The sequence below is a fragment of the Dama dama genome, chromosome 6 (genome assembly GCF_033118175.1).
Source record: "Dama dama isolate Ldn47 chromosome 6, ASM3311817v1, whole genome shotgun sequence".
In the NCBI taxonomy this organism is placed as follows: Eukaryota; Metazoa; Chordata; class Mammalia; order Artiodactyla; family Cervidae; genus Dama; species Dama dama.
This window is the reverse complement of record NC_083686.1, coordinates 5,349,617-5,926,332: the sequence shown is the minus strand read 5'-3', so window position 1 is coordinate 5,926,332 and position 576,716 is coordinate 5,349,617. Positions and strand designations below refer to the sequence as shown.

At 43.5% G+C, this 576,716-nt stretch overlaps 1 protein-coding gene and 1 long non-coding RNA gene across 9 annotated transcripts; one reads left to right on the top strand and one right to left on the bottom strand.

Moving 5' to 3' along the window:
- Window positions 1-94,359: 94,359 nt before the first annotated feature.
- LDB2 (LIM domain binding 2) lies at window positions 94,360-535,388 on the bottom strand. Of its 8 annotated transcripts, none has more exons than XM_061145453.1 (8): window positions 535,014-535,388; window positions 375,876-375,978; window positions 177,751-177,923; window positions 167,295-167,417; window positions 164,826-164,909; window positions 105,921-106,044; window positions 101,929-102,080; window positions 94,360-95,719 (listed from the first exon to the last, which is right to left on the bottom strand). In XM_061145453.1, exons 1-8 carry the CDS (start codon window positions 535,143-535,145, stop codon window positions 95,489-95,491), a joined length of 1,122 nt encoding a protein of 373 aa, XP_061001436.1. In that variant the 5' UTR covers window positions 535,146-535,388; the 3' UTR covers window positions 94,360-95,488. The 8 variants fall into 8 exon arrangements, with proteins under 8 accessions (XP_061001436.1, XP_061001438.1, XP_061001437.1 ...); XM_061145455.1 differs by having other exon boundaries at window positions 101,935-102,080; XM_061145454.1 differs by having other exon boundaries at window positions 101,929-102,077.
- LOC133058637 (uncharacterized) lies at window positions 532,005-555,449 on the top strand. The gene is made up of 3 exons (XR_009693362.1): window positions 532,005-532,124; window positions 543,678-543,912; window positions 555,333-555,449. It is a non-coding gene; the product is annotated as an uncharacterized LOC133058637 (long non-coding RNA).
- Window positions 555,450-576,716: the final 21,267 nt, after the last annotated feature.

The window sequence follows — 576,716 nt, the reverse complement described above, 5'->3', positions numbered from 1 at the left end:
AAGAGTCGGACATGACTGAGCAACTTCCACTTCCATACATAATTTATGGGTCTTCCTTAGTGGTTCAGATGGTAAAGAATCTGCCTGCCAATGCAGGAGACACAGGAGACATGGGTTCCATCCCTGGGTCAGGAAGATCCTCTGGTGGAGGAAACGGCAACCCAGTCCAGGATTCTTGCCTGGAGAATTCCATGTACAGAGGAGCCTGGCGGTCTATAGTCCATAGGGTTGCAAACAGTGAGACACGATTGAATGACTAACACTTTCACTTTCAGGAAACTAAGATCTCACATGCTGTGTGACACAGCCGAAGTGAAAAAATAAAGAGTCAAAGGGAAAGCTGAAAGCCAGGCCTTGGGAAAGAAGGACAGACATGAACACGGGGAACCAGATGGAGGGGTCTGAACTCCACTGTGATTTACTCCGTCTCCCTCTCTCTCTTCCCGCTCTCTGGTTTTGGGCATCTCTCTTCCCCTTGTTTTGTATATAAAACTGGGCTCATTGCATCTGCAGCTCCTTGCTTTGCTTCTTCTCAGGCTGACCCCCAGAGAGAGAGAGAGAAAAAAAAAAACCCTTAGGAAATAATCTGATTGGACCAAACTTGAATGGTATCCACGTAGTCTGGACCCATTAGTGGCCATGGGCCATGGTTCAATGAGTGGACCAGCTTGGGTTAGACATTCACCCTCCAACCAGTTACTGCGTCCAGTGAGCTGACTTCATGCACCTCCTTCTGTGTCTGTTGGGAACACCACGTGAAGAGGTGAGCATAGACCCAGAAGCTCCTTTTTAGCTGCACAACCTTGGACTAGTTATTTAACCCCTGTGTCCACTCTGCTACTTTTCTGAAAATGGAGATGTTAATAATAATATGGACATATATATAATGTATTTATATGTTTATATAATATATAAACATGGGCTTCCCTGGTAGCTCAGGTGGTAAAGAATCTGCCTGCAATGCAGGAGACCCCAGTTAGCTTCTTGGGTTGGAAAGATTCCCCTGGAGAAGGGATAGGCTACCCACTCCAGTGTTCATGGGCTTCCCTGGCGGCTCAGACAGTCAAGAATCCATCTGCAGTGTGGGAGATCTGGGTTTGATCTCTGGGTTGGGAAGATCCCCTGGAGAAGGGAATGGCAACCCGCTCCAGTATTCTTGCCTGGAGAACTGTTATGGACAGAGGAGCCTGGAGGGCTATAGTTCTCGGGGTGGCAAAGAGTCAGACATGACTAAGCGACTAGGTACAGCACAGCACAATATATAAATACATATTTTACACACACACACACACACACACATATACACATACATACACAAGGGCTTCCCAGGTAGTGCTAGTGGTAAAGAACCAGTCTGCCAGTGCAAGAGACCTAAGAGACATGGGTTTGATTCCTGGGTTGGGAAGATCCCCTGAAAGAGGGCATGGCACCCCACTCCAGTGTAATTGCATGGAGAATCTCATGGACACAGGAGCCTGGTGGGTTACGGTCTACAGTCCAGAGGGTCGCAAAGAGCTGGACATGACTGAAGCGACTTAGTACACACATATATACACATACATTCGAGGACTACACTATGTGTGTGTATGTATGATATTTATTTTCACAATATTGCAATATCAGCATTATTGGGAGTGATGGAGATAATTAAGATAAAAATAGGGATAATAGTAATATATAGCATGAGAACTAAACATAAACATATGTAGAGTAAATGAAATGGAAATATATATGTAAGTACTAAGCACTTTCTATGTATCCCTGGATATATTTATATGAATGTGTGCAGATGTGTAGACTATTCATTTGCTTTCACACTGTCACAATGTCCATATGACTATCATCCCCATTGCTTAGAACAATGTCTGACACACAGGAAAGGTTATGCAACATCCTAATGGCAGCACCGCAATCATGGCTCATTGGGGCCCTGTCTCCTGGACTCAGGTGACTGTTACTTGGACCCCACTGACACCGGCTGGATCAGGAGGACTCAATTCTGGGTCATCTGAACCAGTTCTGAACCACTCTCCAAAGTGAAGTGAAGTGAAAGTCGCTCAGTTGTGTCTGACTCTTTGCAACCCCATGGACCATACAGTCCTTGAAATTCTCCAGGCCAGAATACTGGAGTGGGCAGCCTTTCTCTTCTCCAGGGGATCTTCTTAGCCCAAGGATTGAACCCAGGTCTCCTGCATTGCAATCAGATTCTTTACCAGCTGAGCCACAAAGGAAGCCCAAGAATACTGGAGTGGGTAGCCTATTCCTTCTCCAGGGAAATCTTCCAGACCCAGGAATTGAACTGGGGTCTCCTGTATTGCAGGCAGATTCTTTACCAACTGAGCTATCAGGGAAGCCCACTCTCCGAGGGCATCTTCAATTCTTCTGACTAAAGTTAAGCTTGGTTTGTGGGCCTGCACCAGCATGGAATCAACTATCCCCTTTCTCCTCCACGGGCCATTGTTGTGCCAATTCAGGAATGCAACTCTAGGTCTAGGTTATGGACACCATAAAATATCTTGCTTTGTGTAGTTTGTTAGACTTGGGAATCACTATATATTGTATCAAGATAGATAGCATTAAGCCATATTCACTCCTACTCTGAACATTTTTGAAAGAACAGGTTGAATCAATAACCACATGCTATAACATGCTACCCTCAGTTGACAGAGGCATCTGATAAATTCTGTTTCTATTTTCCCAGAGTGAGTGCCTTGTGAATGAATTTTCTGGCTCCAAGTACTGAGCAACTACCCAAAACATAGGGAACTATGGCATCCTGGAGTGTACAAAGTTCTTCAAAATTCTTCTTCAACATTCAAAAAACTAAGATCATGGCATCCACAGACATCACTTCCTGGCAAAATAGATGGGGGCAAAGTGGAAACAGTGGTGGATTTTATTTTCTTGGGCTTTAAAATCACTGCAGATGGTGATTACAGCTATGAAATTAAAAGACACTTGCTACTTGGAAGAATACCTATAACAAACATAGACAGTGCATTAAAAAGCAAAGATATCACTTTTCAGGCAAATGTCTGTAAAGTCAAAACTATGGTTTTTCCAGTAGTCATGTATGGGCTTCCCTGGTGGCTCAGACTGTAAAGAATCTGCCTGCAATGCAGGAGACCTGGCTTCGATCCCTGGGTTGGGAAGATCCCCTGGAGGAGGGCATGGCAACTCACTTCAGTATTCTTGCCTGGAGAACTCCATGGGCAGAGGAGCCTGGCGGACTACAGTCCATGGGGTCACAAAGAGTCAGACTTGACTGAGCAACTAAGCACGCATGCATGGCATGCAAGTTTGGATGTGAGGATTGGACTATAAAGAAGGCTGAGGTCTGAAGAATTGATGCTGTTGAATTGGGGTGCTGGAGAAGACTCCAGAGAGTCCCTTGGACTGTAAGGAGATCAAACCAGGCAGTCCTAAAGGAAATCAACCCCGAATATTCATTGAAAGGTCTGATGCTGAAGCTAAAGCTCCAATACTTTGGCACCTGATGCGAACTGACTCATTGGAAAAGATCCTGATGCTGGGAAGGATTGGGGGCAGGAGGAGAAGGCGACTACAGAGGATGAGATGGTTGGATGGCATCACTGACTCAATGGACATGAGTTTGAGCAAACTCTGGGAGATTGTGAAGGACAGGGAATCTTAGCATGCTGCAGTCCCTGGAGTTGCAAAGAGTCAGATATAACTTAGCGAGTGAACAACAAAAACAACCAATTCTTCAACAGATCCCATGGCTCTTTGAACAAAATTTGCTGTCCTCATCAGAGCCTATAAGGCTCTCAATTTTTTCAGTATGGTGGCCTCATTTAATGAAATTAATGAAAATTATAAACTGAGTTTTTCAGTGGCACTGGCCTCATTCCAGTTGCTGAATAGCCACATCTGTACTGTTAATGCGGAGACAGAAGGTTGCCTTCATCTCAGAAAGTTCTGTTGGATGTCCCTGCTCTGTATAGGCTAGCCCAGACTATTTCACAACACACTATGGGATGCCTTCTTTCATTTCAGAACATTTTTTATTTTCTCCAATGCACCCAACTCTTTTCCATCATCATTCACACTTCTCCCATCTTCACCTCTCTATGACATCAGGTGTCACGGTAAATGCCACTTCCTTCAAGCATTCTTCCATGATCTCTATCTCCAATCTCAACTATGTGCCACTCTTTGTCCCTCTCATAGTGGCCTTTTACTGTCATAGTACTTAGATTTATGTAGGTTTTTAGATTTTTTTTTTTTTATAGGTAATGCCTAACTTTCCCATTAAGCTATATGTTCTTGATGTAGATCATCAAGAACTTTGTTACAGTATTGTTTCTGTTTTATGTTTCTATTTTCTGGTCCCAATGCAGGTGGGATGTTAACTCCCCAGTTGGGGATCAAACCTCCAACCCCTGCGTTGGAAGGTGAAGCTCTAACTACTGGACTGCCAGGGAAGTCCCCTAAGCTGTAGGCTCTTGAGAGCAGTCGTGCATTGGAACGTTAACCCCAGTGTCCAGCACACGGTAGACACTCAATGTTTGTTGGATGAATGCACGGCTGAATGAGTTCTCCTGTGCCATCTCCAGCATGTTCTTTTGTTTCCAGATGATGCGGCAGACTTTAATTGTCTCTTCCCATGTTCATCTTCCTGCTCTTATTCTGCAAAGGGTCATCTTCAGATTCCCTTGGAGTTCAAGCCTCCAAGCCAGTCTGTTAGGACATACCTCTCTCTGTGGTGTATCTGTGCCTTAACTACATTACTGGGATGTAGTTTCCCAGGGTAAAAAAGGGGAGGTGAGTTGGCAGAGTGAACTAAACTTTCTTGTCCATGGTCTATGGTTTGTTTATTTTTCATAATAATAATTGGCAGTATGAAATATTTTAATTTTCCTATAGCTATGTAATTAATATGTCCACATTAGAAATCAATTATCCTTGATAATTACCACTGGTGCTATAGCTCATAAGCTGAGCGCCAGTCTTGCTAACGAACTGAATGAGACATAATTTCTTGTTGTTCAAAGAGACGATCAGCTCTAATCAGCAGTAAATTCAATCAAAACTTACTGACACCAATTGAGATCACATTAGAGTTTGTAAAAATAGGATAATTATGTTCATCTTTTAAGTCACAGGTATTGTAACAACTCTAAAATGTGTGCCCGTTTGAATAAACACTTAACGTCTGCTGGCTCTATGCTGGCAGATGTCGAAACATATAATCTGCATAAATAAATTAGAAGTCTATTTTTCCCCTTCATAGCCCTTTAGTTTTGTGAGATTCAATTAATGCAATCTTTTTTTTTTTTTAATTTAATGAGCTCAGAATACCAGGCCAAGCAATGGAACATTGAGACAGGACAGCCCGTGGTAAAGAGTTGTTGGTGTTACTTCTTTTTAAATCTCTATCATTTTTTAAAAATTATTTTCTTAAAGTACAGTTTATTTGGGTTTCTCTGGTGGCTCAGCGGTAAAGAATCTGCCTGCCAACTCGGGAGACACAAGAGACAAAGGAGAGTAAGGTTCAATCCCCAGGTTGGGGTGATCCCCAGGAGGAGGGCATGGCAACCCACTCCAGTATTCTTGCCTGGAGAACCCCATGGACTGAGGAGGCTGGTGGGCTATAGTTCATGAGTTTGAAAAGAGAGTCAAACACAACTGAGTGAGCACAAGCATGATATCTGATGTATAATGTTGTGTTAATTTCTGCTGTTCAGCAAAGTAACTCAGCTAAACATATATACATTCTTTTTCATATTCTTTTCCTATATGGTTTACTATAGAATATTCAATATGGTTCCCTATACAATAGGACCTTGTTGTTTATATACTTTGGTAACCTTTCTTCTTCTTTTTAAAGATTTATTATGTGCTTTTATTTATTTAAGCATTTTTATTGGAGGATGGTTGCTTTACAATGCTGCGTTGGTTTCTGCTGTATGCAAAGACAGTCAGCGATACATTTACGTGAATCCCCTCTGTATTGGATTTCTTTCCTGTTTAGGTCACCGCAGGGCGCTGAGTAGAGTTCCCTGTGCCGTAAAGTAGGTTCTCATTAGTCATCATTTTATACATAGTATTAATAGGGTATCTATGTCAATCCCAATCTCCTAATTCATCGTACCCTCTTTCCCCCTTGGTATTTAAGTTTTTCTTCTCTACATCTGTGAGTCCCTCCTTATTCTTTAAAGAGAATTGTAATAGGTACTAAGATAATGGGTGTTGAAGCTAGGCTGGCTGGGTTCAGATCCTACCTCTGTACTCAGAGCTGTGTCTCGGCCAAGTGCAAGGGCAAGGTCAGTGCTCTATCTTAGCTCCCTTGAGTCCCTTCATCGTAGACCCCCTGGGTTGACCCTCAGCTCATGACCAAGGAACACAGGAGTGCACAGGGCTGGGTCTCTTGTTTTCAGTCCAGCTCAGTTGCTCAGTCTGTCTAACTCTTTGCGACCCCATGAACCACCGCATGCCAGGCTTCCCTGTCCATCACCAACTCCCGGAGTCCACCCAAACTCATGTCCCTTGAGTTGATGATGCCATCTAACCATCTCATCCTCTGTTGTCCCCTTCTCTTCCTTCCCTCAATCTTTCTCAGCATCAGTGTCTCTTCAAATGAGTCAGCTCTTTGTATCAGGTGGCCAAAATATTGGAGTTTCAGCTTCAGCATCAGTCCTTCCAATGAACACCCAGGACTGATCTCCTTTAGGATGGACTGGTTGGATCTCCTTGCAGTCCAAGGGACTCTCAAGAGTCTTCTCCAACACCACAGGTCTGTTGTTTTGGGTTGGCACAATTCTGCTATGGCTTGCATCCCAGAGTGTAAGTGCAAAACTGGGTGGGGGGGGCGGGTGGTGTGTGTGTGTGTGGAGCTCTCTCTAGACTTTGCCCTATTTCTTCCCACTTGCTGGCCTTCCTCTCCTGCCCTGCCCTACTTTCCCTGCCCTGTTCAGGCTATCTGAAAAACAGTCCTTCAGAAACTAATTGCACTTGAGCCCTCCCTCACACCGTCTCTTGCTGGGAGCCTGACATAAGGCAGGGAGTGTCCTCTATATCCGTGTTTCACTTCCTTTGGGCATCATAGTAGGACTCTGCTCCTGGGTTGCTGTGAGTTCATTTCATGGAAAGCACATGGAGTTGTGTATTTCATGCTCTACGTGGAAGTTAGATATTAGTAGTGTTCTGAAATTCACTTTATAAAATACAAATACTGCCTTAACACAGTGTGGGGTTTAGTGAAGAGATCAGAGGGGACAGGCTTGTGTTTAAAATTTGACTGCTGACCCTGTGTCTTTTTATTTATTTATTTGGCTGTGTTGGGTCTTAATTACAGCGTGTGCCATCTTCATTGTGTCATGTGGGATCTTTCATTGTAGCCACACAGACTCTCTGGTTGTGGCATATTAGCTTACTTGCTCCACATCATGTGGGATCTTAGTTCCCTGACCAGGGATTGAACCCATGTCTCTTGCATTGCAGAGTGGATTCTTAACCACTGGACCACCAGGGAAGTCCCCCTATGTGTCCTTGAATAAACTTTCCTTAACCTCTTGGGACCTCCACATCCTAACCTTGGAGAATAAAGGTGATGTGTACACCTGATTGGGCAGTTGCGCAGATTTAAAGAGAGAATGTTGGTCATATGAACAGTGTTATGTGTGGCTCAATGATAGTTTCTACTAGTACACTTACTAGTATGTCTTACAAACCAGCTAGCATGACATTCAATTCAGCTAACACTGATTAGCGGTGGTAACAGCTAACATGGATTTGCCAGCATTCCTCATCAACCATGGTCCTTGCCATGACCCTGCAAGTATTGTTACTGTGGCAAGCATCACAGTGCCAATTTGTCAGATTGAGCAATCAAGACCCAGTGAGAGCTGGTGAGGCAGGAAAATTAAAATAGCTGATTTGGGGCAAAAATAGAACAACCCCCCCACGTTTAGTCCCTATTTCTGTTCTGTGTCCACTACACTGTCCTGTCCTGCATTTGAGAGAATTGGGAGAGTTTGCTGGAGAAACGGGGGTGAGGACATGAGAGCTGTCCCCAAACATTTGAAGGAGAGAGGTGGTGTGGTACAGTGGTAATGACTAGGGCGCTAGGCCACGTGGTCTGGGTTTGACTACAACTCCATCACTTAATGTGTGACAAGTCAGGTAATAGTCTCTCTCTGCTCTGCTCCCTCACCTGTAAATGTGTCTTTAGGAATATTACATGGATGTCTATGTCTGAAGTGGGGCCAGTTTTACCATCAGACATTGTAGGCACCAGACGGGACAAAGCCTTAAATTTTAGGGGTCCAGCATAATGTTTTAATTTCTGGTAAAATCAGAAGAAAAAAAAATTAACTTTTCAGTGGAAGTAAGTATTTAATATATCAATTTATTATAATTATTATATTAATATATTCATGTTTATATGAATACAATCATAAAATAAAATTTTGTATTATTATTGCTATTGTTATTTTTCATGGAGGAAAGGATCCAGGAAGGTAAAATGTCTAGAATTCATGGGGGCTATAATGTGGCCTTGGGAGGGAGTATTTAGGCCAGAGACACCATCCTGGGTAGCTGTTAAGCTGTCTCCACGTCACTGACTCAATGGACATGAGTTTGGCACAAACTCTGGGAGATGGTGGAGGACAGGGAAGCCTGGTGGGCTGCAGTTCATGGGGTCTCAGAGCTGGACATGACTGAACCACAAATAGCAACAACCCCTAGGGGGCTCTGCAGAGTCAACTCAGTCACTGAGAGGCTCCGCACACTCACACATTTCTTCCACTTTTCCTCTTTCCCTAAGGATCTCTCTGCTTTATACGCAACAAGCTAGAGAATGTATCAGGCTTCCCAGGGGCTCAGTAGTAAAGAATCTGTCTACCAATGCAGGAGACCCACGTTCGGTCCCTGGGTCTGGAAGATCCCCTGGAGAAAGGAATGGCTACCCACTCCGGTATTCTTGCCTGGAGACTCCAATGGACAGAGGAGCCTGGCAGACCATGGGGTCACAAAAAGATCAGACACGGCTTAGCGACTAAACTACAATGACAGAGAAGACCTCAGCCATGACCCAGGAGTCTTGGGGCAGTTGGGGCAAAGAGATGATGGAAAAACCACTGGGTGGACCCAGTCGGGTGGCAAATGCCACGTCCTGTGGATGTCCCCTCTAGCTGTGACCCACCGAGGTCTGCAGTAAGTCTACTAAACTTAGCAACCTTCTCCCACCCCATCCCTGGGCAGAATCGCTCTGACACATTCAAGGCCAAAGGCCTGACTGGGTCACGGTGTGCAGTAGTGGAGCCTGGATCAGAAAGAGAGATGAAGTAACAAGTTCTTTATACAACGGGATGCACTGGGCTGCCTTGTGACTCAGAGTGTGGCCCGGCGGCATCAGAATTGCTAGGACACTGTCCTAAGTGCAGAATCTTGCATCCACCCTGGGCCTGCCAGTTCTCCACAGATGTAAATTTCTTCAAAAAATTTGGGGTGGACCAAATATCACACGTGGGGGCTTCCCAGGTGGCGCTAGTGGCACTGAACCAGCCTGTCAATGCAGGAGGCATAAGAGCTGTGAGTTTGAGCCCTGGGTTGGGAAGATCCCCTGGAGAAGGAAATGACAACCCACGCCAGTGTTCTTGACTGGAGAATCCCGGGGACAGAGGAGCCTGGTGGGCTACCATCCATGGGGTTGCAGAGTCGGACACAACTGAAGCAACTTAGCATTTAGCAAATGTCACTTTTCTAAATTTGTCTAAATGGAATCAACTCTGGCTCAGAATCACTGCACACCAAGAGCCCCGAGTGGAGAGGGCAATGGCAGCCCACTCCAGTCTTCTTGCCTGGAAAATCCCATGGACGGAGGAGCCTGGTGGGCTGCAGTCCATGGGGTCCCAAAGAGTCGGACACTACTGAGTGACTAACACACATGATGAAATAATATTTTGGATATATGGGGTTAAGTAAACACTATTAAAATTAATTTCACTGTTTTTTTCTTACTCATTTTAAATGTTTACCAGAAAGGTTAAAATTCCTACGTGGTTCACATTATGAAATGGGATTCCCTGGTGGCTCAGATAGTAAAGCATCTGCTCTCAATGCGAGAGACTGGGTTCGATCCCTGGATCATGACAAACCCCTGGACAAGGAAATAGCAACCCACTCCAGTACTCTTGCCCAGAAAATTCCATGGATGGAGGAGCCTGGTGGGCTACAGTCCGTGGGGTCACAAAGAGTCGGGCACGACTGAGCGACTTCACTTTCACATTATTTCTGTTGGACACCCTCCTTCTTAGAATAAAAAGTCGGGGCCTGAAGCCCAAGTGGGCTCTTAACTCAGCCATCCCACCCTTGTTGCTGTCCTGGGACTCCTGGAATTCCGCATCCTGGTGCCTGCTGCCCCGGCCTCCTGTGAGGGCTGGAGGAGGAGGGCGAGGCCCTTTCGTTCTCTCTCTGATCTGTCTGTCGGGAGAGGGACAGGGTTACTAACGTTCCCCTTCTCTCCCATTTTACAGATGAGGAGGCTGAAGTCCAGAGAGGGGAAGCAACTTACCCAAAGCCACACAGCGAGGTATAAGAGAGCAGGGCACCCACAGCCCCTGCCCACACCACGTGGCCTGCCGCCACCTCCCAAAGGTGAAGGAAAGCAGCAGGCAGGGTGGGAGAGAAAAGGGGGCGCTCCCTGGAAGGGGCGACCACGCACCCTGACTTCTGAAGGTGCTTCTGGGCGACTGCGGTGTTGCGGCTGTCCTGTGAGCACCCCTCCGCCCCTCATCCTGAGCTCTCATTTACAGTTTTGCTGGCCTCGGTCCTCTTTCTTCTTTGTTTTGAGCTGAGCTGGGTCTTCCTTGCATCACGTGGGCTTTCTCTAGCTGCATCACACAGGCTTCCCTTGCTGCAGTGGGCAGGCTTGATTGCCCACAGGTGAGATCTTAGTTCCCCGACCAGGGATCAAACCCTAGACCCCTGCACTGCAAGGTGGATTCTTAGCCACTGGACCATCAGGGAAGTTCCCTGGCCTCAATTTTCAATTCTTATTTTGGTTGTGGTAGGGTGTACTTTGGCTTGTTGACTCATTCATTGTCTTTATTTCGGTTTTCCTAGTGGTTCAGAGGGTAACAAAGCTGCCTATTATGCAGGACACCCGGGTTCAATCCCTGGGTCTTGGAAGATCCCCTGGAGGAGGAAATGGCAACCCACTCCAGTATTCTTGCCTGGAGAGTTTCATGGACAGAGGAGCCTGGTGGGCCACAGTCTATTCTATGGGGTCGCAAAGAATTGGACATGACTGAGTGATTAACTCTTCAATTTTGGCTGAAACCTGCCTTAAACCCCCTGTGAAACGAGGCAGGATGCAAATAACCCAATAAAACACAGCTAACAAGGATTTCTGGGTCTCCCTGGAAAGAAGGCTGAAGAAGGGGCTCCCTCTGTCACATGACACACAGCTGTGTACAGCCTTGGGTAGGAGTGGGGGTGATGCTGAGATGGATACATTTTCATTTAATAAAATACAGCCCAGCCTGGGGTTGAAAGGTTGTGAGAACTCTTGGTGGACCTGGAGAGATGCTGAAAGACACAGGATCAGGTTCAATTCCCTCCAAGATCCCGTTACAACATCGGTTTCTTTCCCCCTTTCCCACACCTTGGGGGCGCACAGGGCTTTTCTGTGTGAGAAACTCTAGGAGAAGAGGATTGTGTTTCTCGGTGGAGTTTCACCAGGACTTGGGTCTAACTTTACCCTTGTCCTTATCTGCAAGCAACAGTAGAGATTTCGCAGGCAAATCAGGATGTCTTTTTAGACTGTAATAAAAATCCTGGGACGTTGCAGCTTTCCTCTTGATTTCCTTGATACCATCCCAGTTCCAGAGTTGGGGGAAAAGTCTGGGACTCCAAGACTACCTTGCTTCTGCCAGATGGAGTAGAGAACCACATCGAAGAAGGATCTGATTATGGAGAGCTGACTTCCACTGGGTCACCTCTTCCTTTAAAGAATACATCCTAAAAAAAAAAAAAAAATCACTTCTAGGAAGAATGGACAAAATGGGTATTCATTGGAAGGCAGATGAAGTATCTCATGGGGACTCAGTTGCTGCTCAGTTGTATTCAACCCTTTGAGACCCCATGGACTGTAGCCCGCCAGGCTCCTCTGTCCCTGGGATTTCCCAGGCAAGAAGACTGGTGTGGGTTGCCATTTCCTTCTCCAGGGGAGCGTCCCAATCCAGGGACTGAACCCATGTCTCCTGCTTGGCAGGCAGATTCTTTACCATCTGAGCCATGGGGAGCTTTACCCCATGGCAGCCATGGATTCTTTACCATCTCCCCATGGGGAGCCCACTGGGGACTGACTCGGTTGTCTTACCTTTAAAAGACTGTAGCATCATGGTTATCTGTGCCATTTCTCGTGGGCGTCTATTTTTGGGCAGGACACTGGGCTTTGCTGTTGACACCCATTATTTTATTGAATCTTGATGGTACTCTGTGGATCGTGTGTTACTGTTCTTCTTGTGCAGATGAAAGTGAAGCTCAGGGAGGCAAGGACGTAACTTGGTCTCATGGCTGGAGGAGGTAGGTGAGAGTTTCGAGCAAGTTCTACCCATCTTCAAAGCCAGATTAGGACAGAGAGATGGGCTAGATGCATGCCAGTTCCCCTTCCAGGTCTAAAATCAGCCCTACTGATTCAAATATGATTCACTAAAGCAAGTTGATGGGCCACATTCGGGTGACACACGTGCCCATCCAAGTTCTCCTTATTTTCATCAAATAGGCGCGTGTTTGCTAAAGATAGGCAGAGAGAAGGGGCCAGATGAGGCTGACGCCTGAGCTGCCTTCCCCAAGGGCTCTGTTCATGGGAACAGACAAACGTCCAGGACCATTCTAAGCCCACAAACGCCAACCACAGGCCTAGGTGGTACCCAGGGAACCTGCAAACCACCCTATATACCTTCCTCTCCCACATTGCCTTCCTATGCAGTGGCTTGATCCTAGGTTTGATTACCTGGTAATTTCATCCTTCAAGAACCAGCTCAGCAATACCTTTGTCTAAAATGTCCTCTTGGTCTCCCTTTCATCCCTTCACCACGCTAGGAAGGCTTTATCATTCCATTGCCAAGCTTCCACAGCATGCTCTTTACTTCTGGAGCAGGACACACTCAGCAGAGCAATTGGTAGTTATTAGGAAGTCCTTGTCCAAGGATTAGAGCACCTACGACAGGTCCCTATCTTCTGCCAAATGTGACGATCATCACCAGTGGAAAAGCGTAGAAACAAAGCAGTTACTTCTTCCTCAGTTGCCTACCTCCTTCCTTTTGCACAAGATAGGGTATTATATTTCAAAATGACCATTATTCTCTAAACTCAGGAAATGAAAGGCAAGTGCTATTATGTTAATGAGTTGAACCTTAGCTTAACAGATTCTGTGAAGGGCATAGAGCATTGATGCTGGGCAAAGAGAAGAGGCAAGTCTCTGAGACTAAGAAGTAAAGTTGCTGTTGTTCCATCACTAAGTCGTGTCTGACTCTGTGACCCATGGACTGTAGCATGCCAGGCTCCTCTGTCTTCCACTATCTCATGACCATGGAGTTGTGCAACCATCCTTTTCCTCCCCACTGCACCTTTTTGGAAGAGTTCTTGCTGCCTTCTGAGTTGTTAGGATTTGGGAGGGCAAACATGGAAAAATGCCTAGAAACAAAGAAATCTAGAGTGGGGAGGGAAGTAAAGTAAAGAAAAGGGCTCTGGATCCGTGGACTTTGAGGGTGATTGAACAGAGATCTGACCTTGAAGGTTTTAAACACAGATACAGGACTTCCCAGGTGGCGTCAGTGATAAAGAATCCACCTACCAATGCAGGAGACTCAGGTTCAATCCTCGGGTCAGGAAGATCCCCTGGAGAAGTCAATGGCAACCTACTCCTCTGGTGGGCTACAGTTCATGGGGTCACAAAGAGTCAGACACAACTGAGCGACTCAGAGAGCACGTGCAGGTAAAGTGGAGTGGGCAAGTCCTGGAGGGGAGGAAAAAGAAGGAAAAATAATTTTAAGAAACACTGGAATAGACTGTGAATCTGATCATCTTTAAAGTTCTTTAAGAGCTACATGATTAGAATTCAGCGTAGTCGATTTTTGAAGCGGCATATGTTTATTAATGCAAGGGACACAGAGATGGACCAAATGGCTTGGGGTCATGGGGTCTACAGAGGTCATGGGCGAAAGATGGTCCCTGTGTGTGAAAGAGACTGGTGCCCTGGGGCTGAGGAGTAAGGCAGGATGAGAAAGCTTGGGTAACAGACCAGCCAGGAGGCAGAGCGGACAACTGCCAGCCTGCCTTTTGGGGTGAAATGGGGCTGTTCTGTGTGGCTTACTGGCTTTGCTGAGATTGAATGTCAGTTGACCAGGTCAGACTTCTCACTGGGTTGGGGAGAATATAATATTTTGTGGAGCACCTCCCTCCAGGGAAGCCAGGATTGTGTCTGCTATGCTGGGTCTGGATGTGTCAACCTGGCCTGGAGTTGCTTTTGGAAGCCAGGGATGGGGAGGACAGGCTTGTCACACCCCAGAGTGAGCATCTCAAGGTGGGCAGGAGGCTGGTGAGAGGGGAGGAGACAAGGGAGCAGCTAGTGAGCGCCGAGGCTGCGGTGGGTGAGCGGCGACAATTCTGGGGTGCAGAGATGGCCAAGAGAGATTTTCAGAAGAAAACTGTCCTAATGTTCAGTTTGAAATTCTTGGTTTTTCCATGATGCAAACCCGTTCTCCATCTCCCCTGGTTTCCCCCCAAATACTCAATCACGTGTACTGTCCAGGAGCAGTCCAGAGGTTCTGTGTGAGCTCCCTGTTGGGGTTGGTGTTGCTGCGGTGGAGCAAGAATTTTCTTTTCTCCTCTGAACGAAGACGCAGAAGCAAGGTTTTCAAGGCAGAGAAGACCGCAGGAATGGAACTGGTCTCCCAGTTGTTTGAAATATTGGCTGAAAGCATTGAGATTTTTATAGATTATAAAACAAAAGTTCCAATCTCATTAAGATTTCAAGGGCCTGAGTGGGGAAGATCCCCTGGAGAAGGACTTGCCAACCCAGTACTCTTGCCTGAAGAATCCCAGCGACAGAGGAGCCTGGGGGGCTATATAGTCCACAGAGTTACAAAAAGTCGGATATGACAGAAGTGATTTAGTGCACATGCGCATACACACACACACACACACAGGAAAAGGTGTGGGGGGGTGATAAATTAGAAGTCTGGGATTCAGATATACACACTACTTATATACAATAGCTAAACAGCAAGCACCCAGTATATAGTACAGGGAACCACTCAATATTTTGTAATAAGCTAAATGGGAAAAGAATCTGAGAAGGAATATATGTATATACACATGTATGTCTGTATTTGTATAACTGAATCACTGTTGTACACTAACACAATGCTGTAAATCAGCTATATTTCAATTAAAAAATTAATTAAATAAAACAAACCTCTTTCCAGGAGTTTTGTCCAGCAAGAGGATGCAGGGTATTTGGAAAGATCGCTTACTCTGGGGCTTCCCAGGTGGCTCAGTGGTAAAGAGCCTACCCGGCAATGCATGAGATGCAGAAGATACAGGCTCAGTCCGTGGGTTGGGAAGATCCCCTGGGGGAGGGCATGGCAACCCAGTTCAGTATTCTAATGGACAGTCCTGGAGGACTACAGTCCGTGAGGTCGCAAAGTGTCAGACACCACTAAGAGACAAAGCAACAGCACAGCACATCTCACTCACTCTATTTAAGGCTTTAATGTGAAAAAGACTCCCAAACGTTGTTAATTCTGACTAAAAGAAGCCACTATACAAGGTACACTACCATAGAAATTAGTATGTATATGAAATGCACACACATATAATCTCAATTTTGCAAAAATCTACCATGGAGTAGACTGTAGCGGGTGAAGCCATTGAATCTTATACCTCTGCTCAGGATTAGTCATATAAATCGTCCAACAAGCTCATCTATCACATCACATGCCAGGAGTTATTCGGTGTCTTTTACTGCTCATATAAATTGTCTTTCTTAATAGCTTCCTTCACATCCGGCTCTGTTAACCCCCGGATGCCCATGGTATGTGGCCAGTCTTGGAAATACACTGCTTTCTTTATGGCTGTGTTAGTGTCTAATCTGGCTAGGTTTATTTCAGTGTTTCCTTGATGTGCGTGAGTGATCTGGGTGTTTATCAGAAGCTTTCTGATAAAATACTCTCTTCTCTGCTATCGTAGACTTACAGTTTACTTTAAAAATAATTCACTTGAAATTTAATAGGAGGTTTTAAGGCCACATCTGATTTCAGCTATATATATCCTAACTTTTACCAACACTCTTGGCTCATCAACCTTGGAGTTTTCTGAGTGATTGAGAGGAAACACCAGCTTGCCATTGTCTTGTGCCTTGTTAATTCATTCACTGCATATATCAAAGGGCTTCCCTGGAGGCTCAGTGGTAAAGAACTCACCTGCCAATGCAGCAGATGTGAAGAGAATTGGGTTCCATCCCTGGATTGGGAAGATCCCCTGGAGAAGGAAATGGCAACCCACTCCAGTATTCTTGCCTAAAAAATCCCATGGACAGAGGAATCTGGTGGGTTACAGTCCAAGGTACTGCAAAAGATTCAGACATGATTTGGTCTAAACAACAATAATAAAATATATCAAAACTATACCAAACAAAAAACAAACTGGAGTAGCCACATAATAAACTCATCGATACATGATAACCTGAAATCATTTCAACCCAGGGGCATGAGTTTATAGGTAGAGAGTAGGAGAGACATTCTTAGCAAAAGAGGGGACAGGAAACACAAGACCTTTAAGGTAATTAACTACTTTGGGTTTTTAAAAAATTGAAAATAAAAGTCCCTGAATCAATGATAGTTATTTTATGAACTCTAATGTAAAAGATAAATGGGGCTTCTGACTTTTGTTTTTTTCTTTCTGTGGCAAATCTAAGCATCTTTTTTGGAGCGAAAGGGAAGGAGCTAAAGCCATCGTTCAGGTTTACAAGTGAAATGTGAGCAAGAAGTCATTTGTGACATTCTCTTTTGTCTGAAAACAGTCCTGCGCAGTGTCAGTGTTCCCATTGCACAGATGAGGAAACTGAGACCCAGGAGGCAGAAGTGGAACATATTGTCACTCATCTACATCTCTCTGGCTCCCAAGTCCATCATCTTGCTGTGCTGCCCACCTCACCCTGTGCTTCCCTGCTACTTAGGCTTCTGCCTTTCTAGGCTCCTCTGGACGGGAAACCCTGTAATAGCTCTGCATTACCTACAGAGCTACATTCCTATAGTACCTACAATAGTACCTACATTCCTAAATGGCATCTCAGCTTCATTAGAAAGTAAAACGAAACTAGCTTGATCTGTCCTTGATCAAGTCCTTGATCTGCCCTTCACAGCATTTGTTTTCAGTATGTGGTTGATTTCAGGATGTATGTTCAGTTGCTCAGTCATGTCCAACTCTGTGAGACCCCAAGGACTGTAGCCCACCAGGCTCCTCTGTCCGTGGGATTCTCCAGGCAAGAACACTGGAGTGGGTTGCCATTTTCTCCTGCAGGGGATCTTCCCCACCCAGGGATCTAACCCAGGTCTCCCACATTGCAGGTGGATTCTTTACCAGCTGAGCCACAAGGGAAGCCCAAGAATACTGGAGTGGGTGGCCTATCTCTTCTCCAGGGGATCTTTCCAACCCAGGAATTGAACTGGGGTCTCCTGCATTGCAGGCGGATTCTTTACCAGCTGAGCTACCAGGGAAGTCCTGAACATAAGAAGAAAACAGTTGTATGTTACAAAGCCCTGCAGAGGGATTCACAGTATCAGGCAGAATTGAAGGCGGGGGATACAAGGAGCTGAGAGCAGGACGGATGGTTGAAAGTCTTCATGGAAGCAGGAGGGGCCCAGGTCTCTTCTCTAAGTAGGAACTATCCTGCCCCATCTGGTAGAAAACTGGAGGTTGGCTCTGAGCAGAGGTTAAACCAAATGGACTCTAGACTCTGGGACCTGAGACAAAAGATAAAGAAACATAGGAGCTTAATAATAATAATAATAATAAATGTAGATTGAGTGGGAATCTGCAAATTCAACTGTGAAATTCTCAACCTCCAACTGTGCTATGAATGCTCACAGGCCAACTTTCAGCCCTTGATGGGAGCTTGGAGGATTCTCTGAGTGGAAATAGTCAAGCCCAAGGTAAAATATCTGCAGATTCTGACAGTCTGGGGGAGAGGTCCCTCATCATAGCTGGGCCCAAGTCTTGTCATTTTATGGTGAAGTCCATTACTTGGTAAATCTTGCCCATACACAGGAGTCCCGGGCAGCTTTTAAAAATCTCATTCCAAATATGAACAGACAACTGAAGATCATCTGATGTTTGCAAAAAACATCTAGTATGAAAAACAGGCACCTCAACAAACCATTAACAGAAAGAAACCCAGAGGAAAGAGAAACAATGCGGTAAAAAGAAGAAAATTTACAATAAGAATTAACAATAATTCCTTAGGAAGGTAAGGCGAGATATTATACCCATGAAAGGACTGTAAAGAAATATTCAGAAGAATTGAAAAAACAACTCTTAAAAATTAAAAAATACATATATACTTCTATTAGAAAGATTAAAAAGTCAGTAAAATAGCTGGAAGGTAAAGTTGAAGCATCCCACAGAAAGTAGATAAAGGAGAAAGAAAGTAGACAAACCAGGAGAATGAGGGACGGAAACTATGAAAATAACATAAGAAAATTCCCCAGATTTTAAAGACAATATTAAGACTTTAAAAAAAGACCTTGATAAGGCATATTAGAAGAAAATTTCAGGACACTGAAAAAAAAAAAGGATTAGCAGTCTTCCAAAGAGAGAAACTAGTGCACCTGCAAAATGTTAGGAATGAGAATGATACCACACCTCTCGGTAGCAGTACTGGGATCCAGGTGACTGAGGAGCAACTTTAGACTCAGAGGAGAAGTTCCTTGCATTCCAGGGTTCTATATCCAACCCAGGATTATTCACACGTGGTGCTAGAATAAAGACATTTGTAGCCATTTAAAATCTCAACCCCCCTTCTTCATAGTCCCTTTCTGAGAAGGATGTGATTCACAACAAAAAAGGCATAGGAGTAGAGGCTGGGAGAGGGGGACCCTGGAAAGAGTGAACCCCACCCAGCAGAGCAGGGAAGGGGTCCCCAGATGATGAGAAGAGATGTCTGGGGAGGACCGTCTGGCAGCAGACTCAGAAGAAACCACATACAGAGAGCGGTAGAAAGCTGCGGAAGAGAGTTTCCAAGAGAGGAACAGCTGAGGGGTGTGTTGAGACTCCCATAGTGTTTGGAAAGGAATTTGTGATGAGTTGGTGGAACATTAAGCAGATTATATGCAAGGCCATTATTAGCTCAAGGGAGAACATTTCAGAAGGGAAACCTAATTAGCTATGAATAAGATTTACACAAATCAGTCTGATAAATACCAAATACAGAGTAGATCAAATAAATATGTTGGAGAGATAAACAAAGGGGGAGGTCAGTGTGTGTGTGTGTGTGTGTGTGTGTGTATACACACATGTAGGGAGAATGAGAGCTAAATTGCAATATATAAGAAGTAATGGGGGGTAATATTTGTTGACTGGTTTCACATATGCTGTGAACTGCTGTAGTGCTTCATATTGTGTATTGGTTAGCCACACAGTCGTGTCTGACTCTTTGTGACCCCAAGGACTGTAGCCTTGACAGGTTTCTCTGTCCATGGGATTTTCCAGGCAAGAATACAAAATGCGGGTTGCCATTTCCTTCTCCAAGTGCTTTATATGTACTAACTTATATAGTCCACAGGAAAACAGTTCCTGAAAGAGGTACAATTTTATTCCCCATTTTGTAACAACAGAAACTGAAGCACGAACAGATCATAAATTACTGCCCTGAAGTCACACAGCTTTGAACAGAAGGCAGAAATTTGAACGTGGCCAACTGAGGGTCAAAGCCTATGTCTTCACCTACTCCACACCACTGCTCTGCCAACTCTGCCTGCACCCCTTTGGATCAGTGGTCGGGCTTCAGCTGCTGAATAATTGCTTGGGTTAAGGTATGAGCCCTATTAAATGCTAATGTCAGAAGGTCTAATGTATCATTCTGAAGGTGTTTATACCTTGTACAGAGAGATATAGCTATTGTCTCAGCTGTCTATGGCAGAGACCCAAAGAGAAAGTGCCTGAAAGAAACATGGAAGCTTAGCTCCCTCTTGGGTAAAGCCCAAGGTGGCCAGATATCTCTGCTCTGCAAGGCTGTCAGGGCCCAGGTAGGTGCTTCTGTCTCAGAGCTCTGCCGTGTCTAAGACGCTGTCTCTGATGGCTCACTATATACCCAGCTGGCAAGCTCCTCCTTAATGAAGGAGTGATTAAAAAGGGAGCATATGCGGTTCTTTGGAGCACGTGTCCCAGAAGATGCTTGTATATCTTGTACTTTACAGCCATTGGCCAGATCCGTGTCACATGGCTGCAAGGAAGGCTGGGTGTGGATGTTTTTATTGTAGCTGCAGAAGGAGGGTATAGTGTATCTTCATCACCTAACTCAACCCTTGTGAGAAAGCTTCCTAATTCAAGCCCTCTGACCTTGTCTCATTGTGTCCTGGGATGTGTTTTAAGTATAAAGAGCATCCCTTTCTGCTTTCATCAAAAGTCAGTGTTACTGGGATGACACTGGAATAGGGAAAAAGCCAGCTGTCCGTGTCGTGGCATAAACACTCACCTCTCCCCTTCTCTGTTATTCTTCATTAATAAAACCCACTTGGGTTTTGAAACCCTTGGTGGTACAGGCTTTGTGATGTTGGAGCAGTAACTGAATCTCTCTAAACCAGTGGTTCTCAAGCAACATAGTCTTGCCCCCTGGGAGACATCTGGTAATGTCTGGGACCTTTTTGGTTGCCCCAGTTGGGGGAAGGGGTATTACTGACATCTGGTGGGAGGAGACTAGGGGTCTGCTGAACATCCTACAACACACAGGACAGCCCTGCTCTGTAAAGAATTATCTGTTCCCAAATAGGGCTGGGTCGATAAGCCCTGTTCTAAACTTTGGTTCTTTCCAGAAAACTGGGGAGACAGCAGTATGTGCTTCATGGACTGTAGGTAAAGATTCACTGGCTCTTATTGGCTTCCCTGGCTTTGATTCTAAAGTGTCTGCCTGCAATGCAGGGACCTGGGTTCGAACCCTGGGTTGGGATGATCCCCTGGAGAAGGAAATGGAAACCCACTCCAGTATTCTTGCCTGGAAAATCCCAAGGATGGAGGAGCCTGGCGGGCTACAGACCATGGGGTTGCAAAGACTCGGACACGACTGGGCGACTTCACTTTCACTTTATAAAGGCTTTACGGAATGCCTGGCCCTTGGAGGGGTCCTCCTCTGTGCTCAGGGGTTCCTCATCTTCTCTTCTCTGCCTGGCTTCTCTAGACTTACCTTCTCACCATCTTTGACTCACAGTATGTATGTCTCTTGGGAAGGGAAATGAGAGACATTAAATTTTATCAAAGAACTATTAGATGCCAAGATTTTTTAACACAAATCACCTCATGGAAAACTCTCCAAAACTGTGTAGGGTTCATATTCCTGTCCCTGATTTGCAAACAGGCCAATGTGTTCAAGGCGACTTCCCCAACACCCTCAGGAAAGTGGAGTTGATGAGCAGGAGGGTGAAGATTGTGCCCTGTGCCATGGAAAGTCTGGGAGGTTAGAGGGAATCTGAAGAGCTAAAATGCTCTGGGTGGAAATCAGGAGAGATGGATGTGAAACAAGATGCAGATATGGGAGGGCAGGGAGCTGAAGCACACCCCCCCCCCCCCCCCCCCCGCCCACTCACCTCAGACGGGGTTTTACAAGGCAGGTTTTACTTCAACTTATTCAGGAGGCTCAGCCATGCTGTCTTGTTCCCACACAATGACGGGCAAGCTTGTCTTTTTTTCATTGTCGAATCCTAGGGGTTGGGGTTTGTGTTAATTTCCTAGGGTTATTATTATAACAAAGACAAACCTAGAGAGTGTATCGAAAAGCAGAGACATCACTTTGCCAACAAAGTCTGTATAGTCAAAGGTGTGGTTTTTCCAGTAGCCCTGTATGGATGTGAGAGCTGGACCATAAAGAAAGCTGAGTGCCAAAGAATTGATGCTTTTGAACTGTGGTGTTGGAGAAGACTCTTGAGAGTCCCTTGGACAGCAAGGAGATCCAACCAGTCCATCTTAAAAGAAATCAATTCTGAATATTCAGTGGAAGAATAATGTTGAAGCTGAAACTCCAATACTTTGGCCACATGATTGAAAGAGATGACTCACTGGAAAAGACCCTGATGCTAGGAAAGCTTGAAGGCAGGAGAAGGGGACCACAGAGGATGGCATCACCACCTCGATGAACATGAGCTTGAGTGAACTCCCAGGAGATAGTGGAGGACAGAGGAGCCTGGCATGCTGCAGTCCATAGGGTCACAAAAAGTTGGACATGACTTAACTGCTGAACAACAATAGAAATTATAAAAAATCACCACAAACTTGGTGACTTAACATAAACGTGTCCTCTCGCAATTCTGGAGGGCAGGAGTCTGGAATCAACGTGTCACCAGTACTGTGCTCCCTCTGAGGTCTCTAGGGAAGAATGTTTCTAGCTTCTGGTAGGTTCTAGCTATCCTTGGCATCCCTTGGCTAATGGCAGCATAACTCTGCCCCTGCCTCTATCTTTACGTGGCCTTCTTTCCTGTATGGCTAGTTTCCCTGTCTCCATCTATTCTCATGGCCAGTCATTGGATTATGGCTCACCGTAACCCAGTAGACCCTCATCTTAACTGGATTTCATCTGGTCTGACTTCCAAATAAGGTCACGTTCACTGCTGTCCTCAGTTAGCACTCAAATGTATCTTTGTTTGGGACAAAATTCAACACACAACATGGTCTAAACAATGTATGTATTTTTAATTAAAAATATAAAAAAATTTTGGTTGCATTTTGCATCAGGTGGGATCTTAGATCCCCCCACCAGGAATTGAACCTGTACCGCTATAGTGGAAGGCGAAGTCATAACCCCTGGAGAGCTAGGGAATTCCTAAACAATAGCTTTAATGGATGAAAGCGAAATCATATTTTCTTAGAATAAATTTATTGTTCAGTCGCCAACGGTGTCTGACTCTTTGCGGCCCCATGGACTGTAGCACACCAGGCTCCTCTGCACTGCACCATCTCCCAGAGTTTGCTCAAACTCATCACACTGAGTCAGTGATGCTATCTAGCCGCCTCATCCTCTGCGTCCCCCTTCTCCTCCTGCCCTCTATCCTACACTTTATAAACCAATGGTGACTTTGAACGTCTAAGAGAGCTCAAAGTACACTTCCGGGATCCTGACAACGCTGGTCCCTTCTCAAGAGAGGAGACTCCCACCACCCTTTTCCACCCACCAAACCAGCTCCTTGATACCTTCAGTGTTTCAATACAGGCAAACTCTACAAGAACTTGCTTTAGAATTTGAAAACAATAATTTAGGAGAGAGGAAGGTTATTTATTTATTTTTCCTCTGTTTATGTTTTTCAGTGGAGAAGGAAATGGCAACCCGCCCCAGAATTCTTGCCTAGAGAATCCCATGGACAGGGGAGCCTGGTGGGCTACAGTCCATAGGGTCACAACGAGTTGGACATGACTGAATCGACTTAGCATGCATGCATGCTTTTTTAAATTGAAAGATTACAGATAAGAGCTCTTTGATTTTTGGAGTCAGTTTGAAAAGAAAGACTTGCCTGGTGGTTCAGACAGTAAAGAATCTGCCTGCAATGCAGGGTATCCGAGTTCAATCCCTGGGTTGGAAAAAGCCCCCTGGAGAAGGAAATGGCAACCATTTCCAGTATTCTTGCCTGGGATATCCCAAGGACAGAGGATTTTTGTCTGGTCTTTATATGGTGTGTTTGCACAGAAAGTCTTCATTATGCCAGTCAAGGCAAAAGCCTTTTACAATGATCTCTGCATCATGTTTTCCCTTCAAGACAAAGAGGAACATTTATGCAATTAAAAGAGACTGATTGAAAAAAATCTGTGTCTGGCAGAAGCTTCAATTTATGCATTCCAGCTCAAATGACTGGGGGACATTAGGAAGTTGCAAAACTGGGCAAAATCACTGCCCCCCAACCCAGAATATATTTTGAAGAGAAAAAAGGAGGTGGATTTCCCAGCCTTCAGCAGCCCGGCCCTCTCCTCGTCAGTCTGCAGGAGAGCCAGGGCAGCTCCCTCAGGCCCTAATCAACTTGCTCAAACAGGCTGCAAAATCGATCTGACAGCCCATGAAAGGGAGTTTGGAGGCGCGGAGGGGAGGCACCAGGGAGGGCTGAGACGCGGTAACGCGAAATTCTGTATTTTCAAGGATATCACCATGTTTGCCTATGTCAAGGGCTGCGACAGCAGAAGGGGCCTCTGATCTTTCGGCTACAAACTAGTCGTGACAAGAACGCTACAGTGTGTGTGTGTGTGTGTGTGTGTGTGTGTGTGTGTGTGTGTGTGTATGGGGGTGTCTTTTGAGTCCTGGGCTTGGAAACACTTATTCAAATTGGTGGGGAAGAAAGGTCTTTTGGACTGAAGACTAAATCCCTTTGACATGAAGAGTAAAAGCAGTTAACATATGTTGATCGTATGCTGAATTGTTGGACACATTCAGTTGTTTCTTTTAATCACTATGATAATCCTTGTTGTTTAGTCACTCAGTCGTGTCCTGGCAGTGGTAAAAAAACAAAAACAAAAACAAAAAAACAACTGCCTCTCAGTACAGGAGAGTCAGGAGACCTGGGTTCAATCCCTGGGCCAGGAAGGTCCCCTGGAGGAGCGAATGGCAACCCACTCCAGTATTCTTGCCTGGAGAATTCCATGGACTGGGGAGCCTCAAGGGCTATGGTCCATAGGTCACAAAGAGTTGGACAGAGAGACTTGAGAGCAGCAGGGATATTCAAAATATTTAACAACCAGAAAGGCACAGGCAATGACCATTTAGAAGAGCTGGTCCCAGAAAAGTTAGGTAGGTAGCACCAGCTTGGAGGTGTCCTCAGGAAGCTTGAGGCAGGTACTTTTATCTTTAATTTTAAAAAAGTTTAAAAGTAGTCAGTTTTATTTTACTTGGATTTGAAAATATTTTAACAGAAGTAGAGATGAAGGAATCATTGAACTTTATTTATTTGTTTGTTGGCTGCCTACGAGCCTACAGTTATTTTTTTCATGACTTACCAGGTGGCTCAGTGGTAAAGAATCCACCTGCCAATGTGGGAGACTCAGGAGACATGAGCTCGATCCCTGGGTGGGGAAGATTCCCTGGAGGAGGAAATGGCAGCCCACTCCAGGGCTCTTGCCTGGGAAATCCCATGGACAGAGGAGCCTGGAGGTCTACAGTCCATGGGGTCTCAAAGAGCCAGACACAACTGAGTGACTGAGCATGCACACTTTTATTCAACAACCATTGGTGGTTCTTCTACCTGAAGTGTAAGGAATATGAGAAAGACACTGTCTTTATACACACTTTAGGCCCCAAATAAGCATAGCCTCACAAACTGGTATTCCCCCCACCTTTAGTTACTCTGAGCATGTGTGTGTGTGTGTGTGTGTGTGCCTGTGTGTGTTTGAAAGGGAAGTCTCTCTGTTTGTATTCTTTCCTCAAAATGTGTGAGGGTCTATGCTCCTCACTGCGTAAACAAAATGTACGCTGGATGAAGAGTGCGTTAGGAGGATATCCCCACAGGTCAGAGAAGCACCCTTGAGCTCCCTCCCAAACTTGTCTGTCCATTGGCTTTGAGGAAGCTACTATTTTAAATCGATGCAAAGTATTTCAGTCTTAGGATTTCAATACCAGGCAAGTCATCTCTATTGGGAAGGAGAGTTGGTTTCCCCTAAGACAGACAGCTCATAGTGTATGACTTAGGATTTGAACTCAGCTCTCTTCACTCCAAAAAAACCACTTTTTCTACCATTCCACACTCTCATCCAAGCACTCCATCTTTTCTGCAAGGGCAGAGGCTGCAAACCTGCCTGAAAAAAGGGACTCTGACACACTCTCTTACAAGAAGTAAGAATTGTCAAAGCTTTCCTGTGAAAATGTTTGTCGAGATGATGAAGAATTTTCCCAACAACTTTGAGAGTTGGAATATGAATCATGAGGGCTGTGCTCAGTATTTCAAAAGGCTGTTGGGTCACCAAAAACGTGTTGCCAACGTCTATCATTTCCCCAGTGCCCCCTTTATAAGGGGGGAAAACATTAAGACTTATGATATGGGACTTCCCTGGTGGTCCAGTGGCTAAGACTCTTGCTTCCTGTGAAGGGGCCAAGTTCCATCCCTGGTCAGGGAACTAGATTATACACACTGCAACTAGAACCCGGTGCAGCAAATAAATAAATAAAAATGAAGTGAAAATGAAAGTCACTCAGTCGTGTCCCACTCTTTGAGACCCTATGGACTGTATAGTCCATGGAATTCTCCAGGCCAGAATACTGGAGTAGGTAGCTTTTCCCTTCTCCAGGGGATTTTTCCAACCCAGGGATCAAACCTAGGTATTCCGCATTGCAGGTGCATTCTTTACCAGCTGAGCCACCAGGGAAGCCCAAGAATACTGGAGTGGGTAGCCTATCCTTTCTCCAGCGGATCTTCCCGACAGAGGAATCGAACCGGGATCTCCTGCATTGCAGGCAGATTCTTTACCAACTGATCTATCAGGGAAGCCCTGATAAATAAAAAGTAAGTATTAAAAAAAAAGAGTTATGACCTAGATGCTCTTCTGGGGAAAGGATAGTGTTCTGAGAAATACTTTGAGAAAATACCATTTATGACTTAAAGCATATTTTGCAAACTTTAGTTAAAATGTTGGTTTCCTAATACAGAAAAGATTGCATTTGGGACTTCATGGATTAGTAGTATTGCATGGCTTTTTCTTTATGAGTTGATTCAAGTGGCCTTAAACTTGTGTCACTTGGATACATTCTGATACATACAACAAAGCACCATCAATACTTTTAACAGACAACCCCAAACCAACAACAACAACAACAAAAAAGAACATTGATGGAGATTCAAGGAGAATGCCCACTCCATCCATCCTGTTGAAACAGAAGAGACACGTAGCATTCTTTTCATCTTCTTTTTTCAAGTGAGAGGAAAAACCAATACTCCTCTTCAAATACAAACAGAAATTTACTCAGCAGCTCAGAACAAGTCAAGTCCAGAATGGACATACTTGCCTCCCCAGGGATCAGCTTAGCTCTTTTATGTCTGTTTAAAAACCTGTGAATGTATGCTTCCTGCTGTTCTCTGGCAGGTTTGAATTGCATACATCTTGCTACACTGTATTTTTCTCACTGAGCCTCTACTACAATATATCCTTTCCTTCTTACAGATTCAAACCCCGTCTGTGATAATCAGAATTGTAGAATCGGAAGGCCGTTCCCAAAGTGGATCTGCACATCCTCCAGTGGTAAAGCAGATGACTGTAGGTGATAGGAGGTAATTACCTATCCTTATTTTAATGGCCATGTGTGTATTTTAATGAGTATGAGAACACAGAATTGGAACATGAAGCTGTGATTGCATAGCTATGACTGCTTGGGACTATGCAGCTATTTATGGTCAATTAAAAGATGCTGAGAAAATAATGATCAGAATAATATATGAATATAATCAAGAGCCTGAACTATCTGGGAGACGATTCTATCCAGGTGAAATAGCATCCCTGAACATCTTCCATACTATGGTCTCAGCAGATGGACAACCAGCTTCTGCCCTTGAGGGAAAGAGGTAACTCTGGGAGTGCAGGGTGAGTCGGTGGAGAGGTTGGGCTTTAGAAGAGCAAATGCTTTTCCTTAAGTTCGATCAGCCTGATATGCTATTCTCAAAGGGAATTCACAAACCCATTTTCTCTACTTGCCTACATAAAACACAAATTTGAGATTCAGATCACATCACTAATCTGAGGATGAGTTACTTCCATTGGAGCTATTTCTCCAACGTGCTAAGTTGCTTTAGTCGTGTCTGACTTTTTGAAACCCCATGGACTGTAGCCTGTAGCCTGCCAGGCTTCTCTGTCCATGGGATTCTCCAGGCAAGAATACTGGAGTGGGTTGCCATTTCCTCCTTCAGGGGATCTTCCCAACCCAGGGATCGAACCTGTGTCTCTTCGTTCTCCTGCATTGGCAGGCGGGTTCTTTACCACTCGTGCTGCCTGGGAAGTCCCGCTTTTCCAATACCTTGGAGAAATAGAAGAGCAGGCAAGGGCCCTAGAGAAAGCCCTGTGGGGGCCTCGGGCCGGGACTTTCTGCACTGGGTGTGTCCAGGTTTGGGTGGATGACTGTGGGCACTGACCGCAGGTGGCCCAGTGCTTCCTGCAGGTCAAGGAAAAGGACAAATGTTGACCTGGCCATCCATCAACTGCCTGCGGCCATACTCATGTTCTGTTCATGAGTGTAGGCTGGTATGTTTTTATCTCAACTGTGCCTTTGAAGAAAATGGGAAGGATTTTTTATTGTTAAGGAGTGAATCTACACTGAATATGTGGCATCCTCCCCATGGTGTTTGGAGAAGGAAATGGCCACCTACTCCAGTATTCTTGCCTGGGAAATCCCAAGGACAGAGGAGCCTCGTGGGCTACAGTTCATGGGGTTGCAAAGAGGCGGACACGACTGAGCGACTAAACACAACAACAACTACCTTGGTGTTATTTAGACTTTTGAAAATGTGCGGTGGACTGTTGCACTTGTTTTGACTTGACGACGGGTTCTGTCCTTAGCGCTCGATAAAAACAGAGAGGAATGTGGAGTGGATCTGTTCACACTCCAGCTGATACTGATAAAGAAGGTTGAGTGCTGAAGAACTGATCCTTCCCAACCGTGGCACTGGAAAAGACTTGAGAAGCCTGGCGTGCCGCAGTCCATGGGGTCACAAAGAGTCGGACACGGCTGAGCAACTGAACAGCAGCAGCTGATACTTAGAACCTCCTCTCTGCCAAGGTTATGCTTTCAAGGGAAAAAGAGTTGGATCAATGAACTTTGAAGTCCATTTCAGTATTACCTCCTCCATGAAGTCTTCCCTGTCGTATCTCATCCTTGTCTTTGTTCTTTGATCTCCTGTGTCTTTTCATCTGCACCGCTTTTCCAGGTAAGGACACTGCTAACTGAGTTTTGGCTTAATCCACTTCTTTTGTGCACCCTGCACAAAGCCCTGCTCGGTGCTTTGTGTAAAAGAGCAAACCAGAAAAATGGAAATGGGGCTGAGGAAAAAGGAAGAAGTGCAGAGATGGTACTCAATTCAGCAGGACAGGGCCAGGTGGTCACATAAATGGCTCTGGAGATGAATGTGTCCAGCTGGCTCCGAGGGGACATTTACGGAGCACTCAGTAGCCGAGTGCTGGCTGAGCATGGAGGAAATCCCAAAGCGAGTGTGCCTGCTCTAGAGGGAAGGTTGGCCTGCATCTGCGTGATCACAGTTGAATGTGCCGATTATTCCAGGGTGTGTTAAATGGGGTCCAAATGTGTATCAGGTCACACCTTATGTTCTGAGGTTGACGTGTCCTTAACCCTCTGAGTTGGGATCGTTAGGGATGACCGTTTTCATATCACTGTGAAATCTAGAGGGTTTGTTCACAAGATTGTAAATGCCTAAAGGAACTGGGTGGAAGAGCAAGGACTTGGCTGTACCTTGCTTGACTCAGAAACAAAAGCAGATGACCAGCTTTTTTACGTATTATGGCCTGGATACAGAGGATGGGGGGCAGTGGTTGGCGCCATGTTCAGCACCATAGCAGAGGGGGAAAACATGGTCTTTGCTGTCAACAGGTGGGGCTGGGAGCTTGTCTTTGTCATGTAAAGCTTGTGTTACCTCAGGCAAGTTATTTAATCTTTCTAAAGTCTAGTCTAGTGTTTTCATTGGAAATGGATTTTATTTATTTCATTTTAAAAAAATTAATTATATGTGTGTGTGCTTAGTCTCTCAGTTGTGTCTGACTCTTTGTACCCCCCTGGACAGTTGCCCACCAGCCTCCTTTGTCCATGGGATTCTCCAGACAAGAATACTGGAGTGGGTAGCCATGCCCTCCTCCAGGGGATCTTCCCAGCCCAGGGATCGAACTCAGGTGTCCTGCATTGCAGATGGATTCTTTACCATCTGAGCCACCAGGGAAGCCCAATTATATATTGACAGAAATTGCAGAAATATTACAGAGGTCTTGTGTATTCTTACCTCAATTTCCCCTCAACAGTTATATCTTACATGATTCTAATACAGTATCAAACAAGAAAACTGACACTGGTACAATGTGGGTGTAATTCTGTGGCACTTTATCATGTGAGATCCATCTAATCCCCCAGCTCGTCATTTCACAGTTATTCCGTCACCGCAAAGATTTCTCTGCCCCTTCATAATCACCACCACCACTCTCACCCCCATCATTCCTAAGCTCTGGCAACCACGCATGCCTTGAAAAATGGATTTTAAAACACCCGGTCCAGCCCTTAGTTAATATTGTTTTGATTATTATTTTAATTCTGGATCTCATTTGGTCCTATGACAACTTTATAAGTGCTGATCCACATCCGTATTTTATAGATGAGGAAGCCAAGCCCTTAGAGGGTTGGTGAGCATAACTGAATTGCCCATGGCCACAAAGAGGCTGAGGTGGGTTTTGAACTCGTGTCCCCCATCCAGTGACTGACTTCACTAACTCACGTGGGTAACTGTGACTACTAGTAAATTGTTTTGTACAACCTGCACAAACATTGTGGCTACTCCCTTCCAAAATGGTGGAGACACTCACAAGAGTTTAAGAGATATCTCTGTCTTCCCTTAGGAGTGCTCCACTCCAGGTTCAAAGTTCAGTAACTACTTGGAGAGTTGTCTTAGAGCAGACACGTCACTTTTCTCTCCAGGCTTTTTTTAATATCTCACCTGGAAATGAAGAGAGCTAAACTCTGAAGGGTAACCTTGGCTCTAACACTTAACAGAACACAAAAGACAGAGATATTCTATTGGGGGAAAAAAATCTTGTGAGGATCAGTAAAGACAAAGACAGGAACAGGAAAACCACTAGAGCTTGATGGCTGAAATCGAGTGAACGTCGCTCAGTTGCGTCTGACTCTTTGCGACCCCATGGACTGTCAGGCTCCTCTGTCCATGGGATTCTCCAGGCAAGAATATTGGAGTGGGTTGTCATTTCCTTCTCCAGGGGATCTTCCTGACCCAGGGATCGAACCCAAGTCTCCCACATTGCAGGCAGACTCTTTACCGTGTAAGCTACAAGGGAAGTCTGCCTGATAGTCGAGGAACTATAAATAATGTGGGTAGGGTGGAAGAGAAAGTTCAGCATGAAGGGGAAATGAGAGAGATCTGGGGTGGCTGGGGACTTTATCTAGAAGATTTCCACAATTCTCAGAAAGCGTAAATGGTCTTTCAGTGAAGAGTGTAATTATTTGACTCATAATTGTGTACAGGATACTCATGTATGTGCCTGTGTATGGGAATGTGTGTGTGTCTGTGACGGTAGATGGACACAATTTATAAGCAGGAAGGAGTCGGAGAGCGAGCCTCTAGCTTCCCGCCTACCACTGCTAGGAAACACACTGGTCCATTTTGGTTTGGAGATTCTAGAATCTAAACAGAATTTGGGTTGAGACCCGAGGGTGGGTGTGCGCGGGTGAGAATATAAGAGCTGACTTGTGTTGATGGACTCTGAGAGGAGTCGTTTAAACTGTAAAAGCAAGATATGAGTCAGGCTCATCTTCTGTCTCTCCCGGCTGCCCCCAGAGGGAAGAGGCAATGGCTGAGTACATCCATTCCAATAAATAAATAAATACACATTTTTCAATGATTGCTGTCTGCCAATATTTAATACACCTCCCAAGTGGGGAAAATGGCTTACAGTCTCTCACCATCTTGCCTGCTCCTACTGTTTTCCCAGCTCCTCTCTCGGTCAAGGCTGAAGGCTTTGGGAGTCAGTTGAGACATTGCTTTCCCCATTATCAAACCATAGACCTGCTCTCTAAATATTCCCTACTTCTGATTGTGCTAAGTGAGGTCTCCCAGGCTTCAGCTAGGGATATGTTTTTTTTTGTCACCATGCTGATGGCCTCACAGATCGTGTAGAATCCGTGGGACGTTGAGACGTGAGGGAGAGGAGACTTCTCTGCCAGTCTGCCAAGAAGTGGGGTGGGAAACAGGGAAGAGAACCCCGGAATTGCTAAAATCGGTCCATTGGAGTGGAAAGGGGGAGGGTGGTTAGCTTTTGTAAACCATCCAAGCCTATTTCCATAAACGATGAACATTTGGATTGAAACAGGATCTTGGCTTCCCTTTCGCTCCAAATGGCCAGGGAGAAGGGAACACTGGCTCATTGGGTCCTAGGGAGAGAAACCTGGCACCCTGCCCAGAATGATGATTTTACATCTTAGAGAAACAACGGAGGGAAGACATCCCACAAGAAGCTGTTGATGAGTGAAGCGTGCATTTGTTCCAAATGCCCTTTCCCGGCTGAGCCCCACCCCTCCATTTCAGAGCTTCCCGGCTGCCCAGTAGCCTTGTTGAGGACAGTTTCTAGTGGATTTCACTTTGAAGAGTTTCAAAGTAATTCTGCTAATGTAAGAGCTGTTCCTATTTTATGGATCAGAAAGCATTTGAAATCTGTCCTTTAGCCCAGTTAAGAGCATCAGAAAAAAAAAAAAAAAGCAGGCTTTTATAATAGCTAACTTACTCTTTGCCAGAACCGTTTTGAGTACTTTAAAAAATATTAACTCATTTAATCCTCACAACAAACAGCCCTTGGAGGTATGTGCATTTATTATCTCCATTTTCACAGATGAGAAAAACTGTAAGCAATTTGCCCGAGGTCACATAACTAATAAGCAATGGAGCCAGGGTTTCTTTCCAAGCTGTCTGACTCCATAGCCCACACTTTGAAGCTCACTACTCCATGAGCAAAGATCCCTACTTCCATGGGTTGTTCTTGAGAGCAAATGAAATCATCAGTAAGGGTCAGTCAGTTCAGTTCAGTCGCTCAGTCGTGTCTGACTATTTGTGACCCCATGAATCGCAGCACGCCAGGCCTCCCTGTCCATCACCAACTCCCAGAGTTTACTCAAACTCATGCCCATCGAGTTGGTGATGCCATCCAGCCATCTCATCCTCTGTCGTCCCCTTCTCCTCCTGCCCCCAATCCGTCCCAGCATCAGGGTCTCTTCCAATGAGTCAACTCTTCGCATGAGGTGGCCAAAGTACTGGAGTTTCAGCTTCAGCATCAGTCCTTCCAGTGAACACCCAGGACTGATCTCCTTTAGGATGGACTGGTGGGATCTCCTTACAGTAAGGGTAAGCCACAATAATTAAATACATGGCGATGCGTGCTCGGGTGTGTCCGACACTTAGCGACCCCACGAATTGTGGCCCACCAGGCTCTTCTGTCCGTGGGATTACCCAGGCAAGAATACTGGGATGGGTTGCTGTTTCCTCCTCCAGGGAATCTTCCCAACACAGAGATCGAACCTACGTCTCTTGTGTCTCCCACATTGGTAGGCGGATTTTCTACCACTGTACCACTGTCAAATATTTGAGTGTTGCTTCTGTTAATGCTTCTGACTCCAAAATCACAATGTCAAGAGCTTGTCTTCCTTCCTTCCTCTCTTCTTTCCTTCCTTGCATTTTTAATTCATTACTAACCAGGGGATTTTTGGCAAAAACTAACTCCTGTGGCTGGCGATTTTTATTTTGGCTGGCCAAAAAATCTGTTATGTCACTAACACTTTGCAGGTTGTTACATTCAATAGATACACCTCACACACCTGTAAAGTCTTCCCCAGCATCTTGAGTTTCATTTTCACTTTCCTTATCAGAATCAATCCCTAAAGATTTTTGTCTTTTTGCTGTTCTAAAATTCACATCGTCTGAATGAGAACTATATTCTGAAGAACTGTCATCTTCTGAAACACTAGCATATGTCATTCAGGCAATTGGAGACAGTATCTGCATAAAATTCACTAAAAAATAATCTTCACTCAAAATTTCAGGATGCATCATTTTTGAAAATTTTTTGGTAATAAACTTGCATTTATAATATACATAATGTTGGAACAAAAATGTAACGGAGCCCAGTGTGAAGGATAACAACGGTCATAAGTTGTATAATGAACCTTTGATCAATTTTAAGCTCTAACAACTTCCCACCATGATGTTAATTGTATCACTCTCTAAAAACATATTGATATGTCTCTGGTCAATAACGTTTGGGTAACAAGAGATGTATTAATAGGTCTCTGGTCAATAACGTGTTAAAAGGCTCCTGAATGGGATCAAGAATCCAGTCCCCTATGCTAATCAACAGGAAATGGAAGGCAGGCAGGGAGGAAGGAAGGAACATGATGCTTTCCTTTCCTGTTTTAGTCCTTCTTCCCTCAATTCTTCCTCCAGAGCCCACACTTTCAATTAAACATCTCCCCCATAAACCATTGTCTCAGACTCTGCTATCAGAGGAAACCAGGCTAAGATTTTGTCTTTCCCTTCCATCCTCCCTTTCTTCCTTCTCTCCTAATTCTTTTTTTTTTTTTTCAGAGTGATATTGTTCTGTTTTCTTGGATAAAGAAATATTTTGAGCTTATTAGAAGCATCTGGTTGAGAAGCCCAAGTTCAAATATAGCAGATTTGGAGCTAGTCCTGGCTGAGATGGTAAAGAATCTGCCTGCATTGTGGGAGACGCTGGTTCAATCCCTGGGTCCGGAAGGTCTCCTGGAGAACGGCATGGCTACCCACTCCAGTATTCTTACCTGGAGAATTCCGTGGACCTGGTGGGCTACAGTCTAAGGGGTCGCAAAGAGTAGGACACAACGGAGTGACTAATTCTCTCACTGGCCAACAGCCTGGGATACAACGGGATTTCAATAAAAGTTTAATTTGTTTTTTCAGACGTTGCCCAATCCTCCAAATACCCAAAGTGTAAAGTATATTTTTACATTAGCAAAGTTATAAAGTTATGGTTTCATTTTTCTTTATTAATTTACATTTGCTGTCCTTTAGGTCTTACTTCATCACATGTGGAATTTCACTAGTTCAAGAAGACAAGAAAGGGAGGGGAAACACTTTATTATATATTGTGTGCTCAGTTGCTTAATCGTGTCTGACTCTTTGAGACCCCCGTGAACTGTAGCCCCCCAGGCTCCTCTGTCCATGGGACTCTCTAGGCAAGTATACTGGAGACAGTTGCCGTTTCCTCCTCCAGAGGATCTTCCCAACCCAGGGATCAAACCTGCAACTCCTGCATGGGCAGGTGGATTCTTTCACCACTGCGTCACCTGAGAAGTCCCCGTTGTATATTATTGTCAATTTTGGCATGTCGGAAAGGTTTTTTTTTTTTTAATTCAAATTACAATTTTGAGGATCACTGGTCCACTGATCTTTCTGTCTCTTTATATTCTTGATGCAGACCAGGAATGAACATTTGCAGGAAGAGACTGTTTAGCCAGTGGACTAGGAGATGGCAAGGCTTAAGTACGTCCAGCTGGCAAGGCTTTGACAAGCGTGTCCTGTGAAATGAAATCTTCCCACCAGAAGATAAAAAGTGAGAAAGAGAAAGTAAAACATGGAGATTTGAACAGTGGGGGGAAAGGCAGCTCCCTGGAGAATTAGAGACAAGACTAAAAATCTAGAATACTGATATTTGTGCTTTATATTATAGGAGTAGTTTGTAGTTTCATTTATAAATTTACTAATTTCTCATTAGTTGAGTGTCTGCTATGTGATGGGAACTCTACCAGAGATATCTGTGAATATTATATCAATTAATTGTAATTGAGAGTTGTAGTCTGTGACCTTCTTAACTGTATAAACTTGTTTTCTTTTCTTTTCTTTTTTTCATATCTAACATAACCAAGCAGTGATTGTAAGGCATGCTTGTCAGCATTCTTAACTGCCTTTCTAAGTCTGAGAAATTTCCTCCAGTATACGTTTAGTTGTCACCTAGATGAAACCAGAAATTCACCTTCCATGCTTTCCTTGCTGGAATGTGACTTCAGCTCTGGATAGATACAACTGCAAGAGATTTCAGTTCAAAAGCTAGCAAAGTGAAGACTCATATGCTGAGCAAGATCCATCCTGGTGAAGCCAGGGTCAGGATCATCCAGTGGGCAGAGGTGCCCGAAGCAGAGTTTCTAGTGGTGCCATCCGGCAGCAGACATGGCATCATGGTATCTGAGCCCAGAAGCGGTCGCCCTGGGGTCAGCGGGAGAGCAGCCCTTTGCTGTAACATGGACATTATTACCAGATGAGTGTGTGCATGCCTGCTCAGCTGTATCCAACTCTTGCAACCCCGTGGACTATAGCTCGCCTTGTTCCTCTATCCATGGGACTTCCCAGGCAAGAATACTAGAGCAGGTTGCATTCCTTCCCGACCCAGGGACTGAACCTGCATCTCCTGCATTGGCAGGTGGGTTCATTACCATTGAGCCACCAGTGATGAGTAGTCTCCTCCAAGTGCTATTCTCCTGTTGTTGTTCAGTCTCTAAGTTGTGTCTGACTCTTTGTGACTCCATGGACTGCAGCATGCCAGGCTTCCCTGTCTTTCACTGTCTCCTGAAGTTTGCTCAAACTCATGTCCATTGAGTCAGGGATGCTATCTAACCACCTCATCCTCTGTCACTCCCTTCTCCTCCTGCCCTCAATCTTTCTAGCATCAGGGTCTTTTCCAATGAGTCGGCTCTTCACATCAGGTGGCCAAAGTATTGGAGCGTCAGTGTCAGCATCAGTCCTTCCAATGAACATTCAGGGTTGATTTCCTTTAGAATTGACTGGTTTGATCTTGCTATTCTCTGAACTTCTCCAAAGTTCCTAGAGCTTTTCTGATTAAATCAGTTAGAATAATCCTATAACAGATTCAATCTTATGATCAAATTTCTAAAGTCTTGAAGGTGGCATGAGAATTCTTTGAAATATCCCTCTTTCACAGCAAAGACCTATAAATGATAAAAAAAATACCTTGTAAATAAACATCAGTGTGTATACAATATTAATAAATGATACTAGCACTTGGAAACAAGAGAAGATTCTTTATGGGCCAGAAGTTGTGAAAAATTCTTAGTAGAAGGGATAAGTTGTGTTAACCAGCTATTGCTGTTATTAATCGTGTCTGACTCTTTGAGACCCCCGTGGACTGTAGCCTCCCAGGCTCCTCTGTCCATGGGACTCTCTAGGCAAGTATACCACAAAAATAACAATGACAGAATAATAAATATTTACTCCTTGTTCATATATGGATGTGAGAGTTGGATCATAAAAAACTCTGAGCACTGAAGAAATGCTGCTTTCGAACTGTGGTGCTGGAGAAGACTTTTGAGAGTCCTTTGGGCAGCAAGGAGATTAAACCAGTCCATCCTGAACGAAATCAACCCTAAATATTCATTGGAAGGACTGATGCTGAAGCTGAAGCTCCAATACTGTGGCCTGATGGGAAGAGCCGATTCATTGGAAAAGACGCTGATGCTGGGAAAGAGTGAAGGCAGGAGGAGAAGGGGATGACATAGGATGAGATGGTTGGATGGCATCACCGACTCCATGGACATAAGATTGAGCAAACTCTGGGAGATAGTGAAGGACAGGGAGGCCTGGTGTGCTGCAGTTCATGGGGTCTCAAAGAATCAGACATGGCTTAGCGGCAGAACAACAACCTCGTTCACTAGACTGACAGGAGTCATCTGGGTGATATTTTTCAAGTGACGGGATGAGAACTGGCTGGCATAAAGCTGGTCTAGCTGGGTTCAGTTTTCCTTGGCTCCTGGCCACAGGCTTAGTTTGGACCTTTCCTCCCATTTTCTTTCTTCTGGGACCAGCAGCTGTTTAGGGCATTTGTTTCTCATGGGGATGACGAAAGTTTAAGAAAGCAAGGTTAATCATTAAAGCAGGTCTTTACTTTTATTAGGCCTGCTAACAACATCTCATTGGCCAGGAAAAGCCACATGGTCAAGCCTAACATCCAAGGTTCAAGGGTATGTATGCATTCCGGGGTTGAATGTAGGGAGATTGAATATTTGCTGAACAAGATGTAATACCACAGGACATCATAGCTATTAATGAAGGTTATCACCCAGCCCAGTTCACAAAAGGGCGCTCCTAAGTCTCATTAAATGTCTGAACAAGGCCCAGATTATGAAAGGGACCACAAACCTAAAAACTGCAAGAGTGTTTATATGAGAAAATAGAGTGAATAATTCAGAATAGGAAGAAAAATACTTTTAAAAGTGTGCTCAATATTATTTGAGAGATAAAGAGAAGAAATTAAATCTCAGGGGGTTGTTATGTGGACAGAGTAAGCAGGGGACAAACATCAGGGATCTTAAAAAACTTTTTTTAAATATAACTGTTAAAATAGAAAACTCAACTGACAGATGGATGCAGCTGGATAATGAATTGGTGAGTTTGAATATAATATTTGCATATAGTAAATGAATGTTGAATGAATTCATGAATGAGGAGATCAAAGGAGAACCTTATTAGATCATTGTAGTCCAATGTTTCCTGGTGTTCAACATGTGTCAGTATTCCAATGTGGCCAAATTTACTTGGTTATACATAAATATCTCGAATCTGTTCTACATTCTCACTTCCTAGTGAGGAAAGCCACCATTCCCTTTGGCCAGAACTGGTAACATCTTGCATCCTGATCTTCTATCATCTACTCTTGCCCTGTCCTATCTATTTAGAGCATCCATCACCATCTTTTCTATTTTTTAGAATCCTTCATTGGCTCCTGTTGCACTCAGGATCAAGTCCTACATCTGCAGCATTGTCTAAAGGATTTGCTGGTGGCTCAGATGGTAAAGAATCTGCCTGCAACAGGAGACCCGGGTTCGATCCCTGGGTTGGGAAGATTCCCTGGAGGGGGGAATGGCTACCCACATCAGTATTCTTGCCTGGAGAATCCCACGGACAGAGGATCCTGGTGGGTTACAGTCCACGGGGTCACAAAGTGTCAGACACAGCTAAGCGACTTACACTAACATTAACGTGCACTTCCAGCCTCATCTCTTAACCTCTTGCCACATTGCTTATTACACAATAATTACACCGGCCTCTTCTTATCTGTCAAATCAGTCAGAACAGGTCTAGACTTGGAAACTCTGCCCAAGGTGCTCCTTCTATTCAGGAAAGTCAAATCACTTCCATTCTCCAGTTGGCTTGGCAAGTTCCTCCTTTCTGTTGAATCAGTTTTAACGTCATCTTAAATAGGGCAACTCAAACATCACTTCCCAGGCTCCCCAAGCTAGACAGTTTTCCTCATTATGTATGCCCACAGCACCTGTTGTCTTCCTTGTATGCCCCTAATCACAATCATAATTATATATTATGTACTATGCTTTGTTTAAAGTTGGTTTATCCGATAAGAAGCCAGTACTGTCTAAGATGGTAAAAAATCTGCCTGCAATGTGGGAGACCGGGGTTTGATCCATGAGTCGGGAAGATTTCCTGGAGAAGGGAATGGCCACCCACTTCAGTATTCTTGCCTAGAGAATTCCATGAACAGAGGAGCCTGGTGGGCTATAGTCCATGGAATCGCAGAGTCAGACACGACTGAAGGACTAATGCTTTCACTTTTTCCAAAGTGACTACAGGATATCTAAGGGTTGGGATTATGACATTTTTTTTTCAGTGCTATAACATGAACTCCCAACCCAAAATTGAGCAAGAAATATGAATGAATGCATGTTTAAATAGCAGGTGTATCATGATTTACCCAACTGAATTGTGAACATATACTACCGGACTTTGTGACCTTTGGGATTGATTAAATCCTGTCTGTATAAGGAAGAACTGTAAGACCTTTTCTAGGATTTGGCTTACCAAGAAGAAGAAAATCAGTCTGTTGGTTATTCTGAGATTCACCGTTAGGTGACCAACCTGTATCATTCTAGTGTTGAGCTTTACCAGTAAAGCATTTCAGTGGTATTATTCAGGAAACACACCGTTTCTTCTCCACATTAATTAAAGTACCTTTTCCACCCCCTTCTTCACAGCTTCTATCAAGTTTTCAGTGCCACCAGGAATATGACAGCAGACAGTTTTTAGTTGTCTACCTAACATTCCACCCTCTTTGTAAATAGAAATCCAATTTTGTTCAGGTTTTCAACTCCAGGGCCAAGGACCTTATAAAAGACAGCTCAAGCTCAAATCCTAGGGTGTCTTGATTAGTCTCAGCCACCTATGATAATTAATTATGGCTACATTTTCATTAAACAAAATTAAAAACGCTAGAAAAATAAAAAACATATTGCTGTTTGACTGTTTAAGTCCAAGATCAAGGTGCCAACAGGGCCACGCTGTCTATGAAGTCTCTAGTTGGGGGGAATCTGGTCCATGCTTCTCTCCTAGCATTTGGTATTGTCAGCAATTCTTGGCATCCCTTGGCTTGTACATGCCTTACTCCAATCTGTATCTTCACAGGACATTCTTCCAGTGTGGCTCTATATCTCTTCTGCTCATAGGGACACCAGGCATATTGGATTAAGATCTATTCCAATTTAGTTTCACCTCATCTTAACTTGATGATGCTGGAGAATTGATGCCTTTGAACTGTGGTGCTGCAGAAGACTCTTGAGAATCCCTTGGACTGCTAGGAGATCAAACTAGTCAATCCTAGAGGAAATCAACCTTGAGTCTTCATTGGAATGACTGATGCTGAAGCTCCAGTCATTTGGCTGTCTGATGCAGAGAGCTGACTCATTGGAAAAGACTCTGATGCTGGGAAAGACTGAAGGCAAAGAGAGAAGCGGGCAAAGTAGGATGAGATGGTTCAATAGCATCACTGACTCAATGGAAATGAATTTGAGCAAACTCCGGGAGATAGTGGGGGACAGAGGAGCCTAGCGTGCTGCAGTCCATGGGGTTGTGAAGACCTGGATACCACTTAGCAACTAAACAACAAGATCTTAACTTGATTACATCTGTAAAGACCTTATTATAAAATAAAGTGAAGGAAGGGATGGTTCATAGGTAGTGGAAGTGAGGACTGGAACATAACTTTTTTGGAGATAAAATTCAACCAATTACACATTCTTCTGAAATTGAAGAAATGGTATTATTTTTCACTGGAGAAGAAAATGGCAACTCACTCCAGTATCATTGCCTGGAAAGTCCCACGGACAGAGGAGCCTTGCAACCACGGGATGCAAAAAACTGGACACAACACAACAACTAAGACAAAGACAATATATACCACAGCATTTAACATCTTCATTCACGGAACATTTTCGACATCTAGAATTATTAACTTAAGACAGATTCCCAGAAGAGGAATTCTTGGGTCAAGGTATGCAAGTGGGCATTTAAAAGTTCTACAAATTGCTATGTTCCTTTCCAAAGCTATAGGTTTAAATTGCTGTTAGTAATACATGAGGGTGTCTGTTTTACCTCACTCTTGAATGAGGATTTTTTTAGGGCTTATTTTTTGTTTTCTTTTAAGGGCAAACACATATAAATGGCCTATCCGCAAAAGTAGTATCTTATAATATGTATTGAGGTTGAACTTTTCTTATGCTTTATTTGATGATTACATTTCCCTTTTCGGTAAATTTTTCTTTCTTTGATAACTTACCTATAAGAGTCTTCATGCTTTGTTTATTTGTTTCTCATATTTGTTGAATTATTTTCCTAGTCTTCTGGTTATTGTTATATTTTTGTTTTTACCCTGCAAAGATTTTAATTACTATACAATTGTTTGCATAAGTGATTTTCAAAATATAAACACAGAGTGTAATGCAAGTACGAATTCATCAGGCTGGGTGCTGCCTGTATACTGTACCAGCATCCGTATGTCCATCTTTCTCTCTATGAATTATTTTGTCATTCCTGAGAATCAAAAACTTTCTCCCTTCAAAACAAGGGAATTAAATGGAATCCTCTTTTAATTTTTACTTATATGTGTTATATTCTCTAATTTACCAGAAATGGCCTTTGTTATGTGGAATTATTTAATTATCTAAATATATTGTGTATCAAATTGTTAACTGGTTGTCCCAGCTCCATTCACTGAAAAATCCTAGCTTTTATGGGAGTTGACTTATGATGAATTATTTACCATGTACTAGTATATGATATATAACAGGATCTTTTTTCTGGCTTATTGTCCTTAATGCTATTTTTGCACCAGTGTCACATTATTTTGATTTTTATAGCTTTATAAAATATGGTATACTTCCTCTTTAAAAATTTCTCAAATATCCCGTTTATTTTTATAGATTATTAACCTTAGAATCAATTTGTCAAAATCAAGGTGTCACTTTTATTAAAGTTGTAGCAAAGCCACAGATTCATTTAGGAAGAAGTTACACCTCTGTAACACTCAGCACTACCACATGATCTGTCTGTCTCTCTCCTTTTATGTAAGGTTTCTTTTATAGATCTCCTCAAAGCCTTCTAACTTTCTTTATATAGGTCACAGTTTCCATCAGAATTATTTATAACATTTTTGTTGCTACTGGAAAGAGAATTAAAAAATTTTTTTTACATTATTTTTGGTAATCAGGCAAAGGTATATCCAACTAAACGCAGCATTCCAAAGAATAGCAAGGAAGGAAAGAAGGTCTTCTTCAATGAGCAGTGCGTGAAACTAGTGGAAAACAACAGAAGACTAGAGATCTCTTCAGGAAAATTGGAAATAGCAATTTTTTACCCAAAAGGACAAAAACAGTACAGACCTAGTAGATGCTGAAGAGATCAAGATGAGAAGGAATGAATACACAAAGAACTGTACAAAAAAGATCTTAATGAACCAGATTACCATGGTGGAGTGGCCAGTCACCCAGAGCCAGACATTCTGGAGTGTGAAGTCAAGTGGACCTCAGGAAGCACTGCTGTTACTAAAGCTAGTGGGTATGATGAAATTCCAGTAGAGCTATTCAAAACCATAAAAGATGATGCCATCAAGGTGTTGCACTCATTATGTCAGCAAATCTGGAAGACCCAGCAGTGGCCACAGGACTGGAAAAGGTCAGTCCTCACCCCAATTCCCAAGGAGGTGAAAGAGTTAATTCTTAGGTAGGTTGGTAAGAAGTTCAGGGCCCCTGAGGAGGAGAAAGGAGTCTGGGGCTCTCGAGGAGGAGAAAAGGACAAACTTTTTTTCTACATTCCTTCTTCTTAGTCACATAAAATGGTTTTTCTTTAAGCCCAGAGCTAATGTCTCAAGGGTATGTTTTCCCTTAAGCTCTGTACTATGATTATAAAACAACAATGTATCTTGCTCAAGGACATGTTTCTTAACAGGAACCTTCTGACTAATCTTGTTATCTTATAAGGGAGGAAGTGAAGTGAAGTGAAGTCGCTCAGTTGTGTCTGACTCTTTGCCACCCTGTGGACTGTAGCCTACCAGGCTCCTCCATCCATGGGATTCTCCAGGCAAGAGTACTGGAGTGGGCTGCCATTTCCTTCTCCAGGGGATCTTCCTGCCCCAGGGATCGAACCCAGGTCTCCCGCATTGTAGGCAGATACATTACCGTATGAGCCACTAGGGAAGTCCTAGGTAAGGCCTATCCCTTAGGTCTGGTAAGACCTCTCTATGGTTAGTTTTAATCTTGTTAATTTAAGACGTCTGTTTGTAGGAGTGGGCCTGGTAAAAGTATAAAAGGCGTTGATAAGATTAACAAGGGGGCGCTTTCCATCCCCCTTCTGATATCTATGTCAGAATCTGTGTCCTTTTTCACTGTAATAAAAGTTCTGCCACACAAAAGCTCTGAGTGATTGTCTGGTCCCTGATTCTGAAGCTAAATCTTCAGAGATCATGAATCTCTCATGTTCACCGTAAGCTATCAGATGGTAGTACTGAAGAATGTGCTAACCATTGGGCAGTTGCTCTCATCTCCCATGCTAGTAGGGTCACGATTAAAATCTTGCATATTAGGCTTCAGCATTATGTGAACCAAGAACTTCCAGATGTCCAAGCTGCATTTAGAAAAGGCAGAGGAACCAGAGGTCAAATTGCCAACTTTGGCTGGATTATTGAGAAAGCAAGGGAACTCCAGAAAAACATCCACCTCTGTTTCATTGACTGTGCAAAAGCCTTTGACTGTTTGGATCATAGAAAACTGTGGAAAGCTCTTAAAGAGATGGGACTACCAGACCATCTTACCTGTCTCCTGAGAAAGCTGTATTCGGGTCAAGAAGCAACAGTTAGAACCAGACATGGAAGACCTGTTTGATTCAAGGTTGAGAGAAGAGTATGAGAGGGCTGTCTGCTGTCATTCTTTTGTTTAACCTGTACACTGAGCACATGATGAGAAACGCCTGGCTGGATGAGTTACAAGCTGGGATCAAGATAGGCAGGAGAAATATCAACATGGGTGGTACCACTCTAATGGCAAAAAGCAAAGAAGAATTAGAGCCTCTTGATGAGGGTGAAGGAGGAGAGTGAAAGAGCTGGGTTAAAACTAAATATTAAAAAAACCAAGATCATGGCATCTGCCCCATCACTTCATGGCAAATAGGGGAAAAGATGGAAGTAGTGACATATTTCCTCTTCTTAGACTCTAAAATCACTATGGATGGTGACTGCAGCCATGAAATCAGAAGGTGATTGCTTCTTGGCAGGAAAGCTATGATAAACCTAGACAGTGTGTTGAAAAGCAGAGACATCACTCTGTTGACGAAGGTCCGTATAATCAAAGCTATGGTCTTCCCAGCGGTCACGTACAGTTGTGGACCGTAAAGAAGGCAGAATGCCAAAGAATTGATGCCTTTGAACTGTGGTGCTGGAGAAGACTCCTGAAAGTCCCTTGAACAGCAAGGAGATCAAGCCAGTCAATCTTAAGGGAGATCAACCTTGAATATTTTTACTGGAAGGACTGATACTGAAGCTGGAGCTCCAATATTTTGGTCATCTGATGTGAACAGCCGTTTCATTGGAAAAGCCCCTGATGCTGGGAAAGATTGAGGGCAGAAGGAAAAGAGGGCATCAGAGGATGAGATGGCTGGATGGCATCACTGATGCAATGGACTTGAACTTGGGCAAACTTCATGAGATGGTGAGGGGCAGGAGGGGTTGGCATGCTGTAGTCCATGGGGTCACAAAGAGTTGGACACGACTGGGAGACTGAACAACAACAACATTTGTCTATTTTAGATTCAAACTCCTACATTTTATTAAGTCTTGATAGTATCTACCTCATTCCTTTGGATTTTCTAGATCTTTAAGTACATGAGTTATAAAGAAAAATTTCTTTCTCTTTTCAATATTTAACTTTGCTTTTAACTTTTTCTTTCATCAGAATTTCTCAAACAATGTAAAATATAATGATATAAAGCTTGTTTTTTTGGTTCTTAATGTTGCTATTTTACCTTCAAGTGATTGTCAGCTATTACTATGAAATATATATATTTTTCATGATTAGCAGCTTTTCTTATATTCCTACTTGAATTTTTTAAATATAAGTTGGTCACAAGTTTTATGAAGTGTCTTTGTACCATTTATTCAAATGACATGATTTTTCTTGCCTTTAACCTATTGCTACATGTTAATAAAAGCTTATTATTTGCAAATCATTGCTGAAATTCTACATTATGTTATATATAGCTCTGGTTTGCTTAATATCTGCTTAATATTTTGTTTTATTAATTATTAACAATGGGCTTATTTATCATTAGTTACTAATAGAAGAGCAGCAGTGGTTTATTTTTTGTCACATAGACTTCACCTCATATAAAAGAAAGAATTATATGGCTCAGAGCATTGGTCTGGAAAAGAACTGAAGGTCTGGGAAGGATTGAAGGAAAAGGAGAAGATGGTGGCAGAGGAAGAAATGGTTAGATCGCATCATCAACTCAATGGATGGATTTGAGTGAATTCTGGGAGATAGTGGAGCACACGGAAGCCTGGCGTGCTTCAGTCCATGGGGTCTCAAGGAGTCAGGTACTTAGCAACTGAACAACAGCAGTAATGAAAGAATCTGGGGCTTCTCCAAAGCGAAGCTATTACTCATTTATTAATTCATCATTTATATATTTGATGTAAATTTGCAAGTACTTTCTGAGTCGTTCCTAGGCTGAACAAGAGTGGAAATTCTAAGCTTAGTCTCTGCTGACACTAAAGGCTTGAGTTCACATCCAGACTCTGTTATTTACTGGTATGTGAACTTCAGCCAGTTACCTAAACAGCCTGAAAAGCCTCAAGTTTTCTCATCTGAAAAATTAAATATTTGTTACTAAATAAATAACACCTACTTGAGGGTACATTGAGCTTCCCTGGAGACTCAGGGGTAAAGAATCCACTTGCCAATGCAGGAGACCCAGATTCAATCCCTGGGTTGGGAAGATCCCCTGGAGAAAGAAACACAACCCACTTGAGTATTCTTTACTGGGAAATCCCGTGGACAGAGGAGCCTGGTGAGCTACAGTCCATGTGTTCACAAAGAGTCAGACACGACTGAGTGACTAAACCCTACACCCTACACATCCTCCACCACTTGCAGGTACATATGAAAATAGCGTCTGTAAAGCGTTCCCAGTGTCTGCACATGCAATCTTCAATACAGGTTATTAGGATGCCCTTACTACATCTGTTAGGATGCTTTTACTATGCTCTTATTACATGTGCTAACGGTTGATCATCTAAGGCTTCCCAGGCCTCCACTTTCCCAACTTGCACAATGAGAGTCCATTTCCCTATTCCTCTTAGTCCATATCCGTATTCCTCTAATCACCACATACATTCCCCATTCCCCACCACTCTTATGCCCCACATCAAGGCTGCTGGATAAGAACTGGACCAGTTTGAAGATTAACAAAGAAGTATGAGCCCAATGGCTGGGTCACCCACGCCATGACACCTAAAGAGCTCTTGGTTGGGGAAGTTGCGGTAAATATGTTTCTGTAAGATGTCATAGCAGGACAGTACCCTGAATGCTCGCCTCCCAGTTAAAGCTCCCACCTAACTTGTTCAAGCATGCATCAGTAGCTCCAAGCTGCAGAGAAGAACATTCAGATGGCTGCACTTTCTCCAAAGCCATCCCCATGTCCCCTTGCACAAGCTAAGCTTCAGAGGTCTTGGCCTCGATTGCCTTTAAGCAAGTGCCTTCTGCACACTGCGGGCTCCATCAGAATCTCCAAGGCTGGCTGGCTGTTGTTTTCCTGGTGAGTCGGATGATTTACTGTGTTTTGCAAAAATGACTTAGTGTTTGACCTCCCCTCCTTTGGAGAAGCTGAGCTAAGTGGTCTTGTGTCCCTGTCCTCTGCCCCAGCCCTTTATAACAAGTCACATTTCAGAAGGCCCATGGGAATCGAGATCTCTCCAGCTGCTGAATGATATCAGCCTGAGACACGTGAGGTTTGCTTTGCGTATTGTGTCAGCTGCAGACATAATTCACTAAACTACCCAGACATGGGGGTGTCACCAAGTGACGCTTCTATTTACGATGTCTCAGTTCTCCTATCAGCAAACACTGCTGGGCAGATTTCAAAGGCTTGTGGCATGTTTCTGAGCCACTTGGTCCCTCCCCATCTTGCCTTCTTCTTCCCCTTTCTCTCTGGGTCATGCTGGGTGACCCCAAGATTTCCAGGGCCAGTTAGCAGGTTAGAGCATGTTGACCTGCACAATCACGGCATTTATGGTCACCATAATTTCTCATAATATGGAAGCTTATACTGGCCCTCTTTGTGGCTTTGTTCACAGCCTGCCAGCAACAAGGTCATTCATCTATTATAATCAGAATTCTTGAGTGAACTATTTTTTAATTATGACTTCGTAGTAGAAGTTGTTACTGGTTGAGAAAGGAGGCCAGATGGGAGCTTGCAGCCCTTTGATCACAAGGCTGAATGATTTGCTTTGATCATAGAGACAACAGTTCATAAAAGAGGCTAGTCTCTTCCTGAAATTTGCAGGTAAACAGAGGTTTGAAACAATTATGCAATGAGCAATTCAGATCCCAGACAATGGTCTTCTTTGAACTGGATTTAGGGGCTACTGATTAACACAGCACAGGGGACTGGAGGGATGAAAAATAAGGTGGCTTTAGTCCCCAGGGAAGGTGCATTGAGAGGTCACCAGCTTGGTGCTCTGGAGTTAGATCGCTGGGTCTAACCTGGTACCTGCCCAGTGTTCAGGCAAATTGGTATGAAATGAACAACACAAGTGACCTCAGAAGGAAGACTTAACTCCTTAAGAAAAGGTGCTGGTAGTAGAAAACTTGCAGGGTTTTGACGTAGGAGAAACTGAGATGAAATCCTTGCTTCTCCAAAATAGGATTGCCCTGTATTATGTACCGAAACAAGTGTCTGTCACAGAGCTGTGGGCTTCCCCGGTGGCCCAGACAGTAAAGAATCTGCCTCCAGTGCGGGTTTGATCCCTGGGCTGGGAAGATCCCTGGGTTTGATCCCTGGGTTGGAAAGATCCCCTGGAGAAGGGAATGGCTATTCACTCCAGCATTTTTGCCTGGAGAATTCCACGGATAGAGGAGCCTGGCGAGCTGCAGTCCATGGGGTCACAAAGAGCTGGACACGACTGAGTGTCTAACACACACATACACACACAAGTACAGATAAAAATGTCTGTATACAGAGCTTGTATAGCTTCCTGGGTCAAACAGTGTTTCTAACTTAAAATCTATCTCATTTTCACTTTAATTTTAATCATATTAATTACATAATATGGACTTCCTGGGTGGCTCAGACAGTAAAGAATCTGCCTGCAATGCGGGAGACCCAAGTCCGTTCCCTGGGTGGGGAAGATCCCCTGGAGGAGGGCATGGCAACCCTCTCCAGTATTCTTGCCTGGAGAATCCTCATGGACAGAGGAGCCTGGTGGGCTACAGTCCATGGGGTCCCAAAGAGTTGGACAGGACTGCACACAGCACAGCACATTAAGTGATACTGTTGCTTCTTTTTTTATTTTGTAACATTTTGTGATTTTTTTTTTTTTTGTAAAATACTATTATTTGTTGTCTTTCTTGCTGTTTAGTCTCTAAATTGTGTCTGACTCTTTTGTGACCCCATGGATTTTAACCTGCCAGGCTCTTCAGTCCATGGGATTCTCCAGGCAAGAATACTGGAGTGGGTAGCCATTTCCTTCTCCAGGCGTCTTCCCAACCCAGAGATCGAACCCAGGTTTCCCACGCTGCAGGCAGTTTCTTTACTGTCTGAGCCACCAGTGAAGCCTGGCAATAGAGCGATGATTCTCAGCTGATGAAATGAAATAAAATGGGTAATTTTGCTTTAGAAAAATTCTTCCCTCTCCATTTATTATGTGTAGTTACGAGGGTTCATTGCTTAAGCTTTTCTGTACTAAGTATCTTTATCTGTACAAATTGGACATTAATGCTTCAGTGGTCATTTTTATGGTTTAGTGATATGCCTTTTGAGAAGGGAGCCCTGCTAGATGCCAGGCATTTGGGAAAAGAAGAAAATGCCTCTGTGTCCTAAGTCGGCCTTTGTAACCTTCCCATTGTATCCTTCCTCACCCGGAGGAAGCTTTGGAATGCCTTCTCAGCATGCACCTGCCACCTTCATAGAATACTTGGTTTTCCCAAGTAAATTATTTCAAAGTGATATTTTTGAATTGTATTCTGATGGGGCTTGTTTGAACATTTATATGCAAGAATTCCATTTGTTTAAAGTGTTTGCACTTTTGGGGGGCTTCAGGGGGTTCTGCCACATGGGGGAGCGGCTTAACTACTGGTAGTCAGCTTTAGAGATACTGGCTGAGTGGGGAGTATGCAGTGTCTGAGGCCTTCAGATCCTATTGGTTGTGAATCTGGGGTGTGTGATTTGATCAGTTTACCAGGCATGACCTCCTGACACCAGTCAATTACCATCTGATTGTAACATAGGGATAAGTCACTGGGATCGGATAGTCACTGCGAAAGAGACGTTGGTCTTGAATAAGTAAGCCAGTCACCCTGGGCAACAAGGCAAAGGCCCAGCGTCCCCTCTGCCTTGAGACTTGTCAGACCCTTGGCGCCTCGGAAGGAGATGCCGTCTGAAGAGCGGTCCCATCAGCTGCCTTTCCTCGTTCCTCTCCTTCAGGTGTCTGCAGCTCCACTTCTGACCACTTGGATTTCTGTGCCACGGCCAGTGCTGTTTCATGGAGGAGTCGTGGAAGACTGGGACAGGTGGTCCTGTGCGGAGGAGATACCTAAAACTTCCTGCTGCCCCAGAACCGGGGAAGGCCAGTGAATCAAGGTGTGGGATTTCCAAGTATTTAAGGACACCAGGACACACTACGTCAGGTCATCTCATTGAGTCATTACTCAACACCAACTGCATTAGCTGGGCTGCCGTCACAAAACACCACAGACAGGGGGACTTCAACAATAGAAATGTATTTGTCCTCTTTTCTGGAAGCTAGAAGCCTGAGATGGAGTTGGTGGTGGTGGTGGAAGGGGTTGGTTTCTTCTGAGAGCTCTCTGCCCGGCTTGTAGGGGGCCACCTCCTCGCTGGGTCCTCACACTGTCTTCCTCTGTGTGTTGGCACTGTTGTTACTTTTCATTCGCATCCAATTCTTTGCGATCCCAGCGATTGCAGCACGCCGGGCTCCTCTGCCTGTGGGGTTTTCCAGGCAAGAATATTGGAGTGCACTGGGTTTCCCTTTCCTTCTGCAGGGGATCTTCCTGGCCCAGGGATCAACCCACGTCTCCTGCATTGGCAGGCGGATTCTTAACCGCTGTGCCCCCCGGAAGCCTGTGTGTTGCATTACCTGTGTTCAAATTCCCCCTTCTTATAAGGACACGGGTCTCACAGCATTGGGCCCAACTCATTTTATCTTGAAGACTTCTTGAAAGAATCTGTCTCCAAACACAGTCCCACCCTGGGGTGCTGAAGGTTAGGACTTCTGTCTGTGAGTTTGGGGTCCTGACATAGCCTGTTCTGCCTGTTATGTGTCAGGCCCTGTGTTAGCACTTGGCGTGTAATACAGACCAGACCCGGTTATCGCCCTCGGGGCCTCGGCCTCCGCCGATTGCTAAGACCACCTGCCGAAAGTCAGAGGGGCATCTCTGTACTCTGTCATCTGCTAAACCCCAAAGGGCTGACTTTGCCCTTTGGCTCCTTTCAGCGATGCGGGCCACAGCGTTTGTGAAAACTCTTGCATGGTTGACTTCTGAGACAAAAACCCCCGTTCAACTTTGATGTTTCTGTAGGTATATATTGGCAATCGGCTGCTTTTTCCTCTAAATAGTCTTCCTTGGGGGCTGGGACGGTCTAGGACCTTGCTGCTTACAACCTGGGAGCTTGTAAGAAACGCCTCATCTCGGGTATCACCCTAGAGCCACTGAATTGTTGTCTTGATTTCTCTCGAGATCCTCAGATGCTCTGTGGGCCCCTGAAAGTGCAGAAAGCGTGGTCTGTGGATGTCTGCTCCCACCGCTGCTGGCTACCTGTCAACCTCTTACCTCCAGAGTCCAACCTTCCACTCCTGTGGGTACCTGCCTCCCAAGCATCTCCATGGGCATGGCCACTTACTGTGCCCCATCTAACTCCTCATCCTGTCTCCCTTGTCCATCTAGGCCCCTGCCAGCCTTTCAGTTTCTCTTCTTCTGCTGCTTCTGCTTCCAGCAAGTACGGCTGACTTTTTTTCTTTCAAAATATTCCCTGTCTCTCCGTTTCTCCTCTCTTTCTTTTTCAGTGCACTTGCCCAGTCTGGGTTTTCATCCCCTACCCTCTGGGTTAACAAAAGCAACTTCCAGTGGCTTTACTGGCAGGCAGCTTTTTCTCCTTACTGATTCATTTGTTTCTGCTTGTCAACGCTCCCTCCCTCTGGTTGCCAGGCAACACTCACTCCTACCTTAGAACTCGGCTCAGGAAGTCTTCTCCAGAACCCTTTCCTGACCTGCATAGTCACCCCAGGAATCCTTTCTTCTGTTTCCTTAGGAACTCTGGGCCTCAGTGTCCTCATCTGTGAAATGGGTTGATTAGAAGTGTTAGAATAAATGAGTTAAGGGCCTGGACACAAAATGTTTAATAAGTGTTAAGTGTTACTTCTGCAAACATTTCAACTTCTTGACAGGTAGTCTGGAAATTTTCTTTCCCCTTTGTCTAGACCAGGGTTTCTGAAAGCCTAGCCAGGTGCCATCCACAATTGGCTTTGAGCACAGTATTTAGAAAACAATAGAAGCTACAATGACTTTGGGGTATTACCTAAATGAGGAAGCAGAGGAGTGCGCCATCGGCTTGGTGGATTTATGGCTTTGAGTTTGTGCCCAGAAGCTGTTTGCAGAGAGAGTATTTTTAGAAATGTGAAAGTAAATACAATTAAATTAAGGAGATGTGTCATGAATATCTTCCCAATATTTAGACTGTTCTCCGACCGATACAGCTTAGGTAATGACAACTCTTTGAATAATGGTGCCGTATTTCTAATTAAACAATGAAGACTCACCAGTTATTCCTTCAGTAAGACTAGGGGTCAAAACCCTAGAATGTAAAAGAAAAGAGATTTTAAATGGACAGAAGTGGCAATAAAGTGGAAATATGTTCGCTTGACTCTTTTCTGTGCCTTAGTAACTCTTCATGGCCTGAGTATATGTCTCTTCTCACATTTAAACAGCTTTTTGCCGCTCGATATAAAAGTCAGCTTGGGAAGGAGAGAAAACACACTCACACTAGAATCAGGCAGAGGCAAGTCCTGGTTTATTAGCTCTGTGGCCTTAAGCAGATCTCTTAACCACTCAGGGCCTCAGTTTCCCCCTCTTTAGAGTGGGGAAACTTAATCCCAGGCCTGTAGTTTGGCTTTGGGAATTAAATTAGATAATGGGTGTGTCGTGAATATGCTTGTGCGCCTTCATAGTCACGGGGTCAGCAACGCTGCTTGACTTCTTTCTTTCTAAATCAAATCAAATATGGCTCAACCAACAAACTCAGAGTTGAAGGAAAAAATACCCAACATTTTAGTGACTCCTTCCTAGGTTGTTCCAGGAGTTGGAGGAAGAGCTACAGGAGTTTCTTGGGCTGAGGACACCGTTCTGAGTCTTGGTCTTGCCGAGGACCACGTGGTGCAGAGCTCTGTTGAGTGACGGAGCACTGCCTTCTCATGGACACGCTTAGCGGCAGAGCCTCAGCTCCCAAAGATGTGGAAATGAGGGCAAGATCTCAAGCAATCAAGCCAACCTGAAGTTTTGGATTTTCTTTTTTTTTTTTTTTTTTTTGGCTTGCTGCTGCATGGCCTGTGGAATCTTAGTTCCCTGACCAGAGATCGAACCTGTGCCCCACACAGTGGAAGAGCAGAATGCCAACTGCTGGACTGCCAGGGAAGGTTTTTTTTTTTTTTTTTCTGTTTTTTTTTTCTTTGGTTGCAGTGCATGTGGGATCTTAGTTCTCTGACCAGGGATCGAACCCGAGCCCCCTGCACTGGCAGCACAGAGTCTTAACCACTGGACCACCAGGGAAGTCCCCAAGCCAACCTGAAGTTTTGCCACTGTTAATTTATGACGTCTGGAAGGTACTTGAACATACTTCAGTATACAAAGTGTGATTTTATGTGTGTGTGTGTGGGTGGGTATGTGTGTGGGTGGGTATGTGTGTGTATGTGGTGTTAATCTATCACCTACATGTTGCTCACTGTCTAATCAGGAGTGCCCACACTGATGGGCACAGACCCAAATGTCTGCTAACCACACTGGATCAATAGCTTAGGCTTTGCTGAGTAACTCAGTGAATGTCTGAAATGGTTTTTTACTAGTAAAATTGATCTGTTAACCTGCATGATGCATATTAAAGATGGAGTCTCAGTGGTGACATTAAAAATAGGTAATCCACTAGAACACTGCAGATACCCCCTGCCTCCCCACCTGAATCCTGCAACGCCCCCAGCCTGCACCTTTGGGGGTGATGCCCTGGTCTCTCGCTGGCTCCCTTTCTGTCTGCATCACCGCCCGTACATCTCTGTTCTTTAAGAGCTGGCCCCAGCTGCAGAATTGTTGGGACGTGCCCCACAGCAAACAAGCAGCTCCTGTTCTCAGCTCCCGTTGCTGGGCCAACGGATGCAGTGACCCGAGGGCGTCCCACCTTGAAAACCACCCCTGGGTTCCCACGTGCTCCTCATGGGTCTCCTTTGCCCACGATCAGTTTTGGGGACCCTTTGATCCTAACACTGAATCACAGCAGGACCACCTTCTCTGCTGGTCCAGACCACAGGGCAGGTTTCTGTTTTGGCCTTTGGTCTCGGCCTGTGCTTCCCAGTGGTAAAGAACCCACCTGCCCAGGCAGGAGACCTAAGTCATGCGGGTTCGATCTCAGGGTCGGGAAGACCCCCTAGGGGAAGACACGGCAAGCCACTCCAGTATTCTTGCCTAGAGAATCCCATGGACAGAGGAGCCTTGGAGGGCTACAGGTCCATAGGGACACAAAGGGTCAGACACAGCTGAAGTGACTTATCACACACGCACTCTGTCTGTGATGCCAGGAACCCTCACTGAATCAGCTCCTACCTGGTCCATGCCTGGCGCTCCTTCCTCAGGGCTGGTCTTGCTTCTCTTGGCCCTACTCACTCTCTCATCTTTTAAGATGGCCTGAAGGAATGGCTTTAAAAATCAATTTGCCCTAAGTTAGTTCAAAAGTGCCCGATGAATATACACTTGAAAGAGATGACAATTTATAAACATCTAACTCAGGGGCAGCTCCTTATCTTATTCATTCTTCCCACAGACATTTTTTTTTAAATGAAGATTTATTAGGTAATCGATGCTGGGAACACAGCGGTTCCAGCCTTCAAAAAGCAGTGTTGTCAGATCTGCTCAATCGCTCAGTAGTGTCTGACTCTCTGTGACCCCATGGACTGTAGCCCACCGGGCTGCTCTGTCCATGAGATTCTCCAGGCAAGACTACTGGAGTGGGTTGCCAGGTCTTCCCCTAGGGGATCTTCCCGACCCAGGGATCAAACCCACATCTCCTTCACCCCTGAGCCACCAGGATGCTGCTGGGCATACAGGTGAGCATCCGTCAGCACCAAAACCATGTGCTAAGTGCCCCAAAAGAAAAGAAGGATGGAGAAAGGGGGAGGGGTACCAGCACCAGACGGGGCTCCTAGAAATGGTACCAGTAGGGTTTCACTCAGGTAGTTGATTCCCCCGTAGGTTCTATATGCTGAAGTTGGGTCTGGAGGCTTTATGGCTTGTCTACAGGACAAGGCATAGTTCCATGTGCCATGCTTATAAGTGTAAAACAACATTGCTTGTTCTGGAAATGCAGTCTTGTAAGTTACATTTCATGGGTAAGTAGAACACAGTGCTATTTTTAACCCTAAAATTGAAATGAACAGGAAGGACTATGAAATGAGACCACCTGGAAAGAACGGAAAAGCATCACTAAGACGTCCTGACAGCTGAAAGTGAAAACTCGAGGAAGCATCTGGAAGCAGGCTTGGGTGGTGGGTGGGGTGTCTGTAGAAATGGCTCAGAGCTTTGGAGAGGGGATGACAGAGGTACAAGAAGCCATGGGCACGTGCCTGCAGCCTTGAAGCAGAAGGAGGATGTTCAGGGGCCTTTCCGTCATGCTGGTGGTCTGCCCTGGAAGTGCAGGCAGGCACCCAGACATCTCAGGAGAAGTTTTCTCTTGAAGATAGATAAAGCCCCTGCTTTCTGGGGGAGTCAAGGTTGTTTGCACTCCAAAGCACCTTTCTGTGGGTTGGGTGGGTCACCTCTGCCAGGGACTCACACCGATCTTTCTCCACGTGCAAGAGTTTGAGGTCCGCTTGCGCCGGTGGGATGTTTCACGTTTCAGTTTAGAAAGCATGAAGTGCAGAGCTTCAGAAGGGGCTGCCTGCTCTTTGTGAGGTTATCTCTCGTTCACTTGGCTGGCTCACGGCAGGGAGGGGTGTGTAGCCACAGACAGATCACATGTGACTGGGGATCCCCATCTTTCTGACTACCGGGTCCCCCCCTTCTCTCCATAGTTAGGGATGTGGCTGCAGGTTACAGACGCGGCGCTGGAGGGAAGCATGTGAACTTCACAGACCTGAGTACAGGCTGCTTGTCTCTGTGTGGTTCTAGTCAAGTTCCTTAACCCTTCTGACCTGTTTATTTATCTATTGTTAGTTGCTGTTTAGTCCCTCCTCTGTGGACTCTTTCGAGACCCCTTGGCCTGTGGCCCACCAGGCTCCTCTGTGCATGGGATTTCCCAGGCAAGAGTGCTGGAGTGGGTTGCCATTTCCTCCTCCAGGGGATCTTCCTGACACAGGGATTGAAGATCAACTCTCTTGCATTGGTAGGCAGATGCTTTACCACTGAGCCACAGGGAAGCCCTCTTTATCTATTAAATACAGATAATTATAACCTTCTGTGGTTCATAGTCAAAGCGAAGTAATAAGAAATGGAAAGCAAATGGTGTGTAACAAGTACTAGATAAATGTGAGTTTCCTTCCCTCCCTTCCCCTGCAAGAGCCCACTGAAAGCACCAGTGCAGGCAGACCAGAGCTACCCTTCCACGTGTGTCAGGAATTTCACTGAACTGGAGAAAATATATAGATAGAAACTAGTAAAAATGTTAGAAAAGATTAGAAAATATGTGGATTAAAATAGGTAAGATGGTTGAGATATTTTTGTGAATTAACACGATACCAGGTCTGAAGAGTCAAGGCTGTGGTTTTTCCAGTAGTCATGTATGGATGTGAGAGTTGGACTATAAAGAAGGCTGAGCACCAAAGAACTGATGCTTTCAACTGTGTTGTTGGAGAAGACTCTTGAGAGTCCCTTGAACCGCAAGGAGATCAAACTAGTCAATCCTATAGGAAATCAACCCTGAATATTCATTAGAAAGGCTGATGCTGAAGCTGAAGTTCTGATATGTTGGCACTTGATGTGAAGAGTTGATTTGATGGGAAGGGATGCTGAGAAAGTGCCTGATACTGGGAAAGTGCACCTTTTCTGGTGCGCTGTCCACCATGAGAGCGGGCCACTGCCTTTCTCTGTGAGCCTCTCAGTTTCCCCAAAGAGGAACCACCCTCCCTACCCACTCCCTGTCAAGAGGGAGAAGGACTGAAGAAGCGGTTGTAGATAGAGGGATTTAAGAGGTCAAGGATGGATGGACAAGACATGCTCTAAAAATGCTTTTGACCTTGAAAGTCTATGATTCTTTAATTGAAAAAATAAATTCTCATAAATAATTTCACATTATAGAGCTTTACTATTTTCCTGAATATTCATTGGAAGGACAGATGCTGAAGCTGAAGCTCTAATACTTTGGCCATGTGATGTTAAAGACATTCATGCTAGGAAAGACTGAAGGCAAAAGGAGAGGGAGGCAGAGGATGAGACAGATAGCATCACCGACTCAATGGACATGAATCTGAGCAAACTCCTGGAGATGGTGGAGGACAAGGAAGCCTGGCGTGCTACAGCCCAAGGGGTCACAAAGAATCAAACATGACAGCGACTGAACAACAAAAATCATTGTTCAAAATATATGTTGGCAGCAATAAATCTATATCTTCTTCCATGCAATGTGGGAGACCTGGGTTTGACCCCTGGGTTGGGAAGATCCTCTGGAGAAGGGAATGACTACCCACTGCAGTATTCTGGCCTAGAGAATTCCATGGACTGTATAGTCCACGGGGTTGCAAAGAATCGGACACAACTGAGCAACTTTCACTTTCATGATTAACATAAACATAAAATAAATGTGATATTAACATGGCTCATCAGTAAAGAAGTGGAATAATTCTTTATAATTCTGCCACCTGTTAAAATAATAACTATTAACATTTGAGGTTCAAATAACTTGTCCTTGTTGGCTCAGATGGTAATGAATGCGCAATGCAGGAGATCCGGGTTTGACTCCTGGGTTGGAAAGATCCCCTGGAGAAGGGAATGGCAAGCCACTCCAGTTACCTTGCCTGGAGAATTTCATGGACAGGGGAGCCTGGCGGGTTACCGTCCATGGATTCTCAAAGAGTTGGACATGACTGAGCAACTAACAGCTTCACTAACTTGTCAAAAGTAGTTCACCCCATGAACATCTGTGTCTTTGTATTTTCATCTCATATGCTATATATGAAGGCAAATCTTTTAAAAGTTCATTAAAATAGGAAAAACTGAAATATCTTTAATATACAAAAAAAAAAAAAAAGGAGAGAGAGAGAGAAAGTCTGTGATTCTGAATCCCTGGCATCTGAGTGTTGACCTCTTTATCTATAAGATGAGACTGACAGATATTCCAAAAAAAGAGCACATCATTGGAGTCAGGAGGACAACAAGGACTCCAAAGCAGATACAAAGCAAATACAGAGGAGGAAAAGGGGATGCAGAAGATCATAATTTGGCTCTGTTTTCAGGTACGGAGGCAGACAAGAGTGCAGGTCTTTGGAGCGCCCCTTTGTTCTTTGCACACATGCTTAAGCCTTTCATTAACTTTTTGTTGCTGGGCAAACACAGAATCAAGTTTGCTCCCTTATATTCTTGTCTACTGTGTGCTCAGTGCTCTATGTATTTATATATATTTATATCTTATTTACTCCTTGCAGTTGTTAAAGAGAAAATGCTCAGAGATGTAAAGAACTTGCTGAGGTCACTGAATATGTGTCAGTCCTGAGTTTTAAATCCAGATCTCTGTCTCAGTCTTCTTTTATGTACTTTTTCCTGCAGAAATAATAAAATCAATGACATGTCCTGAGTGCCTTGTGCCAGACTTCATGCTAACCTCTTCGTATGCCTTATCTGGTTGAATCCTTGCAACGTTGTGAGGGATGAATGGGGGTTTTGGCATCTAATTGTATCCACTCCTAAAGCAGCAGAAAGGAAAAGTTGCTCAGTCGTGTCCGACTCTTTGTGACCCTCTGGACTTTAGCCCACCAGGCTTCTCCATCCCTGGGATGTTCCAGGCAAGAGTACTGGAGTGGGTTGCCATTTCCTTCTCTAGGGGATCTTCCCGACCCAGTGATCAAACTAGGGTCTCGTGCATTGTAGGAAGACACTTTGCAGTCTGAGCCACCAGGGAAGGCAAAAGGGGTCCCTAAAGCAGCGGGGTCCCTTTAAATCAGCACTGAGTCTGTGGGGAAGTATTAAATCTAATCGCCAGCCCTGGGATTCTGAGCCCCAGTCAGATGCTGGTGATTGAGATCCTACCTCTCATTTAGGATAGTGTTGAGGCTAAAGTTTTCTAATTGGACAGTTAAGCCCTCACTGACAGAATCTAGCGTCTCCCCCAGATAGTCTTGGAAATGATGACTTGCATCTCCTTCCAAAATGACCATGCCAAGTTCAAAGGTTAAGAGTTTGGCACTCACAAATGAACTTAATGAAGAAGCAGAAGACTCACAGATTTATAGACTTGTGAGAGAAAATAGACCTGGAGTTGCCGAGGGAGGCTGGTGGGGGAGGGATGGTGTGAGAATTTGGGGCTAGCAGGTGCAAACTAGGGTATATAGGATGAATAAACAATAAGGTCCCACTCTATAGCCCAGGGAACTATATTCAGTATCTTGTGATAAATCACAATGGAAAACACTACAAAAAAATATATATATGTGTATAACTGAATCACTTTGTCATACAGAAGACATTAACACAACTACACTTACGTTAAAAAATGAATAAAAAATGAAAAGAATTTTTAAGCTATAAATAGTTATTGCAGTTATATAATTATATATATTAGCTATAATAAGCTATCAGGACGATCTCCTGGAGAAGGAAATGGCAACCCACTCCAGTATTCTTGCCTGGAAAATCCCATGGATGGAGGAGCCTGGTGGGCCACAGTTCATGGGTTGCAAAAAGTCAGACATGATTGAGCGACTTCACTTTCTTTCTTTTCTTTCTATGGCTTAAGAAAAAGAGCTTGGTGGTTTCATTGACCTGGGTTTGAATCTTAGGATTGGTTTCCCTGGGATTCAGGTAGATTATTTAATCTCTTTGAACCAGTTTTGCTATTTGAACAATGAGAATCTATACAATGGAGACTTGTTAAATGATTTAAATATTTACAATTAGTCCAACAAAGACACCGATCTATCCACATGGACACCCTGCTGTGTTCGGTAACTGGAGGGGGCAGTTCCAGGGGTCTCTGAACTAGGGAGAGGTCGGGTCAGTGCTGACTGCTAAGACCTTCCTGTCTGTTTCCCAGTTTCCCCACAGAGGGACTGTGGCCATGAACCTGGAGTGGGTAAGGGGTGATTGGGAGGGTGGGAGAAGATGAGGAAGATGGGTAGTTGGTAAGAGAAACTCAGCAGATCCAATCATTGAGAAGAGCCTTCCGTGAATAACTAAGAGATCGTTTCTGTTGAAATCAAAGAACCAGAAGATAATGAGGCAGGAAACGAACTCCTTCGAGTGGGTACTCTGTGCCGGCACTTGCTGGAAGGCAGTAGTTAAACACAGGGCAGTCTCTGGAGGAAGATGGCCCGAGTGTAATCCTGGTTTCACCACTTACTTGCTGTATTAGTGTGGGAAAATTTCCCAGCCTCTGGGTGACTCACTTTCTCCGTGTGTAAAGTGTTGACAATAAATAGTACACACCTCGTTTTGACGCTGTGAAGAGTATACACCCCAGGTTTGATGGAGTGAATGAATCTAGGTTAAGTGTTAAGAATCATGTCTGGAAAAAATCAACACTCAGTAAGTGCTGGCTATTGAAATAATCATTAATATTATATTTGAACATTTTATCACCAGTTATTAAATCATAAACTTTTGTTATGGTTTCCATTTCATAAATTAGGAAACTGAGGTTCAGAGAGGTGAGGAAACCCGCCAAAGCTCACACATATTAAATCTTTTTTAATTCCAAATTATGCTGTCCCATAAGTCCATACTTAGGGAAAAAGTGAAAAATCAGGTCACATGAAATGAAATAGGAAGGAAGAGGTTCTAATGACTTATATGGCCATCACTTCATAGCATTTAACCAGGTGTTATTAAGTGGCGGGGTGGGGAGGGGAAACAAAACAAAATGAATAAACAAAGGCAAGTAAGGTTCAGAGCAGCTTACTACCTGTACAAGTGGGATGTGGGGAGAGAGGTAAAGGTGTGCTAGAAGCAGCTTGCACCAGCTTCTGAGGCTGACTGTTGAATTTTCAGGCATTTTGCCAGCCAACAGACATCCCCATGCAAGTTTGAAATTGGCACGGTAAAAATATTTACACCATGGAAACTGGCAAATACCCTAAAAAGATAAAAACTCATGCAAAATAGATCAGCTATGATGGAAGGGAGAGAAGGGAGAGGTAAAGAGTAGAAACATGCTTTTTTCTGGATAGAACTTTCTGCAGAGTTTTGGCCTTTAGATCATGCAAATATGCTGCTATTTAAAAAAAAAAAAAAACTTTGTAAGTTGAAAGTAATATGCAAAAGACTCTAACCATATGTCAAACTGGCATCACAGGCACGAAGCTCACATTTATTTCAGGGGCTTTGGAATACTGGGATCCTCCGTGGAACATATTCTAAGGATGAGAAGAGGTATAAAGACATTTTCAACTTCCACAAACAATTTTGTTGGTTATAGTAACTTCAGCATTGATACTCTGAAACTAATTTTTTTATAATGTTGGTTAGAACAACTGAATAATCATCTTAATGCTCTCAGAAGTCATCATTTTCAGGTAAGACACAATTATGTGGTTAAAGGAAATGCTATTGAACTGAAGTGTCAATAAGGACACAGAATGATATATATATGTATATAGGATTCCCTGGTAGCTCAGCTGGTAAAGAATCTGCCCTGTTTCTATTCCTGGGTCAGGAAGATCCCCTGGAGAAGGGAATGGCTACCCACTCCAGTATTCTGACCTGGAGAATTCCATGGATTCTATAGTCCACAGGGTCGCCAAGAGTCAGACACGACTGAGTGACTTTCACTTCACTTCGTATATACATATATGCACATATACATTCATACACACACACACACACACAAACTGTTTTCCCTAGCTCTATCTGTAGAAATGGTAGCAAAGTGCACCCCCTGACATCCAGATTATGACCTCTCATTGAATTATCTACTAAAGGGAACTGGAGATTCTTAGAAATATAGGAAATTCTAGGACTGGGGCCAAGATGAACTAGAAACATCTTATGCCAAAAAGAAGAAACTTTCAAAGTTTAATAGTGTAATGTAAAAAAGACCCAGGAGTCAGCTTAAAAATGGTTATAAAATGTTATGAGAATTTGAACACTAAAGCTGTAATTATTACAATAGGCTAAAACATCTGGGGCTTCACTCATGGCTCAGAGGACTTCCCTGGTGGTTCTTCTGGTAAAGAATCTGCCTGTAATGCGGGAGACCTAGATTTGATCCCTGGGTCAGTAAGATCCCCTGGAAAAGGGAATGGCTATCCACTCCAGTGTTCTTGCCTGGAGAATCTCATGGACAGAGGAGCCTGGCAGGCTACAGTCCATGGGATTGCAAAGAGTCGGGCAATACTGAGCAACTAACACTAACAAAGCATTTAATCAATAAAAATCCATGAGTCTGTAATAAAGTTAACATGAAGAAATATCTCATTTGTTATCATCTGAGGCAATTTTAAAAATAACAATTGATTACTCAGAAAATTGGTAATTATATGAACAAGATTTAACCATTTATCCTATCTATCCAATAGAATTTATGCTTTTGTGTTATCAAACAGTCCTAGTTGATGACAGAAATCTCTGTTTTATAAGAGAACATTAGCCAATAAATAGGAATGGAATAATAGAAATAAAATATCTCATTTTTCAAACCCTCAAACTCTTTTGGAACTGTTGATGAAGGAAAGATTTTCTATTGGCAGTAAAATCATTAGATGAAAGATTGATGAAGAACTGGACGTTTGATAGTGCCAAAGAGATATCTAATATGTTGCTATCTGTTTGCCTGCCTGCCTGCATGCGTGTGTGCTAAGTCATTTCAGTCGTGTCTGACTCTTTGAGACCCCATGGACTGTAGCCCACCAAGCTCCTCTGTCCATGGGATTCTCCAGGCAAGAATACTGAAGTAGGTTGCCATTTCCTCCTCCAGGGCATCTCTCCAACCCAGGGATCAAATCGGCTTCTCCTTCCTTGGCTGGTGGGTTCTTTACCACTAGCGCCAAATGGGAAGCCTGCTATCTGTTTATTAGATATTAAATACCTAATAACAACTGTACAATGAAGTGAGTAGGAGCCAATCTTAGCCTCACGATGACTGTAAATTTGTCAGGGCTATCATAACAAAACACCATAGAGTAGATGGTTTACATGTCACAAATTTATTTTCTGGCAATTCTTGAGGTTAGAAGTACAAGAACAAGATGTCTGTAGAAGGGAGTCTTTTGAGGCCTCTCTTCCTGTCTTTTCTCTGTAGTCTTCCTTCTGTGTCTCTGTCCTGATCTCCTCTTCTTCTAAGGCCACTGGTCATACTGGGTTAAGATCCACCCAAATGACTTCATTTTACCCCAATTATTTCTTTAATACTTCAATACTTTGGCTAACCTTATGTGAAGAGCTGACTCATTAGAAAAGACCCTGATTCTGGGAAAGATTGAGGGCAGGAGAAGAAGGGGACAACAGAGGATGAGATGGTTGGATGGCATCACCAACTCAATGGACATGAGTTTGGGCAAACTCCAGGAGATGGCGAAGGACAGGGAAGCCTGGTGTGCTGCAGTCCGTGGGGTCCCAAAGAGTTGGACACAATAGAGCGACTGAACAACAACAATCTCTTTAAAGACCCCACCTCCAAACACAGTCTGATCGTGAGGAATTAGAGGTTAACTTTTCAACATATGGATTGGGAATGAAAGGAGGAGGAAGGGATGCAGTTCATTCTGCAGCACATCTTGTGGATGGCTGCCTTCCTACTGTGCCCTCGCATGGCAGAGAGAGAAAGGATTCTGCGAGAGAGAGACAGAGCCAAGAGAGGTCTCTGGTGTCTCTTGCAAGGACCCTCATCCCATCATTTGGGCCCAGACCTTACAACCGCATCTAATTAAATCTAATTATGTCCAAAATACCATCACATTAGGATTAAACCTCCAGCAATTCAGTCCATAGCAATTTGTTTAAAGATAGTTGATTGTGGTGGCAGATATATGAACCTACACGTGTAATAAAACTGTACTCACCTAAATAAACAGACGCACACATCAGTACAAAAAAAACTGTGGAAGTTTGAATAAGATTGGTTGTGTATATAATACAGCACTTGGCCAACAAAGGTCCGTCTAGTCAAAGCTATGGTTTTTCTAATAGTCATGTATGGATGTGAGAATTGGACCATAAACAAAGCTGAGTGCCAAATAATTGACGCTTTTAAATTGTGGTGCTGAAGAGTCCCTTGGACAACAAGGAGATCAAACCAGTCAATCCTAAAGGAAATAAACCCTGACCATTCAATGCAAGAACTGATGCTGAAGCTCCAATACGCTGACCACCTGATGCAAAGTGCCGACTCACTGGAAAAGACCCTGATACTGGGAAAGATTGAAGGCAAAAGGAGAAGGGGGTGGCAGGTAATGAGATGGTTAGATAGCATCATTGACTCAATGGACACGAATTTTGAGCAAACCCCAGGAAAGAGTGAAGGACAGGGAATCCTGGCATGCTGCAGTCAATGGGTGGCGAAGAGTCAGACATGACTTAGCGGCGGAACAACAACAACATCATAAATGTCTGTATCCTGACTGTGATGCTGAACTGCAGTTCAGAGGGTATCACTGAGGAAAGAAACTAGGTAAGCAGTACATCAAATTTCTGTATCATTTCTTGCGGTCTACAGTTGTCTCAAATAAAAAGTTTAATTAATAAAAGATAATTTATTGTTTAAACAAGAGTAGTAACAAAGTTCTGTGTGATTTGTAACTATTTATTTAAAAGTAAGATGCTTCAAAGTGTTGGCACCCATGTGAAAGAGGAATCACTGAAATGTTATTGAAAATCTTATACAATATATATAATTGTGAACTATCACTAGAAGTTCAGTTCAGTTCAATTCAGTCGCTCAGTCATGTCCGAATCTTTGTGACCCCATGAATCGCAGCATGCCAGGCCTCCCTGTCCATCACCAACTCCCGGAGTTTACTCAAACTCATGCCCATCGAGTCGGTGATGCCATCCAGCCATCTCATCCTCTGTCGTCCCCTTCTCCTCCTGCCCCCAATCCCTCCCAGCATCAGGGTCTTTTCCAATGAGTCAACTCTTCACATGAGGTGGCCAAAGTATTGGAGTTTCAGCTTCAGCATCAGTCCTTCCAATGAACACCCAGGACTGGTCTCCTTTAGGATGGACTGGTTGGATCTCCTTGCAGTCCAAGGGACTCTCAAGAGTCTTCTCCAACACCACACTTCCAAAGCATCAATTTTTCGGTGCTCAGCTTTCTTCACAGTCCAACTCTCACATCCATACCTGACCACTGGAAAAACCATAGCCTTGACCAGACGGACCTTTGTTGGCAAAGTAATGTCTCTGCTTTTTAATATGCTATCTAGGTTGGTCATAACTTTCCTTCTAAGGAGTAAGAGTCTTTTCATTTCATTGCTGCAGTCACCATCCGCAGTGATTTTGGAGCCCCAAAAAATGAAGTCTGACACTGTTTCCCCATCTATTTCCCACGAAGTGATGGGACCAAATGCCATGATCTTAGTTTTCTGAATGTTAAGCTTTAAGCCAACTTTTTCACTCTCTTCTTTCACTTTCATCAAGAGGCTTTTTAGTTCCTCTTCACTTTCTGCCATAAGGGTGGTGTCATCTGCATATCTGAGGTTATTGATATTTCTCCCGGCAATCTTGATTCCAGCTTGTGCTTCTTCCAGTCCAGCGTTTCTCATGATGTACTCTGCATAGAAGTTAAATAAGCAGGGTGACAATATACAGCCTTGACGTACTCATTTTCCTATTTGGAACCAGTCTGTTGTTCCATGTCCAGTTCTAACTAGAAGGTAGACTGCTATAAGCTGAAGCTGTATATTATAAACCTAAAGCAACCACTATATTAACACAACAAAAGCAATAGTTAAGCCAAAGACGAGATATAATGGAATAATAAAAATATTCACTTAGGAAGCTAGGTAACAGGCTTCCTACACCTTGTCTGCAGGTCAACATGCTTGACAGAAACCCCTCTATTTCTGGTCCAGCTTTTTGTTTCCCTTCTTTGTGCTTTCAGAAATTTTCATCCTTGAATTTTAAAATGCAACTATCTCTCAGGATGATATGATTACATTACATGATCCAATACAATGAAAACGGCACTAGAAGTTCAAGTCTGCTGCTCCTTAGCTGGTGCCTCTACTCCTCCAGACTCCAGCTCTGTTCGTTTTCTCTGCTGCTGCTGCTGCTGCTAAGTCGCTTCAGTCGTGTCCGACTCTGTGCGGCCCCATAGACGGCAGCCCACCAGGCTCCCCTGTCCCTGGGATTCTCCAGGCAAGGACACTGGAGTGGGTTGCCATTTCCTTCTCCAATGCATGAAAGTGAAAAGTGAAACTGAAGATGCTCAGTCGTGTCCAACTCTCCGAGACCCCATGGGCTGCAGCCTACCAGGCTCCTCCGTCCATGGGATTTTCCAGGCAAGAGTAGTGGAGTGGGCTGCCATTGCGTTGGGGTCCATAACGGTGGTTGTGAAAATGGAATGAGATTGCCTGTTTTCTACTTGGCACCTACTCATCCAGCCCTTAGCATTGTTACCTTCTTTCCTATCTAATGAACAAAAATAAGAGGAGACCCAAACCAGAACAGACAGGAGAGAGAAGGGGCAGGCAGTTAACATGAAAGAATAAATTTTCTTCATCTGGATGGTTTTGGGGAGGAAGAACCCTGTGCTGAGATCTCTCAATACAGTTCCTACAGATTATAAACTGCTTTGTCTTTTATTTTCTTTTTTCTGCCAAAAGCTACCCACATCAATAGAATCAGCTGAGATAAAATTTTTAAAATGATGCAGCCAAGCCTAAATGATAATCTTTCAGGATGTTGCAGAATTCAGTCTAACTTAGGGTGTCTGATCTTGAAGCATAAAGTTAGCAAAACAGAATTGATAATGCCTCTCACCTCTGAAAGCAGCTGAAGGGTTAAATTCACTAAGTAGAGATTTAAAAATAACACCTGAATTATTTCAGAGCCATTTTCCTAAAGAGGCTAGTGGAGTTACTCAAACAATCATTGTTAAAAGCTTTTTCGGTCTTTCAACCCCCCAGAGATCATTTAAGGAGAAGAATAAAACTTTATGTGAGGAAATGAGCATTGAAGGAGGATATGATAAGGGCTAAACAATGGCTCCGAATCGAGCGCTCACTAAATGTTATCTAAATGCACTGACGCCAGGGACGCCAGGAGACTCCGCAGGGGCCTTCAAGACAGGGGCTCCCTGGACCTAGAGACTCGCCCAGAGAGCGAACTCAGTCAGAAAGAGAAAAACAAACATCGTATGTGAACACACATGTGTGGAGTCCAGGAAAATGCTACAGATGAACCTATTTGCAAAGCAGAAATAGAGATACAGACATAGAGAACAAATGTATGGATACCAAGGGGGGAAGTGAGGTGGGATGACTTGGGAGATGGATTTGACATATATATACTTCCCTGGTGGCGTCCGCCTGCAATGCAGGAGACCTGGGTTTGACCCCTGGGTTGGGAAGATCCCCTGGAGAAGGAAATGGCAACCCACTCCAGTATTCCTGCCTGGAGAATCCCATGGACAGAGAAGCCTGGTAGGCTACAGTCCATGGGGTCGCAAAGAGCCGGACACGACTGAGCGACTTCACTCACTCACTCACATATAAAACAGGTAACTAGTGAGAACTTACTGTGTAACACAAACTCTTCTCAGGGCTCTATGGGGGCCTAAATGGGAAGGAAATCCAAAAAAGACAAGATATATGTGAACATATAGCTGCTTCGCTTTGCTGTACAGAAGAAATGAACACGACGTTGAAAAGCAACTCTATTCCAACAAATTTTCTTTTTTAAAGAGAAGGGTTCCCGACTGGGTAAGTTACATGTAGAGTTTAGAAGACTGTGTTTTTTAATTAAAGCAGTGCAAGAGAAATCATGTCTCCAGAGAAGTGTTTGCTTGTTATTTGATAATGTGATCATTATTCATCCTAACCTCAGTGTTTTGCTGTCTACAATGGGTTCACTTTAAAGAGATGTTATAAAGATTCAATGAGAAAATTGATTAAGATGTCTTAGAATGGTGCCCAGGATATAGTAACTGCTCAATAAACTGGCTCTTCTTCATTTTGTTATTTGCTTCTGCCCGCACCCCCCCCCCCCACCCCCATCAAACCTGAAGCATCTACCACGTGATGGGAACAATGGTGAGACACAGGGTATTAGTTAGGCTTAGAGCTGCAAAACAGCAGAATCTATTGGAGCTACTTTAGGCAGAAGAGGATCCTGCTTATCAAAGGATATTTGGTAGCTCATAGAATCTCTGGGGGGCTTCCCAGGTGGTGCCAATAGTAAAGAACCAGCCTGCCGATGCCTGCTGATGCATCACATAAGAAACTCAGGTTTGATCCCTGGGTCCTAAGGATCCCTTGGTGGAGGGCATGGAAACTCACTCCAGTATTTCGCCTGGGAAATCCCATGGACAGAGGAGCCTGGTGGACTACAGTCCATATAGGGTTGGACATGACTGAAGCGACTTGGTGCAACACACACAGAGTCTCTGGGAGGCCTAGCTACTGACCAACATTGGCAGCCATGATGCCAAGTTCTTCCACCAGACTGAACCAGCGGATCCTTCACTCCTGTCACTGGAAGAAAGCTTCTCAGCCTGGAGCCAGTGCCGGGGGTCAAATGTCCTTCTTGCTGGAATGGCTTCCATATGGTCTTGCCTTCTTCAGGATACTGTGCCTAAAGTGAAGTCTCCAGTGAGTCCTTCTGATGGGAGAAGCCTTAGTCACACGCTTAGCTGCCTTAGCTGCAAGGAAATCTGGTAATGTGAGTTTCTAAAAGCCATCGTGAACATCCATTATATAAGAACTCAATCTAGTGCCAATGTCAGAAAGATAAATACATTATTACAACACCAGGAGCATGGAAGGCTGTATTATTATCAGAAAGACTCACTCTCACTCTCTCAGAAGGACAGTCTGCTTGATGTTAGACTTGGCTGTGTGAACTTGCTTTTGTCTATGGAATTGTGTGTGGGGGTGGGGGTAGTCATTTGCCATATCCCAGCAGAGGTTTCAAGAGGTATTGAACATTTTCTCTCTGGCTTTCTTTTGTGTTCCCACCCTCTACCCTGAGGACTGTATGGTTCTGATTGGAGGATTGCTTCTCTGTCTGGGTACTTAGATGAGAAAAAAATGAGGACCAGACCCAGACTTGATCGCAAGCAGGTAGAACCACCGCATTTGACCTGCTGCTGCTAAAATGCAACATGAGCAAGAAAGAAGTACTTGTGCTTGTAAACCTTTGAGTTTGGAGGTTGTTTGTTATGCAGCATTAATTGCAGACAGAGCTGACCGATACAAGGAGGCAAAGGAGGATGCAGGTACATACCAAGTGCTGAAGGAAACAGCACTGGTTTCCTACTGGGGGTTAGGACTTCAGCATCCCTTTGGAGGACATGATTCAATCCATCACAACGTCCATCTCTTTGAGTTGTTCTCTCACATGTCATGCATTGGCACAGACTGGACAATCAGAGGCTGAAGGGCGAATTGTAAGGCACGTCTGCAGGTTCAGCGATGAAAGAGGACACATAGACTAAAGAGGCAAAAAGTGATGGAACATCAAGCCATATGAGTCAAGACACTGTCACTCACTAGCTTGTGTCTGGGCAAGTCACTTCCAGGATTTCAGCTCCGTTTCCACATGCATAAAGTAAAACAAACAATCTCAGCTGGTCAGTCTCTGCCTAGCTTTTTGAGATTGTTGGATGTTCTGGGCAACCCCCCGCCCCCTCCCGCCCCCGGCCTCTTTGTACTTTCATTGAAACCTTTCCTTCCCCATAGCTCTCTGACTTTTAAGCCATGACCTTTGCCTGGTGAACTCTTGAGTATCAGATCTGAGTATTAAAATGTACAATGGTGGAAGTGAAAGTAACAAGCTTATAACAATAATAAAGCCAACTGGACCACTCTGAGAAAGGTCTAAGATATTATGTATCTAGCTGATGAGAGGATTAGCTTGAGCTGAGCTGGTTTCTGTGGGGCCCAGTAGTTGATTAAGTTGGATGCTGGGGAATTCTGTGCTGTGTGAACTCCGCGGTGGAAAAATTTTGAGTAAACAAGTGATGAAAATGCAGGACAAGCAATTTCATCCTTTATTCCTAGAAAAGACATCCTATTTCTTGTTCAGCTTCTTTAATTGCTTTATGAGAAAGATTTTTTTTTCCCCCCAGAGTAAAATGTTTTAAATATTGCCTAGATTTAAAATTGGTTAAGGAGGTCAGCACAGAGCAACCCAGCTTAAATTTCCAAAGAGCCAATTGCAAAGTATATTACACTTAGACTCAGCTGGCTGCACAGATTTTATTTCCATGATGACAGTTTCATTTTAGTCCATTTCCCCCACGCTTGGAAGGGGAAGGAATTTCCTATGAAATTAACCACGCACCATTTCTTATCCTGCCTTTGCTTTTCTAATTAAGGATTCAAGTTTGTGGTTGCCCTTCCAGCCGGCTTTACTCCAAACTGGAAGACTCGACTCTTCGGAAACAGAACTTGAGCTTTGGAGTTCAATAGTCCTTGGTTCAAGTTCATGCTCTACCACTTATAAGTACTGTGACTTTTGACACTTCATCTCTGAGATTCAACTGTAAGATGTGGGCAATAAAATAAAATAGCAAGTTCAAGTGGACCTGTGTAGTAGTTGTCCAGTAAATTTTTGGTTCCCCCTTCTTTCCATTTACTGAATCTTCCTTCTAAGATTCTGCTGCACCAGATGAAACTTTGAACCAGCCACATTTAGTAAGCTGTCAGTCTATCAATCTATCTATCCTCTCCATCCATCCATATTTTGAGCACTTCATCTTTCCTTTTTTCTACGATCCCCAAATTACTCTTTCTGTATTCTGTCCCCGAGGCTCTCTGGGCACCTGAAATTTATTGTAAAATCCTATTCATGGGAATGTTTATAGACTTAGACAATAAAACATTTCAAAGCAGGAGAGATCTTGGGGGTTTTAGCCCATATCTCTTAATTTACTTAGGAAGGGAGGTTGAGAGAAGTGGAAGACGCTTCAAGGTCTAGTGGAAACACTTCACTAATTTATATAGGTTCCCTTGACCTTGAGTACAGGGAATCTAAATAGAGCGAGTGTTTTTCCATGTTTGTCTTTTACTAGGAAGAAAGATAATGATAAAAGTGGTAAAGATGGTGATAATAACATGCTTCCTTTCTCAGTTTGGTCGCTCAGTCGTGATTTCTTTTTAGCCTTTGTCTTATACTTAATGCTATGCACCGTGTACTACTTTACTTTCAGTCAGTCAGTTCAGTTCTGTCGCTTAGTTGTGTCCGACTCTTTGCAATCCCATGGACTGTAGTCCACGAGGTTCCTCTGTCTATGGGATTCTCCAGCCAAGAACACTGGAGTGGCTTGCCATGCCCTTCTCCTGGGTATCTTCCCAATCCAGGGATCGAACCCAGGTCTCCTGCATTGCAAGTGGATTATTTACTGTCTGAGACACCGGACAAGACTAGGGTACTGTAAAGGCCTAAGTAGCCCATTGAGACAGTGCGGACTTAATAACTGCAGGAAGCTGCTACGCTGGAGGCTGGGAAGAGAAAACTGGGCTTAGAGCCTAGGGCTGCAGCATCCGACATGGCGGCCACCAGTTCCGAGTGGCTTTCTAGGGCTTGTAATGTAGCCAATCTGAATGATGAATTCCTCTACATATAAAATGCATCTTGGATTCAAAGTCTCCAGTACATTAAAAAGCATGTAAATTATGTCATCAATGATGCTTTCAATATTGATGCTATATTGTGATAGCATTTTGGATAAATTGAGATGAGTAAAAGTGATTAGTAAAAATAAATTTCTCCTGTTTCTTTTTATCATTTTTACAGTAGTGACTAGAAAAGTTTTAATTATGTGTGTGACTCACATTTGTGGCTCTCATTATCCTTCTGTTATTGTGCTAACCTAGATGCAAGGAGCAGGAGCCCCATAGCATGCGAACCCAGACATGCAAGGAGCGGGCGTGGGCTGGCTGGAGCTTGCCTCTTAGTGAGGGGTTCAACTGCGCTGCTTTGAAGGGTGTAGAAAAAACCACAACTGTGACCACCTGCTCTGCCAGAGCACGAAACCCCATTGCTGATGTGACAAAGACAGGAAGAGGAAGCACCCAGAAAGGTCTGTGTCCCGTCGTCCAGACCCCCGCTTTTTCTAGCAGCTGTTACTGGCAAAGCCTAACAGGGAACCAGCTGGCAAAAGAGAATTGTTTGCAGAGCCCCAGTGCCAGCGTCACAGACCAGATTAGGAGAGGATGGGCTTGGAGCAGAGAGCCTATAATTTATTTATTTGGTTTTAATTATTTATTTCTGTTTTGGGTTCACTGGGTCTTAGCTGCTGCTGCACACAGGCTTTCTCTAGTTACTTGGGTGGGAGTACTTCTGGTTACTGGGCTTGGGTTTCTCATTTGGTGACTACTCCTGGTGGGGACCACGACCTCTAGAGTGTGGGCTCTAGAGCACGGGAGAGTCTATTGTTTAAGAACCAAAATGCCACTCAGCTATTGAAAAGAAGGTGTTTGAATCAGCTTTAATGAGGTGGATGAAACTGGAGCCTATTATACAGAGTATAATAGTAAGTCAGAAAGAAAAACACCAATACAGTATATTAACACATACATATGGAATTTAGAAAGATGGTAACAATGACCCTATATGCGAGACAGCAAAAGATACACAGATATAAAGAACAGATTATTGGACTCTGTGGGAAAAGGCGACGGTGGGATGATTGGAGAGAATAGCATGGAAACATGTATATTACCATATGTGAAATAAATCACCAGTCCAAGTTCAATGCAGGAACCCCTGATGGCTCAGATGGTAAAGAGTCTGCCTGCAATGCAGGAGACCCGAGTTTGATACCTGTGTTAGGAAGATCCCCTGGAGAAGGAAATGGCAACCCACTCCAGTATTCTTGCCTGGAGAATCCTATGGACGGAGGAGCCTAGCAGGCTACAGTCCATGAGGTCGCAAAGAGTCAGACACGACTCAGCAACTTCACTTTCACTTTTCACTTTCCAAGTTCTATGTGTGAAACAGGGTACTCAAAGCCAGTGCACTGGGATGACCCTGAGGGAGGGATGGGATGGGGAGGGAGGTGGGAGGGGAGTTCAGGATGGGGGACACGTGTACACCCATGGCTGATTCATGTCAATGCATGGCAAAAACCAGTACAATGTTGTAAAGTAATTAGCATCCAATTAAAATAAATAAATTAAAAAAAATAACCAAAATGCCTGGCATTGGCACTTCCCTGGTGGTCCAATGGTTAAGAATCTGCCTGTCACTGCAGGGCACACATGTTTGATCTCTGGTCTGGGAAGATCTCGCATGCCGCAGGGCAATTAAGCCCATGTATCCACAACTACTGAGCCTGTGCTCTAGAGCCCATGTTCTACAATAAGAGAAGCCACGGCAAGGAGAAGCCTGTGCAGCGCATCAAAGAGTAGACCTCACTCGCCGCAACTAGAGAAAGCCCACACACCGCAATGAAGACTCAGCGCAACCAAAAGTAAACAAAAGAAAATAAAAAGTGCCTTGTAAGACTTTCTTAGTTTTCAAGAGAAGCAAGAAGTCTAGTTCAAAGAAGAAAAGAAGAAACTAAAAGTTTTCCTAGTTCTAAATGCTGTTGATTGATTAAATATTTCCCAAAATGTTACATACCCAAACCAAGTACATCTGCAGGTCACTTTGTCTGCGGGCAGTGACTGGGGGACCATGGTCTAGACAGATGTCCTGAGATCCTCTCCAGCCCTGACTATTTGTGGTTCAGTGAGCACTTAATTGTGTCTCATAAAGATAACCAAACCAATCCAACCGGTCAACCCTAGAGGAAATCAACCCTGAATATTCATTGGAAGAACTGATGCTTAAGCTGAAGCTCCAATACTTTGGCCACCTGATGCAAAGAGCTGACTCATTGGAAAAGACCTTTTTGATGATGGAAAAGATCAAAGGTAAAAGGAGAAGGGGGTGGCAGAGGATGAGATGGTTAGACAGCATCACTGACTCGAGGGACGTGAATTTGAGCAAACTCTGGGAAATAGTGGAGGACAGAGGAGTCTGGCTTGTTGCAGTCCATGGGGTCACAAAGAGTCAGACACGACTAAGTGACTCAACAACAACAGCAAAGATGATCAAAGTTCCCTGGATAGAAAACATGATGGACTGTGTTCCAGGAAGTCTTCCTAGGGGGAGCAGAGGCCTGGACCGAGGCCTTGGATAGTCTTCCTTGTAGAAAGACCCTCGTACAAAGTTCCTGGTCAGTTATTTGCAGCTTTTCATCTGCTTGTTCTCTTGGGACTGCAAATACTGGTCCTATCGTTGTTTATACCTGAGGGTGAGATTTACTTGGGCCATGCACTGAGCTTCTGATCCAGGCCCAGACGAGGTAGGGTCCATGACAAACCCTCCCAGAATCCCTCAGAGCCAAGTAACAACTTTCAGGTGGAAAAGTGGGGCATCTTGAAACCGCTTAAAAACGGAGTCTCTTCTCTATTGAGCTTCATTGTGGTTCATATCAGAAGGGGTGAATCTCAAACATACGAGTGTTTCACTTTCCAACTGTTTGTGTTTGTTTAGTGATAAGGGAGGCATAATATCATGTAATAAATCTTTCAGAAATTAAAATGCTAATGCTCATCTTAAAAGTTTAATAAGGAAGACCCTTTAAGTATACTTATGCAAATCTAATGCAGAGTGATAATTAGCATTCTAAAATTCTGAAAATTACAGCCTGGATCACAGTGTTGTCCAGGCCATGCTTTTTTCTAAGGGGAAACAATGTGCATTCCATTATCTGCAGGAAAAAAAAAAAATCCTTGCAGAGAAACACTGTCTGGTCGAGGCCCTGCTGCAGGCTTGCAGGAGTCCTACTACCCTGGGTGTTCACGTCAACCTTCTCCTTTGGAGCCAGCTGGAGGCTCCAGCGTTAGGAATCCCTGCATCCCCAAAACGACTGGAACTGGTCAAGCTTCTGTGTGTATGTGTTTCAGTTTGTGTCTAGTGTCCATGTAATCGATTGGAGGCAGCTTTTGAATCTGGTTGGGATGAGATGATGGTAGAGTCTGTAAAGGCTCTGCATTCATGGGACCTTGCTCAGGAAAATGCTTCTGAACATTTCTCTTTTGAATACACTGCTAAGGCTTGTGACTTGTGGATGAAATCTGTTCCCAGGACCCTAGCCGTGGACACTGCCTGATCGCACAAGTGAAAGGTGACTGACCATAAAGAGTGACCTGGGGATGGCCGGCCACCTCCAGGGGGATTTAGGGTGAAATTGACCCATCAGGGCTTCCCAGGTGGCACTAGCAGTAAATAACTCTCCTGGCAATGTAAGAGACGTGAGACATGCAGGTTCGATATGCAGGGGTTCGGGAAGATCCCCCTGGAGGAGAGCATGGCAACTCATTCTAGTATTCTTGCCTGGAGAGTCCCAGGAGCCTGGTGGGCTGCAGTCTATAAGATTGCAAAGAGTTGGACACAGCTGAAGTGACTTAGCATGCACACATATTTGTTGTGCATGTTATTTCTCTTATTATTACTCCGCCTCAGATCATCAGGCATTCGATCCTAGAGACTGGGGACTCCTGCCTTAGGAAATAAATCCTTGACCTTGAGAAACTCTGATCCAGGCTTTCCATCCTGCCTCTAGCCCATTTGCTGGATGTGACTGGGAAATGTGTTGGGAATATCCACAGGCATTCACCGTAGAGAAGTCAGAAGATGGTGGATAGCCTGGGCTCCTCCTTACTGGCCCTTGGAAGGTTACGGGTTGGTTACTGACCCTTGAAAGGCCTAGAAGCTCCAAGGAGGATCAGATCATAGAGTATAAGAAACACAGTGACATGCCTTCAGAAGTTTAACACTCTCTTTCTAAATTAAGCCAGTCTTCACTAGCCATGTGTGTATGTATAAGACGAGCCATAATCTCAACTCTATTCAGTTCCTGTCCTTACATCAAGGCTTTGTTTGGAACTCATCTCTTCTCCAGGTAGAAAAAATACTTCTGCCCCTTTGTGTTTCCACACCCCAACACTCTCGTCTCTAGCATCACAGCCCTCAGCTTGCCTTCTGTTGCGGGGTTGTTGATAATGGTCCATGGATGTCTCTGAAACCCTGAGGAGACTGAGCACTCTTGGAAGTCAAGACCCACTTTTCTCAAGCCTTGCACATAACAGGATGGCCACCCACTCCAGTGTCCTTGCCTGGGAAATCCCACGGACAGAGGAGCCTGGTGGGCTACAGCCCATGGGGTTGCAGAGTCAGACACGACTTAGAGATGAAACAACAAAAGTACATAATAGGAGTTTCCAAAAGAATTTCTGAGCTGAATTGTTGAGTTGAATTTGACTTAAAACACAGCCACCATCTTCTTGACAGATGATCTGGTTTAGGAATAGTTTTCATAGTTACTGGTGTTTGTTTAGGTAGGTGTCCACAGATGCAGAAAATGTTGGAGGGAATTTGATATTTGAAGGGTTCAAGACACTTGACCCTTTAAACTCTTCTGAAGAGCTATGTGACATTGCAAAGAACCTGGACTTCTGAGAATTAAACTCTGTCTGTTCTGTGACCTGTGTTTCCTGCTACAAGGAGGGCACGTCAACCCACTCCTATACCTTGCCTGAAGAATCCCATGGACAGAGGAGTCTGGCGGGCTGAGGTCCATGGAGGCGCAAAGAGTCGGACACGGCTGAAGCCACTGAGCACGCATCTGCTGCCGTGATGCCTTCACAAGGGCTACTTTCCTGGGTCAGTGTTTCAGATGACTTTTTTTTTTTTTTTCAGATGACTTTTATAAGACGGAAGCAAAGGCTATCATAATGGAGCCTGGAGAAACTGATGCCCTCAATAAATGGTAGTTAAGTTCTTATCAAATGTGAAAAATTGGATTCTCACAAGTGAACTCAAACGGCAGAACACAACATGGTTTTGAGGTTTTCTCCTTCTTCTCCATCCCTCCCCAGTTCTGTGACCTTCCAAACCTCACCATTAATAGTTCATTTCTTTGTAACCACCACAGTCCTGTATTAAAAGACATATTTCCTTGACTGGTGGGGAGTAACCTTTCAAATGCTATGAATGAATCTCAGAGATCATTTTGGTTGTTATTATCAATAGGAGGGTGTTGGACTTGAAGGACCTGGAAGGGGTACAGTGATTTGAAAAGGAGAGCAGATCACAGTATTGGGAATTCAAGCCTTAGTGCTAGGGAAACTGGCTTTTCTAAGAAACTGCTTTTTAATCTTTGGATCCTAATGTTTGAGTGGGGGTGGGTAGCGGATTTGTCTGTCTCACCCCTTGTGGAAGGAAATCTACCAGCTTAATGCTGTTGACCCCTCTCAACCCTCCTGCCTGGGCAGTGGACTGTCTTACTGGTTGGATGGTTTTGAGAAGGGAAGCCAGGGGCAGCCTCTACCCCTCTCCTTGCCCTTATGAAGGGAACACATATTTTGCTGACTCAGTTCGCTGAGGCATGGCAAAGCAGGTCTTGCCAGGAAGCCTTCAGGGCTGCGGAGCTACCTGCAATTAGCCAGCTATGTCTCTCTAAAGTCTTGGAAGCCTGCATACCTGCAGATATAAGCCACATTCTCCACATTGATATAGTCCGCAATGAGGTAATAGTCTGATTGGCATATACTATAATCTACATCCAACTCTAAATTGATTCCAAACTTGATCAGAAATGAGACTCCTTTATGAGTTAAAACCCTCCTGCTCCAGCATATAAGAGTCATCATTCGTAATTCTCTCTTTGTCTTAACCATCAGGATATTCAGACCCTCAAGTGCTAAGGTGGTCAACTTAAGTGTAACAATACACATTAAAATGCAAATAAAATACAGAGGGATTTTGGTATGTTTTCTCTTCTTTTCTTGTATAAAGAACTGGTGAAGCCATTGGACCAGTTGTGAATAGAAGAACCATCTGCGTTTGTTCTGGTCCAAGTTTCTCTTTACTCTGGTTCTCTCGGTTCTCATCAGTTTGTCCTCTGCACCTTTTGACTTAAGTCAGTTGCCAGGGTGCATGCTTTCCCTTGATTACTTACATAAGGTGAGACTGCAGACCAAACTCTTAGCTTCTGCATACTGTGATTAAAAAATAAGATTTTAAATTCAGGCACCTAATGGAAAACATTTCTGAAAAAGCGTCATCCCAGGAAGGGTTGCCCCGTGCTTCCACATGGCCCTGCCCATCTCAGTCTCTGAGAACATCTATAGTCACTTTCTTCCTTCTGAGTCTGATGGCGGTGGGTTTACAGTCCCCTCTTCTCAGCAGTGAGAGAATCCCTTTGATTGGAGTGTGATCTGAAAATGGATTCCTTCTTTGAGCAGAAACTCAGATGCTATTACATCAGCTGTAAAAATGATTAAATATGTTTCCCTCTTTTGCAAATGCTGTAGATGGTGTTTTATTGCCTAGCCAATCTGTGCCCGCCGTGATGGGGTTTACAGTTTCCCCTCCCCGAGCCTCAGACTCTCCATCTATGAGGAACCAAATACAGGTTCTCTGGCTTCCGAGCCTCTCATTTCTAAAGGAATCAGGTATCCATGGAGACAACAGAAGATTAATACTCAAAATAGAGAATCATTCATTTCTCTCTGAACAATAAAACAGGAAAAATGGTTGTGTTAGGTACCGTCTGAATTCTTATAACAAATTAGGAGGGCCAGTTGCAGAATAGAATTGGAAGGGAAGAAGCCACCCCCGTAAACATTTTCTTGAGCATTTGAATGTAAAGCTCATGGAACGACTGAGGTAATGCATTTATCATACAAGGGAACATCAACTCTCGTGAGCACTGGTGAATTTCTCCTAGAATTGGGTCCTGCTGGACTTCAGTGGAATGGAGGTGCTGTTCATATTTTTATGATAGAAGTGACTCAGGCCAAGCTTGTCCTACTGTGTGTGACCTCAGTCCCTAGCTAAGGAAGCTGAAGCTAAGTCCTAGCCCACTCTTTCATTTCGTGTTTTTCACAGGCCCCATGGCCATCTAAGATTATTTAGTCATTTTCTTTCTCCCTCAACTTGATTCCCTGGGAGCAATACGCTGAATGGTCTATCTGGAAGCCACATCCTTGGCTAGAGAAGAGCAGAACAGCTTGATTTGCAGTCTTACCAACATTTTACCTAGTTAAGAAGTAAAGGTCCATACAGAGTGAAGTAAATCAGAAAGAGAAAAACAAATATCATACACTAATGCATGTATGTGGAATCTGGAAAAAACAGTATAGATTATCTTATTTGTAAAGCAGAAATACAGACACAATGTAGAGAGAAAAATGTATGGATACCAAGAGGGAGAAAGAGAAGGTAGGATAAATTAGGAGACTGGGATTGATATATACACACACTACTATGTATAAAATAGATAAGTAATGAGAACCTACTGTATAGCACAGGGAACTCAAGTAAATTCTCCGTGGTGACCTACAAGGGAGGAGAAATCTCCAAAAGAAGGGAGGTATGCATACATATCGCTGATTCACTGTGCTGCTCTGCAGAAACTAACGCGACATTGTAAAGCAACAATTGTTGTTCAGTCGCTCGGTTGTGTCCGGCTCTTTGCGATCCCATGGACTGCAGCACACCAGGCTTCCCTGTCCTTCACCATCTCTGGGACTTTGCTCAAACTCATGTCCATTGAGTCAGTGATGCCATCCAACCATCTCACCCTTTGTTGTTCCCATCTCATCCTGCCTTCAATCTTTCTCAGCATCAGGGTGTTTTCTAATGAGTCAGCTCTTCGCATCCGGTGGCCAAAGTATTGAAGTTTCAGCTTCAGTATCAGTCCTTCCAATGAATATTCAGGGTTGATCTCCTTTAGGATGGACTGGTTGGATCTCCTGGCAGTCCAAGGGACTCTCAGGAGTCTTCTCCAGCACCACAGTTCAAAAGCATCAATTTTTTGGCACTCAGCCTTTTTTGATTGTCCAGCTCTCACATCCACACATGATTATTGGACCTTTATAGGCAAAGTGATGTCTCTGGTTTTTAATATGCTGTCTAGGTTTTTCATAGCTTTTCTTCCAAAGAGCAAGCGTCTTTTAATTTCATGGCTGCAGTCACCATCCTCAGTGGTTTTGGAGCCCAAGAATTCCACAACTAGTTTTAGGAGCAATGGTTTAATTTCTTTAGTTCAAAATAGTGTGTGCATATTAACTATATTTTCTCTTTGGCCCAATACTTATTAAGGAAAACTTTAAAAAAATTTAAGTGGTTAAGAATATTTGTCTAGGTTTCTGTTAAACATCTTTTTGTATTATTATATTGCAATTAAAGCAAGCGACCCATACAAATTACTGCATTAGTAAATTTTTTTTTTGGATCTGTTTTTTGGAACAATTTTCTGTATGTTGTTGTTTAGTCACTAAGTCCTGTCTAATTCTTTTCAACCCCATGGAATGCAGCACTCCAGGATTCCCTGTCCTTTACTATCTCCTGGAGCCCAAGAAAATGTAATTAATCTGTCTAAAGATAAAAATGTATGTATTATTCCGATCTAATTACATTAATTTTCTGTTTCCATTTTTCCTTGTTTAATCTCTGAAAAACTAAAGTGATATGCTGCCATTGTACTTTAATCAAATTCTTGAGTTCTAATATTCTTTTGCTTTATATTTTGATGCTTTATTTCTTGGAACATAACGGCACTTTTAGTTAATATAAAATTTAATATTTTTTACCATAAATTTTGACTTGTCTAAAATTAACATTTATTTTGATTTCCTTTTGTTTATGTACAGTTGATAATTTCCCATCTGCTTAATTGTAATCATTCTATGTCACTTTCATCTTATATGTGTTTTCTTAATTGCTGAATACTGATTCTTTTTGCATCTGTCTCTGTTTTGTGTTTTGCCTTTTAACAGGGGAGCTTAAGTCAGTTAGGCTTATTATCATAGCCCTTAGTTTGACCTTATTCCTATTGTATTTTCTAATTTTTATATTTTCTTATATGTAAAATACTAATACAAATAATTTATAATGTTAATTGTGCCAGATGTTTTATGTATGATACTTTATTTAATTTGCAGCACAACTTTTTGAGTAGAAACTACTGACATGTTTCTTTTATAGATAAGACAACAGGAAATCAGAGGAGTTTAAGTAATTTGTAAGGTCATCCAGCCAGAATATGCCAAAGTCAAAGTTTGCACCTTGGTCTGACCCTCCAGAGTTCAGATGTTTCGCCACAATTATACACATGTCCTTCTAAATACTCTATTTAAAAAAAATGATATCTGTTCTTGGTGTTTAGAGAAGAGAGATTGTTTTTCAGCTCCCAATATTAGTTTTCTTCTAGTGCTTTGTAGTTTTAGCTTAACTCTCTAATCCATCTGACAATTTTATTTGCAGGCTAAGGCAAATATGTAAAATAATGATTTCAAAATGTATAGCCAACAGTTTAAATATTATTTAATTTCATCCTCTGCTCATAGATACAAAATGCTATAAATGGAGATTCAGACGTTGGTGTGTTTCTGAACCCTTGCCCTGGTGTGCCTGCTTCGGGGCCGATGCTTCACCATCTTACACTCTGCTCTGATGTCTCTGGGGGTCAGGGTCCCCTCATTGTTCTTCATGTTCAAAAACGTTTTAGGCTATACTTTCCAGTATTTGTTTTTGCAGTAACATCAGTTGTCCGCTGTTTTAAGGGCAACAGCTAGGGGCAATTTTTAACTGGGTCTTGTTTTAAATCAGAAGTTATCCACAAACCTCTTTCCTAGGAATATAAAGCAATAATGAACCTATCAACAGCACAGAAAGAGACTCACAGAAATATAGAACGGACTGGTGGCTGCAAAGGGGGAGGGGAAGCGAGAAGGATGGACTGAAAGTTTGGAGTTAGGAGATGCAGACTCTTATATTCAGATTGGATGAGCAACAAGGTCCTCGTGTGAAGCACATGGGACTACATTCAAGATCCTGGGTAAACCATCAGGATTTACTGGGTGAATCAGTACCTCCAGGATTTATTGGGTAAATCAGTACCACCAGGATTTACTGGGTGAATCAGCACCTCCAGGGTTTACTGGGTGAATCAGCACCTCCAGGGTTTACTGGGTGAATCAGCACCACCAGGGTTTACTGGGTGAATCAGCACCTCCAGGGCTTACTGGGTGAATCAGCACCACCAGGGTTTACTGGGTGAATCAGCACCTCCAGGGTTTACTGGGTGAATCAGCACCTCCAGGGTTTACTGGGTGAATCAGCACCACCAGGGTTTACTGGGTGAATCAGCACCTCCAGGGTTTACTGGGTGAATCAGTACCACCAGGACTTACTGGGTGAATCAGCACCTCCAGGGTTTACTGGGTGAATCAGCACCACCAGGGTTTACTGGGTGAATCAGCACCACCAGGGTTTACTGGGTGAATCAGCACCTCCAGGGTTTACTGGGTGAATCAGTACCACCAGGACTTACTGGGTGAATCAGCACCTCCAGGGTTTACTGGGTGAATCAGCACCTCCAGGGTTTACTGGGTGAATCAGCACCACCAGGGTTTACTGGGTGAATCAGCACCTCCAGGGTTTACTGGGTGAATCAGCACCACCAGGGTTTACTGGGTGAATCAGCACCTCCAGGGTTTACTGGGTGAATCAGCACCACCAGGGTTTACTGGGTGAATCAGCACCTCCAGGGTTTACTGGGTGAATCAGCACCACCAGGGTTTACTGGGTGAATCAGCACCTCCAGGGTTTACTGGGTGAATCAGCACCACCAGGGCTTACTGGGTGAATCAGCACCTCCAGGGCTTACTGGGTGAATCAGCACCACCAGGGTTTACTGGGTGAATCAGCACCTCCAGGGTTTACTGGGTGAATCAGCACCACCAGGGTTTACTGGGTGAATCAGCACCTCTAGGGTTTACTGGGTGAATCAGCACCACCAGGGTTTACTGGGTGAATCAGCACCACCAGGGCTTACTGGGTGAATCAGCACCTCCAGGGTTTACTGGGTGAATCAGCACCTCCAGCGTTTACTGGGTGAATCAGCACCTCCAGGGTTTACTGGGTGAATCAGCACCACCAGGGTTTACTGGGTGAATCAGCACCTCCAGGGTTTACTGGGTGAATCAGCACCACCAGGGTTTACTGGGTGAATCAGCACCTCCAGGGTTTACTGGGTGAATCAGTACCACCAGGGTTTACTGGGTGAATCAGCACCTCCAGGACTTACTGGGTGAATCAGTAAACACCCAGTATTTACTGGGTAAAATAATATAAAAAATAATATATACATGTGTATAACTGAGTCACTTTGCTGTGCAGCATAAAATTATCACAACATTGTAAATTGACTATATTTCAATTAAAAAAATTAAAACAAAAGCAAAGCAACAAACCAAAATGTGAGACACAGCTGTCTCTTGGTGGTGGTAAGATAGGTGGTTTCAATTTTATTTTATTATTATTGTTGCAATAATAATTATTATTACTGCTTATCAGTACTTTCTAAAATTTTCTACAAGGACCAAGCTAATAAAATAATAGAAATATATTTAAACATTCCTTGAAACAAAATAAACACATAAGCAACCTTGCTGGAGAGAAAAAAATAATTCATCTGGATCTTTAAAAGTGATGTCCCCTTTGTGCACCTATTTGAAAGAAAGGAGAGAATAAAGGATGCTTGGAGTTAGCCACTATTGAGATTAAATTTGCTAAAAAAAAAAAAAAAAAAAAAATTTGCTAACAGAGACAATTTTCTGACTTTTAAAAGGTACTGTGTCCTTCTGTTCAAAGATACAGACTGAGGGGCTTCTGTGATGGCTCAGTGGTAAAGGATCCTCCTGCCAGTGCAGGAGACAGGGGTTCGATCCCTCGTCCAGGAAGATCCCACGCACCATGGAGCAACGAAGCCGGTGAGTCACAACTACTGACCTCGTGTGCCGCGACTGCTGAGCCCACGTGACTCAACTGCTGCGCCCACGTGACTCAACTGCTGCGCCCACGTGACTCAACTGCTGCGCCCACGTGACTCTACTGCTGAGCCTGCGCTCTAGAGCCCTGGAGCCACAACTGCCGAAGCCCAAGCTCCACGGAGCCCATGCTCTGCAACGAGAGAAGCCAGCGGGATAAGAAGCACGTTCACCACAACTAGAGAGTAGCCTTAGCTCGCTGCAAGTAGAGAAAAGCCCATGAACAGCAGTGAAGACCCAGCACAGCCAAAAATAAAAATAAATAAATGAAATTATATAAAAACATACCACCTGGGGATTCTGTACCCTCATTATCTGAGTTCTGCCGTGACAGGTAAGCCTCACTGACCCTCCTGGGTGGCGGCAGAAGGGTAGACCCAGTGGCTGACTTACACAGATGTCCACCCGGGAGATTTCTCCCCTCACTCCAGACAACGGCTTCCACTTTTGAATTTTTGTCGAGAATCTCCCAGGGTGCCCCTGGCAAAGGGGAACTCCCCAGACCCAGCTGCAGAGGTAACTGAACGGATGTGAAAAGTAGCTTCAGATGTTTCTAGCTGCTTTCTTGCCTTGAGCGAAACCACGGGTGAGTCCTTAAGGCAGGCCAGGTTGGCCTCATTTACACAGAAAGGGAGGTTTTCCTTGGGGCAAATGGGATAATTCTTGGCCGGCCTGCTGTACGTTCCTGATGTCATTTGTCTGAATGCTTTCTGATCGGCCAAATTCAACCTAGAGTCTGCCATAGACTGAAGTAAGTTAGAAAGCGAAAAACAAATATTGAATATTAATGCATACACATGGAATGTAGAAAAATGGTACTGATGAACCTATATTCAGGGCAGGAATAGAGACACACACAGACCTAGAGAATGGACTTGTGGAAGGACAGGGTGGGGTGAATTGAGAGGGTAGCAATGACATATATACACTGTCATCTTGAATTAGATGTCAGTGGGAGGCTGCTATATAACACAGGGAGCTCGGCTCAGTGCCGTGATATCCCAGAGGGGTGGGAGGGAGGCTCAAAAGGCTCAAGAGGGCATCCCTAAACATACAGCGGGTTCACTCTGCTATAGAGCAGAAACTAACACAACGTCGTAAAGCAATTATACTCCAGTAAAAATAATAGTGCGTGGTGGATTTTTTGTGAATCAGGGGAGTTCTTCTGCAACTGAAGGAGGAGGGATGGTGTGAGAGGCATCTGTGTTCCTAGCTTGCATGGCCAGGACTCTGGTTCCTGGGGACTTCTTTTGCATCTCACAGTCTCTGATGTTTGATTGCTCCTCTTAGTCATCTTATTTATTGCACTTATCTTGGTCTTATTTAGAATAAAATTTCTGGGAGTTTCCTGGTAGCCCAGTGGTTGAGATTCTGGGCTTTCACTGCCATGGCCGTGGTTCAATTCCTGGGTTGGAGAACTGAGATCCTGCAAGCAGGCGTGCCCTCCAACCCGCCCCCCGCCCCCCGCCCCACTCCAAAAAAAAAAGTTCAAGCCAAGGACATAGGAGAGAAAGCACAGGCTGGAAGTCAGTCACCTTGAAAGCTAGATCTTGGCACTGTTGCTTTTTAGCTGGAGTTCTTTGGGCATCTTCCTTCAGGTTTCTTCACTTCAGTTTTCTTACCTGTAAAATGACAACTTGAAGGGCTCCCCACCCAGGGTGGGTGTACTAGAATCAATACATGCAAAGTGTCTGGAATGAAAAAGATGCTCAATAAGTAGCAACGGCTGTGATTTTGCATACGTCTGTTTAGTTACAGGTGTGGGCGGGTTTGCCTGGGACGGAGGAGTTTCCCAGGAAGAGGGATGTTCAGTGTTACAACTGGGGTGGATCCAGAAAAGTGGAGTTAGTCACTCTCTTGTGGGAAACAATCATGATGAATTTTGCGTCAGGCATTGCTAATACGGTTCATGTCAATCTTTCCCCAAGTGAGGGCTCCTTAGAAGCTTTCCCAACATAAGGTCCAAGTTGCCATAATCAACAAATAGGGTTCGATCCCTTAGACAGTGCCTAAGTTTTCCAAAATTCCCCTTCTTTACCTTGGACTGCAAGGAGATCAAACCCATCAGTCCTAGAGGAGATCAGTCCTGGATATTCATTGGAAGGACTGATGCTGAAGCTGAAGATCCAATACTTTGGCCACCTGATGCAAAGAGGCGACTCATTGGAAAAGACCCTGATGCTGGGAAAGATTGAGGGCAGGAGGAGAAGGGGACCACAGAGGATGAGATGGTTGGATGGCATCACCGACTCAGTGGACATGAATTTGGGCAAACTCCGGGAGATAGTGGAGGACAGAAGATCCTGTTGTGCTGCAGTCCAGTGGGTCACAAAGAGTTGGTCAGACATGACTTAGCGACTGAAAAACAATAATAACCAAACATAAGTTTTTATTTTTAAAATTTCATTTCTGTGACAGTTGACTTCAGGTCTCAGGAGTTCTATTAATTTCACACTCATTTGTAAATTTTTAGTTTTCACTTCAAGTACGAACACTTTCATTAGAACATAACAGAAGAATTTGCAACCCTCCCCCCAAAAGCAAACTTAACTCTCCGAACAAGTTAAGAATGAAAAAGGAGAGAATGACTTGTCTTTGGAAAAGGGCTCAAGATACAGCATGTCAGCTCTGAAAGAGATACAAACAAGAACTTCCTCCCAAGCAGGTTTCCCTAACTCAAGAAGAAACACAGTCAGCCCTGCATAGCCAGGATTTCCTTTTCTGCAAATTCAATGAATTACAGATCAAAAATATTTGGGAAAAAAGTTCCAGAACGTTCCAAAAGGAAAACTTGAATTTGCCCACTGGCAACAATTTAACATAGCATTTACATTGTATTAGGTTTTGTAAGGAATCTAGAAATGCTTTAAAGTATATAGGAGGATGTGTGAAGATTATATGAAAATACCACGCTGTTTAATGTAAGGGGCTTGAGCATCCAGGATTTTGGTAAGGGAAGTTTTAGGGGGTAGGGGTGGGAGGTTAAAGCAAAGCAGGGGGCAGTTCTGGAACCAATCACCTACAGATGATGAGGGGTGACTATATTTTATGGAGATTCATTGAAGGCCATTGGAAAACAAGAAAATATTTCTTTCTCCAAGGTTGGTAAAGTTCTGGAATGAATAGGAACTGAAAATAAAACAGGAATGGGCAAGGCCATAGCCACTGCTTCACCAGTTTCCTTAATTTATAGTTTTAATTATCTTTCCCTGACTTTCCTAGCTCAGTGGCTTCAAGTGCAAAAAAACACCTTTATATACACACCAGCAGTGCTGATACAGTAGGTTTTGTTTAAACGCAAAGTCCCCAGCATTCCCGATGGTCAGAGGCACTGTGCTGACAGCAGTGATGGATCAAAGGAGGTGAAGCCTGAGAGCAGTTTCAGAGCAGCTACCAGACACTCAGATGTGCACGCGTGCATCAAAGCGTCACCCCTCTGGGTGGAGTCATTGCCACCAGCACACAGTCATGGCACTTGTGTCTCCCCAGGGATTTCCTGCAGCTCACCAGAGAAAGAACAGACCTTGGGGGCAGGCGCTGATTCAAATGCGACCTTGCTGTTTTTGGTCTGTGTGACCTTGGGCAAGTGATTCGACCTCTCTGATCTTGTGCAAAACGCCTGCATCCCTGCTTATGAGATGCAGGGCACAACACAGGAGACGGGAGTGAACGTGAGTACCATTCTTATAACCTCTTGGAGTTTTATTCCTGATGCTTCGTGGACACTTTGTGTATACTCAGACTCACATGGATGGCATTTTATGGACTTGTCTTCTATCCCAACTGTAAGCACCTTGAAGGCAGGGCCAGGTGAAGGAATCCCTTATAATGCCCAGCATCATGCTGGGCAAATAGCCAGTAAGTGAATTTCAACTTAATACACGCTCATCAACATTCAACCAGCTTATTATTCATGATTATGGAATTCTAATGGGGTGTAGAAGGGGAGTTGACCAGTCATAAATAATTGGCTTAATACATTATGGTATATTCCATTAGTGGATCATTATATTGAAATTAAAATCATGTTTTTAAAGAATAGTTAGAGGTAGCTCATGATATAATATTATATGAAAAGGGCGGGATAGGTAATTATCTATTCTGTATATTACCAACATCGTAATGTAGATGAACCTAGGAAAAAAAAAAAGATGGATTTGCATCAGAATATTAGCAATGGTTATATATCAAGGTAGGGGGATTACTCTATTTTCTTCTTGTCCCCATTTTCTCAAATGGTTTACATGAGCATGTGTTGCTTAACCATCAGAAAAAAAAGCCTAGTAATTTTTTATGGCAGATGGAGGGGGTATCCCACTATACAGTGAATTTCTCAGAGGCTGCCAATCCTGCTTAAGAGAAGTTGACCTTGTTGGCCTGGCTCTCACGGTGCCCATCCCCAAGTTGTATCAGTATGAGTTGTGTTTTCCTGTTGCGCTAAATGTTCACCTCAAAGTAAAGGGGAGATGGAGAAAGAGAGAGGATTTCCCAAAGGGACTGGGCCACTTATTTATAAATCCCTTGTCAGATGTCCCTGAGATTTCATAGCCCTCAAAGAATCTGCTTTGTTTAATTATCAGGTGAGTGACAATTTGTGGCTTCTGGTCAAACTCTCTGACACGCCCTGAAACACAAAGTCAGTGGCAGAAGGTGGATGCCAGGACCCCTCTCGGAGGCTAGAGAATACCTCCAAACCCCGCGTTATGGACTACATGATTGACGATAAGTCTAACAGAGTGGGTCAGAGTCAAGGTGACATGATGGTGTCCTTTGTGATCTCTGTGACCTTGGGTAAACTGTTTAAGTGCTCTACACTCCATCTCCAAAATAGGGGGAAAATAACCTCATCTTACCCCCAGAGATATTGCAAAGACGCAATGAGATCATGCTTATCTCATTTCTAACCTAATCCACAGAAGGTCAGACTACCACTGTGGTTCCTAAACCAGCCTGATTTGGTGACAGGAGCCCAGGCTTTGACCCCGAGGACCCAGCTTCAAAGCCTGCCTTACCATTTATGAGCTGTGCCATCAACAGTGTTAACTAAACCGCTCGGGTATCAATCTTTGCATCTGTAAAATGGGCCCCTAATGCCGACTTCCAAATGAGGATTTAAGGAGTAGAGAGAATGGGGAAAACAGATAGAGCCACTAATGACTAAAGCTGGGCAGGTAGAGTGAGTCAGAATAATGGTGTGAGGGTGACAGGCTGGAGCATCTAAGAACGGCATCTGTGACCGGACACTGGCCACGTGTCGCCACCCAGGAATTCAGACGTGTGAGTCTATGGTTGTTAGATCCGGTTGGTTAAGAGAAGCAAGAAATTTTAATTTTTATCATTATATATTAGCACATATATGTGGAATCTAGAAAAATGGTACTGATGAGCCTATGTGCAGGGCAGGAAAAGAGACGCAGACCTAGAGAATGGACTTTTGGGCATAAGAAGGGGAGAGGGTGGGATGAACTGAGAGAGTAGCGTTGACATATACTCACTGCATATGTGTGCATGCTCAGTCATTCCAGCTCTTCTCTTTGTGATCCCACAGACGGCAGCCTGCCAGTCTCCTCTGTTCATGGAATTTTCCAGGCAAGAATATTAGAGTGGGTTGCTATTTCCTACTCCTCATATATACACTACCATATGCAAAATGGGGCTTTGCGGGTGGCTCAGACAGGAAAAGAATCTGCCTGCCATGTGGGAGACCTGGGTTTGATCCCTGGGTCAGGAAGATCCCCTGGAGAAGGGAAAGGCCACCCACTCCAGTATTCTTGCTGGGAAATCACATGGATGGAGGAGCCTGACAGGCGACAGTCCACGGGGTCGCAAAGAGTCAGACATGACTGAGGGACTAACACTATATATAAAATAGACAGCTAGTGGGGAGCTGCTAGATAGCACAGGGAGCTCAGCCTGGTGTTCTGGGACGACCTGGAGGGCTGGGAAGAGGAGGGTGGGAGGTGGGAGGTCCATAGGACAGGGGGGATACAGACACATTTGGCTGAGTCACACCATTGTGCAGCAGAAACAGTATTATAAAGCAATTACCCTCCAGTTAAAAAAATAAAATATTAGAAGCCAAAACATTTTAATTTTTATTGAAAACATCAGGTTTTTTCCCCTTTATTTTTAACTGAAGGATAATTACAATATTGTGTTGGTTTCTGCCACACATCATCATGAATCAGCCGTATCCATACATATGTGCCCTCCCTCTTGAACCTCATTCCCACTTCCCACCCCATCCCACCCCTCTAGGTTGTCACAGAGCCCCCGTTTGAGTTCCCTGGGTCATATAGCAAATTCTCATTGACTATTTTTTTCCAGTGTTATCATGCTTTTACTGATCAATCTGTGCCCAATTAAAAAATAAACAACAAAAAAATACCCTTATCTAAAAGCAAACTTCGGGATGAGAATTAAGGAATATCTGATGTCTCTGAGGACAAGGGTCTGTGAAATGGGGTATTGAAAGCACTTGCAATTTGAAGGTTTCCTCCAGAGGGGACTTCATGGTCTTATTAAAAAAAAATAAGTCACATAAAGGTGTGATTTTAGTTTGGACTATATTTTCTTTTTTTTTTTAATTTTAACTATTTACATTTTTTTAATTTACATTTTTTATTGTAACTATTTACCACTGACTATTTACATATGGTAGTGTATATGTTTCTATGCTATTCTTTCCATTTGTCCCACCCTCTGCTTCCTGCCCCCCCCTCATGTCCATAAGTCTGTTCTCTATGTCTGTGTCTTCAATGCTGCCCTGTAAGTAGATTTATCAGTACCATCTTTCTCGAGTCCATATATATGTGTTAATACGATATTTTGAAAACTTATCAGTTTTTAAATGTTAGCAAATAACTAGAAGTTTTTCAGACATCTTTGTGTAGGCTGCCACGGGTAGGTTGGATTCCCGGTCGTTTATTCATACCCTTGAGTCTACAAGACTTAGAGTTTATTTCCCTGCTCCACTGATGCTGGATTGTCCTTGAGACTCGCGTTGGCCAATGGACGCAGTGTGAGCAAGTGTGTGTCTGTGAGATTTAGCTTCTCTTCTTTCACTTCTTTCAGAATCTGCCAAGAAAAGTGTGTGCTCTGAAGACTGCCTGTCCTAGATAGAGACCCGAGGGGCAGACGTGAGGAAGAGTTGGTCCAGGTGATCCACAGTCCCATCAGGGAGAAAAATAAAATATTTCTGGTCATTGGCTGCTGAGATTTGGAGGTTGTTACAGAGCAAAACCCAACTATGCACCACCACTGTGTTTCCACCATCGTGAGACCACTCAGGCAAAGGACCTAGCAAGTGGCTGACACGTAGTGTGTACTTGAGAAATGGTTGCCCTTGGAATTATTCTGGGCCTGACAAATCTGGGCCTAACAAATCATTTAAGTTAGTTGTAAGCCAGTGTTTTGTAAAATGTTTTGTGCCGACTTGACCTCTGAGAAACTTGAACAAGCCCATCTCCACTACCTCTCATCTCTTATGTACCCACAAGGGTAAAAGTCACTTTACGTTGTGCCATAGAATGACAGATTGCAACATAAAGGGAAAATGCGTGGTAAGCAGTGGTTTCATGATCTCTTGCTTGGGAATTTTTAACTTGTCTATTTCGATACGTATGATAGGGTTTAGATATTAAGGATTCAGATGGAAATGATTAAACCACTCAGTCCTAGAAAAGTCTAGCAGGACAGTGAATGGTATTTAATAACAGAAACAAAAACTTTTCAGGACAGAGCCGAGGCACAAGCAAGAACCAAGTGCTCTTGGATCCCAGAGGGGTCAACAGACACTGACCAGAGTTGGGGAGTCATCTCAGGGGCCAGGAGAAGCAAACTGGGCCTTTAAGAGTGAATAGCTTTGGGGACTGCCCTGGTGGTTCAGTGGTTAAGAATGATTACCTGTCAAGGCAGAGAACATGGGTTCGATCCCCGATTTGAGCAGATCTCACATGCCAGGGGGCAACTAAGCCCAAGTGCCTCAACTACTGAGTCTGCACGCCAAGAGCCCACACTTGGTAACAAGAGAAACCACTACAATGAAAAGCCCACCCACTATGACAAAGGCCAGTGCAGTCAAAAATAATTGATTAATTAAAACAAAAAGGGAAAAATAGAATATAATTGTTTAAAAAAAAAAAACAAAAAAGGATGGGGTAGCTCTGGTTATGTAAAAAGGTGGGGGTGGCATTTGAAGAGGGAGAAACATGCAAAGGTGTGTCTGACGTGAGCACTTAGTGTATTCAGATAACAAAAGGGAGTGTAGGTAGATGATGGTCAGGCACCAGTGGGAAGGGGCTAGGGACACAGTGTCAAGAAAGCAAGGACCAGCCTGTGAACTGTGTTGGATGCTGGAGAGGTTTGTTTCCAAACACAGCCGCCTGCAGTTTCCCCCCTTGTTGGAGGCACCTTGCTACTTACCCATCACAGAGGGAAGTCTGGGTCTCTGCACCTTGAATCTGGCCTCTCTTGATGGACAGCGCAGAGAAGTGATGGTGTTTCAGTTCTAGGCACTGGCAGTTTGCTTCTCCTCCCCTGGGAACCCAACCTCTACTCTGTGAAAGCCCCGTGGAGAGGCTGTACAGGAAGGCACTCTGTTCAACAGCCCTAAATTCCACCCTAATCGCCAGCTATGTGACTGCACCATCTTGAATGTCCAGCCTAGCCAAACCTTTGATGACACCATCTCCAACCAACGTCTGTGCCCCTAAGTGCAGACAGCCTGACCATTGAGCTCTCAGAAGGTTAACTGGTAATAATAAATTGCCTCTTGAGTCTCCAGGTTTGGGGTCGATCAGCTGTGTAGCAATAGATAAGTGGAACAGACGTCAAACAAATTGCCCCAGAAATCATCTGTGATGACTGCAGGTTGGTGACTTTAAAGAACTGATAAAAGGAAACCTGAAATGATGAGGTGGGCGGAGGATAAGCTAGCAGTTCTCTTACCCTAGTGGCGAAGTTTCAATTACAGTAGCTGTTTCCCTCAATTTCCTTTAGCTCTGTTGCTACTCTACTGCACATTTTCCTCCCAATGCTAATGTTGTAAGGAAACAATGTGATGCTCTAGAGAGAACTACAAACCCTAGAGGCTTTGTAGTCAAGGGAGATGCAAAAGCAAATTCCACCGATGTCACCCGTGAGCTCTGAGATGGAGCAAGTCACTTACTGAAGCAGACGGTTGCTGCCCTTTCTGGGACTAGCCTACCCGTGCCGAGATGCTAAGACTGTGGCCTTCCAGTTGATCTCTCCTCTGCAGGACAGCCCTTGGCTGATGGGGGCCCATCTTATTCTGAAGATACTGCCTCCCACACACCCCGCGAGTGGCCCCAGCCAATGACTGACCAGTACAAGTGTACAGAAATCTGGCCGCTGAGTTTCAAGGGTTAGATAACTCTGTGCCCCAAGCTTTCCCCTGCACCATGGACCAGGCTCAGCAAGTCGGCTTTCTGAGTTCGCATCTTTCCTAGCCCTTTCCTCTTTCCCATCTTCCCCCCTCCACTCCCTTAAAGATTTTTTTTTTTAACTGTGAAGATCCCCTCAGTAACTCTGTGCCCCAAATTCTGGTCTAGGGTTCTGCTTCTGGGACTCTCAACCTAAGAGACACACTGTCCCTTCTCTTCTCTTTTTCAAGCCCCTCTTTTCCAGAACTGGCTGAGATGATCTATTACTACAGCCTGGCACTTTATACACACCCAGTTAATGCTAACAGATTTCTTCTCTCATCTTCCTCACTCGAACAGAGTAGACAAATGCGACGAAAGTTCTTGAGACCCAAAGTCCTCAAATGAGTTTTCTGTAATATTTGTATAGTAAGCTTTTTAGAAAAATAGGCAAGTGGGAGCACTGGTTTATAAAAAATGGGGAGATGGAGGCCTACTTGGTGGAGCTGTGAGGATTACCTGAAATAAAGGCTCCTCTGTCCATGGATTTCTCCAGGCAACAATACTCGAGTGGGTTGCCATTCCCTTCTTCAGGGGATCTTCCCGACCCAGGGATAGAATCTGGGTATCCTGCATTACAGACAGATTCTTCACTGAGCTCTCAGGGAAGCCTGAAGTAATGTCTGTGGATCTTAAATTGAGATGTTTGGTACAGAGTAAGCACTCAGTGAGTGGAAGCTGCTGCCCTTGTATTGACCAGCCATAGGGAGCCAGGTCAATCCTTGTTTTCCAATTCTTGTGTCTGCGGCCAGCACAGAGAAGGCACCTCTGTATTTGCCCAGGTAAACTGCAGTGAGTGTGGAAGAAACTGTACTTTATAAGGATGAGCCGTTTTCACAGTCCCACTCCATGTGGGATTTGGGTCATAAATCCATGCTTAGTACTTCCCATCATCGTGGGCAGATTTCTCTGCCGGGATCACAGACACACAGACTCCTTTGCTTTGGTCATTAACACAGTTTATTATTGGCACACTTATCATTAAAGCATACATAAAATACAGCTGTTTTATAACACACGAGCCACTGTGTCTTTACATGTATAGAAGAACATATTAATATGCAAATGGAAAAATTAGTTCTTTTATAAAGTTTCACATAAATACACTGGAATTGCCCCCAAAGAAAAGTCCCCATAAAAGAACCAGGTGAGGGCTTTACAAAATATTATACAGGAAATATACTATGAAGAGAAACAACAGTCAACTCAGATACAATTAAAAAAAAAACCCAAAAGTTTCAGATTTATTAAACTGCCCACAAAATTAATGGATTACATGGCTTGAAATATTTGGATCAACAGCAATTTTACAAACGAATACATTCTCAAGGGGCCAGGTGCCTTTCTTTACATAAAAATCTGTCTTGGTGTCTCTGATGACAAAAAGACATTTCTTGTTTCTGCACTCGGGCGCGACTGAACCACCTCGGGCTCGAGGACCAATTGACATTAGCTTGGCCATAAATTACCCTGCTGGGCCCTCTTCGCTGTTACCCAAAGAAAGAAAAGGTGAAGGAGAAAAAAAAATAATAATAAAGGTACGTTTAAATTACTTTCCAAAAGCGGATTTTTTTTCCTTTTCTTTTTTTACTGAAACAAGAAACTCTCAGATGCAAGTCAAAAAGCAGAAAATATTTTACAATATTAAAAAGTCATCTGTAGTTGGATTCGGCATAGAATGGGATCCTGAGCACTGAGGGTTTACTGACAATATGGCCTTCGTTGGATGGTTGGATGCGGGGTTGGTGAAAGGAAATTAACAAACAAGGTTCAAACTGAGCCAGGAGAAGCGCTAGCATTTGCTCTTGTTTTAATTATGATCAGTGCCAGTATCTGTGTTACCTGCGAAGGCCTCCAGGGAGGGGTCATGGACATTTATTTGGAATGGTCCTCTCAATTTAAGAAAAAAAAAAAAAAAAGGAAGAAAGAAACTCAGATCATTGTGGTTTAGAGATCGGTATCTGCATGGCAAAGTTTTAACGTCTGCTCCTTCCTCTCCTGTAAGTAAGGATCTGAAATAGTGAGCGTGACCCACGGGGGCTATGGACAGTGGATTCTGGAGCCGGTCACTCTTACTGGGAAGCCTGGGGCGGGGGGTTCTCTGATTTGGTCTCTTGAGTGGCCGGAGGTTTACTGTTCCATGGACTGCTGTTCCCCAGGGCGGGTGAATTGGTGAAGTCTTCCTCGTCGTCCATGCCGTTGGCCGCATCATACTGCGTGTTTTCTAATCTAGTGATTAGCCTTTCGTCCTCGTCCCCAAACTCACCTCCCATCAGAGTTGGCTCTCCTACCACCATCACATCCTGTGAACAGCAGCTGACATTATTACAGGGAACCTTGGAAGAGAGAAGCCCACTTAAAACACTCGCGGGAGGAGGCGCTGGGGGACCCGGGTCAGACACACCGTGTCCTGTAACACCGGGGCCAAGTCTCAGTGGCGGGGGGGCCAAGACGCATATTGGATTTCTACAGGAAATAAACATCGCCTCCTGACGGGAAACAACCACGCGAGTTTATGTCCTTAGTGTGCAGCCTGACACCGGAGAACGAGCAATGCTAGCAATCTGCAGAAATAAAAAAATGGATTTTTCAAAATTAAAAAAATCCACGCTTTGCAACTTGCCGACACTGGGGACTCTTGAGAGGGCAGTGGGCGCTCTGCGAGACCTTGGAAATGCCACCACTTTTACTGAGGGTCTCGGGGCGGCTTTGCAAACTACTGAGAAAGCAGCCAACGCCGGGGAGGACGCGGTTCTGCCGCATTCGCGCAACTCATTCCAAACGGCACTTTCTCTGTCCCAAGGACGGTACATGTTTTAATTGAAGACAGATCTCTCTTTGTTCCTACTTAGCCAGGCCCTTTTATGCAGCCAACATCCTTGACATTCTGCTACTTAATTATGGTAATTAATTTAGGTAAAGTTTTCGATAAAAACAATGTTCACACTGATTTGACAATTTGCATAGCTAATTAAGTCATTAGCAAAAACCTGCTGATTGCCAACAAGCCCTGAATTTACCATCTGTTATTCCGTGGTGCCTGTCACCTATGCCCACACAGGCAACCCCACCACCAATCTGGGCAGTAAAGAGAACCAGTCTGTCCAGCTGGTGCCATTAAAGGAAGATGAAGATAACTAATGATAATTACATAGATGAAGCTGGTCGTCATCAGAGATGGAAGTGTGCAAGAAGAATCCATCTAATCACTCCTTTAAGTACAAACTGTCCTTCCATGCAAACAAGGAAGGCCCCTCCTAGAGCTGGGAGCTTGGCAGAGGCCACCGCTGCAGAGGCTCAAGGACAGGGGAGAAGAAAGCCTACCCAAGGCGTGGCTCTGGCCTCCGTGTTCCAAGGGGGCCCTATGGGCCCGATGGCTGACCTGGGCACGGCACGGGGCGTCCGTCAGGTGGATCCTGCTCTTCCAGCTCTGAGCAACAATCTACTTAAGAGTGCCCAACTGCCCTCGGCCTCGGCTGAAGCTGAAACATCAGGGCCAGCCAGATGCTTTTGGAGATGTAAGTACGCATTTGCTGACATGGATGCGAATTTGCCTTGACAACTGGGCAAATGTTCATTCCACAGGGGCAAGAGAGGCTGCCTGGGGCAGTCTATGAGTGGACCACTGCCTGTGGTCAGGAGAAATGTCCAGCTGTCCCTCCGGGGCCCTTCTCGAATTTTGAAGGTGCCCGTGAACTAATCCTTTTGTGACCACCTGGTTTGTTTGGGAATGGAAAACCTTCTTTGTCAGATAGATCGATTCCCCTCGAATTAGAGGGAAGATAATCAGTAGGTTTCACACTGTGCTTTCAGACTAATCAATCACTCTTGTGAAATGCTAACAAGGATGTTAAAGAGAAATGTCCCAGATGAAGTAAATGGCTCAAAGGTGACCTGAGTAGACTCAGCCATCGAGGTGCCGGCAGGGTATTCAATTGTGAGTCCCTAAGAACGTCCTTATGATGCCACCAAGAGCTAGACGTGACACCGACTTATAAGAGACTCACAAGGACTCTTGAAATGAGATGCAAAATAGACACAGACTTCGAGTGTCAAGAAAGACGACAGGACGTTAGATGGAACGGGGCTTCCACCTGATCCTTTGGGGTGTTGGGGATACAAAAAGTGCCCCTTCATTGCAGGCCATCGGGAGACTGTGCTTACGGTCAGGGGAAAAGGCAGGAGGCAAGACCAGGTTAAGATGCAGCAGAGCGCCACACGAGAGAGAATCCCGTCTTGTGACTTGGGTGCAGCACCCTTTGAAGAGCTGGGAAAACACAGGCGTTAGGTGTCACAGGGCAGGAGAAGAATGTTAGAACCGACGCGTGGGTCTGCATTTGTACTGTGAGTCCAAGGTCAGCCAGAGAGGCTGGGGGAATGGGAGGAAGTAAGCATCATTCAGAAACAGGAGAAGCTGACTTAAAAGTGATATTAGCAAAGAAGTTCCCAACACTCCAGATGCTTTCACAGTATCAGCAAACAACAGCTATTCCAGAAAAGTCCTACGAAAATAGTGATTTGAATCTCTTCAAACGGGGCTCATACAGCCTTCTAGTATGTTTGGTATATCTTTGTTCCAGGAACAACTGGAAAAGATGCCCAGGCATAGACATTTTTGAGCATCTGAAATTTCAGAGAGATGCCACGTTTGCCTTACTGATTATAAAACATATCCTTAGCCAGATGCATAATCATGGGCGTACCTGTGTGAATGTGTGTACGCATGTGTGCATGTGTGAGTGATGAATAGATGGCAAGTTATAATAAAACAGACATGTGCTAAGGACTTCGTATGCACCTAGAGGCTTGAAGACAGTTACACAATTATGCACAGGACTCTCGCTGGCTCTGCTAAACCTCCAGGCTAGGACATGGGTTCTCCACTGAGGTGGGCTTGACCTGTTATCTTCATGAAATGAGTGGAGACATAAGGCACATTTTGCGTGCGTGCTCAATCACTTCACTTACGTCTTCTTCTTTGCGACTCCATGGAATGCAGCCCGCCAGGCTCCTCTGTCCATGGGATTCTCCAGGCAAGAATCCTGGAGTGGATTGTCATTTCCAGAATTCTCCAGGGGATCGTCCCAACCCAGGGATCGAACCCTCATCTCTTTCGTCTCCTACATTGTCAGCTGAGTTCTTTACCACTAGCACCACCTGGGAAGCCGAAGGCACATTTGGGGCTCCTTCTAACGGGGTATTGGCATCGTTCTCCCCACACTCCCACATCTTTAAAAATCTCCACCACCCCCCACCCCCACCGCATCATTCAACATCTGCAGTGAGAGCTGCATTTCCTGCCCTCTCTTGTGGGGACACCCCCCCACCACAAACAGGAGGCAATATTGGTCCACCTGAGAGTAACCCATGTGGTCTCAACTCCCCGTGAGGCAGACCCCTCTGCTCCCTGCTGGAGACTCTGGGATGCCACCAGCTGGTGCCCCTGTTACATCTTCTCACTAAGCCCCCCAGCGAGGACCACCAACCTCTGAGCAGGACTGGGAGGGACTCCTTTCAGGGCCCCTCCACGCTTCTCCTTAAACTGGCCAGCAGGGGTCACTGCTGCGGACTGACACAGGTCTTCATCCCTCCCAGGGCTGAGGCTGCGGTTCGGGGTCGCTCCCAGCCCCTGCTCATGGAGTGAGAAGCAGAAGCCTAGGATTAAACCCGAGTCCTTGCCGGACACACACGCTGCCGTCCGGCCGCTGGGCAGACCACAGCCGTGGCCACGGTAACACACACCCCTGTCCGTGCCTTCAGACAGGCCAGCTAAGGCCAGCAAGTGGCATTTCTAGTTAAACAGGAACAGGGTGTGGGTGATTCAGGACACAGGGCTGAAAGGTGTGACCCTTACAAGCCAGTCGGTGCTTATCATCTGACAGCCAACCAGCCGGGGGACCTACAGGAATGGACACGTTTGCCTAACCTGGATGACTTCCCTGTTTCTCTCGGCCATTTCTAAGTTTCACTTAATGAACATCTCCTTCATTGCACGGTGAGGATACTACTAACATTCTTCCTGCACTTTCTAATGGTGCCTTGCTCTTGTCCGAAGGGTCTCAACTCATTAAAGACCGTCTCAGTACTCTTGCCTGGAAAATCCCATGGATGGAGGAGCCTGGTAGGCTGCAGTCCATGGGGTTGCTAAGAGTCGGACACGACTGAGCGACTTCACTTTCACTTTTCACTTTCATGCATTGGAGAAGGAAATGGCAACCTGCTCCAGTGTTCTTGCCTGGAGAATCCCAGGGACAGGGGAGCCTGGTGGGCTGCCGTCTATAGGGTCGCACAGAGTCAGGCACGACTGAAGTGACTTAGCAGCAGCAGCAACATAGGTATCTTCCAGCAAAATGCAATCGTTGGTTGGGAGGACAAGAATGTAACAGAGTAGAAAAAGTCAGGTGCTCTTTAAAAAAATTGCAGTGCTTCTGACCAGGCCCAGGTATGCTAAAATACATGGACAGGTAGCTGCTATTCTGTACCCATGGCAGACATCACTAACGGATAGCCTACCATGCCCAGTTCAGGCTTAGAATCTTTCTGGACACCCTACCCTGAGAATTGACCCCAGGAGACTGAGTTGGCAGGAAAGAAGAAACCTCTTTATCATCCCTCCTTTAAATAGTGAGCTCTTAAAAAAAGAAAAAAAGTAGTGAGCTCTTCAATGACAGAACTTGGGCATCTTTTGGTCTTTTTTTTAAAAATTATTTTAAATCTTGGGATTACCAACACCTGGTATAGTGTAGGGCACACAATAGGAGCTCAGAAAATGCTTGATGAACTGCTCTGAATTCTTGCAGCCCCTGTGCCTCTAAGTAGCTACATCAGAGTTCCAGAAATCTCTGGAACGTACTTTCAATTATTTGTGGAAACTAACAACCTTTAGTTTCTAAAACTCTCGGATTAAATGAATAAATAGGCTACTTGTGTATGCTTTGGGGGCTGATTTATTTACACCTGGCCATTTTTTTTTTTTTGTATGCATTTTTCCATTTAACCAGCCGTGGGTATAACTTACTGGCACCTTAATAAGAAGACTGATTTTCTCCTTTCATTTCCACCCCCCTCACTCTTCAGGGATGATAGCCCAATTCAAAAAACAGAGGTGACTCTGGTATTATCTAAAGACTGAAATTCTTAACGCTCTTGAAATTAAAATGACACCTACCTCACAGGCTGGCCACTCTCTCGTGACCCTTCCTTTTTAATGTACTGGGGAATGATGACCATACCCTCTGTCTATGGAGGACAGGAGGAGAGGCCGGGTAATTCTCAGATGCGCTGATGGGGTTGGGTTTAGCCAAAGAGAACTGACCAATGGGATGTGGGGGCAAGTGGGTGGGTGGGGGACAGATTTGAAAGCCACATTTAGAAGTAAGCGGAGAACCTTCTGGAAAGGACGGTCCACTCTCACATGGACAGGAGACAGAGCAGGATCAGAACCTGAAGGAGGAGGGCCACAGCCCAAGAGGGGAGACGAGTGGGAAAGAGGGGAGAGGTAAAAAAACTGCACTGGAGGAGGAGGGCGGCTACAAGAAAGGGCACACTCTCAAAGACACAGGGTCCAGAGGGCACCTCTGAGGCACCACGAGAATCCCCGGGATGGAGGCAAGGACAGTCGAAAGCCTGGTGAGGTGATGGACCAAGGTTTGCAGAGAAGGAAAACCCACAGGTCACTGAAGAGGCAAGACATGCTTCAAGGAACATGAGAATTTATCAATAAAAGCGGTAAGTGGTCTAATTCTGGGATGAGGAATTCAGAGTCCAGAAGGAATCAGGAGGAAGGGAGAGGATTGCGGAAGAGATCAAGAGGAGAGGAAGAAAGTTCCCATCTGGGGACACCCTTGGCTATCAGTCTCAGAGTTCAAAGAAGCCCCCTTCTGAGCAGCCCATTTCCTTCGTCAAGACCCAGAACTGAAAGGAAGGGTCAAGAGGTCAAGAGAGTTGAGCCCAAACCTGGGGCTGAAACTCCCCCTAAGCTAGTGAAACAGGGGAAGCGAAATCCACTGAGCTGCCCTGGCCTTGAGTTAATTACCTGAGTCTTAAAATAAGAGGAGATGCCCATGTCTGGGGCGGGGAGGGGTTGGGGACAGCCGAATGACAATTGGAGTCTGAGTGCCAGGAGCTAGCTTTCCAGTGGAACACGGGGTCCCGGCGATGGTGCTCAGAGCCCCTTATCTGCCAGCAGGCACATCGCTCAGTGATATTTTAATTAAACCTTAGGTGACATGTCCCCTGTCTGCGACTCTGGCAGCATTTTCATTCCTGCCCCGCTGCAGCACAGACTCTGCGTATTGCTTTCTAGGTCCCAGTTTGCAGGGGCTGGTTTTCAGGACAGAGTCCTTCCCCCTTCCTCCCAACTCCTGTCCCTGCCTGCCCCTTCCCCCACCCCACCTCCCGCCCGCCCGGTCCAGAAGGTCTCTGCAGCTAAGAGTCTTTTCTGCGGGGGCCCCCCTGGAACTGGGAGACAGCAAAGGCGGGAATTGCAGCCTGCGAGGAAAGCGAGACTTACAGGTACCTGACTGGTCAGACTCAGGTTGGCGGCCGCGGTCTTCTTCTTGCTGCCGGCGCTGTTGGTGGCGTTGCCCGCGCTGCTGTTGGAGGTGCTGCTGGTGGAGTTTTTCCGTTTCCTCCGTTTGGTCGTCGGTTGCCTTGCGGGTTCTGCTGCAATACGGAACAGGGAGGCAGGGTCAGCTCCCGGCCGCCCGCCGCGGGCCCTCAAGGGACGCTGTTTTTGGAAAGTGAAAACGCTAGACTATCGACATTCCCCCCCCCCCCCCGCCCCCTTTTCTTTTAACTTGACCAAACACAAAAAGGAGAGAACTGAAGACCTCATTTTAGCACAAAATGATGGACATTCTTTTGTTTAACATGTCTATAAAATGATTTGCATTTAATTGTTCTTTCTGATTTCATCTGCATGTCTCCTGCTCGGTCATGTCCTACTCTTTGTGACCCCTTGGACTCGAGCCCGCCAGGATCCTCTGTCCATGGGATTTTCCAGGCAAGAACACTAAAGTGAGTTGCCATTTCCTACTCCAGGGGCTCTTTCTGACCCAGGGACTGAACCTGAGTCTCCCTCTTCTGCATTGGCAGGTGGATTCTTCACCACTAGCACCACCTTGGAAACCCGTCTATATGTCTGGGATCTGTGAGTAAGTCTTAGGGGTGACTTATACCCCTATCACAATTTGAACTTAAAATATTATTACCACTATGAATTTTGAGAAAAAGTTTTTATGGCCTACCTTCTTTTTATAATAAAAGGAGGGCTCTGAGAATCCGCCTGTAATGAGGAGACTTGGGTTTGATCCCTGGGTTGGGAAGATCCTCTGGAGAAGGGAAAGGCTACCCACTCCAGTATTCTGGCCTGGAGAATCCACGTACAGTCCATGGGGTTGTAGAGTTGGACACGACTGAGAGACTTTCACACTATTCAGACTGAGATTCCTAGGGAGCCTCTAAGGCCTGAGAACAGTGTGTTTGTGTGTGTGTGCGTGCACGCACATGTGTGCACTCAGTTGTGTCTGAGTCTTTGTGACCCCAGGGGCTGTAGCCCACCAGGCTCCTCTGTCCATGGAATTTTCCAGGCAAGAATACTGGAGTGGGTTGCCATTTCCTACTCCAGGGATCTTCCCGACCCAGAGATGAAACTTGCAACTCCTGCATCGGCAGGTGGATTCTTTACCACTAGCGCCACCTGTATGAACTTAGTTAAATTAGGGACCCACTGAGCAAGTGCAGCACCTACTGGCCAAGTGTCATACTGCAGCCAAGCTCTACTACACCTTGGAATGCTGAAGTAAAAAGGTGTCCATCCAACCAGCCATTGACGTGGAACTTATGGATTCCCAAGCCCTGGTGTTTAAAGAATGCAACTAACTGGAAAACTCCTGGGGAGGGGGAATGTCTTAATATGCTATAATCAATATTTTAATGAAAGGAAACTAGACCTCTTCCAGAAGGTTTATAAATAGAAAAAAAATTTTTTTTTGAACTTGAAGGATGAGGCAAGATTTTATTGTAAGTGTAAAGACTTATGGAAATGTGTAGTAAGAAGAATTTCACTTATTTATTATGCATTATGAGCATGACTCATTCTTTTCATTTTCTTAACATTTTTGGTCATTATTTTATATTCATAGCAACTCTATTAATTAGGTACTATTATAATCTTTGCTTTAAGAATGAGAAACTTTCAGAAGACTGTTCCAGGCCCTTACTGGAAATGCTATGTAAGAGCATCATTTGCTAAGCCTATTCTAGATCCAGCCCTGATGGAGAGAAGGTAAGTTAGGGCCATACTGGAACTAAGTGAGGGGACCTTTGGCATTTTCTTGAGACATCTTTGCTGCTTCTAGTGGACAATGGTGTGAGTTTGTTTTAAGGCTCATTTCAAAGACTACTTGGTCCATCATGTTATTCCTGACTTTTGATGAAGCAGTAGAAGGTTTCTATTTAGACACTGCTTTTTCTTTCATAAGTATTTTCATCTTAATGTCTGAAGATATTCATTGACAGAGGCCTAACATCCCTATCCATGGAGAGTTATGTGTGCTTATTCTGAAGGTTATGGAAACAGAAAACAGAACTGTTCCAGCTTAGGCAGCTGGAGGTGAGTTGAGTGGTACAGTCTAAAGTTAAGCAAATACCCCAGTTCTCCCTGACCAGCACCTTCTTCCTTTGACTTGAATTGAAATCTGCTGCTTTTTATAAAAAAAATAAATTGTATTTTTAATGGAATTTTGGGAAAATATGCCTAAAATATATGCTCTGTGTGGCTCCTACTGCCTGTAGGTGGCTGTAGGAATAGAGTCATGAATTGAAGACGTAAAAACTTATTGTGATGTAGGTCTCCATTGATTTAGCCTTGCACTAACTTTGGCAAGTTCTGCTTTAAATCTCAGGCCTATTATATCAAATGGGAATAACAAGAAATATCTCATACCTCACAATAACCCTAGTGAGGATTCAATAAAAAAAAAAAGGAAAGGTCTGAGAGACTGTGATTTGTGACTGTTTTCATGCCATGCTATAAGCAGAGTGGCTTGATCAGTGTCTGGCATCTTGTAGGGGCTTGATAAATAGTTGCTGAGTTAATGACTGAATTAATGGATAATATATGAATTACGGGGCTTCCCTGGTGGCTCAGATGGTAAAGAATCTGCCTGCAATGCAGGAGGCCCCGGTTCAATCCCTGGGTCAGGAAGATCCCCTGGAGAAGGGAATGGCAACCCACTCCAGTGTTCTTGCCTGGAGAATCCCATGGACAGAGGAGCTTGGTGGGTGACAGTCCATGGGGTCACAAAGAGTTAGAGATAACTGAATGACTAACACACACACACACACACACACACACACACACACACAGTCATATAAATTACATGTGCATACATCAGGAAATAGAAGTCTTCAAGACCTGTAGTGAGTGAAATTTTTTCCCCATAAAACCTTATTGCTATTGAAAGAGAAAATAAGGCCAATTTAAGCACATTTAATATCTTTGAAAAATGATGTTCTAAATGTCGAAAATTCCCCTAAGATGGGGATGCAACTATTCTATATAAAGTAATGCTCATTTTCCCAGCTTTCTAAACATGTACTTGATTATATTGACTATATTCTCTTTATTTAAAACGCCTGGCCAATTACCAGTGGAAGGTGACCATTATATTTCATGATTCAGAAAGCTATGTCCCTCTTGTTAATAATTACTCTTCATAAAAATAATTTTTAGCGAATGGATACATTTTGCTTTTATGATCAATGAGGCTCAGCACACGCTTGGGAGTGAACATGTATTAGATAGAAAGACAATTAATGATGACTCGGAGCAGTAATTTCAGAACCCCAGCAGGAGACCACAGCATCTAAACTGCATCCTAGGGAAGTGGGAGAAATGGGGCCTTTTATGTATTCTTTTCATGATCAGAGTACCCTTTGATATTACGTATCTTTAAAAACGGCAAAACTTTCTCCCTCCCTCCTTCCCTTTCTTCCTCCATCTATTCCTTCCCCCCTCCCTCCCTTCCTTCTTTCTGTTTTCTGCCCACTCCCCCATTCTTCCTTTCTTCTTCCTTCTCCCCCTTTCTTTTCCTAATTTCTACCATTCTTCAAAGAACAAAGAAAACTAAAGTAAGCCATCAGCGGTCACCAGTCTTGTCTAGTGGAACGATCACTGGCCTGGGAGACAGCAAACCTTGGTTCTCATCTCGGCTTTATCAACATCTTCTCGGTAACATTAAAGAAATCAATTTCCTTCTATGAGTTTCATGTTCTCCTAAATCTAGCAAGTGAGGAGACTGTGGAGCACGGTCACTACATAGAAGAAGAATGCTCGTCCTTCACCAACTCAGTGTCTTTGGATTCAACATCAGGGTCAGAACATCCCTTATAAACTACTTTGCCTGATACGTTTACAATCACTCCCGTTTCCTCTCCCTTCATCCCCAGAAGAAGCCTCAGAAAAAGCATGTAGATGGAGAGTGAAGAGCGAGGTCTTACCTGGCGGTGCCACCATCCGCTGCCACTTCTGAAACAAGCAGGTCTTCAGGCAGTCCCGTGGACTGAGGTTGTAAGTTTTATGTCTGGACATCAGTTCTTGCATTGGTTCCAGTATTACACACAACTGCAAGGAGTTCAAAGACATCAGTGTTTCACTACTTGATAATATTATTTGCAATAAATAATATTAACAGCCGGAATCCATTTAGAAGCGTAAAGACACTTCTCTTCCCTCTCCCCCCAACCATTTTTTATTTTTTTCTGGTTAAGTGTGGAGGAAAAGAAATATTACCAACGCTTGATAATGCTCACTCTCTTTAGTATCATTTATAATACCATGTTACAGCTGAGTGTGATTTATATACACACACACATATTTACCCACATATTCTATACTGATGGTTGGGTGGATATATGCAGTTATATTCTGAAATTAAGTGATTCTCTCTGGTTAAAGAAAAAAGCTCTTTCATATAGCACAGCATGCTCAGATTTCTACTCTAATTTCCGTTGTTTTTCCTGTTTGCCTAACCACACACTGTGAGTTACAATGGCAGTTTATGTAGATTTTCTGTCAGTGAAATCATCATTCAAGCTTTTGAGAACAAAGTGGTAACTTCAAGTATGTTTTTCGATCCTAATTCTTATAAAAAACCGTGATGAACACGACTTCATTTTTATCCATGGACTCATTTGTATTTTACACAAGATGTGAAAATTGGCAACGTATATACTCCCACATATATCCAGTGTGGGGTTTTTGCTCTGGTTCTGTATGTGGCCACCCTTCTTGCTTCCTTTAGTTAGACCTTTCAGCTCTACTGCAGTCCAAGACATCTGACGACAAAGACTAGTGTATGAAATAAGAAGGTAAATCCAGTTAGCATTGCCCTGGACTTTTCTGAATTCCTTCTCAGTTGGGAGATCATCAGAACAGGTGCTGCACTGAGAGAGCTGATGCTGAGAGGGCAAAGACCACAGGTTGGAACAACGCGTCCACTGCTGTTGCAACAACAGCGGTACAAACACTGGCAATGCACCGGTGCACGCACGCGAAGTCTCTCCGGTCGTGTTTGATTCTTTGTGACCGCAAGGACTGTAGCCCAACAGGCTCCTCTGTCCGTGGGATTTCCCAGGCAAGAATGCTAGAGTGGGTTGCCATGCCCCGCTCCAGGGGATCTTTCCAACCCAGGGATTGAACCTGCATCTCTTACATCTCTTGCACTGGCAGGAGGGTTCTTTACCACTAGTATCACCCAGAAAGCCCTGGCAATGCACCTATCCATCCGTGTGAAAAGACGTCATTTTATTATGACAGACAGACGTTCAATCTCTGCCTTCATCTGCCCATCTTTTTTACTATCTCTTTCCCTTCTGTCGTGTCTCGTCTGAGTATTTCCCTAGAGGCCACACTTCTTATTGTCCACTGGGTTCCCTTGACCTGGAATTCTTTGCTCCTCTCCTCCTGGTTTACAACCACTCATCCTTGAAGTCAGAGTCCCTTCTTCTGTTATGCCTTCCTCCCCAGGACTGTGCACTTCTTCCCATGTGGGCTGAGCTGAATACCTCTCCAGCTCTCCATAGCACAAAGCTCTTTCTGCTCTATGAACTTATTTACATTTTGGAACCATCAGCTTCCAAGTCTCTTCTCCACTTGACTTTGAACTCTTTGGATGCTGAAATGAGACTATGTCTTTTATCTCTGTGTTCCTAGACTTGGCTCAAATGAATGGATGCATTGAAAGAGTGTTTCTCAGAAAGACGCGAGGACCTTTCTATGCCAATGTTCCTCAAAGTCTAAGGCACACTGCTATCAAAGTCAGATGAGTTGATTGTTAAAAATGCAGACTTCCAGGCTCTGCCTTTTCTGTTTTATGGAATCTGGAGATGGGACCCTGAATCTGCATTTAAAAAGAGCATTTCCTCATCTAATTCTGATAAGTATTACCCAAAGCTGAGAGCCACTGCCCTGCAAATGCTGGGTTATAGCAGAGATAAATACAGAAGCAAGCCATGCACAGATCTCCAGGGGGTTCCTGTTCAAATTTCTTTCTCTTCTCACTGCCCTTCCCCACTTTCCCTCTTCTCAAGTCTAAGCATGATAATAAAAATTGTCTTCATCTAGAAAAATTCCTTAGCCCTTCCTAGCTATCAATGACCTAAGCCAAACTCCATTAACTCAACTAACCCCACTCAAGGGCCAACTGTGATCTCCTTCCATTTGCAGTTTCTTCGGGAAAAGAGACTAAGATTTCAAAGCTTGAGTGACACAGGTACAGTGTGAGTCAAAAAGACAAAGTCACTAGGGCATCAGGCTGCAAACTAGTGAGATCTGGGTTAGTTCCTACCCATCTTCAATCTTGTCTATCTTCTTGTTTACTTGAGACCTTTTTGAAACCTTTTTGAAACAATAGACTGGTTCCAAATTGGGACAGGAGTACATCAAGGCTGTATATTGTCACCCTGCTTATTTAACTTATATGCAGAGTACATAATGAGAAATGCCGGGCTGGATGAAGCACAAGCTGGAATCAAGACTGCCGGGAGAAATATCAATAATCTCAGATACGTAGATGACACCACACTTATGGCAGAAAGTGAAGAGGAATTAAAAAGCCTCTTGATGAAAGTGAAAGAGGAGAGTGAAAAAGTTGACTTAAAACACAACATTCAAAAAACCAAGATCATAGCATCTGTCCCATCACTTCATGGCAAATAGATGGGGAAACAATGGAAACAGTGAGACACTTTATTTTCTTGGGCTCCAAAATTACTGCAGATGGTGACTATAGTCATGAAATTAAAAGACACTTGCTCCTTGGAAGAAAAGCTATGACCAACCTAGACAGAATATTAAAAAGCAGAGACATTACTTTGCTGACAAATATCCATCTAGTCAAAACTGTAATTTTTCCAGTAGTCATGTATGGATGTGAGAGTTGGGCTATAAAGAAAGCTGAGCACTGAAGAATTGATGCTGTTGAACTGTGGTGTTGAAGACTCTTGAGACTCCCTTGGACTGCAAGCAGATCCAACCAGTCCATCCTAAAGGAGATCAGTCCTGGGTGTTCATTGGAAGGACTGATGCTGAAGCTGAAACTCCAATACTTTGCCTACCCAATGCAAAGAACTGACTCATTGGAGAAGACCCTGATGCTGGGAAAGGTTGAAGGCAGGAGGAGAAGGGGATGACAGAGGATGAGATGGTTGGATGGCATCACCGACTTGATGGACATGAGTTTGAGCAAGGTCCAAGAGTTGGTGATGGACAGGGAGGCCTGGTGTGCTGCAGTCCATGGGGTCACAAACAGTCAGACATGACTGAGTGACTGAACTGAACTGAACTTGAAACCTAAAATGTTAATAAAGAAAAACCTGTGAAAGAGGGAGGGTTGCTATACATTTAAGTCCATATTCCAGTGTGTTTTCCTCTTCTAATAATTCTTTACTGGAAATCAAAATATGTGTGCAAATTATAGACACCCTCAGGTCTTCCCCTGTCGCTCATAGCAAACACAGGGAAAGGTTCTCCACATCCTCTCTCCACACAGAGATAAGACTGCATTATCCATCAAAGAACTACTGTTAGCTTCAGACAGGGTCAGAAGATATTTGCATCTATTATTAAGCTGGAACAGTAAGAAAAGCTTTCAGAGAAATTCCAAGGACTGGGAAAACTTTTTCTTTTAATTAAAAAATGTAAAGATTTTAAAACCATTTCCTTGTGGTCAATTCCCATTCTTGAGAAATTGATTTACAGTGGATATAAAATTTCATGGATGGAGTGGAACAAACATGGACTTCAAAACTGAGAGGTCTAGGTATAATCTTATCTTTGGCTGAAACACTTAATAATGCTGACACTCGGTTTCACCTGTAAAGCCATACATATCTCGGATATTTGAAAAAGTTGAGATGATACGTCTTGACACGTAAGTTCAACAAGCAGTAGGTATTATGATCATATATTAACAAGCACAGCGCAGATTGCAAAACAAACCACATTTCTTTTACATTAAATCAATAAGCATTTACTGAGTTTCCTCCTAAGTTTCAGGCACTCTGCTTAGGACATAACTATGAGAATAATATAATCTCGGTCCCCCAAATTCAGTCCCTTAAAAATGATTTTAAGTATATTAAGAACACTACCCTATGTGTGCACTTCACGCTGCTTAGAAAATCACATCTTCCTGAAGCAAACATTTTCATGATTACAAGTTAGATGGCAAATATGTTTATTATATGACAAGTTACCTATCTGGACCTGGAATGGGGGGGTCAGCGTTGAACATACTAAGAAATGGAAGAGTTGGATTTATCGTGAGAACTCAGAAGCTCATTTTCTCTTTCTTTTCCCCCCTTTCCTCTTGGGTTTTTGGGCAACACTTCTTTCAGGTGCTAATCCTCAGGATTTATCCCTTCCCCTTTCATGTAAAAATATCTTCCCATCGCTGTAACTCACCCCAGAGGAATTTGCATCTCTGAATACTAATCAGGAATCCCGAAAGCCATTTTTCTTCTGGCAGAGGGGTACCAGGCTGGGGAGGCAGCGCGCACCGCCCCTTATTCATGTATGCAAATGAGCCTTCCGTTCTGGGCGCCAAGTGGGCGCCTCTGCCCGGCTGCGTGCTGTAGGTGGCAGAACTAACTCAGACAAAAGCCTCCTTCTCAGGCAGCAAGCCAGTGCATCTTGGCAACAGCAGAAGCCTGAGGCCTTATGGAATGAGATCGGGAAGATGGTTCGTTGAGTAGGTTCCGGCAGTCACTCGCTAAATCCTTCTGGAGCCAGGATTCCTGTTATCCTTGAAGTCTCAGACCCCCTTGAGGATCTGGTGAAGGCTATGCAGCCTGTCTCCCAAATTTTGCACAAAATATTTGTAAGTTTATAAAAACCTCCTACATTGCCATCCATTGACTGTAGGTAAAGAGTCCCCAGTTTGTAATATACACGTAGAGATTATGCAAGAAACTATACAAGAAGTGACAGATTTCAAAGGTGCCTTTGCCCCCACCTTCCACACACCCCCACCCCCCCCTCCCCCAATCCAACCTCACATGCATGTTAATGGAACTGAGCAGAGTAGCAGAGTTCTCTGATTTTAAAGAACAATGTTATCTGCAAAGCTCTGTCTGCTATAAAGTTCCCAGTCCTGGTCTCCCTGCTTGGAAAGAAAAGATTCAGACAGCGACATTTGCAACACTGCATTAGCCTGCCTGAGTCTGCTTTCCACCTGCGGGGCTGCTGGAGCGGTGAAAGGATCTAAAATAGAAGCAGAGGCTAGGAAACTGAGACTCGATCCCGGGGCTCAGAAGAAGGGAACTTAAGAACAGAGAGACTAGTTTCCCCGACAGAGATGACGTCAACTGACTTCCTGACCAATGAACAGCCACCCAGAATCCGCGTCCCTCCTCCAGCCAATGAACTTGTGGCTGGAATGGGGCTGGCTACGGCATGCGGTTCCCAAGTTGCAGTTCCTCCACTGTTCCTGAATACACTGGATTTCTGGTCTTTTGAACTTGCCTCAGTTTACCTCTTTTTTTTTTTTTTTTTTAGGTTTCTCGAGGATACCAGGCGAATCCCAGGACATTGTGTGAGGGAACAGGAGTGAGCAAGGCCTGAGATCTCTCTGAATAGGAAGCCCCTAACCTGGTACTCATTGCCTGGTCCAGCTAGGATCCCAAAGAAAACCACTGCCCAGCCTGGCCAAGCTCTGAGGATGGCTTGGGCAGACTTAGTGAGAGTTTTAGGCTGGCCTTGCGCCCTCGACGCTTTCAATTTCATTTTCTGCGATTATGGCCCAGCAGTGACCCTCTGGTATGAAACCCAAACGTATAACCACAGCGATGACTTGCTGAGGGAATGAATGAATGGGTGGATGAATGAATGAATGTTGAACAGACATTGTGGCTAGATTTATAGCAAAGAGCCATTTGCTAGTGGCAGACAAATCAGGCATTGTCCTCTGGGCTTAGAGGTGATGAACTTGTCCATTTAATAGATAACTGATTGCCGTGTCTGTGCAGAATGCTTTGCATGTATATACATATACATGCATATATGCAATTACTACCTGTCGTGGCTGAGCTGGGTGATCTTAGCTCAGCCCCAGACTCCTGCCTTTTCATAGTAACAAAGTGAAAGTGAAGTTGCTCAGTCGTGTCCGACTGTGACCCTGTGGACTGTAGCCTACCAGGCTTCTCCGTCCATGGGATTTTCCCGGCAAGGGTACTGGAGTCAGTTGCTATTTCCTCCTCCAGGGGATCTTCCCGACCCAGGAATCGAACCTGAGTTTCCCGTCATAGTAACAAAGAGCCTACCAAATCTAGACAGCATGCCGTTTTGTTTTGTTTTCATCTAACAGTTCTCCCAGAGAAATTTGATTCTCCTTAGCCATACATAATTATACACCCATACTCTTTCTTTTTGCTGATCTCCTGATCTGAACCTGGGAATGGGTGGTGCTTATTAGAGTTGAAAATGAAATGAAATGTTAGTCGCTCAGTCATGTTGGACTCTTTGCAACCCCAATACTGTAGCCTGCTAGGCTCCTCTGTCCATGGGATTCTCCAGGCAAGAATACTGGAGTGGTTGCCATTCCTTCTCCAGGGGGACCTTCCTGACCCAGGGACTGAACCGGGGTCTCCTGCATTGCAGGCAGATTCTTCACCGTCTGAGCCACCAGGGAAGCCCTGCTGAGTTGGCGCTGGCTTAAAAAGCTGATACCTTGGGATTGGCCTTTGGCTAACTCCCAAAGTTGGGTCCTGACCACCAACATTTTATTTTATTTATTTATTTTTTTCTGATTTTATTTTATTTTTTTTTATTAGTTGGAGGCTAATTACTTCACAACATTTCAGTGGGTTTTGTCATACATTGATATGAATCAGCCATAGATTTACACATATTCCCCATCCCGATCCCCCCTCCCACCTCCCTCTCCACCCGATTCCTCTGGGTCTTCCCAGTGCACCAGGCCCGAGCACTTGTCTCATGCATCCCACCTGGGCTGGTGATCTGTTTCACCATAGATAATATACATGCTGTTCTCTCGAAACATCCCACCCTCGCCTTCTCCCACAGAGTTCAAAAGTCTGTTCTGTACTTCTGTGTCTCTTTTTCTGTTTTGCATATAGGGTTATCGTTACCATCTTTCTAAATTCCATATATATGTGTTAGTATGCTGTAATGTTCTTTATCTTTCTGGCTTACTTCACTCTGTATAAGGGGGTCCAGTTTCATCCATCTCATTAGGACTGATTCAAATGAATTCTTTTTAACAGCTGAGTAATATTCCATGGTGTATATGTACCACAGCTTCCTTATCCATTCATCTGCTGATGGGCATCTAGGTTGTTTCCATGTCCTGGCTATTATAAACAGTGCTGCGATGAACATTGGGGTGCACGTGTCTCTTTCAGATCTGGTTTCCTCAGTGTGTATGCCCAGAAGTGGGATTGCTGGGTCATATGGCAGTTCTATTTCCAGTTTTTTAAGAAATCTCCACACTGTTCTCCATAGCGGCTGTACTAGTTTGCATTCCCACCAACAGTGTAAGAGGGTTCCCTTTTCTCCACACCCTCTCCAGCATTTATTGCTTGTAGACTTTTGGATAGCAGCCATCCTGACTGGCGTGTAATGGTACCTCATTGAGGTTTTGATTTGCATTTCTCTGATAATGAGTGATGTTGAGCACCTTTTCATGTGTTTGTTAGCCATCTGTAAGTCTTCTTTGGAGAAATGTCTGTTTAGTTCTTTGGCCCATTTTTTGATTGGGTCATTTATTTTTCTGGAATTGAGCTGCAGGAGTTGCTTGTATATTTTTGAGATTAATCCTTTGTCTGTTGCTTCATTTGCTATTATTTTCTCCCAATCTGAGGGCTGTCTTTTCACCTTACTTATAGTTTCCTTTGTAGTGCAAAAGCTTTTAAGTTTCATTAGGTCCCATTTGTTTAGTTTTGCTTTTATTTCCAATATTCTGGGAGGTGGGTCATAGAGGATCTTGCTGTGATTTATGTCGGAGAGTGTTTTGCCTATGTTCTCCTCTAGGAGTTTTATAGTTTCTGGTCTTACATTTAGATCTTTAATCCATTTTGAGTTTATTTTTGTGTATGGCTGACCACCAACATTTTAATTCAGTCTTTCTGGATGATGGATGACATGCTCTGAGCTTGAACCACCTACTGTTTGTATATAGGTTCACCCAGGGTCACGGTGATCACAGCAGCTTAGGCCATTGCTCATGTTGTTCTTGCCTTAAAGAACTTCTTCCCTCCTTCTCAGTCATCTTAATGGGATATTGGCAAGCTACAGCCAGTGGCTTTACTGTGACCAAGCTTTTGTATTGTCCTGAGCTGCTTCTATGTTGCAACACTACAGTTGAATAAGTACAACAGAGTCTATGTGACCCATAAACTCCCAAAATATGTACCATCTGGCCATTCACAGAAAGGTGAATGCTAACTCCTTTCCTAGACCAATGCTACTCAAAGGAGGTGCTCTGCAAACCATTTGTTATGTATCCTCGAAGGGATAAGGAGCTTGAGGCAGGGCATAACTCAGTTCATTGCTTCCTTCATTAAAAAAGTCTTGTGTCAAAAAATGTCAGATGAACTAAACAATGTATTCAATAAAGTGGTTGATTTACATTCTAGAGCGAGCTCCTTCTTTTGGTGTGGATCACTAAAGAGTTTGCAGTCTGGCCCTGTCGGCAAACCATATTTGATTCACACCAGTATGACTATTAAGGTTCTGCAAGGTCCAGCCCAGAGCTAACATCTGTCTCTGACCATCCTCACTCACAAAGGCCTCTTACATCTGCAGCACTTATTACTAATCTATGTACATCCCAGAGTTTATGTTTGCATTGGGAATTTTCCCTTCTTGTGGATTTGTTTCATCATCTTATCTATAGTAAGCCCTAGTCTACTTTTCTCTCCCTTTTATTTAACACGGTATTAGGCATACTCAAATATTTGTTGAGTCATACCTTAATAATCACTGTGGAATATCTAACCTATGTCTGTCTCTGGAGTATGTACCTGCCACATATTATACCATTAACCCTCACCACTTCCTGCTCCACTTATAACAGGTGAGAAAACTCAGAGATTCAAAGCCATTAAGTCACCCAGAGTTGATATTAAAGAGTGTGATTCTTATAATGTATCCAAGCTTATATAACCATTTGAAGGGCAGAAAAGAGGTTCACAGTCAAGTTTGCCTGACTCCAGCCCTGCACTCTTAACTCATTACTGCTCTGCTGTCTACCTCTCTGATTACGAATGGCCTAAGTCTCTGCTAAGACACCAAGTTCCAAGGCTTTCTTTGTCTTTTATTTTTTTTTTTCTCTGTCTTTTATATTGTTCCTTGCACATGGTATTGTGCAAGGAATACTGCACACGGAGAGATGTGTCTATACGGAGACAAGGGTGATACAGAGGGGTGTAGGCTTTGGTGCCAGATTCATATGGATTCAAACCCATGTGTCTGCCATTTACTACTAGCTGTGTGTTCTTCGCCAAGAATTTCAGCCTCTCTGAATTGCAATTTCCTCATCTGTAAAATGGGGACACTGACGCTTGTCTCTGAAGATGTGTAAGATGTGTAAGAATACATGTAAATCCTTAATGCAATGCCTGGACTGAGGTAGGTACTCAAAAGATGGAAATTGACATTATGATAAATACTGGCTGCATCTGTGGTGCAGTCCCACGGAGCCAATAGATCAATGTGTGATGTGATTGGTTAGCTAGTTGGGGAAGTAAATCACCTTGTTTCCTTGAGACTTAGGGGCTCTAGATGCTCCAAGGGATGGTAATCAGGCCAATGGTACATGGAAATTTAGTAGCTAATGTCTCTGATGATTGGGCTTCCCTGGTGGCTTAGACAGTAAAGAATCCACCTGCAATGCAGGAGACTCGGGTTCGATTCCTGGGTCTGGAAGGTCCCCTGGAGAACGGAATGGCTATCCACTCCAGGATGCTTAGGGCTTCCCTGGTGGCTCAGATGGTAAAGAATCTGCCTGCAGTGCAGGAGACCCAGGTCTCTGATAATAACCCATTTTTAGCGATAAATACAAAATGTTCAAATCCACAGACCAGAGTCCTTTTTTCTTTTCTGTCTCCCCCAGTAACTTACTCTTCTGGGTAACTCTGAATTAGAAAGATATCAGAGGATGGGGGAGGGCTGGTTAAGAACAAGTTCTTATCTAAGGGTGAAGGAGCCTCTCCTAATTAAGAAACACAGCACAAAAAGAGATCTCATATAAAACAATAGAAAAAAATATAACTTACAGAATCTAGAAGGAAACAAAACAAGCAGATAATTCCCCTAGAAACAGATAAGAATGAATAACAGGCAGCCACAGGAGTAAAACCCACTCTGCCTTCAAGGATGAAAACCGGGGGGCGGGGGGGGAAGGCTTTCCCTGAGAAGCTGTGCAATTCCAAAACATCAGATTATGATTTGGGTTTATTTCCTGATAGGATTAAAGGTAGATTGATTGTCAAATTCAAAACATCCTCTTTTTTTTTTTATCTGAAGATTCAACCAGGGGAGCCTTTGCCTTTTCTCAATTGTTTTTCAAATTGATTACTCAGGGAAGTTATCACGTTTGCCGGAGATGGGCAGCTCTCTGCAGGCTCCGTCAGCGAAGGGGGTACAGAGGACCCGCGCCGGCCTTGGAGGGATGGGAGGGACGGTCCTCTGCCTGAGCAAGGACTCACGCATGTGCATTTCAGAATCTGTGCCTTGACCTCAATTTTGAGGCCATGAGGAAGGATGCCTGTACGTGACCACGGAGGCCACTGGTTGCTTTTCTGACCCACCCTCAGGGGAGAAGCGCTGGGTTATTTTCCTGAGCTGCAGAGCCAAGCTCAGGGCTGGTTTCTGCTGTACTAGTCAGGCCCATGATGAGATGGGTCAAGATTTCGAATGTTTATTCTCTTTCCTTCCGACCCATGGACTGAATCCCTCCACCCCGTCAGTCGGTCTGGGCACCCCTTCCACGTTGCTCTGGTCATTTGTCTTCTTGTCTTTAGACCCACCCATTCCTCCCCGCTCTCCCGCAGAGGACAGACCTCTGCATATTATTTCCCAGCTGCTTTTGCCAACTGGCCTCGAGTGAGGTTGGGCCAGTTGAAGGAAGCACGGGAGCCTGGGGGGAAGTGGGTTGAGCTATTTAAGTGGGGCTGCCATAACCGAGGAAGGCAAACCGGGTGGCTTAAAAGAACAGAAACGTATTCCTTCTCAGTTCTGGCGGGCGGAAATCTGAAATCAAGGTGATAGCAGGGCTGTGCTCCCCCTGAATTTTCTAGGGAAGAAGCTCTCCTCGCGTCTTCCATCTTCCGTTGGCTCTGGCTATCCTTGCTGCTCTTCGGCTTCAGGTTCCAGGCCTGCAACCTCTGCTTCTGTCTTGCCTGGCCTTCCCTCGCCCCGTGTCTCTGTATTCTTTCCTCTCCTTACCAACGCATTAGTCACTGGATTTCCAAACAGTCACTTCCTGAGGTGGGAGATAAACATGGGTGTTGGGGGAACATCGCTCATGGGACGGCATGGGTCAAGGTAAGTCAGCGTGTTTCTTGTCCTTTCTGTGGTTCAGATGGCCTCTCCAAGGTCCAAGCTGTCACCAAGGTCCACGATGGTCCCAACTTCTCCCAGGTGGCCTGACAGGAACCCTCTTGCCTTTCTTCCCGGGAGGACAGTAAATAGACTTACGGCTGCCTCATCTTCCCCTGGTGCCGTATTATATCTCTATTAAATTGCCTGCTGTGAGTTTTGTTTTCCTGGATAGATTCCGATTGGCATTCATGGTTTGTCAGACATCAGACCATATCTAAAAGGTGTGTTCTTGCCTGGAAAATTCCACGGACAGAGGAGCCTGGCGGGCTGTAGTCCGTGGTTCCCCTGAGTCGGGCATGGCTGAGTGACCGGGCACAAAAAGGTGTGCGGAAGCATCCCACGTAGGGGTTAAGCATGCATCTGTGTCTCTGGTTCAAATCACAGCTACTTCGTGGTTGGACGACCTTGGGTGGGTTACTCAAGCGCTTGGTGTTTGAACTTCTCCATTGGCAAAGACAGGGTAACAATGGTATCTAACTAACTAGGATATTAGGAGAAACAAGAAAATCCATGTAAAGTGGATTTCCTTAGGTTCTAACATATGGAAAGTGTTTTCTAGATGTGTTTATTATGATGGGGCTGATCATCGGTCTGTGAGGCAGGGGCTTCATGGAAGACATCTGGAAACTTGTCAGAACACACCTAGTAAAATTTAATGGGCATTCTCTGCTCAGTATATTAGACTGGCTGAAAAGTTTGTTTGGGTTTCTCTGTACTGTCTTACGGAAAAACTTGAACAGACTTTTTGGCCAGCCCAATGTATACACATATATACACACAAGTTAATTACTAGATCTTGGTGATACAACGGATGTTTAAAACGTTCAGTCAGCATGCCTTTTCTATAAATAACTTGTTCTGACCACTGAGCCTTGGCCACACGTATCATATTCATGTGTTCTACTAGCATCTCTAAATCTGAGGGCACAGGAGCTGGAATGTTTCCAAAGGAAAGAGATGACATCTGCCTGGAACTACCCCACGATCATTAATAAATATCTAATGAGTGTGCTGTCGGTTACCTATAGGGCTATGAGAAAATTTTAGGTACATTTTAAAAAATTCTTGTTGAGCAATTATTGCACCCTCAGATGAACCAGGGGGCCTCCCAGGTGGTTCAATGGTAAAGAAACACCGGCCAATGCAGGAGACGCGGGTTTGATCCCTGGGTCGGAAAGATGCCCTGGAAAAGGAAATGGCAACCCGATCCAATATTCTTGTCAGGAGAATTCTGTGGACAGAGGAGCCTGGTGGGCTACCGTCTACGGGGTCACAAAGAGTTGGACACGACTGAGCAGCTGAACACATACACACAAGCCCTGAAAATAAAGGTCAGCGGCTCAGAATTACTCTAAGAGTCTCTTTATTGTCTGTCACTACGTTAGGGTTCTCCAGAAAAATACACAGAACTAATAGGAGATAAGGGTGAGTGTGTGCATGTATTGTAAGGAACTGGTCACATGACTGTGGTGGTTAGCAAGTCTGAAATACAGTTTCCAGAGCTGAAATCTTAGGCAGGAGTTAAAGCTTCCGTCTCGAGATGGAATTCCCTCTTCTCCAGGAAACCGCAGTTTTGTTTTTAAGAACTTTGACTGATTGGATGAAGCTCACCCAACAGTAATCTATTTCACTTAAAGTCAACTGAGGGCTGTTGTTGTTCAGTCGCGAAGCCGTGTCAGACTCTTTGTGACCCCATGGACTGCAGCACACTAGGCGTCCCTGTCCTTCACTGTCTCCTGGAGCTTGCTCAAACTCATGTCCATTGAGACAGTGATGCCATCCAACCATCTCATCCTCTGTTGCCCCCTTCTCCTCCTGCCTTCAGTCTGAGGGCTGGATGATCACCAAAGCCAACCAGATGCAAATAAATTTACAGCAAACCCTAGATTAGCCTTTGATTAAATAACTGGTACCATAGCTAATCTGAGCTGAAATGTGACTCCCTCAAATTCTTACATTGATGTCTTAACCCCCATTGTGACTATATTTGGAGACAGGGCTTTAGGAGGTCAATAAGGTTAAATGAACTCATAAGAGTGGGGTCCAAATCTGACAGATTGGTGGCCTTGTAAGAGGAGGAAGAGACATCACAGATATCTTTCTCTCTCCATGTCTACCATGGACAACGAAGCAAGAGGGAAGTCCTCTGCAAATCAGGAAGAGAGCTCTCAGCAGAAAGGGAACCCTGCCAGACCTTGATCTTGGGCTTTCCAGTTTCTAGAACTGTAAGAAAATAGATTTCTATTGGTTAAACCACATAGTCTGTGGTATTTTGTTAAGGCAGCGTGACTATCTTAGGTCTGCCTGAAAGACACAGAGAACTATCATAGCTTCCCCACTACACTGCAAGGAAGTGGAGACCTGGGATATAATATAATAAAAATTATTTTATTTAAAAAAATAATACCTAGTACCAAGTTACTCCTCCGCTTTGCTTCAGGGCAGAGCGGCTGGGAGGTTTTGTTGCCTGGAAGCAGCTCCCAGGCAGGCAGGCAGGCACTCCACAGACAGTTGTGCCCTGGGTGCCCAGGACCAAGAGAGACAAGTCCACATGCCCACCCCGACTGGATGGAACCCAGCCGTCCTCCCAGACAGTGGCTGTGGGAATGCTGCCCCAAACCCCACAATGCAACACTGTCTTTAACAGCCTCGTGGGTATTTACAACAGGGCAGGAGGGAAGGGTATGCATGCAGTTAACGCTCAAGCGGGTTTTAACTGCACAAGCAGATAGCCGTGTTCCTTGCAACCTGTGACTGACAACTCCCAAGGACCAAGTCAGAATTCCCCCACCCACACTATTGAGATTATAAGGCCTCATTCATAAACACCCATGCATAAACATTGCCTCAGCACAACTGCAGTTTCTCAGTTCCCAGGGGAAAATAACCAACACGTGCAAATACCACGTCCTTCCAGTGAGGGGCCGCGGCACTCAGCTCAGTCCTCAGTTGTGTCCGACTCTCTGCAACCCCATGAACCGCAGCACACCAGGCCTCCCTGTCCATCAGCAACTCCTGGAGTTTACGCAAACTCATGTCCATTGAGTCGGTGATGCCGTCCAACCATCTCACCCTCTGTCGTCCCCTTCTCCTCCTGCCTTCAATCTTTCCCAGCATCAGGATCTTTTCAAATGAGTCAGCTCTTCGCATCAGGTGACCAAAGTATTGGAGTTTCAGCTTCAACATCAGTCCTTCCAATGAACACCCAGGACTGATCTCCTTTAGGATGGACTGGTTGGATCTCCTTGCAGTCCAAGGAACTCTCAAGAGTCTTTTCCAACACCACAGTTCAAAAGCATCGATTCTTCAGCACTCAGCTTTCTTTATAGTCCAACTCTCACATCCATACATGACCACTGGAAAAATCATAGCCTTGACTAGACAGACCTTTGTTGGCAAAGTAATGTCTCTGCTTTTTAATATGCTGTCTAGGTTGTTCATAATTTTCCTTCTAAGGAGTAAGTGTCTTTTAATTTCATGGCTGCAGTCACCATCTGCAGTGATTTTGGAGCCCACTCCTCTTAAAGAACTACATTCTAGTGAAGGAGACGGATACATTTTAAAAGAAAAGATATGTGTTAGTGAGGAGTACCAAAGAGAGAAAAAAATCAAGGAAGGTGGAAAATTTGGACATTTTGGCTAAAGTCACTGTGCTTGGAAGATTCATAGCTCTGCAGAGTCTCATGGCTTAAACTCTTGGATGTGTGAATATGTCAGGTTATGGCAAAGGGAATTAAAGTTGGTAATCAGTTGACCTTGAGATGGAGAGAGTAGTCTGAATTATCTAGATGGGTCCAATTTATTTAAAAAATTAAAAAAAAATTTATTGGCCTATATTTGGAGTATTTGGGCTTCCCAGATGGCACTAGAAAAAGAACGCACCAGCCAATGCAGGAGACATAAGAGATGCGGGTTGAACACCCCTGGGAAGATCCCCTGGAGAAGGAAATGGCAATCCACCCCAGTATTCTTGCCTGGAGAATCCCATGGACAGAGGAGCCTGGTGGGCTACAGTCCATGGTCGCAAACAGTCAGACATGACTTATCGAATAAACCAACACCCCCCACTCTCTTCATTTGCATCTCTATTCCTGCCCTGCAAATAGGTTCATCTGTACCACTTTTCTAGATTCCACATATATGCATTAATATACAATGCTGGTTTTTCTCTTTCTCACTCCTTTTAATCCTAGACTCTGACAGGATCACAGCCAATAGCAGGTACTTGATAAACATCTAATTGAAGATAGGGATTATTCCAAAGTCCACATTCCTTCTACCACCCTCCTCTGCTGTTGCAAAGTTATGCCTTCCTTGAGCACACCGGTTTTGAAATCAAGATTGATTTAAAAAGCATCCTGCCAAGGGCGCTCTCCTGGGGCCAGCATTGGGCTCCCAGTGCCTCTGTGACCTCCCTGGAACCTGTGGCTCCCAGCGGTATCTTTCGGAAGCAGCCTGGGAAGTGACGATTTTCTGGTCTCCCGCTCTCTTCGCTATCTGGCGTGAAGTTTCAGAATGACATTTCCTTCCTCTTAATTTCTCCAAAAGGCCAACAACACGTTATTCAGGAGTCCTCCGTCCAATCCTAACACCCGATGCATCTGATAGGCAAGCTGCTCGCTTTTTCTGTTTGTGCCGCGGGGACACCTTATTGCTCCTCCCGCACCTCGAGTTTCCATTATGAAATGCATCTCCTATCACTCTTCACCTGTGTCCTTGGCGGCTCCCTCTGGTTCACGTGGCTTCTCAAACACTATTCGTCCTGTTCAAGTTCTTCGGGGTCCAAAATAAATCATCGCCTTGTCACCCAGACTTGCACGTGCCCCACTGGCGCGCTGCTGCGTAGACAGATGGACGTATGCAAACCAGGGATGCGGTTTAGGAGAGCCATACTCTTGGAATAACTTTTATCTGGGAGTCTTCTGTCCAAGAGTTACCCAGAGGGAAGCGGTTTTACATCACCTAAGGAAACATGCCAACGGATCGTTTTTTCTGAGGACAGTTGGCAGTTCAAACAATGAGGGAAAGCAGAAGAGCACCTAAGGTGAGCACCGCACAGTTTTCATTTAGGAATGACAGGCTCTAATAAAAGGTTTTTTTTTAAGGTTTCATTCTGGCTTAGCGTGATCCTCTTGGGCACTAAAAATAAACAGATTATACAGAGCTAGGGTTCTGGGGAAAAAAAAATCAGCTTCCTCTACTGCCCTCCTTTTTATCCTCCCAACTTTCCTTTTTCATTTTTTTCTTTTAATTTTCAGTATGCCAAAAATAAGGTTTTCAGGAGCATAAGAAATTATGGATTTCAGGCATCACAATATGTTCTCCAGGTACACACACACACACACACACACACACACATGCCTATATGCACACACACACACACAGTGTACACTTACATACACGCATACACACACATGCATACACAGTGATATGGAATATACACAAACACACACTTACCCGCATACACACATGCACACACATGTGCACATATATGTGATACACACACATACACATCCTTTCAGGTTTCTACACCACGGCTAAAGCACAAACGCAGTGTTTTTCACAGGACTGGTGCTATTTTTAGACTAAATTATGGGAAGTCTGCAGCACTAGTAAATGGACAAGAAGCACAGAACCCCAGTGCATGGTAACACACCAACATGAAAGCTAGCCTGGCCTTCAGCCAATGAACTGTGGTTAGATGCTGTAGCAATGGAAGTAAGGACACCACTTACAAAGGAGTGACTAATAAGCTGACAAACTCCCAGGCATTTATTTCCTGTTCTTTAGTGCTAGCAATATTCACAGTAGCATGTTTTCATCTTTATTAGTAAAACCTCCCAGCCGGGTCCTCTTTGGCATGTTCATGGAGGGTTTCTTAACTCGGCTGCAAATTGTTCGGAGAGGTGAACATGTGATGAACATTCCTTTTTCTTTGTCACCCTAACAGAACTTGTGTGTTTCTCTGTCTCCACGACAGGTGGCATCGAACAATACCGTTATGTTTTCCCAAACTTGACACGAGCAGAAATCTTTTCCGACAGAGGGATTAGCATCTGCTGGTAACTGACTCATGGCCACTGAGTGCAACTTCCTGGGTCACGTTTGTTTCAGGGAAATTCTGTCCTTCTTGGTGGCATCTGCCCCCTCTGTGGTCACGTTGACTTTCTTTGGAGGTCAACCCCTTTTGGGGGCTTCCCAGGTGGCGGTCCTGCCAGTGCAGGAGACGTGAAAGACAAGGTTTGACCCCTGGGTCGGGAAGATCCCCTGGAGGAGGAAATGGCAACCCACTCCAGGATTCTTGCCTGGAGAATCCCATGGACGGAGGAGCCTGGAGGGCTATAGCATATGAGGTCGCAAAAGAGTCGGACATGACTGAGCCCTGAGCACCAGCTGGTTAATCGTCTCCAACGCCCTCTTTGGGATAAACCGATGATATTAGTCATCAGGGAAGATGATGCAAAATGATGTAATGAAAAATTATGGGACGGAATGAGGGTGATCAACTTCTTCACCTGGGACAGACCCAAATTTTAAGACCAGAAGTCCCGCATCCCGAAAACTGCTCAGTCCCACTCAAAGTGGGGTGTTTGTTACCCCAGATGGTAGAGTCACCAGCTTGAGCAAAGGAAACCTGGAGGGGCTGGGGCGTGAAGTCAGACCCTGTTCCAAATTCCAGTGGCCCCTGTCAGCTCAGTGACCCTGGGTGACCCTTTAACCTCCTCAAGCCTCTGTGTTTACAAAATGGGGTGAATGCCTAGTCTTAGGTTGCTGTGAGGTTTAAGTCACGTTAGATATTTAAGTTGTAGAACACCATGCCCTCGTCCCTTCCCACTGCCACAGTCATTTCTGAAGTTATAAAAGCATCACGTCAGCAAAAATAAAAATAACTGCTACCTCATCTGTTGGATGAGACAAGGCCAAATCTGCACATACAGGGAATAATGAACTGTATCTGTCTAAAATAGATAGCTAATAAGGACCTGCTGTCTAACACAAGGGACTCTACTCAATATTCTGCAGTGATCTACATGGGGAAAGAATCTAGTGGATATATGTAGATGTATAACCAAGTCACTTTGCCACACACCTGAAACTCACATACATACAGAGAGAGAGAGAGAGAGAGAGAGAAATAACAAACTTCACAGCCAGGGTTGGGGGGCTCTTAGGTGGTTTGTGATGGGCTCTCGGAAGTGGGTTCTAGAAATGTGACAGCAAACGACACAGTCGAATCATGCTGTCCATGGTGGTCCCTTCCTCTTAGCTCCCGTGCGATTTCCCCAGGAAGGCAAGACTTCAACTGACAAGCCCGCCTCCTTCGCCATCTCCTGGCTGGACAGATGGTGCGTATATAAAAGGCCCTGCCCTCCACTAAAATTCTATTTTGGGGCTACATAAAAATGACAGTGACTGGGAAGTCACAATTTTTAATTAAATGTACTAAGAGAGTACAGATTAATGCTGCTAACCAAGAGAGTAATGCTCCCAGGCCAGCTCCGGCCTCCTGAAGCAAAAATCTCCCTAGCAGTGGAGCTTTCAAGAATTGCTATTTCCTGCATTAATAATACTCAAAACCACATTCATAACAATATAATTAGCAACACAGTTCCTATCATATAGCACGTGAGGACTCTGCATTATTAATTACACCAACAAAGCTTTTGCGTGGAGAGCCAGGCTCTAATTTTAGCTTTCAAGGTAAATGAACCTAAACATGGGGGTCGGGGGAGCCCCGCAGAGCAGGGTGACCCGTGCACAGCTCCCGTCTCTCTGGTGATCACTAAATAACAACGAATGCCCTGTCCATGGCGCCTTGGGGAATGACACAGGTTTTAAAGTCCAAGCTTGAGTGAGTTTGGCTGCGCTCCCAAACTTTGTACATGGCAAAATATGACGGATATCCAAGCAGTGCTTATTCTGTCTCAGGCTCTATCTTTAAATCCACAGGACATCATGACACTTGTCGATGGATGAGCTGAGCAGGAAGGCCTTCCTGAGGGTCTTAGAGACCAAGTCTTACCCCAGTGGGCTTGGCCCACTATTTCCAGCCCCTCCTTCAACACTCCGGGTGACTTTGTAAGACTCTTGCCTCTAGTACCAGAAGCACTCGGGTAAGGAAGATGCATGCTTTGTCATCTCTGGTTTTGCCAAAGGCCTGTGCTAGTCCTGAGAAAGGAAATAAAATGCTGAGACAGTTGTTTGTTGTTTAATTGCAATGCCGTGTCTCTTTTGTGACCCCATGGACTGTAGCCCACCAGGCTCCTCTGTCCATGGGGTTCTCCAGGCAAGAATACTGCAGTGGGTTGCCATTTCCTCCTCCAGGGGATCTTCCCCACCCAGGGACCGAACCCGAGTCTCCAGCATTGCGGGTGGATTCTTTACCCCTGAGCCACCAGGGAAGCCCACTGGAACAGAGTAGCTCTCACCTATATTCCTCGTGCAGCTTATAAAGGCGCCCGTTTCTGTATATCTTCACAAGTCTTACCCTCGAACAAATAAGCTTGCCAAGTGGATAGATACAAAATGATAGGAAATGGTTCTTTTCATTTGCCATCATGGATTCTGAAGAGCACAGCTCAGCTGACATGGCAACAAGGAGGAGGATGTTAGACCCAGCATGGGCTAGGGCAGGATCAGATGATGCTTCTGGGGGTCCCCTGGCTCTCCACCTGTCCGCAAGGTACCCGGCCGCCCTCGTCAGCACCTTCCCCACACTGCCCTTTACTGTGAGATCTCTCTGCTCAGAATGCCCAGGGTAGGCATTCCTTCACCAGGATCTAGCCCTTTGGTGGTTTCTTACTCTCTGTGTTCCATTAAAAAGGCAGTAACAACTTTAAAAGACTGTTTTCCAAGGATCTACCAGAGATTAGATGGACATTAGGCTAGCTTCTGAGGATGCTGAAATGAATAAGCCCTGTTCCATAACTCAGAGGAGCTCAAAGCCCAGTGAGGAAGATGGACAAGTGAAAACAAAGCCACTGAATATAATTCATTGTGAAAAGCAAAAACATAAATGAGACTTCTGTATACGTCATAAAGGGCTTATTCTCTCTAACCCACTCCCGCCTGACAATGCACAAGCAGGTGAAGAAAAAGCAGTGTCTCCCACTTAACTTTATGTTCCCACCCAGCATGAAGAGGAGCATCTGGTCTGGGTCTTACTCACTGGATGAAACTGCAGGGACCTCACTCCCAGCTCTGCGTCCCCTTTAACACTCAGGGTGGGCGAGGCTGAGATGCCTTGGCTCAGAGAAGGGAGCTGCTTTCTTTTCTGTGTGAGGGTCAGAAAGGAGTGCCCACAGGAGTGGAGATGCAGAATGGACTTGTGGGCACAGCAGGGGAAGGAAACGGCGCACTGAACTGAGTGAGGAGCACTGACATATATGCACGACCATGTGTAAAACGGGGCTTCTGGTGGCTCGGGGGTAAAGAGTCTGCCTGCCGATGCAACAGACATAAAGGTCAAGGTTCGATCCCTGGGTCAGGAAGATCCCTGGAGGAGGAAATGGCAACCCATTCCAGGATTCTTGCCTGGAGAATCCCATGGACGGAGGAGCCTGGAGGGCTATAGTACGTGAGGTCGCGAAACAGTCGGACATGACGGAGCACTGAGCAGCAGCTGGTTAATCGTCTCCAACCCCCTCTTCAGGATAAACTGATGATATCAGTCATCAGGGAAGATGATGCAAAATGATGCAATGTAAAATTATGGGATGGGAATAAGGCTGATCAACTTCACCTGGGACAGCCTCAGATTTTAAAACCAGAGTGTCTGCTGTCTGTTGTGATGCTATGTGAAGGGCTAAGGATACCAGAAATAGCTACTTCTCTCAAGGAATTTGTCTCTTAGGAAGACGGACTAGTGAACAATAATGAAGTTACACTGTGAGAAATAAAATAGTAGAAATAGGTTTAGGGTGTAGAATCGTTGGGAGCTTCCCAGGTGGCTCAGTGATAAAGAATCTGCCAGCCAATGCAGGAGACTCAAGAGACAGAGATTTGATCCCTAGGTCGGGAAGATCCCCTGGAGGGGGCAACCCAATCCAGTATTGTTGCCTGGAAAATCCCAGGGATAGAGGAACCTGGTGGGCTATAGTCCATAGGGTCATAAAGAGCTGGACATGACTGAGCATGCTAGCACCCATTCATGTGTGAAATAGATGGCTAGTGGGAGCTCAGCTCAGCACTCTGTGATGACCTAGAGGGTTGGGATGTGGGGGGTGGGAGGTAGGCTCAAGAAGGAGGGGATATAGGCATCATATAGCAGATTCACATCATTGGATAGCAGAAACCAAAACAACATTGCAAAGCAATTATCCTCCAATAAACAAAAATAAAGGAGACCCCCCCCCCAAAAGGAAGGTCCATTGAGCTAGGTTTTGAATGTGAAAAGGAATTTTCCAGACAGAAAAGAGGGAAAATCACATGCAGACACATGGAACATCAGGCCATAATATTAATAGCATATTTGAAGAGTGTCTGATATTATTCAGTGCAGGAGGGGGGGCAAGATTGACAGAAAATGAAGTCCAGGGCCTATAACATGTGTATTATCAATATTTCCTATTATATATTTTGCATATATTAGCAAGTATTTGGCAAAAGAATAAAAAATATCCCAGGTTGAAGTAGTTTGGAATAAAATGTTGAATGAATTACAGTGAAGCAAATTTTCTGCAGGAATTCTCAGAGCCATCAGCTGAATTCCCAAGAGGAGGTGACAGGATTTCCCAAATGTATTACTAGGTTGAACCCCTTAAAAAAATCAAATTTGCCAGATAAGAAACTGTCAAATAGTGGCAATTTTATATGATTTAAACTAGCATTTTACCACCAAGCTCTTCAATCAGGGACTTCTGTTTTGGAGAACAGTTTGCAAAATATGAGTAGAAGTGTTTTCCCATCTAGAGCAGAACCCCTCGTGAAAATGGAATATGTCATATTTTTTTCTTGTATACCATCCCCACTTCCAGACTAATTGCTGTTTAATAAAAACTTTTGAAATCAGGCTGTCTGATGGACTTTTCTCCAGGACAAAGAATATCTACCTACAGATAGCAGAAATGTTTCCAAGTCACCCCTTAGGTACTCGAGGGCATAATATGCTAAAAGGAGAATTGGATCAGCAGACAGCCCAAGGTCAATAGACTGGACTCGGTGATTGCCGTATCTCAGGCTGCATCCCTGAATATTCATTAGAAGAAGTGATGCTGAAGCTGAAGCTCCAATACTCTGGCCACCTGATGCAAAGAGCTGACTCATTAGAAAAGACCCTGATGCTGGGCAAGATTGAAGTCAAAGGAGAAGAGGGCAACGGAGGATGAGATGTTTAGATAGTATCACCGACTCAATGGACATGAGTTTAAGCAAACCTGGGGAGATACTGAAGGACAGAGGAGTCGGGCAGGCTACCGTCCACGGTGTCACAGAGTCAGACACGACTCAGGACAGAACAGCAGCAAGAAAGGCCTCACCCCATCCTGGAGACCAGAGCCAAGTAACAGACTAAGAAACTGTGTGTGGACCACACAAGCTGGGCGCTCAGGCGAGCTGGGCTGCTGGTCAAATGCCCAGGTGGCCTCCATCACTGGCTAGAGAGGACAGAACCTCTTTAAGATGCTTTTGCCTCCAATGACACAAAAAGCCCTGCACCTGGGCTGAGAAGGTGGAGCCGTGATGTGAGCAACAGGCATGCATGTGACCCCAGGCTGGCCCAGGTAAGGACATGTGTCCTCATGAAAAAGGAGATGGTCCTAGGGTGGAGGGACTCCTGTCCACCAGCCTCCGGAATCGCGGGCCACCGATGGCTTAGGTGATGGAGAGTGGCTAGAGGAGGGGGTGGTAAGGCAGCTGAAAACCCTCCTGAGGGCTTGACGGGGTTGGGGGGAAGGCCTAGAAGGTGAGCACAGGTCAGGAGTCAAACAGGTCTGCTTGTTAATCCTGTGCCCCGGTTTATCACTGTGGGCCAGTTCTCAGTCTCTCTGTGCTCAAAATGCAGCATCCTTCTCAGGGATGCTCTGGAGTTTAAACAAGATGACGCATGTAAAGCACCAGGCCCGGTCCTGAGCTGGCGCTTAGCCAGTTCTCTGCCGTCAGTTGTGTTACTCCAGGTTTGTCTTTGCTTCTGAAGTCACATCTATACATTGCCTTTTTGGAGATTTTTAAAAAGTTGATTTTTTTTTTTTATTGTTATATGACATCAAAAGTCATGTTCGCATGACTATGGGTCTATGTTTCGTTTTTTTTTTTGAGGACAGAGAAACTATCTTCCTTTTGATTCCTAGAAACATCAGTTTAAAAAAATTTTTTTTCACCTGAACGACAATATAAGAAAATCCCAGGAGACTTTGTCAGGGACAATACAGTTTACTTTTCACTGAGTAACAGCTAGTTTCTTCTGATCTCCCTTCTTTTAGAAGGAAAAGTGCAGATTTCCTTAGTTTCTTCTTCCTGCATGAAGACCTTGATGTAGAAATACTGCTACCCCAAAAGGCATAATTCCGGGGGGAAGAACATATTTCAAGCAAAAATTCTTTTACATCCATGACAGCCTGGTCTGTTTTCCCTTCTTCGCTTATTTACTGAGAAAACGGAGTCTGCGACTGACCGCACAGAGGGTGTTGGGAATTCGGCATATCAGTGTCTGAGGTCAACACTAACTGTTTTTGGGATTTCCTCGTGGTCTAGTGGCTAATAGTCCATGTGCCCAATGCAGGGCCTCTGGGTTCGATCCCCGCTAGGGGAACCACACATGCCATAACTGGAACAAGAAAAAGATCCTGTGTACCACAATTAAGACTGAGTGCAGCCAAATAATTTTTTTTTAAATAAAGAATAAAACAAAACAAAACCCCACTAGTCCCTCTTACTGTTTTATGTGGTTACTGCGCTGTGCTTAGCTGCCCTGTGCTGTCCAACTCTTTGCGAAATCATAGACTGCAGCCCTCCAGGCTCCTCTGTCCATGGGGATTCTCCAGGCAAGAATACTGGACGGGGTAGCCAGTTCCCTTCCCCAGGGGGATCTTTCCAATCCAGGAATCGAACCCAGGTCTCCCGCACTGCAGGCGGATTCTTTACCTACTGAGCTACCAGGGAAGATCGCAGCAGTTTGCAAAGCGCTTTTGTGGAGGGTGGATTACTGTTCTTAATGTTCCCCTAACCATCCAGAGGGGAGGGCCAACGAAGATCGCTCCTCCTTTTACAGGCAGTGAAAGCAAGACGATGATGTTGTGATAATGCCCTGACCCATGGTGACCAGGGCTGGGGTGGGACTCGAGTCCGGGTCTTTTCCTGTGTATCCCTGGCTGTCCCCTTTCTGAAGCCCCTGCTCCACTGAGTTGCCTACAGCGTAGTGAAGGGAGTTACTTCTCACAGGGGTCACCCCAACTGTTGAGGGAGGAAGCCCCCTTTCATTTACATCATGTCACTTGGTCCCTTTAACATCAGGGCTGGCGACAAGCGACTTGGGCATGGGTGATACAGCATCTTGGTAACTGAGGAGGTGGGTTGTGAATGTGACCTGGTGAGCACCTCCCCATGAGTCACCCCCAAACCTCGCCCTTGCTGAGCCCAAGTCCTGGGATGTCTCATCTGCTTGCTTAACACAGCGGCAGAGGAAATAGGGGTTATTCCCTGATGGGCCTGGACTGCGTTTCTAAGCAACAAACTCTGTTTTGCTTTCTCCCAGCATCAAGGAGGCATTAAGAATAAAGATGTGAATGGATAAAGAAGATGTGTAAATGGAATATTACTCAGCCATTATAAGGAATGAAGTAATGCCATTTGAAGCAACATGGATGAACCTAGAGAGTATCATACTGGGTGAAGTAAATCAGAGAAGGACAACCATCATATGATGTCACTTATATGTGGAATCTAAAAGAAATTATACAAATGAACTTACAAAACAGAAAGACTCACAGACTTAGAGAATAAACTTATGTTACTGGCAGGAAAGGTCGGGGGGAGGGGCAGTTATGGAGTTTGGGATGGACATGTGCTGTATTTAAAATGGATAATCAAAAAAAAAAAAAAAGGTAATTGACAAGGACCTCCCAAAGAGCACAAGGAACTCTGCTCAATATTATGTAACAACCTAATTAGAAAAATAATTTGAAAAAAGAATGGATCCATATATATATAAAACTGAATCACTTAATTATATAACTGAAGCACATTTTTAATCAGTTATACTATAATGTAATATAAAAATATGAAAAAGAATATATATGTATAATTCACAGGGATAAATTAGGAGTTTGGGGTTAACAGAAACAAACAAAAGTGAAAGTGAAAGTCGTTCAGTTGTAACCAACTCTTTGCAACCCCATGGACTATATAGTCCAGAACTCTCTAGGCCAGAATACTGGAGTGGGTAGCCTTTCCTTTCTCCAGGGGATCTTCCCAACCCAGGGATCGAACCCGGTCTCCTGCATTGCAGGCAGATTCTTTACCAGCTGAGCCACAAGGGAAGCCCAACAGATACAAACAACTATATATAAAATAGATAAACAACAAAGTGCTACTGTAAGGAACAGGGAACTAGATTCAACATCCTAGAATAAACCGTAATAGACAAGAATCTTAGAGAGAATACATATATCTATATAACTGGCTTACTCTGCTGTGTACCAGAAATGAACACAACATTGAAAACCAACTATATTCCAGTTAAAAAGAAATGACTAAAGACTGGCTTTGTGAGCTGGGCTGCTGAGCACTGCGTGTGACTAAGAAATGAAACATCCCTTCTCTGCACCAGAGCCTTCCAAACCCTGCTGCCCGGACTGTTTCTCTTTTCTATTCACTAGAATGAAATCAGGCAAGTCTAACAAGGAAAAGGTATCACAATAGCAAAGATGTAGTGGGAGAGGAGGGGCGCTATCCTGAAGCTTCATTCAACATGCGCTTTCCTTTTCTCTTCCCACCATTCTCATCCAGGTCAGTGAAGATGTTTATTCCACCCATTTGTGGAACATCTGCTATGTGCACATACGGCATCAAAAGTGGATTTTCTATAGCCAGCCTGCTCAAACCTTGACCTTGAGCACAAAACCTTCTTGAAGCCTCAGTCTCAGTTTCCTCATCTGAGAAATACCAGCTTGTGAGATTGAGTCAGTTAATCACTTACTCATTCATTCATTTATCCCTTCACTCACTAAATGTGTGAATACCTACTGTGTGCCAGACATTGTTATTTCTTCGCTCAGTAAACATTTACTGAGCCACCTACTCTGTTTACTGAGCACCTACTACATGCCAGGCATTATTATTATTAAACACTATGGGATTATTTTTTATTTGACCGTCAAGACGACCCTGTGGCAGTTCCTTTCATTATTTTCATGCTACAGATGATGAAATGACAGCAAAGACAGTTGAAATAACTTCAGGGTCACGTCACCAGTAAGCGGTTGAACTGGGATAGGAATTCACACTCAGTGGTCCTGCGCAGGTCCTGGTGAATAAAGCATGACACTCAGTCCCTAATCTGACGATGCTCACAGCTTAGTAGTGAGACAGGTGTGAAAGTGGTGGTGATATGTAGGCATGGGTTCACAACAGAGCTATGACATATGGAGGGAACTCAACCCGTCTGAGTTGGAGGTCAAGGAAACCTTCACAGATAGGGGATTTCAAGTGAAACCTTGAAGGACGTGTGTACTTTTTTGATGAAGGAAGGGAGGAAAGGAGGGGCAAGGCATCTCAGGGAGAGAGAGAAAAGCACAGAAAAGATCAGATGTGTGTGGGAAACTGTCAGGAGTTCAGCAAGGCTGGAATGGAGGACATTTACAAGAAAGAGGAGGGAAATGGAGCTAAATGGGTAAGCAGGGGCTTTAGTTTTCTCTGGTCACATACACAGACTGGAGCAGTCACTGCCCTCCTCCACACCGGTAACCATGGTGATGATAGTGGTGATGATGATAGTAGATTAGATTTGCACAACACCTAGCAGTTTATGAAACACGATCACATACATTATAGTGTATCATTTGATCCCATGGAGAAGGCAACACAGGGAGTATGTTTAATCCCCCTGTTACACAAAAATAGTTTAACCTCCAGTTGCTTACAAGAGTTTGTCTCAAATGTACTCAGTCACCCCCAAAAGCAGTGATCAAACACTGTTTTTTATTTGCTTGCTTTGCATTTGGAGTCCAGGAGTCTACTGTTACTTCTCTTGTCCAGTAAGAGAAAAAAAAAAAAAACAATCAATCAGATCCACTAAAAGTTCACCATTAGTCTGGCAGAGTTAATGCTCACCAAATAACCATGTGCTTCCTTGAATCTCCTAATCCCTGTCCCCTCCCCTCCACCCCAACTTCCGGTTGAGCCAAAGTCATATGACTAATTCTGACCAGTGGGCTGGGACTAGAGGTGAGGTGTCATTTCAGGTTAAAGTAGTTACTTCCTTTCTTTTAATTGCTCTTCACCTGACGCAGGGACATCTTATCTTCTAGATGCGATAGCTTCAAGATGGCAGAGGGTGGCCAACTCAAGCTGGAAATAAGTCTTTATTGGATCAAGCCAGCTGCAATTCTGAGTCTTATCTTTACTCTGACATAGCCTAACCTGTCCTTCCTACAACAGTTTTCCAATGTTGGCATTTATTCCTTACCTTCTATTAGTCTTTATCTCAGGTTGACACATATCTTCTAGAGAACAGAGACAAATAGAAGTATGCAAGAAAGCATGCTATTGCTAATCTCACAATAGGGTTGGCTGAGCTCACTTCTCTTTCTTGCTCAAAAGTCTTCAAAGATTTTCCACTGCTCCAGCTGACGTCTGAATTCCTGAGCCTGGCAGGTAAGATATTTTGTGATCTACTCATCTTTGTATTTTATTTCCCACCAGAATTTCCTCCCCAATTTAATTTCCTGCCTCAGTGCACCACATGGAGTCCCTGCATATGTCCTTCAAGAATTAATTACAGTCCTCCTTCTCCTACTGGATTGTAAGTTCCTTGAAAGCAGAGCTGTGGTGATTGTTTGGAAAAAGAAATTATTCCCAGGAAGAACTTGGCACAAAAGGAATGTGCTTGGGACTGAATGCCTTGGGGAAATGAATCTGTGAGAAAGGACCACTTTGCTTTGGACCCTTTTAGACTCCCAAAGCATTCTAGCTGATTTTAAAAATGATGTCATTTAGGTACTGATGAACCTATTTGCAGGGCAGGAGTAGAGACTCAGATATAGAGAATAGACTTATTTATGGACTTGGTGGTAGTAGGGGAAAGAGAGCGTGGGATGAATTGAGACAGTAGCATTGAAATATAGACATTACCACGTGTCAAATAGATAGCTAAAGGGAAGGTGATGTATGTATGACACAGGGATCTCAACCTGGCACTCTATGACCATCTAGAGGGGTGGGATGGGATAGGACGTGTGGACACCTATGGCTGATTCGTGTTTATGTTGGCAGAATACTACAAAATACTGTAAAGCAATTATCCTTCACTTGAAAAAAAAAAAAAAAAGAAGGAACCCACCCTCCTTCCCTCTCTTCCTTCCCTCCCCAGTTAGTCTGAAATCGTGCAGGCTTTATATTCTCTGGGCCTCGTCATAGAACTGAGGACTCTTGTTTTCTCCTGACACCTCCCAAGGCATGCAAAGACCCAGTGGATAAAGATGTCTCAGTACAAAATAGATAAAAATCATATCCAAGTACAAAAAGCATCCCTTGCACTCTGTTATTATAATAATAGCATGGCTGGTACTTTCCTCCCAACGTCTCCCCATGGAGAATTGAAAAGGCACTCCACGTGAAGGTTCAGCATCATCAGAAGGCATACACGATCAGCATAAATGTCTCATTCCAGATGAATCCACTTCAATTATATATTTAATTCAGCTGAGCACTCCCCAAAGAAGAGTTATTCTGTATTCACCTGCCAAAGTATTTCCGATAACCTCATGGGGACAAGGATTTGCCAAAATTCATGCAACCTTTCTTATATTAATGCAGAAGAACTTGAAGGTTATTGAGTCCATGCTTCTGACAGCCCCTGCAGTTACAAATAAAGCAGCTAATGAGAAGAAAAACTGCCCCTACCGCCTTATTTCCTAATTCCCAGCCATCTTTACGCAAGAGTGCTGTGACAAATGGTAGTTTTCACCTTTTTAGCACGCCCCTTCTGCGATTACAGATTTAGATGGATAGCATGACCACAAGAGTTAAACTCCCTGAAGCAAATGATTGCTTCTAGCACCCACCATATGCAATTTGGGTGAAATTTCCAAGCGTCAAATGAAATAATTCCAACAGGGAAGTCTAACTCAGCAAGTGAATTTATAAAAATTAAAAGGTCTGCGAGGTGATGCTCATGGACCCATTTGTCACATTTTTCCTCATTAAGATTTAATTGAAATGGACTCTGGTAACTGTAAGAAAAGTTACATTCTTATTTTAGCCCATCTGATAAAAGAAGGTAATCTTTTAAGAGTCCAGTTTCCACTTGGGGTCAGCTCCATGCCCTGCTGTTTCGCAACGGACATTCACGTGATCGTACCAATGAAATTCAAAATACAAGAAATATCATTATTGCTACCAAAAACGCAGTCACGTTTTGACATTTCAGGAGCCCGGGTGTCTGTAGGCACAATTAAAACAGCTTCTGAACCAACTTGAAAATGTGAATTGGCCCCCTACCATGTAAAACTAATTTAAAGGAAATGGAGAGTCAAAATATTGTCAGTTAACATAATTGCCTTATATAGACGAAGCCATTCATTTATCTGTACTTCAGTGTAATTGTAGAAGTGAGTGTTAGTGTAAGACACACTCTTACGTCTATGTAAGGGGTGGGGGAGGGTTAGAATATGAGAGTATCCTCGTCTGGACTCTGCTGGGCTGCAGATGGCATAGAATGTCACTGAACGGCTTGCAAGTCGTGTGATAGTGCTGGCTACTAGGAATCTCAGCTCCACGCTGCTGTCTTTCCCACCAACACGGCCGACTGAAAAAAAATAAATTCCCAAATGGTCCATGTCAAGGTCACCAACCTCCCCCCCCACAACTCTGCTAACCCACTGTGTGTGTGACAAACTTCTCAGGGGTGTCTGACACTGCTGCCAGGCCATCCTTTTACACATGATAGACTTTCTTTGGGCTTCTAGGTCTTTCTCTTGATTGCCTCCTGATGACTTCTCTTGGGTCTCCTCTCAGGGTTCTCTCCCTCCAATGTTGGTCCTTTTCCAACTTTTCTGCTCATCAGGTCTGTCTGGCTCCTTGCTTAAGACCTTCCCATTGGAGTGGGTTAGATAATGTCCACCAAGGGAATGTAAGTTACTGCAGCCACTATGGAAATCAGTGTGGAGAGTCCTTAAAAACTAGAACTAGAACTACCATATGATCCAGAAATCCCACTTCTGGGCATACATACCTAGAAAAAACTATAATTCAAAAAGATACATGCATCTCAACGTTCATTGCAGCACTATTTATAATAGCCAACACATGGAAGTAACCTAAACGTCCATTGACAGATGATTGGATAAAGAAGGTGTGGCATATATATATATATAGATGTGGCATATATATATATATATATATATATATATATATATATAATGGAATATTAGTCATCAAAAGGAAATGAAACAATGCCATTTGCAGCAACATAGATGAACCTAGAGATGATCACAGTGAGTCAGAGAGAGATGAACACCATATGATATCACTTATATGTGGAATCTAAAATACAATACAAATGAACTTAAGCAACAGACTCAGGGACATAGAGAATAGACTTGTGGATGCCACAGGGGAGGGGGCTGGGAGAGGGAGGGGGCTGGGAGAGGGAGGGATTGGGAGCTTGCAGCTGCAAACTATTATATGTAGAATGGATAAACAGCAAGGTCCTACTCTACAGCACAATATCCTGCGATAAACTGTAATGGAAGACAATATAAAAAAGGATGCATATGTATGTATAACTGAAACACTTTGCTGTCCAGCAAAACTCAACACATTGTGAATCAACTATCCTTCAATTTTTTAAAAAGAAACAATACACACACATTTGTGTGAGATTCACTGGACATGAATTTGAGCAAACTCTAGGAGATCGGGGCTTCCCTGTTGGCTCAGATGGTAAAGTGTCTGCCTGCAATGTGGGAGACCTGGGTTCGATCCCTGGGTTGGAGAAGATCCCCTGGAGAAGGAAATGGCAACCCACTCCAGTACTCTTGCTGGGAATATTCCGTGGACTGAGAAGCCTGGTAGGCTACCGTCTACCTACCAGGCTTCTCAGTTCATGGGGTTGCAAAGAGTCGGACACGACTGAGCGACTTCACTTTCACTTTCATTTTCTGGGAGATAGTGGAGGACAGGGGAGCCCTGCATGCTGCAGTCCATGGGGTCACAAAGAGACACAACTTAGTGACTGAACAACAATTGAGGAAATGTCTCTCCACTCCACCAAAAGCATATGAAAGCTTGAATTCCACCTTCCCTGCTCATCTCTGTAATCCCAGCACCCCACACCATGCCTGGCACCTAGCAAGCATCCTAAGCGTTTGCTACCAGAGTCGATGAATGCTCGGCACATAATAAGTGATCAGGATATTCTGGTCATTAATGCTAAGCTTGGTGAGAGCAGCAACACATCTTCATTCTTGTAATCCCCAGGCTTTAGAATACAGTGAGAATAAGAGATTATCTTGTGTATTATCAAAGGTAATGACTGTTCTCTTGACTTCATCTAATAATCAGCAGCTTAAGTATATCAAAGGTATTTTTCTCTATCATAAAGCCGTAGACAATAAAGAGTGTTTATACACACAGTCATTGCCACAGCTAGAAATTGCCTAAAGCCACTGGGAAATTAATAAGGAAATAATAGTTTTCAGGGGGTGAAAGAACTCTAATAAGAAAAAGCTAAGGGAACACATGTAGTTAAAAGTTGAATCAACTGTATGTATATATAGTTATAGAAAGCATGGTTATAACTACTTTTTAAAATCTTAGGCAGTCCCCTTACCAATTTATAGCTATGCCTAATGAAGTAAGCATGCCTGATACTTTTAAGAAAGAAGAAATAACATAAGAATATTCTTTAGACTCAGATTGCGGGGAAGGCAAGTTCTAGAGTTTTCTAGAAAACTCTACATCTAGAAAAACCAAAGTTAACCTTTATTAAATAGATTTTTAAAAAGTAACTCTATGTGCTAATATTATCATATGCAGAGATTATTCCAGAGAGTCACATTAAAACTGTGAAAACACTTCCTTTTCTTAAAGAATTTACAGAATTTTCATGAGTAGACAAATCTCCCTCAGGATTCCAGGCATTGGTTTCTACATGTGCCTCTGAACAATATAGTATTTTTGTATTAAAAACCTCTATGTCATGTTTTTTTTTTTTTTAATTTTTTTATTAGTTGGAGGCTAATTACTTCACAACATTTCAGTGGGTTTTGTCATACATTGATATGAATCAGCCATGGATTTACACGTCTAAAAACCTCTATGTCATGTTTTAAGAGGCTCTTTGGGTGTGTGTACTGAATTACAAACCCCAGTGTTATTAAAAACATTTAAAAACATCTGCTCAGAGAGTCTAAAACAGCACAACAGAAAGACTAGAAGGCAGTCACAACACTTTAGACCCGATCTTGTGAAGGATGAAACCAAATATCTCCTTAAGGACAGACACCTATGTATTCCCTGAGGACCCTGAGTCAGTGACGTTCTTTTGGAAGCTCTCCAGACTTCTTCCTCCTAGGATTCACAGAATCCCTGACGAAGAATCTCGGTGGGTAGCAAAATGGACCAAATGCTCAATGGGCGAAATGGTCCAAGAAATAACATCTGTGAGTGTTATGGCTTTGGCTCCAGGCTCCCTGTTTCTTCCTGGGCTTCATCCTTCACAGTGATCTCCAAGGTTGTAATTGCCAGGTAGATGTTCAGAAGACTCCCAGCTTATATTTAAACCTTTTTGACAATCTACCTGTCTCAAATACCTTCTAATCCAACACATCAAAAAACAAACATGCAAACAAAAGACCAGCTCAGTGACTCTGCACTCAACACCCTCCCCCCACAACCACCCTATACAAAATCTTCGTCCAGTCCCTTCTCAGTAAAGGTGTCCAGCCCCCAGCCTGCTTTGATAACCAGAGAGAGAATGGATACCTCCTTCTCCCTCACACCTTTTATCCAATCTAATCACTAACTTTTCTTTCCTCACATCTTTCAGATGCACTCATTTCTCTGTGTTCTTCACCTTCAACAGCTTTGCACTGATTTAGGGTAAACTTTTGAACATCATAGGGGTCCAGCTCGTGTCTCCAGCCTCAGGTTGAACCATGCTCTCTATTTGGCTGTTTGGGTTTCCGCCACATTCAAATTTTTTAGTCCCTGAAATATCACTATATAAAAGCCCCCTGCTCATACCGGGTCTTAATTCATTTTGGGAGAGTTTGCCCTCCATCCCCCTTCTACCTCCAACCTTCATGACTTTTACTTTCTCTCTTCTGACTTGTGCTTTTCTTTCCTAGACCTTACTTACTATGATTATAATTTTACATTCATGAGTTTTATTCATTCAATGTGTATCATTCCCATATGTTAAACTGTACTGACCTCAGGACCAACTAGATAGACCAATTACCTAGAACAAATTTAAAAATTTATCAGGACACTCCCCCTCCAAAAAAAAAAAAAAAAAAGCCCCAAGCCCAGATTTTTTCAAAGGGGAATTTGTCCAAGGTAGTTTCATAGAGAACTTCTGCAATAGCTTTCACAGACAAGTAACCTCAGTGCCACTTAGATATTCCTGGAAAAAGAAAAAAAGAAAAGAGAGAAACATTTCCAAAACATTTATGAGGCCAGGTTACCAACAAGCCTCGGCACTGAGAAGAAACATCATAAAAGGAGAACTTTAGTTGGATTTTTTAAAGACTCATGCAGAATTGTAAATAAATATTAACAAATGAACCTGTGACACACCAAAAATATTTGTCCCAAGTGGAATTTGTTCCAAGAATAAAACGATAATTTACTAAGAAACTTATCAAGGTAAAATAGGTTTGCACACAGAAGAATTGCCCTGAATCCACTCTGCCAGTTATTGCTTGTTCAATCTTATTCAAGTTATTTAACCTCTGTAACTCTGAGTTTTGTTTTGTTCATTTGCTTTAGAGTGAAAGTACTAATAATATTGACTTCTAGACTGGGTAAGGATTAAGTGAGTTGCTACATGTAGAGATCTTAGAATACCACTTTGGATAACAACTACACCAAGTAAGCACCAATTACTTTTATTAAAATATCTAATCGCAACAAAAAAAAGAGAAAAATAATATCATCTCCTTGGACACTGTAAATACATGAGATAAAACTCAATGTCCATCTGTTTCTTTAAAGAGTGCTTAATAAAATAAGAATAGATAGATATTACTCTAACATGAGAAATATGTCTATCTCAAATCATAAGCCATCATCCTGCTTAATGAAAAAAATCTAGAAGCATTCCCATTAAAGTCAGACACAAGATAAGAATGTCAATTATCCTATTATTTAATACTTTTCTGATGGTACTAGCCAATATAATTAGAAAAAAGAAGAAAAGAAAATACAAAAATTGGACAAGGCTTTGTAAAATCAACATAATCTGCAAATGAGATAACTTAGCTGGAACACCCACCCAAGAAGACCAACTGAAAAAAAAGCTCCTGAAACTATTAAGAATGATGCCTAGGAACAAAACCAATATATATAACTCAATAACATTTATAAATACAGTGAAAACAATTAGACTATAAAATAAATGAAAAGATCATATTTATGATAATGAACCAAAAACAGATGAAGATGCAAAGTTATCAAGAGATGTAAAATAAAATAAATGTCTATATCTATATACAAAATACAAATATATGTGCACATACATGCAAAAAAACCTCTCAACACTTTACCAGGGGACACAAAAAGGACCTTAATATTGGAAAGGCTATCGAAAATTATGGATAGAAAGACAAAAGGTCGTAATGAAAGCAATTTCTCCAATGTTAATTTAATTAACTCCAACGTAAATTTAGTTTCCGTCTAGTCAAAGCTATGGTTTTCCAGTAGCCATGTATGGATGTACGAGTTGGATTATAAAGAAAGCTGAGCACTGAAGAATTGATGCTTTTGAACTGTGGTGTTGGAAAAGACTCTTGAGAGTCCCTTGAACTGCAAGGAGATCCAACCAGTCCATCCTAAAGGAGATCAGTCCTGAGTGTTCATTGGAAGGACTGATGCTGAAGCTGAAGCTCCAATACTTTGGCCACCTGATGCGAAGAACTGACTCATTGGAAAAGACTCTGATACAAAGAAAGATTGAAAGCAGGAGGAGAAGGGAACAAAAGAGGATGAGATAGTTGGATGTCATCACAGACTCAATGGACATGAGTTTGAGTAAACTCTGGGAGTTGGTGATTGACAGGGAGGCCTGGCGTGCTGCAGTCCATGGGGTGGCAAAAAGTCAGACACGACTGAGCGACTGAACTGAACTGAAATTTAGTTTCTCCAATGTATATTTAATAGCATTCCAATACAATACAAATAAATTTATTTTTAATTTGATAGTCTAATTCTTGACCTGTATGTAGGTCAAGAAACAATAGATAGAAATAGACATGGGAACAATGGACTGGTTCAAAATTGGCAAAGCAGTACATCAATGCTGTATATTATCACCCTGCTTATTTAACTTATATGCAGTGTACTTTATGTGAAATGCTGGGCTGGATGAAACAGAAGTTGGAATCAAGACTGCTGGGAGAAATATCAACAGCCTCAGATGCCACTTCCCTTATGGCCGAAAGCAAAGAGGAACGCTTTCTAACACCATACACAAAAATAAACTCAAAATGGATTAAAGATCTAAATGTAAGACCAGAAACTATAAAACTCCTAGAGGAGAACATAGGCAAAACACTCTCTGACATAAATCACAGCAGGATCCTCTATGACCCACCTCCCAGAATATTGGAAATAAAAGCAAAACTAAACAAATGGGACCTAATGAAACTTAAAAGCTTTTTGCACAACAAGGGAAACTATAAGCAAGGTGAAAAGACAGCCTTCAGAATGGGAGAAAATAATAGCAAATGAAGCAACAGACAAAGGATTAATCTCAAAAATATACAAGCAACTCCTGCAGCTCAATTCCAGAAAAATAAATGACCCAATCAAAAAATGGGCCAAAGAACTAAACAGACATTTCTCCAAAGAAGACATACAGATGGCTAACAAACACATGAAAAGGTGCTCAACATCACTCATTATCAGAGAAATGCAAATCAAAACCTCAATGAGGTACCATTACACGCCAGTCAGGATGGCTGCTATCCAAAAGTCTACAAGCAATAAATGCTGGAGAGGGTGTGGAGAAAAGGGAACCCTCTTACACTGTTGGTGGGAATGCAAACTAGTACAGCCGCTATGGAGAACAGTGTGGAGATTTCTTAAAAAACTGGAAATAGAACTGCCATATGACCCAGCAATCCCACTTCTGGGCATACACACCGAGGAAACCAGATCTGAAAGAGACACATGCACCCCAATGTTCATCGCGGCACTGTTTATAATAGCCAGGACATGGAAGCAATCTAGATGCCCATCAGCAGATGAATGGATAAGGAAGCTGTGGTACATATACACCATGGAATATTACTCAGCCATTAAAAAGAATTCATTTGAATCAGTTCTAATGAGATGGATGAAACTGGAGCCCATTATACAGAGTGAAGTAAGCCAGAAAGATAAAGACGAATACAGTATACTAACACATATATATGGAATCTAGAAAGATGGTAATGATAACCCTATATGCAAAACAGAAAAAGAGACACAGAAATACAGAACAGACTTTTGGACTCTATGGGAGAAGGTGAGGGTGGGATGTTCTGAGAGAACAGCATCGAAACATGTATATTATCTCGGGTGAAACAGATCACCAGCCCAGGTTGGATGCATGAGACAAGTGCTTGGGCCTGGTGTACTGGGAAGACCCAGAGGGATCAGGTGGAGAGGGAGGTGGGAGGGGGGATCGGGATGGGGAATACGTGTAAACCCATGGCTGATTCATGTCAATGTATGGCAAAAACCACTACAATATTGTAAAGTAATTAGCCTCCAACTAATAAAAATAAATGGAAAAAGAAAAGAATCTATTAATGAAGGTGAAAGAGGAGAATGAAAAAGCTGGTTTAAAACTCAACGTTCAGAAAACTAAGATCATGGCATCTGGTCCCAACACTTCATGGCAAATAGATGAGGAAACAGTGGAAATGGTGACAGATTATTTTCTTGGGCTCCAAAATCACTGCGGATGGTGACTGCAGCCATGAAATTAAAAGACACTTGCTCCTTGGAAGAGAAGCTATGACCAACCTAGAGAGCATATTAAAAAGAAGTCAATCCTAAAAGAAATCAACCCTAAATATTCAATGGAAAGACTCATCCTGAAACTGAAGCTCCGATACTTTGGCCACATGGTTCGAAGAGCCGACTCATTGGAAAAGACCTTGATGCTGGGAAGGATTGAAGGCAGGAGGAGAAGGGGAAGACAGAGGATGAGATGCTTGGAAGACAGCAACAACACAATGGACATGCGTTTGAGAAAACTCCAGGAGATGGCGAAGGACAGGGAGGCCTGGCGTGCTGCAGTCCATGGGGTCACAGGAGTTGGATACGACTGAGTGACTGAACAACAACAAATACATTTTTAAAGTTTAGATGAAAAAAATAAAAACTAAGAATTTTATAAAGAAGAATAATGATATGATCTTAATTCTACTAGATGCTAAAGTATATTGTAATGGAAAGGTAATTTTTACAGCTTGCTTTTGGGGGAGTTCCTGGTGATCCAGGGATTAAGACTCTGCTTTCACCGCAGGGGGTGAATTTCGATCCCTAGTGGGGGAATTAAGACTCCACATGCCCTGTTGTATAGCTTAAATAAATGAATAAATGTGGTTCGGGATAAAGAAGATAAAGACAGGTTAACAGAACAGAAATTAGAGTTCATAGGTAGGCTCAAATAGTTAGGGCAAAGAAGAAAATGCCAAATTGAAATTTCAAATCAGTGGAGAAAATATGCATTAACTAACAAAGAGTGTTTAGGCAACTGACTAATTAAATAGGATCTTCAGTCCAGATGGTAAAGAAATCTGCCTACAGTACAGGATACCCAGGTTTAATCCCTGGGTCAGTAAGATCCCTTGGAAAAGGGAATGGCTACCCATTCCAGTATTCTTGCCTGGAGAACTCCAAGAACAGAGGAGCCTGGTGGGCTACAGTCCATGGAGTCGAAGAGTCAGACATGACTGAGTGATTAACACTTTCACTTTCACATTTTATACCCCCCAAATTCCATGCGGATCAATTATTAAAACATGAAAAAGTCCCCCAAAATTTAAAAGTGGCATTAGAAAGCATAGAATATATTTTAATTATTACTAGCTCAGAGGACTAATGCTAAATATGAAACACTTTGTGTTTCATAAGACATAGGGGAAAAGACAAAAGACATAGGGGAAATACTGCTTCATGTGACACATCAAAAAACATTTGGATAAAATAACTATAGAAAATTTAAAAAACCCAAAAACTTCTAATGTAATTTCAATTATATCATAAAAGAGAGTATGCTTCTTTAAATTATAAGAAAAGAACAAGCCAAAAGAAAAATGGCTAAATTATATGAACAAATAATTCACAAGAAAGGAAATACAAATGGCTCTTAAGTATATGAGAAGATAATAAATCTCTCTTGTAATAAGAGAAAGGCATATTACAATGAAAATGAGATACCATTTTTCACCTACAATATTGGAACATAGAAAAATTTGATAACCTTTAGTTGTTGAAAAGTGTGGAAAATAGTCATTTTATGTGCTGCTGGGGAAATGGGAACTTGGTACAACCTCTATGTTGAACAGCTTGACAATATCTATCAAAATTGCAGTGTATGTGTCTTTTGACCTGGAAATTTTACTTCCAGGAATTTCTTCTATGAATTTAGTCTTTTAGTTGCTCTTGAGTAAAATCAAATATGAGAAGACATTTGCACATCATTGTTAATAATAGAAAAAGATTAGAAAGAACCCAAATGTCCATCAACAAAGTACTTGCAAAATAAATTATATCTCTAGAGTGATACACCTCTTTAGAATATATCTCTGCTGCTTTTATAAACAGAATCACTGCTCAGCTCTTAAAACAGTATGAACATTATATCACCATTTGTGCATACACGCATGTGTGTGTCTGTGTGTGTTTATAACAGTATATATTTAAAGTATATGCAGAGAATATTCCAGGAAGAAAATGCAAGAAACTAACAATGTTGGCTGCCTCTAGGGAGGTGAACTGAGAGGTTGAAACTAGGTGTAAAAGGTGTATATTTAAAAAATGTTTTCACATTTTTAAAATTTTGCAATATATATAAATACATTATCTATTCAAAATATAAATAATTAAGCTTTAATGAGGTAATGAGGCCTAGTTGAAAGACCTACAATGCCTGACGCAGGGTCACCAGGCAATAAATGCCTGTTACATTTGTTATTATTATGTTAAATAGCAATTGGAAGATGATGGTGGAAAATGGAAAAATCATGGAGTCAAGTGATTGTCAGTCTTGGATATGGGCTGCCCTGTCCCTAAGTATTAGAATGAACCATACGAAATAGCCAATATTTAATAGCATTTGACCTGCAAAAATAGCAATTTCATATAATTCAACCCCAAATTACTTTATTCGTTGTAAATTAGACTGTAGGTGATCATGAAAATCATGGTGACCATTAGTTCAATTATTCCTCACCATTGAAACTTGACTGGTTTCCAATTCGGAGAGTGAGAATTCAGAGAGTGAGTTAGAATAATGGGAATACTGAACTACATGGATTAATTTGGTTCCTGAATTTTGGATAGTGAGTAGCTTGAATTGGATAAGGAAGAATTTATTTAAACTTTTTCTTTTTCAAAACTCATTGATTCCTGAATTAAGATAATAAGTTTGGATGTTGAGGGTTTGGACAGTCAGTGAGAGGTACCTGTTTTGCAGAAGAACCTCATAGCTTTCAAGGCATTTTAGTATAAGTGACCTCATATATTTCTTAATCTATGGAGGTGTTATCCCAATGCCCATCCCGTTTAACAAAAGGGGAACTGTTTCCGCTTTCAATTGCAAGCCACTGCTAACCAATGCAACACAACTGGTGTTGAGGGATTTGACAAAAGACTAGACGTACTGCTAGGACAGGGCACCTGTTCAATGGTTAAGACTACATGTCACGTCTCTTCCAAGCAAACATTTGTCCTTCCTGCCTTCCATCTGTTAGTGAGAGATCAAAAGTCCCGAAGCTCTGAAGTTACATGCCAGTGGTGGTAACAGCACGAATGGCCCAGTTGTGTCTGACTCTTTGTGGCCCTACAGACTGGAGCCTGCCAGAGTCCTCTGTCTATGGAATTCTCCAGGCAAAAACACTGGTGTGGGTTTCCATGCCCTTCTCCAGGGGATCTTCCCGACCCAGGGAAGCTGGGTTTCCTGCCTTGCAGGCAGGTTCTGTACCAGCTGAGCCACCGGGGAAGCCCAAAGGGAAGAGGAACAGCACTGGCCAGGGTGGCTACCTTTTTGCGTGTTTGTAAATTCTGTTAATCAACCTCAAGAGAACTCTCATTTTTCTACCTAAGTTTCCCCCTCATGGTAAAACCATTCAAGAATATGATAGGTGACTGCAAACTCCTTCTGTAGGTAAAACATAGGCAGAATCCCCAAGGGACATTGAAAATGGAAGAAGGAAGAAAACTGCTTTGATCAGTTCCTAAGGCTACGGACATTTATTCTACAAAAGCCACATTGTGAAGCTTCTGGAGTTGAGGCTGCTCTTGTGCCAAAAGTTTCCATAATGATCTAAGGCTGTATTGAACCCAAAAGGGGTCAGTTCATCCGTTCCAAATCTTGGGAACAGGCAAGAAGACAGGAGGGGGAAATGAGCTGCCTTCTCAGGTAGACTCCCAGTCTTATGCTAAGACTGATCTAGGAAAAGTTTTAAGGAAATCAGAAGCAACATATATGAGAGTCTCATGAGCACAGAAAAATTCAGTATCAAATAGGGAATCTGCTGGCTAGAGACCACAGTAGACCCAGGTAAACAACAGGTGCTCAGGAAACATTTGTAGACTGAATGGGACCTGAGTAAACCCAAGTATACTATAGGTGCTCAGTAAACACTTATAGACTGAATGGGACCAGAGTAGACCCAGGTATGCAACAGGGGCTCAGGAAACACTGTGTGGATCACAATAAACTGTGTGGATCACAATAAACTGTGGAAAATTCTGAAACAGATGGGAATACCAGACCACCTGACCTGCCTCTTGAGAAACCTGTATGCAGGTCAGGAAGAAACAGTTAGAACTGGACATGGAACAACAGACTGGTTCCAAATGGGAAAAAGAGTACATCAAGGCTGTATACTGTCACCCTGCTTATTTAACTTATATGCAGAGTACATCATGAGAAACACTGGGCTGGAAGAAGCACAAGCCAGGATCAAGATTGCCGGGAGAAATATCAATAACCTCAGATATGCAGATGACACCACCCTTATGGCAGAAAGTGAAGAAGAACTAAGGAGCCCCTTGATGAAAGTGAAAGAGGAGAGTGAAAAAGTTGGCTTAAAGCTCAACATTCAGAAAACTAAGATCATGGCATCTGGTCCCATCACTTCATGGGAAATAGATGGGGAAATAGTGGAAACAGTGGCTGACTTTATTTTTCTGGGCTCCAAAATCACTGCGGATGGTGACTGCAGCCATGAAATTAAAAGATGCTTACTCCTTGGAAGGAAAGTTATGACCAACCTAAATAGCATATTAAAAGGCAGAGACATTACTTTGTCAACAAAGGTCTGTCTAGTCAAGGCTGTGGTTTTCCCGGTGGTCATGTATGGATGTGAGAGTTGGACTATAAAGAAAGCTGAGCACCAAAGAATTGATGCTTTTGAACTGTGGTGTTGGAGAAGACTCTTGAGAGTCCCTTGGACTGCAAGGAGATCCAACCAGTCCATCCTAAAGGAGATCAGTCCTGGGTGTTCATTGGAAGGACTGATGTTGAAGCTGAAACTCCAGTACTTTGGCCACCTGATGCGAAGAGCTGGCTCATTTGAAAAGACCCTGATGCTGGGAGGGACTGGGGGCAGGAGGAGAAGGGGATGACAGAGCATGAGCTGGCTGGATGGCATCACCGACTCAATGGACATGAGTTTGGGTGGACTCCGGGAGTTGGTGATGGACAGGGAGGCCTGGCGTGCTGCAGTTCATGGGGTCGCAAAGAGTCAGACACGACTGAGCGACTGAACTGACTGAAACACTTGTAGACTGAATGGGACCAGAGTAGACCCAGGTATACGACAGGGGCTCAGTAAATGTTTGTGAATTGAATGGATGTGAATGAGTCTTGAAAATGGGGAATCAAGACAAAAAGCAAACCATAAACCATCCTATACTAATAAGCTGGTAGACTTGGGCCAACCTGGAATCTCTTGAGTGTAATTTCCTCATTTCTAGCATAGATTCTTTAACATTTTGTTTACTGTACGTGTTAATATTTCTACTCTGTGCTCCTCCTTTTTAGAAGGCTTGAGTAGAAGTCCTTAGAAGTCACGCTCATCTCCTGTGTTTTATAGATGAGGCACAGTCATCAGATAAAGTTAATGACATCCCTCCCCTCCCGTCCCCGACAGGATTGTTTGTAATTGCAAAGAAGAACATCAGATCCTTAGAGGAAAGTGCTGCAGGTGCTCAGTCTGTAGTGTCAAGGATGGTCAACAGCCTTCACACAAGCGTCCTTGATATTCCCAGGCAACACTGGATTTGGGATTTTATAAATGGTTTGCTCTTTAAAACTTCCAGCTGATCACGGAGCACAACCAAGTTGAGGAGACTTAAAATCACTGGCTCTCTATTCAGGGGCGAAGAGACAAGATAGCCGCTCTCAAAACACCTGCATTTCAGTGACAGGTATGACAGGGGGGCGAAAAACAGAAAGGTGAAACTGACGATTATGCAGGACAATTCAACTGATGAAAAATGCCACGAGGAAAAGAAGCCGGGTAAAGAGGCAACGGAAAATAACTAGGGCGGGGAGTCCTCTTTAGATTGGCTGACCAGGTGAGACCTTTTGGAGGAGGAGGCAAGTCCTGAGACCTGACTAGTAGGGATAAGTGAAAGTGTTAGCTGCTCAGTCATATCCAACTCTTTGAGACCCCCTTGGTTGCAGCCTGTCAGGTTCCTCCATCCATGGAATTCTCTAGGCAAGAATACTGGAGTGGGTAGCCATTCCCTTCTCCGGGGGAATCCTCCCAATTCAGGGATCAAACCCAGGTCTCCTGCATTGCAGGCAGATTCTTTACCATCTGAGTCCCCAGGTAAGCCCATGCAAAAATCTGGTTGAAATATCCCAGGCAGTGGGGTTGATGATGATGACATTGATGACAATGGTATTTACTGAGGACTTATTACATTCTAGGCTTTATTCTAAGCACCAGTATCATTTTACTCAACTTTCCTGATGACTCATTGAGGTAAGGGACTATTATCATCCCCATTTTCTTGATGGGAAAATCGAGGCTCAGAAAGGACAGAGTGTTGCTTGTAGTTCTATAGCTATATAAATGACCTGATAGAGCAAGTTAGAGCACCTGCTATGTGGGGAGGAACTCAGGAGGCTGGAAAAGCAAAAGTCAGGCCAGGGTACTGGAGCCAGCTCTGAGATGAACTTGGGGAGGTCAGATCCTGTAGGGCCTTGCAGGCCAGTGTCTGCTCTATGAAAGTGTTCGCCATCCATGGCATCTGTTGACAATTATCCATTGACAGTCTGGCAAAATAGCCTGGACATCTCAGTGGAAATGGCTGACCTAATCTTCAACCCAGCTTATGTTAGGAGGTGATATTTCTGCAGCATGAGAGTGGGCGGGGTACCAGGTCCACACCGGATCCCACCCAGCCTGGCAGTTTACCCACTGAATGACTTTAGATGAGCCCCAGAACCGGAAGAGTCTCAGCTTCTTCTGTAAAATGAGGCCAGGCACACCCACCTCCCAAACAAGTTGTGAGGATTAAATAAAATCAGAGAGGGAAGAATGAAAAAGTCAAAGTGTTAGTCACTCAGTTGTGTCCGATTCTTTGAGACCACATGGACTGTAGCTTGCCAGGCTTCTCTGTCCATGGAATTCTCCAGGCAAGAATACTGGAGTGAGTAGCCATTCCCTTCTCCAGGGGATCTTCCCAACTCAGGGATCGAACCCAGGTCTCCAGCACTGCAGGCAGATTCTCTACCATCTGAGCCATCAGGGCAAGTTTCTGTCTAGCGCCCATTGTAGGTACTCAACAATCCTAGTTCTCTGCCTTCCCTTTCTCGTTAATTACGGTACACACCCTCCATCCATTCCCAAGCTGCTGATGACGATCAGGACTGGAGGGTTTAACCTCACCTACCTTCCCTCCTTTCCACATGCTTGTTTGTTACCTACCTACTCTGCTCCATGAACTCTGCTGGGGACAGACAATGAGCTCCTGCAGCCTATCAATGACAATAACTCTCTCTAAGGAATGGGGGTTTTCTGTGGGCAGAGACACAGTGCCCATGCCAAGTTGGAGAACAACAGAGACCAGGCATGGAGAAGGGTCTTGAGCCTCAGAGCTGAGCAGTGGAACCTGCCCCTCTTCATATGCAGGCTACTTCCCTGGATGTGGTGTGTGCTCAGTCGCTCAGTCGTGTCTGACTCTTCACGACCCCACGAACTGTAGCCTGCCAGGCTCCTCTGTCCATGGGATTCTCCCGGCAAGAACACTGGGGTGGGTATCCATGCCCTCTCCCAGGGGATCTTCCCGACCCAGGGATCGAACCCACATCTCCTGCATTGGCAAGGGGGTTCTTTACCACTGAGCCACCTGGGAAGCCGGCCCTGGCTGTGCTCTTAAATTAAAATAAATTCAAACAGCTCTCCTCTGGCCACCTGCCCTGCATTTTCCTGACATATTTGTGACCCATTCTAGACAATTAGAAGCTGAAACTCCAATACTTCGGCCACCTGATGCGAAGAACTAACTGACTGGGAAAGACCCTGATGCTGGGAAAGATTGAGGGCAGGAGGAGAAGGGGACGACAGAGGATGAGATGGTTGGATGGCATCACCAACTCAATGGACATGAGTTTGAGTAAACTCTGGGAGTTGGTGATGGATGGGGAGGCCTGGCGTGCTGGTGTCCATGGAGTCGCAAAGAGTTGGACACGACTGAGCAACTGAACTGACTGACTGAGACAATTAGGAAGGCTTTTTTTCAGGACCAGGAACTCTGGGCTCCACCCTGCATTTCACTTTGCAATCCCTCATCCATTTCCACCTAGAATCTCACTGCCCACCTTCCCATCTCCCCTGATTTTCGGTGTCTTGTTAAATGATAATTTCTTTCTTTTTCTCTAGTACCTGAGACTGGGAAATTACTTTCTTTAATCCCAGCCCTATTTGTACCTTTAAGGCCAAGAATTATAGAAACATGCATGGCTCTAAAATGGTTTTCAGTTACGACTGCTCATAGAGTTAAAATACTCTATGTGTGTGTGTGTGTGTGTGTGTGTGTTTTCCTTTAATGTCTGGTAGCCATTTCCTTATATCCCTGTTTTCTGGACACTGAGCTATCTCTATGTTATGATTATTTTACCTCTTTAAGAGTGAACTGCTTTAATCCCCTGATCATGCAGTCACGTGAGCTACTTTTCCATCTCCAAACGCAATTAAAAGTGCCCTTCGGGTGTTCCAAGTTTTAATCATTCTATGTGTGCAGCATTCCCGGGCTCAGAAGGCCTTTCTCGGCCTCCTCTCAGATGGAGCTTTTCTCCAAGGAGGAGAAGGTGGAGCAGCGGAAAGTCAGAATGAGGGGGGAGAGCTTGGTTTCACAGGCCAGGCCCCTCAGTCTTAAGGCATCGTCTCTCCTGCCGGGACCAGCAGGCCACCCCCAGCAGCAGTGGGTGGAGGGGGCTGCAGGCTTGGGGCCGAGCCAGGAAGCGTTGTCGCCAGGACCAGCTTAGCAACCTTAGGCACGGACTGACTTTTCATCTGTATAATGTGGATAATAATTGCTGTCTCATCCTTTTGCTGACAGCACAGAGAAGTTCCTGCCTCACTAACGGTGTCATCACGGTCCTGATGGTGCTGAACGGTCTCTGAATCCCTTCCATGTCTGACGCTCTAAGCCAGTGCTTGTCCAGCTGTGGGTCACGTGCCCTTGACTAGTGACCACACGCTCCGTGATTCGGACAACACCCGCACCCCTTCATAGCCTGCACAGTGGGTGAGTCCACCACATGAACTTGGATGAACTTGGATGTCCTGGCAATGTCCAACTGCTGTAGTAATTTTTACGCTTTTAATTCTCGTTTTCTGAACTTCTCACAAACTGATAATGAACTGCAAGCCTGCAGTGATCAATGCCTTAGGCTGCGAGCCGTTGGAGGGTCTGTACCATGCAGGTGGTGTGGGAAGCCCAGGAGATTTGCTGGGATGGTACCCCCCTACCACACCCCCACAATTTAGTGCTTAGGAAGCCTGTGCTGCTGGTCTGCCCACAGGAACGGTGAACAGTCTGTCCAGGTGCCAGCCCATCACCATGGTGACCGCCATAGTTCATCTCGGTCTCTGAGCAAGGATCCTGTTCCACCCTCAGGTTTGGCTTGGCATGTAGACAGGAACGGGGGTGGGATTGCCATCCTTTCTTGTGCCATAAAACCAAGGAAAACATCCTGGCTGGCAGTCACGCCTCACAAGACAGCAACAACAACAGAAACTCCTGGCAGGATTTCAGAGGGCTGACTCCTGCAAAGTCACTCTCCCTCCAAAAGGCCACTTGATGTCATTCAGTTGAGGGTCATTTTCCAATGCAAACTGCCTAGTTCCTCCAGGCACTGGACGATACTCCTTTGGTATCAGTACAAGCTACATGCAGGGACCAGTGTTCTTGAGGGCCTAACAATCACAACAAAAATCTTCATTCACTTGGGAAATTAAAGGTACAGGGTCAGAAAACATTAACTGTGAAAACTCAATGCTTTCAAGGCCAGTTGAGGATACTGTGTTTTTGAAGGGATAGACTTCTTTAACAACAACAAAAGGTCATAAATAGCATCGAAAACACCCAGTGATGATGGTGATACGTTTGTAATAACATTTCTATTGAAAAGGGAGTTCCAAATATTTGGCATGTGCCTCAGACTCTCTCCTGCTCCCATTCTTGGCAGCTGTCATTTGCAAATCCCTTCTCTCTTTTTTCCCCCTATCATCTGGCTTCAGAATGTCAGTGTAGAATTCAAGGCCATGACCAATGTTCAGGAGATGATAAATGGAATGGGAGTTATTTGGCTTCTTGGTGTAGTCATTTAGAGTAACATGCGCTCTTCACATGCATTATCGTTTTAACCCTCGCCTGCAGTGTGATTCTTGCTGTTCACAGTGAGTAATCACTCACACGTGAGAAAACTGGAGATCTGAGAAATTAAGGCGGTCAATCAACAGTGACCTTGGAGTCCTGATCCACTGCTCTGGACAACACAGGAGGGGACGAGGGCTTGTTATGCTCCTTCTGTATGCTGTGTGTATGAGCGCTCAGTCACCTTGGTCATCTCTGACTCTCTGCAACCCCATGGATTATAGACTGCTAGGCTCCTCTGCCCATGGGATGCTCCAGGCAAGGACACTGGAGTGGGCTGCCACACCCACTTGCTCCAGGGTATCTTCCTAACCCAGGGATGGAACCCACATCTCCTGTGTCTGCTATATTGCAGGTGGATTCTTTACTCACCGAGACACCTATGTCAGGCTCTTATAATTTGTAACTCATTTAATCTTATAAATCGTAATTTGCACCAACCTGTGAGACATTATTCTTCCTGATTTTCAGATGAAGAGAGTGGGGTTCAGAGAATTTTAAACTTGTTCAAGACTGATATAGGTCATAAGGGGGCTAGGATCTGAACCCACATTGCTCTGAATCTGAAGCACATCTGTTTTACTTACTACGTGGCCGCAACAGTTCAGACTCTGCAGAGAACACCACTGAGAGCAAGACATGGCTGGGGCGTTTAGAGGAATGGTATTAATGACAGCAACAGCTTGCACATGACTCGTTTTCAACATTTAGAGAAGTGATTAAATTACCCTACACGGGTATTTGCAGCTATTATAAATGGTTAATATGATGGCTATGTAGAAACAGGCAAAAGTGTTTACCAAATAACATTAAGAAATCTTATGTGTACTGATTACATTTATGCAGAAATTATGCATACAGATGGATAAAGAGTAAGACCCACCACGAAAATAGCTTTTGGCTGGGATACAGGACAATAAGATGCTTTCGCATTATTAGTTGCTCAGTCATGTCCAACTCTCTGCGACCCCATGGACTGCAGCCTGCCAGGCTCTTCTGTCCATGGAATTCTCCAGGCAAGAATACTAAAGTGTGAGCCATTCCCTTCTTCAGGGGATTTTCCTGACCCAGGGATCGAACCCAAGTCTCCTGCATTGCAGACGGATTCTTAACCATTTGAGCCCCCAGAAAAGCCCAAGACATTTTAAAGCTGCATTAAACAAAATGCTTAAAGAAGTGTGTGCGTTCAGGCATCAGGAAAAGCTGGTCAAAGAAACTAGGCAAAAATAATCACCCACTAAGAAATGTGTCCTCAAGAATTTAAAGAAGATATTTCCAAAATGATGGGATGGCCATAATGGCATTTAGGGCAAAAATTAAATACTGACTCTGAGTGGTGTTAGAGTAAAAGTGTGACATTGGGAAGTCTGAGGATTCTAAGCAGAGACTTTGTTCACTAGAGTGATCCGAGGCCCCATGCCATGCTTCTTGCATTTCCTCAATGCACTCAGCTCCGCTGCTTTTTAGATTTCATGGTGAAGTTCTAGGTAACGACTTTGAAAATGAACCACACATTGTTTTTTAGATGCTGTAGGGCAAGTGAATTCATCTGAGTTCTATTACTTCTTGTGTGTATATGTCATTCAAAATCTAGCCTTCCATTCACCAAACTCCCATCCACCAATCATCCATTCAAGAAGCATTTGCTGGGTGCCTACCAGTTTCCCTAGTGGCTCAGACAGTAAAGAATCCCCCTGCAATGCAGGAGACCCGGGTTCGATCCCTGGGTCAGGAAGATCCCCTGGAAAACAGAATGGATACCCACTACAGTATTCTTGCATGGAGAATTCCATGGATAGAGGAGACTGGTGGGCTATGGTCCATGGGGTCGCAAAGAGTCGGACACAACTGAGCGAATCACTTATCATGATCTAGAGCTTGTGAGGCCCTAGAGACAAAAGACAGCCAACTTGTCCTCGGGTTCCTCTGAGTCTTACACAGGAAACATGGAGAGACTAAACAGTAGAGACAGACAGGCGCGTGGAGAGACGATTCCTACCCAGGACCTGCCGAGAGCTAAGCCACATATCACGCGTGCAGGACACCAGGGTCATGGGGGAGGCACAGGTACCCCACTGGGAGTCAGAGAGAGATGCTCAGAGGAGGTGATGGGCAGCGGGTCCTGAAGGACGAGGAGAACCTAGGCTGGGGAAATCGGATGGAAGGGAAGGGGAGGAACCGCGGTCCAGGCTTCAAGCCACACTGCGCCAAGGCATGTGGGCAAAAAAGCATGGCCAGTTTGGGGAAGGGCAGGGGGTCTGTGTGGCCACAGGACGACACATGAAGTGGGGAAGGGAGGTGGACCAAGGCTGGGAGGCGCAAAGGCCCCAGTGGAGGGCTTTGCGAGCCAAGGTCAGGAGCAGAGCACTTGATGAGTGCACTAGAGACTGTACAGGAGTGCAGCTTAAGTCACCTGCTGAGACCGACACGGGTGGGTATTAGAGGAACATTCTGGGCCGATCTGAGGTCCCCAGCTGAGGCTGGACAGACCCACCTATCACCGGGTCTTCAACTCCTCACAAAAGGGAATGTGCCTGATCCATCCTCATCAACACCCCACCTTGTTCCTTCTGTGCCAGGGGTCTAGTAGATGCCACTCAAAATGTCTCTAGGCTAGATGACTGACTTAAAATTTAAACACAAAGCCAAATGACCCCACATTGTCAAGGGATAAAGCGGTGTTATCCTGCGGTATCCAGTGGGCAGAGACTGTCTGTTCCTACTGTTGAAGCAGATGAGTGAAAACGGCACATCCCACTTATGGCCAAGGCAGAAATTCGCGGGGGTTTCCTTTAAATGCTTATGGACAGGGTTTCTGCATTACCAACCCTCATTCTTTTTATGGGATAGGAAATGAAACAGACGTCAGTTATTTCAGTTTCAATTTTAAAGTCTTATCTTTAGAGCTATTTAAAGAAAATAAATCCTCCACACAGTAAACATTCACATATAAGAACTGCATATAAGAAATCTGAGATGGTGGCAATTTCAAACCCTGAGTTAGAAAGGGTTTTCACTTTGATGAAATGGAAATAAAAAAGGATCGGACTTCTGGGTATTCTGACCAACTGGAGCTCTTCTCATAAGCTCTGAATACAGGGGAATCTGATGAATGACTTGATCCCACCAAGAAGAAAGGACCAGAGACCCTACGAGAGCATGCTTGCAAAGAGAAGGGAGCTCCACATGAAGGTATCTCATCGGAAATCAGTTAAGGGGGTGTTACATCCCATTTCCCAAATAGGGAAGCAGGCTCAGAAAGGTCAAGTAACTTTTCTAGGGTCACACAGCTAGCAAGTGGCAGTCCTCAGTATATACTCTTGTCTGTCTGACCCTTAAGTCCAAGTTAAACAAGCTTAAAATTAACATTCCAGTTATGTGAAGCCATCTTGTTGGAAAATACCCTGATACTGGAAAAGATTGCAGGCAGGAGGGGAAGGGGGCAACAGAGGATGAGATGGTGGATGGTGGATGCCACCACCAATGCAATGGACATGAACTTGAGCAAACTCCGGGAGATAGTGGAGGACAGGGAGACCTGATGGCGTGCTGCAGTCTGTGGGGTCTCAAAGAGTCGGACACGACTTAGCGAATGAACAAGTGAAACTGCCTAGAATTCATCCACACCCCCAGTTTTCTCCATCCTTCTCTGATGCTACTCTTGGATGGGACCACCTACTAATCTTTCAGAATCAATTCAAGAGCCAGTTCCTCCTTGGAGACTTGGCCTCCCACCCCCACCGTCCAACAACCTCTCTGTTCCTTGTGCTTGGAGTCAGACTGTGGGTTCTAATCCTTTCTTGGCCACTCACCGGCCCTGCGACCTTGGGGAAGTACCTCCCTAAGCCTCAGTTTCCTCGCCTGCAAAATAGGGCCAACAAGAGTCCCATAAAGTTGTTGTGAGTGTTAAAAAAAATAAAATAGAACAACTCCTTGCCCAGAGCACAGCAGCATGCCTGGCATGCGGGAAGCACTCAGGGATGTTAGCTAGCATTTTGTGCATTGCTGTAACCAGGCAGATGTCTCTCCCAGCAGAGTCTTTTTTCTTTCTCCCCTGCTAGACAGTGATCTCCTTAAGGGTGATGGACACGTGGTGTCCCATAGATCCTTGTGGGATGAACCATGAATAATGACCGAAGGAGGATCTGGCGGCGGGGGTTACCCTCCCCAGAACGCACTGATTGAGGGGCGTCATCACCCCCATGATAGTAAATTCCTCCGCCTCCAGGAGACGGTGGACACGTTCGTGAAACACACCACCCAGTTTCCGGGACTCCTAACAACTGTTCACTCCGTAGGCCCGTTCCCAGCCCGGCCGCAGCCAGGAGAACTACCCCAGGGACACAAGGTCAGCAAGCCCTGGCCTCCCCGAGGTTAGCAGAGGTCAGCGTCCAGGGGAAGAGAGGCTGCATGCGGTCGGGACCCCATCCCTGCTCTGCCACCTCCAGCCTCCGCTCTGCTCCGCGGGGACCAGCGGGCAGGCCAGCGTGCCCCCGGGCACCACGCCCCTCCGGCCTTGATGTGCTGGAGGTGGCCAAGGGAACGCAGGCAACCTGACAACTCCAATTAAAGCACAACAAGTGGTCTGTGGCCACTTCAAAAGCATCAGGTCAACAGAGTCCCCAGCAGCGCGCTGCCAGCTGCTCCAGCGACATCATCCGTGTTCACATCTCCTGAGCTGGGCCGTGTGCTTCGCCAGCTCCTTCCTCTAACTGGGGGAGCCGCCTCCTTGTAACCCCTCCCACAGGCCGCCCTCAGAGCCATTGGGAATTTCAGGCAAAGCTAGGTGATGATAACTGCTTACCTCCTGTATTGCTTAATTTTGGTTCCTGAAAGACAAAGCTTATTGACATTTCAGATGTCTGAGGTATTTAAAAATTTCTATCCCTCCTTTCCAAAGCAGGGTGCATTGATGTTTAAAATTCTTCCTCTGATTTAGAACGCCCTGGATTAGTATTTGCCCAGATAAAATGTCTGACTTCTTCCGACGCTGGGCGTGGCTAGTGAAATTCCTGGCTAAGTCTGTTGAAACAAGTCTTCAGGTGACCTTCTGAGGCTGGATCCAAAAACCCATTTCCTCAGAAGGATGGGAGAGCTTTTTAAGTAGTTTTTATAAATAAAATTATTTTCTTTCCACTTTTTTTTTTTTTTTTTTGGCTGCTCGGCATGTGGAATCTAGTTCCCTGACCAGGGATTGAGCCTCTATGGTTTGCATTGGAAGTGTGAAGTCATAACCACTCTGGACTACCTACCAAGGAAATCCCAATAAATGTATTTTCTTACTGCTCAACTGTTTTGCAAATATTAGGTGATAAGAAAATGTTAGATCTTGGTTCTAAAGGAAGAAATAAGCTTTGTTTCTCATTCTTAGTGACTACTGACCAGGACAGGTCTTGTCATGGAAGCCCATGTACACTGGTTTTGGGCTCTGAGTTTGAGATTCTGCTCAGCCATGACCTGCCAAGTGGTCCTCAGCTGCCCAGAGGGATTGTGGATGGGAGGTTGGCTTCTATGCTGACTACCTTCCCCCCGAGATGCATGGGTCCCTCCCTGGGCTCTTCTCACGGGCCTCGCACACCCCTCCAAGCCAGCACACCTCTCCCTGCCAGCTTTGCCCACCAGCCCATGACCACCACCCTAGGAAGGAGGCCACAGCTCCATGATGGAGGGCCGTCACCTGGCACGCTGCCAGGAAGATAGAGTGGGCTCAGAACATGTCCTGGACCAAATAGTAGGTGAACAAGGGGTCGGGTGAGTGGAGGCAAGAGAGGCAAATGGCCACTCATTCAAATGGGATGCATGAGTCCGGGAAGCCAAGTAGTGTTCAGAGGACTCAGTGAGAGAAGAGAGTCAGATGCCATGTTGCTCCAAGGAGTTCCAGGCTGGAGAACAAAGATGGACATGTAACAGGCGCCCAATAAACTATGACAGCAAACACTAACTGGGCACTTTCTGGTCCAGACCTTGGGCTAAGCCCTTTGTGTGGGTTCTCTCTCTTAATCCTCACCTGGGGCTTCCCAGGCGGCTCAGTGGTGAAGAATTCACCCACAGTGCAGGAGAGGCCAGAGACATGGGTTCGATCCCTGAGTCGGGAAGATCCCCGGAGGAAGAAATGGCAACCCACTCCCGTATTCTTGCCTGGGAAGTCCCATGGACAGAGGAACCTGGTGGGCTACAGTCCATGAGGTTGCAAAGAGCTGGGCATGACTTAGCGACTAAACAACAACAATAAATCCTCACATTAAACCCTACAGGGAACAGACGTAACTTTTGGTGAAGGAGATTAAGGATCCAGTGAGAAACACTGACTCCTCCGTTAAGGCAGGAAAGACACGATCCAATTCCCATCAATATCCTCATTCTATGAGACAGTGCTGTTTGCAGCAACGTGGATGGACCTGGAGAGTGTCATACCACGTGAAGCAGGTCAGACAGACAAACTAAGTATCAGAGACTGTCACTTATCTGTGGAATCTAAAAAAAAAAAATGATGCAAATGAACTTAATTACAAAACAGAAATAGGTTCACAGACACAGAACACAAACTTACAATTACCAAAAGGGGAAGGGAGTAGGTTTGAGAAGAACAGACCCACACTACAGTATATAAAATAGGTAAACAATAAGAACCCATTGCATAGCACATGGAACTATAGTCAATATCTTGCAATAACCTAGAATGGAAAAGAATCTGAAAAAGAATATATATATATGCATATACTATATATATATATATATATATATTTATGAATCACTTAGCTATACACTTGAAACTAACACAAATTGTAAATCAACTATATGCCATTACAAAAATAATTTAAAAATCATCATTCTACATTCTTACTAGAAAGGCAGTGTTTGCCCTGGAGCACATAGGTGCTAGAGTTCAAGTTCTGATTCTGTCATTTGAGGGCATAAAGCCGGGTGACTGATTTTATTAACACCCTTTGGGCCAGCTCTCTTGTGGGAAAGGCACTGTTGCACACGGACCATTGTGGAGTCCAGCCACATCAGGGCAGCCTGCAGTACTTCACGTTAGGTGGTAGCCTTGGAAACGCGACTCTCTGTTGCCCCAACCGTACATGGTTCCCTATGTCATTATCAGCAGAGGGCTTGGTGCCATTCCCTCTCTGCTGGTTTGATGTCCTTACTCTTTGCACGCTGGAATCAAATGACTGCAGACGTGGGGACCAGTGAACCTTGCTGATCCCATGGTGAAGGTCACCATTTTACTGATGATGACAGAGGAGTTGGGCGGGTGGGGCACGTAGGGAGGAGGGAAATTCAGCATTTATCGCTTTGTGTTAAATGCAGCTGAAATATTTAATAGTCTGTTCAAGAGCTCAGCAGAGATCGAGCGACCGAATCTAGGATGGACGCCAAAGTCCCAGATTCCTCGGAGGTGTCAGCCGAGGACATGTAGCGTGGGACTTCTCTATCTGCCTAAGGAGAGGCGTCATTAGATGGTTCAAACAAAATCTCTCCCGGCTCCTGACAAGACGCAGCGCTGGGCGGTGTGGGGCCACCTTCTGAATTCCTGTGGCTGGAACAGCACTGAAGACCCCCATGTCCTACCCTCGCTGAGCAAGCAGCCCTTACAGGAGACAGTGCTGAACGCAGAGCCTGGAGGCTGGGAAAACACAGCCTCATCTCTCCTGCTGAGAGCGCTCTCCTCGGACCCAGCCTCCTGCGCAGACCGTTTCCCTCTGAGCCGTCTAGTGGAGAGCGACCTGGCTCATGGCATCCAAGGCGGCAGGCGTGTCGGCGTGAGGTGGCAGGGAGTGAGGCTGATTCTGGGTCTTGCCACAACAACTGGATTTGGTTCTGGGGCATCTAAACCAAACAGAAGAAGACTCTTCTTCCTTTACTCAGGACGGAGACCCTGCTATCCTCATGTTTAATCCTTTTGTGTGTTCCTGGCCCTGGTAGCCCGGCCAGCCAATTGCTCCAAGATCTGGCTCCCAACAAATTCTCTCTCCCTCTTCTCCTTGGCCTCGCCCTTCACATCTCAGCATCACCAAACTGCTCGGCATTCCATTCCCTAACCTGTGCTCCTTCCGCTCCCTCTGATGGAAAAGGCCTTCCTCCTCCTTCCTCTGGCTTTTCTTTATTCATTCTTTCACATTCTACTCAGGCATCACCTCCTCCATGAAACCTTCTCTGGTTGATTCACCTGAGATGTCTATCTTATACTCCCATAACTCAGTCTGGAAACTTGTATCATGATATTCACCCTTTTCATATACAATGATCTCTCTTTATAGACCTCTCTTTATAAACCCTCATAGGGGAGGGTTTCTTCATAACAGGTGCCATGACTTTCATCTTTGAATCTTCAGGATCTAGTTCAGCGCCCGTCACATTGCAATGAGGGCACGATTTGGAAACATTTGTGAAAATCATTCTTCATTTACAGAAGAGACGGTCCTGCCAAAGCATTTCAACATGTCAAAGTATGCAAACGTGATTGAACTTAGAGGACTGCGAATTCAAAATAAGATTCACAAACCTGCCCTTAAGGATAAAGAAACAATAGTATATTTTGTAACCACTGAATTTGATAATGTCAACCATTATACTATTTTTGGGTTGAATAGATTCTACAGCACTGCTGTTTTCCTTCCTGTTTAATTGCATTTTTAAAAGCTTAAATGTGAATTTACTATGAATCTGATTCTTTCCACCTCTCAGAATCAACTGCCAAATAAATGAACACGTTCCAATGCTTTCAGCTAATAGCAAACATAAGTTTTCAGGTAGATAAAAAGGAAAAGAAACAATGGCATACACAGTCTGATGGGGTGGGCCCCAGAGAAGCAGGGTGATGTGGAAGCCAGCGACTCAGAGGCAAAGGGATGTGGACCATGGCCACTGCCTTCGTGTTGGTTCTGGAAGGCAATGCTCGCTTTATGAAGGAAACCATATCCTCTACTTACAACGTGGTGACTGCCACTCCACACTGAAAACCAGCATTGACATATATACACCGTGCATGTGTGTGTGTGCAAAGTCGCTTCAGCTGTGTCCAACTCTGCAACCCTGTGGACTGCAACCTGCCGGGCTCCTCTGTCCATGGGATTCTCCAGGCAAGAATACTGGAGTGGGTTGCCGTGCTGTCCTCCAGGGGATCACACATACACCACCCCATGTAAAACAGATAGTTAGTGGCCATCTACGGTGCAGCACTGCAGTGCTCAGTGATGACCTAGAGGGGTCGGGGTGGGTGGGAGGGAGCTCAAGAAGGAGGGGATATACACACACAGCTGATTCACTTTGTTGTATAGCAGAAACCAACACAACATTGTAAAGCAATTATACTCTGATCAAAAAGTGAATTTAAAAACATGAAAACACTGATTTATAAAATGAGTATAGAACATTTGAAAAAGAAACAGTATGATGTTTGTTACCCTGTTAGACCAACTATGGAGGCTGAATTATGGGGGTAGAGAGTTTTGCCAAACATTTAATTTTTTTTAATAAAAATTCAGTTTATATCTAAACCAGAAAATCTATTGCATGTCACACACAGAGTCCCCAACAAGCCTTAGAAATAAATGTCTGTGTTCCAGCACCAAGTGAGTTTCTTCAGGAGACCCTCTCTGGAAGGCACCCTGAGCCTCCTCAGGAGTGACCAGTGTCTGGACGCAGACACAGAGACTATGAACTCAGCAATGGGACACTGGCAACTTGAGACCATCAGAAGGGACACAGTGCCAAAGCATTTGATGAGAGAGACATTGCCAGCCTTTGAATAATTCCTTCTGGGAGTCATACAAATAGAGAGAAGATGCTCAACCCTGACAGAGTCTAGGTTCAATGCTTTTTGTTAATTAAATCCAATCATCCATTGATCACACACACACACACACACACACACACACACACACAGAGTGGTTTAAGACATATATATTGTGCTGCTATTCACAACTGCCAAGGCTTGGGTACAACCTAAATGTCTATCAGTAGATGAGTGGATACATAAGATGTGGTACATATATACGTGGAATATTGCTCAGCCATAGAAAAGAATGAAATAACATCATTTGCAGCAACATGGATGGATCTAGAGGTTATCATACTAAGTGAAGTATGTTAGAGGAAGAAAGACAAATACTTCTTAGAGTAGAAGTGATATCACATACATGTGGAATCTAAAATAAGACACAAAGGAACTTATTTACAAAACAGACTGACAGCTATACAGAACACTCCTGATTGCCAAGGGGGAGGCAACGGGAGAGACGAATTGGGAGTTTTGGATTAGCAGATGCAAACTACCATACATGGAGTGGATAAACGACAAATTCTGACTGTATAGCACAGGGAACTATATCAATATCCTGTGATAACTATAATGGGAAAGAATACAAAAGAGAAGGTATGTAGATGTATAACTGAATCACTTTGCTGTACAGTAGAAATTAACACAACATTGTAAATTAACTATACTTGAATAAGATACATTTTAAAAAGACATATGTATTGTGCTGTATTACCTCATTTTAATTCCTTACTTCAGTTCAGTTCAGTTCAGTCACTCAGTCGTGTCTGACCCTTTGCGACCCATGAATCGCAGCACGCCAGGCCTCCCTGTCCATCACCAGCTCCCGGAGTTTACTCAAACTCATGTCCATCGAGTTGGTGATGCCATCCAGCCATCACATTCTCTGTTGTCCCCTTCTCCTCCTGCCCCCGATCCCTCCCAGCATCCTCGGTTCAAGATATGCATAAATCTCTAAAACACTTTTCAAACTCAGCGGGAAATATCCTCAGCCCGTTGGTCTTACCCTGAGGTAGTTGAGGGTGAAATTTGTCAGCCCCATCCTGGTGATGTTTTTGGACAGTTGATCCAAGACCTGAGGATCTTGTGCCTAAATAGGAAAAAAAAAAAATCAAATATTTTATCCCCGCAAGACGGCATGAAGGAAGTCCTGATTGTGCTACTGCTGCTAAGACATGTGCCTTGTCCGTTTTTCTCAGAGAGTAGGTTGCTGGAGGTAATTTATTTTACATTTTGAAGATACTTGTATATAGTGCTCAAGGTCACCTTTGGATCAGTGGTGCAAGACTCACTGGCAGGGAGAACCGAACTGAGTCTGATGGGAGAAAGGACTTTACTTCCTCCATGAGAGGCCCCGTGTCTTCCAGAGGAGGGTTATTAAGCCCGGTCAGGACACCTCCAGGTCCCTGGCATCCCCTCAACCCTGAGGGGAGGTGGGGTCTGGGTTTGGCAGAACCATGCTTTAGGGCTTCCCAGGTGGCGCTAGCGGTAAAGAACCTGCCTGCCAATGCTAATGCAGAAGATGTAAAAGACTTGGGTCTGATCCCTGGGTGGGGAAGAAATGGCAACCCACTCCAGTATTCTTGCCTGAAAAATACCATGGACAGAGGAGCCTGGTGGGCTATAGTCCATGGGGTTGCAAAGAGTCAGACACTACTGAAGTCAGACACTACATACTGAAGCATGTAGCACATACGTACACATGCTTTAGGACTGGCCTTTGCTGTGCGTTATGATAATAGTTTTTTTTAAAAAGATCTTCAAATTTCTTTATTCTAATCTCTATTAATTATCTACTGATGTTATTTATGGGGGGAAGGACACATTTTTATTTATTTTGAGTTTGATTTTGACCACATCATGAGGCATGGGGGATCTTTGTTCCCAGACCAGGGATCGAACCTGAGACCCCTGCAATGGAAACGTGGATTCTTAACCACTGGACCACCAAGGAAATCTTGTGACAGTGTTTGTAGCAGCTTGGAGTTGAGTCCTATATTTGAAAATTTTGCAACTGCCAAGAAATATATTAATATGTATATATTAAAAATGTCTAACTCTCCTCCCTGTTAAGCTGAGGCTAGAAATAGATGTCCTCAACAACTTTCATCCTGAAGGACCGTAAAGGTACACATTCTATTTTCATAAATATCCGCCACATTAAAAATACCAAGATGTCATGTTTCACAGGCCACCCCCAATGTTCTGTTTGGCGAGAAAAGAAGACAAATTCTTTCTGGATTCCATTGTAAGGTGAATCTCTTAGTCATTGCTCTTTCTTTCTGTTTATTTTTCCTTCTTTCTTGATAGATATAAACTATTGCTAAACAGAGGAAGTTTTAAGTAAATATCTCCTTGCCTCCAGGTCTGCATTTATGAGACCATCTAGGTTATACCAATATCTTAATTTATTCTTTTTCTGTACTTAATTTCCCTCAGAGTAATGCAACCAATTGGCTTTGTGTATATAAATTAAAAAAAAAAAACTAATGTAGGTGAAAATAGCTTGCCATTTTTCATGTCAATTTCTGAAAAGAGGGTCTGCGGTAGACATGTGTGCATGCAAGCTAAGTCACTTCAGTTGTGTCTGACTCTTTGCAACTCTATGGACTATAGCCCACCAGGCTCCCCTGTCCTTGAGATTCTCTAGGCAAGAATACTGGAGTGGCTTGTCGTTCAGTACTGGAGTAGGTTACAATTACAGCTGTTAATTGTATTCTCTTTTCACCACACAGGGTCTTAAAAATCGGGCTCAAATCTGATTTTGCTCCAAAGCATTTTCCCAGAAACTGCTGCATCGTGCATTCTGGAAGAAAGATTTATTAAGTTAATGCCTGGTGACGCCTTCTTATGGGACTGACCTGATGAGTTTCTGTCAAGTCTTACCACCAAAACATCTCTCTAGATTGGCATCGAATCCACCCTTGCACCTTCTTGATGTCCAACCAATTTGATATGATTTACAGCCAAATGCAACCAAGAGGAACCCAGGTCTTCCTCGGGTTTCCAATGCCGGGGTTAGGAAGTGTGTAGACACAAATCTGAGGTATGTGAACCCCACATCTTGTCAGATGGTTCCAATAAAAACTGGAAACTGTTTTTCCTACTCCTTGTTTTATTTCTCTCCTCGTTTATACATAACAGGTTTATTAGCCCAGGCAGAGTGGCACTTGATAACAAATGCATGGAATTTAAGAAAAGTACACACTGTTTATTGAGGTAACCTCCATTTGGAGTTTAAAATAATAAAGTAGGAAAGAAAATAGTCTCACAACGCACCAAACTCAGAGACAAAGGAGGGCAAAAGGGGCCTGTGGGTGAAAATGGTTGAGGGGAAAACTCAAAATTTAGAGTTAATTACCTAAAGTGTGAAGTTTCTGGGAGCTGTTTCACAGTGAGAAAACAGGGCTTCTCTTTTCTGGGTAAGATGAGGGGATGAAAGGGAAGAAAGTGAAATAGAAATTAAGGTACTTACGTGCATGGCTAGAATGCTTCTTGGGACTAACTCTCTGTATTGTCTAATGGTAAAGTGCCACGTTTTTATTCTCATGAGGTCGTCAAAGGTGAACTCCAAAATCAGTCTGCCTTCTGTACACACCTGGAAGGATAAACAGGGGGCTCAGTGGTTATGCACTTGGGGATCGCGAAGTTTCTGTAATTCACACGTCAGCCATTCAACACAGTCTCCCTGACTCCTCTTGGGAGGTGCTTGATCCTGGCAAAAATGTGGCACAGATGATGTATCCATGGAGACAGGTATCAGCTCTGAAATTAATGGGGTCAAAGGTCAGCACAGCAGCTCACCAGGCATGAGCTACTGGTAACTCAACTAGTTTTGGCTGAAACTCCACGGGCTCCTATTTCTCCGTTTGTAAATATGCAGACAAAGCCCATCTTATAGCGATGCCATGTCAAACACTCCTGGTATACAGAGTGTCCCCCATAACACCAGCATGCTTCCACCTCCTTTCTCCTCCACTTTCATCATCCTTCTAGAAAGAGTTTGAGCTTTGTTCTAATCTCGGTTATCCTACTCTGGGAGAAAGTACCTAATAAAAGTATTCCTGTGTAAGTGTGAGTTACTTCAAGGTTACCCAGGCAGGAGGAGAAGGGGATGACAGAGGATGAGATGGTTGGATGGCATCACCGACTTGATGGACATGAGTTTGAGCAAGCTCCGGGTGTTGGTGATGGACAGGGAAGCCTGGCGTGCTGCAGTCCACGGGGTCGCAAAGAGCTGGACACGACTGAGTGACTGAACTGAGCTGAACTGAAGCAGGGGAAGTTTTCGTTTCCAAAGAGAAACGCCAGAGGGTGGTGCTTAACCCAAGGCTGTGGGTTATCAGTTACGGATGTTTGGAAAGAAAGGCATTTTAGGGTAAATTCCTTGAATTACATTCTATTAGCCATGACGAATTCTGCTTGTACAAAGGGCTAGGCTTTGGGAAGCCAAATTAACCTAAGATAAATGTATATTATTAATGACATATAGTGAGTCTTATAGAGTGATCAGTGACAGGGTGGCATTTTTATCTGTTTTTGAAAGTCAGATGATTTTTGGCATGCAGTTCATTTTTCTTTTTTTGACAGCTTACAGGATCTTAGTTCCCTGACCAGGGGTTGAACCCGGGCTCGTGGCCATGAAATGGCCAAGTCCTAGCCACTGGACTGTCAGGAGATTCCCTAGTTCCTATTTTATTCACATTTCTTCTCACTGTTGTGCTGTGTGCTTAGTTGTTCAGTCACGTCTGACTCTTGTGCAACCCATTGGACTGTAGTCTGCCAGGCTCCTCTGTCCATGGGAGTTTTCAGGCAAGAATACTGGAGTGGGTTGCCATTTCCTTCTGCAGGAGATCTTTCCGACCCAGGGACTGAACCCGCATCTCCTGGGTCTCCTGCATTGCAGGCAGATTTTTTACTACCCACAAAGTCATTGGGGAAGCCTTTTTTCACTGTTAATGACTTTGAAATAAAAGAAAATGTGGGGGAGTCTTACACCACTCATTCTATCTCAGCTCTAAGATGGGAAGCAGTGACAGTATACTGGTCCAGTTTAAATAATTGCAGCTCATTATTCAGCCCACGTTTGCCTAGAGAAGCAGTACAAAATAGGAAGCTCTGGCACCAGAAAGTCCTAGATTCAAATCTTGACTCTGTTTTCCACTTATTTTGCAACTTTTGTAAAATCAGACGGATTCCATAAGTTTCGATTTCCTCGTCTGCAGAATAAGGATAAGAATAGCCTCAGATAGGGATGTTGGGAAAGTATATTACGTGAAATTTTGTATATAGATTGCCTAGTATTGTTGTTGTTGGTTAGTCGCTAAGTCATGTCCAACTCTTTGTGACCCCATGGACTGTAGCCCGCCAGGCTCCTCTGTCCATGGGATTCTCCAGGCAAGAATCCTGGAGTGGGCTGCCATTTCCTTCTCCAGCTGATCTTGCCCCAGGGATCGAACCCATGTCTCCCGCATTGGCAGGTGGATTCTTCACGGCTGAGACACCATGGAAGTCCGCCTGGTATTGTACTTGACAGTAAATGATAGTTTAAAGATGAAAGACATGCAAGCAAAGAACACAGAGCCTTAGACCAGGGATTGTTGTAATGTCCTATCTGAGACTCAGGGGGTTATGAGCTGTTATCAGGGGCTCTTCTGGGAAGACCTAAGCCTCCACCTAACACTGAGATTCCCACTCACTTTCTTGATTCAACCAGAACAGCTTCAGTTTTATCTGTTTTAAGTAGTGGACCTCTGATCAAGCCTTTCTGGAGAAAGATTTCTTAGACTAAAAAAAGTACAAAACGTTGGAAATCATTGCATTTACACTTAAAGAAAAAATAACAGTCAACTGAATAGGGAATATAGTCATTTTAGAAATAGTCTAAACAATAGTCCATGAAGATAATTAGCAACGTAAATCATTCTTTTGGGCTTCCCAAGGTGGCAGTAATAGTAAAGGAGACATAAGAGACAGGGGTTCAACCCCTGAGTCAGGAAGACCCCCTGGATCAGGGCACAGCAACCCACTCCAGTATTCTTGCCTAGAGAATCCCATGGACAGAGGAGCCTGGCGGGCTACAGTCCATGGGGTCAAAAAGAGTTGGACATTACTGAAGTGACATAGCACAGTACATCAATCTTTTATGAAATCTTAATAATCACTTCAAATGTCTTTTCAAGAGTCACTTCTTTGCATCAGGTGGCCAAAGTATTGGAGTTTCAGCTTCAGCATCAGTCCTTCCAATGAATATTCAGGACTGATTTCCTTTAGGATGGATTGGTTGGACCTCCTTGCAGTCCAAGGGACTCATTTGAAAAGACCCTGATGCTGGGAAAGCTTGAAGGCAGGAGGAGAAGGGGACGACAGAGGATGAGATGGTCGGATGGCATCAACGACTCAATGGACATGAGTCTGGGTAAACCCCAGGAGTTGGTGATGGACAGGGAGGCCTGGCGTGCTGCAGTCCATGGGGTCTCAAAGAGTCTGACACGGCTGAGCTACTGAACTGAACTGAATAATCACTTCCTTCTTTGGGAATTTTATACCAAAACCCATCACTGATTGAATTCCAACTATGTCCTGGGCACTGGGTGAGGTGCTTTCTAGTCTCTCTAACTTAAAGAACTATTTTTTTTTTTAAGAACTATTTTCTTTAAACAAGCAAAACACCAAGTGCCTGAGAATTATTAACCTGTTGCTAGAGCACCACTTAAGGAAGATGCTTTAAAAAAAGAAAGATGCTAGTAACACCTGCCATTTTCATTTCATCAAAGGTCTCAGAAGCACTGTCAGATAATTATTGATAATCTGGGTGAAGGTCTCTGACTCAGATCCAATTAACACAAGCTGTGGGTAATTTCAGGCATTTGGACTCCTTGCCACCAAACTCCTCAGATAAGTGGTCTTCAGAGCCTCATCTCTGGCATCTTCACCATGAGAGTTGAACACAGTGAAATGGGGGAGGACTTCAGCATCCCCACACCACTCCTCCACAGCCTTGCCCATCAGCATCAGAATTACTTTGCCAAGGTTTTTCAAAGAGTTGCATGGAGATTAAGCCACGCAATTCTTCCCTGAGTGTTAACAGACAGAAGCCACCTGCAGGGGAGGCTTTCCCAGAAGGGAGGTGGCTATAGCCAGACAAGGGCAGAGAAATGTCTTGACAATGCAGGACAGGGATATTTGGATGTCATAATCCTTTTCTTTTAAAGAAAGGGGGTTATTGGCTGTTTAAGCAAATATTAGCCTAGTTAAATGTCATGCTTTTTTTTTTTTTTTTATTATCTAATCTATTTGTTTTGTGTTTATGAGACACAAAGCCAAGGCAGAGAGAGGTTCTGGTTTACTTCTACAGGAAGAGAATTTCATAAAGGGAAGGCCTGGATGGAGTTCTGATGAACTACTCAGTTGGAGAATCTCTAAGGCCACATTCAACTGTATTCTTTGTTTACTGTGATGTAGCAAACCTGCTGAGGACTCTTCTTGCCATCAAACTGCTAAGGGCCTACGAAAAGAAACATCGCAACAACCTTGGACTCCTCCTTTCTCAGCTAAAACCAAGTACTCAGGTTTATCCCGGACAAAGAATGTGCAAGAGAGGAATCCTGAGAATTGAATCTAAGTGTTTTCTTTAAGGGAAACTAGATGACTGAAGTGGCGTGAAAGTCACTCAGTCGTGTCCGACTCTTTGTGACCCCACGTACTGTAGCCTGCCAGGCTCTCTGTCCATGGGATTCTCCAGGCAAGAATACTGGAGTGGGTTGCCATTTCTTTCTTCCAGGGGATCTTCCCGACCCAGGGACTGAACCCAGGTTTCCGGCATTGCAGGCTGATTCTTTAGCATCTAAGGAGTCAGCCCTGGTGACTTCCTTGAATGAAAGGATGGGAGACAATTTGGTCAATGCTGACCTTCCCCAAGCAATTCTTCCCATAGCCTCCTCCCAAGCCCTGCGCACCCTCTCCACCCCTTGCCCCACTCATGGAGGTCAAAGGAAACTGAAGGTTTTGTGATTTATTTTATTTTACATGCAACAATCAGAAAGTGAAGTAGAGGTGCTTAAGAAAAAATATACATATACATATATGTATTCCTTGTTTGGAGTAATAAAAAAAATGGGCATAGCTTATGAAGAGGAATTAATGTTTCCTCTTTTCAGAAAACTCTGCACATTCCTCATAATCAATACAATTAATGTAGCTTTTATCTAAAGTTGGCCTTTTTAAAAAAAAAAAAAAATCTGCCTTTCACTTGGAATCCAAATTCAAAAGGGTCCCCAATTAAGAAAACATTTTCTGTTGTGCTGAATTCATGTTACTGTGAGCTCTGACATTTTGTTTCTGTGGTAACCAAAATCAGCTGATTAGTTGGCATGGCAACAGAAAAGATGTAATCCCAGCAGACACACTCTAATCAATGCCCCCAGCACAGATGGTCTCCGGAGGATCAACAAGAAAGAGGCTGGCAGGCATTCAGTGCATCACGTGTTGGCTTGAGACTAGGCCAGGAACAAGAGAACTAAAAAAGAACATTTCTCAAACTAACCCGTAGCTTTTTAACCCTTTTCTTTCTTTGCCTAATTGTAAGGCAATGCTGACCATGTCATTGCATAACAAAATGATTCTCATGCAGCTTTTATGAAATATAATATGCTTGTTAGATGGGAGTGGAGTGTTCATTTAATTTTCTTGGTCTTTATGCTGAGAACAGTATGCATGGACTAAGATTTTTAGATTAACAGTTGCATCAGGATCAGTGTATCTTACTTAGAAATGCTGCTCATGTAAATCCATAGTGATGTAGTCGTTAAGTTGTGTCCAACACTTTGTGATCCCATGGACACCTTTGCCCCTCAGGCTGCACTGTCCATGGAATTTCCCAGGCAAGAATACTGGAGTGGGTTGCTATTTACTTCTCCAGGGGATCTTCCTGACTCAGGGATTGAACCAAGGTCTCCTGCATTGCAGGAAGATTCTTTACCTACTTAGCCACCAAGGAAGCCCATATGTAAATACATATATATACATTTACTAGAGTGATATACTCATTGATGTTATAGTAATTCCATTAGAGTCAGGATGAGAGCGTAAGGGGCTTTCCAGGCAGTGCTAATGATAAAGAACTTGCCTGCCAATGCAGGTAGATTCAAGAGGCAAAGGTTCAATCCCTGGGTTGGAAAGATCCCCTGGAGTAAGGCATGGCAACCCACTCTAGTATTCTTGCTGGAAAAATCCCTTGGGCAGAAGAGCCTGGTGGGCTGCAGTCCACAGCGTCGCAAAGAATCGGATATGACTGAAGCAACTTAGCACACATGCGTGAGAGATAAATGTATAAATCTTGGAGGATGACATTAAATACATACATACACATTTATTTGAGCAATGTGATCGATCATTGATATTATAATAATTTGGTTAGGATAAGAGTATAACACGGGGTGCCCTGGTGGCTCAGATGGTAAAGAATCCGCCTGCAAGGCAGGCGATGGGGATTCAACCCCTGGGTCAGGAAGAATCCCTGGAGTAAGAAATGACAACCCACTCCAGTATTGCTGCCTGGAAAAATCCCACGGACAGAGGAGCCTGGCGAGCTACATTCCATGGGGTCGCAGAGTCAGACACGACTGAGCGACTGAGCTTACACACAAGAGTATAACATAATAAGAATGATGAACCGACTGTCAGAGACATCAGCGAGGACTCATGCTGGAAAAAAAAGTGAGTTACTTATGTCTGACTCTTTGCGACCCCATGGACTGTAGCCTGCCAGGCTCCTCTGTCAAAGGAATTGTGCAGGCCAGAATACTGGAGTGGGTTTCCATTCCCTTCTCCAGGGGATCCTCCTAACTCAGGGATTGAACCCAGGTCTCCTGCATTGCGGGTGGATTTGCCATCTGAGCCACCAGGGGAGGCCAAGAATACTGGAGAGGGTAGCCTATCCTTTCTCCAGCGGATCTTCCCAACCCAGGAATTGAACTGGGGTTTCCTGCATTGCAGGCGGGTTCTTTACCAGCTGAGCTACCAGCGAGGCCCACAGTGGTTGGTATTTCCATGGTACTTCTCCACAGTAGTAAATAATTTCACAGTAAATAATTGAGATAAGAAAAGACCATAGTCCATGTTTATAGAAATGATACGGTATCCAATAATGGCTGTAATTATGGTTCCAGTTTGTGATCCCCAAAATAATGCAACATGTACCCCAGAGAGGGTCCTTTCTGTATCGGCTAGAATTCACATCCTCAAATATAATTCAGAGGTCTTTAATTCTGAAAACCTTAGGGATTGCTCTTCTGATTATTAAGCTTTGTTTCCAACTTGATCCAAAGTTGAATACAGAAAAGAAAGCCTTCAGAATATATGTGTAGAAACTCTCATTACAGCATCTATAGTGTTCCTAGGGTCAGGAAATTGCAAAACATGTTTTGTGGTCCTGAGGAATATTAAATATTACTGTTGATTAGGGCTGAGGCTGATTTTTGATTCAGCAGTTGACCACATTTTCATAAAAGCAACTCAGAAATGCAGAGTCAAATGCTATTTGGAGAATTAGAGTTTATTGATAGTCTAAATTAGAACAATGCGATAATGCCTACACATAATGTGCTAAGTGATACCATGTACTAATAGCAGGCTCCCCTTTAAAAAAAAAATAAAGCATCAGCTACCAAACTATTTTTCTTTGTGATACTGAAAGGTCATTAGCCTTCTGATTTCTACTAAATCGCCATATTATTTTATTACACAAAGATGAGTTATTTTTAATTAATATAAGAACAAAAGAAAAATTGGAAAGATTCTTTGTGTAGTATAATAATCACCCAAGGAGCAAAAAAAAAAAGAGAGAGAGAAATGAAACGCTTTGGAATTTTCTAAAAATAAATGTGCATAATTAGCATCTGGACGAAGGCCACACAGCTAAGCTACATTTCCCAGAAAGTGATATTTTTCATCACAGTATAGAAATATTCATTACCGGAGCTGGCAAAAGTATTGCCACAGAGTAGAGTCAGATGGGTGATCTAAATAATTAAAGCTTGAAATCCAGAGAGCTGAGTTCAGGAGAATGTCCCCGTGTGGGAGGGGCTGCCATATGAGAGGGAGTACTCCAGCAGGGAGGAGGAGCAACAGAGAGCCTTGGTTTCTTAATTTGAATGAAAAAAACACAAAACACCTTATCAAGTCATAAGAAGAATGGGATTCTTTTTGATTTAAAACCAATCTGGCATGTACAGCACGATATCTTCAGAGCAACTGACTATGTTCATTTCTGAGACAGTTTCGGTCTGAGAAAGAAATGGAGGAAATATATGAAAGGCTCATTGCAATATGTATTTTTATTTTCAGTGGCTACAAGCTTTGGAAGTAGCTCCTTCATTACAGCCAAGTTTAATTATCACAGATTTCTTTTTTCTCAGAAAGCATAAGACACTGGTGTGTTTTTCTTGAATGACCTAAAAGTAACACTAATGTTAGTGTGTTCAGTGGCTCAGCTGTGTCCGACTCTTTGTGGCCCATTGGACTGTAGCCCACCAGGCTCCTCTGGCCACGGGATCTTCCAGGCAAGAATACTGGAATGGCATGCCATTTCCTTCTCCAGGGGATCTTCCTGACCCAGGGATCGAACCTGTGTCTCCTATGTCTCCTGCACTGGCAGGCAGATTCTTTACCACTAGCGCCACGTGGGACGCCCAAAAGTAACACCGTGTGTGTGTGTGTGTGTGTGTGTGTGTGTGTGTGTGTCTTAGTTGCTCAGTTGTGTCCGACTCTTTGCCACCCCACGGACTGTAGCCCGCCAGGCTCCTCTGTCCATGGAATTCTCCAGGCAAGAATACTGGAGTGAGTTGCCATTTCCTCTTCCAGGGAAAGTAACACTAAGCCTACACAAAGGATACTGAAGCGAGAGAAAAAGGCTCTCCCTGCAGTGCTCAGGCTTTGTAATGCTAGAAACGGCTCCTGTGTCCACAAGGTGATGAAAATGTTTTGTGTCTTCAAAAATAAGTGAGTGATGGACAGAGTAAACCATCACCCAGGTAACCATTCCTTTCCACACAGCAAAACTCTCTTCAAGACCAGCACGCTCCATCACATGCGGTGGGAATCTTCCTTATCCCAGACTGACAGCTTTTCTCTCCGCTCAATGGTTAAAAAGGGAAAATGGGAAAAACCCGCCTCCTGTTCCACATTTAAAATGTCTATGGATGATCATCAAGATACCATAAACACAATGGCATTGGATGATTCGTTTTTGCATTTATATAAGCATTTCCTTTGCCTGTGGTTTTTAACACCCCTGTGGGCACCGGAAAGGTGAAATTACACCAAGATCAAAGAATACTTTAAATAATAAATGTTTTATATCTACTCTTTCAGCAAAATAGTGTGTAAGTAGCAGACACATCTTCAGTTTTATAATTTAGGCTTCCGCAATTAACCCTGGTAATTCAACTTCTCTTAACTATAAAGAGAAGGTTGTCATGTGTTTTCAGCTAAAAGAGAGAACTGGTCTTGTCAATGTTACAAATCAGTTTCACACTGAGTCTTAGTCAAAATGCAATGAACTAGTGTTCATTAAAATAAACTTCCATTTGCCAGATTCTTTGACTAAATATTTATTCTTACTCATTTTTCTGCTTGGGAGATGATATAAAGGGATTGTCTATAGTGTTCCATTTATATTTTTATACTTTTGTGTTCCTTAAAGATTATGACTAGCTGAATTGTGGTTTCTTCATTTTCCCCCTGCTTCTTAATATTTGAATTTAGCTTTAAAAACTTTAATTTCAATAACAAAACGCAAACACTGAATGCACAATAACAGAAGAATGTTCTTTTAGTTGTAGGATATCCCTGAGTATCAAAACCGAAATTCTATGTAATGTATATCATCATGGGCTATAGTGAATAAAACATAGTATCTTTCGAGTGTTATATATTTGAAACATACTAATATTCCTTAACACATTACTGACCAGAGACATATTAACGCCACAGGCATTAGTTTCTACAAAAATCCCCCAGTCAATAATGTGTTAAAGGGCTTCGTCACAAGAAAGAAATTCTAAACGTGTAGTGATGGACGTGGGGCTTCCCCGGTGGCTCAGACAGTAAAGAATCCGCCTGCAATGCGGGAGACCTGGGTTCGATCCCTGGGTCAGGAAGATCCCCTGGAGGAGGGCATACAACCCACTCCAGTATTTTTGCCTGGCAAATCCCACGGACAGAGGATCTCGAGGGGCTAGAGTCCATGGGGTTGCAAAGAGTTGGATAAGACTGAGTGGCTAAGCACAGTGATGGATGTTAACTAAATTTATTGTAATCACCTCACAATATACACATGTGTCAAATCAACATGTTGTAAACGTAACACTAATACCCTTAGAGAAGAAGAAAAAAAAAAAAAAGTATAAGTGGTATAAGTGTTAGCCGCTAGTGGTGTCCGACACTCTGTGAATCCATGGACTGAAGCCCGCCAGACCCCTCAGTCCCCAGAGTTCTCCAGGCAAGAACAATGGAGTGGGTTGCCATTCCCTTCTCCAGGGGATCTTCTCAACCCAGGGAGCAAACCTGTGTCTCCCGCCTAACAGGTTGAGTGTTTACCAGAGAAGCCTGTTAAATATCAAACATATCTTAATTAAAAAAAAAGAAAAAAAACACTAAAATTGTAATTTAGTAGCCTAAATTTGATAGGCTGCCAAAATGTTCTTCTCTTTCTTGAAGGTTTATCCCATTTGACTTTCCTGGGGTCTGTATCAAATGCACAGGGTCCCCCCAAAGAGTCTTGCCAGGTTACAAACCAAAAAGATGACCTCACAGGGCTGCTCGGATTTGGCATGTGAGAGGTCAGCTTAAAGTTCCAGAAGGAAACCCTCATTAGTATCCTGCCGTTCACCCAGAGAAGAGCAAGCCATGTCACCGAGCGCGCCCCGTACCTTGGTAAACATGGGCTTCCCGTGCTGGGTGACCATCGCACACTGGTCGCAGTCCACCGTGATGGATGAGTTGTGGTAGGATTCCTTCGAGTGTTTGAGGATGTAGTACAGGTCGGTCACCCCTCCTTCAAACACAGTGCTAAAATAACGAGGGATGAGGGTCCTGCCAATAGCTGGAAGAGAGACACAGAGAAACAAACCATTAACGATAATGTCCGGATGGTCCCATACACCCCACACCACGGCCAGACCTCCAACGGGATACAGATCATACCAAGAGGCAAATTTTCCCTCCTTACCAACTGCCACATCCTTTATGGCTTACAGTTAATAAAACAAAATCTCTAAGTATTCAGGAAAAATTTATGCGGTCATCTTTCCAGATTTGGTGTCCATCAATAATGTCAGAGTTAGCACTTTAAACATAAAGGGGGAAATGCTGATGACGTTTGACCTCATAGATATTCTCTAAGTTAACATATTTTCAAAAGATAAACATATCGAATCCACTTGGATTTTTCAATGGATTGTTTGCACACCAGTTACTCAGTCATGTTTTATTATTTGGAGTAGTAGTCATAGTAATATAAGTTTTGATAATGTAATGCTTTGTGGGGTATGAATTATTTTGGGGCTTCACTCACTCATTGGGTCTTTAGCACAAAGTCAAGAGACTAGGGAACTATAATCAACAAAATGATTATTACAAAAGAAAAAGTTATCAGGAATGTTTGAAAGTCACATGACTTATGAGTAGATAACTGGGGTCTCTAACGTCAAATCTGCAAACGCCCATAGGAGTTTGGGATGGACACGTACACACTATTACATTTAAAATGAATACCCAGCAGGGACCTACTGTATGGCCCAGGAACTCTGCTCAGTGTTATATGGCAGCCTGGATGCGAGGGGAGTTTGGGGGTGAGTGGATATTATGTGTATGTATGGTTGAGTCGTTTTGCAGTTTACCTGAAACTATCATAATATTGTTAATCAGATACACTCCAATATAAAATAAAAACTTAAAAAACATCTGCATACATTGACACACTTTCCAACACCATGTCTCAAACTGCTTTAATGAATGGATATCTTTAACAGGTGACCCCTATCTGTATACAAAGAAATCCATACCTACGTGAATGCTGACTGCTCTATCTGCTTCTGGAGTTGGAAGAAAATCTCTTTCTAGAATCAAAGGGCCATCTTAAGAAAACCTGATACCTTCCACTTGGTCTAAATTGGTCTCCTTCATTCTGCATGTCCTGTCCTGTCCCATTTTAGTTTGAGCAGTTCGTAAGTAGCTGGGTCTCTCTGATATATGATGCTTAGAAACAGCTAACAAGCCCTTGCTTTAGCAGAGATTTTAAATCCTCTTACACTGAAAATCCCAACTCATAATATCAGGAATTTTGCCTATGTGCAGATTTTGAGGCAAAGTACTAAAACACTCTCAAGTGATTCAAGGTTTTAATAAATCTCTTACATTCACCATATAAGGCTTCCTGAAAGACAAAAATAATATTTAAGATAAATACATTACCAAAGAGTGCTTTAATAGGAAAGATCATGCAATCATCACTTGAATGTTTAAAAATGTTTAATTTCATTTTGAAAGAATCAGTAGTAATCCATTTCGTATGAATCTATATCTCTTTTGTACACGGATTTGGAAAAAATACTATAAAAAGAATACCCTGCCAAATGTTTTCTGAAGTGATCGCTAAAGAATCCCAATGTGAATGACTAGTCTCTGAATAATTTATATAGTTGTTATTGCTTCATATTTACTGCAGTGAAATCAATCAACAAGTGTGTGCTGAATATTCCAGGATCTTTGGCAATTTCATCCTAAATAATCCTTATACATACACTTCCTAAATACTGCCTAATCCCCAATAGTGCATGTTTATTTGCTAAATATAAAATTCAAATAAGAGTCATTTGAGTCCATCATATCCTTAAACATATGCATAGCTGATATGTCATAAAGAAAACTTTGCTAATACGAAAACCCTTATTGTACTTTGCTAAGCAGCTAAAATTAATTAAATGTATTTCAAATATTCCAACTTAAAACTAATTACCATAAATCAGCTCTAGCAATTTGATATTTTGGGATCTGTACTGTGGAAAGTAAACACACACCATAAAAATATAGATGTAGGGTGAAAATATTTCACTACAATATCCAAGGAATTGTCACATTAAAAAGGTTATGCAAATAAACATCGTTGGATTAGCCACATTATCATTTATTCATGAATCATGCACAATTTAATTTCTCTGTAGTAATGTTTGCTACATGTAAGCATTATTTTCGTTCATAGTTTAAGGAAATTCAAGTGGGAAAAAAGTTCGAAATTCCTTAACTTTCACTTGAAATTTTTCAATCTTTTTTTGTGATAAAAGTTACATAAAATAAAGCATACTATTTTAAAAGTATGTTCACTTTGCTGGGCAACTCTCACCATCACCCATCTCCTGAAGTTTTCACCTTACTAAACTGAAACTCTGTCCCCTTTAAACGCTAGCTCCCTCTCCCCGCCTCTTGACCCCCTGTTCCCTGGCATCTAACAATATATTTTCTGACTCTATGAATTTGACTACTCTAGGTGACGTGTATAAGTGGAATTATAGAGTATTTGTCTGCATCTGGTATATCCTCTCTAACTCTAGATAATGCGCAAACTCTATAGCCAATAGACGTAGAGGGTGTCAGCTTTTCTTCACTGAATCCTTTCCATCACTGAAGGGAATGACTGTTGAGGACACCTGAGGGTTGTTTTCAGTCCTGTTTCCTCTGTGGGACTACCTCCACCATTTTCCCACTGTCTTACTTGGACCATCACACACAAAGCTCTGTTATCCTCCATGGTAGACTAGCTACTCTGATGACCCCACTGAATCACAGCAGGGGGATTCACAATCTTACATATGTGGTCTCCTCTTTTCAGATCGGGCCTGGATCCTGTGATCTGCTCTCATAAATAGAAGGTACTTCACTCTGTATAAGCTCTAGGTTCATCTACTTCACGAGAACTGAGCAAAATGTGTTCCTTTTTATGGCCGAGTAATATTCCACTGGGGCTTCCTAGGTGGCTAGTGGTAAAGAACCTGGCTGCCAGTGCAAGAACACCTAAGAGATTCAAGTTCGATCCCTGGGTCTGGACAATCTCCTGGAGGAGAGCACGGCAATGCACCCCAGTATTCTTGCCTGGAGAACCCCCATGGACAGAGGGGCCTGGTGACTTCAGTCCACAGGCTTGCAAACAGTGGGACATGACTGAAGCGACTTAGCATGCATGCATGCAATATTCCAGTGTATGTGTATCACAACTTCTTCATCCATTCATCTGTTGACGGATGTCCAGGTTGCTTCCATGTCCTAGCAATTGTCAACAGTGCTGCAATGAACACTGGGGTACCTGTGTCTTTTTCAATATGGTTTTTTCAGGATACATGCCCGGTATTGGGAATGCGGGGTCATGTGGTGGTTTTATTCCTCGTTTTTCAGGCAATCTCTGTACCATTCTCCACAGTGGTTGTATCAATTTGCAGTCCCACCAACAGTGCAAGAGAGTTCCCTTTTCTTCACCCCTCTCCAGCATCTGGTTTCTGAAGATTACGCAGAGTGAAGTAAGTCCAGAAGACAAAGACAAATACCCTATATTAACGCATACATATGGAGTCTAGAAAGATGGTACTGATGAACCTATCTGCAGGGCAGAAATGGAGATGCAGACACAGAGAACACACTTGTGGACACAGTGTGGGGAGGAGAGGGTGGCACTGAAATATGTACAGTTCCATATGTAAAACAGTCCGTGGACATTTGCTGCATGATGCAGGGAGCTCAAATCCTGAATTCTGTGACAACCTAGAGGGGTGGGAAATTAAAAGATGCTTGCTCTTTGGAAGAAAAGCTATGACCAACCTAGACAGCATATTAAAAAGCAGAGATATTACTTTGCCAATAAAGGTCTGTCTAGTCAAAGTTTTCTTTTTTCCAGTAGTTATGTATGGATGTGAGAGATGGAACATAAAGAAGGCTGAGGGATGAAGAATTGATGCTTTTGAACTGTGGTGTTGGAGAAGATGCTTGAGAGTCCCTTGGGCTGCAAGGAGATCCAACCAGTTCATTCTAAAGGAAATCAGTCCTGAATATTCATTGGAAGGACTGATGCTGAAGCTGAAGCTCCAATACTTTGGTCACCTGGTGCAAAGAGCTGACTCGTTAGAAAAGGCCCTGATGCTGGGAAAGATTGAAGGAAGGAGGAGAAGGGGACGACAGAGGATGAGATTGCTGGATGGAATCACTGTCTCAACGGACATGAGTTTGAGCAAGCTCTGGGAGATGGTGAAGGACAGGGAAGCCTGGTGTGCTGCAGTTCATGGGGTCGCAAAGAGTCAGATATGACTGAACAACTGAACGACTGAACAACAGAGGGATGGGATGGAGTGAGAGGTTCAAGGGAGAGGAGACAGACCTATACCTATGGCTGACTCATGTTGATATATGGTAGAAACCACCATGATATTGTACAGCGATTATCCTCCAATTGAAAATAAATAATTTAAAAACATCCCCAGTTAAGCATCCAGCCAACAGCCCGCAGTAGTTTGCATGATGAAGGATGTTCAGGACACTTGAGCCCCCAAAGAGCTGCCTTGAGCATTTCTCACATGGATCAGACGCGAGCTGCCTTCCAGAGACTTTGCCCAAATTTGCAGAATCATAAGTCAATAAAACAAATGTCTTGGGGCATTCCTAAGTACAGCAATGGACAATCACAGCACACTTTCAATCTCTTAGGCTACAAAGATGAGCAAATTAGAATTCTTCCCTGGAAGAGGAGAGTTTTGCCACTAAAAGCATGTGAATTGTAGAAACGCCAAATTCTCTACAGAGGAAGCAGATCAGAGAGACTGACCCTCTTGGACTGATGCGGACCTCATCCTAGCTGGGACAGAAGCCAACTCCATCTCTTGGAGGTCCCACTTATGTGAAATATGCACCCCCACATTTTTGCTCGAGTTTGTGTTAGATTTCTGTGGTTAGTAAACAGAGATATTTTGATTAATGCTGTCCTGTTTCAGCAGGGAATAAAGGAGTGGACACACAAAATAAAGAGGAAGTGATGAGAAAAAGTTGTCAAAGATGATATCTGTATTTTAATTGTTGGTGCTACAAACTTGGGCTTCCCTGGTGGCTCAGTGGTAAACAATCCACCTGCCAATGATGGAGACGCAGGTTCGATCTTTGGGTTGGGAAGATCCCCTGGAGAAGGAGATGAGAAGCCAATCCAATTTTCTTGCCTGAGAAATCCCATGGACAGAGGAGCCTGGTGGGCTACAGTCCATGGGGCCGCAGAGTTGGACATGACTTAGCAACTAAACAAGAACAACAAACTTAGTGTCTTAAGATCCATCTGTCTATCTATCACCTATTCTTTATCTTACAGTTCTGACAATCTGACACGGGTCTTGCTGGGCCCAAAGTAAGGTGTCAGCAGGGCTGTGCTCCTTTCTAGAGGCTCTTGGGGAGAATCACTTTTCTTGCTTTTCAAGCATCCACAGGCTCTCTCCTACTCCTTGACTGTGGCCCCTTCCTCCGTCTTCAGAGTCAGCAATGGTGGATGGACTCTACATGGTCCTATCCTCCCCTCCTCCTCCGACTCCCTCTCCCACCTTTAAGGACCCTCATGAGTGCACTGTGCATGTGTGTATGCTAAGTCACTTCAGTCACATCCGACTCTCTGTGACCCCACGGACTGTAGCCCGCCAGGCTCCTCTGCCCAAAGAATTCTCCAGGCACAAGTACTGAGGTGGGTTGCCATGGCCTCCTCCGTGGGCGTCTTCCTGAGCCAGGGATCGAACCCAAGTCTCCTGCGTTTCCTTCACTGCAGGCAGATTCTTTACCCACTGAGTCATCTGGGAAGCCCCCCTGAGTGCTCTGGGCCCACCCAAATAACCCAAGATCATCGCCCACCTCAAGATCCTTCATTTAATTGAATCTGCAAAGTTCATTTTGCCAAAAGGTAACGTCTTCACAGGTTCCAGGGGTTAGGACTGAACTTTTCTGGGAAGCTGTTATTCTGTCTGTCATCAAAGAGCTTCTGTTCTACAAGGGAGTGGAGTCAAAAATACAACACACACATGCACACTAGATACATTTAATGTGCAATGAATGGAATAAGAAACCAGAAAAAAGAATTGCATGTGTTTGAGGAACCTGCTCTATAGCGCATTCATTGATTTCCTCTATAAACCTTCACAGAACCCAGAGTAGGTGCTGGAAACACAAGGACAGATTTTTGTCCTTGTCTTAACACCTCACTTCTAATAACAAATATCTAAGTATCTGTAACATAATGTAAAAATAAAGTTAAAAAATAGATTTGTGATTTTGAACTCTGCCATTTTCTTCTGAATCCTGAATTTGATGTACAATTTTATTACTTTTGAAGCCCTAAGATTAAAATGTCTTTTTAATTTAATAAATGGTGCATCTGCACTGCACAGCCCAATATAAACGACTTTAAAGTGAACATTTCTGATTTAGACCCCATGGTCCCCTAATTTATCAGCCATACCAATTCTGAGTCTAATAAGTTGTATACTGTCTCACTCATAAGCTACACCTATGCTTTACATTGATACGTTAACCCTTGGAATAAAAAATAATTTAAATATTGATATGATAAATCTATATTTGTGCCTCCACGAAAGGGATTGTATCTTTCAAATATACTTGAAAGGAGATTAAGATTCTAATAATTATAAACGTGATTCTATTTTCCTAACACATTTAGGTCAAAGCTCCAAAAAGCTGGAAAGAGAAAGTATGGTGAGTCGGATAGCATGAGAAGATTTTATGTGATATTATGTGAGTGGAATACTGTATATGTTACTTATCCATGTGTTTAGGAAACAGAAAAGAAGATCACGGTTTAAATTATTCAGGAGTCTGAAATGTGTATAAAGAATGTTTAAACAATGCTCTTCCTTGTAGGTAAACAGGATTAGTCCAGAATAGCTAACAATTTGTGTCTGTGTGTGTGTTATTCGCTCAGTCGTGTCTAACTCTTTGCGATCGCATGGACTGCAGCCCACCAGTTCCTCCGTCCATGGGAATTCCCAGGCAAGAATACTGGAGTGGGTTGCCATTTCCTTCCTCGGGGAATCTTCCCACCCCAGGGACTGAACCCCGGTCTCCTGACTGCAGGCACATTCTTTACCATCTGAGCCACAGAGAGGCCCATTATCCAAAGGTAACTTGGGTGCTGAGCGCTGAATTCCAGCTCCTTGGGAAGTTTTTCCTTGTTGTTCTGTTTGTCCCCAAGCATTGGCCCCTCTTCCCCAGAGGTTCTTGCTGTGAAAATTGGAGGGCTGATGGAGCTGTGGAGGCAGGGTCTAGCTTCTCTTTTTTCTCATAGATGTTACTGGTAGACATTAAGCTGTCTAGAGGATACCCGTAGATATTAGCTGATTTCTCCCCCCGTTTAGAAACCAAATGGTACATATTGGTAGCTCATAATCACTGAGAAGATATAAGCATCTGCCTTTTGGAGTAGTTTGTCTCTACTAATAATTATGAAATGCTCTTAAACTCTTGGGGATGTTCAGAAGGAATTCACATGAAAGACATTGCAAGAAGAAAATAATCACATGAGAAAACGTTCAAACTAGTAAATCAAGGTACATATTCAAATAAAATTAAAAAGATTAAAACATCAACCTGATGAGGTTGTGGTGAAATGAGCATGCTCAGATACTTCTAGGGAAATCAATGTAACAATTACTCCTAGTCTGGAGAGTGTCTAACTCAGATAGTTTATTAGATGTGACACTAAGCTCTTGGTAAAGATCTTGGCCAAACTGAGGATCTAATGTTCAGATCTTAAGTGCTCTGAAAACCATTGTCCAATGTGAAGACCTTTTGATTTGGGGTCATCCCTTATATTCTAAATGCCTATAACTTCACCTTTCAAAAAAAAAAAAATTCACCTTTCAAAGAAAATTCACTCCAAAAAATGTAAAATGTTGAGGATCCCAATGAAAATGGGGAATAAGAGCAATGCATATAACTAACAATATATTAGGACCACTTAACACTTGACAATTATTTAACCAGTAGTTTTCTACCTCATTGGAAAAGGAAATCATGCTACCACACTGCACATTAGTGCTTTTAATTAGGCATAGTTAAATATTATAAAGCAATTGATAACTATGATTTTTAAACATTTTTTTCATAAACATGACAATGGATAAACTGGTTGTCTAAATCTGAGTAGTTTTTATAGAGTTGTTCTAAAGCTGCAGTACTTCAAAAATTCAAAAGGAAATTCTACTAGGGATACCACTACATCATAGTACAAAATTCTACTACATAATACACGTGAAGATTCAGTCAACTTTAGACTTATCTGAATTCAGAAATTAGTAAATGCATTATGCTAACATAATGGAAATGCTCCTAGTACTGAAATAAACAATACTGATGTATTTATTTGTGACATCACACATAGTCGCAGTTGTGTCTGACTCTGCAGCCCCATGGACTGTGGCCCACTGGAGCCTCTGTCCATGGAATTCTCCAGACAAGAATACTGGAGTGGGTTGCTGGTTCCTCCTCCAGGGGATCTTCCTGACCCTGGGATTGACCTCGCATCTCCTGTGGCTTCTGCATTGATAGGAAGATTTTTTTTACTACTGAGCCACCAAATATAACTATATAACCAAAATGATGGAATTAAAACATGCTTGAACTTTGATGGGAGTGACATAGGATCAAGGCAGATTCCTTTGTCTTGCTGAAGGTAAAGCAAGCCAAAATCACTTGAGTTTCATAAATTATTTTCATTGTAATATACCTTTAACTACTTTTTGTAAACAAAGCAATCTGATTTAAACATTCTTCTTTCTTGCTATTTCAAACATTCTTTCCTTCAATATATGTTTATTAAGTACCTGCTATGGGCCTGCCATTGTTCTAGGTGCTGGAGATAAATAGCAGACAAGTGGGAAGAGAGACAATAAAATTGGTAGGGAAGGAAGGCAGGCTGGTTTAGGTTGGCTGGTCTGCAGGGCTGCAGTGGGGAGGTGTTGATGGAGCTGAGTCTAGGCTGGACAGGTCATGTGAGCATCTGGGAATGAAAAGGTCCTATAAGGCAAAAGCCCTAAGACAGAAATGAGCTGGAATTGAATGAGCCTGGTGTGTCCCAGGGTCAGAAAGAAGGAAGTGTGGTAGGACCATAGTCACGGAGAGTGAGATGACAGGTGAGTTCAGAAAAGGAGGTGGGGCCAGACTATCCAGAACTTTTTGGCTGCTGCAAAGACTGGCAGATCAATCTCAGTGCAGTTAGGCAGCAGTTGCAGGCTTTTGCCAATGATGTGATCAGACAGACTTACTCTGTTTTTCATTGTATTACATTATGATCTGATGAAGTTGCTGCTTTTAAATGTGTCATCCACCTGTCAACATGGTTCCAAAGTGCCACAAAATTTTTTGCTCCTCCCAGAAATCTAATAGGCATTTTTCTTCTGTTTTCTACCAGAAGACTTCTAGGTCACACCACCTAGCAAGAGATGCTGGAGGAACAATGAAGACTGTGATAAATCCCATCCCGCTCTTAAGGAGCTTCCGGTCAAGTGATTCTTAGAGCTATGAGTTCATTAACTAAGGACAAATATAATAGGATGCAAGTCACGGCTCATTCTTGTTCACCATTGTTTATTCATTCTGGACACACAGATGCAATCCATACATATTTGCTGAATGAGTGAGTACAGTCCATGAATGGATTTGCACTTTAAAAGTTCCCAGAATTTACATGTAAGACTTGCCTCATTTCACGTTATTTAATTCAACCAGTGCTTGGGCATAATCAGATAACTTTGGTCCATGTTTTTTTTTCCAGCTATACCATAGAGTGTTTTTCTCACTTATGTGCCTTTCATGATGGGCAAAATTCTTTATCTCTTTGTGCCACAGTTTTGATGATGACACTGTGCAAGGGAAGTCCGCGGCCACTATTGCACCTCTTACCACGAATCAGTACCCTATAGGTATGAAATGGAAACCCTTGTGACTTTCATGTTAAGTCCATGTCCTAGTTACCGTGTCTCACGGACATGGGCAGAGAGGGAGGTGTCAGGGGAAATCCTGAGCTGAAGGGTGAGCAGACACCAATCAGACACAGGGAAGAGAGGAGTCCTGGCTGAGGAGACACCATGTGTGTAAGGAGAGTGTTTTCATTTAATTTAAATAATTAAATTAAGGAGTGTATTTCCCATGATTTGGGCTGTGGTCTTTTTTTTTAACTTTTAAAAATTTAAAATTTTTTTAAAGTTTTTTTTTTAATGTAAACTGTTTTAAAAATCATTATTGATTTTGCTTCTGTTGTACATTTTGTGGCTGTGAGGCATATGGGATTTTAGTTCCCCCACCAGGGATTGAACTGGCATCCTCAGCTTTGGAAGGCAAAGTCTTAACTACTGGACCGCCAAGGAAGTAGCAACCAGAACTTATACATTTATACCTTAGAAGAGTTTGTCTGGATGAACTATTACTTAACCATAACATTCTCTCACTATTTCCTTATGACAGTATGATATTCTTTTAGTTATCCAAACTTTATAATGTAGTTTACATCTGGTAGATTTATTTCTGCTCTATTATTTTTATTTCAACATTTTCATAACTGTTGATACTGCTTATTCTTCCAGATAAACCTTAAGATAATTTTGCAAGTCCTGCCCTCCTACCAAGAAAAACTGAAAGGAGGTTGGTTTAAATTAAATTTACTAAAAAAGAAGTCACATCTTTAGAATACCCAATCATCCCGAGGATAAAATGTCCATTTGTTTAAATCTTTATTTCCACCTCAAAATAAGTCTGTAGCTTTCTATAAGTAGATAGCTAACAGTGCTTGAATATTTTAGTTATGCTGAGTGGTTAGTGTAATTTTTTTCATTATTTTTCTGTTTGGAACACAGACACTTACTTGAATGCTCTTATTATTTTAATAGTCTTTTGGAAGATTGCTTTGATTTTTCTAGGTGAAGAAATCTATGTATTTCCTTCTTTCCAATATATTTATATCATTAATTTCTCATCTTACTACAATAGTTGGAATAGCTCTTCCAGGACAAAAGGATTAAATAATGAGACAAGTAGGAGGCTTTCTTTTGTTTCCCTAATTTTTTTGAGCATTTCCTCAAAGAGTAAGGGAAGTACTTTTTGTTGATTTGAGATCTGATCATACCACTTATTATGGAAAGAAAAACATATTATTTTTGTAACTCTTGTGTTTATGATTTTGTCCTTTTTAGTCCTGATGAATGTCTAATTTGATCAGGTGCTTCCTCACTTACTATTGAGTTGGTTGTCTAAGTTTCCTTTAGAAAATTACCTATTAATATATTTTCAATTATTAAATAATTTTTTACTTGGTATAAACCTTTCTTTTGTGCACACATATATTTTAAATAAAATTTCGCATAAATTCATGATTTTATTAATTTCTTTAATAACAAAGATCCATGAAAGCAGTGCTTTATATGAGGCAGTAGCCTAGGCACTAAATTAGAATGATGGAAGAAGAGAAGACCTCACATTTAGTCCATGACTCCAGCATTTTCTAATTCCACTGGGTTTCTGAAGATCTTAAAAAGCACCCCTAGCTAGTTCCATACTTCAAAAATACTATTAAAAAAGAATATGTTTAGCATGTTTCTCTGATTCGAGTGCAGTGAACTCAACTCATGGTGATCCTGATTAGCTCCTGATTAGTGATTATGAATAACACTTAACATATGTGGGAAAAATATGATACAGCATACTAACAGTTATTTAATAAATATAATAAGATTATCCATGATTATATTTCACACCCTCACTTTATAGCAGAAAAATCTGATGGCTAGAGAAGAAAACTGCATAGCTACTTGGAGCCAGGGTGAGATAAAGTAGAATGCCTATTGCTTTTAATCGGCCAACCTTTGTTTGTTTCTATACCTGAATTTAATTTTTATTAATTTTTTAGTTACATAAGTAATCCACATGCAAAAAAATTAATACAGTGCTGTTACAGAGACTCACTAACTGTTCACTAGATCTGATTTCTTTTTCTAGGCGTTGAGAAGACCTCACTTCCTAAACTCCCTTACGGCTGGGAGGCTGCCTTCTGATGGCACCGTAACCAGTGACCAATGGATGTTTCTATTCTTTTCATTTCTTCCCACCAAGCAGACATCAAGAAAAACTATTCAGCCTTCAGAAATAATGGATGAAATCATTCTATGTGCAACTGAAAAGCTCTTTCCCAGCTCTAACAGCCAGATGTTGAAGACCCAGGAGGGGATTCCATGGACCCCTGAGAGTACACACTTTGTCCATAACTTCACCAGCACTGAATATTGTCAACTTTTGCATTTTTTCTGCCACTTAGATCACAAAGCATTTCCTTCACAACATGACGACCGTCAAGGATGCAAAGTTTTATGTATGTGTAGATGAGGAAATTAAGTAATTAACCACAGACTTCCAACTCATGGGGTTATTGCTCCAAGTAAGTTATCCATATCTGACATTTTCAGATGGTTTGCCATTTTCTGGAATTTTTTTTTTTTTACCCCAAACCCCTACACTGTACTAAAAGAAAAATAAAGAACTTCTCTAGACTAGAGAAGCAAAAAAAAAAAAAATTCCATTCCTTGATTTTTCAAAGGTGCCAAACATCAAGAATTCTTATGAAATTATTTCAATATGATGATTTATTGGAACTGCTCAAACTGAGACCCGTGGGGACACCACAAGTCATTCAATTCTGTATTTTAATATCAGCACAGTTGAACTGAGTTAGAGAAAGGCTGCCAGAGAAACAGACACATGTGTGTGATTTCAAACTTAATCGAAACCAGGACTCGGCAACCTTTAGCAATGCCAAGAGTGGCGAAAGAGACCATTTCCTCTCTGCAGAGACAGGCAGACACGGGGAAACTGGGCCCGTCCCCAGGACTGGATATTACACAAGACGTTCCCTGTAAGGTGTTAAGTGGTCACTAAAATAGAAGCTAATAAAACATGACCCTTTAAAGTGGATTTTGAAGTCACGGGAAAGGTTTGTAGAATTAAAATAGCAAACTGGCTGTCCCCACCATTCTCCCAACTCCATTTCAGTCTCACCCATTCCCTTAGCGTTTCCAGGCTCAGCACACCTTGAAACCATTGCTCACGTGGCATCCTTTGCCTGCAATACCCTAATCTTCCCTCTCCTGCTTCATCCTAAGTCCTAGGCAACCTTAAATCTCAGCTCAAGGACCACGTCCTATAGTGGAGTGTCCCTTTTTCCCTTCTAGTCTTCCACTTCTCTCCTTAGTACTCTTCTTTAAAATTATTACTATTATTTTGGCTGTGCCCGAGGCAAGTGAGATCCTATTTCTCAGACCAGGGATCAAACCTGTGCCCTCTGCAGTGAAAGGGCAGAGTCCCAACCACTGGATCACCAGGGGAGCCCTCTCCTTGGTACCCTTAAAGTGACTTTAAGCTTGGATGCTGTAGTCAGAGTTCTGAATTCATTGACTCACTTGGTGACCTTGAACAAACCATTTATGCCCTTCACACCCCAGTTTCTTCGTCTGTAGAAATGAGAGTAGAAGATCCACGCATCCAGCGAGCAGTTACAGGTGCTAACAGCATTATACATGCAAAGTGTTTGGCACAGAGTCAGACTCTGTAAGCGTTTAATGCATGTCATTGTTCTGCGTGTGCACAGACCATGTGGCTTACCCGGCAGCCCTGGAATCCTCCATTTTATTGTCTTTCCATCAGTGACTGAGGTTCCCTGAAGTCAGAGAACATTTCTCCATCATCTTAGTATCACAGCCCATTCAGGATGTGAATAGCTACTTAAGAGATGTTTGGCAAGTGCATGAAGGTAGACTTGGCATGTCTGTGTAGAGAGGCTGCCAGCCCCAGACTGGTTATGTGTACACCTGGGGTTTTAATGCAGAGGTAAAGCCACTTTCAGAGTTCAGGGCTGGAGAACTAAAATCACAAGGAGAAGAAAGGAATGTTTTAAGGTCCCATGTCTGGAATTTTTATATCTGAATGTTCTGGTCCAGATAATTAAGGATCAAAGATTAGTCATTTTGAAAGATTCATCTTGGGATTAAAGCTAATTTTTATAAGTAAAAAAGTGTCTCAACTGAGACTCCTTAGTTTGAAGGGGCTTCACCCTTACCGTATCTGTGGGACTGATTTATAAACATCCAAACTCCATAAACAAGAGCAGGCCTCTTTGAAAAGGAAACTAAAGGGAAAGAACCCTGGAGAATGGGAATGACAACTCATTCCAGTTTTCTTGCCTGGAGAATGCCACGGACAGAGAGGAGTCTCGTGGGCTATGGTCCATAGGGTTGCAAAGAGTCGGACATGACTGAAGCGACTTAGCATGCACACACGCAGAGGGAAAGAAAGAGAGAAGGAAGGAAGGAAGGAAAGAAGGGAATGAAATCAGGAAGGCAGAGAGAGAGAAAGAAAGAAAAGGAAAGAAAGAAAGAAAGACACCATCTGCAGGCCAAGTCTGCATTCCAGGGGCATTTTACAGGGATGTAAAAATCCTTGGAAATGAGAAGCAGTAAAAGACGGTCAGCTTCGCATTCCACAGAAGTCCACTGGGGGCTGTGCTTCTGACCCTTAGACGGTGTCTACAAGCAAAGGAACAGTGATTCTGACGGTGAATTCAGTGTTGCCTAGGCTTTCTGGCAGCAGCGCTTAACAGCCCCACAGCACCCACCCGGGCCTGGTGAAACCACGTGGGCGCCAGGTGTTGGAGTCTGACACGCCGAGTGCAGGTTTCAGAAAAACCCGAGGGTTTAGGAAAGAGGGGGCAGCTTCTGAGCGCTCTGTGGGTTCTGGGGATGGGTCTGGTTTGCCTGAGCCTTGGTACACAGTTACCAGTATGATGCTAACATCTCTTGTGCATTAAAGAGCATTAAAAAAAAAAAAATCCCTCACTACCCACCATCATCCAGTAGCCCCTCCCTGACTGTCCAATCTCCTCTCAGCAAACAGACTGTGACTCCCCTCCCCATCCCCAGGATGAAATGACACTTCTGGTGTCTGCACTCCATCGCCCCTTCAAGGGGAGATGCCAACTTACAGGGAGACCAGGGTCCTTGGACCACAGGATCTGGAGCAGGGCCACTGCGTCCTGACAGGCACACAGGTCTGTCCTCTCTCTCAATCCTCGCTTTCTCCTCTGTCACATAAAGAACTGACAGAAAGGCCCAGGGACCCTCCTGGCGTTGTTGCTCTGAGGTCTCACTAGCCCTGACCTCTTCCCAGGAGTGTGCCATGGGGTCAAGAAGGTGGACTTGGAGCCACCTGGCCTGAACTTGAATTCCAGCTCAGTTGCTGTGTGACCTTGGACAAGTGACTCAGTCACCCTGAACTCAGGTTCCTCATTTGTCAGATAAGGACACGTACAGGGCCAGCCCACAGGGATGCTGTGCAGAGCACATAAAATCAACCACAGAATGCTCTCCCCTCTGGCTGTTAAGTAGGTAATGAATTATTAATCACATCCTAATTAATTTTTCTTCATAGCATTGATCACATATTATATTTGTGTATTATCTGCTCCTTTGCTGGAATACAAGCTCCAAGAAGGGAGGAGCTGTGTCTGTTTGCTCCTGGCTGTATTGTCTCAGAACCCAGAGAATATGGAATAAAGAGTAAGAGTAAGCACTTACTATATATAGAATGGCTGAACTTTGCATGGATGAACATAAAGATATCAGGCTTCCCAGGTTGTGCTAGTGGTAAAAAAAAAAAAAAAAAAAACACCTGCCTGCTAATGCAGGAGACATAAGAGACTTGGGTTTGATCCCTGGGTTGGGAAGATCCCCTAGAGGAGGGCATGGCAACCCACTCCAGTATTCTTGCCTGGAGAATCCTGTGGACAGAGGAGCCTGGCGGGCTACAGTCCATGGGGTCACAAGGAGTTGGACTTGATTGAAGCAACTTAGCATGTGCACACGTTAAGACATTACTATCATTATTACTATTATTAGCATGCCATACAGATTAAATAGCATGGAGCATGCCTGAGTATTGAGGATGTGTTCAACACACAGCAAATAAAGGCTAGAAGGAAAAAAGGAAGGAGATGGTGGACAAATGCAAGGAAGAAGAGCAGACACATTCCCAAGCAACTTCTGCATGGGAGGCAACGAGGCAAACGTGAGGTCAGCGTGAGGGGAATGGGTAGGCGGGCCAGCACCATTGAAATCCTTGGCCAAGCACCTACATGTGAGCGGTGCTTGAGGGCGGGGGAGACAAGGAGGACTCATGTTGGGTGGGAGTTACTCCAGCTGCATAGGAGTGGCAGGTTGGCTGCGTTTGGGATCTTGAGGCATCTCCTGAGCTATTTCCCAGGCTAGGGAGTCAGGGGGTGCAACCGCCTGCTTAGTAAAAGGTGCCCAGACCTTCCCATGAAGTGAGCTGGTGCTCACTTCATCCTCTTCCTCACAGGTGGTTAGAGAAGAATCAGCCTGGGGTAGCATGAGAGACACAGCTGTGAAACCAGACAGAACATGGCCAAACCTACTTCTGCTACTTCGGCAGCCACGGTGTAAGACAGTTAACGAGAATGGATCCACTTGCTCCTTTTCTCTGTAGACTCCTCCCCCTCCACGTCACTGTAGTTGTTCATATGCTAAGCTGTGTCTGACTCTTTGCGACCCCATGGCTGCATGCAGGCCCTGCCAGGCTCCTCTGTCCTCCACTATTTCCCAGAGTTTGCTCAAATTCATGTCCATGGAGTCGGCAATGCTATCTAACCAGCTCATCCTCTGCCATGTGCTTATCCTTTTGCACTCAATCTTTCACATCACCAGGGTCTTTTCCAGTGAGTTGGCTCTTTGCATCATGTGGCCAAAGTACTGGAGCTTCAGCTTCAGTATCAGTCCACGTCCCTACACGTGTGTTACATACCTTGGTGGCTGGTCATAAGCTAGTTCCATGGAGATAATATTACTTACTTTGTAGATGAGCTTAAGGATTACCTGAAATAGAAAAAGGCGTTAAATATCTAGCTGAGCTCCCAGGACTCAGTAGACTCCTACAGGTGAGGGTAGAGAGTTGGGACCTCACAGACAGCAAGTCCTTAATACTTGTTTACTGATGATGGCTGACAAAGGCTGAAATCCAGATGCCTCATCAAAAATCATATAAATCTCTCATCATCAACATAATACTTTGGTCACCTGATGCAAAGAGCCAACTCATTGGAAAAGACCCTGATGCTGGGAAAGATTGAAGGCAAAAAGAGAAGGGGGTGGCAAAGGATGAGAAGGTTAGATAGCATCACTGACTCAACAGACATGAATTTGAGCAAACTCCAGGAGACAGTTGAAAACAGGGGAGTGTGGTGTGCTGCAATCTGTGGAGTCACAGAGAGTCAGACTCGACTTAGTGTCTGAACAACAACAACACCCACAATCATCTACACACAGAAAAGAGATGATTCTAAGTGTTTTCGTGAAAGGAACTTGCAAGACGGCTGCTTTTAAGGATAGAGGGGCTCAGGGTCTGTTCCCGCCTTTCTCTCTCCTTTTCTAGCAAATGCAGAGCTAACTGCATTCACTGGTCTGCACTTCCCAACTTGTCCAAGATCCCAAAGATTAAAAACAGCAGAGCACAGTAACATGGGTACATTTTTCTTGCCGTCTACCATTATTTTCTCAGACTTGGCCACTCTTTGTATTTTTTTCAGAGTTTACGTTGGAATGACAGCTGGCCGGAATGACAGAATGTACCTCGCTACTTCAATAGCATCTCTACAAAATTCTTTCTCCTTCCATCTCTCCTTCCCTCCTTCCCCTCTTCCTCCTCTCTCTTTCTTGCCTTTCCTCCAAGGTTTGTGTTTTCAGAATTTCACCCCCTCCCCCAGAGGGAACATTTTAGCAGCATGGGTTTATGACTACTGTAAAGAAGAAAGTTTGAAAGGCAAAGTCAGAGACGTGATTCCCCAAGCTTTATAACAAACCCCTGTCAAAACATAACAAACCACAGCCAGACATGAGCCACGGTGACAGAATGTAAGACCATAAAGATGATGGAGATCAGACGGGACAGGCACTTTATAGAAACAAACACCTTCCTTGAAAACAGACAGAGCAGACATAACACTGAAAAACCCTTCCCGAAAAAAAAAAATGGTCTGAAGAAATAAGGACAAAAACATAAAATTCAAATGACAGCCCAGCCCAAGGAGATAAACCCAAGGCAGAAAGAATCCAATTTTACTAAATCAAACCGACATCTCTTCCTGACTTTAATTGACCTCAGTAAGCTGGATCCTAAACAAACATAAAATTAAGAAGTTGGTAGCATCCAGGGGAGAAATGGACCGTCCATCTGTAGACATTTGAAGTTTCACTTCTCGGGACTTTCTTGGTTCTGTATAGAAACATGAAATCATTCACTCCATGGGGGGTGGTGGCCATAGCACCCAGCGTGGGGTCGATTCAGTGTTCCTGAGAGTACCCATGGAAGGTTTACAGTTGAGGTCTGGCTCCAGCCATCAAATATCAGTTCAGGTTTCCATGGTGCTGTCATCGTTGGAAAGAAATGTGCACAGGAAGAGGAAGTGAAGCTAATGGATGCAGCTTACCAAGACACCAAGGAGAGCTCTGTCTCCTGTTAAACTGGAGGCATTACACGTCCAGGCACCACACTGATCTCTATTACCAGAAGTTCCTTAGTCATCAAGGCATGTGTGTTTTGAAAAAAAATCTCCCCATAGTCTCTCTGGTTTTCCTTTGCTGGACATTCTTGCTGACCCTTCTTCCTTCCTTTGTTTATTTATTTTTCTGGGTAACTCTTCCTCTTCTTTAGCTTCTGACTTGGGAACTACTTCTTCCAGGGAGTCTTCTCTGCTTTCTGCAGGTCAAGCTGGTTCGGTCTATCTCTTGCAGATTCTTTTGACAGCCTCTCCTTCTCTGTCATAGAATTTACCGTATCACAGTGGTTCTCCAACAGACTGCAACTTGGGGAGCATGTTGAGATAAAGGTTCCCAAACCTCACCTCCAAAAGCATCTGTTTCAGCAGGAGTGGGATGGGGCCAGGGTCTGGTATTTTTTAACAAATACTTCAGATGCTTTGATCACAGATAATCCCTAGAGCATATTCAGAGACTCTGGTTTATCTGACTTCTCTCTGAGTTGTCTTACTATGCTGGGTCCGTGAGAACAGAAACAAAATCTGCCGAGGGTCACACTTGTACCCACGGGATTAATCTGAGCAATCAGCATTCAATAACAGTCACTCCCTCTTTTGTTGTTGTTCAGTCGCTCAGTCGTGTCTGATTCTTTGCGACCCCGTGGACTGCAGCACGCCAGGCTTCCCTGTCCATCACCAACTCCCGGAGATTGCTCAAACTCATGTCCATTGAGTCGGTGATGCCATCCAACCATCTCATCCTCTGTCATCCCCTTCTCCTCCCGCCTTCAATCTTTCCCAGCATCAGGGTCTTTTCTAATAAGTCGGCTGTTCTCATCAGGTGACCACAGTATTGGAGCTTCAGCTTCAGAACCAGTCCTTCCAATGAATATTCAGGGTTGATTTCCTTTAGGATTTACTTTTTTGATCTCCTTGCAGTCCAAGGGACTCTCAAGAGTCTTCTCCAGCACCACAATTTGAAAGCATCGATTCTTTGGCTCTCAGATTTCTTTATGTTCCATCTCTTACAGCCATACATGACTACTGGAAAAACCATAGCTTTGACTATATGGACCAGCAAAGTGACGTCTCTGCTTCTTAATAGGGTTGCCATAGCTATACTCCCCATATATGTATGTCTGTGTATATGTAGGCATGTAGATGGCTGTGTGTCTGTATAGGTACATGTATACATGTGTATGTGCATATGTTTACACACACACATATAGTCACAGAGTGAATGTGGTAAGGAGCTGTGTTTGGTACTTTAGGTAGGTAGGTTACCGTACCTACCTGTGTTTGGTAGGCATGATATGGAGCTATGTTTGGCAGTCCTGTGTGTTTGACAGAGATGAGAATGATCGAGGCATGGAGTACTGAGGAGCAGCATCTCATAGCCTCTGGTTGTCCTCACCGATTCTTCCATCATGTGTTGCCAAGAGAATGGATGCCATTCTCAGAAAGCAAAACAGAAGCAAAACCTCCCGCTCACTGGTGACTAGGTAAGAACTGGCCACCTCTATCCTACCAGACACTCCACTAGGCTCCCCCTGCTGAGTCTTCCTGGGTGCAGACCCTGATCAAGGGACCTCAGCATCACCTGGAGGGCATGTCCTCTGGTGGCACTTCTGCTGAGAAAACAAATGCTTCAGTTCCAAACAACCAAGACTGCGGTGGGGCCACATGTCAAGATAATGCTGGGAAACAGACTTGAAAGACGAAGTCTCTTCTATCAGTCACGTCCCCAAACTGTTATAAATCTGGGACTGCCCACACTCCACTTAACATGTTAGAATACAATTGAGTGCTGAGTTTTACTCCAGGTTCATTATAGCGGGGACTTTGCATGATGAATGTGCTGGAGATGAGGGACTCACAGTAATCCAAGAAGGCAATTCCCAGAGCCAACAGGCCATTGTGAGCATGTATGAATTGATAAACAGAGTGATCACTCGTGCAATTTCAGGCTGTGGAGATACGAACAATATCTCGCTAGTGGATAATATCAGTTGTCAAGCATATGTTTTATAACCCCCAGGACTCCCTCTTGTTTTTGCAAGCTGCTGGTGGATATCTTTGATTTTTTTTTTCCCTAGCTGCATAAGACTTTGGAAAGGTTAGATTTCTTTTTTTTTTTTTTTCCCTTCTTTGACCAGAGAGGTTAATAGTAGAGAAAATGCAAGAAGAAAAAAGAAGTGAAGACAGAAAATAAAAATTATGAAGAACCATTTCATTAGCTCTTTAAATACCACTAAAAACATTTCAAATGCGTATTTTAATATCTGTAGTCAATGTTACAAGAAGACTGCATACGTCAGAGGCACTGCTTTCTCTCCCTGGAAGATTATGAGGGTGAGATTTAATTGTCTGTACATCTTTTAGCCCCTGGTGTCTCAGGGTTCTTTAAGAAAGGAACCAAGTCTGCTCACCTCCACATCTTGAATGCCCAAACCAGCACCCTGCACAGTTGGTAAATAATTGATATGGTCATCAGTTCATTCATCACCTTGGATTTCTTTTTTTTTTAATTAATTAATTTATTTTAATTGGAGGCTAATTACTTTACAATATTGTAGTGGTTTTTGCCATACATTCACATGAATCAGCCATGGGTATACATGTGTTCCCCATCTGGAAGCCCCCTCCCACCTCCCTCCCCATCCCATCCCTCTGGGTCATCCCAGTGCACCAGCCCTGAGCACCCTGTCTCATGCATTGAACTTGGACTGGCGATCTATTTCACACTTGATAATATACATGTTTCAATGCTATTCTCTCATATCATCCCACCCTCACCTTCTCCCACAGAGTCCAAAAGACTGTTCTTTACATCTGTTTCTCTTGCTGTCTTGCATAGAGGGTTATCGTTACCATCTTTCTAAATTCCATATATATGTGTTAGTAAACTGTATTAGTGTTTTTCTTTCTGACTTATTTCACTCTATGTAACAGGCTCCAGTTTCATCCACCTCATTAGAACTGATTCAAATGCACTCTTTTTAATGGCTGAGTAATATTCCATTGTGTATATGTACCACAGCTTCCTTATCCATTTGTCTGCTGATGGACATCTAGGTTGCTTCCGTGTCCTGGCTATTGTAAACAGTGCTGTGATGAACACTGGGGTACACACGTCTCTTTCAATTCTGGTTTCCTTGGCATCACCTTGGATTTCTAAGAGTTGGAAGACAGGAACCGACCAGGTAGACTGTGATTAGGAGCCAACCCAAGCAGATATGACCCAGGAAAAGGGGTGAGCCTCTGGGGAAGGTGATGGTGAGAGACAGGAGGCAGGAAGGAAGGAAGTTCTCTTAAGTCTGTGCTTCTGTTTCTCTCTGTAAATGAGTTCACTGACTTAGAGAATGACCATATGGGTAACAGGAGGGAAGAATTAGGGGGCGGGATAGCTAGGGAGCTGGGGATGGACACGTACACACTGCTATATTTAAAACGAACAACAAAGTCCTGCTGTACAACACAGGCTTCTCTGCTCAAGGCTGCGTGGCGGCCGGGACGGGAGGGGAGCTTGGGGGAGAGTGGATACACAAACCTAGACAGGATATTAAAAGGCAGAGACATCACCTTGATGACAAAGGTGCGTATCATTAAAGCTACGGCTTTTCCAGTGGTCATGTATGGATGTGAGAGTTGGACCACGAAGAAGTCTGAGTGCTGAAGAATTAATGCTTTTGAACTGTGGTGTTGGAGAAGACTCTTTGAGAGTGCCTTGGACTGCAAGGAGATCCACCCAGTCCATCCTAAAGGTGATCAGTCCTGAGTGTTCATTGGAAGGACTGATGCTGAACCTGAAACTCCAATACTTTGGCCACCTCATGCAAACAGCCGACTCACTGGAAAAGACCCTGGTGCTAGGAAAAACTGAAGGCAAAAGAAGAAGGGGATGACAGAGGACAAGATGGTTGGATGGCATCATTGACTCAACAGACATGAATCTGTGTAAACTTCAGGAGATAGTGAAGGACAGGGAAGCCTGGTGTGCTGTCCTCTATGGGGTCACAAAGAGCTGGACATGACATAGCAACTGAGTAACAACAACAACGAATATGTATGGCTGAGTCCCTCTGTTAACCATCTAAAACTATTGCAACACTGCTAATTGGCTCTGCTGCTGCTGCCGCTAAGTCACCTCAGTCGTGTCTGACTCTGTGCGGACCCCATAGACGGCACCCCACCAGGCTCCCCCGTCCCTGGGATTCTCCAGGCAAGAACACTGGAGTGGGTTGCCATTTCCTTCTCCAATGCATGAAAGTGAAAAGTGAAAGTGAAGCCGCTCAGTCGTGTCCGACTCTTAACGATCCCATGGACTGCAGCCCACCAGGCTCCTCCGTCAATGGGATTTTCCAGGCAAGAGTACTGGAGTGGGTTGCCATGGCTTTCTCCGCTAATTGGCTAAAAAGTTAAGAAAAAAAAAAAAAAAGAAGGAAGGAAGTTCTGGGTTGGAATTAAAAGACTTGAATGATGTGGAAGAGGAAACAAATAGCTGCCTAAGACAAATACAAAAATACAGGCAGGGAATAGGTAAGGAGCTTTTTCTGAATCAACAGAGAATTGGCATTGCCAGGAATGTTCTAGACTCTTGAGGATTCTTCTTTGTGGAGGAATCTCCATTAAAGTGATACGCCTCACCTCCCTTTGCCTCTTTGCTTACTCCACCAGGGTGAATCAGGGGCATAAGACATCTTATCAAAGAGTTGCAAGTTCAGAAGGCAAAATTAGGTATGCGTAGTCCTCCTAATTCTACTTCCTTCTTTTGGATACAAGCTCTAGAGGGAATGTGTGTTCCCCTCAGCTTCTGCAGCATCAGAATCTGCCTTCTAGGATGACAAGCAACGCTGGTGACGTGGTGAGTAAGTCCACTTGTTCTTGGATTTAATTTTAGGAAATCCATTTGCCTGGGGATATACGGTATGTTCTCCAAAGAGTATCTGTACCAGAATTATAAAGTCGTCTGCATCTGGCATCTCTTTTGTCTTACTTCTCAATTGGTTTAGAACTTTAAGGGTTAAAAAAAAAAGTGTCATTTATTGGAATCTCAATTCACCAGACAAATAATTGGCAGGCAGCAAACAGATTTCAACCCAATTTGATTTCACAAATGCTTTTCACACACCTACTATGTCTACAGCCCCACATTGCCTTTTGGGATGTTTACAGCAGTAACCAAGACAAGATTTCAGGCCAGGGCACCGTACAGCATTCTAGACTTGAGAGGGGGAGCAGATGTCATGATCGCTGACTTAATGGCAAAACTCATTGCCCAGTGCTGAAGATTAAGATATACAAGCTCTTTGGTTGACCTAGGTTTCACATTAGAAGGCGCACTTGCAGCCCCAAGTGCATCTTGTAATGTGAGTCCCTTGAAAGCGAGAACTCTGCCTTAGTCTTTACCTTGGTCTCAGTGTCTGGAACATGGATTATCCTAGAACATCATAATGGAATTTTTGGCTAGATGGATGGAAAAGTCCTGCTGGATATGGAAAGACTCTTGTTGTGAAGAAGATAAAAATCACCTCCATCTCAAGTGATCAGAGTGACAAGTCATAGAGAGTTTGAGCTCTTCTACCAGTTGGACTTTAAATAAATCATGCAAGTTTAGAAGATGTTTTCAAAAACAGTAGAGTAGAGATTCTTTCTAGATAAAGAATCATGTTTCAACAGTGAAATGCTTTGAAACAAAAATGAAGGCTGCTTTGTAGGTGGATAAAAAATGTATACAAAATCTTCCTTCCTTCCGTGAGTCTTTTCTTTTGGTCAGATGGTTAGGAAAGAATTAGTGGAACCATGACACTTGCTTTTTGATGGGGAAGATTATTTTTGATTTTCTAAATGACTGAGTCAGGTATCAGTTGGAGAATGCCATCAGTGAATGCTTATTTAGATTCAGAGAAACCACAGATTGGACTGTATATTTCAAGGGGAACAAATAAAGAGAAAAAACAAAAACAATGACTATCTGGCATATAGGGTGCTTTTGATATCTCTTGGTTGAATGACATAAGTGAAATAGACACATGCTTAGAAAAAGACAGCCCAGACAACTACAAATCTCAAAACACTGAGATGTGGCAGTGGTCAAGTTACAGGCAATAGCTTTGGTATCTTTCCCTGCACACCCAAAGTCCCCTGCGTCTTCAGGAAGCTTTGGGAATTAAAGACAAAATAGCGAGAAGAACAACAGCTGTTGGCTAACTTCCTGTGGCAGTTTTGAATGAAAGGTTTTGAGTTCAGCTTTTGCTCTGCAGACAGAAGTTATGAAGGGTTTTGAACCCTGGAATGGATCTGGATTTAAATATTTCCCGGCTTTAAATTTCCGTGACTGCTTTTGGTAACAGACCAGCAGTGCTTAATTTTCTCTGTTAATACGTGCATCAAATCACAGAGGAACTAAGAAGGAATTTTAATGGATCTGGTGTGGGGTGAAAGCATGTGTTAGTTAGTGGGGAGAATGTACAAATCTCTGTGTGCAAAAAGAGTCATTTGTATAATTTTTGAGACTTAATGAAAACCTCTACAAAAACAAGGTCATATAAAAGCTACTGCCCCAAGTCTATAACCCTGTGTAATTATCTAAATTCCGATAAACCTATCATTCTACCAGTCTCCCATTTTGCCACGTTTATTTTTCTACACCTACCTCTAGATAGTTCTAACCACCTCCCAAAGATGATAACTGCTCCATTCCCAAGCCAAGTATATGACTAGAATGCAAGTTCCGAGAGGGAAGACTTTTTACTTCTTGTTCCTTCTGTGTCTCTAGGGCCCAGACTACTTCCTGGCACAGAGCAGGGACTCAATAAATATTTGTTGAATAAATAAACAAATGATGATTGCTATGAATTTAGCAAAAACAACACTCATTGAAAGTAACCAGAGGAAAGCAGGGGAGAAAAAGCCATGCCAAAAAATAAAAAGGACAAAATGTTCTGCAAAGAAATGCCATTTTATTGCTTTTAAACATGCTCTTTAAAATCAATGGCTATCAAGTGCTACTAATTTATGTGTTACTTAGAGATATTAATACTTGCATAGATCAGTAAGGCCATATTTATAATTATCATGAGACATATATACCTAGAAGTGGCTTAAAGTACTGGAAATATTTTTTTTCAAGAGTTTAACACCCCAATCTAAAAAGCCTCTTGATGAAAATGAAAAAGGAGAGTGAAAAATTTGGCTTAAAATTCAACATTCAAAAAACTAAGATCATGGCATCCAGTCTCATCACTTCATAGCAAATAGATGGGGAAACAATGGAAACAGTGGCAGACTTTATTTTTAGGGGGAAGCTCCAAAATCACTGCAGATGGTAACTGCAGCCATGAAATTAAGACATTTGCTGCTTGGAAGAAAAGCTATGGCCAGTCTAGAAAGCATTTTAAAAAGCAGAGGCGTTACTTTGCCAACAAATGTCCATCTAGTCAAAGCTATGGTTCTTCAAGTAGTCATTTATGGATGTGAGAGTTGGACTATAAAGAAGGCTGAGTGCCAAAGAATTGATGCTTTTGAACTGTGGTGTTGGAGAAAACTCTTGAGAGTCCCTTGGACTGCAAGAAGATCCAACCAGTCCATTCTAACAGAAATCAGTCCTGAATATTCATTGGAAGGACTGATGCTGAAGCTGAAAGTCCAATACTTTGGCCACCTGATGTGAAGAACTGGCTCATTTGAAAAGACCCTGATGCTGGGAAAGATTGAAGGCTAGAGGAGAAGGGGATGACAGAGGATGAGATGACTGAATGGCCTCACTGACTTGATGGACATGAGTTTGAGCAAGCTCTGGGAGCTGGTGAGGGACAGGTGGCCTGGTGTGCTACAGTCCATGGGTTGCAGAGTCGGACATGACTGAGCAACTGAACTGAACCAAACACCCCAATCTCCTCTACCATGGCGTTTAGATAGGCAAAATTGGAAATAGTGACAAATTTTATTTTCTTGGGCTCCAAAATCACCGCAGTGGATGGTGACTTCAGCCATGAAATTAAAACATGCTTGCTCCTTGGAAGGAAAGCTATGACAAACCTAGGCAGCATATTAAAAAGCAGAGACATTATTTTGTCAACAAAAGTCCATATAGTCAAAGCTATGATTTTTCCAGTAGTCATGTGTGGATGTGAGAGTTGGACCATAAAGAAGGCTGAATGCCAAAAAACTGATGCTTTCGAAAGTGTTGGAGAAGACTCTTGAGAGTCCCTTGAACTGCAAGGAGATCAAACCAGTTAATCCTAAAGGAAATCAACCTTGAATATTCATTAGAAGGAATAATATTGAAGCTCTAATACTTTGGTCACCCGGTGCAAAGAGCCAACTCATTACTCATTGGAAAAGATCCTCATGCTGGGTAAGATTGAAGGCAAGAGGAGAAGGAAGCGGCAGAAGACGGGCTGGTTAGATAGCATCATTGACTCAATGGACACGGGTCTGAGCAAACTCCAGGAGATAGCGGAGGACAGAGAGCCTGGTGTGATGTAGTCCACGGGGTCATAAAGAGATAGACATGATTTAGTGACTGAATGATAACAGTCTTCTCTACAATTGCCAGACTTTCCTTTGTTTATTTTAAAGCAAACTGGTTTTAGTCTCCTGGAGAAAAGAACTTCACACTACATCAAATTAACAGGATCCTGAATTTGAGGTGTTTAAATAGATTGTATTGCAGCTGGTAATGTGATGGTAGTAACATAACTGATGTTATCCAAACCCTTTCTGCCAGGTTTAGCTTCCCAAAAGTATCAGTCCTACCGCTACCAAGAAGGATGTTAATAGCTAACTAAATTTAAGTTCTTCTCAGGTGCTGGTCATTGGATTAAGTTTGTTTGTTTTAACTCTATTATTTCCTCTAATACTCTCAATGACATTACATAGTAGTTACTACTATTATCTGAATGTTATACACAAAGGGGCCCAGGCTCAGAGAAATAGAATGAGTAACTAGAATGTCTGACCCCCAAATTGACCAATCAATGATATTAACCCCTCTCATGCCCCCTCTTTTATTGTGTAGGAAGGTTATGCGCCCCTTGAATTTTTATTTAACTTTATGCACAAATGAACCTCCCAGCACACCCAGAAATGGTGTCAACCACAACCAGATGAATGATGAAAATTTTGCTCGATTGATGCCACTGTGTGAATAAAGGGTATGATAGTATAGTTGACTATTTTTTAAATATTAAAGAATCTATTTATTTGGATAGCATCTCAAAGAGAATACAATAGTATCTTTTGGAGATGGCACAAATCTACAGGGATCTAACCATCTGCCAAAAGTGTCTGGCCAAGTTCAATAGTCTTTAAACTCTTTCAGTGGCTCTCCCATTGTTTCCAAGGTGATGCTATTGCTGTTCAGTCGCTAGGTCATGTCCAACTCTTTGTGACCCCAAGGACTGTAGCACACCAGGTTTTCCTGTCCTTCACTATCTCGCAGAGTTTGCTGAGATTCATGTCCACTGGGTCGGTGGTGCTATCTAACCTTCTCATCCTCTGCCACCTCCTTCTCCTTTTGTCTTCAATCTTACCAGCATCAGGGTCTTTTCCAATGAGTTGGCTCTTCACATTAAGGTGAAGTGCAGACACTTTAATATGATTTCCAAGGGTCTTTCATAACGGGGTCGCTGCTTATCTCTTTGATCTTGTTTCTTACAAGTTCCCTGCATCCCCTGTTCCTCCTCATCCTCTCCTTCCTCCTTCTGTGTCCCTACCATTCCCTTCACATCACAGAAAGACACACAGCCTTGATGCTAACAGAACATTTTCCTGCTCCTGTAAGTCTGACAACTCTCCATGGCTTCTGCATTTTTAGCTTATGAGATTCCATCTGCCTGGAATGCCATTACCTTTCTCTGGCTAATTTCTTCTTAAAAACCACCTCCAGGACATTTGGAGAAGGCATCTCTTAGCAGTGCTTCTGCCATTTCTTCTGCTCTCCAGTAAGAGACCACAGCTCGCATTGGACAATTAACTTGATCCCCACCTGTTCATAAGCTCTTTGAAGGCTGGAACTACAACTGTTCTGGCGCTATGTCCCTGCAGCACCAGGGACAGAGCAGGCTGAATGTGCTTTTGGTGAATGAATGAGTTGGACCCAGCAACCAGGATTTCAATGCTCGCTGGGTTCTCATCCATGAATACATCAGCGTATCAAGTGGGGAAGACGCAGAAGCAATGAAGTCTTTGTGCAGTACCGTCTTCTGACTTCTGGGAATGGTGTTCACATGGGTCACAGTCTGAGCTGCCCTGAAAACTCATAGAGGCGTAACCACAGTCCCGAAGACTACTCAGTTCTGTGGCTTCTCTGAGCCACAGGAAGCCAGTCTTGATCTGGGCATGCAGTTTCACCTGTGTTAGCATCCTCTGTTGTATAGAATGGGCCTCCCAGGTGGCTCAGTGGTAAAGAATCCGCTTGCCAATGCAAGAGATGTGGATTCGATCTCTGTGTTGGGAAGATCCCTTGGAGAAGGAAATGGCAACCCACTCCAGTATTCTTGCCTGGAGAATTCCATGGACAGAGGAGCCTGGAGGGCTACAGTCCATGGGGTCTCAAAGAGTTGGACACAACTGAGCATGCACGCATGAATGATGATTGTAAAGAATGTCTGAAAGCTTCTTAGGAAGGCACACCTCTCCCACGCCCCATATCTACATGGAACCCTCATTCCCTTCTGCTTTGTCCCAGGATCACAGCATGGCCCAGTTGGAAGGGTCTGTGGAGACCATCTCGCTCAGCACCCTTATTCTGATATAGGTTGATGCAGGACAGGGAGCTGGAATCCCTCAACATCACACAGTAGTGGGCAGAACCCTGCATGTGTGAACCCAGGTTTTGTGTATTATCTTAAATTATTGACAGAACAACTGTACAGGGTGGCATCTGTTATTGACCCACCTGTACAAGTGAAGGAGGTAAGGCTTAAAGATGCTAAGTGGCTGGTCCAAAGTCCCACACCAGCTGGAACATCTAGTGCTCTGCCCCCACCCACTACTCCAAACCCCCACCTTCCAATCAGAATACACGTCAGTTACCGGACCACCCAGAGAACGTGAGATTTAAACCTCACTACCAATCTAAGCCCCTGGGTTTGATTTGCCCCATCTTCTTCTTTCTCTGTTTTGCAGTAGAACAACGTCACTGAACTCACTCTTAATGTACTGCCTTGGGAGACATGTCACCATAAAGCCTAAAGTATGAAGCTGGTCAGGAGTGACCAGCTTATGTTGACAGCTCTGAGAAGCCCTGATTCCAAAATCCTGCTAGCTCTGTGCCCTAGTCCAGTACTTGGAACCAAGGCAGATTCCCAGGGAAAGATCAAGCAAGTACAACTTGAACCCTTTTCCAGGGGCACTTGGGGCAAAACTGCGCTTGGTTGCAGCTTATCACAAACATCTTTTTCTGTACTGGCTGTGTGACCTTGGACAGGCTGCTTTTCCTCACTGGGCCACTGGGCCTCAGTTTCCTCACGTATAAAATGGGAGTGATAACAGCCCTCCTCTCGAGTGTAGTGAGTTTTCGATGAGGTCTTTGGAAGAGAGACCGTCAGTGGAGGTCAGTTAACCATGTGTTTAACACACAGGAGTTTCAGAGCAAGACCTCTCCTGCCTTCTACTCTGGACAGATGCCAACACCTGGGAGAAAACACAGCAGAAAACAGATCCGTTTGGATGGCCACAAGGAGAGAACCGGATTAAAGACAGGATTCACCAAGAACGGCAAGCAGGCTGAGCCCAGAGAGCTGCGTCTTAGCCTTATTAAAGGCTGCTGCTGCTATTTAAAGAGAGCTTCCCAGGTGGCGCTAGTGGTAAAGAACCCGCCTGCCAATGCAGGAGAAATGAGAGACACGAGTTCAGTCCCTGGGTCGGGAAGATCTCGAGGCGGGCACAGCAACCCACTCCAGTGTTCTTGCCTGGAGAATCCCATGGACAGAGGAGCCTGGTGGGCTACAGTCCACGGGGTCACAAAGAGTCGGACATGGCTGAGCCACTGAGCACGCGCTATTTAAAGAAGCTCTGCTGGGGAGGCTCTCTGAAAAAGCACACCCACTCTCCTCAACATCTCCCTGCCTGATGGCTGTGTGTTTGTAGTCATGAGGGCTTCTTGGCAGCAAGACAAGCCCATGAGTCACGTTGAGAGCCCAGTGCCTACAGGATTATTCCCTTTGGTGTCATGCCCACAGCACCATAATTCCGCATTCCATTTGCTACTTCATGTTTTTAAAGCTTCTGCAAAATAAATAACCATTGAGAGGACTAGAAATGGATATGGATGCCACGGGTGTGGTTCCTGTTACTGGGGCAATGTGCTTCTGTTCTTCCCCAGCCTGGTAGAAAATGGGTGGTGACTGTTGAAAGCATTAGGCTCATCCATCCAGCCCATCCTTCCACACAAATGACTGCTCCACTAGGAGCTCATTGGAACCTTCCTCTACCTTCCAGAAACAAGGGGGGAAAAAAAGACAACATTCATCATCATCATCATCATCACTGTCTTTATCACTATCATGATTATTTTTAGCTGCTACTTATTGTTACATATCAAATCATTTACATTAATTATCTCCATTTGATTGATGGAGAAAGATTAGATGAACTGCTCAAGTTTGTGCCCGAGAATTAGGATTCCCAGTGTGGTAGATTTCTTCCCAGGTGGCTCAGACAAGTGAAGAATCTGCCCACAGTGCAGGAGACCGAGGTTCGATCCCTGGGTGGGGAAGATCCCTTGGAGAAGAGAATGGGCAATCCACTCCAGTATTCTTGCCGGAGAATCCCATGGACAGAGGAGTCTGAAAGAGTCATACACGACTGAGTGACTAACACAATTTCCCAGGGTGCCTCCACGATGGCACCCAACTATCCCTGCCTTTCGGTATTCATGCCTGGGGGCAATCCTCTTCCCTTTAGCGTGGGCTGGATTTAGTGGCTTGCTTCCGGCAGTAAACCACACTGTGGCAGAGGGGACGGGGCATCACTTCCAGGTTAGGTGATAAAGGACCGTGGCTTTCATCATGGCTGGTCTGTCCTGCCTGCTCACCCCGAGGAAGCCAGTTGCCAGGTGTGAGCTGCACTATGGGAGGATGTTTCTGGTTTGCAGACACCAAGGACGTAAATCTGCCAACAGTCATGAGAATGAGCCTGGAAGCAGATTCCCCCCAGTTGAGTGCTGAGATGAATGCAGGCCCGGCTGACATCTGGATTCAAGCTTTGTGAGGAACACTGGTCCAGAGGCACCCAGCAAAGACACACTGGGCTCCCTAAACTATGGAGACTGTGGGATAATAAATTTTTGCTCTTTCAATCGCTGTGGGTTGTGCTAATGTGCTACACGTGTGCTACGCGCTAAGTCGCTTCAATCTTGTCTGGCTCTTTGCGATCCTGTGGACTGTAGCCCGCCAGGCTCCTCTGTCCACGGGATTCGTCTGGCAAGAATACTGGAGTGGGTTGCCATGCCCTCCTCCAACCCAGGGACTGAACCCACATCTCTTATGCCTCCTGCACTGGCAGGTGGGTTCTTTACCATTAGCATCACCTTAGCAAAAATCGAACTCTTACATCAACTTTGGTTGGAAAGGAAAGTGAAGTCCCTCAGTCGTGTCTGACTCTTTGCGACCCCATGGACTTACCAGGCTCCTCCATCCATGGGATTTTCCAGGCAAGAATACTGGAGTGGGCTGCAATTTCCTTCTCCAGGGGATCTTCCTGACCCGGGGATAGAACCCAGGTCTCCCACATTGCACGCAGATGCTTTACCCTCTGAGCCACCAGGGAAGCCAGCTTGGTTGACCTCAAAGCTAAAGTGTTGAACTCTTCCTCTGTGTTACTGTGTCCTTAGCACTCCTGTCTTTCCATTGTAATGTTGCAAGGCAGTGCTCTGGGGACCTCATCCCAAGGATGACCCGCAATGGAGCAAAAGACAAAAAGATTGGGAGTTGAGAAAGAGAGAAGAAAGAGTGGAGGGAAGTTGGTTAAGAAATCCCAAAGTCTGACCTTTTCGCACTCCACCATTGCTGGGCTAAAAGAAGGAGCCCAGGTGTGCACAGTTCAAAAACTGAGATACGCTGAGTCTAGTAAGTGTTATAACAGCCTTTTGGGGCTAGATTGTAGCCATGGCATCATATATAGTTGTAGTATATGGGCACTGCTCAGAGGTAGGGAAAAAAAGTGAAAATGATGTGTTAGTCACCCAGTTGTGTCCGACTTTTTTTGACCCATAGACTGTAGCCTGCCAGGCTCTCTGTCCATGGAATTCTTCAGACAAGAATACTGGAGTAGGTTGTCATTCCCTTCTCCATGTGATCTTCCTGACCCAGGGACTTAACTGGGGTCTCCCACATCACAGGCAGACTCTTTACCACCTGAGCCACCAGGGAAACCCATAGGTACTAGTTACAGTTGGCAAGAGTGAACTGAAATTGGCTGTATCCTCCTGAAGGGGATCCCTTCCAACTCATACATGGGCTTCCATTGGCTGTGGTCATTACCATGTCTTATTAATAACACGTGGACTAGGACAGGACCTGTGGAGCCTAGGAATACCCCAGAAAGCTGCATGGTGTCACTCACCAGGGCTTCTCTTTGTTTATTTTCCCTTAGTGTTTTCTTGTTGACTGGTAAAGTCTTTGTGAACATCCCAGGCAATCTCAAAGGTGGTAATGATCTAACTAGAGCTGAGACAGAGGTGACTTTTGTTATTGGTGGTGGTGTTTTAGGAGCTTTAATTGATCTGAAGCTTCAAGGGGGGAACTGGGTGGTATTCCTTCGGGGAGCCTGACAATAGCTGTAGGTGGGAGTCAATGAGAGAGACCCACCAAGAGAACATGAGAGTCACAGCGTGGACCGCTTTCAGAGCTCCCTGCAGGATATGTCTTTCCAGCACCTGAAGACTCCACCTCCAGGGCCAGAGTCCTGCCGACTCTGTGTCTTTCTAAGAAGGGGGTCGTGCCTTGCTTCCTTCAGGGGCAGAGAGGATCCAAGTGCAGGAAAATGTGTCAGGCTCGTCCTCTGGTACACTGGCTTGGGGTGCAGGGCAAGTTGGGTTGTGCATTTGGACATAAGCTGGAGGAGGCAGGCCCACTGCAGGGTCTTAGGAGAACCCGGGGGCAGAGGGTGGGCACAGGAAGACCAGAAAGTGTCGGGTACCTGCAGCTGCTGCTCAGGTGCTCAGCTGTGTCTGACTCTGAGACCCCATGGACTGTAGCCCCCCAGGCTCCTCTGTCCGTGGGATTCTCCAGGCAAGAATACTGGAGCGGATTGCCATTCCCTTCTCCAGGGGATCTTCCCGACCCAGGGACTGAACTTATGTCTCCTGCATTGCAAGCAGATCCCTTACTACTGAGCAACCTGGGTGCTCCTATATCCTCCACCCAAGTTCTTCACTCTACATCTTGAATCTATATTCAAGACCCAGTTCAGCTCTGCGCCTTTAGGGTCCCTCACATAATGGACCTCACCAGCTATGTGGAACCCAAGGGGTCTCCATTTTATTGCCCTGGGGTGACAAACGGCAGATGCCGCACGTGACCTGACCAACATGGCCTGCCTAGCAACACCGCCAAGCATCCCATGCCTCCTCAGGTCTCAGCTTCACCTGAGCTGCACCCCCACCAGGACTGCTCCCCCTCCCGTCTTCCTTTTATCCTCCTCACAATTATTTCTCATCCCGGTGAACTCCTACACATACTTCAAAACCCAATTCACAGACCATTTTTCGCAGGACACCTTTCCTGACATCTGGTGACCTACCCCCACCCCAGTATCTCAGGCTCTGTCAGAAGAGCCTCTGCATCCTCCCAGAACACCAGGTGTTTCCTCTCACACAACATGCCTTGTGCTGATCATAACGATCTGTCTTTATGATCGCTCTTTCCTATTCACTGAGAGTTATAGCCGATAGCAGGCATTCCAGTATCCCAAATGCACACTCTAGGGGATCAAAAATATTTTTAAAATGAATATATACATGTAACGGGAAAGCATGGGAGGAAAAGCGACCCCGTGAAGAAGGTCTAAATGGTTTGTCCCTGAAATGTGCCTGCACGTGGAGGCAGGGCGCTCTGCACTTTTTAATGAATTACTCCTGAAACCGTCTACAAGCCACTGTGTCCTTGTCTTTGAAGTAAAGCGCTGCCTCAGGAGTTAATGAATAGGAAAGGTGAAGATGCCAAACAAAGACTAGGTGTTGGGCTGGGGAACTGGCAACAATTTAGACTAATTCTGCCACATAGCAGAATCACTGAACTCCCGATTTCCTGCAAGATACAGATAAAGGCCTGACACACATTCCTAAGTTGGTTTTACAGGAAGCAAACCCGCCCCCCCCACCCCCAATGGAAACTGTTGACCACAGGAACATAGACTCTAAGACTGGTGAAAACTAGAAGGTTAGTGATGCTTGAAACTTCACCTTGATGCCAACCAGTCAGAGAACTGTCCACCAGCTGATTCCACCCTGCTCTCTAAACACTACAAAACTCCCCACTGCATCCTTTGGGATGGGTCACACAGTCTTAATGGCATTAGCCCACTGTGGCCCCCTTTGCCTGGCAAAGCGATAAAAGCTACTCTTTCCTACTTCACCCAAAACTCTGTCTCCATGTTTCTATTTGGAACCTGGTGAACTGAGGCTGTTTCAACAACTCTACACATCCCACTGAGGGTTCAGAGAACTGGCGTCTGAGGCCTGCTGATCACCCAGGCCCTGCAGACGGGAGGGCCAAGCAACCGATGTGAAATGAACATGCGCCAGCAATTTACAGTTTGGATACTGTCCCTTCACTGTGCGTCTGCGCATGTATCACTAAAGAAACACACCTTGGTCCCCGGGTGGGTCATAAAAGCCCAGGGTAGCTTAGAAACGTTCCTGAACGGGCCAGAAAGTCCCCGAGCTTTGGGTTAAACACAAGGGAAGGAAGAGGAGGCTCTGTTCACAGTATTTGGGGTTTAGTGAAATTGGACGATATGTCTTGCCTGGCACCCTCTCCCTCTAACTTTTAAATCCTCGTAAACTTCACAGGAATCAGAAATAGACGGTTGCATTCCTCTGTCTCAAGTCATCAAAATATTGTATTGTAAGGATTATGTGAATTCCAGAGAACCTTAAAGAAAGGCATTTCTTTATCTCATGCCCCCAAAACTCCAAATAGGATCCTCACAGCAGGGGAGCGTGTCATCTGACTTAGAATGTCTCCGGGCTCTTCGCCACGCCTTTAGCTACAATAGGAGCCATGGCCCAAAGTAATTGATTCTAACCCAAATTAACAGCCAGCAAATTTGGTTCAGATTGATTTGCCACGCTCCATCTTCCTAATAATCATAGGAAGAGAAAAATAACTTCAGGGGAGGCCTTTCTCAACTTTCTCGCTTGACAAAATCCTACACATTCTGCAATGAGTCAAACCTTTTTTACCCTCTCCCCCAACATCAGAAAAAAAACCTCTCTCAAATGTGGCTACTCATGTTCCTATCCTTTCAAATGGCCATCCCATGGAGCGTGAATAAATGTCAGCTCGTGGACTTCATTCAGAGGCTTGTAGGCAGTGCCTGAGAAAGATTGAGAAAAGGTTTTGGAGCCGATGTGGGATGTCATGTACTAGCTTCAGTTGAGAGTATCAAGACTGACTTGTGATGTTTGCTCTGGACACAGGTGGAGGGAGTGATGGGAAGCTTGCTGTGAATGTACTGTCCTTGGTTAGTGCTGGAACGCAATCATACCCTGAAATGTTACTGGGAATATTTACGTGCACATCAACCACGCTTTCCAGTTCTTGTGTTGGAGGAGAAGGAAGGCGGGACAAAAAGAGATTCTTTAGTGACATGTGCCCTTCCCCAAAATGAACCAATGAAGTGTTCTGTGTGCTAACAACATAGCTTTTTAAAAAGTAAAACAAAATTCTGCATTTGTACAAAGCTTGAGAAAAAAAATAAAGGACAGAAAAGGTATGGACGTAACAGAAGCAGAAGATATTAAGAAGAGGTGGCAAGAATACACAGAAAAACTATGCAAAAAAGATCTTCATTACCCAGATAACCACGATGGTGTGATCACTCACCTAGCTCCAGACATCCTGGAATGTGAAGTCAAGTGGGCCTTAGGAAGCATCACTATGAAAAAAGCTAGTGGAGGTGATGGAATTCCAGTTGAGCTATTTCAAATCCTAAAGGATGATGCTGTGAAAGTGCTGCACTCAATATGCCAGCAAATTTGGAAAACTCAGCAGTGACCACAGGACTAGAAAAGGTCAGTTTTCATTCCAACCCCCCAAAAAGGCAATGCTAAAGAATGTTCAAACTACTGCACAATTGCACTCATCTCACACGCTAGCAAAGTAATGTTCAAAATTCTCCAAGCCAGGCTTCAGCAATACGTGAACTGTGAACTTCCAGATGGTCAAGCTGGATTTAGAAAAGGCAGAGGAGCCAGAGATCAAATTGCCAACAACCGCTGGATCATCGAAAAAGCAAGAGACTTTCAGAAAACATCTACTTCTGCTTCATTGACTACTCTAAAGCCTTTGACTGTGTGAATCACAACAAACTGTGGAAAATTCTTCAAGAGATGGGAATACCAGACCACCTGACCTGCCTCCTGAGAAATCTGTATGCAGGTCAAGAAGCAACAGTTAGAACTGGACATGGAACAACAGACTGGTTCCAAATTGGGAAAGGAGTACGTCAAGGCTGTATATTGTCACTCTGCTTATTTAACTTATATGCAGAGTACATCATGTGAAACGCTGGACTGGATGAAGCACAAGCTGGAATCAAGATTGCTGGGAGAAATATCATTAACCTCAGACATGCAGATGACACCACCCTTATGGCAGAAAGTGAAGAACTAAAGAGCCTCTTGATGAAAGTGAAAGAGGAGAGTGACAAAGTTGGCTTAAAACTTAACATTCAAAAAACTAAGATCATGGCATCTGGTCTCATCAATTCATGGCAAATAGATGGGGAAACAATGGAGACAGTGATAGAGTTTATTTTCTTGGACTCCAAAATCACTGCAGGTGGTAACTGCAGTCATGAAATTAAAAGATGCTTGCTCCTTGAAAGAAAAGCTATGACCAACCTAGGCAGCATATTAAAACCCAGAGATATTACTTTGCTGACAAAGTTCCGTATAGTCAGAGCTATGGTTTTTCCAGTAGTCATGTATGGATGTGAGAGTTGGACCATAAAGAAGGCTGAGCACCAAAGAACTGATGCTTTTGGACTGTGGTGTTGGAGAAGACTCTTGAGAGTCTCTTGGACTGCAAGGAGATCCAATCAGTCCATCCTAAAGGAAATCAGTTGTGAACATTCATTGGAAGGACTGATACTGAAGCTGAAGCTCCAATACTTTGGCCACCTGATGTGAAGAGCCAACTCATTAGAAAAGATCCTGATGATGGGAAAGATTGAAGACTGGAGAAGAAAGGGATGACAGAGGATGAGATGGTTGGATGGCATCACTGACTGGATGGACATGAGTTTAAGGAAGTTCTGGGAGTTGGTGATGGACAGTGAAGCCTGGTGTGTTGCAGTCCATGGGCTTGCAAAGAGCCAGACACGACTGAGTGACTGATAAAAAACTATTTCTGTACAGTCAGCAGAAGCACACAGTTATCACACATGCACATACTTCACTTGGCCTGTCCAGCCCTTTCAGCTTTCTGCGCCGAGACTGTTTTGGCATCTCCATTTTCTGCCGGGTTACACCCATCCTTGCCAGCATCAGCTTTCCCCCTTTACCCTTTGGGTAACTTTCCTCCCTTCTTTGCAGGGACCGTTTTAGAATTAAATGTTCATGTCCTGCTTAAAATACCATGATTGTTTATGAAAAGTATCTGTAATAAAGCTGGATACAATTAAAAGAAAAAAAGAAATTCTGCCTTGTCTTTACTGTATCATCGCCTGACTCTGCTCTGCTCATTCAACTTTGTAGCAACCCTTCTGTTTTAATTGTTGTTCCTACTCTCCCATCAATTAGAAAACCGGGAAAGCCTTTTGGAAATGTGTAGAAAGAGTAAATATGATTTCAAATCTGGGCTCACAGGTTCTGGTATGAGTGAAATTCAGGAGCTTTGCTGCATGGGATTTATCATTCCCATAGGGGGCTCTGATTATCATTTGTCATGTCTTGGCTTCTCAGATATGTTCCAGATAAACAGATGCTCTTACTAAGAAGTGGCTCCTTAAGACTGGAAGAAGCATGACGGTGCTTAGTCATCCAGAACTTTTGCAGGGCTGAGGGTTGTATTATATGTGAGCACACGTAGTATAGAAAGCCATTATAAATTACTAAAGTTCCCATTGACTTACACTGAGGGTCAAATCCTGAACATCATGAGCATGTTATTCCCATTTCACAGATGAGAACACTGGGTCTCAGGGAGATGAAGTTTTTAGGATCATGCTACCATATCAAAGACAGAGCTGAGATTCCAGTCTGCTTGGGTCCACAGCAATGTAGACAATCCTCTGTCATTACCTGCTGCCCTAGCCATCCTGCATTTGCTTCTTTTCTCCCAGAGTTACCAGATCAGAGAAATTGGGAGTGGAGAGACACAGAGATCATGCTTAGCAGTCAAGAGCTCCAGGGTAGCCAGCCCAGGGGAGCAGACTGTGGCCAGCCCACCAGTGTTACATTTCTGGTGGGGCTCTGATTATTTAGGAGATAAGCTGATCCCCGGACAATAAGATGCTGTGATGATGCTTTCAGCTGTATGACAACTTCTATTTGTGTATTTTGTTTTCAACTTTGCATCTTTATTCTTGGAGATTAGTATGACAAATCACTTTATTGCAGCAAATTCTCTTACATTTTGACAAGGAGAGTGCAGAGTGGGGGTGGGGGGAAGCGGACAAGAGCAGCAGTTTGAACTGGGGAGAAGCCTAGACCCTACAATGATTTTAGAGAGAGATGACATTTTTTTTTTAATTTATAAATTATCTGCTAGCTCAAACAAGAACAAAAGGCTCTCAAGTAGCTTGGAGTATTACAGCTCATATATGTCAAAGCGGTTTAAACAGGATTTGCACAAAGGAAAGAGGAGAAGCATTTCAGAAGGAAAAGCGATGTAATTGCACTAAGACCTTAGGAAGCACTATCTGGTTGCAGTCAAGTTTATTCTGCAGTTTGCACTCTCCGATAACAAAGAATTTCTGGATAGGAGTCCGGTTGGATCTTCTTTAATTGAAATTGGAAACCCCCAGCTGATCACAAGCAATTTGGGTGCTGAGATTCCCCAAATCTAGGGGAATTTTGCTCTAGGATAAACAAAAGCACCTTCTGCTTGTTGGCTGTAAATCACTGGGTTTGGAAACACTTTCACAGCCCAGCCCAGACCAGGTAAAATATTCCCAGACTCTACATTTGTGGAGTTTAAATGAAGGAAGTGTCAGTCACAAAACCTGAGTTGTTTTCTCAGCCTCACATAAGGAATCCCAGTTCTCTGAGATAAAGATTTGAATGCTCCATGGAAATTCTTTGCTGGGTAATTCCTTTTTTCAGCATCCCCTGCCATTACAGAGAGGAAGTTTGTTTGTTTTTTTCATTAAATTTTTTTTTAACTTCTTATTTTGCACTAGGGTATAGCTGATAAACAAACAATGTTGTGGTAATTTCAGGCGAACAACAAAGGGACTCAACTATACGTTCACATGCATCCACTCTCCCCCAAACTCCCCTCCCATCCAGGCTGCCATATATCACTGAGCAGAGTTCCCTGTGCCATACAGTAGGTCCTTGTTGGTTATCCATTTTAAATACAGTGATGTGTACATGTCCATCCCAAACTCCCTAAGTTTCCTCCATCCTTTCCCCCAGCAACTGTAAGTTCATTCTCTAAGACTGAGTCAGAGAGGATGGGTTTTGATTGACAGAGGCTGCCACACCTTTCTCTTAAGCAAAGATGTGGGTGCTTCAATGATATACTGTGATGACTCTACAAAGTTAACTATGCCTTATTCTTTAATCTCACAAATATTTATGGAGTGCCCCCTCTGAGTCAGATGCAGGGCTGGTTACATGATCAACCAGTGGTCCCCATCTACCCTTATGGAGTAGAAATCTACAGGACAATAAGCAGGTGACGACACTCATGAGCAGAGAGTCACAGGTTGTGGTAAAAATTACCAGGGGAAGCCTGGATGCTCAATGGGAGAATAATGATGAGATTTCAGTAAGATGGGAGTGTTGGGGGACTTCCCTGATGGTCCAGTGGTGAAGATTCCAACTTTCAATGCAGGGGGCGCAGGTTCAATATCTGCTCAGGGGACTAAGATCCCACATGCCCTGCAGTACAGCCAAAAAGTTAAAAAAAAAAAAAAAAAAGAAAAAGATGGGGGTGTTGGGACAAACCTCCTGTCTGGGAATAAGATGGTAGGAAAAACAACATGAGGATGAACTATTCTTCCACATCTTAACTGCGGAGCCCTCTTCTTCCATTTTTCTACTGAGAGCCAGCCAAGATGTAGCAACCATGGCAGATGCTTGAGATGAAATTTGAACAAGACGTGCCCTCCATCAAAGGAGAGGGGCCAGGCATATCAGACTCTGCAACCAGGTGCCAGGGTTGAAATCTGGACTCTGCTACGTATCAGCTGGACACCTTGGGTGAGTGACTTCACCAATCTCTGTTTCTTTTTAAAAACAGAATGTTAATGGCACTCACCCCATGGGGTCATAGGATCATAAGGATGAAATGAATGAATAAACATAAAAGGTTTGGAAACAGTCCTTGGCATATAGGAAGGGTTTTGTGTTTTTAGACACACATGGAGTCTGCAGACTGACTAGAAAAGACCCTGATGCTGGGAGAGAATGAAGGCAGGAGCAGAAGGGGGCGACAGAGGATGAGATGGTTGGATGACATCACCGACTTGATGGACATGAGTTTGAGCAAGCTCATAGATAGTGGAGGACAGGGAATCTGCAGTTCATGGGATTTCAGAGAGTTGGATATGACTGAGCGACTGAACGACAAGGGTGGGGGAGGTGCGTGGGGGGTGTGGATAATTACATAAGTCATTCACTGAGGGAAAGGGCTTTATAAGTGAAGCATCGTCCAAGTGCAAAGAAGGGAACAGTGGATTTTGCTAGAAAACGTGTCTAAAAAAGGCTCAGTGTTGCAGGAAAGAAATACATTATACCACGCATGCAAAGAGAGCTCTGTTCTTTGATTTAATATCTTTTAGCTTCATTTTCTTCATCTGGGTGATGGGTGTGATGACCTCCTCGGAGGCTGTAGCTAAAGCATGTCATTAGAGTCAGGTTCCCTGGGCAGCCGCAGAAGGTGTCTGGGTGAATCACTCCACAGATCTTTGTTGGAGGATCACACAAGAAGGGGCTCAAGAAGCCACCTTGCCCAGCTCGGCTAGAGCCAGCTCCCGCTTGCTCAGAACTCAGGGAGTCCCTGCGGAGGACGACGTCGTATTTTAAACAAAACTTAAAGGACTTCCTAAATGAAAAGGAAATGGGTGCAACTTTAATGATAGCCAACAGGGCAGCTTTTTCTTTTGTTTCTTTTTTTTTTTTTAACTTAAAAAAAAATTCCAGATACATTTGAATGTTTTTGTTTGAAATATAGTTGATTTACAATGTTCTGTTAGTTTCAGATGTACAAGAGATTCACCTATTTGTGTGTGTGTGTGTGTGTGTTTGTATTTGCTCAGTCGCCAAGTTGTGTCTGAATATATATATATATATATATATATATATATATATATATACATATATACATACACATATATTCTTATATTATGAGCTTCCCTGAAGGCTCAGATGGTAAAGAATCTGCCTACAATGCAGGACACCCGAGTTCGATTCCTGGGTCAGGAAGATCCTCTGGAGGAGGTCATGGCAACCTACCCTAGTATTCTTGCCTGGAGAATTCCATAAACAGAGGAACCTGGTGGGCTACAGTCTATGAGGTCATAAAGAGTTGGACACAACTTATACTTTCTTATATTCTAATACACACACACACACACATACACACACATATATATCCTTTTTTAGGTTCTGTTCTATTATAGGTTATTACAGAATGTTGAGTAGAGTTCCCTGCGCTATATAGTAGGTCCTTGTTGGTTATCTACTTTATAAATAGTAGTGTACATATGTGAATCCCAGACTCCTCACTTATCTCCCACTTTCCTCTTTGGGAACCATAAGCTTGTTTGCTGTGTCTGTGAGTCTGGTTTGTAAATAAATTCATATAAGTGATATCATATGGTATTTGTCTTTCCTTGATTTTCAAATTAACCTTCATTGCTTTTGTGTTTTGTGAACCCCATGCACACGGCACGTTGAAAGTCTGCACGTTCCTTCATCTCTCTGGCAAACATTTATCCACTGAGCTCCTCTGGCCAAGCACCGTGCTGGGTATCAGAGCACAGAGGCAGGCATCTTATACCTTCTGCACACAAGTTCATCATTTGATGCTCAGCACACATAAGGGAAGATTGTTTCAAGAAGACAAGAATGTGTGCTCTGTGATAGAAGCCAGCACAGGATTTTAAGGGAGCAAAGAGACAATCTCCTCTTTGGAATTTGGAAGATAACTATTTAAATGTCTTATGCCCTTGTGATGCAAAAGACAGCAGTAAACTCAAGCTTGGATTCTTCAACTTTGGAATGTTTCAGAGAAGAGTTTGAGCACTTTGGAAAAACTTGAAAAAGTTTGCAGAAGGAGGAAAAGAGACTAAACAAGAATTATAATCCTCACTTTGTTTCACATTTCTTACCCTGAATAATTCCACGCAGAATTAGTTCTAGGGAAAAGGTTCCTAACACTGTCTGGCAAAACCAACCAAACAAAAACAACAACACGAACCACCTCCCAAATTTCTGTTGCCATGTGAAATAGTTTACAGGTTAAAAAGCTAATTGTGCTCAATTGGGTAAATAGAAATCTGGCATAGGCATGACTTGGCTTCAGAGAAAACTATAAGACAAAACTCAAGGGTAAGTGTAACATTCTAAATACAACCCTGGCAAAACAAAGCTTTTAATGAGAACAAGATAGCTATTATGATGAAAAAAAAGAAATATACAGGAAGTTGGAACCAAATAATTTTTTTTCAAATATTGAATGTAGCTTACATTTTATGTTAAATTCATTCTTTCAATGAATATGTAACTGGAGACTCAAGGAGGTAGAACAGAAAGCAGACAGATAGGTGTGGTTTCAAGGCACACACAGTCTTTTAAAATACCAGTAGATGCAAAGATGACTGAAAGCGTCCATTATCCACCCATCTCCAAAGGACGTTACAGTCATCTCACTTTGTGCAGTTAGTTAAACCTCAAATTTTTATCTATGTATCTACCTATATAGTCATTAATTATTTGTTAACATTCACTGTGTGCCAGCCTATTTTATTTACTTTTGTAGCACTCTATACTTTGGCCACCTAATGTGAAAAGCCAGCTCACTGGGAAAGACCCTGATGCTGGGAAAGATTGAGGGCAGGAGGAGAAGGAAGCGACAGAGGATGAGATGGTTGGATGGCATCACCGACTCAATGGACATGAGTTTGAACAAACTCCGGGAGATAGTGAAGGACAGGGAAGCCTGGCATGCTGCAGTCCATGGGGTCGCAAAGAGTTGGACACAACTTAGTGATTGAACAACAACAAATTTCTCTTTTATGAGTACTTGTCATAATTGGAATATACTAACTACTAGCATAATCAGCCATTTGGTATCTTATGACTCTTTTATTCTATAAGGAATATGAGAGTTTAGCATCTCACCTTAAGGGTCTGCAAAAAAAAAATGCAGAATAAACAAAGAGATGAACAAACAGAATAGTGAAGAAAGATCAGAGAGAACAGTAATATGGCCAAGTAAACACAGTCATGGAAACTCTCTAGATGGTAAAGGGATTTTAAATAGTTAACTGAAATAATAAAAATCTCCTAAGTGTGCTGAGTTGTTAGAAAGGCTTCAGAGATGGTCCTGACTCTCTAAGGAGAAGGAAGAAGCCGCAAGGACAATGCTAGGGATGTGCACTCATCCCTTTTTCTTCCCTATTGTTTCTCAGATCCCATGCGATAAAGGAAGATATTAGTAATATTTTTGGATTATTTACTACCAGTCAGGTGTTATTAAAACCACTTGTTATTTGTGAATTAATTTAATTCTCAAACAGAGTTTATGACAATGATATTACTGTGATCTCAGGCTACATATATTGAAACTAACCAATAAAGAGGTGAAGTAACTTTGCTCAGATCTTACAGCTGGCAATTGACAGACACAGGATTCAAACCCAAATCATCTTGCTTCCAATGTTTTTCTGGACAGTGCAGATTCTACTTTAAAGGGCTCCTAATGAATGGCTTATCTAATATTTTGTACCTAAGATTCACATTTGGAACTGGTTCTTAGGAAATACTGCCATTTTAGTTAAAATTCAGCCATGATGTCTAGATGACAGTATTGCTTTCAATTAAGTTGAGTCTATTTCCACTTGAGGCTCAGAGCAGTCTCTGCAATGAAGCCAACTAACATTACACCACTGTTCTACCTGGGAGACTTCAGCTATAGTTCTTAATATCAGGAAGTTAACACAGAGCACAGTCTACACCATTGTCTTAAAATGTGTGTGTGTGTGTGTGTGTGAGCACGCACGTGCACACATAGTCCTGCATTTAGTTTACTTCCTATCGCTGCACTGCATATTTAGGACAGACAGAATACCAGTTCCACATGACAAAGAAATCAAAATTATGATGGAGATCATGATAAATCTACAGAAAAGAAGATATATATTAAAGTAATGGATAATTCTTATACCAGAGCATGTGTGTATGTGTAGACATGTGAATGGGTGGTACAGGTGAGGGAACACAGAAAACTGATAGAAAAGTAATATTTAAAAAGGTAAATAGAGAATAGAGAGCTTTCCTGAGGTTAAGACCAAGAGTAACCAGAGAGTGAAGGGACGTGATGTAATGAAATTTACGAACAGGCGATTCTCAAGTGGAATGAATGGAAGTTGCTTCACAGTCTGACTGTCAGAGCTGGCCTCAGCCCCAGAAATCAAATGGCCTCAGAAAAGAGAGTCTCTTAGAGGGAAAAGCATAGCAGCTTCAGTACAGAAGCGAGCAAAGAGGTCGTCCCTCCTCCATTAGGACACCTGGAAAGTCTGCATCGCCTAGCAAGATCAATATGACATGAACTACACAGTAACTTTGGAGATAAACCATAGAAAAAGAATATTTGTAAATAGAAGAGGAAAAAAGAGAGCAAAAAAGGTAAAAGATGAAAGAAAAACGCACTTCTAAGAAAAAGTAAATAAGAGGGAGAAAATGTCCCATAAAAATTCATGATTAGAACAGCTTGATAAGATTATGAATTTAGTAAATTAAAAATTCAGAAGCAAGATGAAAAATGCCAGAGGGAGATAAATTAAAAATTAAAAAGGAAATACAACAAAACAAAATAGATTCAAGGGATTAGATCTGACAGACAGAGTGCCTGATGATCTATGGACGGAAGGTCATGACATTGTACAGGAGGCAGGGATCAAGACCATCCCCCCAAAAAAGAAAGGCAAAAAGGCAAAATGGTTGTCTGAGGAGGACTGACAAATGGCTGAAAAAAGAAGAGAAGCAGGCAAAGGAGAAAAGGAAAGATACACTCATCTGAATGCAGAGTTCCAGAGAATAGCAAGGAGAGATAAGAAAGCCTTCCTCAGGGACCAATGCAAAGAAAGAGAGAAAAACAATAGAATGGGAAGACTAGAGATATCTTCAAGAAAATTAGAGATACCAAGGGAACACTTCACGCAAAGATGGCCTCAATAAAGGACAGAAATGGTATGGACCTAAGAGAAGCAGAAGATAGTAAGACGAGGTGGCAAGAATATACAGAAGAACTATACAAAAAAGATCTTCACAACCCAGATAATCACGATAGTGTGATCACCCACCTAGAGCCAGACATCCTGGAATGTGAAGTCACGTGGACCTTAAGAAGCATCACTATGTACAAAGCTAGTGGAGGTGATGGAATTCCAGTTGAGCTATTTCAAATCCTAAAAGATGATGCTGTGAAAGTGCTGCACTCAATATGCCAGCAAATTTGAAAAATGCAGCAGTGGCCACAGGACTGGAAAAGGTCAGTTTTCATTTCAATCCCAAAGAAAGGCAATGCCAAAGAATGTTCAAACTAACACATAATTTAAGTCATCTCACACCCTAGCAAAATAATGCTCAAAATTCTCCAAACCAGGCTTCAACAACATGTGAACCATGAACTTCCAGATGTTCAAGCTGATTTTAGAAAAGGCAGAAGAACCAGAGATCAAATTGCCAACATCTGTTGGATCACTGAAAAAGGAAGAGAGTTCCAGAAAAGCATCTACTTCTGCTTTATTGACTATGCCAAAGCCTTTGACTGTGTGCATCACAACAAACTGGAAAATTCTGAAAGGGATGGGAATACCAGACCACCTGACCTGCCTCCTGAGAAACCTGTATGCAGGTCAAGAAACAACAGTTAGAACTGGACATGGAACAACAGACTGGTCCCAAATCAGAAAAGCAGTATGTCAAGGCTGTATATTGTCACCCTGCTTATTTAATTTATATGCAGAGTACATCATGTGAAACGCCAGGCTGTATGAAACACAAGCTGGAATCAAGATTGCCAGGAGAAATATCAATAACCTCAGGTATGCAGATGATACCACACTTAAGGCAAAAGGCAAGAAGAACTAAAGAGCCTCTTGATGAAAGTGAAGGAGGAGAGTGAAAAAGTTGGCTTAAAACTCAACATTCAAAAAATGAAGATCATGGCATCCGGTCCCATCACTTCATGGCAAATAGATGGGGAAACAATGGAAACAGTGACAGACTTAATTTTCTTGGGATCCAAAATCACTGTAGATGGTGACTGCAGCCATGAAATTAAAAGACGCTTGCTCCTTGGAAGAAAAGCTATGACCAACCTAGACAGCATATTAAAAAGCAGAGATATTACTTTGCCGACAAAGGACCATCTAGTCAAACTTTGACTTTTCCAGTGGTCATGTATGGATGTGAGATTGGGACTGTAAAGAAAGGTGAGTGCTGAAGAATTGATGCTTTTGAACTGTGCTGTTGGAGAAGACTCTTGAGAGTCCCTTGGACACAAGGAGATCCAACCAGTCCATCCTAAAGGAGATCAGTCCTGAATATTCATTGGAAGGACTGATGCTGAAGCTGAAACTCCAATACTTTGGCCACCTGATGTGAAAAGCTGACTCATTTGAAAAGACCCTGATGCTGGGAAAGATTGAAGGTGGGAGAAGAAGGGAATGAAAGAGGATGAGATGGTTGGATGACATCACTGAGTTGACGGACATGAATTTGAGCAAACTCCAGGAGTTGGTGATAGACAGGGAAGCCTGTCATGCTGCAGTCCATGGGGTTGCCAAGAGTGGGACATGACTGAGCAACTGAATTGATCGGGTGATAGATTCTCCCCAAAAATGTAGTATAGGCAGTTCCTTGAAAAACTAAAAATATAAGTACCATATGATCATGCAATCCCACCCCCGGGAATATATCTTAGTACGATACGTGCACCCTAATTTTTATAGCAGCACTATTTACAGTAGCCAAGACATGAAACCAACCTAAATGTCCATCAACAGATGAATGGATAAAGAAGATATGGGACATATACATGACTACATGATGGAATACTACTTAGCCAAAAAAAGAATGAAGTAATGCCATTTGCAGCAACATGAATAGACCTGGAGAATGTCATACTAGAAAAAATAAGTCAGACAGACAAAGGCAAATATCATATGATATCACTTATATGTGGAATCTAAAAAAAAATGACACAAATGAACTTATTTACAAAATGAAAAAAGACTTCTAGACTTGGAAAACAAATTTATGATTACCAAAGGGGAAAGGTGCAGGGGAGAGAGAAGGTAAGAGTTTGCGATTAACAAACAATAACGACTATATATAAAGTAGATAAACAGGAAAAGCCTGCCGCATAGCACAGGGAACTCTACTCAGTGGTAACAACTGATATGGGAAAAGTATCTGAAAAAAGAATGGATGTATTTGTATATATGTGGTCCAGTCAGTGACTCTCCTCCACGTGGCCATGAACAATCACTTGGAAGCAGTTCCTGCGAGGAAACCCAGGGACCTTTATTCCATAGAGTGATGATGTGTTTAAACATTGCCCCACCTGGACTGCGGGCTCCTGAGAAGCAGACATTCTCACTCTTCTTTGCAGCCCCTTGGAAGTGTACAGACACTTCGTAGGTGGTCAGGCTTCTTCCCAAGTGGCGCTAGTGGTAAAGAATCGGCCTGCCAATGCAGGAGACCTGGGGTTAATCCCTGGGCTGGGAAGATTCCCCTGGAGAAGGAAGTAGCAACCTACTCTGGTATTCTTGTAGCTCAGCTGGTAAAGAATCCGCCTTCAACGGAGGAGACCTGGGTTCGATCCCTGGCTTGGGAAGATCCCCTGGAGAAGGGAAAGGCTACCCACTCCAGTATTCTGGCCTGGAGAATTCCATGGACTGTATAGTCTACGCGGTCTCAAAGAGTTGGACACAACTGAGCAAGTTTCACTTTCCTTTCCTTTCTGAATATTCTGGCCTGGAGGATTCCATGGACAGAGAAGCCTGGTGGGCCACAGACCTTGGGGTCCCAAAGAGTCAGACATGACTGAGTGCAAACACACACACGAGATAATTGGTATCAAGATCAAGACAGTATTTGATTAGGGCTTAAGTCTGAATAAAAAGGAGAACGTGGAGGGGGGAAAGTGGGAGAACTTTATCTTCTTTAGCTTTCCTAGAAAACAAGGATATTCTCCAGCTTGAATTGGAGACAGAGCCATCTCCAAGGGAATACCTTTCACACCAAGGGTATCATAGATTTTTATACTTATTACAACAATTTTCCGGTAGATGGCAGTAAGCCGTCTTGGTCTACACAGTCAGTTTATTACAACAACTTTCAAACAGATGGAGATAAAAGTATCTGGAGGGAGAGACACTGCTTCCTAATTCCCATGGAGACTCCATGTGTATAACTGCCCAGGGCAGGAATTCGACATACCTGTGTTCAAAACCTCATTCCTCTGATTGCTAGCTGTATGATCTTGGAAAAGTAATATAACTGCTTCAAGGTTGAAACTTCCTATCTGTAAAAAGGCTTAATAGAAGTTCCTGTCTCATAGAGAGGGATCAAGGAGTTATTAAACAATGCAAGTAAAACATTTAACATGACTAACTGGCACAAAATAAGACCTAAGTGGTATTTTATACCATCACCGCCAAATTATTATTACTGCTGTTGTTGTTGAATTATTTTAAAACCTGCTTCCTTTGTATTTTCCAACCCAAGAAGGCAAATCAGTCTCAACATAATTAAGAGTATGCAGATCATGCCTAAAAACGTAGCAATGATTTCCAACTGATAAGATATATTTTGTATTTTAAGCACTTCAAAGTGTGTTGTCTGTTTCAAGTGTTTGAATACAGGCATCTTAAAATAACTTCTGCATTTTGGTCTTTGGTGGAAAGTGATTAGTGATTTTTTTTTTTTTTTTAAAAGGCTGCCCGGTGATTAAGCGCATCTCACAAATAAAACGTAAGGAATTTATTTACTGTATTGGGTCAGTCAGCCATGTCTAACTCTTTGCAGCCTCATGGACTGTAGCCCACCGGGTTCCTCTGTCCATGGAATTTTCCAGGCAAGAGTTCTGGAGTTGGGTGCCATTTCCTCCTCTAGGGGATTTTCCCGACCCAGGGATCGAATTGGCATCGTTACATCTCCTGCATTGGCAGGCGGATTCTTTACCACAGTCGCCACGTGGGAAGCCCATTTATTGTATTAGAGTGTATCATTTCATCTGCTGACTCTTTCTTTACAGATAGCTTTATAATGCAGTCTAAGAAAAAGTTTTAGTGCCTTGGCATAAACAGCATCTTCCCTTGCTCTTTCTGTTGGTATCTCCTCAACAACAAGCAAACTTTCCAAGTGCTGCTTCTTAGTAATTGTTTTTTGTCAATGTTTTGTCAACTTGTCAATTGCTTGCACACAGTTTATGAACATTCTCACAGCACAGCTGTCTGCAGTCTGACGGAGAAGCTCATCCCTTTGGGATGCCTTTGAACATGGCAGTCCTGTTTGAGTGAGTTCTGTTCATGCCCAGGATGATAGAGAGAGTCCATGGGAGATTTATTGCCACCTTTCGGCAGATTCAGATTTTGACAGAATTTCTTTGAATACAGAATGCCGACCAGTGCAGAAACACGAACGGATGGGGCCTGTGCTTCAATATTTCATTTCAAGCTCCAGGTGTTTCCTTAAGGACAGGTTGGTCAAATGTCATTGGCTCCTCCCGCCAGCAAGGTACCCGTTCTCACCACCAACCTCATCATCAGCATTTCCCAGGAGCCGGTTTTTGTTTTATACTTTCTGATAAAGCTTCTCTCTTTCATAATCTCCCATTTCAGATCCCTGTAATGTTCTCTTGACAAACTACATCTTTTCCATTCACCTTCCATATCAGATATTCAGACCAATTAACCTTCCTGACACTGTTTTTTTTTTTTCTTTCCTTTTTTCATTCTCAACATCACTCTGTTACCATTCTAAGTCCCTTCCAAAAATCTAATTTGCTTCCAGTGGCCTGCCTGATATAAAGGCATAAGTACAAACATTTAATTTGAGAAAAAAAAAAAGACCTTACTAGTTTTGAAATAAAGCAACTTTCCATTCTATGTATCAGCTGTGTTCCATTTAGGCTGTGACCAAGGGGAGAAGGGTGGACAATTGAAGGCCATGTAGAAAGTAGAGCATCTTTTAGGCAACAGATTAAACCCCAGTGATTCAGACCCCAGCAATTCAGAACCTGAGTGAATTCACAGGGACGGTCAAAGTTTCCTTTTATAATAGTTATGATAAAAAGAAAAGGATCAGTTGGGTAGCTCCAATGTATAAGCAGGGCTTCCCAGGTTGTGCAGGGGTGAAGAACATGCCTGCCAATGCAGGAGACACAGGTTCAGTCCCTGGGCTGGGAAGATCCACTGGAGTAGGAAAGGTCAACCCACTCTGGGATTCCGGCCTAGAAAATTCCGTGGACAGAGGAGCCTGGTGGATTACAGTCCATGGGGTCGCACAGAGTCAGACACGCCGGAACGACTGAGCTTATGCGTGAGTACCCGAGTCATTACCGTGGGAACCAAACAGGCTGACTGTCAGAGAACCCAGCTGCCTTAAGAAGAGGACCCCATTCAGGCTGGAGCCAGGGCTCACATCTTTCAACGCTTTTTTAGCGATTCTACAGATAGAAGGAGGTGTCTCTGAAGGCTCTTTCCATCCCTGAATTTTGTTATTCTGTGAAGTAACCAAGCGTCTTAGGATTCCAGGAGCATCAAAACAGAATATGTAAAATCAATAAGTTAGGGACTACGTTGCTGGTCCAATGGCTAAGGCTCTGAGCTCCCGATGCTGGGGGCCTGGATTCGATCCCTGGTCAGGGAACAAGATCCTACATGCCTGCCACAACTAGAGATCCCGAGTGCCACAACCAAGACTGAGAACAGCCAAATAAATAAATAAATGTTTAAAAAATCAATAGGTTAATTACAAAATGCCTTCACCTTTTCATTACAGTGCATCTCCAAAGAATGCCTTCTAAATTACTGTGACTTTCTCACCCCTTAATCTTCAAACAATAAGTTATAATTTAGAAATCTCTCTACCCTTTCTTTCTTTTTGTCTCTCTCCCTGCTTCTCATCTTGATTTAGAGACCTGTAAATTCTGTATTAGGTCACTCTTCCCAGATCTTTACTCCATTTATATAATGGGGTTATACAAACACACACATTGCCATGTGACACTGCAGAATCTTCCGAAAAATTAGGTAGAGCAAACTTCCCCACACCGTGGCTTTTGGGCCTAGACCTGTGACTTGACCAAAGAAATGTTACTAGTCTGACATGGCCACATGCATGTCTGTCTCTGCCGTAAGGGGAATAGGGTCTGGGTAAACACTGGTCCCTGAATGAACTTGACCTACAGACTGCAATCAAGCCCTGCCTCTCCTAGCAGAGGCGGCAGAATTACCGCCGACTTGTAGTCCTAAAAGCAAGAAATAAATATTTGCTATTTTAAGCCACTGAGATCTGGGCTTTCTACGCAATATTATCACAATGATAGCTAACCCTTCCTTGGACTATCAAGCGAAAACAGACTAAATTGATTTGTATCTCCCTGTTCGGGTTCTCCCCCACTTCACACACTGGGGAGGTATTATTTGTACAATAGACAATACTTCAGACTTAAGAGAAAAAGGGGGGAATGATGCAGCTGCTTTGGAAGAGTCTGACAGCTCCCCCAAAAGGTTAAACATGATTCAACAGTACCACTACTAGGTACCGACTCAAGAGACACAAAAGCATATGATGTCCGCACGTGAGCTTGAACAAGGATACTCAGAGCAGCATTATTCACAACAGCCCCAAAGTGAAAACAATCCAAATATCCATCAGTTGGGGAGTGGATAAATAAAATGTGGCCTGTCCACCCAGTGGAAGAAGATTTGGCCATAAAAAAGAATGAATTACTGATAGGCACCCTAACACGGGTGAACCTTGAAGACAAGCTTAGGGAAAGAAGTCAGTTCCAAGGACCACATGCTGTATGCCCCCATGAATGAAATGTCCAGAATCCATTGGGACAGCAAGGAGGTTAGTGGTTGCCAGGGGCTGAGAGAAGGAAGAAAGGAATATGACTGTCAATGGGTATGGGGTGTTGGGGTGTGAAGAAATGTTCCAGAATTGATTGTGATTATGGTTGCACAGCTCAATGAATATAGTAATAACCACTGAACTGTGTACTTTAAATAGGCAAATTGTATGACATGGTTAGGGCTTCCCTGATGGCTCAGTGGTAAAGAATTTGCCTGCCAAAGCAGGAGATGCACTGGGTTTGATCCCTGGGCCTGGAAAATCATCTGGAGAAGGAAATGGCAACCCACCGCAGTATTCTTGCCTGAGAAATCCCATAGACAGAAGAGCCTGGCAGGCTACAGCCCATGGGGTCGCAGAGTCAGATGTGATTGTGTGACTAACTACAGTTACATGTGCTGCGCTGTGCTCAGCTCCTCAGTCATATCTGACTCTGCGACCCCATGGACTGCAGCTCACCAGGCTTCCCTGTCCATCACCATCTCATCCAACCATCTCATCCTCTGTCATCCTTTTCTTTTCTTGCTTTCAATCTTTCCCAGCATCAGGGTCTTTTCAAATGAGTCAGTTCTTCGAAGCAGGTGGCCAAAGTATTGGAGCTTCAGCTTCATCATCAGTCCTTCCAATGAGTATTCAGGACTGATTTCCTTTAGGATGGACTGGTTGGATCTCCTTGCTGTCCAAGGGATTCTCAAGAGTCTTCTCCAGCACCACAGTTCAAAAGCATCAATTCTTCAGCGCTCAGCTTTCTCTATAGTCCAACTCTCACATCCATACACGACTACTGGAAAAAACATAGCTTTGACTAGATGGACCTTTGTCAGCAAAGTAATGCCTCTGCTTTTTAATATGCTGTCTAGGTCTACACCCTAAACCTATTTCTACTATTTTATTTCTCAAAGTGTAACTTCATTATTTCACTACTCTATCTTCCTAAGAGATAACTTCCTCGAGAAAAGTAACTGTTTCTTGTATCCTTGGCCCTTCACATAGCATCACAGCACACAACAGACATTCAATATAGCTCCGCAATTCAAGCAGCTGATCTCAACTGTGGACACATGGGAACCTTAAAAGGCAGAGGCCCTTGTTTTACGAATGTTGAAGCTAGGTCTCCGAGAGGACTAGGTAATTGCTGGAGGCCCCTAGCTAGTAATCTGGACTGGAGATCAGAGCCCCAGACTCAGATTCCAGCTCCTTTTCCTCCCTCATCAGCAGTGCAGACATTTCAGCTAGATCTGATGAGAAACTCGGGAGTAGATGAGAGTGCTTCCCAGCTATTTATACCCCAGACTTTTCTGGGAGGAAAAGAGAATCTGAGATGCATGCGATGAATAACCTTAGGTGAGCAGGCACATTCCCTCCCTGTCTCATCTGCCTCAGTTGTCCAGCTTGGCAAGCCCTCTTGCCAACTGGTACCCAGAAAAACCATGGAACTCCTCACGTGGTCACCTTTCATAGTGATTAACGTCCGTGGCTTCCTTTCATGTGTCTGCCGGTCAAGTGAGAAAGATACTCCAGAGTCTGGTAAACATTATGCAATGCCTTTCACCTTGCCACTGGAGCTTATAAGCTGATTTGCAGACTCTTAGGAATAAAGTACAGAACCCACACAAGCCCAACATTCTAATGCAAAGAGACTATATCATATTTAATCACTCCTCTCAACTTTCCTTCTTTTTTTTCTTCCTTAAAACTTCTCTATTTTTTTTAACTGAGAACTCCAAATCACTTTAGTTTTTCTGAACCCAGCCATGGCTGGAGCCATTTCATTTATATTTATAGCTAAATTCCAACTGCATATACTCCACACATGATTAATTCACAGATGAAGGGCTCTGAAGTTTGAACGTTCTCAGTAAGTACAAAGCAGGGCAGAGTTTAAAAATGGGAGCTGAAGCCAATAATTTGAATTTATAAAAAAAAAAATTCAGAAATCACAGACAGTCTCTGGTTTAAAAATTTATGATCCCTTAGAAAACTACTTTTTTATGTAGAAAAGGAAAATATTAATCTTATGTTAACTAGGCGGTGGCAAGAAGCCAAGTCTCAGCTTCAAACTTTCTTTCTTTGTACCTTCCCTTGGCATTACCCTAGTGGGAATGCTACCCAGAACCCTCTGCTGTCAGATGACTATAATATTTGGCCTTCAGAGTGAACTGATGTAAGAACTACAGGTCTAGCTAGGTTTGTACTGGGAATGAAAGACTTCCATTCCTCATGATGAAGTATACATTTGACCAAAATGTTCCCTGTAAAATATACGACCAAAGACTAGTTGCATTCACATATTACAAACTTTTCACTTTCCTTAGGTTTCTGAAGACACAGAAAGGTTGGCATAAATTTAAAAAAAAAAAAAAAGAGGAAGAAAAGAAAGAACGTGTTTAGGTAAAATATATGACCAAAGACTAATTGGGCTAACGTGTTATAAACTTTTTTACTTTCCTTAGGTTTCTGATGACACAGACACTCTGCTTTTATTGTGTGCACGTTAAGACCTATGAAAGAATCATGGGAGGAGCTGCAGACCCAGACTGTCCAGGTCCCAGGTCTACCACTCACTAACACTTTTAAATTCTGTGCCTCAGTTTCCTCATCTGTAAAATGGGATGCTGATAATTGCACTTACTGCAAAGGGCTTAGAATGGTGCTTTGCATATAGAAAACAGTGAATCAGAATTAACCTCTTTATTTTTCTCATCATTGCTACTAGAACTTAGAGAGTAGCATAAGATACGGAAAATTAAACTAATTAATGAATGCTGTGCCATCAATGTGCCTCGGAGGTGAGGGCTATTTGGAACAGTACTTTAAGGGATTCATAAAGCTGGTGGCTGTAACAGAGAAAATATCTGCTGTAAAGAGTACTTATCTTAAAAAAAAAAAAAAAAAAAAAGAGTACTTATCTTTTCCCTTTATCCTTTAGATGCCTGACTTGGGGGTGGGGGTGGGGGGCGTGCCTCACTTTGTCCCCATTTCTGCTCCCAAGTGTGACTCTTCTGGTTCTTTCTGAAATTGCTTGTTAACAGAGGTGAAAGCATGCTTCCCCCAAGTGAAAGTTTTTCTTCTCTTTAACCAAGTGAAGGAATGGCTAGAAGCACGATCTCCGGAACCAACATGCCTATTTTCCAATCCTGGGGCCACCACTTGTGAGCTGTGAGACCCTAAGCAAGTTTGCTGATCTCTGCGTCAGATTCCCCTTCTGTACGATGGAGATGATGGTGGAACATCATCTGATGAAGAAACGTGACGCTTCAAAGAGTTAATACACACTCAGAACTGGGCCTGCGACAGAGCAGATCCTCAGCAGCACATTCGCTATTATTATTATTACTATTATAAACCTTCGCATCTTGATAGTTTGCTTAGAGGAATTTTTTCACTTATCCAGTGAACATTGATTGAGGGTTAACTGTATGTTGGGGTTCATGCTGTGTGCTGGGGTTACAAAGAATCTAAATTCAGGACAATTTCTCTAAGATTATGTTTGGAAGGTGAAAAATATTCTACAATTCTTTCATTAATACAATTAGTCATCAGCACAATTTAAAAGCAGTATGTTCTAGAACTCTACTTATAACGTTTAGTTATTGTAAACGTTTGCCTATGTTTTAAAATTTAAAAAAAGAAAAAAGAACACAAAAACCATGTTTTGAAATACCAGTGGGTTTCCCTTGTGGCTCAACTGATAAAGAATCCACCTGCAGTGCAAGAGACCTGGGCTCGATCCCTGGGTTGGGAAGATCCCCTGGAGAAGGGACAGGCTACCCACTCCAGTATTCTGTCCTGGAGAATTCCATGGACCATATAATCCATGGGGTCACAAAGAGTCGGACACGACTGAGAGACTTTCATTTTCACTTAAAATACCAAACCTGCAGTGTATAGCAACAGCTGCTATCTTCCTTTTAGCATTGAGTTATGACATCTCTTTACAAGCGGACACATCGACAGATCCCAAGGTTTCAGAGTCATCTCAAAGGTGGGTCCTCCTGATATCTGAATTCATACGTTCCTACAACATTGTCATGTAAATGTCCACACTCTTTATTCCTACAAGACACAAGGCTTTCCACTCAATTCAAAGTTCTGCTCCCCAAATCTATATAGAAAATCCCTTCTGGAAGTTCTAATTCCTTCCTTCCTAGTATCTATGGGCCACCACACTCATGGGTAATTCATTTTTGCCAACTTTCCTCCCACAGTTTTCCTGTGCCTTTATACCTTCCAAGTGTCATAAATTCATTCTGTCAACTCAGTTGAAATCAGCTCACATTTTCTCTGGAGATTTTGGGATAATTTTTCTTCCTGTGTTGTTACAAAGTTTTGAGAATGACTATGCTCTCTAGGGGCTTTCCCTGATGATTCAGTAATAAAGAATCCACCTGCAATGCAGGAGATGTAGGAGATGTGGGTTTGATCCCTGGGTTGGGAAGATCCCCTGGAGGAGGGTATGGCAACCCACTCCAGTATTCTTGCCTGGAGAATCCCATGGACTGAGGAGACTGGTGGGCTACAGGCCACTGGGTCTCAAAGAGCTGGCCACAACTGAAGTGACTGAGTACGCAATGTGTTATCAAGGTCTTAGAAGGATACACATTTTCTTTTTAATTTCCCACCAGGCCTCAGCTATTCATTCCCTCCGTTAACTTTAGATTACACTCTGTGCCAGCCACTTACCATATGGTGGTCGTAATGGGAAAGGTAAGATTAGCATTAGATGCGACATCTCCGAAGACAGGTGCCAACTTCACTGAGACTTTGTCCCAGTCTCAATATGTGTGCTAATCAGTTGTGTATTTTAAGTACAATTGTTTGCTATTACTTAAGTCAATAGCTCTCATGAGTAAATCAAAATGTTTTAAGGTTTCCATAACTTTTTTGACCATCGAAGAATTGATGTCTTCAAATTGTGGTGCTGGAGAAGACTTTTGAGAATCCCTTGGACAGCAGGGAGGTCAAATCAGTCAATCCTGAAGAAAATCAACCCTGTATATTCATTGGAAGGTGATGCTGAAGCTGAAGCTCCAATACTTTGGCCACCTGATGTGAAGAGGCAACTTCGGAAAAGACCCTGATGCTGGGAAAGATTGAAGGCAGGAGCAGAGGGGTGTGGCAGAGGGTGAGATGGTCAAAGAGCATCCCTGACTTGATGGACATGAAATTTGACCAAACTCTGGGAGATAATGGAGAACAGAGGAGCCTGGCAGACTGCAGTCCATGGGATCTCAAAGAGTCGGACAGGACTTAGCAACTGAACAACAATACACACCCAAAGCATCTGAAACTAATGATCCTTGAAGAAATAAAATACCCTCTTCAGAACTTAAAAGCCACTTAGACTGGTTGATTCCAGGACCAAGAATAAGAACATCAAGTTTGAGCCCAAAGATAATGCTATGGTGCTGAGTGAGAAGCCGTGAACAACTCAAGGTATGATGGCCAGGCTGGTAAGATTTTTACCCCACCTCACCCCAATCATTTCCCATGGGGAGCTGCTGAGGTGGAGCAGACCTCACAGACACATATCTGGCAGAGATGCTGAGCTGCCAGACCCAGGTACCACTTCGGGTCCCCAACCTCCACTGTCTGGGCTTTGGGAAAGAAGAAACAGCTTTAAGGAAGCCATACCCCAAACACTCCAGGTGTGGAGCGAGAAGCCTCAGGAAGCCCCACTTTTCAAGGGAGCGGGCAACTCCTGTGGCACTTGATATTCAGGCATTCATGCAGCTCCCCCGAGGACACGGTTTTTATTTTTAGAGGAGCCTCCATTTGCTGACTGCCATGCAGGGAACACTCAGGAGGCGCTATTAGCAGTCACTTGTTTCAGTAAACATTGAATGTAACATATGCCTCTCAAGTAATGTGTATCCAAACATACAATTTACAAATAATTAACATCATGTTAATTAGTCACATTAATTTATGCCACTTTGTGGAATTATTTCCTCAGAGTGTTTAGGAACGCTGCCAGGAGCTTGAGCCAAACAGTGTGAAAATGTGCTTGAAGTTAACGCTTGTGAATGGCTGTGAGACACAGCTTGAGCTGCTAGTGCCCGGGGCCCTGCAGCGGATCAGAAACGAACCGTCTTTCGGTCGCCCTGCCTCATGAAAACTCAGTCCTGAGGGTGCCCGCTCACCTTTCCTGACTCACACCTTCTTTTTCATTCTTAGGCTTCTGCTGATCGTGGCTGAATGCCCCCTGTCCCCACCATCAAAAAAAAAAAAAAAAAAAAAAAGCACCAGCAGGTACACACAGGTGGGACTCTGCAAGCCCACATGGTGAGTCTTGCACGTGGTGATGTTCTGCCCACCCCTGGGGTGTGGTGATGAAAACATCAGCATGAACCAAACTTGGGAACTACGTCCTGTAAACAAAAGCTCTGAGAGTGTGGCCTGGCAAAAGCAAAGTGTTAATGTTCCAAAGAAAGGGGCATCCATGTAATGTCTTCACCTGCCTTTGAGACACCACCACCCTCACAAAGATCAGACCCCATTCTCCTCAAAGGGCTTGAAATCCAGAGAATAGGAGGGCTACATCAGCTGAGGAATGAAAAAGGCAGGTTTTAAAGAAAACAGATTTTGTAAAATTTTGCAAATGGAGTACAAATAAGGCAAGAAACATGAACACACCAAACAATAAAATCAAGTCAAGGAAATAGTGCTGAAGGACATGTGGGGATTGGGCTCATTGCCGGGGCTGAGTCACGGTGGGAGTAAGGCAGCTTCCTGATGTGGCTGGTCTGACATGATTCAGGGGTCTTTGAAGCATGTCATGATTGCTCCTTCTCAGATCTGGCCATTCTTATCAGTGACTCCAGCGGTGATTGTATCTAAGGTTTATTTCATTGAGGGAACTAAGTTGATAAGAGGAGATGGAATTTGGAACCCTTCCTTGAACTTCACAGTATTAATTCTGGAAAGCCCCAGACAAGTCTTAGAACGTCCTTTGTTTGGGGTGATCCCCAAAGGGCTGATGACTCTAAATGAAAGACACACAGCAAGACTAAAAGTCTAGAATTGAGTTATACTCCTAAGATCCAAATATGAGCACAAAGAACTTTACAAAAATTTAATGCAGACAAGCATTTGAGTGTGAGAACACTGACCAACATGTGAACATTATGCACAAGAGAAGCAACAGGAACCCAGGAAGCTCTCTTGAAACTCTGTACATTAGTGAAAACAAGGTGAGCATGATACCTGCCCTCTGAAGCCCTGCTTTATCTCTTTATTTGCAGAAGAGGTCATTGCAAGCTGCCCTACCTCACTGAAACAACAAGAAATTGAGAGTAACTCAGGGACAAAATGGTGGAGCATCTAGAGGGCCAATGAAGAGGCACGTACGCTATTACTAACGGCACTCAGCGTCATTCTGGTCCCCAGGGAGTTAAATAATCTAGCAGGAGAAGCAGACATGTTCCTTAAAAATATATATAATATATAATATTAATGCCAGTAAGGTTCTGGGTTGGCCAAAAACTTCATTCAGCTTTTTCCATAAAATGTAATGGAAAGATCCATACGAAATTTTTGGGCAGCCCAATATGCGATAAATGTAAAAAATGAGGCTCAAAAATGTATTGTGGGACCCAAAGGAAGCCATGATCCACTCAGAAAGTCAGAGACAATTAGCTCAGAGAAAGTTCCTTTCTTGATCTTTCACCCCTGCTACCTAAAAGAGATACATTCTAAGCTTTATTTCCATGTGGACACATGGATATGTAAAAATAGAGGGTATTTTTCCCCATGAGAAACCCTCGATTCATTGGTATGAGAGCCACATTTAATCTATAACTTCCCTCAAAGTCTTGATTAATAACAATATATTTTAAGTGTTGCTTTTTAAATTTTATTTAGGGCCTATTTGATTCACTTTAACCTCGATTCAATTTGGTTCTCTTTAATATTTATCCAATAATGTTTCAGAATCTCAAAGAAGTGAATACATGAAAGCTGTTCCCTAATGTCCAGGAAACCATTGAGAATATAAAAGCAGCAAAAAATCATCCTAGGGTTTAAGGACGTTCAGAAACTTCAAAGAGATTCGAATGAAATCTGCACCTATTTTGCCCAATCTGAAATTGCGCTCGGCGGGAGAAGCGCTTCTCCCCGTGTGCAGATATCAGAAAACGCATTTGAAAAAAATAGATCCATATTTTAATTAAAAGGGGCCGTTCTGAGCCCAGCATGTGGAAGCGTGGCATTAATATTTGTGACACTAGCCACGGGGGATGGGGTTGCAAAGAGGGTCTTGCCTCAGCAGCACGAAGTCAAAGTGTATCCTTCTTGAAACCCAAGTCTCTCAGACATTAAGGGGTTTGTTCTTGCTTTAAAGTGCTCCCCAAGGACAAGGCATAGTGTTGGCAGGTCCAGAGAACCATTAGGAGGGCTACGGTGGGATCAAAGTTTAAGCAGGATAGCGCGTCTGCAGAACAAAAATGCGATGGACGTAGATGAGTGAGAGTCTGTGCATGGGTGTGTGTGTGTGTGTGTATGCGAGTGAGCGACAGCCAATGACTCTGCCTATCAAGCAAACACAAGAATAAGTGTCAATTCCCAGTCACACAAATTTTAAAATGAGTATAATTTGCTCAACAGACTTCAGAAATGTGACGGTCTACTGAATAGCAATGGTGTTTACTGGTGTGATTTGTACGATGGAGCATGACAGCGTTCCAACAGCCCCCTAGTTGGCATTTAACAAAAATGCACATATTCTGCCAACTTTCAGCAGCCACTCCTCAAAGCTGTGATGTGGACATCAGCCATCAGGGCTGGTAGCCAGTCCCGGCCCACGCAAGGCTGCCAGGTTTCTGAACGTGTATGTTTAAAATGGAACAGGTAGAAGAAAGTCACATTTGTGTGCATGAGACAATTTTTCTATGTCAAATGGATCATTTCCTTCTCGTAAAGAAAACACTCATTGCTCTGTGTGTAAAACATCTTTTAAATGTAATCTGGCTCTTACATGCTTGGCGTCACGTGGCCTTGACTTGTTTGTTAATGGAATGCCCTCAGCCAGCCCCGAGTTCAGTTTTGAGCCCTGCGGGATGGGAAAGCAGAGAGTATGGCACTTAGAGCCCCTACCACCCAATGCCCTCTCTGGGCAGAGGGGAGCAGCCCAGGCCAGCAGGTAAGGGCAGGGCCTCTCAGCTTAGAATTTCACTGGGGCTGCATGTCCAACATGGCAGGCACCAGTGAGTCACAGGGAGCTGTTGAGGACTTGAAATGTGGCTGGGGAGACCAGGGAACTGAAATTTTTGTTCACATTTAACTGATGCAGAGTTAAATTTAAAAATGTACGCAGTGTAAAATACCTTTCCATCAAGCATGGCTATGATGCTGGAATGATCCATTTCCATCCATGTAGCTATTGTATCAGCCAAGATAATATAGTCATTTCGTAGTTGAGAGAGTGGGGCCCATGTGTCATTTCTATGATGCTATCACACATTGTGTGTTCATTCCTGTCAACACATTGATTCAGCTTGAATGGTTTTCCTTTGCAGCAGACAGCATTATAATATGTTTATTTAAATATTTTATGCAGACAGCATAAATAACAGGGATTTCTACATAAATCATAATTGAGAATTAAGATAATGGTGCTAGTTGTAAATCATTACATTAATTTCCAGTTAAAACAAGTAAGTAGAGACAGATTTTAAAGTGTATAAGCTGATGTAAAATCTCAAGCCACTTCTACAACCAGAAAAGTTAAGACAAAATAGGCAAAAAAAAACAAAAAACAAAAAAACCCTTTAGACTAAAAGAAGGAATACCATAAGTTTCAAGAGGTACGTTGACTGTGATTTACTGCAGCAGAAAAGAACAAAGCTGATTGTTGTGTAAAAGTTAAATGTAATAAAATGGATAATATAAAAAGACATTTTCAGCAAATATCAGTAGATTTGAAAAGAGCTCCCCCTGCAATACTCAAACCAAAAACGTTGCTACTAGAAAAGATGGTTCCTAGAAAATTTAAAATTACACATGTAATTGGTGTGCTGTATCAGTTAGACAGTACACTCAACCTTCAAAGTCTGTCCTGAATCTGCTTCCACAGCCATTGTCATCCTGTCGGTGTTGTTACAGGGAAGAACTGACTCCACGTTGGATCTGATTCTTTTACTTCTGCTTCCGGATGCTTCTGTTCACTAGAAGGGTAAGGTCCACACATAATGGCCTGCCTTGGGGAACCTAACCAACTGCCTGAAGGCTAAACCAAACTGCCTTCTTTCAAGACCCTGTCCACCTGTGAGTGGCCACAAGAAGGAAGAAAGAAACACATCCCTTCCCTGAGACTGGCCACTCCAGGAGATATTTGTAAGACTAATGGCCTTTTTACTTTACTTCCTCACCTTCTCTTCCTCTCTATTCTATAAAAGAAAGTGGCATCCAGATAGTGATGACAAGACGGTTATTTTGAGACATTAGTCTGCCCTCTTCTCAGTCTGCCAGCTCTCCAAATAAAGTCGTATTCCTTGCCTCAACCCCTCCTCTCTCGGTTAATTGGCCAACAGGTAAAGAAACTGCCAAGAATTCGGCTGCAATGCAGGAGACTCGGGTTCCATCCCTGGGTTGGGAAGATCCCCTGGAGGATGGCATGGCAATCCACTCCAGTAATCTTGCCTAGAGAATCCCATGGACAGGGGAGCCTGGTGGGCTACAGTCCATAGCATCCCAAAGAGCTGGACACAACTGAAGCGACTACATGCATGCACACGGCAAGCAGAGTGAGCTCAGACTTGGTAGCAGTCACCCATCGCCTCTCACTCGCCCTAAGCTGGACACTACCTCACTGGCCTTCTGGCTTTTCTCTTGCCTCCTTGTAACCCATTCTCCACATCGTGATCAATGAGATCTTTTACAAATGGAAATCAGTTTTCTCATTCCCACCACACTCAGAAAACACACAAGACCCACGACAAAGCCTACAGGCCCTGCATAAATGGCCAATGTCATTTCTAACTGCCTTTCTCCCTGCATCCTCCAGCCACACTGGCCTTCCTTCTGCTTCTTGGAAGGTATCCAGCTTGTCCCCATTTCAAGGCCTTTGGACCCACTGTCCCTTTGTCTGAAGCCCTCTTTCCCCAGCTCTGTATATACATCCCTGATTAAATAAATAAAAGGGATGTCAGGGGAGGACTGAATTGGGTTAGACATTGGAATTTCCTCCATCTATTTCTTGTCATAGGCATTCATGCATTATTTCAACAAACAAACATTACTTAATTCCCGCACTTTGCCAGGCACTAGTTAGGAGTTGGGAAGCCAGATGTTTTTCTTAGAAAAATGTCTCTTTACAGGAAAAAAAAAAGGGAAAATGGCTTCTGTTTGTGTCTTCTGTTTTCCTAAATTTTAGGAAGACTAAATTTATCTACAGCAAAGTCATTCCAATGATGTTATGTTATCAGTACATGGAACACACACACACACATAAAAAAAAAAAAAAACAACTAGGGCTCGCAGCAGAATATGAAAAGTTAATGATGTTATGAGTCTCAGCCCAGGATGAAAACAGAAAACAGAAACTGCAATCTGATCAACAGGATGGAAGATGCCAGCAGGGCAGGTTCCTCTTGGGCAGAGGCCGTATCTTATTACGTTTTGTGTCCTCCATGCCAGATCTGCGGTAGAAATTCAATAAATTCCTGCTAAATTGAAATCATCACTTACAATAAGCCCTTAATAAGACTGTGAATTCCTTGAAGGCAGGAACTGTGGTGGTCGGTCTCTGCATCCTTGAGGCCTTCCTTTTATGTACCCAGAGTCTCTGCAATTGTTTATCTGCATTGTGGCTAAAACCTCAAGTCTTGAACCTATCAGGCAGGTGACAGAACGTGTGAAAAGCAAGCCAGGTGTGAGACATCAGAGAGTGATGGAGATCAGGAAAGTGGGGCAATGTGCCCCATCTACAGGGACCCAGTGTTACCAGATTTTCTGATTCTTTGTTTCTTTCAAAAGCCTGCAATTTAGGTTTTTACTTGAAACCTCCAGTTTCTAAAAATTGGCAATTATTTCAGAATGTTTGAAAGGACTTTGCCAACGGACACATAGGCAGGCCACTCTGGGCTCCCTGGGTGGTCTGATTGTGATCCTGGTGTTATGAAAAAAGGGCACAGAGGAATAAACACTCGCTAGCATCCATCCATGTAGCAAGTCCTGCCCTGGGACCTTGCTTTTCCATATCTCCTTCTGTCTCCCAGCTGCCTGAAAAGTGCATCTCATCAGCTCCATTTACAGCAGAGACGAGTAGGACACAGGAGCGTTAGGCGCTGTGTTGGCCCAAAGTTCATTCGCTTATGGTTGGAAGGGGGAAGGCTGGGCGGAGGCGATAGTTAGGGAGTTTGGGATAGGCATGCACACTCTGCTATATTCAAAATGGATAACCAACAAGGACCTACTGTATGGCACAAGGAACTCTGCTCAACGTTAAGTGGCAGACTGGATGGGAGGGGAGTTTGGGGGAGAGTGGATACCTGTATATGGATGGCTGAATCCCTTTGCTGTGCATCTGAAATATTGTTTCTGAATTAGCTATACCCCAATACAAGATTTAAAAAATTAAAAAAAAGAAAAAGCTTGTTTGGATTTCCCATACGAAACTTTTTGGCCAACCCGGTAATTCACCCAGGGTCACACAACCAGTAAGCTGGTGTGTCAGGGCCTGAAAATCAAAGCCATTGATCTTTTCAACACACTGATTTTCCTTCTAACTTTCTAACTACAGATACCAAACTGGTTCTTAAAGAACAGAGAGAGGGAAAAAAAAAATTCTCTTTCTAAAAGGCCCACCAAGTTGGCTTGAATTTTAGGATGGGGTCATATTTTAAACATGACCAGGAGCACCACCCAGACAACGCCCTCCAAAGAAAGACATGTCCTTATCTATGTCAAGGTTCTGCTGTACCTTTCTCAAGTATAGCCAAAGAGTACACGGAAAGACCTAAGCTGTTCGGAAAAGGTCTGAGATACACTTGGCAGCTTGATCTTTCTCTCTTAGGTTTTTGCAGAGTTCATTTTGCAGACATGTGTTTCTGCTTAGAAATGCACAGAGGTGGATAAATCACTGGATTGGCGTCCCTGGAGCCAGCTCCATTAACTTTCCTGGCATGATCTCACCACTTAAGTCAACATGACTTAAGAGTTTATATAACATTTTATTAGGCTTTAATTCCATACTTTTCCTGAATTTCAATGTTCGTCTGTTGGTTAGAAAAGAACTGCTACTTGTGACTCAAAGACAAAAGTTTTCTAGCTTTGTTATTAATTAATTTCTTTGGTTAATTTTAAGTAGTCAGGAGGGAGAGAGTTATGAACACTTCTAAAGAAAAAAAAATCATATATATTATATAATATTCGTATACACATACATACATGTGTTTAGAACGCTACAGTATAATCAGACTTCTGAGACTTCTGAGATGAGTAAATGGACAGAAGTTTAAAGTTCAATGTGAAAAATAAAACTGGGGTGGGAGATGGGAGGCAGGAGGGGATTTCAAGAGGGAGGGGACACATGCATACCTATGGCTGATCCATGTTGATGTATGGCAGAAACCATTACAATACTGTACATTAATTAAAAATTAAGAAAAATAAAATAGGATCCTTTTACTGTGATTGTATTCGTGGGCTTCCCTTGTGGCTCAGCTGGTAAAGAATCCGCCTGCAATGTGGGAGACCTGGGTTCATCCCTGGGCTGGGCAGAGCCCCTGGAGAAGGGAAAGGCTGCCCACTCCAGTATTCTGGCCTGGAGAGTTTCATGGACTGTACAGTCCACGGGGTCGCAAAGAGTCAGACACGACCGAGCGACGTTCACTTCACTTCACTTCATGTGTCAGGTGACTTCAAGACCCTGGTCGACTAACTTTGGCTTCTGACTCATAACCTCTTTTATTAAAACCAGACTTTTAGTAACTATGTGGCTCAAAGTTTTCATCTAAGGAAAAAAGGAGATAGTATGATCAAAACTAGGCTTCCCTGGTGGCTCAGTCGATAAAGAATCTGCCTGCAACGTGGGATACCTGGGTTTGATACCTGGGTTGGGAAGATCCTTTGGAGGAGGGCATAGCAACCCACTCCAGGATTCTTGCCTAGAGAATTCCAAGGACAGAGGAGTCTGGTGGGCTACAGTCCATGGGGCTGCAAGAGTCAGACACGACTGAGTGACTCCGCACACACATGACCAGAACTCAACTACTTGGAAATGCATCTTTCGGACAGAACCATTAGATGAGTGGACCTCAGCAAGTGAGAATTTTCCTCCCCAGGGGACAATTAGCCATGTCTGAAGACATTTTTGGTGGTCAAGATTTGGCGGTGTTGCCACTGGCCTCTAGTGCGTAGATGCAAACCATAAAACCGAGAAAGTGTGATACGAGAGTTTGCCCTGAAGAGAAAGAGATTATGGAAGCATCTTTCATCTCACAGGGAAAATAAGGCACTTGTTTCTCCAGTTCCTCTGGTGCAGAAAAATCTTATTTTGCAGCTGATATGGGCAATGTCTCTCGCAGTTGCAGAGATGGCACGCAATTCCAGAAGGCTGACCCATATTCTGCATAGGCCATCGAATGGTCTTAGGCAAAACCTTTCAGCACTTTGAAACTTAGCTTGTTTACATATCAGTGGGGCTGCGGGTGATAATGATAGCTGCCCATCTGATCTCACAAGATACTGGAGAAAATTTAATGAGCTGATGCCTATCAGGCATGGTCAGATGTCACCACCACCACCACCATCAACACCATCACCACCATCTTCATCATCCAGATGGACCACAAATGTCCATGTGAAAGTAACATAGCTTCCTTCTTCACTCATTCTTTCTTTTTCATTCATTTATTCAGCACACCTTTACTGTGCACCTGCTCCATGCCGGGCATCCTGCCAAGTTCAGGGGTTATAAGTACAAACAAGACATTCAAACCTTATTCCCTTGCTGCATCAGTTCCTGAGTTCTCCAAGATCTTCTTATGATCACCGGACAGAACAAGAGAAATAAATACGGGAACGGATGTAGGAGAGTCCTGATGCCTTATTACACGGTCCCTTTCATAACCGGCGACCCTCTGAGAAAGATGCAACTGAGATCGGGAATGGCTGGAGGGATGTATGGGACTGGCTTAGGAAACAGGTTGCATCAATTATTTGGAGTTTGGCCCAATCAGATACAGGCACAGGCTCACTTTTTTTTTCCAGAAGAACCAGGAAGACCATCATTGTCCTAGAAAAGATTATAGAGAACACTTCCACAGGAGAGCAGGGCTCCTATGGATGCAAATGGAATTCCCCTGAAGATCTGTGAATAGACCTCTGATTTTAAAGCCAAATGATACCCTATCCAACCAGTCCATCCTAAAGGAAATCAGTCCTGGATATTTATTGAAAGGACTTATGCTGAAGCTGAAATGCCAATACTTTGGCCACCTGGCGTGAAGAACCGACTCATTTGAAAAGACCCTGATGCTGGGAAAGATTGAAGGCAGGAGGAGAAGGGGACGACAGAGGAAGAGATGGTTAGATGGCATCATGGACTCAATGGACATGAGTTTGAGTAAGCTTCAGGAGTTGGTGATGGACAGGAAGGCCCGATGTGCTGCAGTTCATGGTTTCACAAAGAGTCGGACACGACTGAGCGACTGAACTGAACTGAACTGACACCCTGTCCTTCCCAACCTTCCCTCCAGCACCGGGAGGAATTGCTCCGCTTTACCTCCCAACGCTGAACATGAGGGGTCACGTTGTACATGGTGTGTTCGTGTGCATGTGCATTTGTGCATTTAGTGTATCTGTTCCCACTGCTAGGCAGTGACTACTGTAGTTCTTCAGTCACTAAGTCATGTCTGACTTTTTGCGACCCCATGGACTGCAGCATGCCAGGCACCTCTGTCCTTCATGATCTCCTGGAGTTTGCTCAAATTCATGTCCATTGAGTCATACCAGACAGTGAACCAAGGAGCAAAAGGAAAGGAGAAAACAGTCTGGAGAAACAGCCTACTTGTGCCAAGTACCATCACCATGGCAATGGTTTTCAACTTCAGAAACATATCAGAACCTTTGGGGAAACTTCATGGAAATATGGAGGCTGCAAAGCACAGTGGTTAGGAAACAGAGTGAACGGGCCCAAACGCCAACTTCTACTGACCTTGTATGGACCTGGGGGCAGGCTGTTTAGCTTCTCCATGCTGCAGTTTCCTCATCTTTTATGGAGATAACATTGCCCATCCATAGGGGTGTTGGGAGGATTCAGTGAGATAATTTGTACAGAACAGAACAGAACAGCGCTGGCACCCAATCAGTGTTTACTCTGTAGCTGCTATTACTGTGCTGCTACCATTTTTGGCATTATCATCACCATCGTCATCATCATCATTACAAGAGGCCCTGGGTCCCAACCCAAAAGCATTTCATCACTTTTAAGGAATGAGGGACCGGGCATCAGTATTTTTTCCAAAAGCTCCACCCGTTTGAAAAATCACTGACTCGGTATGCAGTTGGTTTTCCATAGCAATTGAAAAATAAATAAATGATGGAATGAAATACATCCAAACGCCATGGAAGAGATCCCAAGTAGAAACTGAGTCAAGAAAGAATGAGCGCCAGAGAGGTCCCTTGTCAGCAGGAAGACTGACCCTGCAGGGTGTTGGCAGAAGGGCTCACGGAAACGTCTTCCCTTCAAACTTTAATTAATGTGACAGGTCATGCTCATTCTTGGAAACTTGCCACAACAGATTCTAGCCTTCAGCCAAGGGAAGCCCTTGATGAACTCTTGGTCTCCTTCCAGCCTTTCAATTATTTATTTCTCCTTTTTCTAAGGAAGACAGAGAAGGGGAGAAGGTAGCTGACCGCTAGAAAACTCGAGATTCGTTCTGTGCAAGTTTTCGTTGTGACTATCTTTCTGTGTCCACTTCACTCTGGAAGAGTTTGATTGGCACCCCATCCAGGCCTTTCCTAACCACTAAGTCTGTGCATCTCATAAACACACTGACTCTGGACCTTCAGCATGTCCCACAGGGGGATTAGATTCTTCTTGATCTTTGTCCCAAACACAGCACAGAAGATGCTCAACAATCACTGTTGAAAGGTGAAAATAATCCAAGCAAAACAGAGTATGGATCTTGGCTGCACAATAAGTATCGGGGCTTCTCACGTGGCTCAGTGGATAAGAATCTGCCTGCCAATTCAAGGCCATAGGAGATGTGCGCTTGGTCCCTGGGTCAGGAAAATTCCACGTGCCACAGAGCAACTAAGCCAGTGTACCACAACCACTGAGTCAGTGGTCTAGAGCCTGAGCCAGAACTAGTGAGGCCATGTGCAGCAACTACTGAAGCCCTTGCACCCTAGAGCTCATGCTCTGCAACAAGAGAAACCACTGCAATGGAAACCCACGCACTGCAAACTAGAGAGTACCCCCCTCTCACTCCAACTAGAGAAAGCCTGCTCAGCAACAAAGACTCAGTGCAGTCAAAAATCAAAATAAGTTTTAAAAATTATTTTTAAAAAATAAGCACTGGCCATAAACTTCTAAACCCCCTATCCCTGATTGTTATAAGCCCACCATCTCCCACCCCATGTCTTGCATCAATTCATATCTGGTGAGAATACATCATCCAGTCATAGCAAAGAGTGAGGAAGATGTTTAAAGTAGACTTTATGTTACAGAGTTCTATTTTTGTTGAACAAGAGGATGATTCGAAACATTATAATAACAAATAGAGAAGAGGGCCTCTCCCACCAGGATCTAACTAACTAGCTGGACCCCAGAAGAGAACTTGAAATACCCGGAGCCTCTGTTTCTCGGAGCCAAGGAATGAAGAAAAGAAAGCTTTTCTTCTAGGAAGCCCAAAGTGCTTCCTTTTGTATGCCTTCCTTGATTCTCATAGTTTCTCTTAAAAGAGAGAAAGGCAAATATCATATGATATTGCTGACATGGGGAGTCTGTACAAAGGGGTACAAATGAATTTATCTATGAAACAGAATCCCTCATAGCTCATTTGGTAAAGAATCCGCCAACAGTGCAGGAGAGCCCGGTTTGATTCCTGGGTCGGGAAGATCCCCTGCAGAAGGGATAGGCTACCCACTCCAATATTCTAGGTCTTCCCTGATGGCTCAGCTGGTAAAGAATCCGCCTGCAATGCGGGAGACCTGGGTTTGATCCCTGGCTTGGGAAGATCCCCTGGAGAAGGGAAAGGCTGCCCACGCCAGTATTCTGGCCTGGAGAATCCCATGGACTATAGTCAGGCAAGACTGAGCGGCTTTCACTTTCACTTCACTTCAAGTGAAACAGAAGCAGAGTTACAGATGCAGAACAACACAGAAGCCCGGATTTTTGGTGTCATCGTTTTTGTTGTCGTTTAGTCACTAAGTCATGTCCCGCTGGTTTGCAATCCCATGGGCTCTAGCCCACCTGGTTCCTCTGTCCATGGGACTTCCAGCCAAGAATACCGAAGTGGGTTGCAAAGAGTTGGACACAACTTGGCTACTGAAAACAACGACATTCTTGGCAGACAGGTATGGGTTGGAAGGACAAAGTGGCATTAGGCTTAAATAAATGTGAGAGGAAAATGAGAATTCAAAAAGATTTGGGACATGAAATTAGGGCAGAGCAGCATGGCAGGGCTGGTGGGTCATTGACGAGGCCAGGGACATGGGAATGAAGGCGGGAACAAAGACTCCCATTGCTGATCTGAACTGAGAAAGAGCTCTCGGGTTTCTACTTCATCTGTTACCGATAATTTTTTTTTTCTTTTTAATCAAAAAAGACCACCCAATACCTCATCACTTTCATAGAGATTTTTTTAAAAAATGTCTGCTATTCAAATGTGCATTCCTGTGGTAAAGGTCCTTTCCACAAGATGTAAAACAACGGCCCATATTTAATTCTTTTTTACCTTTCCCCACCCTTCAAGGGTCTTCATGATAATAGATGCAGAGTGGAGGCACACGTGTACTCTCTGCATGATTCCAGAAACTTCAGACTGGCTTCTTTGCAGAGATTCCCAATCTACTGTGCTGAGCCTGCCTTATTATTATTATTTTTTTTTTAAACAGCAGTGAGAGCTAAAATAGTGAGAATGCTGTCATCAAAAGAACGCCCTAAGATAATCCACATAACTAGAATAGGCACTGCCTTTTCCCATTGCAACTAAGGAGCTCATGCAATAATCACAGAGTGAAATACGTGGGAGACAGCAGGATGCCTCCGTGTGCAGACAGACAGAGCCAGCAGAACAAGGAGATACAGGAGCCTCGGGTGTGGGCACAGAACCCAGGGGAAGGCAGTTCTTGGAGGCTCTGTTGTTCGTAGGAGTCTCACCCTTTCCCCAGGGCAGGGGGCATTTACGACTTTTGACCCTGGTGGCTCAGATGGTAAAGAATCTGCCTGCAGTGCAGGAGACCAGGGTTCAATCCTTGGATGGGGAAGATCCCCCGGAGAAGGGGATGGCAACCCACTCCAGGATTCTTGGCTGGAGAATCCCATGGACAGAGGAACCTGGTGGTCTACAGTCACAGGGTCACAAAAAGTGGGACACAACTGAGTGACTAACATACACACACTCCAGAGGGACGCTTCAGGGATGTGCAGATTTTTGAAGTCTATTTCTATTGACATTTCTGGCAGTTGAAAAACAGAAGTCTTGAGACCGACCCACACTTGAAAGAGTAAGAGAGGATCAGGTGTGGGAGTTGGAGCCCTAAGAAAGGGCAGGGGAGGCTGAGTGCCTCCCTGCTGGGTGACCAGCCCGGGGAGGACAGCTTGGAGAACAACTCCAATACTTGGGCCACCTGATGCAAAGAGCTAACTCCTTGGAAAAGACCCTGATGCTGTGCCAGTGTGCCAGATAATCAACGGGGGAGTGAGGGCAGGTCCTCGTTAAGAACTGTCCTGAAACAGTTCTACAGGTGCTGGCTTAATCCCAGTGTTATCGAGCCACACGGCAGGCTGATAAATCCGAGAGACGAGGGGTTAAGACAAGGAAGAGACTTTATTCAGGGACCTGGGTGACCGAGAAGATGGCAGGCTAGTGCCTCAAAATAACCATCTTGTTGGGGTCTGGATGCCAGGTTCCTTTGTAGAGTCAGAGAGAAAGAAGCAGTGAGGAACTAAAGTCAAAAGGCAGAACAGAGAGGGAGAGGCAGTGGGGAAGTAAAGTGAAAAGGTCTCCAGGTCTGCAGAACATCTCCAAGGGAAGGGCCAGCCTCTGGAAGGGCTGTATTGTTGTTGCTCAGTCGCTCAGTAGTGTCCGACTCTTTATGACCCGATGGACTCAGCACGCCAGGCTTCCCTGTCCTTCACCATCTCCTGGGGCTTGCTCAAACGCATGTCCATCGAGTCGGTGATGCCATCCAACAAGCTGATCCTCTGTCGTCCCCTTCTCCTCTGGCCCTCAGTCTTTCCCAGCATCAGGGTCTTTTCCAAGGAGTCGGCCCTTCCCAGCTGGGCAGCGTCAGATCATCTCTCCAGGAGTTGAACAAGGCGCTTTAGTTTACAGTCAGGCAGAGGGGCAGCGTCCTCTGAGGCAGGCCATTATGTATGATGATAATAACAAAAGCAACAAAAGGGAAGTCAAAGAAACAGTTTCCAACACAGAGTCAGAACTTCTCTGCAATACCAGGACTTAGGACCCTGTGCATGGGGACTGCAGGAGGGATGGGGCCGTGAAAGAACAAACTTCTGTTCACATTGGCCAGGCCAAGCCAGGATCTCTGCTTGGAATATTTGCCAAGCCCAGAACGTGAACCCTCCCAGCGCCCCCACCTCACCCACAGACTCTGAAAGACAGTAAAACAGCAGCTGCGGGTGGGGGATGGACGGAGGTGAGTAGAAAAGAGAGGACTGTGCTCTCCTTGCCCAGTGCATCTTTCAGCCTGAACCAAGTCTGAGCTGCACAGTGGAGAAGATCTAACTGGAGCTCAGGATGTGGCTGTTACTCAACATTAGATGTTCCAGCAGGTGAACTGAAACTCAAAGTAGCTGAGTCATACCTGAGAGAGAGCAAACCAGATGAGGCTAGCCTTCTCCAGGGACAGAAGGAGGAAAAAAACCTGCAGTGGGGGTTGAATAGCAGCCCCACCCCACTCAAAAGTTAGGTGCACTTGGAACCTGTCATGTACAGATGTGAGAGCTGGACCATCAAGGAGGCTGAGCACCAAAGAACTGATGCTTCCAAATAGTGGTGCTGGACAAGCCTCTTGAGAGTCCCTTGGACTGCAAGGAGATCAAACCAGTCCATCCTAAAGGAAATCAACCCCGAATATTCATTGGAAGGACTAATGCTGAAGCTGAAATGCCAATACTTTGGACCCCTGACGGGAAGAGCTGACTCATTGGAAAAGACCCTGATGCTGGGAAAGATTGAGGGCAGGAGGAGAAGCGGGTGACAGAGGGTGAGATGGTTGGATGGCATCATTGACTCGATGGACTTGAGTTTGAGCAAACTCTGGGAGAGAGTGAAGGACAGGGGAGCCTGGTGTGCTGCAGTCCAGGGGGTCACGAAGAGTCAGACACAACTTAGTGACCGAACAACAACATGGAAAAAGGGGGCTGTTTGCAGACATGATCTAGTTGAAGATGTAAGATTATCTTGGATTAGGGTGTACACAGGGGAGGAGTCCATGTGAAGACAGGGGCAGAGAGAGGAGTGATGCGTCTACAAGCCAAAGCTTGCCAGGCGCCACCAGGATCGAGAAGGGAGACCTAGAACAATCTCAGAGGCTCAACCCAGCAGACGCCTTGATTTTGACTTCTAGCCTCTAAAATTGGGAGAGAGTAAGTTTCTGTTGTTTTCAAGCAGCCAGGTTTGGGGTGCTTCTGTGTGGAAGTCACAGGAAACAAAGATGCCCCAGGGTAGATCTGAAGACAAAATAAGGGCGTGTTTTATCGTAATCCACATGACAAGCTTGGGCCATACAGGAGTTATGGGCGGGGGGACGGTTACCTGTCTAGCTCTGGCTCAGGGGGTGAGTAATGAAGAGAAAAAGCCTCGCCAAGACCAGTCACGGCCCCAGATTGCTGCCCAAGGCAATCAGCCGGCCGAGAGGCAGGGCTGAGAAGGAAAGAAGGCCTCCCGGGCCTGGAACTGATCCCCAGTTTGCAACCCCACAACGGGGTCGTGACGCCTCGCTGAGGCTCACTTTCTAGCCCTGGAAGAAGCCAGGCAGGTCTGCTGAGGGTGGAATCCACACAAACAAGGCAGCGTCCTGCCAGCAAAGCTACTTCCTCCTCTGCTGGTTCTCTGGGTGGGTCTCATTTCCTTTAGACCGCAGAGATGTCTGCTGCAGCTCAGGTTTCAGGCTTTACTGTGGCTTTACCGAGCACCCTACTGGTAGACGACCCTTTTATGGAGGCGGGCTCTTACAGAGAAGATCCACAATATTTCACAAAACCTACGAAGGAGAAAGACCCGTGGGTCTTCACTCAACAGCAGCCTGGACACGCGCCCGTCCAAAAGCAGTGCTGCGATCTCTACCCCTGGACTCGCTTTTGAAAAACAGGCGGTGGTTGTTTTCTCACAGAGCCTGGTTGTGATTTTTTTTTTTAAATGGGAGAAAGGGGCAAAGAAAGGGACCTTATTCCACCCACAGGGGTTGGGTGGGGGCTTTTCCCTTTGGCGGGCGTGGGGGTTGCGGCTGGAGGGGCGGGCCTGGGCACAACTGGTTAGTTAGATCCTGAACATCGTGTCTCTCTGTTGGACTCAGATCACCACTCCAGGGTGTCTGGGAATGTCAGAGATCACTCAATCCCATTTCACTTTTGTTCGTAAAGTGACAGAGAGGGTGAGTGATTTGTCAAACGACACACAGAGACAGGAAGAGATAGCACTTGTGTCTCAGCCCAGAACTCTTCCATCTCTAGGTTTGGTCTCCATGATCTTGGGGTGACCTTTGTCTGGTATCTGACAGTTACGAAGGCATTTCCGTCACACCATGGGAGCTTCCAGCTGTGGCTGAGCAGTGATGGGAGGTCAGGTATTTCTTGGACCCTGCAGTGTGCAAGCCCTGGGCTCCATGCTTTTCCTGGGTTTTTCCCTACTGCCCTCCTACAACACCCCAGGTATCATGCCCTTCTTAGGGTTGAGGGAGCTGAAGTCAAGTGTGAGAATGGGCTTAGTCTTGTCTGGTTCTTTCCGATCCTTTGGACTGTATAGCCTGCCAGGCTCCTCTGTCCATGGCATTCCCCAGGTAAGAATCCTGGAGTGGGCTGCCATTTTCTCCTCCAGGGGACCTTCCCCACCTAGGGATCAAACCTGCATCTCCTGTGTCTCCTGCATTGCAGGAGGATCCTTCACCTGCTGAGCCATCGGGGAGGTCTGAAGTCGAGAGAGGAGGAAGGATTTGGCTAGTTTCCAGCAGACCTGGGATCTCCATTTTTTTTTTTTTTTAATGTTTATTTAAGTATCTACTTGCATTTTTCTGCCTCCTTTATTTTTTTGTTGCTTTATTTTTATTTTTAGGCCGTCTAATGTGACACATGGGATCTTGGTTCCCCCACCAGGGATGGAACCCATGTCCCCATCACTGGAAGTGAGGAGTCTTAACCACTGGACCACCAGGGAAGTCCCTCCACTTGCTGTTCTTTCTGCTACACTTGCCACTCCGACCCCCACAGAGCAGGTCGGAGGCAGAAGAATCAGAGGGCTTTGCAATCAGGCAGAGCTGGGTGTCAGGCTGGACTCTGGGCTCAGACAGCTCCCAGAGCTTTTTTCTGTCTCAGCTCTAAGGCTAACTCATGGATGGCATCGGAGAAGGAAATGGCAACTCACTTCAGTGTTCTTGCCTGGAGAATCCCATGGACAGAGGAGCCTGGCAGGCCATGGTCCATGGGGTCACAGAGATTGGACATGACTGAAGTGACTAAGCATGCAACTGCATGCATGTGTGGATGGCAAATAGGTTTCCTCTTGGGGAGCAGCTGTCTAGAGATAGAGGCCAAGCTCAGACCTGGAGGGAAAAAAAGGTGCCGGGATCAATGAGCAATGTCCACCTGGATGTGGTTGAGGGGGAGAAGCTGCCTGTCCCCCACCCCGATGTCCCTGGACCGGCCTCAGGCTCTGCTCCCTGGGTGGACTTTTATGTAACGGAAGCTCCTGATGAGGCCTGGACCTTCCTTCTCACCCGGGGCCTCCGCGGGCATTCAGCACCATTGGCCCCAGGCAGAACGATGGGCCAGAAACCCAGCGGAGGAGGAGGAGGCTCCTTCAGTTCACCACGGAGGAGCATCGGCTCAGACATTCCGGGAGGCAGACGCAGTGGCAGCCGGGGGCCAACTGAGGACATCTTTTCTCCCTTTGTTCTCCTGAAAGCGCCTGAGGTTCAAGGACCCTGGAATCCCCGCATTCCCTGACTGCTTGGCTTCTGTTACCTCCGGGTATCTCTCCTAGTTACCTGTCCTTCATGGCCTCCTTGGCGGCTCAGACAGTAAAGAGTCTGCCTGCAAGGCCTAAGACTAGGGTCTGATCCCTGGGTCAGCAAGATCCCCTGGAGAAGGGAATAGCAACCCACTTCAGTACTCTTGCCTGCAGGATTCTATGGACAGAGGAGCCTGGCGGGCTATAGTCCAGGGGGCCGCAAAGAGTCGGACAGGACTGAACGACTAACACTTTCACTTCACTTCACTTCTAAGGATTTTGGAACTTGGTGAAACCTTTCAGGGCCATCCCACCACCTCTGAAGTTCTGCCCTAGTCCCGGTGTCTGACAATCTGTCACACGCTACCATATGACATGTCTTGTGTTTCTGGTTATTTCGGGCTCTCTCCATATGGGTTTATGTAAATGATGTGGCAGAAGGAACTTTGTACTCAGAGAGATTTGGGTATGCATCTTCTTAAAAAATTATTTATCTGTTTATTTTTGGCTGCACTGGATTTTCGTTGCTGCGCGGGTTTTCCTCTAGATGCGGCGAGCCAGGGTCACTCTTTCGCTGTGGAGTGCGGGCATCTCATTGCAGTGGCTTCTCTCGTTGCAGAGCACAGGCTCTAGGGCACAAGGACTTCAGTCGTCGTGACACGCCAGCTTAGGTTCCCCGCAGCATGTGGAATCTTCCCAAACCAGGAACCGAACCCATGCCCCCTGCATTGGCAGGTGGGTTATTAATCACCGGACCAGCGGGGAAGTCCTGGGCATGAACCCTGCCCTTTTCAATTTTTGAGCTCTGCAGCCACGGGGTATGTGTCATAGCCTCTGGGTGCTTGCTCTCCTCCCCTGTGAATGGGGTGGTGATATCTGCTGTGCTAGGTTCTCCAGAGGACTGGGCAGAATTTCAGATGCAAAGAACCTCATGTATCACCTCGCACAGACTAGGTGCTCAGAAACGGTCTTCAGTAATGACGTATCTGCATGATGCACCTGGGTGATTGCACCATACTTTGAAAATTGCAAAAACAACAGCAAAAGTACCAGCAGTGAAAATCACGACAGTATCAGACTCGCATCGGTTATCAGCAGGAGACACACCGTTCAGGGCAAAGAGGGTCCAACTCATCTAAAGGAATGCGGTCAGGGACTTCCCTGATGGTTCAATGGTTGAGAATCCGCCTCCCAACACAGGGGACGCGAGTTCGGTCCCTGGCTGGGGAAGTGGGATCCCACATGCCACGGAGTAACTAAGCCCTCCAGCCCAAACTGGAGAGAACCCACATGCTGTAACAAAGATCTCCCATGTCACAATGAGGACCCAACACAGTGACATAAATAAGTATTTTTTAAAAATTAAAAAAAAAAAAAAAGAACTGAGGTCATGAAACCCACTAGGATTCCTCGAATGTTGAGATGGGAAGGACACAAGACCTGGACTCTGGTTCTGAGACTAGGGGGTCAGACTGGCAAGATTCATCTTCTTTAACCTTGATTTCAGTACCTGGAAAATGAGGATGACAGCACTCACGTCACGGAGGCTTGAACTAATCACACGGGATAAATCATACTTAGCGTCTGGAACAGAGTCAGCGTTGGTAAATTAAAGCTACAAATGTGGCTGATTTTTCAGACTCTCTCCCAGATGATTGACTTTGCTAAGGAAGCCTCAGTTTTCTCATCTCTACAGTGATGATCACAAGATTTGTCTTATCTCATTCAAATGAGATACTTTGTCCTGCAAGTTTTGAGTGGAAAGCAAATTCTGGACACGGTTGAGCAAGAGCTTTGAGATGTCTTCTTGTCCATCTGATCTTCTCTTTTCTTAATAGATTTACGATTGGAATATAGTGAGAAATGGACACATGTGCTTCTGCTGATTAAACACTAATTCAGTACATTTATTTATTTACAAGGACTTCCCAGGTGGTGCTAGTGGTAAAGAACTCGCCTGCCAATTCAGGAGACATGAGAGATGTGCGTTCGATCCCTGGGTCAGGGAGATCCTATGAAGGAGATCATGGCAACTCACTCCAGTATCCTTGCCTGGAGAATCCCATAGACAGAGGAGCCTGGAGGTTTACAGTCCACGGGGCTGCAAAGAGTCGGACATGATTGAAGATGAACACTAATTTAAAGGCATTAATAGCCAGCACTTAGCAATTCTCTACAGGGAGCCTAGTGCTATCCTAAAAACTGCATAGTCACTCTTTCATTTACTCTCACAATGCCTGTAACCTGGGAGGTGGATAATATTTTTTAATATCCATTTTGCAGCTAAAAAGCATAATATGCATCAAGTCCTCACTCTAGGCTGGGATCCGGGCTAAACATTTTTCAGGGATTATTTTACTCTCTGATGCTGTGGTTCTGTGACCACTCATGCCCAAATCCTGGAGACAGACACCCTGAGTTTGAATTTGGGCTCCTCCATCCCAAGATATTCAATCTCTGGGTCCTTATCTACACAGTAGGCATAATAATAGTACCTACTTTACAGAACTGTTATAAAGACTAAATGAGTTAATACAAGGAAAGCTCTTAGAGAAGACACATATTAAGTGCTCCATAAATGTTAGCTGTCATTGGGATGACTGTCTTTCAATGAGTAAAATATCGAACGAAAGCAACTGGTAACTAAGCAGCAAACGACGAGAATGCGAAAAGCTCATGCGCAGGCTGGAAAATCTGCTTCGGGAAACGCCCGGACACATCCTCCAGCCCTGGCCATGATGCATGGTTCAGATCAAGAAGCTCTAGCTAGTCACCATGTCACTTGTCCAACCCACCCAATTTATAAAGGAGGACAGGCTGAGATTCAGAGAGGGTGATGGGTTTGGTGTCACACCGCAATCCAAAGTGTGAGCGTCTGCACGGAGACTGAGGCCCAGCCCAGCCATCTCCATGCCTCTGGACTTGCCCTGGGCATGCTCCCCCTGGCCCCAGGGCTCTCTATGGTCCATGAGCCCCAAGCTCATGCATTCATGTCTACTATTTTCCCTTCTTCTCTCCTGATCCTGTATCATCGCCAGAATACAATATGTTGCCCATTGTGAGCCTGGATCCTTAAGAAAAAAAAAAAAAAAACCCTCTCCATAAAAGGTGTTATGAACTGAATGTTGGTGTCCCCACACCAAAAAATTCATATGTGGGAATCCTACCCACATGTGATGTTATTAGAATGTGGGGCCTTTGGGGGGTAATTAGATGATGAGAATGGTACCCTCATGAATGGAGAGAGTGCCTTGTAAGGGGTTGAAAAGACCGAAGCTTTCAGGACTTCCCTGGCAGTCCATGGTTAGGACTCCGAACTTCCAGTGCAGGGGGTGCTAGTTTGACCCCTGGTCAGGGAACTAAGATCCCACATGCTGTAAAAAATAAAAACCAAGAAACAAAAAGAGCAAGAAAGAAAGACTGAAGCTTTTCCTCTGCCACGTGAGGACATGGGGAGAAGGTAGCCATCTCAGAAAAAAGAGGATGAGTGTTGACCAAATGGAGGAAGAGTCATCCGTCAGAGCCCCCACAATTCTGGAAGCAAGATGCTGTTCTTTGATTAGAACTGAAGGTCAGCCTAACTATGTGATTTGACTAAGATCTCAAGGCCAAGAGGTGACAGAACTGGGATGCTAGCCCAGAATTCCCAGTTCTTGTCCTTCACCCTCTGCTGTGCTTCTCTGACAGCATTGACCCTGCATCCCACACGGGTCCAGCCTATGGATACCAGTTTCCTTCATATCCACTGCACACCCACAAATATGCAGACACTGTGGCAGCTGCGTTTGGGGGAGCCAGGCCACCTGCCCGGCTCATCCTAGGCCTTCAGTCACCTAAAATCTGGACCCTGATTCTTAACCAAGTTCTTGCAGTCTAGACTTCTGCTGAGTATCCCCTAAAAGATACATGGAAATATCTACCTTTATCCTTTTGTAATTGAAAATGCATTTTTATGTCTATTGATAAATATAGCTCTATATTTGATTTTCACACAGATCCACAGAGGAAGGTTTGGAGAAGGCAATGGCTACCCATTCCAGCATTCTTGCCTGGAGAAATCCCAGGGACAGAGGAACCTGGTGGGCTACAGTCCATGGGGTCACATAGAATCGGACATGACTGAACACAGAGGAAGGTTCGTAATGTTCTCTATTTTACAGAAGACATATGCGAGATTCAGAAAGAGTCAGTGCATTGCACCAGTTGTCAAAGGCAGACAAGCCTAACACGTGATAGAACCAGAATTCCAATCCAGCTGTTCACAGAATTTCTAACGTTTAATACCTGCCATTGTCCTGGACCACTGAGAGCTTTGTGAATCTTCATTTTCAGCACCCACATTTCAGGTAGCCCTCTTTCTCAGGTTTTCGTCATTACTAGTGTAATAAATCTATCTTTTATATCTTTAGTGACTTAGTGAAGTTGCTCAATCATGTCTGACTCTTTGCGACCCCATGGACTGTAGCCTACTAGGCTCCTCTGTCCATGGAATTTTCAAGGCAAGAGGGAGTACTGGAGTGGGTTGCCATTTCCTTCTCCAGGGGATTTTCCCGACCCAGGGATCTAACCCAGATCTCCCACATTGTAGGCAGATGCTTTACCATCTGAGTTTTTTGTTTGTTTTTGGCTATGCCGGGTCCTCGTTGTGGCGCAGATTTAGTTGCCTTTAAGTATGTGGGATCTTAGTTCCCTAACGAGGGCTAGAACCTGTGTCCCCTGCATTCGGAGGTGGATTCTTTACTGCTGGACTTCCAGGGAAGCCCCCGCTTTCTGTGTCTTGATCAGAGGTCAGCAAACTAGGGCCTAAGGTTCATGGCACATACTGGCTCATCACCGGTTCTTACAATGTTTTATTGGAATACAGCCGTGTACAGTCACTCAAGGATCCTTTAAGCCTACTTACATGCAATGATACCAGACATAAGTAGGTATGACAGAGACCTAACGGTCTGCAAAGCCGTAAGTATTTCCTCTCTGACTCTTCATGAAAAGTTTTGCCACCTGCTGATCTAAGTCATTGGTGAAGAAGCTGAACAGAACCAGCCTGAGATCTGTTCTCTGCCCACCACTGGAAACCTTTGCCAGGCGACTTGTGATCAGCACTCCTTAGAGTCAGTGCTTGTCCAGAGCCAGAACACAATTTACTGATAGACACCCACCAGGATCCTCTGTCTAGGGGATTTTTCCAGCAAGAATATTGGAATGGGTAGCCATTCCCTTCTCCAGGGGATCTTCCTGACCCAGGGATCGAACCCGAGTCTCCTGCAATGCAGGTAGATTCTTCACTGCTAGACACAGGAAAGCTTCAATATATGCCAATCCAAGAAAAATGGCAACTCCGTGAGTCAATAGGCTTTTCTGCACTAACATAAGAAACATGACCTTGAGTGGCTTTTGCAAACAGCTACCACCTTCTTTACATTAGAAGACATCTCTTTCCTCATTTTTGCAAATCTCTTATTTCAGGGGCTGACTGCCCTGTGTCTTCACACACAAAAATCATGAGTCTTTGCCACTATGCTCTCTGCCAACCACCCTCCAGGGTGGTTCTCAAGGTGAAGTCACAGACAGTGGTCTCCCTGGGATCTGTGACACTGTTACAGTAACTTGCCAATAACAACAATTCAAATCCTGACTCTCAAGACTCACCTGACTATTAATAAAAAAACAAGCCAGTTCAAGTTCATGGTAAAACATCACCCAGTGCAGATAAAGACTGCATGCAGACTCTGATCAAAGGAAGCCTGCCTCAGCTTAAATCCCAGGTCCATGTCTTTCCACTTGCAGAATCTTATGCAAATACTCTAGCCTAGGCCACACTAGTCTTATCTATAAAATGTGGGTAATGATAATACTCACCATAAAAGATTTTTGTAGCAATTAAATTCTTTAAAATACGTGTCACTCAATACAAGATCAAACCAGTCAATTCTAAAAGGAAAAGTACCCTGAATATTCATTGGAAGGACTGATGCTGAAGCTGAATCTCCAATATTTTGGCCATCTGATGAGAACAGACTCTTTGGAAAAGACCCTGATGCTGGGGAGAATTGAAGGCAGGAGGAGAAGGGGACAGCAGAGGATGAGACGGTTGGATGGCATCACCAATGCAAAGGACATGAATTTGAGAAAACCCCGGGAGATAGTAGAGGATAGAGGAGACTGGCGTGCTGCAGTCCATGGGGTCACAAAGAGGCAGAAATGACTTCGCAACTGAACAACAACAGTGAGAGAATGCTTGAAAAGTGAAAGATGCTCAGTCATGTCCGACTCTTTTCCACCCCATGGACTGTAGCCCACCAGGCTCCTCTGTCCATGGGGTTTCTCCAGGCAAGACCACTGGAGTGGGTTGCCATGTCCTCCTCCAGGGGATCTTCCCAAACCAGGGATTGAACCCAGATCTCCTGCATTGCCCATGGTATTTTTTTTTTTTTTTTTTTTACCATCTGAGCCACCAGGGAAGCCAGAATGCTTGGCCTGTAGGAAAAGCTGCACGTGGATTATCTATTGTTATTTACTGAGTGTGTTGAATACGCAATTGTATTCTAAGAGCTGTGCATGGATTACCTTGAACCTGTGACTCTGAATTGCAGTGTGAGGGCTCCTTTCCGAGAAGGAAGAGTTAGTCACAGCTGGTGTGTGGGGGATGGTGCAGAACCCGCAGCCTGTGTTATCTTTGTGATATTCAGAAATAGATCTTTCACTGGATGATATCATTACTCAAATACTCAAAAAAAATTTTTAAGTAGCACATACACAGAAACAAGAGTTTTGAGTTTAAACCCAATTTTCTTAACTTTCTCTGAAAAATTTGGAGGAGGGCTTGTTAAAATCATAGATTTATCCCCGATGCCCCCCCCAAGAGCACATCAACCATGAGCACATCACCTGTCAAATGGATCTCGGGAGGAAAATTCTGGCAAATCTCTTATCCTGGGCACTTAGACTCACAGTCCCTTTCAGTCGATCATGAGTTTCTTCATCTGCACAGAGCCAGGCTCCCGGGCTTGTAGTGAAAGAGAAACGAGATCCTCCACGTACAACCCGCTGCCCAGAGGGGGGCTCCTGGCACCCCCAGAGCCCTCAGCTCCCCTGTCGCTGTCCCACGGCGTCTGGGTTCCCTCAGCAGCCAGAAGCCAAGCCTATTCTGTGCGCAGGTCAGTCAGGCCCCCAGAGACTGAGACCAACCTACAGTCAGGACCTTGGGCTTACCGTGTGCGAACGGATGGGCATCCTGTGCCGACACTGTCTGGGAGCGCGAGTGTCCAGCCTCCCAGACAGAGGGGCCTGGGGGTGACTCCCGGAGCCCAGTCCCTGTCCCACGGCAGGCGGGGTCCACGCCGCTGAGAAGCGCCCAAGAGCTCGGGGGACACCGTGGAGCCCAGAGGCGCTCCTGCGTGCCAGAAGCCGTCGGCACAGAGAGACTCTGCAAGCAGGCGGGTGACTGGAGCCACGGTTAGATTACACCCGCCAAGTTCAGGGGCTTCCCTGGTAGCTCCATTGGTAAAGAATCCACCTGCAGTGCAGGAGACCCCAGTTTGATTCCTGGGTCGGGAAGATCCGCTGGAGAAGGGATAGGCTACCCACTCCAGTATTCTTGGGCTTCCCTTGTGGCTCAGCTGGTAAAGAATCTGCCTGCAGTGTGGGAGACCTGGGTTCGATCCCTGGGTTGGGAAGATCCCCCGGAGAAGGGAAAGGCTACCCACTCCAGTATTCTGGCCTGGAGAATTCCATGGACTGTATAGTCCATGGGGTGGCAAAGAGTTGGACACGACTGAGCGACTTACACACACACACACATACACACAGAGCCAGGTTTAAGAAGTCAGTTGCTTTCCACACAGGACAAAAGTGGGCTGCAGTCGCCTTGCCGTTGTTTTAATGACTCACCATTTTCTTAGTTTCTGCAGGAAAAATGATGCCTGGGACGCAGTTTCCAGAGCTGCCTCCCAGCTCCCTGCCCGTGTGCATGGAGAAGACCAGGACCCTGGTGACACTGGTAACACAAACAGCAGTGACTGTTTGCCAGGTTCCAGCCGCCTTAAAGACGCTTCCTCATTCATTACTCAGAGCGACCCCTTATGAGGAAGGTATCACTGTCATCCCAGTTTTATAGCAAAAAAAAATAACTCAGAGATGTTAACCAACTGGCCTGTGATCACACAGCCTGTAAGTGATAGAACCCAGTTAGAAATCAATTCGAGTTCAGAACCAGCAATCCTAGCCTCTATCTCTAGTGACTCCCAGGATAAGTGTGTCCCAAAACCAACATTCTCTTGTGGCCAAGTCAGAGCAGGAGAAGAGCAGAAAGGAAGGACGCCTCGTGGAAGTTGCTTGAAGTCTGGCGATGCTGTGTAAGAAGATGCTGAGGCTGGCGGACAGCACCCCTGCCCACCACCAGACAGGCAAGAGTTAACAGCAGGGCAACCGTGCCCCTGTTGACTTATGTTCCAGTTTCTTTTTTCAACTATCCTACTGGGAAGGGCTATAAGACTTTCCCGCTCCTTATTAAAAACAGAAAATCTGTTTAGGCAGCAGCTACAGAACAAAGACAGATAGACAGATACACATGAGCAAAGAGGAGCCAGGCTACAGGCAGCCAGCGTCCGTGGAGGCGGGGTTTGGCATCAACCAGTCAACAGGCTGAGGATCTCCAGTTAAACCCCCTGCCTCTGGCAGGGTTAGGAAAACAAGAAACAATGGAGAAACAATAGCGCATTTCATTCTCTACAGTAACAAGGAGAGAATGAGTCTTTCAAGGGGGAAAAAAACAAAATCAACTACTGCCTTCTTTCTTTCCCTTCCTCCCTCCCTCTCTCCCTTCCTTCTTCTTCCAACTCATCACTGAAAATTCTGATTTGTGGCCAACGGAGTTGTGATTTTGAAGTGAAAGTGTTAGTTGCTCAATTCTGTCTGACTTTTTATGGCCCCATGGACTGTAGCCTACCAGGCTCCTCTGTCCATGGGATTCTCCAGGCAAGAATATCGGAGCGGGTAGCCATTCCTTTCTGCAGGGGATCTTCCCAACTCAGGGATCAAACCCAGGTCTTCTGCATTGCAAGCAGATTCTTTACCCGTCTGAGCCACCAGGGAAGTCCTATGATTCTGAAGGAGGGTGGTAATTACCATGATATTCCTTTTCAGGGATAAGGGCATGAATCTGTTTCACAGTTAATATCTTTGCTTACAATCTATAAATGCAAAGTTTTTGCCTGATATGCCCTTCTTATAACACCAGTCCAACTTCTTCTAGGCCCCCCGAGCATCAACATGTGTATATCTGCTCAAAGATTGTGTTGAAAACACTTGTGGATACTTATTAACTAACCAGTGAATGAACACATGAATATCAGAAGTAGACGACCAAAGTCAAGGTTATTTCTCCAGCAGCCCCCCACTACCGCCCCTGTTGGATTTTGGAGCTGTTGTTTTGCGTCACTTTTAGATTAGGTAGCAATAAGAAAAACTCAGGTCTTCTCAAAACCTATGCTCAGATGCTCAGTCGTGTCTGATCCTTTGCACCCCATGGACTGTAGCCCACCAGACTCCTCGGTCCCTGGGATTTTCCAGGCAAGAATCCTGGAGTGAGTAGCCATTGCAAAACCTAAGGTCTTCTGAAAACCTTCTCACACATGTCCTCTGTTTAAGAATTCATTTTAGGTAGCTCTGAAATTTGTTGCAGTAGGTTTTGTGGAGTCATCAGAATTTTGCAGAGGTTTTTGGTTTCCTTATGCTGCTGAGTGTTCTATTTTTCTTTGCTGTTGACAAGTAAGTCCTGGCATGAGCTAACTCTTCTATGGGAACATCTGGCCACATCTGGACACACTTCTGGTTGCCACAAGTGATGAGGGGGTCATTGGCGTCTAGAAGCCAGGGATGCTGCCACACAACCTACATTTCACAGGATCTCCTCCTTCTTCCGGCTTCCCAGGGGGCTCAGTGGGTAAAGAATCCACCTGCAGTGCAGGAGATGCAGGCAGACACGAGTTCGATCTCTGGGTTGGGAAGATCTCCTGGAGGAGGGGATGGTTACCCACTCCAGTATTCTTGCCTGAGGAATCCCATGGTCAGAGGAGCCTGGAGGGCTACAGTCCATGGGGATGCAAAGAGTCAAACATGACTGAAGCGACTGAGCATGCATGCGCATCTCCTTCTTCACTGCAAAATATAAAACTGTCCACCCCAAAAAGCCCATAGTTCCGAGGCTGAAAAACCAAGCTACCCTGAAAGAGGTCTTGTTGAAAAGGAAGGGAACCATGAATATCAAAATGAGGACACCTCTTCCTCTTCTGCCCGCCTCCCCTCCTTGCAGAGGCCTGTTAAATTCCATGGGATCTCTGCCCAGAGCACAGAGAGAGTGCAGAGGAAAATGAGAGCAAAGATCAATAACAGTAATAACGATAACGACCCACATTTGTTTATCACTTTACTGTTTGCAGAGCACGTGAGCATAGGTTAACTCAACTGCAGCTGCACTGGTGAGGAAGCTGGAAGGATTGCCCTTAGAAGATTTCCCATTTAATGCATTTCCAGAATTAACAGTTTAAAGCAAATTAGAAATAGCTTAAATGAAATACCTTTGGTCAAACAGGAAAGCAATTACATGATATTACATGATAGGAAATTGTAATAATCCATCACAGCCGTCTACTTCCGAATCCCATGCTGGTTGCAGTGCTTGCTGGCATCTCTGCTGATACCCAGCCATGGAGGTTGTCTTTGGTCTTTGAAATGCCAAAGATGAGAGCAGTCACCATGGGGGGGGTGATTGGAAGAGGGTGTTCCCAGCGGTAAGTTGCTGTTCAGTTGATAAGTTGTGTTCAACTCTTTGCAACCCCATGAACTGCAGCACACCAAGCTTCCCTGTCCTTCACCATCTCCAGGAGTTTGCTCAAATTCATGTCTATCGAGTCGGTGATGAGATCCAACCATCTTATCCTCTGTCATCCCCTTCTCCTGCCTTCAGTCTTTCCCCATCAGGGTCTTTTCTAATGAGTCAGTTCTTCACATCAGGCGGCCAAAGTATTGGAGCTTCAGCATCAGTCCTTCTAATGAATATGCAGGGTGGTCTTTCTTTAGGATTGACTGGTTTGATCTCCTTGCAGTTCAAGGGACTCTCAAGAGTCTTCTCCAGCACCGCAGTTTGAAAGTATCAGTTCTTCAGTGCTCAGTCTTCTTTATAGTCCAACTCTCACAACCATATATGAATACTGGAAAAACCATAGCTTTGACTATACAGACCTTTGTCGGCAAAGCAGTAAGTTAGAAGTGCCTATCTTTTGTTGTGTTCCCATGTAATGGGCTGGACTGGGACTTGGCGTATATTTTATTCTTACAAAATATATTGCATTGGCCAAAAAGTTCACTCAGGTTTTTCTATACCATCTTATGAAAAATCCGAACAAACTGTCAGATAATTTCATTTCAAATGAAATTCAAATAGTTTCATTTCTGGGCTATACTTTTGCAAGCTAGGGACTGTCCCTCACTCATGTACATATGGATAAGGAAACCGAGAAGCTGAGCAATTGCCTCACACAAGTAAACAATACAGGCACACAAATAGGAACGACTTGTGATGCAGGCTTTGAACCTTGGTCCGTCTGCCAACCATCCCCACCGCCTGCCCCCAGCCCCCACCATGACCTCATCATCTGTAATAAAGAATTACATTTCTTGAGATCTGCAGATGTATGGCACCTTGAACACAGGAGATATTGAATCAGTATTTGTTGTTACTGTCATTTTTCTGGAGAAAATTATAGAATAAAAATCTCATCATTTGACAGCATGCGAGCACGCGCGCGCGCACACACACACACACACTTCTTGCTCTTTGTCAACAGTAAAGGAGTGGCAGGTGGCTTTTTTTTTCGTTCAGCACTGTGATAGCAAAATATCTAATTTATGAATGAGGAACCCCAAAATGAAGTCCTCATTGGCATTCATGTCTACATATAAGGAAGCTCCATGAACTATGAGATGGTCGGATTGCTGTTAACTTGTGCCTATAATTTTAAGTATTGTCATAGCACTTCCTCTGTACTGTGAATGTACTCATTCTTAAAAATGTTTCACTTTGAAATAATGGTTGGTTCATCTGCCATTGTAAGAAATAATACAGAGAGATCCAGAATATTCTTCTCTTCATTCTCCCTGCTGGTCTCTCTGGCAGAGCCCAAGTGTAGAAACAACTGCATCCAGGGAACTGCCATTGGCCTGATACCTCAGCCCCACCTGAGTCCGGGCTCACTACTTGTGCAAACATTCACACCTGTGTGTGTGTGTGCGGGCGTGTGCTCAGTCACGTCAGTCGTGTCCAACTGTTTGCACCTCCACGGACCGTAGCCCACCAGGCTCCTCTGTCCATGGGATTTCCCAGGCAAGAATACTGGAGTGGGTTGCCATTCCCTACTCCAGGGGATCTTCCCATCCCAGGGATTGAGCCTCCATCTCTTGAGTCTCCTGCATTGGCAGGCCGGATTCTTTACCACTGAGCGTGACCTTAATCTTACGCAATTTTATCACATGCATTTGTGACATGGTAAGTACTCTATGCCACTTCAATACAAGTCAAATAGTGCCAAAGCAGTGATGAGTCACATTCCTAATATGGATACAGTGGTTCAAAAGATTCACTGAAGATGTTCTCTGCCAGGCACTTTCATAAAATAAAAAATATTAGACAAGAAGAAAAAAGAAAAACCCAGGTCTTGCTGTCCTGGCACTTCTGGTCTCATGGGAAAGGCAGGAATGTAGATAATTATAGAACCCAGCAAGTGCAAAATAAAAGAAGTCTTTCAATTACAGCTGACCCCTGAACAACACGGGGGATAGGTACACTGACTCCCAGTGCAGTTGGAAATTCACATAAAACTTTATGGTTGGCCTTCTGTATATGCGGTTCTGCACTGGTGGAGTCAACCAGCTGGGGATCATGTAGTGCTGCTATGCGTATTTATTGGAAAAAAATCCATGTGTAAGTGGACCCATACAGTCCAATCCCGTGTTGTTCAAGGGTCAACTGTTGCTGCAAAAATAATCAAGATGAATAAAATTATATATCTTGCTGGTTGTTATTAAAATGTTGGCCCTGAGCCCAAAGTCACTTAAACCCTTAACACTATATACATCTTAATATATTAATAGTGCCCATGCAACATATGTTGAACATTTAAAAATATGAGCTCTAATGATCTATCAAGATGATGTCTGTGTATCTTTTCCCATTGCAACAATTTAATTCAATGTTAAAACATAAAAATAAATCAAAGCCAGACTTGACTTATTTATATGGAGATTTCCCCATGTCTTTAGTACAAGATTATTTAGAATCCCATCGAATACACATATCTGGCTGTGCTTAATTAACAAAGATGTTTGTCAGATTAGGAAGGACTATTTGGCATATTGGCAGATGCTCATTAAGCTTTTATAAATGATAGGAAGATGAACAGTATATTTCGTAACCACACGAACACCTCTGTTGGGAGTCGTCAGTGTTTATAACTGAGCAGCATCACATCCTGGGACTTCCCAGGTGGCCCTGGTGGTAATGAACCCACCTGCCAATGCAGGAGACTTAAGAGATGTGGTTCCATCCCTGGGTCGGGAAGATCCCCTGGAGGAGGGCATGGCAACCCACCCCAGTGTTCTTGCCTGGAGAATCCCATGGACCCAGGAGCCTGGTGGGCCACAGTCCATGGGGTCGCAAAGAGCCGGACTGGAGAGTATTTCGCCTCTTTCTGTATCCCATTCCTCTATCTCTAGACAGTGGAGAGGGAGTTGAAATGATTTTACCTGGGAAGGACTGAAGTACAAGAAGGCAAAGCCCCCAGGCGAGGATCACGTGCCCACTGGTGACACAGGCTTGATCAGACTCCCTGCTTTGTGCAAGACACCATGGCAGGTATTGTCAGGATTACACAGAAGAGGAAATTCTATTAACCAGCGAGCATCATTCACCTCGTATGACATAGATGGGCTTCTCAGGTAACGCAGTGGTAAAGAATCCATCTGCCAATGCAGGAGATGCAAGAGAGGCAGGTTTGATCCTGGGTCAGAAAGATCCCTTGGAGAAGGAAATGGCAACCAACTCCAGTAGGATGATGCTGTTAAAGTGCTGCACTCAATATGCCAGCAAATTTGGAAAACTCAGCAGTGACCACAGGACTGGAAAAGGTCAGTTTTCACTCCAGTCCCAAAGAAGGGCAACGCCAAAGTATGTTCAAACTACTGCACAATTGCGCTCATCTCACACGCTAACAAGTTAATGCTCAAAATCCTTCAAGCTAGGCTTTAACAGTACGTGAACTGAGAGCTTCCAGATGTAAAAGCTGGATTTAGAAAAGGCAGAGGAACCAGAGATCAAATTGCCAACATTCACTGGATCATAGAAAAACCAAGGGAATTCCGAAAAAAATTTACTTCTGTTTCATTGACTACTCTAAAGCCTTTGACTGTGTGAATCACAATAAACTGTGGAAAATTCTTCAAGAGATAGGAATACCAGACCATCTTACCAGCCTCCTGAGAAACCTGTATGCAGGTCAAGGAGCAATAGTTAGAACTGGACATGGAACAAGGGACTGGTTCCAAATTGTGAAAGGAGTACATCAAGGCTGTATATTATTTAACTTCTATGCAGAGTTCATCATGCAATATGTTGGGCTGAATGAAACACAAGCTGGAATCAAGACTGCCAGGAGAAATATCAATAACCTCAGATATGCAAATGATATCACCCTAATGGCAGAAAGTGAATAGGAACTAAAGAGCCTCTTGATGAAGGTGAAAAAGGAGAGTGAAAAAGCTGGCCTAAAACACAGCATTCAAAAAAACTAAGATCATGGCATCCAGTCCTAACACTTCATGCCAAATAGATTGGGAAAAACTGGAAACAGTGACAAACTTTATTTTCTTGGGCTCCAAAATCACTGCAGATGGTGACTGCAGCCATGAAATTAAAAGACGCTTGCTCCTTGGAAGAAAAGCTGACAAATCTAAACAGCGTATTAAAAAGTAGAGATAACACTTTTCCTATAAAGGTCCGTACAGTCAAAGTTCTGGTTTTCCCAGTAGTCATGCACAGATATGAGAGTTGGACCATAAGGAAGGCTGAACACCAAAGAATTGATGCTCTCAAACTGTGGTGCTGGAGATTTGAGTGTCCCTTGGACTGCAAGGAGATCCAACCAGTCCATCCTAAAGGAAATCAGTCCTGAATATTCATTGAAAGGACTGATGCTGAAGTTGAAGCTCTAATACTTTGGCCACCTGGTGAAGATCTGACTCATTGGAAAAGACCCTGATGGGGAAAGATTGAGAACAGGAGGAGAAGGGGGTGACAGAGGATGAGATGGTTGGATGGCGTCATTGACTCAATGGACGTGAGTTTGGGAAAACTCCAGGAGATGGGAAAGGACAGGGAAGCCTGGTGTGCTGTAGTCCATCGGATCACAAAGAGTCAGACATGACTGAGGACTGAACAACAACCAATATTCTTGTCTGGAAACTTCCAAGGACAGAGGAATGTGGTGGGCCACAGCTCATGGGGTCACAAAGAATTGGACATGACTGAACATGTGCACGCACACACACAAACACACACACAGCAGATAAAGCACTCTGCTAAGTTCCAGAGGTACAAATAGCCCTAAGAAATTATCAGTAGCTTTGAGAACTGCTGCTGCTGCTACTAAGTCACTTCAGTCATGTCCGACTCTGTGCGACCCCGTCAACGGCAGCCCACCAGGCTCCACCGTCCCTGGGATTCTCCAGGCAAGAACACTGGAGTGGGTTGCCACTTCCTTCTCCAATGCATGAGAGTGAAAAGTGAAAGTGAAATTGCTCAGTTGTGTCTGACTCTTCGAGACCCCATGGACTGCAGCCTACCAGGCTCCTCCGTCCATGGGATTTTCCTGGCAAGAGTACTGGAAAAGGATGCCATTGCCTTCTCTGAGCTTTGAGAACTGCACAGTCTAAATAGTAAGCCAGGGACTTCCCTAGTGGTCCAATAGTTGAGACTTCCCCTTCCAATGTGTGTGGGTTTGATTCCTGGTTGGGGAGCTAAGATTCCACATGCCTCAGGAAAAAACAAAACAAAACATAAAGCAGAAACAATATTGTAACAAATTCAATAAATACTTTAAAATGGTCTATATAACAACAACAACAAAAACTTAAAAAAATTCTTGGCAATAGGTTAAACAGGAAACCCCAAATAAAATGTCAGGAATAAAGCTTAAGCATATCAATAATTGTAATAAATATGGTTAAGCTCATCTATTAAAACTGTTAGATAGGATTTAAAGGAACCAACCCAGTTGTATACTGGTTACAGGACAGAAGACAGTCGAAAAAAAGAGAACGAAAAAAAGATATGTGAACAAGTGCTAACGAAAGGAAATGTAACAAAAAAATCTTAATATTAAAAAATAAATAATAAGCCAGAAATGAGAAGCATTTCAAGAGGGATACAAGAATGATATGATGCCTGATTTTATAAAAAGCATGCAGTCTAAGCCATGACAGTGTAAGGAAACCACAGAGAAAGAAGGAACTTGAGAGCCAAGTCAGGAACGGGTTCTTGCACGTGGTGGCATCCGCATTTGGTGTTGAGGGTGCCTGGAGCTGGGTGCAAGACGAAAAACCCAGAACAGAGACCTGCCTTTGGGGTTTGAATCAGAGAAGCTGAACTCTGCTTCTTGGCTCCACCCTTATTAGCAGTGAGAGAGCTCCTTAACCTCTTGGAGACTCGGCTTTCATCTGTAAGTGGGGACAGGGTAGTGGGCATGGGGTAGGGTCATGGTGAGGTCTGCATGTGTTAATACCTGTGATGCGCGTAGCATATTTAATCAGCTCTGGAGGAAGATAGTCACTAGGTGTGAGGTTGAGGGGAGAGGAGATAAAGAGTTTGCATGAGGGTCAGAAGGGTGGACAGAGTTCATGGGGACCTGACGTGGGGCAGTGGACCTGAACTTCTTTCCCAGGCTGTGAAGGGTCTTCTGTCCTCATCCTGTTAGATGGAAACAAATGAGCACATGTGCATAAACTGTGGTCACAAATTAAAAGTTATTGACGGCCAACTGAAAAGAATGGAGAAAAGCACTCAAGTGTGTGGGAAAGAATGGCAAAAGATAGATGGCAGAAGGGAAGGCTGGATCCGGCAGGAAAATTGAGTGAAGCTGAGTGATACTCGCTGGGGAGAGATGGGAATGCAATCCACAAGCCCCAAATTCAGAGCTTCAGCCTAGCAGCATGGTGACGCTGGTCCCCGTCAGGCAGGAACCCTCCTTGGGAAAGGATCTGAGAACTGACCAATCTGAGCTTCCAGTTGATTCCATATAGCTCCAGAACATGACTTGTTTTCAGATCAAATATCTCGTTTGTATAATTACGTACTCCAATAGTTTATAATTGGAGTGGCAACTCCAATTATGTTATTACATTTTTATATTTATTATATGATTAGTGGCAATCCACTCCAGTATTCCTGCCGAGAGAATCCCATGGACAGAGGAGCCTGGCAAGCTACAGTCCACGGGGGCGCAAAGAGTCGGGCACGACTGAGTGGCGAACACACACACACAGTTTATTATCCAAACTGAGAGGCTTTTGTTCTGGCTAATGTGAAACAGTGGGGATGCCAGGAAAATGGAGAGAAACTGACATATCCAGCCAAACCAGAGTGTGTGTTCCAATTTCATACAACCCACATAAATAACTTAATAAATGATACTACATTTCTGTTTTTTGTTTTTTTTTTTTTAAATTCTATTCTAGAAACACTGGGAAATGGCTGGAAATACTTTCACCATGTTTGGTGGGTATATTGGGGACTGTGTGAATCAGAATGTGGATCTCTGTAAAATTTGCAGGGAGTGGTCTGGGAAATGCCTCGAAGCTATACACAGCTATTCACCCAGAGCATCTGAGACAATTATGAGCAATCTTGAGGACTGCCATGCGGGAGGGATGTGTCTGGAAAGCAGTGGACAGAGATAGCAAACAGTGATTTCAGAGCTCAGCCCCAAATCAGAAGTCCCGAGGCAGGATGGCCAAGCCTGCCAGACCATGACCAAGGAGTCCATAGAGGACTTCTCAACTTTATAGATTATACAGCTCTACAGGCCACAGTGAAGGATGACATCTTTGTGGCATTTGTCTTCACTATGGGAATGCAGCAAAGGTCAACTCAAGAGTTAACATTTGTTGAGCAATTATTTTGTGCCAGGCCTGCTGGTAAATTCCGTTCTTTTTTTCACAGCTGCACTGAAGTATAATTGACTTACAACAAACCGGACATGTTATTGACTTGGAGGCATTCTTAATCCCATGTGGCCATCAAGTGTCCAATTGATGTGTCCCAAATGTATAGTGTGTGGCATGCAATGTTGGGTACTGGTAGGGTTTCAGGGGGGTCCAGGGGGGCACCCTGTCCCGGCCTTCAGGTTTTCAAGTGGAGTGAGCCTCTTTAGAGTAATGCCCTGTTGTTTTGCTTGGGCCCCCTTCTCACGCTGTCTCAGGAAATGGGAATGAGTTATTTGGTAAACTCTGTAGGAGATTTTGAGAAAATCCAGCTTGGCCTCAGCCTCTCTTCTTGGAATAGACCTGCAGAAAGGACCCATTCCCCACTCCTCTGCTGTCTGCTTTCAGGGCAGGACCTGGGAGAGAGATGGATAGAAGGATTAGGAAATGTTAGCCCTGCTCATATGGGATGGGTAAGCGTCTTCTCTGAGGACCCTAGGAGAAAGTCCAGTTGATTCATGGGCCTGAAGTCCCATTTTCTAAACTAGACTTCATCTTTTAAGGCATTAATATTAGCAATTTTTTATTTCCATCTGCTTGAAAGTGAAAGTCACTCAGTCGTGTCCAACTCTTTGCTACCCCTGTGGACTGTAGCCCACCAGGTCCTCTGTCCATGGGATTCTCCAGGCAAGAATACTGGAATGGGTTGCCATTCCATTCTCCAGGAGATCTCTCTGACTCAGAGGTCGAACCTGGGTCTCCTGCATTGCAGGTGGCTTCTTTACCATCCATCTTCTTGAGTTCTCTTTATTGTCAAACAAGTATAGAGATGAACATAATGTTTATTAGGCTTTTCCAAATCTCAGTGGTGGGGAATCTAAGAAATATAAAACAGGGTCTCTGAGCTTATTACCGGGTTAGGGCAGTAAAACATATATACACACACATACAAACACACAAACTTAGAAAATTGAAAAGATATGAAATAAAACATTGTATTATTTCAGTGCCTTGCAGTAATGTAAATGGCACTAAGGTGATTTTTTTAGACCTTTCCTCTTTCATTCTTTTTGTGGTCAAGAACTGAAGAACAATGCAAAAAACAAAGTGATTTTAGGGGAGTGAGTGCGATTGAATGCTTCCTTTAATTGTGGATGTTATGGCATTGTGTAGTAAAGAAAGGAAATAACAGAGAGGAGAGAGTTGGGGATGAAGTGGGGTGGAGAGCGAAGGGAGCTTTTCGAGGTTGAAAGAGAATAATGATGATGACAATTAATAATGCTGAGCATGACACTTCTCAAGCATTTGCTGTGGCCAGGCACTAATCTACCTTTATGAACTCATTTAATCCTCACAACAATGCCATAAGGTCGATACTATTGTCTTTCATGCCAATTTCAAAGAGGAGCCAAATGAGGCAGACAGAAGTTAAGCGACCTTTTGGCAGTCCACGTGACCTTCAAGGGGCAAGAAGTGAGTGTCCCTGGGCTGCCTTCAGTCCAGCCACGTGCTCCTAACCTTTACACTCTGTGGCCACAGAGCAGCGTGGTCAGGCAAGGAAGTGCTAGAGGGAGAAGGGGCGTGAGAATGATCCAGAAGGAAGAGCCGAGGGGAATGAAGGACTGGAGGTGGCACAGGCAAAGACCCTTCCCCAGGACACCTGCCAACCAGCCTGACCACAGTGGAAGGTCGGTCCCTGCCACTCTGAGCCCGGCAGGCTACAGTCCACGGGTGGCAAAGAGTCAGACGACTGAGCCCAGCACAGCCCAACATCTTCTAAGGACACAGATCGTCCCTTCTCTACTTGCATGCTCTCTTTCTTATCCCTTTCCCTCAACCAAAGCTGATCTTAACTTCCACCTTCTCCTAGACTCAGGGACGTGGAGGCCGGGAAACACCATCTGCTCCTGGTTTCTCTTTCTTTTACCAACTGTGTTCAAAAACCACCTCTGGGAATGAGGGCTGATATTCGGCTTCTTAGAACTTCACTGTGAGGCACTTCCCTGGTGGTCTGTGGTTCAGACTCTGCACTTCCAATGCACAGGGTACAGGTTCCATCCCTGGTTGGGGGACTACGGTCCTACATATCACATAGTTGGGCCAAGTTAAAAAAAAAAAGAAAATTAAATTAAATTAAAAAAAAAAACTTTACTGTATAAACAACTAAAATAGCCATCATTTGCAGGATCCATACAACATGCTGGGAGGCTACACAGAGGACTTACTTGCTGACAACAGACGGCACTTGGAAGGCTTGTTTCTAGTTTAGAGGTAGGAGATGAGACTCAGAAAGGCTAGGGAGCATGCCCAGAGCTGCACGCAAGTAGGTAGAGAGGCATGGATTGGAATCCTGGTCACTCCTTCTCCAAAGCCATGCTCTTGTCTGTTATTGAATACTTAACCTTTTGCTACTGTTTCAACAAGTGGCAGAGGATACAGAAGTGGGCAAAGGGCAAATGCATAAGGGAAAAAAAAAAAGAGAGAGAGAGAGAAAGATCCTCATGCAATCCAACATACTGGCAGTCTCCTATCTTATTCCTTAGAATCTACAGTCCCTGACTATTATACAGCCAAAGAGGGCAGAAACAGCCACTCACAGTTCACTTATGTAGTAAATCTGAGAAGTTACCATTAAGATGAAAAGTCACAAGAAAATAGAACTTTGGCGGGCAGAATTCTCAGATGTGCCACAGGATTCTGGTTCCTGCTTATCAACACAGTACTAATCTAGGTGCAGCTGCAAAGAGATTCTGTAGATGTAACTGAAGTCCCAGTTAATCAGCCTAAGATATGGAGGGTGTCCAAGGAGGCTTGACCCAACCTCATGAGCCCGTTAAAAACAGAGAATATTCTCTGGCTGGTCACAGAAGAGGGAAAAGCTGTGAGTCCCTGGGACATCAAGGAGATCATACCAATCAATCCCAAATGAAATCAACCCTGAATATTTGTTGGAAGGACTGATGCTGAAGTGGGAGCTCCAATACTTTGGCCACCTGATGCGAGAGCCAACTCATTAGAAAAGACCCTGATGCTGGGAAAGATTGAAGGCGGGAGGTGAAGGGGATGACAGAGGATGAGATGGTTGGGTGGCATCATCAATTCAGTGGGTATGAGGTTGAGCAAACTCCGAGAGATAGTGAAGGACAGGGAAACCTGGGGTGCTGCAGTCCATTGCACTGAAGAGTCAGACATGACTGAGCAATTGAACAGCAAAAAGCACTAAAGCCACAAGAAGTCAAATTCTTCTAACAACCTGAATGAGCCCAGCTGATACCTTGACTTGGGTCTTGTGAGACCCTAAGTTGAACCCATCTGATGGGTGTCTTACAAAACCAAGGCATGGTACATGTGTTACATTAAACCATTGTTTGTTGTAATTTGTTACACAGCAAAAATATAAATAAATAAAAAAATATAAGAATTTCGCTGTGATAATAGTCATTATTGAAACGCACTCTATTCCTCATTTTAATAAAATGTGTGCATCCCCGTTCTGCAAACCTGAGAACTGGGGAAACCTTTTCTACTTTTAGCCGCATTAAGTTTAACCATCTAGAAACACAGGAGACGGCTGCCTGTTTATAAATGAAGACTTACAGTAACATGCAGGCTAATTTATTTCCCAGACGAGTATCTTTTCAAAAAAGTTTTAATGTCATTTTGAACACTGCTCGTCAACATGTTTATTTTATAGAGAGAGCAAGAAGACAATTGTGTAAGATAGTCAATGGGATTTGAGTCTTAAAGAAGTAAAAACTGTTTGTTCCCACACTGCAATGTTTTTTAATCTGTCAGAAAAAAAAGAAAAGCCTTAGAAACCAGTCAAAAAGGAACAAGAAGCAAGATCCCAGGTTAGGTTCTGTCAACCCTGAAATCTGGCTATTTCGTGTCTCTCAGGATGACAAGTCACAGATGGGAAATGGGTGCAATGATGTTGTAGAAAGGAAGGGAGGACCAGGATCTGCCCAGTGGCTCCTCCCTCATTGATCAAGTGAAGCTTGCCTTCTCACTGACCATTGAGCCTCAACACAAGTTGGCTATGAGGACAACCAATATTTTATAAAGCATTTAGAACAGTAATGACTACGGACAGATGCTCAATGAATGTCCACCCCTGCCCCTCTGGACAACCTCCTGGTTAGCTGGAGATACTGCTTCCCCACTCCTGATGTTTCTTTCCCCTGGCAGCAGCTCAGCTAGCTCAAGACTCTGGGCATGCTCAGTTCATCTCCACTCCTCCTCCTTCAAGAAGTCAACACTGGTCAGAACAGTCATCATTAAGAAGTCTACAAACAGCAAATGCTGGATAGAGTGTGGAGAAAAGGAAACCCTCTTACACTGTTGGTGGGAATGTAAGTTGGCTCAGCCACTGTGGGAAACGGTATGGAGGTTCCTCAGAAAACTAAAAATATAATTACTGTATGATCCAGCAATCTCATTCCTGGGCATATATCCAGGCAAAACTCTAATGTGAAAAGATACATGTACCCCTATGTTCATAGCAGCATGATTCACAGTAGCCAGGACACAGAAGCAATCTAAATGTCCGTGGTTAGATCAATGGATAAAAAACATATGGTACATATATACAACGGAATATTACTTGGCCAATAAAAAGAATGACATAATGCCATTTGCAGCAACATGGATGAACCTAGAGATTATCGTGCTAACTGAAGTAAGTCAGAAAGAGACAGACAAATATATTACGTCACTTATATGTGGAATCTAAAACATGGCACAAATAAACCTGTCTATGACACAGAAACAGAATTACGGGCATGGAGAACAGAGAGGTGGTTGCCAAAGGAGGGGTGGGGAGAGCGAAGGGGACGGGATGGAGTGGGAGTTGGCGTTGGCAGATGTAAGCTTTTATGAGTAGAATGGATAAACGGAGTCCTACTGGACAGCACATAGAACTATGTCCAATATCCCACAAGAAATCATAGTGTTAAAGACCATAAAAGGTGAATGCGTGTTTACATATAACTGAATCACTTTGCTGTACCACAGTAATTAACACGACATTGTAAATCAACTATACCTCAATGAAAAAACAAACAAAACAAAGTCAGCTGATCCTCCAGGGCCCAACTCAGCTTCTCTAGGAGGTTTGCAAAAGTCCAGCCTTACTGTACCAGTTCTGGGGCTCAGAATGAGGAGCCCACTTGGACAGTGTGCCTCATGACAAGCCCTCCAATCTGACCTCTTAATCAGAAGGATGATAGTTCAGCCTATTCTTCGATGCTCTATTTTCCTACTTGTTTAGAACCAAGATGGGAAATGGGACATTTGTTATTGGATTTTCTGTTCTGAACTCCCAATCATGACCCCAAACACTGTAACACATCTCTGTTTTATTTTGAGGTTCGTGATTGAGCTACTATGCTTCTAGACCATTTGCCTTAGTGCGTGTTCCTTTTTAGTTGTAAATCTCTCTAATAAATTACATTAAGCAGTTTTTGTTTTTTCTGTCTAACAAACTCACCCAACCTGGAAGCTCTACATTCCAAAGATAAATGAGAAATAAACTTAAATAAATGCTTATGGGGTCCAGAAGATAATAATATGTCACTTTAAATAACCCATTACAAAAGCAACAATGCATTTATCTCCAAATATATTTCTCTTTTGGAAAATTCCACTTGAGATAACTGTACAGCTGGACAATGTCACATAGGGCTACTTCCTGCCTCAATATTAATATTATGCTTTCCCCACCCCTAAAAGCTAACACAAGTAGTTTCAAGTATAAACTAATAGATTACAAAGGTATACTATGGTGAGGTTAAAAAAAAAAACCAAAAACATTGAATTCTGGGGGCATTAGGATACTGAACACTAAAGTTAGGTCTGCCACTGATGAGCAATGGGACCTTGACTGAATTGCTTGATATCATTTATAAACTTCAGTTAACTAACTTGTAAGAGCAGTTGGTTGGCCTGTAATCTCCCAAGTGCCTCCTGGCTCTAATTAACAAAGAACACACAAGTAGCATTAATCAGAAAGGTGGGGAAGGGTCCCCTAGAGAAGACGGTGAATATCACAGTCACTGGGAATTGTTCACATTGGGGAGGTGCCACAATAGAATAAAGTAGAATTATGGATGAGTGCATTAATTAACGCTAGCCACTATAACAGAGAAAACCCCAGATTTCAGTGGTTTAGCACAACAGAAATATGTTTCTTGCTCACTGAGGACACCAACTCCTATCTTGTGGCCCCATCACCCTCAGGCCTCTAGTTCATCAATTCCTTCCAGGGTCGAAGTGAAATACAGTGAAGAAGGTACATCCCTTCCTACTATTCCGCTTGGAAATAACACACATCATTTCTCTCACATTCTGTTGGCAGCAATGGGCCATAAGGCCTTGCCTGCTAAGTAGCTTCAGCCCTGTCCAACTCTTTGCAACCCCATGGACTGTGGCCTGCCAGGCTCCTCTGTCCATAGGATTTCCCAGGCAAGAATACTGGAGTGAGTTGCTATTTCCTTCTCCAGGGGATCTTCCCGACCCAGAGATAAAAGTCCCATCTCCTGCAGCTCCTGCCTTGCAGCCTGGTTCTTTACCACTGAGCCACCAGGAAGGCCTTGTCTAGATGTAAAAGGGCCAGAAAGGGGGTAAGGAATTCTAGTTCCTGGCGGGGTATGCACCTAGCAGTAGGAACTCTCTTCCACAGAAACTGAGAGTCCATCTTTGGGAAACAATGGCTGCATCTTCCACAGTTAATGTGATGTGCTCATCACAGATATAAACTTTCTATTCTCTATGGCAACTTGCCTGTTAGCAACTGATTTCTGCTTTAGCTGGTTTTAATTATGTAACACAAATGTGCCAAATAAAACAGCACCATTCATGATGAAAAGCAAGCTCAGCTCAGCTGAAATGGAGTGTGCGTTTTGCTCTGTGTACCTTTTCGCTTTCAATGCGTGCGCGCAGAAATACAAGTCAGATGACTATGAGAAGAGAAAACGTGACTGCTTTTATTTCTGTCCAACTGTAATAAGAACGAACACATGAAGAATGGTTGGATTCAGGTAGAATTCAACTCATCAAGAATATTCTACAAAATATGTATATATTCCTTGATTGCCCATTCATCATAGTTTGGCTTATTGAGCTGCTGACAGAGTTATATTTCTTGTTTTGTGTGTGGAAAAAAAAAACTTTGAAAAAGTGTCATGTTATTATTTAAGGCAGCTGAACTTTCTTTTAAATTTGCTCTCCAAGGCAGAGAAAAGTGCAAATTGAGTCAATGCAGGTTTGAGTCCAGTAGAGACAACTGGACCCTTGGGTTTGGGATTTAATAACATCTCCACCATACATTATCACTGATAATTGAGAAAAACTTATTAAAAATATGATTTCAGACCTCTAGGCCAACAACAAATATTAGCTGAAGCAGAAGTTGAAATTTTTTTTCTTTCTGTAATGGGCCAAACAGCAAATACTTTGGGTTTCAAGGGCCATTTAGTTCCTGTCTCAACTCCTGGGACAGAAAACAAAAGAAAAAACAACTTTGCTATTGTAGCAGAGAGGCAGAAGCAGCCATAGATGAGATGGAAATAAATAGACATGGCTGTGTTTCAATAAAACTTTATTTACAAAAACAGATGACGAACTGCCTCTGACTCCCCAGGCTACAGCTTCAGTTCAGTTCAGTTCAGTTGCTCAGTCATGTCTGACTCTTTGCGACCCCATGAATTGCAGCACGCCAGGCTTCCCTGTCCATCACCAACTCCCGGAGTTTACTCAAACTCATGTCCATCGAGTCAGTGATGCCGTCCAGCCATCTCATCCTCTTTCATCCCCTTCTCCTCCTGCCCCCAATCCTCCCAGCATCAGGGTCTTTTCCAATGAGTCAACTGTTCGCACGAGGAGGCTATAGCTTACTGACCCCTAAAATAAAGACGCGATGGCAGAAAGTCCAAAGTGGAAAACATCCTCACCCATGGCTGGGAGGGGGCCTGTCTTCCTCTTCCACTTTGGACTTAAACCTTCCTAGTTTGTTTGGAACTTCCTATATAAAATAGATAATGCGTTTCCATCAGCAGATAACTGGATGAAGAAGATGTGGTGTCTATGTGCAATGGAATATTACTCAGTCATAAAAAAGAACAAACTTTTGCCACTTGCAGCAACATGGGAGGACATGGAGAGCATTATACAAGACGAAAAAAGTCAGAGAGACAAAGAAAGATACTATATGATATTTCTTCTATTTAGAATCTAAAAAATACAACAAACCAGTAAATATAACAAAAAAGAAGCAGACTCAGATAGAGAGGACAAACCAGGGGTTACCAACAGGGAGAGAAAGGCGTATTACAGGTGCAGAGGATTAAGGGGGCTTCTCGGATTGTGCAAAGAACCAGCCTGCCAGTGAAGGAGATAAAAGAGACGCGGGTTCGATCCCTGGATTGAGAAGATCCCCTGGAGGAGGGAATGGTAACCCACTCCAGGATTCTTGCCTGGAGAATCCTGTGGACAGAGGAGCCTGGCGGGCTATAGTCCATGGAGTTTCAAAGAGTCAGACAAGACTGAAGCGACTTAGCACACATGTACGCACAGAAGATTAAGAGACACAAATTATTAGACATAAAATAAGCTACAAGGATATATTGTACAACACAGGAAATACAGTCAATATTTCATAATAACTATAAGTATAATCTTTAAACATTAGGAGTTACTATATTTACACCTGTAACTTACATACTATTGTAGAGCAATTATACTTCAATAGAAAAAACATAAAAAGTAAAACAGATACTGTTTCTCTGGTAAACAGGTGATGAAAGGGAAGGATAGTTAGCAGCTGCTAATGAACAAAGTTTGACACCCAGGAGACCAAGTTCTAATTTTGGTTGTGTCAGTATGGATGGGATCTCACTTGCCTCATTTAACTTCAATAGGCCTTTGTTTCTGCTTCCCTAAAATGAGGGAGTCGGGTGAGATTACCTTGAATACCCTTTACATCTCTCAGGTTCTTTTTAGACTGAAAAGCTAACTGTGCTGGAGAAAACGTCAGACTTGGACCCAGAGGGCACAGCCCTACATCTTGCCAGGTATGCCATCTGGGATGAGCTACTTAAACTCTCCAAGTCTAGCTTCTCCAACTGTTTGATGAGCCTAATACACTTAACCTGACAGGATGAAGTGAGATACACGATGTGAAGATGAGTGGCAGGGGCCACACCCAGATCCTGATGTTCCAATGTGGTGTTGTTTAGTCCCTAAGTCGTGTCTGACTCGTTGCGATCCCATGGAATGCAGCAAGCCAGGCTCCCCTGTCCTTCACTATCTCCCTGAGTTTGCTCAGATTTACGTCCACTGAGTCAGTGACACTATCTAACCATCTCGCCCTCTGTTGTCCCCTTCTTGAAGGTAGGAGAGCCTTCAATCTTTCCCAGCATCAGGGTCTTTGCTGATGAGTCAGCTCATCACATCAGGTGGCCAAAGTATTGGAGTTTCAGCTTCAGCATCAGTCCTTCCAATGAATATAGAGGGATGATTTCCTTTAGTATGGACTGGTGTGACCTACTTGCAGTCCAAGGGACTCTCAAGAGACTTCTCCAGCACCACAATTCAAAAGTATCAATTCTTCAGCACTCAGCTTTCTTTATAGTTCAGCTCTCACATTTATACACGACTACTGGAAAAACCATAGTTTTGACTAATATGGACTTTTGTAGCCAAAGTGATGTCTCAATGTTTTAATATACTCTCTAGGTTTGTCATAGCTTTCCTCCCAAGGAGGAAGTGTCTTAATTTCATGACTGCAATGTGAGTTGAACCCAAATCCATGACTAATGTAAGGAATTTCCTTCACTTCAGTTATCCTAATGTGACCAAGAAGCTGCTCCAACCCCTTAGAATCTAGAAGCATTTTCCTGGAAGTGATCATCAAAATCAAGTAAATAAAAAAATGTAAATGTGGCTGATCAAGGCTAAACACAAGCTCTCAACGATGTAATTTCCATGGGATAGAAAGTTCTAATAGAGGAGCAGCCACGGATGGGGATTCCCTCAGTCCTCTTGCTAGATGCTCGGAGACCTGGAGTCCAACTTCTCCCTTCCTTATGGCTGTTCCTTCAGAGTATCCCACAGCCTAAGAGAGCACTGTGCCATGCACAAGTCGGGTGAAAGCTGATTACCTCCCTTGCGCCAGTCACTGGGCTGGCCTCTGAGGGCATTTTTCTCACTGTACATTTACAGCCTTTCTCTACAGTTGGCATGACGATTCTCATTCCCACTGATGCTGAGGGGCTGAAGAGGCACGGGCTTAAATAACTTTCCAAAAACAAAGCCTGCAGGGAAGATTGTTTGATTCCACAGAGACTGTGCTTTTGTTCTTAGGCATAAATCTCAAGAGAAGTTAAAAATCTTTGGGTGGATATGAATATGGAGGCAGGATGTCTGAAACCAAACTACCCAGTGAACCTGAAAATCAGGGTCTGCCTCCCCAAACCACGGGACTCTCTTCTAGAAGATGGATAAGACAGGAAGACAATCAGAATGTAAGTCAGGAGGATCAGGTTGTTCTTGACCTTGGAACAGAGCCATGCACACTGCACGTGAACTCTACATGTTTTTGAATGAATGAATGAATGAATCAGTGAAGGATTGGTTTATATTTAAGTTGCCAGTACTATACTGGTCCATGGATAAAATAAGTCTTGTGCTGCCTTTTTTGCTTTTGTCTTTAGCACATGTCCTAGCTCTTTGCCACAAATCACATTTTTCTGTCCTTATTCATCCAGATTTCACCCTTTGGAAGCCTGACCTTCATTTTTCTTTGGCCTCTGCCTTTCTTCCCCACTGTCCTTCATCTTCATCCCAAATGCTTTCAGAAAGAAAGCCTCAGATTTTCTTCTTGTTTTTTTCCCCCACTGGTAGAATATTGGGTGAGAGGAAGGACTTTTTGTTTTTATATACATTTAGATCCTACGACTTTATAAACTTAAAAAAGAAACATGAGTTCATTAATGTAACACCATGTGCTTCTTATTAATGGTCCTATTTTCAGTCGTGGGAATAATAATAATAAGGAAGATGGTGATTTAAGACATACATAAACTAAGCCTGGATTTCTTAAGAAACCAAACAATAGCAGACCCTGTTGGGAAACATATCCACCCATACCAAAAAATGCTCACTCATTTGTTCAAGGAGTTTCTCCCCACCCCCCCCCACCCCCATTATTTCCTTTGTTCATGGTGCTATACTGAGCCTGGATCAAAAAGGAGACCAGGGAAAAAGTTAAAATATGAGAATGGGACTCTAGGAACTGACTCAGGCGTTTTCAGGATAGGCAAGTTAAGCGTGGAATTAACCTTGTTCATCATAAACAAAAATGTGGGGAGTAAACAGTTGAGTGGGAGACCGTCTTCAGTTCAACTCATATTGCAGATATAAACACGGGAAAGAATCGCACGCTTATTCAGCATCCAGTAAGTGTCAGGCACTGGGCTGGATGTCTTTATATTAAATTTTAGCTGCAGACTCAGACTTTATGAGACAGATTGTAAAAATGAGTCATCAAGACTAAACTGAATTTTTCCAAGTTACAAGGTGTGGAAGGGCAAGAATGGGGATTTGAACTCACGTCCTCAGGGCCCTGAAGCCCCCTGTTGCTACTGAAACCACTCTGCATCCAGGAGTGGTCTCCATGCAGCAGGAAAGGAGTGGTTCCCCGGGAGCTGGATGCAAGAATTCAGTAAGAGGACAAAGGAAATACCCACCGAACAAACGTCTTTTCAATCAAGCAGGTATTGGCTCAGAGATCCCCCATCCCACCAAATTCAGGCAGGTGTTCATGCAGCCCCCACCTCTGCGGGGCAGCTGCCTCAGTCCCCGCAGCCCTAGGAAGCCTTGCATCACTGCAGAGCTCGTGGGATCCTGAGGCTGCAGGAATCACCCAGCTGGCTGAAGGGTAGCATACCCCTTGTTGTCACTGAGTATTAGGACAGGTACCTGCCTTTAGTAAGCGTTTAGCATGGACCAGTCATGTGGAGCTTTGATAAGCTCTCTGCCTACATGATTTCATTTCACCCATATAACCTATGGAGGAGGTACTATTATTCTCCTTTTGAGTTAATTGTTAATAAATGAGGAAAGGGTTGCTTGGGAGTCTCCTTTCCAAGGTCCACAATATGATTGATAGTGAAGCTAGGAGGAGAACCTGGCTTTGCCTCCTACCAAAATCTGCACTCATTTTTCTTTTTTCAAATTATTTTTAACTGGAAGATAAGTGCTCTACAATACTATGTTGGATTCTGCCATACTTTCGCATGAACCAGTCATAGGTATACACATGTCCCCTCCCTCTTGAGTCTTCCTTCCACCTCCCACCCCATGCCACCCTTCTAGGTTGTCACAGAGCACCAGTGTGAGCTCCCTGCATCAAATAGTGAATTCCCACTGGCTATCTATTTTACAAATGCGGATGTACATGTTTTAATGCTGCTCTCCCAAATCGTCCCATCCTCTCCTTCCCCCACTGTGTCCAAAAGTAAAATCTGCACTCTTCATCTTTAATCTCTAAACCTGATAGCTACACATAACTGACACATCAACCCAGACGTTCACAAATGGTCTCTGTGGCTTTGGGGGGCAGAACTCCAGGTGGGACTCTGGGGACAGGGAGCAGAATGGAACCCACGGAGAACAGGAGAAGTCAAAGAGGGTCCAGACGGGACCAGAAGGAATGTATAAAAATGTTTAGGGAAGGATTGGAGTTAATGCACATGCTACTTTTGTGGAGGATGAGATGACTGGATAGCATCCCTGATTCAATGGACATGAACTTGGGCAAACTCCGGGAGATCATGAGAGACAGGGAGGCCTGGTGTGCTGCAGTCCACAGGTCGCAAAGAGTTGGACACGGCTTTTGGCAACTGAACAACAACTGTGGCTTTGTCTATGTACACACACACACATACACACACACACACACACAGACACAATGAAATAGGCTATAGATACAGTCGCTTTTTACTAATCTTTATGTATCTATGAAGTTCTGAGTTGGAAGAGCCCATTCAGACATTGACAAGGAGATGTGCATGGGTGAGGACAGACCAGCCAAGAGGTGCGGGCACCTTCCCACAGCCAGGAACAGCAGGTTGAGCCACCCATGAGCTTGCTTGCTGCGAGTCCACGTGGGGCCTTTTCCAACCTCACAGGCTGCTCACTATGGACTCTGTGGACAGGGGCTGGATTAACCTGGTTTGGGAAGAGAAGGAGAGGCAGACCAAGGAGGGACTCGATGTGAGGATGATGGGTGAGTGACTCCTGGGGAAGTTACAAAGAAAGGAGAGACCTTGCTTTAGATCCAAAAGAGGAAATCAAGGAAAATTGCATCCCTTTCGAGCAAGCCTGGAAAGAGGCTTCCCCATTACCCCCAGGGATGGAGGGAATTCGCCATCACCCTGGCGCCACGGAGGAGACCCCCACCGGACATGAAGGGCCACGTGAGAGTTAAGGCCGCTTAAACGCAGAGAGTGGCAGAGGCCGAGGGAGCTGCTGCCGCTGCCCCCACACCGGACGGGTAGGAAATTATAGGTTCTTGTTTTTCCTTTTATTCCATTTTCTTAAAAAAGCACAGAACGGCATTTTGCTCTGTAGCTATAATGACTGTTACAGCACTCGATTAGAATATGAGATCTGATAATAGTTTTTAAAAATGATAACGTATCTTCGCTTCTCTCAGCATCTTGAGTGATTTGCCCAGGAGACAGAGTGGGGGTCCTTTTCAATCCGGTTGTGTTCAAAACACAGAATGGGCTGCATTTCAATGAGGTATGCGCTCTATGTAAAGTTCTCCGCTCCAAGTCTGCAGGCGCCGTGTTAGAACAACAGGGTCTCAGAGCCTAAACTCAGAATCTCTGCCTCCTCTTCTTGCCCCTAGCAATCTTTTCTTTTCCTCCCAACATACACATCTTCAAGTCTTGATATGTTATTTTTGATGCTTTTTAAAAATGAGAAACAATATATCAGATTTCTAGCTTTGGATTCTGCATGAGCAAGGTTAAGTCACAGAAAGAAAACCCACTTTAGGAATCCCAAGCAGAGGGGGGTACAGCACAGGCGTTGTCCTCACAGGTGGCGGAGGAGCCGAGACAACAACTCAGGGGCAGAGAGTGATGGAGAACTCACCCACAGCAGGACCATAGCCCGTCTGCTTCCCATAAAAATACAAGAGCAAGATATCTGAGGGACGCGTGAAACAGGAGGGAAGGGGGCACGGCACAGCCTTTAAAAACATGACGTAGCCATAGGACATGACAAAAGCTGGGTAGAACCAGTTAGGTCCGAGACAGCAGAAGATTCAACTTCCAGTGGACCTTGAGCCTCTTTATACGCTCACTGTAATACATTAGCTAAATGACACACCCACCAGTGTCATGACAATCCCAAGGTTAACCAAAATAGGTCAAAAAGTGGGCAGTGGCCCGATTCCTAGAATTCACCACCCCTTCCCTGGAAAAATTGGAATAATCCTCCCACCTGGCTTCCCAGGTGAAAGTGAAAGTCCCTCAGTCATGTCCAACTCTTTGCGACCCCATGGACTATACAGTCCATGGAATTCTCCAGGCCAGAATACTGGAGTGGGTAGCCGTTCCCTTCTCCAGGTAATATTCCCAACCCAGGGATTGAACCCAGGTCTCCCACATTGCAGGCGGATTCTTTACCAGCTGAGCCACAAGGGAAGCCCCAGGTGGCACAGTGGTAAAGAACCTGCCTGTCAATGCAGGATACCCAAGAGACTTGGGTTTGGTCCCTGGATCAGGAAGATCCTCTGGAGAAGGAAATGACAATCCCCTCCAGTATTCTTGCCTGGAGAATCCCATGGACAGAGGAGCCTGGTGAACTATAGTCCATGGGGTCACAAAGAGTTGGACATGACTAAATACACACACACACACACACACACACACACACATCCCACCCATTAGCCTTTGGAATTACCTAGCCCATAAGAACTAATCATACCATATGCCAAGACCTCTCGCCTTCTGATATGACCCACACTTTGTCCATGAAGTGGATTTAGAGTGTGTGGATTCAGAGTGTGTGTCTCTCTAAATCAAACCATTTCTCACCTATCACTTTGTCTCTAAATTCTTTCTGCAACAAGACATCAAGAACCTGAGCTTCACTACATTCTAAGACCCAGTGTGTGGTCTCAATTAAAAGACATGGGTTCAAGTCCCACTTTGGATTGTGGCTGAATTCAAGCCCTGGCATGTGGGTTTGAGTCCCATCTGAGGTGCATGGTTTCAGCCCACCTGAACTCTGAGGCCACAGAGGAAGACAGGAGTTCTGGATGCAAGGTCTCCTGGTAGGAGCAGGAACCACTCATGACCTGTGATATGGAGAGAAGGGCAATTCCAGAAGAACCAACTCATAGAAGAGATTCAGCCTCTGTGGGAGACAATGTCTGCATCAGCCAGACATTACAGTCACATACGCAGAATAGCCTGTGAGCCTCAAAGGCAAGCACCCGCCAGGAGTCTGGTGGTTGCCCCAGGGCTTAGATGTAATAGATACAAGCTTGATCGACCTGGGTTCAAATCCTGGCTCTCCCACTAATAAGATTTCTGACTCTTGTTAAATTACTAAATCTGGCTCAGTTTTCTCATCTACAGTATGGGGGGAAAAACTCATCCATGTGGGAGAGTACAAAGATGAAACACTGAAACGTGACTTAAGCGCCCCCCCCACCCCCCACACACTCAGGAAATGAGTAGCTTCTTACTGTACTGCAGTCTTCTTTGGGTTGCAGATAAATTATGATGCATTCGGAGAGCTAATGGTTTCTATTTGTTCATCTCCCTAAATCACTTGCTGTATATTGTACAACCTAATGGAATGGACTGTGTCTGGGGGGAAAGTTCTAAGAGCAGTTAGGCCTTGATGTTGTAAATATGAAAATCTATTTGCAGAGCTCATCTTCCTTAAAGCCATCCCTCCTGAGAAATTAACAGTAGAAAGCAGCTTCAGAAGGAGGCTGCAGAAGGGGCTGGCCCAAATTGGGTGAAACCCATCTGTGCAATTCATCAACTTCAGTTACCCAACCAAATAAACAAAGATGGTTGGGCTAACCTCCGATGGCCAAGTGCTCTTAAAACAAGGACAGGCTGTCTTCACTCTCTAACTCATCACAAGGATGGGTGTTATAAACAATGCCACACCAGCTACTGCCAAGATTTCCTCATCAAGTATCAAAATGTACTTGGAAGAGCTATGGTTTTTTGTACCTGCTGTGATCATCTTGGGAGCTGGGACGGGTCCTCCTAAGTGAGGACAGCCTTCAGGCTTAGGGGAAAGAGGTAAAAAAACATAGATGCTAGCAACGAAGTCTGATTAGCAACTTCAATCTGAGAGTTGAGGCCTGAGAAACTTATGGGAGAGAGATTTCAGTTACTGAAGCAGTAACTGAGATCATATTGGGGTAAACTTCCTAAAGTTTTACACAATGAGATTCTAGATATGCTTTAAATATAGTTTAAAACCACTCTGTACTTGTCCAGAAAGAAGCTTGAGTCAGATGGCCAGTTTCCCCCAGGGTGGAAAAGCAGTTATCTTAGATTTCCTCTTATGCCTCTTAAATAGAAGCACCTTCACTGCTATTTATTAATCTAGACAACAGGCAAATCATTTCCATTAAGGATTTCCAAGTATTGAGGCATAACTGCAGGATAGGCATCATTATCTAAATTTTAGAGATGAGAACACCAAGATGAGAGAACTCAGGTGGGTCTGCTGCTGCTGCTGCTGCTAAGTCAGTTCAGTTGTGTCCGATTCCATATGACGCCATAGACAGCAGCCCACTAGGCTCTGCCGTCCCTGGGATTCTCCAGGCAAGAACACTGGAGTGGGTTGCCATTTCCTTCTCCAATGCATGAACGTGAAAAGTGAAAGTGAAGTCGTTCAGTCGTGTCCGACTCTTCGCGACTCCATGGACTACAGCCTACCAGGCTCCTCCATCCATGGGATTTTCCAGGCAAGAGTACCGGAGTGGGGTGCCATTGCCTTCTCCGTTAGGTGGGTCATCCAAGGTCACACAGCTTCCACGTAGCAGAAGTGTGAACCCAACCTAGGCTGCTTGTCTCTAAGGCTCTAAGGTCCTTCCTCTTTCAGCTGGACCACCGTGGAAGAAAAATGTCACCTGCCACATCAGCAAACAAAGGACATTGCTGCCATCAAGCCAGCAGCCAACCCCAGCTGTGCACCCTGAGGGGATTCAGAATGGAGAAAAGTAGGATGCTGACCCCAGACAGAGAAGGTGCATATCAGAGCAATGATTTCAGTGAGCCCAGACTCTTACATTTTCCCATACATAGAAAAGGGCTAAATTCATTAACTTGAGATATCTGGTTTTCTTTAATTAGGAGTTAGCTTTAGGTGTTCCAACTATCTAGTATTTTGTTGGAAAAACAACAACAACAACAACAAAAACTATATATTCTGGTTCCTCCCTTACTTCTTTGGAACAGTCCCTCAGAATAATTTAAGAGGCTGTCATCTGGGCTTAGTATTCAGCTCAGTCCTGTCTGACTCTTTGTGACCTCATGGACTGCCCACCAGGCTCCTCTGTCCATGGGATTCACCAGGCAGGAATACTGGAGTGGGTAGCTGTCCCTTTCTCCAGGGGATATTCCCAATCCAGGAATCCACATCTCCTGCATCGCAGGCAGATTCTTTACTGTCTGAGCCACCAGGAAAGCCCCTTTCTTGGCTTATGTCCTCAGAAATTTTGCGGAATAAAACACAATTCTCAGTTTTCAGGCTGTGCATCTTTTTCCCAATGGGCAATGCTATGTCTCCTCTGTGAGAAAATATTATTCATTCATTCATTAAGCAAATAGCTAATGAAGGCTAAGCATGTATATGGAACAGTACTGGGCTCTGAAACATCAAGAATAAGCATGAGGTGGTTCAAATGCAAGTCACCCTCAGTAAGTGTAAGTTCTCTGTCCTGAAGGGAAGGAGGCTCTTCTGCAAGTAAGGACTGTGTGCGCTTGCTGTTGTTATCCAGTCGCTTAGTTGTGTTTGGTTCTTTGTGACCCCATGGACTGCAGCACAGCGGCTCTTCTGCCCTCCACTGTCTCCTGAAGTTTGGTTAAATTCGTGTCCAGTGAGTCTGTGATATTATCTGTGTGTGCAATTATAAGTATTTAAATGATGCCACCCTTTGGGTAGTAGAGGAGACAGTTAAACCACAAGAAAAAGGAAGGCAATGGGATCAGGGATGTAAGAACAAACACTATGAGTCCCTTCATGTAGGAATAACACGATATCTGATTTCAAGAATGACAACTCTGGGTGGCCCATCTGAGCTTAATCTCAACTTGGCCAATGGGCTTTGGCAGTGTTTTGTTTCAGGCCTTCTTTGGGGAATAGAGGAAGTTCACCACCATTTAGTTTTGTTTTTTTTTTTTCCAGTAGTCATGTATGGATGTGAGAGTTGGACCATAAAGAAGGCTGAGTGCCAAAGAATTGATGCTTCGAGCTGTGGTGCTGGAGAAGACTCTTGAGAGTCCCTTGGACAACAAGTGATCAAACTAGCCAATCCTAAAGGAAGTCAACCCTGAATATTCATTAGAACGACTGATGTTGAAGCTGAAGCTCCAGTACTTTGGCCACCTGATGCAAAGAGCTGACTCATGAGAAAAGACCCTGATGCTGGGAAAGATTGAGGGCAGGAGGAGAAGGGGATGACAGAGGATGAGATGGCTGGATGGCATCACTGACTCAATGGACATGAGTTTGAGCAAACTCCGGGAGATAGTGAAGGACAGGGAAGCCTGGCATGCTGCAGTCCAAAGGGTCTCAAAGAGCCGCACATGACTTTGTGACCAAACCACAACCACCTTCTAAACTCTGATTTTCCCATTTTCTCACTTGAAAAGGAAAGGGAGAAGTTAACCCATTTTCTTCTGGTGATGAAGATCGTCAAAAGGAGTTTATGTGTCTGATGAATTCGGGTTCCCATTCCTTCTGTTAGGGACCCCCTCTCCCCTTAAGTTAATGATTCCATCCTGAGCTTTGTCTCTTTTCCCTGCCTGCTAGTTATCAACACTGTCGTGGTTACAAAGGGTTGAGTTCCTGACCTTTTCTCTTTGATATTCCGGTGACCTTACCATGGCCTTGGTGACATTCTGAGAATCACAGGATCTAAGTATTCTAGATATGATGTGAAAGAAGCACCCTTTGCTCCATCATGAGAGCCACACACATGTATTTGGAGGGAGAAATCTTATAGGAAAAGAAGCTTTATGTGAGTATCAAAGCATCAAAATATCTCTGTGTCTATAAACTTCTGTAGTTACACATCCTAATTTGATAAAGCAGAAGTTGAATGTAAATACATCAACTCATGCCTGGAGGATATAAAGGAGAAAGCAATCTTCTGTTAATTGCTGAGACCCTCAGAATTACCACAGTTGATGTCTTCTTATCAAGTCTCTTGCTCATACACAAATAAATAAAAAGTTAGGTTCAGTCTTGTCCTTAGGGATCTATCAAGTCTAAATCCAACAGTACCAAGGAAAGGGGTTACCTCTAACCCAGCCTCCAAATGTGGCAATAAGCAGGAACTTGTGCTCTGAGCATGTAATATTTATAAAGTCATTCAACTTTAATTTTTTCTTCTTTGCTGTGGAAAGAAAGAAATCTACCTTTTTTTTTCTTCTCTCTTTCTCTCTCATTTGGTAAAGCTCAGCATAGCAGGAGGAAGGGAAAAAAAGAACCTCATCCATTGCGGATTTTCCACTGCCCTCATCAGTCTAGTTAGCGAGTATAGTGAGGACATGGAGCCAGAAAGAGACACAGAGATGAAGATCTGTCAGTTGGTGAATTTCAGGATGTTTCAGGGTCCTCAAGCCTGATGCTGAACCTGTGCTAAGCTGGTGATCATGCCTGAGTCCCTTTTGCATTCTTTATGGATACACAAAGTAGTCCTTAGATGTTAGTTGCTCAGTCACGTCTGACTCTTTGGGACCCCATGGACTATATATAGCCCGCTAGGCTCCTCTGTCCATGGAATTCTCCAGGCAAGAATACTGGAGTGAGTAGCCATTCCCTTCTCCAGGGGATCCTCCCAATCCAGGGATTAAACCCAGCACTGCAGGCAGATTCCTTACCACCCAGGCCACCAGGTCCCTATATAAACATATGAAAATGTGGGACTGATGTCTGCTCTAGAAAACAAAGACAACTGGTTCCTCACTATGAGCACTGGCATTAATTCTTGTGTTCCTTGGGGTGGAATTAGTACAAAAGCATTTACTCTCAAAATTTCCTCTTCTCACTTCCAAGTCCCATTAATATTTACACTGAGAATTAGGTAATTATCTGGGCCAGACCCCCCATAATTCTCAAGAAAAGTGGGACAAATAGATTGTGGGGACCTTGACTTGGCTTATTGCAGGACATTGGCAGACAGGCTGCCATAACATGAGACACACAGGGAATGAGTCCCAGAGAAAAACCAAAGACCCGACTATTGACGAATCATGAATTTACTTGAGACTCATCAATCTGGGGACCTAAGGAATCTTTAGTGAGAAGAACCAGGCACATGTTGCAGTCCTGGAATCTTCCAGAATTCCTGTGCCCTGGCACTGGGGGTACTTACTCCCTAGAGGAATGGTGCTACACTTTTGTGGCCTGCATCCCTTTGACACCCTGACAAAAATCTATAGTTACTGGTCTTAGGAAAGTTCACAGACATACTGATACAAATATTTAAAAATTTGTATTATAATTTTATAACACAAATCTTAGCTTGTTAGTAATGCATAATACAATGCAGTTAGTGCTAAGACAGTGGAGTAGAAGGATGTGTGCTCATCTTCTCCTGTGAGAACTCCAAAATTACAACTCACTGCTGAACAACCAGCAACAGGAGAATGTTGGATCCCATGATAAAAAAGACACCCCACATCCAAGGGCAAAGGAGAAGCTCCAATAAGATGGTTGGAGGGATGCTATCACATTTAGAATCAAACCCAATACCCACCAGAGACTCTTGGAGGGCTCAAAAAACAAACAAACAAAAAACCCCCCAAAATCCTTGTGTGCACCAGGACCCAGAGATCCCACAGAGACTGAGCTAGACCTGCCTGTGAGTGTTTGAATGTCTCCTGCAGAGGCATGGGTCAGCAGTGGCCATGGCGGGGACAGGGTCTGTGGGTGCAGCAGGCCTGGGGGGCACAGCATGTGTTATAAGCCCTCTTAGAGGAGGTCGCCATTAGCCCCACCATAGAGCCACTGACCCACGAACTGGAGAACAATTTTACCAAAGACATTCTCACACTGTTAGGAAAGTTCTAGGACTCACAACAGCTTTCTCAACCTTGAGATCCAACAAAGGGACTGAGAACCCCCAGGGAAAATTTGACTTTGGAGGCCAGTGTGATTTGATTACAGAACTTCCACAGGACTGGGGAAACAGACTCTTGGAGGGTGCAAACAAAACATTGTGTGCACCAGAACCCAGGAGAAAGGAGCAGTGACCCCACAAGAGACTGAGCCAGACTTACCTGTGAGTGTCCAGGAGTCTCCAGCAGAGGCGTGGGTGGACAGTGGCCTGCTGCAGGGTCAGGGGCACTGAATAGAACAGTGCTGCCATAAGTCCTTTTGAAGGAGGTTGCCATCACCCCTACCGTAGTTTGTCCATGGCCAAACAATAGGGAGGGAACACGGCCCATCAACAGAAAATAGGACTAAAGATTTACTGAGTATGGCCCCATCATCACAATAAGACCCAGATTCCCCCAAAGCTACCAAAGCTAGTCCTTCCCATCAGGAAGATTCCACAAGCCTCCCATCCTTCTCCATCAGAAGGCAGACAGAATGAAAACTACAACCATAGAAAACTGACAAAGCTGATCACATGGACCACAGCCTTTTCTAACTCAATGAAACTATGAACCACGCCATGTAGGGCCACCCAAGATTGACGGGTCATGGTGGAGGGTTCTGACAAAACATGGTCCACTGGAGAAGGGAATAGCAAACCACATTTGTATTCTTGCCTTGAGAACCCCATGAACAGTATGAAAAGGAAAAAAAGATATGACACTGAAAGATGAACTCCCCAGGTTGGTGGGTGCCCAAAATGCTACTGGAGAAGAGTGGACAAATAACTCCAGAAAGAATGAACGGATGGAGCCAAACTGAAACAACGCCCAGTTGTGGATGTGACGGGTGATGGAAGTAAAGTGTGATGCTGTAAAGACAATACTGGATAGGAACCTGGAATGTTAGGTCCATGAATCAAGGCAAATTTGAAGTGGTCAAACAGGAGATGGCAAGAGTGAACATCCACATTTTAGGAATCAGTGAACTAAAATGGATCGGAATGGGCAAATTTAATTCAGATGACCATTATATCTACTACTGTGGGCAAGAATCCCTTAGAAGAAATGGAGTAGCCATCATAGTCAACAAAAGAGTTTAATATGCAGTACTTGGATGCAATCTCAAAAACGACAGAATGATCTCTGTTCCCATCCAAGGCAAAACATTCAATGTCATAGTAATCCAAGCCTATGCCTCGACCACTAATGCTGAAGAAGCTGAATTTGAACAGTTCTATGATGACATACGAGGAGCTACTCCATGTTCAAGGTCAGGAGGGGTGGCCGTGAGAAGATACCCCTCGTCCAAGGTAAGGAGCAGTGACTGCACTTTGCTGGAGCAGTCGTGAAGAGATACCCCATGTCCAAGGTAAGAGAAACCCAAGTAAGACGGTAGGTGTTGTGAGAGGGCATCAGAGGGCAGACACACTAAAACCATAATCACAGAAAACTAGCCAACCTGATCACAGGACCACAGTCTTCTCTAACTCAATGAAACTAAGCCACGCCATGTGGGGCCACCCAAGATGGTCGGGTCATGGTGGAGAGGTGTGACAGAACGTGGTCCACTGGAGAAGGGAATGGCAAACCACTTCAGTATTCTTGCCTTGAGAACCCCATGAACAGTATGAGAAGGCAAAATGATAGGATACTTAAAGAGGAACTCCCCAGGTCAGTAGGTGCCCAATATGCTACTGGAGATCAGTGGAGAAATAACTCCAGAAAGAATGAAGGGATGGAGCCAAAGCAAAAACAGTACCCAGTTGTGGATGGGACTGGTGATAGAAGCAAGGTCTGATGTTGTAAAGAGTAATATTGCATAGGAATCTGGAATGTTAGGTCCGTGAATCGAGGCAAATTGGAAGAGGTCAAACAGGAGATGGCAAGAGTGAATGTTGACATTCTAGGAATCAGCGAACTAAAATGGACTGGAATGGGTGAATTTAACTCAGATGACCATTATATCTACTACTGTGGGCAGGAATCCCTTAGAAGAAATGGAGTAGCCATCATAGTCAACAAAAGAGTCCAAAATGCAGTACTTGAATGCAACCTCAAAAACAACAGAATGATCTCTGTTCATTTCTAAGGCAAACCATTCAATATCACAGTAATCCAAGCCTATGCCCCAAACAGTAACACTGAAGAAGCCAAAGTTGAATGGTTCTATGAAGACCTACAAGACCTTTTAGAACTAACACCCAAAAGACATGTCCTTTTCATTATAGGGGACTGGAATGCAAAAGTAGGAAGTCAAGAAACACCTGGAGTAACAGGCAAATTTGGCCTTGGAGTACAGAATGAAGCAGGGCAAAGGCTAATAGAGTTTTGCCAAGAGAACGCACTGGTCACAGCAAACACCCTCTTCCAACAACACAAGAGAAGACTCTACACATGGACATTACCAGATGGTCAACACCGATCTTTGCAGCCAAAGATGGAGAAGCTCTATACAGTCAGCAAAAACAAGACCGGGAGCTGACTGTGGCTCAGATCATGAACACCTTATTGCCAAATTCAGATTTAAACTGAAGAAGGTAGGGATAACCACTAGACCATTCAGGTATGACCTAAATCAAATCCCTTATGAATATACAGTGGACGTGAGAAATAGATTTAAGGGACTAGATCTGATAGACAGAGAGCCTGATGAACTATGGATGGAGGTTCGTGACATTGTACAGGAGACAGGGATCAAGACCATTCCCATGGAAAAGAAATGCAAAAAGGCCAAATGGTTGTCTGAAGAGGCCTTACAAAGAGCTGTGAAATGAAGAGAAGCTAAAAGCAAAGGAGAAAAGGAAAGATATTCCCATTTGAATGCAGAGTTCCAAAGAATAACCAGGAGAGATAAGAAAGCCTTCTCAGCAATCAATGCAAAGAAACAGAGGAAAACAGCAGAATGGGAAAGACTAGAGATCTCTTCAAGAAAATTAGAGATACCAAGGGAACATTTCATGCAAAAATGGGCTCAATAAAGGACAGAAATGGTATGGACCTAACAGAAGCAGAAGATACTAGGAAGAGGTGGCAAGAATACACAGAAGAAGTGTACAAAAAAGATCTTCACGACCCCGATAACCATGATGGTGTGATCACTCACCTAGAGGCAGACATCCTGGAGTGCAAAGTCAAGAGGAGCTCAGGAAGCATCACTATAAAGAAAGCTAGGGGAGGTGATGGAATTCCAGCTGAGCTATTTCAAATCCTAAAAGATGCTGCTGCTGTGAAAGTGCTGCACTCAATATGTCAGCAAATTTGGAAAACTCAGCAATGGCCACAGGACTGGAAAAGGACAGTTTTCATTTCAGTCCCAAAGAAAGGCAATGACAAAGAATGTTCAAGCTACCACACAATTGCACTCATCTCACACGCTAGTAAAGTAATGCTCAAAATTCTCCAAGTCAGGCTTCAACAGTACATGAAGCAAGAACTTCCAGATGTTCAAGCTGGATTTAGAAAAGGCAGAAGAACCAGAGATCAAATTGCCAACATCCGTTGGATCATAAAAAAAGGAAGTTAATTCCAGAAAAACATCTACCTCTGCTTCATTAATTACACTAAAGCCTTTGATTGTGTATATCACAACAAACTATGGAAACATTTTAAAGAGATGGGAATATCACCTTACTTGCCTCCTGCGAAAACTGTTTTCAGATCAAGGAGCAACAGTTAGAACTGGACATGGAACAACAGTCTGGTTCCAAATAGGGAAAGGAGTGCATCAAGGCTGTATACTGTCACCCTGCTTATTTAACTTATATGCAGAGTACATCAAGAGAAATGCCAGGCTGGATGAAGCACAAGCTGGAATCAAGATGCCGGGAGAAATATCAATAACCTCAGATATGCAGATGATACCACCCTTATAGCAGAAAGCAAAGAGGAACTGAAAAGCCTCTTGATGAAAGTGGAAGAGGAGAGTGAAAAAGCTGGTTAAAAACTTGTTCAAAAAACTAAGATCATGGCATCCGGTCTCATCACTTCATGACAAATAGATGGGAAACAATGGAAACGGTGACAGACTTTATTTTCTTGGGCACTAAAACCACTGCAGATGGTGACTGTAGCCATGAAAAGACACTTGCTCCTTGGAAGAAATGCTGTGACAAACTTAGACATCACATTAAAAAGCAGAGATATTACCTTACCTACAAAGGTCTGTCTAGTCAAAGCTGTGGTTTTTTTCCAGTCGTCATGTATGGATGTGAGAGGTGGACCATAAAGTAAGCTGAGTACCAAAGAATTGATGCTTTTGAACTGTAGTGTTGGAGAAGACTCTTGAGAGTCCCTTGGACTGAAAGGAGATCCAACCAGTCAATCCTAAAGGAAATCAGTCCTGAATATTCATTGAAAGGACTGATGCTGAAGCTGAAACTCCAAAACTTTGGCCACCTGATGTGAAGAACTGACTGATTTCCCTGATGCTGGGAAAGACTAAATGCAAGAGGAGAAGGGGACAGCAGAGGATGAGATGGTTGGATGGCATCACCCACTCAATGGACATGAGTTTGAGCAAGCTCCGTTAATTGATGATGGACAGGGAAGCCTGGCGTGTTGCAGTCTATGGGGTGACAAAGCGTCAGTCACAACTGAGTGACTGAACTGATTATGTGTTCAAGCCACTGATGGGCTCCTGAAGTAAGTTTTGAACCTTAAGTTATAAATCCATTCTAGCAAAATGTGTGAAATAATCAAAGCTAACTACTACGCACTATTGTAAAATAATAATAATGAGTTGGGAAGGAGAATACGGAAAACAAAAATGGAAAAGTAAGTATAGAAATTCCTAAACAAGGAGTTTTTTGTTCCCCCATCCAAACTAGTACGAAAAAGCCATGAATTTTTTGCATTGATAAAAAAAAGAGTTATAATCATGAAGCTGAAGCTCCAATACTTCCACCACTTGATGTGAAGAGCCGACTCAATGAAAGACTCTGATGCTGGGAAAGATTGAGAGCAGGAGGTGAAGCGGCTGACAGAGGATGAGATGGTTGGATGGCATCGCCGACTCAGAGGAGTGATTCTGGGCAAACTCCAGGCGACAGTGGAGGACAGGGGAGACTGCCATGCTGCAGTCCATGCAGTCGAACAGGACTTAGCAACTGAACCACAAACAACGTTTGTTAATAATGATCATGTGCCTGGCATCATCCTGAGTGTTAGCTGCACCAGTACTTTAAACCTGCACTTCTCAGGGTATAGGTACTTCACACATGTGAGCAGTATAGAATAGACAGAAAAGGGCTATGCAACTGTATGATGCTAGACCCTCCAGGATAAATAAGTTGCTATTAGTGTTTGTGCTGGGTTTTGTCTTCATGCTGGAGCTTACAACACATATCCCGTTAGAAGTTTCAAGCCAGATATGTCCTCCTAAGTTTTGGGAAGACAAAGAGACGAAATGTCTTGCAGGAGGTAGTATATAAGCTGCCGCAGTAGATCATCACCATGTGTGAACAGCTCAGATGTCTAATTTAGTGTTTTGCTTTTTTCACAAGAAGCACCCTTCATTAGGGACTTCCCTGGTGGCTCAGACGGTAAAAGTGTCTGCCTACAATGCGGGAGACCCAGGTTCGATCCCTGGGTCGGGAAGATCCCCTGGAGAAGGAAATGGCAACCCACTACTCCAGAGCTCTTGCCTGGAGAATCCCATGGACAGAGGAGCCTAGTGGGCTACAGTCCATGGGGTTGCAAAGAGTCAACAAGACTGAGTGACTTCACTTTCACTTTCACCCTTCATTAAAATACACATGAAGCACAATGATACTTTAATGCAGTGAGCCTTCTCTCAGTCACTGGTTATAGCACCAGTTGCTATGGGTCCCTGTTCTTTTCTTTTTCCTTTTATTGTGTATTGGGGTGTAGCCAACTCATTAACAATGTTGTTAGTTTCAGGTGGGCAGCAAAGGGACTCAGCCATACATACTGATGTATCCACTCTCCCCCAAACTCCCTTCCCATCTCGGCTGCCACATAACATAGAGTTCCCTGTGCTATACAGTAGGTCCTTGGTTTTCCACTTCAAATATAGCCATGTGTACATGCCAATCTATGGGTCCATGTTCTTAACACAGAGAGGATAAAGGCTGGAGATAAGGAGAGAGTGGATCCAGAGAACATCTCTCCTGAGTTTCTTCTCAAAATCGGAGCAAAAGTATGAACGTGAGAGTAAATATGGCAACAAGTTTGTAAAACGCTGCTTTCACAAGTGACTGTTGGGGTCAGAAATCCATTAAAATCCTTCCAGTAGGTGCAGACCAAATCCTGGCTAAAGAAGCTTCCTCGCAGTGTGGGCATCGCGCTAAGCTCTGCAGCTATGGGGCAGAATAGAAGAAAAAGCATCACAGATTGGACTGGTTAGCCCCAGGAGTGGTCCATGGAGCTGTCGTTTCTCAGCGTTTGCTGACTCAGTGGCCTGCCGTAACCAGCCAAGAGGCAATTTACACGATTCAGAGTTGCAGTGATGCATTCTGTGTACATATTTAGCAGGGCTTGAGGTAATTCCCGTACATTTGCATCTCAGGCTGCTGCCTTGGGAGGGAGAGAAAAGGCTGCGATGTCACATCACCTCCTATAATCGCACCTTGCCCTGGTTAGTGTCAGCACGGGAACACGAACCTCAGGAGAAAGACAGAAAATATGCATGTGTGTACGGGAACTGATGTAGTCATGTTCCGGCGGGGCACCAGGGGCCGTGGCCCTCAACATTCCAACCTCTCTACAGTGATCAGGGGTCCTCACGGAACTAGAGACACATCACAAAAGGTGACAGATTTAGTAAGAAAACAGTTCTCAAAGCCTTTGAAATATTGCAGCCTTAAAAAACCTCACCAAATGGGAGGGAGGTCCAAAAGGGAGGAGTTATATGTATACCTATGTCTGATTCACGCTGAGGTTTGACAGAAAACAACAAAATTCTGTAAAGCAATTATCCTTCAATAAAGAAATAACTTAAAAACAAAAAAACCTCACCAAAAGAAAAATCAGACCAAAAATTCATAATGTTTTAAAGTATATCTAGAGCGCTGACTCATTGAAAAAGACCCTGATGCTGGGAAAGATTGAAGGCAGGAGGAGAAGAGGACAGCAGAGGATGAGATGGTTGGATGGCATCATCGACTCAATGGGCATGAGTTTCAGCAAGCTCCGGGAGTTGGTGATGGACAGGGAAGCCTGGCGTGCTGCAGTCCATGGGGTCACAGAGTCAGACATGACTGAGCAACTGAACAACAAAGGGTGCTTTTAGCATAAGCACTATCAGAAACAATTAAATCAGAGGTTGGCAAATGTTTTCTATAAAGGGCCAAGCAGAAAATATTTCAGGCTGGCCATAGGGTCTCTGTGAAGACGGCTCCGATCTGCCCTTGCAAGGGAAAGCAGGCGCAGACAAACGTAAATGACTGGGCATGGCTGTGTGCCAATAAGGCTCCACGGATGAACACTGAACTGTGAGTTTCATATGACTTTCAAATGTTGTGAAATACTTTTCTTCTTTTGATATTTTTTCCCCAAGCACCTAAAACGTACAAACTATTCTTAGCCTGCAAGCCGCTCATAAAGACGGGGTGGGTGTTGTTGGCCCTGGGCTGTCCTCTGTCACCACCCGGATGGATCACTAATATGGTGGCCTCAGAGCAATGGGAATCTTGACAGGACTCTCAGGCAGTTATAGGTAACTCTGGTAGCAAAGGCCTGGGGAGAGAAGGAACAGAAAGGCAGAAAGGCAGTGGGACCTGCCTTAGCGCAGAAGGACTTCTCAGCTCTTCTGCATAGCTGAAGGGCACCTGGTGGCCGGCTCCTTAGAATAGAAGCTCCGAATCTTTTCAGGCCCTGAGGTGAAAAACAATTTTTGTGTGTGTGTACATGCTTGGGTGCTGCAGAGTCTGGAGGCCTGTTTATCCACCGACCTTTTATCTGGGTCAGCTCAAACTCTTGGGCTTCCCAGGTAGTGCTAAGTAAAGAACACACCTGCCAATGCAGGAGATGTCTCATATACGAGAGGCGGGTTCGATCCCTGGGTTGGGAAGATCCCCTGGAGGAGGAAATGGCAACCCACTCTAGTACTCTTGCCTGGAGAATCCCATGGAGGGGGGAGCCTGGCAGACTGCTATTCACAGAGTGACAAAGAGACACGACCAAAGTGACTTAGTGTGCACGCTTAAACTCAGGAGCTGATCATCAGTAAAGAGCTAATGTTTACTTTGACAAAATTAACCACAAATAATCCAAGTTGCCACTTACTTTAAGAAACTTTTTTTGGAAGGAGTTAATATAGATGAAAAAATAAGAAGTCAGCTCCAAGAACCAGGATGGGTGTGGGTTGTCTCTCTACAGCCTGGTTCTGGCCCGTTAAGAGCAGGGCTTTGATTCCAGAGTGGCGCAGAGCTGACCACGTAGGAGAGAGGAGGCACTTGAACCCACCTGAACGATGATAGACCCCATTTGTCAGAGGCCTAAACGCTAGTATGATCTGTTTCTGCGCCTTAGGCTGTCATTGTCTACCACCAATGGTTGTGGAAGAATCCTCTTAAGAGAAGCTAACAGGCCCGTTCCGGGGAGGGTGACCATGACCACGACATGACCACGGCCACCCTGCTGCCATCGGTTGTTTCCTAGGGACAGGCATCTGTGTGAGACTCACTTGCAGGGCTTTAAAATAAACACAGATTCCCAGGGTCCACCCAGATTGCTCCTGATGCAGTAGGTCTGGGGTGGTGTCAGGGATATGTATTTAAAAAAAAAAAAAAAAAGTCAAACTGGTCATTCTAACACCAGTCAGGTTTGAGCTCACCTTTCCAGTGAACCACAAGGCCAGCTTCTTCAGGAAGTGGGGAGGGGGTGTGGAAAAGGCCGTTACAGTCTCCACGGACATCACGGCAACCAAGCCCAGAACCAGCTTCGAAGATTACCAAGTGTTGCATTTCCATCTTTAGTAACACTGAATCACAAGCTTTCAAAAAATCCTTGCACCACACCATGTGTTTGCCCCAGTAGATCGCTACCCTCCCCAAATATATTCATGAATTCATACTTTTCCCCCAGATATGTCACTTTCTGTTCAACCATCAGAAAGCCTTTGCTGAGCACAAACTATACGTGTGGCTGATAGTGATCTGTGGCCTCCACCTGTGACCGCACAGGTGCTTTTTTTGACATTTGGCCGCTGAACAGAAGTTTCTAATTACATTTCCGGGATGCTCTGCACCTCAAGGCCAGATCCATGTGGTTCCCTCAGCTTGGATTGATCCAGCCTCCTCCAAATGTAAATAACTAACTACTGTCTACCTTTCCAAATCAGCTTGATGACTGGATGCTCGGCGAGGCCTCCCGGGCCCGCCAGCATCTCTCCCTGGACCAGAGCAGGAGGTTCTGTCTGCTTTCTCCTGCCTCATCCCGTGCATTCCTCAGAGCAGCTGGAAGGACTTTGGAAAAACAGAAATCAAATCAAGCCATTCCTCTGCTTAAAACCTTCCTATGACTTCCTATTAAACTTAAGAGGATGACACCCACACCCCACCGTGGCCTCCGAGGCTCCGTGAGACCCAACCTCTGCCCACCTGTCTGAGGCTATCAGCAGCTCTTTGCTGCTCTCCTCCACCCTCGTCTCAAATCCACCTCCTGCCCACCTGCCACATGGACCTGGCACTTGCCTCCCTCGGCCTGCACCCTGACAGCACAGGCACTGGCTTTGTTTGCCTCTCTGGCTCTAGGACCTCTACAGCGAGGCTTCCTGGGGCCCCCAGCCCCATTCTGGGAAGAGACTGGCGGGAGAGATCGACGGTGCTCCTGTTCTCGTCCATCTGACATTCCAGTAGGAGCAGACAGAGAGGAAACACCAAATACACAAGTAAGATTGACCTAAGCCATGCCACGTAATGTGAAGGAAAGAAAATAAAATGATGTGACCGAAATTCTCTCACCGTTGTAGAGCCAGCACCTATAAAAGTCTTTGGAACACTGGAGGTATTAAGTAAATGTTAGTTAAAAATGGACTCCTCTTTGTGTATGCACATTTTTTAAAATTTTTTACTTTATATTGGAGTGTAGTTGATATTGTGCTAGTTTCAGGCATACAGCCAAGTGATTCAGTTATACATCCGCAAGTATCTATCCTTTTTCAAATTCTGTTCCCATGCAGGTGGTTTATAGAATATTGAGCAGAGTTCCCTGTCCTCTGCTGTATGTCATTGTTGGTTATCTATTTTAGATATAATCATGTGTACTCTTTTTTTTAATGCTAAAACAAAAAAGGATTATAATTTATGTGCTGTCCTATGTTCTGCTTTTTTTCTGTTAATGATATATCTTAGTTTTTCTTAGAAGCTCATGCAGATCTACCCTAGTGTTTACTGTTTTCAACCAATTGAATCCTGGTGATAGATCATTTCTTGTTTTTTTTTTTTTTCTTGGTAATTAGAAACATCATTTCACTGAAACTTATAAATATATATATCTTGATTTACTGGGCACCACATTAGTGAAGAGCATTCCTAGGGGGCGGAATTATTGGGTCAAAAGAATATAAGCCATATAATTTTGATAAGTATTGCCAAATCATCCTCAAAATTATTGCCATTTGAATGCCCATACACTCCCAGTGAACAACAATAATGCTGCTTCCATATACCTCACAGGTCCCCTCTATTGTCAAACTTTTAGTTTGTCAGTCTGATAGATGTCTGCTTGTTCCATTCAACTTGCATTTCTTTAATCATGAATGAGCCTGAGCATCTTTCCATATGTTTATGGGCTGTTTGCACTCCTTTCTGAACTATCTTTTCATATCCTTTGCCTTTTATTCTTGAACTGTTCACCTTTTTTTCTCATTCCTTTCTGTGGGTTCTTTGTAAATTAATTTGCTTTATGATTCATATCACAAATATTTCTTTCACATTTGTCATTTTTCCTTTCACATTTATTTTATATTTATTTAATAGTGTATTTTTATTTGCCCTATGAGAAAGTTTTTTATTTGTATAAATGCAAACATATTATATTCTTTCATGGTTCCTTGGCAATGACTGTTTTTCAAATAATAAGCATCTTAGTGCCTCATCATGAATGAAGTCATTGTCCTAGTCCTAGTACACAAAATGCCACAGTCTGGGTGGTTTTGAATGGCAGAAACTTATTTCTTCCAGTTCTGGAGGCTAGGAGTCCAATATCAAGGCACCAGCAGATTCAATGTCTGGTGAGAACCCCCTTTCTAGTTCATAGGCAGCAGTCTTCTCCCTGTGTCTTCATTTGGTGGAGAGGACATGGGATCTCTCTCCTATTCCTCTTACAAGGGCACTAACTCAGTTCATGAGGCCTGCACCCTGCTGACCTAACCAAGTCCAGGAAATCCCCACCACCTAATTCCATCACACTGGGGATTAGCTTTTAACTCAGGAATTTGGAAGGCCACAAACCTTCAGTCTACAGTAGTTATGTTAAAAACAGAATTCCTAGAGTTGGCAATTAAAGGCACTTAAAGAAAACTAAGGAAGACTTTCCAGTCAATGACGAAATCTCCTTGACGTCTCTGATGAAAAATCGGTCAATTTCTCCCTCAACCATCATAGGTATTAGGTTTCCTATTTTAAGAGGCAGCCCTTTATATTGTGAAACAGCTTCTTATCCATTTGCTCAAATAAGAGGTGGAGGAACAGTGGTCCAGGCAGGGAACAGGGTGCACAGAGGTCAAGCACAGGAGGAAACAGCATCTCTGGGGGCTGCTCATTCTTCAGCTTCGATGTGAGCTAGTTTCTCCCAACACAGAGCCCAGTGTTGTCTCCTGCTGATTGATCATGACGTTGTAACAAAGTGAACCCATATGAAATAACAGATTCTGCCAATCTTTGCGGTCCACACTGATGCGGTCCACGCTGATAAGCTCCACGCTGATAAACACTCCCTGATAAGGATCACTACTAACTAACTGTGTAGTAAATCCTGACACAGATTTCACTCTGCAGTGATATTATCAAGTGATAGGTTTTGTTTTTTTTTTTTTTTTTTTACAGTTCATGGGAATAGGATGTACTTGTATGAGTTTGCTTGTAAGATTAAGTTCTGAATATCAATACCATTTTCACTGAATTTTACTATGTAATTAGATATACGGTGGCCTGGTATCAACATCCATTATGCAAAGGAACCTATGTTCTCATGGAGAATGTTTGAGATGAAGGCGTCTGTGGAACACCTAGAAATAGACCGGATACTAAGCACTGTGAGAGAACTAAGGTAATAACTCCTACCTTCAGAAGTAAAAACTACAGAGAAGAGGAACAAGGAAGAAAAGGCCAAAAATAGACTTACAGCTGAAAATGCTCATTATTCCAAAGAAAAACTTCAGTCTTTCATTGCTAACTTCTCTCTTCTCAGGGAGGAAAATCAGGAGAAATCCCTGAGAGGCTGGAATTCTGATGATGTACTCTATTCCCAAGATGGCCGATGCTGCATCCTCTGATAACACACGGATGGCAAGGTTGCCAGATTCAGCAGATAAAGGGGACTTACCCTGCGGCCCAGTCATTAAGACTGTGCTTCCATTACAGGGGGCACTGGTTTGATCCCTGTTCAGGGAACTAAAATACCACATGCCATGCAGCATGCCAAACATATATATATATAATACATGTATGTATACAGGATTCAACAAATAAAAATGCAAAACACCCAGTTAAATTAGAATTTCAGATAAATAATGGCTAATTTTTAGAGCAAAAATGTCACAAATATTGCAAAGGTACCCTACATTCGATCTGGCAACTCTCATGAACGGTAAACTTACTTTCACTTTGTAAACTACACTTTCCATAAAGATAGTCATTGGGGTAACTCCAAATTTACAAGGTCTTTATATTATCTGTTAAAAACACTTGGTTGCTGTGTAAGAAGACATTCTTGTCCTGAGAAGTTCCAAACGTCTTAGGGGAAAAGAACCGAACCACAAACTTCATTTGTATATAAACATATTCTGATCCAAGGAGTAATTATCACATGCTTTCCCACTGGAAACTTCCAGTGGATTAAAAAAGATCACTGTATTTGTTCTGTTTCTAGTGGCAATTTGTATTCAATCACATCATGCATGCAAAGATGGTCATGAGTTGGAGAGCAGCACGCTATGCTGGGGAGAAGCCAGACTTATGGTGAGAAGTCCATGGAAACCTCTTATCAGTAACAAAGTGGGAAGTGGTTGTTGTGTAGTTGCTAAATCGTGTCCAACTCCATGGACTGTAGCACTCCAGGTTCCTCTGTCTATGGGATTTCCCAGGCAAGAATATTGGAGTGAGTGTCATTTCTTCCTCCGGGGGATCTTTCTGACCCAGGGATCCAACCCAAGAATCCTTCATCTCCTGCATGGGCAGGCAGATTCTTTACCACTGAGTCACCTAGGAAGCCCATACAAAGTGGAAAGACTTGAGGTGGAAACAAAACCTCATTGGATTGTTAACCACAGCAATCACTTCTGACTTCCCCTGGACCAGTTTGAATACAGAAGCAATCTAGGTAATGCCTTCATAAAGAAAGTTAAAGCCCCCTGCTGAATAGATAAGAATAAATGTCCTCATCAGCTTCCACCAAGTAAAGGGACAAATGAGTGAGAAAATCACAGCCAATATCGAACAATACTAATATAAATAGCCCTCATCTCTTGTGAAGTGTGTTTTATATATATTAACTCATTTGTTACTTAGAACAGTCCCGTGAGGGAAGAACTCTTATTACTTCCACTTACTGCAGAGAAGCCTAACTCACAGAAGAGTTAAATCATGACCCCAGGTTATGCCATCTGGAAGTGGCCAAAATGAAATTCAAACCAAGGCAGAGAATAGGATGCTTGCTTTCTATGAGGCGGCTTGTTCCTCAGATTATCTGACAAGGGAAAGACAAAACAGAATAGCCACGTGGAGCAAATCTAATGGACTCTCCAGGTCTTGTTCTGATTATATCAGAGTCCACACTGGCAGCCTTAGCCTCCAGGGTGAAGACCTAACTGCTCAGTAGACAGCCTGTCAGCTGACAAGCATCGCGTTTCTCTGAGGAGCAGCCTCACCACCCATTACGCTCCCAGGAGTGAAGCAAAGTGGAGGACAAGAGGAGAGTGGATTGGATGTCTGAGACTCGCCCAGGAGCCACATGACGCACCACGCTGAATCTCCTGAACAAGCCTGCATGCGTGGTTCTAGTAGACAGCACCGAAGTTTCCACCTGTTCTCCTCCCTCCACGTCTTCTCTCTTTCAGGGTACTTTCAAGAGGTAAGTAAGAACAAAGTGAAGGGGAGAGAAGCTTCTCTTGTGTTTTAGGCATTAAAGGGTTTTACTTTCCTCACTGGTGCCTCTTGCCAGCAGACCCTGGGAGGCGGGTTAGCATCGTCCTTCGTGTCTCTACTTCATTTTGGAGAAGAAAGGAATGCTGATGAGGTCCAGATGCCTCCTTGGTCTGTACGGGGACTGAGGTGTGATCCCAGTCTCAGAGGTGTTTTTGCACACACACATGCCCCCTAAGGAACACTACCAGTGTGATTATGGCTTCCTTCCTTCCCATGACTTAAGAGGCTCGCCATGTCTGTTCTTGACAACCTTCCAAGCCCTGTCCTTCCCACTGTGCCATACTCAATTTCTCCCAGTCCTTGGATGTCCAATGTGCCTTCTCCATGGTCTGATGCAAATAATTCTTCCATATGGAAAATTCCTTCCCTCCACTTATCCTGAATGGTTAAGTTTAAACATGGTACCTTCTAGAAAGTCATTCTTAATCACAAAAACATTCTGGATTCCTTTTCCTTCCTGTGTCTTTTAATATCCTGAGTATCAGTGAACCCACATTCATTGGGCATCTTCTGTGTGCTAAGCTCAGCCATGTTCGACTCTTTGTGACCCAGGCCAGAATCGGGTAGCCTTTCCCTTCTCCAGGGGATCTTCCCCAACCCAGGGATTGAACCAGTGTCTCCTGCAATGGCAGCCAGATTCTTTACCACTGAGCCACTGGGGAAGCCCAGGTGTAGGTGCTATGTAAACATGCTGGGGTGGAATGGGTGTGGTGTGTGGGACGGACAGAGATATTCCTAGAGGAGAATGTTAGTGGTCTGTTTGTGTGTCAGTAAAATGATTGTCATGGTCAGTTCACATTCTCTGGTCCCCTGAGGGGCAGAGAGCTATTGCATATGAGAAACTTTATAAGAAAGTTTTCCCATGAAAGGGAGGAAAATTTCCCTTTTGGTTAAATTAACCAGGGTTATTTTCTTTTGTTTGCAACCCAAACTATAACCTATCCACATAGCTATCTTACTGTTACTATCATTATGACTGTCACTGTTATTATGATTATTAGAAAAGAGGGTTTAATTAACATTATTATGATGATTATTTTTGATGATATAACCAGACCACAAATTTCCTGTGTAAATTGGCAGTAGATACTAAATCAAAGGCAAGCCGCATACACCTCTTTTCACTTTCACATTTATGCCTGCCCACACCTGTTCTCTCTCTCTCTCTCTCTCTCTATATATATATATATATATATATATATATATATATAAATATGTTCACATAGTTTGTATGATTTATAGTTAAAGACTAAATCCTGGATAAGGTTCAAAGCAAGAAAAAATTTACAAATGATATACTGGGCTTCTGATTTAATGTCTATCTTCAAGGTCAATGACACTCACATAAAGAAAAATCTCTGATCAAATATTAGTGAGGGGAGAGAGATTAACTAAGAATTTGGGATTCACATATACATACAACTATATATGGGCTTTTCCAGTGGCTCAGCAGTAAAGAATCCGCCTGCCAACACAGGGGACATGGGTTCAGTTCCTGGTCTGGAAAGATTCCACCTTCCGCAGAGGAGCTAAGCCCCTTTGCCACAATTAAGGAGGCCTGCGAGCCCAAAGCCCATGCTCCGTAACAGAAGAAGTCACTGCAATGAGAAACCCAAGCACCGCACCTAGAGAGTAGCCCCTTCTTGCCACAACTCAGTAAAAACCCATGCAGCAAGGAAGACCCCGCACAGCCAAAAATAAATAAATAAACATTAAAAAAAAAAAAAGACTAGAACCAGTCTTGTGACTCTTCTGCCTCCCCACAGGAGACTGAATCAGTGTCCACACCCTTCACATCCTCCCTGCGTTAGAATCCACACCCATGTAGCATCTGACTTGCTGGGTCTCCTATTGGAGTTGAGTGGGGTGTATTTTCCCACCCTTTGAGATTCGGCATGACCCTGTAACACCCTTGGCCAATAGATAGTGACTGTGAAGTCTCGGGGACAGAGCAAGTTCCCCTCTCTCCTTGACCTCTGACAATGTGCTATGAGAACACAACTGAGCCAAAGCTGATGTTCAGAGGAGGATGAGGCACATTAAACCCAGCAGGTGGGCCCGCAGCCCAGCCTGGCTGAGCTGAGCCTGACACAGGGCTGCCCCACCCTACCGCAGACCCAGGAAGCAAAAAGTAAACAGCTGGTGCTTCAGGTCACTCGATTTTGATGTTGCACAACAATAGGATGATATAGCTAAACGATATATCATTAACCCTTAGCACAGGTTATATGATTCCTTGAATGACTGTAAATCTGGAAAGTTAGTGTCAGGGTCTGGTCCATTGCTGTTTCCCATACTCTTTAGGACAGTGTATAACACATAATATTTAATGGTCTATGAGTCTATTGCATGAGCTTATTATATTACTCTAGTCCTCTGTCACCAATAAGATGTGAGTTTAAGAGAAATAAGCGATCCTACGCTAAAAGTGATAGACACAATACATATGGGATTTTCTTCCACTTTTCCCAGTAACTGTATAATCAATTTTTTTTTTAAGTGAACCAAATAAACAGGCAAATCTTACTAAGAAAAGCTTTGGTGCCACTTTACACACGGTTCGAGAAATTCCCTGGTGGTCCAGGAGTTAAGACTCTCACTGCAGTGAGAACGCAGGTTTGATCTCTGGTCAGAGGTTCCGCATGCCACATGGTGTGATCAAAAAACCAAAGCAAAACAAAAAATATTTACTGCATTTTTGAATGGTGGAGGGTCCAATAATGCCAGTCAAAATAATTCTGAATGTGTGTATTCCTTTATTCATGGAATAAGCCTTTTGACAGAAAACTGACTTTGTGCAGAGATCCTGATGCTGGGAAAGATTGAGGGCAGGAGAAGGGATGGCAGAGAATGAGAGGGTTGGATGGCATCACCGACTCAATGGACATGAGTTTGAGCAAACCCCGGAAGATGGTGATGGGCAGGGAGGCCTGGCGTGCTGCAGTTTCTGGAGTTGCAAAGAGTCTCAAAGGACACGAGTTAGAGACTGAACAGGAACAAAGTGCCATATTAGCTCCTTGAGGTAGGAAGAGCGAGCTCGTGGTTCTCGGCCTGAAGTCCTTTATGCTGTACCGGGAGACACAATTCCCTGGACACCTAAACTTCAGTGTATCACGATAGAGGTAGATAGAGGGTTCTCTCCAGGAGGCTAGAAAAGAAGAAGCACCCATTTTGGACCTGGGAGAAATCAGAGGAGCCCTCTTGAAGCAGGTTGAGCCGGTTGAATTTTAAATGATGAGAAAGAGACAGTTGAGTGAATAATAAAATTGGAAAAGATGAAATAAAACCTACAGCATCTCTTCTCAGAGACACCATGGCTGGCAGGGTGACAAGGATGGCTTGATTAGGAAGCAGCTTATTCCTCCAAAGTTCACAGGTTGAGCACAAGCTTTGTTCTGTCTGCCTTTACTGGCTATGATTCTATCGTCTCCGTATCCCCCAACCCTCTGGGGAAATGGTTATATTTTTTACTTTGGCAAGTTCTCTGGGATAAAGCAAAGTCTGCAATGTGTGCATGCGTGCTCAGTTCCTTGGTTTTGTCCAACTCTTTGCGACCCTATGGACTGTAGTCCACCAGGCTTCTCAGTCCATGGGATTCTCCGCAAGAATACTGGAATAGGTTACCATTTCCTTCTCCAGGGGATCTTCCCAACCCAGCGACTGAAACTGAATCTCCAGCATCTCCTATATTGGCGGGCGGATACATTACCACTGAGCCACCTGGGTTTATAGACAAAATATTCACAATTTTGATTTATTTGCCCTCCATCATAAAATTACTGATAATCCTACTGTACTTAATATAGGGGGCAGAAGCTGCACATGGAAGTCTAGGAACTAATTTGATGGATAAAAATTTGATATTTTGTGAATTATCTCACAACTGAAAAGACAATGCTGTGGGTCATCTTATGTCACTGAGAATTTTCAATTCAACATCTGTGACATATAAGAGGACTGCTATCTTTTTATTATTTACATTTGGCCAAATAACTGAGCATGATAATAAAATAAATTTTAATTTTGTGTTCTAACCATTTAGAGGAAGGAAAAAACCCTATAATTAAAATATTATACAAAATGACCAATGGATGCGGGGGTAATGTAAAATAAATCCTGGAATTTAATGAGCTTTTTAATCATCACTAGTTAAGACAATTGGTAGGGCCTGTTATTTTCAGTAGCAAGCTCAAATCATTTCACGTGATAATTTCGAGGGTTAATTGTCTCAGTTTATTCAATGCAATCTTCTCTACCAGCTTTATTTTTATCTGCCAGTACACCAATATGCTGTAATTAGCATAAATTAAACTAAATGAATTCTGTGGGTTACTAAATTATTTTACACCGGTCTTTTTTTATTTTCCTCTCCAAACATTTAAAGGTTAGGGATGGGTGAATGGTTTGATGGCAAATTCCAACATCCAGCTGCTCAGGTTTAGCTCAGAAGAAAAAAAAAAAAAAGTGCTTAAAAACTGAATGATTGATTTTTAGAAATCTTGAGTAGGAAAATAAATTGTGAAAAATGTCATCACAGAAGATGTTGTATTATTATACACTGACCTTCCCACATGGCTGGAAAGTGGGGAACTCGACATGCAAACTTAGATAATGTAGAATGAGAACAATTCAAGTGTGTGCCTCAAAAGAGCAATTTCCAGGGTTGGGACTGACATGTGGTGACCTTGGATGGCTATGGGAAGATTTGCGCTTAACAAAGTGGGTTTTGTCTAATTTAGAAACCTGATTCCTTTAACTTTGCCGTATTGATGGTAACCCATCTTTCACTGAGAACCTCAACACAGGTCCCCTTGAGCTCCAGTCAGCTTCAGAATGGTCAGCTACTGCTTGACCTTCCTACTGTCCACCTGACCACATTCCAGGTTAACACTCCTCCAGGGCCACTGAGCCTCTGCCCCACTGACATTTTCCTGCCCACACTTCCTTCCTGCCATGGACCCTCGCTGCTCCCCATTTCTACCTCTGTCCTGCAGGAATTCACCTACCATCTACTACCTACCATTTTCCTCCTCTGCAACTCTCACCCTTTTCATACCATCTCCTTCCTCAGTCAACAGCATTTACTGTGCACCCATTACGTACCAGATTCTGGGCCTTGTGCTGGAGATCCATTATTGGACAAAATAGAAATGGTGTCTTTTTCACAAAGAGTAGAGTCGACAGGAAAGATGGCAATTACAGTAAGTCCCCTACATACAAACCTTCAAGCCGTGGACTTTCAAAGAGGCAAACGTGTTCGCATGTCCCAGCATAGAAGTTAGTTGCCATGTCTGGTGCCCATTGTCACACATGTGTGCATCCCCTACCAGTAACTGCACTTTTGTGTACTTTGCTGTACTGTGTATAGAAGTACAGTATCTTTATTTCAAGACAAGATGCCCAGAAACAAGCGTAAAAGCAGCAGTGATGGAGCTGCTACAGTACTACCCAGGCATCCCTGGGTAGTTTTTTTAAGACAGTAGATAGAGCTGAATCACCAAGGAACCAGAACCCGTGTCATCAACATCAAGTAGGGTAAACTTGCCACTTTGCCCTGGTCTTCTGTTGCTGACGATCCTTCAGCTCTACTATTTCCGCCCTCCTACCCTCCCCCTTTCAGTAACTCTTCTTGCCTGTTCACTTGATACCAGCCCCTTATATGCCAACTGTTGTACTGGACTTTTCAAGGTACTGTGCTATAAGATGACAAATGATCTCTTTATTTTTTAGCTTGATTTTTTTATGTATTATTTGTGTGAAAAAGTATTACAAACCTATGCAAGTGTTATACTATATAGCTGATCGTGTGAGCTGGGTACCTAGGCTCACTTTGTTGGATTTCCAAACCAAGTGGACTTACGAATGTGCTTTTGGAACAGAGCTCATTCATATGTAGGGGACTTGCTATATGAACAAGCCATAGACTTCCTCCACTCGGGATAGTGGAGACTGTAAGAAGAGGGGAGGTCCTCTCCTCCCCCGTCAAGTCTCCTTTGTTCTCTCTGGAAGCTCCGTCTCTCCATCACACTTGCTCTTCTCCTGAGTGGGAGGGTGAGACAGGCATGACCTTGGTCTCCATGGGAAGAGAACAGGTGAAAACAGCAACATGCTCTACAAACCCTCACTCTACAAGCCACCTGTTCCCGCCCTAGCACCTCCAATGCCTTGAAGGCAAGAGCCGGCCAATTTCTTTGCTCCCAAACTATGGGTTTGGATTCAATGGTACCTCTTCCTTGGAGCACATGCTCGGTCCAGGTCCAGGCCCTTGTACCGAAGGCATTCCATGATATGCATGCTAAGTCACGTCAGTCGTGTCTGACTCTGTGACTCTATGGACCGTAGCACACCAGGCTCCTCTGTCCACGCGATTCAGGCAAGAATATTGGAGTGGATTGCTCTGTCCTCCTCTGGGGAATCTTCCTGATCCAGAGATCAAACCTGTATCTCCTATGTCTCCTGTATTGGCAGGCGGGTTCTTTAACACTAGCGCCACCTGGGAAGCCAGTCCTATGATAAGCAGCTTATTATATCCATCACTAATTTCTCATTTATTTGCTCAGTGCCTCCTTCATAAAGATGCTCAATAAATATCTCTTGAACAAACCAAATGAATAAATATGTGTTAAATTAATGAATTGTTTTTAACATTATGATATCTACCAATATGGTAGATGACGTTTGAGTAGAAACTTGCAACCTCATGAAACTATTCTGGGGTGTATAAGAACACAAAGAAGTTCTGAATTTATCACGAGTCTGCTTCAATGCCAAAGGGAACTCAGTCTATTAGTTGAGAACCAACTGACCATCCTAAAGGGGCCTCGGGTCCAAATACCTGACTAAAATGCCCATTCCATGAGCATTCCATGAGGTCTGTTTTATCCACTGCTGAGTTCCTATTACTTAGCACCAAAAGGTGCTCATAATACTTGTTGAATATATTAAGTGAAGGAGCTAAAATAAACTTTGGACTTGTAAGACTTGTTTGAACTTTGGACTGCTGAGTTCCTATTACTTAGCACCAAAAGGTGCTCATAATACTTGTTGAATATATTAAATGAAGGAGCTAAAATAAACTTTGGACTTATAAGACTTGTTTGAACTTTGGACTTGTTTGCTAAGGGTTTCTGTTCAAGAATGCATCAGCTAGTGGCCTGCAGAAGTGTTCTGCTGGATCTGAAGCTTGTTTTTCTAAATTTTGAATTGTTTACCACCATAGAGAATTTGACAATAGGAACATTCCTGACATTTAAAAAAATTTAACCTTTATATTTTTGAGAAAATATGAGAGAGAATCTAGAAATAGCATTAGTGGGAATAAAACCAGGAGTCATTTATTTAGAAAGCTCTGGGGGCCATCTCGTTTGAGTCGGGTATGAACTCTCCACCTCACAGTGGTCCACACCTGGCTGGTCTCATGCATCCATACACCCCTGGGGGTTTTTGGTTCTGCGACTCTGATCTAAACAAGCCTATTAGAGGAGAAGCAAGAGAGATCATTTGAGATTAGGTGCTCTTTGATTCTTAATAATTTAGAGTTTAAATCCTTTGTCTACTTTCCAACAGAATTTAAAATGGAGACAGATGGGATGGGAAGAAAAACCACTTTAAAAAAGCTCTCTGCCTTTATAAATAAAACTCAAAATATTCTCCAATCAGCCACGTAAGCTGAAAACAACAGGGTGGGGTTCGTTAACTTGTTCTCCACATGTTCTCTGCTGGCCTGTGAGGAAGAGAAGGGACAGCCATGACTACATACAGTCTAGAAAATGCTAGAAGGATGCCTGGTTTGACAGGAAGATCAACCAACACTTCCAAAAAGTGGAGTGGTTTGATTCAGAGCCTGGCGTCCGACAGTCAAATCACTCTTCTTTGGGTTAGACCTGTCAGTAACATAATGAAGTGAAAATTATTTCAAGTCTGAAGAGGATCCAGGCTTCCTGAGAAATCTGGAGTCATTTATATGTGGGTAGAACACTAGAAGATGGCATGAAAGATAAATACTAGCTATCCACATGGGAAAAAATAGACACCAAGAGTAGAAAGCAAACTTAGAAAGCAATTCCCTAATAGTTCACAGCAAGGTTTTCTTGAAAGCTTTTTTAAGAAAATAAGAAAAAAGAAAACAACAACAACAACAACAAAAAAAACTTGTCTCCAAGGATATTTATTGGATTTGAATTAGGACAAAAGTCTCAGCAACTTATCCTTAAGCAATATTCAAGCTGAGCTTTATCATGATGCCAAGACTTGGTCTTGTTTAATTTTTTCCCTCTTTTTGTTTCTAATCCACTGTTTATTGGCCCAGAATCATCTGAAAATAATAGGTTGAGTCAACAGGGAAAGATGCAAAACTGAGGGTGGAGAGCAGAGGGCTCAAGAAAGGGCCAAAAAGGCAACTGACTCTGCCCTTACTGCCAGAGGTTAGGCAACAACCTCACTGCAAATAGCCGTGAATCTAGACTCCAGGAATCTTGTGAAGTATCCCTGGTTATGTAGGTACTTTCTGAAAAACCCTAAAAAATAAATTTCAAAACATGCATTTACCTATCCATTCATTCAACCATGTTATTGGGCACCAGGTCCCATGAAGATCAATACTGAAGCTCTTACAACCTAGGAGGAGGTATATACATATAAACCAATACCTATATTGAAATATGATAACTGGTATGCTAGAATTATTTCCAGGGCACCTAAAGTACATGGCAACAAGGGAGTATTTGGTCAGGGGAAAACGACTAGGAGTAGTTTACGAGGTAAAAAAGAAAGAAAAAATGGTGCCCAAGCAATGATCACGGGTATTCCTGATTTGTTCATCTTATATAATGTGCTACGCTTAGTGCTCAGTCATACCCGACTCTTTGAGACCCCATGGACTCCTCCCCCAGAGGAGCCCGCCAGGCTCCTCTGTCCATGGGGATTCTCCAGGCACGAATACTGGAGTGGGTTGCCATGCTCTCCTCCAGGGGATCTTCCCAACCCAGAGATAGAACCCAGGTCTCCCTCATTGCAGGCAAATTCTCTACTATCTGAGCCACCAGGGAAGCCCATCTTATATAACAGATATCTACTTTTTCCAGGCACCATGCTTGCCAGCGTGCTAGGCTCTGGTGCTTGAAGGCGTTAAAAGCATACAGCTTCATTGGGCAGTTTGAATAGCCCAGGGATGTTGACATGAACAACCTTGAGTGACGATGTGACGAGACAAAGATGAATGGATAGACAAGGGCACCTTCCCTTAGTAAATAACTTTACTTATTAGAAATAAAAAGATGACAAGCCAGAGAGAGTTTTAGAAAGATCTCTCTGAATGCTGTATAGAGAATGGACTGCAAAAGGCAGAGATTAGGGGCAGGTGACCAATTAGGAAGATGGTCTAGTCATTCAGGTGAGAACAGATAAGGATTTGATTTCAAAATTCATGGTAAAGGTACAGTAATAAAGACAATATGGTTCTTGTATAAGGATAAACATATAGATCAACTGACTTGAATTGAAAGTACAGAAATAAATCTTTACATTTACTGTCAATAGACTTTAAATGAAGATGTCAAGGCAATTCAGTAGGGAAAGAAGTATTTTCAACAAATGGTGCTAGGGTAACTGGATATTCACATATAAAAGAATCCCTTAAATCGTACCAAACATAATAATGAGCTCAAAATGAATCATAGACTCAAAACAGAAAACTTTTAGAAGATAACATAAGACTTTGGTTTAAGCAAATATAAGTCACAGCAAGATCTTTTTGACCCACTTCCTAAAGTAATGAAAATAAAAACAAAAATAAACAAGTGAAACCTAATTAAACTTAAAAGCTTTTGCAAAGAAAACCATAAACTAGACTAAAAATAAAAGAAACACAGAATAGAAGAAAATATTTGCAAGCAAAGCAACCAACAATGGATTAATGTGCAAAATATACAAATAGCTCATGCAGTTCAATATCAAATAAACAACCCAATCAAAAAATGCATTGTTCAGTCGCTAAGTTATGCCTGACTATGTGTGACCCTATGGATGGCAGCATGCTAGGCTTCCCTGTCCATCACTGTCCCCCAGAGTTTGCTCAAATTCATGTCCATTGAGTCAGTGATGCCATCCAACCATCTCATCCCCTGTCACCCTCTTCTCCTTTGCCTTCTTTCCCATATCAGGGTCTTTTTCAGTGAGTTGGCTCTTTGCCTCAGGTGGCCAAGTATTGGAGCTCCAGGTTCAGCATCAGTCCTTCCAATAAATATTCAGGATTGATTCCCTTAGGACTGTTTGGTTGGATCTCCTTGCAGTCCAAGGGACTCTCAAGAGTCTTTTCCAGCACCACAATTCTAAAGCATCAATTCTTTGGCAATCAGCCTTCCTTATGGTCCAACTCTCGCATCTGTACATGACTACTAGAAAAACCATACCTTTGACTATATGAACCTTTGCCATCAAAGTGATATCTCTGCTTTTTAATAGTTTTGCCACTGCTTGGGCAAAAGACCTAAATAGACATTTTTCTGAAGAAGACATATGGATGGCCTACAAATACATGAAAAGTTGCTCAGTATCACTAATTATTAGAGGACTGTAAATCAAAACTACAATGATGTATCACTTCATACTGGTCAGATGGCCATCATAAAAATGTCTACAAACAATAAATGCCAGAGAGAATGTAGAGAAAAGGAAACCCTCTTACACTGTTGGTGGAAATGTAAATTGATACAACCACTATGGAGAACAATATGAAAGTTCCTTGAAAAATTAAAAATAGAACTACCAATAGTAACACTCCAACTATTGTGCACATACCCTGAGAAAACCATAATTCAAAAAGATACATACACCCCTATATTCATTGTAGTACTATTTACAGTAGCCTGGGCACAGAAGCAGTCTAAATGTACATCAACAGAGGAATGGATAAAGAAGATGTGGTACGTATATATACAATGGCATATTACTCAGGCCAAAAAAAGGAACAAAAGTGTGACATTTGTAGAGTAGTGGATAGACCTAGAGACTGTCACACAGAATGAAGTGAGTCAGAGAAAAATACATATAGTATACTAATGCATAGATGTGGAATCTAGAAAAATGGTACAGATGAACTTATTTGCAAAGCAGAAATAGAGACACAGACGTAGAGAAAAGACATACAGACACCAAGAGGGTAGGAGGGATACGATGAACTGGGAGATTGGAATTGACATATACACTACTACGCATAAAAAGATCACTAATGGGAACCGACCAGATGCACTGGCAACTCTCTACTCAATGTTCTGTAGTGACCTAAATGGGAAGGAAATCAAAAAAGAGGGGGTAGGCGCATACCTATAGCTGATTCACTTTGCTGCATAGCAGAAACTAGTTGTAAAGCAACTATACTCCAATAAAAACTTTAAAAATTTTTAAAAAGATTCCCTAAATATAACATCAAAAGTACATCCTACAAAAAAATCAATAATTTGCACCTCATCAGATTTCAAATTTTTGTACTTCAAAAGAAATTATTTAAAAAGTGAAAAGACAACCCAGAAACATGGAGAAAATATTTTAAATTGTATGTTCAATAAAGGACTTTTACCCTGAATATGTAAGTATCCCTTATAGCTCAACAATAGAAAAGACTACTAACACCTTTGATCATGGGCAAAAGATCGAGTACACACTTCTCCAAAGAAGCTATGTGAATAGTGAGAGAGTCAATTACTAGGCAGGTTGATAGGAAGTCCGGGGTCCCCAAGGAGGAGACAGGGGTCTGGGGCTCTCGAAAAGGAGATAGGGGTCTGGAATTCTCAAGGAGGAGAAAAGGACAAATGTCTTTTTTTCCTCTACATTCCTTAGACTTAGTCACATAAAATGTTTTTTTTTTTTTTTTTTCTTTAAGCCTGGAACTGATTATACAGCAACTCAGTTTAAACTCTCTACTAAAGATTATGTCATAACAATGTAACCTGCTTGAGGACAGTTTCTCCTTCCTGAAAACCTTCTGGTTAGTCCTGTTATCTTAAAATGTAAATTATTTGAGTGGGTCTAGTAAGATCTTTACAACCTTGAGATAGCCTTTTGATTTATTGTAATAACCAATTAAAAAGTATATAATTCCCTTGCTAACAGTAGCGAGGGGGGTACTCTCCATCCCCCTTCTGATGTCTGTGTCAGAAACTTTCTCTGTCTCTTTTCTTACTTTAATAAAACTTTGCTACACAAAAGCTCTTGAGTGATCAAGCCTGGTCCCTGGTCCCAAAGCTCAATCTTCTTCGGAGATCACAAATCTGACACCGTTTACTGTAAACTATCAATAGCCAATAAGCAGATAAAACAACGTTCAGAATCAGTAATCACTAGGGGTATACACACCCCACCCACTAGGATGAGTATAGTCAGGAAGAAAATCACAAATGGAATCACAAATGTTGGAGAGAATGTAGAACCCTTACACTTTGCTAACGGAAATGTGAAGTAACACAAAAACAGTCTGGCAGTTTCTCAAAATGTCAAACATAAAATTACCATATGACCCAGTAATCCTACATTTATGCATCTATGTAAACATATATATATATTTCTACACAAAGATTTATTCACACATCTTCAGAGCATCATTATTTAATAGTCAGAGTGGAAATGACCCCAAAGTCTACAAATGATGAATGAACTTACAAATGGCAGTGTGTCCATACAGTGAATTTATACAATGGAATGCTGTCTGGCAACAGAAATGAATGAGGTCCTGATATTAACACATCCTACAACATGAATGAATCCCCAAAATATTGTTAAGTGAAAGATGCTAGACATAAAAGACCACATATTGCACAATGCCATTTATAGAAAATGTACAGGAAAGAAAGTAAATCTTTAGAGACAGGAAGTAAATTAGTGGTTGTCTAGATGCAGCAATGCAGAGTGTACACATTTCTTAAACAGTGGTATTATTGGGGGTGATGGAAATGTTCTGAAACTGGATTGCAGTGCTGCTCAAACGGCTATGTAAGCATAATTTTTAAAATATTGAGTTGTATACTTAACATGGGTCAAGTTTATGGTATGCATAAAATAAACAGTAAAGCCGTTAAAAAAAAAAAAAAGATAAAGAATGGAGGAACGTGATGTGAACCAACAATTAAAAAAAAAAACCATCAGCAGAATTTGAACTTGGAAACGAAAGAGATATAAAAATGGGTGGCAGAAGAAAAAAAATTCTAGGATTGAAAGATTGCAAACAAGGACAATATTGACGGATCAACTTAATTAAGCAACTGTTATGTGCCAGACACTGTTCTCGGTCTAATATGAATCACTGAAAGGTTTTTGTAGAAACCTTATTAGGTTGGGACTGTTATTACCCATGGGATTCCCAGGTGGGTCAGTGGTAAAGAATCTGCCTGCCTGGAAACTCGGGTTTGATCCCTGGATAGGGAAGATCCCTTAGAGGACAAAATGGCAACCCACTCCAGTAACCTTGACGGGAAAATCCCAAGGACAGTGGAGCCTGCCGAACTACAGTACAAGGAGTTGCAAAGAGTCAGACATGACTAAACACTGAGCCCGTTATTATCCATGCTTTATATATGAAAAAACCCTGCCGAGGTGCAGAGAGGTTAAGAGATTTTCTGAAAGTCAAACAGTAAGTGGTGATCGGGTGATGCTATCTGTGACCAGAAGAAGGATCAACTTCACAGGCCACCCAGGGAATTCCTTATAATGCTTGGTAACCCTTTATTTTCACAGGTTATCCACACAGTGATCTTGACCCACGTGGCAGGGAACATGCACATCTCTTCTTTTCTGGCTGTAGATTCTGGCCCGAGCAAATCTAACCCAGCTTTGCCATTGCCTTCTGTAGGGACGTCCATTTACAGATTGATGAGCTCTGCCTGAGATCATCAGAAATGCCAAATGGTAGGGCCAGGACAAGAGCCAGAGAGAAATTAAGAGCAGTTAGGACTCATTCACTACTGAGAGGATATTTAAAAGGCAATTAACAGCTTCCACCTGACAAGCAGCCAGAAATTGCCATGGAGAAGTTCACAGGGTGGAACACGGCTTCCTCTGGGCAGGAAGCAGAAAGCCATCTCATACCTGTCTCGTGCTAAGAAGTTTCACCTTGAGAAACTGGTTTTTCTTTGGTCACTATTCCAACCTGGGTACTACGCTGCTGGAAGATGACACTGGAGAGGAATGAATACCAGGCTGCCGTGTTTCTTCAGCAGAAATTTTACTTGTGCAAGGAATGAACAAGCGAGCGTTGCCTGCCTGCTCACCCCAGGCAGGTGTGAGACGGCCGTGTAGCTGGACTCCAACACACCGTCCAGGCACATCTCTCCAGGGAGGGCATCCTGGTGTGGGCAGCACCCAGAGGAGACCAGCTGACTCCCCAGAGGCCTTTTGTCCACTTGGGGCCCTTCCACTGCCGGCCCATCTTTCTGTGTGTCCTTGGGTGAGCGCCATCACCTTTCTGGGCAGAAAATGAGAGGACTGCGGCAGATGGGTGCCATGGTCTCTCCAAGCTCAAAAGTTCGTTTCCCACTGTAGAGTCTGAAACAGCCCAGCCTGTTAAGTGGGGGGTGTCCTCGATGCTGCAGTCCAGGAAAAATTAACAGTATAAAGCCTGACTCTTCCCCTTATGGTTAGAATAGTGTGTTGGTTTCCTGCGGCTGGATGCTGTCACATATTACCACAAACTGGGTGGCTGGAAACAGATTTTTTCATTCCCAGCCATAGAGGCCACAAGTCCAAAATCATGATCTCCTCAGGGCCGGTTCCTTCTGCAGACTCTGGGGAAGAATGTGTTCCAGGCCTTTCTCCGGCTTCTGGGGTTGCTGCAGTCCTTGGCGCTCCTTGACTCAGAAGCACGTAACTGGAACCTTTGCCTCTGTCTTCACGGGGTTTTCCCGTGGTCCTCCCCTCTGTGTCTCAAACCTCCTGCTCCTTTCGCTCCTGGGAACACCCGTCATAGGATGTAGGACCCTCGCTAAATCCAGGAGTCCATCTTGAGATCCTTAACTACATCTGCAAAACCTCAAAGGGTCTCCCAGGTGTCTCAAGCGGTAAAGAATCCGCCTGCAACTCAGGAGATGCAAGAGACACAGGTTCGATCCCTGGGTGGGGAAGATCCCCTGGAGAAGGAAATGGCAACCCACTCCAGTATTCTTCCCTGGAGATTCCCATAGAGGAGCCTGGCGGGCTACAGTTCACAGGTCAGATGAGTTGGACACAACTGAGGACGTGCACATGCAAAGACCTAATTTTCAAATCAGGTCACATGCACAGGTACTGGGGCTTAGGCCTTGGGCATGTCTTGGAGGGGTACAGAATCACTCTGCTAACAAATAGCTAACACTTGGTGAGGTTTTATATGGGCCCCATGTGTCTCAAGGTGCTTCAGATGCATAACCGCCTTTATTCCACACGACACAGAACTTGGTGGGGATGGTTTCTGCTCAGCTGAGTCTGACTCTTTGTGACCCCATGGACTGTAGCCTGCCAGGCTCCCCTGTCCATGGAATTCTTCAGATAAGGGCACTGCGGTGGGTTGCATTTCCTCCTCCAGGGGATCTTGCTGACCAGGGATCCAAGTCTCCTGCATTGACAGGCAGATTCTTTATTACTGACCTACCTGGGAAGCCAAAAAAAACCTTACATACATCTTATAAATGAGGTTACCAAGAGACTGACTGACTGGCCCATGTCACTCAGCGAGGAGGGGGACAAAAGACACCACCCCAAAATCTGCCACTTTGTCATATGGGTTGTTTTAACCTGAGGGCAATTAAGGTCCAGCAGATTCAGGAGTGTTTATTTTTAACCTCTCCCTTAACTGCCTAAAATAAGTTTAGATTGAGGGCTTTCACCAGGAAGAGAGCTAATACCAAAGATAATTTTTTATATCAGAAAGTCTTATCCACATGGCATAGAAAACATTGCTTCACCAAACATCTCATCTTCCTGAGGTGTCTGTGCCTCGCCTTTGAGACCCTGGACCCTTGTCCCCTCCTCCTTAGCCCAAGGTGGTGTACAAGCCTCAATCACCTGACTGCTGGGAGGCGCGCATGTCTTTGTGGGGCTCCTGTGCATAGCAGATTAAAATGGTCTGAGTTATGAGACCAGCCAAAGAGCCTAGAAAGATAGAAGGAAAAAGTTTTCCTCTCCTACATCTGCCATTCAGCAAGGCATGTAGAATGCTTCTAGAGCACCCATGCACACAAGGCCTCGAAGCTGCCTCCCACAGAGGCACAAGGAGAGTGCCAACTCCATGTAGATTACAGGGAACATCAGGTCTCATTCATTCATTTATTACCAAACAACACAGGAGATGCTTAATACGCACTTATTGATTAAATAAACGCCTGCAAGGCCACAGGCTTTGTACTGGACTCTGGGGTAGAGATGTCAACAAGATTGCAATACAATCTGGCAAAAATCAGAAATGGCTTTCCAGGCATAAAAGAATGACATTTTGACATTTGCAGCAACATGGGTAAACTTGGAGGGCCTTATGCTAAGTGAAATCAGTCAAAGAGAGAAAGATAGTTGCTATATGTTATCATTTATACGTGGAATCTAAAAACACACAACAAACCAGTGACTAAAACACAAAAGAAGTAGACTCAGATATAAGAGAAAAAACGAGTGGTTACCAGTGGGGAGAGGGAAGGTGGGGAGCAATACAGGGGTGGGAAGCTAAGAGATAGAAATTATTAGGTATAAAATAAAGGATATATGATACAACATGGGGAACACAGCCAACATTTTACAGGAACTATAAAGACTGTAACCTTTAAACACTGTGAATCACTATACTGAATACCTATAACTTATATTCCAGGCAAGAATACTGGAGTGGATTGCCATTCCCTTCCCCAGGGGATCTTCCCAGCCCAGGGATCAAACCCAGGTCTTCTGCATTGCAGGCAGATTCTTTACTATCTGAGTCACCAGAGAAGCCCATTGTACAGCAACTATACTTCAATAAAAAATAAATTAGAAAAAAAAAAAAGAGAAATGACTCGAGCTAGGCCTAATTCTTTGAGAGTCCCCTGGACTGCAAGGAGACCAAAACAGTCAATTCTAAAGGAATTGGAATCCAGGAATCAGTCCTAAATATTCACTGGAAGGACTGATACTGAAGCTGAAGCTCCAATACTTTAGCCACCTGATGCGAAGTACTGACTCACTGGAAAAGGCCCTCATGTTGGGAAAGACTGAAGGCAGGAGGAGAAGGGCACGACAGAGGATGAGATGGTTGGATGGCATCACCAACACGATGGACATGAGTTTGAGCAAGCTCCAAGGGTTGGCGATGGACAGGGAAGCCTGGTGTGCTGCAGTCCATGGGGTCGCAAAGACAAGGGTTTGACCCCTGGGTTGGGAAGATCCCCTGGAGAAGGGCATGGCAACCCACTCCAGTATTCTTGTCTGGAGAATCCCATGGACGGAGGAGCCTGGCAAGCTACCGTCCATGGGCTTGCAAAGAGTTGAACACAACCGAGTGACTAACATTCACTAATACTAATATACAGATTAATTTGAACTAAAGGCAAGTGAGAAGAAGCAGATTCAAGCAAAGTTCTCTGCCTTCCCTTCTTTGCTTATAAGTATATACTAGATGTTTCTTAACTATTCAAAGTCATGGATGGTTAGGTTAGTTTGGAAAAAAGAAAGGCTAAAGGTAAGACCAAATCATAGTTAATCACTTTAGTTGCTTCATTTTTTGCCTGAACTGGTGGTAAACAATAATGATAACAATAGCGATGATGACTAACTTAATTTCTCTCTCATTTCCACTTCCCTTTCTACTGGGACTAGAAATAGGTGATCAAGAGATGATGACTCAGCATAAGAAACAACAGCTCTGCTTATTCTACAAGTCAGAAAATGCAGGCCTTGGTAATTGGGTGTTGATGGTGAAAACTGGATCGCTACCTTGAATACCAAGCATACTCTGACCCCCCTGTGCACGTAAGATGCATTCTGTAAGGGGATGCAAATAGCTGCATATTGTCATTACTCACTGACTAGCTTCCATTGGCAGGGAAGTTTTCCCAGGGGAAGAAAAATGATCCCAAACTATGATTAAAACTCATACTTTAAGAATCTTAACGATCATATCAAAAAGACTTCTGTGTTTTTCCAAGTCTGCGCATTTAGCTACCCCACAGTCCTACAAGTGAACAAAGAATACATATGATTCTCTTACATTCATTTACAACCTTGTGTCTATTATATCCAAATATATTATTTGATATATCACTTCCGTCTTTGATGAATGGATTGTGTTGCTTGATACTTTGCCCAAATTACTCTGTCAGTGACACTGCATATACTTTTGTCCCCTTTAAATATTCCTGAAAGTGGTAATGGGGGCCTCCAAGGCTCAAAACACTTAGAAAAATCCTTTTTGCTGTTGTTTGGTCCCTAGGTCCTGTCCGACTCTTTGCGACCCCATAGACTGCAGTGTCCCAGGCTCTATTTTACCCCAAAATAGGACTGCCAAGATTAACTAAAATATCAAGTTCCTTTGCTTTAAGCAGGGATTTAGAAACAGTGATAACAAAGCTTATCTCCTGCCATCAGAAGCTCTATCTTTCAACAGCAAACAATGGGAAAACAAGTTCATTGTTATGTAATAAATGCAGTTTGGTAGACAAAAATCATGTGAAACGTGGAACCCAGTGGGGGATTAATAAAGATATCCTGGTAAGTTTAAAAATGCAAATAAATAAGCAACATCATTCCTTCTGAGAAAATTAAAAAAAAAAAAAAAAAAGCAACTGATGCATGTGAGCTTTACTGGGGTAGGGGGGCAGTTGTTGGTATTGGTGCAGGTCATCTACCTACTGGAGAATTATTTATTCAGCCGGCTTTGGGTGCTGAGCATTGTTCCAGCTACCAGAGAAATAGAAGAAATGGAGGAAAACAGAACATGGATCCTGTCCTCAGGGGGTTGCCAATCTAGATGGGAAATTTTTTTATTATGTAACTATTTGTATATCTGTAACAGATATGATTTTACATAGGTGTACATGTGTGTATATTCTTCAATCCACTTAATAAGCTGTCTAATGCAATGAAAAGGAAAAACGAAAAAAAAGTTTAAGAGAATTTTCAATATAAGATTGAGTCTAAGGATTTTAAATGGCTTTAAACCAAATGTTATTCTGACAACTTTTACTCTCACTACTATCTTTAGACACAAGACACACGGGCGAACGTTGAGATTTGCATATTCAAGGCAGCCAGTCTGGATACGTGTAGTCATTGACCTAATGGCTGCGCTATAATTTCTCCAAGTATATCCTATAGCTCATCATCCCTTGGCGGTGGGGGGGAAGTGAGGACGGGGAGGGAGGCATGATCAACTTAACTGGAAAATCATTGAATATTTTCTCTCCATCTTAGAGATTCATAACAAATCCACATATGAAAACCTAGGTGAGGTATTGCATCAAAGAACCTAGTATCATTTATGAAAACCAGACTTCCCCAAACTTACCTTCTCATGGATAGAATTCCTTGTGTAGCACCTATTTATTGGTATTCCAGAGCATTCTCTCAGAAATACTGCAATAATAGATACCAAACATGTATCTACTGCTCTTAAAAGAATATCTGTAGCCCACTTGTACTGTTGATCCCAGTGACACTTTCAGAGATTAAACTGTCATATCCTGCCGTGTGCATTTGCAGAAACTAATGTTTATATATTGAAGAAAACTGTGACGATTGAACCTCAAAGTAAGTAGGTATGTAAGAGGGAATAACCTGCAATTTGAAAGGTTGTGAGTAAATGCAAAAGAAAAAAATAAGAAAGATTTTATACACCGCAGCCAATCCGTTGTTAAATGGGCTTTATGATCTGCTTGGTTTTCCTTATTTCTTTCTTCTCAACGTAAATATGATTCAATTGTTTTAGTCAACTCTTTCATGATAGCTTTGTTAGTTTCAAGTGGTAGATGACTCCTTCAGAGAAAGCAGCAGACATGGTCAGCTAAAGGAAGCCACGCTTTTCAATCAGAAAACAAGTGCCTACAGAGAAGCGTGGGGCGTTCCTTAGCTTGATAAGAATATGTTCATAAGATCAATAAAGTAAGTCAAAGAAATAATTTTATTTCCACGATGTTAGTTCTACAGAGAGGGAGTATGACTTTGGCCTTTTGTTCTTCGATAAGGCCTTCTGTAGCACAAGAAAAATCACTTAAAAATAAATCTCCTTCTCAGAGGGTCCTAAGTTTCAGCTTTGCAACATGAGTAAGCGCTAGGGCTCTACTATACAGCACGGGACCTGCAGTTAACAACACTGAATCCTACATTTAAAAGTTTGTTAAGAAGGTAGATCTTATATGAGGCATTCTTATCCTCCCAAATGACTAAAAACAATAAAATATAAAGAGGCAGGAGAAAGCTTTTGGAGGTGACAGATATGTTTATGGCACAGATGATAATGATGGTTTCATGGGTGTATCCTTTCCTCCAAACTCATCAAATCATATACATTAATTACATGCAGCGTTCTAGACATCAATCATACCTCAATAAGCAGCTTAAAAAAGGAAACAGATTGATGCAAAAAGATAGGGTATGCCCCAAATATATAGCTTTGTACATAAAAATAAGTAAATTTTATGGATATACATATTCGCCATTAGGCTTCCCAGGAGGCTCAGCGGTTAAAAATCTGCCTGCCAATGTAGGAGACACAGGAGATGCAGGTTTGATCCTTGGGTTGGGGAGATCCCCTGGAGAAGGAAATAGCAACTCCTCCAATATTCTTGCTTGGGAAATCCCATGGACCGAGGAGCCTGACAGACTATAGTCCATAAGATCGCAAAGAGTTGGACTCAACTTAGCAACTGAGCGCGTGTGCATTCTCCATGACTCATACAATTGATCTGTTTGAAAATGCCAGTGTGTCTCACAATTCCACCCTTCCTGCCTCTGACATATCGATAATTCAGTAAATTTAGTAAATTCTCTCCACTAAAAAGATTTTCATATTTACAAGTATTAATGTTACTATGAGTAATGTTCACTGTGGTCTTAAATGTGGTAACACAGGTAATGCATTTGTAACAGCATCTGGCCCATGTAAAGATCCCCTGAGTGTTGACTGTAGTTATAATTTGCCAGCAATTTGAAATTCAATTCCTCTTTCACTCTTCACAACATTATTGAATAGACAGTATTGTTCTTCCCATTTTATGGATGAGAAAATTGAAGATCAGTGATGCAAAACAGCTTGAAGCTAAAAGCAACCAGATCCTCAGAATTATTTTCTGCATGATCCAAAGTCAATTTAAATACTTATTTTCTTATAACTTGTTAAACTCCAACTGTTACAATGAGAAAAATTAAGAGCAGAGGAGTTCAGCAGCTCCTTCAAGGTCATATAGAGTCAAAAGTGGAGCCTGGTGTGATGGCCAGCTTTCTGGGTTAATGTGGTTAGTAATTCAAGCTAACACTAATTTAAGTGTCCTTGGGAAGTTCCTTCCTAGACGTGACTAAAGGCCATCATCCATTGACTTTAAGTAAGGGAGACTGTCCTACTCTGGTCAAATTGTCAAAGGGTCAAATTGTATTAGCTGAAAGTCCTGAAGAGCAGAAATCATAGCCCTCAAGGAAGATGAAAGTCTGCTTATGGCTACAGCATCAGCTCACACCTGGGTGTACCAGCCTGCCCTTCCCAGGGGCCCACCCAGTACTTTTTGGAATTGCCAAGCCAGCCCCTACAATCACATGAGACAATTCCTTACAATGAATCTCCTAATGTGTATCTCCTACTGGTTCTGTTTCTCGAGTTGAAACACTTGGATAAAAACCCAAATCTCTGTGTCCAGAGACAGAGTTCAACTCTGAACTACCAGCATCATGGTAACCATCAAAACTCACCTTATCTCGGCCAACAAGGTCTTGGCCTACTGACTTAATTATGAGGGCTTCCTTGGTGGCTCAGTAGTAAAGAATCCACCTGCCAATGCAGGAGACATGGGTTTGATCCCTGGGTCAGGAATATCCCCTGCAGAAGAAAATGGCAACCCACTCCAGTATTCTTGCCTGGAAAATTCCATGGGCAGTGGAGCCTGGTGGGCTTCAGTCCATGGGGTTGCAAAGTCGGACATGACTGAGTGCACACGCCACTGCCAACGATTAAAACTCAGCTCATCTTGGTCAAAGAGGTCTTGGCTTTACCAGAACCCTTTACTGACTTGATTAAGCAGCTCTAACGAGACCCACCAGGAATAAATAATACAACCATTCTTTAACTTGTAGAAATACTACCTTTCTTGTACTGGTTGCAAGGCACAAATAGTAATAGTAAATTAACATTTACTAAGGAAGTATCACCTTCCAGCAAATGACCAAGATCTTTGAAGTCATAACCTTATTTCATGGAGAGAGAGAGGTGGGATCCTACTCAATACAAGGAAGAATTTTCTAAGCATAAAACCAACCTGGGCTGATTTGAGAGGTAGGAAGCTTTCCATCTATCAAGGTCTGGAAACTCGGATTCAAGGAATTTTGCAAGTTAGGGAGGGAATCTGGCGTTGAATGGTAGCTAAAGATGACAAACTCTAAGTTCCCTTATTCCAAAAACTCTGTCCTCTGGCCATTTACATACTAAGCCTGCATAATATTATTTTTAAATTGCTGATAAAACTGTCCTCAAAGACTGAGTATGTGCAGGCTTGAATTTCCGGCAAAATTAAATCAGTGAACCTTATCTCTACTTTTGTGGCCTCCCCCAATAAGGTGTCTGCAAAGATCCATAAACAATCACTAAACAAAAATGCAAAGTAAATCAGAGTCAGTTCTCAATTATCCACACTGATAGGAGGAGCAAAGGGACAGATAATCCAAATCAGCAATCAGTGGCAGACTTTTTTACATTTGATTTTAAAATCCTGCACTCTACTGCTCCATGATTAAGAGGTGACTTTTGCTGAAAAAAGAAATATCCACTGCCTTGGTAGAATTTTGCTTCCCTTATTTTTATTTTTTTAATGTTTGAATTGAAATATCATTACTTTACAATGTGCCAATCTCTGCTGTATAGCAAAGTGATTCAGTTATAGACATACAGACATTCTTTTTGTATATCCCTTTCCGTTATGGCTCCTATAGCGTTCCCTGGGCTATACATTAGGACCTTGTTTTTTTATCCATCCTAAATGTAACAGTTTGCATCTACCAACTTCAAGCTCCCAGTCTAGCCCTCTCCCTCTCCTCAATCTCCCTGGAAACCACAAGTCTGCTCTCTATGCCTATGGAGTGAGTGAGTGTCAGTCACTCAGTCGTGTCCGACTCTTTGCGACCCCATGGACGGTAGCCCGCCAGGCTCCTCTGTTCATGGGATTCTCCAGGCAAGGATACTGGAGTGGGTTGCCATCCCCTTCTCCAGGGGATCTTCCCGACCCAGGGATCAAACCTGAGTCTCCTGCATTGCAGGCTGAGTCTCCCACCTTGCTCCTCTATCCATGGGAACCTCTGAGCAAGGATCCTGGAGTGGGTTGCAATTTCCTTCTCCACTATGTCTGTGAGTCTATTTCTATCTTGCAGAGAGGTTCATTTGTGCCACATTTTAGACTCCGCATGTAAGGGATATCATCTATTTGTCTTTCTGACTCACTTAGTGTGATAATCCCTGGTTGTATCCATGTTACTGCCAGTGGCATTATTTCATTCTTTTATGGGTGAGTAATATTCCATTGTATATATCTACCATATCTTCTCTATCCATTCATCTCTCGATGAACATTTAGGCTGTTTCCCTGTTTTGGCTATTTTAAAACAGCACTGCTGTGACCCAGGGATCAAACCCACATCTCTTATGTCTCCTGCATTAGCAGGTGGATTCTTTCTTTTTTTTTTCAATTGAAGGATAATTGCTTTACAGCATTTTGTGGTATTCTGTCATACATCAACAAGAATCAGCCATGGGTATGGGTGATTTCTCCCTCCTGATCCGCCCTCCCCATCCCGCCCTTCTAGATTGTCACAGAGTCATACAGAAAATTCCCACTGGCTATCTATTTTACACATGGTATTGTAAATTTTCATGTTACTCTCTCCATGTATGTTACTCTCTCCCCCCGCTCCTCCTCCCATGTCCATAGGTCTGGGCTCTATGTCTGTTTCCCCATTGCTGCCCTGAAAATAATTTCATCAGTACCATCTTTCTAGATTCCATATATATGTGTTAGTATATATATTTTTCTTTCTCTTTCTGACTTACTTCACTCTATGCAATAGGCTCTAGGTTCATTCACTTCATTAGAACCAACTCAAATGCATTCCTGTTTATGGCTGAGTGGTATTCCACTGTCTCTATATATACCACAGCTTCTTTATCCATTAGCACCACCTGGGAAGCCCAGTATATGGATTAGCAAACCTAAATTGTGCAGCTTCTTCCTTTGTCAGAGATAAAACACCTTACATCCTAAATACGGTTCACACCGAACCTATTCACAGGGGAAGACTTTTCATCTTACCTTGTCCCTGGAACTTTGCATTTGTTCCCCTGACAGGGTTAGGCTGCAGGACAGTTAGTTTCTAGATGGTCTAAGCCAGAAGGCTAGAGAGTGAAGGCACAGTGACCTTAGACATAGCTTCAAAGAATTTTGAGGAATTGAAGATAAAGTAAGAATTCATTGCATTCATTTCCTACATCGCAAACCATGGCTCAGAAAAAGCTTAGCTTCATTTCTGTTTTGTTTCAATAAATAATTAAAACAACATAAACCAGTTCAATACAGAATGAAATGCTGTGTCCTGGACTAGAAAGTGGAAGGCAGAGGTGCTCATCCAAGTCTGTCAGTAATTACCTGAGAGGGTAGGCAAATCACTTGACTTCTCTGTTCCCCGTTTCTGTATCATAGCAACAGCTACTACTTGTGGAAAGCTTTCTTATGATGTCTTGGTTGCTTTTTAAAAATCACTTTTGCAGTTTAACTCAACAACCTTATAAGTTAGGTGTGACGAGCAACCCCATTTTACAGATGACAAAAGAAAGGCATAGAAAGTATTGTGCCCAAGGCAGGCTCATGTAGTGGGGTTGTCAGATCAGATTCCAACCCACACGCTTCACCATCATGCTACATTGCCTCTCTGTCAGAAAATGTGAGAATTAAATTAGGTGTGCCCTCTGGATCCTTTAGCTTTTATATTCTGTGATTCTACAACAGAGCAAAATATCTATTAAATAAACAATTTGAAAGGGCTAGCCTCAGAGGGGATGTCCATTTCCAGAAACATGTCTCCTTCAAAACCCAGATGGAATATTATCTCCTCTGCCCCCTGGGCGCGCGGCACAGTATAGCCTCTGTGAGATGATCATCGCCCTCAGTCTCAGCTTCGGCTCTCATCACACACGGGCACCATCACCAGCCTGTCCTTCTTACCTATTTGGTCGCTGACTCTTCCAGATCAAGACTGCTCGATGCACGTACATGTTCTTGTCACTTCATGAGCTGATAGACATTAGGAGTTTTATTCTAGAGGAACACGAGGGGAAATTCAGAAATCTAAAATGATCCGCAGGCGGTGACACCGTGTGTCTTTGGAAGAATCAGAAGTCTGAGGCCTGTTTACTCCACCTGAGAAACCAAAGACTCTGATTTCAATAAGGACTTGTCCTGCTCTGTCTTTGGCCACGGCTTGTCCACATGTAGGGGAAGCAGAATGGCTTCTTGGAGAATTCAAGGTTACTGCTACTTAGTCACTGGCCTGCACTTGAGTTATTAGTGATGGGAAGCAACTACTACATAAAATATCTAACAGATAGAGAAGGGAGGAGGGAGGGAGGAAGGGAGAGAGGGAGAAACAATATACAAATGAACCATGGGCAGACCATATATAAAACTATCACCCACAACCTGAAGCAACCTGCCTGGAACCCAACCCTTCTTCCCAATGAACAACCCAGAAAGTCAGCTTGCTACAAGCCAGATGTGCAGGAAGCCTGATCGCTCTTTCTAGGGACAAGAAAGTGAAAAAATAACCTCTGGAACAATTGGTTTAAACTGGCCAGGATTCGATTCAAACTGATTACTTGATTGCTGATTATGTTTTGTCCCCACTTCTAATTTAGGATCCAGCAGGAGAAAGCCAAATAGGCACCCCCAACCAACTTGGGATGACTACCTCCAGCTTCCCGAGGGCACGAGCCTCTCATCAGGGCCAACAGGAAACCTTCCTGTTTTCCACTAGAAAGCTTTCCCACTCCTCTGCTTGCCTTTGAGTCTCTACCAGAACTCAGGTGCTGGTGACTGATTCCGTTACTGGATCAGGCTTTGAATCAACAACCTTTTCTTTTCTCATTTGGCTGATATATAAAGATATTGGGTTGGTTGAAAAGTTAATTTGGGTTTGTCCATAACGAACAATGGAAAACCTGAATCAATTTTTGGGCCAACCATATATACATATAGGATGGTGGTTTAGTTACTAGGTTGTGTCCAACTTTTTGCAACTCCATGGACGGTAGCCCACCAGGCTCCTTTGTCCTTGGGACTTTTCCAGGCAGGAATACTGGAGTGGATTGCCATTTCCTTCTCCAGGGGATCTTCCCCACCCAGGGATGGAACCTGGGTCTCCTGCATTACAGGGGGGTTCTTTACCAACTGAGTCACCAGGGAAGCCCATATATATACATATATGTAAACACACACATATATCTGTGTACACATATAATTTTATCCATATATATATATGTGGATATGCATCCCACATAACCAATGGACTATTGCTTGTCTAATATTTTTCTTTAAATATATTCCCTAGAAAACTTTAAATTTCTTTTTAAAGTGAACTTTCTCACTTCTATCTTAAACAGTGATACACTAGTAATTTTCTAATCAGTACTAAATGTTTGTTAAGTTAAATCTCTTGATTCAGTTACCACCTGAAAATATGTCACATACTGCCAATTATTTAGTGTATGTAGCTTCATTGAGTAAGTGCTGAGCTCAGGGGTGAAAAGCCTTGTGTTTGAACTCAGTTCTAACACTCACCTGCTCTCTGGCCTAGGACATGTGACCTAATCTCTCTGAGTCTTGGATTCTTACCTGGCAAATTCCTATAATTCCAAACTGGTAGGGTGATGGTGAAGATGACATTCCCTGGTACCTATGGAAACACCAGGCAAGAGCTAATGCTCAACGAATACATGCATATTCTAACAAACACAGAATAACAGGAGGTTATGAAAAAAACTGCAGCTTCAGAATGAAGTACCTTGAATTTGTTCAACTCCAAATTAGTATATGGAGTCTACCATTGGTCAACTACATGGCAGCCAGGAAATGTTCATTTAAATGAAGTAAAGTGCTGACAATGAAAAGCTATTTAAACCACATCAGAGGAATCACATGATATTATGTACAAGGAAGGCTTTAAGCAGAAGGAGGACCAGCCTGAGGGTCATTTACAACCAAACTGTCATTATTGGCAACATGCGTTCAATGCCTATTTAAGGTGCCTTTGAATGTTGGTTAGAATTAAAGCAAATAAAGAAAAAATATTCATCAGATGACAAAACAGTCCTAAATCCATCCTTGGACATTTTCCAGAAAAGACTGGATCTCTTTCAAAAGCCTTAAATAGCCCCTAACAGTAAGAAATCTGGAACACGGAAATTGCGTACACATATTATAGGTGTACACACGTAATTTTTTTTTAACAATGTTCACGATGATGTGGGTCAGCTTGCTTTAGGAAAATAGCATAATTATGGTAGTTTCTGTGTGTTCAGTTGCTCTGTGGTGTCCAACTCTTTGCGACCCCATGGATTATAGCTCACCAGGCTCCTCGCTCCATGGAATTCTCCAGGCAAGAATACTGGAGTGGACAGCCGTTCCCTTCTCCAGGGGATCTTCCCAGCCCAGAGATCAAACCTTGTGTCTCCTGCATCGGCAGGCGGGTTCCTCCCCACTGCGCTTGCGGTAGTTTGCTGGGACCTTATTTCATAAGTAAATGCACAGGCCGATGAATCAGTGGAAATGCATTTAAACGATGGGCAAGGCTGCTCAGTTTTCTCTTGGAGCAACATAGAAGCAGAACTATGAAGACAGATGCCCCCAGGGACACGGATTCTGAATTCATTGACTCAAAAAAGACTGCCAGGCCACCAGAAATTGGAACAAAAAGGGTGGTGTTACAGACAGTGCCTGCAGGGGAGGAAGAGCAGAAGTTCTATTCTGCAGAGAGAAAGAAACCGCCTTGGCAATTTCCAAGGTAAGAAGCCGGCGTACCAGGGTGATATAGATAGAAAGCCAGGACAGAGGCTATCTCGGTCCATGGAGCCCACGTGCAGGTCGGCGTGCCTCCACGTCCCTCTCCATGAACGTGCACCACCAGGACGTGGGAAAGCAGGCAGGGGTGGCTCAGGACCCCTCTGCCCAAGGCACTCTGCATCAATATTCTGAATTCTTCTTCAAACACAAGAGATACCATTCTGCTTCTAAAAAAGAGACACCTGCACACCATCTCATGAGATATTTGTGTTGCCCTATCAATACCCAGGGTCTCTTTTCTTATATTTCCTGCAGGCCAATTTTCTATCCAGCAGTGCAGGCGCCATTTCTCATATGTCTTCCTGCATGAAAATGCTGTCTCCACCGCCAAGTTTTCTCTGGCTTTCCCATTCAAACAAAGTTGATAGTTTATTCCTCCCCACCCACCTCGCCCCCATATTTTGCCATGCTTCTTTTCCTTCTCTCCCCACTTTTCCCATCTTTTCTCCCCATTCATTAAACGCCTTCATCCTCAGGTGCAGAAGTCAGCAATAAACACGACTTTCAGACGTCCATAGAGGACTTGATTCCCCCAGGGGAAATCTTTGCTCTCTCTCCAGTGGGATTTCATAAGACAGGCATTTTCTGTCAGTGGCCCCTTGTATGGCTGAGATTGTTCGGAAATAAACCTTCCTGAGCTCCCATGTCACATACCTCTCTGTAAAATTTGGTCTAGGTAATAATAGTGGGGGCTCCTTCTCACATTAACATTCTCTTATTATATGTGCATCCAGTTTACTAAATAGGATTTGCTTCCGCTTTAAAAAGCAAAATAAAGAAGTGAAAAATGAAGGTGTACCCACACTGGGGAAACTAGGGTGTTTCATGATAAGAAGAGAGATGTGTGTGTGTGTGTTCTGTTGCTAAGTCACGTTCAGCCCTTTGCAACTCCACTGACTGATACTGGCCGGCTTCTCTGTCCCTGGGATTTCCCAGGCAAGAACACTGGAGTAGGTTGCCATGCCCTCCTCCAGGGGATCTTCCTGACCCAGGGATCAAGCCTGAATGAAACAGTTCAGGATAGTGTCAGACAGAGTATGAATATCAACACCAAGTAGGATTAAGTAGTCAAAACCTAGCAAGGTAAGAAGGGAAAAAAGCGTTATGAACACCTGCAAGTCAGTCGACACATATATTCTATATATATATATGTGCATATATATAATTAAAAGTCTATACATAGACTATATATAAATTGATGGCACAATCAGTAGTCAATGACGTATTTACAATGTGTTGTTGTCACATAGCACAATAACTAATATAACGTGCCTATCCTTTGTATTGATGTAATTTCTAGCTGACAAAACATGAAAATACCCCAGTACCTCAGTCTCCAACAGGTACCACTGGAATGGCCTCCTTTGGAGGGCCACTGATCACATGATCACTGGCATCCCTGTATCCCTCAACGGGTACAGTCAAGGCTTTGGGCAAGATGAAAGCACAATAAATATTTGTTAAATGACTAAAGGAGAGACCGTGATAATCTCACGGACAAGTCAAGGAGAGAAGGAAGAATTCTCAAACGAGGCTCTGCAGGACTTTTTGCCTCAGCAGCTTGATGCAAATAAAAGCACTAAAACTTCATCAATAAATTAAAGTCACATTTAAAAAACAATCAAATGAGATCCTTTTTTTATTGGAAAGACTTGCATTTAGATCTATGGTCTGTTAACGCGTTAAAGCTGGCCCATGTCATCAGTAGCCAGATCCTAAAAATACAGAAAATTCCCTGAATTACACAGAAAAGGCAAAAGTCGTCACCTTGCTGAAAATTCAAGCATTTCCCTTTTCTTACTACATTTCAGATGATTTCTGCTTTCAAAGCAACTTCATCTTTCACGTTAAGAACACAAACACAAACCTTCTAGCCCTCTCTGCTCATGCTGTGAATTCTGTTTCTCATGTTAAAAGAGGTTTTATAAGTCCAGCGTTGATTTATCTCCTCATTTATTATAAAGCTACATTGTTTAAAGGTAACATATATGTGTTTACAGAGGATTGGCCAAGGTAACAGAACCGGGTTACATGGAATTCAGTCCACAATTCAAGTTGAAAACTTACCATTTTCTCTTTGAGTGGCAACTGAAAGAAGAAAATACAAAACCACCAGCTCAGTCAGGGAGCAGGAGGGGGAGGAGGGGAATTAGCAAATCTCTGAAAAATAAAGCCGCATAATCTGCTATATTTCAGGCTGCCTTTATCCTCCAAATCCCCCATCTTTGTTTAAGCTACAAACGGACTCTATAAAAATCAGCTCACTGGCCTCCCCTATTATACACCTCCCTGCACAAATCAAATGAAGCTTTGGCTGAAAAGCTGATAAAAAGGAAAAATACACTACCACTGACACATGAGCTAGCTGATGTATTTAAAAAGTGGTTATCATTTCTAATTCTTTCCCTTCTCTGCAGGGACTAGATCATCTTTCTAAGGAGCACACACAATTCTGGCGCAGAGCACACTTTGCCTCTGCATTTGTTTTCAATAGGGATTTTCTCAGATCACCACTGCACAAAGTGTTTCAACATTAGCATCGATTTTTAACACCTTGGGAGGAAAGTGAACAGTGGTTAGTGTAACTGTTTAATACCAGGGCATAACCAAGACTATCTTCTAATATTTGCTCTCATGATTGGGTTTTTTCCTGGAGAAACAAATTCCTCTTGGGCTGAAAACCACGCTGGCAAGGTATCATCCAAGTACTTGAGGTCTAGGCTGTTTTATTTATTTATTTATTTTTTGCTGTTTATAATGAATTCTAATTTCTGAACAGCAACATTGGAAAGTAACAGCTCCTTCTTGGCTTTTTTAATTTTTTTTTTTTTTTTTTGGTCCTGGCTTTTCCCCTGATTGCTGGCAAATTGAGCGGGGGGTGGGGGATTGGGGAGGTGGGAGATCCTAAGATATTCAGCGTCTGTCTCTTTTGTAGATCTGCTCTAAATCTAGGACCCCTACCCAAATCTCAGTGCCTGCTTTACATAGCGCCACAGTGTCAGAAATCTCTGCTTCATGGTCATTACCACGGTTACAAGTGTATAGTGTCTAATCTTTGCTCCGTGACACTGAATTTCATGAACGCATAGATGTTTACTCATCTTTGAATACTCTGTGCCCAGCCTCATGAGCTGGGTGTGAGAAAGACTCAATAACTGTATCACTTACCCCATTATAGGTTTTCTCATAATAATTATGCTAGCTAATATTGACAGAGTATGTACACTCCAAATCAAGCACTTTACATACATTAATCCCACTTACTCCTCTCTCCAACTCCATAAAGCAATGACTAATATCATCCTGCTTTTCAGATGGAGGCTTAGAGGGGCTAAGTCATTTGCCCAGATACGAAAGCATGGGATAGAGTCAGCATTTAAACTCACACAGGTTGCCTTCAGAGCCCCAGGGCTGACCCCATAGACTCCCACCCTGGGCCAAGAAATCCTCAGGATAAGAGGGTCAAATCTCCGTTTCAGGGTAAACGGTACGGAAACCTTGGCACCGGGTACTAAGCTCTTTGTTCCGAGACATCTTTCAGGCACACAGTGCTCCTGTATGTGAAGAATTGTCACTGTCCTCATCCCCTCTGGTTGTCAGGAGCGTGGCAACCTGGAGTTCAAGTGAGTCCTCTGAGGCCATAGGGAATGTCAGAAGCCAAGCTTAAAGTCCTGTCTGTTAGGTGAAGCTTTCCCAGTGCTCCCCCAGGGTAGCTGAAATTGGAGGGAGGGAGGGAAATTAGGGAGAAAACAAAAACAGGAGCTGCTCTTGGTCATCAAAAGGAATCAGACAGGGAGGGAAATGACAGAAGGGAAGTAGGAGTCAAATAAAGCAGTCGGCAGGATTCACAGGTGGGACTCAGGCAGGCATTTGTTGAACCAGAGTGGAGTGGAATGGGATAGAGTAGATTAGCGTGGAAGAGAATGGATGGAGGTAGAATGAGATGGAACAGACTGGTTGGAAATGGACTAAACATGTGACCAGCTTTGCACCTGGCACATCTGTGAGCATGTGCAGTTGTTCAGTCAGGTCCGACTCTTGTAGCCCAACAGGCTCCTCTGTCCATAGGATTTTCTAGGCAAGAATGCTGGCGTGGGGTCATCACTTCCTCCTCCAGAGATCTTCCTGACCCAAGGATCGAACCTGTGTCTCCCGCATTGGCAGACAGATTCTTTACCACTGAGCCACTTGGGAAGCCCTTGACACATAGGTTTACTCATTGCTGTGAACTGAATTGTGTCCCCCAAAATTCATATGCAGAAGCCCTAACCAGGGTTGATCATCACCCTTGATGTGATGATATTTGAAGACCTTTAGGTGATAATTAGGATTGGAAGAGATCACAAGGGTGGGGTCCTCATAATGGGATTAGTGCCCTTATTAGAAGAGGCATTAGAAATTTACATGTCCTTTCCCCCCTGCTGTGTATATGCAAAGAAGAGGTCATGTGACCATGAGGCAAGATGGTAGCCAGGAAGAGAGCTCAGAAATCAGAAGTCAGGAATCAGATTGGCCAGAACTCTGATCTTGAACTTGTTAGCCTCTAGAACTGTGATTCTATTGTTGAACGCACCCAGGCTGTAGTATTGGGTAGGCCAAAAACAGCATATGGACTTTTCCATAAGACAGCACAGAAAAACCCCAAAGAAAATTTTGGCCAACACAATATTTCATTGTGGCACCCTAAGTTGATCAAAACACTCACATTTTCCTAAAGTCTTTATGAGCCTCCTCAGCCTGCTTCCATTTCCAAATCCCTCATCTTGGCCTAGGCTGTCTTCAGCTTGTAACTTTCGCTGACAATGTTTCTTTTGCCCACTGAGCCTGTTTGCTTCTATTCTAAAGCAGTCAGTTTCAGGAAAGCAAACCAATACAAGACGGAGGGGATATGTGCATATTTATAGCTGAATCAGGTTATTTTACAGCAGAAATGAATGCAACATCATAAAGCAATTATCCTCTGATTAAAAGAAAAAGTTAAAAAAATATAAATCCAAACCTATCTGAGGCAAATTCAAACTCCTTTTTCAAAATTCACATTATGTAAGAGACAGAGGGAACCCCAAACTGGTGCTCTGTGAAAACCTAGAGGAGTAGAAGGGGGAAGAAGTGGGGAGAGAGGACTTCCGAGGGAGGGACATATGTATACCTATGGTCGATTCATGTTGTTGTATAGCAAAAACCATCACAATACTCTTAAATAATTATCCTCTAATTTAAAACAAAAACAAAAAACTCACATAGTTGGCCTTTCAAGCTATGGGTGGGATTTGCAGGATGTTCTAACAGGAATACAGAGGCCTTGCCTTGAAAGGTAGATCCGATTCTTCAAAGCAATTTAGTCTGAACTATTCAGCCTATCCAGTGGTGCAGTGGTAAAGAACCCACCTGCCAATGCAGGAGCCAAAGGGAGACACAGGTTTGATCCCTGGGTTGGGAAGATCCCTTGGGGGGGTGGGGTGGAAATGGCAACCCAGTCTAGTATTCTTGCCTGGAGAAGTCCATGGACAGAGGAGCCTGGTGGGCTATAGTCCACGGGGTCGCAAAGAGTCAGACACCATAGAGTAAGTACACATGGATTTATGATATTGACCTTGAGTTGCTCAGATTCTCTCATTATGGATTCGAACCTGCTGCACAGAGAAAAAAAAGTCTCCTTCCACAAAGAATGTTGTTTCGGGCCACCAGGATTTACGATTGTCACCTCCCAGCCAAGCCTTTTCAAAGGAGCGAGACTTGGCTGGAGCCTTTTTACATAAATGCAAATACAATTATTACTTATGCATTTCAATACATCCCCAAATGGTAAAGGACAATACCACGGCACTCACAATAACAATACCTCCCTTTTCCTGCCCTGCCGAGCTCCAAATGTTACTTCATTAGTGTGGATTTGATCACAGTGCTCTTTGCCACCATAGCTTCTATTCCAGAACCCAAGGAGGTCGCAAATGCAGTATAATACATAATTATTAACCTACATCAAGCAAATTGGAGCAGCTCAGTATACTGTTTTCCTACTAAATCTGGTCCCTCATTAATAACCTTAATTATTGTGCATGGACAGAGCGGGATTTGTAGAGTACAGAAGCCTGAAACTGCTGTGGCAAAGTTATTACCATCTGTGGCTACAAATTCTATACAGAAGTCAAACCGGAAAATGTGAGAAACTGCCTAACACAAGAGTTGTAAAAGGAGAAGACTGGGAGGATGCTTTCTCATCTGTTTGGATGAACCAATACACACATCTGAAGAATCAGCTGCTAGGGACCAGAATGAAACGGGGCGAGGGGGTGGGGGGGTGAGGGGGTGGGGGGAGTCGGGGGGGGGCGGCGGTGTGGATAGGAATAAGGGATGCATTTTTCCCTGAAAAGGGGTTTGTCAACAAAGCAAAACCAATGTAAGTTAAAAATGAACACTCTGCCCTTGGAAAACCAAATTATGCAAATCTATCCACTTTTACCTAGCTCCTGCTTCTCTGCATGGGCGAACTTTTCAGTCTGGGGACAAAGGCAGAGGGGGACATTTGTAATCCTCTGGGTCAGGTGCTGAGGTTACAGAAAATCACAGTCAAGGGAACTAGCTTTGATTGGAACCAGATACACCAGATTTTTTAAAAACCACTGGAACAAAAAGTAAAACTGTGAAGTAGGACAAGCATCAAACTCAGGCCACCGCTTAGTGGAGCATTCAGATACAATGTGGCAGCATAACAACAAGAACAAAAAATGGTCCAAAATCAGATGAATCTACCTGGAGGTATGCACATCTTTCCTACGATTAATATTAATGCTGGACTTCCCTGGTGGCTCAGCGGTTAAAAAAAAAAAAAAAAAATCCACCTGTGAAGCAGGAGACACAGGTCGATCCCTGGGTTGTGAAGATCCCCTGGAAAAGGAAATGACGACCCACTCCAGTCATTTTTACCTGGGTAATTCCTTGCACAGAGGAGCCTGATGGGCTACAGTCCACTGGGTTGCAATAGAGTCGGACACGGGTTAGTGACTAAACAGCAAGAACAATAATAACGTCAGGTAGGGATGAAAAGGGGTGTGATCTAGTCCCTCATGATTATAGGGTGCTCTGGAGTGGGATAAACTTTAAACCTGGGGCAGACGATGCGAGCAGCATAACTCACATGAACCCAAACAAATTATTAACTCCAATTATTGTACAGGCATACTCGGTGTCTGATTCTTGAACCATTCTGGAAGTTCTTGACAAACACAGGATGCATGAATATCAGCTAGGAATTGGCCTTGGAGTGGGGAATCTGGCTGTTGACAGATCAAGCAATGGCACTGAATTATAAAACCAAACATTGATACCTCGGGGTTTACTACATCCGCCTCAAAGGGAAGCATTGGGATATAATGGAATAATAGGAGAGAAAGCTGTGTGAGATAGCAGCACTGGGTAAAAATTATTTGTGTGGCACCAGTGAACCCAGAACCTGCTCATTTCCCAGCGATCCACTCTTAGGACAAGCGTGGCCTTGTGACATGGCAGACACAGAAGTACTGTGTCCGGATACGATGCTTATGCTGTCTTATCTATTGTACACAAACCACCTTAGTCATCAAGGCAATAATTAACTTCATTTTGAAGTTGCCTAATTACCATGTTTACTCTTCACACTCTCATCACTTATTGACTTATTTTTTAAAAAATATTGTTATTAGTGGTAACAGATAAAATAAATAAAATCTCCATGTCTGGGCAAGATGAAGCTGCAGAAGACAATTTGTTATGTTACAGAGGCAGCCTGGCACAGGGCGAGGAGAACAGAATTGGATTCAGGAGAAACAACCTGGGTTGAAATGTTGACTTGGCCTTTGTTTTCTCATCTGATAAATGAGACTAATGATACCGACCTTTACAGAGTTGCTGGGTGGATTAGAGAGATGAGATGCTTTACTCGATACGGTAACCAAGTTTGTGGCCCAGAGGTTCCCCTTAAATGGCTGTAATGATAATGATGATGACTAATAAAAGCGGTTCGTTAGGTCAGATCTTTGAAGCAAGATGTCTGAAAACTCACACACTGGGGTAATTCATCCAACTACTGCATATTCAATCAGGCTGATTAGGTCAATTAAGGAGTGAGTGAGCAAATGGATAAATGAATACAAGGAAGACAATGATTTAAGGAATATACCAACATTGCTCATCACTAAACAACTCAGGCGTTGAACCACTGCTCCCTAAAACAGTGCCTGGTGCTCAGAATTTGTTGCAGGGAGTGAAAAAAAACATTTAAAAGTATTCCCCAAAGGAATTTGCTGTATGTCTCTGGGAAGTCAAACCGGGGCTCTGTGACAATCTAGACGGATAGGCTGGGGTAGGAGGTGGGAGGCAGGTTCAAGAGGGATAGGACATCTGTATACCTATGGCTGATTCATGTTAATGTATGGCAGAAACCAATATACTATTGTAAAGCAATCATCCTTCAATTAAAAATGAAGAAATTAAAAAGTATTCCCCAATGAGCAACTATACGCCAATAAAAATTAATTAAAAACAATGAAATTATTAATATTAAAAAATATAAACAAAAAACATTTTCCAATGAACACTGTTGCGTGGATGAGCACCCTTTCCTGGCCATTTGCCCTCACCTCATCCTACGTGGGCTTCCCTTGTGGCTCAGCTGGTAAAGAATCCACCTGCAGGAGACCTGGGTTCGATCCCTGGGTTGGGAAGAAGCCCTGGAGAAGGGAAGGGCTACCCACTCCAGTATTCTGGCCTGGAGAACTCCAAGGACTGTGAAGTTCAGAGGTTGCAAAGAGTCGGATACGGCTGAGTGACTTTCACTTTAATCCTGCATGGAAGTACTTATCCACACTCAGCCCTTGCCTAACCGCCCACCTTACTTCTGCCTGTTATCAGGGCTCTCCCCTCTGCTCCTTGCCCCCACTCTGGTATTGCCCACCCTGTGGGATGCACCCTCTTCTGAGTTTGAACCAAGGATGAGGAAAAGCTGGTCCCCATTTTTAAGGACTTAGCTGCGCAGTGAGCTTCTGTCACGTGGGTGCAAGAGAATGAGATGAGTCATCATTCCCCCAGTTTAGGGGCTGGTCAGGTACCCGGTTTGTTGTGATCCACATGAAGGCTTTAGCTGTAGTCAAATGAAGCAAAAGTAGATGCTTTTCTGGAATTCCCTTGCTTTCTCTATGATCCAGCAAATGTTGGCAATTTGGTCCCTGGTTCCTCTGCCTTTTCTAAACCCAGCTTATACATCTGGAGGTTCTCAGTTCACATACTGCTGAAGCCTAGCTTAAAGGATTGGTGATGGACAGGGAGGCCTGGCCTGCTGCAGTCCATGGGGTCGCAAAGACTGGGCGACTGAACTGAACTGAAGACCTGCAAAGAGCTGATTCATCACAAAAGACCCTGATCTGGTAAAGATTGAAGGCAAAAGAAGGGGACAGCAGAGAATGACTCTGCATCCGTGACTCAATGGGCATGAGTCTGAGTAAACTCCGGAAGATGGTGAAGGGCAGGGAAGCCTGGCGTGCTGTAGTCCATGGGGTCGCAAAGAGTCAGACACAACTTAGCAACTGAACAACCACAACAGCATGTACCTGGGGACAGCAAACAACGGTGCGGCTTACAGTCATTCCTGTCCTTTGCGCTCCAGGTCATTCTTCTCCGCTCTGCGTGGTGGAAGGTGGGGAGTGGACTCAAATGGTCCTGGAGGACCTGTGAGAAGACAGTCTCAAACTGACTCCCCAGATGAAGCGGCTGCTGTCCCCCACCCCGGAGGCCAGATACAGGGAGCCACCCCTCCCCTCCACCTTCCTTCCCTCCTTTTAGAGATGGGCGGGAGTCCAGGGAGCTGGACCTAGGCAGGTGCAGGCAAGGGGCCGGAGACTCCACAGGGGGTGGCCAGACCCCGCCTCCAGCTTCCCTCCCACTAGGCGCCCCAAACCTCAGCTCTGGGCGGGAGGGTCCCCACTACCCACCCACATTCTCTGGCCTCAGGCCCGCACACCTCTCACATGCATTGTTCTGGAACATTCCAACCTTCTCAGAGGACTACACAGATCAAAGGCAATCAAATAAAATCCTTCCAAATGGAAAAGGTAATACTCCCCACGCAGTATTCCTGAGTCTGTCCACACAGAAAGCCAGAGTCCGACTTTGACATTGTCTATTTGCCTATGTTTTTTAAAGGCTCTCTCTCCACCCTCAGCTTTGATTGGATGCTTGTATCTATACTTGATCTTATGCAGTATTTCTGGAGCACTTTGCATTGAATAAATAGGGCACTGAACAGGAGGGATGTTAATGCCTTTAGTAGAAAATAAAAAGAAACACATTGAACTAAGTATAAGGGGATCTGGGCAAAACACAGAATCTCACTGAAGGCAAGATATCAAAATGTGCAAGTTTGGGAATTTAATCTATACTGTACCTTTAAATTCCGAAATGCTGATAATGTGTTCTTCAGTTATTTTTTTTTAAAGAAAACAAAACCAGCCAATCAACGAACAAACAAACCCCCAAACCTCTAGAATTTGCCTCCTTTTGTCTTTAGGAAGTAATAGAAAATAGGTCAGAAACTCACATCAACAGCGACCTCTACACAAAAATATTTGCTATCAAATATTTAAACTAAAAAAAAAAAAAAACCTGAACCAAAAATTGTTGGGTGTTTCCATGAGATCTTAATTTTGATTTAATCCCTTAAAACTGGAATAACAAAAACTATTTGTTAACCAATTTATGCATGCATGGATGCTAATTTGCTTCAGTCTTGTCTGACTCAACTCTTTCCAGCCCCATGGACTGTAGCTGACCAGGGTCCTCTGTCCATGGGATTCTCCAGCCAAGGATACTGGAATGGGTTACATACCCTCCTCCAAGGGCTCTTTCTGACCTAGGGATGAAACCCACATCTCTGTCTCTTATGTCTCCTGAATTGGCAGGCAGGATCTTTGTCACTAGTGCCACCTAGGAAGTCCCAACCAATTTATGCTTGGAGTAAATTTTAAATATACACATTGGCAATATAGATATATTTATAAGAGTAAAAGTAGAATTTAAACTGCAATTTTTGCAATAATAACTAGCACAGCTAGGAGTGCAGGAACATGGACTTCCTGATCTATTGCTGATAGGAGTGTAAGCTGATACCAATTTTAAGGATCAAAATTTGGCCAAATCTATTAAAAGTCTTTAAATATAAAAATATTTTTAAAAGTCTATATTACTTCTATCCAGAAATTTTAGGGAAATTAAAACATGCTAAATAGTCAATAACAGAACATCAGTTAATCATATGAAACTCATATATAAAATAGAATATTACACAGGCATTAAAGGGGATATCATAAAAGAAAATTTTATGTTAAAAAGATGCTGATTGTTTATATTGAGCCAAGGGAAAGACAACTTACAAAAAGTCCATGCCCTTACCGTTCCAATTTTGCAAAGAAAAAACATTTGAACATAGATGACAAAGATTGGAAACATAAACTAAATATTAAGTGATTTGCCTCTGAGTTATGATAATTTCTATTTTTTCTTTCTTTTTTCTTCTTTTTCTGTATTTCAGAATTGTCATCAATAAGCATATATTGCTTGTGGCTATTTTTTGAACAATCTATACTACCCAGGAAAGGATTTTAGAATAAGGATTTATCTCTTACCATGATTCAATAATGCTTATAGACAGCTAGTTCCTGTAGTCATTTAAAAGAGTTTATTTCTATCCCAGCTCACATTCAGTTTAATTTAACAGTTAAGATTAGTTGTTAACATATATACACGTGGTTGTTTTTGTTCAGTCAGCCAAGTCGTGTTTGACTCTGCGTTCCCATGGACTGTAACCAGCCAGGCTCCTCTGTCCAAGGGGTTCGCCAAGCAAGACTACTGGAGTGGGTTGCCATTCCCTTCTCCAGGGGATCTTCCCAGACCAGGGATCAAATGCATGTCTCCTGCATTGACAGGAACATTCTTTACCACTGAACCACCAGGGAAACCCCAAATATACACTGCTGCTGCTGCTATTTATAAAACAAATAACTAATGAGAACTAACTGTATGGCACAGGGAATGTTATTCAGTATCTGCTGTGACCTAAACGGGAAGGAAATCCAAAAAACAGAGGATACATACACACACACATATATAGGACTTCCCAGGTGGCACTAGTGGTAAAAAACCCACCTGCCAGTGCAGGAGACATAAGAGACACAGTTTCAACCCCCCGGGTTGGGAAGATCCCCTGGAGGAGGAAATGGCAACCCACTTCAGTATTCTTGCCTGGGAAAGCCCATGGACAGAGGAGCCTGGCGGGCTGTCGTCCAGAGGGTTGCAGAGTTAGACATGACTGAAGCGACTTAGCACGCATCTACACACATAAACGATTCACCTTGCTGAAGAGCAGAAATACAGCACTGTAAATCAGCTGCACTCCAGTTAAAAAAAAAGATTAGCCATTAAGGTCAGAGGTCTAGAGTGAGGACTCGGGGCTCCCTTTAGAATATCCTACCCACGGTATCAATGTCTGATGTGGCAAATTGTTTGGAAGGAATCTACAAATGGGACCTGTCACTCAGAAAACATATCAGGGAAAACAAAGATTAGGGATTTCATAAGCTCTGTCGCTGGATACTCCACTGCCCCTCATCTAGCTTCTCACCACCAAAAGGAATGGTTCAATTTTCATCATCCTCAGACCCACGTAATGACAATGCTGTCATATTGTTAAAAATGAAGATGAGGAAGAAGGCATAGAGTGCAGGGGCAGGCAAGGGGGTGGCGCTTAATGATGAAACGTACAAGGAACATCAAACACAGGAAACGATTTTCTTCAGCCTTCACTCGACACATTGCCTGAGACTATAAGCTCTCAGGCAGACTTTGTGACTTCTGATATTGTTTCCTGCAGGACGTAAAATTAATTTGCACGTTGCTGCACAAACCCACACTTACTTGTATCTCATTTTCAGAAACTATCAATGAAAACTTTGTATGGCTACCAGTGTCCTCAGAGAAAACTGAAAATCTGGCTCGTGTGTATTAAGTACAAGGAGACACAGAACATTTGGCAAATTAATGAACAAATGTTAGGAGTGTTAAGTGTAGAACGAATGAATATGTGAAAAGATGAAGTTAACATTTGTGGTCCCATATTGAATAAATTCTTATCATGGATTGTTTATCCATAGGATATGCAAATCTTCTCCATGCAGGCTGGGACAGTTCTAGTAATTTGGGGTTCTTTGATGAAGGGGAGTCATTACATATTCTGGATCCAATTCTTCTAAATTGGAAAATCCTTATCACTTAGGGGTATCTGTCCCCAAATTTTGTGATAGAAGAAATTAAAAGTTAATTTTTAAAAGGAGAGAGAGAGAGAAAGATAAAGAAATAGACTGAAAGAGACAGACTGCCTTCCAGTTTTCCCAAATGAAACTTTCATATGGGGTCCCTTTAATTAAACCAATCTAAGGGACCACCAAAGTAATCGTCCTTTAGAATGTTGAATTTTGCCCACTCCATCAGTTTCTGAAACTCCTTTGAGGATGTAAATATTTTAAATTTTCTTTCACAGGTAATATTTTTGAAGAAGGTGTAAACAACAAGTGCAGAGCAGAAATGAAAGAGGGGAGTTGTTATTGTTTTAAAATACGCTAAAGCATAGCACCATTCATAACAGTGAAGATACGGAAGATGCCAAAGTGTCCACCTGTGGATGAATGGATAAAGTAAGTGTAGTATATATATATACATATATATATGTACAGACTTCCCTCATGGTTCAGAAGGTAAAGAATCTGCACGAGATCTGGGCTCAGTTCCTGGGTTGGCAAGATCTCCTGAAGAAAGGAATAGCTACCTACTCTAGTGTTCTTCTTGCCTAGAGAATTCCATGGACGGAGGAACCTGGCAGGATACAATCCATGGAGTTACAAAAAGCTGGATATGACCAAGCAACTAATACTTTCACAAGAATATTACTCAGCCACAAAAAAGGAAATCTTACCATTGGCTACACCATGGATGAACATAGAGGGCATTATGGTAAGTGGCAGGAAGTGAAGAAGAACGAAAGAGCCTCTTGACAAAAGTGAAAGAGGAGAGTGAAAAAGTTGGCTTAAAGCTCAACATTCAGAAAACTAAGATCATGGCACCTGGTCCCATCACTTCATGGGAAATAGATGGGGAAACAGTGGCTGCCTCTATTTTTGGGGGCTCCAAAATCACTGCAGATGGTGATTGCAGGCATGAAATCAAAAGACGCTTACTCCTTGGAAGAAAAGTTATGACCAACCTAGACAGCATATTAAAAAACAGAGACATTACTTTGTCAACAAAAGTCCATCTAGTCAAGGCTATGGTTTTTCCAGGAGTCATGTGTGGATATGAGAGCTGGACTATAAAGAAAGCTGAGCGCCGAAGAATTGATGCTTTTGAACTGTGGTGTTGGAGAAGACTCTTGAGAGTCCTGTGGACTGCAAGGAGATCCAACCAGTCCCTCCTAAAGGAGATCAGTCCTGGGTGTTCCTTGGAAGGACTGATGCTGAAGCTGAAACTCCAGTACGTTGGCCACCTCATGCAAAGAGTGACTCATTGGAAAAGACCCTGATGCTGGGAGGGGTTGGGGGCAGGAGGAGAAGGGGATGACAGGATGAGATGGCTGGATGGCATCACCGACTCAATGGACATGAGTTTGAGTAAACTCCGGGAGTTGGTGATGGACAGGGAGGCCTGGAGTGCTGCAGTCCATGGGGTCGCAAAGAGGCAGACACGACTGAGCGACTGAACTGAACCGAACTGAACTAATGGTAAGTAAAATAAGTCAGAAAAAGATAAATACTGTATAACTTCATATATATAGAATCTAAAAGACAAAACAAACCAGCAAACAAAACAAAACAGAAACAGATTCATAGATACAGAGAACAAATGTGTAGTCACTACAGGGGGGTGGGAATGGGTGAAATAGGTGAAGGGGATGAAAAGATACAAACTTCCAGTTATAAAATAAGTAAGTCATGGTGATGTAATGGTGATGTCATATACAACCTAAGGAGTATGATTAATAATATTGCTATAACTTTGTGTGGTGACAGATGGTTACTATACTTAGCATGGTGATTTATTTGTAACATATATAACTATTAATTCACTATGTTGTACACGTGAAACATATATGCTCTGCTTTTTATGAATATACTATTGCATGTCAAGTATTCTTCAATAAAAATAAATATAAATAAATAAACAAAAAAAGCTATTTTTCAATTAAGTTGATTGCATTTTATATCTGAATACAAATTTTCCTACCTTTAAACATTAAAATTAAAATGAACTGATGTGTTCATTACTTGGATTAAACGAAGAACATGAAATTAAAGATTCATGGGATAACACGGTTCCACAGGTGTGATTAGTGGAAACAAAACGTTTAAAATGTTAAAGTTGGAATTGGACACAGGATAGGGCTGGCAGAGATTTCATGGTGCAGTCTCAATAAATATTTCTTGGCTTTGTCTCATGAGCACTAAACCGGGACATCTAACATTTGAAAGAAATCAGCTTTGTTTTTGAGTCTCTAAAAAAGCAGTTTTCATCGTTTCTTCTGCTGGCAGACACCCAACTGGTTAAATTCTTCTTTTGTCTTGCTGCGTTTGGTTATATTCCCTCTTACACTGCCCTAAACAGGTCACTCGTGAGCCCTGGAGGCTTGGAGGTGTCTCGAGCGATGCGTTCTCTGCTATCAGTCGCTTAGCTACATTGCACATCCTTTGTTCTTTGCCCATGCATCAGTCCCACCAGGGCTCCAGACGTGTGAGCTGTTCTTTTGATTGTCCTTCCGTATCCTTTGCCCTTCCTGCTGCTCAAATCAGCACGCCAGGGACAGACTCCCGAGCTCTCGGCCTCAGTCTGATTTTTGTCTCATGCTAATGCTGTGCTTGTCTAAAACCACTCAGGGACCTCTCAGGCACAACCCCTCCTCGGGCTTGTCTCTGCCTTTGGAGAACTATATCCTGCAGGACATTTACTGATGTACACAAACAGGCATTTTTCCTCTATAGAAAGAGATGTCGTCCTCTGTCCATCTGTCCTAGAGGCATATTTTCATTCATAGTTTGATAGACATTTCAGTCCTAATGATGACTTGGACTATCTCTTTAATGTTATCTCTGTATTGTATTTATACTTAAAAAAAGTCTTATCTTCCTAATCCTAAATGTAACATTCTGTAACAAGTCTAAAATGCACAGCACTTCTGAGAAATGCCCGGCTAGGGAAGACTCTCCCTATCAGAAAGGGCTGGGCCTCAATTCAATCCTTTAAAAAACGCATCATGGGAATTCCCTGGCAGTCCAGTGGATAGGACTCTGCACTCTCGCTGCTGTGGGGCTGGGTTCAATATCTGAGGAACTAGGCTCCCACAAGCCATGGGGTATGGCCAAAAAAAAAAAGAGAGAGAGACAAAAATAAAACGAGTCTCATACTTAAGAAACAAAAAGTATCAACTTTCTCAAATTATCAAGATCAAAACATACTTTGATAATTGATAGTAGACATAATCAAGTTTTTCAAATTCTTTTTCAGTTCGGATTCATATACACAATCTCATGGGATTTCTGTCCCCTCCAGGGAAGGTGAGTTCCACCTCTTAACTCTGAGGCAGAACTTTTCACTTTGTAAAACTGATTTTTTTCTTTTTCAAGATCTTCCTTTTAAACTGTGGTGACTTATCAGTGTGTTACTTTCATCACTAGTTCTACATTCATTATTCATTCAACTAGTTCTGGTTTATATCCAACTAGTTCTGGTTTATTCACTCAAAAAATACTATGCTGTGCTGTGCTTAGTCATTCAGTCATGTCCCACTCTTTGCGACCCCATGGACTTCAGCCCTTCAGGCTCCTCTGTCCATGGGGGTTCTCCAGGCATGAATACTGGAGTGGGTTGCCATGCCCTCCTCCAGGGGATCTTCCCAATCCAGGGATCGAACCCAGGTCTCCCACACTGCAGGTGGATTCATTATTGTCTAGCCACCAGGGAAGCCCAACAAATACTACTCTGCACCAATTATGTCATCAGATGAAGCAGTGGGTAACAGTGACGAAAAGATAAAGCGGCCACAATCACCGTCTGAGGACATTGGCAGTGAGGTTCTAGCCGAACCTTGTGTAACAGATGAGTTTGAACCACGAAGCCCGTATGATGGAGGAAAGGGCCATGTGGCACCAGCACGTACAGAAGGGGCAATCGATCCTCTGGAGGGAATGAGGGAGAGAGGCAGGCTCCGAGGGGAGGGCACTGGTACCCCAGGCAGAAAAGACAAGGAACACATCCAAGCTGATCCATTCCGTTGTTGTTCAGTCACTTAGTTATGCCCGACTCTTTGCCACCCCACGGACTGCAGCATGCCAGACTTCCCTGTCCATCACCAATTCCCAAAGCTTGTTCAAACTCATGTCCATTGAGTCAGTGATGCCATCCAACCATATCACCCTCTGTTGTCCCCTTCTCTTCCCGCCTTTAATCTTTCCCAGCATCTGGGTCTTTTCCAGTGAGTTGGCTCTACACATCAGGTGGCCAATGGAGATTCAGCTTCAGCATCAGTCCTTCCAATGAACACCCAGGGCTGATTTCCTTTAGGATGGACTGGTTTGATTTGCTTGTGGCCCAAGGGACTCTCAAGAGTCTTCTCCAACACCACAGTTCAAAAGCATCAATTCTTTGGCACTCAGCCTTCTTGATGGTCCAACTCTCACATCCGAACATGACTACTGGAAAAATCACAAATTTGACTACACAGATCTTTGTTGGCAAAATGATGTACCTGCTGTTTGCCTGAGAGATACATGACAACTCTGTGTTCATTTTCATTTGTCTCTTCCCCCGAGAGATTTTGTTCATCCTTTCTAACTTGCTCAGAGAGGTTTAATTTGATGTCACTCCTGCAGAGATTGGTTTCAGCCTCTGATATTGCTCTCACAGCATTCCAGATATTTTGCCCATAGCACTCACCACAGTTGAAATTAATTCATAATGAGTGTTTCTTTCTTAGCTCCCTATACCTCTAGAATCGAAAGCCTAAATGATCTAGAACTGTCTTGGGTCTAGATTATAAACCTCATGAGGGCAAGAGCCAAGGCGGTCTCATTTACTGCATCTCCAGAGCAAAGCAGAAGGAGGGGTACCGAGGAACACAGTACCTTTCTTCTTCAACAAACGCATGACGAGTAGTGGCACTGATTCCTACATGTCACAGCCTTGGGTTCTTTTAGCTCCAGTTGGTGTCGCCTATAGCTTACAGGATTGAACTTGTAGAAGAAATCACTTCTCCCAGGTCCTGAAGGGTCAGCAGAAGGAGGATTCAGAGCCTTACAGACAAAGGACATGTGGCCAGAATCTCCCCATCTTGATGAGCTGGTGCATGAAGAAGCAAGGGATAGGGACTTCCCTGGTGGCCCAGTGGTTAAGACTCTGCCTTCCAATGCAGGGAGTTCAGGTTCAATCCCTAGTTGGGGAACTAAGATCCCACATGGATTGTGGCCAACAAGCCAAAACATAAGACAGAAGTAATATTGTAACAAATTCAATGAAGAATGTAAAAAAAAAAAAATGCAGCAAAGGATAATGGAATCAGGTAGTTCTCATCACATTTTGTATAGGAAAGCGTCTGCCTGCAATGTGGGAGACCCAGGTTCGATTCCTGGGTCAGGAAGATCTCCTGGAGAAGGAAACGGCAACCCACTCCAGTATTCTTGCCTGGAAAATTCCATGAATGGAGAAGCCTGGTGGGCTACAGTCCATGGGGTTGCAAAAAGTTGAACATGACTGAGTGACTTCACTTTCTTTCTTTCTTTCATTTGCTCAAAAACCTAATAGTCTTTCAAAAACCACAGAGCAGCTCCTTAGAGCCAAGTCCCAGTTCATTTGGGCTTCCCAGGTGCCTCAGTGGTAAAGAATCCACCAGCCAAGCAGGAGACAAGGGTCTGATTCCTGGGTCGGGAAGATCCTCTAGAGAAGGAAATGGCAACCCACTCCAGTACTCTTGTCTGTAAATCCCATGGAAAGGGGAGCCTGGCGGGCTACTACCCATGAGGTCGCTAAAGGGTTGGACACGACTTAGTGATTAAACACCACCATCCCCTACTTTGCCTCCATCAGGATGCGATTCTTCTAGTCTCTTCCTTTCTCACTGTCCTTGCTCACCTCGACCTCTGTCCACCTGAATTCTGCCCCCTATTGCTGTCATGCCTCTCAGGCCCCATAGCAGGAAATCACCTCTCTTCTTGGGCTTCACCTGGCACTTAATACTTGTTGATGACATTTGCCTGAAAGTGGTTTATCAACTATGAACTTGTCTCATTTCCCTGGTGGGAAGATTTCTAAGTCAACCCCCAAGATTCTCACCCCCTGGTGGGCACACCCTGCATTATCTTCCCCTGCTGCCCCTACCCTCCTGTGTGTGAGTAGCACTTATGACAGTGATGAGATGTTGCTTCATGATTAAGCTACATGAGATGGCAGAGGGATTGTGCAGATGTTAATAAAGTCTTTGAAGAGATTAAGTTATCAAGAAAGAGACTCTCTTTGGTGGGCCTGACCTAATCAGGTGAATCCCTCATGTCAGAAGGGAGAGAGTCTCCTGATGGTCTGAAAGACCAAGTCTCCATGTTGTGCAGGGGACACATTTAGGACCTTTAAATACTCTCTAATAACAGCCAGCAAGAAAGGGGGAACTTCAATCCTACAACCACAAAAGAACTGATTTCAGCCAATAGTCCTGAGTCTCAGGAGGGGTCACAGTTACAACCGACATCAGTTTCAACCCTATGAGACCCTGGGCAGAGATCCGGTTAGCCAGTGCCTGGACTCCTGACCCTCAGAAAATGTGAAACAGTAAATGTGTTGTATTTTAAGCTGCTAAGTTTGTGGCCATTTGATATGCTGCAACAGAAAACTGAAATACCCATTTGATAGACGATTTCTAATTTTTGGCACACCATTGAATTCAAAGAATATAGGGATGTTTTATATTGTACTTGGCTCTGAAATATTTTGAAGATGATCCAAAGAACAAAATTAAATTATACGTGGTCCCTATAAACTATGTTCAATCCAACAAAAAAGGAGTGAAGAACTGTTCAGTTCAGTTCAGTTCAGTCACTCAGTCATGTCCAACTCTTTGCAACCCCATGAATCGCAGCACGCCAGGCCTCCCTGTCCATCACCAACTCCCGGAGTTTACTCAAACTCATGTCCATCGAGTTGGTGATGCCATCCAGCCATCTCATCCTCTGTCGTCCCCTTCTCCTCCTGCCCCCAATCCCTCCCAGCATCAGGGTCTTTTCCAATGAGTCAACTCTTCGCATGAGGTGGCCAAAGTATTGGAGTTTCAGCTTCAGCAAGAACTATTAGCTGGACACTAAGTGGAATCTTGTGTTTTACTAAGAGTCAAGAGATGCGAATTCGATCCTGGCTCTATCACCAAATAGCCAATTGCCTTGAATAAGTCAAAGCCAAGTCAACTTCTTGGTAGGTTATCTGTCAATATTAAAATAGCTACTTGTATTCATTGAAGGTGCTGAAGCTGAAGCTCCAATACTCTGGCCACCTGATGTGAAAAAATGACTCACTGGAAAAGACCCTGATGCTGGGAAAGATTGAGGGCAGGAGGAGAAGGGGACGACAGAGGATGAGATGGTTGGATGGCATCACCGACTCGATGGACATTGAGTTTAAGCAAGCTCCCAGAGGTGGTGATGTACAGTGAGGCCTGGCCTGCTACAGTCCATGGGGTCACAAAGAATCAGACACACTGGGGTGACTGAACTGAACTGATACTGTGGGTAAATTCTCATGCATCAGGGACTGCATGTATTGTATTTACAAATACCACCCTGCCATAGCCAGATATACTTTATGCTCATTTTATAAATGAAAATAGTGAGGTTTGGAGAGATTGGCTATAATAACCAAAATTATGGGTTATTGCAGGACAAGGTCATAATTTGGAGGCTCTCTGTCTCACAGGTCTGGGCTATTAAAGTGAGGAGTTAATGTAAGACCGTCTCCATTTGGGGCTTCCCTGATAGCTCAGTTGGTAAAGAATCTGCCTGCAATGCAGGAGAGGCTGGTTCAATTCCTGGGTCGGGAAGATCCGCTGGAGAAGGGATAGGCTACCCACTCCAGTATTCTTGGGCTTCCCTTGTGGCTCAGCTGGTAAAGAATCTGCAATGCGGGAGACCTGGGTTTAATCCCTAGGTTGGAAAGGCAAAGGCTACCCACTTCAGTAGGGGCTTTCCTTGTGGCTCAGACAGTAAAGCGCCTGTCTACAATGTGGGAGACCCAGGTTTGATCCCTGGGTTGGAAAGATTCCCAGGAGAAGGAAATGGCAACTCACTCCAGTACTCTTGCTTGGAAAAATCCCGTGGATGGAGGAACCTGGTAGGCTACAGCCCATGTTGTCACAGAGTCGGACACAACTGAGCTACTGAGTAACTTCTCCAATTGGATCATTCTAGAGATACAGACGTAACGTGATTTCCACACACAAGGCCACAAGAAGAATCCTCCTCCACACCTAGAAATGAGTCACATCTGAGTTCCTGGCAGTGCAAACGTGTCCAGGTTTAGACAATGACACAAACCCAGTGCCCAGGCAGGGAGATTGCACAGATTTAAGGACCTGTTTACTGAGAACAATGGAAAGGAAGTCAAGCGTGAACTTTCTGAGCTTCAAAGATATTCTCAGGGCCCATTTGGGAATAAGCATAAATCTTCAAATTTATCGAAAGTTTAGCAAATTCACAATGACAAATGTAACAGTTCCTCTAAATTGAAGTTCATCTCTTGGCAGTTTTGGAGGCTTGGAAAAAATGCCAGCAACAAGGACTTGGAAGGAAATAAATCTTTAGATTCCCTGAAAACATAGATAGTTATTATGGAAGACATATGGAGGATCCCATACTGTGCTGAAAAAGAAAATTTATAAATGTCAGCTTTGAGGCAGCAACGTTGGAAGTATTGAAGCACTCTGCACTTAACTCTGATGGGCAAAAATATGCTGGGGGTATGTGCTCCCATGGAGAAAGAATTCTTCTTAACCTGTGCTGTTTCTGGGAGGAGCGGGTGAGGATAGAGGAGAGGAAGACTCCAGAATTCAGAGCAAGAGGTTAGATTTTTGTTTTTGTTTTTAAATCAAAACAAGTAATATTTAACAGACTTAATTTTCTTGGGCTCCAAACTCACTATAGATGGAGACTGTAGCCATGAAATTAAAAGACGCTTCATCCTTGGAAGAAAAGCTAAGACAAATCTAGACATCGTATTAAAAAGTAGAGACATCTTTGCTGACAAAGGTCCATACAGTCAAAGCTACGGTTTTTCCAGTAGTCATGTACGGATGTGATCGTTGGACCAAAAAGAAGACTGAGCACCAAAGAACTGATGCTTTCAAACTGTGGTGTTGAAGACTCTTGAAAGTCCCTTGGACAGGAAGGAGATCAAACCTGCCAATACTAAAGGAAATCAACCCTGAGTATACATTGGAAGGACTGATGCTGAAGCTGAAGCTCCAATACTTTGACCACCTGATGTGAAGAGCTGACTCACTGGAAAAGACCCTGCTGCTGAGTAAGATTGAGGGCAGGAGGAGAAGTGGGCAACAGAGGATGAGATGGTTGGATGGCATCACCGACTCAATGGACATGAGTTTGAGCAAACTCTGGGATATGGTGATGGACAGGGGAGCCTGGCGTGCGGCAGTCCATGGGGTCACAAAGAGTCAGACAAAACTGAGCGATTGAACAACAGCAGCAGCAGCAGCATTTAAAAACTCTCTATTGTTTAAAAAAGATGCTGAGAAATGAACCTCAATATGGACACTGACAGCAAGTGAATTGATTTCATCTCTACAGCACAAACGGTCAGTATAATACCTTCTTCCGGGCTCATGGCAAGGATGGAATGAGGTACTGCCATCCAATCCCACTCAGCAAATATGAGCCATGGTCCCCCTCTTCCTCCCTTACAGCCACAGGCGCTGAGGGTGCAGAGGAGACCATGGTCCAGTCCTTTCCCTCCATTAGCTTTCAGATGCTCCTGATTTATGAAAGGCATTTATAAACTGCAAACCATGATCAGAACACTTGTCATTTGAACTCATCCACCAACCCAGGAGGTTACTGTTGGCCACATTTGAAAAATATCAAGGCAAGAATCTATGAAGTATCTCTCTCTCTCTTTTCTAGCAAATTAGAAGATCAGAGCTAGAATCACTTTGGCCTAAAAATTGGAATCGGTAACTGTCTTTTTTTTTAGGCAAAACCACAGCTAATATTGGAAGATCTTGATTTTTTTCCCCTTTCTAAAGGGAAAGAAGTAATAAATAAAACTGGAATGCAAAACCAGGGAAAGTAGGACGAGAAATGGTCTCATACACATTTCTCCTTTCCCTGGGGATGGGTCTTCTCTTTGCTCCCTGGAGGCTCTGAGTGGGGATGGTGCCAATTAAACAGTGTCCAGTCGGACTTCTCAGATGGCACAGCATGTGTAACGAATTCTCCTGCCAATGCAGGACATGCAAGAGACGCGGGTTGCATCCCTGGGTCAGGAAGGTCCCTTGGAGTAGGAAATGGCAACCTGCTCCAGTATTTTTGCCTGGGAAGTCCCATGGACAGAGGAACCCAGCGGGCTATAGTCTATGGGGTCACAAAGAATTGGATGTTACAGCGTGTGTGCACACACGCACACACACACACACACAGAGTTGGCAACAAAACCCAGAGCTGAGAATGGAGAAAATACAGCTGGACGCATCAACTGTCAACAGATGCAATGGGACTTCAGGAAATAAATAACGAACTTCTACTGAGAAATACGTGACTTCTCAGAACTTCCATAACTAATGTCAATGAGGCAATGTTGAAGAGGAGTCTGGATTTAATAGGTCTTTTAATATTTTCACAGCTGGGCCTGCTTGCATGGAGCTGGTGGGCCATTTTCTTAACTAAGGTATGGCGCTGGTCTGACATTAGTTTAACAAGGTAATTATCAAGTGAAGAAGAGCAGCCGCACCGCTGTGAATCTGAATAATAATGCTCATAATTACTGATTTTGGCCCCATCTTTAAAAAAAAAAAAAAAATAGAGCACTATGTACTAAAGCATGTTATAGGAAATACATTCAGGTACAGTGTCTACAAGTATGGGGAACTATTAAAGATGTAATTAGCAGTTTATTTACATAATCAGTCAAACACTGTATATAATTTCTCTTATGGTCCTATTGAAAGGAAGCAAATAAGCGTGGGAAAATTAAATTAGGTCGCAAAGATCCCCTGGAGAAGGGAATGGCTACCCACTACTGTATTCTTGCCTGGAGAATTCCAGGACAGAGGAAACTGGTGGGTTACAGTGCATGGGGTTGCAAAGAGTCAGACACAACTGAGCAATTACCACTAACATTCAGGCAACCTGGAAAAAGTTGACAATTATTATTATTTTAAAGCTTGAAAGTTGAAGTGTCCTAAATGCCTCAGTTGAAAATTGAATAAGTGCTATCGACTTTATCAAATGCTAGCACTCCTTCACACATATGATGTGACAAACATTTCCAAGGAAAGTGTTTCTTGGGCAAATACATCACTCAGGTAATGAACTTCAATCTTCAGAATACATTCAAAGTTTGCATTAATTCTGAAACAACACACAAATAGTCAGCCTTTTACTGAGAAACATCTTAAGTGGTTGATTTTTATCTGGAATATGAGAGCAACATGGAGATAGCATATATGTCTGTGAAGCAATATCCTCTCAAGCATTACTGACTAAGCTTCCGCATAATCTGATTTTAGAACTTCTGTCTTTCCATTGTCGTCAGTATAAGTAACCCATTCTTGCATAGCAAATGATGTGTTTCTCAAAGTTAAAAAAAAAAAAGACAATCAAATTCCAAATCAGACTATTCAAAGGCAGGATTAAGTAAGACACATATATTTTTAGAAAAGTCTTTAAAAAATAATGTAATGCTCTGATTGCTATATATAATATGGGGACTTTGTCTCATGAAAAGGGAGTGGCTTTATCATTAGTCTCCCAGGTGACCTTCTTCCTCCTTCTACAGATCTTCAGAATGATTATTAGAGTTGATTGCTGTCAATTTCAAGTCCTCCTGACTCATTGAAAACCCAAAGATAATGCTGCATCAGGGAAGTTCTCATCAAAGAATACATTAAAGGCAGCACCAACTGGGAAAGGACCAACTTCATAAAAATAAATAAGCACATCATAATGGTTCTGCGAAGTGAATTCTCTTGGAATGAATAATAAAAGCAAAATACATGTAGGCACTAAGTTCTGTAAGCTCCTGAATTTAAATATTCCAAAACAACCACCTTGATTAAACAGTAAATAATGAAACACACCCCAATGGGTGATTTTGTCATGGAACCTCTATATTCTTAATGAAATACACATGAACATTGTTTAATACAGTTGTAGAAGAATGTTAATTTAACCTGACTTCAACAAATGCTTTATTTTATCCCCTTTGCATAAATAAGGTGCCCTCACAACCTGCAGACATAACACAGGAGTGAAGATGGAACTATACACTGGCTTGTGGGGGAGGGTGCTTTCCAAGTCAGCTCATGTCACTAAATAAGAGCTTCACAAACCAGTATTGTACCAAGGAAATAGTGCATCCATTCCAGCTTAACACTGAGTTTTCAAAATGTTTTATGTTGAAAGTAATATCAGTGCTACATTTAGATGTAGACTCTAAAAGTGTGATGGTGAGCATTAGTAAGAACAGGTTTATAGGGCTTCCCTGGTGGCGCAGTGGTTCAGAATCTGCCTTGCAATGCAGAGAACACTGGTCCAACCCCTGGTCTGGGAAGATCCCACATGCTATGGACCAACCAAGCCCATGTGCCACAGCTAGAGAAATGCCCTCATGCAGCAATGAAGACCCAGGGCAGCCATAAACTAATTCATTAATTAAAAAAAAAAAAAAAAAAAAAAACAGGTTAAAAACAGAGGCATAGGGCAGCAATAAGAAAAAAAATCCAGCTAAGATCTGCCAATAGTCAAATCCTAGAAGCAACAGCTCACTAGACTTTCAGCTCCTCCCAGACAAGAACTTTTGTTCATCCATCTTCTTATCACAAGGGCACAGGTAGAGGACACGTGGAAAGTCCTTGAGAAAGGTTAAATAAATAAATAGGTATTTCAACTGCAGTGGTGTCCAGTAAGATCCATTCAATAAGGAGATTTAAGCACGGCTGCTGAGGACTACTTATTCTATGAAATTTGATGACACAATCGGACTTAGCAGGAAGGTTGGCAGGCTGTGTACTGAAATACTCCACTAACCTATGGCCCAAAGCATTAAAGAAAAGGAAAAAAAAGCAGTTGACCCTAGTATTGCAGGTTGGGTAGACACTTTTTTAATTAATTTTTATTGGAGTATAGTTATAATGTTGCATTCGTTTCTGCTGTACAAAGTGAATCAGCTACACAGATACACAAATCCCTCTTTTTTGGATTTCCTTTCCATTTAGGTCACCAGCGAGCACTGAGGAGGATTCCCTAAGCTATACCATAGGTTTCTCAGTAGTTATCTATTTTATACATAGTATCAGCTGTGTATATATGGAAATCCCAATCTTCCAATTCATCCCATGCCCCCTTCACCACCCCCTCCCCCTGCTGGTATCCATATGTCTGTTCTCTACCTCTGTATCTCTATTTCTCTTTTGCAAATAAGATCATCTATACCATTTTTCTGGATCCCACATACATGTGTTAGTATATGATATTTGTTTTTCTCATTCTGACTTATTCCACTCTGTATGATTGTCTCTAGGTCCATCCAGATGTCTGCAAATGGCACAATTAGGTTCCTTTCTGTGGCTGAGTAATATTCCATTGTGTATATGTACCACATCTTTTCTATGGGTAGATATGATTTTCATTTATTGTTTAAAATGTTAAGTCTAAGTCTCAGTTCTGTTTATGGGCAAATTTCCAAATTGCTCTGTGACATTTCTGTTACTCTACAATACAAAATGAGTCACTACAACTAGAGACTGACGGTAGAAATGTATTAAAACATGAGAAAAACTGTATGTGCCGTTAACTGCCTTTGGGTTAAACAATCAGTTTCCTTGGATCATATTGATACTATTTATGAACTTTCTGGTGGCTCAGCAGTAAAAAATTTGACTGCAATGCAGGAGCCCACGGGTTTGATCTCTGACTTGGGTAGATCCCCTGGAGAAGGAAATGGCAACCTGCTCCAGTATTCTTGTCTGGGAAATCCCAGGGACAGAGGAGCCTGGCAAGCTATAATCTATGGGATTGCAAAGAATCAGACACAACTGAGCAACTGAGCAGGCACACACCCTTGATCTCTCATCTGTCCAATTCACAGATATTTATTGAAAACTTAATCTTTGCAAGGTATCGTGGTAGCATATTTCCTGCCACGGCTTTAAAGAACCAAAGGTTTTAGAAGGTTAGAAAGACCCCTTTACCAGTCTGAGTCTTTCTCCTGGAAGCGGTTTTGATCACCTTCTTCTTTATGCCCCAAGTACTTCCGCTTCCACTGTGGGGATGTTATTGCACTGGAGTTAATTGCTTATGTCCATCTCCCTTGTTAAACTGTAAGCTCCTTTAGGCAGGTGATAATACTCACTCATGTGTGCTCAGTACCTGCCCAAGGGCAGCAAAGTCAACTGTGGAGGGTCTGCAATACGGACTTTGGATTCAAATTCAGGCAGGCTTTAGCCTACTGCCCCACCACCCCACCATTCCACCCCACGCCCCCGCTGCTGAGGTGTTTTATTCTTTAGGTAAGACTCATGAGAACAGTTGCTGAATATAAGCAGGGGCAAGGCTCTTGTGCACAACAGGGCCAAGTAACACTCTTAGAGATTTTCCCATATAATGTATAGTGTTCACACTCCATTGGAACTGCTCTGGAATTGTCTAGATTTCACATTTGAGCATGCACTGGGGTCCTTTGGTAGGGTTGCCAGCTTTAAGAAAAAAAGACACAGGGCATCTAGTTAACTCAGATGGTTAGATAAATAACAAGTGATTTTGTAGTATTAATTATGTCCCATGTATTGCATTTGTATACTTAGATTTTTATCTATCGACACTACCTTCAAGATGAGGAGTAAATTGGATGTGAAGAGGGTCAGGTAAGATGTTTCTTAATAGCTTTTTATTGAGTAGAACATTTATCTTCTCCAGCTCCCCAACAATAAATACCAGTAGCATTACCTAACACTTTGATAATGAGAAGTTGGCTCCATTCATCCTGTTACCCACCATGAGAAAGCACCATATTGGTTTGAGAACCACAGGGAGGCAAATGAGACTGGGAATATACCCTTGAAATCAAGAGTCAAGAAATGTACATACCAGTACTCCATAGTTATCACAGTCACACAGTCTCAAAAGTGAGACATCCTTGTCCATTTCTTGGCTAGAACCTCATTTAGACCTCTCAGCCAAGCTCTTGAGAATAGTTATGTCTGACTTGCTTAAGCTGTATAATATTGACAATGAATTATATCCCCATGAGAAAAGATCCAGCACTCCTCCCAGATTTCTTAACAGCTTGACTTATAAAGGGAAAATAAAGTCACCAAATCCTAAAGGTCAATTATAAACGTGATGATAATTATGCTTTCAACTTAAATAGCACTTTATGTAACACCTTTTCTGCCCATTATGTCATTTGATCGTTAGTGTGGTATTTATTAGCAGATGAGCAAATGGGAGATATGCTGAATCTATTGCTATGACCAATTTGCATTTCTTGAGATCATCAATTTGAAACCACAGATGAGAAAAGATTCAGGCTCATCTTTCCCTTCAGAAGTCTGTTTGTTCCTTCATCAGTTGTAGGCTTTCTCTCAGGTCTTTTTTATTAATATATAACTAATCCTAGATTTTGCATTAACATTGCAAGAATATTTTCTCTTTGTGCTACTTAGCTGATTGTGTTAATTGAAGGCAAAAGTTTTTCATAAAATGAAATAAAAAGTCAATGAAAAAAATGGTGATGAACTGCCTTCCTCTCAAGACTACCTACCGCATGATGACAACGCCTGGCGAAAAGCAAGAATTCAGTGCATTCTGAATGCATGAATCAATGAATGAATGAAGGGAAAAATTAACTTAAATAAATGTCTGCTTAAGTAAGTGAACTTAATTTACTCTAAATCTTGCCAGCCCAATAAAGACTTCTGTTGAAAAGGATAACTCACTAAAATCACAATTTCAAATACTAGACCTTTCCAGAAACCCTATAGTGCAGCTCCATGCAAAGGATGGCATCTTCCAGAGTTATCTGAGGCAAAGACATGATGTCATCATGTAACGGAAGTGCCACAAACATTCAGTAATTAATCATCAAGGACCACTCTGAAGAAGTGCATTCTTTCTTCTCAGATTAATTTTTGAATGCAATCACAGTTCCCTTCCTTTCATCTGTTCCTCAGTAAATAAGATATAGAACCCCAAAGTGCCTAGAACAGAGGATGGCACTCTTAGGTCTCCAAACAAAATAAGTGGTGGAAACTTCACCTTCTGCTGGACAAGTGTCATCACTGTAATAGTTTTGGAGTGGGTAGCCATTCCCTTCTCCAGGGGATCTTACCAATCCAGGAATCGAACCAGGGTCTCCTGCATTGCAGGCAGATTCTTTACCAGCTGAGCTGCCAGGGAAGTAGTATTAATGCCAAGCGACTGGCATATCATAGGTTTAACTCATTCTCTTTTTCACCCATCCATTCATTTATCCAAGCAATAAACATTTGCTGTGTTTTTTTCATGGACAGCACTAAGCTAAGGTCAGTCAGTCAATTCAGTTGCTCAGTCGTGTCCAGCTCCTTGTGACCCCATAAACCGTAGCACACCAGGCCTCCCTGTCCATCACCAACTCCCGGAGTCCACCCAAACCCATGTCCATTGTGTCGGTGATGCCATCCAACCATCCCATCCTCTGCTGTCCCCTTCTCCTCCTGCCCTCAATCTTTCCCAGCATCAGGGCCTTTTCAAATGAGTCAGCTCTCCATATCAGCCAGCCAAAGTATTGGAGTTTCAGCTTCAACATCAGTCCCTCCAATGATGTTGAAGCTAAGGTACATGTTACTTAATCTTATTTAACCCCTGATAGCTCAGTTGGTAAGCAATCTGCCTGTAATGCAGGAGACCTTGGTTCAATTCCTGGGTCAGGAAGATCCGCTGGAGAAGGGATAGGCTACCCTCTCCAGTATTCTTAGGCTTCCCTTATGGCTCAACTGGTAAAGAATCCACCTGCAATGTGGGAGACATAGTTTGATCCCTGGGTTGGGAAGATCCCCTGGAGAAGGGATAGGCTACCCTCTCCAGTATTCTGGCCTGGAGGGTTCCATGGACTGTATAGTCCATGGGGTCACAAAGAGTTGGACACAACTGAGTGACTTTCACTTTCCCTTCACTTTCAATCTTCACAAGCATCTTATGATGTTGGCATTCTGATCACGTTGATGTTACGTATAAAGAAACTGAGGTTCACTACCTCATGCACTTAATTTCACACAGCTCTGGTGGAGCAGAGGTTCAGAAGGACCCAGAGTATGGGATTTTGAACTCTACCTCCTTAAATGAAAAAAAAAAAAAAAGAAAGAAAGAAGAGGAGTGAAGAATTTTCAGAAGAACAGAATTACTTCACAGAGGAAGAACCCTTGGACTAATTGGCACACACCTCTCGAGGAAGCTACGGGTCTCTAAAGGCTAGCTACACAATCCTGTGACAAATTTTATTTTCTTGGCTCCAAAATCACTGCAGATGGGGACTGCAGCCACAAAATTAAAAGACGTTTGCTCCTTGGAAGAAAAGTATGACAAACTTAGACAGCATATTAAAAAGCAGAGACATTACTATGCTGACGTAGGTTCGTATAGTCAAAGCTATGGTGTGTCCATTAGTCAGGTATGGATGTGAGAGTTGGATTGGAAAGAAGGCTGAGCATCGAGAAATTGATTCTTTCAAATTGTGGTGCTGGAGAAGACTCTTAAGAGTTCCTTGGACAGCCAGGAGATCAAATTAGTCAGTTCTAAAGGAAATCAACCCTGAATATTCATTGGAAGGACGGATGCTGAAGCTGAAGCTGCAATACTTTGGCCACCTGATGCAAAGAGTCAACTCATTGGAAAAGACCCTGATGCTGGGAAAGATTGAGGGCAGGAAGAGAAGGGGGTGGCTGAGGAAGAGATGGAATATATAGAATCTAGAAAACTGGTACTGATGAACCTATCTGCAGGGAAGGAATGCAGACACAGATGTAGAGAATGGCCTTGTGGACACAGTGGGGGGGGGGGGGGGCGGCGAACGGAGAAAGTCGCATCGGCACATGTCCACTCTTGGGTGTAAGGTGGACAGCAGGTGAGAAGGTGCTGTGAAGTGCAGGGAGCCCGATCTTGCACTCTCTGATGACCTGGAGGGCTGGGATGGGGAGAGGGGAGGGAAGAGAGGGAGGGAGGCCATGTGTGTATCATTATGGCTGATTCACACTGTTGTATGGCAGAAGCCAACATAACATTGTAAAAAAAATTTTTAAGTAAAATATTCTTTAGTTGAAGAATTAAAAAAAAAGAAAATATATAGGTGTACTACTTAAAAAAAAAACACACCCATGTTCATATCCTAATAGTTATTAAGTGTGGTGTCAAAATGTTAATTCAAGGAATGATTTTCCCAGAAACATATTTTTAATCATGTAAGGTGATATTGCAGAAAGAAAAAAAAGTGGGGGGAAATGTTTTCAGAATTCCGATATAGCAAGCACAATAAAAACACAGCTGGACAAGGTGAGCCAATATAAACCAGGGGAAAATAAAAGAAAGCAACCAGAGATAGGCGAGCTACTTGGGCCTTATAGAATTTCTCTACCTTAGGGGCGCACATCCAAATACACCTCACATAAAAGCATGTATTACAAGACAAAACTGAAGAACTGCGTCAATGTTGCACTGCCAGCAGAATTTTCAGAATAAAAGGGAAATAAGAAAAAAAAAAAAGGAAAAGGGAAGTAAGATGTGTAGAAACTGCTCCACAGAGGGGCTGATGTGCAGGTCTTCAAACATCTAGTGGGAGTTGATGACTAAGGAAAACAGCACGGAGACTGACGGCATGTCCCCAAACAACTTTCTGCTTTTGGACAGTGAAATAAACGAACCCCCAGAAGCCACAGAGGAAACAAAAGTAGTCTTCGGCTCATGTGACTATAAAGGTGTGTGGTCCTGCCAGAGACCTTTGCTCTGGAAGGAAAGTGGCACTCACTATAATATGAGTTATAAGATGGCAAATTACTGGAACCTGTCACCCTCAAATTACAAACAATATATAAAGGATGAGCGATGACTGTGTTGTTGCCCTCGATCTCAATCTAGACGCCGAGGTACGCTCATTGGAATTCAACTGAAAAACAACAGCTGTTTATGGAGCATTTTCTGTGTGCTGAAAACTCTGCTAAGAAATTTACATGCGTCATCTCATCAAACCCTTGCTTTTGCAAAGGAGGCTGCTGATGCTTCAAAACTGACTTGGACCAAATCACACAGGTAGTAAAAAACAGGGTGGCTCAGTGGTAAAGAATCCGCCTGCCAATGCAGGAGACGCTGGGGACGTGGGTTTGATCCCTGGATTGGGAAGATTCCCCTGGAGAAGGAAATGACAACCAACTTCAGTATTCTTGCCTGGAAAATTCCACGGACAGGAGAGCCTGGCAGGCTACAGTCCATGGGGTCCCAAAGAGTCAGACGTGACAGAGCATACATTCATGAACTCTGTCCAAATGAGTTGAAGCTGGGATAAAACAGCTTTATAGTAAAAGACAAAGGTGGGTCTGAATCCAGGTATCAGACCCAGAACTCCTGCCTGAACCACGCACCTCTCCCTAAAAATAATGCGGAGGATAAAATTTTAAAAAAAAATGGGGGGCAATGAGAAGTGTCCCCAAATAAGATGGCATTTTAGTATTTGCATCTGCCCTCCCCACCAAATTTCCAAAGCAAGGCCAACTTGGACACAGTGTAGAGTTTGGAGTCTTCAGCCCCCAAAGCCCAGAGCCCACACACACTCAGTCGCTCTTCACTTCCTCTCCCACCTCCTCTCCCACTTCACTTACCAGCGATGACTGTGGGTTTTCTGCAGTGGAAAGCCTGAGAGGGGGTGGTCACTTCAATGCTGCATTTTAGCAGGAATTGCCCAGCAAAGCTGGCTGTGGGCTCCCGGCTGCCCAGCAAGCCCTGGGTACCTGATAAGGACTTGACCACGGCAAGCCTCTCCAATGCACAGAAACTGCAGTGACAGCCAAACTGCGCACTGTTATCAGTAATAATAGTGGGGACTTCCCTGGCAGTCCAGTGATTAAGAATCCGCCTTCCAATGCAGGGGACATGGGTTTGATCCCTGGTCTGGGAACTAAGACCCCACATGTCATGGGGCAATGAAGCCCACAGGCTACAACTACTGAGCCATCACTCTCCGGAGCTCATGCGCCACATCTAGAGAAGCCCACATGCCACAATCAAAGATTCTGCAAGCCGCAATTAAGACCTGATGCACCCAAAGAAATAAATAAAAGAAAAGTGAAAATGTTAGTGGCTCAGTCATGTCTGACTCTTTGAGACCCCAAGGACTGTAGCCCACCAGCCTCCTCTCTCCATGGAATGCTCCAGGCAAGAATACTGGCGTGGGTAAGCAATTCCTTCTCTAGGTGATCTTCCCAAGGCAGGGATGTAACCCGGGTCTCCTGCATTGCAGGCAGATTTTTCTACCATCTGAGCCACAAAAAAGCCCTAAATAAATATTAAAAAAAATAATTATAGTGCTGACTGCCACATTGTTCAAATGCTGCAAGGGTCTTTGATCATCTTATCTCCTTTCATTTTCACCACAAGCCAGTGATGGCAGTATTGAGTCCATTCTACAGATAAGGAAATAGAGGTCTGTTTAATTATCAAAGTATAAATTAAGACCCAAGAATGTTCACACTGAACCCTTGTGTGCTTCTATTGTTGAATATATCCAACTGGCTCCCAGCCTCTCCACTGTCTCCATGGAACACAGGAGAACTTTCTTCATGCATCTCTCCCAGCAGAGAACCCTTTCCTGAATGAACTGGGAATCACGTATTTCCTATAGATGAAGAATACAGCCATTGTGACCCTGGATGTTAACCTAGGTCTCTTTAGGGGGTTAACCAGTGTCTTTACCAAAAGTGTCTGTGCTGGTCACCAGGAGCTGGGCAGACTGTGCCCACAGTTCTGCTCCATGCCCAGAAAAGGTGCAAAGGAATAGCAACCCTCTCTTGATACTAACGGTGAGCAGGCAACCTAAGAATGGCCACTCCCGGACAAGATGGAGGAGAAAATCACGCACCACCTTAAAACTGCAAAACCAGCGTGCAAAGGGCTCTGCCATCCCCTTCCTCTTCTCATTTGTCTTCTCTGTCAAATAAGACACGTTATTATTTGCAACTGGTGTTTTCAGAAATGTATGAATTGACAAATCCATATCTTCCCCCTTTGTGGTGGGAAATGAAAGGGTAGGATGGGGTGGGGTGGGGTGTCCTGACTCTGACTTTGGAGGTGGTCAGCCTGAGGTCTCGCGACTCACCAGCTGGGGCTCTGGGGGCCAAGGAAGGGTCCACTTCCAGAAAAGACACTTCAGCTCTCCTGGTCTTTAACCATGGACTTGCCGACCAAGAGGGAATCTCTTCTACCTGGCCCTCTTCCCCATTTGAGAGTCTACCCCACCCAAAGAGAAACCACCTCCCTGGACTGCGGGTTTCTCCAGCTGCTGGGAAAACACCTTCAGGATGGCTCACAAGGCAGCGGCAGGCACATAACCTTAGGCACTGCCCGGCCCGATGGCAGACGTTTTCCAGGGTCCTCTCCTCATCAGCTACACCCCAGTCTTCTAGGAAGACGGCAGCAGTCTCCACCAGCAGTCCTGATCATACCCGACGTGGGGAGGGAGCCCACTCCCATCAGGAGAGTAGGGACCCAGGTGGATGGAGCGAGCAACAGGGGCTTTCTAAAAGGCAGAGCAATGGGACTCAGCTGGCAGGCCAGTGGTTAGGACTCCTCAGTTTCAATGCAGGAGACAGGGGTTCGATCCCTGGTCAGAGAACTAAGATCCTGGATGCCACACAGCCAAAAAATGAATAATAAATGGAAGAGTAATGTATCTTCCCAAACACAATTATTTTCTGAATTATTATATGATTAGGTTTCTCCCTCCCAGTGCAGTTCAGTTCAGTTGTTCAGTTGTGTCCGACTTTGAGGCCCCATGGACTGCGACATGCCAGGCTGTCCATCACCAACTCCCGGAGCTTGCTCAAACTCATATCCATCCAGTCGGTGATGCCACCCATCTCATCCCCCTCCCAACCGTACAACTTAAAATAGATCCAACCACACCCTAAAGCTTATTTGAAAGCCCAGCAGAGCACTTTGGATTGAGTTCTCCCCATTTAAAGAAGTGCAAGACCTCGGTAAGGTCTAGTAAGGTCTTCCCTCTTGGTAAGACCTCAGCATTCTGTTTGGTGGTATAAAATTTTCCCCCAAAATGTCAGTCATTCAATGAGTCTTGTGCCAGTTTCTGTATTAACTTGAGAATTCAGCAATAAATAAAAGCCCCGGTGCACAGAGAAATACCATTCTAATACAGGATGACAGGCAACAAATAAACAAGTAAACGCATATTACAGGATTTACGGTAGCTTCGACATACGATCTATTAGAGCTGAGAGACCCTCTGAAAACAGAGAGATAGGGAGGGAGAAGGAAAAGTTTTTTTTTTCTAGTAAGGGTTAAGCAAACCTCACCTGGAATATTTCTTGGTACTTAGAATGAAAATAATTTGCAGAAATGTCTTACATATACAAATGTAATAGCCGAGTCCTACTTTCTCCCTCAGAAATACACAGCTCTCAGCTCCCTGCAAGGTGTCAAGAAAAGGCTGCAGCCCCCAGCACGGGGCCAGCGTGCGTTTTCCCTGCCCAGCCGGCACAGCGTGCCTGGACCGCCAACGGGTTAAGGTGGCCGCGAGATGCTCGGAGCGCTGCATAAACAGTGTGTGTCAGACGTTCCAAGCATCCTTCATCTTCCCTATCTCCCGGTCCTCGGCTGTCAATCAGCTGTCACTATCCCGCACATCAGCAGCGTGCGCACATCACCCGCCTGTCAGCAAAGCAGCTGATGAGACTCGGCTCCAGACTGTCAATCATCTTTGTTTCTCTCTGCCACTCGGGAAATATTTTGGCTCAGAGAAACAAAGAAGCCTGGGCAACAATGGCTCGTTGTCAGGCAGGCACTCCTGTACGTGCATATAAGATCTTCAACGAGCCCTGATCATGCCTCACCCCCCCCCCAAATGATGTTGGGGTCAGGGGTGGACAGATGGAAGACTGAGAGTCTGTTTTATTAGTAATTCTAGTTCCCTGAGCAGACCCTGATGGATTCACACACACACAAATAAGCACAGGAACATGAAACAATGATAACTTGAAGTTATCTGAGCTTATGCCTCAGAAAAAAAATAAGGCTCGGAGGATGGATGACTGCTTGGTTCGCAATTATTCATCATTGATCAGGCAGGCTTTTGGGGAGAGAGTAACTGCTGGATTGCTGAGTTCATTCATCTCCCAGGGAATTCTGAGATAGTAGCTTCGACTCTCCCACTCTCTGGGGTGTGAGGAGGTTGGGAGCACCCACGCACAGAAAAGCCAGTGAACTCATTAAGTCCCCGGTGAAGTGGGTTTGCTGGTGCTTGCAACAGGCGTCCTTATGTCGAACGTAAAGACATTCCGGAACAGCCCCTTGTCTGGCACAGTAGCTGCCCCTCTCATACAAAATATGTATTGAACACGTCCCCCACCTCTAAAAGCTTGCAATATACAAATCTAAAGAGACGCTCCTGGCTCTGGGCTTCCGTCGAGGAAGCTGTCCTGCTCCCCACGTTTGCCACTTTTGCAAAATCACCATGCATATATTGGCATAATGAATCAACTCATCTTGCAACAGATCCAAGTACTAAGTTATCTAAAGTCCTGTAACATTAAGAAAAAAAATATACTTATTGTACACGAATTGCTTTGCAATACATTTAGAAACCGTCGGATCTTTTCATGGTGTTTATCAAGACTGCTATTACCTATCAATTACCCAAAGCTCTGAACTGACCCGTTTGTGCATACTGTGACTTGCTCCCATTATCAGCTCTGTGTTTGTGACATTTGGGATGTTTTACCCTCTGACAGACAGATCCCTTCCTACTGAGCAACACTGATGTCTGAAAACGCATCTCTCGCTGATCTAACCGGACATTAATTGCTTTCGTGCTGATGTATCTGTGCCTCTCGGTCTTCCAGCATAACTAGCAAATCTCATCTCTGACAAGTTGGCTGAACCTAATCAAGACAGATCAGCTGTTACCCAAGGTGCCATGGGCTGTAATTTGTGGTTCTTTACAGAGTTATCACTCGCTGGAAAGACAAGGAACTATAAATTCTGTCAACAGGAATCCCAAAGTGTGTGTTCCAAGCAGCTGTGGCTTCCCCCGCCCGCAAGAAAACATAGCACTTGTCAAATAAATACTTGAGATAATTGATAAGAGGGGATTAGAAGGATGTGGCTGATACCGACTGTAAGACTTTTTTTTTTTTTTTAAGGAAACTTCAGAAGCAACACGGTGCGTCTGAAGTAGGAGTTGTCAAGGGTATAGAAGGTTTGCAGGGAAGTGAGGGGTGACAACCGTCCACAATTCAGTTCCCACCTATCACTGGGGAACTTGGTTCAGATCTGCCTCACTCTAGAAACAGGCAAATGCCTAGACATCCTAAGCTGCAATGGAAACATCTCGTCGCCCGGTGGCAACGCCTTGATCAGAGGCAGGAGGGCAGGGAATACTATCAGCCTGTCAGCACTTCTATTCTCTGAAGACCCCTGTGGTTTCCTTTCAGGTGCAAAGAAAAAAAAAAAAAAAAGAGGAAATATTAGAGAAAATAAACTGCTTTCTTACTGTATCGCTTTGGTCCATCTTCCAAACAAAATGAAAGGGTTAATGTGGCATCATCTTCAAAAAACTCGGTGGCAAACGCGTCCCACCAGAGGTTGTCGCTGTCCTGCAAAAAGACAGATGATTTATTTAGCAGGTGAGAGCGGAAAATATCTGAGAGGAGCTGAGAAAGGGAAAAAGGCAGAGAAACCCAGTCACTGATGGCTTGGGACTCGGCATATGTGTGTGTGGGTGTTCTGGAGGGAGCGTGGGTGGGCGTGTGGTCACTCTTCAAGTTAATTGCCTCAAATGGGGACCAAATTCCAATTCAATAAATGAGCTAATGCAAAGTGAATGAAAATTAATTCTGGGGAACATATTTGGGGAGATGTAATAAACATAATTTGGAATACTGTGACAGTTTTTAAGAAAAGGGTTTGCAGGTAATGTAAAGTGTACTCAGCCTTTTTTCTCTTTCTTTCACTTTGCTCTTTTAAGAGCCCGATTTTACAAACAGAAACCACAATATTCAATCAGGTTAAGGAGACTACATTTTTTAAAGATAATTTATTAAAAAAAAGAAAAGATTGTGTGTGGCTTGTGGCATTCCTCGATGTAAATATCCCTATGAAAGGATACAGGTATTGCTACCTGGATTTATGTAGAAAGATGAGTTTGTGCACAAGCAAACATTACATACATGGGGACTGTTCTCGAGGATTGGTTTAAGATGACAGGCAATCACTAGCTCGTTATTAAATCAGTTATTAAAAACAGAACAGTTCAGCAGAGGATATATACCGTTGACCTCTATGTTACATTGGCTTCAACACATAAATTTTGCCTCTTATTCACTGATGACCTAAGTCAAGATGCCAACTTCCTTGCCTCCATTTACTCATTTGCAAACTGGGAACAATTACTGTAGTAGACTTCGGAGCCTAGGGAGTAACTGTCCGGCGCATAATTGTTGCTCAATAAATGGCAGCTATTATTATTTATTATTGTCTTCTTTGACCCTAAGATATCTGTAAGTAGAGAATTTGAATTTCAAAAAACTTAAACTTCTCAGTCAAGATCATCAGCTAGAAAGTGGTGAAGCTAAAATTCCCATGTTGTGGTTCCCTTAGCCCACACACACAACATAACGACATGGGAACTTTAGCTTCATCACTTTCTAGCTGATGAAAGCCTGCTAATTCTAGCCTATTTTTTTTTTAATGGATTTAATCTTTTTGGAGTAGTTTTAGGTTCACAGCAAAATTAAGAGGAAAGTACAGAAGATCCCCACACTCCCTTGCCCACATACACGCAGAGCCTTGCTCACTACAGCAGTGGATTTGTATAATTGATAAACTGACCAGCCCATGTTTTTTACCAAACAGTTCTGCTCAAAAAGTGACTTTCACCTTAGATAGAAAACAACAAGCAAGAGTAGAAGAGGCTGGCATTGGCTGCAGGAAATTTTGCTTCAGCTGATCTCCTCCAGTTTGTCCAGATTTTGTCCCCTTCCTCCACCTTCATGTGTTTTTTTCTGAAAATAAACCTCCTCTTTAAACAACCCCTTCTGCCATTCACTGGGCTAGTATAGTTCCTGGGATCAGTGAAGCAGTTTTATGAAAGAAATCTTCATAGTAGCTAGGCCAGGAGTCCAGGCGGCAGCTGAAATACAACTATAAAGACCCATGCTGAACCAAATGTGAAATTTCTAGCAGAAGACCTAGCAATGTGACAGGTGGAATCTCAGTTCTCAGCCACAGAGCTGAGCTAACAACCTCATGAGCTGTGGGCAATGGTAAAAAATCAGTGCTTCCATATTCGATTTCTAGATGTCAGTCATCTAGATGGCGTGAGCCTTGCAGAGAAAGGCAACAGGGCTCTGCTTGACCACATGTGAGAGAGACCAAGGAAAGGTAACAGAGAGTGACTGGTCGCGATTCTGCCTCTCTATGCACAGGCTAGCACTTCCGCCTTCTGATTGCAAATGTGGTGCCTCCATCAGCGGTGAAATGAATGATCCAGGAAGTTCCCTTGGGAGCAGGCTGTATGGTCAAGTCCAGTCAACTGACCAGTAAAAGGCTGCATGCAGAAACTTTCCAAGAGGATTCCATAGAGGAGCTCGGGAAGCCTGGTTTCCCCTAAGAGGTGAGGGCAGGCAGGATGCTGCCAATTCTCCATGAAGTTGCTGCTCCTGCTGCTAAGTCGCTTCAGTCGTGTCTGACTCTGTGCGACCCCATAGACGGCAGCCCACCAGGCTCTGCTGTCCCTCCATGAAAGCAACCCCTCAATTCAAACCAACATGGAGATTAACCAGGAAGGGCCTTGAGACTCACCGGCAGGTCAAGATCAACCTCTCAAGATTTAGCGGTAAAGGTTATGACAAATACTCTTAAAAATAAACCAAGAGCCTGAGGTTTTGTTCTGGGGTGTGTGGGGTGGCCATGCATACCAGGTACTGCCAGATACAATAGATACAATATTTGGTGGATATATTGTAAAACACATCCTATCCAGGTGTGTTCATTTCCTTAGATCTGTCCGACTCTTTGTGACTCAGTCGTAGCCCGACAGGCTTCTCTGTCCATGGGATTATCCAGGCAAGAACACTGGAGTGGGTAGCCATCCCCTTCTCCAGGAGATCTTCCCGATCCAGGGACTGAACCCACATCTCCTGCATCTCCTACATTGCAGGCAGATTTTTTATTGCCAAGCCATCAGGCAAACCAGAGAAAAGCCATTATCATCCTTCGGGGGAACAGCATAGTGAGGAGTTGGCCTGTGTGGAGTCAAAGGACCCAGCAATTTAGCTTTTCAAACCAAGGGTCCCTTATTAACCATTTCCCACCCCCTCATCTTTGCATATATTGTTCTTTTGGACGGGCATGTCCAGCAAAGACCAAGTCTCAGTCCTTGGATTCCTTTTTCCCTGTCTCCTGTGCTAGAAAAGCTGGACACCTCTACACAGTTAGAGTATGGATCAAATTATAATTGAATCACTGCCTTGAAATATACTGGCTTGGCCAAAAAGTCCATTCGAGTTTTTCCTTCGGATGGTACAGAAAAACCAGAACGTACTTTTTGGGCAACCCGATAAGTTTATCTAACCTTGTGACTGCCGTAGCAGATGCTTAAGGAAAGGACCTGGTATTAAGTGTCTTTCCATCCTCAACAGATCTCCCATCTACAGTTAAGGCGTAGAAGAAATGGAGAGGCCATACCCGCCTCGTGAGTAAGATCCTTCCTCGAAGACTGGAGGAATCTTAAATCTAAGCTCCGTGGCTAGGGAACCAGGACGTCATCCAAGAGGACCCGTCTCTGTCATGTTACTGCTGCCTCCCTGGCTGTCAGTGGATGCTCCAGCCACGCATGTGACAAGGTCACACAGACGCAGGAAGGACTGCTCACTTACACTGCTGTTCCACTGAACCACCTGTGGGTATTTGCTGTTTTCAGTGGTATGTTCGTTAGGTGAATACACTTCATTGATTGTAACTCAAATAAGAGAAGTTTTATTTTATCAATTTGTAAAAACAGAGAATAGAGGATAACATGACAAAGACCCATGGGCCCATTATCCAGGTGGTTTAATAATTTAAATAATACTTTAATAATTAATCATTATTAAAATAATATCTTTTTTCCTTTTTAAAAGGAATGAAAAATTATAAGTAAAAATTGATGTCCCGGGTCTCCATAGCCAGCTCTGTTCTTCTCTCCCTTCCCCCAGGCTCCCATAAACAACCGTCTCATGAAAATCATATAGCCCTTCATAGTTCATCTTTTGTGTGAAAGTGAAAGTCGCTCAGTGATGTCCGACTCTTTGCAACCATGGACTTTATAGTTCATGGAATTCTCCAGGTCAGAATACTGGAGTGGGTAGCCTTTCCCTTCTCCAGGGGATCTTCCCAACCGAGGGATCGAACCCCTGCACTGCAGGCATATTCTTTACCAGCTGAGCCACATGAGAAGCCCATCTTTTGTGTATATATACGCATATATATGTATGTGTATATGTCTGTATATATACACATACATAACTCCATTAACATGCAGTCCTGTTTTCTGTTTTTAATATTTCATTTAAATGATGTCATACATTATGTTTCCTTTTTTAAACTTGCTTTTTTTCAACACTGTGTTTTGGAGACCTCTCTATTTTATATATTAGAGTCTCTTCTTTCCCTATATAAGCTACATGGTAGCACACTGCATGAACAGAATATATTTTATTTAAGCATTTTGCTACTAATGACTTCTAGACAGTTTCTAATGTTTTGCCATCACAGCAATGCTGGAGGCAGTATCTGCGTGTCCCGCTGTGCTAGAGTGTCAGAACGTCTCCGGGGTGAAGTGGCCACACCTAGGCATAGACTGTGTGCTTTTCCATTAGCAGGTCCCCGCGCTTCCAGATTGAAGACTTGTGGTCTGAACTTGCACCGGTAGAGCTGAAGCAAAGAGCATTTCTAAGTGATGTATTTCAGTGGGATCTAACAACAGTATCAACATAATGACAAAACAGAGTCCGGCTCTGCTAGGAGAAGGATGAGCATCCAAACGTCCAAAGAAGGTGCAGTGATCAAAGACCGCCACTCATAAAACTTTGCTTAGCATTCTCTTCAAGGCAGAGTGTATCACAGGGCTTCGTTAGCCAAAAGCAGGGTTTCTTGCCACAACACATAAAGGAAGCACAGTCGCTAGGGTCCTCCAAAATGACTCATGAGACAGAATGAGTGAGGACCAAAGGTCCCAACAGGTGGGCCCAAAAGTTAGGGGGGCACCTAACTCCATCCGCCCTGCTGCCAGACTTCTCATGGAGGTCACGCCTCCCTTTTCCAAACAGAGAGGTCCTTCCAACCCTTGCTGTTGCTTAGTCTCTGAGCAGAGCTTGTTTACTAGCTAGTGAATATTAATAAGTAAAGAGTGGATTCTTTTCCCTAAGCTGGAAAGTCACAATAGCAGAGCGCAGCCTCCAGGTAAAGAAAGATGAAATTAACTCAGCCTGAGCTCAGGCATGGAGCCTGGTGCTGACAGGCCCTGTACATTTTAATTAGGGAAAAACACCAGTGGCGCTTCTCCACTCTAAATAATCCCCCATATGCATTTCTGCGACGAAAGCCCCCGGTCCTTCTGTCTCATCTCACAGGTGAGCCCACGTAGCCCCGGCAGCCAGATCATATACCAGGAGGAGAGATGCACTCGGGTCAAATAGCAAAGAGTGTCTTAATTAGATTCAAAAAAATCCACAAACGCATTTTGCTCCCGTCCTGGATTCGCGTCCACTCCCGTCCATGTCCCTCTCCACCAAAAACAGGATCCGGGTGCCAGGGTTGCCCCCCGGGCAACTCTAACTTCAGTACTGACAGGTTATGTGGGATTTTTGCCAGAGTAATTATTTTTCAATTCAACAATAATGAGAAATTACCATGGCAACCACTTGTCACGTGGCGCACATACACCCCCTCTGAAGAATGAACTATACATAAAGCTGTTGCTTGAAAATTGTGCGGTTTTTTTTTTTTGTTTTGTTTTTTATGAAAATAAACTTAAACAGGTCAAAGTGGAGGAAAGGCTATGAAGGGGTCTGGAAACAGGAGGATGAGGAGGGCGCTGGCTTTCTTCTGTACCTTGAGATTCTAGAAAACGATGACACCTCATCCCACAACCCTACGGTCTTGTCCACAGGCACACGCAGATAGCACACTATTCCTTTCTCTCTGACCACTGCGGTCCCTCCCATCTGACACATGTCAGCTAGCTTCTCTCAGAAAACACTGAAGAGGAACAAATGCGACTCCACGACCGAAGCGGACACACACTTGGCCAGACTTGCTTTCTCTAAGTGTCTCTGCCCGTCACAGGCATATTTTGAGACAGAAGACCTTGATAATCCAAAATCTCCTGCCTTCCCCTTTCTAGAGGAGGGCCCTCTCAGACTGAAGAGGGGTGCACATCTTTCATTTTCTCTATCAATAAGGTCTTGCTTCCATCAATTTCTCCAAACCTAGGAGTCTTGTACCAAACCATGTGTATGTCAAATTAGCTACATTTAATAAGATGGTCATACAGAGTGAAGTAAGTCAGAAAGGAAGAAAAAAACAAACCAACAGTGTATATTAACACATGTATGTGGAATCTAGAAAAATGGTACAGACGAACCTATTTGCAGGACAGGAATAAAGACACAGCCATAGAGAACAAACGTGTGGACACCAGGGAGGGAAACTAGTGGAGGGATGAATTGGGAGATTGGGATTGACCTTTATACACTACTGATACCACGTATAAAACAGATGACTAATGAGACCCTTCTCTATAGCACAGGGAAGCCTCTACAGTGCTCTGTGGTGACCTAAATTGGAAGGAAATCCAGAACAGGAGACATATGTACACATACAGCTGATTCACTTGACTGTACAGAGAACATAACACATCACTGTGGAGCAACTGTACTCCAATAAAAAAAATTAAAATAATAATAAACAGTTCCAGAGCAGTTATTGTATGCTGGCCACCATTCTGAGCCAACTGAAAAACATAAGTTCCTTGAAACCTCACAGTGAGCCTAGGGGATAAGTCCTACTATTCATTCCATTTTACAGATGAAAAAACCGAGGCACAGAGAAGCCAAGTATCTGCTTAAGACCGCAAAGCTGACAAGTAACAGAGAGATTTCAAACTCTGGCTCTTGAGTTGAGGCTCATAACCACTCTGCTACTCAGATATTCCTTTGTCCAGAACACTGTTCTTCAAACTTTCTACTGCCTTCTTTGTTGTTTCAATATCCAATTAATGCACTGAATGTTTGAGGCTTCATCTTTTGAACAGACAGCCCAAAGCAAGGTTTTCCACCACATCGATGGAATTCTACATTGAAGCAGAGATAAAAGTAGTAAGATCACTTGCTCTCACCAGCTGGTAATTGCACAAGCATGTAATGGACACACAGAATTTTAAATCCCTCCTTTTTATTTAATGTTATGGATTTTTTAAAAATCTCATGTCCCTGGGGTTGTAGTTTTGATTTGTTTTTTCTCTCATGGTCAACTAGGATTTGTTTATTCTCAATTAAATTGTATTTTATTTACCAGTAAACGTTAGTTATCATTTTAACAGAGAAATTCTAAAACGGCGGCATGTTACCAAGAGAGTAAATCGCATGTCAGGGTTTCACTCACAATTCAAGGCTTCCTTTTTAGAAAGTACCTCCTGCATTTCACTCCCCTGGGCTGCTGCCTTGGGAAAGACATGTATTAAAACAGGCAGAGAGACAGAACTTGGCATCTGGCAGAAATGATTCTACAGCCATAGCTACCTCAGTGCCTCCCCCCGCCCCAAACACCTGGAAAATCCATGTATTTCAATCTCCATCCTTGACCTACAAAAGCATTAAATAATCGTAAAGAGTCCAAGGAGAAAGGCTATTTACAATAGTCTAAAAATAATGAGTAAAATGTATACAGTTGAGGTACCAAAAATAAGCTTTGAACTTCTTGCAATTATTATGAAATCCTGGTGGTTCAAATGGTAAAGAATCGCCTGCAATCCAGAGACCGGGGTTCAGTCCCTGGGTCAGGAAGATCCCTTGGAGAAGGGAATGGCTACCTACTCCAGTATTCTTGCCTGGAAAATTCCTTGGACAGATGACCTTGGCAGGTTACAGTCCATGGGGTCAGAAAGAGTCAGACATGTCTGAAGGATTAACACTTTCACTTCATTTTTCATTAATTGTTTTTAATAGTCTTTTTTAAATTACTTAATTTATTTTAATTGCAGACTAATTACTTTACAATATTGTGGTGGTTTTTGCCATACATTGACATGAATCAGTCATGGGTATACATGTGTCCCCATCCTGAACCCCCCTCCCACCACTCTTCCCATCCCATCCCTCAGGGTCATCCCAGTGCACCAGCCCTGAGCGCCCTGTCTCATGCATCGAAATTCCTATCAGCTTTATGAGGGCAGGATCGCTACCGGTATCTGTGCATTTGCTAACATCTGGCAGGCAAGCAATAGATAAGTATTCGATTACTTGATTATTTAAATTATTTCTTTGAACAAACAAAGACTTGTTTAATTTAAAGCCACATATTCTCAAAACCCTAAAGAAGCAAAATCATATCTTCATGATGGTTGGACACATCTGTTCACGTATCTGTTATTAATAAGTGAGGTGTGTTAAATCTTCAAAGAGGGACAATGCTGGCTTAAGAGTTTCCCAAGGAATTACATTCTAGTCCTCACAGTATCCCTATCAAGTTGGTACTTTTACTATCTCAATTTAAATGGGGAAACTGAAGGCCCAGGAGGTTAAGATATATACCCACTGGACTTCTCTGATGATCCAGTGTCTAAGACTCTGAACTCCCAACGCCCAAAGCTGGGGGCCTGGGTTCGATCCCTGGTCAGGGAACTAGACTCCACATGGCCCAACTAAAGTTTGCCTGCTGCAACTACAGATCCTGTCTGCCTCAACTAAGACCTGGTGCAGTCAGTAAACAAAAATAAATAATCAAATATTTTAAAAGATATATACCCAAGGCCACAGACTAAGAGGCAACCCTGGGATTTAATGCCTGAACACTGTGACTCTTAAATGTGTGTTTCTATCTGCAAAGTTTCATTGCCTTGTTTTCATCTCTATTATACTGGTGTGAAGGACTAGTATTTTCATCATAATTAAATTTCCTCTATTAGACTCTAACCTGGAAACGTGCACTCTGACATATCAAAAATAATACACTAGAGACCCTGAGCAAGCCCACTTTGCCAATGACGTCATGAAGAATTACTCTGGAAGCCTGGGTCTCGCTGGGGACAGTTTGGACGGCGAGCTCACATTACATCATACCCTCTAGGTGTGACAGGTCCTGAGTGGCAGGGCGATCTCATGAGGCAGCGACTCGTGTATCTTGAGAAAACCACACCATGAAATCAGGCACAGATTTTCTGTCCCAACCTAAACACAGCAGATAGCAAGAGAACATTTCTGGAAAAGCCTGCGAGATGCAAAAGCTTGTTTTTGTGACCTGCCCAATTGCATCAGAATCAAACAACAGGGATCACTCTTAGAGTCCCCACTGAAAACTGGAAGCTTGTGCCGGGACTGAAGCGAGGAAAGAAAATTGGTGAGTTTTCCCCTCTCCTTCTTTGGGAACAGGGAAAAGGATTTTTGTTTACAAAGACAAACATAAGAAATCCAGCGTAATCTCAAAACTCAGAAGGAGGATATTGGGTTTCTCTGGACCATGCTCGAAGGCCTCCATGCTGTTCTCAGTTTACCCATCTGTTTATTGGGGTCTTCGAGCCCTTTGAGGCTGTGTCTAATCACAGCTCCCAGCTTCTCCCTGGGTCTCCCCTGGCTCCCCCGCCTCACCAACTTCCCCATCTGCTAACCAAAGACCGAACACAACCAAAGCCAGACCCGCCCCTATTTTCTCCACACCCCAAACCTATTCTCCCCACTGTTTTCCAACTCAGTACTGTCACTCCAGATTGCTGTTCTCAATAGCAATCTACTTTTAGCCCATACTTTTAGGACATGTTCTTTTTTTTTTCTCTCTTTCATCCAGGATACTCTGATTGAAGTTTATTTAAGAAGTTAATGACAAACAAAACAAAATACGACATATTCTTGATCCCTCTCTTTCCCTAAGCCCACACCTCCAATCCATCAGCAGTTCCCATGCATCGATTTCCAACCTAGAACAGGGCCCATTCACCACTCTCCTCGTCCACCCCTGCTCCTCATCTGGATCTCCAGCACCTCCAGCCTGGACAGCAGGGCTGGCTTCCTGATCCTTCTTTCCGCCAGAAGCCTGTTTCCCAGTACAGTAAGTCCCCTACATACAGATGAGTTCCATTCCGAGAGCGCGCTCTTAAATTCTCTTTGTAAATGCAACAAAGTTAGCCGAGGCCCCCAACTCACACAATGGGTTATACAGTACTGTCCAGGCATAGGTTTACAATCCTTTTCACACATTTGTGTGAAACACATAAAAAACACGCACAAACAATAAAGGACACAGCGTTACTCTTACAGTACAGTACCCTGGAAAGTACAGGACCAGCTACATCACTGCCGCGGTCACGCTTGCTTGCGGACATCCTGGGCTTGAAATAAAGACACTGACCCCTGTACTGTATACAGAACTGCACCGTGAGGTGCACAAAAGTAAACCCGCTTGCAGAGGATGCACGCACGTGACAATGCACGCCAGACACACGAACGAACGGACGTGGTTGGAGACGCAAACACATGTTCTCATCTTTGCAAGTTCAAAATTTGAAAGTCCGTATGTAGGGGATTGACTGGACCTGTGCTCCACAAAGAAGCCTGCGCGATATCTGAAAGACCCCCACGAGATGACGTCACTTCCTGCTGAGAGCCTCCCCTGGAGTCGCATGGCTGCTTATCTCCATAGCTGCCCACTGCCCTGCACGACTGGGACTTGGTCTCTCCCCCGCGGGCTCAGCTCACTTCACTGAACACGGCTCACAGATCTGGGCTCTTGCCACAAAAACCTTCCTTCTGACCCGGGACCACACTCTTGACCACCACAGAGCCCTCTGCAATTGCTCTTCCATCCACAAGTAGACATCTTTCCTCTACTTGACATGTCTTTTTCTCCCTCGTCATTCAAATCTCAAGTACTGTGTCCCTGAAGAATCTGACTGCCAATGCAGGAGATGCAAGTTCGACCCCTGGGTCGGGAAGATCCCCGGGAGAAGAAAATGGCAACGCGCTCCAGTATTCTTAAGAGCCTGGAGAATCCCATGGACAGAGGAGCCTGGTGGGATACAGTTCCTGGGGTCACAAAGAGTTGGACACAATTGAGCAACTAAACAACAATCCATAGGAGCTAACTTTAGAGAAAAAAAAAAAAAAACAAATCTGTCAATGTTTTTTCTCTGGGAAGTCCTTCATACTTGCTTTTGTCTATTTGTTTGTTGTCTTCCTAGCTACTGGAAAATAGAAGTTCATTCATTCACTTTGCTGTAGACCCTGATACCTAGTGCTTTGCCTGGGGGCTCAGATGGTAGAGAATCTGCCTGCAATGCAGGAGACCCGGGTTCAATCCCTGTGTCAGGAAGATCCCCTGGAGAAGGAAATGGCAACCCACTCCACTATTCTTGCCTGCAGAATTCCAAGGACAGAGGAGCCTGGTGGGCTACAGTCCATGGGTTTGCAAAGAGTCGGACATGACTGAGCAACTAACGCTGGTACCTAGTAGGTGCTTAACAGATGACAGCTTGAATAAATGAATATATGAAAAAAAATGTGTTAAACAAGAAAAGAGAAAAGAGAAAAATCTATCAAAGAAATCAAATGCTTGAACTTACACAGGGCAACTATTCCCAGACCCAGGCTTGTCACAACCCAGTTGGCTTCAACGACATAATAGAGTCCTAGAAACTTACCAGAATCTTCATTCCCTTTAATTTTTAAAATAAATATATGCCATGAATTAAAAGCATTAAAAAGCATTCATGCCCTTTGACTCAGTAATTCTATTTCTGGGAACCCATCCAAAGAACATAATCTGAAAATATGTAAATGCTTTATATGCAAAAATATTCACCATAGGAGTCTTCATAATAGAAAAAAAAAAACCAAAAAACTAGGAACAATATGCTGTCTTATGAGGGAGAAATGATACCAGAAATCAAGATATGGGCACTAGAGAAAAAATAGGAATCTTTAAACGTAATGTTTGCTCATGGCTTATAATAATACAAAGGCATGCTTAGGTTATAATGTAAAATAAAGACAGGAAGATGGATACACAGAGCCGCGTGGCCGAATGGAGGGCGACATGTGTGCAGAAGCAGGCGTGGGGCCTGAGTCTGTGAAAGAGGTGGCCTTGCTGGGGAGGAGGGGAAGGGTGACCACTGGGCACGTAGTGTTGATTTTTCATATGTAAAATTAAATTTGATTCCACTTCACAAAATCAACAATTTGGCCACCTGATGCAAAGAGCCAACTCATTAGGAAAGACCCTGATGCTGGGAAAGACTGAGGGCAGGAAGAGACGGGGGTGACAGAGGATGAGATGGTTGGATGGCGTCACCCACTCAACGGACATGAGCGTGAGCAAACTTCAGGAGACAGGGAAGGACAGGGAAGCCTGGCGTGCGGCAGTTCATGGGGTCATAAAGAACTGAATATGATTTAGTGACCGAACAACAACAACACGTAACAAAATACAAATCCCAGATGGATCAACCATATAAGTGAGGAAAAACAAAGTTTTCAAACCACTAGAAGAAAAGAGAGACTATTCTGTATGCCCTCACAACACGGGGGGAAATTGGTAAACAAACGCAAGGACAAATCGTATGAGAAACAGGCGATCCATTTGAATCCATCAGCATAGAAACATTTCACGTGACAAAAGATGTTATAAACAGGCTACAATATAACTGTGAGCTGGATGAAGATTAGCCACTAGAATACATAACACGCTGTTAGAAATCAAGAATCAATAAAACATAAAAGAGCAAAAAAGTTATGAAAGTACCATTCCCAGAAAATAAATAAAGCAATGAAAAGCTGTTCTATTTCACTTGTAGCCAAGAAAAGGTAAATTAAATCTAAGTCCTTGAACATCATGAGATTGTAAAAAAAAAAAAAAAAAAAAAAATTTAAAAATTGAACGATACCTCACGTTGCTGGAGAGCTGTGGAAATAGGGATTCTCATAGGCTGACATCACTTCTCAGGGTCTGGAAGCCCCAGCGCACGAAGTGGACAGATGCCGGCATCCCCGTCCGCTCAGCTCCTACCATCCTCCTGGACAGACTTGCCCTTCGCCCCTCCATCCCTTCACTCGCAATGCTCTTCTCACACCACACTCTTCCACTATTTTCCAACTATCTTTACTCATTCCGACCTCCATCAAGTCTGGCCTCCATCCTGAAAACTCACCAGGATTTCCAAACTTTAGAAAAGTCTCTGTTTTCTAGGCTGAGAAACAAAATTTTCAATGACTGTGAGCCTCATGCTGACAACGCCTGTAGTACAATATTTTGATTTTATTTTACATGATGTCTGGTTATTGCATGTTGGCATCTCAATGACTCTACAGTCCATGAATGTGAAGTGAAAGTCGCTCAGTCGTGTCTGACACTTTGCAACCCCCACGGATTATACAGTTCATGGAATTCTCCAGGCCAGAATACTGGAGTGGGAAGCCCATCACTTCTCCAGGGGATCTTCCCAACCCAGGGACTGAACCCAGGTCTCCTGCATTGCAGGCAGATTCTTTACCAGCTGAGTCACAAAGGAAGCCCAAGAATACTGCAGTGGTTAGCCTATCCCTTCTCCAGGGAATCTTCCCAACCCAGGGATCAAACCCAGGTTTCCCACATTGCAGGCAGATTCTTTACCAACTAACTGAGCCACCAGGGAAGTCCATCAATAGAGACATCATATACTTTGGGTTGGTCTTTGCTTTCTGTTGCTTACCTGGCACACATTTATTATATGTTTAATTATGAACCAAACATTGCATTATCTATTTCAGGCTTTGAAACACCTTCAGGTAGCTACTATTATTCTCCTTCTACAAATGAACAAGAACAAAAAAGTTCAGAAAGGTTACTCAGTTTTCCCAGTCACACAATGGTATATGTTGGTATCAGTGATCAAAGCCATGTTGCAGTTCCAGAACTCATTTCTTTTAACTGATATGAGAGAAAATATCAGTAATAAGTCACATATGAGACTTGTGCATGAATGTTCATTGTTTCACCATTCATAATCAGCCAGAAATGGAAACCATCCAAATGTCCATCAGCTGATGAATGGATAAACAGAGTGGTATCGCCATGTAATGGAATACTATTAGCAATGAAAGGATTTAAATATTGCTAAGTGCTTGAATATGGACCACAAAAACATTATACAAAGAGAAAGAAGCCACATATTGAATGATTCCATTTGGATGAAATATCCAGAATCCCAGCTCTACTACTCACTAGCTGTGTGATCTCAGGAAAATTACATAAGCTCTCTGTGCTTCTGCTTCATCAAGTGTAAAATAGATATAATAATTCATCATTCTCATTGTGAAGATTACACTAAATAATACATGGACCGATGACTGGAGTAACACCCAATAATGGGCACGATTACTAAGTGGTAGAGAAAGTCCCAAGGTCAGGGTTGGGTGGATATTAAATAATAAATATCAGCAGTGCATCTTACATAACAGACCACACACTTTACAACTTGACCCCCAGGGGCTGGATTCCAATGTGAGCACTTCTGTGCTCTATAACTCTGGGCCGGTTATTCAATCTCAAATGGCTTTGCTGTGAAGATGAGAACAATGATGGTCTTGGCACCTTCTAGTGCTGTTGTGAAGATTAAATAAACATACACGTGCTTGGGCTTCCTTAGTGGCTCAGTGGTAAAGAATCTGCCTGCAATGCAGGAGATATGGGGGATACAGGTTTGATCCCTGGGTCGGGAAGATTCCCTGAAGAAGGAAATAACAACTGACTCCAGTATTCTTGCCTGGGAAATCTCATGGACAGAGAAACCTGGCAGGCTGTAGTCCATGGGGTCACAAAGAGCTGGACAAGACTGAGTGACTGAGGCATGCACATTGATGAGCTTAGCACAGTGCCTGGCACACGAGACGTGTTTTAGTTTTGTTCTTTTTTACCCATCATTATTGTTTCAGCCATCAGTGTTAGGTGGCATTAAAGACACCCAAAATAAAGATCGCTAGCCTCAGAAAATGTATTATCCAATAACCTAGCTGTCCCAGTTTCGCCATTGGCAGCAGATACACACAAGGATGCCCTCCTCTGTCTGTCTCCCTCTTCAACCTGCAAAGTCCTCAAGGGTGGGATCGATGTTTTGTTTTTCACCATCTCCCTTGTGCCTTGCACAGTGCTTGCCTGGGAAAGAGCAAGGGTATGCGATCCACCAAAGTGAGTTTTCAATGCAGATTGGAGGGAGAGCAGCGCCTGCTTTGCGCGCCAGCCTCAAATCCACACTTGCATGTGGTTCAGGCTAATTTGCATCTCGGCATCTCAGAAGGCTCTGCATTTAGCTACTCAGTTTGCTTCCTTGTCAACTGGATATCACAACTTGTAAGGCAAAAGGGAGCTTTAGAGAACAGTGGCTTGCCTGCCAGCACCCTGATTTGGGGCCTGCAGGATCTTTCATTTTCTCCTTCCATCTCCATGGAAGACAGAAAACTGGGTTCTAATTCTGATGCCAGTAATTCTTTGTTGGGTGGCTTCACAGAAGTACAAATCAAAGAATCTTAAGCCTTCCAAATGTCCTTAGAGGGTGTGCTTGGACCTCCCTTTTTCTGTCTGTAAAATATGAGGATCTAAGCATCCTTCTAAAGGCATCCTGCCAGAACACTCACTTCCTCAGGGATTTCTTTTTCACCAAATCAACCTGTCCACCTTCCCTACTCTTGCTTTCAGGGAAAACATTTTTGGGGTATCTTGGTCAGGGCTATAGTAAAGGCAACATCTTCACCAAAGGGCATATAAAGGGAAGATTTCCACCACCGCCTAGGGTCCAAGAATAGTCCCCATAAGGATGGCAAATGGATTTTTAACCCAAGTGGCCTCTGATGAATGGGTTATTGTTCACCAGGACTCTGAATCCATTCTCACATGCAACAGATATTTATTGAGAACTTACTATGGGCTAGACAATATCCGAGGCATTCATGAGAAAGCAGTGAACAAAAAGGACATAAAACTCTGTCCTTGGAGAGAGCGTAAACCGTTGCTGTTGGTCAGTTGCTTAGTCGTATCCAACTCTTTGCAACTCCATGGACCGCAGCATGCCAGGCTCCCCTGTCCTTCACCATCTCCCAGAGTTTGTTCAAATTCGTGTGTGTGTGTGTGTGTGTGTGTGTGTGTGTGTGTGTATCCAGCAGTGGATGACACACAATAGCAAAATAAATAAGTGAAATACACCACTTATCAGGTTGACTAGGGCACAGAAGGAAAATAATAAAGCAGAAAATGGGAACAGAGTGTGGGGGTAAGGAAGGGGCAGTGAGACTTGAGATGGGCAATCATGGATAGCCTGGCTGGAATGTCTCTCTCTTTTTACAAAACTGGATTATAGTTGCTTCACAGCATTGCATTCGTTTCCTTGGTTCCACAAAGTGAATCAATTCCGTGTCTATCCCTCCCATTTGGGACCTCTCTCCCAGCCCCATCCCTCTCTGGGTCATCACAGGGCGCCAAGCTCAGCTCCCTGTGCCAAATAGTAGGTTCCCACCAGCCATCTATTTTACACACGGCAGTGTGCATGTGTTTACTCTCCCAATTCACCCCACCCGCCCTTCACTCCTGTGTCCCCCATGTTCATTCTCTACATCTGCATATCTTCCTGCCCTACAGATCGGTTCATCTGTTCCAGTTTTCTAGATTCCACATATATGCATTTGTTGCTGCTGTTTGGTTGCTAAGTCCTGTCCAGCTCTTTGCGATCCCATGAACTGCAGCACGCCAGGCTTCCCTGTCCTTCACTATTCCCTGAGTTTGCTCAAACTCCTGTCCATTGAGTTAAAGATGCCATCCAGCCATCTCATCCTCTGCATTAATATACAAATATTTGTTTTTCTCTTTCTGACTTACTTCACTCCATATGAGAGAGTCTAGGCTCACCCACAACTCTACTGATGACCCAACTTCTTTCCTTTTCATGGCTGAGTAATATTCCACTGAATGGCCATCATCAAAAAATCCACAAACAATATATGCTGGAGAGGTGTGGAGAAAAGGGAATCCTCTTGTTCTGTTGGTGGGAATGTAAGTGGCTACAGTCACTGGGAAGGTGCCTTCAGAGCCAGGCTTGTCAACCTCAGCACTACTGACACTGTTTGGGGGAGGGGGCTGTCCTGTGCATTGTAGGGTGTTTGACAGCATCCCTGCTCCCTACCCAAGAGATGCCACACATGCCCCTCGGTGTGACAACCAACAGTGTCTCCAGACATTGCCGGATGTCCTCCAGATTCAACACCACTGGTTTAGAGCAAAAACCTGAAGGAAGAGAGAGGAGGAGCCATGCAGAGGTCTAGAAGGATCCTGGGTCAAGCCCCGGAGGCAGAGAAGTGAAAAAGACTGGTTCTCCCTTCTCCCTCCATCATAGCCAACTTACATCAAACAAATGTCTTCTCAAGTATATTTATTCTTAAGAGAGTTCTCTCTTTTCTTTTTTCAAATAAATACATAAAAGAAGATAAGATAAGATAAAGTAAAATAAAATAAACTACAAGGATATATTATGCAACACAGGGAATACAGCCAATATTTTATAACTATAAACAGGTATGAACTTCCCAGGAGGTGTTAGTGGTAAAGAATCCACCTGCCAATGCAGGAGACACAGGACACATGGGTTCCACCCCTGGGTTGGGAAGATCCTCTGGAGGAGGGCATGGCAACCCACTCCAGTATTCTTGCCTGGGCTACCGTCAAGTGGGGGTCTCAAGAGAGTCAGACATGATTTAGAAACAAAGCATGCATGCACATAAATGGAGTATAATGTTTTAAAATTATAAACCACTGTATTGTACACCTGTAATATATAATATTGTATATCAACTATACTTCAATAAAAATTATAACTAAAAAAAAGAGAGAGAGGTCTTGATCCATAGAAGGGAGGAAACAGATGTACCCCACCCACAAGGTCAGAAGATGGTGCTGAATTTAAGAAACCAAAAGGGAGGCATCTTAGCCAAGTGTTGAGAGCAGGAGAGAGGCTGGAGACAGGCCTGGTGAGGGCCTGGGATCTCTTCCTACAAGCCAGGCCTCCTAGGAAAGCTTTAAGCAGGAAAGAGTCACGATCCATTTAGGTTCCAAGAACCTCAGATGAAAAGACCAATGGCCGTCACTCCTGAATAGCTGTGTGGCCCGGGGTGAATTCCTTTGCTACACAGGGCCTCAGCTTTCTCATCTGTAAAACTGGGGACAGGGCAACATGAGTAGCTGCTTCACGGGTTTGCTGTGAGGTATTATTAAAGGAGAGAATCTATGCAAAGCATTTACAACCCTGTCTAGAACACAGTGCACACTTGATCATAACCTTAGCCTTGATGAAGAACACTCTCCTTAAACAAACATCAGCTCTTCTTTGCTTCCCTCTCTCTTGGAAGCTTACCAAGACCCAGTGAAATTTATTGTAGGTATAGCTTTCTTTCTTTTTTTTTTTTTTTTTTATTTTTTTGGCCACGCTGAATGGCATGTGGGATCTCAGTTCCCAGAGCAGGGATCAAACCCATGCCCCCTGCATTGGAAGCACAGTCTTAACCAGTGCACTACCAGGGAAGTCTCAAGGTTAGCTTTCACACCCACCCACCCCATCCCTGCCCTTCCTTGGCCCCCACCCCTGACCTTGGGCCTCTGCTCCCAGGACCCTGTATTTCTACTTCTACGACACCACCTACTTGCCAACTTCTCTGCACACCTAGACTGCGTATTTTCTATCAATAGTTTTTTATTGGGGCAAATACTTCCATTTGAAAACCAATGTTAAAGAGACCTTCTATTTCCATAAATACTTTAAGGCCTCTTATATATATAACTCTCAGTTCTACCTTGAGAATGGATTCTAAACCAATAAACTGTCACCTCTGGGGGTGATCAAACCACCCCCCCCCCACCCACCTAATGACAATATACTACTGTCTTTCCACTTTGGGCTGTACTTTGCAACTTGCAGGATCATTGTTCCCTGCCCAGGGATCGAACCTGCATCCCCAGCAGTGGAAGCACAGCGTGCTAACCCCTGGATGATCAGGGAGTTTCCCTTACTGCTTTCTTATCAGCCATAGAGTGTTTACACAACGCTTCCACCTATAAATTATTTTCCCCCAATTCATGGTCCAGAGAATTTCCGCCAGTTGACAAATGCAAGCGCTGTCCTTCCCAACCCTCCTGCCCCCAACCCCTCCGCTCCCCCACTATCTTCGGCAGCAGTGATTCCATCCCTCTTAACTTGGATACCAGCACCCACACAGAACCTCACACTGGGCAAAGAGTGACTCCTCTATACCCCAGTCAGCATCCTCTGGAGGGGTTGACGCAAACTCAGTGATGCCACACTCTACATCTCATGTGATTCTCATACCAAGTAAGTAATATTAACAACACAGGTGTTTTGTGTATGAGCAAGCCAACAATGTGCTCCAAGTTTCCCAGAAAGCAAATATCAAAACCACAAGCTACGCATGAATCTTCTGACTTCCAGTGGCTAGACTTGTATTTTAAATAAAATTGCTATTTGCCAAAACTTTAAAATGTTTAGACTCAAAATACGCAGTGTAAGTATATACACAAAAGCACTGCCTGTGTGTTCCTGGACTTGTTGTCATCAATAGTACCATGGTAGTAGTCACAAAAAGATAAATAACTAGCAATCGCTGAACACTTTATCTGGACAGGCAGTGTGCTGAGCGCTTTACAAAACTGTTGCTATTGTTCAGTCGCTAAGTCATGTCCAACTCTTTGCGACCCCGTGGATTGCGGCACATCAGGCTCCTCTGTCCTGCGGTATCTTTCAGAGTTTGCTCAGATTCATGTCCACTGAGTCAGGGATGCCATCTAACCATCCCATCCTCTGCTTCCCTCTTCTTTTGCCTTCAGTCTTTCCCAGGATCAGGGGGTCTTCCAATGAATCAGCTCTTTGCATCAGACTGTCAAAGTATTAGAGCTTCAGCTTCATCATCAGTCCTTCCAATGAATATTCAGGGTTTATTTCTTTTAGGATGGACTGGTTTGATCTCCTTGCTGTCCAAGGGACTCTCAAGAGTCTTCTCCAGCAGCACAATTTGAAAGCATCAGTTCTTCGGTGCTCAGCCTTCTTTATGGTCCAACTCTCACATCTGTACATGACAACTACAAAACTAACTCATTCAATTCTTACAACATTCCTATGAGATAGGTATTACTGTTTCCAATCGACCCATGAGGAAAGTAAGACTTTTGAGCAAGGCCACTTCATCAGTAAATGATAAAGGCAAAATTCAAATCTAGGCAGTTGTGACCTTAATTTTATGTGTCAATTTGACTGGGGTACTAGGTGCCCAGATATTTGGCTACACTCTATTCTGGGTGTTTCTGTAAAGGTGATTCTGGATGAGACTGAGTAAAGCAGGTTGCTCTCCCGATGGGTGGGCCCTATCCAATCAGTTGAAGACATAAATGGAACAAAAAGGCTAAGAGGGAACTTCACCAACCTGAGTTGGGCCATCAGTCATCTCCTGCTCTCAGACTGGAGCTGAATTGTTGGCTACCCTGATTCTCAGTCCTCTAGGCTCAGACAAGAGCTTTCCTGGTTCAGCTTTCCTGGGTCTTCCCTCTGCCAATTCACCATGCAGATCTTGGGGCTTGCCGGCCTCCATAGCTGTATCGAGCCAATTTCCTGTAATAAATCTCTTTCTATGCATACATATATCCTATTGGTTCTGTTCCTCTGGAGACCCCTGACTAATATGTTGGTTTGCACCTAAGCCCTGGTATGTTTCCATTCTCTGTATTAAGTAGAAATAGAATTTCTTTTACTCCAGGTGGCGAAGAAGCATTAATTATCAATAGACTGCAGCAAGGGACTCGCTAACACATTTCACTAGATGTAATTTGCTTTGTTCCAAGATCTCAGAAGCAGGTTTTCCCCCTGCTCGCTTATATTTTAGAAAATCACCCTGTAGAAGGGATCAGAGAGATGGCTTTGGATTTCCAGGAGCTTGGTCGGCACTGGAGCTCTGACGCACCCTGCATGGATGACCTTGGAAAAACAGCCAGACGACCTCTCTAAGGAGGAAGAACGTGGATGATCTACACCTAGGTCCCCCATAAGCCGTGAGGTTTAAAACAGATCAGGTATTGATTATTTCTAATTTCATTCATCCCAAACCACAAAAAAAAGTTAGCAAGCAAGGGGGACTGCTGGCTTCAGGAGCAATGCACCATGAAAAATAGATACTAATTCCATCTCATCTGATTCTTGTCCAGTCATCTTAACTGAAGGCTAAAAATGATTCTGCAGTAATAAAGGAAATTATAATACACGGTTGTGGAAGCTTGGAGAGCAATTCCAGCACTGAAGCAGGCGATTATACATTGCAACAAATTAAAAACTCAGAGAAAAAGAGGGGAGGGAGAGGAAGGAAACCAAAGAGCTCTCAAATCCCTCAAGACACACTATTTAATAAAGCAAACTCTATTTTCCATAGAATTCCAATCAAGGGGCATTTCGGCCACATGGAAGCAATTAAAGACATCTATGATTTAATGAAAATGCGAAAACCGAGGACAAACAAAACAACTTCATAACATGAGGGCACTTCTCAAATCCCTGCCACCAAACCTTAGGACAGAGAATGGCTGAAAAGCCGGTACCAGCGACCCAAGGCTCAAATCAGCCCGCGGCACAATTCCCCAAAGTCCAGTCTGCCATTTGCTGGAACACAAAGGAAACAGAGGTTTAAGCAAAACAAAGACCCAGCATCACCGCACCAAGCCTCCTCCGCGGGTGGCCTTTCAGACCAGTGACCTCAGGAGGAGAAAATGTGTGTGAGGTCTGGCTCCTCCTGGCTTTGGCCTTGGTGGAAAGCTAGCCCCATTCCTTAGTAGAATTTGATCATCCTCGAGGCTCTCCTTTGCCAGCCATAAACATCCAACGTAATTTTGATTTTAAACCATTTCCTTCACCACAGAGGCATGCATAAGTCACTTTCCTGGGAACTGGAGCTCTTTTGGCTTCAGGCGATGAAAAAGGAGACAAGTTTATCTCACTGACACCACCCCCTCTCCCGGAGCCCCTGGACCTTGCTCTGTGGCTTTTCCCCTCAGCTCCCAACATCTTATGCTAATGTCTGCTTCTGGTCTTGTTTCTCGATATTCCTCTGCCTGTGGGGCTTGTCTTCCAGCTCTCCGAAGACTTGAATCCTCCACTTACTCTACGCATTATCATGTCTGATTTTTTTTTTTTTTTTTTTTTTGAGCACTTATCACCATCCAGAACCTCTGCTACTTACTCATCAGGGTACTTCCTGATTTAACCTGCCCCGCTTGACCAATCTCTCCTCTAGATCACAAACCATGAGAAAGCAGAAGTATTGATCATTTATCTCTTTGCCACCATCTTCCCCACTCCCAGCACAGTTCCTGGCAGACAGCGGGCACTTAATAACATCAGTACAATGATTGCATAAAATGGTGGGCTGTTTGCAGTTTCTGAATTTGGGGAAGCACGGCTTTAGCCAAGAAGCATCTAATTTATTCATTCGTATGCATCCATTCTTTCAATATTTGTTGAGTACAAGTGTGTTCCAGGAACTAGGGATATAGCGAGGAATTAAATCTGGGTCTTTGCCCACAAGGAGTTAGGAATGGAGATGAAGAGCAGGAAGAGGAGGCAGGCTATTGCAGTAGGAAGTGAGGAGGGGAACGTGTCAGAGTACCAAGAAGTGGCTGGCACTTGACCATTGGTAATGTCACCTGGACTGAGGAATGGAATTTCAGAGGTCCTTACTGTTAAGTAGGTTTGTTGTTGATGGGCCGCTCAGTTGTGTCCAACTCTTTGCAACTCCATGGACTGCAGCACTTCACACTCCTGTCCTTCACCATCTCCCGGACTTTGCTCAAATTCATGTGCATTGAATCGGTGATGCTATCCAACTACCTCATCCTCTGTCATCCCCTTCTCCTTTTGCCTTCAATCTTTCCCAGCATCAGGGGCCTTTCCAATGAGTCAGTTTTTCGCATCAGGTGGCCAAAATATTGAAGCTTCAGCATCAGTCTTTCCAATGAATATTCAGGACTGATTTCCCTTAGGATTGACTGGTTGAATCTCCTTGCAGTCCAAGGGACTCTCGAGAGTCTTCTCCAACACCGCAGTTCAAAAGCAACAATTCTTTGGCGCTCAGCTTTCTTTATGGTCCAACTCGCACATCCATACATGACCACTGGAAAAACCATAGTTTTGACTATACCGACCTATGTCGGCAAAGTGATGTCTCTACTTTTTAATAATGAAAAAGTGTTAAGTAGTATTAAGTAGGTGGGCATATTAATTTCTTGTGACTGCTGTAACCAATGGCCACACGTTGGTGGCTTAAGACCACAGAAACTTGTTCTTCCACAGTTCTCAAGTCTAGAATTCTTGAATCAAGGTTTCAGCAGAGTTGGTTCCTTCCGAACCACCAGGAAGCATCTGCTCCATGGTTCTCTCCTAGATTCTGGAGGTGGCCGGCAGCGCTTGGCATCCTTGGTTTGCAGGTGCGTCACTCTGGTTTCTGCCTCTGCCTTCACACGGCCACCTCCCTGTGTGTCTGTCTCTGTGTCTCATGAGGACACCAGACGCTGGATGTAAACCCACCCGAATGCAGTGTGACCTTGCCTTAACTAGGTACACCTTCCGAGACCCTATTGCCAAAAGCTCGTGTTCTGAGATCCCGGGATTTGGGAAAGACGGGCTCAAGGAGGACAGTCTTCAACCCAGGGCCACTGGCTACAACTTCCTTTGCCTTTGATTCTGGACAAGAGAATGCCTTTCATGAGCACCGTTTGTCTGATGGATTTAGTGTGACAGGATTTCACTCTCCGCTGAGCACACGGGTCTGCCAAAGTGTGAGGGGTGACCCACATTCTTCTTCAGCCTCCGATGTACTCAACCTACCGGAGGGAAGAGGGATGAAGTAGGTCAGGGGCTGCGTGCCGCCTCGGCGATGCCTGCCGTCCGCCTCGCAGCCTCCCTCAGCCGAGGGCTCCATCGCCTCTGCCTCTGCCTCATCTCTTGGTCTGGGTTCGGCCAAGGGGGAGGGGGCTTTTGGGGGACATTTGACAGGAGGAGTCATTGTGAAGCCCTTGGGGACGCTGAGGAAACTGCCACTTCTTCTGTGTGGCCCTTGAGATCCCAGCCTGGCCTCTCTGCCGTCCCTTCTGGTATAAACGTAGCCCGGCTCCCAAGCTATTGCTTCTGTTTTCCTACTCCATTTCCTCTCCAAGTCATCGTCTTAGCTCTTCTCAGGAATGGAGACTGAGGCCCTTGAAACCCAAAGAGAAGGCCAGTCTGGAGACAGCTAACTGGCTCCCTCATTGGAGAGGATGGCAGCCGCTTCCAGGCAACCTGCGTCGCAGACGTGTCCCTGAAGAGCCCCAAAGTGAGGCTCAGTAGAGAGATGACACACAGGAATCTAACAGCCCAGAGTCCAAATCTGAGCTCTGATTTTATTAAGCATCTCGCTCTAGAGCAACAGCTTAACCTTCTTAGTGGCCATTGACTCAGGGATGTCAATTCCTACCAAATGGGGTTAAAATATATATTATATTTTAAAATAATAATGCATACAGCACAGTTCAAAATACATTGGGGCTTCCCTGGTGGCTCAGAAGTTAAAACGTCTGCCTGCAATGTGAGAGACCTGGGTTCGATCCCTGGGTCGGGAAGATTCCCTGGAGAAGGAAATGGCAACCCATTCCAGTATTCTTGCCTAGAGAATCCCACGGACAGAGGAGCCTGGTGGGCTACAATCAACGGGGTCACAAAAAGTCTGACACGACTAAGCGATTTCACTTTCTTTAAGACACATGGGATGTGCTCAATAAATGTTTTTTGAATTGCACGAAGAAAATCAAAAGATCTGATATAGAGCTAATAAAGTTGCAAGAGAGAGAGAAAATATACTGGATTGAGGTCTAGAAAGAAATACCCGTATTTTCACTGATGTACAGATTCAGCTTTCCTCCATGGCTTGTGCCTCCCCATTCTTCAGGTAAATTAAATGTTACCTTCTCAGAGAGGCCTTGCCAAACCCGCTTAACCTGGAAGAGGACATCTCTCCTCTAGACTCAGTCCATCTTTCTCATCCCCTTCATACAAATAACGGTATCTGTGCTTGTTTTATTTGCTCCTGTGTTTATTGTCTGTCTCCGGCTTTAGCTTTTTCCCTAATCCCAGTGCCCTGCATAGGGCAACATGCCCAATGACATTTGTCAAAAGAATGAACGAGGAAAAAAAATAAATCCTGTGACAGCAAGTGGAGATCCTGCCTTAGTTTCATCATTTTAACTGTTTTGAAAAGACATGGGAGAGAACTGTGCAATTTGCAGAAGAAAATGAAAGAAGGCAGAAGAATTTCACATTTAATTTCTACTCGTGGGATTATCGCAGCAGGTTAAGAATAGTAGGAAACTTGTATTAATATATAATCTAGAGTAAATATTCAACTGATGCCTGAAATTCTGAGACACTTCTGGCTCTTTGTTTAGTAACTGAACTGAAGTGGGGGAAGGGAAGGAAGTGACAGCAAAATTAACTTGCCCCAGTCACCATTTTTCCTTGGCTACTCAGCCCCTGAGTGTCTTAAATATATCTCTTAAAAAAAAAAAATGGCCTTCAAACATTTGAGGACACAGTCATGCCCCCCATGACCCCGCCTCATCTCCAGACTAATCACCTTGAGACTTCCAACTCTTTCTCAAAGGATAGAGCTTCATCTCCTCTTATCATCCAAGGTGATGGGGCTGAAGTCAAAGAGGTATTTAACTTGCCAGCCAGCCACCTTCCTATGTGGGCAACAGTGTGCATGAGAGAAACGGGCAGGTAAAGCCGGGCTAACTGTGCTTCGAAAGTGCGTTTAGATTTCCATAAAGCCGTAAAAGGTTTCAGATGACACATTTGCTTTAAAAACGACAGATTCTTAAATGAGAGCGATTTCAAGAAGCCCAGGCGCCCTGTGGCGCACTTGCGGAGGGAAAGCAAATTGCAGGAGGCCTACCAGCAGCGGCCGGGGTTCTAATCCCTGGGCCACCTATGCCAAGCTCTGCAAAGAGACTCCTCTCCAGCTCACCAGCCCCCACAGCTGGACGGCCAGGCGAACTCATCCCCCCCGTTGTGTTCCCCTGAAAAAACGGAACACAAAGATATAAAATGAGCTTCGTGAAAGCCATACATTTGTCCTAAATGTTCCCTCCTCTGAGTTACGGGGACACAATGAGATGGGGATGAAAAAGCTTTAGCCTGGGGGTCAGATTCTTTAGGTCTGATTTTACAACGTGAAGGACCCACAGCCGTGAGCTAATTCAAGTCTCTCATTTTTCATCTGAGGTCATTGACACTGAAGCCACCTTCATTATGTATTTATTCATGTGATCTTGAATGAGTTGCTAAGACTTGCTGGCCTCAATTTCCTAATCTGTAAAGTGGAGATGATGATCATATTATTGCCGAAGAATCAATGCTTTCAGGTTGTGGTGCTGGAGAAAAAGACTCTTGAGAGCTCCTTTGACAGTAAGGAGATCAAACCAGTCCATCCTAAAGGAAATCAACCCTGAATTAGAAGGACTGATGCTGAAGCAGAAGCTCCAATAATTCAGCCACCTGATGCAAAGAGCTGACTCATTGGAAAAGACCTTGATGCTGGGAAAGATTGAGGGCAGGATGAGAAGGGGGTGACAGAGGATGGGATGGCTGGATGGCATCACTGACTCAGTGGATACGAATCTGAACAAACTCCAGGAGATAGTGGAGGACAGGGGAGCCTGGCGTGCTGCAGTCCAAAGAGTCAGACACGACTTAGCGACTGAACAACAGCAAAAACAAATAGGTGTCATGATTCAGTGACACTGGAAAACGTATATAATATGCTTGATAGGGAGAAAGCACTCCATAATAGCCAGCTATTATTATTTTTCATTCAAATAGTGATTGGCTTTGTGCTACGTGTCAAACACTGCTTCAAGTAATGAGGATATAGCAAGAACTGAGATAATCCCTGACTTTATCCTCCTGAAGGCTTCTGGGAAGACAGACATCACAACACAAATTCACAGACACTGGTGATTATAGTTAGATGAGCACTGGGGCTAAGATCACACAGCTAGTTGCTGGTTCATGTGAAACTAGAATTTAAGTCAAAGAGCTCACAGATTTCTAATCTGCATGAATGTCACCATCAGCACCCCACCCTTGGCAGCTGTACCGTGAGGGAAGCTTAGAGAGAAGTAATGCGTGCGTGCTAAGTCATCGCTTCAGTCATGTCTGACTCTTGTGACCCCGTGGACTGAAGCCAGCAAGGCTCCTCTGTCCATGGGATTCTCCAGGCAAGAATACTGGAGCGGGTTGCCATGCCCTCCTCCAGAGGATCTTCTCAATCTAGGGCTCGAACCCAAGTCTCTTACATCTCCTGCATTGGCAGGCAGGTTCTTTACCACTAGTGCCACCGGGAAAGCCAGGAGATGTAAAAGCAGGTGCATTAAGAGAAGTTCTTTCTCCTGGGTGTTGATGCGTCTGCAATGGAGCCCTGCCTCAGCCTGGCCACTTACTTAGTGTCCGATGTTGGCAAGTGACTTAACATCTGTGTTTTAACTTCCTCATCTATAGAGTGGAGATAATAACATTACCTATCTCACAGAACTTAAATTCTCTATGTAGACAAGAAAGAAATAAGAACAAATGCAATTTACTGAATAATTACTAGCTGCTGTTTCAGTTCTCGGGCACTCCCTTTAAGTAAGATGTGGATCCTCTGGAACTAAGTCTGTGGTCCATCATGGAAAAGCAGATGAACTCTTTGGAGATGGGAGAGAAAAAAAAGAAACACTGGTTTCAGAACCAAGCAGGATTATACTGTTTTAGCCCAAACTGGATTGTACTCTTGACAAGCTATGGAACCTTTGACGGAGTTGTGAAACTCTTTAAGCCTCAGTTTCTTCATCTGTAGACTGGGGTTGGTAATTTCTACCTTAGAATTCAATAAGAAAATGAACATAAAGCACTTGGCATAATGATGCATGCAGTAAGCTTTCCATAAGTGCTAGCAATTCTTAAGAAGAAGAGAGGGAGTTAAAATACAGGAGTTCAAGACACAAATCTTGTCTCATCTCTGCTTAAATGCCCCCAGGAACTTCTCAATCAATGCAGAGGAAAAGGCAGTTGTTAGAATAGCCCACAATCCCACAACAGCCAGCTGCCTGCATCCCTCTGTCCTCACCTCCTCACACTCCTTTCTGTAGTCACCGCACTCCAGCCAGCCCCCATGTCTTAGATGCACTAAATTCAGGCCACCTCAATACTTTTAAACCAGCAGCCTTCCTATAAAAGGCAGAGTAGCCTAATGATCTAGAATATGGGATTGAGGATCAGAAGCCTGGATTTGAAGCCCAACTTGGCCACTCACTTAGTGTTCAGTGCTGCCAATTTAACCTGCCATCTGTGTTTCAACTCCTTCACCTGTAAAGTGGAAATAAGAACGCCACCTATCCCATAGAACTTAACCTCTCTCTGCAGGCAAGAAACAAACAACAAAAGCAATTTAGTGAACAATTACTAGCTGCGAGTCTGCCTAGCTGATATATGGTATCAGCATTCTGCACACTTCATATGTAATCCTCATAAAATTTCAAGACAGAGCACCGCTCGTCCCATTTTACAGATAAAGAAAATGAGGTCGAGAACATTAAAGCACATCCAGCACTCAGATCCAAGTCTGGCTGGCTCCAGAGGGTTCTACTCTCCATGCAGATTTGGGGTTCAGCTCTCCATGGAATCCCAAATCTGTTCAATACTTTCTCAGTATGGGTTCAGATCCCAAAGTCATCGGAATATGAGGGACACACATTTGTCTAGTGTCCCTCTGGGCCTGGGTTTTCCACCTTTTACTTGTCTAGCAGGCACATGTGAGCTAGACACACCATCTCTTCTCCTGTCAGCAGAGGTCAAGTAGGCAGCCCCACCCAGAGAGGAAGGAACTCGGCCCCTGTGGAACCTGCATAATGCAGCAGCTATCTCGCACATACATGGGGTAGAGACCCCAAAACACTTATCGAGTGGCTTAAACCCCCAAACATTTATCAAGCACTCAACCCTAACCCTAAAGGAGATCAGTCCTGGGTGTTCATTGGAAGGACTGATGTTGAAGCTGAAACTCCAATACTTCGGCCCCCTGATGCAAAGAGCTGACTCATTTGAAAAGATCCTGATGCTGGGAAAGATTGAGGGCAGGAGGAGAAGGGGACGACAGAGGATGAGATGGTTGGATGGCATCACCGACTCAATGGACATGAGTTTGAGTAAACTCTGGGAGTTGGTGATGGACAGGGAGGCCTGGCGTGCTGCGGTTCATGGGGTCGCAAAGAGTCGGACACGACTGAGCAGGTGAACTGAATTGAACAACCTCACAACACAAGACTGAATGAATAAAGTAAAGGAGCAAAGCGCGTCTCTGACAGTGTCAAATCTTTGTCTTTTTCCTTCCTCCCCGGCCAAGTGTCCGTCACCTCCTGCCTGTGATTCAGGCAGGAGGTGAGGGAGAGCCTTGCACCCGTGCACTGGCGTGCCAATCACTGACTCAGAAAGTGCCCACCAGAGAGGCCGGGCTGCTGTTAGCACAGGGCACCCGGGCTCGGCGTCCGGGTAAGCTCTGAGTGGGATGAGCTTCCTCACCCCCACTGGAGCAGCTGGAAGAACAGGGGAAGGGACAGAGGCAGAGCTGAACGGGGAGCCTCTAAACAAAGCCCTGTTCCAGTTCAGCTTGAAACAAAGTCACAGGCAGAGAGAGTCTCTGTGCTTCTACCTGGGGCTGAAAGAAATCAAGAGGTTAAATCCACTCCAGTAACAAAGAGGGCACAGTAGGCAAGAGCTCTTCTTCATCAGAACCCAACCAGGGGTTGGGTCATGGGTCTGAACCTGGATTTTTTTTTTAACTTGTCTTCAAGGCCCTTGTGGTTAAAAATGTGAATCTAGACAGATCACCGACAGGGAGATACTCTTAAGGCCTTGTACCTGGACCAGTGCTCGCAGCAAACATGCCTTAAGATCAGCCTTTTGCCACTGCTTGACATTAGGTTTTGCTTTTTTTTTTAACTGGAGGATCATCACTTTACAATGCTATGCTAGTTTCTGCAGTACAGTGAAGTGAAGCAGCTATACATATACATCTATCCCCTCCCTCTTGGACCTCCCACCCCCCACCCCCACCCTCAAAGCCCACCACTCAAGGTCATCTCAGAGCTCCAAGCTGAGCTCCCTGGCCCTACGGCAGTTTCCCATAGCTACCTATTTCACACACGGTAGTGTGTGCATGTTAGTGCGACTCTCTTGATTTGCTCCACCCTCCCCTTCCCCCAACACCTTCACTTCATGTCTACAAGTCCTTTTTCTACATCTAGTCTATATTCCTGCCCTGGAAATACGTTCATGAGTGCCGTTTATGGAGGTTCCTTAAAAACTAAAAAGTGGAACTACCCAGCAATCCCACTCTTGGTCATATACCCTGAGAACATCATAATTCACAAGGACACATGTACCCCAGTGCTTACTGCAGCACTATTTACAACAGCAAGGGCATGGAGAGAACGTAAATGTCCAACAATAGGTGAATGGATAAAGAAGATGTGGTACAAATATACAAAGGAAAAAAACAAAACAACAAATATACAAAGGAATATTACTCAGCCATTAAAAAAGAACAAAATGTGTCATTTGTGGAGATGTGCATGGACCAAGTCCATCATATAGAGTGAAGAAAGTCAGAAAGAGAAAAACAAATATTGTATATTGATATAAAGTTTATCAATCACTAATGTATTCCTTGGTGCTGGAGAAAACTCTCGAGAATCTCTTGGACTGCATGGAGACCAAACAAGTCAATCCTAAGGGAAATCAACCTTGAATATTCACTGGTAGGACTGCTGCTGAAACTGAGGCTCCAATAATTTGGCCACCCAATGTGGAGTCGACTCACTGGAAAAAAGCCCTGATGCTGGGGAAAATGGAAGGCAAAAGGAGAAGCGAGAGGCAGAGGATGAGATGGTTGGATGGCATCACTGATTCAATGGACATGAATTTGAGCAAACTCGGGGAGATACTGGAGGACAGAGGATCCTGGCATGCTGCAGTTCTTGAGGTCACGGAGTCGGACACGATCTAGTGACTGAACACCAAAACACCACACTACCTCCACTCCAGGAATAGTAACAGGGACGGTGATGATGACAGGACTGCTGGTAATGATAATAGTTACTGTTACCTGAGTGGTTACTGTAACAGGTGCCAGTGCTAAATACTTCACATGCTTTGTGTCACTGAATCCAGTCAGCAACACTGTGAGGCTCGTCCTCTATCATCCCATTTTACAGATGAAGACACCGAGGCGTGGAGAGACAACTCACCCTAAAGACCTGCTCTGATAACCACTGCCATGTCCCTCTAACTTGCTCCTCTGCCTGGACCTCAGTTTTTGGACCTGCAGAATTATGGGCTTTGGCACCAGCAGAAGTGATTTCCAAAGGAGCGTATCACGTCAGCCTTCCAGTCTTCCAGACCCCTACCCAGCCTTAGAGGGACACAAGATGCATTTCTCTTTCTAGGGTCTCCGAGGCTGGTCCCTGCCTTCGGATTAGCAACAACAACCTCAGAGTGTTTCCTTCTTTCCTCCATGACGAGGAATGTCTCAGGAACTGCTTCAGAGGCAGAAGTGGCCAGAGGCTGTGCAAAACAAGAATACTGTGTTTCCTTAAGCCCACGCCTGATCCTTCTCTACTGGTCAAAGCCTCGAACAGAAACCCCCGACTCAGAAAATAAAGTTCAGATTCCTCAGGATGCTATCCAAGGCTCTCCGGGGTCTCATCTCAACCTGCCAGGGAAGCCTATCAATCTTTCCTTCGGATTCCTCCCAACGCCTCTATCCCCAGCCCGTTGTATGCTTCACACACCTCTGCACCTGTTTTTATTCTCCCCAAAGCAGTGACAGAAACATCCATTTTTCTTCCCCACAACTTTCTTTACTTTAACACTAAAGCAGCGTTGAAGATCTGGCTCCCTGGGCATAGACTGCCATGTCCCTTTGCTCTGTCATCCTCAGATACACTCCAATCCTCCACGCTGTCTAATTTTCTGCAGTAAATGGGTGCTATGATCTGAATGTCCTCCCAAAACTCATATGTTAAAACCTAATGCCCGATATGATGGAGGCAGGGCCTTTGGGAGTTGCTTAGGTCATGATGATGGAGTCCTCGTGGATGGGTTTAGTGCTCTTATAAAAGGGACCCCAGAGAGAGCTAGCTATGTGGAGTCAAAATGAAAAGACAGTACTTCGCAACTGGGAGAGAGCCCTGCGCAGGCCCAGGCCACGCTAGCACCCTGATCTTGATCTTCCAGCCTTGAATGTCATGAAAAGTAAACTTCTATTGTTTTTAGGCCACTAGGCTTATGGTATTTTGTTAGAGCTTTGTCCCAAGTGGACAATTGAGGGAAAGAGTTATTATCTAGTTGTTAATACCATAGAAAGATCCTAAGACCCAATAGTGAATGAAATAAGCATTATGTAAAGTTATACATGTACATATGCAATGATCTCGATTTTGCACAAATATATTTATTTTTTAAAAGCCTGGAAGAAATTCACTGGGTGGCTAAATTAAAGGTAACACAAAGAAAATGTCTTTTGGTGTGAAAAACACGGCTCCATCCAAGACCCCCGAGGACCCCAGGCCACAGCTCTCCCCGGTGCTCATAGTGTGTCCGGACCAAGGAAAGTGCAAACCAATTCCAACTTTCCTCCAGCCGCTTTCTGCGTCTCAGTTCCACGACGGGCCACAACAGAGCAGAAGCAGGCAGGGTCAGCTCCCAGGGGAATCCCTCGTGCTCTGCTGAGACACAGAAGGGCCGTGTGGTGAGAAGGGACACGTCACCATAACACACAGTAGCAGGGGCCCACCCCAGCTCCACAGACAGGCCCGAAAGCTGCGTACAAGCATCACCTATGTTGGCTCCGGTGGCGGGGCTTCCCCTGGACCAGGTAAAAGCAAAGACAACAGTGTTCTGTGATGTTCCTCTGATGATAATGAGCTAGCCAAGCATGCGAAGTGGTCCCTGAAAAATGCAGGATGGATAAACAAGGCAGCATGGAAAACACACTTGCTGGCTGGCTTTTTTGAACACACCCTGGCCTTCGCCCTCCACTCCCACCCTAGATGAGAGAGAGACTGGCCTAGCTCCTCTGTCGTTTCTCAAGAAATCCACATTTCAGGGTCTGTTCCTGGAACCACATTAGATATTTTTGCTTATCCTGAAAGGTTAAAAACTCTGAATGACCCCTAAAGGAGCTTCATTTGTCTCCTCAAGTTTTGAAAGCAAAACTCAAGGGACTTTCCCCAACATGAATTATGCAGAAGCTATGATAAAAAATGAGATTCCACCTGCTGCTAGGGGACTCGCCTTCGAAAAATGTAATCAGATATTCATTTCCTGATATTAACAACCACTAAAAGGGAGCTCTGATTTCTGGAACAAATATCTTAAGAAGGAAGTTTCAACATATACATTTTAATTGAATTTCTTCTCAACCCAGAATGCAATTGACAGAATGCTGCCTTTGTCATGACCCGCAGGCTTCTATAACTCGTAAGTCGGCCAGTCTACTAGTAGGACTTTTCTAGGTTCTTAATACTCTTATCAACCACTCAGGTTTCCAGGGAGACTCATTAGTGGAGCTGCAAATGCTGTGGCTGGCATCATTATCCACACGAAAGTTTGAAGCATCTGCCCTCCGATATATATTTATTTGTTTATTGTCTGTCTTACCCCAACTAGAATGTGAGCTCAACAAAGCAGACATTTTTATTTGTCATGCTGTAACCCTCAGCTGCCCAGCACTTGTGGGCCTCCGATACATACCTGCTGACTATTGAAGGGGACCAAATATGCCACCTCAAAATATGCCACTTTGGCACAAGGATTATTTAGAACTGAAGGCAACTGAGAAGAAGCAGATATAAGAAAGCTTTCTGCCCTCCTCCTATCTTCTTAAAAGTCAAATCTACCAGTGGTTGAGAATCTGCCTTCCAATGCAAGGGACATGGGTTCAATCCCTGCTTGGGGAACTAAGATCCCACATGCCCCAGCAAAGACCGGACACAGCCAGAAATAAACACATAGATAGCAGAACCTAAATGTGTAAAGGTTTCCCCCCTCTCCTGTCTTCCAGAAAGGACAGAAGCTAATCACCAGAGACAACCCTAGACCCTTATTAGCACTTGAGGACTCTACATAACAAACTGTGCTAACTGGCTCTTCTCTTCCATGAGTTCCCCGTTTATTTGCTGTCGTTCAGTCACTCAGACACGTCTGACTCTTTGGGACCCCGTGGACTGCAGCACGCCAGGCCTCCCTGTCCTTCACCATCTCCATATAATCACCTTCCCATAATTTTCTGCTCCCAGAAATTCAAAGTTCTTTTCCTTTGTCTTGTCAGTTCTCTACAAATGTATCGTTCCTATATTAAGATACTATATAAGCCCAAGTTCTAACCACCTCTTCGAGTTAGTCATCCCTGAATGGTCCTATTTGTATGCATGGTACGCACTGAATAAATTCATTTTTCTCTTGTAAATCGTTCTCTAGTAAATCAGTCTAATTTATAAGGCTTTTGCCTGACAACCTAAAATAAATAAAGGAAAAATATAGTTCTCCTCCCCTACAGGCTGACCCTCTCATGTACTGAGCAACTGCAGCCTGGGGACGCAAACAGGCCCCACCAGGAATAACTTTTTGGTCTCTCTGGCTAGGTGACCATACACATACAAACACACACTCAAACAGAGAGATAATCCTTAGCAGTGCCTGGAAACTTTAGATGGGGAAGGAACATGCTTGGTTTGGTAAAAAGATTCTGTGTGTGTTTTTGTTAAGGTTTGTCTTTGAAGGATCAGACCTCTTTGGGAGAATAATTTTGGTCTGCATGTTGTTAACTTTCAGTCGACTTCCCTGGTGGCTCAGTGGTAAAGAATCTGCCCACCAATGCGGGAGACATGGGTTCGATCCCTGAGTCGGGAAGATCCCCTGGAGAAGGAAATGGCAACCCACTCCAGTATTCTTGCCTGGGAAATCCCATGGACAGAGGAGCCTGGTGGGCTGCAGTTCAGAGGGTCAAAAAGAGTCAGACACAGCGAGCGACTGAGCACGCATGCACACACACACCAGAAGAAACAGAGGCACCTGCCTCTCCTCCCACACCAACTGGACCCCAAGTCCTGCAGGCCCTGGATCCTGCATGAACCCATCCCTGATGGATGCAGAGTGATGCCCCCAGGACCCCTCCTTCTCGGCTGTCTTGCCTCAGAGGCGGGGTTGTCTTACAGGTGCTGAAAGGGAGGGGACCCACCATTGACACTTAAAAAAAGTAAGTCACAAGACAGAAATGAAAATCCTCTGTGTAAGAAGCTTGATTGTTTTCAAGGCTGCTGTGGAGGACAGAAGAAGTGGCAAGTGGGGAAGCGGCGTTCATTCACGCATTCCCTCTTTTATTCCATAAATGTGTATGGAGCAGCTATGCTATGTGAGGGATTGTGCTAAGAGCTGGGGGCCCAGAGGGAACCTAAAGACACAGCCTTGCCTCAAAAAGTGTCTGGTCCAATATTCTAAAGCAAATATCTTGCAATAAAAAAATTAAAAAAAAAAAACCTGAAAAAAAGTGTCTGGTCAACAGGGAACACAGAAGGGCAAACAGGTAATAATCTTAGGGAGCAACAAGATTTATTATAAGCAAAGCAGAGGATGCCACAGAAGCAACACAAGGGCAAACCTTCCTTCAAACCTACTTTTGCCACTTAGGAGGCCTGTGACACTGGCAGGCCGTCACCTATTGTTGAGCCGTGATCTCACGACTCAAAGAGGGGAATCCTTTCACTGCGGTGCGAGACTGCTGAAAGGGTTCAGCGTGCTTCCATGTATAAAGTGCTTAGCAAAGTTCAAGCCCTACTGCAGGCACTCACTACACTGTAAATATTCGTATCAGAAAATGGGGTGTCAGGAACTGCCTTCAGATTTGCTTCCCACCATTTAGGATTGGGTGCATGGGTGACTCAGTGGTAGTAGTGGCCTGCTACTCGGGAGGCCCCGGTTTGTTGCTGGTGCATACAGCCACAGTGACCCCTCTTTAGGGCTTTTGAGAGGGCACAAGTAGTAAAGAATCCACCTGCCAATGCAGGAGATGCAAGAGACGTGGGTTTGATCCCTGAGCTGGGAAGATCCACCAGAGGAGGCAATGGCAAACGACTCCAGTAATCTTGTCTGAAAACTCTATAGTCAGGGGAGCCTGGAGGGCTGCAGTCCATGAGGTCACAAGGAGTCGGACACCAGTGAGCAAACAGGCACAAGGTCAAGGTCATTTAGGACTGAGTGTAACTAAGCTCGGATATGGATGCTCCATCATCCTTCTTCCTTGCCCTTAGGGTGGGCCTTTCTGGGCTCCTGATTAGAGTTTCCTGTACAGTGAGGGCTTCCCAGGTGGCACTCGTGGCAAAGAGCCCGTCTGCCAATGCAGGAGAAGTAAGAGATGCGGGTTGGACCCTTGGGTCAGGAAGATCTCCTGGAGGAGGAAATGGCAACCCACTCCAGTATTCTTGCTGAGAATCCCATGGAAAGAGGAGCCTGGTGGGCTACAGTCCATGGAGTTGCAAAGAGTCAGACATGACGGAAGTGACAGAGCGCACACGCACGTACAGTGAAGTCTGGGCACTGGGGTGGGATCAGGAATGGAGACCCAGACAGATGTGTGCCATCTGGCTCCAAGACACTCCCAAGAGGTTCCCAACAGCCGTTCACCTGTGCTGAGCGTGCCTGAGAAGCTGTGTGTGATCCTGTTAATGTGAGATTATAATTTCCATGGGGCCATGATCCAAGGAATGGCTGAAGAGAGACTTCAGCGGTGGGGAAGGACAAGGGGTCCTCCGTGTAGTCAGGTTCCTCCACCTCAAGCACCCCAAATCGATGCAAAATCAAAGTCAGAGGAAAGTGCTTGCTATGCTACATTTTTTTAAAGACTTATTTACTTATTTGGCTACACCAGGTCTCAGCTGCAGCCTGCAGGATCTTTGTGGTGGCATGTGGGATCTTTGGCTGCGGGATGTGGGATCTAGCTCCCTGACCAGGGATGGAACCGGGATCGCCTGTATTGAGAGTGCCAAGTCTTAGCCACTGGACCACCAGGGACGTCCCTGTGCTAATTCTTCAAACACTGAGCCTTCCTGTCCCTGGGAGATCTATAGAATGAGCTCTATTCAAGTGCCCAAGAAACCAGGAGACCCCAAGAGGCACCTTGGATCCTAGACTAGTAATCCCCAAGCTGCAGCCCCCAGCCCACCCTCTCCCCACCCCCCCCCCACACACACCTGGCTCTGGGTCAGCTTCCCGCTCTCTCCTGTAATTCAGACGCTCAGCACACTGCTTGGCACGACGGCAGAAGCGGGCTAAGCGCTGGTGGATGGATGGGTGAGTGGCACAGGAATGAGAGCATGAACAAAGGGAAGAGGCACCTGGGATCTGGTGCTGTCTGGCGTCAAATGACAAGAAACATCAGTCCTGAAGTCCGGGCACATGCACGGGATGGACGTCATCCTCACACTACTGGCAGCAAAGGGGCACCGCTGTGCAATTAACTCTCTCCCTCCCAGCCTAGTGGGGAGGGGGAAGGGGTGAAGGTAGCCATTATGCTAACAGGAGGCGGGGTCCAAAGAGCAGCCAGGCCGGATTTCATTTTGAAACGTACTGTAAGATTTTTTTCTTTTTTTTTTTCTGCTGTTCCAGCCATAGCAGCAGCAGATTTACGCTCCTAATTATGTTTGGCTTTGGTTAAATTAGTTTGCATTCCCTGAGCATATACTGGCTGGGGGGAGGGGCAGCAGGCAGGGGAAGGAGGTGGCCGGAGAAGATGCCAAGAGGCGGGGAGGATCTTCTCGGAGAAAGATGCTCACTCACAGCAACAGGACGATCAACCAGACATCAGGCAGCCAGCTCCACTGCACAGGGGCCCAGGGGTCCCAAAGGGGCGGAGCAAGTGGTGTTCCACCTAGAGCTCCCATTCATTCATTCATCCCTTCACCCTGCCAGTATTTACTGAGAGCCCACGATGAGTCAGACGTCGAACTAGGAGACGGAGGAAACTGCAGTGAACTTGACGAATAAAGACTCCCTGACCTCCTAAGCTTATATTCTAGAAGGGAAGTGAGACAAGACACCAGCAAAAAGTTAAGCAAACCTTTTCAACGCTAGGAAATCAATGTATTAATAACAAGTAAAGTGATAGGGAAGGACAGCCCTATTTTACTTATAGTAGTAGTTTCAACCAGCAATAAAACACTAATAAACAACTACTATTAATCCATTTATTCAATGTGTACTACAGTCTAGACAGCCTTTGCAACCACATGGACTGTAGCCTGCCAGGCTCCTATGCCCATGGAATTTTCCAGGGAAGAATATTGGAGTGGGTTGCCATTTCCTACTCTAAGACTTTTACAGAAAGTTTCATTTAATCCTCCTAAAAACCCAGTGAGATGGGTGTAGTTATTTCTGTTTTACAGATGAGGAAACCGAGGCTCAGAGAGGTCTAAACCTTATCTGCTTGAAGACAAACATCAATGTGTGACCTCAAATGCAATGTTGCCCCCGATGTCCTTTTCAAAGATCTACAGTCAAGAATAACAGCCAGTGATTAAAGCCCCCACTAAAGAGCAGACACAGAATCCTTGCCACACGTCTCCCCTGTCAGCTCTTACCTGCCATGTCCTACACACTAAGAGTCTCATTGACTTAATTTACCTGCTACATGATGTAACTAGTAAAGCGTGAAGGCAGGGTTCACACTCAGGGCTGTGTGACCCTGCAATCTTTTGGCCTCCCCAGAACATAGCACAAAGCAATCTGATGGCATGAATCTGTACTTTCCTTGATAACCAGGAGGAAAGTTTCAGGTGTTAGAACATCCTGGAGTCCCATCCACTGACTCACTCACTGGAGAACGCATGAGATGATGGCTCTTTGAGCTGTCTTTCTGTCCCAGCTAATCTAGACCTAAACTCAGCGCTCTTACAAAGTTACTTTCAGGAATGAACCAGAAACAAAAATGCCTTGAACCCAAAGCAATGTGGCAGTCATGAAAGGGGTCTTATGTTAAATTGCACATCCTTAGTAGAGACATAAACAGGCAACTCAGGACTTAGCACTATGTGTAAATGAGAGCTGTGTGCACTTCACACCAGCCTTTTCTTAGCACCCTTTCTGCTCAGTGGACTTTTCCCACTGCCTGGCTCCTGAAATCCATTTACATAACTACCTGTCATCATCAGCTGCTGGGATAGCTTTCTCTGATGGATGGCCAAGCTGACACCTCACACACCCCCACAGGGAAAGGCATTGCAGAATTTTCATGACAAAACCTTTAATACCTTGCTTTAATACCTTGCCTGTTTTTCACACTTGCAGTGAAAGCAAACCTGAAAGGGGGATTGTCGAATCAAGATTTTTTTTAAACAAAATGCCATGACAAATAGAAGCAGCTGGTTTTGATGTATAAACACTGAAATCTTCCCCAGGCTTTAGGGTTTCTTTTTTCTGACAACATCCAGATCAGAACCAATTTAATTTTGAAAGATAGCTAATCAAGTAATTCGTTGTAGCACCTTCCTCCTTCTTGCTCTTGCAGAGGGGGTTGGGAGTTGCATATGGATAAGCCGAAGCTTTACTGAAGATTGCAAATGGACACTTTAGGTATCATGATGCGCTCACCTGTAATAACTTGTGTACATCCATTTCACCAACCAACGTGAGCATTTCAGACAGTCACATGGAACGGAATCCACTTGCATGGCTAAAAGCTGAGGCTGCAAACATTTTTATATGTAATATTTCTCTCTGAGTCTTTTTAATTTTTTTTATTACAAGAGGCATTTAAAAAATTTTTTTTAATTTATGTTTTTTGTTTCTTATTGAGGTTTAGCTGATGGACAGTATTGTCTTAGTTTCAGGTGTATAGCAAAGTGATTCAGTAATACATATATATATTCTTTTCATATTCTTTCCCCTTATAGGTTATTACAAAATACTGATTATAGCTCCCTGTGCTATACAGTAGGTCCTTGTTTATCTATTTTGTTTTGTTAGACAAAAAGTTCATTTGGGTTTTTCGTAAGATGCTTTGGGAAAACCCAAATAAACTTTTTGGCCAACAAAATACATATAGTAGTATGTATATGTGCATCTCAAACTTCTAATTTATCCCTCCCCACTCTCCCCCTTTGGCAACCACACATTTGTTTTCTATGTCTCAGGTCTATTTCTGTTTTGTGTATAAGTTTCCTTGTATCTTTCTCTTATTTTCAGAGTCCATATATAAGTGATATCATATGATATTTATCTCTCTCTGTCTGGCTGACTTCACTAAGTACGATAGTCTCTAGGCCCACCCGTGTTGCTGCAAATGGCATTATTTCATTCTTTTTTGTGGCTGAGTAGTACTCCGTTGTTCATACATGTATATCTCACATCTCCTTTATCCATTCAACTGCCAATGAACATTTAGTTTGTTTGCAAGTCTAGGCCATGGTAAATAGTGTTGCAATGAACACTGGGGTGCAAGAATCTTGAGACTTATGTAGATGAATTCCCAGTATTGGAGGAGGAAAGTTAGTTGAACAGTCTTGATACTGTAATTTCTTACACTCCCACACTTAATGGGAAACATACATGCTAAGTAAGAAACAAAATAGGCTTGGATTTGAGAATTTCATGTATTTTGAGACCATTATGGTCACCCTGGGCTTTTCATCCACTAAACTTTAATGAATATTTACTGAATAACATGAACATATACTACCCTTAGAACACATGTCTTAGCAAGGACAATAAGGTGATCCAATGACTTTTACTTAGCAAATACCTACTGTGTGCTGGGCTGGAAGAAGCACAAGCTGGAATCAAGATTGCCAGGAGAAATATCAATAACCTCAGATATTCAGATGACACCACCCTTATGGCAGAAAGTGAAGAGGAACTAAAAAGCCTCTTGATGAAAGTGAAAGGGGAGAGTGAAAAAGTTGGCTTAAAGCTCAACATTCAGAAAATTAATGGCATCTGGTCCCATCACTTCATGGGAAATAGATGGGGAGACAGTGGAAACAGTGTCAGACTTTATTTTTTGGGGCTCCAAAATCACTACAGATGGTGATTGCAGCATGAAATTAAAAGATGCTTATTCAAAAAAAAAAAAAAAAAAAAGACACTTACTCCTTGGAAGGAAAGTTATGACCAATCTAGACAGCATATTAAAAAGCAGAGACATTACTTTGCCAACAAAGGTCCGTCTAGTCAAGGCTGTGGTTTTTCCAGTGGTCATGTATGGATGTAAGAGTTGGACTGTGAAGAAAGCTGAGCGCCAAAAAATTGATGCTTTTGAACTGTGGTGTTGCAGAAGACTCTTGAAAGTCCCTTGGACTGCAAGGAGATCCAACCAGTCCATCCTAAAGGAGATCAGTCCTGGGTGTTCATTGGAAGGACTGATGCTAAAGCTGAAACTCCAATACTTTGGCCACCTCATGTGAAGAGTTGACTCATTGGAAAAGACCCTGATGCTGGGAGGGATTGGGGGCAGGAGGAGAAGGGGACGACAGAGGATGAGATGACTGAATGACATCACCAACTCGAAGGGCATGAGTCTGAGTAAACTCTGGGAGTTGGTGATGGACAGGGAGGCCTGGCGTGCTATGATCCATGGGGTCCCAAAGAGTCAGACACGACTGAGCGATTGAACTGAACTGAATTGAACTGAACTGTGTGCCAGGCTCTAACTGCTTTATCAGTATTTAATTCTCATAACAGCCCTATGAGATAGGTACTGATTTGCACCTTACATTTTTTTTTTTCTTTAAATCTGATCTGACTTGAGTCCTAGCCATGAGCTTTTATTTCTCTCTAACACGTAGGAAAGAAATACTCATCACATCACACAGGATGACTTTCTCAGAACTATTTCACATTCTAAAGTGGATCGAAAGTGTCATGGAGTTGAAAACTGCCTGTGGTCTAGCAAGTCCCTTTCCCCAGAACCAATTATAATTACTTTTTCTGAGCAACATCCCATTTCCTTTCAAAAGATGCACCGTGATTCTGGGAAAGACAGAGCCCCGAGACATTCCCTGCCAGTCTAGGCAGAGAAGTCTGGAAATGTAGCATCACTCATGGTCGTCGTATCCCTGTTCCCTCTTGTTTACTTGTTTAAAATTCTCTCTGCTTAGGGGCTTCCTGGTGGTCCAGTGGTTAAGAATACACCTGTCAATGCAGGGGGCACGGGTTTGATCCCTGGTCTGGAAATTAAGATCCCAGGGGCCATGGATAAACTAAGACCACCCACTGCAACTTCTAAAGCCTGCAAGTTCTGGAGTTCTCATAGCACAACTAGAGAAAGCCTCCATGCATCTATGAAGAGCCCATGGGTGGCACTGAAGACCCAGTGTACAGTCAAAAACAATAAACAAATAAATGTTATTGTTTAGTCACCAAAGAGTGTCTGACTATTTTAGCCAACTAATTAGAAAAGACCCTGACACAGGGGAAGATTGAGGGCAGGAGGAGAAAAGGATGACAGAGGATGAGATGGTTGGATGGCATCACCAACTCAATGGACATGGGTTTGAGTGAGCTCCGGGAGATGGTAAAGGACAGGGAAGTCTGGAATGCTGCCATCCATGGGGCGGCAAAGAGTCACACATGACTGAGTGACTGAACAACAAAAAAGTCTAACTTTTTGTGACCCCCATGGACTGTAGCCCACCACGCTCCTCTGCCCATGGCATTCTCCAGACAAGAATACTGGAGTGAGTTGCCATTTGCTCCTTCAAGGGATTTTTTTCCTACCCAGGGATTGAACACCCCATCTCCTGCTTGGCAGGCAGATTTTTTTTTTACCACTGACCCACCTGGGTAGCCAAATAAATAAATACATAAAATTATATATATAAACATACAGCAGAGGAAGAACACTCTTTTTTTTTTTTTTTTTTTTTTAAGAACACTCTTTTAAAAGAAGTTCTCTCTGCTTAGGACTGCAGGCAGGATTTATGAAAACTCTTACAAGAAGCTTTACTGAGAGAAAAGCAAGAAAGAATGCTACAGTACATTCTATAACTGTACTTTGAAGGCATTTCCCTCTTGCTCTGGTAGAAATAAGCATGGTTTGCGGGGTTTAAATATCAGCTCTGCCCCATCCTTGCTGTGTGAATGTGAGTGAGTTACTTAATGTCTCTGAGCTATCACCTCATCTGTAGAAAACATACTCCATAGATTTTTACCAAAATGAAGTAAAATTAAATTATGTGGAAAAAAAAATTATGTGGTTACACCCTAAGTATAATGATCCATCACGGCCACTTCATAAACATTGGTGTCCCTTCTCTTCCTCCACTTTCCATGAGTATTAACCTATTTTGTCTTTCCAGGACAATCTGCTACTATAAGGTCCATGTATTAATGGGTAAGTGTCCTGTTTTGTTTTTTGTTTTAAGACCTTCTCTGAAGTCCTAGGAGGGATGTTCTGTTCCTATTTTATTTATTTATTTATTTATTTATTTATTTATTTTTAATAGAAGGGTGATTGCTTTACAATACTGGTTTGATTTCTGCCATACATCAACATGAACCAGCCATAGGTGTACATATGTCCTCTGATCCTATTTTATGGGTTTGCCAGGCTGGGCTGATTCCCACCCAGGACACCTATTCTGTCCCATTTTGCTGCCTCTGAGGGGAGCTAACATTTATTTTCTCAAATATTTGCTCAGCAGTAAAATACTTCCCATAAGTGCAGGAGGGAAGCGCCCGCCTCTCTGTGGGGTCTTGGAAGGCAAGCCTTCCTCACCCCAAAGGGAAGGAGCTGGGCGCCAAAGCAACAGCGCCCCTTGGTTGATGCACGTTGCTGTGACAGGTTTTGGGGTTATGTGAGTATAGGGTGAAGGTGGCTATTTTCTCCGCACAGTTCAAGCGTTTGATTTTCCAAATCAGGAAACTTCATGTCTAAATGTGCTCGATAGAATCTCTAGGTTTCCTTCAGATGACAAAAGGAAAGCAGCTGAAAATTGGCATGCACTTTGCCTTTAATTTGAGCTTTTGTTCCCCTTTTCCTGGTCCTTGTGGTTTAGGAGATTAAATGCTGCTGCTGCTGCCCTGCCATCCCGACTCCTACCCCCCACCCCCTCCCAAGAGTGGAAGCAGTGTCAAAGCGCCCTCTGACCAGGGCAGGATGAGCCTGGTGACTTTAGAGCTTCAATTCTGAATCTTCTGGCTTCTGCAGGTGTACATCAAATCCTCAGAATTCCTTCAGGTGGTGTTTTGTGCTTAATTATACGTAAAGGTTCTGTGGGTGGGATTCCGTTTGAAGCCCAAACCACCAAGCCATCAGTTTGTCATTTCAAGCTTCTTACTTTTCATCACTTGAGTCTTTACCCAAGATGTGATTTTCTTCAGGTTAAGGGGATTTTTGCTTCTAAACACTCATAAATGCATGCAAAATGTAGTATGTCTTATTCATGGAAGTAAAGACATCTGAATAGATCTCAATCTTTCATGTAAATAATTCACAAATGATTATGAAGAGGCTTGTAATGGCTGCTCTTCTTGACCTGTGTTTGCAGACTAGGTCACTCTGCTGGGGCAGACAGGATACACAAAATGTTTTTGCAGCAAGACTGTGTGAAGCATCAGTGTGAACCACTGTATGGGGAGGACCACCATGTGGCCTGGAGATGCAGAGGGGTGGAACTCCATGGAGGAGACAAGTCATACTCCCATTTTACAGATGTGGAAGCTCACTGAGGCCTTGAAAAGCTCCACGGGATCATGGAAGCACTAAAAGCACTTGTCTGGGGCCTGAGTCTCCTTTCCTCACAATCTCAGTAAAGTCTTAGTTGCAACAGCCAAACACAGTAGCTGCTTCTTTCAATAAATATGACCATATCCAAAATCCACTGGAAAACTTTCAGGAGAAGAGTCTGAGCAAAAAGCAGCAGCAGAAAACAGCCCTTTTAGAACCCACTAAAGACTTTAAAGCCCATGGCAAGCAAAATAAATGTGTGGCCTCCAGTGGGTTAGGCAGGGTGACATTGATGCCCTGGGCAGAAGTGACATGGTTTGGCTTTAAATCCCTTGAAATGCCAAGCTGAAGTCTGCACATGCTGAAGGTACCTTGGTTGGCAGAAAGAGGGCGTGGGGAGATGCCCTATTTAAAGGAAGAAGTGAAAAGAAACTGCTAATTTCAGGATGACCATCTCAAGTTGGCTGCCACTCCTTATAGACTGCAATCTGCTCAACAGACTGTCTCTTTTATGGAAAACACACATCTTATCTTCTCATACTTTCTGTAAGGCCCCTCCATGTTCCTTGTCCTCCTTGCTTTCAGGATATTGACTAAGAGTTCAGGGTTCTAAAGCAGACATTCTGGGCTGTCCTTGGTTTCCCACTGGGCTGGGTGGCCCTAGGCCTGTTACTTAAGTTCCCTGTGCCTCAACTGTCTCATTGGTCAAATGGAAATAATAGGAGCATTTACCTAACTGGATTGACAGCATCAATAATGAGTTAATATATGTAAAGAACTTAAAACACACACTCAATGTACAATCATCTCAGCTAGATCAAACCAGTCAATCCTAAAGGAAATCAACCCTGAATGTACATTGGAAGGTTTGATGCTGAAGCTGCAGCTGCAATACTTTGGCGAACTGATGTGAAGAGCTGACTCACTGGAAAAGACCCTGATTCTGGGAAAGACTGAGGGCAGGAGGGGAAGGGGCCGGCAGAGGATGAGATGGTTGGATGGCATCACTGACTCGATGGACATGAGTTTAAGCAAACTCCAGGAGATGGTGAAGGACAGGGAAGCCTGGTGTGCTGCAGTCCATGGGGTCGCAAAGAGTTGGACATGACTCAGCAACTGAACAACAACAAAAGTATCCCCTAAATGTTTAAAGTCTATTTAAAACAATTAAGTGGTTCCTTTACTATCTGACTTTTCTGACACTTCAATATGTTAAGAAACACTATGAATCTTCCCCAATGAGTATGACCAGGAAACTGAATAGCTGTTAGTCTCTCTTGGGCTCTAGCGTTCTGTTGAATAGTCAGGAATAATAATAATAACAGTAATAATAATAGTAATATTTTTAGAGAACCTCTGAGCATCCTGGTTAAGACTGCAGTCCCTTGTGCCAGGTTTCTTATTCACATATGAGCATCAGCTCTTAAGAGCTGTCCAATCTTAGGCGAATTGATTTAATTGTATCTTAGTTTCCTTAGTTGTAAAGTGGGATTAATTATGCTCCCTCCTCACAGGGTTATTATGAGAATTCAATGTGTGTATAGAGATGACTCCATGGTTGGTGCAAAATAAACTGCTCCACGTGGCACCCTTGAGGCTTCCTGAGGGCTTTGCGGCCATTATTTCTCTACATAGCAAATATGATCATGTGTGGTAGTAACTGCTATCATTTCATAGAGTAACTGGCCCGGAACTCACAGTTAGAAGACGACAGAGTCAGGACCATCTGGGAGGAGGTCCAAGACTCAGGATCTTGCAGAGAAGCAATTCCTAGGACCCTGAGTGATGAGATTTTGGGAGAGGGAGGAAGTTCCAGGGGCTAAGAGAAGGAATCTAAAAACATGAGGACACAGCATCGAAACTAATCTTGGTCGAAACTCTGCAATTTTACAAACACCTTCCTGGCTGTTATTAATAATTGCCAGGAAAACTTGGTAGACAGACCACTTCTGATAAAACCATAAATACCGCTCTCTCCCCACATCCCCGAGGGAGCAGTGCCCAGTAGACCTGTCTCTGCCCAGCATTCTCTGTAAGGACAGGATTGGCTCCTGAATGTCCAGTTTCCCCCTAGAACCCAGAAGGATCCCAGCACGCTTTTCTTCCTCTGCTTCTGCTCTGGGGAGCTGGACACTCTAGTCTATACTGCAGGTTCTTATTCCTCATCTATTTTATATAGCAGTGTGCACATGTCAAACCCAATCTTCCAATTTATCCCGCCCCTCCTTTTCCTCCCTGGTAAACATAAGATTGTTTTCTTCATCTGTGACTCTACATCTGTTTTGTAAATAAATTCATTAGTACCACATTTAAATTCCACATATAAGCAGTATCACATATAAGCAGTATGAATTGACCACATTCTCTTGTGAACTCAGTACTACAGTGTATGCCCCTTGCTTAGTGATTGGAATACAGGTAGGGCTGTCAGATAAATCATGCGCTGTTGGGTTAAACTGGAATTTCACACAAATTAAGATTTGTTTCCGTCTAAGTATCCCATGCAACATTTGAGATATGCATATGCTAAAAAAGTACTTGATGTTTATCTGAAATTCAATTTTAACTGGGCATCCAGTATTTTTTATTTGTGAAATCTGGCAGCCCTACAAAGAATATAAGTTGGTGTTTCATTGGCTTGCTTTGTTTAAATAGTATTACACAGTGTATGAATAGTGTGTGAGTAAATTAAATGCCCTGTGTATGAATAAATTATAATGCAAAGATTGAGGTTCAGAAGAGGAAGTGGCTGGACTTCTGGGGTTCAAACTAGAACGGCAGAGCTCAGAAATGAACTCAGCTTCCAGAACCTGTCAGAAAAAAATTGTGAAAAGCTTTGAAGTGGACCAGAAGGATTCAGGAGTGTCCTGTCCATCTGGGTTCCCTCCATCTCTGAGTCATTCTAGCTCTGTTGTTGTTATTTAGTCACTAAGTTGTGTCCGACTCTTTGCAACCCCATGGACAGCAGCGCACCAGGCTCCCCCATCCTTCACTGTGTCCAGGAGTTTGCTCAGATTCACGTCCATTGGGTCAGTGATGTTATCTAACCATCTTATTCTCTGCCACCCTCTTCCCCTCCTGTCCTCAATCTTCCCCAGTATCAGGGTCTTTTCCAGTGAGTTGGCTTTTCACATCAGGTAGCCAAAGCATTGGAGTTTTAGCTTCACTTGCATGAGGTTAATTATTGTGCTATGGACAGACCCATCTCAGCACCTATGTATAAGCTGACATCAGCGTTCCTTCAGGACACCTAAACATGTAGTTCTTTGGATTCTTCTTTGAACCGGTCATAACATCTTACCAGTTCCCTCATTTATTAATGAGTTGAATTAATCTTTAACATTATTACTTGGCATACATATTTCATATTTATAAGATTCACTATTTTACCTGTTATAAAAAATTATTCTTCGGCAGTGACATTCTTCTCTGGACAGTGAGTCTGGAAAGAAGCTTAAATGGTAATTCCTTTCGTCACACCCTCTCCTTTCCACCCTGTGTCCACACACCCATTCTCTACGTCTGGGTCTCCATTCCTTCCCTGCAAATAGGTTCATCAGTACCATTTTTCTAGATTCCACGTGCATGCGTCAGTGTGCGGTATTTGTTTTTCTCTTTCTGACTTAGTTCACTCTGTGTAACAGGCTTCAGGCTCACCCGCCTCGCTAGAAGGGGAAGTAGAAGCACTGGCATATATACACTGTCAGGTGTGAAAGAGAGAGGTGGTGAGAAGCTGCCACGTAACACGGGGAGCACAGAGCCGGGTGCTCCGTGATGACCTAAGCGGGTGGGATGTGGGAAGCGAGGGAGGCTCAAGAGGGAGGTGATGTATGTATAATTATGGCTGATTTAAAGAGGAACTAAAGAGCCTCTTGACGAAGGTGAAAGAGGAGAGTGAAAAAGCTGGCTTAAAACTCAACATTCAGAAAACGAAGCTTGCGGCATCTGATCACATCACTTCATGGCAAATAGACGGGGAAACAATGAAAACAGTGACAGGCTTTATTTTCTTGGGCTCCAAAATCATTGCGATGGTGACTGCAGCCATGAAACTAAAAGACGTTTGCTCCTTGGAAGAGAAACTTTGACAAAACGAGATAGCATATTAAAAAACAGACATTACTTTGCTTACAAAGGTCCCGTATAGTCAAAGTTGTGGCTTTTCCAGTAGTCATGTACAGATGTGAGAGCTGGATGATAAAAAAAGGCTGAGCGCCAAAGAATTGAGTCCTTCAAAACATGGTGCTGGAGAAGACTCTTGAGAGTCCCTTGGACAGCAAGGACATCAACCAGTCCATCCTAAAGGAAATCGACTCTGAATATTCATCGGAAGGACTGATGTTGAAGCTGAAGCTCCAATACTTTGGCCACCTGATGGGAAGAGCTGACTCACTGGAAAAGACCCTGATGCTGGGAAAGACTGAAGGCAGGAGGAGAAGGGACGGCAGAGGATGAGATGGTTGGATGGCATCACTGACGTGAGTTTGAGCAAACTCTGGGAGATGGTGAAGGACAGGGAGGCCTGGCGTGCCGCAGTCCGCGGGGTCACAGAGAGTCGGACACGACTGAGCGACTGGACAACAACAGCAATGACTGCTTTGCATTGTTTTATGGCAGAAACCAACGTAACATTATAAAGCAGTTTTCCCCCAATTAAAAGTAAATTTTAAAAAAATGATAATTCCTACAAGTGGGCTGGGTGGAGAGGAACAGAAGAGCATACATCTCGAAAGTTTAAATCTGATGGCGTCATTCCCCTGGAAAACTTCTTCCTGGCTTTGGAGACAGGGCCCCGAGGAGGAGGCCAAACCCCCGCCTCCTGGGGGCGGTGCTCCGTGTCCCCCCACCCCTCGCCTTTGTGTGCGGCAGAGCTCTCTCCCACCCCCATTACGAGACTCCCCCCAGTGCTCCCAACCCCTGTCAGTCTGATTTAGATGGGTGCCCATCCTGGGGGGTCCACAACCGTAGCGCTTTTCTCAGCGCACTGCAATTACTGCTTAATTGTCTGTAGCCTGCATTCGATGGCGCCGTGTGAGGGCAGGGTCCAGAACCTGCTTTGGCTTGTTTACTTGTGCATTTTACCAACTCCAAGCAGAGGGGCTTGACTCACAGAGACACTCAAAAAAAAAAAAAAAAAAAAAATGCTGAGTGAATAAATGGCGCTAAAAGCGTAATAGAATCACTGACATACACACACAAGAGAAGTGAGCTGAGGGAATGAGAAATACAGGACGAAGATAAACAGATTCACATCTGCTTTATTTCCCTAGAAAAAACACTTCAGGGGACAAATCACTAATCCCCTGTCGCCCCCGCCCCCACCCTGCCCCAGGTACTGATCCAGTCTTGCCCGGGGAGTCCCTTCTGTCTGACTACACAGCAGTAATTATTATCAACATCGTAGCGTAGCAAGTTTTATTACACTTCCTATGAAATTGAATTATACAATTGCACACCTAAAATTTCCATATTTTCTAGTATTTCTTAAAAAAACAACAACAACAGTTCCTATTTGAAAGGATAAAAGAAAAAATACATTTCTGAACCTCAACTGGCCACGATCTGGAAAAAAGCCAATCCATTTGGGAAAGGTGCTCCCAGGGAAAATGCGAACTCCCAAGTCCTATCTAATGTGTCGTCCCATCTCCACCTTCAGTTACCAATTAAAAGCTTCCATAGAATGTCAGGTTCCTGCAATGCCTCACCGTTCCCCAGAGATAACCTGATTTCCAGCCCTCTCTTTCCAAAGTGTGCCCTCTCTGGAGGCTGTGCAGTCCATTTGTAAGAGTCCCTCCCTGGACAGCTTCATGCCGGTGAATTAGCTAGATGGTGTTGACTGCAGAGATCTGAGTCTCCGAGAGCATTAAGGATGGCCCTTCCCTACCACCCACCACCCCCACCACCAACCATGCCATTTCCCCTGTGGGTACAAGCTGATTCCTTCCTGTGGAGAAAGCGAGCTGCGACCAGGTGTTGCGGGCTCTCTCTGACCTGTACTTCTCTCTGGACAAGTCCTAGCAGGTCCCGGGGGGCAGCAGTCACTACACGTGCCTAGTGATCAGTGGTCATTCAACAGCTACTATCATCCCTTGTTCCTTATATCAATGAACAAAACCTGCTGGCCAAAGAACCCTCTCCCCCAAACAGGCAAACAGTAAGCTGGAGTCAGGATGCGTGTTTGGCCCTTCTGGAGGGACAACGTGGGGTGGTACCCAGCTGTGGGTAGCAGGAGACGGAAAGCTGGGTGTGCATCCAATGTCGGATCTCACTGGTGACTTGACTCCCTGTGACTCTAACATCCACCTTTCAGGACACAAGTTAAGTCTGTTTGAAGAGACACACTCAAGTGCAAAAAGAATTCTATCAATGAACAAGAGTTAAAAGACCCTGAGGGTTTATCACATGCCCAGCACCCTACTAAGTACTCTCTCTGCATCCTCTTATCCACTCCTGGCCAGGCATATATGGCTGGAACAACTGTCATCCTCATTTGAGAAATGAAGAAAGTCTCAAGAAGATGTTTTGAAACTTCTCTAAGGTCTTACAACAAGCCCAACAAACCCCTAAGTGGCATCCATGCATCCCCACTGCTCAATCAAACCAAATGATGGGACCCCCGACTCTGGAGAAGGGAACGGCTACCCACTCCAATATTCTGGCCTGGAGAATTCCATGGACAGAGGAGGCTGGTGGGTTACAGTTTGTGGGGTCGCAAAGAGTCGGACACGACCATGTGAGGGCTTCCCTCGTGGCTCAGGTGGTAAAGAATCTGCCTGCAATGCAAGAGACCCAGGTTCAATCCCTGGGTCGGGAAGATCCCCTGGAGAAGGGAATGGCTACCCACTCCAGTATTCTTGCCTGGAGAATTCTAAGGACAGAGGAGCCTGGCAGGCTATCATTCTTGGGGTCGCAGAGAGTCAGACATACTTTCTTTCTAACTCTTAACAATTAAGCTATTGTATTTGTTTGGAAATTTGGTGCTACAGATTTTATTCCTGCCATCTCATTGATCTCCTGATAATACTCTGAAGTAGTCAATTCCCTCAAAAAGAATAAGGAATGTAAGGAACTTGCCCCAGGCCACATGGCTGCTAGAAAATGAAGGAGTGGCTTTGAATAAAGGTTTGTCCATGGCCAGTCACCGGTGGAACTGCACTGGGCATGGATGGGAAGGGTGGACGAGGACTCCAAGGAAGAGTCTCTAGGGCTGGTGTGAACTCCTGATGGCCAGGAGCATTCAGCTCAGGCCAAGGTTTTAAGGGGAAAACCTCTGAGCTTCAGAAACCTTAAATAAAATGATCTTTGCATGCTTTCCTGAGACTGGAACTGAGTCATGGAACAGTCAGGAGGCAGTCACTGGGCCTAAAGGTCCCCTTCACCAGTGGCCTTGAAAAAACTACATTTTGTGTCTCATGGCTTAAAGGAAAGGCTGTGTAAGACTGGTATCCTAGAGAGATGGTTTGAAGCAGTTATATCTCAGGGACCTCTCTGGTAGTTCAGGGGTTAGGACTCCGCAATTTCACTACTGGGGTTTGATCCCTTGTCAGGGAACTAAAACCCTGAAAGTCACGCAGCAGCACGGCCCAAAACATCAGCTTTGAAGCAGTTGTATCTCACTCTGAGGATCCTGCCTGTTGGACCACACCAGGAATAACAGAAATTAATGTGTGCTGAGGAGTATCACTTACTCTTGATTCAAAAATCACTGAACCCTTTCACTCATGACCCATCTTCCAGTCCCCTTTTCAGTTTAAAAGTCCCCAAGTCTACATTAAGTCATTGACTCAGATATTGAATTATATCAGTTTCTTGGGAATTAGATAGAAGAATATGATGGCTCTTGATAATTGGGAAGAAAGCTGACTTTTCAAGAAAGGAGGGTTTGGGGGAGGAGTTAGAGCAAGTGTAAATTTGTATGATGTAAGAAAAATAGTTCAGAGTTAAAATTATAAAGGAGGGTTTGACCTCAGGGCAAAGTTCCCTCTTATTTTTAAATTAAATCAAAGCAGTAAACACTTGGCTAGGTGTGTAAATCTACCAAATCACTATGGTTCTGAAGCCCTCACATATAACTAACAATGTTTCAACCCCAGGGTCATGAAAAATAGGGCAAAAGTGGAAGAAGAACTGGGCTGAAGTAAGAAAGTCTGGATTATGACTCTATAGTTAAGTCTTATTGTTTCTCGACTCAACTGCATTGCAACTTCCTCATCTGTAAAAAAGGAAATAATCCTGCTTATTTTAGGTTTGTTCATGTCTTAGATGAAGAGAACAGTCAATTTCTTAGCACAGTGCTGGGCACAGGGCCGTCGCTTAAGGAATACTTAGTTGTTAAGATACAAACAACACTTGCTGTTGTTTTGATTTTTCTTACCTAATAATACAGGTCTGAAATAGTTTTCAAATCAGTCATACAGAATCAACAGTCTGCTACCTTGGAGAATTGTTGAGGTTACTGGAGGAAGCAAGTAGACTCCTAAAGACTGAATTGATTTCATCACTTGATGGAGTACGCTTAGAATATAATTATATAAATATAATTATAAATTGCATCTTGGAGAAAGTTGGAAAATTTTTATTGATCTATGTAAATGTGAAAATTGAGAAGACATATATTTTTATAGAATTAGGTGTTACATATTTTACATAATGTATAGTATAGCTACATGAATACATACATATAGATATGCACATGTACACACACACACACACACACACACACACACACACAGAGGCAGAGAAAGAGTATGCACGTGCTCAGTCACTTCAGTAGTGTCTGGCTCTTTGTGACCCCATGGACTGTAGCTCGACAATCTCTGTCCAGGCAAGACTACTGGCGTGGGTTGCCATTTCTTCCTCCAGGGGATCTTTCTGACCCAGGGATGGGACCCACGCCTCCTGCATCTCTTGCATTGCAGGTGGATCCTTTACCCACTGAGCCACCTGGGAAGCCCAAAGAAAAAGAGAGGGTGAAACAAAGGGAAAGAGACAGAGATAAACAGACCTTTGCAAAGGCTCTGCCCAGGAGTGGACAAGATGCAAAGTAACAAGTACAGAAGACCCAAGTTCCCCAAGCTACCCTTTGCACCTCACTGCTGACTCAGATTTACTGAGGTTGATTCTGCACACACAAATGCTACTTCATTGTTTCACTTACACAATAAAAGCAGTGATTGGTCTTCAAGGAGGTGTGTCCCCAATAATAAAGGATGATTCTAAAGCAGGAAGATAAAGCGCAATAACCACCCTTAACCTTGCGAATAATGTAGAAACACACCTGGGCCAGGGCAGCAGTGGGAAGCAACAGAAATCACGGAGGACTGTGGGAAACTGGAGCTTCCTATGGAAGGATGGTGGCCTCCACATGATTCTTGCCATGTGGGACGCTACTCAGGTCTTTGCTGAGTCTTTCTGTTTTGTTTTATTTTGTTTTGTTTGTTGTTCATGTTTTTCTTTGTTCTTTCTACTTTTTGTTTAGAAGCTACAAACCTAGAAGTATTAGTCAGCTCTGGCTATCATAACAAAATACGGTCAATGTGGAGGCTTCATAGAAATTGATCTTCTCTTGGTTCTGGAGGCTGGAACTCCAAAGCCAGGGCACCAGCTTGGTCCAGCTGAGGTGAGGGCTCTTTTCCTGGCTTGTCGATGGCCGCCTACTGTGTCCTCACATGATGGAGATAGGAGGGGAGATCTCTGGCGACTCTTTTAGAAGGTCACTAATCTTATCATGAGGGGCCCCTTTTTCAACCTCATCTAAGCCTAATTGCCTCCCCAAGGCCCCATCTCTGAGTACCATCACATTGGCCTTAAGACTTCAACGTACTAATTTAGGAGAGGGGGAGACACATTTAGTCCATAATACTGTATTTGAATATTTCTAAACATGGGGTAGGCCAACAAAATTCATACTTCAGCAAATGCCTATCTAACTCAAAGTCATTGATGCTTTTGAATTATAGTACTGGACTTTTGAGAGTCCCTTGGACTGGAAGGAGATCAAACCAGTCAATCCTAAAGGAAATCAACCCTGAATATTCATTGAAAGGGCTGATGCCGAAGCTGAAGCTGAAGCTGAAGCTCCAATATTTTGGTTGCCTCATACAAAGAGCTGACTCATTGGAAAAGACCCTGATGCTGGGGAAGATTGAGGGCAAAAGGAGAAGGGGATGACAGAAAATGAGATGGTTGGATGGCATAACTGACTCAAAGGACATGAATTTGAGCAAATGTTGGGAGATAGTGGAGGACAGGGGAGCCTGGCCTCAGTCCATGGGGTCACAAAGAGTTGGACATATCTTAGTGACTGAAAAAGAAAATTCCACCATCCAAGCTTCTCCATGTTGTATCACTGGAATCACAACATGGAATCACACATGCGCACACATGTGCACATGTGCACACACACACACACACACACACTCATGCACCACACACTTTGAAAATTTTGTCAAATGCACATGCAGGGAGTCCACCCTCTCCTGGAGAGGGAGGGATGGAAAATAATGTGGGGACTCAGGAACAGCTAGTTTCCTTGATTGGAGTGGAGCAAAAACCCAGGTATGGTGAGAGATGAGATGAGGGATGGGTGTGAGGTGGGCTGGAAATTCACATTCACTTTGATTCAGGCTGATTCAAGAGGCAATTGGGAACCATTGCCCCATTCTCAAGAGGGAAAATGGTATGACAGAAATTAAGGCAATGGATGGTGATTCGTTCAACTATATGTAGGATCAACTAGAATCGAAAAAGCTTACAGAGGGAAAAGGCAGGAGGAAAATTGCGCCAGACGTATTCTTAGGGCTGTGCTATGGGGAGGAATTATTCTGTGGCTTCGTTCATGCACACTGATTTCCAGCATGGGAACTGCCCTCCTGCCGCTCAGACACTTCTCTGCCCGACAACCTGCTTCACATCTCCTGCGATGTGGTCACTGGGTGTCACAGCCTCTGTGAAGCTCTCAAGATGATGATTATCGCTATCATCACCTTCCCCAAACACATACTATGGGATCAGTTTTCTGTAGAACTCTCCATAATTCTCAATGTAACACCACAAGGGACATGGAATTACCATTTTGATTTGTCAGGATAGGAAATTGAGTCACGGTGAAGAAAAATAACTTTCCTAATATTTCCCATCAACCTAGCCATGACTTGAACCCAGAGCTGGCCGATTTTAGTCCCTGAGCAGCAAGTGAATCCCTTCTGCCTTGATCCCCCCTATTTCTTTGGCCCAAAGATGTCCCGCCCATCTCTGGCTCAAGGAGATCATTGCTCCTACATCCTTGGTAGCACTTACTGTAATATAGTGACCATCTGATTCCACATCCTTGTCTCCCCTGGAGACTGTGATCTCCTCGAGGACCAAGAGCAGAGCTTCTCCATCTTTGTGTCTTCCATAGCTCACAACACACACTCAGTGCCCAAAAGAAGAAGGTGTGAATACATGGTCACCAGGCTGGTCTGAGTTCGGTGCACCAAGAGGGGTCTCAGGACACAAGTGGTCTGTGCAGCTCCCCCTGCTTTAAGGGAAGGGACTGTGGCAGAGGAACCACTTTATGGGGGATTTTTTCCCCCCAATTTATATGAAAACTCTTTCTATAGCAGTTTATCAGGACTCAGAAAGACAGCTAAGTCTTGTGTCTGAACTCTGGATCCTCAAGGATACGGAAAGCCTTCGAGAATCTTGCACAATCGTTGGAACTTGCAGCTCTTTGGTGTTGAGAGGAAGCTCTGCATGGAGGTTCCTAACTTGGGGTCAGCAGACAAAATGCCTGGATTATACTCCCAGCTTCCTCCTCTATGACTTGAGTCACTAAGGATAAGCAGCTTCACTCTCCTGGTCCCCATTCCTCATCTATAAGAGTGCTAATCTTGAAAATATGTGGGTTATTTTCAAATATCTCTTGATATTGATTTCTAACATAATTCCACAGTGATAAGAGAACAGACTGTATGATTTCAATACCTTATGACCATGAAATTTTTGTGCCATGTTGTATGTCCCTGGATATGTTCCAATGTCTCCTAGTTTACAATCTATGGGAACTTGGATAGAATTTGTATCCTGCTGTTGTATGAAAATTGGATAAATCTTAATTATATTGAATTGGTTCATAGTGTTTTTCAGGTTTACTATATCCTTCTACTTTTTTTTTTTTCTTTTTTTTTTATTATTATTATTTTTTTTTCCAGTGGGTTTTGTCATACATTGATATGAATCAGCCATGGATTTACATGTATTCCCAATCCCGATCCCCCCTCCCACCTCCCTCTCCACCCGATTCCTCTGGGTCTTCCCAGTGCACCAGGCCGGAGCACTTGTCTCGTGCATCCCACCTGGGCTGGTGATCTGTTTCACCATAGATAGTATACATGCTGTTCTTTTGAAATATCCCACCCTCACATTCTCCCACAAAGTTCAAAAGTCTGTTCTGTATTTCTGTGTCTCTTTTTCTGTTCTGCATATAGGGTTATCGTTATCACCTTTCTAAATTCCATATACATGTGTCAGTATCCTTCTACTTTTATGTCTATTCATTCTATTAATTTTTGAGAGTTTGATATTGAAACTCCAACTAAAAAGCTTAATATATCTACTTAAAAAATAATTGTAATACATAGTGGAACTATATGTGTGACTTTGTTCTGTATTTTCCAAGTCTCCTGTAAATGTGTTATCATATTTCAAAAAATAAAATACCATAATAATAACCATATCACAATTTTAAAAAGATAAAAAAGAGTGCTAATAACAAAGCTATACCATAGTACTGCTTTGAAGAACAAACGAGTCAATATATGAAAAGCATTTAACAAAATGCTTCATACAAGTTAACCATCACCAGCATATTAATATTTCAAATTTCCTCAGTGCAACAAGACAAGGATTGGCACTTCAAAAAACCAGTTTTTGGCCTGAATCTGTCCCATCCTGGGATGGCATCGACAAGTCCCTCTTATATGGGGCTGTGGTCCTGTTTTAAGTTTTCACTGCTGCAATGTAAACCTAAGAAATGTGTGTCATTTCATCACTCCATCTGCAGACCAGGAGTGAATTCCTGCCTGTGTACTTCATAGGGTTAAAATGTATTATGATCATGTCTTGAGAGAATGTAAATAGTTACGGTCTTATTCATTATTATATCCACAAGTAGAATATTTCAAGAGCCATATGGCCTTAATTAATCACGGATAATACTCAAAGTCATCCTTCTAACCAGGAATAATGCTGGATGCTAAAAATAGTCTCTACACGAAGATGAAATACAGCAAAAAAAAAAAAAAACTCTCAGTGCATCAGAAACAGCCTTCAGCAAGCTTTCACTCATACTTTCCTTGCTTTCTTCATCCTCTTTCTTCTTGCTCTCTCACTATTCCTGCCTTGCCTAGCATAAATTTCCCTGAGGAATAGTAGCTATTGGTGAATCACGACAGATTATTGGCTGCTTACAGCTAATGAGCTATTTCATTTGCTACACTGTAGAAAACCACCCAATCTTTCATCCTGATTCTCATGGCGGACCGAGCTAGAGAGGAACAGAACACCCCCAACCTCCACTGCTGTATTCTTTAAATATTGTATTTAGAGAAATGCGGACAGCTAAAAATATAAGATACAAAGATCAGCTTTCTCTTCTCCCACATCCAGTCTTGTTTTACCCATGTCTTTCCAAATGTTCACTTATCTGTCACCCTAGCACAAAAGAAATTGAATATACAAAATCGAATATACAGCAGAAAACTAAAGACTACTCAGAAAGTATAGGCCTTATCAATGGGGAACTTTCCTCCAGAATTTAGATACTTCAGTGAACCTATATAAAGGGAAGGTAGGCTTTCTCCAAAGCATCTTTCTTCTCCCAATTCCACATGTCAAATGAGTTTCTATGCGTAAAAAAAGTGAGAAAACAGATAACTTTAAATATCCAATGTAGTTGGTATAGTCATTTAAAAAGAAAAATGAAGAGGAAGAAAGAGCAGAAGGTTCAGGAAGAGGAAGAAGAGGAAGAGAAGTAAAAGGAAAGAAGAATAGAAAAGAGAAGGGAAAAAAACCCTCAAGATCCCCAAGCTAGTGGACATCTCTTTCTTTAGAAATGCTCCTCTAGAAAACTCCTGTATCTCTGATTACAACAAAATACCAGCAGAAACTTCTCTTTGTCTTTGGATCTCAAACATGACTCTGGCTAGAGCTCCCCCAAAGAGTCATAGATAGAATTTTATTAGTTTCAGCAACACAGAGACACGGCGGTCCAGCAAAGATGTTTATAAGAGGCAGAAAGAAGGCAGAGAGCAAGACAGCCGTGATTGGGGGCAGATTTTACGAGTGACCAATGGAACCTGGGAGTCTAAACTTCAGTGCAGATGCCTCTTTTGAGATTATATTTCAGAGGCAGAACAGGAGATGATTATGAACACTTCATCTTTCAGTATCCTTTAACGCTGCTGCCAACAGAACTTTCAAAGAAGAGACTTAAGATTCAGTTTTGATGTAGCAACTTCTATGCCAGAAGCCAAGGTCCATGGAACTCCAGAAAAATAAAGGTTATCAGTGTTTGGAGGCTTTGACCATGGAGATTAGAGAGAAGGTGAAGAATATTTGCACACAATCTGCCAGTTTCAGGAAGACAGACTCTCTCCCCCAGTTGCCAGCATACTTGGTGAAGCATTTGAATGGTGTATTTTCCATGTCTGTAGCGCAGGCCCTTGAAGCCACAGATGTAGCCAGTCCTAGTTGACATCTCTGGCCAGCTCTCCCCAGAAAATCCATGCTCTTTCTGCAGTATGGGACTGCCCCTCAGATGTGACTGTCCATCTAAGACTAAACTGACAAATCCCTTTTTGCTTCATGTCACCCTGTTTCAAGTTTTTCTCCATGGAACATAAGCCCATGAAACGTGTCTTTTCCAGGTCCAGACTTTTTTTTAATGGATGGGTTTCTTTTTTTCTCTTATGTTTCTACTTGTTCAGGCTGAAATCACTCAGATCCTAGAGGACAGCAGAGCCACAGGTGGAAGGAGCTGGGGTCTCTGAATCCTAATGTTCAGCATGCAGCTACACTGAACCAGATGTAATACAGATTTTGAGGTTGCTTGGGGTTTCCTGGTGGCTCAGATGGGTAAAGAATCTGCCTGCAATGCGGGAGACCTGGGTTCGATGCCTGGGTCAGGAAGATCACCTGGAGAAGGAATGTTAAGCCACTCCAGTATCCTTGCCTGGAGAATTCTACGGACAGAGGAGCTTGGCAGATTACAGACCACGTGGTCAAAAAGAATCAGACATGACTAAGCGACTTTCACTTCTCTTTCACTTTGTTACGGCAGCTCGTCTTATGCTAACTAATGCACTATTTGTGTATATAAACTTGAACTGCATTTTTGTTTAGCATGAAGGTTTAACTCAGCTCATGTAATAAAAAATGTAAAGCGAATCTATTCAACAAGCAGACATTATTGAGCACCAGGGCTGCAGGCTGACGAAGAATCAGGGTGAGTAGCTGCTGGAAAGGTCTCTAGCGTTCTCTGAGAAAGAGAGGAGGTGAAAATGGGTTAGGCACAGCCACAGACAACGATGAGCTGAGACCTTCACTCCCCACTTCTGAAGGAGACTGCAGTCATCACCATTATCAAGGAGTGCGTCTCTGTCTCTCTCTTGTGGGATTTACAAAGACTCTTTGAGCAAAGAGCAGTGATCAAGGTCAGTGCCTTGAAGGCACAGTGACAACAAGCCTTATACCTGAACCGTGTAGGTTCTCAGCTTTGGGAAATGATCTTAAATCTCTATTGGCCTGTCAAAAAAAAAAAAAAAAAAGAACTACATGCGAATCGCTGATAAACTGGTATTGATTTTCACAGATCACCCTTGTCAAAAGGATTTATTGATGTGTCAATGCGTGTTGCTGAGAGGATCATAGCAGGGTGGCTTTGAAGGATTTATAAGAAATCTAGAGGCTTTAATACACTCGGCGGTAAATAACTAACAAGTATTGCACGTATCGATTCTTGTCATGTGGTCAATGCAATCTTTAGCCCACTAATTGTCAGTATTGACAAACAGTTCATGATCTAAATGAGCAGCTGGACACCCGCTCCAAGCAGAACATTTCCAAATGGCGTTTTCCCTGCTATTCTCAGCCTAATGTTCATGGAGCAGCCTTGCAGGTAATCGGCTCTAAGCAGAGGGAAATGTGCGGTAATTAATTCTTCCTTGCTGTCAAATGTCCCCAAGGGAGAGGGGAGGGAGGACAGTCTGGTGGCAGCACACCAGGCTGGAACCCAGTCCCCTGATGCATGCACAGCACCATCCTCCAAGGCTCATCTCAAACGCCTCTTCTGAAAAGTTGCTGTTTAGACACCAAATCACGTCCAACTTTTTGCGACCCCATGGACTGTAGCTCACCAGACTCCTCTGTCCATAGGATCTCCCAGGCAAGAATACTGGAGAGGGTTGCCATTTCCTTCTCCAGGGGATCTTCCTGACCCAGGGATCAAACCCATGTATCCTGCATTGGCAGGCAGATTCTTTACTACTGAGCTACCTGGGAAGCCCCCTTCCCAAGGGAAACCTTCCCAAGTCATACCACCCATAGGGGTTTCCACCACTTCAGCCCTATGACAGTTCCAGGAAATTAATCACACATTTTCTATGTTGAACTTCATTGTGGTTGTTCAGTTGCTCAGTCCTGTCTGACTCTTTGTGACCCCATGGACTGCAGCATGCCAGGCTTCCCTGTCCTTCACCAGCTCCCAGACTTTACTCAAACTCATGTCCATTGAGTCAGTGATGCCATCCAACCATCTCATCCTCTGCCGCCCTCTTCTCCTCTTGCCCTCAGTTTTTCCCAGCATCAGGGTCTTTTCCAGTGATTCTGCTGTTCGCATCAGGTGGCCAAAGTATTGGAGTTTCAGCTTCAGCATCAGTCCTTCCAATGAATACTCAGGGTGAATTTTACTACCTCTGTTAAATTTTTCTGTTATGACTACATCTTAGTTTTCCAACTCTGTATGAGCCTTTTAAATTTGGAAAGAATATACGGGACCTCATAATAGATCGCAGTGAGGTGATGAATGCTATTAATGGTTGCTCTGGAAAAATTTACAGTCAAATGAGAAAGGTTTCCAGGGGCTTCACAGAAGGTCTAAGGAATCCATGTGCTCCCAAAACAGATGAACCCAGGTTCAAATCCCAGCTTTACTACCCCCACTCCAGAGGTCTGGCCTCAAGTAAGTTTCTCAATCTGTCATTCTAACCAACCTCAACACAAGAATAACAATTACAGCACGGGTTTGTTGTAAGGATTAAGTGGACTGCTCCATGGAATGTGCAGTACTCCAAAGAGTCATTGGTGTCATTTAATCTCAGTTCATTTCTTCTTTCATGTTTCAAACATCTACTGAGCCCTTAGCAGGAGTCACACATAGACCCATTACTGTGTCCCAAGGTTGATCCATCCAAACCAAGCAGAGCCCCTTATTTATGACACTTGCTCAGTTGATGGCTTTTAATAGATTGACAGGGATTTTTACCACTGGGTAAAACAACCTTTAAATTATTCCACTGTATTAATTTTACTCACATATTCAAATAGTAGTGTTGACTAAACTTTTCAATGCTATATTACAAGCCTCTTTTATACACTAATTAAACTTGAAAAAAGTCCTGTAGAGAAAGGGCATTTATCAGATAATATTTTCTGCAATGATAATTGGATACAATCTGTTATTTTTATAAAATTACATCACATTTTAAATAGAGCTAATCCATCCCTAACTACACACTTCTCTCCCTTAGACATATAAGTTCAACAGAGTAACCATTTCATTTATATTACAATGCAAACACGTGTACCAACGTATATCTAGGCCTGCTATAAAAGATTTTACTCTCCATTGGGGAAGAGTGCTATAAAAATGCAGTTATGAAGAGCAGGTACAAAGAGCGAAGCTATCTATATACGTGTATATTTGATCTGTAAAGGAACTTTTCTTAAATTTGGAAGATTGGCTAGTGAACACAAAAATATTATAATTTTTTAGTTAATAAAATTATCAGAACTCATTCATAGGCTTATAGAAATCTTTCCAATTATTTTTCTTCTAGGCCCCCAATCCTGCCCCAATATGCCTATATCTTTATTTTGCTTATGGGGAAATTTGGGATTATCACACCCAGTCTTAAATCTATCCCTTGGATAAAGTCTTCTGTCCCAACTTTTATAATTTCTCACCATATTTCCTGACAATTGAGGTTTAGCACATTGGCATTAGCGAGGCATAGAGTCCCTATGACTGACACTCCATTGTCAGATGTAGCTTCTTATGGATGTGGGACCCCATCTGATCTTACAAACGTCTCCAATGCCAATTATCACCAGCCATTTGGGTGAGTGACAGGATGTCAGGGGAAAGTTTTCCAGATCACACTCATTTCCTCTCTCCATTCCCTTTTCTCTGATCACAGGAAGGGCTCCTTTTTATACTCTAAGAAGCATCGGCATTGATTCTGCAGCTGCAGCTAAAGTCTTAACATAGGCTTCCTTGCTTTGTTCCCCGCAATCTAAACCTGATCATCAGCTCACCAGAGGGGCTACCACCCTTTTTGGACCCAGGGTTTAAACTCTTGCAGGGTTTAAACTCAAGAGTGCTGACCCTCAAGGGAAAAACAATACATAGTTGAGACTGGAACCAGTGAATTGTATATAACTATATACAATGAATATACTGTGTTGAATATATAAATATATATATATAGCTTGTTGTTGTTTTGTTGCCAAGTCATGTCCAACGTTTTTTGCAACCCCATAGACTATAGTCAGCAAGGTTCCTCTGTCCAGGAGATTTCCCAGGCAAGAATATTGAAGTTAGGTTGCCATTTCCTTCTCCAGGGGATCTTCTTTATCCAGGGATTAAACCTGTGTCTCCTGCATTGGCAGGCAGATTCTTTACCAGTGAGTCACCAGGGAAGCCCCTACATATAGGTGTATATGTAAACATATATGTATGTAAATACATACATACATTTACATGCATATATATTTACATGGATACCTACATACACACACATATTTACATACATACAGATATACATGTGTATTTGTGTAAAATCACAGAGAAAACCCTTAAGAAAGAGTAACTCTTCTGAAGTCTTTGAAAACTTAGTTGATGGTGAGCTAGGATCAGAAAGATTAATTTGAGAAAAGAAGAGCATAAAACTACTACAATATTTCATATTTCATTATTAGGAAAATGCACCACAATAATAGCTTTCACCAGAAGATTTCTTCCAATGAACACTAAATGTTATGCCAACATTTCCTCATTAATCTTCTTTATAATCTAGCAAGGCAGTCAAGAAATAAAAATTGATATTCAGATTTTGCCAGTGGGATCTAGAGTGTAGAAAGGGATGCTGATGAGACACTTCTGAGGCTTCAATGTGCCTCAGTTTACCCATTTGTAAGATAAGAATATTCACATCATTTAACATATGAGATAGTTGTGAGGGTTAAGTGAGTTAGGACACAGAAAGTGGTTTAGACGAGATCCCAACACATAGTGAACATTCAGTAAATATGAGTGGCATTTATTCTGCTATTGGAATGCATAATGCAAGTGAGAGAAAGTCACCGTCACATTTCCTCCGGACACGTCACACCTAAGAGAGAAATAAACACCTCAGTTTCGCTCACCAGCACCTACTGAATAATGCTGCTGCAGACTATACCAAACACGTATAAAGAGAGTACTCTGCATTTCACAAAGCACTTCTCACTCACAAAGTAATTTTAGATACGCTGTCTTCTATGACCCTTTACCAACCAGGGAGGTCATGAAGACAAGGTTATCACATGTAATAAGTGAAAAAGCAAAGAACCAGAGGGGATAAATGACATGCCCAAGGTCACCGGCCAGTTAGTGTGTGCGTGCTAAGTCACTTCAGTTGTGTCTGACTTTTTGCGACCCTAGGGAGCCCGCCAGGCTCCTCTGTCCATGGGATTCTCCAGGCAAGAATACTGGAGTGGGTTGCCGTTTCTTTCGAGACAAATGCAAAACCAATTTCATTACTGTGGAGTCCTTTCCACATGCAATGGATATGTCTACAGGTTTTTCTTCCTACCCATACTGATCTTTCTAATAGCACTAATTGATTTTCTTCTGGAAGATTAACTTTTGCCAACGTGTGCAGACCTGGTTGAATAGTAAACACACCACCCACAGAAAGTAAGCGAGTCCTGTAGGTTCCTCTCCGAGGTCTTCTTCGTCCTGACCCAGTGCAGTCATGTGTTGACAGGGAAACCTAGATTCACTTCTGGATTCTCTCTCCTATGACCTTGAGTCTTAAAGAGCAGGACCCAAGGTTGGGAGAAAGGATGGTCTCAACTCAGTGACGGCAAGCAGTTATGATCACGAAGTTTCTGCTGCCTGTATCCACGGTGTCTTCTGGTTCTCAACTCTCCCAAATTCCTCAAACTTCCTGTCCATCCTCAGAGAAACCCCTGTAATACATTGTCTTCTTAGGTTCACAAGGGTCACGTTCTATTTTCTGCAACTTAAGAGCCTGAGCTAATGCAACACTATTGTCCCTTTCTTTCCCTCATCCATCCCATCAACAGACACACATATTGACAATTATCAAGTGCCAGCTGCCATACTAGGAATGGTTTGAAATACAATTGGGATGGGAAAAAAAAAGCAGGCACCTAAGAGAGAGTTACAAAAAATAAAATAAAATAAAATGAAGTACCACAATCAGTGATACAAAGTGAAGGGCATCAGAAAAATAGGCAGATCAAGCTAAGTAGAGAGGTAAAGAAGGCTTCCTGGAGAAGGAGGGGCTTCATCTAGGTCCAAAAAAGTAAACAGATTTCACAACCCATTCAAATATTTAGAGTCTAATATTAGGAAGAAAAAAAATCAAAGGTGCTCCATTCAAAAGTAAATTTATTTTCCTTCTAAGAGACAATGAGTAATTGATGGAAAAGCAGAGCATTTGTGGAAATATGATTCTATATATTCGGATCGTTCAAATGTGTTACTTAGCATTTGTTTATATTGAGCCTGAAAATTACCACAGAGCAGAACATGAACTTTAATATAAACATTTTTTATTGTAAGTAAAGAGCAAAGTATTGTGCTTTTCATTGTCTTCAGGATGACAGTGTAAAATCCTCCTGGGTTTAGAACCAGCTTTCCAACTGAAAGCTATAGTAGCACTATATTGGTTAGTATCCTAAGTAGAATAACTATTTCAGATTTAAAAAGTATGTCTACACTATTCCTGACACTAGTGACATTATTAGGGGTGAAGAGACATTGATTAGCCTCTTTTAGATGTTTCTCCTAGTTTAAAAAGATTTACACTATCCAAAATATTTCACTGCAGTCTAGAGTAGCCCTGATTTTTTTATTGAGGTTAAATGAATCCAAAACGGTTCTACTGAAGATCCTATGGTACTTATTGATATCTAGTATCCCTTCCAACAAATCCTCTGTTTTCTCAAAGCTATATTGTTAGATCCTCCTTCCACAGGACCTTTGCACAGGCTGTAGTTTCTGCCCCAACCACCCTGTTCCCCTTCTTAACTGTGTATCCCATTCTTCAAGCCTCAAGTCAAGCATCATTCTTTTAAAGAATTACTTTACCCTGCCCTCCAGTGCTAGATACCACTTGTCCTCTCACAGATCACTTTGCTTTTCCTTCATAAGGTGAAAAAGTTATGATTATATACTGTTGATCTGTTGTGTGTGATAATTATTTGCTTAATGGTTCTCCCTGCAGGTTTTGGAAGAGCATTGACGATGTGTTATTTCCATGGTGTCAGCTTCAGTGAATGAATGGCTAAGTGAACATAGTTTTTTTCTTCTTCTTTGTTTAGTAATTAAGCAGTGTCTGACTGTTTTGCGACCCTATGGACTGTAGCCCACCAGGCTCCTCTGTCCATGGGATTTCCCAGGCAAGAATACTGGAGTGCGTTGCCATGCCCTCCTGCAGGGGATCCTCCTGACCCAGGGATTGAACCCATGTCTCCTGCATTGGCAAATAAACACAGAGGTCTAATACACTTGTCTTAAAATCTTATGACTTTCAAAGACAATGCAAATGCCCTATATTTGGATATGAATGAAGTCTATTTTCCTTCACTCAAAGATTTTTCCCAAATTCAGTAATTTTTTTTCATGAATCACTTTTCTTCAATTATATCTTGATTTTTAACTCTGATGCTCTTTGATGACAGCTTGTAACTCATCTTGTTTTCTTTTTATGGCCTTTACAAAAAGAAGGGCAAACCAAATCTGATTCTCAAACATACGAGCTCTTACAGCCTTCTATTTTCTTTCTCTTTATATATACAGACTTGATTTCTTATTTCTATCTCTAGTTTTTAAGCTTTTTGTTTAAAATGCCAATTGTTGTACATATCATCCCAAGTAGAAACATCCACTCCCTCATCTGTGTGATATCTGTACCATGTACATACATTTGTTTTTGAGGTATAGTTGATTTACAACGTTGTGTTAGTTTTAGCAAAGTGATTCAATTTTATATATATAAATATATATACACACATACATACATATTCTTTTTCAGATTATTTTCCACTATAGGTTTAAGATAGTGAATATAGTTCCCTGTGCTATACAGGAGGTCCTTACTGTTTACCTATTTTACATAAACTGAAAGTGAAGTCGTTCAGTCATGTCTGACTCTGCGACCCCATGGACTGTGGCCTGCCAGGCTCCTCTGTCCTTGGAATTCTCCAGGCCAGAATACTGGAGTGGGTAGCCTTCCCCTTCTCTAGGGGATCTTCCCAACCCAGGAATCAAACATAGGTCTCCCACATTGCAGGCAGATTCTTCACCAACTGAACCACCAGGGAAGCCCATGGTGTGTGTATCTATTCACTCCAAAGTCCTAATTTATCCTTCCCTCTCCCCGTTTGGTAAGCATAAGCTTGTTTTCAATGTTTGTGAAGCTATTTCTGTTTTATAAGTAAGTTCATTTTTATCATTTTTTTTTAGATTGGACATGTAAGTGATGCCATACAGCATTTTCCTTTCTCTTTCTGATTTACTTCACTTAGTGTGATCATCTCCAGGTTCCGTCCACGGTGCTACACATGGCACAGATGGCATTATTTCATTCTTTTCTATGCCTGGCTAGTATTCCATCACATCATTTTGCCTTTTCATACTGTTCATGGGCTGAGCACAGAAGAATTGACGCTTTTGAACCATGGAGCTGGAGAAGACTCTTAAGAGTCTCTTGGACAGCAAGGAGATCAAACCAGTCAATCCTAAAGGAAATCAACCCTGAATGTTCATTGGAAGGACTGATGCTGAAGCTGAAGCTTTAATACTTTGGCCACCTGATGTGAGCAGCTGACTCATTAGAAAAGACCCTGATGCTGGGAAAGATTGAAGGCAGGAGGAGAAGGGACGGCAGAGGATGAGATGGTTGGATGACATCATTGGCTCAATGGACATGAGTTTGAGCAAACTCCAGGAGATAGTGAAGGACAGGGAAGCCTGGCATGCTGCAATTCATGGGTTTGCAAAGAGTTGGACATGACTTAGTGACTGAACAACAATAGTATTCCATCAGACAAATATACCACATCTTCTTTACCCATTCCTTGGCCAATGGTATTTAGGTTGCTTCCAAGTCTTGACTTTTGCACTACGAACATTGAGGGTGTGTGTATCTTTTCAGATTAGAGTCTTTTCTGGAGACATGCCTAGGATTGAGATTGCTAGATCATACAGTAACTCTATTTTTAGTCTTTTAAGGAACTTCCTGTTCATACTTTTTTTTTTTCTGGCGCCTGTCACCTTGTCTAATTTTTACTGGTTTCCATCTATATCACCTACAAGACTGTGAGCTCCTTACAAGAAAAGGCAGACCTTACCTACCTCAGGGTTTACATTTTTGAGCACAGTGCCTGGCACACCTTCTGTAAACACTTGTTCAACTGAGATGCTACAAATCGTCCTTTGGAGAAAGGACTGATATATCAACAGATTCAATTCAAAATCTTGAACTTGACGGAACTGAATCTTACTGTTTCATTTTCTCCCCAGCGTAGCTTCCTACTCTCTTCTGACATGGAGATGTAATCCCTGTTTTCTCAAGTCTTCTACTTGATTGGATGGTACAGGTGTGAATAATGTGCTGTTCAACCTCTTGTTCATATGGCTAATAATAACGTTTAGGAACAGTGGGCCTGTCACTAAACGCCACTCCAGCAAACGTGGAGTCTCTCTGCTCCTTGTTTACAATTCTCTAGCTCTCTTAGGTCCCACGGGGATACTCATTAACAAGCCCAGTCTGAGTTATTTTTGCAAGTCAGATTTCAGGAGACCTGAAGACCCAGAATAAAGGCCTGGTCACAATCTAAAAGCAGTCAAACCTGATATTCTGAGTTGTTACCTAAACCAGCATTCAAATGTGTAATTTATTGCTCTAGAATAATAACACATATTTACATAGCGCTTTCTGTGTACAAGACGCTGTTCCAAGGACTTTATATATACTGGTATTAACTTTTTTTAATCCTCAAGTAACCCTCCTATGAGGTGATTACTATCCCCATTTTATGGATGAGGAAAGTGAGGTGCGTGGAAATTCAAAGGAAAGATTCTTGCTCCAGAATTTGCACCATGCTATACTGCCTGTGTGCTGTGCTACGCCCAGTCGTGTCTGACTCTTTGTGACCCTGTGGCCTATAGGCCGCCAGGCTCCTCTGTCCATGGAATTTTTCAGGCAAGAATACTGGAGCAGGTTGCCATTTTCCTCTTCCATTTTCCCAACCCAGGGATCAACTCTGCACCTCTTGCATCTCCTACATTGGCAAGTGGATTCGTTCTCGCTGGGCCACCTGGGAATACTGCCTCTAGGAAACTGCTTACTTACACTGTCTGCAGCAACTCAAGAGTTCTGTTTTCCATCGCTGCATTCAAAAGTTACCCCAAAATTTGGTGGCTTAAAACAACAGCCATTTTATGAAATTTCATGATTTTATGGTCAGTAACTTAGCTGGGTGATTCTCTATTCCATGGAGGACCAAAATGGTCCAAAGAGAATGGTATTGGGCTGGAGTCAGGTCCATCCACCTGAATATCACCCTGTTTGAACCAGTACTGAAAGGTCCTTGAGACTTCACCTGCTGGCCCCCAGATGGGGACCGCTGGAAGGTGGTCTCTGCTGAGTCCTCTCCATCTCCTTGAAGCGCCAGGGCCTCTCTCAGGGTCCTTGAGCTGGGTAGTCAGACGTCTCCAGGGTAACTCAGAACAGGGACCAAGGTGAAAACTATCATTCACCTGCAGATCAGGTCTAGCTGGCACCACATCTGCTGTGGGTGCCTGGTCGAGGCAGGCACAGGCCAGCCTGGATTCAAGTAGAGGGGAAACAGACCCTGCCTCTTGACAGGAGAACCATCAGCATATATGTGGCCACCTTCATCTACACAGCATCACCGAAAGGGTTGACTTTTAGAAGGTTAAGCCAAAATGCAATATATTATATTTTGGTCTTTATTTTTGTACTTTTTCTAAAACTTATTATTCTTGGGAGGGAAGGGGAGTAGGGTAGAACCAGAGCCAGGAGTTCTTTAATCAGGCTTTTAAACTTTAATCAGGCTTTTCTACCCATGTTTTCTCATACCCATCCTCGAGAGCAATGTTGGCTCATTATGGTGAGGGTTCAAGTTCCAGTATAAGGAATAAGTACACAGTGCTCAGAGAGGTTAGGAAATTGACACTGAGGACTTGGGATTAAACTGGAGAAATGTGTGCTTCCTTTTGATTTAACTAAACTAAATGGTCTTTCCTGGTGGCTCAGAGAGTAAAGAATCTGCCTGCCATGCAGGAGAACTGGGTTCAATCTCTGGGTCAGGAAAATCCCTTGGAGGAGGGGATGGCGATCATTCCAGTGTTCTTGCCTGGAGAATCCCATGGATGGAGGAGCCTGGTGGGCTACAGTCCACAGGGTGGCAAAGAGTCGGACACGACTGAGCGACTAAGCCCAGCACAGCAAACGGTAACTTCTTACGGTTTTATGGGCTCACTGGTTGGAATGAAAAAGACATAGTGTGGGGCACACAATTTAGCAAGAGGATTCCTTGAATTTGCTAAGAGCTGGGGGATGAAGCGTCCCCCCGCCCCATCTTGTGCCTTTGTCCCATCAGTAAAGGGAATGGTTAAGAGTCTCCAAACTGCTGTTTTGGAGAACAGTATTACTATTGTCCAAACTGTTCTTTTCTCGCTTTTTATTGGAGTACAGTTGCTTTACAATGTTGTCTTACTTTCTGCGGTACAGCAAAGTGAATCAGTCACATATACATGAGCCCCTCTGGTTGGATGTCCTTCTCACTGAGGTCACAGCAGAGTATTGAGTCAAGTTCTCTGTGCTATACGGCAGATTCTCATCGTTACCTATTTTATGCATAGTAGTGTATATATCTCAGTCTCCCAGTTCATCTCACGCTCCCCTTTCCTTCCTTGGTGTCCATACATTTGTCCTCTACGTCTTTGTCTCTATCTCTGCTTTGCAAATAGGTTCATCTGTACCATTTTTCACCTTCTTAACACTGTTGGTAAGAATGCAGATTGGTGAAGCCACTATGGAGAACAGCATGGAGGTTCCTTAAAGAAACTAAAAACAGAACTACCATACAACCCAGCAACTCTGCTTCTGGGGCATAAACCAGGAAGAAACGGTAATTCCAAAAGATCCATGTTCCCCAATGTTCATTACAGCACTGCCTACAATAGCCAGGACATGGAAGCAACGCAAACGTTCATCAACAGAGGAACGGATAAACTAGATATGACGCACATATACAACTGAATATTACTTCACCATAACTCGGAAGGAAACTGTGTCATTTTCAGGGATGTGGATGGACCTAGAGACGCTCATACACAGTGAATTAAGTCAGACAGAGAAAAATAAATATCATGTATTAAAGCACATATGTGGACTCTACAAACTCGTGTTCTTGAACTTGATTTGTAAAGGCACAACCAACACTCTTTTAAATGATGTAGCACAAAAATAGAAAACAGGGCATCTTATGCAAGGAGGCAGAGTATTGGATCTTTGGCTTCAGTTGTGGTTGCCTATCTGCATGATGTATGTGTGGGATGCTGCCCCCCAAACATAGTTCTTCCTGTAGGTGGCAGACAGAAAAGTTTGAAAGCTGCTGGGCTAGCTGATCTTCAGGATTCCTTCCAGATCAAAAAGACAGGATTCTAGGAGAGATCATCTCAACCATGATTTTGTATAAAACAGAGGCTATATCTCACTTTCTTTGAACAAGACCTTGAATAAAATGACTATTTGTTCTAACATACTTGACATATTTATCATCATCTAATATATTATTATTCAAACTCAAAGAACATTCTCTACCTTAGGTCAAATTTTGGTCCAAAAAAAAAAGAAACTTTCATGCACCCAACCTTCCTGCCCTCAGGACAAAAATCTCTGCACAGCAAATATTCCCAAACCCCAACTCATAAATCCTGCATTCATTTCAGGCAATATTTTTGAAATGAAATTTTACTACCTCAAAAGCATCAGAACCATCCTTCCAATTTGGGATACAGCATGCACAATTCAATTTTTACTCAATGTAATGATGTCTAGAAATTAAACCTCAAGAGAATATCTTAAAACACAAGTGTGAGCAATACTACATCAATTCTTAATTAATGTAGAGGATACAACCTACAGAATTAAAGAAATGATTTAGGGACACACATGTCAGATCTGGGGACTGGGTAAAGTGAATGAACCGTGTTTCCTTTGATGCTGAAATTCCATGATTCAGCAGTTCTGTGAACACTGACAGCCACATGCTCTGAAGTCTTGAGTAGACATTAACTGTGGATTGCCCTGATTCGTTGCATTCGGTAGGCTGGGATAGGGACCTAGTCATTTTTCTTCTCACAAATATTGAAAAAAAAAAAAAAAAAAAGAATGCAAGCTCTTCCCTATATATTCAGCCAAAAAGCAAGATATTTTTTTACTCTAAATATAAAGTTACTTTATTTTAGAAAATATTGATTTCCTAAATATCTGATGCGAAGAGCCGACTCATTGGTAAAGACCCTGATGCTGGGAAAGATTGATGGCAAAAGGACAAGGGTGTGGCAGAGAATGAGATGGTTAGATAGCATCATTGACTCAATGGGAATGAATCTGAGCAAACATTGGGAGACAGCGGAGGACAGGAAAGCCTGGTGTGCTGCAGCCCATGGGGTCGCAAAGAGTCAGACACGACTTAGCAACTGAACAACAATGAACATCAAGAAACTGGCATTCGGGTAAATAGTCCATGAAGAGTTAAGTTAAAATGGGCTTTCAGGGGAAATGTGTGATACTGTTGGCTCAAAAAAAATCTAGAAATGATGTGACAAATATTTTAGATTTTTTTCAGGAAAATTTTCTGATTTCAACTTTCACATAATAATATATTTATAGGGCACTTTACTTTTATGAAAGCATTTATTTTCATTCACTTACTCAGAAATATTTTTTGGGTGCCTGCTTTGTGCAGGGTTCTGCCCTGGGCAGTTGAGAAGCAGACAAGGCCCCCTGGGGCTTACAGCTTAGTGGATGGGGGAAACAAGAAGGCAGAAGGGAACCAGATCATTGCAGACCGTGCTAGGTGTTATGAAGGGGGAGGGTAGGGGGAACAGCTTGTGAAGATCAGAGATGACGTCAGACGCACAGGTCAAGGGAACCTCTCTGGAAGCGACATTTGAGCTGAGACCTGAACGGCAGGAAGGAATCAACCCCCAGCAAACACAAAGGCAGAGTTTTCCTGGCAGTGAACTTACTGGGACAAAGATCTCCAAGAGGAAACAGGTCTAGCATGTTCTCCAGGAGAGATGGGCAGGCACAGAATAAAGACTCTCACTTGCTTTCCACGCGGATATACTGCATTTAAAGACCTCATTCTTAATCCTTCCAACTCCACCCCCTGCAGCCTTGCTTAGTCACTCAGCCGTGTCCAACTCATTGCCACCCCAAGGACCCCAGGCTCCTCTGTCCATGGAATTCTCCAGGCAAGAATTGTGGAGTGGGTAGCCGTTCCCCTCTCTAGGGGATCTTCCCATCCCAGGGATAAAACCCAAATCTCCTGCATGGCAGGCAGATTCTTTCCCAGCTGAGCCACCAGGGACGCCCAACTTCAGGCCCTATTTGTCCCATATTTTGAGGAGTGGGGAAGAGGGACTTGAGAAAAAAACACAATCAATTTTTTCTGCATAGTACATACTCAAAATAAGCTGATAGGCTTTTTTTTTTTGGCTGTTTGGGGTTTTTTTTGCTGAGCGGAGGAGAGGGGCTACTCTCTAGTTGCAGGGTGCAGGCTAGTCTGATAGTTCTGAAATCTGATTTTTAAAGTCCCTTTAGGGCGAAGATCAAACTGATCATGTCTGATTGTATAAGGAATTTTTTTCTTCCTTTCCCTTGAGCCTGATTTCTCCAGATGCCATTTCCATTAGCAATGATATTGTCATGCTCTAAATATTTAGTTTTTTATTTCTTAATCATTATTTGATAATTTAAAAATGGACTGACTAATCACCAAATGCTTTACAGCTGCAAAAGAAAAAAAAAAAAAAAAAACTCGTTCTGTCAAAAGAGGATGCTCAAGTCTGGAATTGAGAGCGATTAGTGTTGCTCGGTCATGTCTGACTCTTTGTGACCCCATGGACTGTAGCCCGCCAGGCTCCTCTGTCCATGGGATTCTCCAGGCAAGAATACTGGGGTGGGTTTCCACACTCTCCTCCAGGGGATCTTCCTGACCCAGGGACTGAACTTGGGCCTTCTGCTTTGCAGGCAGATTCTTTGCCATCTGAGCCACCTTTGTTAACAGAAGATGCCTGAGGTTAGAGTTGATTTTCTCCAAAATATTTTAGCACCTTCATCCCTCCTGCCTCATCACCACCCCCTGCCCTGGGGGGACAGCAAAGAACTGGAGGCGGTTAAAGAGGCCGTCGCAGGGCTGTTCCCGGGGAAGGCACTGGTCTAGCTGTCCTGAGGGTTTTAGTGTTTCAGGGTCATGACTGCTGTTTCGGTTCTGGCTTTTCAAAAAGTCTGAACACAGACCACAGCCTTTTACATGGACTATTTGAAAGAATTCTATCTTTGGTACCTGAGAATGGAAACCATTTCAATGTTTCAAACAAACAAACCAAAATAATGATAAGGAAATTATATGTAAAAAAAAAAAAAAAAATCACTGAGCAAATCCTCTAAGCTCTTTAAACCTCATTCTCTACAGTGAAACTCAGGGCCGCTCTTATTAAATAATGAAATGTTACTGCCGGAAGGAAAGCATCCGAGAATTTGAGTCTGTTCTGAGACTTCAGACATGCTCTCTCTCTCTCTGGGAAGTTCTGGTCACTTTCTCCATCTGTAAGTCTGTAAAGAGCCTTTAGATAAGGTGGTTCTGGTCCCAAAGGGACCTGGACTCAAATCTCCGCTCTCCTACTTCAAGAGCTCGTTTGTCAAAAGGATTGTAAACAAAAGATTAAACGAGGTCATCTGGGTCTACTGTACGTATACATCTGAGTCACTATCTGTGCCTAGGATCTAATGAAAGTGAGAGTGTGAGTCACGAAGTCGTGTCCGAATCTTTGTGACCCCATGAACTGCAGCCCTCCAGGCTCCTCTGTTCATGGAACTTTCCAGGCAAGACTACTGGAGTGAGTTGCCATTCCCTTCTCCAGGGGATCTCCAGATCCAAGGATCAAAGCTGGGTCTTCTGAATTGCAGGCAGATTCTTTACCATCTGAGCCACCAGGGAAGCCCCGTCTGTTCCATGAATGTTAACAACTATTTTTACAGTAGATGTTCTTGTCAAAAAATGTTATTGAGGTATAGTTGATGTACAATATTATATAAGTTTCAAGTGTACAACATACTGATTTACAATTTGTAAAGGTTATTCTCCATTTAAAGTTATCATAATATACTGGCTGTCTTTCCTGGTCATAGATGCTTTTTTTATCTGGTATAAGATAGTTGGTAGGTGGTAGCTGTTAGGTGAATGGAACATTGGTTAAAGTTGAGATAGCATGGCCTGCTAGCCAGGAGCTTGGGCATCAGCCATATGTTCCTCAGAAGGAAGGAAGCCGGTCACCCAAACTTGCTAAGTGGGAGATGCCTTGTAATCACCTGCTGTTTTTTTTTCAGGTCTGATTTTCTCTTACCCTGTACACAATCTTAGTTCTGTGAACAACTAGATTTCTTGGGCACATACAATCTATCAGGCAATGTTCTTTATGTTTCACAACAGCCCGTTGCAACAAGTGCTGGTGTCTTTGTGGAGATGTCTCAGTGATGACCGTGGCACTGTACGGTCCAGCTCCAGAGTCCACGCGGCCTTGCGAGCCCACGGCCCCTGCACCTTCTCCATCGGGATCCTTCACACACTGATCCGCACCCAGCTGGTCTGTCTTCCTGGACAGCTGAGCCCCACGGGGTGAGAATCACCTCGGATTCTGACATGCAACAGGCACTCAGTCCATTTGGAGCCTGAGTGTTTCCAAACCCTCATTTCCACGGATCAGAGAATGAGGTCAAGAGAGGGTTAGTGAACTGCCCAATGGGCACAGCGGACGTTAGACTGCGGTCTCCTCTCTCTGACACCACTTTCTAGCCATTTCATCAAGCCACGCTGGTTTCCCTGCTTAATATCATCTTCCTACTCATTTAACACCTTGTCTCTGAAGTCACAGCCCCCAGCTCCATCCCCCATCAGGTCTTAAATCAGTTTCTCTGAATCTGATTTAAATCTATAATGCAATGAGAATTTTAAGAATTTTTTTTAACTGAATACTAAAAGCTTCCAGATAGAAAACATGCCACAGAAACCTAGGTCAGCTGAGCTGCTATCTGCACCCCCACCCCGCCCCAGTACTTGGGTTCCTAATTATCCCTCTGACTGAGGCTCTGCAAAGCTGCATCTTTGAACTCGAAAAGAAAAACAAATAAATAACTAGCTCCGCTGATGAGCAAGGTACTGCAGCTGCTGAAAAATCTCCCACATCTAAGGTACCGTCACATCGTCATCCGCAATGTTTGTTTCTTCTTCCAGCCGAGATGAAGAGAGAACGGGATTGTGCTTCCAGTGTACAATCTTACCTAATTATGCCAGCTGATCACTTAAAAGTAATGTTTGCACACAGATCGGGAAGATGCTTACAAGAACCAGCTGGTTGATAAAGGCTATAAGTGAGGATTTGATTCTTTTTCAAAGACGTGTTAACTATTTACATCTATTTTTAAACAGCGCATCACAACACCAGTTACTGGGTGGCACCGTCAAGGGATGCTGTATTCGAGTTCCAAACTTAGAGATGAGCGTACTGCTCACCATGTAAAACGTAGGATGCTACCGTTCACCGCTTTACCACATACCTCTGAAGGAGGACTGACCACTAGCTTTTGGTTTTTAGACACAAATGAAAGCCTAATGAGAATTAGGGCTTCCCCGGTGGCTCAGCTGATAAAGAATCCACCTGCAATGCGGGAGACCTGGGTTCACTCCCAGGGTTGGGAAGATCCTCTGGAGAAGGAAACAGCAACCCACTCCGGTATTCTGGCCTGGAGAATTCCATAGTCCACGGGGTCACAAAGAGTCGGACACAACTGAGTGACTACCTTTCCTTCTAATGAGAATTAACCTCATCTTGCTAGCACAAGTACTTTCTTACAAAGCAGAAGGGTACAAGCTAATCACTGCTAGCTTCTGGATATAGAAGACTAGTTAGAATACCGACGATGCCACAAGCCACTCACATATCATTATTTCATGGGCAAGTTGAGGTGAGTTCCTGTCCTAGAAGCTGTCTTAATTAATCCACATAACATTGTTTTATTTCATCCACAGAACAACCAAGTGTGGTATTATCATCATCAGCATTTTTTTAATCTGAGGAATCTGAAGTGCGTCTCTGTCCAAGAGGCAACGTGAAATGTGAAATGTGAACTGAAACCTGTGTGATCTCAAATTTGCCGGAGCCTCAGCGTCTAGGTCCCCGCTTTGGCTGTTTCCGCACTCTCACAGCCCAGAGTTTTGCCATCTTTAATCCATCCAGTGTTTAATGCATTCCAGAGCATGCGCATATGACTGAAGGCGGACTTCCTCACCTCAACAGATAGTGGGCATCTCAGTCTGACAACCACACGAGGGAGACAGCAAAGAAAGCGTTACACTACAGAGTAACACACGACAGTGGAACCTCACTGGTTCCTGGTAGTTTAGGTGCAGAGTAATTAATATAAGTGGGATAGAGGCATCCCTGGTGGCTGAGAAGGGAAAGAATCCGTCTGCAATGCAAGAGACCTGGATTGATCCCTGGGTCAGGAAGAGCCCCTGGAGGAGGAAATGGCAACCCACTCCAGTATTCTTGCCTGGAGAATCCCATGGACAGAGGAGCCTGGTGGGCTACAGTCCATGGGGTCCCAAAGAGTTGGACACAACTGAGTGACTAACACACACACACACACACACACACACACACCCCAGAGAAGCATTTGCAGCTCAGTAGGAGCTGAGATACTATGTCTGGGAAGTTCGGAAAAGGTGGGCTTCCTGGAGAATGTGGCCGTAGAGAGAGCCTTGAAGGGTGACAAATTCACTAGGCAGATACTGTGGGAAGGACACTCCAGACGGAAAGAAAAAAACTTCGTGGCATATGTCAGGACTTGAAGTATGCAACTCCAGTTATTTTTCTGAAGTATGAATCCTATACGTGGTCATTCACTGAGTGAAGACTTCAATCAGAAAGAAAAAATAATAGTGAAAAAAATTAGCTCTGAGATAGGAGCTAGGGTTCTCCAGATTAGTGATGCCAAGTGTAAAGAACACTCAAAGACCTTGATCTTCCCTGAGACTTTAAACCCTCAAGCAAATGTGGTACCTTGAACCTCTATTGGCCGTGTCCTGTCTGTGATCCACCTAGGTCTTTGGGTGACCGTACTGGATCCAAAATAAGACCAATGCAAGACCTTGAGGGTGATGCAAAGTTCGCCAAAGCAAGACCTTGAGATAAAGAAGCATTCATGTCTGAAGGAGATGAGGATGACACACGAAGCAGCTCTAGTTCTGTCCTCGTTGTGAGATGCAGGGTCCACATTTCTCTAGGAAAATAGAAAAATGCCCTGAGCCCAGCTCCACGATTTTAGGCAAGGGCCTTCACCCTCTGTGATTTGGTTTTTTCACATATACATCATGGAGTTGTCATGAGAATTACATGATATACGAGCTTCGTTATATAGCCAAATTATTTCCCACAGAGATTAATAAATAGCAATTTTCTTTTCATTTTCTCTAGAATGCCTTAATGTAATTAAAGCACTCCAAATTTAGTTTACTTATGAATCACCCATAAAACTGATTTTAGATATGTATATGTATGAAGCTCACATATATATTCATTATATATTATAATTATTATTTATATATAAATCTCTGACATCTGTAATGTTAGTTTAGCTCTAATGTTCTAGCAAATCTATTCATGAATCATCAATTAATAGAGAAATATGTAGAAAGAAGATAGATAGAGCAAGCTAGCTATAACATTAAGAGAAAAACAATACTCAGATCAGAAATGAGCAAACTGACTTTAAATCACATTTATGATGAAATGAAAGTCATCAGAGCACATCTATTACCAATAGTTCAGTATCTATAAGCTTCCAGCCTTAATTTCAGTATAAACAAAAGAAAACAGATAAAAATGAAACTCAGTTTAGGTGATCCTGGCCATTTAAAACAAACAAGCCCCTATTACATTTACAGATGACACTGATTTACAATTGCTACTTCCACAGATCTGTGAATTTTGAAACTTCTACCCCACCCCTAGAATATAAATATTCACCAGCAAATGGATGGATTACATTCTTATGCAAAAACCATCACCTCTCTAGAGAGCAGCAATTCCTCTGCCTTCCTCTGGTGAGCAGGGCTCCTCCCTCCCCTCAGAGGGTTCTTCAAGAAGCCTTTCCTACAACTGTCAAAACTGAACTCTAATGCACGCCCTGAAACAGGAAAATTCTCTCTCTAAGCCCGTTTCTGATTCATGAGCTTATTCATTTGACTGCAAATGCTTGAGAAAATCTGCTTTTTTCAACAAGCGTAAACATTCTGGGAAGTCAGGACAGTAGGAGAAAAAGAGAAGGGATGAAAAAAAAAAAATACACACAGAAAAAGTACTACCTTAAATGCCAAAGTTAGGGAGGCTTGAAGCCTGATATTTGAACTGCAAGGACTTGACTGGTGATTCAAGATTGATTAAATACTGAACTAGGCTTGATGGGTGGAATGGTTCAATCATAATCCTGACCTGGAGAAGGGACCTACAGGAAGGTTCCCGGGGGCGGGGGGCACCCAAGAAAGCACAAACCCATCCACAGAAAAGGCATTTAGAGAATTCTCATTTGCTATTCATTTTTACATCCTGCCATATTTAAAGGGGGCTCATAAAATAAAAACAGCAACTCCCACCACCAGGAACCAGAATCCAGATCCGGAGTTGTGCTTAAAGAATCTCCTTAGAGGAACGGCTCATCCCCCTGGTCCACAGAGAAGGCAGCTCCACTCCCGGTGAAAGTGTTAGCCCCTCAATCCTGTCTGACGCTTTGAGACCCCATGGACTGCAGCCCACCAAGCTCCTCCGCTCATGAATACTGGAGTGGGTAGCCATTCCCTTCTCCAGGGGATCTTCCCAACCCAGGGATCCAACCTGGGTTCAAGCTAGGGAAACTTCAAATAGCTGGAGGGCAGCATGAAAGGCCAATGTGGAGAGGCTGGGTGGGGGCTGATGTTTTCAAAGGGAATTTGGAGTTATAAATAGTGCAAGAAATAATTACTTAAATCGTAAGTTACACACACTCTCCCATCAGGCAGAAAGGCCCGGGTTTCTTCCCTTTGACTGTTGACTTCCAGTCTCTTCCTGGAATCCTTCTGTTGCCCCAGTCCCCACTTTGGCCAAACCATTTCCTTTCCTTCCCATCCCAAGATTTTAGTTTCTCCTCTTTCCAAAGATGGTTCCAGCTCTCTGTCTGCTCTCCAATCCTTCCCTTCTAGGGATCCCTCCACACCCCTTAGTTCTTATAGACAGTTTTGTTTTGTTTTTTTAAACCCATCTGTCTCTCTCTCTTTTTCCTTTTTCCTTATTGGGCTGCCTTGGGTCTTAGTTGCAGCAAGTGGGATCTTCATTGGGTCACGCCAGATCTTTTCTAGGTGCACACGGGCTTCTCTCTAGTTGTGGCCTGCGGGCTCAGTAGTTGTGACTCTCAGGCTTACTTGCTTTACAGCATGTGGGATCTTAATTCCCAGCGGTGGTGGTAGTGATTTAGCCACTAAGTCAAGTCTGACTCTTGCAACCCCATGTAGCCCGCTGGGCTCCTCTGTCCATGGGATATTGCAGGCAAGAATCCTGGAGTGAGTTGCCATTTCTTTCTCTGGGGACCTTCCTCATCCTGGGTTCCAAATCTGAGTCTCCTTCACTGCAGGGAGGATTCGTATCCACTGGACCACCAGGGAAGTCTCCTTACAGACACTCTTTATCCCATCATTTTGTAGGTTATCAGTGATGAGCCATCACCTTGCATGCATATGTGCTAAGTCACTTCAATTGTGTCTGACTCTTCGTGACCCCATGGACTATAGCCTGACAGGCTCTTCTGTCCATGGGATTCCCCAAGCAAAAATACTGGAGTGGATTGCTATGGACTCCTTCCCGGGATCTTCCCGACCGAGGGATCAAACTCACAGCTCTTACGTCTCCTGCATTGGCAGGTGGGTTCTTCACCACCTGCACCACCTCAGAAGCCCAAGACATCACCTTAAGAGAAAATCATTCCCAAACTTCTAATCAAACATTCCAGCCTGCCTACACCCAGTGCCTGCAAGAATCTGCATATTAATACTTCCTTCTGTAAATACCTTTCCTCAAGCCAAGCTGATGGACACACTTTTTTCTTTCTCACCCCCTGCACTTGCCTGCCTTTAGGATTTTGCTCCTATCTTCCCCCTAGTCTTAGACACACCACTCTCTGGCTCACTGAGTGTACCTTTCTGGATCCCTCTGGGCAGGCAAACCTGCAGCCCTCACTCTGTAACCTGCCTGTTGATGTACAATCATGTGCTCGTATCAGGGGTGCACAGTCTATGTGCGTGATTTCATCAGGGGAGAGAACACAACACTAAAGAATCCCTTGAAGGCTTTTCTTGCATCTCAGACTCTGGATGGAACATGACAGGTATCGAGAGGTAGTACCTGGTTGGACAAAAAGTTCGTTCAGTTTTTTGTTTTTTTTCCCCATAAAATGTTATAGAAAAACTCAAACGTTTTGGTCAACCCAATATAATGACAGTGGAAAAAACAAACCTAGAAACTTCCATTGTAGGGTTGTGGCCGGACCATGTGCATTCTTAAAAAAGTCTATCTGAAGACATAGAGAAGGAATAAAAGAGGTGCAACTTCAGGGATTAAAGGAAGCAGAAGAAGTGAGATGGGTGAGATCATTTAATAGATTTTTGGAAGCTAGAAATTGAATGGAGACATAGTAATATCTTCACTAAAAGTGGAGACACTTGTATGGTAGTCTGCAGAGAGAGATACCAAAGAGAGGTGAGACTGTCTATCGTACGGATTCTCAGAGAGCCTCAGAAGTTGGACGTGTGCCTGAAAAGGGTGGATGAAGCCTAGAGCTGGAAACAGGGGCTCTGCTTACAGAGCACTTACAAGATCAGGTCCCCCTCCATCCTCCCTTCTACCTACTCAGAACTGCTAACCGCCTCCCACCAACAGCAGATCTCATACGCTCTAAGCAAGGAGCTGGACAGTTCTTGTTTGGAGAAATTTAAAGGATCCGGAAAACAAGCTCTAGAAACTCAGGTGGGTGTTTCCAGGGAAAATGCCTGCTGGCCACCCAAACCCTCAGTGGCGAGACCCCCAAGGCAAAAAGATTTAGCTGCCCTCAGAGCTTGTGGGCTTCCCAGTGGCTCAGTGGTGAAGAATCCGCCTGCCATGCAGGAGACATAAGAGACGCAGGTTTGATCACCGAGTAGGGAAGATCCCCTGGAGGAGGGCATGGCACACCACTCCAGTGTTCTCGCCTGGAAAATTCCATGGACAGAGGCACCTGGCGGACTACAGTCCATGGGTCACAAAGAATTGGGCACAACTGAAGCAATTTAGCGCCACAGAGCTTGTAATGAGCTTTGGGGGCAGCACATTTTTAATATCGAAGGGTAACCAAGGAGTCACAGAGTTAAGCAAAGCTTCCAACAGAAAGCAGAAATATGAGCATAAAGCATAAAGCAAAAAAAAAAAAAAAAAAGAGGAGAAAACCCAAAGGAAAGAGACAATGCAGGAAGCAGAAGAAAACTTTTTAAAAAAGTGCTGTTTAATTTTTAAAACCATGTGTCTATAGGCTACTTGAATAAAATATGGGTCAAGATGAAAATAGAATGCATTCTTGGGAGGATAACAGACATGGGTTTAAAATATGATTCCCATGTTTAAAATCTATGTGTGACATTAAAAAATAATTGAGGCTTTCTGACCTGAGTTCTTGCATCTATGAAATTACCATGGTAATATCCTAACTCACAGGTTGTTTTGAGGATTAAAAGGAGCGAGGAAACATAGAGTATATGCTTTGCAAAATAAATGACAGGCATCCAGAGAAGTTTTTATTTCCACAAGTTCTCACCATTTTTGGAGTGCTAAACCCCTCGGAGAACTTGATAAAAGCTCTGAATCCTCTCAGTGGAAAAACAAATACATCTATCTGTACAGAGTTTACACATCATTTCAGAGGCATCTCAGATTCTCTGAGGCTCAAAGGAAAAAACCCCCTCCCCAGGTTAAATAATTGATCTAAATGAAGTCTTTTAGGGCATGTATGTTCCTTTTCATTTCTTTTAAATCAATTTCAACGCTCAGCAAAAGAGGCAACTCAGTGAATGGGGTAAGAACTGTATCTAATTGTGTCTGTGTCGAACAGAAATGATTCAGCACGAAGAACATGAGGAGGGTCCAGTAACCTGCGGAGGGCCAGTCAGAACTCCCAGGTTCCAACCTCACATTCGGTCCATGAAAGGAAGATGGCTGATCCAACTAGCCTCTGCTGACCTCAGACCTGACGAGGCTTCTTATTTCCTTCAGCGACAGGGCCTAGGGTAGGGGCTCCTAATGGTTCTGGCAGAGAGAGATTCTAGAAGACCTCGTTTCCTCTCTCAGAAAGACCCATGGCTCTCCTAGAAATGCTGAGCAGTCTTTTCTCAGAAGGGACTGATGGCCTTCATGGAATCTATTACCGAGCAATCAAGCAGTCATTAAGCATTTATGCAATGGGGTTGACTAAAAAGATACAGAATGTGTGGGCTGCCTGACCTGGTTTTAGATCCTGGCTCCATTAGTTCTAAGCAGGATGGCCTTGGGCAACTTAGCCTCTCTGAGCTTGTTTTTACATTTTGAGTGCAAAGGCCTTAAGGAAAGACTGTACCTTCCTCTGGAGGAGAAAAAGCAGCCAGGAGATTGGTATGGCTAGCTTACGCAGAGAGAGGGAGAGAGAGAAAGTCTTAGTGAACCTGAAGCTCCAATACTTTGGCCACCCAATGTGGAGAGCTGACTCAATAGAAAAGACCCTGATGCTGGGAAAGATTGAGGGCAAGAGGAAAAGGGGACAACAGAGGATGAGATGGTTGGATGACATCACCGACTCAATGGACATGAATTTGAGCAAACTCTGGGAGACACTGAAGGACAGGGGAGCCCAGCATGCTGCATGCAGTCCAGGGGTCGCAAAGAGTCAGACAAGACTTAGCAACTGGACAACAAGAGAGGAGCCAGGTCCTACAGACCTCAGTGCTGGGATATGCTGTGAGAAGTCGCTTCAGTCTTGTCCAACTCTGTGTGACCCCATGGACTGTAGCCTGCCAGGCTCCTCTGTCCGTGGGATTCTCCAGGCAAGAATACTAGAGTGGATTGCCATTCCCTTCTCCAGGGGATCTTCCCGACCCAGGGATTGAACCAGCATGTCTTACATCTAAACTGTGTTGGCAGGCGGGTTCTTAACCACTAATGCCACCTGGGAAGCCCACAGATCTCAGAGGGAAGGGCAAAGACTGGAGATTTTCTTTGCAGTAATTAATATGGTTCAGTGGTAAAGAATTTGCCTGCCAATGCAGGAGACACAAGAGACGAGAGTTTGATCCCTGGGTCAGGAAGAATCCCTGGAGAAGGAAATGGCCACCCCACTCCAGTGTTCTTGATTGGAGAACCCCAAGGAGAGAGGAGCCTGGTGGGCTACATCCACAGGATCACGTAGAATCAGGCTGAGCACGCATGCCTGGCTCTGCCTTGAAGCAATATAAGAAGCCATTGGAAGGTACTGAAGAGAAACCAGACATGATCTGAGCTATGTTTTCAAAAGCTTACTCAGACTGTTGTGTGGAAAGGATGGTCATGGCAGAAGCAGACATCCCCTTGGTGGTGGCTATAGTCATCCTCACCCAGAGGCTGGAGGCAGGGATGAAGGCAGTGACGACAGTGGTACACAACCCAGAAAAAGTCAGACTCAGGAGAGTGTGTCCCTGAACGTTCTAGAAGGAAAAAAGCAGCCAAGGAATCCTAGTAGCTGAGGACAACGTCACAAGAGAGCGTGGTTTCTGCCATGAAGGATGGGACAGAGCAAAGCTGCTAGCCGCCCCCTTCTTCCTCAGTAACCGGCCCCCTGCTCAGCACGTGACTGCCTAAGGAAAAAAAAAAATCAGTCCACATATTCTAGTCTCGCCGGCAACAAGTGTGACCGTGTGGCCAATGGGTTAAAGTCCATCATGCATCCAAGGCTGACGTCCTTAGAGAAGGGGCATACCCTCCCCTTTTCCCTTCCTCTCTGCCTCTTGATAAAGGATAACCAGAGCTAGAACAGCTGTCTGGGATGGAGTAGGACCTGCGTGTTGAAGTCAGCAGCACTCAGGAAAGGAGCCTGGGTCCTCACCTATCCTGGTGGGTCTATACCAGCCCTGGACTGCCTACATTCACGTGGACAATAACTAAACTTCCAGCTTGTTTAAAACACTATAATTTGGGATATTATTCTATCACTTACAGTTGCCTTAATCCAAACTGAATCAAAGGATAATAAAAATAACAACAGCTATTTTTTTTGTTTGATTAGAGGAGAACCTTTTTCACATAAATGCTCCATCATTTTATTTTATTTTTTTAGTGTATATATTTATTTTTGGTTGCACCACACCTCATGTGGTAAGGATCTCAGTTCCTTGACCAGGGACCAAACCTACACTTTCTGCATTGGGAGCGTAGAGTCTTAACCACTGGGAAGGGAATTTCCAATGACAACTTTTAATATGTTTGTTAAATGCTTGGTGTGTTCCAGGTAACGTGGAAAGTACTTGACATCACATACCATATTCTTTCATCTTCACGATCCCAAGACAGATGTACTATTACTGTCTCCATTTTATAAAAAGAAAGCTAGTACAGTGAGAGCTTAAATAATCTGTCTACAATCACTTGTCCAGCTTATAATTAGGAGAGCCAGGGTAGCTAGAATTTGACTAATAGGGAAAAAAGGGGGAGGACAATATGGATGAAAACATATAGGGAAAGGAGGATATCCTACTTATTCTTATCTGATGGCATTGCATTTTGACAGCTTTAATGAAACTGAAGTGTAAAGGAACTCGGGTTATATTCCTTAAGCTGGATTAAAAACCAGTTTTTAAACTATGCCATTCTTTAAAGACAATGTTTATGACTTCGGCTTTTGCTAAGCATGCTGACACTCTCTCTAGTTTTACAGTGTAAGGTCAAAGTTCATAGCAAAACAAAATAATATGCCTTAAGGCTTGAAATTGATTAAAATAGAAATAAGCAGTTGAATTTGAATTTTTGAGCAGCATTTTAATCATCTAACTACAAAGGTCTGAGAAAGACTATTGTCCAGACGCAGATGGTAAGAACGGAGGGTCTCTGTCGGTGCCGTGGATACTGCGGACAAAAGGGAACATGAGTGACATAGGGTGGGAGTGAGATTGAGAACCTCTCTCTTTCCTAGAAAGCCAAACTTCAAGACCATTGGAAGAATTTAGAAAAATCCTGTAAGGTGAGGGACTCAGGAAAACTTACCTATCTGAGCACTTACTATATGATTTCAAACTTGAATATTTCTATTTCACTGCTAAGAAATTTGAAATAGTAATGAAAGATCAGATAGGATAAACCTCAGACTGGGGTTTATTAATAAATGCTGCATGGATGAATAAACTTTGCAAGAGGTCACAAACCTAAATGTTTAGCTTGTAATGTGTTTTGGGGAAAAAAAAATGAACAAAATGTCAAATTTTCACCACCAGGATTTCCAGACTGTCTTGCAAAATTAGATCGGGCACCACTGGGCCATTAGGCAAACATGATGTGGCTTAATTAGAATAGAACAGGGATTGCTTCAACCCACTGTTGTCTTAACCCCTAAAGGCACCAACTCTAGAAGGTAAGGTCCCTAGGAGAAGGGTTTGCCATGTCCACCATCCTATTTCCAGCATCTACACAGCGAGTGGCAAATGGGATTACTGACTGAATGAATAAATGAATATGTGTGTGTTCAGTTACTAACTCGTATCTGACTCTTTGTGACCTCATGGACTGCAGCACACCAGGCATCCCTGCCCTTCCCTATCTCCTGGAGTTTGCTCTAATTCATGTCCATAAGTCAGTGATGCTATCTAACCATCTCATCCTCTGCCCCCTCTTCTTCTTTTGCCTTCAGTCTTTGCCAGCATCAGGTTCTTTTGCAAAGAGTAGGTTTATATTCTCCCTGTATTTTAGAAGAGGAAGTTGAAATTCAGAAAGGCTAAGCAACTCACCCAAAATCCCAGTAGAGACGGAATTTAAACCTTGGGCCCAATGGCTTGGTTTCTATATCGCAATGAAAATGAATAAAGAAGCACTTCTTTCTAGCATCTCCTGCGTTTAAAAATTGGAGAAGGAAATGGCCACCCACTCCAGTATTCTTGCCTGGGAAATCCCATGGACAGAGGGCCCTGGCAGGCTACAGTCCAGGGGGTCACAAAGAGTTTGACACGATTTAGTTACTAAACCACCACCACCACATTTAAGAATATGATCCTTGATTTTTACAATCAAGGTCACATGCATATAGCCATGAAATACCTCAATCACAAGTTTACAACTTGAGATTTGAAAACATATTTACCTATGTATGTAGTAGCCACCATCCCATCACAACGTGAATCTTTATACAACCATAGGAGCTTCTCTTATCAGTCAGTCTTATCACCGCTCCAAAGGTCGCCCATGTTCTTCTCAAATGTCATAGACAGACTCCCCTAATTTTGAATTTCATATAAAGGGGATTATAATTCATACTCCTTTTTTTTTTCTGGCTTCTTTCATGTAACATAACATTTTAAGATTCTCTGGTGCCATAACCTGATTTCACGGGCACACAGGTGGCTCCCTTTGGCCGTTAACGATACAAGACCCATGTCACTGAACGATACACTGACCCATGTCATGAGCTGTGCGCCATGACTTAGGAAGCAGGCTTGGAATGTGAGTGCACTTCTTGGCGAGTATTTGCAGATGGGCACCCGGAGTGGACTGTCACCCTTCAGAGGACACACTGGGGGACGTGCCTCACTGCCAAGCCCCCAGTGCATACTCAAGTCACACCCTGGCCTCCACCATCTCCCTGCCGTACCAAGCAGGTAACTTCCAGGGGAAGGACTGTAATCTGTTCTCCACTGATGCTAATAAATGGTTCAGCTGTCCAGGCACAGGACGAAGAAAAAAGCAAAAACATAGTTCAAGCATTTTGGAAGAACTTAGCCCAAAGTTCTGACAGGCATGGTTGGATCAGTGACTTGGCCTCAAAAGGCTTCATTTACCTTGGTAGGTTTTTTGTTTTTAATTTTTTTTTTAATTTTAGTTATTTATTTTTAAAAGCCGTTACTGAATCTGTTGCAGTAGTGCTTCCGTTTTATGTTTTGAGTTTTTGGCCACAAGCATGCGGGATCACAACTTCCCAACCAGGGATCAAACCTGCGCCCCCTGCACTGGAAGACGAAGTCCCAACCCTGGACAGTCAGGGAAGTCCCTTTCATTTTTCCTGGAATGTAGTTGGTTGACAATGTTGTGATAGTCTCACAAAGTGTACAGCAAAGTGATTCAGAATCTGTATTCTGTGTTTTACATTCACTTCCATTGCGGGTTATAACAGGATATTCGGTAGAGTTGGAATTGTGCTGTGAGTGAGAAGGTGCCATACAAGAGCCAAGTCACTTTCCCAAGTCCTGCAGGCAGGACTCAAAAATGCTGTGCTGACCATGAGAGTGGGTGGAAGGCAGAGAGAACCACAAGCTTCTTGAGCTTCTTATGTTCCAGACACTGACCAGCCGTGCTTATGTGGATGCTGGGCCATGCCTCCATGGGCTGTAAATAGCCTTCATTATACACTGGGGAAACTGAGACTGAGGCAATGAAGTCATTTTCCTGAGTTAAGGAATGTGTCACGATTTGCCCAGGTTAAGGAGTTTGTCAGGATTAGTTGGGGGTGGGCAGCTAATTAATGGTAGAACAGATATGCAAAATGAATTGAGCTCTCTTCTTTATATGAAATTTACAACTGTAAAAGAGACTGAGTTATCTATGTCCCAGACTCTGCTATGAGTCTCATGTTCATTTTCTTATTTAAATATGAAGAAATTATTAGCTTTGATTTGTAGATAAGGAAACCCCTCTTCTGAATCCAGCTCCTTATGAACAGGTCCACTAATAGTAAACATACACACACTTTTTTGAAAGTGGTCAGCATCTTCTTTTAATCAATTAATTTAATTAAAATTAAAAGATGCTTGCTTCTTGAAAGAAAAGCTATGACAAGCCCTGACAGAGTATTAAAAAGCAGACATCACTTTGCTGATGACAGTGTGTATAGCCAAAGCTATGGTTCCCCAGTAGTCATGTACAGATGTGAGTGTTGGACCATTAAGAAGGCTGGGTGCTAAAGAATTGATACTTTTGAATTGTGGTGCTGGAGAAGACTCTTGAGAGTCCCTTGGACAGCAAGGAGATAAAATGAGTCAATCCTAAAAGGAAATCAACCCTGAATATTCATTGGAAGGACTGATGCTGAAGTCCAGTCCTTTGGCCACCTGATGGGAAGGGCTGACTAATTAGAAAAGACCCTGTGGCTGGGAAAGATTGAAGGCAGAAGAAAGGAACAACAAAGGACAAGATGTTTGGATGGCATCACTGACTCTATGGACATGAGTTTGAGCAAACTCCAGAAGATAATGAAGGACAGGGAAGCCTGGCGTGCTGCAGTCCATGGGATCTCAAAGAGTCAGACATGACTTAGAGACTAAACGACAACGAACAAACATTTTCTTGGAGCTCACTAATTCTCTGGATTGAAAGGGATCTCAAAGGTCCCCTAAATCTTTGTATATTTAATACCTTCTATTACCTTTTCAATTTATAAAGTACTTGCAAAATCATCTCTTTTGTCTTTCCATTATTCCTATCATAAAGGAAATATTATAGATCCAGCAATCCTATTACTGGGCATATATCCAGACAAAACTATAACTGGAAAAGATACATACACTCTTATGCTCATAGTGGCACTATTCACAAAAGCCGAGTCATGGAAGCAACTTAAATGTCTGTCAACAGATGAATGGATAAGAAAGATATGGTATGCATATAGAATGGAATATTACTCAGCCATAAAAAATAATGAAATAATGCGAAGGGCAGCAACATGGATGGACCTTGAGATTATCATACTAAGTGAAGAGAAAAACACATGCTATATGTCATCTTTTACGTGAAATCTAAAATATGACACAAATGAACCTGTTTATGAAACAGAAAGAGACTCACACCATAGAGAATAGACTTATGGTTGCCAAGGGGAGGAGGATAGGGTAGATAAGGATTAGGAGGCTGGGATTAGCAGATGCAAGCTATATACAGAATATGGACAAGCAACAAGGTCCTACTGTATAGCACAGGGGACTATGTTCAGTATCCTGTGATAAACCATTATGGAAAAGATTACGAAAAATATGTGTATGTATAATTGAGTCACTCTGCTACATGCAGAAATTAACACAACATTGTAACTCAACTATACTTCAATAATCTTTTTTTTTTTTAAAGAAAAAAAATAGAATTACTTCACGTTTGAGGAGTTAAGGATTTAAGAAATTGAGCAACTCGCTCCAACTCATCAACCAATGATAATGGAGAAGTTAGGCAATGGACCCAGTGAGTCCCCAGCAACAAGTGGTACACTTGAAAGGGACATGACTTTAAGTGACAAAGTGTAACCTAAGTTTATATATGTACTATGTATGGTCACAGTGATGTAAATATATACACACCACACACCCTTTTATGGATGAGCCTGATTACAAGTTAATGCAAAAAAGTGCAAAGCAATGTTTTCTATCTCATCTTTCCCAGCCATTGAACATGTTTCTGGGAGAATCCCCATGGACAGAGGAGCCTGGCGGGGTACAGCGCATGGGGTCACAAAAAGTCAGACACGACGGAGCGACTTAAGCACACAGCACGTAAGAGAGGAAAATTCATAGAAGGTCCACACTGGGAAAGGAAAGGGTCAAAAAGGGAACCCACCTACCCTGTGGCTTGAGTAGCACATCTACTAATCCTGCAGGAAGGTAGTTGGGGATTTTGAGTGATAGGATAGAACAGTGACCATGACCATGACCATGACCCCTGACCTCCATCTCAGACAAAGATGCCCAACTCACAAAGACTACCAAGTGGATCATAGCACTTGGCACAGTATAAATCACACACACACACACACACACACACACACACACAATATGTGAAGCTCTTAATATGTCCATTCTTGTCTAAAAATGGACAAAGACTTCTCCTTCTCTTCCACCTGAGGAAGTGGTATGCTAACTCATTTTTCAGCTCACAGCTCCCTGATCCACCCCTAAAAGACCCAGCCAGGAAGGAACTGGTACCAGGAATACAGCCTCAGTGAAGAGGATCCAGAGGTATTTGCTGGGCTGCAGCAGTGTTCCCTGGTTTCTGCATGCACACTCAAACCCAGGCTCCATAAGATAGACTGCATCTCATGCAAACTCATAAACCTGTGAAATTGTGTTTTGATTGGGTACACCACATATGCCCTGTCTTATCTACCCAAGTCCCTAAGGAAAATTATAGAATACTATTTTTTTTCCTTAGGCCTCATAGAAAAAGATTCTGTTATTACATTTTTTAAAATTCAGGGCAGGCATAACCATAGCTAGCCCTGACATTTCTGAACAGCCCTGAATTTCCAGGGAAAGCCTAGCTAACACAACCGGTATACTGAAGTCTGTTTTAGAACATAGAAAATGTGAGTGGTTTCTTAATATCCCAGGGAAAAACAATCATTATTTCCCTCTCAATATCTAAAACAGATGAACCAAATATTTAAATTAGATGATGACATGATTTGTTCAAACTCTCCCACCTGCTGAAACTCCTTTTTCAATGGTATTATCCATCAGGTGTGCACTACTTCACAGGTGTCTGATAATCCTTTAGAACACGTTGCCTGTGAGTAAGATTCTAATTCTCACATAGTTACCTTTGAATAGTACCTTTCCATTCTGACCACAAACAACACCCACTGAAAATACCCCATGTTGTATAGTACATATTCTAACCTAGATTTAACAAGGGCTTTTTTTGTCTCCCTTTACCCTTCTTGAAGACAGGATGGAATACGTGAGAAATGTTTTTTCAGTTCTGAAGCCCTGCACAAATATCAGTTGTTGGGCTAGAAAATCAACTTTATATTTATCCTTGAATCAAACAATCTCCAAAAAAAAAAAAAAATTCAGAGTTAAGAGGAAACCAGGAGGTCACAGAATCCAACCTCCTGTTTTCAAGTGGGCCCCCACAAATGAAAACCAGATGACATTTTCAACAGACCACTTTCAAATTAAATGTCAGCTGCATACGATGCAACTCAAAACATCATAAACTCTTAGAACACAAAGCTCTTCCCCATTTTCTCCAAGAGGCCATCAAGGACCACATGGAATTCATATATGCATCCTGGAAGTCCATAAAAGGGGATCACTGGGTACCTCTTGGGGAACTCATCTATTTTCATGGCTTTGGTGAGCACACTTTAAGGTTATAATCTTTCCACGTGCTTTTGAAGAGTCACCTTTGTAATTCTACTCCACATATTATTTTTTACTCCTGGTCAACAGATATAAAGCATAATAAAGCAATCTAAGCCCAGAACTCCAATTGCTGGTTGAGAATTTAAACTTTTGACTGCCAGATACCTCCAAAGTGCAAATTAGAGTGGTTTCTTGACCTTGAAGAGGTATGTTTTATGAAAGAAAAAAGAATAAAAATCACACAATGGGTGGGACAGGGAATGTCAGAAAGATAAAGAGAGAAACAGCAAAAAGGAGCTGACCCAGCAGGAAAAAAAACTAACTTACAGAATAGGCCTTATCCAGTGCAGCTTTTCATCAATTAAAAAAATTATGTTCTAAATAGCTATTTAAAACATATAAACAAGTCGACCTACATTTGTACACTTCCACTAAAACATATTTAAAGTTATGCAATATACACATTGACTAAGATACTCAAAAATATTCTGAATATGCACATCACTGACTTTTGAGTGGAAATTAAAAAAAAAAATCTTTCACAAATATCATCATGTTTGACACTCCACACAGCAGCCCTTGGGCAGTGAATATTATTAAGACATCCATCTGGGTACTTCCCTGGTGGTCCAGTGGTTGAGACTTCGTCTTGCAATGCAGGAGGTGCAGGTTCAATCCCTGATTAGGGAGCTAAGACCCCACATGCCTTGAAGCCAAAAACACAAAAAGGTGAAACAAAAGAAATACTGTAACAAATTCAACAAGGACTTTTAAAAAATTGTCCACAACCACAGCAAAACAGCCTAAAAAAAAAAAAAAATCTCCATCTTAGTAACAAGACACAGAGCTTGAACTCTGGAGACCCCGGCTTGGATTCTTTTTCTTTTTTTTTAATTTTATTTAGTTATTTTTGGCTGTGCTGGGTCTCTGCTGATGCGTGTGTGCTTTCTCTCGTTGGGAACAGTGGGGGCTACTCTCGAATTGCGGAGTGCAGGCTCCTCACTGCAGTGGCGTCTCTTGCAGCGGAGCGCGGGCTGCAGGGGTTGAGGGCTTCAGCAGCTGCAGCACGTAGGTTCAGTAGTTCTATGTACCGGGCTCGAGAGCACAGGCTCAGTAACTGGCACACGCGCGTAGTCACTCCGTGGCACGTGGGGTCTTCCCGGACCAGGAATTGCCCTGTGTCTCCTGCACTGGCAAGTGATCTCCTTACCACTGAGCCACCAAGGAAGACCCTGGATTCATGTTTTTAAAACCACGCCAGCTTCTCTCTCTGAAGGAAGAACTGGGCATAGAGTTAGGCTCCCAGGCTGGAATCTAAGCTCTCAGCACCCAGTTTTCCTTACCTGCCACGCAGCTGTTGTGAGGAGTACGTGAACAGATGCATATCAAGTTCATGAAGCCCAGCAGAGTAAGTTTACTATAAAAGCAAACAGTCATCTTCACACTTCAACAAAAAGGAAATATTGCAAAGAAAAAAGAAAGTCTACCATAATTACCTCACACAATCATCATTTATTTTTTTCTCTTTGTTGTACTTTTCCCTTTCCTCATTGTTAGCATATTTGCAACCACTCAGGATATACAAATCTGTACTCTATTTCTCAATAGAGCATAAACACTTTCCTCACAAATGCCGTGTTCAATATCTACATCCAGTAAACTTATAAGTGATCATTTCCTTAGTTTTTAAACACTGAGGTTGTTTCCAATTTTAGCTTTAAAAATAGTGGTGTAATAAATGTCTTCCTGAATTTAGCATTTTCCACACACTGGGCTATTTCCTAAGCATGAATGTTTTATTCGTGTGCTTCTTCAGAGTTCGAATCATGTCTTTCCTCTTTATTGTTAGGTCCCCAGAGACCAGCACAGAGTCTGCTTCAAGAACTAGTTGATCAATGAATGAATGACTTCAACATGTTATACCTTAAACACTGGGTGTAAGTGTAAATATCGTCCATGAAAATGTAAATGCCAAGTGTTAACAACTGTAGAATATTTTCATTCCATACATTACTGAAGGCATTATCAAATGGCATACATTTTTTAATCAAAATCTTAGAAAAAAATTTTTTAATAATTTTATCATTTATTTTTATTTTGGGCTGTGCTGGGTCCTCGCTGCTGTGGGTTTTTCTCTAGTGGCAACTGGTGGGCGGTTACTCTTGGTTGACTGGCTTCTCTTGCTATGGAGCATGGCCTCTAGGGTGTTCAGGCTTCAGCAGTTGTGGTTCATGGGCTCTAGAACATAGGCCCAATGGTTGTGGCATGCATGCTTAGTTGATCTGCAATGTGTGGGAACTTCCCAGACCAGGGATGGAACCCATGTCTCTTGCACTAGCAGGCCGATTCTTTACCACTGAGCCACCAGGGAAGCCCGATAAAATTGTGTTATAAATTTTTTTAATTATTATTATTTTTGGTCCCACCATACAGCTTGTGGGATCTTATTCCCCTGACTAGGGACTGAGCCCAGGCCCCAGCAGTGAAAGCACCAGAGACTAACCAGTAGACCACCAGGGAATTCCGTACTCCCCACTTCCTGCCCAATATTTTATTTCTTCAAAAACCAAGGTGCTGGCCTCTTCTGTGAGGACCGATTAATAGTGGGTCAGCTAGCAACAGGTCTAGAGATTAAAGTAAATCCTATCCTCCTCTACATTTCCCTGGCTGCCTCATTTCAAATTCCTTGGCCAACGACATCCTTTCACTAAAAGGACATCCTTTCGCTCAGGCTTTATTTACATTTCTGCAGTTCCACATCTGGAAAAGAGACTTTAAAACTTGACTTCACAAGGACCCACGTGGCTCCCTCCTGGCCCTTTATATACAGTAAAGATATTAAGAGTTTGTCTTTTACTTTTCTCGTAAGTATTCTTTTTTTCCTAATTCTGCTCTTTTATTGTGTAATTGGGTAAGTCCTCGAGGCACAGAAGTTTTTAATTTTTAGGAAATCAAACTGATTGACTCTTTGCATTCAAGAAAATATTCCTCCTGCCTTGAAATAGGAACACAGACATAGAGAACAGACATGTGCAAGGCGTGGGGGGAAGGAGAGGGTGGGATGAATTGGCAGAGTAGGACTGACATATACACGCTACCGTGTGTAAAATAGATGGCTAGTGGGAAGCTGCTGTGTGCTACAGTGAGCTTAGCTCAGTGCTCTGTGATGACCTAGAGGGCTGGGATAGGGAGGCCGAGGGTGGGGGAGAGGTCCAGGAGGGTGGGGATATATATATGCACATGGCTGATTCTCTAAACGACCTAACACAACATTGTAAAGCAATTATACTCAAAAAACAAAATTTAAAAAAGAAAAGAAAGCATTTCTCCTGTCTTCCAAAACTTGAATCTTGATGGCGAGGACTTCCTGACAGTGACTCAAAATGCTCCTTCCCTAATCTTATTGCCGAGAGTCTCTTCTCATCCTCCGGAACCTCTGAAAACATTGCTTTTCCCTGACGTCTGCAGCCTAATGTCTTCTCCGCCCACATCCCTTTAATTTCAGACTTGATACTGGAGTAAACATTCAAAGCAAATGGAATGTGGCCTGTGGCTAAAGGTACAAGGGGGAAAACTACTTCTTGTCATGTGTCTGCTCATGGTGGGTCAAGAGCAAACACCTATAAGCAGATGCAGGGGAATCCATGGGCCACCAGGGGCCACTTCACTCTGGCCCTTTAAGAGTTTCTAGAGCAGACTTTTTGACGATGGCCATTCTAGCTGGTGTAAGCTGATACCTCGTTGTAGTTTTGATTTGCATTACCCTAGTAACTGGAGAAGGAACTGGCAGCCCACTCCAGTGTTCTTGCCTGGAGAATCCCAGGGACGGCAGAGCCTGGTGGGCTGCCGTCTGTGGGGTCGCACAGAGTCGGACACGGCTGACGCGACTTGGCGGCAGCAGCAATAATGAGCGATGTTGAGCATCTTCTCACGTGTTTGCTGACCATCTGTATTTGAGTCCGTTCTAGGGAGGTAGGTGAACCTACAGCCTGTTATACAGACTGTAGTAAGTCAGAAAGAGAGAAACAAATACAGTCTATCAGCGCAGATATATGGAATTTAGAAAAATGGTACTGATGACCTTAATTTCAGGGCAAGAATAGAGACGCAGATATAGAGAAACTTGTGAACACAGCGGCGAAAGGAGAGGGTGGGACAAACTGAGAGAGTAACATGGAAACAGAGACATTACCATGTATAAAACAGACAGCTAGAGGGAACTTACAGTATGAATACGGGGAGTCCAACCCAGTGTTCCGTGATGACCTAGAGGAGTGGGGTGGGCTGGGGCAGAGGAGCGAGCCTCAAGAGGAAGGAAACAGTTGTATGCTTATGGCTGATTCATGTTGTTGTATGGCAAAAACGAACATAACGTTGTAAAACAATTGTCCTCCAATTAAAAATAAATTTAAAAAATATAGTCTATACAATGGACCCATCCAGTGAATGTTTCTGGTCAGCCCCAGCTGAGAGGTGCTTTCCTAAGATTTGGGGTCTCAACTGCACCCTGCTGTAAAATCCGAGAGCTGAGTTGGTCCCAGGTCAGTGGTAATTGGTCTTGAAGCTCTAGAGGGCCTCATGGGAGGAAAGTGGGGTACATGGGGTGAGCAGATCCCCTCCTTCCAAGTTCACACATCGAGCCTACATAAGAAAGAGCAGCCACAGCTGAGCTCGGCCCCTGACTGCACGTGAGGATGCTGCGGCCACACCGGCTTCCTCTGAGCACGGGAGGATGGGGAAGCCTCGTCAGCGTCAGCTTTCCCTACAAAGGGGCCCAGGCAGCAGTGAGGAGGGCTCACTTTTCTCACTTGTGTTCCTTTAGCACAAGGAACAAGGGCCTGAGACGTGTCAAGTGCTCAGTGAATATTTGCTGTGGTTGTCAGTATTCAAGATCATATAGGCTACTGGCAAAATACATGATTACCTGTTATTCTGCAATCACTGTTTCTTCTTCCAGCAACATTCTATGACAGCAACAACTACAGATAGTAACAAGCAAACCAATAATATTAGCTTAAGAACTTACGGAAACTTACCAGGAGCCAAGCGCTCAGCTAGGTGATATATATACTGTCTCTTTCAGTCCTAAACTTTCAGGCCAGGTAGGTATTGTTAATTCTAGTTTATGAGGTCACTGACGAGGCAACTGAATGCCTTAGAGTCAGTTTGTCCCAGAAGAGATGAACCAATACTAAGGAACAAGACTGGCTTTTAAGGCTTGTCTTTCTGATCTCAACTCTCATACTTTTTCTACAACATGACACTGTCTCTAAGACTTTGGCCCACTCCTGACATTCTGCCTATTGTCTAATACACACAGTTTGCTAAGTTAGTTTGATGAGAAATCTCCTCATGTAACAGGTATGTCCATCAGGATGGCTCTTCAGTTTTAACAATTTCAAACAGCTAGTAGCCCAGTGGTTGAAGGTTTTATAAACAGAACGTGAAGTATGTTCTTCCTTATGCTGTGGATATACAAAAGATCAAACTCTCTAACAGAACTGGTTGCATTTTAACTTATTGGAAGTAGGGCTAAAGATTCTCTATGTTTTTTATGGCCTATATGCATAGAAATCAGACTTATTGAAGGATGTTTTGTTACCTTCTGCGGTAGTTTGAGAGAGTGTTTCTAGAGCTATAAAAGCACTGAATATGTAAATTTTGGAAACACTTATGCTAAAAATACTGAAAAGCCACCACGGGTAAGCCTTGCTCAGAGCAGGTAGAAGGCGATCCTGCTTTTGCAGTTGGTAGATCCTCAGAGCTCTTTACTAATTCCACCATGCTATTTACATGACAATGTAGCCCTTTGTATTAAGATGCTAAAGCCACATTGCATGGACAATGCAAATGAGTCAGTGAACAGTGCTTTGTCATAAAAATATATAATTTATTTCAGCCGTTTCTGTGAATTTTTGATATCAAAGTGTCTTTATGACACTGACAGTCATCAAGCGGATGTTTGTCAAAGTACATTTCCCAGATGTCTAAATAAAACAGTTTTTGCTTTGATGAGTTTTATACTGAGAGCTGGAGAAAGATTGCACTATATTTGAATTTTTCCACGTGTGTAGTACATGTCATGTCTTTCTTGTTTCAATTTGCCTCTCACCCAAAATTTGAATAGTTAACATTGTATTAATAGTTGAATCCCAGTTTACAAAAAAACTCTTAAAAATGATTTTATAACAAGATAAGGGAAGGAACAATGATATGACAGGAAGGGAAATGTTTTAAAAATAACAGATTCAACTGATAAATGGGCAAAAGCAAAAGCACAATTCAGAAGCAAGAAAATGTAAAGATTAACAACATATAGGAAAACAATTACCCTCGTTAGTAATTCTCATAATGCAGATGAGACTATTAATGCCAAATAGGTTCTGTCAATTAAGTCAGCAAAGCTTTCTTTTAATGATATTTAACAGAGGCCTGGGTGTGGTCAAATGGCCAAGCCCATCTGTAATAGGAGAGCTAATTACATGACCTTATGGGGAACTCAGCATTGTCACACTGTATGAAGAGTCTCAGGAATGCCCACGCTGACTTTGTAACTCCCTTGAGGATGTGATCCAAATTATGGGGAAAAAATCCCTTTAACTGAAGCTGTTCACTATAGTGCCATTAAAATAATAACAATTGTTAAAACTCTAACAAAGGGACTCAGCCACATATATCCTTTCACCATCCACCTGCAGCTATCACAACATTGTTAAAGGGCTGTACTCCAATATAAAATAAAAAGTTAAAAAAACAAAAGGATCATTGACAAGGAAGAATATGCTCTACCCCTTTCACTCCAGCTGCTACGAACTTCAAGTCTTTGGAGGTTCAATTGATTTTTCAACAGAGGTTTTTTTTTTTGCAGGTTATTGGAACCTGGAATCAAACCCACATTTATTTACTCTAAATAAAATAAATACAATTGATTGCAAAAAAAGAAAAATTAGCAATAAATGGAATCATCTTAATGACTGAAAAAACTACTCAGCAAGTGTGAGAAACATTCTCTAAGAAATTCTTTAAAAGCAGTATTTTTAAACATGTTATAACAAATGCAAATGAAGAAAGCAAAACATGAGTGATAGTACAAGCACCATCCCCTTGTGAAAAACTAGAAGAAAAATGCTGGGGAAGAAAAAAAAAGCCAAATACTTAACTGTCAAGGTCTTTGAGTGATGAGATGCTGGATGGCACTTATATTTTAAATCTAGGTACTTGTCTCTCTTTTTCTTATACTCTACAAGAAGATACTACATTAAAATGAAGTACAAAGCAAATTATAGAAAGCAGAAGAGATGGAAAAGAATTATGTAAAGGATCTTAGTGACAAGTCACCACTAAAAGCATAGCATTTCATTCAAAACTAAGGCTCCATAACATGGTTCCACACACAGAGATTACCCAGTGTGAAGAAGCCCATGTATATACACAACAACCAAATTAATGGCTTTTTTACCCAAGCTAATTTGAAATTTTAATATGCTAAAACAATGTCAAGAATCTTGGTATTCAAATATTTGACAAGACTTTCTGCAAAGGCAGCAGATGTATTCCATGTGTTTCCAGATAAATAAAAATGTACACATGGATGGAGGTTGCTAGAAGGCAGAGTCCAGATTACCATGTGAAAGAATTGTTCACCTTTAGAGACACCCCACCAAGGAGTGGGTGGCCTAATCCTCCTTAACTTGAACAGGATTGTAACAGAGGCTGCAGGGCCATGTGCTAGAATGTAGGAAAAATCATTTCCTTCCTAAGCCTTCTCCCTCCTCCATCTCACTAATCCCCGCTCAGTAAATGTACCAATGCACACATGGGTGCTGAAGATACATACTGGGATCTCCTTTTCCCTGTACCAACCACACCTAGTCCATCAGCAAAATCCATCTCAAAGCCAGCCCCTTCTCCCAACCCCACTGCCACACTCTGGTCCAAGCCAGCATACTTCCAGTGGAGAACAGCATCCAGTGTTAGGGTTAGGGTTAACCGTCTACATTTTTGCCCTATTCCCTGAATTCACTCTTGGTACAACTGCCAGAATGATATCTCTATAGGTTAAGTCGGTCTAAACCCCTCCCACTTGTAGCTTTCCAGAGGCTTCCCACTCCACAATTAAATTCCAAGTCGAAACTCCTCTCCCCAGTCTAGGAGGCCTAATGCAATCTGGCCCCCGAGTATCTCTTCATTCTAATCTTGGGCCATATGCTTCAGCTGTGTTATCTGGCTCACTGTCTTTCTCTCTCCCTTTCCTTCGGTATTTGCCCTTGGCCACCACTTAGAATGCTCCCTTCCGGATGTTCATAGGGCTGGCTTACACTTGCACATACATCTTTGCCTAAACATTGGCATCAGCTCACCAGAAAGGACTTCCCTGACCACCGCATCTCAAGTTGTCCCTAATGTATTTTCTCCCATCAGCCTCTTTTCTTTCTTCTTATTACTGAGATCACTGCTGCTACTGCTGCTAAGTCACTTCAGTCGTGTCCAACTCTGTGTGACCCCATAGACAGTAGCCCACCAGACTCCCCCATCCCTGGGATTCTCCAGGCAAGAATACTGGAGTGGGTTGCCATTTCCTTCTCCAATGCATGAAAGTGAAAAATGAAAGTGAAGTCGCTCAGTTGTGTCCAACTCTTAGCGACCACATGGACTGCAGCCTACCAGGATCCTCTGTCCATGGGATTTCCCAGATGAGAATATTGGAGTGGGTTGCCATTTTTTTCTCCAGGGGATCTCTCTCCCCAACTCGGGGATCAAACCTGAGACTTCTGCATTGCAGATGGATTCTTTACGGCTGAGCCACCAGGGAAAAATAGATACACTTTACCAAGAATTCCACAACAGGGAAAGCAACATAAAGATACTATCTAAAGAGCTTAGTGGCTCACTGCAAAGCCTTTTCAGAAAGTTGTGTGACTTCCTGTAAGCCCTTCTGACCCTGTTGATGATGTATTGATGCATTTTTAACTCCAAGAAATGGAGCCATTTAACATTAGAGTGACTGATGGAATCTTAAGTGACATTTGATGACACCACTATTTCCTGATTGTCAAAACCAACACATTCTTGAAGTGTAGCTATTGAAGCAGAGCTATCAAGAATCTGAGGACACTTGTCCCTAATTTCCTTCTTCTCATTCTGCGACTATTTCATGGATCCTGTTTCCTACTGGAGAGTCAGCACCCTGAAGGTAGGCACCAGCTCTTAGCCTCATAGCTGCTCCATGTTATATTTGATCCCACCTAATAAACAAGCCAGTCACATAGTGGGCATGTGCAAACGGGTCAGTGACCTTCAAAAAGTGTGAAAACCATCCTTATAACAATGTTCTCCAAGAGTGTAGGGCCCTTTCAGCCTAAAAACCCCAAGAAATATGAATGGACTTTGATTCCATTCACCCAGCTGTTCCATTAGGCACGAGGTTACCTTGGACCAAAGAATGTTCAAACAACTGCACAACTGCACTCATCTCACACTCTAGCAAAGTAATGCTCAAAATTCTGCAAGCCAGGTTTCAACAGTACATGAACTGTGAACTTCCAGATGTTCAAGGTGGATTTTGAAAAGGCACAGGAACCAGAGATCAAATTGCCAACATCCACTGGATCATCAAAAAAGCAAGAGAATTCCAGAAAAACATCTGCTTCTGCTTTATTGACTACACCAAAGCCTGTGACTGTGTGGATCACAACAAATTGTGGAAAATTATTCAAGAGATGGGAATACAAGACCACCTTACCTGCCTCCTGAGAAATCTGTATGCAGATTAAAAGCAACAGTTAGAACTGGAAATGGAACAACAGACTGGTTCCAAATCAGGGAAGGAGTAGGTCAAGGCTGTATATTGTCACCATGCTTATTTAAATTATATGCAGAGTACATCCTGCAAAATGCTGGGCTGGAGGAAGCACAAGCTAGAATCAAGATTGCTGGGAGAAATATTAATAACATCAGATAGGCACATGACACCACCCTTATGGCAGAAAGTGAAGAGGAACTATAGAGCCTCTTGATGAAAGTGAAAAAGGAGAATAAAAGAGTTGGCTTAAAACTCAACATTCGGAAAATGAAGATCATGGCATCCAGTCCCATCACTTCGTGGCAAATAGACAGGGAAACAATGAGAGACTTTATTTTGGGGGTTCTAAAACCACTGAAAAGACCCTGATGTTGGGAAAGATTGAAGGCGGGAGGAGAAGGGGACAACAGATGATGATGGTTGGATGGCATCACTGACTCAATGGACATGAGTTTGAGTAAACTCCAGGAGCTGGTTATGGACAGGGAGGCCTTGCGTGCTGCAGTCCATGGGGTCGCAAAGAGTTGGACACGACTGAGCGACTAAACTGAACTGAACTGAAAATCACTGCAGATGGTGAGCACAGCCATGAAATTAAAAGACGCTTGCTCCTTGGAAGAAAAGCTATGACCAACCTAGACAGCATATTAAGAAGCAGAGACTACTTTGCCGACAAAGGTCCATCTAGTCAAAGCTATGGTTTCTCCAGTAGTCATGTGTGGAGGTGAGAGCTGGGCTATAAAGAAAGCTGAGCGCTGAAGAATCGATGCTTTTGAACTTGGTGTTGGAAAAGACTCTTGAGAGTCCCTTGGACTGCAAGGAGATCAAACCAGTCAATCCTGAAGGAAATCAGTCCTGAATATTCATTGGAAGGACTGATGCTGAAGTTAAAACTCCAATGCTTTGGCCACCTGATGGGAAGAACTGACTCATTGGACAAGACCCTAATGCTGGGAAAGACTGAAGGCAGGAGGAGAAGGGGACGACAGAAGATGAGATGGTTGGGATGGCACCACCAACTCAATGGACATGAGTTTGAGCAAACTCTGGGAGTTGGTGCAGGACAAGGAAACCTGGCCTGCTGCAGTCCACGGGGTCACAAAGAGTCGGACATGGTGGAGCGACTGAGCTGAACTGACCGAACTACCTAGGACCCTGGACAGCAAGAAAGGTTTTACAGGTGGGGAAACATGAAGGCAGTGCTAGAAAGAATGAAGACCTTTGGAGCTCTGCCTGGGGCAAGGGCAAGAGGTCATTTCAGTTGCCAGTGGCCAGTTTCATGCACATGAAACCACCTAGCCAAGGGCACCAGGTGGTAATGAAAAGATCACAACCTTTGAAGCCCCGTTGGCCTGTCTGAATCACAGTTCTACACCTACTAATTGGGCTCTATGGACAAGCTATTTATTTTAGCTGAGGTTCAACTTCTCCTGTGTGCAAAAATATTATGGTAATACCTAAGTCACAGGAATATCCGAAGATTAAGTCAACTGACGTAAGGAAAAGCTTCTAAAAGCATCTAGTAGATGCTTAATTTACATGAGCTTATTTCCTCCCTTCCTGGAGTACAGAGGAGGATGCTGTTTTCACTGCATAGATTTCAGATGTCAAATTTCCCACACTGCAGAAATTTCAACAGTCTAAGTATCCAAATGAAAACCATCCTGTCACCCCAAATCACCATTTCCTTCATGTTCCCACTCCAAGAACTAGTTCTAGAATGAGAACCCCTTTTGACAATGCCTTCTTGAGCTCAGCATGAAAAGAAGAGAGGTCACAGCAAATTTCTGGAATAGATGGAAGCAAGACAGTGGAGCCATTATAGGAGAAGCAACAGATGGTGAGTTCAGGTTGGAACTTAGGGTGTCTGTTCAACATCCAAATAGACATTTTCAGGAAGTGATTGGATATGCAGGTCTCAAACTCTGGAGTGAGTTCATGTCTGCAGATAGGTGTGATGGTACAGGTGTCTGTTAAAACCACAAGTGTGTGTGTGTATGTGTGTGTGTGTGTTGGAGAAAATATGTGTCATGTGAGAAGAAAATTTCAGAATGACTATTCTAAGAAATACCTTCATTATGCGGGAGTAGAAGCAGTGGGGACTGATAAATGTCTAATATTCTTGGAGTTGGAGGGGAGCTGATATTTAAGAGTTGCCAGACTCCATGGTGTGAATACTCTAGATAGCCAATTCCAAGCTGTCAGCATGACATGGAGGGGCTCACAAAGTTCCTGAAGAATTAACCACTGACTTTCGCAAGCAAGTATGAGCCACAAAAGGCAGGAGGGGGAGGATAAAAAGGACTGAACACAAAAATGGCCAGGGGAGTAGAAGAAAAACTAGGATGACAGTACCATGAAAGTCAAGAGTCTTGGGTCTCTCAGTAGGGACTGTTGCAATCTCGACAGAAAGATCCAGGAAATAAACACAAAAGTATCCTTTTGCCAATATGTAGGTGAGGCATATCCTTGAGAGGTACATTCAGCAAAGGGGGAAAGGGGAAGTCCAGCTTCAGTGCCTTGGCAGGGAACAAACAGAAAGGGATTGGAGACAAGTCTAGAAAAGCCTTTCAAGATTCTGGCTTAGGAAAGGCAGGGGAGACATAGAGTGATGCTGACAGCAGGTGCAGAGTCAAGACAGGGTCTATCTGAGTGCAACCTAAGAGGTATGAGCTCCTAGAGAGAGTATGGCAGTCAGAAAATGGTTGAGGACAATAGCCACCCATGTGGATTGGCCAAGGAGCAGGTAGGGTGGTAAAGAGCACTGCTATATGCTAGAGAGAGAAAGAGACTTCAGGGAATGTTCTATCTGCTCTGCTGTTATCATCTCCAGCAGGAAGGAAATCGGGATGACCAGGCTTGGCTGCTGGGATCAGAGACAGTTGGGAGCAATCCTGACTCTATCACGAGATCTCAGGCAAGACTCACCTCCACAGCTTTAAAATGCGGAGGATGATAACCTCATCATCTCACAGGGTTGTTATGAAGACGCAATTATCTAGAACGTGTAAAGGACCTATCAAAATACCCACGGACTAAGGTGGACCCCAGGTCCGTTTTAGGTTACTTCATCCCTTTCCACGGGCAGTAAGGCATTTGAACTAATATTACAAAGATATCCTCTGCTCTTTCCTCATCAGGGAGGAAGGAAATGTGCCTTCTGCTGGGTAAATCATGCAGTTTCCAGGGCATAAGGGATAAACAGGATGGGCTTGCCTCCCCCACTCACACACAACGACAGCGCAGTGAGGTGGGGGCATTCACACACGTGGGCTGAGCCAGACACGGCCGCATGGAGGGAAATCCATTCATAAAACACTTGAGGATCATCTGGACAAAAGATGTTACATGAACGTCTGTGGTCGTCACCAAGTACATGTCCTACTGGTATGAATCACGAGAGGTTATGAAGTCGATATAACTTCAGAAGATCATACCTAGGAAATTAACTTGCTTCAGCTTTTCCTGCTTTGACATTAGCTTTTATGATCTCATTTCTTATACGAACTCAATACTAGAGTAATATTTGCTTTAAACCCCTTAAATAGTTCCCTGGGGGCTGAAAACTTAACCATATTTATTTTCCTACAGTAAATATAAGAAAGTTAGGCAGTTACAAAAGTGTAAAAGTCAGTCACTAATATTTAAATCAAACAAGCTGATCCAAATATTTTAAGTAACAGTGGTTACTGTACCCTGGATTTCATATAAATATTGAATTAGGCTTATTTATATTAGTTAGTCAGAATTTGGAAAATGGAAAACGGAAAGGTCACTTTAAGTTTAGCGAAAACTTGGGCCCACAGTTCCATAACAGGATAGGTAGGTATCCTTTCTCAGTAGGGAGAAACCAAAAGCAAGCACTGGAACTTCCAGAAAACACTGGCGTTGTTTATTCAAGTACGTATGCACTGTTATTCTTCCTGTGGCATGTGGAATGGGAAGATTTCCTCATGTGAATGATTCTGTAAGGTTTAAGAAGCCAAATCTCCATAATTTTAAAAAGTTATCAATTTTGTTAATAAATTCATAATTATATCCTACTTGCAAAAAGATGTAATGTCAAATAAATCAAAAGTCACAATTGATATAACTTCCTGTTGTGGGTCCTCCTATCCATCTAAAAGAATGATTATTATAATTTCACCTGATGTGAAGAGCTGACTCATTTGAAAAGACCCTGATGTTGGGAAAGATTGGGGGCAGGAGGAGAAGGGGACAACAGAGGATGAGGTCGTTGGATGGCATCACTGACTCAATGGACATGGGTTTGGGTGGACTCCGGGAGTTGGTGATGGACAGAGAGGCCTGGCGTGCTGCAGTTCACGGGGTCGCAAAGAGTCGGACACAACTGAGCGACTGAACTGAACTGAACTGATATAATTTGGGAGTTAATCCTTCCAGATATTGTTGATTTTCCTGCACCTTAAAATATATTTTACATCTATGTATATGATTTATATTCAAAATAGTTATGCATTACATATAAGTGTGTATATACATATATAACTGTTATACAATTATATATATGTTTATTTAAAGAACTGTTTTTGACTGGATACAGTAATTTATCCATAGTACACTCTATGTTTTCTGAAACCTGTCATTTTTTTTACAATAAACTATATCTTTCAGGACTTTCTGTCAATGCATTCTATTAATATATCATTCCATGCAATGTCACATTTTACTGTGTACAGAGGCGCATAATTACTTAGGTTTTGCCCTATTCCTGAAGAAATATTTGCAATATATATATATGTAATATATATATTGGTTTATAGGGCTTCCCTGGTGGCTCAGCTGGTAAAGAATCCGCCTGCAATGCGGGGGACCTGGGCGCGATCCCTGGTTTGGGCAGATCCCTTGGAGAAGGGAAAGGCTCCCCACTCCAGTATTCTGGCCTGGAGAATCCCATGGACTGGATAGCCCATGGGGTCGCAGAGTCGGACACGACTGAGCGACTTTCAGTGCATAATCGCTGTTCCCGACACAAACAGACACGTGCTGTGTGTGCTCAGTTGCCTCGGCCACGTCCAGCTCTGCCACACCAGGGGCTGTAGCCCGCCAGGCTCCTCCGTCCATGGAATCTTCCAGGCAAGGATGCTGGAGTTGCCATTCCCTCCTCCAGAGAATCTTCCCAACCCAGGGACTGAACCCACATCCCTCGTATCCCCTGCACTGGCAGGCATATTCTTTACCACTAGCGCCACTTGAGAAACCCAAACATAAACATACGTATACATGTATGTGTATGTATTTATATATGTATACTGTATATACATATGTATATATGTATATATATATGTATACATACGTGTGTATGCATGTATCTCACTTCTGAAATCAATAAGAAAAAGACAACCCACTAGACAAATTGGCATAGGAAGTAGCCAGTTTGCAGAAGAAAAGAGAGAGAAAAATATGCTCCTTCTCAGTATTATCTAGGGTAGCAGTCCCAAAAAAGTCCCCAAGATCATTTCAGGGGAAACATGACATTTGCAATGATAGCATATAGCAATGTGGAAAAAACCTGGAACCTTCACACAAAACCAAAGCACAGCATCAAACTATACAGGAGGAACTGTATTCTTTACCACCTTGCCCTTGGAGTTAAAAAAAATATATTTCTTGATGAAGGAATAAAAATCATAAATTGTATCATATCTATACCATTGAATACCAGCCTCTTTATTTTTCTGGGTGACAGACTGAGACAGATGAATACTATCTCTAGGAAGAACACTTGTGTGATTGTGGTAAGCTCAACTAGTGGCTTATTTTATTCAATTCTATTTCAGGTGAAAGAGCAACTGAAAACCAGTTATTCAGAAGCCTATTTGGCAGACATTTTCTCAATGAACAAAGTGAACTGATCACTTTAAACAAAACAACTGATATTGTTGCCAATGACAAACTTTGAACTTTTGAGCAAAAATTAAATTACAGTAAACGTATCCGCCACTGTGAGCTTGATAGCTTTCCATTATTAAAGACTCTGATGATGAGACTGACAGTGATATTAACAGATGGAATTTTTTTGCTCTTGCATAATGAGAAGTGAACCAATTTGGAAGATCTGCAAAATGCAGTGAACCAATATTTTCCAAATAACCAATGTATGACATAAATTCATGAGTGGGTACACCATTCATAGTGCAAAACAGACTGAAGAATTTTAATATTAAAAACATGCAAAGTTCAATGATACGGTTTCAGATTCTACACTGAAATCTACCTTTAAAGAAACTATTAGGTTGCAAAACTATTAGGTTGGCCAAAAAGTTCTTTCAGGTTTTTCCACAAGGTAGTATGGAAGAACCCAAACAAACTTCTTGGCCAACCCAATACCACTTGCAGAGTTCTGGTATGGGAACAAAGAATTATTTTAAAAGGCTATGAGAATATCCCCCCTTTCCCAACCACAAATCTATGTGACACTGATTTTCTCCATATTCCCTTCAGCTAAAACAACCTATCAGCAGGCTGAACACAGCAGCTGATGTAAGAAATCATCTCTTCCATTAAGCAAACACCAAGAGATTTGCAAACAAGCAAAGAGATGCCCATCTTCTCATTTCTAATTTGTTCGAGAAAGTGTAATTCTTCTATTTAAATGCTGTCGTCCATGTTAACTTCCCTGGTAGTCCAGGGGTTGAGACTGCACTTTCAGTGTGGGGGACATGAGTTCAATCTGTGGTCAGGGAGCTAAGATTTCACATGCCTCTTGATCCAAAAAAACAATAAAGGGTTTTCCTGATGACTCAGACTGTAAAGAATTTGCCTGCAATGCAGGAGACCAAGGTTCTATCCCTGAGCTGAGAAAATCCTCTGGAGAGGGAATGGCTACCTACGCTAATATTCTTGCCTGAAGAATTCCATGGACAGAGGAGCCTGGCGGGCTACAGTCCATGGGGTTGCACAGAGTTGGACATGACTGAGCGACCAACATTTCTCACATTAATTAAAAAATGTCATCCATGTTAACATGTAATAGATTTACTATTGCCACTTTTAGATAAAAATTATTTTTTAAATTTCTCAGCTTTAATTTCTCACATGGTAAACCTTGATAGCTATCACCCACAGAAACAAAATCTCTTAGGGGCCCTCAAACATTTTGAAGAGTGTCAAGAAGCCCTGAGAACAAAAACTTGGAGAACTTCTGATCAAGAAAATGAAGGTTAAATTTAGAAACCAGTTTTTGACCCATCAGCTTAGCTAAAATTGTCAAAATTAATAATAATAAACATCAGTAAGGGTACAGAAAGTGAATATTCTTATACTCTGATTGCTAAATGGATTATAAATTGGTGCAGTAACTTTAAAGGTCAATTAGGCCAGGTCTGTTCTAGAGGTTGGCAAACTTTTTCTATGAAGAGCAAAAAGTGGGGAGAGCCTTATTTATATTTAACAGCTTATTTATATTTTTAAATTTATTTTATTGAAGTATAGTTGATTTACAATGTTGTGCTAATATCTACTATACAGCAAAGTAATTCAGTGATGCATATTTTATATATATATTATATATATATATATATACACACACACATTCATTTTCATTTTCTTTTCCATTATGATTTATCACAGGATATTGAATATATTTCCATGTTCTATATGGTAGGATTTTGTTGTTTTTCTGTCCTAGGTATAATAGTTTGCTAACCCAAACTCATAATTCATTCCTCCCCCACCTTCCTTTGTTTTGGCAACTTGGCAATCACAAGTCTATTCTCTATGGCTGTGAGTCTGTTTCTGTTTTGTGGATAAGTTCATTTGTGTCATATTTTAGATTTCACAAATAAGTGATATCATATGGTATGTCTCTTTCTGACTTTACTTAGTACGATAATCTCTAGGTCCATCCATGTTGCTACAAATGGCATTATTTCATCTATGGCTAATATTCTGTGTGTGTGTGTGTGTGTGTGTGTGTGTGGCATATATATATATTCAGTTGCCCAGTCACGTCCAACTCTTTGTGACCCCATGGACTGGGCACATCAGGCTTCCCTGTCATTCACTATTTCCCAGAGCATTTGCTCAAACTCTTGTCCATTGATTTGATGATGCCATTCAACCATTGCATCCTCCGTCGCCCCCTTCTCCTCCTTCCTTCAATCTTTCCCAGCATCAGGGTCTTTTCCAATAAGTTGGCTCTTCGCATCAGGTGGCCAAAGTATTGGAGCTTCAGCTTCAGCATCAGTCTTTCCAATGAATATTCAGAGTTGATTTCCTTTAGGACTGACTGGCTTGATATATATATATATATATCATATACCACAATTCTTAACCATTCACCTGTTAAAGGACATTTAGGCTGCTTCCATATCCTGGTTATTGTAAATAGTGCTGCAATGAACATAAGGTGCATGTATCTTTTCAAATTATAGTTTTTTTCCCACATATATGCCCAGGAGTAGGACTGCAGCATCATATGGCAACTCTTTTTAGTTATTTGAGGAATCTCCATACTGTTTTTCGTAGTGGCTACACCAATTTACATTCCCACCAACAGTGTAGAAGGGTTCCCTTTTCTCCATACCCTTTCCAGCATTTGCCATTTGTAGAGTCATTAAAGTTTTTTTTTAAGATTTTTTTATATTTAAAATGTATACACTCATGCTTCAGTTTCTCTGCTCTTCAGTACCTTTAAAGAAATGCTCACATCTTTGTACTGTTTAATATGTGCTAAATACTGCCCTAATCACTTTACACATTTAGCCCATTTAATTCACACAACAGTTCTGTAAAGTAAATCCTGTTAGTTTCTTTATTTTCTAGATGAGGAAAATGAGGCCCAGAATAGTTATGTAACACCTAGGGCCTCACAGCTAATCCATGGATGTTTGCTGCAACATTATTTTACAGAGCAAAAAACCAGAAATGACCTAAATATTTAGAGACATTAAACATTATGTCTGTTCTGGTTGGTATCTCCCCTTAATAGACCTTCCAAAATTGAGTGGTTTTCTCATTTCATTTCTTGGTTTATTCAAATTTTCTGAGTACATCTGAACTCCCAAGCTCTCCTTAAACATTGTACTGACTGCCAGGCCATGATAATCCCAGTTCTTCTTAATCTGAGGGAAACATTATCCCTGGAATCTATGGAGTTTAATATTTCCTAGCCTAGCTTCTATATCCCAGTTGACCAGCAGTTCTTTAAGGATTAAGAATGAATGGCTCTTGGGAACCTTCCTGGTGGTCTAGTGGTTGAGACTTTGCCTCCCAATGCAGGGGGTATAGGTTCAATCCTTGGTCAGGGAGCTAAAATCCCATATGCCTTGTGGACAGAAAGACCAAGTCATTAATCAGAAACAATATGATAGCGCATTCAATAAGGCCTTTAAGAATGGTCCACATCCCCAAAATCTTAAAAGAATCAATCTCTCTCAGGCTCCCTTTTTATTCCTTAGCATCTGTCACTATCTCTATCAACTCCACTGCTACTACTCCTTTTTTGTCATTTTATTGAGGTGCAGATGATTTATAACATTGAAACTGCTACCAGTCTTGCCCAAGCCACCATCGTTGCTTTTCTGAGCTGAAAAGTCTCCAGGTTGATGTACCTGATCCTATCTTTTCAGTCGCTAAGTCGTGTCTGACTCTGCAACCCCCATGAACAGCACACCAGGCTCCTCTGTCCTTCACTATCTCACAGAGTTTGCTCAAATCCCTGTCCAATGAGTTGGTGGTGCTGTCTAACAATCTAATCCTCTGTGGTCCCATTCTCCTCCTGCCCTCCATCTTTTCCAGCATCAGGGTCTTTTCCAACGAGTTGGCTTTTTGCATCAGGTAGCCAAAGTATTGGAGCCTATCCTACCTGCCTGCAACCCTGTTTCCTCCATAGGGTCCAGGCGTGAGCTTGGACAAAGTTCAATTCAGATCAAAACCTCCACCCAGCAGCTTCCAGCAGCTTATCACTGGATAGAATTGCAAATCCTCACCCGGGCCCTCAAAGGCCAACTTCCACAACTCATCTCCTATTGAGATCCTGGCTAACTCTGTTTTGGGCACCCAGGGGGCTTGCCATTCCCCTGACAAAGAAATTTCTTCTGTAGAGCCTTTGCACAGGCTGTTCCCTCTGCCGGGATGCTCTTCCCCGCAGTGCTGGTAAGGTCTATTCTTCTGTCGCACAGAAGTCTCTGCTGCAAAGGTCCCTGCTCATCCTACCTAATCAAGCGGATCACCTCCACAAGCTCCTTCATCCTCTCTTCCTGTCCTCAGCTTTGCCTTCTTCAAATCACCTATCAGGACCTAATACATCTTGTTTTTATGTTTGCTGACAACCTCTCTCTCTTCAGCCCAGTCTAAAACAGTGCATGGGACATGCTGCTCAATACTTACATTGATAGCATGAGCCTCAATTTTCTTACTTCTAAAATGGAAACACTACTGTCCCTTACAGGACTGTTATTAATAGCAAGTACTGCTTATTTCATTATGGAAATATAGCAAGTGATGCCAGGCACGCTGCTAAACAGCCTGCCTGCATTATCTCACATATTCCCGAGAACAACTCACTGAGACTGATACTGTCATTATTGCCCATTTTGCAGATGAGGAAACTGGGGCACAGAGGGCATGAGTCGTGTGCCAGGTTCCCAGCTCCGCATGAACCATAGAGGGAATAGTCAATAGTAGGAAGGAGCTGCCTCCAGGGATAAAGGGACTGAGGGAAGCAAGCAGGCTGAAAGCTTGGGGCTCTATAAATGCAAGAAATTACTGTTTGTATCACCGCGGGCAACGAGGGCACTGTGCAGGATGCTAAAAGGGGCCCGGGGATGGAGGTGGTCCTCTTCTGGGGGAGCTGAGTCCCAGTGGGTCAGCGTGACTCAGAGGGACCGCTCAGGTGAAAAAAGGACTTCCCCCCTAACCAGCCCCCGACCAGGGACTTTCTTAAACACAGCCTAGGAAGGGTGTTTGCCGAGTCCATTCTCTGATCAGATAATGATTTGACACTCACTCTTCCATTCTCTGCTGGCACCAGACCCAGTCCGTGACTTTTTATCACCCATCGGTTATCTGTGTGGCCTGGAAGGAACTCTGGGTAAGGTACAGGAAAAAGGTGGGTGTATTGTTGGGGCTTCCTGCTGGCCAGCGCACTGGCCTATTGTTGGGTTTATTTTTTTAGACTATCACATCACAATGATTTCGGCAACATCCTTTTTCCATCCTGGACCTGATACAATATTTATTGAATTCTACAAACTGCGTCAATAGACAATTCTTTCTGTATCATTGCCCACGTTTTTCCTTTTTTGAAATCCATTAAAAGATTTTGCTAATTGCCCTGTGATCAACCAACCCTTCAAACTTGGAATCATAAATTTTTTAAACAAAAAGAGGCCTCCAGTAGAGCCTTGCTAAGCTACATTTTATTTAAAACAAAGAAAACAGCATTTCTTGAGATTCCAATGTGTCAGACACTATGCTATGCGTCACCATATGAAAGTCCTGTCACACCCCGCAACCAGGAATATTTCCCATTTTACAGATGAGGAAACTGAGTTAAGAAAAGAGATGGGATGGTCCTCTCACTAAGTCACAGATGTGTCCTATGATCCCTGGAGGTCTGATTACAGATCTCTATACTTCAGATAAGAGAAGTGACTTGTCCTTGAAATTCTGCCACATTAATTTGAGATCAATGGGGTTCTAGGAGTAAGGGCTACACAGAGCAAGGATCTTATTCTTCCTGTCTACACTGGTTGTATGTGTGGGTGACTCACCCAGGTACCAGAACCAGTTAACCAGAAATGAAACAGCGTTTTGAAAGCCATGAGCAGTATGGCAACACTGAAGCTGCCACAATGCTTCCTTTCTTTCTTCTCCTCCTGATAATTTTGATTTGATTACGGAGTGAGCCTTTACAAGCAAATCAGCATCACGAGAACTGTTCTTTGCATCCTCAGTACGTTCACATCCCTTTGCCCTACGACTGTCACCTTGGATTCTTGAGCCGTGCAGAATCACAGACTCAGAGACTAAGTAAAGAGAATGTGCAGGGCTGGGAGGAGCCATCTTCATTTCATTCAAAATAGGAAACTGAGGCCCAGAGGGGAGGGTGCCTTTTTCTGGGCCACATAGTGACTTGGTGGCAGAGGAGTTACTCGAAAAGAGAAGCAACCTTTGTTGAAAACCTGCCTTGTGCTAGACACATTGCACAATAAAATAACAATTGTCACAGCAATATTAAAAATAATGATAGTGAACATGTATCAAGTTCTTGCGCTTTCCCGGTGGCACTCGTGGGAAAGAACCCACCTGACAATGCAGGAGACGTAAGCGACACGGGTTTGATTCTCAGGTAGCGAAGATCTCCCGGGGGAGGGCGCGACCACCCACTCCAGAATTCTTGCGTGGAGAATCCCCAGGACAGAGGAGCCTGGCAGGTCACAGTCCACGGAGTCGCAAAGAGCTGGACATGACTGAAGCGACAGCAGACGCGCAAGTACATCAAGCTCTTAAAATGTATCAGGCACGAGGCAAAATGCTTAACGCAATTTAAAAAAAAAAAAATGTAGTCCTCTCCACCTTGGAGACAAGTACTCTAATTATCCCCATGAGGCAGGTGAGAAAACCTCTGGAGATAGGATTCAAAGGCCCAGGCCTGTCTGGCAACACGGTCCTTGCAGTACTATAAACATGGGGGAATCCACACGGAATGAAACTCTCCAAAGACCTAACTGAGCCACAGAGGACCTTCTTAACCATGGATTTCTGCTGAGACAAACACTGAGCAAGACAGATGGGTTTCGGGAGCCCAACGAGTAATATTTTTCACCATCCCCACAGGGACCTTCCTTTCCCTGCCCTTTCCTGTAACATTTAAATACAAATGGTGGCGGGTAGGGGGACTTCCTTGATGGCTCAGTGGTTAAGACTCAGAGTTTCCAATGCAGGGGGTAAGGGTTCAATTCCTGGTCAGGGAACTAAGATCCCACATGCCAGGTGACATGGTGAAAAAGAAAAATTTTAATACAAATGGGACTTATCAATTTTAAAAAGGGGGGGCATGAAAGCCTTTTCAACTAAATTTGGAGCCTCGATCATTTAGGCACAAGGAGACCCACTGTTACAAAGAAAACCCTCTCCTATGAGCAGATATGCAATTCTCCCAGATCAGAGGATATCTATTGGATGTGCGTGCATACTAAGTCTTTTCAGTCGTGTCCGATTCTGTGTGACCCCATGGACTGCAGCCTACCAGGCTCCTCTATCCATGGGATTCTCCAGGCAAGAATACTGAGTGCACTGCCATGCCCTCCTCCAGGGGATCCTCCCAACCCAGGGATTGAACCTGAGTCTCTTATGTCTCCTGCACTGGCAAGGCAGGTTCTTTATCTCTAGCGCCACCTAGGAAGCCCATCTATTAGATGGATCAGTCGTGTCTGACTCTTTGCAACCCCATGGACTGTGTAGTCCATGGAATTCTCCAGGCCAGAATACTGGAATGGGTAGCCTTTCCCTTCTTCAGGGTATCTTCCCAACCCAGGAATCGAATCCAGGTCTCCTGCATTGCAGGCAGATTCTTTACCAGCTGTGCCACCAGGAAAACCCAAGAAAACTGGAGTGGGTAGCTTATCCCTTTTCCAGCAGATCTTCCTGACCCAGGAATCGAACCAGGGTCTCTTGCATTGGAGGCAGATTCTTGACCAGCTGAGCTACCAGGCTCCTAGGAAGCCCATCTATTAGATGAAAGTGAAAGTCGCTCAGTCGTGTCCAACTCTTGGTGACCCCATGGACTATACAGTCCACGGAATTCTCCAGGCCAGGATACTGGAGTAGGTAGCCTTTCCCTTCTGCAGGGCATCTTCCCAACCCAGGAATCGAACCCAGGTCTCCCGTATTGCAGGCGGATTCTTTACCAGCTGAGCCACCAGGGAAGCCCATCTATTAGACAGAGACTCCAAAATCTCAAACAAAATGACCCGTCTCTGCTCATCCTGAAAGGAAACAACACCTGGTCATCCCTGAATACAGAAGGCTAGTGTGGTGCAGTGGTTTTTAAACACCTACATCCTTGGACCTAAAGTCTATCATCCATCACCTATGTGACCTCAAGGAAGTCACTCAATGTCTCTGGTCCCATTTGTTCATCTGGAAAAGCACACGTGGACTGAACAGAATCATTGGTCCCTTCCATCCAAATGCTCTATGGTTCTGTGGCAGAGTATTCTAAAGTGAGTTCATTGAAAAGGGTGCCGGTTTCATGAGCAGCCTATCCAGTGAGAGGCTCTATAACGCTGAAGCAATATTGGCAGTGATCCCACATCTGTAGACCAAATCACTCTTGGTTAATGTATTTCATATCCAGCAGTATATTGACCTTGGCAACACGGGTGTTCTTTACCACTTGGATCCATATCTTGCCAGTGGAAGAAACTGGATACTCCACGATATGGCATAACTGCAGCTACCAAAAAAATCAGTCTAAAATAATTTTCCCAAAAAAAGCAGACATTAGTCTTGAAACCAGGGTTTTTAGCTTAAAGGTAATAAGCATGTTAACCAAAAAGAACCCCCACCCCATGCAATCACTTTCATTAGGGTAAGGAGGTTTCTCCCTTATGTGACTACAAGTCTATAAAGAACACACATATTAAAAATAACTGCTGGACCGTTTCATAAAATTGCTTGTCTTGCAACTGAATTCTTACTGTTATCTTTTTTCTACAGATAAGGAAACTCAAGCACCGACTAAGTTGACCAAAAGAGAGAAAAGATGTGGAGACTGTGAATCATGGAGACTGTGAAGTGAGTCAACGCTCAGCCAACTTTACCCTGAATCACAATGAATCAGTCTCTCAGCCTCGGCACCACTGATATTTGAGGCTGGATGGTTCTCTGTTGTGGGCACTGTCTTGTACGTAGTCTGATGTGTAGCAGCATCCCTGGTCTCTACCCATTAGGTGTCAATAGCTCCCCACTCTAGTCGTGACACCTGAAAGTATTCTTAGTGATGCAAACTCGGCTCCCAGTGAAAACCAGAGCTACAGATGTTCAAAGAATCCAGGGTCGGTGACGACTCCTCAGCTCCCCTCAGGACTGAGGTCAAGCTCAGGCCCTGATGACTCCACGTCTAGCTTTCTGGGTACTACTCTCTACCTGTGATAATCACAGGTATTATCACGCTGAACCTCTGTCTCAAGTCTTTTCCTCACAGGTTATAAAGTCGCAGACAGCTTTGCGTGGCTTCCAGATGGGACTTCAGTCCCAACAGCAGACACTTCCCAGGCTCACCATGCAATGCCACGCCTCCCTTGAACATACCTGTTCCCTCTGCCTACAATGCTGTTCCTGTCTCCCCGGACAGGGACAGTGTGAACGCATCCTTCTGAACCCATACACCTGTTGTGACTACACTGTTCTTGAGAACTACACCTGGGAAGCTGCTGCATAACACAGGGAGATCAGCCTGGGGCTCTGTGCTGACCTCAAAAGGGTGGGATGGGGTTGGGGTGGGAGGGAGGCTCAAGACGGAAGGGATGTATGCATACGTAAGGCTGATTCATGTTGTTCTGCAGAAACTATCACTACACTGTAAAGCAATCATCCTCCAATTAAAAAAAAAAAAAATGCACTGAACTGACTCCCTGTTCAGTTGCCACAGCAACGGACTCCATTGAGCTCCCCTACCACCTGAGACCTCAGTTTCCTCGTCTGTAGGCTGGGCACATTGAAGCCTCACTCACATGTCCGCTATGAGAAGTAAAGGACTTAAAGAGCCTGCCACACAACAAGTCCTCAATGAAAAGTTCCTTTATCTGGCTGTTCTCACCAATCTTTGAAAATGGCTTGACAATCTTCACACATTTAATATACAGAAGTGGACCTGCAAACCTTCAAGTCTTTTTTTTTTTTTTTTTCTGAGAAATTCCATTTTTCCCACTTTGGGTTATTATATTTTTCCTTTAAGTACTTGGAGCTAGGAATACAAGTTGGATTCCAGGGTAACTATAGAAACAGCCCTATCTTGTGTGAATCAAAGAGCCTCTAGCTCTGGCCCTGGGTGAGCTCTCTCCAAACAGTGCTATCTGCAGCCCACACTCTTTGCCACCAACAGGAGTTTTTTTCAAAAGGCTTCCCGTTTCCCACGGGAATATAAGGAAATGGGAATTATTAAAGCAAACGATAACAGGAGAGACAGGAACAATGCCCCAGTCCACCGCCCCCAAGTCCAGCAAACTCCAAGTTCTTTGTGTGAACACTCAGAAGGATGCCAAGCCCAGCAGAGATTGGTGACCAGCAAAAGGAAGAGGACCGGGAAAGGGAAGAGGATACGCAAGGTCACGGGCAGCTGAGCTGAGGGGCCATTCATCACCAGCCCTTCCCAGGCAGCCTGCACACTTCCAGTCACAGAGGGCACCAGCCCTGGCCGGCCAAGGACAGCGCGGGGGAAAAAAAAAACAACCTTGGTTTTGTTTCACTCGTTAAGTGAACAGATGCCTTCAGAGTACTGATGTACGGACTAACGACTCCAACATTCAGCGTGCTGAGAGCTTACATGCTTAAAGGGCAAGAGTGACAACTCAACAAGTTATTAATTTAACTCCTCTTTGAAAAGGTGCCAGAGGTAGAGAAGGGAGGACCCAGGGAGCGTGTGTCATGTTCACGCCCATGTAACTTCAGCACCTACTTTCTTAGCCGGTGGATCTGAAACATCAGGGCGTTTTGAAAGCGCAGGCTCAGCGGCTTATTACCATGCAGATCCCCTGGCCCCCTGCTCGGCTGTTCTGCCTCCTGAGGTCTCTGTTTGGGCCAGAGCAGCTTTATTCTTCCTGATCACCCGCCACATCCGGTCACATGACCGTGTTCTGCCCAATGGGGTAACGGAAGTGACGTGCCCCGCCCCAGTTCTGGCTCTCACACCCCTCGCATCATCTGCGCACCCCATGGTCGTTGGCTGGTTGGATGCAGAGGACCCAAGGGAAGCCTTGGGCAGGGGAGGCAATAGAGCTGCTCAAAGAGGGGGTCCTGGAACCATCAAGTGGATCAGATTCCCGTCCCTCTTCCCACCAGCCGCAGGGGCTGTCACAGGAGTGAGAGGGAGGAAGAGAGGTTAAAAAAAAATTTTTTTTGAAGGCACTGAATTCTGAAGTTTTTCTTACAGTAGCTAGTCCAACCTGATGAATCTACACTACTCTTTTCTACTCTACATTTTTAAAAATTACTTGTTTTTACTTATTTATTTGGATGCACCAAGACTTAGTTGCGGCATGCGAGATCTTTAGTTGTGGCATGCAGGATCTAGTTCCCTGACTAGGGGTTGAACCCAGGCCCCCTGTATTGAGAGCACAGAATCTTAGCCACGCTAGGGAAGTCCTTATTCTACAGTTTTATTAGATTTTCCTTCTAAATATCCGAGTCACATGTTTTAAGGGCAAAACTGGTAAGCAAACCCAGAAGAAAGTCAAGGAGTGATTCATCACATTAAAATCCAATCCCACCCTCAGATATGAGAATGGACACTCCTTCAAATATAACAGGTCTCTTAGACTTTCACTGCACATCCAAGATTATGCCTTAAACCTCTACCCATGTTGGAGCCAAACTAATACAGCAAATATTAGGCTCAAGCAACATGTAAGGACTAAAGACTAAGGTAGGTAATTATACAGAGAGGATTAAAGGCCCCTCTCAGGCCATATAAAGCAAACAGGAATACAAAGAAATATGCTACAAAGACAGAAACTGGGGAACCATAATCATCTCTTTAAAAATGGCCCATGCCTATGGGACCTCAGTGGTTAAAGATTTTGGTGGTCCAGTGGTTAAGGTTTTGCCTTCCAGTGCAGGGGGTGTGGGTTCAATCCCTGATCAGGAAGCTAAGATCCAACACCAAAAAACCAAACAATATTGTAACAAATTCAATAATGACTAAAAATAGTCCACATCAAAACAAACAAAAAAAATCTTTAAAAAAATTAAAATGGTCCATACCTTGAGTTCACTTGGCCATCTTGAGACCCCTTTGCCTTCCCTACCGCCTCCCACCCCCTGCCCTGAGCAGTATTTAGAAAGTGCTGCTGCCAGCCCTGTTGCAGGAGTTCTACACAGCAACTGCGTTGATTATTCTGAAGTTTAGGGACCCAGGACTGGTGTGGCAGTGGGCTCAGCTCCATGCGCCCTGCCGGACACGCGGCAGGGGAGTCTCCACCACCAGCCCCCCGGGGTGGTGAAGAGTCTGCAGCCTCCAAGAGAAGGGCCATTCCCATCTAGTAAATGGGTCCTCCTCACCCATCAAACCAGTCAATTCTAAAGGAAATCAACCCTGAATATTCACTGGAAGGACTGAAGCTGACGCTCCAATACTTTGGCCAGCTGGTGCAAAGAACTGACTCACTGGAAAAGACCCTGATGCTGGGAAAGATTGAAGGTGGGAGGAGAAGGGGACGACAGAGGAGGAGATGGTTGGATGGCATGACCAACTCAGTGGACATGAGTGAGCAAACTCTGGGAGATGGTGAAGGACAGGGAAGCCTGGTGTGTTGCCGTCCATGGGGTGGCAAAGGGTTGGACACAATTTAGCAACTGAACAAAAACAACTGTGAAACTAAGACTTCAGATGGAGGAAGAATACCTCCAACTCCCCTCTTCCCCTTTGGCCCAAGTCAGCCTCACACCAAAAAAGCAGTCGACTAAGGACTCATGCATCAGCATTCCACCACGTGGCAGTCTCCAGTCACACTGGAGGTGATCCAGTTTGACTTTGGAAAAGGGAAAGGCCGGGGCATGCATCCCAGAGAGCTGAAGGATGGAATCTTCCACTCACGCTTCCAGCCACACCGGCCTTCTCACTGCCCCCTCGACACTCCAGACTCATCCCCACCTTTGTGCTGGCTGCTCTCTGCCTGGAGTGTTCGTCCCCCAGACCTTCCCGGGGTCCGGGCCTCTGCTTCCTGCAGGTGGCCTCTGCTCAGAGACTTCCCCTATTCACCCTTCCCAAGTCAGCTGCCCCACCCCAGTCTCTCCAACCACTCGTCCCATTTTATTTTCCTCCAAAGGCCTTATCACCACATGGAAGTATGATAATTGTTGTTCTAGCCAAACAGGATATCTACCAGGGACCGGTGATAAGAGCTGCAGAGAAAGGAAGGTGACTGTGCAGAATTTTTTATTTTTTTTCCTAAGTGCCATTTAAAAACAATCAATACACAAAATAGCATCAATATGGAAAATACACTTGAAGCAAGGTTAATGAAAATGTAGATTATAAGGTAGCACACTTTACTATGACACAAGGATTGGGGTACAATAGGCCAATATGAAACTTTTAGGGGATGTAATAATAAGTGATAGCTCTCTTTCACTTTTCAAAATTCTGTGCACTACTTTGTATTATTTTATCAAGCTTAAGAGTACATTTGAAAATAAATACATACATAAATCAATTAAATCTAATAAATGAAGATTATTGCAACATTTGGAGAGACCATAGAGGCTGTCTAGTCTAATACCCTGATTTGCAGATGAAGAAACTGAGCTTCAACGGGAAGTGAATTGCTCAAGGTCATACTCAAGGTTAGTCAAAGAGGAGATCGAAGTAAACGCAGAACTTGGACTCTAGGCCTAACGCCTTCTCCACCGCACTATGTTTCATAGTCACGGTTTCAAAGGAGTCTTTTAAGAAGGAACACATCTTTCATCAGAGGATGAAGACCAACATTGTCATAAGCATGCAGACTGTAACACAGAAGCATTTCTTGTTCACATGGGGCACTGCCTGACTAAGACCTTCCACCTCCATGCTTGTGTTTAGCCCGGTCCCTTCACCTCTTTGTTTTTTTTTTTTTTTTTTTTTAATTTTTTTTTTATTATTATTATTATTATTTTTTTCCAGTGGGTTTTGTCATACATTGATATGAATCAGCCATGGATTTACATGTATTCCCAATCCCGATCCCCCCTCCCACCTCCCTCTCCACCCGATTCCTCCGGGTCTTCCCAGTGCACCAGGCCGGAGCACTTGTCTCGTGCATCCCTCCTGGGCTGGTGATCTGTTTCACCATAGATAGTATACATGCTGTTCTTTTGAAATATCCCACCCTCACATTCTCCCACAAAGTTCAAAAGTCTGTTCTGTATTTCTGTGTCTCTTTTTCTGTTCTGCATATAGGGTTATCATTATCACCTTTCTAAATTCCATATACATGTGTCAGTATGCTGTAATGTTCTTTATCTTTCTGGCTTACTTCACTCTGTATAATGGGCTCCAGCTTCATCCATCTCATTAGGACTGGTTCAAATGAATTCTTTTTAATGGCTGAGTAATATTCCATGGTGTATATGTACCACAGCTTCCTTATCCATTCATCTGCTGATGGGCATCTAGGTTGCTTCCATGTCCTGGCTGTTATAAACAGTGCTGCGATGAACATTGGGGTGCACGTGTCTCTTTCAGATCTGGTTTCCTCAGTGTGTATGCCCAGAAGTGGGATTGCTGGGTCATATGGCATTTCTATGTCCAGTTTTTTAAGGAATCTCCACACTGTTTTCCATAGCGGCTGTACTAGTTTGCATTCCCACCAACAGTGTAAGAGGGTTCCCTTTTCTCCACACCCTCTCCAGCATTTATTGCTTGTAGACTTTTGGATAGCAGCCATCCTGGCTGGCGTGTAATGGTACCTCATTGTGGTTTTGATTTGCATTTCTCTAATAATGAGTGATGTTGAGCATCTTTTCATGTGTTTGTTAGCCATCTGTATGTCTTCTTTGGAGAAGTGTCTGTTTAGTTCTTTGGCCCATTTTTTGATTGGGTCATTTATTTTTCTGGAATTGAGCTGCAGGAGTTGCTTGTATATTTTTGAGATTAATCCTTTGTCCGTTTCTTCATTTGCTATTATTTTCTCCCAATCTGAGGGCTGTCTTTTCACCTTACTTATAGTTTCCTTTGTAGTGCAAAAGCTTTTAAGTTTCATTAGGTCCCATTTGTTTAGTTTTGCTTTTATTTCCAATATTCTGGGAGGTGGGTCATAGAGGATCTTGCTTTGATTTATGTCGGAGAGTGTTTTGCCTATGTTCTCCTCTAGGAGTTTTATAGTTTCTGGTCTTACATTGGTGCCCACTCTCACCACTACTATTCAACATAGTGTTGGAAGTGCTGGCCACAGCAATCAGAGCAGAAAAAGAAGTAAAAGGAATCCAGATAGGAAAAGAAGAAGTAAAACTCTCACTGTTTGCAGATGACATGATCCTCTACATAGAAAACCCTAAAGATTCTACCAGAAAATTACTAGAGCTAATCAATGAATATAGTAAAGTTGCAGGATATAAAATTAACACACAGAAATCCCTTGCATTCCTATATACTAACAATGAAAAAACAGACAGAGAAATTAAGGAAACAATACCATTCACCATTGCAACAAAAAGAATAAAATACTTAGGAGTATATCTACCTAAAGAAACAAAGGACCTATACATAGAAAACTATAAAACACTGATGAAAGAAATCAAAGAGGACACAAACAGATGGAGAAACATACCGTGTTCATGGATTGGAAGAATTAATATTGTCAAAATGGCTATTCTACCCAAAGCAGTCTATAGATTCAATGCAATCCCTATCAAGCTACCAACGGTATTTTTCACAGAACTAGACCAAAGAATGTCACAATTTGTATGGAAATACAAAAAACCTCGAATAGCCAAAGTAATCTTGAGAAAGAAGAATGGAACTGGAGGAATCAACCTGCCTGACTTCAGACTCTACTACAAAGCCACAGTCATCAAGACAGTATGGTACTGGCACAAAGACAGAAATATAGATCAATGGAACAGAATAGAAAGCCCAGAGATAAATCCACGAACCTATGGACACCTTATCTTTGACAAAGGAGGCAAGGATATACAATGGAAAAAAGACAACCTCTTTAACAAGTGGTGCTGGGAAAACTGGTCAACCACTTGTAAAAGAATGAAACTAGAACACTTTCTAACACCATACACAAAAATAAACTCAAAATGGATTAAAGATCTAAATGTAAGACCTTCACCTCTTTGAAGTCCTGTTTTCTCTCATGGGATGACGATCATCCTGATGGTCATGATAAGGATAAGGATGAAGAAGAGGATGGTGATGTTACGGGTGATGCTGATGTTGTTGATGATAACTGGTACCACCATTGGTCCCGCACCACGCTCCATGCCTCATTGTTCCATTTAACTCTTAACCACGCTATGATGTGGGCATAGTTATCACCATTATATTATTATTATTATTGCCGTTGTTACTGTTATACTTTCATTAGGTAAGGAAGCTGAGGCCTGGAGAGGTTAATTAACTTCCCCAAAGACACTCATAAGTAGTAATATGATCTTAACTGGAAATTAATCTCAGGCAAGCCAGCTCCAGAGATAGAATTCCAGCACACAGATGGCAAAAATCCTAAAAAATAATTCACAAATGACTGAACCTTGGGGAAAGGTGGATCATGCTCTGCTGACCCCTCTGAAATGGAGGTGCTGATACTGACCAAGCTTCTTCAGAGAGGGGGAGCTGCTGCGAGCTTCATGTTGTATCCCCTCAAAACCCGTGTGTTGAAATCTTCACTGCACAATGTGGTGCTATTTGGAGATAGAGACTTTGGGAAGGTGATTAGGTCAAGAGGGTGGAGCTCCCACAATAGGATTAGTGTCCTCACTGGCTTCCCTTGTAGCTCAGTCAGTAAAGAATCTGCCTGCAATGCAGGAGACCTGGGTTCGATTCCTGGGTTGGGAAGATCCCTTGGAGAAGGAAATGGCAACTCACTCCAGTATTCTTGCCTGCAGAATCCCCATGGACAGAGGAGCCTGGCAGGCTACAGTCCATGGGGTCACAAGAGTCAGACACAACTTAGTGACTAAACCATCACCACCACCTCCCTGGAAGAAGGACAGCAAACTAGAGCCTGCTGTATCAGTTGTGTGAAGCTACAACAAGAAGGCAGCTAACCCCAGTCAGGAAGAGTATCTCATCAGACACCAGGCCTGCCAATGTCTTGATGCTGGACCACCCAGACTCCAGATGTGCGAAAAATAAATATGTTGCTGAAGTCACACACTGTATAGTATTTTTGTCATAGGAGCCCAAACTGTAAAGAGCAAGTGAAATCTTAGGTATGATGGGGCTTCTAAAACTACCATGGGGGACTTCCCTGGTGATCCAGTGGTTAAGAATTCACCTTCCAATGCAGGAGACTCTGGTTCACTCCCTGGACAGGGAACTAAGATTCCACATGCGTTGGGACAATTATGTCCGTGTCCTACAACAAAAGGTCTCTCATGCTGCAACTACAGTTTGACACAGCCAGAACAATAAATATTTTGAAAAATAAATAGAAAAATAAAACTACCATGTTAGATGAACACTATGTAACAGTATAAATCCTCTTAGCTCTAACAAAGGCCTGATAAGGTAGCTATTGTCATTGTACATGCGTGCTAAGTCACTTCAGTTGTGTCCAACCCTTTGCGACCTTGGGACTATAGCCCACCAGGCTTCTCTGCCGATGAGACTCTCCAGGCAAAAATACTAGAGTAGGTTACCATGCCCTCCTCCAGGGGATCTTCTCAACCCAGGGATAGAATCCTCATCTTTTATGTCTCCTGCATTGACAGATGGGTTCTTTACCACTAGCACCACCTGGGAAGCCCACTGTCATTGTCACTTTGCATCTCAAAACGAAGAAAGAGACTCATAGACAGTTGGGTAACTTGACCATAGGATGGTTGACCTGATATCCAAATGCAGACAGTCCAGTCCTAGGGCTGAATCTTAACCACTACAATGTGAGTGTTTCTACTAATAAAACATCATTCTTACTGAGGCCAGAAGTTCCTAAGTCACAGGGTAGAGTCCAAGTACTTCATCCCTTGAGTGTGGAGCTTGTCATAACTGATACACTGGCATTCACTTCCACAGTGATACCTTCGATCACTTAGCAATCTGAAGAACACACAGCTTTTTGGTTCCAAACTTAGAAGGGGTCTAGAAGATTAATTGGGGAAGGGAATTGCATCCCACTCCAGTACTCTTGCCTGGAAAATCCCATGGATGGAGGAGCCTGGTAGGTTGCAGTCCATGGGGTCACGAAGAGTTGGACAGGACTGAGCGACTTCACTTTCACTTTTCACTTTCCTTTATTGGAGAAGGAAATGGCAACCTACTCCAGTGTTCTTGCCTGGAGAATCCCAGGAATGGCAGAGCCTGGTGGGCTGACGTCTATGGGGTCACGCAGAGTCGAACATGGCTGAAGCAACTTAGTAGCAACAGCAGAAGATTAATGTGGAGATTCTAGAACAGCACTCAGGAAGTTCTTTGAGTCTGTTTCCCTACCTGCAACCTTTTCTCAACCATACATCTCAGTCTTTAGGGACTTGTCCATTCAGACAGTGACAGGAGCTGATGTGAGCTGGAATGCCAACCAGCAACAACATTGGAAATGAGTGGGGCTGCTCCCCCATCATCCCTAGATGCTTAACTGAAAAAAGCAAGTCACTGGATTTCTTACAAGACAGCTGTGGGGGCAGGCCCAAACATTCAGAGGAAAGTAGGAGATGCAGAAGATACAGTGGATTCAAGGTATTGAGAAAATGAACCATGCCTGTATCAGTATGAAGGACACGCTGAGAAAGACCAGGTGGCGCGCACAGACAGGCATCAAGCATTCACCATAAGGAAAGGACTGGACGGCTCACAACCAGATTCAGAGACAGTCAGAATTAGAAGGAAGCCTGAATGTCACATCAGTCCAACTTCTAATCTTGGGTAAGATAAGTGACCTGGGAGATGAGTAGTTCCTGCAAAACCACATAGTTGGTTGGGGGCTTGACATCTTGAGGATGTTAAGGATGGTGTGTGCCAATGGAAGGTGCCCACACATAAGGGCATGGTTCTCAGTGGGTCACTACTTCTTGTTGTTGTTGTTCAGTCACCAAGTCATGTCCAACTCTTTGTGACCCACTGGACTGCAGCACACCAGGCTTCCCTGCCCCTCACCATCTCCCAGAGCTTGCCCAAGTTCATGTCCATTGAGTCGTGATGCCATCCAACCACCTCATTCTCTGTTGCCCTCATCTACCTTCAATCCTTCCCAGCATCAGAGTCTTTTCCAATGAGTCTGTTCTTTGCATCAGGTGGCCAAAGTATTGGAGCTTCAGCATCAGTCCTTCCAATGAATATTCAGGACTGATTTCCTTTAGGATGGACTGGCTGTATCTCTTTGCTGTCCAAGGGACTCTCAAGAGTCTCCTCCAGCACCACAGTTTGAAGGCATCAATTCTTCAGTGCTCTGCCTTCTTCATGGTCCACCTCTCACATCTGTGGGTCACTCCTGCTCCCCTTAAGATGACTCCTCCACCAGGCACAAAGACCCTTCTGTTCTGGCCACACTACCTCTCCTGCCTACCTGCCTCTTCGTGTCCACTTTGTATCCACAACCCTGACCCCCCGGGCTTCCCACCTGAGGCCTTTCCCACGCCCCACTTTCCCGGCCTTCACTCAAGCATCCACACGCTTCACCCTGCAGTGGGCTGAAAGCAGCACAGGTCAGCGCTCTTGGTGTAACATCTTCAGGAATTTTGTGAAAGGGTTCGTTTCCAGTTAAACAAGTTACATTAAAAATGACCATATTGAATGCTCTCAACTTCCAAGTTATTTCTTTCCATGTTGCTGTTACTGAGCTTTTGGGATGATTCACGTCTAAAGTTCCTACATGACAGATACCCCCCATCATGCGAGCAGCTCTTCCCAAAGCTATGTTTAATGACTGCACATTGGTAACTTTAAATTGGCCACAGTGGGAGTATTTACACCACAGAAATCAGTCAGTGCTATAAATCAGGACTTGATTTTTTTTTTTTGCTTTGTTGATTGTCTAGACTTACAAAAGTGATCGATAAATCACTGACAGTGCAGATTAAGCATGCATTTCTTGTTGGTAGCCATTACACTGTGAATAGCACATTTGAGGAAACATCCTTCCAGAATTTAAAAACCCCTCTTCCCTTGTGGCTCAGCTGGTAAGGATTCTGCCTGCAATGTGGGAGACCTGGGCTCGATCCCTGCGTTGGGAAGATCCCCTGGAGAATGGAAAGGCTATCCACTCCAGTATTCTGGCCTGGAGAATTCCATAGACTGTATAGTCCATGGGGTCACAAAGAGTCGGACATGACTGAGGGATTTTCACTCACTCTTATTCAGAAGAGAAGTAACTCATGCCATTGAGGAAAGAGAAATTCAGATATTCATCTCTGTTGTTTCACTTTCCTCTTATTCATTAATGTGAAAGAATCTATCAGTCAACTTTCATATCAAAACCACTCTTGTCAATTAAAATTATAGTTTGGCTATGAATACAAGAGTTTAGCACAAAACAGTGAAAGCATTTGGGAGAATTAATTGGTTCTATGGAATCTATGACAAAGAGCATTGTATATTTTATTATTATTCATAAACTGGGAACTATAAATATTTCTATCAGTTAAATTTATAATAAACATATGTATGTATACATGTGCTTCCTTCTTTTCTTTTATTTTTTTTTTTAGAAAACTAGTCATTGGAAACAAACTAAATGTCCATCAACAGTGGGATGCATAAAGATGTGGTACATATGTACAATGGAATATTACTTAACCATAAAAAGAAATGAAGTTGGGTCATTTGTAGAGATGTAGGTAGACCTAGAGACTGTTATACAGAGTGAAGTAAGTCAGAAAGAGAAAAACAAACAACACATATTAAAGCATATCTGAAAAAACTGGTATAGATTATCTTATTTACAGAGCAGAAATAAAGACACAGACATAGAGAAGAAACATGTGGATACCAAGGGGAAAAAGCGGGGGATGAATTGGGACGTGGGGATTGACATAAATTCAGTACCAGGTATGTATAAATAACTACTGAGAACCTACTGTTTAGACAGAGCTCAGTGCTCTGTGGTGACCTCAATGGGAAGGAAATCAAAAAAAGGGGGTATTTGTAGCTGGTTCACTTTTATAGAGAGCAGAAACTAACACAATGTTGTAAAGGAACTATATGTCAATAAGTTTTTTTTTAAAAGAAGAAAACCGGTCATCAAACAGTAACCCCCACACCAGGACTGTCACTCCTACACTTTCTCCGGGTCCTGCTCAAACGCTATCTTCTAGAAGAGTCTTCACTGATCACCTTAGCTGTACCCACCACAGCTATCCCCAGGGCCTCCACCTTGTCTCCATAGTATTGTATCTCTACTTCCTACTATATCATGCATGGGTCTGTTTACTTGCTTGCCATCTGGTTTCCCCACTGACCTGTGAATTATAAAACAGCAAACAAAACACACTTTGTTCTGCGGACATTGCTGCTTTCCCCCACTGGTGATGCTTTAGTCGGGCAGTCTTGTCCGACTCTTGTGACCCATGGACTGTAGCCTGCCAGGCTCCCCTGTCCATGGAATTCTCCAGGCAAGAATACTGGAGTGGGTTGCCACATCCTTCTCCAGGGTATCTTCCTGACCCAGGAATGAAACCCGGGTCTCCTGCATTTCAGGCAGATTCTTTCACCACCCACCCCATGCACTGAGAATAGATTTCTTGTATACAGCAGGCACTTAACCAATATTTTTGAAAAAATGAATGAATTCAAAAGGTCTTCTCAGATTCTTAAGTAAATTCATTGCATCATTGGTTACAAGTAAATGTAGATAGGGCTTCTCAGATGGCATCATGGTAAAGAATCTGCCTGCCAATGCACACCTGCATTGACACAGGTTTGATCCCTGGGTGGGGAAGACCTCCTGGAGAAGGAAATGGCAATGCACTCCAGTATTCTTGCTTGGAAAATTCTACGGACAGAGCAGCCTGGCAGACTACAGACCATGGGGTCGCAAAAGAGTCGGACACGACTGAGCGACCGAGCACACACAGATGCAGACAGCACTCCAGAGCCCCCTCATTGGGCTACAATCAAGAGGAACATTGGCAAGTAGACTGGAAATCAGTGTAAGGAAAGAAAAAGATTTTACAGCTTCTGATCACCGTTGTGCAACTAGCCTCTATTACTTTACTGTCAGCATTGTTCAGCAAAAGACAACACGAGCTACACATATGTTTCTTGTGACTTCTATAAACAAAGCATGGGAAGCAGATGACCCATCGTGTTGGAACCAAAATTGCCCAGATCACCTGTGGGGTAACTTGCCACATTCTAAGTGTTCCACGAACAACCCAGTGGCCAAGGAAGGCAATCAGGCCAGCCAGATGCTTGCTCGTTGTTTAGGGAGAGTCAGATGAGTCACGAGGTAGGTTGGTAAAAATGCCTTGAAGGAGACGGGCACATGTGCCTAAAGGGTGCCTGAACAACAGCCCTCTGGGGATGTTTAGCCCAGCAATGAGAAACGCCTAGAGGCATGGGCTAGTTCAACTCCCAACATTTGGAGAATGCAGGACTCTTACAAAAGATGGAACTTGGTCTCTACATGCTTAGAGAATGACTTATGATTGAAAGTGCCTAAGACTTCAGTTTAATCTTTTCTATTCCTCTCAACACTGAGACCCTCAGACAACAGGTTAAACTGCCTCGAAAAGAGGTGGGCTGCTCCATGCGGAAAGTGTGAGTGCAGAGGACTGGGGTGGGGGAAGGATGATGGAAAAGGGAACATGACATCCAGCCCGGGGTTAACCTTGGTGATGTCAATAGTCTCTATTCACCTGCAGAACTTGTGACAAAACCCTGTCTTTGTTCTGCTTTCAATACTCTGCCTCATGCCTTAAAAAGATAAACAGAAACCAAATTGTTTTAGTTCTAAAAAAGTTTTCAAAAAAAGAATTAAAAATAAAATAAGCAAATGAAGAGATAGTTTAATATTATTTTATATCATATTCTTTAACCTATGTTTAGTCTTTAAACTTAATATTCTGGGAAAACAGCAGTGGTGGCAAGAAGGTAATTTTAAGTGATTTTATTGAGGTATAATTGACAAGCCATAAAAGTGCACATGTTTTCGTTTTCAGTATATTTACCAAGTTGGACATTCACCCCCATAACCGTTTCCAGCTTACTTCCCTTCTGCCCATGGCAGGGACTCCTGTTCCCACCCCATTCCACACACATAATCATATAATGCATGGTCTTTGGTGACAGACTTATTCAGCATAATATTTTTGAGGTTCATCCTTGCCACAGTATATATTAGATTTATTAGATTCCATTCCTTTTTATGGCTTCAAAATATTCCATTGTATGAATATATCACATTTCATTTATCCATTCACCAGTTCACAGACATTTGGGTTATTTATGTTTTTTTTTTTTAATTTATGTTTTTTGAGTCTTACGAACAATGATAGCATCATTTGAAAATATCTCCAACTCCCCACACAAACCAGACAGAGTCAGGCAATACCAAATTTCCAAATACCATGGAAAACACAACAAAATTAAATAACAAGACCAAAACCACTTTGGTTATGTATCATGGTAAAGCATAGGTTGGAAAATATGAAGGTCTCAAAGTCTAATTTTATATCCTATTTAATGAAAAAATGTTTAGAATATATTTTAAGCTGAACAAGCAGGTTGCAAAATAATGCTTGCAGTAAAATCCCAAATATTTCTATCTCTGTATATAATTACATTAATTCTAAGGTGCTCACTTCTTTCCAGTATCAATGGCCCTCGGCTCTGAAGTCTCAATGCGTATTTTAGAATAAGATTTTAATTTATTGTTTCTGTCAAGCCATCACTGTCATTGTACATGTGCCAATATCAAAAACAGAAGCATCAGGATTTTCAGATTGGGTGTGAATGACTTGGGAGAAAATGAAAGACAAAAAGGATCACTTCTGAACCTCTCAGAAGCAAATGGTTCAACATCAGAATCGGAGAGACTGTGCATCCAGTAAGGTGAGCTACGTTTCTGAACACTGAATTCAAAATTAGGCGAGCTCTGTGTCACTGGAAGGTCTGATGCTGAAGCTGAAGCTCCAATACTTTGGCCACTTGATGGGAAGAGCCAACTCACTGGGAAAGACTTGATGCTGGGAAAGACCAAGGGCAGGAGGAGAAAGGAGGTGACAGAGGATGAGACAGGTGGATGGCATCACCGACTCAATGCACATGCATTTAAGCAAGCTCTGGGAGATGGTGATGGACAGGGAACCCTGGTATGCTGCAGTCCGTGGGCTTGCAAAGAATCAGGCAAGAGTTAGTGACTAAACAATAACAACAATGTACTGCAAAGTCTGCTCAGAGCTCAGCACCAACGGCCTTTTTTTCAACGGGTTATTTTGAAGTGCGCTGCCTCACCAAAGTTCCTGATGGCTCAGAGACGATACAACATGGAAACCCATGGACAGCTATGAGTCAAAGAACAAAATGCCAGACTCCGAATATGAACAGTCTTAGGAACATCTAACCAATGTATTTCATTCATATTCCTGTTTATGTACACACGAGTGAAGTTGGATTAACAAGGCAAAGTCTGAAAGAGCTTTTTCAATAAGTATATAATAAAAATTCTACATGATAAGAAAGGGTGATATGAACTCCAAGACAGAGGCAGATAGAATAGACCACGGGCGGCCTCAGGACATTTGTGTTTTCAGAATCAGGATAAGGGGAAGCAGAAGGAAGCCAGGACTCATCTGATGGCCCAGAAAATGTGCCCACAAGATACCCAACAGGTATTCACTGGAAAGTGAGGCAGACCCATTTGAAAATACCCACTGGAACTGATAAGGGAAACACCAGAACACTGAAAGCAAAAATGTCTATTAACACTATGCAAGGAAAAGGGTTGTGCCTGAAGTCAGGGTTTCCGGGCTGGTGGCAAAATTCTGACCTTCTAGCCAGATAATCTCATTTTAACACCTTATGCTTTACAAAATTAATGGACTGATTTTAAAGAAGTTTTTAGAAATTACCATGGTTAGTTGATAAAAAGCAGATTCTGTGCCCTCCTCCAGATCTACCGTATCAAAGAATTAGAAATCAAAGCTAAGAAATACTAAAGACTGTGCAAGTTTATGGAGGAAAATCTCATGATTCATTTTACTTTAAGTTATTTTTGAAAACTGACTGCATTTTAGAGTGAATCAGATGTTTAGTCAGTACCAATATCTCCTCAAATTTTATAAAAGGAAATTTTGTTCAATAAGTGTCTCCATCTAGAGCCAGCTCCTAATCTAGATTGAGACGGAGGAGGCCTGTGTTCTTGGTGGTGACTCAGAGCTCACCACCATAAGGACCAGGGAGGCCTCAGAGAGGGGAGACGTCCTGCCGTGTAAGCCCACAGCCCAGAACAGGCCATCTCCAGGGAACACAGTCAAAGGCAGAGTCTAGCTTTTGGAGTGATGCTTCCTCAAGAAAGCAGCTCACACTGTAGCCACGCCCCCATACACATAAAGAGCTCTTTGCTGTGTGCCATCGCTAAGTCCTGTCCGACTCTTTGTGACCCCATGAATTGCAGCAGGCCAGGCTTCCCTGTCCTTCACTATCTCCCTGAGCTAAACTCACGTCCAATGAGTTGGTGATGCTACATAACCATCTCATTCTTTGCTACTCCCTTCTCCTCCTTCCATCTTTCCCAGCAACAGGGTCTTTTCCAATGAGTCAGCTCCTCACATCAGGTGGCCAAAGTATTGGAGCTTCAGTTTCAGCCTCAGTCCTTCCAATGAACATTCAGGACTGATTTCCTTTAGGATGGACTGGTTTGAGCGCCTTGCTGTCCAAGGGACTCTCAAGAGTCTTCTCCAGCACTACAATTTTCAAAAGCATCAATTCTTTAGTGCTCAGCCTTCTTTAAGGTTCAGCTCTCACATCCATACATGACTACAAGTCCCCGAAACACCTCACATCCTCCTCCTCTCGTTTCAGTTTGAGACACTGAGAACCCTTAGTGGTAGATAACGGTTGCATTATAGGAGGACTATGCAGTTCAGTGAGGGAGGCCAGATGCACAGAAGTAGCGGGGAGGGGCTAAGATCCACATCTTTGCTGCAGTCCTGCCACCCTCCTAACAGGCCTTTCCACAACCAGTTCAAAGCCACAAAACCACCTTGCATGACTGTGCTTTAGAGTCACTCAACATTTGGGTAAACTGACTATGGAGACAGAAATTCTTAAGTACACTTTCCTGCAACCACTTCATAAACATTTAGTATTCGAGATCTATTTCTTTCTCTGAAACACCTACCGAGTTGATTGATAATTTATGCAAGAATGCTGTTCTGCTACATTTAAATCTAGGGTGCATACCTCTGCCCTAACACCACCTCTAATTTTCCATACCTCATTTTCCTTGAAGGAGTCAAAATTAGGTAGATATAAGAGAGCTACACTAGCTAAAGCCTGAAGTTGAAAAGATAAAGAGCTGCTAGGGTCACCTGAATGTAACCATATTGCACCTGCTCTGTATAGTATTTTTCTTTACTAATAGACGATTAAATGTAAATCCTAATGTACATTCTATTTTACATGCAATGTGGGTTAGTTACTGTTGCTATGGAAACCTTCACTTTTGCATTTACTGATTTTAATTCTGTGACATTTGCTGACTTTAGTACAATGTAAAGTTTATAAATATAACATACAGGTTTGCAAAGGGTTTTTTCGAAGTATTCAATTTGCATAGGTAATTCCATCACAAATCTCTAGCTACTTTAAGGGAAAAAGCATTAAATGGATGCCAACTAGCAGTAATCAGCAAACAACAGGCTATTTCCAGAAATAACTATTTGCATCGATCCTCGAAAATCTCCTTTCACTCACCAAATGCCCCATCCGTTGTATAAATCTTCTAACCACTGATTTTAATGATAATTTCCCAGTGTGGAATGAATAAAGTAATTCTGTTTATTGAAAACATTTTCAAATGTTACCTCATTTTACCTTTAACATCAACCCGAAGAGAGACAGGCCAGATGTAGTTTAAAGAAATGACCTTGCTTTAAGGGACAGTTCCAATTCAGGGCAAACAATTCTTTGACTTTCAACTGGACATTCAAGGGGTCATTCCAACAAACATCCCATTTTCATTCTCATTCCTAGGCTTAACCATTTTTGCATCTTTGAAACCTAGTTATAGTTCCCGTATGTGGAATAAATGCATACTCTGTAAATGACCCTAAATTTTTTTTGATTCTTTGATTATTGCCACTTAACAGGTATAGAAACTGAGACCTATAATCATTATGCGAAAAAGTCAAAGTCATCTAGCAACTAATTTAAAAATTAAATACATACATAAGAACTGATGGAACATTCATGATGGATACTCAATACTTTTGAGGTATTCACATAGGCCTGGGTCAAAATCCACCTCACTGCTATTGACTCATAGAGAAATAAATTATTTTGTGAGTTTACCCTGGGAAAGTCTGGATTCAGGCTGCATTGTTGTTTAGTTGCTAAGTTGTGTCCAACTCTTTTGCGACCCCACGGACTATAGCCCACCAGGCTCCTCTGCCCATGGGATTCTCCAGGCAAGAATACTGGAGTGTTTGCCATTTCCTCCTCCAGGGGATCTCCCTGCCCCAGGGATCGAACCCATGTCTCCTGCCTGGCAGGCGGATTCTTTACCACTGAGCCACAGGGAAGCCCTATAGAAATATAAATGAGAGCGCATACCGAAAGCATTATAAACGGTTTCATGAAAGTCTAACTAATATTTACTGAGCTTTCGTGTTGAGTCAAACACGGCTTAGCAAACTTAGGGCAGTCAAGTTTCTACAGTTGTACCTGGTGAAGGGAAGAGGGGATGAAAGAAAATCGTAACACCGTAATTAAGGATGATGGGGAAAAGGAAGACAGGCTGGCAAAATGGCAAATGGGCTTAAGAGAATCACAAGGGCTTTTCAAAGATAAGAGGCACTTGAGAGAAAACAGGGCCACTAATAACCAAGAAGAAACAGGGAAATAATGAGACTCAGAAATAGGGACGAAAAGAAACTCTTAATCAATCCTTGCTTAAAAAAAAAAAAACAACAACAAAAAACGAATGTTGAACAAACTGATAAGTGATGAAGATGCTATGAAATTAGAAGCTCATCAAAAGTAGGCAAAGGGAAGGGGCTTGGGAAACACACACCTCAGGGGAGGCAGAGAAGGCTACGGAAGAATTCAACAAAATTGATGGACACGGCAGATGCTGTTAACTGCTATTTCCCATGGATTCTGGAAAGCAGAGATGGTGAACATCATTGAACTGCACACTGATTTGGGGCTGGAAGACACAGATGTGCGCTATTGGCAAGAATGAGTAGAGATAACATCTGGAAAGGGTCCCTCTTATTCCTGGGACCTCAGAGTTAGGCTCAAGACCTCCCCGACCTAATGCCTTCCATCATCAATGCATCGCCAACCATTGTCCCTCCACATTCATCTGACCCCTTTATGGGCTTCAAGGTGATCCAATTTGTTATTATTATTTACTCAAAAACCTGCAACATCCTTCTCTAACTTGTCTTCTTGCACCTGCTATGAAATCCTCCCAAATCATTCTGCATTCAGCAACCTGAGTGATGTTTTCAAAATACCATTAAAATGACTGTATTCTGTGGGCATGGGACCCAAGCAAGGAACACAGTGAGAATAGAATGGTGCCTCTTTTAAGGAGGCAATTCTCAGGCTTGCCTGGTGGTCCAGTAGTAAAGAATCTGCCTGCCAAGACAGGGGGCCGGGGTTCAGTCCCTGGTCCGGGAAGATCCCACGTGCTTCGGGACAACTAAACTGTGTGCCACAACTACTGAGGCCCACACACACACACTCCTGAGCTCCACAACAAGAGAGGCCACCCTGAGGGGCCCGAGTACCACAGTGAACAGGAACCCCCACTCGCCGCAACTAGGGAAGGCCCACGAGTGCAGCCAAAAACAACAAATAAATAAATCTTTAAAAAACATAGGCAACTCTCGGTACACCTGCAGAGACTTCCCCAAGCAGAGCGCAGCCGACCACATCCTACCCGTGCCCCAGACCCACACCTCAGGCCTCTGTTCCCTGCAACTGGAATACCCTTTTTCTTCCTCAACACATCCAATCCTAGAATCCCTTATGAGACCAGTTCAAATCCAACCTTTTCCACGATACACGCTGAAACTTTCTACTGTATTCATCATATTCTAATAACAGTAGACCATTTTAGCACTACCTTTAAAATTCTAATTCTACAGTGATAAGAGAACAGGCTCTGTATGATTTCAATACCTTTGGACCATGAAGTTTTTGTACCTTGTTTTATATTACTGGATATGTTTCAGTGTCTCCTGGTTTATAGTCTATGGGAACTTGAATGGAATAGAACCTGCTGTTGTGTGAAAACCTGCTCTGTTAATCTTAACTCTGTTGAATTGGTTCACGGTGATTTTCAGTATATCCTTCTACTTTTTTGTATATTCCTCCTATGAATTTTTGTTTTTAATATTGAAACTCCAATTAAAAATCTTAATGTATCTACTTAAAAAAATAATTGTACTATATAGTGCAACTATATGTAACCTTGTTCTGTATTTTCCAAGTCTTCTGTAAGTGTGTTATCATACATTCATAATTTTAAAAAGAAAAAAAGAAAGCAATTACAAATTAAAAAAAAAAATTCTTTATGTGTTCAGTTGATGTATCATGAGTATCCATCAGATTTTAGGTCCTATGTTAGACACTAGGTGACTAAATTTTTTTTTAAGAAATAGTCTTATTTGTACATCTGGGCAATTTCCATACTGCAGAAAAGGCAATCTGCCAGGGAAATAGGAGGAGGGTCTGAAATTCCAAACACTTTGCCAAGCCCTTAGGGGCAAGTGTCTGCCAGAAAGACCAGAAAGTTTTCCTTTTGCACAAAAAGGCTTACCCAGTGAGAAGACCTTTTTAATAATTCACGTAAGCATAACCTATAGGCCGCCAGGCCTAGAAGGACAGGCCTTGTGCTCACTGTGTGGAGCTCGGTTATTAATAAAAAGTGAAAGTGTTAGTTGCTCAGTCATGTCCAACTCTTTGTGACCCCATGGATGCAGCCCATCGGGGTCCTCTGTCCGTGGAATTCTCCAGGCAAGAATGCTGGAGTGGTAGCCTTTCCCTTCTCCACGGGATCTTCCTGATCCAGGGATCAAACCCAGGTCTCCCACATCACAGGCAGATTCTTTACCATCTGAACCACCAGGGAAGCCCCTAGTTTTTAAGTTGTGTTTAAACTTCTGGGCCTGCTTCTTTTTTCATAGCCTTTATCCAGTCAAGAAAGGTCCCTAGCATCACTCCTGCACAGGGCCCTGAGTTTCATGTTGCTGATACAATGATAAACCATGCATGGTTCCTGACTTCAAGAAGGCCAGGATTATGTGAACTCATGGTAGATTCTCTTTGTACATACACTGGTTCTCACTGAAGAACCAGACGAAATCATCACCAATGATAAGGTTTTAGTTGTGCCTCATCTTATGACCTGAAACTTGCTTGAACTTCCCTGGGCCTCAGTTTTCCCACTTGTAAAGTGGGGCACCATCTGCAGAGTTAGAATTGAAGGTGAAGATCAGCTCTGGACTTGGGTGCACCCAGGATCAAGCCGCAGTGTGACTCTTGCCTGCTGTGAAACCCTGGGCTAATCAAAAAGCCCCTCTCAGGCTCAGTTCCCTCATCTGGAAAATGGGGGTAATGACCCTACTGACTGCATTGCTATGCAGCTGAATTGAGGCAGTAAGGTTGAAGCACTCAGCTGGGAGGCTGACAGGCAGAGACGCTCAGTAAACACGCGTCGTGATCATCATTGTTCCCAATCTTGAGTTTTTGAGATACTGCTTTTCTCTCACCCAGCTCCCTGCCTTTAGTTTTATGAATTCCTAATCACTCAAGGCTTTCTGTGATCTGTTTTCTTCCTAAATGTCTCTTAATATTGTCTAGCTCATAGTGGGAGGAGGGGGATTTTTACTTAATTAAGATTCATTAAATGAGAAAAAAATTATAAACATTAATACGGTGAACTCCTTGGTAAGGATGAAATTTTCTACCCTACACACAATTTCTCATGGCTGAGGGCCCCCCAAAGGATTATTTTTGCACATCTTGACTTTTAAGTAGTCTCAGAGGAGTCCCCTTTTCTTTCTTCCTCACCCAAGGTCTAGGTTATAGCAGATTAAAGGACCTGGTTGCAGCCATCACAAGGGCATGAATGCTGCACGATTGATCTCCCTGTCTGGGGATGTTTAAGCAGCTTAGTTAGCATCACCAACTCAGTGGACATGTTCAGTGGACACCAACTCCAGGAGATGCTGAAGGACAGGGAAGCCTGGCATGCTGCAGTCCATGGGGTCGCAAAGAGACGGACACGACTTAGCGACTAAACAACAACAAACCAGCTTAGCTCTTCTAAAGATCATCAGATACAGGGTGTCGTCTAAAAGTTAGCAGTGCCTTAGATTAAAACATAAATATTAAGACCTTAAGTGTTCTTATCACAAAAAGAAAATAAAAATAAAAAGGAAACTTTTGGAGGTGGTAAATATGCTCATGGCAACCCTCTCCAGTATTCCTGCCTAGAGAATTCCATGGATAGACCATGGGGGTAACAAAGAGTTTAACACAACTCAGTGACTAACATAACAACAATAAAAGATATGCTTATGGATAGTGATGGTTTCACAAATCCACACTTACCTCCAAACAACAACAAAAAATATGGATACTGAGGTCACCATTGACGCTGTAACGTGAGCAACTTGGAGTGTGAATGGCCGTGTGTGTCTCAGCACCTCAGTCCCTGCTAGGATAACTTCCTCCTCGCTGCTCTCAACAGCCCAGACTTGCCTATCCTCAGTAGATGTTCAGCTGACTGGCTTCCCCACTAGGCTGTGTGCATCCTGAGGGCAGGGCTTTCTGGTAGACCTCTGCCACCGAGCCCATAATAACTCAGTAGGTGATTGAGGGATGAATGAGCTAATGCAGTCCCATCCTACACACTCAGGGTATCATGAATGTTCTTTTTAAATGGTTTTAAAAGTGAAACTGCGTCCAACTCTTTGTCACTCCAGGGACTATACTGTCCATGGAATTCTCCAAGGCCAGAATACTGGAGTGGGTAGCGTTCCCTTCTCCAGGGGATCTTCCCAACCTAGGGATAGAACCCAGGTCTCCCACACTGCAGGCAGCTAAGCCACTAGGGAAGCCCAAACAGTTTTAAAATCAAAGCAAAACTAAAAGTAACAGCAGAGTCCTTTCTTCTCTCCTTTTCCCTTGACCCTGTTAAAAAAAAAAAAAAATCACAGGATCTATAGAATTAGGACTAGAAACCATTCCCCAGTCTTCTCTCCCCACCTCCCCCAATCTCCTACTGTAACAGGAGTATCTGGTGGCCCTTCAAGGAGGCCTTGGGAGGCCTGATGATATTATATATGGCTGGGCTCCCTGGAAATACAATGGAGCAAATTAAGGCGGAGTTTTCAGTGTCTGACTATAAATGTCTTGACATATTTTCCCTTCAGACGAACGCCTGGAAATATAATAAACTATACTTTAATGTTTATTTGTTTCAAGCACAGTATTTTTTTCAACAGACAAATGTGAAGTTTTGAGTCCGGAAAAAAATAGGTTTAAATCACCCTCATAGCAAGCGATTTTTAAAATAGTACACACAAGTACTCATTTCAAAGCAGTTTAATGCACTTAGCCAACAGGCGTTAACAGTCTTTTCGGAATAACCTAACACCTCAAGCTTTATTTTCCAGTCTTGATTCAGATGAATTTTAACCTTTCTTTAAAAAAAAAAAAAAAAAAAAGGCACCAAAACACTAACAGGTACTGAGAGCCCCAGTGAACTCGGTAATTTGGGGACATCCTGCATTTGCATCTTGAGGTTCTTTTATGATGACCAGAAAAAACAATCCCGGGACCGCAGGTTTTAAGACAATGGTGCCCAGGGGGTGAAGAGGGCGGAGTGGAGCTGGAGCCCCAGCAAATGTGTGCAGAAAAGCAAGAAAAGTCTTCTGGTGACTCAGCAAGCTCCCCCCCGGTGAGGGAGGCGGGGAGCAGAGGGTGGGAGGTTCCGTGGGAGGTGTCAGCAACGCGCGATTCAGCTCCCTTGTAGGTTTCACGAGGGAGATTAAACACGGAAGCCAAGAGTCCACCTAATGGGAATCCGAGCAAGAACAGCGGGGAAAGGATGCCTTGCGATTCACATCTCCTGGAATCTACGACTGTCAGGACAGGAAGCAGGCTCCGGAAAGGGGAAGATTCATCTGAGGTCACAGGCTCAAGTTTAGGGAGGAAGACAATGTGAGAAGAGGCTAAAAAAAAAAAAAAATTCTGAAAACAAACAAAGCTTTGGCCCTCTGTGACATGAAGTGCCAAGTAGGGAAGGGCAGGGCCTCCACCCCTTCTCCCAAGACCACCTGGTCCTGGCCATGTCCCTCCTCCATCTCACCGAGGTTCCAAGATGTTCCTCAGATGCTGACCTCTGGCTCTGCCCATCCTCCATCAAGGAAACTGAGGCTCAGAGACTCATATGACATGGCCTGGGTGGGTGGCGGGGTGGGGGCGTCGGGGGTAAGGATTTCAACCTTCTCCACCTTCTCTCTCCCCAGGCAGCCTCTTCACTGGACTCCCTGCCGCCTCCCTCTGGGGTCCTGGTGCCAAGCTGGCTGCCAGGTAAGGGGTGTGTGTGGGGGGGGGGGGGGCGTGCTGCCTTTCCCAGGGGCCACAGCTCATCACTTCCGATTTTCCAATTCTGGCAAGGCAGGAGGAAAAACCAGGGTTGGCGACCTTGGGGGCCCAGCAGCTGCTGAAAGTTTAGTAGACCCACCACAGCCTCACTGCCGGACAATCAAGTGTCCCTGGGCAAGTTACATAACCTTGGCTTACGGTAATTTTGCATCTTAAAAAATGCCATGAGAACCTATCCTTTCCTTCAGACACACTAGGCTAAAAATAGCTCAGCCGGCCAGTAAGTGTATATCATCTCTCCCCATCCACTGATCCACGCCCCTCAGCGGACAAATACGCTCCAGCCAGACCACCAGTCCACCCTGCACAAAGTAGCCAGAGCGGTCCTGCTGAAAGGCACAGCGCACGGTTTCACTGCCCAGGCCGAGAAGCACCTCCGAGCAGTGCCCTTCACCCGACAGTAGAAGCCAGGGTTGGTGGAGTCCTTCCTACATGGTAGTGATGTGATGCACCAGCTGGTCTAAAAACTTAAAGCCCTCATCCCATGAAATTCCCTAAAACAAAACCTATCAGGGGAGGACTACTCTTGTGTCCTTTTCCAGATGAGGAAACCAAAGCACTGAGAAATTAAATGATCATGCCGGGGTCCTGCTCGTATCACCATGCTGAAGTCCAATAGACAGTCTCCAAAGGACAGAGACCAGTGGCCTCACTGGACAAAACAAAGCTCCACAGTCGGCCTTCACTTCCTCTCCAGATCCATTTCCTACCATAGTCCAACCGCACCCTACACTCACACGTACACCCTAGGACTTCCCAGGAGGCAGGAGTGGTAAAGAATCTGCCTACCAGAGACGCACATCTGATCCCTGGGTCAGGAAGATCCCCTGCAGAAGGAAATGGCAATCTGCTCCAGTATTCCTGCCTGTAAAATTCCATGGACAGAGAAGCCTGGCGTGCTGCAATCCACGGGGTCACAAAGAGTCAGACACGACTGAGAGACTGAACGCCGCACATATACCCTAGACCTTAAGCCCTGCTATGCTCAGATCCCCACCCTTCCTCAAATAGACCATCGCCTTTGGAGACTTGCTTTCTATGTCTGTGCCTTTCTTTCAGCCAAAAGCAGCCTTCTCACCACTATTCTCAAGTTGGCAAATTCCCATTTATCCCTCCCAAGGCCCTCCTGCCCTGCAAATCCCTACTGTGGCCTCACTCAGCCCTTTCAGGTCAGGCACGCTGCCCTCTTCACCTCCAGACCAGTAATACCACATATGGAAGACTTCAGTACCCAGCAAACAAGTCAGCATCATCTGGTGATAAATACCGAGAGACCACAGGCACGATGCCGTCACCATATAAGAGTTAGCTCACCCGAGTCTCATAAAAACCCAACAATGTAGATTCTATCACCATCCCGCCTTACCCATGAGCACAGAGGGGTGGATGAACTCATTCAAGGTCACACAGACAGCAAGGAGGGAAACAAGTCTGTTGGACTCCAGAAGTGAATCATTCAGTGTTCATGCTGTGGGGGGGAACACAGTCTCGTGGCAGGCCGTGACTGCTCTGTCCTAGAGCATATGCCTGTGAAGCTTATCTATAAAATGCAGGTATGTTAGTTGCTCAGTTGTGTCCGATTCTTTGTGACCCCGTGGACTGTAGCCCGCCAGGCTCCTCTGTCCATGGAATTCTCCAGGCATGAATTCTGGAGTGGGTAGGCATTTCCTTCTCCAGGGGATCGTCCCAAACCAGGGATCAAACCCAGGTCTCCTGCATTGCAAGCAGATTCTCTATCATCTGAGCCACCTGGGAAGCCCGTAAAAGGCATACCACCCACATAAAAACAGTGATAACTCAGAACCTAGTTACAAAACGATGACCACTGTGAAATCTGCCTTTAAAAAATGACTGCTACTGGTCACCAAATCTGTCAATTGCCAAGATGGATAAAACACGAACAAGGTCATACCTGACCCCAAGGATCTCTTCAATCCAGTGAGGAAAATAAGGTAACATTACATACATCTCATAACATAGCCCACTTTATGAAATATCACTTTTCTCCTTGAACATTTGTCCTTCAAACAGTATCGTAAATTAACTGGCTGTATGCCAAACTGCTGGTTCTAGATCAGCACTAGCTCTTAACATGAATTCAACCTCCCTCTTCCCAGTAGGAATTTTGCAAAAATCTTTTGATTTACAGACATTGTACAAGGTTGTGCTGACTGCCTTTGGACTCAATACAAGAGAAAGAAAAACATGGGGAAAAGGATCTGCTCTCAAGCTAAGAGGGAAAAGCTTTCTTAAAAGGAGACAGGGAGCCCTGGGTGCAAGCTTTCTAACTAGTACTAAATCATAATGGTAATCACCATAGTCATCATGGCTAACTTCCTTATATCAGAAGCCCTCCATCTTACTAGGGACAAGATTGATTATTAAGAATACTATTTCCTTGAGTTCAAGTCAAGGTGCAAAGAAGCCAGAAAATTTTTTAAATATGTCTTCATGTTCATTTTAAAAACAGAAACTTTTGTGTAAATAATTCAGACAACTCAAAATCATATTTTAAGATTTAAGAACACAGTGAAACACTCATAATTTTAATCAAAAGAGCTGAATTCAAAAAGGGGCTCGGTATGTCCCTAAGCATATAAAGACTGATGTATATATGTGTCTGCACTAGATTGATATGCTAGCAATTTTTGCATGGTAGAACTAAAGACAATTTTTATCTACGTCTTTGTACATTGTTACACTTTACAGATCTTCTGTTCCTCACGCATCAAGTTCTTAAAATCAGAAAAAGTAGATCTATATCTTAAAACATATTCAACTTTGAATAAATTGGCGAGGAAGACAGTCTTTAATTTCAAAGCAAAAAAGCTTAGTCATGTGTCTTTCAACATCCATAGCATCATGCTTTGGGACAAATTGGAAAACTGGAAAAGAAGAAAGGGATTTGAAAAGCAGAAGTGTTTATAGTGTCGAAGTGCAACTTAGTGGTCAGCCGGAGTGTTTGACACGGCCGCTTCCTGAGCGGTACCTGGGCGGCTGGTGTCACGCTTTAGAAAACTGAGACCACTTCTGAATCCTCAGCACATCGTAGTTCAGGTAAGCACATCCTGTGTCTGGTTTCAGAAAATCCACAGTCTCCACAATCAGACGTTCAGTCTAGATGATCACTTGGATCTAATTCCAGCCCTGAAATTCTGGGATTCAGCCAACTGAGAAGTCATAGTCTCCATCTACTGTTCTGTTTAAGAACCTTTTAAAGGCGGTGATGTGCACCAACTGCTTAGTTTAATTTCAAGCAGAAGTGTCAGCCCACTGTAGGATAAGCATGGCCAGTGTTATAAGGCACAGAGTTGTGTGTGTGGGTGTGTGTGTGTGTGTGTACTGCCAAATAGTTAGCCTTGTTTATTAGTTTAACTTTTGCTTATCTACACAGCTTTTGAGTCTCAAGATCAAATGCTAATGAGTCCTAAGAAATGACCCAAATTTGGAAGTAAAGTTTAACAAGCACTACTCTCTTAGAAAAAATAACATATAGGGACTTCCCTAAAGAGAAGCTCAGTGGTTAAGCATCCACTTTTCCGTTGCAGGAGTTAGATCCCTGGTGTGGGAACAAAGATCCCTCATGCTGCGTGGTACAGCCAAAAATAAAACAAAAATAAAATAAAAATTTGCCTTACCCCCAATAAATAAGGTCAATAGATAGCCAATAGAAATTGGAATAAAAAATTGAAGATCTATATATAAAAAATGTAAAACAAATATAAATTCAAATTACATTTTATTTCATTTATATAAAATTAAAATTCAAAACAATATAAGTTTGAGTTGGGCTTCCCTGGTGGGCTCAGATGGTTAAGAATTCGCCTGCAATGCAGGGAGGACCCGGGTTTGATCCCTGGGTCAGGAAGATCCCTTGGAGAAGGGAATGGCTACCGACTCCAGGATTCTTGCCTGGAGATTCCCATAGACAGAGGAGCTTGGCGGGCTACAGTTCATGGGGTGGCAAAGGGTTGGACACAACTGAGCCAGTTCCACTCACTAATGTTTGAGCTATGCAAGCTATTTCTCTTAAAAGTTGATTACAAATGATTATTCTTGTGTAATTCCACATAAAAATCACAGGCAACCTAGCCAGTGAAATGAAGTGTAGGAAGGTATGCGTATGTTAAGGAATTCAGTAGGGAAAGTCAGGGAGATTGGACACTGAAACTGATGAGACAAATCGGCACATGACAACGTGTGGTCACGCACACAAGGAAAGCGGAGGTGGGCAGCTTTACTTCCCATCACCATGACCTCTCTGGCCAGAAAGATACCAGACGTGGTATCTTTTAGATACTGTTTAGAGCATCGCCATTTCCACCCGTGTACTTCGCCCCGTGCTAAGGAGGAAGTCGTACGGTGTCCCAGGGATCAGCTGGCCATGTTGTTACCGTCCAGACACACAGGTGGGGCTGTAGGCTTCACCTGGGGACTGACACAGCTCCCTCACAGAAGTCTGGGCCAGGCTGCATTTGGAGAAAGTGCGCCTCCTTAAACAACACCAGTCAAGGCCAGCAGGTGAGTGCTGTCCAGCCCGCCCTGGGGGCCCTGCTGAGATGGCCCTGCAGGGGCACTGCTGAAGGGGAATACTCCAGTGTCCTGTTGTCCCCCCTGAGTTCTTAGCTAGAGCAAACCCTGAACACAGATGGTCTCCCAACAGAACGGAGTGCATGGGTGTCCCAGGCACGGGTCATTTCTTAATCTTGACACTTGGTATGTGGAACCCGGGTCTCCTGCATTGCAGCAGACGCTTTACCCTCTGAGCCACCAGGGAAGCCCTTGGCATGTCTAAGAGATACTTATAACTCAGACGTTGAGGGAAATCGTGGCCACCAGAAACTGTGATAATTCTCACCAGTAAATGATGGTAGAGCGCGCTGATGGTACTATTACGTGTTACAAGGACCCCAAGCCCACAAATCCTACAACATGTCACTGTAAGTTTCATTTATCAAATTGAAATATGCTTATGTAAGCCACGTAAGACATATTTTTAAAGATATCTTTATGGTCACCAGAGGGGACAGGGGAGGGGAAGGAGTATGGGATTAACAGTCACACACCATTATACATAAAACAGATTAACAACAAAGATTTACCATATATCACAGTGAACAAGAGCAGTATTCTGGCCTGGAGAATTCCATGGACTGTATAGACCATGGGTTCGCAAAGACTTGGACACACATGACTGAGCGACTTTCACTTTCACTTCACTTTCACAGTGAACTATTTTCAATATCTTGCTCTAACTTGAAAAGGATATGAAAAAGGATAGATAGATAAATGGATGATAGGTATAGATGCTTCCCAGGTGGCTCAGTGGTAAACAACCTGCCCGCCAACACAGGAGACATGGGTTCAGTCCCTAAGTTGAGAAGGTCTCCTGGAGAAGGAAATGACAAGTCACTCCAGTATTCTTGCCTGGGAAATCCCATGGACAGAGGAGTCTTGGGGTGGGGGGGAGTGGAGTGGTTAGAGTCCATGGGGTAACAAAAGAGTCAGACATGATTTAGTGACTGAGCCTGAGCACGAATAGATATAGATATACAGATATAACTGAATCACTTTGTGTATACCTGAGACTAACACAGTCTGTAAATCAAATATACATTAATAAAATAAAAGTAAGTAAAAATACCATGAGGAAATCAAAGTTTGGCATGACTTATATGACTTTATTTGCAAATGGCAGAGAGAGTCAGGGCACCGTCACCAGCATCCCCATCCTCCTTCCCACCGTCATCCTCACAGTTCCCACTTATTGAGCACTTACTGTATACCAGGCATTTTTACACACGTTAGCCATTCACCTGCCAACTTCAAACTCAGGCTAAGAAAACAAGAGTTCAAGACAGTTAAATGACCTCCCTAAGACCACACAGGAAACAAGAAGGAGAGCCAGGGTTTGGCTCAAAATCTCATGATAAGCTACTCTTCAGTTCAGATCTTTACATTCCACACATGCTACTCTTTTCACACCAAAAGGGGGAAAAAAAAAACACTAACAAAAAAGTTGTGTATGTTTCCTAACCAGAAGTTTCGTACATACACAAACACAGTCTGATTGGGGTCAGTGTATCTCTATCTTGTCTCTGCCTCTCTCTTTGACTCTGTCTCATATACATGCCCACGTTGCACGCAAACACACCCAACACATCACACAAGTCCCAGCTAGACTCAGTGGTAAAGAATCTGCCTGCCAAGCAGGAAACACAAGTGACACAGGTTCAATCCCTGGGTCAGCTTCCTAGAGGAGGAAATGGCAACCCACTCCAGGATTCTTGCCTAGAAAATCCCATGGACAGAGGAGCCTGGCGGGCTACAGTCCATGGGGTCACAAAGAGTCGGACACGACTGAACACACACACAACATAGACTAATATGTTCCCATTTTTCCGTTATTCTAAACACTTGAAATAAGCTAATTCACGGCCCTGAAAGCACTTTCTCAAGACACAAAGTGCTCCAGGAAATGCAAGGCATTATCACAATTCACATCACAATTCATGGCTGTGAGCCCTCCGGTAGATCCAAGGAGAGGAAATAGTAGAAACAGCAAATGAGAAAAGTATAAATGTTTTTCATCAGAAGTCCGGAGATTCCCAACAGATTCACACCACCCAGAGGGCAAAGTTCTCAGCTCAGCACTGCCTGCCTTCACAGAAGAAATTCTTTCAGGCTCCTTTTTTTTTTCCAGCAGCTCTAGCAGAACATTCTGTGAATTCTCACCCAGCTATTAGGTTCATAGATTCTTTTCCAACTGGAGCTACACATGATCGTTGGGAAGATTCAAGGTAAGAATCTAACGTCAGTGTAGAAAGTCCTTGTTGTCATTGTCCAGTCCCTCAGTCGTGTCCGACTCTTTGTGACCCCATGGACTGCAGCCCGCCAGGCTTCCCTGTCCTTCACCATCTCCCAGAGCTCGCTCAAATTCACATCCGTTGAGTCGGTGATGCCATCCAACCATCTCGTCCTCTTTTGTCCCCTTTTCCTCCTGCCTTCAATCTTTCCCAGCATCAGGGTCTTTTCCAAAGAGTTGGCTCTTTGCATCAGGTGACCAAAGTATTGGAGCTTCAGCTTCAGTCCTTCCAAAGAATATTCAGGGTTGACTTCCTTTTGGATTGACTGGTTTGATCTCTTTGCTGTCCAAGGGATTCTTAAGAGTCTTCTCCAGCACCACAGTTCAAAAGCACAACATCATTTCCTTTATTCAACAGATAAATTTTGCATATCAACTATGTGTAATGAGGCATTGGGCAGACAATTATAAAAGGGATGGCTGAGCCGTTTGTCCTCACATGGTATACATTCTATTGAGGATAAGCAGACACTTAAATAAACTACAAGCAAGATAATACCAGCTTGCTATAATTCTTTCATAAAAAGTGATCAGGGTATGTGATACAAAGTGAGTGAGGTTGTGTGTGTGGCAAGGGGTAATTTTAACTGAGGTGATTAAGGGAGTCTCTCTGTGACAGGAGTTGATCAGAAAGGCCCTACTAAGTGCTTGGAATCTCATCCTTCATGGTCATTACTTTCTTTGGGACACTGAATCAATTACCTGCAAACCAGGCCAACACCATGTCAAATTCCAATTCATTTAGATTTCCCAATACTCAAGCATTCAAAAAACTAGATCATGGCATCTGGTCCCATCACTTCATGGCAAATAGATGGGAAAAAATGGAAGAAATGACAGACTTTATTTTCTTGGGCTCCAAAATCACTGCAGATGGTAGACTACAGCCATGAAATTAAAAGATGCTTGCTCCTTAGGGAAAAAGCTATGGCAAACCTAGACAGCATATTAAAAAGCAAAGACATCACTTTGCTTAGAAAGGTCCATATTGTCAAAGCTACGGTTTTTCCAGTAGTCATGTATGGACGTGAGAGTTGGACCATAAAGAAGGCTGAGTGCCAAAGAATTGATGCTTTCGAACTGTGGTGAAGAAAGAACTCACAAGAGAAGACTCTTGCAAGTCCCTTGGACAGCAAGGAGATCCAACCAGTCAATCCTGAAAGAAATCAACCCTGAATAGTCGTTGAAAGGACTGATACTGAAGCTGAAGCTCCAGTACTTTGGCCACCTGATGCGAAGAGTTGACTCATTGGAAAAGACCCTGATGCCAGGAAAGATTGAAGGCAGGAGGAAAAGGGGCAGCAGAGGAAGAGATGGTTGGATGGCATCACCGACTCGATGGACATGAGTTTGGGTAAACTCCGGGAGTGGGTGATGGACAGGGAGGCCTGGCGTGCTGCCGTCCATGAGGTCTCAAAGAGTCAGACACGACTGAGTGACTCAACAACAACAACACTTATAAGTGTTATCAAGAAGGAATCTGTATATGCATTCTCCTGCTATGTGCAAGGGTGTTGAGGTACAGGCAAGCTTAGCATGTTAATGGATCCAAATAAGTCTCTTTTGGCTGGAATTTGCTGAACATCCACCAGGAAGCAGCAGATCAACAGAGTCTTCAAGCAAAAGCATGGATTTTAAAGCTTATTCTAGTGGGAGGGGAGCTGGAGAGTGATGTGCCCTGATTTCTGCTTCAAAAATATCACCTTGGCTGCTTACGGGAAAACAGATCATGTATTAGGAAGAGGAAGCAGAGAGGATAGTTAGGAGATCATTCAAATTCAAAAGAGAGCATAGGGCCCTGTGGTGTCCCCAGAACAGGGGTGGTTCCCCTTCTTCAGAGGGATCTACAACAGAGGATGAGATGGTTGGATAGCATCATTGATCCAATGGACATGAGTTTGAACAGACTCTGAGAGATAGTGAAGGACAGGGAAGCCTGGTGTGATGCAGTCCATGGGGTGGCAGAGTCGGACACAACTGAGTGACTGGACAACAACCACATCTTTAATGCTCAGCATTGTTTTTAATTGGGAGGCTGAAACTTCAAACTAGATTGGTTCATAGTGGTGCTGGAGAAGACTTTTGAGAGTCCCTTGGACTGCAAGGAGACCAAACCAGTCAATCCTAAAGGAAATGAACCAGAATATTCATTGGAAAGACTGATGCTGACGCTGAAGCTCCAATACCGTGACCACCTCCTGTGAAGAGCTGACTCATTGGAAGAGACCCTGATGCTGGGAAAGATTGAAGGCGGTAGGAGAAGGGGGCGACAGAGGATGAGATGGTTGGATGGCATCACCGATTCAATGGACATGAGTTTGAGCAAGCTCCAGGCGATAGTGAAGGATAGGGAAGCCTGGCATGCTGCAGTCCATGGGGTCACAAAGAGTCAGACACGACTCAGTGACTAAACAACAAGAACAAAAAAAGTATCAGTGAAGTGAGGGTGAGGGGTGGCTGTCAGGGTTCCATGGGGCAGTAGGAAGCCTTCACCAGCAGGCTTTGGGGAGTCAGAAGTTCCAGATCCTGGAGACGTGCATGCATGGACTTGGTCTTCACCTCTCTGAGCCTCAGCTTCCTTATTTGTTAAAGGAACACACGCATCTGGGGCTGGGGAGTGCATCACAGGAAGAGATCCATCTTATCGCTAGTCATGGGCAGGCATTTACTGTAAAGACAGTAGCCTCACAGGGAGCTAAAGGAGGCTGCAGGCTTAGGAAAGAAACCTTGTGTCCCACGAGGAAACCCGATGTGGACAGACTGTCTCTTGGCATCAAACTAGGACAATGAGAAACCAATAGAAGTTGGAAGGGCTCTTCCCTCTTTGCCTTCCTTTTCCCTACGATTCTTAATTGGTTACCTGCAAAGGAAGCCAACATCACGCCAGATTCTAATTTACTCTCCTAATCTTGTATCCCACCAAAGTTGGGATAGTCTTTCTACTCATCCCACTGATGTTTAAAATAATTAAACCACCGTCTCCCACAGAGCAGGCCTGAGACAAGTCAAGCACTGAATGGAAACCTAAATATTTTAAGTTGAAAAAAAATTAAACTCTTAGATAACTATACATAGTATTCCACAACAATTCCAGTGACTCTTCAGATAAGATCGCTTCAATGAAAACTGAAACTATCCATTCTTCAGTAGATAGATGTGATTGCGGTCTCTTTTTTGATAACCAGGATATATGCGCCAGCTCTGATTCCATCCTTTGGAATTTCACATGGGCTTTTTTGAAATGAGTCAGACATTTGAGAGGCAAATAGTCCAACCAGTTTAGGTAGATGGGGTCAACTTTCCAGCCACTGCCAAAGTCAACCTATCCAAGGAAAAAATGCAGGTATTCGACTAACACATTTCCACAGGCAAAATTAGAATCCTCACTAGCATTTCTTGTCTCAGAGAAGTGCTGCGGTTAAGAGGATAACTTCTAAAACTAAACTACCATCTGTGTGACCTTAGACAATTTACGTAACCCTTAGTTTCCTCATCAGTAAGGCTGCAGAGATTAGGAGTACCAATTTCAGATGGTAATTATGAGGGTGACGTGAGTTGACCTACAGAAAATACTAACACCTTGGCCCTCAGATAGGGAACCCTCCATAGATATTAGTTACTATCATCATGACCACTTTTCAGAACGGTGTGCATCTTTCAATATTCAAAGGCACAGTATATTAACCCAAGAGTTCAGTTCAGTCGCTCAGTCATGTCTGACTCTTTGTGACCCCATGGACTGCAGCACGCCAGGCCTCCCTGTCCATCACCAACTCCTGGAGCTTGCTCAAACTCATGTCCATCGCGTCGGTGAGGCCATCCAACCATCTCACAGGGGGCTTCATTGTAAGAGCTAGTTTTGTATTCTGTCCTTGGTTACCAAATGGTAAGCTTCTAAACACAGAAAATGTCCTAACAGTCTTTGCATTTCCAGACATTGATACTGTCATTGTCTGAAGTAGGAAAATTCTTGAAGGAATGGCTGAAGTTTGTCTCAAGCATTAATAGTTGCCTGTGTTCAGAGGCACGCAGCCAGAATTTAAATGTAAAAAGAAAACTGAAGCTCAGATTGATAAGAAAAAAGGAAAGAAAAAGAAAGAAAGGAAGAGAGGGAGCGAGGGAGGAAGGAAAGAGAAGAAAGAAAGAGGAAGGAAGAAGAAAAAGGAAAGAGGAAAATAGCCTGCTTAGGAAATCCTGAAGGTATATGTAATACCTACCTTAGCTGAAAATGTTTTTAAAGCCCCGTTTTCTGCTACCTTCAAAAAGAGATTGTTTTTCCAGATCAATTATATCCTGAGACCCACCAACTGAATCCAAATAAGTAAGTTTATGAATCTTGTTCTTGAGAATATCTGGCATTGTTTGTTTTATGTTTTGTTTGCTTGCTCGGAAAGGGGGTGTTCTGTGTTCCACATGAAAATGAGTTAATGTGGACAAATGTAATAAAAGGAGATTTATAGCCCTATCTCCATACAATTTAAATTAATTTCTTTCTGAAACCCAAACAAAAAGCTAAATGCTTAAAGAATGCATACTGCTTAAATCCTATATCATAATTTACACACCAAAAGGGGAGAGATTTAAGTATGCATTGATTTTAGGCTGATAAGAATCTGTGTTGAATGCGTGTTGAGAGATTTTTTTTTTTCCTTCTTGGCTTCCTACGAATAGTTAGTTTGCAGCAATTTTTAATTAAAAACAGTTCCCATAGTAAGAAAATGGAAAAAAAAAAAAAAAAAAGACTTCAGGAAAATAAAATCGGTACAAGAGTCCTGCAATTTGTTTTCTGAGGCCATGTAGAGATCTTGAAAAATAAGAGAGGTTGGAAGTTCTCATTTTTTAAAAAAAACTTCACTTTTGGTTTCATTTAACATTTTCAAAATAGCTTTCCTTACCACTACTAACCCACCCCCCGCCCCCCACTCCTCACCACCCCCCTTCAAAAAACTTGGAAAGTTCTGTGCTTAACACTGAAAATCATTCATATGCCTCAGAGTAACAGCACCATTTTTCTTTCTAAATTTCTAAGGAAAAAAAAAGAAAAAAATCCAAGTTTATCACAAAGCAGTTTTCTTTTTTCTTTTTTTTCCCACCTATCCAAAATACCTAATCTCATTTTAACTAGGCTCCATCTGAACATCAATGATACTCAGCTAGCCCATGAATAAACATGATGTTACAAGGGAAAGCCTGTGACTAAAGTATATAAAAATGTAGCTGAAAGAAAAGACTGAGAGACCTCCACCCCCTTCCACCCCCTCCCCGGGGAGCTGGAGAGTTGAACTGAGGCGGGGCTAAAGCAGCAGATTTAAATTGCAAGGTCTTCAAATATTTTCGACGTTCGTATTAAATCCTGTAAAACTAAAAACCGTAATTCTAAGAAAACCCCTGTGTGCACAGTAGCTTCCCATTGTAATCACAGTTTTCTCTTTGGGAGTGGAATGTGTAATACTGATACAAGGGGAAAAGCCCTCAAAACAAAAGAAACACATCACGGGACCCACACTTTCCTGATGTTTGTGATATTTTATCAAAATCAGCAGACTGCCAACATGAAAAAAAACTATATACTTAGGAACCTCTTCATTGGAATGGAGACATTTTTGGTCTTTGAATGAGGAAATAAGGTGTAGAAAAGTTACCTACAGTAACCAAAATTTTTATAACTTGATAAAGTTCCTTAAATTCTATAAAAATCCAACATTACTGAAATCCTTTCACTAAAAATGAAGGTCACTATGATGATCTTATATTTTACCTATACATACTCTTTTAACTCTTAGCACAGACCTCAGGAAATGAAAATAACACTGCTTCTTCTATTATTACTGAAGCTTGTTACAGAACAAATTCTGAAATCTTTAGGACACAGTTTTATGTACTATCTGATTATACTCTGTGTGCAGCGTTAAACAAAAAATTATGCAGTTCTGTTCTTCCAAAAATACATTTGAGACAGCAAGATCGTTCAAATAGTAAATGAATTTGCGAAGACCTCAGGTCAATTCATGGTAACATACACAATGGAAAACAGCGTAGCCCTCTTCCTACTGGCTAGGATACAGATCAACATTGAGGAAAAGCTCCAAGAGTTTCTCTTAATTTCAACTAAAAAGAGAGGGAAACATCCATGCATTTCTTTATGAAATTCCACTGAGATTCTGGTGTTGCAAAGAAATTTTTATTTCCCAGAATAGCCGGCAGCATTGAAAACACATTTATGTTGTGTTGGTTCGCTTTGTAAAGCGTTCATATTCCTTTAAAAAGAAATGAGGTCCCATAATTTCTTGGACACTTGCTTTCCTTGGCCACAGAGATTATGGATCTAAATTGCCTCATGATGAAATAAATGTGGAGAGGTGGAGATGAGCAGTTTTAGGGTACTCAGAAGTTGGTCCCTAAAGCAGCTTCAGGAGGTACCAGCACCCCCAAAGGCATCAGAATCGTGTTTCTCAGGAATGATGCCAATTTCACTAACACTGGGCTTCCCTGGTGGCTCAGAAGGTAAAGAATCAATGACAAAGCTAAACTCTCTCTCCTCTGTCACTTACTGATTCATGGTTGTGTGTTCACAGATGTTTCTTGAGCACCTACTTTGTCCCAGTAACTGCTTGCTTCCAGCACTGGCCTTAAACAAGACTGCCAGGGTCTCTCTCTGCACCATTTTCTCCACTAAGACTCTGCTTTTACCTTACCATTTGCGATTTTGAACTAAATACCGTGAGCCAAGAAATAATGTCTTTGCTCATTACTCTGGTTCACAACACTTTGTTCACACTGAAGGAAACCCAACCCTGGACTTCGAAAGAATCTGGATTTTCCAATTAAAGGGGCCTTGCAGGGAATTTGCTGATGAGGAAACAAGATCCATGCCAACAAGTTAGTAAGTCAAGAAACAAGTTTGAAACAGGATTAACTCCCAATCCAGGGTTCTTTAAGACTACCCAGCTCCTGAAGGGCTCTGACTGGATTTAATTGGAAGAAATGCATCAATCCCCGAAGAGAATGTTCTGGGGGGCAGCAAAGGCAGGAAGGTAGGTGGGCACCACACTGCTTCTTCACGACTTTCTTTCCTTTCCATAAAGAAGGAAGTTTCCAGGAAATTTCTGCAAACTTGGTTACAAATTTTTTCATCGCAAATGGGATGTGCTACAATTTCTTTCTAGGCAAGTGTACATTCAAAAAGGAATGGAGAGTTGAGGGTGTTACTTAGTTGTGTGTGTGTAAGTATAAGTGCGTGTGTACACGTGTAAGGAGTCGATGAAAAACACCAAGTAATATAGAAGCAGGAACCAGAAGAGAGAAAGAAAGAGGGTCAGCCTCTCTTGCCCAGAATGGATGGATGCACAGGTTACATTCTAAAAGTGATTCGGCAACCATCTATTTGATTTTTGTGTGTGACTATAAACTGATAACTCTTGCTGGATACTATTGTACTTTATTCCAGCCTATCTCTCCCTAGGGTTCAGAATAACTTCATCATAAATAATGATCCTTGGTAAGGCACAATGTAACTTTTTCAAGAAAAGTTATTCTTTTCTAAACCCTTTTTTTTCCATTATAAACTTTGATCTAGTACTGAATGTTAAGATTTATGTATCTTAAGAGTATTTATTTGATTCTCTCCTTTTTTCATTATGAAATGAAAGCAAACTTATGGCCTCGGGTTCATGACATCCTTTACTGCTTGGCAAAGAAAAACGGAAGCGTCAGAGTAATTATTTGGATAATTATTTTAAAAATCTAATTAAGGGAAGAAATGTTTAAGGTAGGCTCTAGAACGTTCATTTCTAGAAACAGTTTTCTGTGCTTTTTTGTCAGCCAGAGAAGTTTTAAAACATATTTAAGATCTGTCATAGCAAGATTTCCTTTTCTAGTTTCTCGAGCTATGAAGCAGCTTTTCTACTTAAAAGTAATACCCCAGGATCCAAAAGTTAGGAATTCCTGAGTTTAGCTCTCACAAAAGATAATGTGCCATTTTTAAGAAACACGCCATGAATGAGGAGCTTTCAAAGGTTTTCTCTCAGATGTGAAATAAATGTAGGCACCTTATTGCATCCTACAGATTTTTATGAGGACCAGCATGGAGAAGTCTTCCAGATGAGTATTCTAGCTCAGAACTGGCCAGGTGATAATTAAGGGACACGGGAGAACCCAGACGTCTGAGAAATCCGCCTGCTCCCCTAACAGAGAAGGTTGTTGGGAGGAAAACCTCCTCCTACAATTCCACAAAAACTTTCTAAGATACAAGATGGACACGGGTTGTTTTTAAATCTTGTTGCTCTTCAACAATTGATCCATCAAGGCCCCTGGTCTCCTTTTTTTTTTTTTTAAACTAATCATATTTTAAGATTTTTTTTACCCCAAATCTGTGTTGCAATTATGTATGCCTGAACTAGAAGACATCCTCTAACCTCCTAATTCAGAAAGCAGGCTGTGACAACCACCAGTTTGGGTAAGAGTTGAAGATTCCAATACACAGTTGCAAAGATCGGAATGACATTGAAATATACAAACTGTAACACACATACTCAACAACACACATATATCATTTATATTCAAAGGCTCACCACCCTTTGCACAAGACTTTACACTTGTGTCAAAGCTACTGGCTCTTGGGGAGAGCAATAGTATCAAGTATATGTAACATCTATAATGTATTAATGCATAAAGAAAACAGCAGTGATAAAGACAGCTCAGCTACTTAAAAAAAAAAAAAGAAAAGAAAAATCAGTCCTAGTCCAGCAGTTAGCCAGTCAGAAAGCGGGTCACATCTTGTTAGCTACATTAAATACATTAAACATCAGGAATTGTCCATGGCTCTATTGACAATTCAAGTGTATTTTATTTTATCATACAACCTTAACTGAGTCCCTCTTTGGAACTGAGAGTCAATCTTCTACCTAAAATTCTACCAATGCTAGTCCCCGAAAGCTCTTTGCCAGCGACCCTCCGGGTATCCATACTCTGCAGAGAGGACAAAATTCCCAGCGATTTCTACTTTCTAAAGTGACTCTGTGACAAACTCCTTCTCAGAACACTTCAACACAAAGCCCCAACTTGAAGGCAAAGGGGCAGCCCAGCGGTAGGACCAGTCAGCTCAGCCCGCACTGAGGAAAAGTCCGCGGGCATTAAATATTTAAATTGCAGGAGGCAGTCTGGAGTTTTTGCATTTACAAAGTTCTCAAAGTCCTGTATCCCCTGGTTCCCAGAGTTGCTCGCGAGGAGGTGAGGCTCCTCTCTCAGGCACCAGATCACAGAATTTGCCAAAAACTCAAGCTGATTTGATTTCTGCACCAGCTCGGGTTGAAGGGAGGGCCCCAGGAGACACCCCCATCCTCCCTGGGAGAAAGTCAAGAACCCCTTGCCCCCAGCAAGTGGTTTCTGAATTTAACAGGGAAATAGACAACCAGGTCCCTCCAGGGCCAGTTCTGAAAAGTACCGGGGGTGGCTCTAGCGCCCTTTTCACCTCAATCCTGATGACTTTGAAAAGCAAATGCAGGTCAAAGCAGACTTCCTCTAGGATTTGTTTTAAAAAAAAAATTGCTGGATGCCAATGAGCATGGAATCTCTTAGAACTCTATCTCAAGAAACACTAAGAGGGGACCGACGCGGAGCCTGCAAGACGCCAGAGTTCTGGGAAAGCAGCATTTCTGGAGACCCGACAGGCGAATCAAGTGCTGGGTTGTCTATCTCAAGATTCCAGCAGAAACTGTCCCCACCTCCAAGAGTTGCTGTGCAAGAAACCCAGCGTTCAAACTCGTGGCTTCATCCTGGCGCTCATTTCCACGTACGCGGTAGGATCTAGCGGGACACTTCCCGCAGGATGCAGCCAGCCACGCAGGAAAAGCTCGGGCACAGTTTGGGGGAAGAAAAAAAAAAAAAAAAAGACAGTAACACACACCCAAGGTTGAAGTCCTTACCTCGGTGCGGGACTGCAGCCTCTTGTTCATCTCATAGATTCGGTACTCTGGTTGTACCATATAGGGTGTGTGTCTCCTATAGAACGGTCCGAAAGGAGAAGAATAGAAGGGGTCATGTGGTGTGCTGGACATCTTGCCTGCTTGTCGAAAATCAAGCCAAACAGAGTATCAGTAACGTCCATGCAGAGCACATGGGCTGTGTTCTCCCCACTACAAAGTAGCCGCACGCACACGCTCGCACACACGCGCGCGCGCGCATACACACACTCACACACACGCACGCACACACACACGCACACACAGAGGCAGGCAGGCAGGCTGAACACAGTGGCTGGGAACTGCCGTGGGAGCCTCTAAAGCGAGAGAGACCGGAGAGCGGGCGGCAGGGAGGAGGGAGAGGGGAGGGGGAGGAGGGAGGGGGAGGAGGGAGGGGAGGCAGAGCCGGAGAGCTGGCGCTTCAGAGAGGGAGGGAGGCTGCGAGAGAGGAAGGGAGGGAAGGAGGGAGGGCGGGAGAGGGGAGTTGGATGGCTTTAGGCATCACTGCTTGTTTTTAAAGAAGCAGTTTGTGGAGAGGTCATTTCCTGTCCGCACCGTAGACTAGTTCAAAAAATATCCTTCTCCTCGCAGTCTGACAGAGGTCTAAGGTTTGGTGGGATTTTATTTTATTTTTTCCTTTCCCCTCCAGCCAGGACCCTTCACAACCTGATGGCTGAGCTTGTTAGCATATAGGTGGTTTAACCGCTCCCAGCTGAGCCACTCAGCCCCCGACAACCACAACCATTGTCATGGATCAGAGAGGTGATGGCTGCAAAACACAGCAACAGGGGGTGTCCGGGTCCCCCAAAGCTGAGCTGGTGGTTCACTCCCAGGCAGGTTCGCTCTGCACTAAGCTCCCTCTGTAGTTTTGGTTTTCCTTGCTGTTTGAGAGCTTGGTGGAGTCTTTGCATTTCAATCCCTCCCTCAGAGCCCCCTAGGCCCCTGTCACCCTTCTTCCCAGAGCACTCCCTCTCCTTCTCCCAAAGCTTCACTCAGGCTGCTTTAAGGGGGCCTAGATTCAGGTCACTGAAACATTTTCAGGTTAAAAATAATGATTATTTGGAATGTGAAATGCCCAAGAAACACCCATGGTGCAATGGTCTTCTTTCCCTAGGAGACAGAATAAAGGAAACAAAATCTCCCAAAGCAGACCTCCAAGTAAGATGGTAAAAGCAAGACAGAGAAAACTCCTGCAAAAAATGTCCATGGAAAATTCAGTTGAGTGGGAAATTGCAAATAATTGAATGGTTTATCCCCAAATAACATGCCCAACTCTGATGGAGACAAGGCCTTTATTTTCTAAGATGGGTTATGTCCATGAATCTTTTCTCAGTCATGGTATATGATAACTGCAAGAAAGCCCGCACCACCCACAGGAGGGGAGAGGATGTCTATAGAGATGAAATGATCTATATGGCAATCAAATTCTGCTGGAACCAATGATAACCAGCTATCTACTCCTTAAACAAAGCCCAGATATAAAAGCGCAGAAAATGTAAATGTTTTGAGCCAGTATCTAGCTAGGTCAGTGGTATTAAAGAAAGAAAGCAGAGACCACCAAAAAGCTTGATGCATGTAAGACTTGAATGTAAATGCATGCAAATGAGACATTTCTTCTTTTTAATAAGCAGGTTAATTAACTTTCTGCCCCAACCGTGGCTTGGGGTATCTGTAAGCCACTAGCCAACAGGGGATAAGGTATTGCTAATTCTGCAATTTACACTCTTAAGAACACTCCAGCATCCAAATGCCTCCAAATTGCCGTCTTGATTTGTCCTTCTCCATAACTGCATGAAATGTTTGCAGAGTCCACCTCAAATTTACAGTGCAACTCAATACAGTAACTGTCTCTTGCCAGGATGAGATTAGGGAAGGCCTTACATACACTAAGGCTGCTTGGAAGGCTTCCTTCCAGAGGACCCCAGGGCAGGCCAGCACGCTGGGTTTCGGGTTTCATTACAAATCCAAAAGCTGGACCAAATTTGCTGCAAGGTTTGTCAAAACACACAACCTTCTAAAGACAGGATTTCAAACAAATTTGGCTTGATTTATGTTTTGGAATGATGGCCACTGCAAAGCCTAACCGTTGCCTATGTTTAAATTCCCCAACTCAAGGCGGCCCAAGAGTTCAGTGCCGCCCAAGTTTGTGTTTACGTGGCTGTCTCGTTGGAGAATTAAAGTAACACCGAGCAGGCTGGTGCAGTCCCATACTGACCAAAGCTGGGGAAAGCTCAACAATCCATTTAGGGAACCCCTTTCTGAATAAGCTGGAGTTTTGCTCTCATTGTTTCTTATAGATGGTTCCAAATGGTTATTGGAAATATTTCTTCCTGTTAATACCTAAAGATTCCAAGTTTGGAAATATCTGATACTGTTCACACATCCACAGTTCTCTTCTGACTTGGGATTCATCCTTATTACAAGCCGAAGGTTGATTATAGAAAAGGAGGTAAGCTTGCCCACATTTTCCCTTCAGTGTTTTCTCCGCTGTCAGTGGGGTAATGCCCAAGCTCGTTAAAACTTTCTCTCTCTCTGCCTCTCCATCTCTTTCTATCTGTCTGTTTCTCTGTGTCTCTGTCAAACACACACACACACACACAATTTGTTTGTTTGTTTGCTACACTCAATCTGTCTGTAGTTACAACCTCACTTCATGCTGGCCAGCATCGGCCCTTGGTCCCTTGCTTATCTGCAAACTCCTACTCACCCTCCTCTCCAATTAAAGTGGCCCCTGCCCTGTGAAACTTTTTTTTTTTTTTCATTACCCATTCACTGATGTGTTTATTCCACACATACTTCATTGGCATTGGATGGCGGCACACTGGGACACTGGCCAGAGAACATCTCAACCCTGGTTCTACCGCTTACCTGTCTTGTGAACTTGATCAAGTGCCTTGGTCTCTGTATGCCTTGGGAACCTTATTTTTAAATTGGGAAAAATAATAGTAACAATCCATAAGACTGCTGCAATGGATTAGATGAGATGATGCACCGGAATGGATTAGAGCCCACACATATGGGTGCTCAAAAATGATACTATTAGGTACCTAATATATGCATAGGTGCTAGGAAATATAATTTAAATTGTAATGCATGCTATGAAAGAAAAAAAAATTGAAAGAGATAAGAAATATTCAAAAAAAAAGAAATATTCAATAATTTCCCCCTTTGGGTAAACTGTATTTTCTATATTCTTCTATTGGAGAATTTATATGTAGATGTAGTAATTGCTATTTTTTCTGAAGACCTTACTTTGTGGCAGGCACTGTGCTGACTGGTTTACACAAGCTAATCTCACAACAAACCTAAGTGATTGATGGAATTACTGTCCGCATCATTCAGAAGTGGAGACTAGGACATGGAGAGGCTAAGAAATTCCTTCAAGATCAAACAATTAATGACAGTGACAAGATTCATACCAGTCTGCAGAGTCTTAAACAGTTTGCTACTTTGAACCTAGGTCCATCCTCCTCTTCTTTCGGGTCTCTCTCTTCTTTATCCTCAGTGGCCAGCAGGATACTAAGGCCTTGGGTAGGTACCCAAGCCATGCGTACAGAATTAATTAGAAGAAAAGGCAAGAGCATGAAACGGCGCTCATCACCTGGATTTTATTTTTTATCCTGCTCAGTGTCAGACATCTATTGTCCCCACCACCCCACTTCTACCCTGAAGCCTTGCCAAACTACTTCCACTTTTTTCATCATCCGAATCTTTCAGCACGTACTCTCAAAGTCACACTGTTAAATGTTTAATCCTTTACATGATCAAGTTACCTGCTTGGTTTTGCCACTTCCCTGCTTCTTTTGTTTTTTGGGGGGGTTTTCTTACTCTTTTCTTAAAATTCTCATTTGACATTGGGGTGTATTTGATTTACAATGTGTTGTTAGTTTCAGATGTACAGCAGAGTGATTTAGCTATACACATGCATATGTTGTTTAGTCACCAAGTTGTGTCCAGCTCTTTTTGTGACTCCAAGGAATGCAACCTGCCAGGCTCCTCTGTCCATGGGATTTTCCAGGCAAGAGTACTGGAAGTGGGTTGTTATTTCCTTCCCCAAGGGATCTTCCTGACCCAGGGATCGAATCCTCATCTTCTGCTTGGCAAGCAGATTCTTTACCAATAAGCCACCCGGGATTCCCACATATGCATATATCTATTCTTTTTCAGAATCTTTTCCCATATAGGTTATTACAGAGTACTGAGCAGACTTCCACATGTTATACCGTAGGTCCTTGTTGAGTATCTATTATACATGCATGTATATATTTGTGTGTCTATGTTAATCCCGACCTCCTTACTTATCCCTCCCCCACCACTAAGGTACCAGCTATGACTCATCTTATTCTGTCGCAGGGCTAAGCCTGAGAAATGAAAGAAATGTGCTCATTTGAAGCTTGTAAATCAACTCCTTTGGGAAACCATAAAGGAATTCAAGAAGCAATGTTTGTATACCATAAAAGAGTGAACATGTCTAACCCCAGTGCAACAGTTCTATTACCCCCCAAATTGAACCATGCTAGTTTGCATATAATTTTGCACATTGAGTGTTGAATATGCCCCCAAAGTCCTCTCAACAGACATTCCGGATGCCCTAAAACCTGGCCTGACCTTTGAGTTCGAGGCTTCATCTTACTATAGTCACCCTAGGTTTAACCCACAGAGAGTTTATTTTTCCTTTCACTTGAAATACTTGCCAACAGCTTACGAAAACAAAGAATTTCATGTAAAATCCAGATTTTCACCTTCTCTTGAAAAGAAGCTCTGGCACCCCGTTGCTCCATCTCTGCCGCTAGGGCAGCATGCAGTGGGACCAGTTAGTACTTGTCCATCCTCCATGGTTTCCGTCACTCCACAGCCTTCACCAGCCAGTGTCCCTAATTTCCATTTGCCTGTCTGACTCATCTAGATATTGAAGTCATTGTCCCTTTCCTTAATCTGTCCAATTGCATGGTCTCCAATTCCTTCTACTAAGCTGTATCTGATTTAGAAAGCTAGTTTTCTTACCACTCTTTTGTTGTCCTTCTCTGCCTTTCCTTGCCTATATCTGTGCCTTTTATTTTTTCTTTCTGCCTCTTCATTCCATAAGCATTTAGCTAACATATACTTGCAAGATACAGCTGAAATGAGACAGGCAGATAAAATAAACAAAGACATGAATATTCTCTTAGAGGATGCACTTTGGAACTTCACTGACTTGGCCTGAATCTTGCATTTAGCAAGATTATGTGATCTCTTATGTTATGTGATCCTAGTCACTTAACTTCTCTGTGCCTCAGTTTCCTAACCTATGAAATGGGCTAGTAGCAATCCTATGTTTTTTTATGAGAATTAAATAAGTCAATAAAAATGCAAAATTAAACCATACTAGTTTGCATATAATTTTGCAGGTTGAGTATTGAATAATCCCCAAAAGTTCTCTGAACAGACATTTAGGATGCAATAAATTGACTGGAACGGTGCTTGACACTTGGTAAGTGTTCACAGTTGCTACTACTATTGTTAGAAAAAGTAACAGAGATTACTCAACCTCAGAAATACATGTAAAATGACACTGTGGAGTGTGAAGGACAGGCTCAGATAGGAAGTAGGCATTAACACTAGAGATAAGGCAGAAATAAATCTAAGGCATCCTAAGGTAGGTATCTTCAAACTTTATCAAAGAAAAGCTAAATAACGTACAAAGAGCCTTCAAGGAAGGAGGAATCTATTCAAACTAGTAAAGTCAAAGAAGGCTTCACAGGGAAGTTGGGATCTGTGTTTATCCTTGAAGGACCTGTAAGAGAGACAAAGGTGAGAGTCTGCAGAAAGTCATGACAAGCAGAGGGGACACTGAAGAAATGAAGATATTTGACATCAAGAAAAGTCAAGAAACTTTGCAAAAGTAGAAATAGTAAAAAATGTTAATGCCCTCTAGAAGGCCTTAGGTACGATTTTAAGAAGTTTGCAGTCTGTTGCATACATCCTGGGGAGCCAGTCAATGACAAGATAAGCCCTTGGTTTGAAGGAGAGGACATGCAGATATGAGGGGGATGGCTGGGATTCATACAGACCTAAAACCTGAAGGAGGCTCTGGGAGGTTAATTTCAGCCCAAGGAATCCCTAAAACAGTTACCAAGTAACTTCTCTCTGGAACAAGAGACCAAGGAAGCAAGACCCCAAAGGGATGCTGAAAAACTTCTCTCCTTGTTTTGGGCTATCGCCTGAAATTAAGATGATTGATGACTTTGCAGAACTCCTAAAGGCCAACTTCTCATCTGGATCAGTTGTCCTGATTCAGGCATTTAAAATTTATAAGTGGAGTCAGTCTGCAACTCAGGAGAGCCTTGCTGACGGTCCCAAAGAACTTGGAAATCTGTCTCAACCTCACAACTTTGGAGACATCCTGGATTTTCTTTTTTTGTGATGTCTACAGTCATGCTCTGCCCTTTTTTTGCCTAAATGCAATAAGTATTTATAGTGGCTAAGAAGGCTTACCTGGTGGCTTGGACTTCCCTGGTGGATCAGACAGTAAAGAATTGGCCTGCAATGCGGGAGACCCGGGTTTGATCCCTGGGTTGGGAAGATCCCCTGTAGAAGAAAATGGCAACTCCCTGCAGTACTCTTGCCTGGAGAATCCCACGGACAGAGGAGCCTGGTGGGCTACAGTTCATGGGGTCAGAAAGAGTTGGATAGGACTGAGCTACTAAGCCTAGCACAGCACAGCACAAGAAGGCCATAGCTCCTGAGAACAGCTCAGTGGTAAAACCCAGCCCCACAGCATCGACCACCCAGCATTCACTGCGTCATTCCAGAAGTCCATGGAATGACATCCGTGACCAATTATCTAAATGCCCTATCCATGGGCCATCACCTTCTATCACTGACTTCTATTGGTTTGGTCTCTGTCATTGTTTGTAATCATGTCTGTATTAGCTATTTCCTTTCCTTTTGCTTGTGTCCGCCATGAAATTATAAGTTCCATGACTGCTGGTGATATGTTGGTTTTAGCCACCCATGTGCACTCAGAATTTAGCATGCTGCCTGGCACTTGTGGGTGCTCAGTATATTTTTGTAAAATAAATAGGTAAACACTTATCAGTGTGAATTCGAGGAGCTGCCCTAGCAATTTACATCCCTTAATTCTAGGCCAGTCTATCCATAATATATAGATAAAAAGCTATTATAGAGGGATGTGTAAGAGCTATTATTCATTCATTCATTTACTCACTCAGAAAGCATCTAGGGGGCATTTATTACAAGTCAGTTACTATGCTAGGTCCCGGCCAAACAAAAATGGGAAAATTTGATAACTGAAGAAACTCCACTTTCAGAAGCCTCTACCCCATAAGGTTCTCTGTCATCATCTTAAATTGTTCAATGTCCAAAAGACCTCAGAGTTGCTGTTGAGGCTTCTGTAATCTACTTCTGACCCATGCCAGACCACGTGGTCAAATGTCAAAGACGTTGCACTCTGGATTCAGTTTTGTCATTTCCTCATCATGTGAACTAGATTTCACACAATTATTAAATCACTGAAGTTAGCTTTAGTTTCTTTATTTGTAAAGTCGAAATAGCAGTACTAATTTCATGGGGCCATTATGGGAATTTAGGAAGAATACTTGCTACTCAATAACTAACCCTTACACAACTTTTACGAAGCTTGAGGCTTTTTTCCATGTGCTTTATGAATACTAACTAATTCAATCCTTGCAACAAGGATTACTCTTATTTTATAGATGAGAAAGCATAGACATAAAGAGGCTGAGTAACTAGGCCAAGCTAACCCACATGGTGGTGGGTGGGGATGAAACTGAACCCTGGAATTCTGGTCCTCGCTGTTGAGGCTCTCAGCCAATATCGTCCACAGCCTCTTGTCCATCTGCACCCCAGGTTATGAACTGTTTGAAAACAGAGAATAGGCCTTTTCTAGTATATGGTAAGCCTTCCCTGGTGGCTCAGGCAGTAAAGTGTCTGTCTGCAATGCAGAAGACCCAGGTTCTAACCCTGGGTTGGGAAGATCCCCTGGAGAAGGAAATGGCAACCCACTCCAGTACCCTTGCCTGGAAAATCCCATGGACGGAGGAGCCTGGTAAGCTACAGGCCATGGGGTCACAAACAGCTGGACACGACTGAGCGACTTCACTTTCACTTTGGTGAAAAGTATGGTAGCACAGACATGCAACATACTTTGCCATGAGAAAAGGAAAACATAAATGTGATGAACATGAGCACAGTGTATCATTTGGGACTCTGTTGTTGTTTAGTCGCTACATCATGTCTGACTCTCTGTGACCCCGTGGACTGTACCCTGCCAGGCTCCTCTGTCCATGGAATTTTCCAGGCAAGAATACTAGAGCAGGCTGCCATTTCCTACCCCAAGAGATCTTCCCAACCCAAGGATCAAATTCGCTTCTCTTGCTTCTCCTGTTTGCAGGCTGATTCTTTACCACTAGTGCCTGAATGACCGCCTGCACTGGTGAAATCTCTATTACACAGACTCTTTTCTAGCATGCTAGGAATTATTATCCAGGATATCAAGTTTGCCCTCTGTTTTCCCAGACCTTGCATTCAGTGCCCCTTCCCTGCCCCCCCACAGCATCTCCCCGCCTTTCACCACCCTATCTGCCAGAATGCCCTTTGCTTTTCTAGATCTCAGCCACGGACCTTGAGCCCCCAACCCGTGGGCTTCCCAGAGAGACTGCAGGTTGGCTGCCAACACCCTGAAGACAGCAAGGCTGCCCAGTCCCCCAAGGCCTGCCAAGGACAGATTTCTACCTGCAACGTGGACCTGGAGAGTCATTCTCGAACAAAGGAACCCCAGAGGCCTGAACTTACTCAGAATTGACTTCTGAGTCCTTCTATTATTGGGACTGACATTTGGAGTGTGAGTATGTTTTTCTTTCATAAAAGCCCTACCCTAATCCAAGACCAAACAATTTATTTTGGAAAATAACTGTACATAATGGTACATTTTCCAGCCCCGGCCAGGTCTCCCCTGTCATTTGCCATCGCCTTTGAAGTACTTAACAGCCGAGGTAACTTGGGGTAGCAACTGGGCTCCTGAAAAGTGCCACTTTGTGTCTCTGCCATTTGCTGGGGACGTATCATTTACCCCTGCTTTTATCATCACACTTTTTGCTTTTGTCTACTTTGTCTTCCAAGTGAATTGTCATTACCTAGTTTTCTACACTTCGTTTCTAAAGGCTGGGGAGGATGTTCTTATGTGAATGGTCTTTATCATCCCACTGTTCCCTCACAGTTGATATTTGCATTATTTCTCATTTTTCTCTAATGTAACAATTGCATGAATATTCTCATTCTTTCCCCCTCCCCCAGCTCCGTGAAGGTATAACTGATCAATAATAATCATATCTCTTTAAGTGGTGCAATGTGATAATTTGACGTGTGTATACATTGTGAAATGATTCCCACAATCAAGTTAATTAACACATTTGTCACCTCACACCTTCTGGTTGGTGTAGTGAGTGTAGATCTTTTTGCACGCCCACATTTATCCAGAACAAAATTCTAGAAATAAAATCGTCTTAAGGCAAAGGGTATGGACTTTATAAACCTGTAGTGACATGTTAGGAGCTCACTTGGTAAAGAATCCACCTGCAATGTAAGAGACTCCAGTTCAATTCCTGGGTCAGGAAGATCTGCTGGAGAAGGGAAGGCTATCCACTCCGGCATTCTTGGGCTTCCCTTGTGGTTCAGCTGGTAAAGAATCTGCGGAAGACCTGGGTTCAATCCCTGGATTGGGAAATCCCCCAGAGAAGGGAAAGGCTGCTCACTCCAGTATTCTGGCCTGGAGAATTCCATGGACAGTATAGTCTATGGGGTCGCAAAGACTGAGCGACATTCACTTCACTACCAAATTGCCCTATAAATGAATTAGAGGAATAGAATGCTACCAGCAGTTTCTAATTTTGACTTAGTTGTTATGGAGGTAAGCATGATAGATGCTTGTGAAGGAAGTTCATACAGGTCTCCAAAGTATGATGGAAAAAGAGCAGTGTACCTGATTCTCTCTGTTGTTTACACTCTGCAGAAGGACCCAGCAGGTCCCTTCTGTGTCAGCCCCACCAGCTGTCACACATCCACTGCATGCTGGTAACAGGGCATCCGCCATACAGGACTGTGGCTGGCAGACAAATCCCTGACTCTCTCACAATCATAAGAAAACAGAACAGTGACTATCTGGCATTCATCCTTCAGGCTTGGTTGTAAACGTCACTTCTTTAGAGGGAATTTCTCATCTCCCCAATCCATGTTTCAGCTTTTTATTGGTCTCATTAACAAGACTAAGAGGCTCTGAGTGCTCTGCGTAGAAACTAGCACCCTCAGAGTACTTTGTACTTACCACATCATGACAAACTAGGTCTGGGTACCGCGATTGTGGTCAGCTGCTCAGTCATGCCCAACTCTGTGACCCCCTGGACTGCCAGGCTCCTCTGTCCATGGAATTTTCCAGGCAAGAATACTGGACTGTGTTGTCACTTTCTGCTGCAGGGGATCTTCCTGACCCAGAGATCAAACCCATGTCTCCTGCATTTCCTGCATTGTAGGCAGATTCTTTACCCACTGAGCCAGTTGGGAAGCCCAATTGATAATTGGTATGTAGTAAATATTTCAAAATCTATAGCATATTGTGAGAAGTGTTATCATTTACAAACTAATTTCAAAGTGAATCGATCTTGAGAGTCCCTTGTACAGAAAGGAGATCCAACCACTCCATCCTAAAGGAAATCAGTCCTGAATATTCATCGGAAGAACTGATGCTGAAGCTGAGACACCAATACTTTGGCCACCTGATGCAAAGAACTGACTCATTTGAAAAGACCCTGATGCTGGGAAAGATTGAAGGCGGGAGGAGAAGGGGATGACAGAGGATGAGATGGTTGGAGGGCATCATTGACTCAATGGACATGAGTTTGAGTAGGCTCTGAGAGTTAGTAATGGACAGGGAAACCTGGTGTGCTGCAGTCCATGGGATCTCAAAAAGTCAGACACAACTGAGCAACTGAACTGAACTGAACTGGTAGCATATTGAGAGCTGTGTCATCATTTACAAACTAATTTCAAAGTGAATTGATGTTTTATATACACAATGAACTGTATGCTCAATTCACTTGAATAAACATCTGATGGCACCACAATGCATTAGGTACTAGTCGAGTATCAAAGACTGGGAAGGTTAATTTTATTTATCAACTTGACTGGACTAAGGGGTGCATAGATATTTGGTCAAACATTATTCTGGGTGTGTTAGTAAAGGTGTTTCTGGATGAGATTAACATTTGAATTCAAAGACTGAGTGAAACAGATTGACACTGATCTATGTGTCTGCTTTTGTGCCAGTACCACACCGTTTTAACTACTGTAGCTTTGTAGTATAGTCTGAATTTTGGGCACGTGATTCCTCAAGCTATCCTAATGACTGGAAATAAAGTCACTGTTGTGGTTGTTGCTGCGCAGTCACTAAGTCATGTCAGACTCTTTGTGACCCCATGAACTGCAGCATGCTATGCTTTCATGTACTTCACTATCTCCTGGAGTTTGCTCAAATTTATGTGCATTGAGTCAGTGATGCCATCCAACCATCTCATCCTCTATCGTCCCTTTCTCTCTTGCCCTCAATTTTCCCCAGCATCAGGGTCTTTTCCAATGAATCAGCTCTTTGCATCAGGTGGCCAAGGTAGAGGAGCTTCAGCTTTGGCATCAATCCTTCCAGTGAATACTCAGAGTTGGTTTCTTTTAGGATTGACTGGTCTGATCTCCTTGCAGTCCAAGGGACCCTCAAGAGTCTTTTCCAGCACCACAGTTTGAAAGCATCAAGTCATTAAACTTAGATATATTAATGTCTCTGTTTTCAGTAATTTAGAGAATAATGATGGTCCATGACATCACCTGACAAGAGAGAGATGCAACATCACCCTTGGATGCCCCTGTGTATGCATGCTAAGTCACTTCAGTCATGTCTGACTCTTTGTGACCCTGTGGACTGTAGCCCACCAGGCTTCTCTGTCCATGGGATTCTCCAGGCAAGAATACTGGAGTGAGTCGCCATGCCCTCCTCCAAGGACTCTTCCTGACCCAGGGATTGAACCTTTGTCTCTTATGTCTCCTGTATTGGTAGGCAGGTTCTTTACCGCTTGTGCCACCCAGGATGCCCGGATGCTCCTAACCACCCACTTAAGTATCTGGGCGACTATGCATATGATACTTTTAAACTTTTTTTTTTTTCCAAACTAACAAATAAAATGAGATGGTTGGCTGCTTCCAATGTTACTGGACAAAGGGAAGAAAGAAAAAGATGAGGTCAGGGCCCCAGATTCTCCATTCAAGTGCCACATAAATGACCAAACCCTTCTGTGCATGTCCCAAAGGAGAGGCTTACCTTCTATAGCTGCAGGACAGACTGCGGAAAACCAAACCCAAAGTCTCATCCAATGACCAGCGAACTATAATCTGAGGAGAGGTTCAGCCTTGTAGATGGATTACTGTTAAAGTGAGGACACTGATTGGGAAGAAATGGAATCCTGAAAGTTGGGACTTGCAGGAAGTTGGAATCCTGAAAGTTGGGGATGTGTGGGAAGACCTTGCGGATGCTGGGTACTTTGTGCCCCTACATTCTGATGAGTCTTGTTTACCAGTTCAAGAGGTTTCTTCATCCCCAGTGGGGACTGCTTCTCCATTCCTGGCTGAGGGGATAACCCTGCGTGGTCTGGGGAAACAGGAATGACCAGCCCTGAGGCAGTTACGTGAGACAGCCCCTGATTCTCCTCAGGACCACCCCCACCCCCCATGCTGTGCTTCTAGACCCACAGCTAGACTCAAGTCTGCAGGTTCCTCAAGGTGAGGTGCAAAGCGTGACCCATGATGAAGCACACAAAACTGGAAAGAGCTACTGGAGTGTTCTTTTTTCCATTCATTTTTATTGGAGTATTGTGGCTTTACAATGTTGTGTTAGTTTCAACTGTAAGCAAAGTGAATCAGCTATTCCTATACCTATTTCCCTCTTTTTTGGATTTCCTTGTCATTTAGGTCACCACAGAGCGCTGAGTAGAGTTCCCTATGCTACTTAACTTCTCATTAGTTACCTATTTTATACATAGGGTCAATGGTACATATATGTCAGCACCAGTCTCCCAATTCATCCCACCCCCTTATCCCCCTTGGTGTCTCTGTGTTTGTTCTCTACATCTGTATCTCTGTTTCTGTTTTGCAAATAAGATCAGCTATACCATTTTTCACCCCACTCCAGTACTCTTGCCTGGAAAATCCCATGGATGGAGGAGCCTGGTAGGCTGCGGTCCGTGGGGTCTCAAAGAGTCAGACACAGGAGGTGGGAGGGGGGATCGGGATGGGGAATACGTGTAAATCTATGGCTGATTCATATCAATGTATGACAAAACCCACTGAAATGTTGTGAAGTAATTAGCCTCCAACTAATAAAAAAAAAAAAAAATTGGAAAAAAAAAAAAAGAGTCAGACACGACTGCGTGACTTCACTTTCACTTTTCACTTTCATGCACTGGAGAAGGAAATGGCAACCCACTCCAGTGTTCTTGCCTGGAGAATCCCAGGGACAGTGGAGCCTGGTGGGCTGCCGTCTATGGGGTCGCACAGAGTCGAACACGACTGAAGTGACTTAGCAGCATACCATTTTGCTAGGTTCCACATAAATGTGTTAATACACGGTATTTTTCTCTTTCTGACTTATTTCACTCTGTATGAACATGTCAAGGTCCATCCACATCTCTGCAAATGGCACAATTCCATTCCTTTTTATGGCTAATATTCCACTGTGTGTGTGTGTGTGTGTGTGTATACCACACATTCTTTATCCATTCCTCTATTGATGGACATTTAGCTTGCCTCCATGTCCTGGCTATTGTAAATAGCACTGATTGAGTTCTCTAACTTATATAGACACAATCCGAGGGATATGAGTGGGAACAGGTATTAAGGGTGTGGACTATTGGTGGAAGAATCATACTAGGAATGATCCTAGTACATTGCCAAAATTTATACTGTTAATCTTTCTCCCACCTGTCCCCAAAGGGATCTGTGAGTTTTTATCATGGTAACTGTGCATTATAGAAAAAGAAATAATCAGACTTTTAGGGGACTACTGAACTGATTTCAAGGAACCCAAAACATCACCAAAGTCCAGTAGCTAGCGGCTGTTGTTGTACAGTTGTTCAGTCGTGTGTGACTCTTTGTGACCCCATGGATTGCAGCACACCATGCTTCCCTGTCCTTTACTATCATGGATTCTTTACCAGCTGAGCTACCAGGGAAGCCACTGTCTCCTGGAGTTTGCTCAAATTCATGCCCATTGAGTCAGTGATGCAATCTAATCATCTCATCCTCTGTCATCCCTTCTCCTTTTGCCTTCCATCTTTCCCAGTATGAGTTGGCTTCTCGCATCAAGTGGCCAAAGTATTGGAGCTTCAGCATCAGTCCTTCCAATGAATATTCAGGGTTGATTTCCTTTAGGATTGACTAGTTTAATCTCCTTTCAGTCCATGGGACTCTCAGGGTCTTCTTCAGCACCATAATTTGAAACCATCAAATCTTCGGTGCTCAGCCTTCTCTGTGGTCCAACTCTCACATCCGCACATGACTACTGGAAAAACCATAGCTTTGACTATACCAGTTAGAGTACAGTCTTATTTAGGTCATGTGATCAATTAAATTTTAGCTCAGGTTCATCTCATTGTGGAGCCATGGGTCCCCTATCCATATCTCAGTTTTGGAATGCATAATTGAAATAGACATGCTCAGCTACCAGCAAAATTCCTACATCATTTCCCTGACTTGTAGATGGAGGGCTATCATGATGGGAAAGACCAAGTGGAAGTTACTAGGACAGCCTCTGCCTAGGAGAATAGTAAAAACGAAAGAAATGCTACATTCTTGGAGATTAGAGCCACCATCAAGGACCAGAAAGAAATAAGGATGGGGATTCCCACCACATTCCCATTTAACTTGCTTATTTGGTCTGTGCAGAAGACAGATGAGTCTCGGGGAATAACAGTGGTTTATTGTAAGGTTACCTGGGTGGTGACTGCAATTGTAACTGCTGCACCAGATGTTGGGCTGCCCAGGTGGCAGTAGTGATAAAGAAACCACCTGCCAATGCAGGAGACATAAGAGATGCAGGTTCGATCCCTGGAGTGGGAAGATCCCCTGGAGAAGGGCATGACAACCCATTCCAGTATTCTTGCCTGGAGAATCCCCATGGACCAAGGAGCCTGGTGGGCTATGGTCCAAAGTGTTGTAAAGAGTCAGACAGGACTGAAGCAACCGAGTATGCACACACATACCAGATGTCGTTCCATGGCTTGGGCAAATTAACACATCCCCTGGGATCTGGTTTGCACTGTTGATCCGGCAAATGTTTTTTTCTCTATACCTGACAACGAGGGTCACCGAAACCAGTTTACTTCCAGTCGGCAAGGCCAGCAGTGCGCCTACACTGCTCTACCTTAGAAGTATGTCCGCTGTCCAGCCCTGAGCCATGGTTCACAGGGATCTTCCTCATCTTCCCCCACAAGATAGTAACCTGGCCCATTGTGTTGGTGACATGATGATTCATTCTTGTGAACCATGTGCAGCAACTTCTCTAAACTTATTGTTAAGATAGTTGCCTGTAAGATGGTGGGATTTGAATACCATGAAAATTCAGGGATCTTCTATCTCAGGGAGATGTCTAGGGTCCCAGTAGGCTGGGGCATGTGGGGGTATCTTTTCCAAGGTGAAGACTGAACTCTTGCATATACTACAAAGAAAAAGATACAGTGCCTAGTAGGGCCTTTGGAGGCTAGATGTTCCTCATTTGGGTGTGTTACCATGACCCGTGTACCAGGTGACTCCTAAAGCTACTAGTTTTGAGTGAGACCCAGAACCAAAGAAGGCCCTGCAACAGGTCCAGACTGCCATTCAAACTGCCCTGTCACCAGGACCGTGTGGTCCAGTAGACCCAGTGATGCTTGAAGGGTCAGCTGCAGGTAGGGATGTTGTTTGCAGTCTTTGGCAGGACTCTCGAGGTGAATTGCAGCATAAGCCTTTCGGACTAGGGAGCAAAACCCTGCCATCTTCTGTGAATAACTACCCTCCTTTTGAGGAACAGCTCTTGGCCTGCTACTGGGTCTTGTGTGCATGTATGCACAGTGGCTCAGTTGTGTCCAACTCTTTTGTGACCCCATAGGCTGTAACCCACCAGGCTCCTCTGACCTTGGGATTCTCCAGGCTGGAATACGGGAATGGGTTGCCATTTCCTCCTTCAGGGGATCTTCTGTACACAACGATCAAATCTCTGTCTCTGGCATCTCCTGCATTGGCAGGTGGATGGGGCTTCCCAGGTGGCTCAGCGGGTAAAGAAGCCTACAATGCAGGAGACGCAAGAGACTCGGGTTCGATCCCTGGATCAAGAAGGTCCCTTGGAGTAGGAAAAGGCAACCTGCCCCGTTATTCTTGCCTAAAAAATCCCATGGACAGAGGAGTCTGGTGGGCTGCAGTCCAGAGTGAGGCAAAGAGTCAGACACAACTGAGCGACTAAGAACATCTTTACCACTGAGCCACCTGGGAAGCCTGCTACTGGGTCTTAGTGGAGACTGAAGGCTTAGCCATGGCCACCAAGCTACCTTGCAATCAAGGCTGCCAGTCCTTAGCTGGGTGCCACCTAGCTCACTATGCCATGAAGTTGGGCATGCACAGCAGTGCTCCATCATCCAGTGGAAGTGGCAAGCTGTCTAACTCTCAAGCCTGGGAGAAGGGCATATGCAAAGTCACAGAAGAAAAAAATCAGCAGAGGGCAATGAGAAACTTCAAATGCCTGAAGAATGAGCCCAGCAAAAGAACACAAGCAAAAAATTAAGGAGGCAGAGGAGACATTATTCACATATGGTTTCTGGAATGAAATAACAGAAATGGTAGGAAAATGATATTATTTAAAATCATATACTGCATTCTGGTTCCATTGATTAGAAAAAAAAAAAATACAGGATGTCTTATTGGTGATGGATGATTCAATTCAATGATCCAAGCTATAGTCAGATGCCTACAGTGTTTAGGGGCTTCCCTCACATCTCGGTAAAGAATCTGCCTGCAATGCAGGAGACCCCGGTTAGATTCCTGGGTTGGGAAGATCTGCTGGAGAAGGGATAGGCTACCCACTACAGTATTCTGGTCTGGAGAAATCCTTGGACTGTATAGCCCATTGGGTCATAAAGAGTCGGACACAACTAAGAGACTTTCACTTTCACTTTACAGTGTTTAGAGTTGAGCACTGAGGGTCGCAAGATGAATGCCCTCAAGGAACTTACAAGACTGCTGTGTGATGCACAACGGAATTACTGAATGGTCAGGATAGCATTGGAGGACACTGGGAGGATGGAGTAATTCATTCCAGTCCCTGGAAACTAGGGAGTTTTCCCATAACAGTGAGCACAACTCTGTGGGTCTTTTCATACTGAAACCATCATATACACTCTTACTCATCTCTTCTACTGAAACGTCAGCTCCCTTTCCCTGAAAGAGTTGCACAAGAACTGGCCAAGCGTTGCAGAAAGGAATCAAGTGAGACATCATCTGAAAAAGTAGACAAAAATCTCGTAGCTCTTTCTTGTATTATGCATGCGTGCGTGTGTGCTAAGTCACTTTGGTCACGTCTGATTCATCACCAGGTTCCTCTGTCCATGGGCTGCTCCAAGCAACAATACTGGTGTGGGTTGCCGTGTACTCCTCCAGGGGATCTTCCTGACCCAGGGATCAAACCCATGTCTCTTATGTCTCCTGCATTGGCAGGCAGATTCTTTACCATGACATGGGTTTGGGTGGACTCCAGGAGTTGGTGATGGACAGGGAGGCCTGGCGTGCTGCAGTTCATGGGGTCGCAAAGAGTTGGACACGACTGAGCAACTGAACTGAACTGAGTGCCGCCTGGGAAGCCTTATATTACATATACTATATTTAAATAAGACTGAAAGATCCTTTTAAAGTTATTTAATAGTTTTCTAATTATAATTGTAGCAATGGTCATTACAGAACTTTTTTTGTTTTTGTTTAAAGGGTTGTATACTCTTCTCTATATTATACTATTTTTGTTTAGAAGTATAGTTGATTTACTGTGTTGTGCTAGTTTCAGGAAGACAGCAAAGTGGTTCAGTTACACATATATAACAAATACATATATTCTTTTTCAGACTTTTTCCATTATAGGTCATTACAAGATATTGAATATAGTTCCCTGTACTATGCAGTAGGTCCTTGCTATTTATCATCTCACATAGAACATTTTAAATATTAAGAAAATTAAAAGACAATAAAGAGGAAACTGGAAACCAGTAATTCTACCACCCAGAGAAATAATCACTAACACTTTGACATATTTTTTTCCTGGGATTGTGTATGCATATGTAGATTATCTTTATATATGATTGAGATAGGGCTTCCCTGGTAGCTCAGCTGGTAAAGAATCCTCCTGCAGTGCAGGAGACCCTGGTTCGATTGTTGGGTTAGGAAGAGCCCCTGGAGGAGGGCATGGCAACCCACTCCAGTATTCTTGCCTGGAGAATCTCCATGGACAGAGGAGCCCAGGGACAGACTAAACACCTGCAAGCTACAGTCCATGTGGCCTCAGAGTCAGACATGACTGAGCAACTAAGCACAGTGGGGCACAGCATAATTGAGATTATATATAAAATTTTATATCTTTTCCACATATATATGACTGTTTTCGTATATCATTAATATTAATGTATTTTCTTATTCACTAATCTTATAATATTCTAGTTGATGAGGTTATCATGATTGATTGAAACATTTTCTTATTACTGGATTTTTAGGAAATTTCCAATCACTTGCTTTTTGAATAATACTGAGATGAGTATTCACTGTAAATCTTCACCCTTTATATGGTTTCCTTTAGGCTAGGTCCTCTGAGATGCAGACACAAGACAGGATTAGAAATGCAGGAGATTTATTAGGGGAAGCGCCTGAGGGAAAATGAGGAGGGAGCTGGCAGGAGGCAGGGAAGCGCTGTGCCAACGAAAGGCAGGTCTGACCCCTGCAGAGGGGAGAGGAAGGGAGGACGGTTGAGTGGAAGAGCCTTAGTCTGAAGAGCAGTTCTAAGAAAATTCCAGAAGTTCAATGGACCTTGCCTGCGAACGTGCTCAGTAGTATCCAACTCTTTGCGACCCCACAGACTGTGTAGCCTGGAGGCTCCTCTGTGCATGGGATTTTCCCAGGCAAGAGTATGGGTGGTGGTGGTGGTGGTTTAGTTTTTCGCTATGTCGTGTCCGACTCTTGCGACCCCAAGGATTGTAGCCTGCCGGGCTCCTCTGTCCATGGGATTCTCCAGGCAAGAATACGGGAGTGAATTGCCATTTCCTCCTCCAGGGAATCTTCCCGACCCAGCGATCACACCCATGCCTGCATTGGCCGGTGGATTCTCTACCACTGAACCACCTGGGAAGCTCCTCAGCAGACCTAACTGAAGCCAAAGTTAGCAGCAGAGAAGTCCCCCACCGCCTTGCAGGAGCATCCTGCAAGTATCTCTGCAGCTCTCAGCCACTGGCGGGCCCCGCCCACGGCCAGGGCGGGGCCTGGCTGGGGCCCAATGGCGGATCTCAGAGCCCCGCGGCTGGGGCTGTCAATCAGCTCTGCTCCTGCTATTCAGAGGGCTGAGAGGCTGAGGGGGACACCGTCATGGCCGCCGTGGGAGACGGTCCGTGAACAGGATTCTACATTCTAAAGGCAAACCCAAAGTCAAGCTTTCTGCATAGTATTAAAAATTACTTTCCTATTTGATAACCATTCTGCAGTTATGAGTACAAAATATTTTTTATTAAAAAAAAAAAAACACACAACCTTTCTAATTTTAGGACCATGTCTTCCTTCTCACAGCCCCCCTTCATGGCTGGGTTCTTGACACGTCTGAGCAAAGTCCTTGCCATCATCTGACCGTTCTTTCTGCTTCTAGACATTTTGTTTATATTTCCAAGTTCACATTCTGAAGTCCTGCCCATCAGGACTTCAACTTACCTCTTTTGGGAGGTGGAGGGGGGGCACACCATTCAACCTGTAATGTTGGGATACTGTAGAAAATTTTCCCAGTGAGCAGGAAGAGGATAATAACGTTGGTTTTAAGTGAAAGCTAAATGTTTTCCATTTAAAGTATTCTTTATTCTAAGATTATGTCTCCCTAGCCTTTCAGTATTAAAACATTATTTGTTTTAGTAGATGATAGAATAAATAATATAGGACTCTTTTTTTTTTTGTTTGTTTTTTCAGAGGAAAGAAATGAAATGCTGGCCAATTTTACAAACATGTTTGAAATTCTACTTATTCAAAAAAGAATGAACTCCAAAATCTGCTGCTTACATGACCTTATTAGGAAAACAAATTGCCTTGGTGTCTAAGAAAAATGTATTCTTTGTGTTTAATTTATACCTGAACATTAACTAATGCCAAAGTAGGAGTTTTAAAGGATTAGAGATAAAACAAATAATTATCTCATTTACTTCTTAGTAATATAATTTTGGAAAAATCTTCCTAAAATTATTATATACAAATTTTTAGTGATAATGATGGGCTTGAGAAATCTTTACTATTTTGGGGAATCATTCTGTAACACGTAGACACAGCTTTTGAAAACTAGGTTCTAAGTTCAAATTATTTCAAGACTTGATTATCATAGTTGTCAGGACTGAAAAATTGCTTTGGAAAAGCACACATCATGCAATATGTATTTGGGAAGACATTTATGGTTATTGATAACAGATACACAAATTCATATTTTAAATAGCATTCTTGATAATGTCATATTTGGAGTTGGGCAGATCAGACATCTTATTATTTTTAAACCCTATGTATTTATCTTGATTTCTGGATTCAATAAGGTGACAGTGTAAATTCCAGGAAATATTACTAAAGCTAAACTCCTTTCCTATTTTTGGTTAAAATTAGAAAATCACGGAAGGGACCAGTGGTGGAAGATGAACTTAGTGGTAAAGGTGGGATGAGAACAGGTCATTTGCATATTTTCAAAATCTCTCTCCACCATAAGCATTTTAATTGCTGATGAAAAAAAATAGCCATTTTTACAGTGGACCTGGCAGGTGTCATCCTAATCAAGGGATCACAGTTAGCATTAAGAGTAATAAGACACATTGACATCCTGTGCCACTTGATATGATATAGTGAGACGGGCATATCACTTCTATGAAGTTCTTGCCAAAAAGTAGAAAACCTTAGACAAATCACAAGAAAATGTTAGATAGACTTAAACTGAAGGACGTTCTACAAAATGAGAGATCACCAGTCTTTAAAGCTGAAAAACAAAGACTGGGAACCATTAGAGATTGAAGAAGACTAAGGAGACGTAACAGCTAAATTAATATGTGATCCTGAACCGGATCTGGATATATTAAAATTATTTAGTATTGAAGCTGGCAAAATTCAGATTAGGGCTGTAGAATAGGTGATGGTATTTTATCAGTGTAGTTTCCTGGTTTAGATCACTGCAATATGATTCTGTAAGGTGTTAATATTACGTGAAGCTAGATAGAGCATATATAAGAACTCTCTGCATTATTTTTGCAACCTTTCTCTAAGTGTATATATTTTAATTAAAAAGGATAAATATAATAATATAATTTGAATCATTACTTTCCAATACCTGGCAGAATTTTTGCCTCATCCACATAAGAGACACTGCTCTGTAAAGTCCTCAAACTGTATTTTCTGCTCCAAACTGTGCTTCTGTGCACCTATGCTTTTGCATTTGCTATTTTTACCATCAGAAATTCACTCCAAAGTATTTTAATGCATCCTGGGTGTAAAGGCAACTGATGTACACAATTGTTGAACTGAATGCCATCATTACCAATCTACCTCTCCTTCTAGGTGGTTGGGTTCAATTCAGTTCAGTCGCTCAGTCCTGTCCGACTCTCTGTGACCCCATGGACTGCAGCATACCAGGCTTCCCTGTCCATCACCAACTCCCAGAGTTTACTCAAACTTATGTCCATTGAGTTGGTGATGCCATCCAATCATCTCATCCTCTGTCGTCCCCTTCTCCTCCCACCTTCAATCTTTCCCAGCATCAGGGTCTTTTCAAATGAGTCAGTTCTTTGCACCAGGTGGCCAAAGTATTGGCGTCTCAGCTTCAGCATCAGTCTTTCCAATTAATATTCATTCAGGACTGATTTCCTTTAGGATGGACAGGTTGGATATCCTTGCAGTCCAAGGGACTCTCAAGAGTCTTCTCCAATACCACAGCTCAAAAGGATCAATGCTTTGGTGCTCAGTTTTCCTTATAGTCCATCTCTCACATCCATACATGACTAACACTTTCACAGCATCGTCTTTTAGGATTTGAAATAGCTCAACTGGAATTCCATCACCTCCACTAGCTTTGTTCGTAGTGATGCTTCCTAAGGCCCACTTGACTTTGCATTCCAGGATGTCTGGCTCTAGGTGAGTGATCACACCATCGTGATTATCTGGGTTGTGAGGATTTTTTTTGTGCAGTTCTTCTGTGTATTCTTGCCACTTCTTAATATCTTCTGCTTCTGTTAGGTACATACCATTTCTGTCCTTTATTTTGCCCATCTTTGCATGAAATATTCCCTTGGTATCTCTAATTTTCTTAAACAGATCTCTAGTCTTTCCTTTTCTGTTGTTTTCCTCTGTTTCTTTGCATTGATCACTTAAGAAGATAAGAAAATCTCTCCTTGCTATTCTTTGGAGCTCTGCATTCAAATGGGAATATCTTTCCTTTTCTCCTTTGCCTTTCACTTCTCTTCTTTTCAGAGCTATCTGTAAGGCATCCTCAGACAACCATTTTACCTTTTTTGCATTTTTTTTTCCCTTGGGGATGGTCTTGATCACTGCCTCCTGTACAATGTCATGAACCTCCATCCATAGTTCATCAGGCACTCTGTCTATCAGATCTAATCTCTTGAATCTATTTGTCTTTTCCACTGTATAATTATAAGGGATTTGATTTAGGTCATCCTGAATGGTCTAGTGGTTTTCCCTACTTTCTTCAATTTAAGTCTGGATTGGGCAATAAGGAGTTCAAGATCTGAGCCACAGTCAGTTCCTGGTCCTGTTTTTGCTGACTGTATAGAGCTTCTTGATCTTTGGCTGCAAAGAATATAATCAATCTGATTTTGGTGTTGACCATCTGGTGATGTCCATGTATAGAGTCTTCTCTTGTGCTGTGGAAGAGGGTGTTTGCTATGACTCATGCGTTCTCTTGGCAAAGCTCTATTGCCTTTGCCCTGGTTCATTCTGTACTCCAAGGCCAAATTTGCCTGTTACTCCAGGTATTTCTAAACTTCCTGCTTTTGCATTCCAGTCCCATATAATGAAAAGGACATCTTTTTTGGGTGTTAGTCCTAGAAAGTCTTTTAAGTCTTCATAGAACCATTCAACTTCAGCTTCTTCAGCATTACTGGTTGGGTCATAAACTTGGATTATTGTGATAAGGAATGGTTTGCCTTGGAAACGGACAGAAATCTTTCTGTGGTTTTTGAGACTGCATCCAAGTACTGCATTTTGAACTCTTTTGTTGACTATGATGGCTATTCCATTTTTTCTCTGGGATTCTTGCCCACAGTGGTAGACATGATCGTCATCTGAGTTAAATTCACCCATTCCAGTCCATTTTATTTCGCTGATTCCTAAAATGTTGATGTTCACTCTTGTCATATCCTGTTTAACCACTTCCAATTTACCTTGATTCATGGACCTAACATTCCAGGTTCCTATGCAATATGGCTCTTTACAGCATTGGACTTTTCTTCTATCACCAGTCACATCCACAACTGGGTGTTGTTTTTGCTTTGGTTCTGTCTCTTCATTCTTTCTGGAGTTATTGCTCACTGATCTCCAGTAGCATATTGGGCACCTACCAACCTGGGGAGTTCATCTTTCAGTGTCCTATCATTTTGCCTTATCATACTGTTCCTGGGGCTCTGACGGCAAGAATACTGAAGTGGCCTGCCATTCCCCTCTCCAGTGGACCATGTTTGTCAGAACTCTCCACCACGACCCACCTGTGTTGGGTGGCCCTACACGGCGTGGCTCATAATTTTCATTGAGTTAGACAAGGCTGTGGTCCATGTGATCAGATTGTTTAGTTTTCTGTGATTGTGGTTTTCATTCTGTCTGTCCTCTGATGGAAAAGAATAAGAGGCTTATGGAAATTGAACTTCATTCTAAAATGATCTCTCAGATGTATGGTGAGCCCTAATTGAACTTGCCAAAAACCCATAGATGAAGGACAGGTCCTATATGCTGATGTTTCTTTTGAAGTTGAAGAAATGCATTCCAAGATGTCAAATAATTTGTATCCTTTGGAGTAACTGACTCAGGCATGTCTGTTTCACACTAAAGGAACATTTGCTCTGGCTCTTCTCCTTTGCCACATCCCTAAATTTAGTAGCTATAAAAGTATCTTTCTTCAACAAATTCATCATGGTGCCCAAGTTGAGTTGTCTAAATTAGCATCAGTGCTGAAGTCTGTGCAGAAGACTGGGCTGACTCTGTTCTTACTCAAGAGTGTTCTTTACAAGTAGGTCATTGTGATGGTTAATTTTATCTTTCAGCTTGCCTAGGAGACAAGATACCCAGATATATAATTAAACATTATTCTCTGTGCTTCTGTAAGGCTGTTTTTGATTGAGATTAATGTCTAAGTTGGTGGACTTTGAATAAGGCAGATTGCCTTCTGTAATGTGGGTGAGCCCTGTCCAATCAGTTGAAGACCTCAATAGAACCAAAGGTTGGCCTAGGTGGCTCAGAGCTAAAGAATCCACTTGTCAGTGCAGGAGACATGGGTTCAGTCCCTGGGTGGGGAAAATCTGTTGGAGGAGGACGTGGCAACCTACTCCGGTATTCTTGCCTGGAGAATCCCATGGACAGAGGAGCCTGGTGGGTTCAGAGTCACAAAAGAGTTGGACACATCTGAAGCAACTTAGCACACACGTGTGCAGGTAAGAGAGAATTCTCCTGTAGACTTGCTGCCTTTGGACGACATCTGCAACACCATCTCTTTCTGCCTGAGAGGGATCTATACCTATCTCTGTCTCTGTGTGTGTACGTGCTACGTCGCTTCAGCTGTGTCTGACTCTTTGCAACCCTAATGACCATAGCCCACCAGGCTCCTCTGTCCATGGGATTCTCCAGGCAAGACTGCTGGAGTGGGTAGCCATGCCCTCCTCCAGGGGATCTTCCTGACCAGGGATTGAAACTGAACGCCATGTCTCTTGGGTCTCCTACATTGGCAGGCAGGTTCTTTACCACTAGCACCACCTGGGAAGCCCATCTCTATCTCTACATCTGTCTATAGGTGTAGATGTCCCACTGGTTCTCTGCAGAACCTTGACTAATAGAGCTGTCCTATGGCTTTTTTGTTTTCTCTTTTTTTGTGGTGTGCTGTGTTGTATGTGGGATCCTAGGTCCCCAACCAGGGATCAAACTTGTGCCCCTGTAGTGGAAGCACAGAGTCTTAACCACGGCACCCCCAGGGAAGTCCATCCCATGTGTTCTTTATATAAATGGGTTCCCTTGTCATTTGCCTCTTGCCCACCACAGTCATCTGGGGGAAAGGCCAGAGGGCAGTATAGTTGGGGTATTTGCAAATTTAACTATAATTACCTCACGATACTGGCACACATTTCATTGATTAACTTTGAAGCTTCTACTTTAAAAATGGAAAATACATTTCTACATGCAAGGAAATAGCTGAAATATTTACTAAAGTGCTTTAAATGTAGACTCCTCCTGGTCTACTGGTCATTTATTGGCTAAACACCCACTTAACACTAGCAACGCTTAACAAAAATAGGAAAGAAGCTGTAGGTCGTCACTTACTTCTCCACTCCCGGAATGGGTATTGGTTACTTTTTCTCTCTCAGTCACTGAGTAATTTTAATTTTGCCTTTGGTGTGTACTTACTGCAGCAGTTCATTTCCTAAGACAATTAAAAAATTTTGGCAGCCCTTTTTAGTCTCCCTGTAAATGGTAACAGCGTTTTCTTAAAATTCCCCTTTGTGTCAAGCTTCAATAGTGAACGTGGTCAGTGACCCAGATCTCGGATCACATTCCCTTGAGAGGCATATATTCTTCTGAGCTTAAAGTCTTAAAGACATTTCTCTTTCACCATTAAGGTCCTCTTATCAGATTTTTTGTTTCAACTTCTGCTACATTATGATCTAAGAGTCCCAATTATTTTGCTTGATGGGAATTTTGATGCATCAGTTTCAGTAGCTTTAAAAATAAGTTCATTGTCTACTGGAACCTAATTTGATTACTCATTTATTCTTCCCCAACATGGTTCTTATAAAGAGGTTGAGCCATACAATTTTGCTGTTTAGAGGATTCAGCTTAAGGTAACAGTCAAGTTGAATAATTACTCAAGATCAAAGGGTTTGGGACTTCCCTGGTGGTACAGTGTTTCAGAATTCACCTGCCAGTGAAGAGGAAATGATTTTGATCCCTGGCCAGGGAAGATTCCACCTGCCACTGGGCAACTAAGCCAGGGTGCTACAACTACTGATGCTGCATGTTGCGACTCCTGGGGACCGCATGCCCAGAGCCTGTGGTCGGCAGCAAGAGAAGCCACTGCAATGAGAAGCCCGTGCACTGCAATGAAGAGTGGCCCCTGCTCACTGCAACTAGAGAGAGCCTGCATGCAGCAGTGAAGAGCCGGTGCAACCAAACGTAAATAAATAAATATTTAAGAAAGAAAAGTCAAAGCCTGATGAAACCTTGTCTGTTTTCCTCACTCACCTCCCTTTAACTTACGCTCTGCTCACCAGCATGTGGCTGGCAACAACTTGACTCCCAGTTCCCTCATGGCTCAGATGGTAAAGAATCTGCCTCCAATATGGAAGACCTGGGTTTGATCCCTGGGTCAGGAAGATCCCCTGGTGAAGGGAATGGCAACCCACTCCAGTATTCTTGCCGGGAGAATTCCATGGACCGGGGAGTGTGCAGGGCTACAGTCCATGGGGTTGAAAAGTATCAGTCACGACTGAGTGACTAACACAACACTTTATTTTATTAAGGGAAGGATGTTCCAGGGCAAGCCTGCCTGGCAGACAGGGTTCTGATTGCTATCTGGTCTATGGTTCCTCTGGCCTTTATGTGCCAGTCTCTCCTGAGGTGGCTGAAGATCAGCCTTTCTCATTCCATTGCCTTGGGAGCGCTGATAAAATGCTCAAAGCCCAGACTTGCTGGGCCATGGGCCAGAGCCTTGGAGAAGTCACCAGAAGCCCCTCACGGGGTCCCTGCCACCTCGTGAGTTTTCCATGGCACCCCAGGCCCGCGTGGGTGCTAAGTCGCTTCAGTCATGTCCAACTCTTGTGCAGTTCTACGGACTGCAGCTCCCCAGGCTCCTCTGTCCATGGGATTCTCCAGGGACGAATACTGGAGTGGGCTGCCATGCCTTCCTGCAGGGGATCAAGGGATCGAACCCACATGTCTTACGTCGAACCTGCATTGGCAAGCGGGTTCTTTACCACCTGGGAACCTAGTACTGGGGACACACCCTTTCTCACTTGCTATTGGAAACAATCTCTGAAAGTAACCTATAAAATTCCATGTAAGATCCACCTGTTCAAAACGAGACAACATTTCTGGCTGCTTTCTTTTTCCAGACACAGTCTCTTCTCCTTCTGGACATTTCCGCCTCTGTAAGCAGTTCGTTTCAGTTGAAGGTGTTCTTCAAGGGAAAGGATGTGAACTGGACCACTTGCACTGTGACTGCCCCAACTCTGCCTGTCTCCCTCTAGTGGCAGCTTCAGGAATGGCAGGTACACAAATGCAAATTATAATTCCCACCACATAGTGCCCTTGTGTAAAATCTTCCAGTCTTTCCATCACTTAGATTAAAATCTCATTATTTACCAGACTCTACAAGGATAAGCACCATCTGGATCCTATTTACCTCAATGACCACTTCTACTTTTTTGGTTCTCTCAATACTTCTGCCTTCATTCTGACTTTAAATATTACAAACTAGCATCAGAGTACATCATGCAAAAGCTGGGCTGGATGAAGCACCAGCTGGAATCAAGATTGCTGGGAGAAATATCACCAGCCTCAGATATGCAGATGAGACCACTCTAATGGCAGAAAGTGAAGAGGAACTAAAGAGCCTCTTGATGAGGGTGAAAGAGGAGAGTGAAAAAGCTGACTTCAAACTCAACATTCAAAACAACAAAGATCATGTCATCTGGTCCCGTCACCTCATGGCAAACAGATTGGGGAAAAATGGAAAATGACAGACTTTATTTTCTTGGGCTCCAAAATCAGTACGGCCGGTGATCACAAGCTATGAAATTAAAAGATGCTTGCTCCTTGAAAGAAAAGCTGTAACAAACCTAGGTAGCGTATTCAAAACCAGAGACATCACTGTGCCAATAAAGGTCCATATAGTCAAAGCTATGGTTTGTCCAGTAGTCATGTATGGATGTGAGAACTGGGCCATTAAGAAGACTGAGCATCAAAGAATTAATGCTTTCGAATTGTGGTGCTGGAGAAGACTCTTGTCAGCCCCTTAGACTGCAAGGAGACCAAACCAGTCCATCCTAAAGGAAATCAGTCCTGAATACTCATTGGAAGGACTGATGCTGAAGCTGAAGTTCCAATACTTTGGCCACCTGATGCAAAGAGCTGACTCATTGGAAAAGACCCTGATGCTGGGAAAGATTGAAGGCAGGAGGAGAAGGGGAAGACAAAGGAATGAGATAGTTGGATGGCATCACCAACTCAATGGACATGAGTTTGAGTAAACTCCGGGAGATAGTGGAGGACTGGGAAGGTGAGCATACTTCAGTCCATGGGGTTGCAAAGAGTCAGAAATGACTTAGTGACTGACCTACAACAAAACTCCCTTCGAGCCCTTCCCTCTAAGGGTGGCACGTGGTGCTAGTGGTAAAGACTCTGCCTGTCAATGCAGGAGATATAGGAGATGTGGGTTTGATCCCTGAGACGGGAAGATCCCCTGGAGGAGGAAATGGCAACCCACTCCAGTATTCTTGCTGTGGTTGCAAAAGAATCAGACATGCCTGAGCAACTAAACGCAACAAACAACAAAGCCACCCTTAGAATTTTTGTCTTGCCTGCTTTTTACTGTCTAAGGGTATCTTTCTCAGATTCTTTAAGCCCTGCTTCTTCTCACCACTCGGATCTCAGCTTAGATACAACAACCTCAGAGAAATTTTCCCTAATTGGTTACCCAGTCTTTCTTCATCACGTGGTCATATTTTATGAAGCTGATTTTTCATGGTAGTCATTGATACTTGACATTTTCTTGTTCAGTCTTGTGTTTACCTCTTTTGCAACTTAAATATAAGCTTCATACAAGCACAGTGATTATTTTTTTAAGCTCTGTGTTCCCAGAATTTATAGTAGTGCCTGGAACAGAGCAGAGAAAGGCTCCAGTATGCATTTATTAATGAATCAATCTTGCTACTCTCCATCCAATATCTGCAGCAGAGAATTAATCAATTGTGGTGGTTTTTTTTTTTCCACTGCATATTATAGCATCAAAATGACAGTTAGCTAGAGATTCTGAGTTTACCCCACACACAGAGGTAAATTCCAGATAAAGAGCTACGAGTAAAGAAATATAGAGATGATATTTAAAGGTGAAAATTCTTATAACACGGCAATAGGAAAAAATATTTCAATGGCAAAAGTATTCCAGAGTCAAAGTAAGACTCAGAAGCTGATACAGAGGGGATTGTCAAGTCTGGCGATAAAAGGTTAAATGTTTGCACGGCACAGTAAACCAAGATAAACAGTAAGTGAAACACTTGATGACAATATTTGCAAAATAAATAATGAAGGATTAATAACCTTAAGCTTTAATTCTCACAAATCAATAAGAGAAAGAAAACAATACAGAAAATAGAGATTAGATTTTCACAAACAATTCACATCATACACATGGCCAGTGACAATGGGGAAAGGCATTTAACCTCACTTAAAATCAAGAAAATGAAAATCAACATAGAATTTTTTTTTCTACAAGATTAGTGAAACAAAAAAGATTCAGCACAGCTGTAAATGTGGAGAAATGGTCAAAGCTATCAGGTAAAAAAGAGTGAAGTGTTAGTCGTGTCCAACTCTTTGCAACCCCATGGACTGTGGCCTGCCAGGCTCCTCTCTCCATGGGATTTCCCAGGCAGGAATATTGGAGTGGGTGACATTTCCTTCTCCAGGGGATCTTCCTGACCCAGGGATCAAATCCAGGTTTTCTTCATTGCAGGTAGATTCTTCACTATCTGAGTCACCAGGGAAGATGTCACGGAAAAGAGTATAAATGTGTATCGCCTTTTGAAAGGCAATTTGTCAGTACCTACCAAAATATACACTGCATATGACAGTAATTTCATACTTATGAATTTATAATAATTGACATTTCTTTGAATGAGACTGAGATTAAGTACTTTTCATGTTAATTGCTCATCTCTATATTATCCTGTTCTGAACCTGCTAGTTTATGGCCATGACTTGTTTTGCTACCATTAAGTTTGTTAGCTGAGAAAGATTTGGGGGTTCAGAGAAACACAAAAAGGGCATAAAAATTTACTTCTTCACACACTGATCACTGAACTCCTTTACCTTTTCCCTGTCAGTACTGGGGCCAGTTGTATGAAAACAATCACATAATGACAATTGTTTCTCAGCAGTGGTCCCATCCTAGGAGCTGGCATCCCTCATAACTTGCTAGAAAGGATGAAATGATTGTAGTCACATGTTCAAGAATTGTAACCCATCATGCATGTTTTAATTCAATGAGTAAACATTTATTGACAGGGCTTCCTTGGTGGCTCAGTTGGTAAAGAGTCTGCCTGCAATGCAGGAGACCTGGGTTCAATCCCTGGGTGGGTAAGATCCCCTGGAGAAGGGAATGGCAATCCACTCCAGTGTTCTTGCCTGGAGAATCCCCTGGACAGAGGAGCCTGGTGGGCTACAGTCCGTGGGATCACAAAGAGTCAGACACAACTGAGTGTCTAACACTGTCACTTTCTTTACCTTTTCCAGGTACTGCTTTAACCATCCTTCAACCCTTTTGCTCTTTCTTATAAAATGTGTACAAGTCCTTCAGAAGCAATGGCCGAGAAACAGAGGTGAGCAATCAGGGATCACAGAAAAGATGCCCAAGTAAGCATGCAGTGACATCTGAGCCAGAAGGAAACTTCTGTTATTAAGAATTTTTTAAGCTGAATCTCAAAAACTTTAAAATCCTTCGTGTATTGTTCAGTTAAAAAAATAAAAACTAACAAGATGTTATGTGTAGAGTGTTTCCACTTTTGCTAAAAAGTATATATATGTATGTACTTTTATACATATTTATGCATATATATGCATATTTATAGGCATGAATCTGACCAGAAGAAGTTCTTGGATACCCCAAATTTATTTTCTTAAACTGTGGCATTTCAGACTACTTTTATTTCTGTTTTTCTTACTTTGGTTTTCTAAATTTTCTGCTACCAGTAGAGAGTATCCCAATAATCTCAGAAATGAAAAACAAAAAAAAAATCCCTTATCTAGTAGTTAAAAGTGAGTTCAATTAAAAATGTTTCTTAAAATTCTGTCAGTTCCAAAAATTATGATTTGTAATTCATAATTTTTATTTTTAAAATTCATAATTTTATTTAAAGTCTCTTAGCTCTAAACCTTAGTTTCTTCACTTGAAAAGAACGATAATAAGTAATGCATGCGTGTGTGCTAAGTCACTTCAGTTGTGTCCAACACTTTGAGACCCCATAGACTGTAGCCCGCCAGGCTCCTCTGTCCATGGGGTTCTCCGGGCAAGAATACTGGAGTGGGCTGCCTTTCCCTCCTCCAGGGGATCTTCCCCACCCAGGGATCGAACCGTCATCTCTTACATCTCCTGCATTGGCGGTCATTTTCTTTACCACTAGCGCCACCTGGGAAGCCCCGGTAAGTAATAACTACTCCCATAGATTCTTAGTTTGATTTCAATAGTATCAAGTAAGAAAAGCCCTTAGAACAAACCTTCAGCCTCAGTAAATACTCTCAGTGTGAGTTCATTTCCTCTTTTTTTTGCTCCTCTTACATGGCAAATGTTAAAGTTATATAAACATTAGAGAGTCTCTAAAAGCCATAACAATACACCCAGGAGTTTCCAGAATAGTCCCAGTTTCAAATATTCCATCCTATTGTCAGACAGTGTTTGCTGATTTTGATTTCAGATTCGTGATTTTCACTAGGCTCATGAATTTTTGGTCATCTTATCACAATACCTAATAGTTTTGAGCACTTACTCTGTCTCTCCAATCTTCTGAAATGAGAAAAACTAGCTTTGGGAGCGTGACACATGGCTGTCTGAAGCTTTCAGCCTCATTCAAAGCCAAAGCCTCTTACACAGTTAACTGGGATGTTATCTGCCTTCCTTAATGGATAGGCAGCCTTAGTTAATTGGAATGGTAAAACTGCTCTTCGATGAATATGTATTTTTCAATCCCAGTGATACTAGGAATTAAATGTAAAAAGGAAAAGTCCTAAATACACTTTATAAAGTAAGTATGACATTGATACTGAAAGTTCATACAATTATTCAAAAAGTTCAAAAAGAAAAATACATATTCACACTAAAAATTTTCAATGAAATCTTAGCAAACAGTCCACTAAAACTATACATTAAAAACATGTGTCCATTTTTTGAGGAATGTAAAAGTGGTTCGTTACTAAGAGTTATTTTTATAAAATTCATCAAATTAAAACACGTGAGAGAAAAATCATGATTATTCCCAGAGATGCAGAAAGAACATTGCCAAAATCCATTTACAGATTTTAAAAACTGATGTATTAAATAAAAAGAAAATGATTAAGTAAGAATTGTTAGATATTTCCTTATCATATGTAAAAATTATATTTTATTGCTGTTTAGTTGCTCAGTCATGCCCTACTCTTTATGACCCCATAAACTGTATTTCCCAAGCAAGAACACTGAAGTGGGTCACCATTTCCTTCTCCAGAGGTTCTTCCCAACCCAGGGGTCAAACCCATGTCTCCTGAATTGGGAGGCAGATTCTTTACCACCGAGCCACCAGGGAAGCAAAAATTACATACATAACCTTAATAATAAAGCCAGAGATTTTCACTAAAATTAGCCCTCAAAAGAGTGATATCCATCATCTTCATATAAAGAAATTCATGTAATCCATTGTATGTAACATTTGCAATGACTAATATTTCCAACAAAATGTTACATAGCAATGAATTTCACTCTTCTTATTCCTGAGGAGTGGAAGAGTCTCCGATTTTGTTGCTAAGGTCCTGTGTGCTATTTTTATATTAGTTGCATAATAAAACAGAATATTAATATAACAGAGGCATTAAGATAATATGTGAGAGTAAAGTGTTAGTCACTCAGTCCTGTCTAACTCTTGCAACCCCATGGACTGCAGCCCATCAGGCTCCTCTGTCCATGGAATTCTCCAGGCAAGAATACTGGGGTGAATAGCCATTCCTTTCTCTAGGAGAATGGCTTTATATAATTAATATTCATTAATATCTTAAATAAAACTCCCAAAGACCCCAAAGTAGACTTAAACCATACTGTTCTTATATAGAGAAGCTATTTTTGCCTGTCAACTTACAAAGATAATACAATCCCAATAGAAATATCAGCTGATTTTTTTTTTCCTCAAACCATACAAGTGGATTACAAATTCCATTTGGAACTGTAAACAAGCAAGAATAGCCAGAAAAACCCTGGAACTGAGGAACTCCATGGATGATAATCCTATCATACATGGAAACATAATACCAAGCTTTGGTATATCTAAAATTAGTGAATGGACAGGCGTATCAATGAATAAAAGAGAAAACAAAGAAATAGACAAAAATTACAACTGCAAATTTAGTATGTGATACAGATATCTTCTCAAATGAGTGGAGGAGAGATCGACTTTTTGATATCATTGGATAGTCAGATGAAAAAGATAAAAATGTATCAATTTCTTCCACCATACGCCAGGATAGATTTCAGATGGATAAGATATTTAAGTGTGAAAAAATTAAAACACAAGTACTAAACAAAACCATGAATGAATTCCACTACAATTTAGGGTTAGAGAAATGTTCTTATTATTCAAAATCCAAAAGAACTATAAATAAATGTCAAACTATAAAAAGAATAAAACATGTTTTCATGTTAAAGATGCCAAAAGCAAAGGGGAAAAAAGTCAAATTGGGAAAATATTAACTCCTTGGTTGTGATGGTTTAGTTGCTAAGTCATGTCCAACTGTTGAGATTTCATGGACTGTCGCCCACCAGGCTCCTCTGTCCATGGGATTTTTCCAGTCAGGAATATTGAAGTGGTTTTCCATTTCCTTCTCCAGGGGATCTTCTCGACCCAGGGAATGAACCCATGTCTACTGCACTGCAGGCAGATTCTTTACCATCTGAGCTACCAGGGAAGAATCATTAACTCCTTATAGAACAACAAATACATACTTGTGAATATTGCTAACATACATTTGTTGTTGTTAAGTTGCTCATTCACGTCTGACTCCTTGCAACCCCATGGACTGCCACATGATAAACTTCCCTGTCCTTCACCATCTCCCTGAGTTTGCTCAAATTCATGTGCATTGAGCCGGTGATACCATCCAATCATCTCATCTTCTGTTGTCCCCTTCTTCTCCTGCCTTCAGTCCTTCCCAGCATCAGGGTCTTTTCCAATGAGTCAACTCTTTGCATTAGGTGGCCAAAGTATTGTAGCTTCAGCTACAGCATCAGTCCTTCCAATGAATATTCAGGATTGATTTCCTTTAGGATGGACTGACTGATCTCCTTGCAGTTCAAGAGACTCTCAAGAGTCTTCTCCAACACCACAGTTCAAAAGCATCAATTCTCCGGTGCTCAACCTTCTTTATGGTACAATTCTCACATCCATACATGACTACTAGAAAATCCATAGCTTTGACTATGTGGACCTTTATCAGCAAAGTAATGTCTCTGCTTTTTAATATGCTGTCTAAGTTGGTCATAACTTTTCTTCCAAGGAGCAAGCGTCTTTTAATTTCATGGTTGCAGTCACCATCTGCAGTGATTTTAGAGCCCAAGAAAGTAAAGTCTGTCACTGTTTCCATTGTTTCCTCATCTATTTGCCATAAAGTGATGGGACTGGATGCCATGATCTTCAATTTTTGAAAGTTGTGTTTTAAGCCAGCTTTTTCACTCTCCTCTTTCACCTTCATCAAGAGATTTTTTAGTTTCTCTTCACTTTCTGCCGTAAGGGTGGTGTCATCTGCGTATCTGAAGTCATTGATATTTCTCCTGGCAATCTTGACTCCAGCTTATGCTTCATCCAGCTTGGCATTTTGCATGATGTACTCTGCATGTAAGTTAAATAAGCAGAGTGACAATATATAGCCTTGATGTACTCCTTTCCCAATTTTGAACCACTCAGCTAATGTACATAGTTACAAAAAAAATTTGTAAATACCTACAATTTACAGAAAACAAGCTAGAGAATAAACAAACGACTCACAGAAAAATTAATAGAAATGACTTGATCATGTTGCTGTTCAGTCGCTAAGTCACATCCGACCTTTGTGACCCAATGGACTGCAGCATGCCAGGCTCCTCTGTCCTCCTCTGTCTCCTGGAGTTTGCTTAAATTCATGTCCATTGGGTTGGTGATGCTATCTAATTATCTCATCCTCTGCCATCCCCTTCCCTTCCTGCCTTCAGTCTTTCCCAGCATCAGAATGTTTTCCAATGAGTCGGCTCTTCACATCAGGTGATCCAAAGTACTGGGGCTTCAGCTTCAGCATCCATCCTTCCAATGAATATTCAGGGTTGGTTTTCTTCAGGATTGACTCGATCACATGAATATTCAATTTCACTCATGAAAAGAGAAATCTGCTTCAGGTTGATTGAGATGTCTTTTCTTGACTACTAGGCAGCAAATTCAAACCTTCTTCTGAGTTTGGTAAAAATCCTATGGTGGTGGTTTAGCCTCTAAGTCGTGTCCGACTCTTGTGACCCTAGGACTGTAGCCTGCCAGGCTCCTCTGTCCATGGGTTTCCTAGGCAGGAATAGTGGAGTGGCTTGTCATTCCCTTCTCCAGGGGATCTTCCAGACCCAGCAATTGAACCCAGGTCTCCTGCACTGCGGGCAAATTCTTTCCTGGACTGAGCTACCAGGGAAGAATCTGTAGACAAGCCTTTTCAGGCAAATAAGCACTTTCATATATTGCTTATGAAAATACAAAATGGTACTATTCTTAGAGAAGAGAATTTGGCAACATCTAAGAAAATTTTATGTGCATTTAAACTTTGACTTTAACAACACAATTTTCAGAAATATACACCATAGATACACTGGCAAAATAAAGGAAGGAAAGACAATATTATAATTTCAAGGATATTTATTGCAGAACTAATTGTAATAGCAAAAACAGGAAAAAGACCAATGTCCATCAACAGGATACTGATTGAAAAAATTTGTATGTATTCATACAATGCAGTAACACACAGCTTTATAGACTCCCAAGAAATAATCTATCCACATGCTATTACAGAGTGAGAACCAGGATATACCATGGGAAAAAGCAAGTTAAGCAAAGTATGTGAATAGTGTTCTATTTTTAATCAGAGGGAATATGAATAGATGTATATATCTCCTTACATTAATAAAGAGCAAATGCTGGATGAAGAAATAAAAGAAAATGGGGACCTATGAGGGATTTTTGTAGATCTGACTCTCAAGCCGTGCAAATAATTTACATAATTTAAGACAAAAGTTAACTTTTAAAAATCAGTAAGGAAGAACACATAGTAAAATGAAACAGATGAACTTCACTGTGTATCCAGTTTGTGTCAAATCTACAAGACAGAAAGTATTCCAAGTGATTGTAAAACACAGTAATTTGACTTTTCGTCCCTAAAGAGATAAAGAACTGCACCTCCCACCCCCATCGCCTATGGCAACGTTATTTTTTTTTTTTTTTTATTATTATTATTTTTTTTTCCAGTGGGTTTTGTCATACATTGATATGAATCAGCCATAGAGTTACACGTATTCCCCATCCCGATCCCCCCTCCCACCTCCCTCTCCACCCGATTCCTCTGGGTCTTCCCAGTGCACCAGGCCGGAGCACTTGTCTCATGCATCCCACCTGGGCTGGTGATCTGTTTCACCATAGATAGTATACATGCTGTTCTTTTGAAATATCCCACCCTCACATTCTCCCACAAAGTTCATAAAATAGGGCTATGTTTTTAAAGGAGTTTTTAACTTTTTTTTTTCAGTTTTAGAATGATTTATTTTAGAGCAATAAGAGTTGAAGGGCTTTCTTGATGGCTTAGATGGTAAGCAACCTGCTTGCAATGTGGGAGACCTGGGTTCAATAGCTGGGTCGGGAAGATCCCCTGAAGAAAGGAATTGCTACCCACTCCAGTATTCTTGCCTGGAGAATTCCATGGACAGAAGAACCTGGCAGGCTTACATACAGTCCATGGGGTTTCAAAGAACGAAACTTTCAAAAAATGTCCTCAAATCAATACAAATATTAATGGCGGTGTGTAAGTAACAGACATGAACAAATTATTCATGTAAGAGGATCTCTACTGGTGGATAAGCATATGAAAACATGTCTAAATTTATGACTAATAAGACGTTGAAATGAAAGTCATGAAGTATGAATTCTTACCAATAAACTACACAATATTCAACACATTTCAAATTCTGAGTGTTTATGAATATGAACTTTTACTATTTTAACATATATATGGACATATTTATGGATAAAATGCTTTGACACTGAGGATTAGCTCATAATAATAACAGAGGGGGAAGTGGGTGGAAATATGGATGAAATAAATTAGCCATTAGCTGATGATCTTTGAAATTGAGGGATGAGTTCCTGCTAATTTATTATTTTATCCATTCAATTTTTGTGTATGCTTAAAAATTTTCCCAAAATAAAAAGAATTAAGTCATCATTACTTTGCAGAAATAAATAAATGAATTTGCTTGATTTAGAAAGGAAGCATAAATTTATAAGAATGAAGCTAAAATCCTAAGGGACAATTAGATTTTGTGAATCTGTCACTTTAATAAATTGAATATGAATTATTTAAGGCAAAATACAACTAGAGTAGTGTTTTCTATGCATAAGAGCCAATCTCAGGGACATGAAAACACACAGATAAAGCTGTGCCCTGGAGGAAGGCAACTTGAACTTAAATTCCTTCTCACCAGGAACCTGAATTAAAAAATACAAAGTATTTAGAACAATGCCTGGCATGTGGGTAACACTCAGAAAATTTAGGAATCATGATTATCATCAGCCTGGGCCATGGAAAGAGAAAAGACCTAGTTCAAATTTTTACCTTTCCATTTATGAAGTGGGGATTAGTTATTTGGTTCCATTTTAACAAGTGTATGTATTTTATACATACATACATATACATATATATATATATAGAGAGAGAGAGAGAATTTAATAGAAAATTCCTTGTGTGTGCTAGCCCCCCAAAACTAGGACACTGCTCTTAAAGAGTTAAAAATCTGGAGTCTAAAGTAACTATTTCTTCAAAATTGCTAAAACTGCTGTTCCAATAAGCACGGATCATAATACTTTCACTGAATTAGTTTGCAAATGAAGTAAAGTAGGTTCCAAGGATCTAAACAGAAAAATCCCCAAAGTGGGGGAAAAAAAATCTGTTTGCAGCATCCGTTTAGATGAAACTAGCTTTAAAGGACATTGAAGTGCTGAATTTTCTTCTTGGCTCACCATGCTGACTGTTGATGTTGACTTGCTCTCTGAAGGGACCTGCTTTCAACAAACTTCTGGTGCTTCCTAGTAATCCAAAAGGGGTTGGATTAATTCATAAACTGCAATTTGGATTTGTAAGTCAAGCCCTAGCACATTTTGTTAATGCGACCTAATCCCCAGAAGACAGGTACCATTCATCTTTCATTCATGCATTTCCTTCAGTAATTAGTTCTGACTGCTTACTATGTGCAAGGCATTGAGCTAGGACTTGGGACAATCACAAAACACAGACACAAAGGAACTTATATTCCAGCATGAGCAGACGAACAGTAAATAATATACTTAATCAATGAATGAACTATGTTAGATGGTGAAATGTGCCCTGGGAAAAAAAATCAAAGAGCAGAGAAACATAAACACAGTGTTTAGTAATATTTATTGATTGCTTTCTTTGTCTTTGACTATTACTGGCCTCTGTAAATTGTTGGCTACACTTCTTAAGCGAAATCAACCCTGAATATTCACTGGAAGGACTGATGCTGAAGCTGAAGCTCCAATATTTTGGCCACCTGATGCAAACAGCCGACTCGTTGGAAAAGACCCTGATGCTGGGAAAGATTGAGGGCAAAAGGAGAAGGGGACGACAGAGGATGAGATGGTTGGATGACATCATCAACTCAGTGAACATGAGTTTGACCAAACTCCCTGAGATAGTGAAGGACAGGGAAGCCTGGTGTGCTGCAGTCTGTGGGGTTGCAGAGTTGGTCACGACTTAGCAACTTAACAACAATGAACAACACCATCTCTCTGGAAGCCCCAAATTTCCTTTTCCTTTGTCTGGGCTCTTAACTCTTTATCACTTTTTGTTAAAATGGTATATACATTCCTGGGTCCAGCCACCTCTTTGGGGTTTTCACTTCTTCTCTTTGAAGTCTCCATAAACACCTAAAACTAACCTTTTCTCTTGTTAATCTCTTTTCTGTAAGTTTAATTCACAGGCCCCAGATACTGTACCTAATACAAAAGAGGAGAGTTTTTGTTTGTTTTTTTTCCTCCCCTCTCTTATATTTGCAAACTCATTTGCATTGGAATCTCCTGGAAATTTTGAAAAATTAGTGCCTAAGTCTCACCTTGATGGAAATGTATGTAGGTAGGGGGTGGAAGGTAATATTTTGTAAAGATCTTACATCGGGCTTCTGGCCTCTGTGTGCAAACAAGATGAGTGAATCTGAGGTCATTGCTTTGTATGGAAGCAACAGATGGTGGTCTTGTCTCCATTTTAGTACTTCCAGTTGGTTTCTTTCTTTGAGCCCCTTGCACAGTTTCCAGAGGTGGGAACCTGCCTTTTATTTATTGGTTCCTCTGAGCAGGTACCACAATTACTCTTTCAACCATTAATGAGCAAAAAGGGCCTGAAAAAGAGGCAGCTGGCACTATCCGATGGTCTGCTTCCACTGCAACTTGGTTAGCATCGCTGGGCAGAGCAGGAAAAGAATACACAGTGCACATAACAATCCTATCTGTTCTTTGTACGCTGCTAGATGGAGAACCCAAACCATGTTGCCATGGTTACAAAGGCCACTTAATGGACCAAAGGGCAGAATAAACATGGCATCAGGACCTCTCAAATGACAAATGTCAAGCTTTTGCCTGGAACCACATGCCGAGGAATCAAAACAGGACTTATGGAGTCCACTTTGGGCTTGGGAGGGCAATTTCTGGAATAACTTTTCATGCTAAGAAGCTAAGAACTACACACAGAGCTGGAAATCTCCCTCGATCAAATCCCTCCTGGGCTTGCCGTTGCTCAAAAGACGAAGTCCAAATTCCTTGATTTGGCAGCGAAGGCCCCGCACGACCTGTCCCCATGCATTTATGCATCTCTGCCTTTAGACACGTGGGTTCCAGGCTCACTGTGCCTGCTTCACTCTCCCTTCTTTGGTTGACAGACAGTACGGTTCTCTCCAGAGCCAGCTCATTCACCACTTCCTCATGCTGCCTTGATTCCCCATTGGCATTTACATCCCCACACAAATCCTCCAGAGACCCTATACCATTCCACTGATTGGTTTACATGCCTTTCTTTCCTATGAGGCAGGAAGATCTTTTATGGCAAGACTATGACATACGGTATTCACCTTTGCAACTCCCAGAGCTAAAAACATGGTAGATACTTAAAAAAAAAAAAAAAAAAAAAGCTTTTCAAAGTAAATGACACTAGCTACCAAGTGTTGAACGTGAACCTAAGCCTTCCAGATCTATTAATAGCTTCTTGTTATCACTTGAGTTTCTCAGGAAACTCAGACCAGAGCCTCTGTCTCAACCTAGGGGCACGGGATGGTGAGGGAGATGGGAGGGAGGCTCAAGAGAGAGGGGATATGTGTACACCTATGACTGATTCATGCTGAGGTTTGACAGAAAACAGCAAAATTCTGTAAAGCAATTATCCTTCAGTCAAAAAAAATAAATAAATGAATAAGTAAAAGTCAGCCCTGGAGGAATAAGGAAAATTACACCATCAGGAAACAATCATAATGTAGATTCTGTGGGCAGTTGGCTTGCTTTCTTTTTCTTTCTTTTTAAGTATAGTTGATTGACAATGTTGTGTTAGTTTCAGGTGTAGAGCGTAGTGATTCAGGTTTATCTCTATCTCTCTCCCTATATATATGTGTATATGAAGTGAAAGTGTTAGTCACTCAGTCATGTCCAAATCTTTGTGACCCCATGAACTGTGGCCTGCCAGACTCCTCTGTCCATGGGATTCTCCAGCAAGAACACTGGAGTGGGTTGCCATTTCCTCCTCCAGGGGGTCTTCCTGACCCAGGGATGGAACTCACGTCCCCCACATTGCAGGTAGATTCTTTACTGTCTGAGCCACCAGGGAAAC

What these genes read in the sequence shown, in the direction of transcription:
- LDB2 (XM_061145453.1), bottom strand. Translation starts at nt 535,145, where the DNA reads ATGTCCAGCACACCACATGACCCCTTCTATTCTTCTCCTTTCGGACCG. An exon ending in GGCTGCAGTCCCGCACCGAG is followed by an intron (nt 375,979 to 535,013) that starts GTAAGGACTTCA and finishes GTCTTTTTGCAG; the next exon opens with GACAGCGACAACCTCTGGTG. An exon ending in GCGGATGGTGGCACCGCCAG is followed by an intron (nt 102,081 to 105,920) that starts GTAAGACCTCGC and finishes TCCGTATTGCAG; the next exon opens with CAGAACCCGCAAGGCAACCG.